General features: G+C 43.7%; 7 protein-coding genes across 12 annotated transcripts; 5 read left to right on the top strand and 2 right to left on the bottom strand.

The window, feature by feature from the left end:
* The first annotated feature begins 39,947 nt into the window (after window positions 1–39,947).
* LOC120057028 (angiomotin-like) lies at window positions 39,948–72,332 on the top strand. The gene is made up of 10 exons (XM_039005389.1): window positions 39,948–40,315; window positions 42,446–43,469; window positions 46,495–47,086; window positions 54,752–54,896; window positions 57,993–58,138; window positions 60,092–60,241; window positions 63,000–63,328; window positions 63,645–63,880; window positions 64,581–64,835; window positions 71,044–72,332. Exons 2-10 carry the CDS (start codon window positions 42,508–42,510, stop codon window positions 71,160–71,162), a joined length of 2,934 nt encoding a protein of 977 aa, XP_038861317.1. The 5' UTR covers window positions 39,948–40,315; window positions 42,446–42,507; the 3' UTR covers window positions 71,163–72,332.
* A 4,477-nt stretch (window positions 72,333–76,809) lies between these two features.
* Window positions 76,810–90,014, bottom strand: LOC120057027 (mitochondrial fission factor). Of its 3 annotated transcripts, none has more exons than XM_039005385.1 (8): window positions 89,976–90,014; window positions 88,764–88,991; window positions 88,381–88,514; window positions 88,052–88,143; window positions 85,718–85,894; window positions 85,042–85,116; window positions 84,823–84,901; window positions 76,810–78,317 (listed from the first exon to the last, which is right to left on the bottom strand). In XM_039005385.1, the coding sequence occupies exons 2-8, from the start codon at window positions 88,972–88,974 to the stop codon at window positions 78,186–78,188; spliced, it is 900 nt and encodes a 299-aa protein (XP_038861313.1). In that variant the 5' UTR covers window positions 88,975–88,991; window positions 89,976–90,014; the 3' UTR covers window positions 76,810–78,185. The 3 variants fall into 3 exon arrangements, with proteins under 3 accessions (XP_038861313.1, XP_038861315.1, XP_038861316.1); XM_039005387.1 differs by lacking the exon at window positions 89,976–90,014 and adding an exon at window positions 89,726–89,969; XM_039005388.1 differs by lacking the exon at window positions 85,042–85,116.
* Window positions 90,015–110,371: 20,357 nt separating this feature from the next.
* LOC120057026 (matrix metalloproteinase-28-like) lies at window positions 110,372–115,290 on the top strand. 4 transcript variants are annotated; one of them, XR_005477875.1, is made up of 4 exons: window positions 110,372–112,996; window positions 113,356–113,503; window positions 113,804–113,971; window positions 114,227–115,290. XR_005477875.1 is itself a non-coding variant. In XM_039005384.1 (4 exons), the coding sequence occupies exons 2-4, from the start codon at window positions 112,988–112,990 to the stop codon at window positions 114,460–114,462; spliced, it is 393 nt and encodes a 130-aa protein (XP_038861312.1). In that variant the 5' UTR covers window positions 110,372–112,851; window positions 112,944–112,987; the 3' UTR covers window positions 114,463–115,290. The 4 variants fall into 4 exon arrangements, 3 of the variants coding, with proteins under 3 accessions (XP_038861312.1, XP_038861310.1, XP_038861311.1); XM_039005384.1 differs by lacking the exon at window positions 113,804–113,971 and having other exon boundaries at window positions 110,372–112,851; window positions 112,944–112,996; XM_039005382.1 differs by lacking the exon at window positions 113,804–113,971 and having other exon boundaries at window positions 110,372–112,851.
* Window positions 115,291–172,591: 57,301 nt separating this feature from the next.
* Window positions 172,592–181,937, bottom strand: myl10 (myosin, light chain 10, regulatory). The gene is made up of 6 exons (XM_039004685.1): window positions 181,892–181,937; window positions 180,990–181,155; window positions 178,681–178,785; window positions 178,369–178,447; window positions 175,818–175,866; window positions 172,592–172,801 (listed from the first exon to the last, which is right to left on the bottom strand). The coding sequence occupies exons 1-6, from the start codon at window positions 181,892–181,894 to the stop codon at window positions 172,697–172,699; spliced, it is 507 nt and encodes a 168-aa protein (XP_038860613.1). The 5' UTR covers window positions 181,895–181,937; the 3' UTR covers window positions 172,592–172,696.
* Window positions 181,938–193,159: 11,222 nt separating this feature from the next.
* On the top strand, window positions 193,160–459,897 carry LOC120057447 (homeobox protein cut-like 1). The gene is made up of 24 exons (XM_039006064.1): window positions 193,160–193,222; window positions 247,563–247,673; window positions 329,813–329,860; window positions 341,270–341,348; window positions 350,637–350,774; window positions 352,196–352,337; window positions 354,490–354,566; window positions 356,029–356,095; window positions 385,416–385,464; window positions 391,902–392,195; window positions 393,665–393,723; window positions 395,395–395,443; window positions 395,542–395,632; window positions 398,581–399,360; window positions 405,269–405,334; window positions 406,888–406,993; window positions 407,908–408,385; window positions 413,358–413,750; window positions 414,640–414,799; window positions 427,969–428,280; window positions 431,375–431,563; window positions 439,736–440,039; window positions 440,201–440,625; window positions 459,494–459,897. The coding sequence occupies exons 1-24, from the start codon at window positions 193,160–193,162 to the stop codon at window positions 459,895–459,897; spliced, it is 4,884 nt and encodes a 1,627-aa protein (XP_038861992.1).
* A 33,191-nt stretch (window positions 459,898–493,088) lies between these two features.
* On the top strand, window positions 493,089–495,391 carry LOC120056507 (exonuclease V-like). Its single transcript, XM_039004684.1, has 5 exons — window positions 493,089–493,169; window positions 493,276–493,508; window positions 493,811–493,918; window positions 494,202–494,374; window positions 494,669–495,391. The coding sequence occupies exons 2-5, from the start codon at window positions 493,349–493,351 to the stop codon at window positions 495,260–495,262; spliced, it is 1,035 nt and encodes a 344-aa protein (XP_038860612.1). The 5' UTR covers window positions 493,089–493,169; window positions 493,276–493,348; the 3' UTR covers window positions 495,263–495,391.
* Window positions 495,392–505,459: 10,068 nt separating this feature from the next.
* On the top strand, window positions 505,460–523,782 carry LOC120057025 (BTB/POZ domain-containing protein KCTD7). The gene is made up of 8 exons (XM_039005381.1): window positions 505,460–505,493; window positions 507,045–507,118; window positions 507,322–507,459; window positions 508,087–508,197; window positions 520,909–521,226; window positions 522,022–522,191; window positions 522,385–522,563; window positions 522,781–523,782. Exons 1-8 carry the CDS (start codon window positions 505,484–505,486, stop codon window positions 523,155–523,157), a joined length of 1,377 nt encoding a protein of 458 aa, XP_038861309.1. The 5' UTR covers window positions 505,460–505,483; the 3' UTR covers window positions 523,158–523,782.
* The last annotated feature ends 8,813 nt before the right edge of the window (window positions 523,783–532,595 follow it).

Raw genomic sequence — 532,595 nt, 5'->3', positions numbered from 1 at the left:
CAGCCAAGTCTCCCTCTTTTTTTCCTTAGAGAAAACGGCTTGAGAGATTACTGTTAAAAAGATATGACCCATAATACCAGCACTATGTTTTTTTTTATTTCTATCGTGCATTGGTGCCCTGAATTTTACATTTCTTAAAGCATATCGCAGGCTGTTCTAAAACTAGGATACTTGCAGACTGGACCGTTAACCATTTGTGACTAGTTTCACGAAACTAGGTGTATGTCGCACGCCACTTCACAGGAGCGTTTCATGTGCCTTAATAACAAACTTGTATTCCATCCATAAATACGAATAAAATTGTTAAATTACGAACCTAGTTGGTTCAGCCATGGAAAAAGACAGCCATGATTGTCTGAAATAATGGATGGGCTGGACATGCGTTTGGTTTGGTCTGCCATGTAGCATGCTTCTGTGTAAACTCAGCAAAAAAATTAAATGTCCTCTCACTGTCAACTGCATTTGTTTTCAGCAAACTTAACATGTGTAAATATTTGTATGAAAATAAGATTCAACAACTGAGACACAAACTGAACAAGTTCCACAGACATGTGACTAACAGAAATGGAATAATGTGTCCTTGAACAAAGGGGGGGTCAAATGTAACAGTCAGTATCTGGTGTGGCCACCAGCTGCATTAAGTACTGCAGTTCATCTCTGCTTCATGGACTGCACCAGATTTGCCAGTTCTTGCTGTGAGATATTACCGTACTCTTCCACCAAGGCACCTGCAAGTTCCCAGACATTTCTGGGGGGAATGGCTCTAGCCCTCACCCTCCGATCCAACAGGTCCCAGACGTGCTCAATGAGATCCGGGCTCTTCGCTGGCCATGGCAGTACACTGACATTCCTGTATTGTAGGAAATCACACACAGAACGAGCAGTATGGCTGGAGGGTCATGTCTGGATGAGCCTGCAGGAAGGGTACCACATGAGGGAGGAGGATGTCTTCCCTGTAATGCACAGCGTTGAGATTGCCTGCAATGACAACAAGCTCAGTCCGATGATGCTGTGACACACCGCCCCAGACCATGATGGACCCTCCACTTCCAAATCGATCCCGCTTCAGTGTACAGGCATCGGTGTAACACTCATTCCTTCGACGATAAATGTGAATCCGACCATCACCTTTGGTGAGACAAAACCACAACTCGTCAGTGAAGAGCACTTTTAGCCAGTCCTGTTTGGTCCAGTGACTGGGTTTGTGCCCATAGGTGACGTTGTTGCTTGTGATGTCTGGTGAGGACCTGCCTTACAACAGGCCAAGAAGCCCTCAGTCCAGCCTCTCTCAGCCTATTGTGGACAGTCTGAGCACTGATGGAGGGATTGTGCGTTCCTGGTGTAACTCGGGCAGTTGTTGTTGCCATCCTGTACCTGTCACACAGGTGTGATGTTCGGATGTACCGATCCTGTGCAGGTGTTGTTACACGTGGTCTGTCACTGTGAGGACGATCAGCTGTCCGTCCTGTCTCCCCATAGCACTGTCCTGGGCGTCTCACAGTACAGACATTGCAATTTATTGCCCTGGCCACATCTGCAGTCCTCATGCCTCCTTGCAGCATGCCTAAGGCACGTTCACGCAGATGAGCAGGGACTCTGGGCATCTTTCTTTTGGTCTTTTTCAGAGTCAGTAGAAAGGCCACTTTAGTGTCCTAAGTTTTCATAACTGTGACCTCAATTGCCTACCGTCTGTAAGCTGTTAGTGTCTTAAAACCTTTTCTCAATAGGGGGTGCTGTTGGCACTTTGTAATAATTTCGTTCCCAAATTAAACTGCCTCGTACTCAATTCTTGCTCGTACAATATGCATATTATTATTACTATTGGATAGAAAACACTCTCTAGTTTCTAAAACCGTTTGAATTATATCTGTGAGTAAAACAGAACTGGAGTTAGAGCAATTTTCCTATGAGGATGTGAGAATGCTGAATTCTGCTGGCTGTTCTGAGGTCGGTTTATTAATTTGCCTGTCTTCTATTGGTTGAGATGCACTGCATACGCCTTCCTCTGGATGTCAGCGAATAGTGAGAATTGAAATGGAGTTGCTGGGCAGATCTGAGAGCTTATAAATGGGCTGGCAACGTGGTGTACTCCCTTTGTTCTCTTCGCCATGACGCAAAAAGGACCTCTGGGTGTCGTTCTAGAAAGCTCCCGTTATAGCCCTTAGATATATCCGGCTCTGTTTTTATTCGATATAGGTGTTAAAGACATCATAATGTTGTTATTTTAAACCGAGTTATATCAGTATATTGCGATTTTCGGATATTTATTAGTGCTGCGTTTTAGTGAGTTGGACACGTCTTTGCCACATGGCTAATGTTTACTGCTAATTCCAACGTTGAAGACAACAATCTACAACCGAGCAACGATTCTTTTGGAAAAAGGACAACTTGCCCAAGATTCTGATGGAAGCTCATCAAATAGTAAGAACTATATATGATGTTAATTCGTTGTTCTGTTGAAAAATGTTAAACTCATATTCCGCCATTAATCTCGGTGTGGTCTCGCTTTAACGCACGCTGTATGTCGTAGTAACGTTAATTTTAAAAATCTAACACAGCGATTGCATTAAGAACTAATGTATCTTTCATTTGCTGTCCAACCTGTATTTTTTAGTCAAGTTTAGGATTAGTTACTGATTAGATTACGTGCCTCTCCCAAGATTTCTCCCGACATATTGTTGGCAGCTTGGCTACTTTTCTCATTGTATAACCACGATTTGTGCCGCTAAATATGCACATTTTCGAACAAACTCTATATGTATTGTGTAATATGATGTTATAGGACTGTCATCTGAAGAAGTTTGAGAAGGTTAGTGAAAAAATTAATATCTTTTGCTGGTTTATTCGTTATCGCTATTGTTGGCCTGAATCAATGCTGTTGTGTGGTTGGCTATTGTAGTAAGCTAATATAATGCTATACTGTATTGTGTTTTCGCTGTAAAACACTTAAAAAATCTGAAATATTGTCTGGATTCACAAGATCTTTGTCTTTCATTTGCTGTACGCTGTGTATTTTTCAGAAATGTTTTATGATGAGTATTTAGGTAATACACGATGGTCTCTGTAGTTATTCTAGTTGCTTTGGTGAGAGTTGTGATGGTGGCTGCAATGGTAAACTATGATTTATACCTGAAATATGCACATTTTTCTAACAAAACATATGCTATACAATAAATATGTTATCAGACTGTCATCTGATTAAGTTGTTTCTTGGTTAGTGGCTATTTATATCTTTATTTGGTCGAAATTGTGATAGCTACCTATGCAGTAAAAAAATGGTGGGAAAAAAAAGTTGTGTCTCTTGCTATCGTGGTTAGCTAATAGATTTACATATTGTGTCTTCCCTGTAAAACATTTTAAAAATCAGAAATGATGGCTGGATTCACAAGATGTGTATCTTTCATCTGGTGTCTTGGACTTGTGATTTAATGATATTTAGATGCTAGTATTTACTTGTGACGCTATGCTAGGCTATGCTAGTCAGCTTTTTTACTGATGGGGGTGCTCCCGGATCCGGGATTGTGATGAAGTAGAAGTTAACGACCGTTCCACAGGTGCATGTTCGTTAATTGTTTATGGTTCATTGAACAAGAATGGGAAACAGTGTTTAAACCCTTTACAATGAAGATCTGTGAAGTTATTTGGATTTTTAAGAATTATCTTTGAAAGACAGGGTCCTGAAAAAGGGACGTTTCTTTTTTTGCTGTTTATAACGTGAGCTGTTCAGTATGTGTTGACAGTCCTTTCTATCGCACCGTTTTTGAAAGATTGAACGTTTGCTGCTTTTCTTAAAAACATTGATGCCCTGAATTTAGCAGGCGCTATCGACAGATCAGATGGAAAAAGTGATGGGCTACATTCTACACAAGCCACGGACTGTGTGAACTGGAGTTACTTGACACAATGCTGGCCAGAAACAAAACCGAGTTAAATGGTTCTAGTCTGCCATGTATGCGGGTAAGAGTAGCTACATTTTCAGATAAGTTTCTAATTTTGTCAGAGTCGTTTTATTGCAAGTAAAAGCGTGCTGTTAGCTAGCAAACGTTAGCTTGCTGGCTTGCTAACTAATGTTACGTGTATGATCTGTGTAGTAATATTATTTGAATCAGATATCCATTTGCATTGCTAGTTATAGCCTAATGCAGGTATTCCCAAACTGGGGGTACACCAAATATATATATATATATATATATATTTTTTTTTCTTCACATTTTCAAACAGTCCATTTATATTTTCCAACGGGGCTATACATTTGGGTGCGATTTTATTTTATTTTTTCTCTCGCCTGAGTAGCCTCGTTTCACTGCCAAAAATAAAATGAAACCATCTAGTTTTCAGCGAAATCACAACACGATGTCAAATACAGGTAGCCTAGTCAAATAATTTAACATCCAGTGCCTTTTCTCAGCCACAGTGGGTTATAGGTGCAAAAGTACTATCTCACAACTCGATGAAACCTTCACTCTTGCGCAGACATTTAGAAACAAAACGTGCCAATTTGAAAAATAAGCCAAGCGAGTTTTTTGAGAGAGAATGAAGACTGAGAATGTATAAAAGCAACATATATCATTAATAAGAAGGGGCTAGAAGAGTCTTATATATATTTTTTCTTTCACCTTTATTTAACCAGGTAGGCTAGTTGAGAACAAGTTCTCATTTACAACTGCGACATGGCCAAGATAAAGCAAAGCAGTGCGACACAAACAACAACAGAGTTACACATGGAATAAACAAGCGTACAGTCAATAACACAATAGAAAAAAAGAAAGTCTATATACAGTGTGGGCAAAGGGCGTGAGGAGGGAAGGCAATAAATAGGCCATAGTAGCAAGTAATTACAATTTAGCAAATTAACACTGGAGTGATAGATGTGCAAGTAGAAATACTGGTGTGCGAAACAGCAAAAAAGTAAATAAAAACAATATGCGGATGAGGAAGGTAGATTGGATGGGCTATTACAGATTGGCTATGTACAGCTGCAGCGATAAGTTAGCTGCTCGGATAGCTGATGTTTAAAGTTAGTGAGGGAAATATAAGTCTCCAGCTTCAGTGATTTTTGCAATTTGTTCCAGTCATTGGCAGCAGAAAACTGGAAGGAAAGGCAGCCAACTGAGGTGTTGGCTTTGGGGATGACCAGTGAGATATACCTGCTGGAGCGTGTGCTACGGATGGGTGTAGTTATCGTGACCAGTGAGCTGAGATAAGGCAGAGCTTAACCTAGCAAAGACTATAGATGACCTGGAGCCAGTGGGTCTGGCGACGAATATGCAGCGAGGACCAGCCGATTAGAGCATACAGGTCACAGTGGTGGGTGGTATATGGGGCTTTGGTGACGAAACGGATGGCACTGTGATAGACTGCATCCAGTTTGCGGAGTAGAGTGTTGGAGGCTATATTGTAAATGACATCGCCGAAGTCGAGGATCGGTAGGATAGTCAGTTTTACGAGGGTATGTTTGGCGGCGTGAGTGTAGGAGGCTTTGTTGCAAAATAGGAAGCCGATTCTAGATGTAATTTTGGATTGGAGATGCTTAATGTGAGTCTGGAAGGAGAGTTTACAGTCAAGCCAGACACCTAGGTATTTGTAGTTGTCCACATACTCAAAGTCAGAACCGTCCAGAGTAGTGATGCTAGTCGGGCGGGTGGGTGTGGGCAGCGAACGGTTGAAGAGCATGCATTTACTAGCGTTTAAGAGCAGTTGGAGGCCACGGAAAGAGTGTTGTATGGCATTGAAGCTCGTTTGGAGGTTTGTTAACAGTGTCCAAAGAAGGGCCAGATGTATACAGAATGGTGTCGTCTGCGTAGAGGTGGATCAGGGAATTACCCGCAGTAAGAGCGACATCGTTGAAGAAGTAGTTGGTGAACCAGGCGAGGCAGTCATTTGAGAAACAAGGCTTTTGAGTCTGCCGATAAGAATACGGTGATTGACAGAGTCGAAAGCTTTTGCCAGGTCGCTGAAGTCGGCTGCACAGTACAATCTTTTATCGATGCCTTTGCTTTCCTGACTGACTGCGTGTAATTGGTTCCTGACTGCCCTGAACAGTTGCATATCGCGGGGACTATTCGATGCTATTGCAGTCCGTCACAGGATGTTTTTGTGCTGGTCAAGGGCAGTCAGGTCTGGAGTGAACCAAGGGCTATATCTGTTCTCAGTTCAATTTTTTTTTTAAAGGGGCATGCTTATTTAAGATGGTGAGGAAATTACTTTTAAAGAACGACCAGGCTTCCTCGACTGACGGGATGAGGTCGGTATCCTTCCAGGATACCCGGACCAGGTTGATTACAAAGGCCTGCTAGCAGAAGTGTTTTAGGGAGCGTTTGACCGTCGACCCATAGCGGATGCAGGCAATGAGGCAGTGATCGCTGAGATCCTGATTGAAAACAGCAGAGGTGTATTTGGAGGGCAAGTTGGGCAGGATAATATCTATGATGGTGCCCATGTTTACGGATTTAGGGTTGTACCTAGTGGGTTCCTTGATCATTTGTGTGAGATGGTGGGCATCTAGCTTAGATTGTAGGACTGCCGGGGTGTTAAGCATATCCCAGTTTAGGACACCTAACAGAACGAACTCTGAAGATACATGAAGGGCAATCAATTCACATATGGTGTCCAGGGCACAGCTGGGAGCTGAGGGGGGTCTATAACAGGTGGCAACAGTGAGAGACTTATTTCTGGAGAGATGAATTTTTAAAATTTAGAAGCTCGAACTGTTTGGGCATAGACCTGGAAAGTATGACAGAACTTTGCAAGCTATCTCTGCAGTAGATTGCAACTCCACATGGTGAGCTACCAAGTGACTAGGACAGACAAGCCCCATACTATTGTGGAGGACTAAATTCTTCCTGCTGCCGCGGATATGGCTGGGACAATGCTGGGGGAAAAGGCCAACAAAAACTATACAGACAATGCCTTCATCAAACAACACTTTCACGATGCATCAGTGACATGGCAGGAGATGTCTTGAAACAGTTACTGCTTCACATGCAAGCCAGTGAAGTCTATGCATTACAGCTGGATGAGTCAACAGATGTGGCGGACCTGGCACAGCTCCTGGTATATGTCTGTTATGTTTATGGGGGGTCAATTAAGGAAGACATCCTCTTCTGCAAACCACTGGAAACCGGGACAACAGGAGAGGATATTTTTAAAGTACTGGACAGCTTTGTGACATTAAACGGACTTCTTATGGCTGCAGGGGCAGTATTAAGTAGCTTGGATGAAAGGTGCACAGAGGTGCCCATAGTAAACTGCTTGCTCCTCAGTCCCAGTTGCTAATATATGCATATTATTCGTATTGGATAGAAAACACTCTGAAGTTTCTAAAACTGTTTGAATTATGTCTGTGAGTAAAACAGAACTCATTTGGCAGCAAACTTCCAAACAGGAAGTGAAAATTCTGAAAATAGGGCTCTGTGTCAGGGCCTGCCTATTCAACTGGCTTATATTTATGGATCTGTATGCACTTCATACGCCTTCCACTAGATGTCAACAGGCAGTAGAATGTTGAATGGGGTGTCTAGCTTGATGTGAGACCGAATGAGAGCTTTTGGAGTGACAGGTCCGCTCTATTGGCAGTATTCAACTGCGCACCAGGGAACCCCACATTGTCTTCTGAAATGCGTTAGGTATACACGACGAAATGCTCCGGCTCGGATTTTATTGGATACATATGAGAAAAACATCAAAGTTGGATTTTCAACCGAGTTTGACCAGTTTATTCGACGTTTATTGGGACTTTTGGAATTTTTCGTTCCATGCGCTAAGAGTTCTTGGACATGTGCCCTCCACATGGCTAGCCAAAGTTGCTAATTCGACAGAAGAAATGGACATTCTAAAACAAATCAACGATTTATTCTGGAACTAGGACTCCTTGCACAACATTCTGATGGAAGATCATCAAAAGTAAGAGAATATTTATGATGTTATTTCGTATTTTTGTGGTTTGTGTTGGCTCCAACAAGGCGGATAATTGTTGGGCGCTGTCTCACAATATTGCATGCTGTACGTTGTACTAAAGTTATTTTTTTTAAATCTAACACAGCGGTTGCATTAAGAACCAGTGTATCTTTCATTTGCTGTACAACATGTATTTTTTAGTAAAGTTTATGATGAGTTTTTTGGTTAGATTACGTGACTGTCCAAAATATCTCCGGACAATTTGGTGCATTATGGCTACGTATTCACAATGTAAAACCACGATTTGTACCTCTAAATATGCACATTTTCGAACAAAACATAAATGTATTGTATAACATGACGTTATAAGACTGTCATCTGATGAAGTTGTTCAAAGGTTAGTGATTAATTTTATCTCTATTTGTGGGTTTTGTGAAAGCTATGTTGCCGGTGAATAAATGGCGTTGTGTGTTTGGCTATTGTGGTGAGCTAATATAAATATATATTGTGTTTTCGCTGTAAAACACTTAAAAAATCGGAAATATTGGCTGGATTCACAAGATGTTTATCTTTCATTTGCTGTACAACATGTATTTTTCATAAATGTTTTATGATGAGTATTTATGTATTTCACGTTGCTCTCTGTAATTATTCTGGCTGTTTTGGTGCTATTTGTGACGGTGGCTGCAATGTAAAACTACGATTTATACCTCTAAATATGCACATTTTTGAACAAAACATAAATGTATTGTATAACATGATGTTATAAGACTGTCATCTGATGAAGTTGTTCAAAGGTTAGTGATTAATTTTATCTCTATTTGTGGGTTTTGTGAAAGCTATGTTGGCGGTCAATAAATGGCGTTGTGTGTTTGGCTATTGTGGTGAGCTAATATAAATATATATTGTGTTTTCGCTGTAAAACATTTTAAAAATTCGGAAATGATGGCTGGATTCACAAGATGTTTATCTTTCATTTGCTGTATTGGACTTGTGATTTCATGAAATTATATTATATGATATCCATGTGGCTCTAGGCTAGGCTATGCTAGTCAGCTTGTTTGATGAGGCGGATCCCGGACTCCCGGACTCGTTAGAGGTTAAAATGGGCACTTTCGATTCATTAACACACATGCCTTTCAAATCCGAATTCATCTCACCCCCGAGGATGTGGGGGCTAAAAAGTCAAACACCCCAGAAAGAATACAATATGTCTAGACCGACCCCCGGGGTTAAAACATTGTTATTTCTAATCAGCGCATATACTAACGGTGCCCCCACCCCGGTCTATAAATTTACATCGGACACCCCCCAAGTTGCTACCCCTAAGGTGCTATGAAGCATAAATGCAATACAAGCAGACAGAATGTGTCTCGACACCCCCTCCGGGTACTCCAGGCCCATTTTTAGCATACAGGATATCGCCCGGGGAAAAAACCGTCACCCCTGCTCTGTAAACTCATTCCGTACTATCTCTCGTTAGGAATACGACCGCGGAACGAGTCTAGTGAAACAGATATTTTCTCCTCTGTTCGCACTGCTTTAGCGCAACTACAAACCCCACAGGCCAACAACCCAGAAGGGTTATCAGAACGAACAGTTAAAAGATCATCTGTGAATCCATCCTAATGGAGCTTTCTGAAGGTGAGTTAGTGAAAAAATATATATTAGATTTGGAGGCGGGGAATTGTTTGAATATTATTGATATTATTGTAATATTAAACAGGAGTTATATGTTTTTTAAACCGATGACAACGATTTTTTTATGTCAAATGCCCATATTCTTGTCATTTAAAAATGTATATATATCGTATAACATGTTAATATTATCTAACGTTCGCAGGATATCCAACATTAAGCCAACTGCACCCGGGGATAAATGCTATGGAACAGCCTTCGTTAGAATGGAATTCCGAGGAGCAACGGGCGACAGAATTTTACGAGATATCTATATGTCAACTGTATGTATTTTTTATGATAAAATGTACAACCGACATCGAACCCCCTACACCCCTGGAGGACATGGTCAAAACGGAAGGGGTACCCTGGAACATGGAGAGTAAAACAATCGGACGAAAAATGGCTTTTAAAATAGGGTGCACACTTTTTGTTTTTAATGTATAAATATTATAATGGAATTTATTTTTTTGGACTTATGTCATTTAAAGCGGTGAAATCGTCCGAATCGTCCGAGTGTCTATGTAATGAATGACTCAACACTATACACGTCAGCTACTACAGCCACTGAAATGACTGCAACACTTAACCAAGAGCTGAAGTTAGTTTCAGAATGGCGTTCGTCCTAAATATTTCCAAAACTAAAAGCATTGTATTTGGGACAAATCATTGTCTAAACTCTAAACCTCAACTAAATCTCGAAATTAGTAATGTGGAAATTTAGCAAGTTGAGGTGACTAAACTGCTTGGAGTTAACCTGGATTGTAAACTGTCATGGTCCAACTGTTATCCAAGATGGCGTAGCAGTCAGGCGTCTTTTGTCTTCGTTTTGTCGTGTCCTGTGTATATATTTTTATATCGTTTTTCTTCGCACATTTTTTATATTCTTCTTAACCCGAACTTCAACATACTCTCCTGCAACCCGCCTCACCCAATGTGGTATGGATCTGCTATTTTCTTTACTTTAGAACCAGAACCCCCAACAGAAGCTAGCCAGCTAACTAGCTACTAGCTAGTGGTCAGCTAGCCACTGCTAGCGGTCATCAGCTAACCTTTAGCCCGGACAACTCCTGCCAGTCTGCTCAGCGCGATTCAATCCAGAGCTTATCGGACTTCTTTTTCTCCATATCTCCGGATTCCTACCGCAAGCTCTGAACCTCTTCACCTGGAACATCGCAGCTAGCTAGCTGCTATCCGATTGGCTTCTCCTGGCTAACATCTCTGTCCCAAAGCAAGCACAAATTAGCCTGGAGCTAGCCTATGCTAGGCCCATCTCCCGGCTACCTGAAGAGGTCCATCAGCCACTCCTTAGGCTACAATACCTATTTTGCCAATTAGCCTGGACCCCTTTTATTGCCGACACGGAGCCCCACCGATCCATCACGACTGGACTACCGACGTAATCCGCCCGAGGGGGGTTTTCAACAGGCTCCTCTGTCGCAACGTCCCCTGAATGCCCATCTGCTAGCCTGCTAGCCGTGGCCCGCTAGCTGTCTAAAGCATACAGCATGTGAGCTGAAGAGGTCCATCAGCCAATTTCTTGGGCTACTATACCTATTTTTCCAATTGGCTTGGACCCTTTTATTACATGGACCCCTGCTGATCCATCACGACTGGTCTGCCGACGTAACCGCACGAGGGGGCTACAACATACTTCTTCCGTCACGACATCCCCTCTAAGGCCTTTCTGCTAATCTGCTATCCCCAGCCCGCTAGCTGTCTGAATCGCTGTGTCTCCAGCCTGCCCAGCTACTCACTAGACCCTATGATCACTCGGCTACGCATGCCTCTCCCTAATGTCAATAGGCCTTGTCCATTGCTGTTTTGGTTAGTGATTGTCTTATTTTACTGTAGAGCCTCCAGCCCTTCTCAATATGCCTCAGCTAACCCTCTTGTCCCAACTAACACACAATGCGGTGACCTCACCTGGTTTAATTGATGTCTCTAGAGACAATACCTCTCTCATCGTCACTCAATGCCTAGGTTTACCTCCACTGTATTCACATCCTACCATACCTTTGTCTGTACATTATGCATTGAATCTATTCTACCGCGCCCAGAAACCTGCTCCTTTTACTCTCTGTTCCGAACGTACTAGACGATCAGTTCTTATAGCCGTAGCCTTATCCTACTCCTGAATCCTGGCTTAGGAAGGCCACCAAAACCCCTGAAATTTACATTCCTAACTAAAACATTTCCCGACAAGATAGAACTGCCAAAGGGGGCGGAGTTGCAATCTACTGCAGAGATAGCCTGCAGAGCTTTGTATTACTTTCCAGGTCTGTGTCCAAACAATTTGAGCTTCTACTTCTAAAAATCCACCTTTCCAGAAACAAGTCTCTCACCATTGCCGCTTGCTATAGACCACCCTCTGCCCCCAGCTGTGCCCTGGACACCATATGTGAATTAATTGCCCCCCCCCCATCTGTCTTCTGAGCTCGTGCTGTTAGGTGACCTAAACTGGGACATGCTTAACACCCCGGCCATCCTACAATCTAAGCCTGATGCCCTCAATCTCACACAAATGATCAATGAACCTACCAGGTACAACTCCAAATCCGTAAACACGGGCACCCTCATAGATGTCATCCTAACTAACTCGCCCTCCAAATACACCTCTGCTGTTTTCAATCAAGATCTCAGCGATCACTGCCTCATTGCCTGCATCCGTAATGGGTCTGCGACCAAACGACCACCCCTCATCACTGTCAAACGCTCCCTAAAACACCTCTGCGAGCAGGCCTTTCTAATCAACCTGGCCCAGGTATCCTGGAAGAATATTGACCTAATTCCGTATGTAGAAGATGCCTGGTTATTCTTTAAAAGTGCTTTCCTCACAATCTTAAATAAGCATGCCCCATTCAAAAAAATTAGGACCAGGAACAGATATAGCCCGTGGTTCACTCCAGACCTGACTGCCCTTGACCAGCACAAAAACATCCTGTGGCATACTGGATTAGCATCGAATAGCCCCCGCGATATGCAACTGTTCAGGGAAGTTAGGAACCAATATACACAGGCAGTTAGGAAAGCAAAGGCTAGCTTTTTCAAGCAGAAATTTGCATCCTGCAGAACAAATTCCAAAAAGTTCTGGAACACTGTAAAGTCCATGGAGAATAAGAGCACCTCCTCCTAGCTGCCCACTGCACTAAGGCTAGGAAACACTGTCACCACTGATAAATCCACGATAATTGAGAATTTCAATAAGTATTTTTCTACGGCTGGCCGTGCTTTCCACCTGGCCACCCCTACCCTGGTCAACAGCCCTGCACCCCCCACAGCAACTTGCCCAAGCCTCCCCCATTTCTCCTCCACCCAAATCCAGATAGCTGATGTTCTGAAAGATCTGCAAAATCTGGACCCCTACAAATCAGCAGGGCTAGACAATCTGGACCCTCTCTTTCTAAAGTTATCAGCCGAAATTGTTGCAACCCCTATTTCTAGCCTGTTCAACCTCTCTTTCTTATCGTCTGAGATCCCCAAAGATTGGAAAGTTGCCACGGTCATCCCCCTCTTCAAAGGGGGAGAGACTCTAGACCCAAACTGCTACAGACCTATATCTATCCTACCCTGCCTTTCCAAGGTCTTCGAAAGCCAGTTAACTTCTCTAGGATAGGGGGCAGCATTTTCACATTTGGATGAAAAGCATACCCAACTTCAACTGCCAGCTACTCATCCAGCTACTCATCCCCAGAAGATAAGATATGCATATTGTTAGTAGATTATATATAGATAGAAAACACTCTGAAGTTTCTAAAACTGTTTGAATCATGTCTGTGAGTATAACAGAACTTATTTAGCAGGCGAAACCCCGGGGACAAACCATTCAGATGTTTGTTTTTTTTGAGGTCACTCTCTTTTCAATGGATTTTCTTCAATTTTATCGATTATTTACGTAAAAAAATACCTAAAGTTGTATTACAAAAGTAGCTTTAAATGTTTTGGCAAAGTTTATAGGTAACTTTTGAGATATTTTGTAGTCATGTTTCAGGAGTTGGAACCGGTGTTTTTCTGGATCAAACGCGCCAAATAAATGGACAGTTTGGATATATATCGACGGAATTAATCGAACAAAAGGACCATTTGTGATGTTTATGGGACATATTGGAGTGCCAACAACAGAAGCTCGTCAAAGGTAAGGCATGAATTATATTTTTATTTCTGCGTTTTGTGTCGCGCCTGCAGGGTTGAAAAATGCTTCTCTCTCTTTGTTTACAATGGTGCTAACTCAGATAATAGCATCGTTTGCTTTCGTCGAAAAGCCTATTTGAATTCTGACATGTTGGCTGGATTCACAACCAGTGTAGCTTTAATTTGGTATCTTTCATGTGTGATTTAATGAAAGTTTGATTTTTATAGTAATTTATTTGAATATGGCGCTCTGCATTTTCTCTGGCTTTTGGCCAAGTTGGACGTTAGCGTCCCATAGTAACTTAGGATCAGTCAGTGGCCACGCCCCGGTGAGCACAGATATTACACAGCGTCATGGAACGCCCCCCTTTCTACTAAGTATAAAACCCACTTCCGACAAAATGTACATCAAATCAAATGTATTTATATAGCCCTTCGTACATCAGCTGATATCTCAAAGTGCTGTACAGAAACCCAGCCTAAAACCCCAAACAGCAAGAAATGCAGGTGTAGAAGCACGGTGGCTAGGAAAAACTCCCTAGAAAGGCCAAAACCTAGGAAGAAACCTAGAGGAACCAGGCTATGAGGGGTGGCCAGTCCTCTTCTGGCTGTGCCGAGTGGAGATTATAACAGAACATGGCCAAGATGTTCAAATGTTCATAAATGACCAGCATGGTCAAATAATAATAATCACAGTAGTTGTCGAGGGTGCAGCACCTCAGGAGTAAATGTCAGTTGGCTTTTCATAGCCGATCATTAAGAGTATCTCTACCGCTCCTGCGGTCTCTAGAGAGTTGAAAACAGCAGGTCTGGGACAGGCAGCACGTCCGGTGAACAGGTCAGGGTTCCGTAGCCGCAGGCAGAACAGTTGAAACTGGAGCAGCAGCACGGCCAGGTGGACTGGGGACAGCAAGGAGTCATCATGTCAGGTCGTCCTGAGGCATGGTCCTAGGGCTCGGGTCCTCCGAGAGAGAAAGAAAGAGAGAATTAGAGAGAGCATACTTAAATTCACACAGGACACCGGATAAGACAGGACAAGTACTCCAGATATAACAAACTGACCCTAGCCCCCCGACACATAAACTAATGCAGCATAAATACTGGAGGCTGAGACAGGAGGGGGCAGGAGACACTGTGGCCCCATCCGATGATACCCCCGGACAGGGCCAAACAGGAAGGATATAACCCCACCCACTTTGCCAAGGCACAGCCCCCGTACCACTAGAGGGATAATTTCAACCACCAACTTACCATCCTGAGACAAGGCCGAGTATAGCCCACAAAGATCTCCGCCACGGCACAACCCAAGGGGGGGCGCCAACCCAGACAGGAAGATCACGTCAGTGACTCAACCCACTCAAGTGGCGCACCCCTCCTAGGGACGGCATGAAAGAGCACCAGTAAGCCAGTGACTCAGCCCCTGTAATAGGGTTTGAGGCAGAGAATCCCAGTGGAGAGAGGGGAACCGGCCAGGCATTTACGGACATATTTGTCAGAGGACAAACCATTTACAGAGACAAACTGATATCTTTCCGCCAGATAAGATCTAAACCAGGCCAAAACTTGTCCGTGTAGACCAATTTGGGTTTCCAATCTCTCCAAAAGAATGTGGTGATCGATGGTATCAAAGGCAGCACTAAGGTCTAGTAACACGAGGACAGATGCAGAGCCTCGGTCTGACGCCATTAAAAGGTCATTTACCACCTTCACAAGTGCAGTCTCAGTGCTATGATGGGGTCTAAAACCAGACTGAAGCATTTCGTATATATTGTTTGTCTTCAGGAAGGCAGTGAGTTGCTGCGCAACAGCTTTTTCAAAACATTTTGAGAGGAATGGAAGATTTGATATAGGCCGATAGTTTTTTATATTTTCTGGGTCATGGTTTGGCTTTTTCAAGAGAGGCTTTATTACTGCCACTTTTAGTGAGTTTGGTACACATCCGGTGGATAGAGAGCCGTTTATTATGTTCAACATAGGAGGGCCAAGCACATGAAGCAGCTCTTTAAGTAGTTTAGTTGGAATAGGGTCCAGTATGCAGCTTGAAGGTTGAGGCCATGATTATTTTCATCATTGTGTCAAGAGATATAGTACTAAAACACTTAAGTGTCTCTCTTGATCCTAGGTCCTGGCAGAGTTGTGCAGACTCAGGACAGCTGAGTTTTGGAGGAATACGCAGATTTAAAGAGGAGTCCGTAATTTGCTTTCTAATGATCATGATCTTTTCCTCAAAGAAGTTCATGAATTTATTACTGCTGAAGTGAACGCCATCCTCACTTGGGGAATGCTGCTTTTTAGTTAGCTTTGCGACAGTATCAAAAATAAATTTTGGATTGTTCTTATTTTCCTCAATTAAGTTGGAAAAATAGGATGATTGAGCAGCAGTGAGGGCTCTTCGATACTGCACGGTACTGTCTTTCCAAGCTAGTTGGAAGACTTCCAGTTTGGTGTGGCGCCATTTCCGTTCCAATTTTCTGGAAGCTTGCTTCAGAGCTCGGGTATTTTCTGTATACCAGGGAGCTAGTTTCTTATGACAAATGTTTTTAGTTTTTAGGGGTGCAACTGCATCTAGGGTATTGCGCAAGGTTAAATTGAGTTCCTCAGTTAGGTGGTTAACTGATTTTTGTCCTCTGACGTCCTTGGGTAGGCAGAAGGAGTCTGGAAGGGCATCAAGGAATCTTTGTGTTGTCTGAGAATTTATAGCACGACTTTTGATGCTCCTTGGTTGGGGTCTGAGCAGATTATTTGTTGCGATTGCAAACGTAATAAAATGGTGGTCCGATAGTCCAGGATTATTAGGAAAAACATTAAGATCTACAACATTTATTCCATGGGACAAAACTAGGTCCAGAGTATGACTGTGGCAGTGAGTAGGTCCAGAGACATGTTGGACAAAACCCACTGTGTCGATGATGGCTCCGAAAGCCTTTTGGAGTGGGTCTGTGGACTTTTCCATGTGAATATTAAAATCACCAAAAATTAGAATATTATCTGCTATGACTACAAGGTCTGATTAGGAATTCAGGGAACTCAGTGAGGAACGCTGTATATGGCCCAGGAGGCCTGTAAACAGTAGCTATAAAAAGGGATTGAGTAGGCTGCATAGATTTCATGACTAGAAGCTCAAAAGACGAAAACGTCATTATTTTTTGGGTAAATTGAAATTTGCTATCGTAAATGTTAGCAACACCTCCGCCTTTGCGGGATGCACGAGGGATATGATCACAAGTGTAACCAGGAGGTGAGGCCTCATTTAACACAGTAAATTCATCAGGCTTAAGCCATGTTTCAGTCAGGCCAATCACATCAAGATTATGATCAGTGATTAGTTCATTGACTATAACTGCCTTTGAAGTGAGGGATCTAACATTAAGTAGCCCTATTTTGAGATGTGAGGTATCATGATGTCTTTCAATGATGGCAGGAATGGAGGAGGTCTTTTTCCTAGTGAGATTGCTAAGGCGAACACCGCCATGTTTAGTTTTGCCCAACCTAGGTCGAGGCACAGACACAGTCTCAATGGGGATAGCTGAGCTGACTACACTGACTATGCTAGTGGTAGACTCCACTAAGCTGGCAGGCTGGCTAACAGCCTGCTGCCTGGCCTGCACCCCATTTCATTGTGGAAACATGGAAGCTGTCGCTACATGTTGAAATGGTTGGCAACTCTACCAAAGGACAAGGCCAGAGAATGGGGAGATCATTCCCATGTTGAAATGGCTAAGAAATCTACAAACTAAAGAAGAATTATTCAGGCTGTTGTTGTTTAAGTACTTTAGTCTGGTAAATGCAACCGGTCGAATGACCAAATTGTACTCTGACGTATCCATTATAACAAGATACATCTACGAAAGACTTTGATCTCTGGTGGACAAACCAGAGACTTTCTGTCAACAAATCTATCCAGCAGACAGACCGGCGATCACAGAGAGGGACAACAAAGGCATACACTCGTAAATATGTAAATTGCTATTTATTTTCGAATGAGTGGTTGTTCATGTTCAAAGTATTAGCATTTCCATGAGTGTAGTTATCAACTCTGAATTTCCCACTTTTGAGCTGTTCCCACCCGTTTCCTTTCTCTACCAAGCCATCATATCGGTTTTGTCCATGAGGGACTTTTCTTTGTGTCATGTTAGTAACCAATGTATGACCTACTGTGTGTTTATGTAATTCTGTGATTGATTAGTTAGTTAGTAAATAAATAATTAAGCCAATTTGTATATCGCTGATTCATGATTTATGTTAGGGTTCGTGCAGATATCCAAGGTGTTTGAAACATTCAGGTATGAGATTGATGAGGTAATAATACATTAATAGAAGACTGTAATCGCTAAGATATGAAAATATCTGAAGAGTTTATTCGGTAAATAGAGACTCTATAAACATTTCCCGTGGTGCCCCAACTTCCTAGTTAATTAAAGTTACATGATTAGTTTAATCACGTAAGGAATAATTACACATAGAGAATTGATTTGATAATATAACAGTCTTCACATTTAATGATAATCATGCTACGACAGTGCAGTATTGTAGAGTTCAGTAGAGTAGAGCACACTAGAGCAGAGTATATTGTACTGTACTCAACATATCTACTTTACTGTACTGAACTGTACTCTACTGTGTTTTACTGTGATGTCCAAACTTGTGAAACAGATGTCTGATTGTTTCAGATTTGGTCTGGTCCGAACCAACCACATGTAGTCTTGTTTGGGGGAGGAGCTCGTTACAATAATAGCCAGTGTGTAGAATAATACCCAAATAGGCAAAATAAAGATATTGCACATTTCTACCTTTGTGTACCTATTCAGGATTCATCACCATGAAGATAATTATATTAATTTCCATAGTTATGCATTTCTATATACTACAGATCAGGGACCAATGATGCAATTCTGTTACCATAATTCCATTACCGGATGTAAATCCACTTTACCTACTGTGGCTCAGTAAGACATCTTTGAATATCAATTCGGAGCAGATATTTAAGAGTTTTGTAGTTGCATAAAAAACCTGAAGGAGATTATATTGTAATTCTGTTAACAAACTTTGCATCTGCACATTTCCAGTAAATGTGCTTTTGTGATTTTTTTGTGTAAATTCTTAAATTGTGCATAGAGATGTATGGTTTGTTTGGCAAACAATTTAAAGTGAAAAATCTGAGACAAAGCATAATTCCATTATCGTGGAATTTCTCGTTATCTAAAGTGCACTTATCTGAAATCAGGAGTCGACTGTATCAATACATTTTAATCACTTTGGCATTCCATAGTGCAATTCACTTTCCTCTCCCAGTAGAATATTCTGACTTTGTCTTGATTCAAATGCATTATATGTTTTGGCTCTGAATTGTTTTATTTCCTCAGTTGCTATTCCCCCATAATGCTCCTCGTGTTCTGAGGAAAAAAATCATCTCAAATAATTATGGCATGTGTAGGCTTAATACTTCGATTTCCCAGGTATCTGTAGAGCTGGTTTGGATTACAAAACATGGACTTGGCCTGTAGCATTTGTACAGTTGGGAGAGGAATTTGAGATATGCTGCTATTGCACCTTTGGACCACAATCATTGACAGATGAGAGAGATGCCTCTCATCATACAAGTTGAATGCCTGTCTTGGAGACATAACGTTTCCAAATGCATATTTTTAGATACTTGGAATTTAACTCCATATATTTGACTTTGTCTGAATCATCAGACCATGCATAATCGATTTCAAACTGAAGCTTGGAGACTCCTTTATCTTCACGTGCTTATTGCCCTTCTCTTTCAACTTTCAAAGCGGTCTCCATCCTGTGGTATAAAGGCACATCTGCAAAACTACACAGGATGACTTAATAAAAGCCGGTGAACAATACAACAGGTCTATGTGCGTTTGTAAAGATGGAAACTTCTCATATAGATACAGTACATTTACGGACATATATTTTACTCTTGCAACCATTTTCACATCGAAAAGGTCGTATAAAGTGAAATAGGAGAGACACTGATTGGGTAGGTAACTAACTACACAATGCGTAAAAATAGGGACTGGAACAACCATCTACCCGTTCAGTCGTGGAGTGGCTTTGGGGCAGGCCCGCAGAGTTATATCTTAACTTACAAAAAAGGCTATTGTCATTTTTTTTTTTTTTTGCCTGAGCGACGATTCCAAAAGCCAACAGAAAAGCCGGCAAAATTGTCTTACTTCCTATAGCAGACTGGAGAAGGAGGGATTTCCCTCCTGAAAACTTTGGACTTCTTTCCAACGAGGGGGTTGGGGGTTGCACTTGCCCGGTCTCAGATGCATACACTGCTGCCGCGGTTTGTAGAAGGGGGCCATTATTTTATGCATTCCCTTCGTAGCGCAGTCAAGTGGAAAAAAATATTCCTCAACGTTTTAAGCAGTTGAAATGGGAAGGGACGCATACGCGTTATTATCTGGACAAGAGCAAACGTAGCATGATATTCGAAGGAAACCCGTGAAGTAACATGGATTAGTCGTATCATCATTTTTAGAATAGTTTGAGAAATTTTGCACAATATCCGCTCTTCATCGAATCTTTGGAAATACCCGAGCAGGGACGTCAACAACGGAGCAGTGGTGTAGTAGTTTCTCTGTGAAGTTTCATTGAAAGGTAGACACGACTACATAACGGAATAGTCTAGGCTACTGTAAACATTTGCTTATATTGTTTGCCATGACTTGTAAAAGTGTATGATTGGATAGGCCATTTGTTGGTCACGCTACCAGAGGTATGTTTGTGTAGAGAGTAAAACAGTAGTCCAAGATACATTTGTAGACATTTCCGTGGAAATAACAGTGATCAGATGATGCTCATGTTTGGACACACCTGTGTCAGCCTACCCTGACACCGTGACTTTGACAGTCTGCAGATGTGTGTGTTGTGTTGTTACCTTTTTATTGGGATTGTACTGGCACTGGAAGGCTTGACCATGTTTACTCTTTCTCTCTCGACAAATTTGATGTACTGTAGCAGTACATTGACACTATGTTACAGCATACAATGTTATATGTTGCCCTGCCCCACGTTTATTCAGTAGTTACCAATACAATACCCCACCCCCTTTATTCATTCCATATGAGCCAGCCATAAATCCTGTAATTGACTACTGCATTTTTTGTGTCCTGTGCTCAGTTCTGAGCATTGCCTTCTATAAATACATTGTATACATTTAATTCTGCATATATTATACTGTAGTTAAGACATAGACATGGGACCATTTAATTTTGCTTGTGGAGGTCCTCAAAAAGCTTTCCTACTTCATCATAACAACAGATGAATGAGCCTTATCAGTGTGAGCGTATTATCAGTCTACATGTATCTTCACTCACGTTCAACCTCTAGCCTTTGTTGTGTGATAATACCATAGGGTAGCTCTGTTTGCCTGTGTGGAGACTCCTGTTAAATTACGTTATCCCCTGTAGGTTCACTTAATGTGGACAGATGTCCCTCTGCTCCTCATGAATGTTGTAGGCTAGTAGTAGTCAGGGGGATAGCTGGGCTGGCACACATAATGTCCCAGCTAGGAGAAAGGTTAGTATAGTCAAAGAAAGGACATGTAGACTAAACGTGTTAAATAACTTGTATCGTTATAGACTATAAGTATGCTTTACAGCAGGGGTTTCCTTTCAGCTGGTCACTTGGTAGAACATACTATGGGGGAGTCAACGACCAGTCATATTCACCTGAAAACTAATGGGCCAATGGATGCCGAGCTGGGCCATTGGAAGCACCGCCTTCCTGGCTATAACACCAGGGTTCGCATTCATTTCCTATATTCTTTGCTCTTCACTCGCCTGAACGAAGAACGTGTCACGCAATTTACAAAGTTTCAGGTACACAAAGACTAAGAGATTCGGCTCCGACTTAGGTGTCTGCTAGTGGGGAGAGAGTAGTCGTCCCCCTAGATGTTGCAAGTTTTGGGTCTTTATAAATTTTTGTGTTTGCTAAAAGCTAACTTCTTCCTGCTCTGCTTGTGTAGCCAGTGCTTCCTTGCTTGAGTAAGATGGCCAGGTAAGAGTAAGTTCAAAAAGGATAACCAGCTGAGTTTGAACCTCCGACCATGCCACGGGGCATGTGGTTTCACAATGAAAAAAATTATGATAATCATGAGTGCTGTTCTCTTTACCTGGGTTGGAAACACGCTCAGGAGGCTTTGGCTCGGACCTGTTCGTGTGACCATTGTCTCCAGCTTGGTTAAACTTCCATTGGGCGTTGTGCTGGTATTGAGAAAGAGTGGGGCTGCTGGCAAAGGCTCTTCCCGTGAAGCTACCTCTAGAATGGGGGTGTCGGGAGAGTGCAGCAGTGGTGGTTAGTTGATACGGGTGTTATCCCGGTTTCTCTGGCAATGTTCAGAGTGTGGGGTATACTATCCCTGGTTGGCTCTGGAGGGTTTTCAGAGTGTGAATCGGATGACATCAGTCCGGGGCAGCCTAAAACCCTGGCTTTGGATTCGGCAGGGGAGAGTGAACCATTGGTGGTTAATGTACCTTTGATGGAGCTGTGTCGTAGAGCGGCAGATCACCGAGGGGTGGATGTTGCTGATGTATCATATCAATATGCTGCAGGAGCGGATTAACACCATGGAGATGGGGAAGCCAGTTTCAGAGCTTCTCGACAAAATATGTGCTCCGGCAGATTTTGTGCTGTGTCTGATCCCGCTGTATTATCATGGCTGTGGAGAAAAGTATGGGGGTGAAGCTGGTGGCTCAGCGCCACCTCTGACTGACATTGTCCTGGATTCCTGAGAGGGACAGGCAGTTGTATTTTGATGAGCCAGTTTCTCCAACAATGTTGTTTGGCTCGGCTATGGAGTCCTTACAGGCCCGTTTCGAGGAGAAACCAAAACAGGATGCAGCTCTTCGGGTCCTTTTCCCAGGAAAATCCTTCATGGGGGTGGCTCGGCAGTTCCCAAGGTGTGAAGGAAAGGGTCCAGGCCAAAGACTGGTTGCTCCCGGCATCGAGTTCTGTTTTTGACCATGTTGGTGCTTCTGGACGTTTTGGCACAGACGCCGTGCTGGTTCGAAGGAGAGCGGAGTGGAAAGCAGATTCGTCCACAGCGCGGGGGAAGAAGCAGTCATCTCGACCCTAGCTGGAGGCCAGGGGAGGTGACGTGTTCTCTGGGCCCTCCTCCCCACGTATTTACTGTGGCAACAGTGCTCCCAAGTGGTTTGGTTAATGTGGGAAAGTTACTGGTTGCCGAAGTGCCTGGCAGCGTGCTCTGTCAGTGGCGGACGTGCACAATTTTGCCATGGGGGATGAGGATGGTGACGAAAGGTGTACGGTCTACAGTTCGCTGTGCGTCCTCCTCCATTTCGTGGCAGCATTATGTCAAGGGTCCCCGAGGTCCTAGCGCCTGTCTTGAGAAAGGACATTGCCTCTCCACTTCAAAAGCAGGCTATTCGGGTTGTCCCTGTTTCAGGAGTACAGAGCAGTCCCAGCGATTGGTTCGCATCTATAGATCTGAAGTATGCATATTTTCATGTGGCTATACATCCTCTCCACAGCAGTTTCATTTCGAGGGTGTGGCCTACACCTTTTTGGTTCTGCCTTTGAGGTTCTCCCTATTGCCCTGCACCTTTTCTATGGTGATGGAGGCGGCTTTGGCACAGGTGCCAGGGGATCAGAGTATTGGCCTATCTGGACGATTGGCTGGTTGTAGCAGAGTCGAGGGAACAGGTTGAGCGCCACACTGCCACTCTGGTGTTCATAGTGAATCACAAGAAAAGTTGTTTGAATCCGGCTTAGCGCATTCAGTTTCTGGGTCTCGTTCTGGACTCTGTTCCGAATCATGTGTTTTTCCCAAACAGTCGCATTCTGGCTCTGTCTGGCACGGTTTCAGCTGGGGGACTCTGTGCCTTTTCTCTTGTACCTGCGGCTATTGGGTCTGATGGCCTCTATGATAGCTGTGGTGCCTTTGGGACTTGATGTGCTTGTTTCAGCGCTTGGTGATTGCTATGCGTCTGGACGCATCTCACCACTGCCATTGGTTGCTCGAGGTATCCGCGTCATGCCTAAGGGCGTTGACTCCTTGGAGGGACCCGAGACTGCTGTTGCTGGGTATTCACATGGGCCGGGTAGTGTCCCGCAGGGTGATCATGACAGACATAACCTTACTGGGATTGGGAGTGCTATGTGTGGGTTATTTGGAAAGAGGGATTAGGTCAACAGCGCTGATGTTGGAGGACCAGCATGTGTTGGTAAGGTCCGACAACAGGACAGCGGTAGTGTACATCAACAGGCAGGGGGGCCGGGGTCTCTCTCTCTCCTAAATCTGTCCCATTATCTGCTCGTATGCATTTCCCGTCGCCAGGTTGATGTATCTTCCCAGATCTCTCAACGTGGGTGCGGATCTACTTTCTAGAGTGGTCCTATCTCTACTGAGTGGAGACTGCACCCCTCGGTGGTTGCCCAAATATGGGACCGGTTCGGCAGGGCTGATGTAGCTCTTTGCACATCGCATGAAATGTGAATTGTCGTCTCTTCTTCTCAATGAAGGATCTGGGCTCTCTGTTGGGAATGGATTCTTTGGTGTATCAGTGACATCCTGCGCTATGTGTTTCCTTCAGTGGACCTGATTCAGGCCACCGTGGAGAGGGTTTGTCAGAAGGATCTGTTGATCTGAACCCTGGTTCCCAGAAATCATCCACCTGTTGGGCGGGGACCCGTGGAGGGTTCCGTGTCGTTGGGATCTATTTTCCCAGGCACACAGGAGAGTTTTTCACCCACAACTGCAGATATGGGATCTGTGGGTTTGGCCCCTGAAAGGTTGCATTTGACGGTCAGGAGTTTACCTTCGAACATGATTACGACCATAGTCGGCGGGTTGTATACATATAAGGGGTGCGCATTTGAGGGTTGGTGTCAGGTTCAAGGAGTTTCTCCTTTTCAGAGCTCTTTGGTGGACATTTTGATGTTCTTGCAAGAGCTTTTTGAGCAGGGCCTTTCTTTTTCCACATTGAAGGTTTATATGGCAGCCATCTCGGCGTGTCATGTAGAGATTGACAGCTCTACCCTGGGGTCTCATCCTCTGGTGATGCGGTTTCTGAATGACGTGCATTGGCTCAGACCAGTGTCTAAGCCTATGGCACCGATCTGGGACCTGACGTTGATCCTGGACGCTCTTTGTGAGCCTCCATTTGAGCCTCTGCTGTGCACATTATGCACGTATATGGATTGGTCCATGGATATCCGCGTTTGTGTACAGCTTTTTGTTTGTTAGCTAATCCAGCTCGGGGTAGGGTGCTTTTTTAAGCAGTGTCTGGCATATGACTGCAACGGACAAGGGTTGCCTAGCGGTGTGCATACTCACTCCACTAAGGGTGTGGTGGCTTCTTGGGCACTGTTCAGGGGCATGACGATTTGTGTTATCTGTACTGCAGCGATTTGGGGTTCCCCACATACATTTGTGAGGTATTATCGCTTGGATGTTACTGCTACCAGTTTGGCTCATAGTGTTATTTTGGCTGGGTCCTGGAGTGGGTGTTAGGCAGTGTGCAGGTTGCGCATTTATCCGGGTAACCACAATTTCCTGTGGGTTTGAGCCCTGGGCTGCCATGGCAGCGCACAAGTACACAGTTTCCTGGTTACTGCAGGTTTCCTGTGGTTTTTAGCCTCGGGATGCCGTGGTTCATCGACTCTGGTCGATTCTATGTAGCACGTGTGCTGTTGTTTTGGACTTGCGGTTCCTTTTAAGACTTCTGACATTCAAAGCTTGCAAGGTAAGTATTGTTCTTGGAACAGTGGGGTCTATGGTCTTGGGCTGCAGTGGCAGCGTGTCAGTGCGCATAGCCAAGTTGCAGCAGGTTCTGGTTCCCTATATGGGGCTCTGACAGTTCAGGCTTCTCGAGTAAGTATTAGGGAAAAAGGTATCTTTCTGTAACCCCTTTTTGGAGCAGGGGGTTTGGGCTCGCTGAAGAGCTGTACTGAATTGAGGAAATTAATGCGAGCCCCGGTATTATAGCCAAGAAGGCAGGGCTTCCGAGAGTGGGCTTGGCATCCATTGGGCGTGATTTCATTTCTTCAGGTGATTGGTATGATTTGTCGCTGACTCCCCCATAGTATGTTATACCTCGTTCCCTCCTCCAGGGAACAGTAGATATATTCATAAATGGTCACGTTCGTCATAAGGAGTAGATCAAGATGCAGCGTGGTATGTTTCCATCCTTTATTATGGAATAGAAAACTTCAAAGGACAAAACAACAAAAACGAACAAACGAAACCTGAAGCTATAAATAATGCTCACAGGCAACTTAACATAGACAAGATCCCACAAAGCACAATGGGAAAATGGCTACCTAAATATGATCCCCAATCAGAGACAACGATAAACAGCTGCCTCTGATTGGGAACCATACTAGGCCAACATAGAAATATAATTCACCTAGATAACTCACCCTTAAATCACACCCCGACCTAACCAACATAGAGAATAAAAGCTCTCTATGGTCAGGGCGTGACAATAACTGTACGTTTGTAAACATTTTGGGCCAGGGACCCTTTTTGTGATAAAAGATTCATCAGGGACCCCCTCATAATCAGAACACAACTCTAGTGCGATACATATAGTCTACAAGGAGTTTTACTATGACATCTGCAGTGCATGGCTGGATGAACCAAGTCTGTGCAGTTTTAAAGCTTAAATTACAGTGCATTTATGTAATCGTTTTGAGTTAAAAAAAACGGATATGTGGAGTACTGTGGATACCAATATCCCTGTGAGCCTCCCAAGCCCATGTTGCCCAGGGTTAAGAACATTAATTGTCATTCTAAGCTAAATATGAGCTGTAGTTGTTGTTTCCCCATTAAAGGGAAGTTGTGGATTGTTCTGTTTAGTGCACTCTTGATTACACACTAGTTACAGTCTAACAAATGTACCCTTATTTTCTTAATTGACACACTTGCCACAAAGCCTTATGGAATGATCTCATCCTTACGGGATGTTGACGGAAGTGGATTTATTTCATTCATTTTTATCTTATATCAAATTCAATGATACTAGGCCTACACCTACCCAATTCATACCTAACCCATTGAAATATAGTCATATTACATCAAAGATGCCAACCAACCAGAGTCCATATCCGTTAAAAGTGTTTGTTTGTTAAGATACATTCCAGAGGGAATGCCATGGTTATTCTCTTTAACCAGAGGGCCAGTACAGGGATTTGTTTCTTGCCGTTTGACAGGATTCCAAGAAATGCTCAAATGACAAAGAACAATGACCTGCTCTGGTCTCTTGTCTGGTCTCAGTGTGTGTTTGGATCTGAACCAGTGTTGATTATCCCTCCCGTGTCCTGTCCCCTTCCTTTCTCTGTATGGTGGCCCTGCCCGGACCAATAGGGAGCCTGGGGCCTTTGTTGAGTCGTATAGGTGCTGGTAAGTGTCTGCCAAAGCAGTGCCTAGCACCATTGACTCACAGCACTGGAATGTCTGACTGTTCCACTCACTCCCTTTCTCTCTGTCTAACTCTTTCCGCCTCCTCTCTCTCTCTCGTTCTCTCTGTAGTGCTGTCTCTCTATGTAATTGCTTGCCCCCTCAGCCTCCCCTTCTATCTCCATACCCCTTAGTCACTTCCTATCAATCTGAGTCCCTCATACTCCCCCCCCCCCCCCCCCCCCCCCCGCGCGCTTCCGTGGAGGAGGCCCAAAGTCCCGTCTGCTTACTCAGCCTAGGAATAACCCAAATGGCTTTTGTTTTCCTCTGAGCTCACATGATGTACACAATGGATGCAGATTATCCACAATCTTCTTAATAATATCACTACACTCATTAATTAATGAAAATGCAACTTCAGTGAATTACTAACACCCTCTGAGCCACAGTGCTCCCTCTCTCTCTCTCTCACCCACACACACACACACACACACACACAGAAAGACACACACACATATACACACACACACACACAACCTGTTGAAATCAACTGGATGACCCACCAGCCCCCAGCAGGAATGAGAAGAAGTGCTCTTCATTCCTACTCCCCGATGGGTGGTGTGATACTGTAATCGTTTAGGAGGGACATGAACTGTGGGCCTATTAAAAGAGCCATTGCATACCTTGGTGCTGGGAGTGTGGGAGGCTGGGTAACCCAATGCCTGTGACTGGGGCCAGGGCAATGTACCTGCTAACACCAGGGAGGGAACAGACCGCCACTACCACTCTGGAATGTGTCACAGTGTGGGAGACGGACTCCTGGAACTCATGGGAGGTAGGGGTGAGGGGGATAATGCAAAAGGCATGGCCAGACACACACACACACACACAAATAGACACATACACACTTGCACACTCACTCATTTACACAAATACACACACATACACCACAGACCATTCATTCACTAGGTCCCCAGGCGGACGTGTCACTCTAAGTACAGTATCAGTGTTGTGGGACGAAACCGTCCCAGCACTTCCCTGCACTGATACCCTGGTCCTGCTCCACTTCCAGATGGAGTTTGTTTTGGACACATGAACATTTCCTGTCAAGGACCCGATCACATTCCCATTGCTGTCATGGGATGATCTCACTCACTCCTGAATCCAGATGAAGTTCTAATCAAAAGCACGTTTTCCAGCGATATAGTCATATAATGTGTGATGTATGTCAGTGGTAGTTTCATTGTCTACTGGGACAGAGTAGGACAGAGCATTGAGTCTGAGTCATTCCCTCTGCTGTCAGTCTTGTGATTGATCGTTGTATTGTAAATCTGCCATTATAGGACCAGAGAGATGGGGGGGTTGATATTCTTTACACTGCTGCTCCAGAAACATGCCAGGGAAAGGGTTGAGGCGAGGGGGTAAATAAAGGGGAGGGGTGAGAGGGAGATGGGGGCAAGGTGATGGCGACAGGGGTGAAGTGAGGGGAAAAGGGGGTGAAGAGAGGGTGAAGGAAGAGATGTGAGGGGGGATTGTCCCTGCCATAACTCAGTAGAGGAAGGCCAAATCAATCCACAGCCAGAGTGACAGAGATGCAGAGGGTTCTCATCTCTGCAGCACATGCTTCCCATTAAGACTGTGTGTGTGTGTGTGGCGCACATGTGGTAAGGGGTTTAGGAAGTTGTATATGCGCGGATGAGGGGGTTTGCTGTGTTTCCGAAAGTTGGGCCTGTATCAGGAACATTTGTGTGTGTTGCGGAGAGAATGAAACCACATTACAGAGATTGTGATTGAGTTTGGAAAAGAGAGCAATAGAAGGAATGAAAGGGCTCCAGAGAGAGGAAGCATGTCAGCTTTGTCAAAATGGCTGCTGCCGGGTTTGGTCCGTTTATGATGACTTTTTCTCATTTAGGGAGAGGGCCAAAGGTCTTCAAACAGTCAGATACAATCACTTTCCCTCTGTTAGCTCCCCAAACCCTCCCTGACCAACCAGAACTGGAGATTTGAGTCATTAAAATGAAGAGTTATTGAATTCCTTCTCTCCCCAACAAAGGACTTTCAGAGAAACAGTAAACTGATATGCCTCTGATATGTAGGTCAAACTGAATTAGGGGAATACTCTGGCACAGGGCTGCTGTTTTTGAAATGCAAAGTGAAGGGCTCTGATTGACAGATTGAGGTATTGTGACAGAGAGCTGGTCGGACGCCCATCTCTATCCAAACAATGGCCGCCTTATTATTCCAAGAGTATCCTCACTGGAGCGAAGTAATGTGACCCTGTGGAGACTCTGCTCTCTCTCTTTTTCTCTTTCCACCCACTTCTACCTCGTTCTCTTTATTTTTGCTGCCTTTTCAACCAGCCCTTCCTATGTTTAATGGAACATGATCCAGCTCCTCATATTAAACATGGCAACGGCCAGCCATGGAGTGAGGGATGTGGAGAAAATCGATGGGGATATGCAAAGAGGTAAAGGGAGAGAGCGAGAAATATCATACAGGTTGTATGTGTGTGTATGTCAGAATTTCTTGACCTGGTTCTGTCTTCCCCAGTTGTGCTGCTGTGGGAGAATCTCCCAGGCCAGACCCCAGAGTAATGGACACCAAGGGAAAGTGGGCTTCATGCTCTATCCCGCCACAGAGGGAGGGAGGGAGATGGGCGGCTTTTCTAGATTGGAATGTTGCATTTCCTGCTTGGTTCCTGCCATGTGTTTCTCAGTTTTCCCCTGTTCCCCCGATCTATCTCTTTCTCTTGCTCTCGGTCTTCCCCTCTTTCTCTCTCTCCCTTCTTCTCGCGCTCTTGCTCTGCACCACATTCCCCCCCTTCTCTTCCCCTTCCTCTTTTTCACTCCCCTCATGCCTTTCTTGTGACCTTCCCTACATATTTCTCTCCTCTATTCTAGCCTGCTCTTCTCCCTCTCCCTCCCTCCCTGTTCCTCCCCCTTCCCTCTCCTCTTTCCCATAACAATATTGTCAGTGTTATCTTGTCCTACAATAAGTTGACAGAAAAGCTGAACGTGGAAGAGCTCTCTGGAGTTCATTAAACCACTGGACACTTTCCACTAATGTTCCGCTGTTATGTAAGCACTGCCCGAGAAAGATGACCGTGTGTGTGTTTTGTGTGCATGTGTGTGAAGAGGGCCAGAACACTTTAGCTAAAGGGTTGTTTGGGGTCAGTTGCCTGGTCTCTCTCCTCCTGTCTGTGTGTGTGTGTGTGTGTGTGTGTGTGTGTGTGTGTGTGTGTGTGTGTGTGTGTGTGTGTGTGTGTGTGTGTCAGGAGTTGGTTGCCATATTGGGATTAAAACCCACACATTCCCTGGAATGTTGTTCACCAGCTCCTTTTCTCACCTCTCCTCTCCTACCCTCTCTGTTCTCCAGTATGTGACTGTTGTTGCCTCGGGCTAAGTATGCTACTATGCTGTGTTTGTTAGTGTACAGTTGACAGAAAACAGATACAGAACAATGACAGTCAACACCTTCAGGCCCATTTCTCTACGAAGGTAGAGTCAACTGGTTGGACCTGAACCAGAGGGGAACTTAGACACTGTTATCTGCCGTCTACAGTTACAGTTGAAGTCGGAAGTTTACATACACCTTATAGGCTGACCACACCGCTCGCGTCGCGTGTGCGAGCGTTGCAAAATAAATGTAGAAATCCATGTTATTCAATTATTGCACCCACACGGCTCGCACGTGCCAACAAGTGCCTGCGTTGCCAAGGGCTAAAATAGAAATCGGTTCTATTTCTAACGCAGATCGCGCTGCAAGTCCTGCCTCTCCCATCTCCTCATTGGTTTGTAGAAGCAGGTACCCACGTGCCATCTCCTCATTGGTTATACCCACGTGGGTGACTGAAGACGAACGAGGTCAGTGGCGGTAATGCACCTAATTTATGAAAGTTGCTAATCGCGATATAAAGTCAAAAGAAGAAAAAGCCTGGAAGGAAGAGAGATGACTAGAAACGATTCGGTTGACCGTTTTATGTGTGGATTAATTGTCGGAGTAGAGGACCTTGTGCATTTCAGGTAAAACAACAACTCAATGTTTATATCCCAGGACAAATTAGCTAGCAACAGCAACCTAGCTAAATGGGACAAATTAGCTAGCAAGTGCAAGCTAGCTAGCTAAATTGCCATACATGTTTAATGCTTTTCGACCTGTCCCCAAATTAATGTAATTGGTTCAGAGTTTGTTTTGATATTTTAACCTGCGTGTCGTGATCGCGTTTGGTGTGGGGGGACAAAATAAATGTATGCACGATGGCGCACGTGCGCAGCCGGTTTGGGTTCCGTGTTAGCCAAATACATTTAAACTCAGTTTTTCACAATTCCTAACATTTAATCTTAGTAAGAATTCCCTGTCTTAGGTCAGTTAGGATCACCACTTTATTTTAAGAATGTGAAATGTCAGAATAATAGTAGAGAGAATGATTTATTTCAGCTTTTATTTATTTCATCACATTCCCAGTGGGTCAGAAGTTTACATACACTCAATTAGCATTTGGTAGCATTGCCTTTAAATTGTTGAACTTGGGTCAAACGTTTCAGGTAGCTTCCCACAATAAGTTAGTGGGAAGTTAAGTTAATAAGTTAACTGAGTCAGGTTTGTAGGCCTCCTTGCTCGCACACGCTTTTTCAGTTCTGCCCACAAATTTTCTATAGGATTGAGGTCAGGGCTTTGTGATGGCCACTCCAATACCTTGACTTTGTTGTCCTTAAGCCATTTTGCCACAACTTTGGAAGTATGCTTGGGGTCATTGTCCATTTGGAAGACCCATTTGCAACCAAGCTTTAACTTCCTGACTGATGTCTTGAGATGTTGCTTCAATATATCCACATAATTGTCCTTCCTCATGAAGCCATCTATTTTGTGAAGTGCACTAGTCTCTCCTGCAGCAAAGCACCCCCACAACATGATGCTGCCACCTCCGTGCTTCACGGTTGGGATGGTGTTCTTTGGCTTGCAAGCCTCCCCCTTTTCCCTCCAAACATAACGATGGTCATTATGGCCAAACAGTTCTACATTTGTTTCGTCAGACCAGAGGACATTTCTCCAAAAAGTACAATCTTTGTCCCCATGTGCAGTTGCAAACCGTAGTCTGTCTTTTTTATGGCGGTTTTGGAGCAGTGGCTTCTTCCTTGCTGAGCGGCCTTTCAGGTTATGTCGATATAGGACTCGTTTTACTGTGGTCCCATGGTGTTTATACTTGCATACTATTGTTTGTACAGATGAACGTGGTACCTTCAGGCGTTTGGAAATTGCTCCCAGGAATGAACCAGACTTGTGGAGGTCAACAATTTTTTCTCTGAGGTCTTGGCTAATTTCTTTAGATTTTCCCATGATGTCAAGCAAAGAGGCACTGCGTTTGACGATAGACCTTGAAATATATCTACATGTACACCTCCAATTGTCTCAAATGATGTCAATTAGCCTATCAGAAGCTTCTTAAGCCATGACATATTTTCTGGAATTTCCCAAGCTGTTTAAAGGCACAGTCATCTTAGTGTATGTAAACTTCTGACCCACTGGAATTGTGATACAGTGAATTATAAGTGAAATAATCTGTCTGTAAACAATTGTTGGAAAAATGACTTCTGTCATGCACAAAGTAGATGTCCTAACCGACTTGCCAAAACTATCGTTTGTTAACAAGAAATTTGTGGAGTGGTTGAAAAACGAGTTTTAATGACTTCAACCTAAGTGTTTGTAAACTTCCGACTTCAACTGTACATGTGTATATGGAGCCGTGTGGGAGTTCCCTCTGAGAAAAAGTGACTGGTACTCTTATGAGACTCAGGGGAGTGACGGGTTAAGTGTTTGCGTACCATCCTGGTCTCCCAGCCCGCAACTCTGGGCAGAGCTGGGTTTAAAAACTTTTGAAATGATTTTCAAATACATTGGCTGCTTGATTGAGCTTTTGTTGCAGTGAAACCAGTGGAAGACTCTGCTTGCATGGCAGTCCAGGCAGGCTAAATCAAACGCTAGAAGTATTTGAAAGAGTTCAAATAGTATTTGAACCTAATCTTAATCTAACCTACTGCCCTTATTCATGGTTCCCCTGGGGAAAACATAGTGTGTGTGTGGTGTATTTAGTGGTGGGTGATGGGTTCTCAGGACCCCGTAAGTAACCTGTAGTATCACCCTCCAGGGAAAATGTGTGTGTGTGTGTCCGTGGTGGGGAATGTGTGTCCGGGGTGGAGTGTATTATGTGCTCCCAGGACCCCTGTGTGTGTATAAGGAAAAATGTATGCGTGTGTGGTGCTCTCAGGACCCAGTGTGTATATCCTGCAGTATGTCTCCTGAGGGGAAAAAGGTCTGAACGTCAACCTTAATGTCAGGGGATGTTAGTCAGGGGCCGTCTCCTGTCTGTCTGTCTGTCTGTCTGTCTGTCTGTCTGTCTGTCTGTCTGTCTGTCTGTCTGTCTGTCTGTCTGTCTGTCTGTCTGTCTGTCTGTCTCGCTCTCTTTCTCTACCCATCTATCCCACTCTTAATGTCTTGTTCTTCCTTGCTTTCCTGTGGAAGTCCCCCCCCCCCCTTCTGCTGTTAACCCCGCTCTGGTGTTTCAGAAGAATAAACAGGCCGTGTGCGGGGGCGCTGGGAAACTTGCACATGGAAGGCAAATATTTACATAAGACAGTGCAACCTCTGGCTCCATTAAAAATATGAAAGAGCAGCTCATAATAGATATAGCTAGCTACTACTGTATATCATCGCATCTCAAAGCTCCTGGTTAATTACTGGCTGAAGCTGGGAGCAGAGTTTGAAACAGTCTCTCTACACAGATCTGGCATCAGGCTAAAGGCCTCACTCACTCAGATGAGAGAAAGGTAACTGCCAAAATAATGGAAAACTGAGTAAACGAGGGATACACTGAACAAAAGTACACTGAACAAAAATACAAACGCAACATGTAAAGTGTTGGTCCCATGTTTCATGAGCTGAAATTAAAGATCCCAGAAATGTTCCATACGCTCAAATTTTGTGTACAAATTAGTTTACACCGCTGTTAGTATTTCTCCTTTGCCAAGATAATCCATCCATCTGAAAGGTGTGGCAAATCAAGAAGCTGATTAAACAGCATAATCATTACACAGGTGCACCTTGTGCTGGGGACAATAAAAGGCCACTCTAAAATGTGCAGTTTTGTCACACAACACAATGCCACAGATGTCTCAAGTTTTGAGGGAGCGTGCATTTGGCATGCTGACTGCAGGAATGTCCACCAGAGCTGTTACCAGAGAATTAAATGTTAATTTCTCTACCAACGTCGTTTTAGAGAATTTGGTATTACATCCAACCGGCCTCACAACCACAAACCATGTGTATGGCTGTTTGCTGATGTTAACGGTTTACCTCCTAGTGGCGGTGGGGTTATGGCAGTGGTGGGCCGTCAGGGCCAGCAAGGCCTTCTCTGCTGGCCTAAACATCATCAGAATATAATTTTTTTTTAAATATATTTTCCCACAAATATGTATTAAATTATTCCCCAGAGTAAGAGTTATACTCTTCATTTCATAGCTTTCCTCTTGGTTGCACTGCTTCCAGCCCCAGGTTGAGATTTGGAGGGCTGGTCTTTATGTTAGATCTTTTATCCAATCATATTCAGCCATCATGTGTTGCCAGGGGTCTAAAATCTGCCTTCAGAATCAACAGTGCGGGCGCTTGTAGCTTAAAGTGAATGGAAATGAAAATTTAGTGTCAACCAATCAGCTTTAGAGTTGGCTATTGTACGCCTGCTGGCTGGCTCCAGTGTTACACAGGAGCCAGCTAGCAGGCGTAGTGCGTGCACGTCTTTTGATTGGATTACCAATATTGAGAGGCAGGTCCTATGGGCAGGTCTATGCAGAACTTCAGAACTAGGAAACTGAATTTGATAAACGAATTAATTTGTGTACTACTAAGCTGTTTTTTCAACCCACAATGGCGGAAGGAGGAGAAGATATCGATTTGGTCGAGGATATAATTATAACACCATTCTCAAGACGAACTTTTCAAGAAAAGTTAGACATTGTAAGGAGAGGTCGCCCGACGCCGACGCTACAAAGTCTGTCACAGGCGGGAAAGGGGTTCGTCCGCCACTTTCAAAGTTCCAACTACGAGCGCTATCAATGGCTCACAGGCTCCGAGAAGCGGAGCCTGTGAGCCATTTATTTTTGGGTAAACACTGTTTACCCAAAAATGTCAATTTTTGTCAATTTCAAGGTGACGCAACGCTGGTTATACTGCGTTTCTGTCTAAATGTATAGTGTCTAGAGCCATGGCATCATAATGATGGTAATAAGAGGTGGATTAATTCGGGTGGGACTGTGTAGGACCTCACTGAAGGCCCAGGCCCCAGGCCCACGGCACGCCACTGGGTTATGGTATGGACAGGCATAAGCTACGGACAATGAACACAATTGCATTTTATCGATAACAATTTCAATGCACAGAGATGAGATCCTGAGGCCCATTGTCGTGCCATTCATCCCCCACTATCACCTCATGTTTCAGCATGATAATGCACGGCCCCATGCCGCAAGGATCTGTACACAGTTCCTGGAAGCTGAAAATATCCCAGTTCTTCCATGGCCTGCATACTCATCAGACATGTCACCCATTGAGCATGTTTGGGATGCTCTGGATTGACGTGTATGACAGCGTGTTCCAGTTCCTGGCAATATCCAGCAACTTTGCACAGCCATTGAAGAGGATTGGGACAACATTCCACAGGCCACAATCAACAACCTGATCAACTCTATGCGAACGAGATGTGTTGTGCTGCATGAAGCAAATGGTGGTCACACCAGATACTGACTGGTTTTCTGATCCACGCCCCTACCTTTTTTTTAAGGTATCTGTGACCAACGGATGCATATCTGTATTCATGTGAAATCCATAGATTAGGTTCTAATGAATGTATTTCAATTGACTGATTTCCTTATATGAACTGTGTAACTCAGTAGAATATTTGAAATTGTTGCATGTTGCGTTTATAATTTTGTTCAGTATATATTGAAAGCAGGTGCTTCCACACAGGTGTGGTTCCTGAGTTAATTAAGCAATTAACGTCCCATCATGCTTAGGGTCATGTATAAAAATGCTGGGCAGGCCATTATTTTGGCCTTTATTTAGGCTGCCATGACTATGCCCCCATAGGATGACAATTCCCCCATCCAAAGGTCATCAGTGGTCACGGAATGGTTTGATGAGCATGAAAACGATGTAACCATATGACATGGCTGTCTCAGTCACCAGATCTTAACACAATTGAACACTTATGGGAGATTCTGGATCGGCACCAGAGACATCTTTTTCCACCACCATCAGCAAAACACCAAATTATGGAATTTCTCGTGGAAGAATGGTGTCGTGTCGCTCCAATAGAGTTCCAGACACTTGTAGAATCTATGTCAAGGTGCATTGAAGCTGTTCTGGATCGTGGTGGCCCAATGCCCTATTAAGACACTTTATGTTGGTGTTTCTTTTATTTTGGCAGTTACCTGTATGTTTCACTGAGGTGACACTGGTCATAAGCCTTTACGACTGAGAACATGGCTGGCTACATATGAATGATGCCATTTTAATTAAATTGATCTCTCAGAGAGAGGGAGGGAGGGAGTTATGTTGTCTTGCTATATTACTTTCTCTTTCTCTCTTACACTCAAACCCACTCTCTCTCTCTTTCACACTCAAACTCTATTTTTGTGTCTGTCTCCCTCCCTCCCTCTCTTCCCTCTCCCTTTATGGTTTTTGTAGAGAGACTGACTAACTCCAGCACAGCTTTTCCACCCCTTCCAACTTTGTGGGCCTGTCTGCCCCTGACTCACTGATCTAGGACCAACGGGAACCTGAACCTGTGTGCGCAGGCCCTCTCTAAAGAGGAAGTGTGTGGTGAAGCAGCAGGTGGCTGGGTGGGCTAATGGTAAACGGTGTAAAGGAGCAGTTACGCCAGCACTCAGGTATGAGGGTGTGACGAGATCCTGGAGGGCCTACAGATTCACCTGTCCTCCCGGTCGCAGCCCCACCTGCTGGAATGAGGGGGAGGGAGGGAGGGAAGGAGGGGGAGAGAGAGAGAGGTGTGCCTTGGTAGCTCTTGCAGAACGAAGGTACAAGCTGAGAGCAGTGTGTAACTGCTTTACTGAGCTGCTCTGTGGGAAAATTGGATTGAATAAAGCAGGCTGGATCTCTTGGCATTCTTTTGGTTCTGTGGAATATCTCATGATATTTCATTGTAGCCTACTGCTCCCTTGGTATGTGATCCTTTTTAATACTTTGTGTGAAGTTGCAGTTGAGATACATCATGGCAGTGGTATTTCAAACAAGGTGGATGGATGTGAGCAATGAAATTGAATGTTACTGCTCAAATCCTGATAGTGGAATTTCAAACCGTGTGAGTGTTGAGGTGAATGTCATAGCTGCGCTTTGTAGGTACTGCTGAGACCCAGGCTAGCTCAGGTATGCTGGCTGACATAATCCACATACCCACGGACACACACATACACACACACACAGAGGTCAAAGCCACTGGGACGACTTACAGGGAGACCTATCTGAGGAGGGACCGGAATGCCAGATTCCCCGAATGCACTGTGGCCAGCTCTGGCTACAGAATAAACTGTTTATCTGAAACAGTCAAGGAACTTACAATTTGAGCATCAGCAAACGGGGGGAGACGGGTGAGGAGGGGAGGGAGTATGACGGGACCATCTGGAAGTCATTTTTCAGAGGGGAGGGTGATTAGTCCTTGTTGTGATACTGATTGTCTTACTCATACCGTCCTATCAAGAGTGTGATTGTGTGTCTACATTTGTTTTCACGTGAATGTACATTACCAGTCAAAAGTTTGGACACTCCTACTCATTCAATGTTTTTTCTTTATTTTTACTATTTTCTACATTGTAGAATAATAGTGAAGACATCAAAACTATGAAATAACACATATGAAATCATGTAGTAACCAAAAAAGTGTTAGATAGCCCTTTATGGTAAAAGACCATATTAGTCCATATTATAGCAAGAACATCTTAAATAAGCAAAGAGAAATGACAGTCCATCATTACTTTAAGACATGAAGGTCAGTTAACCCTGAAAATTTCATAGAACTTTGAAAGTTTCTTCAAGTGCAGTTGCAAAAACCATCAAGCGCTATGATGAAACTGGCTCTCATGAGGACTGCTACAGGAAAGGAAGACCCAGAGTTACCTCTGCTTCAGAGGATAAGTTCATTAGAGTTACCAGCCTCAGAAATTGCAGCCTAAAGAAATGCTTTACAGAGTTCAAGTAACAGACACATCTCAACATTAACTGTTCAGAGACCTTCATGGTTGAATTGCTGCAAAGAAACCACCAGTAAAGGACACCAATAAGAGACTTGCTTGGGCCAAGAAACACGAGCAATGGACATTAGATGGGTGGAAATTTGTCCTTTGGTCTGATGAGTCCAAATTTGAGATTTTTGGTTCCAACCGCTGTATCTTTGTGAGACGCAGAGTAGGTGAACGGATGATCACTGTATGTGTGGTTCCCACCAAGAAGCATGGAGGAGGAGGTGTGATGGTGTGGGGGTGCTTTGCTGGTAACACTGTCTGTGATTTATGTAGAGTTTAAGGCACACTTAACCATCATGGCTACCACAGCATTCTGCAGTGATACGCAATCCCATCTGGTTTGCGCTTAGTGGGACTATCATTTGTTTTTCAACGGGACAATGACCCAACACACCTCCAGGCTGTGTTAGGGCTATTTGACCAAGAAGGAGAGTGATGGAGTGCTGCATCAGATGACCTGTCCTCCACAATCCCCCGACTTTAACCCAATTGAAATGGTTTGGGGTGAGTTGAACTGCAGTGAAGGAAAAGCAGCCAACAAGTGCTCAGCATATGTGGGACCTCCTTCAAGACTGTGGGAAAAGCATTCCAGGTGAAGCTGGTTGAGAGAATGCCAAGAGTGTGCAAAGCTGTCATCGAGGCAAAGGGTGGCTACTATGAAGAATCTAAAATATATTTTGATTTGTTTAACACTTTTTTGGTTACTACATGATTCCATATGTGGTATTTCATAGTTTTGATGTTTTCACTATTATTCAACAGAAACGAACTTGAATGAGTTGGTGTGTCCAAACTTTTGACTGGTACTATGTGTTTTTGTAAGTATGTACTGTACGTGTCTTCGTGGGGGGGTGTGTTTTGAGAATCCAAATCTGGCTTTATCAGTTCTGATTCCTCTCGCTGTGTTAGAGGAAGGGCGGTGTGCGTGTCGGTGTGTGCGTGTATGTGTGAGTGTGTATGTGTGTGTGTGTGTGTATGTGTGTGTGCGTGCATGTGTGTGCGCTGTATGGCTACCGAAATGGATTCTACTATCCCCTATTCTATTCTACTATAGATTTCACCCACTTCCAAACGTCTTTTGACAGAGAGTGAAGAACATTTAATCTGACATTCTCTTTCAAAGTTGTTGTTCCAAGCACTTGAACTCTTGTTTTAGCTGTAACTGCTTCTCTTTGGCTGAGTCTGCCGACTCCAAACTGGGTTTCACAATAACACCAATGTTCGGTAACGTCGCCAGGAAAGATTGTGTCCAGAAAATCACCTCTGGTTCACACAGAGATGGGAGTTGTCTTGTTTTGTCAAGAGCAGCTCAGCTCTCCATTCTCTCTCTGTTCTGATTGAACCCTGCACATCCTCACATCCTGTGTTTGATTCCAACGAAAGGCCGACCCACACACACGCACACAAGTGCGTGTGCACACACACACTGAAAACAAACACACACACACACAAACACAACACCGAACATACACACCCCTACTTCCCATAACCTGCCCAGACATTCACACAGCTGAATGGTGCAAGGCTCACTCTGGCCCTCGCTCTCTGCTCACGGCCGAACCAGAAGAGGAAAAGACTTCACTGAAAGTGTCCCCTATTTTACATTCCCAAAATCCCCGCCCCTCTTCCCCTGTGCGGCTCCTGCGGCCGTGCATACCGGACCCCACCCCTATTGTTGAGGTTGGTTGGTTGAGAGTGGCTCTTCCTGTTGCAGAGTGGTTGGGGCTAAGCGACGTGGACCAGCGCCTCTATGCATTGGAGCACCTGGAGGAACTGGTGACGCTACAGGACCAGGAGGAGACCCCCACCGTACTCCTTGGAGACACCCATCTCGGTACCTGTCCCCCCCCCCAACAGCGGCAGCACCATGAGCAGCAGAACCTAGTCAGAGCGGTGCCGGAGGAGCGCGGTGAGAACAGCCACACAGGTAGGTGACCAGGGGGAGGGAGTCGGATACATCTAGGGAGATATAGAAGGGAAGGGAAAGGGGGATACCTAGTCAGTTGTGCAACTGAATGCATTCAACTGAAATGTGTCTTCTGCATTTAGATTGCAGGGGTTATGAAATCACAGAGGTGGGGGGTAGAGGAAAAGTTAATGAGCAGATTTTAAACAAGCCAGTACAGTATGACTGAGTTTTGATTTCAAGCAACCTAACAATTCTGCTGGCACAGTAGTAGTTTTACCACTTATTGAATTTGATTGAATAGAAGTAGACGAATCTGAATGCCAATGTCATTTCATAATGTAGCATTAGTACAGAGTAGAGATTACTATGTGAAACGCCTACTCGGGGTCCAGTGTGCTGCCTGCCTGTCAGATTCCCTGCTTTCTCTGTGTGGCAGGCAGGCACGCAGCAGCCTTTAAACAACCCATAAGTCACTGTGTCTCGCCATGTCAAAACAATTCCTTCTGTCATACCAGTGGATCCTCCATTTCTCTCAAACATTTATTTTCAGTTGTGTGTTTTTGTTTTGTTTCTGTTCCATCCTCCATTTGTCCATTGTCCTAGTTGGTACTAGTTGGTTCTGAAGAGGGGGAGTCAGAAAGGAGAAGATTTGGGGGAAAAGCGGCAGGAAATAGCAGTCGAAGTATGTCGGGGAGAGTATACTACCATTGTGACATTCATTTTTTTTCTCTCTTTTCCTTCTTCGACTTGGAAGAGAGCCCCGCGTGCGGATGGCCCCAAAGCTGACTTTTTTATATATATTTATTTACCACAGATGTTTCGGAAAAAAGCTTCATCCTCCTTGAGAATGAGAAGAATATCAGAAAGCAATAGATGTAATAATTTCACCTTCTTCATTACTTTGTAGATGGTGCCTCTTTATCTTTAACCACAATTTCTCTTTAATTGCATTCAAGGTTGTCAGTGGAAACCACTCCATAGAACCCAGTTTGAAATCCCACCCCAAAAACATTGAGGAAGTTTCAAAAGAACTCCTTAATCTAGTGAAGCCCTTTAAGTGTAGCACTTGCTTGTGGCTTTTTATTGGATGTAGTTAAAGCGTAAATTTACACTCTCCGGAAATGAGTGTGTTTGATTTAGACCTGCAGGCATGTTAGCTAATTCACAGCTAACATGCCCTGGGTGGTTTCTACTTGGACTTTGTTTTTACTAAAACACATGTGCCTTCCCCTACTGTATGATTGTCATATGTCTACCACTCACATGCCTAGCTTGGGATAAAAGAGTTTTGATTTTTTAATCAATCATTTTGCAAATTATCTGCTGGGTAATGATAAAAATAGTTGGGTGTGTAAAAATGGTCATGATTAATTTCGACGATAGTAGTGCACACTGCATGTTGACAGTAATAATCAGATGTTCTCTCCTGTCCTGCACAAGGGGAGTGGGGTTACAGTATACACACCTGGGTAGTCCTAAATGCTCTGACTCTGGGATTTAGTACCATGTAATCGGTTGGTTTGGGTAACCATCAATTTGGCCTGACTATAAGTCAGTATTTCTGCTGACGATGGTGTCATATAGTCATATTTGTAGTTTGGCTCCAAAAAGCCTAAGAAACCGGCACTTGTAAGCACCAGATTTGGCCTTTAAAACCGATAAAATACCCTCCAATGCTACCCAGCTGTCAAAGTGTTAAGAGTTTTGGTTTGATATGCTTTTTTCTGGTTTGGTCTGAACTGCCTCTTGAGTAGTTGCAGGGGGGGTTCACGTCTTCTTTACGTTTCTCAGAGCATAGTGGTGGTTCCGTCCCTTTGTCATTGTTTTCATCTCCATTATGTGTTTCACCTTAACATCACTCATGTCTAGTGTTCAGTATGCTCAGCTATGACTCTCATGATGAGCATTAGGGGTCGTTGGTAAAGGGCTTGTGTGTTCTCTGACTTTGTCTCCTCTATTCCCCCCCACATTTCTCCATTATTTTCCCCCTCTCCATCTCTCCCCACCCGCCTACCCTAACGCCTCTCTCCCCTATCACTTATCTCCCTGTTTCCACCCTCTCTCCATCTCAACCCCTCTCTTCAATCCTTTCTCGACTCATCCCCCTCCTCACCTCACCCTCCTTCGTCCCACCCTACCCTCTCCCAGGGAACATCGACCGCGGGCGCAGCTCATCCTTCCATGAGGTGCGTGGTCTTCGGGAAACTGAAATGAGGCCGGTGGCCGACGAAACGTCCAGCAGCAGCAGCAGCAGCAGCAACAACACCGTCCTGCAGCGACTCCTACAGGAGCAGATGCGCTATGGTGAGGGACGCAACTACCAGCTGGCCATGCAGCAACAGCAGCAACATCAACAACAACAGCAGCAGCAGAGGCAGCAGCAGGAGGGTGGGGTGAGCGGGGGCTACCCGGGCCATGGAGGCCCCAACGATGAACGGCACGACTCTATGGTGCCCCACATCGCCCGGCAGGAGCCTCAGGGACAGGAGCTGCAGGCAGACAGTGGCATGGAGAAGCTGGGCTCCCGCGGCGGGGGTAGTAGTGGAGGAGGAGGAGGAATGAGTGGTGGTGGGGGAGGGAGCAGCCAGGGTCCCAACCCCGAGGACTTGCCCACCTACGAAGAGGCCAAGGTGCAGTCACAGTATTTCCGGGGCCACCCGCACCACCAACATCAACAACACCAACATCAACAACAACAACAGTTGCCTCCGTCGGTGGGCGCTGCGTTTTACGTGACAGCTGCAACCAACAACGGCAAGGTGCGTACGGAGGGGCGTCCAACGGTGCAGCGGCTGAGCACCGGGGGCAAAGTGCATCAGGACGACGGACTTAAGGACCTGAAGCAGGGTCACGTACGTTCCCTCTCTGAGCGCCTCATGCAGCTCTCGTTGGCCACCAGCGGGGTCAAGGCCCACGCCCCCATCACCAGTGCCCCCCTTTCCCCCCAGCTTCCCCCTCCAGGTCCCCCGGGGGATTACTACAAGCCCTCAGGCCAGCACCGGGGCCCCCCACCTGACTACCCCTTCAAGAACATGGGCTCCCCTTCCAAACAGCAGCCGCAGCATCAGGAGCAAGGAGGGCACTATTACCAGGAGCATCGGCCCAGGGACCAGGGCAGGAACGAGGTGCCACACGTCCGCTACCAGCCTCCACCAGAGTACGGCTCCTTCAGGTGAGTAAGATGAACATACTTCACTCCGTACTGACTCACTGTGGGTCTGACTGTCCGAGTGAACATCCTGTCTGTCTGAGCTGTATCACTGTTACTATAGTATCAAACTTTAATTTAATGTTGTTGATGTGGCTACCAGAACTTAGCTAAAAAAATCTGATCCCATTGTCTTGTTCAGTTGAATCACGCACACCTGACTCAGTTGAGAAACACACACACACTCCCCCAACATGGCCCTAGAGACACAGACTGCCCCTTGTCTGCTGGCTAAGGAATGTATATTTACTGCATTTATTTAAAGTCTCTGCTGGTGTGCTGTCCAAAGCTTCAACAATTCATATACCTGCTGCGTCTTGAGTAGGATTGGATGGTATCCAGATTTACATACCTTCATACCGTGCCTGTGCAATCCTGGGATATACAGTATTACTGGCAGTGCACACAAGGGGCAAAAAAATATCTAACGTAAAAAAAGCTTGTATAAAACGTCAGTTACCAGAATACTAAAGAAATGCTAACAAGTACTAAGGAATTCCCATAGCGAATGCTAGGTAAATGCTAACGAGCAAATGCAAACATTAACTACTTAAGCTTACTGTATACTTCCCAGTCTAAACAGTTTGCGCATATATTATTACAAAATTGTGACGTTTTTGTTTTGGTGTTCTGTTTTTTTTCCGTCTGTACGAAAGAAAAGAATATTGAGGCAAGCCGAAGTTTGGTAGCCGAAGTCTACGGCCCTTCGTCTGTGTTTGGTCAACAGTAGAGATTCTTCAATTAAGTGTTTTTTGTTATTCAACGATAGACAACTAGTTTTCATGCACATTTTCACTTGATATACTGCACCAAACATCTTAGTTAACATTAGCAAGTTAGCAAAACCCAGCTGGAGAGAATTTATTTGGCAAATCTTACATAGTTAATTGAATAGTTATAAGATATATAGCTGGCAAAAATTTGCTGTGATTTTCTTGTAACTTCGTCGCCTTACTTACAGTGTTTTCAGAAAGTATTCATACCCCTTAATTCCACATTTTGCTGTGTTACAGCCTGAATTCAAAATGGTAAAAAAATATATATAATCATCCATCTACACACAGTACCCCATAATGACATCACAATACACCATAATGACATCACAATACCCCATAATGACAAAGTGGAAACATGTTTTTAGAAATGTTTGCTAATTTATTTGAAATGAAATACAGAAATCTAATTTACACCCATTTGTTATTACACTCCAAATTGTGTTCAAGTGCATCCAATTTCCTTTGATCATCCTTGAAATGTCACAATAACTTGATTGGAGCCCACCTGTGGCCAAGTCAATTGTTTGGACATGATTTAAAAAGAAACACATTTGTCTATATAAGGTCGCACAGTTGACAGTGCATGTCAGAGCAGAAACTATACCATATAGAGAGAATTGTGATGAGAATTGAAACATGTTTTCACTTTGTCATTATTGTGTGTAGATTGGTAAGGCATTTTTTAAATATTGAATCCATTTTGAAATTAGACTAACACAACAAAATGTGGAATAAGTCAAGGGGTATGAATACTTTCTGAAGACACTGTAAATTGCGCTGCATGAGTGACTCACCTCACAAAGCATCTGTTTTGCTCGTTGTGCATTTTTGTAAATTAACACACGTGACTTGCTAGTATGAGAAACTAGTACCAGTATGTATCATAATGAAAAATTACACAATCTGCTTTATCTATTATTTAGTGCACTTGTTGACTGCAGGTATTTATTTAAAAAGTCCAAATAATCAAATTTATAAAACAAAAACTGTATTGACGTTATTGGAAAATCATACCACGGGTATTTCGAAACACCCCGGGAAACGGTATATACAGTATACCGCCCAACCCTAGTCTTGAGTAATAATAATTGAGACCTTCTCTTTAACATTCCTAGGGGTGATTTAGGCTTTTATCCTTGAACTCTGTGACTTTCAGTCATAATCGGGGTCATTGCCTACACACACAGTGCTGGAGGGCGACTGACCTGTCCTTCATATATCATCCTGCCTGCCTGCCTGCCTGCCTACATGCCTTTCTCCCTACCTACCTACCTGTCTACCTACCTACCTACCTACATGCCTTTCTCCTTACCTACCTACCTACCTACCTGTCTGCCTACCTACCTACATGCCTTTCTCTCTACCTACCTACCTGTCTGACTACCTACCTACATGCCTTTCTCCCTACCTACCTACCTGTCTGCCTAACTACCTGTCTGCCTACCCGTCTACCTACCTACCTGTCTACCCACCTGCCTGCCTCCCTTCCTGCCGGTCTGCCTCCCTACCTGCCGGTCTGCCTGCCTGCCTGCCTCTCTACCTTCCTACCTCCCTGCCTGCCTGCTTGCCTTCCTACTTGACTGTCAGGCTGTCTGTTGAGGTGAACAGGTTTATTGATTAGCTGGAAGGCTGAGGAGTAAGGCATGTCTCCAACGCCTGTTGGTTCTCACACACACACACACACACACACACACACACACAGAGAGAGACACACAGAGACACACACAGAGACAGAAACAGAGCCAGTGCCAGTTGTCTGGATAGAAGGGATAGAGATCCTGTTCTGCCTGTTTTCCCTCCTGCTTGCTTATTCGTTTACCTCAAAGTAAATCACTGGCAAACAGAGATGAGTACCGCAGAATTTTTATCATCAGCTAAAACCTGTGGCGACATGATTGTTCGCTCTCTGATGAGGTCCCTTATAGACACAGGAATGTTTGCTTATTTCCAAAGTGGTTCACAATTGTTTTTTTGTCAGTTGGAAAAAAAAACAGACTTGTTGGCGTATGGCAGGTGAATCACCATAGTAAACGGATAGTATCATTGTATATGTTTTGCCTGGTGATATGTTTTGTTGTATACTAAAACAAGCACTAAGATAGTATCATCATTTCTATCTATGGACTGTTGGAGACCCACATAAAGTCATACGGTAAACCAACTGATATTCCTTTCTTAGTTTTAACCTCTCTGATTGGCTGTCGTGTCCACAGATCCAATAAGGAGAGCTCGGTCCACTCCCAGAGATCTGTCCATCACCACAGCCCCACCTCCTCTGTCACCTCTGTGGGCTCTCTGTCCCGAGCCCAGTCCTCCACCCTCAATAGTCTCCTCAGTGCCTCTCACCCATCCCACACACCCCCCCACCCCCAAGGGGATCCTTACTCCTCCATGGGCCCCCGCAGCCCCCAGGGCCCTGGATCACACCAGGGAGACCTGTACTGCCCTGGGGCCATTCACCCTCCACTTCAGAGGGGCCACGGCTTCCCACACGACCCCTACGGCTCCACCTCCAGGATGCACCACCAGCAGCAGCACCACCACCAATTTCAACAACAGCAACAACAGCAGCAGCAGCAACAACAACAACAACAGCAGCAGCAACAACAACAACAACTCCAGCACCAACAGTACCACTCCCAGTCATCCCAGGGCCACCCTCCCCAGCACTACCCCCACCCCCAGGGGGACCCCTTCGCCATGATGGCACGCGCCCAGCAGATGGTGGACATGCTGTCAGAAGAGAACAGGCTGCTCAAGCAGGAGATGGTGGTGTGCTCTGATAAGGTCAACAAGCTGCAGAAGGTAAAAGGGGGGCAAAGGTTGATCGTTTACACATTTAAAATGCTAGGCAGGATCACCAGAGTTGTGTAGGTTACTTTCTATATATAATCTGTTATATTGTAATCAGTAACATAGCTTTTGGGTTACCCAAACTCTGTAACGTAATCTGAATACTTTCAGTTACTTTTAGATTATTTTTCCCTTAAGATGCACAGGTTTGTAGCTGGCACAGCCACAAAGTCATACAATCTGATTTTAAAAATGAATATTACCAATTGAACAACATCTATTGCAGGATAAGTCAATGTTAGAGTTTACATAGCTGGTCATAAATGGATGTTGCATTTTACTTTATGTGTTGGTTATGTAGGCTTCTTCTAACCCATTGCTTTCTACTTCAGATAATAATAAAATTAGGCTATATCAATTAATTTAATACCCCTTGATCTTCAAGAATAGGACTTGGAAATATAGATTAGCCAAATTGTTATACCTGAGCATAACCCCAAAACGAAGGACTAATTGGCCTAGGATTTTGTTGTCATGGAGGACTGATTGGAGCTCATTGCTTGTAGTTGAAAGATAAATGCTGCTCTCAGAATGTCATGCTTTGAGCACTACTGAAAAGTGCTATTTGATGTGAAAAACTATACTAAACAAAAATATAAATGCAACATGTAAAGTGTTAGTCCTATGTTTCATGGGCTGAAATAAAAGATCCCAGAAATGTTCCATATGCACAAAAAGCTTATTTCGGTCAAATTTTGTGTACACATGTTTACATCCCTGTTAGTGAGCATTTCTCCTTTGTCAAGATAATCCATCCACCTGATATGTGTGGAATATCAATCAGTTGATTTAAACAGCATGATCATTACATAGGTGCATAATAACAGACCACTCTAAAATGTGCTGTTTTGTCACACAACACAATGCCACAGATGTCTCGAGTTTTGAGGGAGCATGCAATCGACATGCTAACTGCAGGAATGTCCACCAGAGCTGAATGTTAATTTCTCTACCATAAGCCGCCTCCAACGTCGTTTTAGAGAATTTGGCATTACGTCCAACCGGCCTCACAACCGCAGACCACGTGTAACCACGCAAGCCCAGGACCTCCACTTCCGGGTTCTTCACCTGCGGGACCGTCTGAGACCAGCCACCCGGACAGCTGTTGAAACTGACTATTTATCTGTAATTAAATTCCTTTTGTGGGGGAAACTAATTCTGATTGGCTGAGCATGGCTCCCAGGTGGGTATGCCTTTGCCCTCCCAGGCTGTGCCCATGGCTGTGCCCCTGCCCAGTCATGTGGAATCCATAGATTAGGGCATAATTTATTTATTTAAATTGACTGATTTCCTTATATGAACTGTAATGCATGTTGCGTTTATATTTTTGTTCAGTATAGATGGTAATTTTCCATGATGAAAATAAAAGTCTCAATCGTGTTTTTAAAAAATTAAACTAGTTTTGACAGTATGGAGCACAATACCACAGTGGAGTTTAGAAGGGAGGAACTCAAACTTTTATTCCATAGGCTGGGATCTGCTCTATGAGGCTGTTGCAAGAGCGCATTTTCACTGGCTGTCCACTGAGGCGTATTTTTTAGGCTGATTCTGTTCCAAAACGTTTCTTAAACGGAAGCAAACGAAACAAAACGGGGACGGATCTACCTGACTTTGTCCAATAAAAACTCTGGTTTTGCTCTGTTTGCTTCCAATTGATTCTTAAACAGTTTCCATAATGAATACACCCCTGGTCGCAAAAACAATGATTGATAGGCATCTTAAACGTCTTCAATTCAACATTAGGCTATTGGGTAAAAATACACATATACATTTGTGAACAGCCATCCACAATAACCACAATTCGTAAGGCGCAAATAGGGCTACTGCGGTTATGAAATTTTGTCAGCCGGTTATTGTCTTGTAAATGCATGCCAGTCTCACAGTAATTGACCACAGTAGTGTAAAGTGCTTAAGTAAAAATACTTGAAAGTATTACAAAAGTAATTTTGGGGGGTATCTGTACTTTACTATACTATTTCTATTTTTGACTACTTTTACTTCACTACATTCCTGAGGATAATTATGTACTTTTTACTCCATACATTTTCCCTGTCACCCAAACGTTCTTGTTACAATTTGAATGCTTAGCACAACAGGAAAAAAGTCTAATTCACACTTATCAAGAGAACATAACTGGTCATCCCTACTGCCTCTGATCTGGAGGACTCACTGAACACATTCTTCCTTTGTAAATTATGTATGAGTGTTGGAGTGTGCCCCTGGCTATACGTAAATTAAAAAAAAAAAAGAAAATGGTGCCTTTAAATTTGCTTAATATAAGGAGTTTGAAATTATTTATACTTTTACTTTTGATACTTAAGTATATTTTAGCAATTATATTTAATTTTGATATTTAAGTATATTTAAAACCAAATACTTTTAGACTTTTACTGGGTGACTTTCACTTTTACTTAAATAATTTTCTATTAAGTTAAATCTTTACTTTTACCCAAGTATGAAAATTGGGTACTTTTTCCACCACTGATTGATGGTTAATTAACATAAACACGTTTAGCATCTCCAGGCCTCTGCATTCAAGCCACTGAAACACGCCTTTGGAACATCTACATTGAAAAAAGTCTAATAAATCCATTTAATATACACCATCACATTCAATCCATTATTTCTTTTAGGCAAGTCTAGAGAAACATTATGATATAAAGAAAATGTATTTCAGATGAACAGAATATGATTCGGCTTACTGCATGTTATCTGGGTATGCACCGTGCCATAGGCTGTAGGCTAGTTCATTTCGCAGACAAGATATGCTTATAAGTCCCATGCCATTATTTTATATGATTTTATACAAAGAATATAATTTAACTTCGTTGAATAAAATATATATTTTCCCATTCCGGAGTCAGTGCTCATATATAGTAGATATGAGTGTAAAAGTGATATTTTGAAACAGGTCCTATACGCTATACGAGTTTGAGTTATTTGGCAACTTTAGTTGTGAATGATGCAAACACTTAGAATGTCTTAGAAATCAAAACATATATAGTTGAAGTCGGAAGTTTACATACACTTAGGTTGGAGTCATTAAAACTCGTTCTTCAACCACTCCACAAATTTCTTGTTAACAAACTATAGTTTTGGCAAGTCGGTTAGGACATCTACTTTGTGCATGACACAAGTCATTTTTCCAACAATTGTTTACAGACAGATTATTTCACTTATAATTCACTGTATCACAATTCCAGTGGGTCAGAAGTTTACATACACTAAGATGACTGTGCCTTTAAACAGCTTGGAAAATTCCAGAAAATTATGTCATGGCTTTAGAAGCTTCTAATAGACTAATTGACATCATTTGAGTCAATTGGAGGTGTAGCTGTGGATGTATTTCAAGGCCTACCTTCAAACTCAGTGCCTCTTTGCTTGACATCATGGGAAAATCTAAAGAAATCAGCCAAGACCTCAGAAAAAAAATTGTAGACCTCCACAAGTCTGGTTCATCCTTGGGAGCAATTTCCAAACGCCTGAATGTACCACGTTCATCTGTACAACCAGTAGTACGCCAGTATAAACACCATGGGACCACGCAGCCGTCACACCGCTCAGGCAGGAGACGCGTTCTGTCTCCTAGAAATGAACGTACTTTCGTGCGAAAAGTGCAAATCAATCCCAGAACAACAGCAAAGGACCTTGTGAAGATGCTGGAGGAAATCGGTACAAAAGTATATTTATCCACAGTAAAACGAGTCCTATATCGACGAACCTGAAAGGCCGCTCAGCAAGGAAGAAACCACTGCTCCAAAACCGCCATAAAAAAACAGACTACGGTTTGCAACTGCACATGGGGACAAAGGTCATGCTTTTTGGAGAAATGTCCTTAGGTCTGATGAAACAAAAATAGAACTGTTTGGCCATAATGACCATTGTTATGTTTGGAGGAAAAAGGGGGAGGCTTGCAAGCCGAAGAACACCATCCCAACCGTGAAGCACGGGGTGGCAGCATCATGTTGAGGGGGTGCTTTGCTACAGGAGGGACTGGTGCACTTCACAAAATAGATGGCATCATGAGGAGGACAATTATGTGGATATATTGAAGCAACATCAAGACATCAGTCAGGAAGTTAAAGCTTGGTCGCAAATGGGTCTTCCAAATGGACAATGACCCCAAGCATACTTCCAAAGTTGTGGCAAAATAGCTTAAGGGCAACAAAGTTAAGGTATTGCAGTGGCCTTCACAAAGCCCTGACCTCAATCCCATAGAACATTTGTGGGCAGAACTGAAAAAGCGTGTGCGAGCAAGGAGACCTACAAACCTGACTCGGTTACACCAGCTCTGTCAGGAGGAATGGGCCAAAATTTACCTAACTTATTGTGGGAAGCTTGTGGAAGGCTACCCGTAACGTTTGACCCAAGTTAAACAATTTAAAGGCAATGCTAACGAATACTAATTGAGTGTATGTAAACTTCTGACCGACTGGGAATGTGATGAAAGAAATAAAAGCTGAAATAAATCATTCTCTCTACTATTATTCTGACATTTCACATTCTTAAAATAAAGTGGTGATCCTAACTGACCTTAGACAGGGAATTATTACTAGGATTAAATGTCAGGAATTGTGAAAAACTGAATTTAAATGTATTTGGCTAAGGTGTATGTAAACTTCCGACTTCAACTGTAACTGTAGGGCTGCATCTTGCAGCCCGCAAGATGCGAGTATAGGCTATTGATGAAGTTACAACAAGGGCCTCCCGGGGGGCGCAGTGGTCTAAGGCACTGCATTGCAGTGCTAGCTGTGCCACCAGAGACTCCCAGGCTCTGTCGCAGCCGGCCGCGACCCGGAGGTCCATGGGGCGACGCACAATTGGCCTAGCGTCGTCCGGGGTAGGGAGGGTTTGGCCTGTAGGGATATCCTTGTCTCATCGCGCACTAGCGACTCCTGTGGCGGGCCGGGCGTAGTGCATGCTGACCAGGTCGCTAGGTGTACAGTGTTTCCTCCGACACATTGGTGCGGCTGGCTTCCGGGTTGGATGCGCGCTGTGTTAAGAAGCACTGCGGCTTGGTTGGGTTGTGTTTCGGAGGACGCATGGCTCTCGACCTTCGTCTCTCCCGAGCCCGTACGGGGGGTTTAGCGATGAGACAAGACAGTAACTACTAATAATTGGATACCACGAAATTGGGGAGAAAAGGGGGTAAAAAAAAAAGTTACAACAAAAGCGTGATCAAGTGATCATATTTTCAACTATCAGACTTTTATCAATTAAATATACATGATACAAAAAGTTTGGACTTTTTACACATTCCAGGGTTTTTCTTTATTTTTACAAATATACAATATATTTTCATTTGTTTAACACTTTCTTGGTTACTACAGGATTTCATGTGTTATTTCATAGTATTTATGTTAGTATTGATGTCTTCACTATTATTCTACAATGTAGAAAATAGTAAAAAATTAAGAAAAACCATTGAACGAGTAGGAGTGTCCAAACTTTTGACTGATACTGTATGTAAAATTAGTTTATATTTAGAATGTCAGGAACAGTCGCAGGGGGGAAATACATGTCATCCATACAGTATGCACTCAAATAGCGAACGGAGGCCATTTTCCTGACATTTGGTTCATTTTTCAATCATGCTGGGTAGGCTACTCCGGTTTTATAGCAGAGCTATAGAAATATCTGGGTTTATAAGAACACGTGTTTCACTCTTTGCATCAATCACTATTTGAAAAGCATGCAGCCTCTTGCTGCGCAACAGGTAGTGATATTCCGCCCAGACTCTTTATGCCATGAGCTCTCCAACCCTGTTCCTGCAGCTACCCAGTGCTTAATTTGGGCAACCAAGTGGAATCTGTTCGGGAACATCGATAGTAACATGTTTTCACAACAAAACATATTTCATTAAACTGTTGACAACCCCTCTCTCTCACTCAAGAAAGGAATGGAGGAGAAGATGGAAACGCACAGTGGTGTGGGTGTTTGATGTGATTTTTCGATTGCATTTGCATTGATGTTAGAGGGACAATAGAGTACCAGTGCCCGGTTTCCCTATAGCGATGGAACTTGGGCAAATCGAGTGTTTTAACAACGGCCGAAGATGTAACATGCGTTTCCCAAACACCACACAGAGAGAATGTTCGCTAACTGCGTCGTTGAGGCATGTGTGGATACTGATAGGATCGAAAGAAAGAAAGCACTGCTCTCGGATCCGCGTTCTACCGTTTCCAATCTTACCTTAACATTATAATTATTCGACAATACTGATGACGGATCAGCTCCTAGAGCTATATCACCTATGGCTACCAAATATTGAGGCAGCTTATTCTAATGTTTACCCTATAATAACGCACTAAATCAAGATTTGGCACATCATAAAAATTAATTGACATTAGCATATAAATAGCACAAAAAAGCTCAATTAAATAAACATGACAACATGACATTTATTTCACTATCATTCAAATATATAGGTCTATGTAGCCTATACTGTATTTATCTTTTGATACAGTCATTTCGCTTTTCATTTGAAACGTCTTTATGTCCTTCACTTGTTATGCAAAGAAATAGGCAACTTTGTATTTGTAGTCACTGTCACATTTATCTCTGAAGTTATCAGGGTCACAGAAAGACGGATAAACATCTTGATTTTGTGTTTAGCAGAGATCTTCTGTGTATAAAGTGACGCGGAAGGGCAAAAAGTACTTAACTGTTCTACGAGTGGTCTGACGCAGTCGTTAAATAAAGAGCGTTTTCAAGAGACCGTAGGTATAGTTTTTTGAAATCGCTCGGATTTAATGATGCTCTTACGAAGGTTCTAACGATGAACATAGCCTTAAGATGCTTTTGGGAAACCGTGTCCAGGGCATTAGCGACCTGACGGTTGTTAGCTAGTTGGATACTACCAACGCATGTCCAGAGTACATACAAGGAGATTACAGTAACTCAATGGTCAAGTGGAATTTGACTGCGGTCATGACTCATGACTGCCGGTGTGGAGGTAATGCGGTCACTGCAACAGCCTTAGGCGCAAATAGCTAAATGAGAGAGCAGCGGTGTGAATCACATCAATGCGCTATGTAGCCTAGATATCAATAATAAGTGATATCCATATCGCCCGTAGGCTAGACCACAATTGGAAGACATAACTTGGACTTTAGCCTACAAAAGCCTATTACTGCGATCCATCAAATGCATTTGGTGTGTCATCATAATGTGATTTGTCGTCAGACTCAATCAGGCAGGAACAAACTTAAATGTATGCATTTTTTTCAATGTTGAATTGAATGTCATTGAGAAAACAGAAAGGTATCAAATAATTTCTGAATTTGAAAGTAATCATCTAGTTTTTTCAAAAGTATCTGTAATCAGATTACAATATTTTTGCTGGTAACATAACAGATTATAGTTTGTTAAAAAAAAATCTGTTACAACCCTGAAAGTCACTATGTTGGGCACTTCATGTAGATCTGAAAGGTTTGGATGGGTATAAGCAGTGTGGTTATTTATCCATCTTGCCCTCTTCTGCCATATTACTTAAATTCATCTAATCCTTTTAGATCCACAGAAGTGGCTAGGGGTGGATTTGGAATTGGGCATAATCCCCCCCCCCCCCCCCCCCTTCTCTCTCTCTCTCTTTCCCCCCTTTCTATCCCTGGTCAGTTGGAGACAGAGATCACATTGGTTTCGGAGGCCTACGAAAACCTGGCCAAGTCATCCACTAAAAGGGAGGCTCTGGAGAAGACCATGAGGAACAAGCTGGAGCTGGAGGTGCGCAGGCTGCACGACTTCAACAGGGACCTCAGAGGTAAGAGGTCACAATCAGCTGGAATGACCATGGCATGCATACATATCCATTATGTAGGTTACCAGGTCCTGCTGGTCAAAATAGTAGTTTAATGTTCAAAGGATACTTGTTCATGGATTTATGGCAGTAGATTAAATCTATTCCATACTACATTTATTGGGGAAAAAACTACTTTTTAGTAGGAAAAAGTGTGTGGTGTGTCCTTTCTGCATTAGATTTGGGATACCTCAACAGCATTGCCTGCATATTTGTTCAGTAATATTTATTCATGTTCAGAAGCTGTGTTTGGTTTGCATTGATTGCACTGGTATGTTTGATTTGAATAGATTTTCTGAGGACCGCTTTCACCAATTTTGCCTGGTGCGGTTTACGAGCTGTGATGTTGAAACTGGTCTTGTTCATAATTGTACTACTGTGCATTTACTGTGGCACAGAGAAAAAGTAAAAGCGCAATCAATTGCTCGATCTGTCAATTAATCAATATGATCAATCAATGGGATATGTTAGTGTTTACAGGCAGTCCAAAGTCTCAACTTCATAACTTACTATAAAGCAGACGAAAGACCCTTCGAGCTCCAATCTTCACTCTCTGTTTCTGTAGGAAGCTCTGAGCTGAAGCACAGTGGGTGGGGGCAGTTTCATGTCTCTAGTTTCTACCTCACTAAGCTCTTCAGTCCTACAGAGGAAAGAAAAACCTCCATTCATGGCCCCCTGCCAAGATCGGGTCCATGACTCTCTGCCCAGACCGGGTCCATTGGGAGATTCCATGCTTTCACAACAAATCACATAGAAACCTTTTTTTAGGTCTCTACTTCCTCTCTTTTTTTCTCCTATCGTATTGGCAGCCTTATACATGTGAAATTGATATCTTGCTTCACTTTCGGGGGTTTAGCGTAAATGTATACCCCACTCATTGTTGTGTTTTGAGAAACACAGGGAATGGAAATGAAACAACTGAATATTTGTTTCTGGAATGCTCTCTCTGGATGTTTCATGGCCCAGCCTGGTTGACTTAACTCTCAACTAAATATTATTTTAACGTTTGGACCAGAAATAATGTCCTGTTTTGTTTCAGGCCAATTTTCTCATGACTCCATTAGAGAATGAGAACCTCCTCCTCTCCCTCTGCGGGGAAATGTGTGCATGTAAAGTTATTGTTTGGTTTTTGTTTGCTCGATTTTGCTGAGCAACCGGGCCCCAAGGCGTTTTATGTACGTGGAACGAAGGTTTGGATCTTAAGAACTTGAGTTCCACATCGACTCCGAGTCCAGGCCTATTAAATTCTCTTCAGGGGATTGTGAATTCCCTCCACCTCCATATTCACTTTAATCCATGGCCCCGCTGTCTGTATGGCTACATTTACACAATCACAGAGCTGTATGTCGAAAGTCTGTTTGAGCTGTTTAATAGCACCAAAATCCCCATACATAGCATGCATATCCTGCATATTAACTAGAGGCTGACCACATTGAATGTGCAACTCTGCAAGGAGTTTAACAGTGTGTTCTTTAAGGAGCTTAATTCCCCAGTTTTAACATGTTGTCTTGCCATTCTATGATCTAATTTCCTGCAAAGATTTGATTTATGAGAATTAGAGCATATTTGGGTATGCCTTTGTGTACGCGCACACAAGTTTGCATGTATGTGTGTGTTCACGGGCATTTGAGTGTGCACAGTGTGTCTCTTTGGCCACTAGACCCTCAGGCTGGCTCTGACCTGACTTTGGCAATGACATTCTCTGTGGCAGAGCGTATGGAAACTGCCAACAAACAGCTAGCTGCTAAGGAGTGTGAGGGATCGGAAGACAACCGCAAGACCATCTCTCAGCTACTCACCCAGAGTGAGTACATCACTAACACAGCTACCAGGGAACACCAGGCCAGGCCTCTCCAACATTCTACATCCAGTCTGAACATACCTCTGTGTGGCCTCATCAGTAAGGACATAACCAGGCAAAGGGTCTGGGGTTCATGTACTGTAGAACACTACGCATCCACTAGAAATGTCATTTAAGTCATTTAAGTCAATGAGGCCATTCTTATCTCAATATCAAATCATTTCTGGTTAACAATTAAGTACCGTACTGTGATTGTGTTCAATTAAAATGGTCAAAAAGAAACAAAAATAGCTTCTTAGCAAAGATACATTTTGCTAGGACTGTCTGTGAGTGGTTTGAGTGGGGAGGGGAAACCTTAAAACTATCTGTTATTGGCAGAGGTTTGGAACTCTCTTTCTTATTGGTCTATTAACTAATTTAGCACCAGGCAGGCCAAAATCCATCCCACCAAAACAGGCAGAAATGTCACTGTCTTTTCAAACAGCTCTTAAACTAAAAGGGCATTATCATAAATTTCACAGTATTCCCCACCCCCTTTGCATTCAGAACAGCCTAAATTTGTCAGGGCATGGACCCTACAAGGTGTCGAAAGCGTTCAACAGGGATGCTGACCCATATTGACTCCAATGCTTCCCACAGTTGTGTCAAGTTGGCTGGATGTCCTTTGGGTGGTGGACCATTCTTGATACACACGGGAAACTGTTGAGCGTGAAAAACCATGCAGCATTGCAGTTCTTGACACAAATCAGTGCGCCTGACACCTACTACCATACCCTGTTTAAAGGCACTTAAATCTTTTGTCTTGCCTGTTCACCCTCTGAATGGCACACATACACAATCCATGTCTCAACTGTCTCCTCCCCTTCATCTACACTGATTGAAGTGGATTTAACAGGTGCCATCAATAAGGGATCATAGATTTCACCTGGATAGTCTATGTCATGAAACATTTTTATACAATGTTTTGTGTACTCAGTGTATATACAACACAGGAAAATCACGTTTTTGACTGCACTGGGCATTTAACAACAATGACACACACACACAAAACACATTTGTTTATGATGTTTAGTTAATGAAAAGGAACCTTCGCACACTCAGGATCAATGTACAATTTTACATTTATTAGACTGAGCTTTCGGTCATCAGACCTTCATCAGAGCAAAAAGTAAGCTCATGACATAACTACTTTAGTAAATGAAAGGAAGATCACTTCTTCAGAGGGCTAGTCCTCAGTGTGTTGTGTATGTGTCTCCCAGACAAAGAGACGGTGCGTGAGAAGGAGAAGCTGGAGATAGAGCTGAACGCCCTGCACTCCACCACGGACGACCAGAGACGACACATTGAGATTAGAGACCAGGCTCTCAACAACGCCCAGGCCAAAGTAGTCAAACTAGAGGAGGAGGTGAGGATCTGACTTAGTCTAACAAGCTTTATGTATCATAATGTTCTCACTGTTGCTTCATGAATAGGTGATATCAGAAATGTCTTGGATACTTGAATTCATCCTGGCATTAGTTCAGTTGATTGAGCTTGAGGTAATCTCGGTTATCCAGAAGTCAAGTTCTCTCACGAAAGTTTGTCAATTAGTTTTTTCTTCTGGGGGGGATGTCAATAACAATTATGACGACCTTTGTGGAAAGGAAGGAAGCGAAGTCTCCTCCCTCGCAAACGGAAACTCTCGGCCAAACCCCTTCCGCTAATTTCACCCATGTTTATCATGGCCAAAAAGCAAATGTCTGTTTTCATGAATTTTACGATAGACCATTTTGACTTTGGCTTTGGCTGTGGAATCTAGTGGAAACCACTTATCATGCTCACACGACTTGAAAATCACCGTACCAGTTTAAGTACCACTTTCACCCAATCCTGATTCGTCCAGATAATCAACAACGAAAACCCCAAACCAGGAAATGCTGCTGCTCGTAATCACATAATTATGTGAGCCTTGACAGATTCTCGCTGTTTCATCTGTCCACGAGAATCTGTCCACGACAGATTAAGTTCGAGGATATATTTATGCCTCCTGATGTCAGCATAGGCATGCATGACTTTCTGTTGAGCGTAAAATAATCTAGCAATCTTCCCTGTCTTTTTCTGGTTGTGTCACCATTGAGCTTGATAGCCTGATAATGTCAATATTGAACCACAATGTCATCCATCCTATCACCTGGTATGGATTACATTATTGGCTGAAGACAGGGTCTGGTATGCGTTCAGTTGTGATCCATGGGGTTGGTTTGCACTGTTTAAAAGGTAAGATGGAAGACTGCAAAGTGGGTTTACATTTACTCAAAACATAATTTCGTGTTAACGAAGCAACTACTACTAGTCCTCAGATCCAAAACAGTGAAAACCACAAACAATCCCACAAATAAAGATCCTTCCTCTTTGAAGTTGCTTCCCTCAGAAGTCAGTGTTTCTGATAAGATCAGTATGTCCCACTACAGTGAGCAGATAGCTGTCCCTGATGACAAGAGGGTAAATCACCCCAGCCTTGCCGCTGGTCTAGCCTACTAGAGGCCAGAGAAATGCAAAAGGCCTCTGTGGCCTTGTGTGGGCCTGGACAGAACTCCCCTGTGGAAAACTGGAGCTGCTCTGAGCATTGATGCCCCTGGCTGGTAGGTTCTGTTTGTTGGCTGGTAATGTGTCTGAAATAGCCTGGCCACAGCCCAGAGGGCCAGTTAGCCAGCGGGCTGAGTGGAGCGGGAAACGAATCGGTAGTGTCCTAAAAAGCACAGGGCTGCTCCACTTCTTCTGCCCGGCACCACCACAAACGCCTGCTTGTTTCCCCGAACAAAGGCTGTCGAGTTTGAGTTTTATATCTGCCATGAAAGCTCTGAACAGGGCCAGATTCTTCGCCTGCTCTCTCTCTCTCCTCTGTGTGGGAACATTGTATATGCTTCTCTATTTCTCCCTCTTTCTCTCTTTTCCTCTCTTTCTTTACAGAGAGTCTCCCTGAGCTAAATCAGTCTATTGAGTGGAGCCACAGTTATATCTCCTGTTGCAGTTCAAAGGGACTGCAGTGCAGAGGGACTTTGAGACATAGGCATCGGGTACACAATAACTGCATTATCTTGGAGTGGGCTGTTGGGGTTGGTCACTGGGTGGGGTTGTTTGGACGAAAGGGGGCACCTGTTTCCCTGTCTCCTCCCTGGTCGTATTTCACTCATTGTCAAATACCTAATAGGACTGAATAGTTGACAGCAATTATATTGTGGCGCAAAGAAGGTGAAAGTATTGCTTTCACCAACCCAGTCAGGTTTCTGGAATGAAATGCAAACTCCCTACTTCCTGTCTACTTCCTTTCTGTGCCCTGACCACATCCTGTCTGTATGTTTTGTCTTCCTGGCTGAAGCTGAAGAAGAAGCAGGTGTATGTGGAGAAGGTGGAGCGCATGCAGCAGGCCCTGGCCCAGCTCCAGGCTGCCTGTGAGAAGAGAGAGCAGCTGGAGCACCGCTTACGCACACGGCTGGAGAGGGAGCTGGAGTCACTGCGCATGCAGCAGGTGAGAGACACACGGTGTGTTAAAGACACGGAAACAAAGCAGTGTCTCAGCTGCAGTCAGCGTTAGCGGGGCGTCCTGACCCAGAATTTCAGGCTCTTTCTCTCCCAAAATGTTCTCTTCCATAAATTCCATTATCTCTTCCTGTGTGTCCAAGCAAAGCACCACAGAATGTTTTCCTATTACTTAAGCGCAGCCAGGTCATTCAGGCCAGGGGGATGCTGGGAATGTGGGGGAAATGTTGCAGCTGACAGAACACCAGAGGTTCTGTCTGCGGAGGGAGAGAAAGAGGAAGAGCAGCCATATGTATATTCCAGTCAAGCCTTTGGGAGAAGATGGACTGCCTGGTCAACAAAGACTACAGACAGACTTGTAGCCCTGTCTCTCTACCAGCCAGTGTTGCCATAGGCCAGTGGTTCCCAAACTTGTTATAGTCCCGTACCCCTTCAAACCTTCAACCTCCAGCTGCGTACCCTCTCTAGCACCAGGGTCAGCACACTCTCAAATGTTTTTTTTTTGTCATCATTGTAAGCCTGTCACACACACACTATATGATACATGTATTTAACATAAGAATGAGTGTGAGTTTTTGTCACAACCCGGCTCGTGGGAAGTGACAAAGAGCTCTTATAGGACCAGGGCACAAATAATAATATAATAATAATCAATATTTTTGCTCTTTATTTAACCATCTTACATATAAAACCTTATTTGTTCATCAAAAATTGTGAATAACTCACCACAGGTTAATGAGAAGGGTGTGCTTGAAAGGCTGGACATAACTCTGCAATGTTGGGTTGTATTTAGTTTTCATGCTAGTGAGGGCTGAGAATCCACTCTCACTCACATAGGTACGTGGTTGCAACACTTAACACTCTGATACTCTGAGCACAAACATCTGGCAGTGGCTTCTGATTAATCCATTTTCACAGAACTTGTTGCAATTTTGATGAGGCTCTCTTGTTCAGATATCGGTAAGTGGACTGGAGGCAGGGCATGAAAGGGATAATGAATCCAGTTGTTTGTGTCGTCCGTTTCGGGAAGTACCTGCGTAATTGCGCACCCAACTCAAGTGCTTCACTATATCACATTTGACATTGTCTGTAAGCTTGAGTTCATTTGCACACAAAAAATCATACAATGATGGAAAGACCTGTGTGTTGTCCTTGTTAATGCGGACAGAGAAGAGCTCCAACCTCTTAATTATAGCCTTAATTTTGTCCCACACATTGAATGTAGTTGCGGAGGGTCCCTGTAATCCTAGATTCAGATCATTCAGGCGAGAAAAAACATCACCCAGATAGGCCAGTCGTGTGAGAAACTCATCATCATGCAAGCAGTCAGACAAGTGAAAATGATGGTCAGTAAAGAAAACTTTAAGCTCGTCTCTCAATTTAAAAAAAAAAAGTGTCAATACTTTGCCCCTTGATAATCAGCGCACTTCTGTATGTTGTAAAAGCATTATATGGTCGCTGCCCATATCATTGCATAATGCAGAAAATATGAGCGTTCAGGGGCCTTGCTTTAACAAAGTTAACCATTTTCACTGTAGTGTCCAAAACATCTTTCAAGCTGTCAGGCATTCTTTTGGCAGCAAGAGCCTCTCAGTGGATACTGCCGTGTAAACAAGTGATGTCGGGAGCAACTGTCTCCCTGTCATGTCTCCCTGTCATTTTGCGCCATCAGTACAGATACCAACACATCTTGACCACCAAAGTCCATTTGATGTCACAAAGCTGTCCAGTACTTTAAAAATATCCTCTCCTGTTGTCCTGGTTTCCAGTGGTTTGCAGAAGAGGATGTCTTCCTTAATTGACCCCCCCCCCCCCCCCCCCCCATAAACGTAACGGACATATACCAGGAGCTGTGCCAGGCCCGCCACGTCTGTTGACACATCCAGCTGTAACGCATAGAATTCACTGGCTTGTATGCGAAGCAGTAATTGTTTCAAAACATCTCCTGCCTGTTGTTACGAGATTGTGTTTAGAGGTAGGTGAAGGAGTCAAACGCAGGAGAGCAGAGATGTCCGAGATGCGTTTTTTAATAGGCAAGTCCACAAACATATAGGTCAGGTACAATACCAAAATAAACGCCCTCGACTACAGAGAAACCAGTACTCACGGAAGGAGGAAAAAAACAACGCTCCTAAACTTATACACACTTGGTTTAATACGTGAAAACCAAATAGGCACAACCTTAACGAGCAACATTACACGAATAATCCCGCACAAACCTAGGCAGGCACCAGGGGTAATTATACACACAGAAATTAAAGCAAATGAAACCAGGTGTGAAAGAACCAAAGACAAAACAAACGTAAAAGGAAAAAAGGATCGGTGATGGCTAGTAGGCCGGCGACGCCGCCCGAACAGGGAGAGGAACCACCTTCGGTGGAAGTCGTGACACCTGTATTTGAGATTGTTGTTATTTCGCTGAACACTAGATGGTTTAATTTTATTTTTGGCAGAGAAACAGGGCTACTCAGGTGAGAAAAAAACATCACCCAAATGTATAGCCCCGTTGGAAAATCTAAATGGACTGTTTGAAAATGTGAATAACATTTTTATTTGGCGTACCCCGATGGCATTCCGCGTACCACTGGGGCCATGGTTTAGACAGCAGTTGTGTGTATTACAAATGCATAAGTGCCTGTGACTGCAAGTTGATGCCTCACTTGGATGGCAGTTGAGCTCTTGAATAATTGTGAGGTTTACTGACGACCATACCTTCCACCCCCATTGTCTCCGCTCCCCCCATCCAGAGACAAGGTGGCTCCCAGAGCAGCAGCAGTGGTCAGGAGTACAGTGCCACGGCCCTGATGGAGCACCTGAGGGAGAAGGAGGAGAGAATCCTGGCTCTGGAGGCAGACATGACCAAGTGGGAGCAGAAATACCTGGAGGAGAGCGTTATGAGGCAGTTTGCCCTGGACGCTGCCGCCTCTGTCGCCACCCAGAGGGACACATTGTCGTCGGTGATAAGCCACTCCCCCAGCAACAGCTATGAGCAGCAGTTGTCAGTGGAGGCTCGTATCCAGAAGGAGGAGGAGGAAATCCTCATGGCCAACCGCCGCTGTCTAGACATGGAAAGCAGGTAAATACCTGTGTGTTTGGTCTTTGGAATGCCTGGAGAAGCGTTTAAATTTGATATAATATTAAATATATTCTCTACAGACCACTATACAGATACTATCCTTAACAGCCTAACACAACCACTTACCCTACCCCCATAACCTCAGTACAGCAAAGCAACCATGACCCCAGTCAAACCCAGTCTATAACTCCCATTGTTCTTACTGGTCATACAGAACACAATAGAAGTCTTTACGGTACATGTAATGCATTCTGCACATTACAGGATGTTGGACTTCCTTTTATTTGAGTAACTGTACTCATGTCCCGTCCCACAGGATCAAGAACCTGCACGCCCAGATCATAGAGAAGGATGCCATGATCAAGGTGCTCCATCAGCGTTCCAGGAAGGATCCCAACAAGGACCGGGACGCCCAGGCCATCATGCGGCCCTCCAAGTCCCTGATGTCCATCGCCAACACAGGGGGCTCGGGCCTGCTCTCCCACAGCCTTGGCCTCAGCAGCTCACCCATCACAGAGGAGCGCAAGGACAGCAGCTGGAAGGGCAGCCTGGGTGCGAATGCTATTGGTTTTCATGTTATGTTGTGTGATGTGCCACATAACAAAGGCTATTTTAAGTTTTCCCTTCTTATATTTGAATTGAGTGGGGTAGATACTGGAACTGCAGACTTGAGGAGAGATTTCTAATTACACATTATTCCGTATATACAATATAGTGCACTACTTTTGACTAGACTCAGCCTAGGGCTCTTGTGAAAAGTACTGCACTATAAGTGGCATAGGGTGTCATTTCAGATGCATGGTAGAGGAACAACAGCTGGAAGTCTGTTTCGGAGGAAGAGGGCAGGGAGAGTACAGGAAGTTGATTCACAGGCCTCAGATGTGTTAGTCAGGACGTGATGATGGACAGACAAAGGGGTATGGAGGGTGTCAAGGACATGAATGGTTGTCAGCTGTGGGTATAGAATGTACAGTTCAGTAGTAATCATCAGGCTGAATAACAATCGGGTGGTCTTGAAGGAGGGTGGGAAGTTAAATATTATGCAATGGTGCTGTGCTGCTGGCTCACTCAGATTTTATATTTTCAGTAGGGACTGAATGAATGCTGCTTGTTGTGTGTATTCTGAATGTACTGTGTGTTACTATCTACTTCAACTTGCTTCCATGTGCATGAATAAAAAACTTGAGAGCTTGTCATGGGTAACCCAGCATCACCACATATCTAACAGGTTTCCTCTGTTCTCTCCCCTCAGGAGTTCTGTTGGGTCCAGAGTACCGTACTGACTCTCTGAGGACAGAGTCCATCTCGTCATCTCCCTCTCCGGTCCTGCCCCTGACAGGGGGTCACTCTAAGACAGGCAGCAGGGACAGCTGCACTCAGACAGACAAGGGCCAGAGCCAGGGTCAGGGGGCTAGCAGCAAGCCCAGCACCCCAGCCCTGCAGAGCATGACCCTGCCAAGCCGACTCTCCAGCCCCAGCCCTGTTTACATACCAGACCGCATCGCAGGTACAGTAGGACAGGGCAAGCTGCCAGCTTTAGGGCTATGTTATAGTATATTACATTCAATACGTTTTTGGTCAATGCTCCACATTAGTGTAGTCTGCTGTGGACACAAGTAGGGCCAGGGATTTTTCCTGACCACAGGTCCTAATTATAGGCTTTAATTATAGCCTTTAACTAGGGTCCAGAGTAAGACCCAGTTAATATTGAGTGTTTGCTGTCTGCAATTTGAGAAATATAAACGTTGAATTAGACCTGACCCATGAGGATGCAGCTGCAATGTGCAGTGTTAACACTGCAGAATGGCAAACAACACTTGTGATTGTCAGTGTGGCCCATCACTTCAGGCAATAGACTGACCTGAATCGTTTCTAGGAAAATGATCTAACCAAGAACAAATACCCTTTTGTTTAAAATCTGTTTTGACGTGTTGCGAGACTAATTCAAGAAATAATCCAAGAACTACACATTTGTTTCAACCATATAAAGAAGTGGAGTTATGAAACCAATACAGTAGCTGGAGGGGAAGTGGATAAGCGAGAGTGGGTCAGATGCTCTGGATGGGTAATTTGGGGTCAAACATCCTATCAAATATAGTGTGCTGGATATTATTTTCTCTAAGGCAAATCACCTATTCCCTTTAGAGTGCACTACTTACAGTGCCTTCAGAAAGTATTCACACTCCTTGATTTTTTCCACATTTTGTTGTGTTACATTTACATTTACATTTAAGTCATTTAGCAGACGCTCTTATCCAGAGCGACTTACAAATTGGTGCATTCACCTTATGATATCCAGTGGAACAACCACTTTACAATAGTGCATCTAAATCTTTTAAGGGGGGGGGGGGTTAGAAGGATTACTTTATCCTATCCTAGGTGTTAGTCTGAATATAACATTTGTTTAAAACAATTTCACTGGCCTACACACAATACCCCATAATGTAAAAGTTACAAATTAATAAAAAATGAAAAGCTGAAATGTCTTGAGACTATCCGTATCCAACCCCTTTGTTATGAAAGCCCGACAGTAAATAAGTTCAGGAGTAAAAACATGCTTAACAAGTCACAATGTTTAACAGGATTTTTTATGATTATCTTATCTCTGTACCCTGCACATACAATTATCTGTAAGGCCCCTCAGTCGAGCAGTGAATTTCAAACACAGAATCAACCACAAAGACCAGGGAGGTTTTCCAATGCCTCGCGAAGAAGGGCACCTATTGCTTTATCCCCTTGAACATGGTGAAGTTATTAATTACACTTTGAAAGGTGTATCTATACACCCAGTCACTACAAAGATATAGGTGTCTTTCCTAACTCAGTTGCCTGAGAAGAAGGAAACCGCTCAGGGATTTCACCATGAGGCCAATGGTGACTTTAAAATAGTGACAGTTTAACCTGTCTAGCCCCCGGGTTCCAAAAAATATTTTTTTGAAATATTTAACTTTCACACATTAACAAGTCCAATACAGCAAATGAAAGATAAACATCTTGTGAATCCAGCCAACATGTCCGATTTTTTAAAATGTTTTACAGCGAAAACACCACGTATATTTATGTTAGCTCACCACCAAATACAAAAAAGCACAGACATTTCTTTCACAGCACAGGTAGCTTGCACAAAACCCACAAATAGAGATAGAATTAGTCACTAACCAAGAAACAACTTCATCAGATGACAGTCTTATAACATGTTATACAATAAATCTATGTTTTGTTCGAAAAATTTGCATATTTCAGGTATAAATCATAGTTTTACATTGCAGCTACAATCACAAATATCACCGAAGCAGCTAGAACAATTACAGAGACCAACGTGAAATACCTAAATACTCATCATAAAACATTTATGAAAAATACATGGTGTACAGCAAATGAAAGACAAACATCTTGTGAATCCAGCCAATATTTCAGATTTTTTAAGTGTTTTACAGCGAAAACACAATATAGCATTATATTAGCTTACTACAATAGCCAACCACACAACCACATTCATTCACCGCAAAGGTAGCGATCGCAAAAAACCAGCAAAAGATATAAATTTATTCACTAACCTTGACAAACTTCATCAGATGACAGTCCTATAACATCATATTACACAATACATATATGTTTTGTTCGAAAATGTGCATATTTAGCGGTACAAATCGTGGTTTTACAATGTGAATACGTAGTCAAAATGCACAAAATTGTCCGGAGAAATCTTGGACAGTCACCTAATCTAATCAAATAACTCATCATAAACTTTACTAAAAAATACATGTTGTACAGCAAATGAAAGATACACTAGTTCTTAATGCAACCGCTGTGTTAGATTTTTAAAAATAACTTTAGTACGACATACAGCTTACGTTATAGCGAGACAGCGCCCAAAATAAGGCCGGAAAATATGACTAAACATTTTCAACAGAAATACGAAATAACATCATAAATGGTTCCTACTTTTGATGAGCTTCCATCAGAATGTTGTACATGGGGTCCTTTGTCCAGAATAATCGTTGTTTGGTTGTAGAATGTCCTCTTCTCCTGTCGAATTAGCAACCAAAGCTAGCCATGTGGCGCAAACGTGCCCAACTTCACATGACGCAAAGAAAAGAAAATTACGAAAATCGCAATTAAACGTTCAATAAACTGATATAACTCGGTTTAAAATAACTACTTTATGATGTTTTTATCACATATATCAAATAAAATCAGAGCCGGAGATATCTAACGTCTATACCGAAAGCTTTTCAGAACGCAACCTGGGGTTCCTTCTCGCGCCTTCCAAGACAATGAAAATTCCAGACACGTCATTCCAAAAGCTCTTGTTCGGCCTCAGATCAAGCTAGACACCCCATTCCACCTCTCATTGCCTGTTGACATCTAGTGGAAGGCGTATGCAGTGCATGTAGATCCATAGATTTCAGGCAAATTAATAGGAAGGCCCTGGAACAGAGCCTCGATTTCAGATTTTTCACTTCCTGACAGGAAGTTTGCTGCAAAATGAGTTCTGTTTTACTGACAGATATAATTCAAACGGTTTTAGAAACTAGAGAGTGTTTTCTATCCAATAGTAATAATAATATGCATATTGTACAAGCAAGAATTGAGTACGAGGCCGTTTAAATTGGGCACGATTTTTTCCCAAAGTGAAAATAGCGCCCCCTATCCCAAAGAAGTTAATGGCCATGATAGGAGAAAACTTAGGATGGATCAACAACATTGCAGTTACTCCACAAGACTAACCTAAATGACAGAGTGAAAAGAAGGAAGCCTATACAGAATACAAATATTCCAAATGTGCATCCTGTTTGCTACTAAAGTAATACTCCAACAAATGTGGCAAAACAATAAAAATGTTGTCCTGAATCCAAAGTGTTATGTTTGGGGCTAATCCAATACAACACAATGCCGAGTACAACTCTCCATATTTTCAAGCATAATGGTGGCTGCATCATGTTATGGGTATGCTTGTAATCGATAAGGACTGGGACACTTTTCAGGGGAAAAAATGAACCGACGGGAGCTAAGCACAATGTCACGGCCGTCGTAAGAAGTAGACCAAAGCGCAGCGTGGTGTGCATACATATTCCTTTTATTTAGGATGACGCCGACAAAAACAATAAACAATACAAAAAACGACCGTGAAGCTTAAGGCTATAGTGCCACAAATAAAGTTAACTTCCCAACAAGAAAGGAGGGAAAAGGGATACCTAAGTATGGTTCCCAATCAGAGACAACGATAGACAGCTGTCCCTGATTGAGAACCATACCCGGCCAAAACATAGAAATACAAAATCATAGAAAACAAAAACATAGAATGCCCACCCCAAGTCACACCCTGACCAAACCAAATAGAGACATAAAAAGGCTCTCTAAGGTCAAGGCGTGACAGTAACCCCCCCCCCCCCCCCCCCCCCCCCCCCCCCCCCTCCAAAGGTGCGGACTCCGGCCGCAAAACCTGATCCGATAGGGGAGGGTCTGGGTGGGCATCTATCCGCGGCGGCGGCTCAGGTGCGGGACGCAGACCCCGCTCCACCACTGGCTCACCCCACTTTGGTGGCACCTCTAGTGCGGAGACCCTCATCGCCGACCCCGGACTGGGCACCCTCGCTGGGGGCCCCGGACTGGGCACCCTCGCTGCGGGCCCCGGACTGGGCACCCTCGCTGCGGGCCCCGGACTGGGCACCCTCGTTGCGGGCCCCGGACTGGAAACCGTCGCTGGAGGCTTCGTGCCATGACTCCTCACTGGAGGCTTCGTGCCATGACTCCTCACTGGAGGCTTCTTGCCATGGATCATCACTGGAGGCTTCTTGCCATGGATCATCACTGGAGGCTTCTTGCCATGGATCATCACTGGAGGCTTCGTGCCATGGATCATCACTGGAGGCTTCGTGCCATGGATCATCACTGGAGGCTTCGTGCCATGGATCATCACTGGAGGTTTAGTTCTGGGCGCAGGCACAGGACTCACCAGGCTGGAGAGACATACAGGAGGCTTTGTCCTTGGCAGAGGCACCGGATACACTGGGCCGAAGAGGCGCACTGGAGGTCTCGAGCTTAGAGCCTGCACAACCCGTCCTGGCTGGGTGGTTATCTTCGCCCTGCAAATGCGGGGCGCTGGCACAGGACGCACTGGGCTGTGCAGACGTACCGGAGACAGGGTGCGCAGAGCCGGCGCAGGATATCCTGGGCCGAAGAGACGCGCAGGATATCCTGGGCCGAAGAGACGCACTGGAGACCAGGCGCGCTGAGCCGGCACCATCCGTCCTGGCTGGATGCTCACCCTAGCCCGGCAGATGCGGGGAGCTGGGATGTAGTGCACCGGGCTGTGAACGTGCACTGGAGACACAGTGCGCTCCACCGCATAACACGGTGCCTGACCAGTACGACGCTTGCTACGGTAAGCACGAGGAGTTGGCTCAGGTCTCCAACCTGACTCAGCCAATCTCCTCGTGTGTCCCCCCCAAAAATATTTTCGGGCTGCCTCTCGTGCTTCCTCGCTAACCGTGTACGTCTCGCCGACTCCATTCTCCGGTATCCTTCTTCGCACTGCTCAATTGAATCCCAGGCGGGCTCTGGCACGCTCCCTGGGTCGACCGACCACCTCTCTACCTCCTCCCAGGTTGTCTCATACTCCTGGCCACGCTGCTTGGTCCATTGGTGGTGGGAGGTTCTGTCACGGCCGTCAAAAGAACTGGACCAAACCGCAGCGTCGTGAGCCTACATATTCCTTTTTATTAGGATGACGCCGACAAAAACAATAAACAATACAAAAAACGACCGTGAAGCTTAAGGCTATAGTGCCACAAATAAAGTTAACTTCCCAACAAGAAAGGAGGAAAAAGGGCTACCTAAGTATGGTTCCCAATCAGAGACAACGATAGACAGCTGTCCCTGATTGAGAACCATACCCGGCCAAAACATAGAAATACAAAATCATAGAAAACAAAAACATTGAATGCCCACCCCAAATCACACCCTGACCAAACCAAATAGAGACATAGAGAGCCTTTTTAAGGGCGTGACACACAGGCAAAATCCTCAAGGAAAACCTGTTTGTCTGCTTTCCACCAAAGACCTGGGAGATGAATTCACCTTTCAGCAGGACAATAACCTAAAACACAAGGCCAAATCTACACAACGGAGTTGCTTACAAGAAGCCAGTGAATGTTCCTGAATGGCCGAGTTACAGTTTTGACTTAAATCTGCTTGAAAATCTATGGCAAGACCTGAAAATGGTTGTCTAGCAATGATCAACAACCAATTTGACAGAGCTTGAAGAATTTTGAAAAGAGGAATGGCCAAATGTTGCAAAACCCAGGTGTGGAAAGCTCTTAGAGACTTACCTAGAAAGACTCACAGCTGTAATTGCTGCCCGAGGTGCTTCTACAAAGTATTACATTTATGTAAATTATATATTTCTGTATTTCATTTTCAATAAATTTGCTACAATTTCTAAAAACATGTTTTTAATTTGTCATTATGGGGTATTGTGTGTAGGCGATGGGTGAGGGGAAAAAAATCTATTTAATCCATTTTGAATTCAGGCTGTAACACAACAAAATGTTGAATAAGTCAAGGGGTATGAATACTTTCTGAAGGCACTATATGTGGCTCTGGTCAAGAGTAGTGATCTATATGGGGATTGGGGACTATGATGAGTCTTTGTTTTGGGGGTATACATTCCCTTTGATCAGTTGACTGACCTTCTCCCTGTTTTTCTGTAGATGTGCCTGTGTTCCATAGCAGTACCCTGGAGAGGCGCGCCCCTGTGCAGTCCCACCCCCAGCCCCCATCAGCCTCCCAACAGGAGTTGGACAACGACATGGTGGAGGTCCTCATCTGAACCTCAACCCCTGACCTCTGAACCGTGGCCTCTATAGGTCACAGGACAGGACGGGAGGACAATGTGTGTTTGTGCTCTATCAACACACTCACACACTAAACACCTTCATACACACACTTTCAAAATAGGTGAAGGATTACTTATTTTCATTTAAAAAAAATATATGTTTGGTGTTTAAATAGATGTCTGGTGTTTAACTAGGGTGTGTTAAAATGCACTATTTTTCTAGATGTGTTTTTAATGAACAATACCGTGTTTTAATTAATACCACGTACAGTTTGAGTCGGGAGGTTTTAGTGTCATCAGAATGATCAGTTAACTCTCTTGTACAGTGTTGCTGGAGGCTATTGGTTAACTAGCCCCCTTGGACCAAATTTATTGGCTACCATTCATTGCATTTATTGCACTACTTATTTTTCTGAGTGTGTTTCAAAACGTTCTTTTTTTAACATTTAGTCTGACTTAGGTATTCTTATTTATGTGTGGTAGTACATTATTTACCAATGTTAGATGTGGCACTTGGGTAATCAAAGATATATTGTAAACTACAAAACATTATTTTAACCTGTAAATACTGATTTTAGATACTGTGTGTATGGCATGTGTATCATTTAACTGAACCGAATGGAATAGGTTTTTAGAAGCCATTCAGTTACATGGCACTGCCAGCCAAGGACCACAATGCACTCTTTAAAGTATTGGGGGCCCAGCCTCACATGTCACAGTGGAGAACATAGGGGAGTGAGAATCACACCTTTCTACTGTGGTCCAATGTGCTGCATGTGTGACCCCACTGGATGGGATCAGTCTCTTTGAAGTACAGTATAAGAGTTTTGGTGTTCACCAATGTGCCTATGCTTCAGTTATAAGGTTCTCCACCATACCTGTTAAGTGTAATTCATTCCAGTCTAGCTGGGTTTGGTTAGGGTCTTCCGCCCAGACTTGCTTCAAATTATTTTAGGCCTAAAATAGTCCGTTGGGATTTTAACTTCTAGTTTATGCAACGATCAGACATTCTGGTAATTACCTGTCCTTCTAATTTACAAGCTTGATTGGCATTGTGTATATACAGAGCATTTGAAAGTATTCAGACCGCTTGACTTTTTCCCCCAAAAATTACATTACAGCCTTATTCTAAAATGGATTAAATTGGTTTTTTCCCTCATCAATTTGCACACACTACTGCATAATGACAAAGTAAAAACAGGTTTTTAGAGATTTTCGGGATATTTTAAAAAAATATTACATTTACATAAGTATTCAGACCCTTTACTCAGTACTTTGTTGAAGCACCTTCGGCAGCGATTACAGTCTCGAGTTGTCTTGGGTATGATGCTACAAGCTTGGCACACCTATATTTGAGGAGTTTCTCCCATTCTTCTCTGCAGATCCTCTCAAGCTCTGTCAGGTTGGATGGGGAGCGTCGCTGCACAGCTATTTTCAGGTCCCTCTGATCGGGTTCAAGTCCGGGCTCTGGCTGGGCCACTCAAGGACATTCAGAGACTTGTCCCGAAGCCACACCTGCATTGTCTTGGCTGTGTGCTTAGGGTCGTTGTTCTGTTGAAAGGTAAACCTTCCCCCCAGTCTGAGGTCCTGAGAGCTCTGGAGCAGGTTTTCATTAAGGATCTCTCTCTACTTTGAGCCATTCATCTTTCCCTCGATCCTGACTAGTCTCCCAGTCCCTGCCGCTGAAAAACTTCCCCACAGTATGATGCTGCCACCACCATGCTTCACCGTAGGGATGGTGCCAGGTTTCCTCCAGACGTGACACTTGGCATTCAGCCAAATAGTTCAATCTTGGTTTCATCAGACTAGAGAATCTTGTTTCTCATGGTCTGAGAGTCCTTTAGGTGCCTTTTGGCAAACTCCAAGCAGGCTGTCATGTGCCTTTTACTGAAGAGTGGCTTCCGTCTGGCCACTCTCCCATAAAGGCCTGAATGGTAGTGCTGCTGAGATGGTTGTCCTTTTGGAAGGTTCTCCCATCTCCACAGAGGAACTCTGGATCTCTGTCAGTGACCATCGGGTTCTTGATCACCTCCCTGGCCAAGGCCCTTCTCCCTCGATTGCTCAGTTTTGCCAGGCGGCCAGCTCTAGGAAGAGTCTTGGTGGTTCCAAACTTCTTCCATATCAGAATGATGGAGGCCACTGTGTTCTTGGGGACCTTCAATGCTGCAGAAATGTTTTGGTACCCTTCCCCAGATCTGTGTCTCGACACAATCCTGTCTCGGCGCTCTAACGACAATTCCTTTGACCTCATGGCTTGGTTTTTGCTCAGACATGCACTGTCAACTGTGGGACCTTATATAGACATGTGTGTGCCTTTCCAAATCATGTCCAATCAATCAAATTTATCACAGGTGGACTCCAATCAAGTTGTAGACACATCTGAAGGATGATCAATGGAAACAGGATGCACCTGAGCTCAATTTAGAGTCTCAGCAAAGGGTCTGAATACTTATGTAAATAAGGTATTTGTTTTTTAGGTTTATTAGATTTGCAAAAATTGATAATAACCTGTTTTTGCTTTGTCATTATAATGTATGTGTATCTTGATGAGGAAAAAGTTTTATTTAATCAATTTTAGAATAAGGCTGTAACGTAACAACATTTTGAAAAGGGGAAGGGATCTGACTACTTTCCGAATGCACTGTATATGACACTATATGGCTGTGTTTAAAAGCAGACCAATTCTGATCTTTTTCCATTAATTGGTCTTTTGACCAATCAGATCAGCTCTTTTGTCAATAAATGGGCAAAATATCAGAATTGGTCTGGCTGTGTGCAGCCTATGTGGTGATAAAATAGTGTTAGCAGTTGAAATCCAAGACAATTTCATAACTGCACGTCCCTTGCTTTTGACCAAAGGTAACAGAATGAGTTTATCTATAACTCGTTTTACAGACAACGATCATATAATATATCACGTCAGCAACTTTTTAACAGTGACTTTGAAATATTCACCCACATCACAATCTAGGTAGCAGTTGTGAACATTTCCAATCCAAAGCCAAAAATATGGGACCAAATAAACATTCCACCAGCTGGTCACCTGGCTTGAACCCACTATTGTCTGTAGTTTCAAAAGTTTACAAGGGGGGCATTTAAAAAAAAATAATAATAATAAAAAAAAAAAAAAAAAAAAGTTGAACTTGAACTTCCCCTGCTCAAACAAACTGTCCCCTCATATCTACATTTCTTCAACCTGGCTGATGCTAGTAGGCCAGTGTTTAAGAGAACTATGTCAGTGTTGTAACTGAATGAAAAGCACATTTCCAGTTTTTGAAAATGTAACATTTGCAGCACAGGGGGCATTTTCTCCCTGTCTAGTGTCAAGTTGGCTGTCCAGGATAGACAATGGACCCTGGGAGTGGGGACTGAGGTTGAATGCTAAAAAAATAAAATAATTCGCTGTTACACTTCAGCTGAGGCTCAGGCCAGACTACCGCATTTGGGGCACCGACCTCCGGGCATTTATAATGCTATTCTACACATTTGTCATGAGGCTAATTTCCTGCAATTCTACACTTTTTGCCATGGGGCAGAGATTTGTTTTTGCTGTTTTATAGCTTATCTCATGCTTTTGTTCACATTTTGCCATGAGGCTGAGAAGATTTTGCCGTTTTAAAGCAAATTTCCTGCTATTCTACACATTTTGCTACCATATACTATTTGGGGGCCCCCTGACCTCATGGGGCCCCAACCCCCCAAATGTATTTTTAGTTTTTTGGGGAAGTGGGGGACACATGCCCTGCGTGCCCGTTCGGTAATCCATCCCTGCCTGCCTCATTTGGATGACTATCAGTTGCACTTGCTGTTTTACCGTATGTAAATCGAAAATGTTCAATGGTTACATTTTCAAAAGGCCAATAGATTTTAATATTCAACTTATTGGGAGAGCATTAAATGTTCTCTCGTGGTATGACTGACAGTCATATGGACATTTCAAAGTCCCCATTATCAGGGACTGTACCAGCCTGTACCTGAAGCTTCAGAATATGTTATTTATACTTAAATTAATTCAACTCTTAAAGCAAAGGTATTCCACTTAATCTGTTCTGATGGCAACTTTTTGTTGTCCCACCCGAAGGCCAGTCCTTGAGTCTTGCTTCAAATTTCAACCCTAAATCATAAGGCCCTCTGTGTTCTGAGCCAGGAGCCAAAAAAGATGTGCTGTATCCATTACTGTTAAACAACAGACAATTTCACAAGTTCTCATATTACAAGTGTTTAACATTTACATGTTTAAGTCACAAAGTGAGCAATAAGTGCCTGCAGACCTGCCTTATCAGTGTGGTGATGGGAATGATTCTCATCCAACTTTGTATTAATGTTTGTGATCAATCAAGTTGTAGATGGTACTGGTAAACTCACCAACTATCTTTAAAGATGCAAGGTCTTCTAGTATTTTGGTGCATTTTCACAAAGTCCATACAATAGACGCTGCTGTACAATCGCCATTCATGTTGAATTAAATTAATTCTAATCAAGATTTTTTTTTTTACAAAAATCATCTCATGCCGTTTCTGTGTGGTTTCACTATGATGTTCTCTTGACAATGTTCCAAATAATGACTTTCCAAATGTTTCAGAAAGTGAGTTCTCTTGGTTTAGAATTAATTTAATTTTTTTAATAAATAAATATACAATGCGACTCATGTTCGTTCTGTGCATTATGCTCTATTGGAATGTATACTACACATTGATTTAAATTGGGTGGTCTAGACTAAGGTTCAAGCAGTTGAAAGACCCAACAGACAACACAAACCTCACTCAACATTATATCAAATCTAATTTATTAAATACATGTACAAGAAAAGCCTGTGCAACTTCAAAAATTGAAAAATAAAGCCCATGCAATAAATTAGTGCAACATGTACATTCATTGTGATTAACATAATTGGACTTCTGTGAAAAACATGACTGCATATATAAACTTAAGTTCCAAGCCATTGAAGTCTTGATTAAATATACACTACATGACTAAAAGTATGTGTGCACCTGCTCGTCAAACATTTCATTTAAAAATCATGGGCATTAATATGGAGTTGGTCCCCCCTTTGCTGCAATAACAGCCTCCGTTCTTCTGGGAGAGCTTTCCACTAGATGTTGGAACATTGCTGCAGGGACGTTCTTCCATTCAGGCATTAGAGAGGTCAGGCACTGATGTTGGGCGATTAGGCCTGGCTCGCAGTCGGCGTTCCAATTAATTCCAAAGGTGTTCGATGTGGTTGGTCAGGGCTCAATGCAGGCCAGTCAAGTTCTTCCACAAACCATTTCTGTATGGACCTCGCTTTGTGCACGCGGGCATTGTCATGCTGAAACAGGAAAGGGCCTTCCCCAAACTGTTGCCACAAAGTTGGAAGCATAGAATTGTCTAGAATGTCATTGTATGTTTTAGCGTTAAGATTTCCCTTCACTGGAACTAAGGGGCCTAGCCCGAACCATGAAAAACAGCCCCAGACTATTACTCCAAACTTTACAGTTGGCACTATGCAGGTAGCGTTCTCCGCCAGACCCAGATTAGTCTGTCGGTCTGCCAGATGGTGAAATGTGATTCATCACTCCATAGAACGCGTTTCCACTGCTCCAGAGTCCAATGGCGGCGAGCTTTACACCATTCCAGCTGACGCTTGGCATGGTGATCTTAGGCTTGTGTGGCTGCTTGGCCATGGAAACCCATTTAATTGTGTTGATGTTGCTTCCAGAGGCAGTTTTTAACTCAGTAGTGAGTGTTGCAACCGAGGACTGACGATTTTTCCGTCTGTCCGTCTATGGAGATTACATGGCTGTGTGCTCAATTCTATACACCTGTCAGCAACGGGTGTGGCTGAAATAGTTTGAAGGGGTGTCCACATACTTTTGTATATATAGTGTAGGTCTTACAGAAGAACCTTATTACCTATGTACTGTCTGCAACTGATTACAATTTAGGCTTCTTTAGATCTGAAGAGTTCCAAGTAAATCATGCCATAATAGTTTACTAGATACTTCAGACCTGTTACCAACTGACTTGTGGCGATCCACCCCCAGATACAGTGGCTATGGGAAGAGACTACCAACTACATTCAAATGTTAAAAGTATACACAAGTTGTGTTTTGACAGACCTATGACGTGAATCTGATTATCCAACCTAGCCACCAGAATGTAGCAGCGCTTCTGCAGTAACACCATCACCTCCTCCAGCCGTGGTAAACACTAGCTGTCCAGGTCACAGACAGCCAATCCTTTAATCATGAATCAATCCCTGATTATGTTGAAATTGGCCCGCATCCACCTTGACAATATTCTTTTTTTTTACCTTTGCACACTAACTCTCAGTCCCTACTTAAAGGGGAAGTTCACCGATTTTTACATTTAAATTACTTATTTTCACTTTCTGTGTTTGTAGTTGATACCCAAACAGTTTGTTTATTATATACCTTTCGTTAAGAGAAAATTTACATTTCATATCCCATTCCAAATTATGTTTCTGCTCTCAATATTTATTTAACTGTCCCAATAAATCCATATTTTTGTTGTAAACAGAACCATTCAAACATGGATTTATGGCACAGTGGACTTTTTTTTAAACTGAGTAAAGAGACATTCAAAATGGGATTCTTATGTAATGTGGAGTGTTTTCCAATATGCTTTAGACATATTTGGATATTGCATTATAGTCAATGACAAGTGATGACAACCAATTTTCTCTGTAAGGAAACAAATAAAACATTTCAAAGTTTGGGAATCAACTACAAGAACAGAAAGAGTGAAAATAAGGCCACATGTAAAAATGGATGAACTTTCCCTACTTAAGTGGTCCAAACAGCTTCCTTTCCTCCCCTGGCCTTGAAATAAAGGAGATGAGATGCCATTTTAAACAATAGGTGCTCAGCATCTAACACCAACATGTGTGTGTAAATAAGTGCACTGGAATACCCAGCTGAGTGGATGTATAATGCAGAGTTGAGCAAAGTAGCTGGTTGGAGTGGACCTAGGGTTGTAGTGCAGATGAGTGGGCTGTTTGAATGACGTGTGTGTCTGTTATCTGCGTATCCAGAGCCATCCGTTGAGCAGGCAGGCAGAAATGAGCAGGGAGAAGAGCACCAGCTCCGTCTGTCTGCATTCAGCATTCTGCCTTTCCAGACCCGCCAGACGACGACTCATCTTTACCACCTGGACACGAGAGAACGGTGCTGATCTGTTATAATCAAATCTTATTGGTCACATATTTACAGATTGTATTGCGGGTGTAGCAAAATGCTTGTGTTCCTAGTCCCAATAGTGCAGTAATATTTGGTATTTTATTAGGATCCCCATGAGCTGTTGCAAAAGCAGCAGCTACTCTTCCTGGAGTCCACACGAAACATAATACAGAACATCATTAGACAATAACAGCTCAAAGACAGAACTACAGATTTTTAAAAAGGCACACATAGCCTACATATCAATGCATACACACAAACTATATAGGTCAAATAGGGGAGAGGCGTTGTGCCACAAGGTGTTGCTTCATCTGTTTTTGGAAACCAGGTTTGCTGTTAATTTGAGCAATATGAGATGGAAGTTCCATACATTTACATTTACATTTACATTTTAGTCATTTAGCAGACGCTCTTATCCAGAGCGACTTACAGTAGAGTGCATACATTTTATTACATACATTTTTTTTTACATACTGAGACAAGGATATCCCTACCGGCCAAACCCTCCCTAACCCGGACGACGCTATGCCAATTGTGCGTCGCCCCACGGACCTCCCGGTTGCGGCCGGCTGCGACAGAGCCTGGGCGCGAACCCAGAGACTCTGGTGGCGCAGCTAGCACTGCGATGCAGTGCCCTAGACCACTGCGCCACCCGGGAGGTTTTTTTTCACCTTTATTTAACCAGGTAGGCAAGTTCTCATTTACAACTGCGACCTGGCCAAGATAAAGCAAAGCAGTGCGACACAAACAACAACACAGAGTTACACATGGAATAAACAAACGTACAGTCAATAACACAATAGGGGAAAAAAGTATATACAGTGTGTGCAAATGGCGTGAGGAGGGAACGCAATAAATAGGCCATAGTAGCCAAGTAATTACAATTTAGCAAATGAACACTGGAATGATAGATGTGCAAGTAGAAATACTGGTGTACATAACAGCAAAAAAGTAAATAAAAACAATATGGGGATGAGGTAGGTAGATTGGATGGACTATTTACAGATGGGCTGTGTACAGATGCAGCGATCGGTTAGCTGATGTTTAAAGTTAAGTGAGGGAAATATAAGTCTCCAACTTCAGAGATTTTTGCAATTCGTTCCAGTCATTGGCAGCAGAGAACTGGAAAGAAAAGCGGCCAAACGAGGTGTTGGCTTTGGGGATGACCAGTGAGATATACCTGCTGGAGCGCGTGCTACGGGTGGGTGTTGTTATCGTGACCAGTGAGCTGAGAAGGCGGAGCTTTACCTAGCAAAGACTTATAGATGACCTGGAGCCAGTGGGTCTGGCGACGAATATGTAGCAAGGGCCAGCCGACGAGAGCGTACAGGTCGCAGTGGTGGGTGGTATATGGGGCTTTGGTGACAAAACTGATGGCACTGTGATAGACTGCATCCAGTTTGCGGAGTAGAGTGTTGGAGGCTATATTGTAAATGACATCGCCGAAGTCGAGGATTAGTAGGATGGTCAGTTTTACGAGGGTATGTTTGGTGGCGTGAGTGAAGGAGGCTTTGTTGCGAAATAGGAAGCCGATTCTAGATGTAATTTTGGATTGGAGATGCTTAATGTGAGTCTGGAAGGAGAGTTTACAGTCAAGCCAGACACCTAGGTATTTGTAGTTGTCCACATACTCAAAGTCAGAACCGTCCAGAGTAGTGATGCTAGTCGGGCGGGTGGGTGTGGGCAGCGAACGGTTGAAGAGCATGCATTTACTAGCGTTTAAGAGCAGTTGGAGGCCACGGAAGGAGTGTTGTATGGCATTGAAGCTCGTTTGGAGGTTTGTTAACACAGTGTCCAAAGAAGGGCCAGATGTATACAGAATGGTGTCGTCTGCGTAGAGGTGGATCAGGAAAATCACCCGCAGCAAGAGCGACATCGTTGATATATACAGAGAAAAGAGTCGGCCCGAGAATTGAACACTGTGGTACCCCCATAGAGACTGCCAGAGGTCCGGAAAACAGGCCCTCCGATTTGACACACTGAACTCTGAGAATTAGTTGTTGAACCAGGCGAAGCAGTCATGCCGATAAGAATACGGTGATTGACAGAGTCGAAAGCCTTGGCCAGGTTGATGAAGACGGCTGCACAGTACTGTCTTTTATCGATGGAGGTTATGATATCGTTTTTAGGACCTTGAGCGTGGCTGAGGTGCACCCGTGACCAGCTCGGAAACCTGATTGCACAGCAGAGAAGGTACGGTGGGATTCAAAAGGGTCAGTGATCTGTTTATTAACTTGGCTTTCGAAGACTTTAGAAAGGCAGGGTAGGATGGATATAGGTCTGTAACAGTTTGGGTCTAGAGTGTCTCCCCCTTTGAAGAGGGTGATGACCGCGGCAGCTTTCCAATCTTTCATAATGGTGGCGGATCATTTTAGAAAGAGAGGGTCCAGATTAGCCCAGCTGATTTGTATGGGTCCAGGTTTTGCCGCTCTTTCAGAACATCTGCTATCTGGATTTGGGTGAAGGAGAAGCTGGGGAGGCTTGGGCAAGTAGCTGCGGGGGTTGCGGAGCTGTTGGCCGGGGTTGGGGTAGCCAGGAGGAAAGCATGGCCAGCCGTAGAGAAATGCTTACTGAAATTCTATATTATCGTGGATTTATCGGTGGTGACAGTGTTGCCTAGCTTCAGTGCAGTGGGTAGCTGGGAGGAGGTGCTCTTATTCTCCATGGACTTTACAGTGTCCCAAAACTTTTTGGAGTTAGAGCTACAGGATGCAAATTTCTGTTTGGAAAAGCTAGCCTTTGCTTTCCTAACTGACTGCGTGTACTGGTTCCTGACTTCCCTGAAAAGTTGCATATCGCGGGGACTACTCGATGCTAGTGCAGTCCGCCACAGGATGTTTTTGTGCTGGTTGAGGGCAGTCAGGTCTGGAGTGAACCAGACCTGACTGGTTCTACATTAGTTCTACATTTTTTGAAAGGGGCATGCTTATTTAAGATGGTGAGGAAATGATTTTTAAAGAACAACCAGGCATCCTCAACCGACGGGATGAGGTCAATGATTCTTATAAAATAATATCTAACAAGTCACAACAATACACAAAAATCTAAAAGTAAAATGGAATTAAGAAATATATGAATATTAGGATGAGCATTGTCGGAGTGGCATTGACTAAAATACAGTAGAATAGAATACAGTATATACACATATGAAATTACTATGTAAACATTATTAAAAGTGACAAGTGTTCCATTATTACAGTGACCTGTGATTCCATGTCTATGTATATAGGGCAGCAGCCTCTAAGGTGCAGGGTTGAGTAACCGGGTGGTAGCCGGCTAGTGATGGCTATTTAAAAGTCCGATGGCCTTGAGATTGAAAAACAGCTTCTGTCTCTCGGCCCCAGCTTTGATGCCCTGTACTGACCTCGCCTTCATGATAGCGGGGTGAACAGGCTGTGGATCGGGTGGTTGATGTCCTTGATGATCTTTTTGGCCTTCCTGTGACATCGGGTGTAGTAGGTGTCCTGGAAGGCAGGGAGTGTGCCCCAGGTGATGCGCTGGGCAGACCGCACCACCCTCTGGAGAGCCCTGAGACTGCGATTGGTGCAGTTGCCGTACCAGGCGGTGATACAGCCCGACAGAATGCTCTCAATTATGCATCTGTAAAAGTTTGTGAGGGGCCAAGCCAAATTTTTTCAGCCTCCTGAGATTGAAGAGGTGCTGTTGTGCCTTCTTCACCACACTGTCTGTGTGGGTGGACCATTTCGATCGTCAGTGATGTGTACGCCGAGGAACTTGAAGCTTTCCACCTTCACTGCGGTACCGTCAATGTGGATAGGGGCGTGCTCCCTCTGCTTTATCCTGAAGTCCATGATCAGCTCCTTCGTTTGTTGACGTTGAGGGAGAGGTTATTTTCCTGGCACCACTCCGCCAGGGCCCTCATCTCCTCCCTGTAGGCTGTCTCGTCATTGTTGGTAATCAGGCAAACTATGGTTGTGTTGTCTGCAAACTTGATGATCGAGTTGGAGGATTGTGTGTGGCCACACAGTCATGGGTGAACAGGGGGTATAGGAGGGGGCTGAGTACACACCCTTGTGGTGCCCCTGTGTTGAGGATCTGTGAAGTGGAGATGTTGTTTCCAACCTTCACCACCTGGGGGCAGACCTTCAGGAAGTCCAGGTCTCAGTTGCACAGGGAAGGGTTAAGACCCAGGGCTCCGAGCTTGATAAGCTTGGAGGGTACTATAGTGTTGAAGGCTGAGCTAGTCAATGAACAGCATTCTTACATAGGTATTCCTCTTGTCCAGGTCGGATAAGGCAGTGTACAGTTCAATGGCGATTGCATCGTCTGTAGATCTATTGGGGCGGTAAGCAAATTGAAGTGGGTCTAGGGTGTCAGGTAAGGTAGAGGTCATATGATCCTTAACTAGCCTCTCAAAGCACTTCATGATGACAGAAGTGGGTGCTATGGGGTGATAGTCAGTTCAGATACTTTTGCTTTCTTGGGTACAGGAACAATGGTGGACATCTTGAAGCAAGTGGGGACAGCAGACTGGGATAGGGAGAGATTGAATATGTCCGTAAACACTCCAGCCAGCTGGTCTGCGCATGCTCTGAGAACGCGGCTAGGGATGCCGTCTGGGCCGGCAGCCTTGCGAGTGTTAACAGGCTTAATGTCTTACTCATGTCGGCCACGGAGAATGAGAGCCCACAGTCCCTGGGAGCAGGCCGCGTCGATGGCACCGTGTTATCCTCAAAGCGGGCGAAGAAGGTGTTCAGCTTGTCTGGGAGCAAGACGTCGGTGTCTGCGACGTGGCTGGTTTTCCCTTTGTAATCCGTGATTGTCTGTAGACCCTGCCACATACGTCTCGTGTCAGCCGTTGAACTGCGACTCCACTTGGTCTCTGTACTGATGTTTTGCCTGTTTGATTGCCTTATGGAGGGAATAACTACACTGTTTGTATTCGTCCATATTCCCAGTCACCTTGCCATGGTTAAATGCGGTGGTTCGCGCTTTCAGCTTCGTGCGAAATCTGCCATCTATCCACGGTTTCTGGTTTGGGTAGGTTTTAGTCGTCAGAGTGGGAACAACATCCCCTATACACTTCCTAATGAACTCTGTCACCGTGTCCGTGTATAACTCAACGATATTATCCGAGGCTACCCATAACATATCCCAGTCCACGTGATCAAAACAATCTTGAAGCATGGATTCCGATTGGTCAGACCAGCGTTGAATAGTCCTTAGCACAGGTACTTCCTGTTTGAGTTTCTGCCTATAGGAAGGGAGGAGCAAAATGGAGTCGTGAACTGATTTGCCGAAGGGAGGGCCTTGTAGGCATCCCGGAAGAGAGAATAGCAGTGGTCAAGTGTTTTCCCAGCACAAGTACTGCAGTCAATGTATTGATTGAACTTTGGTAGCGTTTTCCTCATTTGGTTTGTTAAAATCCCCAGCTACAATAAATGCGGCCTCAGGATATGTGCTTTCCAGTTTGCATGAAGTCCAGTGTAGTTCCTTGAGGGCTGTCGTGGTATCGGTTTGAGGGGGAATATACACAGCTGTGACTATAACCGAAGAGAATTCTCTTGAGATGTAATACCGTCAGCATTTGATTGTGAGGTATTCTAGGTTTCGTAAACAAAAGGACTTGAGTGTCTGTACGTTATCACAAATCACACCATGAGTGGTTAATCATGAAACACACCACCGCCAATCTTCCGGGATAGTTCTTTATTCCTGTCTGCGCGGTGTACCGAGAACCTAGCTGGCTGTAGGGACGGAGACAGTATATCCGGAGAGAGCCATGATACCGTGAAACAAAGTATGTCACAGTCCCTGATGTCTCTCTGGAAGGAGATCCTCGCCCTGAGCTCGTCTACTTTATTGTCCAGAGACTGAACATTAGCGAGTAATATACTCGGAAGCAGTGGATGGTGTGCCCACCTCCCGAGTTGGACGAGAAGTCTACTCCGATTACCTCTTCATCGCCAGCAGCGTCTTAGAGCAGCCGCTGGGATAAGTTCAATTGCTTTGTGCAAACAAAGGATCCAAATCGGGAAAGTCGTATTCCTGATCGTAATGCTGGCAAGTTACCGCCGCTCTGATACCCAAGAGTTCTTTCCGGCTGTATGTAATAACGCAAAAAACATTCTGGGCTAATAGTGTAAGAAATAACACACACAAAAACAAAATACTGCAAAGTTGCTGAGGAGCTAGAAGCAGAGCTGCCATGTCTGTCGGTGCCATCTTACTCATTATACTGTAAGTAACCGATTATTTTTACACAGCATTTGGCGTAGTGTAAAGATGGCCTCGATTTCTGAGCCTGTTTGAGAAAAGACAACTTACATAAATACAACATACAAGTATCCATAACACAAGCAATATTAGTCCCTCGACAATGGCCAGAAGAAAATATAGAAGATATGGCTTCTGGCTCCATCTACTGGTAAAACACTGGCTACACAACCTGGCGGCATGGACAGAACCAAAGAGTACGGCAACACTAACAGTAAAGGGGTAATTAGCCTGATTACCTGTCTCCTGAGTACGATGAACTCCACAGCTGCGGCACTTCCCTCATCATCTGGGCTCATCCAGGAGTCCTGCATGACACTGCCAACCACACACACAGGTATACATGTAAATGGCGCATGCACACACCACACTTAAATACTTTATGCTTCTGAAATTAGGGTTTCTTCAAACCCCGGTACACACCCAATAACAGTAAATGGCTTGCCAGAACTTATCACCTTTTCCTGGCTGGTTCAACGTACACAGGAGGTGCCTCGACCACAGCAGTCGTCGGGTGTTCAGGATAACTGAACCTTTAAACCAGGGAGAGACCACAGTCTGCAAAGGGGCCTTCAAAACAAGGCAGAGGAACAACAGGGAGGGATCCAGAAAGAGGAAAAAGCAACCAGAAGACAACAAAAGCCAGCATAAAGCAGTAGTAGGATGAAGTTGCCCCATGGATGCTGATCTAAGGTCAGTTTTCCATTGTCTGTAAAGGCTGAGGTTAGTATTATGGGAGGGTGAGCTGATCCAAGATCTGTGCCTACTGGAAACTACTACCCGAAGCAAGAGATAAGCAGGGAGAAGTGACAAGCAGAGTTTAGAGTGCTTCGGGACAGTTCATCAAGGTAAAGGATTAGTCAGTAATTGATTAACACTATGATTCAACAAAGGTTGTGAGTAATGGAAGTTATCATGAAGAAAATAATGTATCCTTATCTCGAAGCAAAGGCTTTGAGACATAATCCATATCTTGAAGAAAAAGCCTTGCAAAGAAAATTTGAATTAGTAGTGTAAGGAGAGACATGCAAGCCAAAGCAAGGAAGGAATGGAAGGAGGTTAGGTGCCATTTGTTAAGATGTAGGCAGGGGTCATTCAGGACGGAGAAGGTAGGAGTTGCCTCTAGCCCCTAACCTGTATTTCTGTGTGACAGTCTGCAGGAGGCGCTGTGAGGCCTGCTGGCCCAGTTCCTTGGCGGCCTGTAGCATGGTCGTTGGGGACAGGTGGCTGGGTGGGATGGCAGGGAGCCCCAGGGGCATGGGGTTTGCAGCAGCAGCGGAGCGCTTAGGGGGGCATCCTGCACCGCCACGACTATAACAGCCACGAGGGAGGGGTGGGGGTGGGTAGGGTCACCACAAAAGACAGAGGTTAGACAAAGAGGGGCACAACTGTTACCAAGCATAGTGACAAGGCCACATACACCACATAACTTCAATTGACTCACATGACTGACCGTCTGCCTGGCTTCACGCTGCCTCAAATATAACCTACATACAGTTGAAGTCGGAAGTTTACATACACCTTAGCCAAATACATTTATACTCCGTTTTTTAAAAGAAATTCCTTGTCTTAGGTCAGTTAGGATCACCACTTTATTTTAAGAATGTGAAAATGTCAGAATAACAGTAGAGATGATTTCTTTCAGCTTTTATTTCTTTCATCACATTCCCAGTGGGTCAGAAGTTTACATGCACTCAATTAGTATTTGGTAGCATTGCCTTTAAATTGTTTAACCTGGGTCAAATGTTTTGGGTAGCCTTCCACAAGCTTCCCACAATAAGTTGGGCGAATTTTGGCCAATTGCTCCTGACAGAGCTGGTGTAACTGAGTCAGGTTTGTAGGCCTCCTTGCTCACACACACTTTTTCAGTTCTGCCCACAACTTTTCTATGGGATTTAGGTCAGGGCTTTGTGATGGCCACTCCAATACCTTGACTTTGTTGTCCTTAAGCCATTTTGCAACAGCTTTGGAAGTATGCTTGGGGTCATTGTCCATTTGGAAGACCCATTTGTGAACAAGCTTTAACTTCCTGACTGATATCTTGAGATGTTGCTTCAATATATCCACATAATTGTCCTTCCTCATGATGCCATATATTTTGTGAAGTCCACTAGTCCCTCCTGCAGCAAAGCACCCCCACAACATGCTGCCACCCCAAGCCTCCCCCTTTTTCCTCTAAACATAATGATGGTCATAATAAATGGCCAAACATTTATATTTTTGTTTCATCAGACCAGAGGACATTTCTCCAAAAAATACAATCTTTGTCCCCATGTGCAGTTGCAAACCGTAGTCTGGCTTTTTTTTAATAGCGGTTTTGGAGCAGTGGCTTCTTCCTTGCTGAGCAGCTTTTCAGGTTATGTCGATATAGGACTCGTTTTACTGTGGATATAGTTATCTCTAGGAGACAGAACGCGTCTCCTTCCTGAGCGGTATGACGCAGCGTGGTCCCATGGTGTTTATTCTTGTGTAGTATTATTTGTACAGATGAACGTGGTACCTTCTGGCGTTTGGAAATTGCTCCCAAGGATGAACCAGACTTGTGGACGTCTACAATTTTTCTTCTGAGGTCTTGGCTGATTTCTTTTGATTTTCCTATGATGTCAAGCAAAGAGGGACTGAGTTTGAAGGTAGGCCTTGAAATACATCCACAGCTACACCTCCAATTGACTCAAATGATGTCAATTAGCCTATCAGAAGCTTCTAAATCCATGACAATTTTCTGGAATTTTCCAAGCTGTTTAAAGGCACAGTCAACTTAGTGCATGTAAACTTCTGACCCACTAGAATTGTGATAGTGAATTATAAGTGAAATAATCTATAAACAATTGTTGGAAAAATGACTTGTGTCATGCACAAAGTAGATGTCCTAAGCCACTTGCCAAAACTATAGTTTGTTAACAAGAAATGTGTGGAGTGGTTGAAGAACAAGTTTTAATGACTCCAACCTAAGTGTATGTAAACTTCTGACTTCAACTGTATAAGGAGAGGCTAGAGATGAGAGGAACCAATGTTTGTCTCCCTCCGCTGGAAACACAACTCAAAAGGAGGAGGACATAGCAGTATGGGCCTCAGGCAGTGCAAAGTTAATAGAATTTAGAGTGTCCCAAGCCGACAATGCAACTTTTCCTTTGTGCCTTTCTGAAAGGTTCCAGGTTTGAAAGGGCAGGCAAGCGTTGTGCTGAAAGACTGAACAAGGGTAAAAAATAAAGCTACTATGCTTACATACAGCCAAGTTGTTTCGTACACAAGGTGATAAAAACCAACAAACGTTGTGTTTTAAAGTGAAGGGTTCTGAAAACATTAGGCACCATGTGTTTTGGGAGCTTTTTTTCTCCGCTTATCAGGAAGCGTTGGACATGTAATCCCCCTCGCTGGTCCAAGGAAAGAGCTGGATTGTTATAGTGACAATCACAGGCTTCCCAGAAAGAGTTAATTAGTGTTTAATCCAATGTGTCTTGTACTTACAAGGTGGGGGTGTGCAGTGCCTGTTTGGAGGTGGGGGTGTCAGGGTCACTCCTGCCAAAAGCCTGGTCACTGTAGGACCTCCGCAGGGGACTCTGTCATAGGAGAGAGAAAGAGTAACATGAGTTAGATGGTGAGGGTAGGACCAGATGGAAGTGGCTGGTAATGTTTCAACCCAGGTGGTGTCTGCATATTGAATCATTTAAACAGCTCTGAAGAATGATACTCTGAGCAATGGCTTAACACTGCATGCATCAGTCACACTACACTCATCCAATTATTGTCAGACAACTTGTTCCCAAACAAAAAGTCCAGTCTGCAGTCTCAGATACCTGCACTGGTTCCCTCATGTAGGGGTCTCTGTCCCAGGCACCTTGCTGCTGTGCCTCCCATGCAAGCCCCAGGGGGAGGGCTGAGTTGTGCTTGGATGATGTGAACAGTGGACGGGGGCTCATATCCGGGGCATCTATTAGTAAGTCAGAGGTATCAGAACACAGATATGAAAGGAACTCACACAAAGATCCCATGACTGCTCAGACTCAAATCTTGATAAAATCTAAAGAGCTTTATATCCAGCATTGTAAAGTGGCTAAAGGAGTTGTTCTTCTGACCTGTCTCCATTCTATCCCAACTCCACTTCTAACTTAAGACACATAAAATACCTCCCGTTTTGTATTTATTAATAGGCCTACCTACAGACCAGACATGCACCCACCTGTGAGAGACAGCCTGTCTGGGATGTGCATGCTATAGGAAGCGGGACGCTCAGCACGCCCCTGCCTCGCCTCTTCCCATCCCTGTCCCATGCCTGGCCCCACTCTCAGCCGGTCTGGGACACGCATCTTCTGGTTGATGGCCTCAGAGAAGACGGGGTCACGGCCGCCACGCACCTGGGAAACGTCACCCCGAAATCCCGAAGAGGCCATGGTAGCACGAACAGCTGCTGTGGTAAGTAAAAAATGTGTCACAACTTTTGAAATCACAGTACATCTCTGAAAAGACTATAGTACCACTGTAATACTATTGTTGGATGGAGTTAGCTAGCTGATTAGGCAACAGGATTAGTCAAATTTGAGTATGTTGGTTTTCCTGCAGTGTGGATTATCTGTAACTATCACTTAATCTAGGGGCATGTAAAGTCAAAGCAGATGGCAGGCAGCTCAATTAATTTCAATTAGATGTGAGAACTATGTAGCTAGGTACTAAACACCACTAGGTATTGAATTTGAGTTCTTGTTCATACATCAAAGTATTTATGTCTGGATAACTATGGCTGAAGACAATTGTTGTCGGTAGTCAAAATAGATGTGAGAAAAACTAATAAGCTAAATCGCTAGCTAAATCAACAAGTTGGTTCATGTAAACCAGTGTTGACATATTTGTGGCCAGTCAGCTAGCAAGCATAGACATCTAGCCTGAAAGAGCTGTCAACTAACGTTAGCATTGAAAATAAGAATTTGTTCTTTAACTGACTTGCCTAGTTAAATAAAGGTAAAATTAAATTTAAAAAACCTAACGTTAGCTACTTGTTGCACTCAAACACCAAGGGGCTAACGCGCTAGCTACTAATCTGTTTTCCATCATCATGCTTTGATCATTATCCTGTTCTCGTCACACTTTCTACATCAAAATAACCCAAATAAATTCCAAATATAGCGAGATAGAAAGATGACTGACCTGAGGAGTAACTTGCAGGTCAGCGCTCTCAGCCAAATAACGTTAGCTAACTAGTAGCTTTAGTCGCTAGCTTAACAGTTAGCATGCGAGCTAAATCTGATAGCCAAATGAGGTCAAGTTGGTCAACTAAGTCAGCAGCAATGTTGACATTATCTTTGACAACGTGGCTACACAGTTTATCAACACAAACTATGTATCTAGCTACCTAAACTTTATAAAGTTGACATTAGCAAGCTAGCAGGCTTCTTACCTTCACTGCGAAGCGCTGCAAAAATTTTGACAACAGACCGCCCCCTTTCGCTGTGTTGATGCACGCAACCGTCTGTGATTGGTGGGTTAGGGAAATTGACATGTCTTCATATATCCATTCGACAGGCTCACACATTATGGATATTAAAATACTCTTTATTGATATAAAGTTTACTTTCTGTAACGGTGGTCTTCAAAGGTAAACTAGGCCTGTCAACTATTTCAAATGGGCATTTTATTCAACAGCAAATACGAGACAGATGACCATTTGCTTCAGTGAACTTTCAGGTGTAATAACTTTACATTTTCAGAATAAAAATGCTTTTTGCCAATGTAAAATGTAAAAATGTATTCAACAGCAAATCATCTGGGCAAATAATGTTATTTATATTGCATGAAAAGACAAATCAATATCAGTATTCAATGGTAAAAAATGAAAATAAAAAACACAACAATAACAACAACAGGAAACCCATTTTGAAAAAACAATAACACAGTTCTTTATAGTCTTACAGCAGGAAATGTTGTAATAAGGTGTAGAAAGGTATTTCTTTAAGAAATGTGTGTGTGCTTGCTTCAGCTGTAGTATGTAGTTTAGTATGTGGAATAACAGTAGTACCTTTAGCAAGCACGTTAATTATTACCATATTATTACTTATTCATTTCCTGCTATGAGGGTCAGGTCCCACCAACCTTTCTTGCCAAGGCGTTACAGTTAAAACATTAACCTACATCAGTGCAGGATCCTCAGAGGAGGAAGGAGAGGACCACCCACCTCAGTGAAATTCCTAAAAATAAAAATAGTGAAGCATTAAAAAAGTTAGTTTTTAGATAAAACTATACTAAATATATTAAAATGTCACCAAATAATTGGTTAAAACACACTGTTTTGCAATGAAAGTCTACTGTAACCTCAACAACACTATGTCGGGTAGCACCATGGTGTAGCCAGAGGACAGCTAGTTTCTGTACTCCTCTGGGTACATTGACAATACAAAACCTAGGAGGCTCGTGGTTCTCACCCCCTTCCATAGACTTAGTAATTATGACAATTTCCGGAGGAGGTCCTCCATCCTATCAGAGCTCTTCCAGCATGAACTGACATGTTGTCCACCCAATCAAAGGATCAGAGAATTAATCTAGTACTGAAAGCATAAGCAACAGCTATGTAGCACTGCAGTGCATAAAATGTGGTGAGTAGTTGATTCAAAGAGAGAAAAAGACAATAGTTGAACAGTTTTGAACTAATTAATTTATTCAAAAATTAAGGAGAAGAGAGAGAGATAACTAAATGTTGTATTTTTTCCCCCTTTCCCTTTCACTTATTTAGCTAGCAAATGCAGCTAGCTAGTTTAGCCTACTCAAACACCCAGCTCAAACAGAGAGGGATGCTATGTTAGCTAGCTGGCTATGGCTATCCAACACTGGAACTCTTCCAAGTCAAGGTAAGCTTTTGGTGTTATTAATTTCTTGCCACTGGGGCCCGCCAGTGTAACTGCTAAACTGCTTGCTGCTGATTATATACTGTACTGCATGATTGTAGCAGGTTTACTAACACGTTAGTTCTAGTGGCTTTGTTGACTATGACGTTAATATGGTGACAACTATGTAGGCTGTGTGTAGCAGTTAGCGGTTATCATATGAAGGTTTTGCTTGGAAAGTTTTTTTTCGCCCGTCACAGACAGCTGATGTGTTGTGCACTGAAGCGCACAAGTGAAGGGAAAAGGTGGGAGGAGGAGAGCGCGTAGATGTGAGAAAGAATTATACAATGATCAAAGGGATCATGCTGTTTGCATGTGGCTGCTATGAAAGTGAAACGGAAGCAAACAGAACGAAATGGGGATAAACATACCTGAATTTGTCCAATAGAAACTCTCGTTTGCAGCTCTTAGACTAATGACTACACCTTAGATCAGCTAGGCGGTGTGCATGGCAGTATTGAATGTGTCAATATCTGTCATCTTGATTACTAAAGTTTCTCTCAACCTGTACACCTAAGTTGTAAACATTCATTCTTAGGCTAGGTTGTAGCAACCTCATGATGGGTATAGGGACATTTTGAGTATCATGTAGTAGCCCAAACCTATCAATGTTACATTGAGCTGGGTAAATGGAATATGAATGACAGTCATCCAATATGCTGTAATAAAAAGAAGGGCATGTGTCATGCCCTGACCTTAGTTATCTTTGTTTTCTTTATTATTTTGGTTAGGTCAGGGTGTGACGAGGGTGGTATGTGTGTTTTTGTCTGGTCTAGGGTTTTTGTATGTCTAGGTTGTGTGTGTGTGTAGTCTAGGCATACGTAGGTCTATGGTGGCCTGGATTGGTTCCCAATCAGAGGCAGCTGTTTATCGTTGTCTCTGATTGGGGATCCTATTTAGGTTGCCATTTTCCAGTTTGGAGAACTTTGTGGACATTTGTGTTTATGCTTTCTTGTGTGCTACTCACATTGAAGGCATCCATTACGGTTGGCTCACAAGTGTTGCTAAATCTTGCACCACCACCTGAGACCAGGGCTGAGGTAGGTTATGCAAATTAGCTGGAAAATCATAAATTATGGCAAGGGCTGGCTCTCACTATTCAGTGTAATAATTTATGCTCAATTATTTGATTAAGGCCATGGGTATTGTATTGCCATTCACTTTCCTTTCATCACACGCACAGTTACTATGGAGTTAGTTTGATTAATCTGACTGTAAGAGACAATTAGTTGGTAGATACAGCTTGAAACTAATGCCTGCACAATCGTGTAAATGTTCCTTACAAGCAAAAATGTTGAATAAAATTACATTTAAACTTAATCTACTACTAGTCTGTGTGGTTTATCCTCCCGCTGCTCGAAATTTGAGACAAATATGCAAAGGAAAGTATTGTTTGCACAACTTTTTAGAGAGCTGGTAGGTATTTGGTTTAGTTTGGCACCTAGGTAAAATTTGTTTTATACATTCGGTTTTCTCTCGTCAATAGCTATGAACCAAACATGCCAATGAAAATAGAATATTCGGAAATCAGAAGAGTATGGAGAACAATCAACATGTTTTTTATTCGGATTTCAATCTTCCAAAAAAATCTAAAAAATAAATAAAAATGGTGTCGAATTTTCTCCATCCTCCCCTGATTCAGAATATACCATTTTCATTGTCATGGCATGGTGTATACAATTTTGCAGGCATTACTTTCAGGCTGTCTATACCAATTAATTGTGTATTACAGCCTGATTAATCAGACTACTATGGAGTCTGCTTCTCTCACTGCTTGGCTAGCTCTCTGAAAATCTTTACAACATTTGGGGGTAAACATTGCTCAATAATGGACTAAAGGAGCCTAACGTTACACCTTATAGTCCAAGGACCTTACATGTTCTGTTTAGTGACGAATTGTCTCTGGCAGCCAAAACAGCCTAATACTCCATCTAAGCTAAAATCGATTCTCAATTGCGGTACGGTTCTAGAAACATAAAGCCCTCCACTTTCATATCACCTCAAAATAATTTCACAAACAGTAAATAAACACATACTTAACCGGTTTTAACCGTTGCAGCTGACAGTATTTTTCTGTGACAATGCATTTGTTGCGTCTGTCTTCCATTTACACACAGGTGTTTGGAGATGCAGATAGTTGCTAACAAGCTGTTTTCCGTACATAAGTGCTGTAACATGGAAATATTGCCATGTAAAGGTGTGTAGTAATTTAACCTTTTGTGTTTTGAAAATTATTTCTCACTGATATGAAAGATACGTTCCTTATATTTCCAAAACCGTACCGCAAGCAATGCGTGTGTCACGTTCATTTGTAGAAACGGACCAAGGCACAGCGGATGTTGAGTTCCACATAATTATTTAATAGTGAAACTTAGCAAAAACAATAAACTAATAACGAACCATGACTACAGAGGTGCTACATACACTTACTCAAAATACAATATCCCACAAACACAGGTGGAAACAAACACTACTTAAATATGATCCCCAATTAGAGACAACGATTACCAGCTGCCTCTAATTGGGAATCATACAAATACAAGCCAACATAGAAACATGAAAACTAGAACACCCACATATAAATAATAAACTAGACTAACCCCCCAGTCACGCCCTGACCTACTCCACCATAGAAAATGACTGGGAACTGTCGCCGGAAGCTCTGGACTGGGAACTGTCACCGGAAGCTCTGGACTGGGAACTGTCGCCGGAAGCTCTGGACTGGGGATCGTCGCAGGAAGCCTGGTGCGTGGGGCCGGCACTGGTGGTACCGGACTGGTGACACGCACCTCAGGGCGAGCGCGAGGAGCAGGCACAGGACGTACCGGACTGGGGAGGTGCACTGGAGGCCTGATGTGTGGGTCCGGTACAGGTGGCACCGGACTGGTGACACGCACTTCAGGGCGAGTGCGGGGAGGAGGCACAGGACGTACTGGACTGGGGAGGCGCACTGGAGGCCTGATGCGTGGGGCCGGTACAGGTGGCACCGGACTGGTGACACGCACTTCAGGGCGAGTGCGGGGAGAAGGAACAGGATGTACTGGGCTGTGAAGGCGCACCGGAGACCTGGTGCGTATAGCCTGCATCAATGGTACCGGTTTGATGACACACTTCGCATGGCGAGTGCGAGGAGCTAGCACAGGACGTACTGGGCTGTGGAGGCGTACATCTGGGCGAGTGCGAGGAGCAGGCACAGGACGTACCGGACTGGGGAGGCGCACTGGAGGCCTGATGCGTGGGACCGGCACAGATTGCACCGGACTGTTAACATGCTCCTCCAAATGCCTGCGTTGCCGCAAACTCCTTGCCAACTCCATTCTCCGGTAATCCCTCCTCGCACTGTTCCATTGACTCCCAGGCGGGTTCTGGCACTCTCCCTGGGTCGACCGACCACCTCTCTACCTCCTCCCATGTTGTCACTGGTTCACACCTCGGCTCCGCCGACCACCCCGTGAGCCCCCCCCCCCCCCCCCCCCCCCCCCCACCCAAAAAGAAATTGGGCTGTCTTTTGGGCTTTCCTTGTGGCCGCAAACCCCGGCGTCGTCGCTGTTCTCCCTTCTCTCCTTGCGTCTCCCGCCAGGGAAGGCGATCCTGTCCTGCCAGGATTTCTTCCCAAGTCCAGGATCCCTTCCCATCCAGGATCTCCTCCCAAGTCCAGGATACACTCTCCTCCTGGGCACGCTGCTTGGTCCTGTTGTGGTGGGATATTCTGTCACGTTCGTTTGTAGAAATGGACCAAAGCGCAGCGGATGTTGAGTTCCACATAATTATTTAATAGTGAAACTTAGCATAAACAATAAACTAACAATGAACCGTGACTACAGAGGTGCTACATACACTTACTCAAAATTCAATATCTCACAAACACAGGTGGGAACCAACACTACTTAAATATGATCCCCAAATAGAGACAACGATTACCAGCTGCCTCTAATTGGGAATCATACAAATCACCAACATAGAAACATGAAAACTAGAACACCCACATATAAATAATAAACTAGACTAACCCCCCAGTCACGCCCTGACCTACTCCACCATAGAAAATGACTGGGAACTGTCGCCGGAAGCTCTGGACTGGGAACTGTCAACGGAAGCTCTGAACTGTCAACGGAAGCTCTGGACCTCATGTCCGGCTGAGGCCGGACATGAGGTGGACGCCTGCAGAGCCAACCGGGACAAGAAAACCTCTCGGGCTAACTAGGGCATGGAAGCCCAACGAGCTGGCTTAGGCACCCCTGATGGCTTCAGGATTCTATGAGGACCGACGCTGGATTAGAGAAGCAGGTACGGGGAGTCAACATTTAATAAGGAACAGACATAGAACAAGACAGGAACAGCGTTAACACACGGGTAACACAACGACATACGACAATTAATCCTGAAGCGGGGAACAGAGCTTGGGAACTGACAGATATAGGGGAGGTAATGACACAGGTGATTGAGTCCAATAATTGCTGATGCGCGTGACGGGGGAAGGCAGGTGTGCGTAATGCTGGGGAGCCTGGTGCCTTCGAGCGCCAGCGAGGAGGAACAGGAGCAGGCTTGACACTTACACAATTTTCACCATCACAATGAATAAAAGAATCATATACTGTTAAGTACACACAGCCTTTGTATGCTTTTTGAGAATATGTTGAGTTACAGTGCCTTCGGAAAGTATTCAGACCCCTTTACTTTTTCCAGATTTTGTTAAGTTACAGCCTTATTTTAAAATGTATTAAATAGTTATTTTTCCCTCATCAATCTACACACAATAATCCATAATGACAATGCAAAAACAGGCGCCAGGGAGGGGGAGCGGGAGCAGGCGTGACAAAAAAGTTTATATTGTTTATATTGTGAGAGTGACAGAGGGTTGAGGAGGCTTCTATTGAAGCGCTGGGCATCTTGTTAAGTCATGCATTATCTGAATTGGGCCCACAGAATTATACCTATGGAGGAGCGGCTTCTATGAAGGAACTTTGAAGGTCTTTGAACTTCTAAGAGAGCATAACGTTGGACCAGAGCTAGCTAGCTAACAAGCTGTTTGTGCAGCACCAGAATTCAAATAAAAACACGTCTTACCATTTTGTAGTTAATAAATCCAAACGGGATGACAATAGTATCCTTAATCTAATTTCTGAATCACGCTTGTAATGTCAGTCGCTTGTAATGTCAGTCGGCTACAGTAGTTTATGCTTCGGAGGGGGAGGGGCACGCACACACACAGGCAAAGATTTTCAGCTGGCAGGCAGACACTGGAATACGTTTCTGAGTGACAGAGTGAGGGCTTTGCATAGGCAATTTGTTGCGTTTTTTATGGGACTAGAAAAAATGCCTGGAACGCAAAATAACGTTATTAACCGGTTCCCATATTTTTTAAATAACGGTTCTGTTCGGAAACAGTATAGACCACTTTCATTCCCGTTCCAGATTCTGATTCTGTTCCTTTCATTATTTTCCAGTTTTTGGTTCTGTTCCCTGAACCAGTTCCAAGCCCTGACGACCGGTATTCCATTCATAATGTAACCTAACGTAGTGCAATATATCATATTAAATGAAGTGTCACAGATTTACGTACAGAATAAAATAATTGCCCTGAGACCACGTTGCATACACACATGAACACTCAAGTCAACAAACTATTGCCAGGCATACAAAAAGTATTAAAATGTATGCACTCACTACTGTAAGTCGCTCTGGATAAGAGCATCTGCTAAATGACAAACACTTAAAATGTACATTGTGTCATAAAATGTCGGTCCCAGTTTCATGGTTCTTCACTTTACTGCACTCCTTTTTGTAGCTTTTGATCAGCAACTAGGCGAGTTCTTTGTGGTCTGGCTTTGTTTTAAAAATGTTAAATTGCTAAATCTTCCCAGTACAGTACAGCACAGTACATTTTCAACAATAATAGTTTTTGGTCACACAAATTCCGAAGAGTATAGTGAACAGAGAACTGACTTGTAACTCATAACTTGTCAGGCTGAATCTTAATTTGAGAAGCATGCCCGTCACTTGATCTCAAATTAGGATTTCGCCCTGGCACTCGGGTCTAACAATGGTGCAAGGTATCTTTGGGTGTGTCTGTTGGAACTTATCATTTAGCCTGCTTTAGATCCAGCCTTGTTTTCTTTGCAATGACAATTTTCTGTGGAGTTCCAGTCCAATGCAGAGGCCACTCTCTCTAGTATTTAGTCTCTACCCAGCTGTGCTGGCTGGTTTCCATTAGGCAGCCATTTAAGGGACCTAGGCCACAGAAGGCTCAGGGGAGTGTCGCCCATCATCACCCAGCTGCCGAAGTGGGCAGGAGCGCCACATCCCATCCCACAATGCACTCTGCTCGCTCCCAGCTGCTCATGGGAACAGTGCTGGCTGTCGGCCCTCAGGGCCTAATCAATCCAGTCAGGGAAAAGTATGGTGGATTGTTCCTTCACCACAAACATCTCTGTCAGTGGTAAGAAACTTATCAATGGCATCTCTGATATTAGCACCAGAAAAATAACTTTACAGTAATAATTTTAAATTAGGGAAACTTTTAACCGAGTGTCGTCAACGATTGATTACAATGTATTGGTTGTTATTAAAGGAGATGTTATGTATATTTTTCATAGACTTTGTGTACTTACTTAATTTCGTTTCTCAGAATAACAAATCTGAGGAAAAACATTCTCAGTGAAAATGTCTTTGAGGTGTTGTGTTGACATAGCTTTACCAAAGGTGAGTCCCATTCTGCAGTTGTGCTTGAGTGAAAAACCAAGCATGCCTCTGCTTTCACAGTTGCACTGGGAGTTACCCAATATTTGGAGAAGAAAAGCATGCCTCATTTAAAATACTTATCTAAATGTATTGCATGTTTATGTTCTATCAGCAAAGCAAAAGCTTGGTTTCCCTAATGGAAGAAACAGTCTGGCACCAGAGCCTGGTATTTATCCAGGTGATAGTGGTATTATGACAGCTATTCTTTATGCCCTTATTTAGACCACATACATTTGACACTAATGGAGAGCTAGACGATGCATTACCTCCACTGCTCAGCAAGGTTTGATTTCAGATGTAGACAACACCCACTACCATCACATGGGGATCATTTGTGAAGTGCTTTATTGATTTCAACACCTTTTTACGGTTTGCTACTTTTTTATTTGACTTGCTTTCATTCTGGATGTGCTCTCCTATCTTTATAAGCCACTCACTCTTCTTTTATCATTCATCCATCTCTCCTCTGTCTGGCTCTCAGGGAGTTCCAGTGGCTCACCCACCTGCCAGTCACTGGGCGTCTTGACAGTGCCACCCAGCACCAGATGGCAGTGCCCCGGTGTTAAGTGAGGGATGACATGGGCCAGCAGGCCTGGGCACAGAGGGTCAACAGCATCTTCATTGGAGGTCTAAGCAAACCTAACAGTGGACAGCGTCTACGCAGGAAGTGCCATAGCCAGCTCGGTGAGTGGCCAATCCATGGACCTCCCTTAGCTGATTTGGGCTCACTACTGGCCAATTTCAAATCAACCCCCTACATTTTACAAATGTTTTATTCCTTCCTTGAAGATCAAATGATTGAATTGAAATGTAGTTGGCCCATACAGATGGACTTGATTTTCCAGGTCATACTTCAAGGAAAGAATGCTAAAGCAATATCAATGTGACTTTGTCTAGAATGGAGAGGTCAAGCACATTGTCAGGCTAACTAATCTCATCAGCTGAACTCTGACTTGATACTGCATCCTTAATTAAATGCTAATCGAATCACCTATTACCATCGATTTGAGGTAATAACATTAAGTTGTTTGCTCAATTACTCCCAATGGCAAGCTGCCCTGTTGGTTTCCGCAATGACCAAATTAGTTATTAGCTGTTAGGCAGGGATTCTCAAATCCCAGGCTGGTTTTCCTTTAGTCAGTTCCAGATTAGAGGAAAAGGAGGAAAATCAGCCTTGCTACTGGCCTCGAGGTCCGAATTTAAGAAAATGGGTAATCTCCATTACGGTAGGCCGTCATTGTAAATAAGAATTTGACCTTAACTGACTTGCCTAGATAAATAAAGGGTAAATAATAATTTTTAATTAAAGGACTCGGCAGTGGCAGTCAACATCCATGGCCACGTGCTTCCTGTGTTTGGTCTCTGTTCGGGAGTTCAATACTAACTGGGACATGCTTAAACCACCTGACCAAGTCCTAAAGCAATGGGACTCCCTAAATCTTTCTCAGATTATCACCAATCCCACAAGGTATGACTCCAAACACCCAGAAAAGGCTACTCTCCTCGATGTTATCCTCACAAATAATCCTGATAGGTATCAGTCTGGTGTTTTCTGTAATGACCTTAGTGATCACTGTTTTACAGCTTGTGTTCGTAATGACTGCTCAGTGAAACGACCTGTCCTGATTTGACATAGACGCTTGTTAAAAATCTTTAATGAGCAGGCCTTCCTTCATGAACTGGCCTCTGTAAAATGGTATAGAATCAGCTTGATCCCCTCTGTCGAAGACGCTTGGACCTTCTTTAAAAACAGGTTTAGCCCCTAGTTCGACCGTGATCTTGCAGAGTTACTCCACCTCAAGAATTGCATTTGGCGAAAGGCTCGGCACACACATACTCAAGCTGACTGGCTATCGTTCAGGCAAATGAGAAATAAGTGCACTCAGGCTATCCGGAAGGCCAGAGTTAGTTACTTTAAGGAGCAGTTCTCTCTCTGTGGGTCTAACCCCAAGAAGTTCTGGAAAATGGTTAAAGACCTGGAGAATAAACCCTCCTCCTCACAGCTGCCCATGTCCCTTAAAGTTGATGATGTGGTTGTTACTGACAAGAAGCACATGGCTGAGCTCTTTAATCACCACTTCATTAAGCCAAGATTCCTATTTGACTCAGCCATGCCTCCTTGCCCGTCCAATATTTCCTCATCTCCCACCCCTTCTAATGTGACTATCCCTGATACTCCTCCCTCTTTTTCCCCTCCCCCGCTACAAAGTTTCTCCCTGCAGTCAGTCACTGAGTCCGAGGTGCTAAAGGAGCTCCTTAAACTTGACCCCAAAAAACCATCTTGGTCAGATGGTTTAGACCAGTTGCTGCCCCTATCGTCGCCAAGCCTTTCTCTCCTTTCTGGGGAGGTTCCCATTGCTTGGAAATAAGCCACAGTTCATTCTTAATTTAAAGGGGGAGATCAAGCTGATCCTAACTGTTACAAGCCTATTTCTATTTTGCCCTGTTTATCAAAAGTGTTGGAAAAACTTGTCAATAATCAACTGACTGGCTTTCTTGATGTATATAGTATTCTCTCGGGTATGCAATCTGGTTTCCACTCAGGTTATGGATGTGTCACTGCAACATTAAAGGTCCTCACCATTGCCCTTGATTCTAAGCAATATTGTGCTGCTATTTTTATTGACTTGGCCAAAGCTTTTGATACGGTAGACCATTCCATTCTTGTGGCCCGGCTAAGGAGTATTGGTGTCTATGAGGGGTCTTTGGCCTGGTTTGCTAACTACCTCTCTCAAAGAGTGCAGTCAGAAAATATGCTGTCTCAGCCACTGCCTGTCACCAAGGGAGTACCCCAAGGCTCAATCCTAGGCCCCACGCACTTCTCAATTTACATCAACAACATAGCTCAGGCAGTAGGAAGCTCTCTCATCCATTTATATGCAGATGATACAGTCTTATACTCAGCTGGACCCTCCCCGGATTTTGTGTTAAATGCTCCACAACAAAGCTTTCTTAGTGTCCAACAAGCTTTCTCTACCCTTAACCTTGTTCTGAACACCTCCAAAAACAAAGGTCCTGTGGTTTGGTAAGAAGAATGCCCGTCTTCCCACAGGTGTTATTACTACCTCTGAGGGTTTAGAGCTTGAGGTAGTCACCTCATACAAGTACTTGGGAGTATGGGTAGACGGTGCACTGTCCTTCTCTCAGCATATATCAAAGCTGTAGGCTAAAGTTAAATCTAGACTTGGTTTCCTGTATCGTAATCGCTCCTCTTTCACCCCAACTGCCAAACTAACCCTGATTCAGATGACCATCCTACCCATGCTAGATTACGGAGACATAATTTATAGATTGGCAGGTAAGGGTGCTCTCGAGCGGCTAGATGGTCTTTACCATTCGGCCATCAGATTCACCACCAATGCTCCTTGTAGGACACATCACTGCACTCTATACTCCTCTGTAAATTGGTCATCTCTGTATACCCGTCGCAAGACCCACTGGTTGATGCTTATTTATAAAACCCTCTTAGGCCTCACTCCCCCCTATCTGAGATATCTACTGCAGCCCTCATTCTCCACAGACAACACCAGTTCTGTCAGTCACATTCTGTTAAAGTTCCCCAAAGCGCACACATCCCTGGATCGTTCTTTTCAGTTCGCTGCAGCTAGCGACTGGAACGAGCTGCAACAAACACTCAAACTGGACAGTTTTATCTCAATCTCTTTGTTCAAAGACTCAATCATGGACACTCTGACTGACAGTTGTGGCTGCTTTGTATGATGTATTGTTGTCTCTACCTTCGTGCTGTTGACTTTGCCCAATAATGTTTGTACCATGTTATGTTGTGTTGCTACCATGCTGTGTTATCATGTGTTGCTGCCTTGCTATGTTGTTGTCTTAGGTCTCTTTTTATGTAGTGTTGTCTCGCGATGTGTGTTTCATCATATATTTATTGTATTTATAAAAAAAGATGTATCTCCCAGGCCCCCGTCCCCGAAGGAGGCCTTTTGGTAGGCCGTCATTGTAAATAAGAATTTGTTCTTAACCGACTTGCCCAGTTAAAAAGGTTAAATAAACATTTTAAAAAATGTAAAACTAAGTCTCAGGCAGTGTAGTATGAGGCTATCTACACACAGCCATCTATATCTTTAGGGAATTCTCCAATCTCCACTTGTGCGCCGGGAAGCACATTTTAAATTAGATATACTCTGAGAACAACTGCCTAAATGGTTAAGATATTCACTCTCTCCAATAAGCCCCCTGTAAGTTTGTACATCTGCCCAGGCCCATATGGAGGCTGTCCAACACATCTTCACTGTGTGAGAGATAAGCCTAGATGCTCAGTGGTAAATGGAGCTGGTTTTGGGTAACAGGGTGCTGGTGTTTGTGGTCTGGAGGGAGAAACACACAGCCCCTGGAGTGATTGGATAACACTAGAAGAATGCGTCATACTGCCCACTTTTCCAGCCTCTAGTTGATACCTGACAGCTGCTCCCTGTGCAATTACTGGAAAGTGAAGTTTTATTTGACCTGGAGCCTAAATTTGAACTGGATATTGGAAGACAATGTATGCAAGTTAGGCAGTGTCTTTGTCCCAGATGAAACTATGGAATTTTAACAGTAATGTCAATGGGCAAGTTACTGTACATTTCAGGTGAAGAACATTGTGGCATTCTTTCAAATGTTAGTGTGGTAAGGAAGAAAGTTGTATCTTTCTATCCATCCATTTAGTGAAGGCAGCCAACAGAAGTCATGTTTGAGAACCAGAGAGAAACAAGCTATTGCTATCAAGGCACAAGGCGAGACCCAAATGCAGACAGGAGGCAGATGGTTGGAGTCTTACAATGTTTATTAATCCAAAGGGGTAGGCAAGAGAACGGTTGTGGATAGGCAAAAAGGTCAAAACCAGATCAGAGTCCATCCAGGAGGTACAGAGTGGCAGACAGGCTCGTGGTCAAGGCATGCAGGTGGGTACAAAGTCCAGAACAGGCAAGGGTCAAAACCAGAACGACTAGAAAAAGGAGAATGCAAAAAGCAGGAGAACGGGAAAACCGCTGGTTAACTTACAAATATACAAAACAAACTGGCACAGAGACACAGGAAACACAGGGATAAATACACTGGGGAAAATAAGCGACACCTGGAGGGGGTGGAGACAATCACAAGGACAGGTGAAACAGATCAGGGCGAGACAATTGCACCATCAACTCATCATGCCTCACCAATGAGGCATGCTGGAAGCACACTTTAAACATTGAGAGAGAAATTATATTTGGTTTGCTTGAAATAACACAAATATTATGTGTCCAAGACCACATTTTGGGGAGTTTCTTATATACTTGTTCAAAAGAGGGACAAGACTGGTAAACCGGTTTAACCATGTAGGTAGAAACAAGGTGAATGTTTTTGGGGTTTCCCACAAGCCTTTGAAATGTGTTTATCACACTCTGGCTCTAAGCTCGTATAGGTGAAGAAGACCAACTCTTCCCACCTTTGTGTTTTTTTTGGTCTTGCTCAATGAATGTGTCTTATTGGGACATAAGGCCTCTGCTGCATTCAATTTACAAGGTTATTTTTATACTCATTAAAGATACATGGAGTTGTTTTGACACAAAAAAATCCTACACAGCAGGAGCTCTTCTGAATGAGTTGTTTATATTTTTTAAAAGTTGTGTCACTGCTGTTCTGCATTTAATTTAGATCAAACCACAAGTAATGCGATAAACATTACCCTCTTTGCTCTTATCCAAAGGATTCACCCTTGTTAAAAATTAAGCACTCACATTCCCATTACTGTAATAGTGGATCTAGAACCATTCTCCCACTTCCTGAAATGTGCAATCTCTGTCCATCTCTCTTTCTATCTCTCTGTCTCCTCGTTCTCCCTTATCCTCCTATCTCCCAGCTGCATGAATGACAATTTGAATCTTACTCAGCACAACAGCGATCCCATCACCAGGTGCTAGTGACCCATTTAACCCCTCTTCTTTGTCATGAGTCCCCCTTGCTCCTCTATTTTAATCAATCCATCTCATCTCTCTGCAGGCGGGAGGTGGCACAAGCGTCACCTGACCTACCGGGTGGTGAACTGGCCTGGCTACCCCTCTCTGGGTCAGGTGGCCCTAGCCGTATGAAAGGCTTTTCAGCTGTGGAGCAACGTGTTGGACCTGACCTTCAAAGAGGTTACCCAGGGGTCAGCTGACATCCGGCTGGCCTTCTACGAGGGGGAGCACAACGACGGCATGGGCAATGCCTTTGATGGTCCAGGTGGGGAGTATAGCAGTATAAGGTCTAGTAGGGGTTTGACATTTTGATTGAATCCTGACAGATCATAGTTTACCTGAAGGAAAGGAGAAGGCATTTTCAAACAGGGCAATTTCCAAAGATAAATTGGTTTCAGCTGTGAAAGATCTCTTTCGGAACTTGCCCCAGCTGTCACAATGTTCACTTGCTTACAGATCCGTCTTGCCTGGTCTGAGAACAGCCCCTAGCCTCTACTGCTTAATTATTTTCAGATGTAAAGGGACCAGATAGTCATAAGAAACATGGTGATGGTTCCACGTAGCCTGAAAATGGGAGTCGAGAAGCTTCCACCGTATTTCTTAAACATGCCTGACTCCTTCAGATCTGCACAGTTTGAGGGGGTAGGGCAAGAGGTTGTTTTGGGAAGCTTCTTTACCACCCCTGAAACCTCCCTATGTTTTTGTTTTTACCCCCAGGAGGCGCCCTAGCGCATGCCTTCTTCCCTGGCCGAGGGGAGGCTCACTTTGACATGGCAGAGAGCTGGACACTGAACGGCTGCAAGGGTCACAACCTGTTCATGGTGATTGCCCAACACGCTGGGCCTGGATTACTCTCCTGTGCATCATGCTCTCATGTCCCCCTACTACAAGAAGCTGGGGAAAGCTTTATGGTGCGTAGGCATAATCCACACTGAGAGAGGAACAAGCCATTAAAACATTTATTGGAATTTGATTTTGAACCAGTCACTTTACATGCCCAAAAATTAGAGTAGAAGAGAGAACATGTGGAGGTAATAATCAGTGGTCAGGTAGAGGAGGAAACAAGATTACATGAGGGAGTGAAGATGATAAAATTACTTTGAGACCTTATATTGAACTTAGTCCACAAATCTGACTAGAGATTGGATCAGCATCTGTTTGTTTAACCCTTTACCATCTGCTGTGCTATCATTCACCATGACATCATAGTGTCCAATCACTCTGTCATACAGTATACGAAGCATCAATTGGAAAAAGCTAAAGGACAGTTTATTTTCATATTAAGTGTGGCTAAAGCCATCCCATTTATTACAGGGAAAAGTGCTGTACTTTACTACATTCCTGAAGAAAATGTACTTCTTGCACCATAAATTTTCCCTGTCACACAAAAGTACTTGTTACATTTTGAATGCTTAGCAGGACAGGAAAATGGCCAGAAGTACATATACCTTAGCCAAATACATTTAAACTGTTTCACAATTCCTGACATTTAATCCTAGTAAAAATTCCCTGTCTTAGTTCAGTTAGGGTCACCACTTTATTTTAAGAATGGGAGATGTCAAAATAATAGTAGAGTGATTTATTTCAGCTTTTATTTCTTTCATCACATTCCCAGTGGGTCAGAAGTTTACATACACTCAATTAGTATTTGGTAGCATTGCCTTTAAATTGTTTCATTTGGGTCAAACGGCAGGTAGCCTAGTGGTTAGACTAGTAACTGAAAGGTTGCAAGATCGAATCCCCGAGCTGGCAAGGTAAAAATCTGTTGTTCTGCCCCTGAACAAGGCAGTTAACCCACTGTTCCTAGGCCGTCATTGAAAATAGGAATTTGTTCTTAACTGATTTGCCTAGTTAAATAAAGGTGAAAAAGAAAATTGTTTCGGGAAGCCTTCCACAAGCTTCCAACAATAAGTTGGGTGAATTTTGGCCCATTCCTCCTGACAGAGCTGGTGTAACTGAGTCAGGTTGTAAGCCTCCTTGCTCGCACATGCTTTTTCAGTTCTGCCCACATTTTCTATAGGATTGTGAAGGTCAGGGCTTTGATGGCCACTCCAATACTTTTACCTTGTTGTCCTTAAGCCATGTTGCAACAACTTTGGAAGTATGCTTGGGGTCATTGTCCATTTGGAAGACCCATTTGTGACCAAGCTTTAACTTCCTGACTGATGTCTTGAGATGTTGCTTCAATATATCCACATACTTTTCCTTCCTCATGATGCCATCTATTTATGAAGTGCACCAGTCCCTCCTGCAGCAAGGCACCCCCACACCATGATGCTGCCACCCCCGTGCTTCACGGTTGGGATGGTGTTCTTCGGCTTGCAAGCATCCCCCTTTTTCCTCCAAACATAACGATGGTCATTATGGCCAAACAGTTCTATATTTGTTTCATCAGACCAGAGGACATTTCTCCAAAAAGTACAATCTTTGTCCCCATGTGCAGTTGCAAACCGTAGTCTGGCTTTTTTATAGCGGTTTTGGAGCAGTGGCTTCTTCTTTGCTGAGCGGCCTTTCAGGTTATGTCGATATAGGACTCGTCTTACTGTGGATATAGATACTTTTGTACCTGTTTCCTCCAGTATCTTCACAAGGTCCTTTGCAGTTGTTCTGGGATTGATTTGCACTTTTCACACCAAAGTACGTTCATCTCTAGGAGACAGAACGTGTCTCCTTCTTAAACGGTGTGATGGCTGCGTGGCCCCATGGTGTTTATTCTTGCGTACTATTGTTTGTACAGATGAACGTGGTACCTTCAGGCGTTTGGAAATTGCTCCCAAGGATGAACCAGACTTGTGGAGGTCTACAATTTTTTTTCCTGAGGTCTTGGTTGATTTCTTTTGATTTTCCCATGATGTCAAGCAAAGAGGCACTGAGTTTGGAGGTAGGCCTTGAAATACATCCACAGGTACACCTCCAATTGACTCAAATGATGTCAATTAGCCTATCAGAAGCTTCTAAAGCCATGACATCATTTTCTGGAATTTTCCAAGCTGTTTAAATGCACAGTCAACTTAGTGTATGTGAACTTCTGACCCACTAGAATTGTGATACAGTGAATTATCAGTGAAATAATCTGTCTGTAAACAGTTGTTGGAAAAATGACTTGTGTCATGCACAAAGTAGATGTCCTAACCGACTTGCCAAAACTATAGTTTGTTAACAAGACATTTTTGGAGTGGTTGAAAAACTAGTTTTAATGGTTCCAACCTAAGTGTATGTAAACTTTCGACTTCAACTGTATATGTTTTGATTTCTAAGACATTCTAAGGTTTGCATCATTCACAACAGAAGTTGCCAAATAACTCTTAAACTCGTATAGCGTGTATCAAGAGAACATCTCTGGTCATCCCTAGCACCTGATTTGGCAGATTCACTAAACACAAATGCTACATTTGTAAATGAAGTCTGAGTGTTGGAGTGTGCCCCTGGCTATCCGTAAATAAAAACAGCAAGAAAATGGTGCTGTCTTTTACTTTTGATACTTAAGTACATTTTATTAATTACATTTACTTTTAATATTTCAGTATATTTAAAACCAAATACTTTTAGACTTTTACTCAACTAGTATTTTACTGGGTGACTTTTACTTGAGTCATTTTCTATTAACGTGTCTTTACTTTTACACATGTTTCACAATTGGGTACTTTTTCCACCAATGAGGGAATCACACCCGGTAGCATAGGCTACTCTATAGACTCAATTTTTCCATCCGAACACTCTGATGCTTTACCCAAAGGGATGTCCAGAGATCACTATATCACAGAGCCAGGCTTCCGGCAGGTGGAGACAGTGTTTATCAGTCTTATTTCCCATCCTCTCGTCTCCTCAGTCACACCAAAGTCAACAAGCAACATCCCTGTACATCAACGTTTCCACTTAGACAGTAAAACAGGGAGAAGCCAGACAAACTCTCCCCATGTTTTGTCTTGTTCTCCTTAGGGATACTGATTTTATCAGACCTTTACACAATTGTTTGCTCAACTTTTTCCAAACAGAATGGGTGGGCAACATCTGGAGACAAATCAAAGGAGACGTTGTGTCTGCGATTCAGGGGCATCGGAAAATCATTTGGCTCGACTTTTTTTTGGCATCGGAATACAGTAAATCAAACGTCAGCTCAGCTGTCAGTATCTCAGCACTCAGTCATCCATGATGTGTTGGGTTTTCCATGCTGCAATGTTATGGCGTGCCAATTAGTATATTTTGTGTAACTCTCTAACTTGCTTTGAAACAGGTATGTAGGTCTTATCTGTACTTGTCCATTGCAGAAAGCTGTGTAGTCAGAAGTAATGTACATGAATCAGTCAGGCTTTTTGCAGATGCACTTGGTCTATTGTGGTAACATGGAAGAATATGCATGTATATTATGTACTGTATAGTCATAAAAGCTTATACATTACTGTCTTGTTTTGCACACTTTGTACAAAATAATAAAATGCAGTACTACAGGATATTTCTTAACGTAGCTCTTTATTAGCTAGCTATAACTGGCATGTTCACGTATCGCCAACCAGGATCAAACTGACCATCACCTAACCATTTGGGTGGTCTTAACCAATCATAGCACAGTATGATATGGCGGTAAAATGCATCCAATTATAATTCAGTATGTTTACACATATGAATATTACATCCCCCTTCTTTTAAAACAAAAGAAAAATGTTTACATATTCTAAGCATTTCTTTTGAAAACATGCTCTGCAGTTTGAACTCAAGGTAAGTAACCATTTATATTGCATACTATACCAACTGAATCAACATAGACTCTGAAACAATAATCCAACATACTGTTACTTTTCAAACAATGGATTCTCAGCAACTCAGCTTTCACTGTAGAAATAACATCTTAACATTTCAAACAAATACAATACCAAAGCATTTCAAGTGAACTTTCAATAACAAGTTTACAGTCTGGAACTCTTTTAGGGCAGCGATCCGCCTACACCCTTTGACATTTCACAGGTCTAGGACAAGCTCTGGGCTTGACCTCTCTTTCTGACCTTGTGCGATATGATGCTGAGCATGCTTCTGTGTCAGTCAACAGCTCTTGTGATGTTGCAGGTAAGTATGGTGTATGTTGTGCTGTGTGTGTGTGTATAGTCCATCACGTTCTCTTTCAGGGGAACAGTTCATCTCATCAGTGTGTTGTTCTTTTGTGTTCAGTAGGTGACGACGATTGAGGCGGTACACTGCTCCTTCTGCGGTGCGGACGTGATATGAACGTTCAGTGTCAGCTGGCTGGATGACGACTGCTGGCTTCCAGAGGCCATGCTCCTGGATTCTAACTGACTCTCCGTCAATCAGTGGTGGCAGTGGTCTAGCTGACCTGTCGTAGTATCGCTTTTGTTGTTGTTGTCTCTGTGCACGTTTTCCATGCATTTCCTTGTAGCTGACGACCTCAGGTTGCAGCTGCTGGTTGGTGCTGGGAAGGATTGAGCGAAGTCTGCGGCTCATCAACAGCTGGGCTGGTGATTTGAAGTTGTCAACTGGAGTGTTGCGGTATTCAAGGAGACTGAGGTAGGGGTCTCTCTTGTCTGCTTTTGCTTTGTCCATGAGTGATTTAGCAATCTGCACTGATTTTTTAGCAAGGCCATTACTTTGAGGGTAATGTGGGCTTGTGGTGACATGTGTAAACTCCCATGCTTTTGTGAAGGATTCAAACTCATTTGATTTGTAACAGGGCCCATTGTCAGATATTAAAGTCTCTACAATGCCATGCCTGGCAAAGGCTGCTTTCAGCTTGTGTATCACAGCTGCAGATGTGGTGCTGTGAAGCTTGTCGAGTTCGAAGTATCTGCTGTAGTAGTCCACTGTTACGATGTAGTCCTCGTTGTTCCAGGTAAACAGATCGGTTGCCACGACCTGCCAGGGTCGGTCTGGGATACAGTGAGATAACATTGGCTCTTTGGTGTTTGAGGGGCGTCGTTCAAGACATATGGCGCATTTACCAACAATGTCCTCTATTTGTTTGCACATTCCGGGCCAAACAAAATGTCCCGTGCTCTCTGTTTGCACTTTTGCATGCCCATGTGTCCAGCATGGATCTTTGTCAAAATCTCTTCTCTGAGACTGGTAGGAATAATGATTTTCTCTCCTTTGAAAATTATTCCGTTGATCTGTGATAGTTCATCATGATGGTTCCAGAATTCTGAGACGCTCTGAGGGCATTTTCTCCCCTCCTCAGGCCATCCATCCTGAATGACTTTCCTCAGATGTGCGAGTTGAGTCCTTTTCTGTTTCTGCTTGGATCTCCTTCAGTTTTGTGTCACTAACTGGTAAGTTGCTGTACACAGTGTGCACTTGCATGTCCATGCCTTCACTGAGGCTGCTGTCCTTATAGGTAAGAAACTTCCTGGAGAGTGTGTCTGCGACAGGGATGTCTTTGCCTGGACGGTGAGTGATTGTGAAGTCGTATTTTTGTAGTTGAAGGATCATTCTCTGTAGCCTTGGCTACACTAGCTGCGGCTAGTGGTTTCCTCATGATTGACTCAAGGGGCTTGTGGTCGGATTCCACAATGACTTGTCGTCCATATATGTACTGATGGAAACGTTTACATCCGAACAGAATGGCGTAGAGCTCCTTTTCAATTTGAGCGTAGTTGATTTCACAGTCTGTGAGAGATTTGGAAGCGTAGCCGATGGGCTTTCCTTCTTGCAGTAGCACTGCACCTAGTCCATACTTCGACGCGTCCACTCTTCGGGGTCGTAGTAGGCAAGGATTGGTCCTGGTTCTCTCGTGATCAAGTCTTTCACATTCTGGAAAGCAATGTCGTGTTGCTTGTCCCAGAGAAACTCACTGGACTGCTTTAGCAGTTGACGCAGGGGTGCATTAGCATTGGAGAGGCTGGGTGCGAACTTGGCTAAGTAGTTGACCATGCCAAGCACTGTTTCCAGCTCTGCACGGTTCTTTGGTGGCTCCATTTATTTTTTGGCTAAGATCTTCTGTGGATCTGGCTTGATTCCAGTCGCTGTAAGAAGATGTCCGAAGTAGCTGACCTCTGTAGCGCCGACTGTGCTCTTCTCGGGGTTGAGCCGGACTCCTCTCTCGCGGGACCTTTGCAGCATCGCGCGGAGGTTTCGGTCGTGCTCCTCTTTGGTTCGACCATCGACAAGGATGTCGTCCACAATTGCCACAACTCCGTCGAGGCCTTCGTACACTTCGTCGATCTTTCGCTGAAACTCGTCTTGGGCTGAGATAATCCCAAAAGGCAGGCGACGGAACCTGTAGCATCCAAACGGTGTGTTGAATGTTGTGAGCTTAGATGACTCTTCTGTGAGCTTGATAGCCTAGTAGCCTGATCTAGCGTCCATGACACTGAAGTAGTGTGCTCCCGCTAGCTTGTGTGTGATGCCATCTAGCGTCGGTAACGGTAAAGGATAATGGGGGCGTTTGATAGCCTTGCTCAAGTCTCTTGGGTCGAGACATACTCTGAGCTTGCCTGTGCGTGGTTTCTCCACCACCACTAAGGCGTTTACCCAGTCAGTCGGTTCTGTAACCTTGGTGACTATGTCAGATTGCTCCATGCTCTCCAACTCTTTCTTCAGACAGGCACGGAGAGCAAGCGGAATCTTTCTCGGTGGGTAGACCACAGGGGTTGCGTCTGGGTCAAGGTGAATGGTACATTCTCCTGGGAATAATCCTATTCCTGTAAAAACATCAGCAAACTCCTCCAGTACATTGTCTGTCTCTACTGGTGCTGTCACTGATAAAACTAGCTTGATGAAATCCATGTCTAAACATGCTTTAAGACCTAGCACTGCAGGTGCTCTAGTGTCAACAACATAAAAGTCCAACATCATGTCACTTTCCTTGTATTTGCATTTGAAGGTGCATGTGCCTTTTACTGGGAGCTGTTCACCACCATAACCAGTCAGTCTGCGGGTGGTGGGCTGTAGCTCGCACTCAGATGTCAAGCTGGGTACTTATTCAGAGGAATAATGTTTACTTGTGCACCAGTGTCTAGTTTGAACTTTAGCTTTGTGCCTTGTGTTCCTATCTCAATGTCAGCAAAGGCTTGCTCTGTCTCTGATATTTGACTTTTCTGTGTCACTGAATCAATAAACAGTTCATCAGCGTTTGACTCTTTGATTGACATTTCATCTTCACTCACTGTGTGTACCGTTTTTCCACGGTAAGCTCTGCACACTTTTGCAAAGTGATTCCATTTTCCACATTTAGTACACTGTTTGCCTTTAGATGGGCAATTTCCTTGTTCGCCATGCACTTTGTATCCACAATATCCACATGTTTTGAGTCTGTGTCGCTCTGTTTTGGAGTTATGTCTCTCTCCGTTCTAAAACGCGCTCTCTGCGCACCGGAGGTGTGCTTTGATGTCTGCCTGACTGCGTGCACTGCTTGTTCACGTGATGCGCTCGTGCTGACGCGCGAAATGGTTTTCATCTGAGCCTGTGCTAGCTCGTGAGATCTGGCTATGTCGATAGCTTTGTCCAGCGTTACCTCAGACCCAACATTCAAAAGTTTCTCTCTCACTCGCGGTGAGTGTATTTCAAATACAATACGGTCCCTGGCCATCTCATCCTTGTTTGCATAATCACAGTCTTTCACAAGCAGACGCAGCTCAGTCACAAACTGTTCAAAAGACTCGCTAGCTCCCTGTACTTTCTCATGGAATTTGTACCTAGCGAATATCGTATTGGTCTTCGGCACAACATATGCTTCAAAACGATCGTAGTATCGTATGATTCAGCCTCGGTAAGTGTCCATGTGTTGTAAATATCTCTCCCTTTTTCACCGATCCAGAGGAGTAGGTAGCTGCACTTTCCCTCTTCTCCTTTGTCCCTCAGAGGACCCGTGAACATCAGCTCCACATGCTGTTTGAACTTACGCCATGCATCAGGTAAGTTTGTAGACTCCCAGTCCATTCGAGGTGAAGGAACTCCAGAAAAATCCATATTTTAAGACCTTTTACTCTGACACCATGTCTTGTTTTGCACACTTTGTACAAAATAATAAAATGCAGTACTACAGGATATTTCTTAACGTAGCTCTTTATTAGCGAGCTATAACTGGCATGTTCACGTATCGCCAACCAGGATCAAACTGACCATCACCTAACCATTTGGGTGGTCTTAACCAATCATAGCACAGTATGATATGGCGGTAAAACGCATCCAATTATAATTCAGTATGTTTACACATATGAATATTACAATTACTAAAGCTACTGTCCTTTTTGTAATTGAATGTCCTCTATAGGGAAGCCAGAGTGATCAGATAATCCAGTTGCCTGGTCAGGTGTTCAGCTCTGCCCTGCAGGACTGGGAGCTGTCCCAAGGGTGCACTGGGGAGCCTGATTCCACCCCACCTCCATACTGCAGGGGCTTCTTTGATGCCATCACCATGGGTAAGACTGAACTGGTAGTCACTATCTGACCATGCTAAAATGGCAAAAAAAATATTTAAATGAATGTCTCTCTGTCACCCAACTGGAAGTTGTACTTACCTAACATACTGAGGTTAGAAGCAAGGTTTGGGTAAGTGTTGTGGTTTCAAACAAGACTAATCCACATCTGGTGGATTTTGGCATATGACTATTTTGGGACATAAGCTTACGTAAACAGTAGGTTGAGAATTCCTCATTGACTTCTGAAGACAGTGATATACTCTGATACCTGTAAAGCTTCCATGTTATATTACCTTGCAGACCAAGATTGTACCAACCTAGTATTCTGTGGGAGGCTGTTCTGGACTGTGTCTCCCGCAGGCCAGGCCAGCTCCCCTCTACCTCTGCAGAACCGCTGGCCAGGACTACCCCTCACCATTTAGGCAGCTGCTTACTCAAAGATGGACAATAAGTTATACTTTTTCAAAGGTAGTCTGCACATGAAGACACAAGTAACCGGCAATAAATGTACCAGAAATGATTTGTTCTTGTTACAGTAATAACTGTCTTGAATCAGATTTGGGGTTAGCGTTCAAGTTCGAGATACAGAATACAATCAGATAGATTATAGCAGAAATGTTTTACACAGATAGATTTTTCAGTTTGTGTCCATATTTATGTTGCTGCATTGCAATTTCACATCCCACACCACCAGCACCTTCCTCCTTGCGTCTCTTCCTCCAGGCAGGCGAGTGTGGTGTTACTCCGGCAGCGATGTGGACCCAGGCTTCCCCCTGAGGAGCAGCGAGCTAGGCCTCCCTGGACACCCTGACCAGGCCTTCACCTACCCCCACCTGGGCCACCTGGTGGTGTTTAAAGGCCAGCGTTACTTTGTGCTTAACTTTGGGACCCTGAGGCCCGACTCATACTACCCCGCAGCCTGGAAGACAGAGGGCCAACGGAGCCCTCAACCACTCTGATGGACAGGTATACTTCTTCAAGGAGCAGCAGTACTGGAGCTTTGATCCAGAGAAGGTGCAGGTGACTGGAGGGGGGAGGTGGGACACAAAGCTGGAATGGACAGGCTGTCTTGGAACTCACCACAGAGGCAATGATATACTGTGACCACAAGATGGCGATAACTAACTGATTCAAGTTTTTGGTCAGGGTAATGTGCAATGGATATACTCAGACTAAGCAATGACAGAAGTCAAGGGATTTGTTTATGTTCCCATATTTTTTATGTTTATACAGTATTATTAAATTAATATTAATATTCCTACATCCTACAGTGATCCAATGTTTTTGTTTGTAATGTGCTTGTTTTGTTCTAGACCGTATTAAGATATTCTGTATGAGTCATGGCCCATCTGTGGGCTGTACATTTTATTAGGATCTCTTTTAGTCCTCATTTGGACTAATCTTCCAAGAGTCCTTAAACATTAAAATACAATTTATAATTTATAATACGACCACATTTTCACATATTGACCGATAAACAGTCTAAAAATATATATTGATTCTTCATCTACCATAGTCCAGCACAACTTTCCTACGTATTGTTTTAAAGTATTGTTTGAATTTATATATTGAAAGGTTTCTGGTTTGCTCAGATAAATTATTAAATTTCTTTATTGCTCTAAATCGAAATCATTCTTTTGCCTATTTCTCTTTTCTGCCTGGATAACACATGCAGTAGAATGTGAAAAATCTATTCCTAGTATTTACTGAATGTCTGTCTCTTACCAACTTAATAATGCTGTGAATAGAGTTTGGACGTTTTAAATTGTGTATATTATGAAATAAAATAAGCATGTTTTTTTCAATTATCTTGTTGATTGATGACCAACCATGAGCATTGAGCATGGCTACAACAGAAGAACCATATCTCCACCTTAAAACAATCTTTGCTGCTCAGTTCTGTTCAATCTGCAGCCTCCTAATTTCACTTGCTGATGCATTTCCCCAGAACACAGAACAGTAGTTCACCTGACTCCCAACTAATGCTTGTGTTATTTGCTTAAGAATCTTTCCCAGTAAATATTTAGCTATCCTTCTGATCATGCATGCAGTTTTAATCGTTTTTTTACATAGATGAGTTATTTGAGACGACCATGATAAGCAGTTGTCTAGCTGCACTCCTAGTAGTTTGGTTTCTGCCACTTCCTAAATTTGTACTCCCCACCATGCTGGTGGAACAGACCAACATAACTTTGGTTTTCTTGGTGTTTAAAACAAGTTTGTTCCAGCAAACCCAATCCCTGATATTTTCCAAATCTACTTGTAGAGCTTGCTGTACCTGTTTAACCGATTGTCTTGCTGTATAAATTGTAGTATCATCTGCAAATATAGTAGTTTGAGTTTCAGATAAGGCATAAGGAAGTTCGTTGGTATATATTAAGTAAAGAAGTGGCCCAAGGCAGCTGCCCTGCGGTATTCCACAGTTTAAAGCATGAGGGGAAGAAAATGAACCATTGATGATATAGGTGGACTGTTTCCTGTCAGTTACATATGACTGTACCCAATTCAATACCTCCTTAAAACCATAATGCAATAATTTTGTCAAAATTATTTCATGATCCACTAAATCAAATGCTGGACTAAAATAAAAAAAATTGTACACCCACAAACCTGCCATTATCCATAGCATTGGCCCACTAGTCAGGCATGTTAACCAATGCAGTGGTAGTGGAATTGTTTTTGCGATAAGCGTGCTGATTGGCTGTAATCAGATAATTATTTTCCATGTACTCCCATATTTGTCTACTCACAATACCCTCCAATATCTTACTGAGTGAAGGGAGTAGACTAATTGGTAGAATATTGGCAGGAGTAATGGGTTCTTTGCTGTCTTTCGGGATAGGACACAGTTTAACATGCTTCCATACATTTGCAAAAGTCCCCTTTTCTGTGACCAATTAAATATGTATTTCAGTGGAGCTGCAATCTGGGGAGCAGCATAGCTTTGTAAAAAAATTGTCCATAAGATCATAACCTGTAGATTTAAATGACTTCAATAGGTTTAACACCTCCTCTACTGACACCATTTGTAGACTAAAAGAGCATTTTTTTTGCTCATAATATGATCAATCCATTGGACAATAGCTTGTTTGGAAGAATGGATGTTTACATTATCGCTCAGTAAATACATTTTCTTTGTAAAAAAATCAGCTAAATGATTGGCAATATGAGCTGGTAAAATCAACTTTATCCATTCCACATTACTGAGCGGTAATAGGCTCCGAACTCTCCAAACTCCAGTGCGTTATAGCGCGCACGCTGCTGCAGACAGTAGACATTCCCTCCAGAGTTGGAAGGCAAACGCCTAACACGACGAAGACAGGAACCGGGATAACACTACAGAATGTCTCACGAAGTTGCAGATTTAAATGGTATTAATTTACTTTAATGACAAATTAGGACGAACATGTCATCCCAAGACGCCCGTCTCCAAACTTTATGCACTTCACAATACAGGTAGTGTTCAAACTCTCACTCGAAAGGAACCATAAATTCGCAGACAATGACAGCTTCAATAATTTTGAGCTTTCTCTGTATTTGGATGTGTTCACCCAGTCTGTCACAAGGGACCGGGTTTGTCTATCAGTTTCCAGGTGTGACATTGCAACGCATCCACACTGAACACACTGCTGGACCCCTTGCAGGCACCAACGCGGCTCGCAGGTAAGTGGACCTCAAGCAAATAAGTAGCCTAAATGAAAACCTAATGAAGTCACTCATGTATTCATCAGAAAAGTTATGATTCCAAGTTGTTGTTCAAGGTTAAACATATACTGATCTGTAGAAATATCTATTTTGGGGGAGCTCCGAGTGGCGCAGCGGTGTAAGGCACAGCATCTCAGTGCTTGAGGCATCACTACAGACACCCTGGTTCGATTCCAAGCTGTAACACAACCAGCCATGATTGGGAGTACCATAGGGCGGTGCACAATTGGCCCAGCATCGTCTGTGTTTGGCGGTGTAGGCGCTAAAAAACAAGTTAAAAATATTATAGCTGTCATTCTGTTGAGAAAGTTGGACTTGTTGTGTATGCTTGAGCATGACAATTTGCATTGACTTTATTCTGAATGAAGTAACCAAAAGTATATGACTGTTCCAATTCCTGCTATGAATAACGAAATGAAAAGCAGTACTGGCAATAATGAAACAAAGCATTAAGATGTGGCTCTGGTTTGGTTTGGAATGAATTAATGGAGCAGACTACTTAAAAATTGCCCATTGTCTCTCAACACTAGTTTATGACAATATGAACACATTTATTTAATGTCTTACTAGATTTGGCCTGATATTCCAAACTTCTCGATTGACATAAGCGGACCTCTCAGAGTTTTCCTCAATAAAATAAGAATTGCAATAAAAAAATGCTTTATTATCCCCACACACACACACACACACTAAAACTCTGCCTCCCTGTGATCTCCTTTGGTAGGAACTGGTGTCAGTACACAGTGTCGAAGACTGTGTCATGCCAGGTGCACAACGGGACGGAGACGCTAGTGCAGCGAGTGTTTCAGAGTTGCCGGTGGCCAGGACCCTGTTCTAACCTCATCAGGTATGAATGGCATTCACTCACTCACCGCCACAGGCCCTTCATGCAGATTGATTGTCATGCAGCGGCAATTACAACTTCAGACATGAAGTGTTATGATTTCAGTGTTGCGCTGGGACCCATATTGAGTTTAGGGAATATCCACTCATGTCAACAAGCTAGATATAAATCATAATGGGTTGCAGTAGCCTATAAGGTAACAAACCATCTTGCTGAGCCAAAAGCTTTGGCGGCCACCATTTCCAGGTTTCCCTATCCTGATTGGATACCCTTACTTTAATGGACTCTGGGTATTCGGACATAGTGTTAAGCTTGGATCAACATTGTTATCTTATCCCTATGTTACAGATGAATTAAACATATTTTTATTTAGTCATTCCCAGTGTAAAGAGGTCAGTGTATTCTCTCCCTTGTAAAGGATTTGAATGACGTCTGTGAAGGTTTGTCATACAGTAATGTTACTGACGTCAGTGTTAAGACCTTTAATGATGTCTGTGAAGGTTTGTCATACAGTAATGGTACTGATGTCAGTGTTAAGACCTCTAATGATGTCTGTGAAGGTTTGTCCTACAGTAATGTTACTGACGTCAGTGTTAAGACCTCTAATGATGTCTGTGAAGTGAACATGTGCCCCAGTGCTACAGTGCTGCCCGTCAGTGACTATCATCTTCTCTCAGTTACAGGACCCTGGTCCGGCCCATGTACAGGCTGACGTTTCGCCAGGTGACAGCACTGGAGTGGAGGTGCTGCCCAGGCTTCCTGGGAGACGACTGCAAAGAGGGTGAGTAGAGTACTGTACAGATGTAGGATCTTAATTTCATCACTTTTGATGCTGACCATTTTCCTGCAAATGTAGATGAGCTTCGTGATTTACATAAATTCACTGAAAACCCACACTAACACATGGTTATAGGAACAGTATTGCACTTTTCATGTAGCCTACTTTTGGCCAGCTAATTGCCTAACCACTGATCAAGAAACATTATGGACTAAACGTTCAAATTCTGTTGCTGAGGATTATTTTGCTGTGTCAAATTAAGATCCTACATCTGTACCTGTGTCTGTCCGCCCGTCCTTCAGTCCGTTCGTCTGTCAATCTATCTTTCTACCTTTTAAACTCAAAGAGCTGGTGAGCTGGAGGTAGAAATGCCCCAAGGGCACTGCAGTCAAAACAGTGGTCCCCTTGTGTACCTCATACATTCTTTGATCCTAAACTCCTTGCTATGTACTGTATGACATCAAAATTACAGGGTGAAAACAATGGCCGATCATCACCCACTCATGCACTGTATTCTAGACTGGGCATTTTGTTTTTGTGGTTTGTTTTGTTTATTTAATCTCCTGACTGTGGTGTAATGAAGATAGGGATAGTCACTGAACCAGATTTGACTTACTTGTCCTCCCTCTTGGTTGGACTCACTGTTCTGCTTTTTCTTGGGACAATGTTCCTCATCGTAAGTTCCCATCGGGCAAGGGGTTAATGGACCAAGACACAGTAATTCTTCTGTAACCGATATGGTGGTTCAGAGTTAATTTAATTGATTTCATTTTACCTTTATTTTTAAAGGGGGTCCAATTGAGACCAAGGTCTCTAATTTATGACTGGTGTCTAATACAGAGAACATGGCTCTGCTCCCCATTTCAGACTGGAGCTCTGTTCAACATAGGACTGGTGATGACCCTCCTCTGTGCTGACTCTGAGGAGTCAACTTACAGAAGGAAAGCAATGTTATGAAGATGTGAAATTAGTGTTAATGGCAGAATTGTTTTTGCAGATACCAGTATAAAGTTGTAATGGGTCAAAGTCTAAATGAAGAATGGCCTCACAGGGGTTTCAGCTTTTTGTGTCCATGTTGTTCTCCATGTCTGTATGCATCGCTATCTATCGTTTCTATCTTGGTGTTCCACTGGCTACCACTGAGATCGCTATCTATCGTTTCTATCTTGGTGTTCCACTGGCTACCACTGAGATCGCTATCTATCGTTTCTATCTTGGTGTTCCACTGGCTACCACTGAGATCGCTATCTATCGTTTCTATCTTGGTTTTCCACTGGCTACCACTGAGATCGCTATCTATCGTTTCTATCTTGGTGTTCCACTGGCTACCACTGAGATCGCTATCTATTGTTTCTATCTGTCACGTTCCTGACCTATTGTTCCTTTTTCTTTTATTTATTTAGTTGGTCAGGGCGTGAGTTGGGGTGGGTTGTCTTTGTGTGTTTTGTCTAGTTTAGGGTGTGTGTTTGTTTAAGTTTTTTTTTGTATGTATGGGGTAGTGTTCAGTGTAGGTGTTTAGGAAAGTCTATGGTTGCCTGATTTGGTTCTCAATCAGAGACAGCTGTTTATGGTTGTCTCTGATTGGGAGCCATATTTAGGGCAGCCATAGGCTTTAGGTATTTGTGGGTAATTGTCTATGTTGAACGTTTGTTGCTTGTCTGTGCACTTACGTTATTTAGCTTCACGGTCGTTTTGTTGTTTTGTTAGTTTGTATATAGTGTTCGTTTTGTGTTTTCTTTCTCTTCTCAATAAAAGAAGATGTATTTTGCACACGCTGCGCCTTGGTCCAATCTCTCTCAAGAAGACGATCGTGACACTATCTTGGTGTTCCACTGGCTACCACTGAGATCGCTATCTATCGTTTCTATCTTGGTTTTCCACTGGCTACCACTGAGATCGCTATCTATCGTTTCTATCTTGGTGTTCCACTGGCTACCACTGAGTATGCTGCACTCTTATAGTGTACAATTGTACCAAAAACAATATGTTGTTGTCGTACTGTATTTGCAAGTCATTGTGCGGTTACACACACACACACACACACACACACACACACACACACACACACACACACACACACACACACACACACACACACACACACACACACACACACACACACCATCTGGAGAGGGGCCTCTCACTGACTGGAAGTGCTCTCTCTGTGAATGGGTAAACAGAGCCAGACTGTGGCGGTGTGGGGCGGCCCTCGGTATAGTGATCCCCCGGGCCCTACTGGTCTGTTCTACTGGGGGTCCAGCCTTGTTTTGGATTTCAGGGGAAACCAAGGTCATACGCTCCATCTGTTGTTAATGTACCAATCCTCCCTACTCTCCCCTGTCTTCCCCATTCCCTCCATTACCCCCCTACCCAAACTCTGCCACTCTCCACCTCTCTGTTATAGCGGATGTCTTCACAGACTAGGAACCCCAGGGATTGGATGTCTCAGGGCAGGAAGTTCAGCTCTATAACATGCACGCACACACACACACACAAACACACACGCACACACACACACACACACAAACACACACGCACGCACGCACGCACGCACGCACGCACGCACGCACGCACGCACGCACGCACGCACGCACGCACACACACACACACACACGCACACACACACACACACCCTCTCACACAAGCAAATGGCTTCTCTGTCATTGGGAGATTTGTGTGCACTTCAAGCACTCATGAATTTGGATTCATCCCTGAGTCATGAACATCTGCTACTGGCCCCACCACCAAACATCTCCATCTCTGCAATCATTCACATGGCTGTGTACTCCACAGGCCTTATACTGTAGGATCTCAACCATGGCAATCAGATATCATATCATATTTTTCATGCATGACTTGATCTGTTTATTTTGGTGAAGAAAATGGCAAAGGTATAAAATGTCGGTCTGGAAAGCTCCAGTGTAGCCGTGTTGCAGTTTTAGGTGAGGGACCCTGGCAGCAACACAATTTTGAGTTGTGTATTGTCGTCCTGTGGGAGAGATGGGAGAGTAGTCCTGTCAAGCTCAGTTGGTAGAGATTGGCACTTGCATTGCCAGGATTGTAGATTCAATTCCCGCTGGGGCCACCCATACGAAAATTTTGCGATAGAGAAAAGTGTCTGCTAAATGGCATACTGTATACAGTGCCTTCAGAAAGTATTCATATCTCTTGACTTATTCCACGTTTTGTTGTGTTACAGCCTGAATTAAAAATAGATTACATTTATTTATTTTTCTCACCCATCTACACACAATAACCCATAATGACAAAGTGGTTACAGCTGTGAATCTTTATGGGTAAGTCTCTAAGAGCTTTCCATACTTGGATTGTGCAACATTTGCCCATTATTCCTTTAAAAATTCTTCAAGCTCTGTCAAATGAATTGTTGATCATTCCTAGACAATCATTTTCAAGTCCTGCCATAGATTTTCAAGTAGTTTAGTGTCAAAACTGTAACTCGACCACTCAGGAACATTCACTGTCTTCTTGTTAAGCAACTCCAGTGTAGATTTGGTCTTGTGTTTTAGGTTATTGTCCTGCTGAAAGGTGAATTAATTTCCCAGTGTCTGGTGAAAAGCAGGCTGAACAGGGTTTTTTCGAAAGGATTTTGCCTGTACTTAGCTCCATTCCGTTTCTTTTTTATCCTGAAAAACTCCCCAGTCCTTACAATTACAAGCATATCATAGCATGATGCAGCCATGGTCGCTGCTTGAAAATATGGAGCGTGGTACTCCGTAATGTGTTGTATTGGATTTGCCCCAAACAAAACACTTTTTGCAGTATTACTTTAGTGCCTAGTTATCTGTAGAGGATTCCTTATTTTCACTCTGTCAATTAGGTTAGTATTGTGGAGTAACTAAAATGTTATTGATCCATCCTCAGTTTTCTCCTATCACAGCCATTACACTCTGTAACTGTTTTAAAGTCACCATTGGTGAAATCCCTGAGCAGTGTCCTTCCTCTCTGGCAACTGACTTTGGAAGTACACCTGTATCTTTGTAGTGACCGGGTGTATTGACACACCATCCAACGTGTATTTAGTAACTTCAACATACTCAAAGAGATATTCAATGTCTGAAGTTTTTATTTTTACCCATCTACCAATAGGTGCCCTTCTTTGCGAGGCATTGGATAACCTCCCTGGTCTTTGTGGTTGAATCTGTGGTTGAAATATACTGCTCAGCTGAGGGACTTTACAGATAATTGTATTTGTGGGGTACAAAGATTAAGTAATCATTCAAAAATCATGTTAAACACTATTATTGCACACAGAGTGAGTCCATGCAACTTATTTTGTGACTTGTTAAACACATTTTTACTCCTGAACTTATTTAGGCCATAACAAAGGGGTTGAATAATTACTGACTCGAAGACATTTCAGCTTTTCATGTTTTATTAATTTGTAAACATTTTGAAGAGATTAATTCAACTTTGACATTATGGGGTATTGTGTGTAGGCCAGTGACAAAAAAGCTCAATTTATTCCATTTTAAATTCAGCATGTAACACAACAAAATGTGGAAAAAGTCAAGGGGTGTGAATACTTTCTGAAGGCATTGTATAGGTATAAAGCAACCAGAGAAAGAGAGGAGATGGAAATGCAGAGACTAGAGATTTGTAACCTGTATGAAAAGTAGAATGTGTATTCCTGGAAAATGGGCAGTTGAAGCCGTACACATTCACTGTACACATACCTGTTGTAAAACTCCATTGTGACTTGAAAAAGTGCAAAGAGCTGTTGAAGCAAAGCACCCCAGGGTCAGTGCTCAGGAGGCATTGTTATCCCTGGATAGGCAAGCCACAGTTGCAGAAGTCATCCCACTTATGTGGCAAGACCCACATGACTTCCCCATCTTCATCCCGAAAGCATTTACTTCTGAGGTAAAGAAATGACATAATCTGGGAATAGGAGGTTTCTTCCCTCCCACTCTATTGACACAGTGGTTTCAGAGAGTGTTCGCTCCCAGGGAGCATTACATTAATCGAAACCAGCGCATCCTTGTTGTTTCAGGCTCCGGGTTGTGATGCCTCAGGTTGTCATCATGCGCTGGGCGGCTGGTGTGTCATCTGGCCTTGAAGCCTGCCTCCCTGTGTGTGTGTGTGTAACCTGGTGGATGTGAGAGCTGGGACTCTGCCTGTGGTAGTGCATGCACAGCTGCTGTACCCCATATTTCACTGGCCTATGGAAACAGCTGGTCAAGAGAAGAGTCATCACGATGTATACTCTTTGGAACATTGGACAGGGAGAATATGATGGGACTTCATATGCAAGTGGTCTCATGAACTGCCAGCAGGGCTGGCTCTAGACTTTTGGGGCACTAAACAAGATTTGATTGGAGGGCCCACCACCTTGCGGAAAAACATTATAGTGGCCCCCCGTCTTGACGGTGGACAGAAACATTTACGTTTTATAGTTAATTTCCTGAAAATCTACACATTTTGCCATGGGGCGTAGAGAAAATATTGCAGTTTTAAAGAAAGTTTTCTGCGATTCTACAAATGTGTCCATGGAGCGTTGAGAAAACTTTAAAATTTCATAACACATTTCATGCAATTCTACTAATTTTGCCATGGGGTGGAGAGACATGTTTTCCTTTTTGAAGCAAATTTCCTGCAATTCTGCACATTTTGTATGACTTATGCCCTGTTAATATTATATCTGAGTGAAAATGACTAGCGAAATTAATGGGGGCCCCCTGGCCCTGCATGCCAGTTAGTATTCGGCCATGATTGCTACAAGTTTAGACAGCTGGCTAGACTAACTACCAATAAAAAATTGTTAGCTGACATGACTAATTGTGTGACTGTCAGTGACTTTGAAATTGCACCTGGTGTATTCTACGATTCCTAAAATAAAGGAACTCAGGGGACCCTAAGCGACCTCTTATGCCGTTTATGCCTGGAACCGGCCCTGACTGCCAGTCCATGTCAAGATGAGCATGTTGCAGGAACATGGCAATTGTCAGATTTTATAGGAAAGAAAGAAAAATATAGTTATATTGTGCCAAATTTTTTACGATAAGGTCTTCATTAGGTTCAGACACTTCAATTGCACCTGTGAAATTTGCCTGGATGTGCGTGAAATACCTTTGTATCAAAGTGTCAGACTTTAACCAGTAGGAAAGGTAACAGTCTTTGTTGATGAATCAGACAATAGATGTATTGCCTATGTTGGCAATAAGAACTTGATGTTTGGAAGGGGAAAAGTTCAAAAGTTTGACCACACCTACTGTTTTTCTTTATTTTCACTATTTTCTACATTGTAGAATAATAGTGAACACATCAAAACTATGAAATAACACATGGAATCTCGTAGTAACCAAAAAATATATTTTATATTTGAGATTCTCCAAGGTAGCCACTCTTTGCCTTGATGACAGCTTTGCACACTCTTGGCATTCTCTCAACAAACTTCATGAGGTAGTGACCTGGAATGCATTTCAATTAAAAGGTGTGCATTGTTAAAAGTTAATTTGTGGAATTTCTTTCCTTCTTAATGCATTTGAGCCAATCAGCTGTGTTGTGACAAGGTAGGGGTGGTATACAGAAGATAGCCCGTTTTGGTAAAAGACCAAGTCCATATTATAGCAAGACCATCTTAAATAAGCAAAGAGAAAAGACAGTCCATCATTACCTTAAGACATGATGGTCAGTCAATCTGGAAAATGTCAAGAACTTTGAAAGTTTCTTCAAGTGCAGTCACAAAAACCATCAAGCGCTATGATGAGGACTGCCACAGGAAAGGAAGACCCAGAGTTACCTCTGCTGCAGAGGATAAGTTCATTAGAGTTACCAGCCTCAGAAATTGCAGCCCAAATAAATGTTTCACAGATTTCAAGTAACAGACACATCTCAACATCAACTGTTCAGAGGAGACTGTGTGAATCAGGTCTTCATGGTCAAATTGCTGGGAAAAAATCACTAGTAAAGGACACCAATAAGAAGAAGAGACTTGCTTGGGCCAAGAAATACGAGCAATGGACATTAGATGGGTGGAAATCTGTGCTTTGGTCTGATGAGTCCAAATTTGAGATGTTTTGGTTCTTTGTGAGACGCAGAGTAGGTGAACGGATGATCTCCGCATGTGTGCTTCCCACCGCGAAGCATGGAGGAGGAGGTGTGATGGTGTGGGGGTGCTTTGCTGGTGACACTGTCAGTGATTCATTTAGAATTCAAGGCACACTTAATCAGCATGGCTACCACAGCATTCTGCAGCCATATGCCATTCCATCTGGTTTGCGCTTAGTGGGACTATCATTTGTTTTTCAACAGGACAATGACCCAACACATCTCCAGGCTACGTAAAGGCTATTTGACCAATAAGGAGAGTGATGGAGTGCTGCATCAGATGACCTGGCCTCCACAATCATCCAACCTCAACCCATTTGAGATTGTTTGGGATGAGTTGGACCGCTGAGTGAAGGAAAAGCAGCCAACAAGTGCTCAGCATATGTGGGAACTCCTTCAAGAGTGTAGGAAAACATTCCAGGTGAAGCTGGTTGAGAGAATGCCAAGAGTGTGCAGAGCTGTCATCAATGCAAAGGGTGGCTACTTTGAAGAATCTCAAATATATTTTGATTTGTTTAACACTTTTTTTGGTTACTACATGATCCCATATGTGTTATTTCATAGTTCTGATTTCTTCACTATTATTCTACAATGTAGAAAATAGTAAAAAAATAAAGAAAAACCTTTGAATGAGTAGGTGAAAGAAATTAGCATTGGGTCTGTAATATTTCACTTTGACTGTTTTTGTTCTGCTTCAATGGCTTTCATGACAGGGACTTGAGAACGCTGCCACAATCATTTGCTTTCCTCCTCTAAAACCAAGGCTTTGCAGTGAATTGTTATTTGTATTTACAGTGCCTTCAGAAAGTATTTACACCCCTTGACTTTTTCCACATTTTGCTGTGTTACATCACTGGCCTACACACAATACCTCATAATGTCAAAGTGCAATTATGTTTTTCAATATTTTTTTTACAAATTAATAAAAATGTAAACCTGAAATGTCTCGAGCCAATAAGTATTCAACACCTTTGTTATGGCAAGCCTAAATATGTTTTCAAGCAATAAGTTCACGAGTAAAAATGTGCTTAAGAAGTGACATAATAAGTTGCATGGATTCACCCTGTGGGCAATAATAGTGTTTAACAAAACTTGTATCCTGTATACAACAAGGCACTAAAGTTGTACTGCAAAAAATGTGGCAAAACAATTCACTTTTTGTCCTGACTAAAAAGCGTTATGTTTGGGGCAATTCCAATACAACACATTAATGAATACCACTCTCCATATTTTCAAGCAAGTGGTGTTTGCATCATATTTTGGGTATGCTTGTAATCGTTAAGAACTGAGGAGTTTTTCAGGATAAAAAAGAAAGCACAGGCAAAATCCTAGAGAAAAACCTGGTTCAGTCTGCGTTCCACCAGACACTGGGGGAGGAATTCCTCTTTCAGCAGGAGAGTAACCTAAAACACAAGGCCAAATCTAAACTGCTTACCAAGAACACAGTGAATGTTCCTGAGTGGCCGAGTTAAAGTTTTGATTTTAATCTACTTGAAAATCTATGACCTCTAAATTGTTGTTTAGCAATGTTCAACAACCAATTTGACAGAGCTTGAAGAATTTTGAAAATGATAATGCAAAGATATTGCAGAGGGAGCGCAGTAATTTTTCATACTTTTTCTATTCTATTTTATTGCGACTTTATGTCAAAATGTGTATTTTGAGTGAACCATCCCTTGAAAGTGGAAGCAAGCAGAGAAAGCAATGTTCTGTGATTGTCTGCAGGCTACAGGCACTTATCTGTGTGTTTGGTAAAATATTTGGACAGACTGAGCCCCCTTGGGACGCGGGTTGCCTTTCTCAGAGGGAACCCCTCTCCCAGACTCAGCTTGAGTTACAGTGACCAGACTTCAGCCGTGGAGCTGGAGCTGCTCTCACAGAAATATGCCAACCGCTTTGTTTTGATTCACGTCCTGCTAACTTAACCTCCCCCCACCCACCACTCCCATCCACAGACTGTAAGGCAGCGCGATATCCCTGGGAAACACCTGTAATAGACCTCTCTGTGTAATTCAGTGGTATGAGTCAGTAGCTTGAATTCCAGGTGCAACCAAATACCCCTTACACTGACAAAGTACTGGCTAATTTAATTATGTATCATGGTAGAAACGTGGTCATGTATGTAACAGAATGACGTTTGTATAGTAGCTAACTAAGTGAAATTGTACACAAATCACTGGCTCGGGCAATAGAGTGACTGTCAGATACAGTGCCTTCAGTAAGTATTCATACCCTTTAATTTATTCCACATTTTGTTGTTACAACCTGAATTCAAAATGGATAAAATTGATTTTTTATCCACCCATCCACACAATACCCCATAATGACAAAGTGGAAAAAAAATGTTTATTCATTTTTGCAAATTTATTGAAAATAACACACATATCTAACATATCTAATTTACATAAGTGGGTTTTTCTGTAAACTAGGGTTTATCTGGCAATTTTTTATCATGTCATTACATTAAGATATAAGGGGGGATCATACAGAGGGAGCCCCTCTCCCATACTGTAGCTGTATTCAATAACATTCACAAGTTGATTTAAAATCTACAGTTGAAGTCGGAAGTTTACATACACCTTAGCCAAATACATTTAAACTCAGTTTTTCACAATTCCTGACATTTAATCCTAGTAAAAATTCCCTGTCTTAGGTCAGTTAGGATTACCACTTTATTTTAAGAATGTGAAATGTCAGAATAATAGTAGAGAGAATGATTTATTTCAGCTTTTATTTCTTTCATCACCTTCCCAATGGGTCAGAATGTCACGTTCGTCATATGAAGGAGACCAAGGTGCAGCGTGGTATGCGTACATTCTTCTTTTAATTAAAGAAAGAACACTGAACAAACTAACAAAACAACAAAACGAACGAAACGTGAAGCTATATGAATAGTGCAGACAGGCAACTAAACATAGAATAAGAACCCACAAACACCAAAGGGAAATGGCTACCTAAATATGATCCCCAATCAGAGACAACGACAAACAGCTGCCTCTGATTGGGAACCATATCAGGCCACCATAAACATACAAATACCTAGACCCACAAAACCCTAGACATACAAAAACCCTAGACAATACAAAACCCCTAGACAAAACAAAAACTAGCGTATTCACCCTAGTCACACCCTGACCTAACCAAAATATAAAGAAAACAGAGATATCTCAGGTCAGGGCGTGACAGTACCCCCCCCCCCCCCCCAAAGGTGCGGACTCCCGGCCGCAAACCTGAACCTATAGGGGAGGGTCTGGGTGGGCATCTACCCTTGGTGGCAGCTCTGGTTCTGGACGCCGCCCCCCCTCTTTACACTGATCCCTCCCCCTTTGTAGAACCGGACCGTGGATCATCGCCGGAGGCTCTGGACTGCGGATCATCGCCGGAGGCCCCGGACTGGGAACCGTCTCTGGAAACCCTGGACTGGGGATCGTCGTTGGAGGTTCCGGACTGTGGCCCGTCGTTGGAGGTTCCGGACTGTGGCCCGTAGTTGGAGGTTCCGGACTGTGGCCCGTCGTTGAAGGTTCCGGACTGTGGCCCGTCGTTGGAGGTTCCGGACTGTGGCCCGTCGTTGGAGGTTCCGGACTGTGGCCCGTCGTTGGAGGTTCCGGACTGTGGCCCGTCGTTGGAGGTTCCGGACTGTGGCCCGTCGTTGGAGGTTCCGGACTGTGGCCCGTCGTTGGAGGTTCCGGACTGTGGCCCGTCGCCGGAAGCTCCGGACTGGGTACTGTCTCCGGAAGCTCCGGACTGGGTACTGTCGCCGGAAGCTCCGGACTGGGTACTGTCGCCGGAAGCTCCGAACTGGGTACTGTCGCCGGAAGATCCGGACTGTGGAGGCGCACTGGAAGCCTGATGCGTGGTGCCGGAACTGGTGGTACCGGGCTGAGGACACACACCTCAGGGGGAGTGCGGGTAAGAGGCACAGGCCGTACTGGACTGTGGAAGCGCACTGGAGGCCTGATGCGTGGTGCCGGAACTGGCACTCACATCTGTAGCCATGAAGTGCTTTGAAAGGCTGGTCATGGTTCACATCAACACCATCATCCCAGATATCCTAGACCCACTCCAATTCGCATACCACCCCAACAGATCCACAGATGACGCAATCTCAATCACACTCCACACTGCCCTTTTCCACCTGGACAAAAGGAACACCTATGTGAGAATGTTGTTCATTGACTACAGCTCAGCGTTCAACACCATAGTGCCCTCAAAGCTCATCAAATAGCTAAGGACCCTGGGACTAAACACCTCTCTCTGCAACTGGATCCTGAACATCCTGATAGGCCGCCCCCAGGTGGTAAGGGTAGGTAACAACACATCTCCCACGCTGATCCTCAACACAGGGGCCCCGCAGGGGTGCGTGCTCAGCCCCCTCCTGTACTCCCTGTTCACTCATGACTGCACGGCCAGGCACGACTCCAACACCATCATTAAATTTGCCGATGACACAACAGTGGTAGGCCTGATCACCGACAACAATGAGACAGCCTATAGGGAGGAGGCCATAAACCTGGCCGTGTGGTGCCGGGACAACAACCTCTCCCTCAACGTGATCAAGACAAAAGAGATGATTGTGGACTATAGGAAAAAGAGGACCGAGCATGCCCCCATTCTCATCGACGGGGCTGCAGTTGAACAGGTTGAGAGCTTCAAGTTCCTTGACGTCTACATCACCAACAAACTAACATGGTCCAAGCACACCAAGACAGTCGTGAAGCGGGCACAACAAAACCTATTCCCCCTCAGGAGACTGAAATGATTTGGCATGGGTCCTCGGATCCTCAAAAGGTTCTACAGCTGCACCATCGAGAGCATCCTGACTGGTTGCATCACTGCCTGGTATGGCAACTGCTTGGCCTCCGATCACAAGACACTACAGAGGGTAGTGCATACGGCCCAGTACATCACTGGGGCCAAGCTTCCTGCCATCCAGGACCTCTATACCAGGCGGTGTCAGAGGAAGGCCCTAAAAACTTTCAAAGACTCCAGCCACCCTAGTCATAGACTGTTCTCTCTGCTACCTGCACGGCAAGCGGTACCGGAGCGCCAAGTCTAGGTCAAAAAGGCTTCTTCACAGCTTCTACCCCCAAGCCATAAGACTCCTGAACAGTTAATCAAATGGCTACCCGGACTATTTGCATTGCCCCCCCCCCCCCCCCATCTCCACACCAATGCCACTTTCTGTTGTCATCTATGCATAGTAACTTTAATAACTCTACCTACATGTACATACTACCTCAACTAACCGGTGCCCCCGCACATTGACTCTGTACCGGCACCCCGGCTTAGCAGTCGGACGTGTGTTTTTTCTTGTCCCGTGTAAATATAGTTTTTCCTTGTTTTTTTTCGTATAAATTTTGTATATACTTTAATATCACTTTCCATCTACGGACTGAATATACTCTCCAGCAACCCGCCTCACGCCGGGTTTGGTACGGATCTGCTATTTTTTATACTTAAGAACCGGAACCCCCATCAAAAGCTAGCCAGCTAACTGGCTACTAGCTAGTAGTCAGTTAGCCATTGCTAGGCCCATCTGCTAGGCCCATCTCCCGGCTAGCCGAAGTGGCCCCTCAGTCACTCCTTGGGCTACAATACCTGGACCCCCGCCGACTCATCACGACTGGACTACCGACGTAATTCCGCCGAGGGGGTTTATCAACTGACTCCTCCGTCGCGACATCCCCTGTATGCCCACCCGCTAGCCTGCTAGTTGCTGCCCGCTAGCTGTCTAGAGCACATCGGACTGTTAGCTTAAGAGGCCCATCGGAAAAAATATTTGGCCACTATACCTATTTTGCCAATTGGCCTGGTTTACCACACGGAGCCCTGCTGATCCGTCCTCTGAACCGGAACCCCCCCAACAGAAGCTAGCCAGCTAACTAGCTACTAGCTAGTAGTCAGCTAGCCACTGCTAGCGGTCATCAGCTACCTTTAGTCCGGACTTCTCTCGCCAGTCTGCACAGCGCGACTCAAACCAGAGCAAATCAGACATATTTTTCTCCATATCTCGGATTCCTACCGCAAGCTCTGAACCTTTTTTTTCTCACCTGAATCATCGCAGCTAGCTATCTGCTATCCGAGTGGCCACTCCTGGCTAATGTCTCTGTCCCGAAGCAAGAACAAATTAGCTTGGAGCTAGCCTTGCTAGGCCCATCTGCTAGCCTGCTAGCCACGGCCCGCTAGCTGTCTAGAGCACATCGGACTATTAGCTTAAGAGGCCCATCGGACAAATTCTTTGGCCACTATACCTATTTTAACAATTGGCTTGGTTTACCACACGGAGCCCTGCTGATCCGTCTGCCGACATCACAGCACGAGGGGGCCACAACAGACTTTCTTCCGTCGCGACGTACCTCAAAGGCCCTTCTGCTAGCTTGCTAGCCCCAGCCCGCTAGCTGCCTGAAGCCACTCACTGGACTCCTATGATCACTTGGCTACGCATGCCTCTCCCTAACGTCAATATGCCTTGTCCATTGCTGTTTTGGTTAGTAATTATTGCCTTATTTCACTGTAGAGCCTCTGCTCAATACACCTTAGTTAACACTTTAGTTCCACCTCCCACACATGCGGTGACATCACATGGTTTAAATGATATTTCTAGAGACAATATCTTTTTCATCGTCACTCTATGCACAGGTTTACCCCCACTGTATTCACATCCTACCATACCTTTGTCTGTACATTATGCCTTGAATCTATTCTACCGTGCCCAGAAATCTGCTCCTTTTACTCTCTGTTCTGAACATAGTAGACGGCGAGTTCTTTTAGCCTTTAGCCGTACCCTTATCCTACTCCTCCTCTGTTCCTCTGGTGATGTGGAGGTTAATCCAGACCCTGCAGTGCCTAGCTCCACTCCCATACCCCAGGCGCTCTCATTTGTTGACTTCTGGAACCGTAAAAGCCATGCATGTTAACATTAGAAGCCTCCTCCCTAAGTTTGTTTTATTCACTGCCCTAGCACACTCTGCCAACCTGGATGTCCTAGCCGTGACTGAATCCTGGCTTAGGAAGACCACCAAAAACCCTGAAATTTCCATTCCTAACTATAACATTTTCCAACAAGATAGAACTGCCAAAGGGGGCGGGGTTACAATCTACTGCAGGGATAGCCTGCAGAGTTCTATCTTACTATTCAGGTCTGTGCCCAAACTATTTTAGCTTCTATTTTTTTTTATCCACCTCTCCAGAAACAAGTCTCTTACCGTTGCCGCTTGCTATAGACCACCTTCTGCCCCCAGCTGTGCCCTGGACACCATATGCAAATTGATTGCCCCCCATCTATCTTCAGAGCTCATACTGTTAGGTGACCTAAACTTGGACATGCTTAACACCCCGGCCATCCTACAATCTTAGCTTGATGCTCTCAATCTCACACAAATTATCAATGAACCCACCAGGTACAACCCCAAATCCGTAAACACGGGCACCCTCATAGATATCATCCTAACCAACCTGCCCTAAACAAGATCCCTGAAGACTGGAAAGCTGCCGCGGTCATCCCCCTCTTCAAAGGGGGAGACACTCTAGACCCAAACTGCTACAGACATATATCTATCCTACCCTGCCTTTCTAAGGTCTTCGAAAGCCAAGTTATCAAACAGATCACCGACCATTTCGAATCCCACCGTACCTTTTCCACTATGCAATCTGGTTTCCGAGCTGGTCATTGGTGCACCTCAGCCACGCTCAAGGTCCTAAACAACATCATAACCGCCATCGATAAGAGACAATACTGTGCAGCTGTATTCATCGACCTGGCCAAGGCTTTTGACTCTGTCAATCACCACATCCTTATTGACAGACTCAACAGCCTTGGTTTCTCAAATGACTGCCTCGCCTGGTTCACCAACTACTTCTCTGACAGAGTTCAGTGTGTCAAATCGGAGGGCCTGTTGTTCGGACCTCTGTCAGTCTCTATGGGGGTGTCACAGGGTTCAATCCTCGGGCCAAGTCTCCTCTCTGTATACACAAATGACGTCGCTCTTGCTGCTGGTGATTCTCTGATCCACCTCTACGTAGACGACACCATTCAGTATACTTCTGGCCCTTCTTTGGACACTGTGTTAACAAACCTCCAGACAAGCTTCAATGCCATACAACTCTCCTTCCATGGCTTCCAACTGCTCTTAAATGCAAGCAAACTAAATGCATGCTCTTCAACCGATCGCTGCCCACACCTACCCACCCGTCCAGCATCACTACTCTATTCTCAACTAGCCTACCTGGTTAAATAAAGGTGAAATAAAATGTTAAAATTTGCCGTATTTTTTAAAACTGCACTGTTGGTTAGGGGCTTGTAAGTAAGCATTTCACTGTAAGGTCTACACCTGTTGTATTCGGCGCATGCGAATTAATAACTTCACCATGTTCAAAGGGATATTCAAGTCCATGCAGTTTATTGTTAAGCAAATTTTTATTCCTGAACTTATTTAGTCTTGCCATAACAAAGGGTTTGAATACTTATTGACTCAAGACATTTCAGATTTCATTTTTTATAGTTATTCAATTCCACTTTGACATTATGGGGTATTGTGTGTAGGCCAGTGACAAATCTCAATATAATAAGTCAAGTATATAATGTTGAATATGTCAGCAGCTTTCCATTTTTTCAATTGCTATTGACCCCATTTGAGTCAGAATTAATGTATTTGCGTAAATTAATTTCAGCCAGTCTCATAAGATATGATCAAATGTAGTTGTGGTAAACAAAGGTGTCTTTTTCAATGTTTGCTTAACTTTTGGAAATGTGTCTGCTAACATTTTTTGAAGTGGTCAAAGTGCCTGGAATAATTGCTTCCATATGGAGCTGAACAGGATGGCATGACCTGCCCTCGTCACTGAGGAGCTGGCCTGTCAAAAGGTGGCTAAGGGGGAGAGTATCACGGCATTCATCGGAAGAAGAAGAGGAATCGTCAGACCAAAATGCAGCGGGGTACGTGTTCATCTTTATTAGCTTAACTGACTGAACACTGAATACAAAATAACAAAAAAGAATAGCCGAAACAGTTCTGCAAGGTGCAACCAACACTAAACAGAAAATAACCACCCACAACTAACAGTGGGAAAACAGGCTACATAAATATGGTTCTCAATCAGAGACAACGATAGACAGCTGCCTCTGATTGAGAACCATACCAGGCCAAACACCTAGAAATACAAAACATAGAACAAAACATAGAATGCCCACCCACATCACACCCTGACCAAACAAAAAATAGAAACATACAAAGCAATCTACGGTCAGGGCGTGACAGAGAGGGAGAGAGGAATGTGAGTTAAGAGAGGGAGAGAAAGAAAGAATAGGGATGACGGTGTAATGGAGCAAGGTAAAAAGAGCCTCAAGTTATGGCCCTGGTCCAAATCCGATAGTGCAGGCATACATGATATGTAAGGTCTGCCTGCCAGTGTTGGGGTGGATGGGTGGGCGGCACCTTGACCCTGGAGTTCCTCTCAAACCTGAGCTGAGTGGGTCACTGTGGCCATGACCTCAAGTTATTCCTCCCAGTGGGTTGTCACCAGTGCCTCTTGGATGGTGGCTAAAGTTAATGGTCTTGTTTATTCAACAGGATTTATTTAGTTATGGCTATCACCCCCTGACACACTTCAACTCCAATGGACTGGTGAAAATTGCTCAAAGTATCTTTTAAGCACACAAGAAGAGTTAACAGCGCAATGTCAGCTGATTATTTCCAAGTCAGTGACATCTTGTTTTCTCTTGAAGGTATAGATTTGAATTGGAGGCCATACAAACATAACTTATAATATTGATTCTGTCTGTGTACAGTCGTGGCCAAAAGTTTTGAGAATGACACAAATATTAATGTTCACAAAGTCTGCTGCCTCAGTTTGTATAATGGCAATTTGCATATACTCCAGAATGTTATGAAGAGTGTTCAGATGAATTGCAAAGTCCCTCTTTGCCATGCAAATGAACTGAATCCCCCAAAAACATTTCCACTGCATTTCAGTCCTGCCACAAAAGGACCAGCTGACATCATGTCAGTGATTCTCTCATTAAAACAGATGTGAGTGTTGACGAGGACAAGGCTGGAGATCACTCTGTCATGCTGATTGAGTTCGAATAACAGACTGGAAGCTTCAAAAGGAGGGTGATGCTTGGAATCATTGTTCTTCCTCTGTCAACCATGGTTACCTGCAAGGAAACACGTGCCATCATCATTGCTTTGAACAAAAAGGGCTTCACAGGCAAGGATATTGCTGCCAGTAAGATTGCACCTAAATCAACCATTTACCGAATCATTAAGAACTTCAAGGAGAGCGGTTCAGTTGTTGTGAAGAAGGCTTCAGGGCGCCCAAGAAAGTCCAGCAAACGCCAGGACCGTCTCCTAAAGATGATTCAGCTGCGGAATCGGGGCACCACCAGTACAGAGCTTGCTCAGGAATGGCAGCAGGCAGGTGTGAGTGCATCTGCACGCACAGTGAGGCGAAGACTTTTGGAGGATGGCCTGGTGTCAAGAAGGGCAGCAAAGAAGCCACTTCTCTCCAGTACAGGGATTGGACTGCTGAGGACTGGGGTAAAGTCATTTTCTCTGATGAATCCCCTTTCCGATTGTTTGGGGCATCCGGAAAAAACCAAGGTGAGCGCTACCATCAGTCCTGTGTCATGCCAACAGTAAAGCATCCTGAGACCATTCATGTGTGGGGTTGCTTCTCAGCCAAGGGAGTGGGCTCACTAACAATTTTGTTTAAGAACACAGACATGAATAAAGAATGGTACCAACACATCCTCCGAGAGCAACTTCTCCCAACCATCCAGGAACAGTTTGGTGACGAACAATGCCTTTTCCAGCATGATGGAGCACCTTGCCATAAGCCAAAAGTAATAACTAAGTGGCTCGGGGAACAAAACATTGTTATTTTGGGTCCATGGCCTGGAAACTCCCCAGACCTTAATCCCATTGAGAACTCAAGAGGCGGGTGGGCAAACACAAACCCACAAATTCTGACAAACTCCAAGCATTGATTATGCAAGAATGGGCTGCCATCAGTCAGGATGTGGCCCAGAAGTTAATTGACAGCATGCCAGGGTGGATTGCAGAGGTCTTGAAAAAGAAGGGTCAACACTGCAAATATTGACTCTTTGCATCTACTTCATGTAATTGTCAATAAAAGCCTTTGGCACTTATGAAATGCTTGTAATTATACTTCAGTATTCCATAGTAACATCTGACAAAAATATCTAAAGACACTGAAGCAGCAAACTTCGTGAAAATTTATATTTGTGTCATTCTCAAAACTTTTGGCCACGACTACACTAGGTAAGGACCATTTGACAATTACTTCCATCTAATCGACCTTTCGCTTTGCACATATTACATTGCAGGCAAGAGGCACTAAATGACTCCAAGTGCATTCACTGTGTTCAGTATGTGCAGTATGTGCTTTCTGTGTCCAGGTGTTTTCGTCTTTGTGTGAATTATATCATGGTCTGTAGTATGTCCTTTCTCTCTTCTTCCCCCTCTTTGTTTCTCTCTCTCCTGATCCCATCTTATCATCCTCCCTCTGGCTAAGTGGACCAGTAAGAGCTGAAGATGGGAGTCAGTTCAGTCATAACCAGACTGTTAATCTGTCTGTGCTGGGGAGTTCCCAGACAGCAGTCCATGTAAGCCAGCTCACTGCTCTCACTGCTCATTGTGACTTTATGGCCAATGACGCATTCTGTCAATACAGGGTCTGTCTGCAGACCTCACATCCACAGGCACAGATTTTCAGTGACAGCATCCCCACAGCCCCTGCATCCCTGCCGTACCATCCCAGCCTCCACTCACCGCTATTGTATTGACTGGCTACATAAATCAAACAGCGGATAAAGTCCCACTACATTTGTTTAAATTGCCACTTAACTCAGTTTGTTGCACACCTGAGTCTCTCACGAGATTGTTTGGGCAGCTGGGGAAAAGTATGCTAACAAAGCTGGAGCCTGAGTCTCTGTCTGTGGTAATGACCAGTGGGGAAGGTATCCCCATTATAAAGCAATAAATCTGAGGCAGAACATCGTCAGTAGGTTTAGAGATTGCCTGTGGCAAGTCTCCTGTGTTGCTACAGCATGGCTCCTCCTGCCAAAAGAAGGAGGCATCCCTGAGCACTTACAGGACCGTGCAGTCATAGTCACTGGTTTCTCCTCACTTGTCTTTATCGGAAAAGGTAGTCTTATGAAAACCATTTGGAAAAAGGGCTTGCTTGTAAGGATGACCCATGGAGAGTTGGTCAGCTCCAGCCCCCAAACAGCCCCAGGCAGGCCACTTCCTCCTCAGTGCCATAGGAGACCAACACGGACATCTGACACCAGCAGATCCCATCTTTACCAATGAACTCTTTTTAACTCTCTGATCACAGACAAGCCTATCAAGAGGTTATCATCACTTTAAACCACAACGACTGTAAGCAGTAGTTTTTGTGAGATACACAGATCATCAACTCTAAATGTGTGTGTTTTATTGAAAAACTGCTGTCTGTTGTTTTAGTTGCTGATGTGGTTTTAATGGAGTTCTCCAGCAGTGATCTTAGGGTGTGTTGTAGAGAGAACACGGCAGTGTTTATTTAAGGTCCAGATGAGCTCTTCCATCCCCTCTTGTTGTGAGACTGGAGGGTAATCGCATCACTGGGGGACTCTGGAGCCTGGTTCTCATTTCCCCTTCCACCATGATCCCCCCTCCCTCCCTCGCCTTCCGACACAGCCTTTTTGATGCCTATCTCTGGCGGGATATTTTGTAGTCCATATCTAGAACAGTAATGTGGCTGTAGTTAAAGAGCTCAACTGGGGCTGTGCCAGGACCTTCCCAGTGCTCCTCATTGCCCATGTGCTCTGCCAGGTATCCATCCACCCATGGTGTTACTTTGTGAACTCTGTCTTTTCAATGTATTTCACCTGTGTTTTATGGCTTTGAGACATTTTCTATTGCTATTCCTATGTTGAGTGATTGTATACGTGGAAGCTCAAACAGTCAAAATGTATGATTACATTTCAAGGTGAACAAGGGTTTTTCCCTCAAGGTAATTAGAAGTGAATGATAACTCTGTCATGAAACCCAGATCTACATATGTTCAGTCCCCATTGTTGTTTTTCAGGTCAATGTGTTTAATGGTTTTGGCGAACAGACTTCCCAAGACTGGATCGTGTTAGGTTGCATTGGCTCATGTCGAACCATACATTTCTCTGTAGTTTAGGCACATGTACAGCCACATACATTTGAGTGTATGAGTTAAAATGAAGAGACATGTTTGTCTGGTATCAAGTGGTTTCAGTGGAGATTTGTTTGTAGTTCATTAATGCACTCCAGATGGAACATGGTTAACTCACACACCCTTTCACCTTTGCCTGTGAGATCTGGCATGAATTCTCTGTTTCTGTTTGTCCTCAAGTGTATTGATTATGATGCAGATTATTTGTTTTTCCATAACTTTTTCCATATCACACATCATGGCTAATTTAACATCTGAGAATATTCTCCTCTATTCACATAAATTACACGTCTCTGGCATCTTGCAACTTACTGATGGATAAGAGCAGGGAAAACATATACAGACGCTAGCCCTACCTAAGGAAAAACATACATTAGCATACTATTATTAATGCACTATAGATATACGGTTCATGCGCACAAACAGTGGTTTGAATGCAAGAACCATGTTTGTATTTTTCTTGAATATTAAGCTGTCATGAAGGCAAAGGGTGTCTACTTTGAAGAATCTAAAATATAAAATATATTTTGATTTGTAAAAAAAAATGGGGTTATTACATGATTCGCTATGTGTTATTTCATAGTTTTGATTTCTTCACTATTATGCTACAATGTAGAAAATAGTAAAAATAAAGAAAAACCCTTGAATGAGTAGGTGTGTCCAAACTTTTTGACTGGTACTGTACACAGACAGACCGACCGACCGACCGACCGACCGACCGACCGACCGACCGACCGACCGACCGACCGACCGACCGACCGACCGACCGACCGACCGACCGACCGACCGACCGACCGACCGACCGACCGACCGACCGACCGACCGACCGACCGACCGACCGACCGACCGACCGACCGACCGACCGACCGACCGACCGACCGACCGACCGACCGACCGACCGACCGACCGACCGACCGACCGACCGACCGACCGACCGACCGACCGACCGACCGACCGACCGACCGACCGACCGACCGACCGACCGACCGACCGACCGACCGACCGACCGACCGACCGACCGACCGACCGACCGACCGTCCGTCCGTCCGTCCGTCCGTCCGTCCGTCCGTCCGTCCGTCCGTCCGTCCGTCCGTCAGTACCAGTACCAGTACCAGTACCAGTACCAGTACCAGTACCAGTCAGTCAGTACCAGTCGTCACCAGTCACATTTTTGGACACACCTACTCATTCAAGGGTTTTTCTTCATTTTTATCTATTTTCTACATTGTAGAATAATAATGGACAAAATCAACATGCGCGTGATGGCGCATGCGGACGCATACGTGCGAGAGGTCTAGTTAGCATGTTAGACTGGAGAGGATAAATTGTTTCATTAAGTCTCCGTCAGCTGTGCATCCAACTTCCAATAGATATCAGCTTTGGTACTGTAAGTGATAATCTAAATGGAATGGCATGACACATTGCGACACGGAATGTGAAAACAAAACAGACAGACAGACGGATAGACAGTATAGAGCCCAGGGGAATGCAGAACAGGAAATGGTAGAGGACAGCTGAATGGGACAGGTGGACACACTGGCCATAAGAGAGGGATCCGGCTCACTTCCCTAGAGGTCCAGGTTTAGGTTCGGAGTGGGACTTACACCCATCACTCACACTATCCCCTATGGCGCCACTGGTCTTTAGAGCCTGAGACAACAAGCACACCCTGTAGGAGTTATCTGGGCCCTGGATGACCAACAGTAGCTGAGCAAGAGCTACTGTACCATGGCCAGCTGTAACAGGAGGTCTTGGCAGGTATTTCGGCGTACGGTTAGTCCCGCTTAGAGGAGGATGGTGTTCATCCAGACAATCTTTGGCTCACCTGTTTTTCCAGAAACTTCTGCAGGCTCATTGTGATAGCTGTCTGATCAAATCTTCTCCCTGGTGTTATTTGCTTGGGCTTGTAGTGTGGGAAACATGAGAATTGTGGATGTTGTGTGGATGATGAGGACATAAAAGGAGCAGCTGCCCACTGTAGGAAACTACTGTATGCCGATGTGGAAAGGAGGACACAATTACTTATTGTGGTTTGACTTCAAGTTCCATTTTCCATCAAAGTATCATGGCTGGGGACAGTGGACTTGGAGTGAAGAATGACTGCTAAAAGTATCCCGTGACACATTTTTACTTTAGCATATGTATCCTCAACTAGGGTTCAGATATGTTTTGTGCAATGCTTTCCCAAAACTCCAAGCACATCTGTCCACAGCTACTCTTTACTGGAATCACTTTGACTCCTTGAGCCACCTTTCATGAGTGTGTTGGAGAATTGACAGTCCACCAGGAAGTGTACCTACACTTGACCCACTGTGACACTGTAAATCTGCCAGAACTAAGGAAACTTAGAAACTTAGATTCAACTCTAATTGACCGCTGAGGGAGGGGTGAAAGCGAGGTGGGGGCTGGCCACTCCTATTCTTCTGGCAAGCTCCATTTAGCATTCAGCCACATGCCAAGACTGGCGTACCCGTCTGTCGACTAACTCAACACTGTGAATACTTTGCAGTGACCTTTCTATGTCTATATGTCTATGTTTCTATGTCTTTTCTATGGCTATGCTCATTTAATTATGGAGCTTTTAAAAAAGGTCTAGATACATGACTCACGCCTAGACTGTTTTAATCAGATAGCACACGCAGCCTTATCAACAGTCCATCTATCTTATTCTTAAACACTAAGCACTCTTAGTAAAGATTTGTGTGAGTACCGTACGTATAGTGCGTGAGTTGTGAACCTTATAAGGACCGTAAGTGAGAACATATGCCCCCTGTTACTGCGCAGTACCATGAGGTCTGAATTACATGAGGCATGGAATCATTCATTCCTTTGAGCATTTAACATTTTACATACTTTTGAGCGTTCGAGCTGAGAAATGTGTCAAACGCTCCTAGCAGGGAGGTAGGTCTCCCCTCACCAGGATAAAGTCTGCCAGATCCACCCACCTCGGTTTCCATCTCTCACTCTTGACTCAGTCAGATGATACCACCACTCTATGCTAACTGGTGGCGCATAATGCAGTAATATAATAGATCAAGAACAATGAATGGTATGCACTAGGGGTCCAATTCAGACTTTTGACATTTGTGACCAACCGTCTTGATTCCGTCTTGTGTAGCAAAATTTGAAATTGTGTTTTTTACATTGGATAAAAGCAGAGACACAGAGCTACAAAATGGTATATCATACACTGCATTTGAGGAACAATGGGAAAGTAATTCTGCTTTGAAAGTTGATAAATGTGTAACCTCACTTTTGAAAAAATGGCTTTTGAATGTTTTGGTACCTACTGGAGAGCTCTCCTTTGTCTACATCCATTCAGCATTGTTCACACCCTCTTAAGCTTTAGCCCCCACCCAAACGGACCATTTTACTCACCCTAGCAGAGCTGGTTAGACTGTTTTCATGTTATCATTACTACCCTGCATGAATCTGCAGGTAGCTAACCAACCAGGTTCAATGTTAGCTATCTAACATTAGGCTGTAACTAGCCAAGCAAATGGCTTTGAGATCATAATAATAAGATCATACACGTAATAATAAGATCATACACGTAAGATCATACACGTGCCATGGTTGCCCTTAGTTTGAAGATGTAATCTGGAGACAGGTGTTTTCTCCATCTCCTATCATACTCGAATTCCACTGATTTCAAAAGTTGGTTCTCCAGAAAGTGGAGAGCAACACTTATACAGTTTTACTATGCGATAAAAAAAAATGTAAGCTGCATTAGACAGGATTACCTACACATACTGACCAGCTCAAATAGACAGAAGCGTGCTATATGGCAGACCAATCCAAACTCATCTCTCAGCATGTCCAGCCCTCTCATTATCTCAGCCAATCATGGCTAGCAGGAAGGTTGCTTCCCTTTTTCTGTAGCTAAACCAACTAGGCTCGTAATTTAACAATTTTATTTGTATTTACAGATGGCATATACGTTTGTTATTAAGGCACATGAAAGTTGACATGTTTGAGAAGGCATTTCTGGCAACAACAACAAAAAACGCATTTTGATTTAAAAAAAAGTTTATGTTCAAACTGCTCTACTGTGAAGTAGTGACCAGCGACATATGCATAGTTTCCTGAAACGGATCACATTTATACCTTTTGTATGCACGCCTTTCCTACGCACTTCTCAGTAGTTGTTATTCAGCTTTGCGGGCATGGTTCCCTTGCGTGCACTGAATAAATGTATTCAACTGCTGAAAACCCTCCCACTTGCTGGCCAACAGATTTCCTTGTGGAGTTTTTATTCAATAGGGTTTTCAGTACATTTATCTAAAGTCCTCCCTTTAAATTTTTAAATCCTTCTGCCTCCCGCGCCGGCACAGGGTTCTTCTTTGTCGAAAAGAAGGACAAAACCCTTCATCCGTGTATCGACTACCGGGGCCTGAATGACATCACAGTTAAAAAACGTTACCCTTTCCACTCCTTGCCTCGGCTTTCGAGCTTCTCCAGGGGGCCACCATCTTCTCCAAGTTCGACCTCCGGAACGCCTACCATCTGGTACGGATCCGGGAAGGGGATGAGTGGAAGACCGCCTTTTAACATGGCTAGCGGGCACTACGAATACCTGGTGATGCCATTCGGACTGACCAACGCTCCTGCTGTGTTCCAGGCCCTGGTAAACGACGCCCCCCGGGACATGTTGAACCGGTTCGTATTCCTCTACCTTGATGACATCCTCGTGTTTTCCCACTCATCGCTCCACCATCTCCTTCCTGGGGTACATCATAGCTGCAGGCAACATCCAGATAGATCCTGAAAAGGTGAAAGCGGTGGCGGATTGGCCGCAACCCACCTCCAGAGTGCTGTCGCAACGCTTCCTGGGGTTCGCCAATTTCTACTGCCAGTTCATCCGGGGCTACAGCACCCGGGATTTCCCCCTGTCAGCACTCGCCTCTCCCAAGGTCCTGTTTACATGGTTTCCAGCTGCAGACCAGCCATTCTTGGACCTCAAACACCAATTCACTACCGCCCCCATCCTAATCCATCCAGATCCGTCCCGGCAGTTCATGGTGGAGGTCGAAGCCTCGGACGTTGGAGTGGGGGCTGTCCTGTCCCAGCGTTCGGCCCAAGACCATAAGCTGCATCCTTGCGCTTTCCTCTCCCATCGTCTCAACCCCACGGAAAGGAATTAAGACGTGGGTAACCGGGAAATTCTGGTGGTGAAGATGACGTGGAGTGGAGGCACTGGTTAGAGGGGGCGGAACACCCATTCATATTATAGACAGATCACAAGAACCTGGAATATCACCTCACCGCCAAGCGCCTAAACTCCAGGCAAGCTCGATGGACCCTGCTATTCACCCTATTTAACTTCATCATCTCCTACCGCTCGGGGTCCAAGAATGTGAAGTCGGATGTGCTGTCACGCCTCTATTGCCCCACTGCTACACCATCGACCACGAGGAATAAATACACAGTAAACAACGAATAACAATGACGAAAAAAATGAAATGGCTATATAAAGGGAGATATCAAGTCAGTTGTACAACTGAATACATTCAACTGAAATGTGTCTTTGCATTTAACCCAACACCTCTGAATCAGAGATGTGCGGAGGGCTGCCTTAATCGACATCCACGTCTTCGGCGCCCAGGGAACAGTGGGTTAACTGCCTAGCTCAGGGGCAGAATGACAGATTTTTACCTTGTCAGCTTGGGGATTCGATCCAGCAACTTTTCAGTTCCTGGTCTAACTGAGAAGTTTGCTGAATCGAATCCCCGAGCTGGACTCAGGGGTAGATGTAACATAGTAAATGTAAATTCGAGACGCTCCAATTAGTATGATATCTTATGTTTCTTATGGTATGCATTAATTTGTGGATGTGCATCATCCATTTCATATGATATGTTACGAACTACAATTCTTATGATATGTTACGAACTGCAATTCGTACAAAATGTTACGAATTGCAATTTGTACTGTATGTTGCGAATTTGCAAAACGTATGATATGTTACGAATTCCAATTTGTCGTGGCTGACGTTAGCTAGGTGGCTAGATGGCTAACGCGAATGTTAGCTAGGTGGCTAATGTTAGCTAGGCTAGGGGTTAGGGATAGGGGTTAAGGTTAGGGCTAAAGTTAGGGTTAAGGTTAGTAATTGCAAAGTAGTTTAAAAGTAGTAAGTAGGTGCAAAATTGCTAATTAGCTAAAATGCTAAAGTTGTCTGTGATGAGATTGGAACTCGCAACCTTTGGGTTGCTAGATGTTCATCTTATAAATTGTCCGGGATTATTGAACAGGCCTTTCTAATTGACCTGGCCGGGGTATCCTGGAATGACATTGACCTTATCCCGTCAGTAGAGGATGCCTGGTTATTCTTTAAAAGTGCCTTCCTCACCATCTTAAATAAGCATGATCCATTCAAAAAATGTAGAACTAGGAATAGGTATAGCCCTTGGTTCACTCCAGACCTGTCTGCCCTTGACCAGCACAAAAACATCCTGTGGCGTTCTGCATTAGCATCGAATAGCCACCGTGATATGCAACTTTTTAGGGAAGTTAGGAACCAATATACACAGGCAGTGTATAGCTTTTTCAAACAGAAATTTGCATCCTGTAGTACTAACTCAAAAAAGTTCTGGGACACTGTAAAGTCCATGGAGAATAAGAGCACCTCCTCCCAGCTGGCCACCGAGGCTAGGAAACACTGTCACTACCGATAAATTCACAATAATTCACAATAATCAAACACGCAGCTCTGTTTGAGCTGCGTGTTTGAGTAACTAAACTAGCCAGCTGCATTTTCTAGCTAAGTAAATGAAACTGAAAGTGAAACAAAATTATGAAATCTCTCTCTCTCTCTTCATTTTTGAAGAAATTATTTTGTTGAAAACTGTTCAACTATTGTCTTTCTCTCTCTTTGAGTCAGCTACTACCACATTTTATGCACTGCAGTGTTAGCTAGCTGTAACTTATGCTTTCAGTACTAGATGAATTCCCTGAAAATTTGATTGGGTGTACAACATGTCAGTTCATGCTACAAGAGCTCTGATAGGTTGGAGGACATCCTTCGGAAGTTGTCATAATTAGTCTATGGAAGGGGGTGAGAACCAAGAGCCTCCTAGGTTTTGTATTGAAGTTAATGTCCCAAGAGGAGGACGGAAGCTAGCTGTCCTCCGGCTACACCATGGTGCTACCCTAGAGAGTGCTGTTGAGGCTACTGTCGACCTCCAAATTGAAATCAAATCAAATTGTATTAGTCACATGCGCGAATACAACAGGTATAGACCTTACAGTGAAATACTTACTGACAAGCCGCTAACAACAATGCAGTTTAAAAAATATGAATAAGAATAAGAAATAAAAGGAACAAGTAATTAAAGAGCAGCATTAAAATAACAATTGCGAGACTATATACAGGGGGTACCGGGCACAGGTTAGTCGAGGTAATTGAGGTAATATGTAAATGTAGGTAGAGTTATTAAAGTGACTATGCAAAGATAATAACAGAAAGTAGAAGAGGTGTAAAAGGGGGGGGGGGGGGGGGGGGCAATGCAAACAGTCTGGGTAGCCATTTGATTAGATGTTCAGGAGTCTTATGGCTTGTGGGTAGAAGCTGTTTAGAAGCCTCTTGGACCTAGACTTGGTGCTCCGGTACCGCTTGCCGTGCGGTAGCAGAGACAACAGTCTACGACTAGGATGGCTGGAGTCTTTGACAATTTTTAGGGCCTTCTTCTGACACCGCCTGGTATAAAGGTCCTGTATGGTAGGAAGCTTTGCTCCAGTGATGTACTGGGCCGTACGCACTACCCTCTGTAGTGCCTTGCGATCGGAGGCCAAGCAGTTGCCATACCAGGCAGTGATGCAACCAGTGAGGATGCTCTCGATGGTGCAGCTGTAGAACCTTTTGAGGATCTGAGGACCCATGCCAAATCTTTTCAGTCTCCTGAGGGGGAATAGGTTTTGTCGTGCCCTCTTCACGACTGTCTTGGTGTGCTTGGACCATGTTAGTTTGGACCATGTTAGAAGATAAGATATGCATATTATTAGTAGATTTGGATAGAAAACACTCTGACGTTTCTAAAACTGTTTGAATCATGTCTGTGAGTATAACAGAACTTATTTAGCAGGCGAAACACCGAGGACAAACCATTCAGAATTTTCTTTTTTGAGATCACTCTCTTTTCAATGGATTTTCATTGGGAATCTAGATTTCTAATTGACCTTCTTGCAGTTCCTACCGCTTCCACTGGATGTCAACAGTCTTTAGAAATTGGTTGAGGTTTTTTCCTTTGTGTAATGAAGAAGTACGGCCATCTTGAACTAGGGTCACTGGAAATGTCCTGTTTGTTAGAGGCGCGTGACCAGAAAGCTGGCTACAGTTTGTTTTAATCCTGTATTGAACACAGATCATCCCGTCTTCAATTTTATTGATTATTTACGTTACAAAACACCTAAAGTTGTCTTACAAAAGTAGTTTGAAATGTTTTGGCAAAGTTTACAGGTAACTTTTGAGATATTTTGTAGTCACGTTTCGAAAGTTGGAACCGGTGTTTTTCTGGATCAAAAGCGCCAAATATATTGACATTTTGGATATATATCGACGGAATTAATCGAACAAAAGGACCATTTGTGATGTTTATGGGACATATTGGAGTGCCAACAACAGAAGCTCGTCAAAGGTAAGGCATGAATTATATTTTTATTTCTGCGTTTTGTGTCGCGACTGCAGGGTTGAAAAATGCTTCTCTCTCTTTGTTTATTCTGTTGCTATCCTCAGAAAATAGCATAGTTTGCTTTCGCCGAAAAGCCTATTTGAATTCTGATATGTTGGCTGGATTCACAACTAGTGTAGCTTTAATTTGGTATCTTTCTTGTGTGATTTAATGAAAGTTTGATTTTTATAGTAATTTACTTGAATTTGGTACTCTGCATTTTCTCTGGCTTTTGGCCAAGTGGGACATTTTCTCTGGCTTTTGGCCAAGTGGGACTGATCACACAGTCTTTCGGAACAGCTGGTGCTCTCATGCATGTTTCAGTGTTATTTGCCTCGAAGCGAGCATAGCAGTAGTTTAGCTTGTCTGGTAGGCTCGTGTCACTGGGCAGCTCTCGGCTGTGCTTCCCTTCGTAGTCTGTAATGGTTTGCAAGCCCTGCCACATCCGACGAGCATCGGAGCCAGTGTAGTACGGTGTAGTTCATTGCAAAACAGTGTGTTTCAATCAATTATTTGGTGACATGAATATATTTAGTATAGTTTTATCTGATTATTTTTATGAAATTCACTGAGCAGGATGGTCCTCCCCTTTCTCCTCTGAGGAGCCTCCGCTGTACTGTAGACAGGGGTAAAGTGACTAGGCAACAGGATAGATAATAGACAGTAGCAGCAGTGTGTGTGTGTGTGTGTGTCGTCAGTATGCATGTGTGCGCATGTTATGTGTGTGCATGTAACGGCTGTTGGAAGGAGAGGACCAACCATATTTATTTAATGAACACTGAAATAACAAAAATAACGACCGAAACAGTTCTGGCTGGTGCAGACACACAACAGAAAACAACTACCCACAAAACACAGGTGGGATGAGGCTACCTAAGTATGGTTCTCAATCAGAGACAACGATAGACAGCTGCCTCTGATTGAGAACCACACTCGGCCAAACACATAGAAATATAAAACATAGAACAAAAACATAGAATGCCCACCCCAACTCACACCCTGACCAAACCAAAATAGAGACATAAAAAAGGAACTAAGGTCAGGGCGTGACAGTGCAAGAGAGTTAGTGTAAAGAAGGGTTAATGCAGGTAGTCCTGGTAGCCATTTGGTTAGCTATTTAGCAGTCTTGTTTAGTAGTCTTATGACTTGGGGGTAGAAACTGTTCAGGGTCCTATTAGTTCCAGACTTGGTGCACTGGTACCACTGCCATGCGGTAGCAGAGTCTATGGCTTGGGTGGCTGTAGTTTTTGACAATTTTTGGTGGCCTTCCTCTGACAAAGCCTGTTATAGAGGTCTTGGCAGGCAAGTAGCTCTGCCCCAGTGATGTACTGGGGCATACTCACCACCCTCTGTAGCACCTTGCGGTCGGGTGCCTTGCAGTTGCCGTAACAACCGGTGATGCAGCCAGTCAAGATGCTCTCAATGGTGCAGCTGTAGACATTTTTGAGGATCTGAGGGCCCATGCCAAATCTTTTCAGCGTCCTGAGTGGGAAGAGGTGTTGTCGTGCCCTCTTTACAACTGTGTGGGTGTGTGTGGACCATGTTAATTCCTTAGTGATGTGGACACAGAGGAACTTAAAGCATTCGACCCTCTCCACTACAGCCCCATCGATGTGGATGGAGGCGTGCTAGCCCCTCTGTTTCCTGTAGTCCACGATCAGCTCCTTTGTCTACTTAATCTACTGATACTGTATGTAGGAATTATATTTCTTACAAGATTGGAAACATAGCCATGGAGAGAGGATTGGGAATTGACAATATCCTTGTGGTTGATCAAGGCAATGCCAGGCCTATGCTTAGAATGATCTTCATGAACTGCAGTGTTTTTTTCTTCTTTAAAAAAAAAATGTTTTATCCCCTTTTCTCCACAATTTTCGTGGTATCCAATCGCTAGTAATTACTATCTTGTCTCATCGCTACAACTCCCGTACGGGCTCGGGAGAGACGAAGGTCGAAAGCCACGCGTCCTCCGAAGCACAACCCAACCAAGCCGCACTGCTTCTTAACACAGCGCGCCTCCAACCCGGAAGCCAGCCGCACCAATGTGTCGGAGGAAACACCGTGCACCTGGCCCCCTTGGTTAGCGCGCACTGCGCCTGGCCCGCCACAGGAGTCGCTGGAGCGCGATGAGACAAGGATATCCCTACCGGCCAAACCCTCCCTAACCCGGACGACGCTAGCCCAATTGTGCGTCGCCCCACGGACCTCCCGGTCGCGGCCGGCTGCGACAGAGCCTGGGCGCGAACCCAGAGACCACTGCGCCACCCGGGAGGCCCATGAACTGCAGTGTTTTGTGTACATGACAGCAACTAAACATCCTAAAAACAAATTGTGTATACAATTGGATTTGTGAAATTTTCAATTGGATTTAAGTTTAAAATAACAGTGTAAACACATTTTAAAACTGTTGATAAAGTCGTCACATTCCCTTGTCTGTCTCTTGGCATCCCACCTCAGGTCTTGCGATGTTCCATGATTCCCAATCTCAGCACACACCACACCTTCCTAATGAGCTGAGAACAAGGTGATGAATTAGACCACCTACACACTGATGTCACATTCATTACTCAGAGAACTGGAGCTAAAAACACAACTGTTAGGCCAGAAATGTTCTTTCCACTTATTAATAAGCACATCCACATGGCACAATCAATGTATAATATATAATAAAATATATAATATATTCCATTTAGCTTTTATCCAAAGCAACTTTAGCAGATGCTTTTATCCATGGCGGGTGTCTCTGTCGGGCACTGGAGCGGGGCAGAGTGGCGGTGCAGTCTGAACACATGGCAGATGCCAAGTGTCAGCCTGACAGAGAAGGACACTTTGGCCAGGAGTTGGTAGAATTGGAAAAGGAGAAGGGAAGGGTTTTTTCTCTGGCAAAGAGAGAAGATAAATGGTCAGGGAGGTTGCCAGGAAAGCTTCACGTCTCTCTCTTTCACTCTTCCTCTATCTATCTATCTTTCTGTCTTTTTCTCTGTCTTTTTCTCCATCTCTCACCTCTCTCACCCTATTCTCTCCCTCTTTCCAGCCCATATGTCATCTGAGCAACGGGAGGTTGCTGTCTATCCATCCTGTGTCACCTTGGCAATGTGCTTCTGCTTTGACTGGCTCACTTCATAATGTCCCAACCACTACATGAACCCTCTCTCTCTACAAACAACACAGTATGGGCCAACACAGTGCGTGTTTGTTTTCTCTTTTGTGGTAGTCTGGCTTAGGAAATGTGTCTTCTTATGCGAAACCAAGCCTGTCTTTTCTGATGTTCCCTACTATTGGAATTGCATTATTGCACATTGATGCACCATGAATTGGTATGGATGGATAGAAAGGACAAAGATGTGAGTCTTACCTGTTTCTGCCAACTTGAGAGTTAATCTAGTATCTCTAACTTGAAGCAACATGCTACACTGTATTACTTACTTACCTATATCTCTTTCTTTTTTTCTCTCCTTAGAGTGTATGAACTGCACTGGCTATGCTGATATGAATGATAGACTGAGTATGCTTGAATCCAAGGTAATCTTGCAGCAACCAAACCTTTCATTAAAACAGTATTACATACAGTACATGAATGTAATGAGACCTGATATTCTCAAAAATCTAGCTCCTATCTCAGCAGGACTGAACACTAATCTTCCTTCATTTTGTGTCAGATTGTGTTGCTGGAGGAGGTGGGACCACCACCTCTCCTATTCAGATACTCCCCAGATGGGTCATCAGATAACGAGGTGGGACTGGGAGCACCCAAACCCACCCCCATCACTCCCCCCGCAATCGGACTACCAGGTGAGGCGCTTTACAGCAGGACCTCACTGAACCTCCGATGGTTAACTATTCACTTTTCTTCCTCTATAGTTTTATATGGCAACTGTTTGATTCTGTTGTGTTATGGATATGCAGAAAAGTGCACCAAATGTTTAAAGAAGTGTCTGAATCGGGTGGAATTCTGACTGAGTTGTTAAATCGTTTGTTTTCCAAGGAGCCAGAGGCCTCCCAGGGCCAGCTGGACCCCCAGGTGTGGCGGGACCCCCTGGACGCACTGGAGAGACAAGCCTAGCAGGGAAACCTGGACCCATGGGACCCAGAGGTATAAGTCATCCCCCCACCTCTGTATCTCACCCATACACTATCACTTGGGGCTCCCGAGTGGCGCAGCGGTCTAATGCACTGCCGGCGTCACTACAGTCCCTGGTTCGCATCCAGGCTGAATCACATTCGGCCGTGATTGGGAGTCCCATAGGGCGGCGCACAATTGGCCCAGCGTTGTCCGGTTTTGACCGGGGTAGGCCGTCATTGTAAATAAGGATTTGTTCTTAACTGACTTGCCTAGTTAAATAAACCTTTCTGGACTACCCATCCTGGATCCGGGATCATTCTCAGAAACGCTGACTAGCATAGCCTAGCCTAGCGCCACAGGGATATAATATAATATAATTTCATGAAATCACAAGTCCAATACAGCAAATGAAAGATAAACATCTTGTGAATCCAGCCAACATGTCCGATTTTTAAAATGTTTTACAGCGAAAACACAACATATATTTATGTTAGCTCACCACAATAGCCCAAAACACAACGTCATTTTTCACCGTAAAGATAGCTTTCACAAAACCTACAAATAGAGATAAAATTAATCACTAACCTTTGAACAACTTCATCAGATGACAGTCTTATGACATCATGTTATACAATACATTTATGTTTTGTTCGAAAATGTGCATATTTATAGCTACAAATCGTGGTTTTACATTGGCGCCATGGTCAGAAATGGCTCCAAAACAGCCAGAATAATTACAGAGAGCAACGTGAAATACAGAAATACTCATCATAAAACATTTATGAAAAATACATGTTGTACATATAATTAAAGATACACTGGTTCTTAATGCAACCGCTGTGTTAGATTTAAAAAAAATAACTTTAGTAAAAAGCACAGCATGCAATAATCTGAGACAGCGCTCAGCCATTCTCCGCCATGTTGGAGTCAACAGAGTCAACAAAAATACGAAATAACATCATAAATATTCCCTTACCTTTGATGAACTTTCATCAGAATGCAGTGCCAGGAGTGCAGTGCCAGGAATCCTAGTTCCACAATAAATCGTTGTTTTGTTTTAGAATGTCCATTTCTTCTGTCGAATTAGCAACTTTGGCTAGCATGTGTAGCTCACGTGTCCATGAAGATTTGACGCATTGAACGAAAACTTCTGTGATGTGATAATATGTGATAAATGTGATAATAAAAGTCGAATAAACTGGTCAAACTCAGTTGAGAATCAATCTTCAGGATGTTTTTCTCATATATATCCAATAACGTCCCAGACGGAGCATTTCTTCGTGTCATTGCAGACAAAGATATGACATACCCAGGTGCGTTGCCAAGTACTGCCAATATGGCTGACCTGTCACTCCAAAAGCTCTCATTCGGTCCCACATCAAGCTAGACACCTCATTCCATGTTCTACTGCCTGTTGACATCTAGTGGAAGGCGGATGAAGTGCATACAGATCCATAAATACAAGGCAATTGAATAGGCGATGCCTTTCACAGAAACCCATTTCAGAATTTTCACTTCCTGTTTGGAAGTTTGCCTGCCAAATGAGTTCTGTTTTACTCACAGATATAATTCAAACAGTTTTAGAAACTTCAGAGTGTTTTCTATCCAATAGTAATAATAATATGCATATCATATGATCTAGGACAGAGTACGAGGCCGTTTAATTTGGGCACCATTTTATCCAAAAGTGAAAAGGGCGCCCCCTATTTCCAAGAGGTTAAATAAAGGTTCAATCAAATATAAAGGTACAAATCAGTTTGACACTTGCACATGTGCATGTTCACACATTAGATGTGTATGGTATGTGTAAGGACAGTGTTGTGTTGAGGCTGACTATGCTCTGGTTCCCACAGGGCCCCAGGGCCAGCGAGGAGCCCAAGGGGAGAGAGGTGTACCTGGGCCAGCGGGGCCTCTGGGGCCAGCCTCTTCCTTCTCTCACAGAGGAGACGTGTTTGGTCTGAGGGAGCTGGGCCAGTGTGAGTATCCCTGCTACACCAATTAATTTAAGTCAAGAACTACAGAAAGAAATTTAAGCCATAGGCCATATAGGGATACCACATTCATTAATATGATTGATTTTTCATTCTGAAAGTGTTTCTGGAGTCTCGTGTGATTTTTGACCTCTTTCTTGCCATTGACAGTTTGACATCTAGGACATTTTGGAATATCCATTATTTCAGATGTAGAGTTCTCCTCCTGTGTCTCCCTAATCTGCCGCCACTCCCCCAGTGCTCTCTCCCTCCCTCTCTTTCTCTGTGTGGGTGTATCTGATTGTGTGAGTGGAGACAGGTATGCTGGAGTCAGAGCAGATCCCCACCAGCTGCAACCTGTTACATAATCAAGACCTCTACAAATACTCAGCCCTGCCACTTCCACACTGCCAGATCGTAGACTCTGCTCAGTCAGTCTACATTTCAAGCCATTTGTTCCTGCATAGATCTTGTTATTCCTGTAGTGCCTGTTTCCCTAGCCTGACGCTGCTTTTCTCTCTGCTACAGTTCCGTCCTCTTTGACTCTGGTCCCTGTCGCCAGTCCCTCGTCTCGTCAGTCCTGCTTCCCTGCCCTGGACCCCCGCTCTACTGCTTCCTTGGATTCCGCTCTGGACCTGCTTACCCTGCCCCTACTCCCCTTGCCCCAGCTGCAGCCTCAGTTCCTCGTTCCCTGCTACCTGCCCGAGCTCCCCCTGGCCTGCACCCCATCTCCCCCCCGCTTTTCAATAAATACATTGGTTACCTTATCCCTGTCTCCTCGTCTGAGTCTGCACTTGGGTTCACCTGCTCCACCCCGCAAAACAGTACGTTCTGGCCAGTTGGTGTCCAGGGATGAGCCTGATGGACTCGATGAGCTCATCTCTCTCGCCATCCGCATCGACAACCGTTTCCGTGAGCGTCGGAAGGAGAGGGCAGGTAAGGTTGCATGCCCCATAACAACATCTGCTTCCTTGCCTTGTTCTACTTCCTCGACTGCCTCCCTTCCCAAGTCTCTTCCAGAACCTGAACACATGCAGCTCGGCCGGGCCCGTCTCTCTCCAGAGGAGAGGCAGCTGCGAATCAGCACTTGGAGCTGCCTATACTGTGGCCAGGTTGGTCACTTTGTCTCCACTTGTTCCCTGCGTCCAGCAAAAGAGGTGGCTCGGCAGTAGTGGGGAATATACTGTTGAGCCAAATCACCATGCCCATCTCCCCCCAGACCCCTGCTTAATGGCACCCTCGTGTGGCAGAGCCAGGCCTTTCCTCTGCCTGCTCTCATCGACTCGGGCGCCGACGAGAGTTTCCAGGACCGTGGTGTCGTTACCCAGTTGGGCCTGGGCACTGTTCCACTCGATTCACCCCTCGATACCAACGCTCACAATGGACAGCACCTCACCCATGTCTGGGAGAGAACCGTCCCTGTCATCCTGGAAACCACCAGGAAAGGATTAGTTTCCACATAATAGACTGCCCTCAATCTCCCCTGATTCTTGGCCATCCATGGTTAAAGCTGCACAACCCTCAGATCGACTGGATCACCAGAATGGTAACCACTTGGAGTTCATTTTGTCACTCTAATTGTTTACTTGCTGCCCTTGCCCCTGCCTAGTCTGTGCCCCAGTCCATTCCAGAACCTCCGGACCTGTCAACAGTTCCTCCCGAGTATCACGATCTAGCTCCTGTTTTCAGCAAGCACCACACCCTGTCGCTGCCTCCTCATTGGCCATACGACTGCCCCATTGACCTCCTGCCTGGAGCTCCTCTCCCCAGTAGCCGGTTGTATAACCTCTATCGCCCCGAGCATGAGGCTATGGACTGGTTCCCTGGCTGCAGGACTTATAAGGCCTTCATCCTCTCCGGTAGGTGCTGTTTTTTTCTTTGTAAATAAAAAGGATGGGTTACTGAAGCCGTGCATAGACTTCCGTGGGCTGAATAATATCACAGTGAAGAACAAGTATCCTTTGCCACTCATCAGTTCTGCTTTTGCCCCCCTCCATGGTTCCACGGGGTTCATCAATCTCAACCTCTGGAATGCCTACCATCTTGTCCACATCAGAGAGGGGGACGAGTGGAAATCTGCGTTTAACACACCAGTTGGCCACTGAGTATTTGGTCATGCCTTTTGGTCTTACTAACGCCCCTGCTGTTTCCCAGAACCTAGTCAATGATCTGCTGAGGGATGTGATTGGACGCTTCATTTTGGCAATTTGGTTGACATTCAGATTTTTTCTAAGGACCCAGAGGCTCACCAGCAACACGTTCTCTAATGGCTGTGGGAGAATAAGCTTTTTGTTAAAGCTGAAAAATGTGTGTTCCATGCTTCCTCTGTCTTTCCTGGGTTATATTATTGCGCAGGGGGGGTTACGTATGGACCCTGCCAAACTCATGGCAGTCACAGAGTGGCCTGCGCCCTCAAACCTGAAGCAGCTACAGCGTTTCCTGGGGTTTGACAATTTTTACAGACGTTTCATCCGCAACTACAGCCGTCTGGCAGCACCTCTCACCACCTCCACTCCGTTCCACTGGACCCCTGAGGCAGAGGCAGCGTTCCTGGAATTCTAACGTCGCTTCACTTCCGCTCCGGTCCTCACTCAGCCAGACCCAGAACTCCAGTTCATCGTGGAGGTGGACGCCTCCAACACCAGGGTAGGTGCCGTTCTGTCTCAAAGTTGCCCCTCTGATCAGAAGCTCCACCCATGTGCATTCGCTTCCCATAAGTTCTCACCTGCAGAGAATAATTTTGACATCGGTAACCGTGAACTCCTGGCAGTTAAGCTGGCTCTTTAGTTATGGCGTTACTGGCTGGAGGGCTCTGTACTCCCCTTCATCGTGTGGACAGACCACAAAAACCTGTCCTACATCCAGACTGCCAAATGTCTGAGCTCCCAGCAAGCCAGGTGTGCCTTGTTCTTCGGTAGATTCAATTTCACACTCACTTATCTCCCCGGTTCTAGGAATACCAAGCCTGACGCCCTCTCCCATCAGTTCACCGCCGACCACACTGGTTCCGAGCTAGATTCCATTGTGCCATCCACCTGCATCGTTGCCTCCGTCTCCTGGGAGATCGAGTCCCATATCCGCCAGGCTCAGCAAAACCAGCCTGACCCGGGTAACGGTCCTAGAAATGCTCCGTTTGTTCCTGATTCTGTTCGCTCTGATCTTCAGTGGACCCATTCTACCCATCTCACTTGTCACCCTGGTATGAACCGGACCCTTGCCTTCCTGCGCCAGCGCTTTTGGTGGCCCACCGTGGAGAGGGATGCCCGGGAGTTTGTCTCAGCCTGCTGGGTCTATGCCCGGAACAAAACCTCCACTAGACCCACTTCCGGTCTGCTTCACCCCCTTCCCATACCCAGTCGCCCCTGGTCACACATAGCTCTGGACTTCGTCACTGGCCTTCCCCCATTAAACGGTAACTCACTCATCCTCACCATTATTGACAGAATCTCCAAAGCGGCTCACTTCATTCCCCTCTCCGAGCTCCTGTCCTCCAGGGAAACTGTGGACCTGCTGGTATCCCATGTGTTTCATCTGCATGGCGTTCCCACTGACATCGTTTCCGACAGGGGACCCCAGTTTACATCCCAGGTATGGAGATCCTTCTGTTCAGCTCTTGGTATCAATGTCAGTCTTCTGGATATCACCCCCAGACCAACGGCCAGACCAATGGCCAGACCGAATGGGCCAACCAGGAGATGTAGACTGCCTTATGCTGCATGACTTCTGCTAACCCTTCTTCCTGGAGTGCCCAGCTACCCTGGGTTGAATATGCCCACAACACCCTCACCAACGCCTCATCAGGTATGTCACCTTTCGAGTGTGCTCTGGGTTACCAACCTCCCTTGTTCCCCGCCCAAGAGGTTGCGGTTCCCTCTGTCCATGACCAGATGTGGCATTGTCATCATACCTGGAGGAAGGCCCGGGCTGCTCTTCTCTGTGCCTCCGCCAGGACCCAGTCCCAAGCCAACCGTCGCCGTGCCTCAGCTCCAGTCTACACAACAGGCCAAAAGGTATGGCTCTCTTCTTGGGACCTGCCGTTGAAAGTGGCATCGAATAAACTTTCCCCCCGATTCATTGGTCCCTTTGAGATTGACCGTGTCATTAACCCCTCTGCGGTGCGCCTGAAACTCTCAGGATCCATCCTACCTGCCATGTATCCCTGATTTAAACCTGTCTGCTCCAGTCCTCTGTCTCCTCCTGCAGCAGCTCCTCCACCCCATCGGCTCATCAATGACCATCCTGCCTATACCGTCCGGCAGCTTCTGTACGTGCGCCGTCGGGGTTGCGGCTGGCAGTACCTGGTGGACTGTGAGGGATACGGGCCTGAGGAGCGCTGCTGGGTGCCCCGCCGTCACATTCTGGACCATTCACTCTTACGGGATTTCCATACCTTACACCCAGATAAGCCTGGTCGGGCGTAGGGGGGGTGCTGTTACATCTGCCACTCCCTAACCTGCCGCCACTCCCCAGTGCTCGCTCCCTCTCTCTGTGTGGGTGTATCTGATTGTGTGAGTGGAGACAGGTATGCTGGAGTCAGAGCAGATCCCCACCAGCTGCAACCTGTTCCATAATCAAGACCTCTACAAATACTCAGCCCTGCCACTTCCACGCTGCCAGATCATAGCCTCTGCTCAGTCAGTCTACATTTCAAGCCGTTTGTTCTTGTTTTCCCTAGCGTGATGCTGCTTTTCTCTCTGCTACAGTTCCATCCGCTCTGACTCTGTTCCCTGTTCCCTGTCGCCAGTCCCTCATCTCGCCTGTCCTGCTTCCCTGCCCTGGACCCTCACTATACTGCTTCCTTGGATTCCGCTCTGGACCTGCTTACCCTGCCCCTACTCCCCTTGCCGCAGCCTCAGTTCCTGCTACCCCTGGCCTGCACCCCATCTCCCCCCACTTTTCAATAAATACCTTGGTTACCTTATCCCTGTCTCCTCGTCTGAGTCCACCCCGCGTAACATCAGGGCCATCTGCCACACATATTGTATATCTGGAGACCTTGTTTCAATAGTAAATTACTGATAGCGATCAATTGATAATATTGGGAGACATTACTCTCCCACCTATTTCCACAAGCCTCTTACACCTGGGGAACATTTTATGGAAAGAAAAATATGTCATGACACCGTTAAAGCCAATTGACATGCAAAGTGTAGTCTCACCAGGTGTCCCATTGGCCCATATCTGGGAAGTCCATCAGTGGAACAGCCCTCTCTATGCCTGTTAAAATGCTCTTCCTACACGAAGAACCCTCAATGGACAACAGGCAACCGGTCTGCCAAGAGCTATAATATATACTGAGCCCTCACAACACCATGGAAAAAGTAATCTAGGTTTTATCATGTAGGTTTTATTGGATCCAAATACCCGATAATGTCTCCATTGCAAAAATACATATCTTATCAGTCAATAGTGAGTCCCCATAAACCATAAAGTTGATAATGATGGTTCAGACAGATTTCAGTTGACTGCTGTATGGATGTCATGTGTTTTGAAGGACTCTGTTGCTGTATATGACAAAACTGAAATGCTGAATTGTTTCAATGAGCACTTTGTATCATTTGGTAGGCTGTTTGAACCAGTGTCCTCTGTCTCTGTACAACCCTGTGTGGATGAACCAGTGAGAGCTGGTCAAACTTTTAGCTTTTTGCCTTTCTCAGTGCAGGTGGTACATAAAGCCCTGAAATCCTTAGATCAGAGAAAGCCTGCAGGTCCTGATCTTTTGGATCCCTGCTTTTTAAATCTGGCAGCTGATTTCATAGCTGAACCACTTACATATCTGTTCAATCTATCCCTGGAATGTAATGAAATTCCGAAAATCTGGAAATCAGCATTTGTCCTACCACTTTTAAAAGGGGGAGATCCAACTCTTTTAAATAATTATAGGCCAATCTCAAAGCTGTCACCCCTAGTGAAAATACTTGAAACCCTTGTGAGTGAACAGCTAAAATAGTTTTTATTTACTAACTCTATTTTATCAATGTACCAATCGGGCTTCAGGAAGAAGCATAACACAATTACAGCAGCCATGAAGGTTTTAAATGATATCACTGAAGCCCTTGATAAAAAACAGCACTGTGTCTCACTTTTTATTGATCTCTCTAAGGCTTTTGATACAGTTGATCATGCTATACAAAGGCAGAGATTGTCGAGTGTAGGTCTTTCAGAGCATGCAGTTGCATGGTTTGCTAACTATCTGTCTGATAGAACTCAGTGCACTCAATTTGATGGGCTTATGTCTGTTAAATTGTCTGTCTTTAATGGTGTGCCCCAAGGCTCTGTACTTGGTCCTCTCTTATTCACTATTTATATAAATGATTTAGACATAAATGTCAAATGCGCAACTTCATTTTTATGCTGATGATACTGTTATTTACTGTTGTGCCTCGTTTCTTACAAAAGCTTTCCAGAACTTGCAAACTGCTTTTTATACTGTTCAACATACCTTGTGTCAATTGAAGCTTATCCTCAATACTGACAAAACTAAACTATTGGTGTTTTCTAAAGCAAGAAATAGACCTCTGAACCTTTCACCTATTACTACCTGTCAGGGCAAGGAGATTGAGGTTGTAACCTCATATAAATATCTTGGAATTTTAATTGATGACGGCCTCTCTTTTAAATTGCATATTCAACAACTTCAAAAATTGAAGCTGAAATTGGGATTTTATTTTAGGAATAAGGCCTGTTTTTCTTTTGAAGAGAGAAGGAGGCTAGTATCAGCTACATTTATGCCTTTACTAGACTATGGGGATATTTTATATATGAATGCTTCCGCTCAGTGTTTGAGATAAGTTGACACCCTTTACCATGGCACTTTGAGATTTATTTTAAACTGCAAAACCCTTACGCACCACTGCACTTTGTATACCAGGGTTGGCTGGCCTTCTCTAGTCACTCGTAGGCTCAGTCACTGGTATACTTTTATTTATAAAGCCATTTTGGGTTTACTACCTTTTTATTTGGGCATTTTTATTGTTCAGAAATATGGTGGGTACTCTCTTCGTTCGCTGGACTTTATCCTGCTAACTGTTCCAAATGTCCGAACTGAATTTGGTAAAAGGGCTTTTATGTACTCTGCGCCATCGTCTTGGAATGCCTTACAAAATACTTTTAAACTGGAAGAACTTATCCCGATTGGTATTTTTAAATCACTGATGAATGATCTTGAGACTGATTCCCTGACCTGTCAATGTTTTTAATTTGCTGTTTTTGATTTTGTTATACTCTTGTGAATTCTATGGTTTTTACTAGATTACTTGTAGTTTTTCATGTTGTTTGTCTGTCATGCCTATCTTGGCCAGGACGCTCTTGAAAAAGATATTTTAAATCTCAATGAGCCCTTCCTGGTTAAATAAAGGTTAAATAAATAAAATAAAAAATGGATGACTAGAATGTTCCTATAATGCTGGAGTGGCATATCACCTTCTTCCTGTAGTACTATTATCTGTGAGACATGTGAAGTCTAATAGTGATTAATGGTTCTAACCGGAAATATATATGCATACTAGGGGAGGAGGGCAGTCAGTGGTAGTAATGTATGAGTGTTTGAGAGACAATGACCTCATATGAAACGAAACATATAGAATATGTAGGCCTTATTAATTCATGCTGTAACATTTAATAGAGGACTTTGGCTAAAATCTATGAACTGTAAAATTGTAAGTTGTAGAAGTCTATATACATGTTCCATTGACCTCCATCTGAGGCATTTCCCAGTTTTGACCAGCAGAGGACAAAATGCTCCCACTCGGATGTCATGGAAAGCTGTATATTATTATTGTGGTGGGCTGTCTTTGTTTAAACCTGGGCTCTGGCTGCAGTCTGCCTGCTGTAAATCAGACCCAATTTGTAACCTGTCAGCACAGCAGCCTGAATCTGGAAACCCTGGGCCGCCTCGGAGCCAGAAACTGCTCAATAAACGGCAAGGCGAGGTTCTCAAGTCAAACCTCAATGCTGCAGGTATTTTGAGGTTAGGAGGAGGAGTAGAGAGAGAGAGGCCTGTTTCAGTTGAGTGATATGTGTGTGTGTGTGTGTGTGGGGGGGGGGGGGGGGGGGGTCACTACAGGAAGTAGTCTAATTTAGACAAGTTTATAGTGCACCAGAAATTAGTTCCAGTGGCATTGCTCCCAAGAATATTGGAATTTTCCTCCTGTTGATACCGTCTCTGCAGTGGGATGCTGAACTAGTACCAGAGTTTCTGCTCCCTAACTCAACCAATAACCATGATGGGTGTGGCACTATCTCACAACACACCCACAGTGACAACCAACCAAGACAACCTATCATCTCCAATGTTTGACAATAATTCACAACCCAAAATACCACCTGAGCTACCGTATGTAAATAATGGAAGTACTCTTAACTCAAACTTGAAGATCATACATGCAGTACATACATGTAGTACATACATGTAGTATGTAATTAGAGCACAGTGAGCACCTGTTGCACCTAAGCCATGGCTGTTTTTGTTTTGGGTATAGATGAAGAAGCTGCGCTCCATTCACAGAACAACCAAAGAGCTGTGACCGGTCCCCCAGGCCCCACCGGATCCCCTGGTCCCCCAGGTATAAACACTGACACCCCCGCTGGCATGACTATGAAGTCATAATGATAATAGTGTCATAATGTTAGTTAGGGGAAAATAGAATACTACTTCCCCATTATCAGCTAATCACCAAGTGGGACCTTTAAGTGGATATTGTCAGAATATTTTGGAAAACTATAATCTCCATTTTCCAACTCCTGAGGCCGTCCGGGACCCACAGGGCCTGCTGGAAACCCAGGTACCCCAGGGAGAAACGTATGTATAACATTGGACTTTCATGTACATCCTGCAGCAGAATCCTAATTTGAGACTGTGGTGTCCTAAATTATAAGATCCCTTGATAAAGATTAGCAAAAAAGACTGTACAAAATAAAAAATACTGAGCTATATTGTATGCAATTTTTTTTTTTACAATTATATTATTTTATATTAGTACAATTGCTCAGAGAAAGAGATTTTGTTTAACAAGTCATACAAAAATTGTATTGGATCCCCTGTTTTCAATACTCCAGCACCCTTGTGCCCGCCAGTCATGAGCTGCCCGCCAGTCATGAGCTGCCCTTCAGTCCTGAGCTATCCCTCAGTCCTGAGCTACCTCTCAGTCATGAGCTACCCCTCAGTCCTGAGCTACCCCTCAGTCATGAGCTACTCCTCAGTCCTGAGCTGCCCCTCAGTCCGGAGCTGCCCCTCAGTCCGGAGGAGTTTCCTCAGGCCAGAGGCGCCTCTCAGTCCAGAGGCGCTCCTCAGTATAGTGGGGCCCTTTATTAGGGTTCCCAGGCCAAGGTCGGCGGCGAAGATCGCCGCTCAAAGGACGCTAAGAAAGCGGACAAAGACAATGGTGGAGTGGGGTCCACGTCCAGCGCCAGAGCCGCCATCGTGGACAGATGCCCACCCAGACCCTCCCCTATAGGTTCAGGTTTTGCGGCCGGAGTCCGCACCTTGTCTTTATTTAGTATGGTCAGGGCGTGAGTTGGGGTGTGCAGTCTATGTGTGTATTTCTATGTTTTCCTATTTCTGTGTTTGGCCTGATATGGTTCTCAATCAGAGGCAGGTGTTTGTGTTGTCTCTGATTGGGAACCATATTTAGGTAGCCTGTTTTGTGTTGGGTTTTGTGGGTGGTTGTCTTCAGTCTTCGTGTGTCTGCACCAGACAGAACTGTTTCGTTTTTTTCACATTTGTTGTTTTTGTATTTTGAGTGTTCACTTTTATTAAATCAAGATGAACAATTACCACGCTGCACATTGGTCCTCCGATCCTTCTAATTTCTCCTCCTCAGACGAGGAGGAAGACGAAAGCCGTTACAACCCTCCCCTGCATGACATGAGCCGCCCTCACGCTCTCTCCCACCTTAGATAGGTATTACGCACAATAACTTTCTATCTATTAATGCCAAATAATACAATCAGTCCATCCTCAAAACAATAGCTTACTGGGGATTGTTTCAATATGCAGTGTAGTCTACTATCTCTAACTATACAATGCATTTGGAAAGTATTCAGACCCCTTGACTTTTTCCAAATTATGCCACATTACAGCTTTATTCTGTAATTGATTAAATAAAAACATTCCTCATCAATCTACACACAATACCCCATAATACAAAGCAAAAACACGTTTTTGGAAATGTTTGCAAATGTATTAAAACTAAAAAACAGAAATACCTTATTTACATAAGTATTCAGACCCTTTGCTATGAGACTCAAAATTGAGCTCAGGTGCATCCTGTTTCCATTGATCATTCCTGAAATGTTTCTACAACTTGATTGGAGTCCACCTGCGGTAAATGTCTATATAAGGTCCCACAGTTGACAGTGCATGTTAGACTTTGATCTGAAGCCATTCTTGTGATTTTGCTATTGTAAATATTTGTAGGCTTATGTAGCCAAATTGTATCTATGATCGTATGCTATCCATTTATGTTTTTTGTATGCTATTTTAATATATGAGAATTAACCAATGATATCAGGCCACACCCAGCCATGATTACAGACACCTGTGTGTGTCCTTTGACACTATATAAATTAGTCACCCCGCAGTGTTTGTCATTATACCCTGATGAAGACAGCTTGCATCTGAGCTCCTAGAGTGTGCAGCTCTCCTTTAATATTTCAAGAGCAAAAACCAAGCCATGAGGTCGAAGGAATTGTCTGTAGAGCTCAGAGACAGGATTGTGTCGAGGCACAGATCTGGGGAAGGGTACCAAAAACATTATGCAGCATTGAAGGTCCCCAAGAACACAGTTCCCTCCATCATTCTGAAATGGAAGAAGTTTGGAATCACCAAGACTCTTCCTAGAGCTGGCCGCCCGGGCAAACTGAGCAATCGGGAGAGAAGGGCCTTGGTCAGGGAGGTGACCAAGGACCCGATGGTCACTCTGACAGAGCTCCAGAGTTCCTCTGTGGAGATGGGATAACCTTCCAGAAGGACAACCATCTCTGCAGCACTCCACCAATCAGGCCTTTATGGTAGAGTGGCCAGACGGAAGCCACTCCTCAGTAAAAGGAACATAACAGCCTGATTGGAGTTTGACAAAAGACACCTAAAGGACTCAGACCATGAGAAACAAGATTCTCTGGTCAGATGAAACCATTGGCCTTGGCCTGAATGCCAAGTATCACGTCTGGAGGAAACCTGGCACCATCCCTACGGTGAAGCATAGTGGTGGCAGCATCATGCTGTGGGGATGTTTCTCAGCGGCAGGGACTGTGAGACTAGTCAGGATCGTGGGAAAGATGAACGGAGCAAAGTACAGAGAGATCCTTGATGAAAACCTGCTCTAGAGCGCTCAGGACCTCAGACTGGGGCGAAGGTTCACCTTCCAACAGGACAACGACCCTAAACACACAGCAAAGACAATGCAGGAGTGGCTTCGGGACAAGTCTCTGAATGTGCTTGAGTGGCCCAGCCAGAGCTTAAACCCGATCAAACATCTCTGGAGAGACCGGAAAATAGCTGTGCAGCGTACCTTCCCATCCAACCTGACAAAGCTTGAAAGGATCTGCAGAGAAGAATGGGAGAAACTCCCCAAATACATGTGTGCCAAACTTGTAGCGTCATACCCAAGAAGACTCGAGGCTGTAATCCCTGCCAAAGGTGCTTCAACAAAGTACTGAGTAAAGGGTCTGAATACTTATATAAATGTGATATTTATGGGGGGGGGGGGTTCAATACATTTGCAAAAAAATCTAAAAACATGTTTTTGCTTTGTCAGTATGGGGTATTGTGTGTAGATTGATGAAAATTGTTTTAAAATGTATCCATTTTAGAATAAGGATTTTGAAAAAGTCAAGGGGTCTGAATACTTACCGAATGCATTGTATAGCCTTCCGTATTTAGCTGCTATTTATCAACTTTGTAATAAAAACTACACATCAAATAGCCTAACAATGAGGGGAAAAAGTAGTCTGAATTTGAACTCAGTAGGTTTTTTCTGGCTAATAGCCTACACAAATGGGCTGCAATATTCAAGGTAAATTAAATCCAACTTGAGGGACTCCCCTGGTCTCCTGAAGTCCTTCTTGCTGCTTCTTTCTCTCTGTGTCTCTTTTTCTCTTTCTTTCTCTTGGAAGACTGTTTTCTATACTAAGTATTGCCAACCCCAACGTGGTCAGAGCATTTCATATTATTCTGTACGTAAAGCCACGACACTCCATTTAGTGTGATATGTTACGTTTCTTATGGTATGCATTAATTTGTGGATGTCCATCGTCCATTATATAAGATATATTACGAATTACAATTCATTTGATATGTTACAAATTACAATTCATATATGTTATGAATTACAATTTGTACATTATGTTACGAATTTCAATTCGTACAATATGTTACGGAATTTGCAAATCGTACAATATTGTAATGACCCGGCTGGGTCATAAGGAGAAAAGAGACGGACTCTAGGTGTGCAGGTCAGAACACAGGTTTATTCCTAAACTGGGCTATTGTTCAGGCCACAGCCCACGCCGCTAAATGCCGAACGTACACAATTATACCATGTCGAGTTAAGGGTCACTCTCATAGGAACAGATCAAGGCCCCGAACAGAAGAGAGAGAGATGAGACAGTAATCCCTATTTATGCATTTCCAAACCCCGCGGGATTACCCATCATACCCCCCCAACCTTTCCATCTGTCCTGACATATTTAACCCCTGCTAGTAGCCATGAGAACCATAACACACCCACAAACACAGAACACAATACCGGGTCGTTACAATATGTTCCGAATTTGCAAAACTTATGACATGTTACGAGTTCTAATTTGTTGTGGCTAACGTTAGTTAGGTGGATAGGTTGCTAACGCTAACGTTAGCTAGTTGGCTAACATTAGCTAGGCTCGGGGTTAGGGTTAGGGGTTAGGGTTAAGGTTAGGAGTTAGGTTAAAGTGTTATGCTTAGGGTTGGGGGAAGGGTTAGCTAAAAGGGTTAGGGTTAGGGGGAAGGGTTAGATAACATGCTAAGTTATTGCAAAGTAGCTAAAAAGTAGTTGCTAAAATGCTAAAGTTGTCTGTAATGAGATGTAATGTAACACGCAACCTTTGGGTTGCTAGACGTTCGCATTATACGCCCACCCATCCACTCCGACCAACCACCTTCCTTTCGTTTTTGCCTTAAGTGACCTAGTATCTTATATAACCAAACATAACATATCATACTAATTTCAGGGTCTCGGATTTACATTTATGTTACGGCTAGTCAACCCAGACTTTCCTGAGACATTGTGCAATATACACTGAGTGTAAAAAACATTAGGAACACCTTCCTAATATTGAGTTGCAACCCCTTTACCCTCAGAACAGCCTCAATTCGTCAGGGCATGGACTCTACAAGGTGTCGAAAGCATTCCACAGGGATGCTGGTTGTGTCAAATTGGCTGGATGTCATTTGGGTGGTAGACCATTCTTTATACACACGGGAAACTTTTGAGCGTGAAAAACCCAGCAGCGTTGCAGTTCTTGACACACTTAAACCAGTGCGCCTGGCACCTACTATCATACCCCGTTCAAAGGCACAACATTTTTTTTTTTGCCCATTCACCCTCTGAATGGCACACATACACAATCCATGTCTCAATTGCCTCAAGGCTTAAAAATCTTTCTTTAACCTGTCTCCTCCCCTTAATCTAAACGGATGTAAGTGGATTTAACAGGTGACATTAATAAGGGATCATAGCTTTCACCTGGATTCACCTGGACAATCTATGTCATGGAAAGAGCAGGTGTTCATAATGTTTTGACCACTAAGTGTATGTCCATTGCGCTGCACACAATTTGAACTTAGTCTTGTATGAAGCATGCCAAGATATACCAGCGATAATCGAATATTGCAACTAAAACTCAACTCAATATTGCACCTAAAATAACTAAATAACTACCTATGAAAAATTTGTCTCTCGGTTTTGAACACCTGAATAAGCTCCACTAATTGCACTGGTGCCATTGTAGCCTTGACCACGGCATTTGTTCACCGACATCCCCTTACTTTAAATCAATTAATTTTTAGATTTTTTTTAAGGCCCGAATCACTTTTTCAGTCACATTCCTGAAGCCCAAGAAACAAACTCGTAGCTTCCTAGTACATATGGAAATTAGAAAGGTTTATGAATTACTTTTTGGAGGGTTACTGTCACAATGATTTATTAAATAAATAAAAATTGACATCGATGACAGGTGCATGGGCCCCCAGAGCTCATGGGCCCCCCCGCCTTACGGGGGCTGCAGGGATGTCTGGTACGCCAGTGGCTGTAGTATTGAAAACAAAGGATATAATCATTTTGACCACTATCTTTTTTAGATTTTTTTCTTACTTGTTAAACACAATCTCTTTCTCTGAGCAATTTTATTAGTATTTTATTTATTTAATATATTTTTTTCACCTTTATTTAACCAGGTAGGCTAGTTGAGAACAAGTTCTCATTTGCAACCGCGACCTGGCCAAGATATAGCATAGCAATTCGACACATACAACAACACAGTTACACATGGAATAAACAAAACATACAGTCAATAATACAGTAGAACAAAAGAAAACAAAAAGTCTATATACAGTGAGTGCAAATGAGGTAAGATAAGGGAGTTAAGGCAATAAATAGGCCATGGTGGCGAAGTAAATACAATATAGCAATTAAACACTGAAATGGTAGATGTGCAGAAGATGAATGTGCAAGTAGAGATACTGGGGTGCAAAGGAGCAAGATAAATAAATAAATACAGTATGGGGATCTCATGTTTAACAAAGGATCCAATAATTCCGGAACCCACTGTATGTGTTTGTTATTCTTGTAAATCATACATTGATGTCAATGGGAGAATAGTGCAAGAAATTATATCTCTGTGTTCCAGGCTGGTGTTGGTCCCTCAGGCAAGCCTGGGGATCGTGGGCTTAAAGGAGACTCCGGTGAAAGGGTGAGGTTTGGCTGCCTTTTAAAGTGACCATCTTGAATAAAGATGACTCTATTTGATGGGAATTCCACACTGAAAGACTCTATGTACAGTCTATACATGAGATGAGTCTACATCACTCATACAACGTCTGTCTCCTCACAGGGACCCCCAGGACTCAGGGGAGAACATGGCCAGCCAGTGAGTACACAGTGAAGATACAAAAGTTGACTGCTTTTAAACATATATACAAATTGTTATCTTTGCCAACCACCTGTGTTTTTTCCATTTGTGTTTCTGTTTTTAGGGTGTACCAGGGCCAAAGGGTGAGCCAGAAGATACCCAGGCTGAGGTGACCCTACACATTCCCTCTATATGATTTAATAGTCCACAGAGACACATTTGCAATACCTCACTCTTATGAAAAAGCAGTCATAATAGGAGCACAGTAGTAGTATTTAGTAGTTATACAGTATACCGTAATTGTACTGTAATAAATGAATTAGACCTTAACATATAGTTCCTGATGGAAGCTGAATTTGAACTTGATAGCTGAACTTGATGTGTTTCTATCCTATCATTGCTATGCAGACGACACACAATTAATCTTCTCCTTTCCCCCTTCTGATGACCAGGTGGCGAATCGCATCTCTGCATGTCTGGCAGACATATCAGTGTGGATGACGGACCACCACCTCAAGCTGAACCTCGGCAAGACGGAGCTGCTCTTCCTCCCGGGGAAGGACTGCCCGTTCCATGATCTCGCCATCACGGTTGACAACTCCATTGTGTCCTCCTCCCAGAGCGCTAAGAACCTTGGCGTGATCCTGGACAACACCCTGTCGTTCTCAACTAACATCAAGGCGGTGGCCCGTTCCTGTAGGTTCATGCTCTACAACATCCGCAGAGTACGACCCTGCCTCACACAGGAAGCGGCGCAGGTCCTAATCCAGGCACTTGTCATCTCCCGCCTGGATTACTGCAACTCGCTGTTGGCTGGGCTCCCTGCCTGTGCCATTAAACCCCTACAACTCATCCAGAACGCCGCAGCCCGTCTGGTGTTCAACCTTCCCAAGTTCTCTCACGTCACCCCGCTCCTCCGCTCTCTCCACTGGCTTCCAGTTGAAGCTCGCATCCGCTACAAGACCATGGTGCTTGCCTACGGAGCTGTGAGGGGAACGGCACCTCAGTACCTTCAGGCTCTGATCAGGCCCTACACCCAAACAAGGGCACTGCGTTCATCCACCTCTGGCCTGCTCGCCTCCCTACCACTGAGGAAGTACAGTTCCCGCTCAGCCCAGTCAAAACTGTTCGCTGCTCTGGCACCCCAATGGTGGAACAAACTCCCTCACGACGCCAGGACAGCGGAGTCAATCACCACCTTCCGGAGACACCTGAAACCCCACCTCTTTAAGGAATACCTAGGATAGGATAAAGTAATCCTTCTGACCCCCCCCCCCCCCCCCCCCTTAAAAGATTTAGATGCACTATTGTAAAGTGGTTGTTCCACTGGATGTCATAAGGTGAATGCACCAATTTGTAAGTCGCTCTGGATAAGAGCGTCTGCTAAATGACTTAAATGTAAATGTAAATGTTTCTGTCCAGGGGGAGGGGCTGCAGCAGCTGAGAGAGGCTCTGAAGATCCTGGCTGAGAGGGTTCTCATTCTGGAGCACATGATCGGCATTCACTGTGAGAGACACACACCCTTACTCAGAAAACAACAGGGTCCAATTCCAAGCAATCACTGTGTCTGTCAGTGACAAGTTATGTTGTATTGGAGAGTCCTGGTTGTGAGATTAAATTGATCTCCCTCTGTCTCCATCCCCAATCCTTTCCTCCCTCTCTCTCTCTCTCTCTTTGGTCATTTCTCAGAAAACCCACTAGAATCTGGTTCTGGCCTGGACATCCTGTCAGACCTGGTGCCCATGTTTAAAAACAAAAGGGCAGGACCCAAAACCCTGCTCTACTCTCTCACCACAGGAGACAGAAAGCTGATTGGAGAGGAAAGAGTGAGGAGGAGGGGCAATTAGATGGTCCTGCCAAGGGGTGTAGTTGAGCATGGTTTGTATATGAGCAGTGATTGGGTAAGACTTTGAGATAGACGTACCATGTGTTCTCTGGGTCAGAGTGGATGACCAGTCAATACTCATGGAATCACAGAATTCTCTTACTCAGATCCTTGAATTTGGCCTGTTTATAATTTGTGTTTTTTTACATTGACTTTTAGTACTGTTGTCATTATCGTAGTCATGTTATTTAAATGTAATTGTGTAACTTTGGTGCTGGTACTGGCCTCAACATGTGGATATTCTCAATGACATACTCCTGTTGGGAACTGTAGGATGTACCAAGGGTAAAAGGAGATACTATAGCCAGTAGGATAAATATATTAGTGTTATCTGTATTCAGTAAGAATATCATGTCTGATTTTAGATCATATCTGTACTGTTTGTTTTTTACAAGACTTGAGAAGATTTGTTTTCTGTTTTTGAATGGTTTGAATTTGATTTGAACACAACAGGGAAATAAATTGGTTTTGTTTCGGTTTTATATTTATAGTAATGATTCTGTATCTGATGCAGTAGGGGATATTGTACTGTATCTGCCACTGTTGCATATCATTGGAGCAGATGGACATGCATGTTGATATCAGATTACATTGCCTCACATGGTTTGAGGTAACATTAATTGCTGTAGCACTAGGTAGCGCTTTTGCTTTGCAGTCCTGTTTCAACAAGTAGGCTGGTGTAGCAGGTGAAACTGTTGAATAGCCAACTGTAAAATAAAATTTGACCCGTTGATCTTACTTTTAGCTTCACCTTTTCTTTCTTTCAGTCTGGAGTTATTATTAACTTCAATTTTTACATTACATAATGTTTTTTATGCGCCTGTTGAAAACCACATTTCTAAATAGGTTGAATAGAATAAACGTGTGTTGGATTGGAGATGGAATGTGGTTGTGTGTTGGATGCTCTCATATGACCGTTTTTATATTGGATGTGGAGTCCTTGCCAACTCATTTGCAGAGTGTGTAACCAGTTTATTATTGCAGCTCAACTGTTATGTCTTTCCCTACAGCATGTCTCTGACAATTTCATGACTCATTACTTCATATTTGTGTGTTTCGGTTTTTCTTAATCTTTGAGGAGAATGGTTCAGTTTTACAGTACGTTCCCTTTTTTAAAGTAGGTGTTTTTTGTTTTCGTTTGACTTGGCACAGTATTTTGAAAAACGTTATTTTCATAAAATTCACACATTTTGACTGATTGGGATTTTTGTCTTCGTTGTTTTCTGCACCATTGATATATGGCTCTAGTGTACATATGGAATTGTAAACGTAGCCTATTTTAAGACAAATGAGACGATTTTTGCCTTAACATTTTTCATTTCAAATTGTACCCTATTTTTGAGTAGATATAAATTATGTAAGAACCTGTCTTATGTTGATCTTCAGTATAACTTGTGGTATTTTACATGCACAATGTAATGTACTTTGGCTTGCTGCTCAACTTATTTGAGTCTCGAACTCTTATGAATTTCCATAAATACTGTGAACAGTGATGTACTGTAACACAATGGACAAATGGGACAGAGAGGATGAATCTGAATCAGTCACCAAACTCCTATTATGTAAGGGCAATCTGAAGCATGGTGTTTTATGTGTATCCCTATAGCACTCTTCTTCTTCCCTTAACCTCTGTGAACTCCTGCGACTTGAAGGTATCTGAAATATGCAAAAGGCTATTCCCACCTTATATAGAATACATTGTTAAGCATTACCTCTGACCCCAATCAACTCTTCACTTTCAACACCTTCATCTTGGAGTTCAAATGACAATGCCTTGTTAACACCATAGTCCTTTTTACTACGTTTTTATTGTCAGAATGGTGAGATGTGGAAAGGGTGATGATGTGTAGTTGGCTGTCGGAGGTGATTGGTCGGGTGATTTGAAGGTTGTGATTGGTTCCTTTACTCCGCCTCCTTGTCCTCTCCGTGGGTGATAACGTAGCACAGGTTCTTGTAGTCCAGATTGCCGGCGACGTCCAGGGGGAAGTTTGTGAACATGTCTTCAACCTGGATGAGTAAAGCACACAACGGTCACGCTAGGTCATGGGTTGAAACAATAAATTAACTTAGCCCTTTTGCACTTTGAGCTGAATTTGGTGTGTATATTTAGTTTAAATAGAAGTGAACACACATGCATCTCAAGTCAGGATAAGGCCTTCTTTGCGTAAGCCTGGATGAGACAGGAATCTCCACTCATGGTTTTGCTTTATGCTATGAAAACAAGCCATGGTAAACACGCATGTAATATTAATGTGAGTTATTTCTGTGAACGCATCCATGTGCTTTTAAGAAAGACATACCATGGTCTCCAAGGGACTCAGTAGTACTGCATTAGGTCACTGTAAGTACATAGGGTTCCTGTGCATATATAGTTAGAATGGGTCAGTGCTCTAGATCGAATCGTACTACACCGGCTCTGACGCTTGTCGGATGTGGCAGGGCTTGCAAACCATTACAGACTTAAAGGGAAGCACAACCGAGAGCTGCCCAGTGACACGAGCATACCAGACGAGCTAAACTACTTCTATGCTCGCGTCGAGGCAAATAACACTGAAACATGCATGACAGCACCAGCTGTTCCGTAAGACTGTGTGATCACGCTCTCCGCAGCCGATGTGAGTAAGACCTTTAAACAGGTCAACATTCCCAAGGCCACAGGGCCAGACGGATTACCAGGACGTGGTATCTCTATTGCACTCCACACTGCCCTTTCCCACCTGGACAAAAGGAACACCTATGTGAGAATGCTATTCATTGACTACAGCTCAGTGTTTAACATCATAGTGCCCTCAAAGCTCATCAATAAGCTAAGGACCCTGGAACTAAACACCTCCCTCTGCAACTGGATCCTAGACTTCCTGACGGGCCGCCGCAGGTGGTAAAGGTAGGTAACAACACATCCGCCACGCTAATCCTCAACACGGGCCCCTCAGGGGTGCGTGCTCAGTCCCCTCCTGTACTCCCTGTTCACTCATGACTGCACGGCCAGGCACAACTCCAACACCATCATTAAGTTTGCCGATGACACAACAGTGGTAGGCCTGTTCACTGACAATGACGAGACAGCCTATAGGGAGGAGATCAGAGACCTGGCCGTGTGGTGCCAGGACAACAACCTCTCCCTAAATGTGATCAAGACAAAGGAGATGATTGTGGACTACAGGAAAAAGTGGGCCGAGCACGCCCCCATTCTCATCGACGGGGCTGTAGTGGAGCAGGTTGAGAGCTTCAAGTTCCTTGGTGTCCACATCACCAACAAACTAACATGGTCCAAGCACACCAAGACAGTCGTGAAGAGGGCACGACAAAACCTATTCCCCCTCAGGAGACTGAAAAGATTTGGCATGGGTCCTCAGATCCTCAAAAGGTTCTACAGCTGCACCATCGAGAGCATCCTGACTGGTTGCATCACTGCCTGGTATGGCAACTGCTCGGCCTCCGATCGCAAGACACTACAGAGGGTAGTGCGTACGGCCCAGTACATCACTGGAGCAAAGCTTCCTACCATACAGGACCTTTATACCAGGCGGTGTCAGAAGAAGGCCCTAAAAATTGTCAAAGACTTCAGCCATCCTAGTCATAGACTGTTGTCTCTGCTACCGCACGGCAAGCGGTACCGGAGCACCAAGTCTAGGTCCAAGAGGCTTCTAAACAGCTACTACCCCCAAGCCATATGACTCCTGAACATCTAATCAAATGGCTACCCAGACTATTTGCATTGCCCCCCCTTTTACATCGCTGCTACTCTCTGTTATCTATGAATAGTCACTTTAATAACTCTACCTACATGTACACTACCGTTCAAAAGTTTGGGGTCACTGACTGTAGAAATGTCCTTGTTTTTTAAAGAAAAGCACCTTTTTTGTCCATTAAAATAACTCCAATTTGATCAGAAATACAGTGTAGACATTGTTAATGTTGTAAATGACTATTGTAGCTGGAAACAGCAACAATATGGAATATCTACATAGGCGTACAGAGGCCTATTATCAGCAACCATCACTCCTGTGTTCCAATGGCACGTTGTGTTAGCTAATCCAAGTTTATCATTTTAAAAGGCTAATTGATCATTAGAAAACCCTTTTGCAATTATGTTGGCACAGCTGAAAACTGTTGAGCTGATTTAAAGAAGCAATAAAACTGGCCTTTTTTAGACTAGTTGAGTATCTGGAGTATCAGCATTTGGGGGTTCGATTACAGGCTCAAAATGGCCAGAAACAAAGACCTTTCTTCTGAAACTAATCAGTCTATTATTGTTCTGAGAAATGAAGGCTATTCAATGTGAGAAATTACCAAGAAACTGAAGATCTCGTACAATGCTGTGTACTACTCCCTGCACAGAACAGCGAATACTGTCTCTAACCAGAATAGAAAGAGGAGTGGGAGGCCCCGGTGCACAACTGAGCAAGAGGACAATTACATTAGAGTGTCTAGTTTGAGAAACAGACGCCTCACAAGTCCTCAACTGGCAGCTTCATTAAATAGTACCCGCAAAACACCAGTCTCAACATCAGCAGTGAAGAGGCGACTCCGGGATGCTGGCCTTCTAGGCAGAGTTGCAAAGAAAAAGCCATATCTCTGTCCAGTGTCTGTGTTCTTTTGCCCATCTTAATCTTCTATTTTTATTGGCCAGTCGGAGATATGGCTGCATTGTTGGTTAGGGGCTCGTAAGTAAGCATTTCACTGTAAGGTCTACACCTGTTCTATTTGGCACATGTGACTGATAAAATGTGTTTTGATTTGATTTGATGGGGACTCAGATCAGATTCACTGTCTTTGTGATGAAACACAGGATCTCTTTTGTGAGGAGTGGTCTGCGGGATGCGTTTGTTCCATAGCATTTCTGGGCCCTGATGGGGCTCAGGGTCACTGATAAATAGGTTAGAAATGGACATGTACAAAATGGACCTGTGTGATAGATGGGACTCTGACAGGAAATTAGGTATGAGTCAACAATAAAAAGTCGACCCGATTCCAAACCCAAATCCCACTGAGCATCAGAAACTTGAGAGAAGGACATTACCTCAGCTTCGGTGAACTTGTCCGCCTGAGACATGATGTAATATTTGATACTGGAAGGGAAAACGATGATTCGTTAGGTACAGCACATCAACCGTGACAGGGAGTTATTTTCTCAGAGTTGACCCCAAGGAGTTACACATTCTTCCTTAATTATTTCCTAAAACACTTGCAACATTCTACAAGAAAAGGTCTCTTTGCTCAACAAGAATCCATGACTATAAAACTAGCGACGCTATCACTGATGGATAATTATCAGCAATCAAAAAAGAGATGTTCAATAGATTAGAATTTAGTCCTTTTTTTAAATTAATCTAATGCCTTACTGTAGTACACTCTTAGAAAAAAAGGTGCTTTGGCTGTCCCCATTGGAGAAGCCTTTGAAGAACCCTTTTGGGTTCCATGAAGAACACTTTCTACAGAGGGTTTTACATGGAACTCAAAAGGGTTCTACCTGGAACCAAAAAGGGTTCTCCTATGGGGACAGCCAAATTACAATTTTTTCTAAGAGTGTAGCTAATGACTTACAGATGTAGGATCTTAATTTTCCCCCTGCTGTAGCAAACTGGCTAATAATAATCCTGCAGCAACAGAAATAGGAATTATTATGTGGATTATAATAAATGGGAAAAAAATTGTAGGGGTTGATCCATTTTTCGTTAGGGCAAATCAAGTCTGACATTTTAAAGTGGAAATTACAAACTTTAAAAGCCTTTTTAAACCTAGAATACACTACAAGTGTGAATTTCCTGCTGTGCAGGAAAATGTTCAGCAACAAAAGAGTGATCAAATTAAGATCCTACATCTGTAGGCCCTGATTCAGACTTGAGTTAAGCGTGTGTAAATGGCACGTAAATACCTGTCTATGCGCTTTTCTCTCTATGCGTAATCTGACCTTGAATTTAAGCATGAGAATAGCATGCTATTCACACACTACTCGTTTGAGGTGGAGCTCGAATAAATGAAGGTGTGGCAGAGGTGTGTCTACAGATACGCTGTATTCTGGCCTTGATTAAATTCCCTCATAATTCCACCAATTTTACGCAAGAGGAACCATGAATAAGATCTAGCGAACCTACCGGTTCTAAGTGGAAAAAGTGTCTACTTAATTTTTTCCCGATATAAATAACACCATTCTCCATGCACTGTAATTTACAACTTGATAAGAGCTTTTGATAAGAGCTAGGTAAATGTGTAATCTGTTTGGAACATGGGATTGTAAATACATAAAGCAATTGTTTTAGATTATTTTTTCCTTATGATCTCTGGAGATGAGATTGTGAAACCAGCCGTATGGAAGCAAACTGAAAATCATATCAGCATGACATGTAGGCTATTGCGGCCCCTTTTCCACGGTGAAATAGAATATAAATAGCTGTGCCGTTATTCCGAATTTGTATTGTATGCCCTCATAATTTGCGTGGACGAAATTTGGAGACCCAAGCTATAGGCTTCTGTAGGGCTGAACTTGCCAAATTGATGTATGCGCTTTTGAATGTTTTGATTATATGCCCAGGCTTTTCTCTGTTTTATTTGAACAATTTGCATCATGTTAAATATTAGCCACTATCAGTAGCCACTATCAGTAATACCCACATACATTTATTTTCGCAACATTCAATTCCTTTTATAATTCTTTCCTCTGTCATGTCCTTCTTGGGTCGCTAGCATTAGTGGATCATATTAGGCTAACATTGCGCAATAATTTGGGACATGTAGCCTATTTTAATCATTATGGATCTCAGACCACACGTAGCAGGTTAAACCTGGAGCCTGGCGCACTGTTCATGACGACAGGACCATTGTAATACAGTTCCATGATTAGTGAGAATTAGGGTAGATGCATAAAATTATTGTTCAACCCCTATTGTAAACTTTTCTCCACCTTCCAATAATATTATGGATTGAACTTGAATATGACAACTTTCAGGATAAATCAAACCACTGTATTTTTTATTAATCAATATATTTAGAGCATAAAGGCTCTCAAAACAGTTTAAAAAAAATACTCATACATACTTTCTTAACCCAAAAATGTGGCTAAATAATCTAGAAGATCAAACTATCTACCAGTTGGTGCGGAAACGGAGACGAATATGCATAGATGGCTTCATTTTATTGATCCCTATATTCTGACTCAGTTCTCTCAATGTATTCTTTTGAGTCTGTCGACAAAAATCTAATTAAAGGTACATCGTATTTAAAGGGATGGCTTAACATAAATGTACAGAAAACCCTATTGAATGAAAATTCTATGAGAAAATCTGTTGGCCAGCAAGTGGACGGGTTTTCAGCAGTTTCATATTTTTAATAGTTACCTTATTCAGTCACGTTACGCGACTGAATAAGGTAAGTCTGAATACCAAATACTGAGAAATGCGTAGGGAAGGCATGAATTCCAAAACTGGGATCAAGCCCTTATTGAATAATTCCTAAAGCGACTAATTAGATAATTTTAGGAATTTGATCATTACTGACTGTACTGCATGCCCAGGGGAAATAGCTACAGGTACTGTTTCAATGTTTGATGGTATTAGAGTTCATAAAATCCTTACTCTTCTCCCTTGAGGACTCCCTGTCCCTCGGGGTCGAAGATCTTGAAGGCGTTAATAATGGTCTCTTCAGGATCAGTACCTGAGAGAAGACACATGTTTCAGACATACAGCTGGTCTGTCTAAACAGTGCACCGTGGGAAAATGTCACTAAAGGAAAATACAATTTTCCTCATTATAATTCTAGTTCTTAATTTCTGTCTGAATATATGATTGTTGTAAAGCATTATCTAGCCATAATGCTTCTGTTTACATGTGATGCACTATCTATGACATGTGCAAGCCCTAGTCGGCCATACAGGGGTGTTGCCTGACCTTTCAACTTCTCGCCAAACATGGAGAGGAATATGGTGAAGTTGATGGGTCCAGGGGCCATCTTCAGCATCTCGTCCAGCTCATCATTACCCACATTGAGACGGCCTGCAGAGACACACAGGACAGGAAGAGATACAGGTCAGAGTTCATTGGGATCACTCACATGACCAGGTGGGGAAAGTGGGAAAGTACAGCAGCACAGGTCTTATGGTCAGAGATGGATCAGTTGGATCAGTCATTCTCTAAATCAATTTTTGTGTTTTGTGAAGCAATCATTACAGTCTCATTGGAGATAGCTAGAGGAGAGAGGGTGTGTTAAACTACTTTAAACCAACCATGGCATTGTTGAATACTTTTTTCTGATTGGCTTAAAGGGCATTATAGAGTGCATTATTTCCCTTTATAAAACTGGGTGGTTTGAGCCCTGAATGCTGATTGGCTGAAAGCTGTGGTATATCAGACCATATACCATGTATTTACTGGTATAATTACGCTGATAACCAGTTTATAATTAAGTGATACTGCCCGATAAGCCGGTGTTTGGAGGACCTACTGGCACAGGTGTTGTTATCACTTTTATACAACGGGTTACCGACATATTCAAATAATGATTGACATTTTTAATTAAAAACGTTATTTTTATGAATTTATTCATACTATTTCATCCTTCCACAAGATATACATCCATAACAATGAGCTAATGAGGCGTGAACATTTTCTCACTCGTCAGGACACTGTTGTTCAGAAGACCTAGCCAACAACACAGCTAACACGATTACTTCAAACTGAAGCTGGAAAGACTGCAAACTAGTTGCACTTCGTTTCGTTTTATTTCTTTGTATATATCCATAAAAAGGATGCAGCTGATTCATGATTTCGACTGGCTGAGAAACGCTGCCTACCTGTCTGTCTCATCCCGACTCCTGACACCATCATTACTATGGGACAGTTGGAAATCGAATTTGAATATTGAAACAATGTTGCAGATGTTGGAGAGATAGACAGCAAGTTTTATACAGATCTCTGCTGTTGAAAACTAGATGTTAGTCTAAAATAAATGTGAGATAATGTCTAGATGCTTTTTGTAATGGAGATCAAGTTTATAAATTGCTTGGCTTGGCTGATGAGGCAGTGGATTGTGCAGTCAAATTGAACAGAGTAAACAGGCATTTTAATGTCACAGATTTAGCCAGTGGTAACTTGTGGAATTGACACGAGCTGGAATACGATTTTAACCAATCAGCATTCAAGATTAAGCAATAAGGCCCGAGGAGGTGTGGTTAATGGCCAATATACCATGGCTAAGGGCTGTTCTTAGGCATGACCCAACGCAAGGGTTTGTGGTACTGTATATGGCCAATATGTGACCGACAGGCTCAAATCGGTCTTATGTAGCAACATTTGAAATGGTGTTTTTTACATTGGATAAAAGTAGAGACTCAGAGCAACAAATGGTATATCATACACTACAGTTGAGGAACAATGGGAAAGTAATTTTGCTTTTAAAGTTGATAAACAGCTCACTGAACATTACTCGCCCTAGCAGAGCTGGTTAGGCTGTTATGTTATCCAGAGCGTTGGTGACTGCAACTGTGCTGTCAGATTGTCTGTTCCTAAAATCAAAACGTGTCGCTCTCTGAGCGTTCAGAGCGCATGGCCGATGTGTAGGGTTTACCCGAACGTTCTGACCTCACAATGTCAGTCAAGCACCCAAGCTAACTGGCTAGCTACTTCTGTATCCAGGCACTGCACGTTGCGTCGTGCGTAAGAACACTCATTAGCACACCTATGCATGGTAGCTATCAGCAGGCTAGAATTCAATGGCTATAGTTAATTCTTACATGTTCTGTTAGAGCTGCTTTTGAAAGCAAAAGTCGAATTGAAAACATTGTCATTGTTGAATTCGGTTTTAATAAAAGCAAGCTAGGGCTGATGGTTTGGTTAGCTAAACTAGCAAGTCTGTTTGGTTACCAGGGTAACTACTGTAGCTGTCTGATTGGCTTGCTAGCTACTTCAGTGGATGCCAAACACATTTCATCCAGCAAATTAACGCATTTATAGCGCCAAATGTGTTAAATTGTAGCCACATCCTTGGAGAAGTAGTTACGCAAGGGATAGTCAACCCGGGGCTCTATGCGTTCTCTGGAAAAAAATTGCATCTCCATGCGTTCATTATTCTCCATAGAACGCATAGCCCTTGTTGATTATCCCTTGCGCAACTACTTCTCCAAGGATGATAACCTCACCCACCCCTTTTATAATGCAAAGGGAATTCTCCAGAGGAGTTACTAACATTAGCCTTAGCTCACCCAGAGCGCAGAAGGTGTCCCTCAGGTCACTCTTGTCAATGAAACCGTCTCTGTTCTGGTCCATGATTGTGAAAGCCTCCTTGAACTCCTGGATCTGGGCTTGCTCAAACATGGAGAACACATTGGAGCTGGCCTCTGCTGCCTTCTTCTTTGCCTTCTTGGGTGCCTGAGATACAGAGGTAGGATCTTAATTTGAGCTAGTTTGCTACAGCAGGAAAATAATCCTGCAGCAACAGGAAATGTGAATTATTACAGTATGTGGATTATAATTAATGGACATTTTTGTTGGGGTTCATACATTTTTTCGTAAGGGAAAATCAAGTCTAAAAGTTGAAATTAGACATTTCTGAACATCAGAAGCCTTTTTAAACCTAAAATACACTACAAGTTTTACATGTCCTTCAATGTAAAGTTCTCCTGCAACAGGGTGATCAAAATAAGATCCTACATCGGTACACAGGAAAATGACAAGTTCTTTGATGTTATGATGAATAGCAACAGCTTGCATACATTTTGATACAGATTGCATACAGTGACATTATGATGTTTTGACAGTATCATGTAATATTACAGTAATATAACAGTAATAATATAATTACTGTTATATTTCCTAAAAAATAATAGGTCATCATTTACTGGATTGTATTTCAAATGCACAACCAAAACTGAACATCTAACATTGAGCTACAGAGCACAGCATCCAGTCACAAAACTACATGGCTATTAATAGAGTTTGAATAAATGCATTTAAAAACATTAACAGGTGTCTACTTCTGAAGTAAGTTTAGCTACTCCAAGAACTCTCAGCATCCTAGACACCATAGAAGTGAGACACCTAGTTAACCTCAAGGTGAAGATGAAGACAAGTAGAGAGGAGAGAGTGAAGGAGGTGTCATTCTTACCATTGTGTTAGGAGTTTCTCAGTTGTTCACTTACTCTTGAGAGAACACTAAAAAGTGACCCTGGTTACTTATATAGCAAAACATTTGGCTCCTCTGCCCACCTGCACTATGTTTAGACAATGGGGGGACATTACCCTAGGCATGCCAGCCATATAAAGGACTAACACCCACCGCCCCCAGCCACCCATTGTAATTGACCCATGCAGGGGTGCTGTGGCTCTGAACAGTTTAAGTAACACACTATCTTAGAAGCAGGGGACACGGTTAGAAGTTCAAATCTGGCACCTATCCTCGGGAGGGGGCTGGGGGGGGGGGTTATGGGTAGTTGTAAATATGTGAGAATGCCTCAGACTTCACAGGTCCTTTACACTCTTAGAAAAAGGGTTCCAAAGGGGTTCTTCGGCTGTCCCCATAGGATAACCCTTTTTAGTTACAGATAGAACTCTTTTGGGTTCCATGTAGACCCTCTGTGGAAAGGCTTCTACATGGTACCCAAAAGGGTCTTACTTGGAACCAAAAATAGTTATTTAAAGGGTTCTCCTAGATAGCGTTTATTTTCGAAGAGTGTAGATAGGACGTGTGCAACGCCGCATCTCAGCCCGCTAGATTACCACGGTAATGAATTGATGCCCTTGTCTAGTTTGTGTGGAAGGAGAGGCTTTGAACAGCTGTGGTGGAGCTTTTCACTAATAGGAGGGTTGGACACCATGACTGGATCGGATAAGGGCACTGAGGTCATGGCAGGCATTGTTGAACACTAAACTGTTGCATTGTCTCACAATTAAACATTATAATCAACACCTGAGATATTTCTTTAGAAAGTTGAGCATTGAGCAACCACTACAGCGATAACTGCAGTAAATAACATTGACACAGCTCAAGTCAGCTGCACACTCAAGATAGCTCACTTTTGTCAAACAATTCAGTTGTGCTCACAGTTCAACATTTATTTCTGAAATAGTATTTTGGGACCAAAGTATGTCACTATTGGCAGCACAGATGTGTCTGGGTAGTATAAGCCAAACACCAGATTCTTGATAGAAACATAAGCCCTTCAGATTGAATGGTCAAGCGATAAAATAGCTCCTATTGACCTCAGTTGTACAGATATGGATTGCTGTTGTGCTGGCGGCGCTTTATATGTTTGTGTGGAAAACAGGTGACCATTGTTGTGTCAGACGGCAGTAACTCATCTCCACAGGAGAGAGGCCTATTTTAGCTGAGTGATACATAGGTGTGTGTGTGTGTGTGTGTGTGTGTGTGTGTGTGTGTGTGTGTGTGTGTGTGTGTGTGTGTGTGTGTGTGTGTGTGTGTGTGTGTGTGTGTGTGTGTGTGTGTGTGTGTGTGTGCGTGCGTGCGTGTGCGTGCGCGTGCGTGTGAGTGTGCATGTGCGTGCGTGCATGTGCGTGTGTGTACAGTAAAATAAAATTTGCTCGTATAACGAATGGGTTTGGGGAGACTTTGAAGACTGTGGAGAATGTCCTATTGCTGTGGCCCCTGGCACGACATTGTGTGGACCAGGGTGAGGATATTCACGGAGGGCCAATGGAGGGTTGTGTCCATGTTGGGTGCTTCTCCAAGCAGAGGGAGCGGCGAGGAGTCAAGGTCTCCAGGGGCAACAGTGCCATGGGCACTGCATTCCTCCACTAACACAGATGACTTGGACTCCTTCCAAGCATTATTCTTACACCCTCAAGGCCCTCCTCCATTTCCACCCAGCCCTGTCAATCACTGTATTCACATCATAGACTACCAGACATGTCAATCACTTCTAGAATTCTCCCCCTACTGCATGTAGGGCTACATGCACAATATGTACTCTAGTTATATCTGACTCAGGGGAGTGTTTGCCGAATGGCCAAATGGCATTCCTTTCAGATCCACTGTCCACACGGAGAGGAGAAATAAAGGCTTAGAGACAGGGACAAGGTCTCACATTTGCACAAAAATCCAAGTTTTGCATATGTGTCTCTCATATTAGAATTTAGCCCTGTGAGAGTATGCGCATCTTTGAGTGTAGTCCCTATTATTAGACACTTCCCAGTGAATGTTTTGTCTGTGTTGACTAATTCCCTGACAGGGGGAAAGGATCCATCTGATCCACCTGAAGCTCACTGTTGTCATAGGGCTTTGGCCAGCTCAATTTATTATAGGCCACTCCATCAGTTAGGCCTTCAGCGCCCCCCGGTGATTAAATTGCGGTTGCTAACTGTGAAATTGACATCAAGCTCATACAGACACCCTATCTGAAATTGACCCCTTCCCCCTAAACAATTGTGGAGATCTGAGATTTAATAACTGTAAGCGTATGGCAAAATCTCAGCCTAGAAGAACAAGCTTGAACTATTACAGAAGGTACATTTTTTATTTAACTAGGTAAGTCAGTTAAGAACAAATTCTTATTTACAATGACAGACTAGTGGGTTAACTGCCTTGTTCAGGGACAGAACGACAGCTTTGTACCTTGTCAGCTCAGGGATTCGATCTACCAACCTTTCAGTTACTGGCCCAACAGTCTAACCACTAGGCTACCTGCCATCCCAAAATTAGGGTGAGGGAACTCCTAGATTCTGCAGAGATAATGAAAGATAATGCCAAGCAAGGTACAGTACCGTGCATTAACAAAGCTTTTTTGGAAGGTGAAAATATGTTAATGAATTAATACATATACTAAGTGGTTTAGCTATCTCTTACAGAAGGATATTATATACCTCAGCTAAATAGTAATTTCATATGATTGTCAGTAGATGGCGACGTATTCCCAGAGAAGGGCACTGATCATACTTGATACCGTTTCAATTTACAGTGAAACTAAACAATACCAGGTAGAGAGAATGGATGAACCTCCATCTTTGATGTTAGTCCATTAACTTTGTTGACATATTTAGTAAGTACCTGAAAAATAATGTATATTTATCCCACAGAATATTTGTTTTTATTTCTGTCTGATATATAGTAATGCAATATGATATGACATTAATAATCTATCAAATTATTCCAATGATGAACCTCTACTTGAACCAATAATGGCACTATAATATGATTTACATTCCATCCCCCACATACACACAAACACTCCCACAGACAAGCACCCAACAATGCTCGCTGGGTGGCTTTCAACTCACCCTCCCAATTCCATTCATTTCCGATGTCTTCTAAAAGGCTAGCATTTCCTTAATTAAAATTTAATTCAGCATGCCGTCTCCTTAAAACAAGGACTAGCCTCCAGAGAATTCTTATTTGATTAAAAAAAGACGAGGAGGAGAAGCGGGGAGTCATGGGTAGATCTTCGTGTGGGGGAGACGGCCCTAATTGGGCTCCCCAGAGGGCCCTGACTGAGAGAGAGCGAGAGAGGGAGAACAAGTCAGAGAGAGAGAAAGGGAGAGAGAGGGGCAGCAGCAGTAGCAACAGCAGTAGTGGTAGTGGTAGAACCAGGCTCTGGTGGGTTAGGAAAACAAATTGCCAGTGGGAGGGAAGATGCTGGGCTGAGTGCTCCCTGAGCCCCTTGCTGAGGAGAGGGGAGGAGCACAGAGCCTCAGGGGTCTACTGGGGCCCTCCTCAAATCCCAATCCCCTCCTCAGCACCGCACTGCACGCCTGGGCTACTATCTGCTACAGCTCCCTATGTCTCACTCTTCCTCTCTTCCCCTGTGTGATTTCAGCTCTCTTCTTTTCCCCTTTTCTCTCTCCCTCTCTCTTCATGTGTGAGCTATACTTATGTTCCCTCTCTCCCTCTCCCTTCTGAGCTGTACTTCAACATAGCTCCTCTCTCGCTCTTTCCTCTTACTGTACCTCTTACTGTTCCCCCTCTCCCCCCTCTGTCTTCATCCCTTTTCCTGCACACTTGTATGAATATTTGTGTGTGCGTGCACATGTATGTGTGTGTGTGACTTTCTGACAGTCACACAAGGGAGCCCAGCCAGGGGAGATGGGGACAGGAAAGTGTCTCCTTCTCAGTTCCCTCATGGCCTATGTGCATTCAGCATGTCACTGCTATTGTTGTAGTCCATTTGCATAGCAATGCTTTGTTTGAATTAGCCCACGGCACAATTTATATATTTTTATCTCTACAGTTTCAGTGCATAATGTACTGTCATTTTGAATAAGAATTCCATTTTAAGAATTATGATGTGTGTGTATGCTACTATTCATTTTTCTTTAAGTGATATTCACTGCTGTACGTCCTCCTGTACATGTAATGTAAAACGTTGGTACCATTCTTCAACGCAGCACACCAAGTTGGCAGGTTGATTAACAGTAATTTTCCATTTTAATTGGGAAACCCAAACATAATTAATCATCAGAAAGCCCCCTACCCCCACCTTTCTCCTTCTTTCCTCCCTCTCTCTCTCTCTCTCTCTCTTTCTTTTTTGAAAGGAGATGTTGGGAAACGCTCCTTCATCAAACTTGCCCATCCGTGTCTGTTAAGTTCCCATCTTCCGCTGCGCAAACACAATCGTCACGCCAAAGTGCCTTGTTAAGGCACAGATAGCCCCCAGAGAGAGAGAGGAGCTAGCTGGTCCCTGCAATACTGACGCACTCACATGCATGATTAGCTTTAAATGGACGGCCCTGATGAGGCCAGGACTGACGGCGTATCTACGACACTCACTCAATGTCTAGCAAGAGAGTGGGAGACTGAGGAAAGGAGAGAGAAAGAGGGAGAGAGAGGGGGGGGGAGGAGGACATGTAGAGAAAGGGAAAGAGAGAAGGGCAGAGAAAGGAATAGATGGAGAGAGAGAGAGAAAGAGAGAGAGAGAGAGAGAGAGAGAGAGAGAGAGAGAGAGAGAGAGAGAGAGAGAGAGAGAAAGTGAGAGAGAGAGAAGCCGACAGAATCGTTTAAATAAATCCTATATGTGTGGGGGGAGAAAAAGTGATACATGCATTTAAATCTCAAGTGCTATCAGCACATTTTCTCCAGGATTTGTCTTTGATTAATGTAATATCTCCTCTTCAAAGACAATATACATTTGTTCAACATTTCTACAAAAGTCTAGCTTAATTGAGACTCATCTTTTCTCCATTCAGAACTGTAACTTATAGCCGAAACTCATTTTTTCTCTATTTAGTTACTAATAGTTGTCCAATTTAGTCTCATTACGAGTTGAGCATTTCATTGGAATAAGTCCTCTTAAACAGAGAGTGAGAGGAGGTGATGTGAGATACAGATGCGAGTGTAATAGCTAGCTACAGTTGAAGTCGGAAGTTTACATACACTTAGGTTGGAGCCATTAAAACTCGTTTTTCAACCACTCCACAAATTTCTTGTTAACAAAGTATAGTTTTGGCAAGTCGGTTAGGACATCTACTTTGTGAATGACACAAGTAATTATTCCAACAATTGTTTACAGACAGAATATTTCACTTATAATTCACTGTATCATAATTCCAGTGGGTCAGAAGTTTACATACACTAAGTGCCTTTAAACTGCTTGGAAAATTCCAGAAAATTATGTCATGGATTTAGAAGCTTCTGATAGGCTAACTGACATAATTTGAGACAATTGGAGGTGTACCTGTGGATGTATTTCAAGGCCTACCTTCAAACTCAGTGGCTCTTTGCTTGACATCATGGGGAAATCAAAAAGAATCAGCCAAGACCTCAGGAAAAAAATTGTAGACCTCCACAAGTCTGGTTCATCCTTGGGAGCAATTTCCAAACGCCTGAAGGTACCACGTTCATCTGTACAAACAATAGTACGCAAGAATAAACACCATGGGACCACGCAGCCGTAATACCGCTCAGGAAGGAAACGCATTATGTCTCCTAGAGATAAAGGTACTTTGGTGCAAAAAGTGCAAATCAATCCCAGAACAACAGCAAAGGACCTTGTGAAGATGCTGGAGGAAACAGGTACAAAAGTATCTATATCCACAGTAAAACGAGTCCTATACCGACATAACCTGAAAGGCCGCTCAGCAAGGAAGAAGCCACTCCTCCAAAACCGTCATAAAAAAGCCAGACTACAGTTTGCAACTGCACATGAGGACAAAGATCGTACTTTTTGGAGAAATGTCCACTGGTCTGATGAAACAAAAATAGAACTGTTTGGCCATAATGACCATCGTTATGTTTGGAGGGAAAAGGGGGAGGCTTGCAAGCCGAAGAACACCATCCCAACTGTGAAGCGCGGGGGTGGCAGCATCATGTTGTGGGGGTGCTTTGCTGCAGGAGGGACTGATGCACTTCACAAAATAGATGGCCAATTATGTGGATATATTGAAGCAACATCTCAAGGCATCAGTCAATAAGTTGAAGGTTGGTCGCAAATGGGTCTTCCAAATGGACAATGACCCCAAACATACTTCCAAAGTTGTGGCAAAATGGCTTAAGGACAACAAAATCAAGGTATTGGAGTGGCCATCACAAATCCCTGACCTCAATCCTATAGAAAATCTGTGGGCAGAACTGAAAAAGCATGTGCAAGCAAGGAGGCCTACAAACCTGACTCAGTTACATCAGCTCTGTCAGGAGGAATGGGCCAAAATTCACCCAACTTATTGTAGGAAGCTTGTGGAAGGCTACCCGAAACGTTTGACCCAAGTTGAACAATTTAAAGGCAATGCTACCAAATACTAATTGAGTGTATGTAAACTTCTGACCCACTGGGAATGTGGTGAAAGAAATAAAAGCTGAAATAAATCACTCTCTACTATTATTCTGACATTTCACATTCATGAAATAAAGTGGTGATCCTAACTGACCTAAGACAGGGAATTTTTACTCGGGTTAAATGTCAGGAATTGTGAAAAACTGAGTTTAAATGTATTTGGCTAAGGTGTATGTAAACTTCCGACTTCAACTGTATATATTATCCATGATTATGATTAGGTCATTGTGTGTGCATGTCATGTGTCTGTCTATATGCCAACCTATCTGTCTGTACTGTACGTATAGTGCATTCGGAAAGTACTCAGACCCCTATCCTTTTCCCACATTTTGTTACAATTGTGTCTTATTCTAAAATGGATAAACATATTTTTTTCCTCATCAATCTACACACAATATCCCATAATGACAAAGTGAAAACAGGTTTTTAGAAATGTTTGCTAATTTATTAAAAATATAACATGTAAATACCTTCTTTACATAAGTATTCAAACCCTTTGCTATGAGATTTGAAATTGAGCTCAGGTGCATCCTGTATCCATTGGTCTTTTTTTATGTTTCTATAACTTGATTGGAGTCCACCTGTGGTAAATTTAATTGATTGGACAAGATTTGGAAAGGTACACATCTGTCTATATAAGGTCTCACAGATGACAGTGCATGTCCGAGAAAAAACCAAGCCATGAGGTTGAAGGAATATTCCGTAGAGCTCCGAGACAGGATTGTGTCGAGGCACAGATTTGGGGAAGGGTACCAAACAATTTATGCAGCATTGAAGGTCCCCAAGAACACAGTGGCCTCCATCATTCTTAAATGGAAGAAGTTTGGAACCACCAAGACTCTTCCCAGAGCTGGCCGCCAGGCCAAACTGAGCAATCGGGGGAGAAGAGCCATGGTCAGGGAGGTGACCAAGAACGCGATGGTCACTCTGACAGAGCTCAAGAGTTCCTCTGTGGAGATGGGAGAACCTTTTAGAAGGACAACCATTTCTGCAGCACTCCACCAAACAGACCTTTATGGTAGAGTGGCCAGACGGAAGCCACTCCTCAGTAAAAGGAACATGTCAGCCCGATTGGAGTTTGCCAAAAGGCACCTAAAGGACTCTCACATCATGAGAAACAACATTCTCTGGTCTGATGAAACCAAGATTGAACTCTTTGGCCTGAATGCCAAGCGTCACATCTGGAGGAAACCTGGCACCATCCCTACGGTGAAACATGGTGGTGGCAGCATCATGATGTGGGGATGTTTTTCAGTGGCAGGGACTGGTAGACTAGTCAGGATGGAGGGAAAGATGAACAGAGCAAAGTACAGAGAGATCCTTCATGAAAATCTGCTCCAGAGCGCTCAGGACCTCAGACTGGGGGCGAAGGTTCACCTTCCAACACGACAACAACCCTAAGCATACAGCCAAGACAACACAGGAGTGGCTTCGGGACAAGTCTCTGAATGTCCTTACGTGGCCCAGCCAGGGCCTGAAATTGAACCCGATTGAAACATCTCTGGAGAGACCTGAAAATAGCTGTGTAGCGACGCTCCCCATCCAACCTGATAGAGCTTGAGAGGATATGCAGAGAAGAATGGAAGAAACTCCCCAAATACAGGTGTGCCAAGCTTGTAGCGTCATACCCAAAAAGACATGAGGCTGTTATCGCTGCCAAAGGTGCTTCAACAAAGTACTGAGTAAAGGATCTGAATACTTGTGTAAATGTGATATTTCAGTTTAAATTTTTTATAAATTAGCAAACATTTCTAAAAAACTGTTTTTGCTTTGTCATTATGGGGTATTGTGTGTAGATTGATGAGCGAAAAAAAAAGATTTAATCCATTTAAGAATAAGGCTTTAATAACGAAACAAAATGTGGATAAAGTCAAGGGGTCTAAATACTTTCCGACGGCACTGTATGAGTGTTTGTTTGCCTTTGTATGTTCTCCTATACTCTAATAATTTAATTGAAAATGTTCTAGACCACTACCTGTGCCTGGGAGGGTTCTAGTGGGGGAAAGTGCACTACTGAACAGACACAGTGAGATAATACTGACAGGATGTCTCTCTCTTTCTCTCACGGTAAGGATACCCTTGGCTGCAATGGAAAAGGGCATGCTGGCCTGTCTTTCAGGTTTGATTTCTAATCACTGTGCACCCCACCCAGCCCAAGCATTAACTGAGAGAAAATGTATGTGGGTGAATGGGGGAAAAGTCACTCATAAACGGAAAGTGCATCCATGAATAAGTTGACAGGGGTTTTATGAGGGATTGTAGGAGGTTTGTACTCACTATGAATAAATGGCAGCCCGCTCCTATGGTTGACTTAGTATTTAGTAGTCTTCTAAATGTATTGAATTTGAAATGAGGTAGTCTAAGATAACTTGTTTGAGTACATCAGTTTATCGGCTGTATAAATTGGTTGCCTCTATATGTTCTCAAGCAGGCCATTTTGTGGTTTAATAGAATCCACAGATGTTTCACCTATAAGCATTAATTTACTCTTTGCTTCTTAGAATGATTCATTAGATAACGTAATGTCTGTTTGGGGGTGTGATGATAAAATCCATACGTTTAGGAGAACAGACTAGTTTGGTGCGCTAGGTCTTATGGGGGATCTTAATTACATGTACGGTTACATGCATCAAATGACAGGGTCGAACAAGTATGCATTTCCTTCTCTTCAAGTGGGCTTGCATGCGGTGCCATGGGATTTTGTTAAATGCTAAATGTGTCTGGTGTTTCTCTTTACTTTTCAACAAGTTATTCTGCCACTAATGAGCCAAAGAACTTTAAGAGCCAGGAATTTTCAACGGGAGCAATTGTGGCTGGGTGAAACAGCCTCTGATTCTATGGTAACTTAGAAAGGCTATACTGTTTCCTTCAAATGCAATAGAATGGAACATTTTCAGATTATCATGGAAACAATGATATACAAATAGTCTGGAAAAAATGGTTGCTTCTAAGACAGCTAAATTTATCATTTTGTACTGTGCAGGGTTCAACAAAAGTGCAAAATCCAAATTGAAGTTGAACTTCATATTATATAAATATATGTATATTATATAAATAACCTTTATCAGCATAACAAAAATGTTCAACAGTCTGTGACTACGGAAAATATATATATATAAAAAGATAACACTACATTCAGGCCTGCTGTATTAAGGCAAATAAATAATGATGTCAATAGTATGTGTGCAGGAGTGAACAATACTTGGCTTTATAATCACTGTGATTACATGATTATTTTTTATTTGGGACTTTAAAATAATTAAAACTGACATCCAGCAATATTCAAGTTCTTAAATGTGTTAAAAGTTTACATGAGTTACTTGACCTTAATATATACATTTTCTCTATTATAAACAAAAACACCAAAGTTGTGATTAAATTCTTTAAGTTTACTTTAGGCTATTTTAGATCTGTAAAATCTGAGAAAAGGTGTTGGTGAATAGTTTGTAAAGTCAAAAGAAGGAAACTTTACAATCGAAAATAGCATAATGTATATAGCACAACATTGAAACCTATAGATTCAAGCAGGTTGCTCGTATTCCTATTTCAGACCTACAGGGGCGCTGTTATCCCAAATTCAAGTTCAAATTCAAGCACACATTGCTGAGACGGCTGAAGTATTAATAAACATTAGTCCATGAACATATAGTAATGCTTTTACAATGCAAACTATACATTGCAATTACTACATTTATTTTAAAAAGTTCAAGTAAAACATTCTGTGCAGGAATTAATTTACAATAAAATAGGTCTAACCTCCTATCAGTGTTATTTTTAAAACCCTTACAGAGCTTTATCATGATTAATTGGATTCCTTTCTAATATCAAGTTTAACAACCTCAATATAACGAGATCAAACTATAGAGGCCTAATTAAAATGTATTTGATCAGACACTGTTTCCTCTTTTATCAACAAATATCCCCACTATAAAACTACCAATCAATTGATTGGTGGTGGCTTGTTCAAGTAAGACCACTTCAATAGGGCGTTTGTTTATACGTTTTAATTTACAAAGGGCGTTCATACGTTTTAATTTGTTTGTTTTAATTTGTTTCACTTGAAAGAGAACTGACGGTTCACAAAATAATTGTTTGACTTAAAAGATGGCTGCCACAAAGAACTAGTAACATGACTAGTGTAAAAACGAACTATTATAGAATGATCATCTTAATCCAACAATCATTAAATGCATTTGAGCATTGATGAATAAATTGCACAAAGAAATGACAGAAACATCAGAAACAATAGCCTAAATGTAAAACACGAGGAACTACATTTGGCAATCAGTTTCTAATGTATAGTAAGCAATATGAAATAGCAATATTGGCAATAACAGGTCGAAAAACGAATAAGCAGTCCAAAATGCACACTCGACAACAAATCTTACTGCATCGTTCACGATCTACGTGGAAGATCCATCCCGTATTTTAGCTGTTAAAGAAATTGCCAACTCCCATTCAATAATTCTATTCCGTGGCCCTATTCAATATTACAGGTTCCTGTTCAATAACTCCATTCCGCGCACATGTTCAATAAGCGATGGCCCTGTTCAATTGCTCCGCTCCGTGTTTTGCGCGCGCTCCCCCTCCTTTCTACTGAACTCCAGCCCCTCGCGCTCTCTCTATCAGCCTCTCACTCAGTCTCAATATGTCTCAAGATGGCGGCCAATGCGGGATCGATGTTTCAATATTGGAAGCGCTTAGATTTACAGCAGCTGCAGGTCAGCCTTTTTCCTTCAAGTTTCTCTGCTTTCTTGAAGCCTTATGTGTGGAAACCCGTTGTCGAGTTGTGGCTTCGCTCTTGAGCCCCTCTTTGCCGGTGTTTGTGGCCGCTTTTGGAGCTCTCTTCTCCCATTGATTAAAGCGGCTCTCTCGTTGATCGGAAATTGATCCTCTTTGTTCAATTCCCATCGATCAGACATCATGGCCGAGGGGAAGCGGTCACTATGGCAATTCGGGGACCGAAAGCGATTCAATACTCATGGAAGACTATTCTAGTGCAAAACTGGCAATTTAACACTTTTGAGAGGATGTATTTGATGTTCTTGATGCGTTTTGTTTGAATAATTTTGTTAAAGAAAATAAGTGCGTTTGTTGTCTAGAGCTCTCGCGGGTGGCGCTGTGGTGCTGAAACGAGTTTGGTGCAGAAGAGTTAGGTGACTTATTTATGTTATCTTAAATGTTTTACACGGGGAAATATTGCTTTTGAAGAAGAAATATACGAAATGCTTTGACACTATGCTATTCATAATAGCTGTTTATAGTTAATATATTCGAGAAAAGTCTCTTGCGAAGGCTCTTGCCCAGTGTGACCTCTTTATTTAGGGAAGTGTTGTGTAGACTAATAGCTATTTTAATAACATGAAAACAGTTAGCCAATGTCTAGTTTCCGCATAGTTTGTCGTGGTAGTGTTCATCTGTTGAAAAATAAGTGTTATAGATAGGAAGTCCAGTGAAATTGTGATTTCTACTCTTTATGCGTAGCCATAGGCAATCCTGTAGACATGGATTTGCTTACCCAAATTCAAATGTGCGTGTTTTTAATCTGAAATAGTTTAGCCTACCATTGAGGTAATAACCAAGTTGTATGCTTTATTTCGTTTGAATTGTGCGCTCAATAGATTTTAAACGAGTGCACGAGCCACTTTTGCTTTCATGATTTGCTATGTTTATCTGTTTTACAGTTGTTTTGCTTTCATGATTTGCTATGTTTATCTGTTTTTACAATCGAAAGTCATATATCGACATAGGCTGCAGTTTAAATTAAGCACGTAGCCTACACAAACTTCATACATCGCTTCTTTAAATTGATTTCAACAGGTTCAAGTTATCTAAGACTGAATTTGAATTGATCCTTGAATAATCGACAGGAGCAACTTGAGAGTGGTTTTTGCATATTGGGCAAATGTAATTGGTTTAATGTTTGAAATAGCCTAATCTCTAAATATGTTATTCCAAATGAAAATTGCTTGGTGGGTGCGAATGACAATCAATAGTCTCATGGAATTTAGGTGTTATTGGACGAATCATAATGAATGTGATTCGATAACGTTTGCAAATATATTCGTTTTCATGAAGGATACTCAATGTGTATGTCACATTTAAACAAACCCCTACTACCAATCACAACATACTTATTTATGTAGGTAGTATAGATAAACATTTGAAATCAATAGCCTATTGGGTTACTTTTATTTTTTGTATTCTTTCTGATTTCTAAATGTCAATGAACCTAGTAGCTTACTAAAAGCCAATTCAACTCCAATTTCGTGGATTTGTCGTCTTTTCATGCATTTTACATATGAAAGTAATGTTTTTCAAATGGGGGTCGTAATATCGATATAGGTGGCCCCTAGGCTACTATCAAAGGAATGCGTTTGAAATGTACACGTCACTCTGAGTCTCACAGGTTTTGCATATCATGTCAGGAGGGGGAATGGGACAATGCGTGCATTTTTCAATGGACAATATTTCCATCCCAAGATTAATTCAATTATAAAAAAATGTGCCGGAAATGTTATTCTTATTCATCCCTATGCCATTTATTCTCGACCATTGTTTTCCTTGCCACCGAGTGTCCGCCATAGCCAAGCTCTGCGGCGGCCAGGGAACAGGTTGATCTCACACTCAATCACAGGAATGTGTTTCCTCAGCTACTGTGCCCGGTGCGACATTTGCCATCGCCTTTTGAAATAATTGTATTTGTTTGAAAAGAAAATATGGGTGTATTTGACTGCTATGCTCCTATACTGTTCTTTCCCCATCGGAATTTGTTCTCGCTGTTTTGGATTCAACTGATTCATGGATTTTTGGGAGGAATATTTTCACGTAGCCTAAGCTATTGTGCCTTTCTCGCAAAAAATATTTTTCCGTCTGATTTAAAACAAAGAAATGTAGAACATGTTGACGCTTTTATGACTGGTTTATGATTCTCACGCGAGGTGCGCTTTTGGCGCCCAGAATATAATGCCTGATATTGTACCCACAGTAACCCCTCTGATAATTGATAGAAGCACATTGTGCTGTTTGCCTTATTAATCCATAGGCAGCAGTGTTATTGTGTGGTTAAAGCGTTGTGCATTGCATTTTGTCTAACAATAGTCAACATTGATTACATTTAATTTGGTTATTGTTAAGTTCATATGACTTTGCCTCCGCTGTTATCTAAATATAATGCAATTTTGTAATAGGCCTACTTTATTTGCATTTGTTGGAAGGTCATAACCCGGATAAATTGAATTCTGAAACGAAATATATTCTCAAGTTCAGCTATAATGACATGTGTCTAATGTTTATAGCTTAAGTAATACATATTTTGGCACAGATATCTTGCATTATTTAGGCTATTGTGTTATACTCTCTCACACAGAATGTTTTGGGGGGGTATTTTGTATTTGTTTACAAAGAGTGAACCATTAATCTAGTCAGAAACATTAACTACTATTATCAATCATTCTAAACAAAAGGCTTAGTCATCTGGTTGCTACACACCCCCCACACACACGCACGCACACACTGAGTGTAAATTGAGTCTTGAAAGCCATACATAGTTCTCAAAAAGTATGCATAAAGAAAGGTTGTGTTAAGAGCCCCGCAATAATCATGGTAAGACCCATCTGATGATATTAGTCATGACAGCTGAAGAGGAACTAGGCAAAGTCCTGTCTGGAGGATCAGACCAGATAGCAGGGAGTACACTGAAGATTCCACCTCCATTATTGATGACTACTTATTTACTTTGCTGCGGTATTGCCACCGGTGAGTCTTTCTGACAGGATATGCTCAGGCGCTGCTATATGGCCTTTTCATCACAAGCCGCCACAGACTCTTTTAATTGGACTCACAGAATAAAGAGTCACTAGTGATACATGTACATGTTACAAGTGATAAACCAGTACATTGTTTCTGTTTTCTGGCCTTTTCATATTGCTGCATTCCACATTGGAAAGACATTAAGCTTCAAGACAAACCTTAAATGGCTCGGCAGAAATAGGATTTCTGTATCGGGGCCACTATCCCAAACAAGGGAACTACTGCTTTCCACTACGGGATTACCTGGGAAGTGCATCAGATAATGTGAATCCAAGATGTTGTGGTAAACCCAATGGGAATTTTCTTTTTTTACCACCAGACATTCTAAAGTGGCTTATTTCCAACTGGAACTATAGGCCTATGTCTGAAGCTTGTCAGAGTGTTGCAGGCATTGAATGAGTTACAAGGATATGAATGTTTTTTCACAAGCTGTTCAGGTACTTTCATGCAATCCTGTCGGAAAGACTACCTACTGCACCATTTTTTTTGGCTCAATGCTTAACTCAGCCCAGGTGGAACCAATGCATTGACAAATGCTTCTCCCACTTCACTATCATTATACCTCCTGTTTCATGTCCTGGATATTATGTCATTCATCAAATAAACAGGGAAACTAGGATATAGGATGCTCACACTACAGATAGTGCATGTGCAAAGATCAGAGTTAGGGGCTAAGGATTTGAAGGAAATTACCACACACACAAACTACCCCTACAAGTCTCTCAGATTAAAATATTGTGTAAAATAATGTTTCCCTGCTCATCTCAGACAGACAGCCCACAGGAGCTTGCATCTCTGCTGTCGGCCCTTTGATGAAGCTCGGAATAAAAGGGTTTCTTGTCGGGGCATTTTTTGGGACATGTTCTCTACGCTGCTTACAGTAGGCAGCTCAGTGTAAAACTTTGAAACGGCACCATTACGGGGCTGCCTTTGTAGTTGAAAGGGCGCCCACAGTTTTGTATTCAGGCCCTCGCTCTCCTGATTTTAAGTTTGATTTGGCTGTTTACATTCCGTGTGGCCCAAAAGCTGCCTGTCTCACCATGTGCCAATCACATTTCTCATGTGAGCCCTCAGACAGGGCCACTTCAGAAGACTCGCTCTCCTTAGTGTCTGATTGTCAGTCTGATCTTCATAAGCCACTTTGTTCATAACCCTCCCATGTATTGACACATGGTAATATTATGATCATTTCATGGCTTTTATCTGCCAAATGTCGCAGATCTGTTTTTGATCTAGTGCTTTATAAAAATGATCCATCTGAGACACGAGTCGTAAAATCTGTAATTATAGCGTGTTTGTATTTCCACTGAACATTGTTTTCAACTTAAATTTCTGCTATAATATGAACATTTTCTATTATTAGTTTCCCAGAATTAGTTCAGTTTTCAAACTATTAAGGCAGACTGTAAGGTCTTTATGTTGAATGAGCTGTATTATGTACACTGACTATAAAAAACATTTAGAACACCTGCTCTTTCCATGACATACTGACCAGTTGAAAGCTATGATCCCTTATTGATGTCACCTGTTAAATTCACTACAATCAGTGTAGATGAAGGGGAGGAGACAGGTTAAATAACGATTTTTAAGCCTTGGGACATGGATTGTGTATGTGTGCCATTCAGAGGGTGAATGTACAAGAGCATATATTTAAGTGCCTTTGAAAGGAGTATGGTATTAGGTGCCAGGGACACCGGTTTGTGTCAAGAACTGCAATGCTGCTGTGTTTTTCACGCTCAACAGTTTCCCATGTGTATCAAGAATGGTCCACTACCCAAAGGACATCCAGCCAACTTCACACAACTGTGGGAAGCATTGGAGTCAATATGGGCCAGCATCCCTGTGGAATGCTTTTGACACCTTGTAGAGTCCATGCCCAGATGAATTGAGGCTGTTCCGTGGGAAAAAGGGGTGCAACTCTATATTAGGAAGGTGTTCCTAATGTTTTGTACACTCAGTGTATATTTTATATTCCAGACTCTGACATTGCTCATTCTGAAATGTCTTGATTTCTTTCATTTTATTTTGGGGAATTTGTGTGTATTGTTCAGTATTATGCCACTGTTGGAGCTAGAAAAATAAGCATTTCGCTGCACCTGCGATAACATCTGCAAAATGTGAGTACGCGGCCAATACAATTGGTAGCAAACTGATTGGTCGGCTGTTAAAGCCAGCAAAGCATTAGGTGTTCCTAATGTTTGGTATACTCAGTATATTGGTATATTGGATATTGGGCCTACATTTAAATTATATGGAGAGCATGGTTGGAGTGTCTGGTTTACATTTGCAGTAGCTAGCAAAGTGTTTGTTTCTGTACAGAGATGTTTGCTTGAGAGAAGAAGCTTATCTGGTACAGTACTCTTGCCCTTAGACCAGCCTCTGAGCTTATTTTTCTTAGACGTCCATTACCAAATAGGTTCTCAGCCGTTTCAAAGGGTCCCTTGGCGTAGGGCGGCACCTCCGCATACCACCTGTGTTGATTCCGCATACTTGTAAGGTGTCCAACTGCAGGTAAAATGCTGTTCTCAGAGGCATTCGGGCCTGTGTGTGGTCCTGCATTTTACACGTCAACATATGGAGATTAGTGAAGGAAGCAATGTCGCCCATGACCGCGCCATGGAGATTTGAGCTCCCCCGCGCCCTTAACATGTGCCGGCCTGCCGTTGGCTGTATGCATATCAGTTTGATATTTATGATGTAGCAGACACAGGCTGGGCTTTGGCTCCCCTGTGTTATTTTTAACCCTCTGTTGTCACAGACTTGCCACAGACATGGGTGTGTCTTTTCGAGTTATGCTCCACGAGAAGAATTTGATGGAAGGATTATTTTCACTGAGCTCTTCAACAGACCAGACTATTGACCTACGTATTCATTTAAAGATCAATTTTATTTGTCACATGCTTCGTAAACAACAGGTGTAGACTAACAGTGAAATTCTTACTTACGGTCCTTTCCCAACAATGTAGAGAGAAAAAAATGGAGAAATAAAAGAAAAGTAATAATAAATATACAATGAGTAACGATAAACAGAAGCAGCGTAAGTGATAAGTCAAAAAAGTTAATGCAAATAGGGTCAATGCAGATAGTCCGGGTAGCTATTTGGTTAACTATTTAACTAACTATTTAGCAGTCTTATGGCTTAGGGGTAGAAGCTGTTCAGGGTCCTGTTGGTTCTAGACTTGGTCTATCGGTATCGCTTGCCGTGCGGTAGCAGAGAAAACAGTCTATGACTTGGTTGGCTGGAGTCTTTTTGATAATTTTTACTGGGCAGCTTGCGGCTGGGTTTCTCTTTGTAATCTGTGATAGTTTACAAGCCCTGCTACATCCGACGAGCTTCAAAGCCGGCGTAGTGGGATTCGATCTTAGTCCTGTATTGACGCATTGCCTGTTTGATGGCTGGTCGGAGGTCGTAGCGGGATTTCTTATAAGCGTCCGGATTAGTGTGCCGCTCCTTGAAAGCAGCAGTTCTAGCCTTTAGCTCCTTGCAAATATTGCCTGTAATCCATGGCTTCTGGTTGGGATATGTACGTATGGTTACTGTGGGGACGATGTCATCGAAGCACTTATTAATGAATTTGTTACTGATATGGTAAAGTCCTCAATGCCATCTGATGAATCCCAGAATGTATTCCAGTCTGTGTTAGCGAAACCGTCCTGTAGTTTAGCGTTCGCTTCATCGGACCGCTTTTGTATTGACTGTGTCACGGGTACTTCCTCTGAGTTTTGCTTGTAAGCAGGAATCAGGAGGATAGAGTTAATGGAGGGCGAGGGAGAGCATTGTATTCGTTTCTGTGTGTGGAGTAAATTATATTATAAAGTCATATTAGAGATTGCACACCAGCTGTTGTTAAGAAAGAGATACACACCTACCCCCTTGAGCTTACCCGAGGCTGCCAATTAATAGAAAAAACAGGTAGATGTACATTGAGTGTACAAAACATTAAGGACACCTTAATAATATTGAGTTTGTCGTGGCATGGACTCTACAAGGTGTCGAAAGCGTTCCAATGTTGACTGCAATGCTTCCCACAGATGTGTCAAGTTGGCTGGATGTCCTTTGGGTGGTGGACAGTTCTTGATACACACGGGAAACTGTTGAGCGTGAAAAAAACAGCAGTGTTGCAGTTCTACCATACCACGTTCAAAGGCACTTACATCTATTGTCTTGCCCATTCACCCTCTGAATGGCACATATACACAATCCATGTCTCAATTGTCTCAAATCTTAAAAATCCTTCTTTAACCTGTCTCCTCCCCTTAATCTACACTGATTTTGAAGTGAATTTAACAAGTGACATCAATAAGGGATCATAGCATTCACCTGGTCAGTCTGTTATGGAAAGAGCAGGTGTTCATAATGTTTTCTACACTCAGTGTATATTGTCCATTCCGTTGTTCAGCCATGACTCAGAGAAACATCGGCTATTACAGTTCTTCAGTTCCCGTTGATAGGATAGTCTCGAACAGAACTCGTCACGTTTGTTCTCCAGTGATTGTACGTTCGCCAATAGAACGGAGGGTAGAGACTGTTTATTTACTCGCCAGGGTGCCAACACGTCGGCCTCTCTTACACTCTTCCTTTTCTGAGTCTTGAGGATTAAAGCCTGGTCTGGGGTGAGCAGTATGTCCTGCGCCGCAGACTCGTTGAAGTATAAATCTTAATCCAAATTGAGGTTAGTGATTGATCGCTGTTCTGATGTCCAGAAGCTCTTTTTCAGTCATAGCAAACAATGGCATAAACATTATGTAAAAAAAATTGTTAAGATCTGCGGAAAACACCCCACAAATAGCAGAATTGATCAGGATCCTGTAAAACGACAGCTATCCATTGCAGTGCTATTACATACAAAAAGGTGCATGCAAGAAAGATCCACTGTTAAGTTTCTATGAAGTTATTAAATCTAAGTCAAAGTGAGAGCTGTATGCTCTCTGGTCTCTCAGATCACATGTTTGTACAGCAGGATTTTAGATACACAGGCACCTGATTATGAATCATCCATGCTAAAACAGACAAGTTCCTGACTAGTTCTGCCACATGTCAGTGAAAAAGCTGGAGCCTGCACTCAGGACTAAATTTAGAAAACTCCTTAATACAGAAATTAAAGGAGAACTGTGCCTCAGTGCTCTGCTATCCCCCATCGATTCCCCAGTCAGATCCACGCCACTTCAAACTCCAACAAGCTTGTAAACAAGACACAAAACAAGAAAGACATTTGCATGTCCCCCTTCCAAATTTAGCCCAAGCGTCTTTGCCTTTTTCCCTGGGAGTTCGTAATTGCAATGGAAAGCTTGATATTCATGCGTTTTCACATAGCATTTGGGACCCGCAGTATTTTGTGGACCACATTCTTTGAAGCAACAATCTTCAGTCCCTATCAGTCTGTCATAGTGTGAGCTGTGCAGAATGCTGGAACCCCTTGTCTCACTGAACAGTTAAATGCTGTAAGACGTACACAGCGTAACTTCTGTCCACTATCTTTTTATCCCTCTGTGTGAAATAAGACTAGTCAGACATACTTGTAAAAGCTCAGACGGAATCCATCGTCTGTGGTAATTTTTATGATGCAGAGAATTAAAAAAAAATTCGAAAGAAATTTGAACTGCAACTGGATTATCAAATCATTACAAATGTACTTGCCTGGCCATAGTTTTTGTTCTGTAGCGAGCTGTGCTCGGCAATCAGTGGTTTATCTCCACTGTCAGACAAATAGGTCCAGACAGAGTAATCACAAGGGGCTCTTTCCTGACTAGAGATGCAATGTGAGCAATCAAGAAACTCTTCAGACTAACTTTTAACTGAATTAACTGAATCAGTTTGCAGTTAGGAGTGTGTGTCTTAAATTGGGATGCTACACTACTCAATGAATTAATGTTTAATTCCAAAGTGTTTAAAAAGATGTTGATTACAGTACAGTGTTCTTTAATGGTGCAAATGGCTAGATGAGCTCTGTGGCTCTGGGAATGAGGAGAGGGGTCAGGCCCAGAGCCAGTTCACACTATCCTCTACATTACCTCACTATGTCTTCCCCATCCCTCGCTCCACTGTATCTCTCTCTCTCTCGCTCTCTCTCACTCTCTCTCGCTCTCTCTCGCGCTCTCTCTCTCTCTGGTTTCATGGGGGCCCCCTTTGCCTCACACAGTTTTATAGAAACCCTGACGCCAAGTACATAATTTGCCTGGAATGTGCTGTCCATTTCAGCCGGGAAGGGTGGGTGGGTTAGATGGAGGGATCCAGGGAATTGGCCCCTCCTCACTCGCTTCCCTCTGCCCACTGGCTCTAACGTAAAGGCTACGCTGCAGAGCATGCCCACGCACTGTGACTGCATCCTGCCTCCATTCACTATTCAGTCTAACTTTTTCATTTACTATGGACTTTTGTTTGACACGTTTTTTCCCCAGCTTCACAAACTATTGTCTGGCAGCCACAGTCTCTCTTTTACTGTTTGAGAACTGGCAGAAAAATAGATCAATACTGAGAGTAAGTGGAGGAACATTATCACGGGAAGTAGTGGAGCTTGAATAAAGCATTTTAAGCTGCTTGTTGACATGTGTATCCATTATGAGTCTCGCATACAGGCACATCACGGAAGAGACACTTGTGTGTAAAGGCTTGAAGACAAACTCATACAGTTTGCCCCATTTGATAATTTTTATCTAGTCTACTCAGCGGAATTTCAGATTGTGGATAGTGTTTGTTTCATTGTGTTCACCCTGAATGTGAGTGTGTACTCCAGGGGCTGAGCTATGATGTCTGTGCGATGCTACAGCTAGCAGACTTCTATCACCAAGGCCATGTTGTCCCCATTTAACGCAGGTACATTTAGGCCTAGACTATACAAGAATGACGTGAGTCCGCAAATGCTTTGACAACCTCTTGTATTATATCACACCATGAAAGAGATGTTTCTATCGCCAGGGTTAAACATATTCCACAGTAAAACTTCTGAGGAGATGTTAATATCGACCTTTTGACAGGTCTTTTTGTTTCCAGTTTAGACGGCTTTGAAGCGACAGCACTTCAAGACCAGGATATGATATAAGTCCCTTTCTGATCTGTTCCCATATTAGCATTTTTTGCTACAATCTGATCCACTGAATTCACACGCAGAGAGAAAATAAAAAGGACGACTGAGACTTTGGCTCGCTCACTCTCTGGTCAAGATTGTAAATGTAAGGCAACGTAAAATGGCTTGTAAGAGAGTCTGAAAAGCATCAATGCCTAAATTTGAAACAGTAAGCATACAGTGAAAACAAGGGGGGGTCGTCGCTGTGAAAGGAAGTGAAAAAAAGTAGAGCAGCAATTTATCTGCTTCTGTGCAGAAACATCTGGAAACAGTTTGGAGAAAATGAGGGAATCTGAAGTACTTGGGAATTAAGAGCTATGGGAAAGAAATCGTCCCCCCCTCTTTTCCAGAGCGAGATAGGACAGGAGGTTGCAATCTGGCTTTGCAGGTCGTTGATGATAAAACGGGTAGCCTACTTCAATGTGAGATATTCTTCCTCTTTGAAAACAAGGTCATTTTCAGACCTGTGTCATTCTGTCGGACACAATTGCATTTCTATCATATTTTTACTCTGAAATAAGCAACTTAAAGATAAGTAGACAACTGTGTAAATCACTGTAGGCTTATTTGTGCCATTTCCATTTCTGTTCTCACTATATAACATGGTGACCTATTTATTTACTCAGGGATTTGTTGCAGTCATTATGCAACCATTCTTATTGTACTTAGGCAAAGTGTAACTGTTGCTATAATGTAAACATTTATTTGCTCACAGGAAACTTGCTGGTTGAACAGACATGCTTTTATTGCCCTCTATGGTCAACTGTACAGCATTCGTACCTGCTCCTTGGCCATGTTGTAACACGTCACTTCCTGCTGAACGCGGAATGAGGAAGAGCTCAGTTTTGTTGTTTTGAAAGTGTATTGGAAAGTTCTTAGTAGCTAACTTTTTAGTTTGGGTCTCGCGACACAGTTAGCATCAGTTGCTGGGAATGCTAGTCTCTTTCCAGTGATCCTGCCGACCAAGGACGGGTCTGAGGAGCTATTTGGCATTGCAGCTAGCTAGCTGCATCAAATCAAATCAAATTAGATTTGTCACATGCGTCGAATACGACAGTGAAATGCTTACTTACAAGCCCTTAACCTTTCTGGACTACCCATCCCGGATCCGGGATAATTGTCATCAGCAACGCTGAATAGCATAGTACAGCGCCACAGTCAAATAATATTACTAGAAAATATTCATATTCATGAAATCACAAGTGCAATATTGCAAAACACAGCTTAGCCTTTTGTTAATCCACCTGTCATCTCAGATTTTGAAATTATGCTTTACAGCGAAAGCAATACAAGCGTTTGTGTCAGTTTATCGATCGCTCGACAAAACATTAGGTACACTTAGCATCAGGTAACTTGGTCACGAAAATCAGAAAAGCAATCAAATTAATCGTTTACCTTTTGATGATCTTCGGATGTTTTCACTCACGAGACTCCCAGTTAGACAACAAATGTTCCTTTTGTTCCATAAATATATTTTTTATATCCAAATACCTCCGTTCGTTTGGTGCCCAGGAATCCACCGGAAAGAGCGGTCACGACAACGCAGACAAAAATTCCAAATTATATCCATAATGTCCACAGAAACATGTCAAACGTTTTTTATAATCAATCCTCAGGGTGTTTTTCAAATATCTATTCGATAATATATCAACCGGGACTGTTGGTTTTTCACTAGGACCGGGAGTAACAATGGCCGCCTTTCTCTGTTGCGCACAACTCACTCTGAGAGCCCCCACCTATCCACTTACGCAATGTGGTCGTTCACGCTCATTTTTCAAAATAAAAGCCTACTAGAAGCCTACTATGTCTAAAGGCTGTTGACACCTTAGGGAAACCATAGAAAAAGGAATATGTTTGATATCCCTTTAAATGGGTAATAGGAATGCATAAGAACAGAGAGGTTTCAAAAACAGAGGCACCTCCTGATTGGATTTTCCTCAGGTTTTAGCCTGCAATATCAGTTCTGTTTAACTCAGACAAAATTTTGACAATTTTGGAAACTTTAGAGTGTTTTCTATCCTAATCCTAATTATATGCATATTCTAGTTTCGGGGGCTGAGAAATAGGCAGTTTCAAATGGGTATGTTTTTTAGCCAAAAACGAAAATACTGCCCCCTAGCCTTAACCAACAATGAGGTTTTAAGAAGGGAAAAAAGTGTTAATGTACTTATTAAATATACTGAAGAATAAAAAAGAACAACAATTGAAAAATAACAAATAATTAAGGAGCAACAAAAAAATCCCAGTAGCGTGGCTATATACAGGAGGTAGCGGTACACAGTCAATGTGCGGGGGCACCGGTTAGTCGAGGTAATTGTGGTAATATGTACATGTAGGTAGAGGTAAAGTGACTATGCATGGTTAATAAACAGAGATTAGCAGCATCGTAAAAATGGGGGTGGGGGGGGCAATGCAAATAGTCCAGGTAGCCATTTGATTAGCTGTTCAGGAGTCTTATGGCTTGGGGGTAGAAGCTGTTAAGAAGCCTTTGGATCTAGACTTGGCTCTCCGGTACTGCTTGTAATTTTTTGGCCCTTCCTCTGACACTGCCTGGTATAGAGGTCCTGGATGGCAGGAAGCTTGGCCCCAGTGATGTACTGGGCCGTACACACTACCCTCTGTAGTGCCTTGCGGTCGGAGGCCGAGCAGTTGCCATACCAGGCGGTGATGCAACCAGTCAGGATGCTCTCAATGGTGCAGCTGTATACATTTTTGAGCATCTGAGAACACATGCCAAATGGGTCTCCTGAGGTGGAATAGGCATTGTCGTGCCCTCTTCACGACTGTCTTGGTGTGTTTGGACCATAATAATTCATTGGTGATGTGGACACCAAGGAACTTGAAACTCTCAACCTGCTCCGTTACAGCCCCGTTGATGAGAATGGGGGCGTGCTCTGTCCTTCTTTTCCTGTAGTCCACAATCATCTCCTTTGTCTTGCTCACATTTAGGGAGAGGTTATTATCCTGGCACTGCACTGCCAGGTCTCTGACCATCTCCCTATAGGCTGTCTCATCGTTGTCGGTGATCAGGCCTACCACTGTTGTGTCGTCAGCAAACCTAATGATGGTGTTGGAGTTGTGCTTGGCCATGCAGTCATTGGTGAACATGGAGTACAAGAGGGGACTGAGCACCCCCGTGTTGAGGATCAGCGTGGCATATTTTTTGTTACCTGCTAGCATATCAAGCTAGCAGGGTTTTCTTGAGGGCTTGAACGCAGCCCGCGACACAGTTAGCCATTGTGGCTGGGACCGCGGATTGTCCCGGGTTTGTGGCTGTCTAGATCCCTGGTGTTTGTTATTTTCAATCTTCCCTGTGACCTGCCCTGTCTGGAACTGCAAGGAGTAACAGCGTAACCTACGATGCTAGCTACCATGACAAAGACCAAAGCCGGTGGGAGTACCGTTGAGGACAGTGGTGCCTCTCTATCACATGTGAAGGATATTTTTAAATTAACAAAAAGAGTTCTACATGCAGTTGTTACAACAACAAGAAAAAAAATGTTGTCCAAATACTGGTAGATTCAACTAATAAAATAATGGACGACCTGACCAGAGAGGTCCAGGACCTGAAGAACAGTTTGCAGTTTTCCAGGGTAAGCTCAATAAGTTGAAACAGGAGAACGGCAAGATGACAGCAATCTGTAAGTCATTGAGAGAGGACATCAGTTCTGTATGTGAATCTATGATTACAATGACGGATAAATCTCGAGGGACAATCAAGGCGGAACAACATGGTTGTGGACAGATTTGCAGAATCTCCACATGAGACATTTACATTTAAGTCATTTAGCAGACGCTCTTATCCAGAGCGACTTGAGACCTGGACGGAGTCTGAGGACAAAGTGAGGGAAATTATCAGAGAAATTGAAGATGGACCACAGGAAGATTGAGGTGGAGTGTGCCCACAGGACTGGAAAACCCACCTCCAGCCCAGGTGACAGGCCCAGGCCGATAGTGGTCAAGTTCCTGAGGTTCAAGGACAAGGTAGCTGTTCTGGGAAGAGCCAAGAACTTGAGAGGAACGCATATCTTCCTCAACGAGGACTTTCCTGAAGCTATGCACCAGAAGAGGAAAGAACTAATCCCAGCCATGAAAGCTGCCAGAGAGAGGTCATTGCTTACATCCACTATGACAGGCTCATTGTCCACCCTCCCTCCCAGTAGCCTGGAAGGCCTAAGAGCCAAGCCTATGGGTTCATAGCTTCAACCCTGCAGCACACACACCAATTGATTAATGGACTGCTGAATGTATATTTTTTATCTTGCTTTGTTTGCTCTTTTCAGTATTAGGTCTATCTCTGATAAGCTACCCAGGAAAGGGCTGAAAATAGCCCATATTAATATTTGTAGCCTTAGAAATAAGGTTCATGAAATCAATAACTTGCTAACATCAGATAACAACATTAATATTAGCCATTTCTGAGACTCACTTAGATAATTAATTTGATACAGCAGTAGCAATACAGGGATATAACATCTATTGAATAGACAGAAATGCTTATGAGGAAGGTGTTGCTGTTTATATTCAGAGCCATATCCCTGTAATGCTTAGAGAAGATTTTATGTCAAGTGTTATAAAAGTGTTGTGGTTGCAAGTTCACTTGGCACATCTAAAGCCTGTATCCGTACCCATTGGATGCAGTGATCACAATATAGTGGCTCTATCCAGGAAAACCGAAGTCCCAACAGCTTGGCCTAAAATAGTGTATAAGAGATCATACAAAATATTTTGCTGTGACTCTTATGTGGATGATGTTAAAAGTATTTGTTGGTCTGAAATTGCTTCTTACAATTATTGATAAACATACACCCGTTAAGAAACTGGCTGTTAGAACTGTTCAGGCTCCATGGATTGATTGACGAATTGAAAAACTGTATGGTTGAAAGAGATGGGGCAAAAGGAGTGGCTAATAAGTCTGGCTGCACATCTGACTGGCTGACTTACGGGAAATTGAGAAATTATGTGACTAAACTCAACAAAAAGAAGAAGAAACTGTATTATGAAGCCAAAATCAATGATATAAAGAAGGAGGTAAAAACCTTTGGAGTACTTTAAATGAAATTATGGGCAGAAAGACAGGTTCAACTCCATCTTTCATCGAATCAGATGGCTTATGCAATTTTTTAAAGATTACTTTATTGGCAAAGTGGGCAAACTTAGGCAGGAAATGTCAACAACAAACAGTGAGCCATCGTATTCATGCATAAAAAAAACAATAATGATTGAAAAGCATTACAATTTGTACATTTTGTGTAGTTAGTGTGGGAGAGGTGGAAAATTTATTGTTATCGATCAATAATGACAAACCTGGCATTGACAACTTAGATGGAAAGCTGCTGAGGATGGTAGCTGACTATAGCCATTCCTATCTGTCACATTTTTTTTTATCTGAGCCTAGAGGAAAGTCTTTGTTCTCAGGCCTGAAGGGAAGCCAAACTAATTGCGCTACCCAAGAGTGGTAAAGCGGCCTTTACTGGTTCTAATAGTAGACCTATAAGCTTGCTGCCAGCTCTTAGCAAACTGTTGAAAAAAATTGTATGACCAAATACAATATTATTTCTCTGTAAACAAATTAGTAACATACTTTCAGCATGCTTCTAGAGAAGGGCACTCAACATGTACTGCACTTACACAAATGACTGATGATTGGTTGAAAGAAATTGATAATAAGAAGATTGTGGGAGCTGTACTGTTAGATTTCAGTGCAGCCTTTGATATTATTGACCATAACCTGTTGTTATGGTCAATATGTTATGTGTTATGGCTTTTCAACCTCAGCTCTGAATCCACAATATGGCAATCTATCTAATAGAACTCAATGGGTTTTCTTTAATGGAAGCTTCTCTAATGTCAAACATGTAAAGTGTGGTGTACCGCAGGCCAGCTCTCTAGGCCCTCTACTCTTTGCTATTTTTACCAATGACCTGCCAATGGAATTAAACAAAGCATGTGTGTCCATGTATGCTAATGATTCAACCATATACACATCAGCAACCACAGCTAATGAATTCACTGAAACCCTTAACAAAGAGTTGCAGTCTGTTTTGGAATGGGTGGCCAGTAATAAACTGGTCCTGAACATCTCTAAAACTAAGAGCATTGTATTTGGTACAAATCATTTGCTAAGCTCTAGACCTCAGCTGAATCTGGCAATGAATGGTGTGGCTGTTGAACAAGTTGAGACTAAATTACTGTCATGGTCAAAACGTATAGATTCAATGGTTGTAAAGATGGGGCGAGGTCTGTCCATAATAAAGAGATGCTCTGCTTTTTTAATACCACACTCCAAAAAGCAAATTCTGCAGGCTCTAGTTTTGTCTAATCTTGATTATTGTCCAGTCGTGTAGTCCTGGGCTGCAAGGAAAGACATAGTTAAGCTGCAGCTGGCCCAGAACAGAGCGGCACATCTTGCTCTTCATTGTAATCAGAGGACTGATATAAATACTATGCATGCCAGTCTCTCTTGGCTAAGAGTTGAGTGTGCATCACTTCTTATTTTTAAAAGAAACATGATTGTTTGCATAGTAAACTTACACACAGCTCTGACACACACACACTTACCCCACCAGACATGCCACCATGGGTCTTTTCACAGTCCACAAATCCAGAACAAATTCAAGTAAGCGTACAATATTATATAGAGACATTATTGCATGGAACTCCATTCCATGTCATATTGCTCAAATAAACAGCAATCTGGTTGGGAAAAAAACAGATAAAGCAACACAGCACACCTCTCCCCTATTTGACCAAGTTAGTTTGTGTTTATGTATTGATATGTAGGCTACTTGTGCCTTTTTAAAAATGTTTTTATTTAGTTTTGTCCTTGAGCTGTTCTTGTCTATTAATGTTCTGTATTATGTCATGTTTCATGTTTTGTGTTGACCCCAGGAAGAGTAGCTGCTGCTTTTGGGGATCCTAATAAAGTACCAAATACCAAATAGCAAAGCCTCCAGTAGACGGCCTGCTCAGTAAACCTAGCTTTACCACAGAAATTTAGAGCAGATAATTTCAAGAAGCACAAACACAGATCAAAGCCAGCTACGAAGCCAGTAACTTTGCCGCTCATGAAACTAATGAGCTGCAACATTCTGAATTTCACATCGCTTTCTCATCTTGTCCAATAACCCTGTGCCTCCATGGATAAGTGATCTTGTCAGTGGCCAAAATGCAGTCTTAAAGGATCCCACCACTTTATAACCCCCCCCAAAAAATGTCAACGTTTATTTTATACGCAAGTACACCGATTTGCAGGCGTTATCGCAGATGCAGCGAAATGCTTATGTTTCTAGCTCCAACATTGCAGTATTATCTAGAAACAATACAATAACCACAACATATTTTTTAACAAGAAAATGAGCAATCAGAACGTGCAGTGGTTAAACTGACACAAAAACACACCATAGCATACTACAGGTTGTGGAGGGACCTACCATTTTGGGGGTGAGAATGACTGTGAGAACATCACTCTACTCCAAAATGAATGAAAATAAAATTATGCTGACATATAAAATATAATTTTGCCCTCCGGAAATTAGCCCAATAACATATTGGACCATATTATCAGGCAGGTGTGTTACTTAGCAATAATCATTAGCACCTGATGTAGCCCACCGGATGCAGCATAGTGGCTATAAATAAATAGGCTGAGGGTTGCCCATCTGCATTTACCCCATTGGAGTAATCATTGTGGCTCCCGAGTGGCGCAGCGGTCTAAGGCGCTGCATCTCAGTGCAAGAGGCGTCACTACAGTCCCTGGTTTCTATCCAAGCTGTATCACATCCGGCCGTGATTGGGAGTCCCATAGGGCGGTGCACAATTGACCCAGGGTTCGATTTGAGATGTCAGCTACCCTTGTATAACTAAATAGCTAGCTACTAGCTAGTTAAATTTCTCTCACAATTATAAAGCCAACAAAATGTTAACAAAAACAAAATATTATTAACCTAAAAGATTAGCTGTGTTAACCCAGTTGCTAGCTTATCCAGGTTTAGTGATACATAGTACTGTCTATCTATGGGAACAACTTTGCAAGCAACATTGCTAAATTGATTTTAAATCACATAAAATGTATCTCATAAAATGTCACTTGTAATGCTTATCTCCTGTAGCCTAATTGTCGTCCTTATATTCATACTGAACCTAAATTACAAGGGTCATATTTGCACTAATCTATTTTATGTCAGCAATTAAAAGGCATGTACAACATCTGGTATATGGTTTGCCTCATATACATTGTCTACTGGTATCATTTTAAATTGAGAACATATTGCTTAACATGTAAACAATGTGTGAGTTTAGCTAATCTCTGCTTCAGATGACAGATGCCCATAATGCCAGTAATGCCTTCATACTGTAGGCCTATGGCTGCATTGGCTTTGCATGCAATATGATAAGCTGCAAAATGTAGTCACATTGTTTTTTAACATTGTTAAAATGTGTTTACTTACTTGAATAGGTTCTCCCACTGCCTAAGTTTTTTGGGGTCCTTACAAAAACAAAGAAATGGGCAATCTTAAAAATAAATTGGTGGTAGCAAAGCGCAGCCATGTGGATGAATGGAGACAAGATAAACAGTATGTTTGTCACCAGAGTGGTTTCGAATGTGTTGTGACGTTTGACTTTACCAGCGTAATCCACTTTCAATTTCAATAAATCGCAAACTGTCGGCCACACTTGATAACTTGAAAACTAGCACTTGACAGTAGCATAGGCAACAACAACCCGGACGGAAAACAGTGACACACATAACATACAGCATGTAGAGGGAGTGTTCTTAAAATGTAACATCCAATCAAAAGACTACTAGTGCTGAGCGATTTTAACCGAAATGTTGGTCTTTTTTTATTTATTTGTTTATTTATTTATTTACAACTAATTGACTGATGTCGGTCAAGTGTATTTGAATTCCATTGCGCTACAGTTTCTCTGGAGATAAATCTGATCATATGCCCGAACTGTGAGATGTAGTAGGGAGTTGTAGTTTTCAATTGGCCAATGTTCTACATAGTTTAGCGCAGAAAACGTGATAATTAAGTACAATGACCATAATCCGCGACTAAACTTGTCAGGTCTGTGTTTCTTTTACACCTCATATGAGAGAAGAATGCACGATCAAGAGGGGATACATAGAAGTTTTCTTTGTGACGTATCTACCTGAAAATACATGATCTAAGTGATTGATAGTTGGTATTCAGCTGTAATAAAAGTATGTCTTATTTACTTTTAAGAACTACTAAAATAGTGATTTTGTCAGACAGCATTGGCAGCAGCTCTATAGAGATGATGACTTGGAATGAAATTATAAAGTCATCAAATGTAATATACACAACAACTGAAATATTTAATTAAAGTAATGTGAATAACTGATGGTTAATAAGTGATCAGCTGTCCCTACCATCATGGGACTTTTATTAATAGTTGTATTCTGTTTTGCAGTATTCAACCCACATAATGCATAGTGCAAAAAATCATGATGTTTTTATGATCTAACCGAAACCGAACCGACCTCAAAAAGCACTAATTAGGGATGGGCATGAGTACTCGAACTGACGTCAAAACTGGATCTTTAACCAGAGATCAATTATTTTTCAAATACTGTAAAACTTTTTGGTCTAAACGCCAATAAAACGTATCTAACTGATGGGATACACAAGCCACATTCCTTGCCAAATGACAAGTTTCATCACAAACTGGTTGACTGAAGTAGGGAAATATGTGTTCCAACAATGAGCGTCAGTTTTGGAATAATTGCGTACATTTGGAATAATGTACGCAATTACATTGCCTACTCACCAAACAGATGTCCTGGCCATAATTCATCCCCATGCATTGATTAATGTGGAATTTTTCATCCATTTAGAAAATTCCAAGGCACAGGCAGAATAAACTAAATCAAACATCTGTATATCAAAGAAGAAGATTTTTGGTTTGTCTTTCAACTTGCCAAATTGAGCCCCATTTCAAATGATCACTCTTTAACTGTTCCAGATGTGAGATGCGAATCACTTTACACTATTTTGTTATTTTATTCTGTTATATTACATCCAGTTTTTACTATAAAATAGGTGTCTTGACTGTGAGAAGGGCTCGGGAAATAAGAGCATCTTGTCTGCTAAATGAACAAAACAAGGCTATGCCATTGCACAGCCATAGGCTTCTACAAACAAGCTCCACTGCTGAGGTTACTACCTTTTTTGAAGACTGTGTTCCACGATATAATATAACCAGTTGATATTACAGTTTCAATAAATGAATCTTAAATGGCACTTGTTCTTTTTATTGACTGAATATATGGCAATTTAGCAATTAGGATCTGTAATGGTTATAAAAAATGTGGCATTGTTGCTCACTGTTGGCATATAGATAAATGCGCAATATTTTTTTCCAGTGCCTTGTTCTAAAAATAGCTTCTTTTTTTTCATTCGAGTACTCTAAAGAAAATCATGCCAGTACTCAAAGAGTCAAAAAAGGTCAAATGCCCATCCCTATCACTAATCTCTCAGCACCTAGAGACTACTAAACAGTCAATAGACATTAAATTATAAAATTACACAAAAACTATGTAGGACATCACTAAATACCCAAATGTTAAAAGTGGCGGAGTTGCCCTTTAACACAGTAATATTATTATGCTGCTTAAAGTCGGAGTCATTGGTGTTTTCCCCCCAGTTTAGGTAATGGTCAGATTATATACACACAGCTACTGCCTGAATTTCGATACAATTTAAAGAACCTGTTGTCTTTTATTGATCTACAAATGTCTGCACACTTGTTACACTTTTTCCTTTTATTTCTTGTACAAATCAATCACCATAAAGTGGAATTAGAATTTCAAAGAACTTCATCCACAGCTACGCTTCACTGACTAATGCTCTCCAAAAACCTCTTTGCCTCCAGGTATGTTTCTTGAGAGAATATTTCTCAATATGTGGGTTGAGTTTTTGCAGGGTTGACCATATTGATTTTTTTGGTGGTGCGTTGCAGTAACCCCAGGCCCTCCCCCACGTGGGGCTGTAAATGTTTTAGGAGCAGGCTGACTCTTTTGGGGTGAGTATTTCACTCACATGCCATGTTTAATCAGAGGGGGGCAGCTCAGGGGGCCATTAAAGCACACTCCATTTAGGCTCAGAAACTGCCCTCTCAGCTCCCACGGAGGAATGATTGAAAAGTCTGACTATCCCGTCAGAACACAGCAGATAGCAAATGTGCACGCAATTATAACACCAGAGCACGTTCTCGGCAGCCAACCGCAGAGACTGTCAGGAAACGCCAGGCGGTGGAAAGTTCAGATGGGCGACTTGTGAATAAATAGGCAAGATGTAGCCAACCTTATTCCATCCATTGTTTTATCCATGGGATGTTGTTCATGTGTTTTGTTGGTGCATGTGTCCTCTCTGTGTGTGCCGGTCTCTGGATTTTTATTTAAGAGGATAGGCAGGCAACCAGGGAGGAGGACCCATGTTCTGTTCTTGCTTCCACTCAGCTCTGGTGTCCACATTAGCCATGAATCAAGGTTGCGTCAGGTTACACAAAATGTCAACTGCCTGGGAGTACAACCGGCTCTCTTTTTCTCTGGCTGGCAGGGTTACCTCACTCTGATTGCCAAGTTAGACAGTGCCTGAGCAGCCCCTGTCTCTGTATCAGTCAGCCTTCTAAATATAATACAGCACAGAATGTTTTGTTCAGCACAACGATTCTGTGTTTAGTTTCTCATTACGTAGGGCTGCATTGGAAATAGATAATCTGTCGAACCTGTATAATCTTCTGTCACATTATACTCCATGACCTCGATATTATGACCGTGAGACAAGGCTGTTAATCACAAGCAGTGAAAAGATAAGCCATCACAGTTACGTTTACCAATGAGTAGATATCATACCTACATATTTTCGGCCTAATTCTTTATAAAGATTTAACTATTGTACGCATACAGTGTTCCAAGTTCAGACTAATGCCCAGAGACTGATATCATTATTGCTTCTCCCAGACTTGTACCCTTGAATAATGCAGTCAGTTACCTGAAGAGGGATGAACATAGGCTACTCAATGATGAGGGGGAAAAGAGAAGTGCCTGAACAACCACATCAATCATTTCTTAAACTTTAGAAAAGTGCTCTATTATGCCACACAATTTAATTGAATGGATGCCTCTCCCATGGCCCTGTCCACATCCATAAGTATAGTTCAGTATCTTCCTTGATCTTGATTTTTGTAGTCAGAAAATATGTTAGTAGTCTGAAATTGTAAGTGAATTTTCAGTAGTTTTCAGCATTCTGAATATGGACAAAATTCTTCAATGTTCCATTCAGCACCTGCCAGCCCGCCAGTATCAGTTGCCATTTGAATATGGCAGACTAGCTGTAGGCTAGCTGTCAATAAGATTCACCCATGTTAACTTCAGTTGATTTTGTCAGGCTGACAGATTGGACATTACATTTGGAAGTGCAGAGAGTGCTGTGGTGTGCTATTCAGTATAGTTGACTGCCCCAGTGCTGTGTCCCTGACCGCCTCCTTTCTCCCCTCCTCTCTTCCCTCCCTCTGCTGTTCCCTGCCCCCAGCCTGAACTGCCACCGATGTCCAGCTATAACATTATACATTTTTCTCCTCCCTGCTTCATGAATTATTAACCTGCCTGAATTGATGAGCGTCCTGTGATGGAGTGCTGGCATGTCTATACTGAATGTGTTACATGACAGGCTCACTGACATGCACCTTTACTGTCTATGCTACAGATACAGGGGCCTTTTGTTATATACTTTTTCTCATATAGTAGCCTACTAGCCTACACCAATGCTGATCACTACAAGGAAGCAGCACATATCTTTCTGATGGGCCGCCCCCAGGTGGTAAGGGTAGGCAACAACACGTCTCCTACGCTGTTCTTCAACACTGGGGCCCCTCAGGCATGTGTGCTTAGTCCCCTCCTGTACTCCCTGTTCACCCACGACATCGTGGCCAAACATGACTCCAACACCATCATTAAGTTTGCTGACAACAATGAGATGACGTCAGAGGAGGTCAGAGACCTGGCAGTGTGGTGCCAGGACAATAACCTCTCCCTCAATGTGAGCAAGACAACGGAGCTGATCGTGGACCACAGGAAAAGGCGGGCCGAACAGGCCCCTATTAACATTGACGGGGCTGTAGTGGAACGGGCCGAGAGTTTCAAGTTCCTTGGTGTCCACATCACCAACAAACTATCATGGTCCAAACACACCAAGACAGTCGTGAAGAGGGCACGACAACACCCTTTCCTCCTCAGGAGACTGAAAAGATTTGGCATGGGTCCTCAGATCCTCAAAAAGTTCTACAGCTGCACCAACAAGAGCATCCTGACCAGTTGCATCACCGCCTGGTATGGTAACTGCTCAGCATCTGACCGTAAGGCGCTACAGAGGGTAGAGCGTACGGCCCAGTACATCACTGGGGCCAAGCTTCCTGCCATTCAGGACCTATATAATAGACAGTGTCAGAGGAAAGCCCAATATCTTTTCAAGCGGTACCGGAGCACCTAGGACCAAAAGGCTCCTTAACAGCTTCTACCCCCAAGCCATAAGACTGCTGAACAATTAATCAAATTGCCACCTGGACTATTTACATGGACCCCTCCATTTGTTTTTACATTGCTGCTACTCGCTGTTTATTATATATGCATAGTTACTTTACCACTACCTACATGTACAAATTACCTCGACTAACCTGTACCCCCGAACATTGACTCGGTACCGGAACCCCCTGTATATAGCCTCGTTATTGTTATTTTGTGTTCGTTTTTTCTTATTTTTTACTTTAGTTTATTTGCTAAATATTTTCTTAACTCTTCCTTGAACTGCACTGTTGGTTTAGGGCTTGTAAGTAAGTATTTCACAGTAAGGTCTACACATGTTGTATTTGGTGCAGGTGACAAATAAAGTTTGTCTTGATATCATGACTGTGATGGATGGTCATACTATCCATATGGTCTGGCTACCGGTATGTCATTTTTGCCTTTTTTACTCAATCAAATAAGTTAAGTAAAATGCACAACCTTAACTGATTGGATCATTTTATAGACTTGGTCATAAATGTGTTGGAAGTGAAGCTAGTTCCCAATGACGTAGCCTAGTTGAACATTTCTCCTTTGGTGAAGTGAAACAGTGTTGTTTATCCCTCAGAGTTGATTTATCAGCACAACTGTACGCTCTCACACAGATGCTCACGTCTTGTCTGACGCACTTTCTGAGGTAATGCAATTTATGTACTGTCAGCAACCCAGACTGTCAAAGTGAGAGATTGTTTAAGCTCTCACTTTAGAAGCGCATTAATGGCCCACATTAATGGCCCATTTTACAGTTGATTGGCCATTCTACAGTTAATGGAAGTGGATTTTGTGCTTGAAAGTACAGCTGATTTGAATTCTAATAGACTGTCCTGTTGTGCCACTGATGAGTTATCATCTGCTGATGTGGCTCATGGTGTTTTTTTCTGTTTCGTATCAACTCGTAGACCTTACCCATGGCTGAGAGTTCAACGCATCCTTAGCGGTAACCTGAGAGCGGAGGATAAAGGGGATTTAGCCTGGTTTCTGCTTGTCACTAAGACAAACTAGGATAAAACTGATCCAAATGGGGGCTGAGAAATTAGAAGTGTGTGTGTGTGTGTGTGTGTGTGTGTGTGTGTGTGTGTGTGTGTGTGTGTGTGTGTGTGTGTGTGTGTGTGTGTGTGTGTGTGTGTGTGTGTGTGTGTGTGTGTGTGTGTGTGTGTGTGTGTGTGTGTGTGTGTGTGTGGAGAAAATTCTATTTCCATTTTTGACCTGACCAAGTACAGGCCCAGATGTTTAGTACATTAAAATTGGGGAGAAATTGCAACAGTGTTAAATTTAGAGCTTTTGTAATCATACACTTGTGTGAGTAATGGGGTCCTGTATCTCCGAGGCACATAACTACTTTTCCCATGCACTGGATCAAGGTGTTACAATAACAAGTGGCAGCTGCGACTATTCAGCACACCAGTTTCTTTATGGACACAGACTGAAAAAGTAGAGTCCAATTAGGTTGAAATGCTACACAGTCCCTTAGGCCCGAATCCTAACTTGAGATAAGAGCACCTAACTTGGACTCGATGCAAGCCTAAATCATGCACTGATGAGAGTATGGTGTATTCTCATATTTGGATTTGACCCCAAGTGCTTCCAACTTTAACTCCCTCCATTGCCCGGTTAGGTGGCAGTCATAGGAGACATGACTTGTCTCAGTGGCCATTGACAGACATTGCCTTGAGTTGACCACCTCCTCTATTCGGGTTAGCCCAGTGACTCCCGGCCCTCTAAACCTGTCACATTAGTCTGAGGGGAAGGTAGAGACTGCCACAAAAGCCTCTGCTAAACCTGAAGTTTAACTGCAGCACAGAGCATTAAGACCCGGGCCATGCTCTCCCCTCATTTCCAGCCTTCTGTGTGTGTCTGAGAGAGAAAGAGGGATGGAAAGAGAGAGAGAAAGAAAGAAAGAAGTAGGTTTCATCAGCATTACTGAGTGTTGTCAGAGGGGACCTCCAGAGCCCCAATCCTCCCCCAGCGCTGGAAGTAACTGTTCCCACAGGGCTGCTGGCGGACTGGGAGAGGAACCTTCGACTCCCCGCTGGCCCTCTGAGCTTTCCCTCCCCCCTCCCCCTCAGTCCCCAGACAGACATCCATCAGGCAGGCTCTGCTGTTACATACCAAAACAAAACCAGCTCCCTGAGGGGGGCCTCTGGGGGCACAGGGGAGTCGGCTCATCCCCTTCTTCATTGGCCCCGTCAATGGTGTAACTCACATCTCTCTGGCACGGAGGTAGACTCTGGCTGAACTCTTGCCTTTGCCTGAAATAGTTATTATTAGTGACCTGAAAACCTCCAGGAGTCCTGTAAATGTAAGCCAGATGCCGTTAGTGACTAGAAAATGATATTATGCCTTTTTGAATGGGGAGAAAGAAAGAGCGAGAGAGAGGGCCTGGTGTTTTCTGTCTTGGGGATGGAAGCGCAGCCCTGGCTAGAGGGGGACCGGGGTCTCTTGGCCAGGGGCACGTTTTCCTCTCCCTGCGGTTTTCACATCAGCAGCCACAGCCTGGGGCCGCCTTGCGGCTACTGGAAGGCCACCTCTCCTGTGGTACTACACTGCCTTATGTACTCCACTGATGAAGACTTTATTCTCCTTCTGAAACTTTGCGAGTTCGCTACTGTTAGAGACAGAGCGTGTGTTGAGGAATCTGTAGGTTTTGAGTTCAAGACTTTCGACCTATTCTTCTGAGTTAGCATCTCTGGAAATATTTGCCCTTGCCTTGACCTCAGCAGGTAAACCACAGTTCTTTGTCCTTGCGTAGCCTCATTGTTCTTTGTATTAGTCACCTCTTTGGATATATTTGTGGTCACTCTGCCTGTGCTGGTATTTTCTTCAGTTATTTCTAATGCTAGTCAACCCAGGACTCCAGACAGTCACTCTGCCACTTAGTGTTCACCACAAGCGCCCCAATGGCGGAGGAGAGCAAGCCAAACCGTTGGGAAAATAGGCCGTCCCTGTCACCACTTTCTCCCAGGTTAAGTCTAATAAACCGGGCTCTCCCTCCTAACGAGGACCCCTTTGTTTTGAGTGTCTTTCGCCCTCCTCCCTTTGTTGATGTCCAAGGTCTCTTTTAACAGTGCACCTCTAAAAAGGGGCAATTATTTTGAGAAGCCTCTGCCTGTGCAGGTTGGGGTCTGTGTGTGTGCAGGCAGGGAAGCCTGGGGGGCTGCTGGGAAGTAACCAGCCCTGTGCAATGCCTCTATACCCTTGTGTCCTCATTAGCCTACCAGGCAGGCAGGCTGGGGAACACGCAGACAGGGAGGCCTTTCTCCACACAAAGCATTGGCCGAGCCTAGCGCTGGGAGGATCATTGTGCACAACCATATACCCCTCACCCCCTTAAAATGGCCACCCCTTCATAGGATATTGTTTATGTCTACAACAGTGATGAACAACTCTTGACAAAGGCTGCATAGTTCATGATTGAAACCCTTGAACTAAAGTGCCATGTCAGCAAAGGAAGGTGGTTGTGCCACTGCAAATGTGACCCTATGGTAGTGGGTTTTTCAGGTTCTCTCGCTATCCCTTGTTTCCACCACACTCCATCTCAAATGCTCCTGTGAATAGACCATTGTCTTTGTTACCCCTCAACAAATTACAGCTGTAAGTAACCTTCTTCATTAGTCTTTTTCAGAAGCAGAAATCTGATCACCACACAAGTATTAGTCATTGGCAGCCAGGTTGGAGTTTATGTACAGTAGAGGTCTTACCATATCCTCCCGACTGTCAATATGACTGAGATTACACTGGATCCTTGTCTCTTAGCCTTTCATTTATCAGGGGCCATGAAGGAGAAGAGACAAGGAAAGGAGGCCCTCTCAGAGTATTGGGACACATCCACTGTAACACTTTCAGTCTGTGTAAAAGTCACCTCTGACTCTGTGGTAGACTACAGTAGGACTGGTACTGTTACTGTTTGAGGCGTTTGCCTCCTCTTCTGACTGGATCTCTTGGCAGGCTTATATCTGGAGCTGGCGGCTAATTGGCTGGTGGCCAATGCATATTTTAAACACTGCCCTTTTTAAGAGCCTACTCCTCAGTCAGAGCCTCTACCTGCAGCATTAGAGTTGTAGATAAGAGACGTATACTGTTTCTTCAGCGGTGCCGTGTAGTCCTATTCAAAGGGCTCACTCTCCATTTGCACTGTGATAGGTTGTCCTCTGATATGGATGCATGAAAGGAGACGGTTGGAAAAGAGATCCATTGATCTAAATTTGATTTTGTTCTTTGACCTTATCCAGGGTGACTTAAATGGCTTTGTTTTGAGACCACGTTCAGAATCCACGTAAAATAGTATTAATAAAGTCCTACCAGCCAGACAAAACACTGGTCTTGTGCTAATCTTAACCTGTGCAAAACTGTAAATGCAGTTTCTCTTGTAGATGAACCCCCCTTCTAAAGCGCGTAAACCCCCATTTTCTCTCACCAATGCATGTCTCTCACCCCGTTACATAAAAACCACAGAATAATGTCAACGCAAACCAAAAGTGAGTATTATGCGATTTTAAAATCAGCTCATCTAAACCATTGCAATCCCTCATTAAAGCATTTTTGGGGGATAATCAGACGTTTCAGATTAAGTTTTAATCCAGAGCGTTACTTACACAGCACAGGTCTATGTGCTCTCTCTGTGTGTTCACTTAGTTAGGCCCCCTAGTCAGACTCAGTTAGGCCCCCTAGTCAGACTCAGGAACCAGATTATTATGGTGTAAATGCATCCAGGAACATCCATTATGTTTAGATCCCTGATGCATTATATTGGAATGTAATGTTAAATTTCTCCCCATCGCACCCGCTTTTTCGGGGCCAGGGAGTTCAGCTCATTGATGATGCAGAAAATTTGCTACATTTTAATTATATATATTTTTAACGTATTTGAGAGAATCCCCTGTGAACCTTTTTAGCGTTGGTTTAGCTCAGTTTTAAAGCCAATGTGTTAGGGTTTTTATTACAACCTCTGTTTTTATCTGATTGAGTTTGCTATGTAACTTGATTAAAATAGTAAATTTCCCCTACCAGAATGGCTGAGGCCAGTGGAAACTGGCCTGGCCTCCTGGGGAGCCAGCCATGAGAGAAAGCCCTAGTGTATTCTGCCCAGGTCACTGCTACCTTGCATCCCCTTAAAGAAACCCATTTGAACCTCATTCAACTGCCTAGTAGTCCTTTATCACTGGCATCATGAAGACTCCACCCCAGCGATAAGGAGTCTGGCCAGAGGCCTGTAATTGCTCCCCCTCCCTGCCCTGGATTATTGAATAAAAAACCAGTGGTTACGAGGTAAGGGCTGTAATACATACACGGCAGTACCAAAGGCATCCTCAGGCTGTAGTCTTCTCTCCCTGGTTGTTAGGAAGGCCTGTTCTCCCCCACACTAGGATTCATCAAGCCCTCTCATAGAGACCCCAGATAAAGAGCTCAAACAGCCACGCTGTACTCTACGACCGTGGATGGGATTCACCTAGCAATGACTACTACTGTATCCAACCTGCCTCTGTAATCCTGACTGTATCTGGGTCAGTTTTAAATCAAGCTACTCTGTTATTGAGTGAGACATGGCATCGAGACAAGCTGTATATTAGGCATTCTATTTCCGTCTTGATGATTTACAGTGCTCTCACAGAAAAACCGTTAGTTTACATTCCTATTCCACTCAAAACATGTGATGTGCTAGCTCCGCCTATTATGGGGTTCTTTGAAGGTTCAGCCAATCGCTACCACCAGCTACAGGAAATAGGTTTGATGAGAGCAAGTGTGTGTTTTTGCTGAGTAATCTGACTGCCATTGTGGCAGAGTAGGCTTTGGAAGTGCGGTTGGAGCCAGCATGTGAGAATGTGTGCGTGTATGTGTTTGTTGGATGTGTGTATTTGTGTGTGGGTTTGGCAGCGGCGCGGTGCCCTGGGGGGCATTGTAGTGAAAGGGGAGCCCTGGAACGGGCGGCGAGAGCACTGTCACGACGGAACGTGCTCGGGGGAAACCGCAAGCCAGACGTGCTCTTTCTTCTCCTCTGGTCTAACAACATGTTTCCCATGTTCCAACCAGTTTTCACTGGAGCCCTTCCAAGGCGAAGGGGAAACCCCCCTCTCCACTGCTCTCCCTCCCTTCCCATTCTACTGGCTGGGCCGCGTCTGCCTTTATTAAGACCGACGGCTGGTGAAACGGCAACCTGCATGTTAAGGGAAATACAAATTCTTGAAAATAAACCCCATGTTTCTCCCCTTGTTCCCCCCGGCCAAGTAGAGTGAGGTCTGCTGACAGGCAGGTTCCCCAGCTGTTCTCTCTTTTTAGTCAGAACCGCTAAGAGGTTCTACCTCAGAATGTACTGCCTGCTCTGCACTGTGGTGCCATATAAGTGTAGTTTAGTTTTACAGCTTTAAGTTGTTCTTAAGCGCAGATCTTAAGTCAGTTTTGCTGTGAAGCCTACCTCTTTATGGTGCAGGTTGGGTTAGCCGATCCAAGATCTGTGCTTAGGCTAAGCGTAAAGTGGAGTCTATCCAGAGAAAGACTGGATAGGTTCTTCTTCCCAACACTCAACTCTGCCAACATGGTGTCCGTCGCCATCTGTCCTCACTTTTCACCCGTTTGAAACAACGGACAGCCATTTCAGGCAGCTTATTTAGGCCTACTGTTCTAAAACCTCTTCTACAGGTTGTGTCTCACGGAGGTTGCCCAAGCCCAAGTGGGATGACCATATATCCCCTCGGCTGATGTCCCAAAAATGTCTCACGTGGAGAAAGAAGGACAGAGGGGAGGTGGGAATAGTTATTTAGTCAGTCAGTTATTGCTCCAAAGATCGGCATGTCATTTGAATAATTAACTAACCCAAATGAAAAGGGCTGGGTCGAGGGGGGATAGGCTTGGTTAAAATGGCCGCACTAGCATTCTGTTCAATGATAAATAGTTAAAACACTTGCGCTGGAGCCTCCAGACTGCGCTTGCACATTTCATGCATTATTAAGCCAATGAGAGCTGTGTTTCTGGGCTCTTCTCTCTTTCTTTTCCTATCTCTATCTCCACCGCTAAAAGCACAAGACAAAATATCTCCCTGCTTTGATATTTCAAATGAGGCTCCTGGCTCTTCTCTGACGCAAGGCCATGAATTAATATGTGCGTCTGTGAACATGTATCTCTATTTAATATTATAGAATCCATTTTTTACTGTTGTAGGCACACACCTCCACACTTAATCAAAAACTGCAAAGTGCCTATAGATTTCCTGGACCAGCTCAAGTTTCTCTCCCTCCATTTTCTCTCCCTGTTATTCTGTGTAAGACTTTGGTAAGCATCTGAGAGAGAACCCGCACATCGTTTCATATTTCAATGGGGCACCTTATGTTTGCGTTTTTTCTCTCTCAAACGGGTCTGGCTGTGGGATTCTAACCGTTTGATCGTGTGAAAACTCACGTCAGCATGTTTAAAGGGACTTCACTAATCTGCTCTGGGGGAGAGAGAATTCCGAACGCAAAAAACAGCCAAATCACATGAGTGTGCAGAGTGAGTGTGGGTACGGATGGGGGTTTGTGGACCTAAAATTAGAAGCGTGCACAAGGCCTGAATCAGCATGCCGACGTTTTCCACACTGGATCGGGAATGCATTTTGCTGACATGCTTTTTCTTTTTTTCTTATTTTCTTCTGCCCCTCGTCTGTACTTTTCCCTTTTTAGTGTGAATTTGGCCTTTGGTTGAGAATGTGGTGGTGGTAAATTGGTGTCCCAGATTATTATGATTAGCGATTGAGGTAATTTCAGGGAGGGCTGGAGATTTGCTGACAAGTGGATTGGAAGATTGGGTCTGGGAAAGAAGGCCCTAACCAGGGGTTTAGAGTGAGGGGTCAGAGGAAGGCAGAGAGACAGACATGTAGCGTCACCACACACACACACACACACACACACACACACACACACACACACACACACACACACACACACACACACACACACACACACACACACACACACACACACACACACACACACACACACACACACACACACACACACACTAAGGCATGTCCACACACACACACACACGATTCATTTTCTTTCTCCATTAAGTCCATGACACTGTGAATGAAAGATTAAAGAAATATATGAAAATCCATTCAAGACTGTGAGAATCAGTTTCTGTGATGTGGGTTGTAGCGTGCCATACAGTTGCTGCTAGCATAAGTTCAGGATAGAAAACTAGTGTTATAGCAAGTATAGGCCTAATTTAGATAAAGCCTGTGTGTGTGTACTTGCATACTATATGCTAGGTCTACAGCTACAGCCCGGTCTCTTCTGGATCCCTCAGATGAATTCCAGAGTTTGTCCCGCCGCCCCCACCCTTACCTATGAGAGGGCTAAGAGGAGGCAGCACATTGGCTGATTGATTACTTGTTGGTTTCGATTTCCGTGGCAACTGGAGATGTGCGCCGTAGCTAACAGTTCCCCTATCCACCCTATCTGCTCCCGCCTCCAGGGCACTTCCAAATCCATTTGCTACTGCTAGACAGCTCTCCACTCCTTACACGCACCACAGTAGCCCCATAACCGAACCCAATCCCAGGCAAACAAACAGACAACCCAAACAAATCAGGAATCACACCTGCACTATTGGGTTTAGATTTGGTTGAGTGCACGCTTGGAATTGCAGGGTTGATAGTAGTTGGAACTCGATTGTATAGCCTTTTAAAATGGCTGCCTGTTCTTAGATGAACTGAAATGTGAAGATTTCACTCTATCGAGTCTAATCCGAAATTGCGATCTGTTTGACCATTCGTACCGTAGCAAGTATGGCCATTCATAAAACAGTCTGCATTTTGAGTGACAGTCTGAGCCTCCAGTAAAAGTTTTCTTTCATCATTGACTACTGGAGTACCGCGTTATTATTGGCTGCTGGTCTCTTAAGATGAAGGCTGCTCAGGGCTGTTGTGTAAACCTCCCAGTGCTGCCTTTCCAACACAACAAATCTACAGCCAGGATGCATGGTCTTTATGTTCTCCCCTCATTCTTTTCCTACTCTCTCTCTCTCTCCCCCTCGTCTTCCCATCTCTTGGTTATGAATCACAGCAGCAGGCAGCGCCAGGCGACTGTGGAGAGAAGGAGAGAGGAAGGAACGGCGAGGAGAGGTGTTCAGTCAAGGCCTGAAAGGTGTTCAGGCAACAATGTACGGCTGGAGAGGAGCTGAGGGTGGGTGGTTGGAAGGTGGCATGGGGGAAGCTATTGCTGTTGGTAGTGGGAGGGGGGGCATTTGTGGCTATCCTAGGGCTGAACGATTTTAATCAAAATTATATCCATATCGCAAGAGGCTGCAATATTTCTTAACACCACTTAGCCGTCTGTAACACACATTTTTTTTAAACGTTTTATTTATTGTGATAATTTAGTTTTCTCTCCGTCTGTTCTCTTCTGGCAGTTTCCCAATCCCGCACACACCAATCCCCGTCCCCTTTCTCTCTAGCAGGCAGTTCCTCGTGCTTGAGATTCACTCTGCATGCATTGACTAAACAACAACATGCAGTCAACAGATTTTTCCAAACAAGAATGAAGCAGCTTTCCACTTTTGTTTCTTAATAAAAATCCAAGTTTTCTATATTATACAATTTGTTTGTGTAACTTTCTCTCTGTGCAAAACACTAATTAGTTGGTATTCGAAAGCTGAAAATGTGCCCAAATAATTTGTTAGCCCCTAATACTAATTGCTAGTAGCTGGCTAGCTAGATAAATCCACTGAGGTATGGCAAATCTTGCTAGTAAACTTTTGCTCCAATACAGGCCGGGACCAGTAGTGGAGTATATCAGAATTGTTTTTGCAACAGCTTGTTCTTAATCAGAGAGGAAAAGGTAGTGTTGTCACGATACCAGAATTTTGACTTTGATACTGATACCAGGTTTAGTATCGCAATAATCAATACCAAAACGATACTCGATACTGAAATGATACCACGGCAAAAAAGTGGCTAATGCCTAGAATTGCTAGTCCCGGATGTTGCGTATCGCATTCAGCCAATCAGGTTGCAGCAGTCTGTTTTTTACCCCTGGCTGAACGAGGGGCGCAACATCAAAAAGTAGCATTAGCCACTCTAGCATGGTGGTGGAAAATGGTGTTTCATAAAGAAAGCACACATATTTTCCCTGTTTCTTTCCGCCTTCCCACCATTAAAGCTAGTTAAGGAGGAAAATAATCTCTTTGCAGCCTGAATGAAGAATTCTTTACATATGAGCCGTTCCATGGTGGACACAAGTATATTACCTGAAATGCACCTCAAACCTAGACTATTGTGCAGATCTAGCACCCATGCACTGTTGGCTGCATAGGCTACCTCATCATCTGCTGTGTAAGCAGAGTATTCCCATAGTTTACTTCTGGAGCCAGTTTTGTCAACAAGGTGGCGGCGTGGAGTTATGACGTTTTCGTTAGAAGAAGCCATGCCATCGGCATTTTGTCTTCTCTCGCTTGCTTCTCAAAAGTGGCTTGCGCTGTGTCAAGTAGCCTGGATAAATTACTATAGCCCCCTTGAGAAGATTCAGACAAATTACTAGACAGACTTGATCCTCTCAATATGTATATGATGTGAGACACATTTGACAGAAGTACCGAAAGTAACAAAAATGTCAGTATACAGTGCAACACTGGGAAAAGCAAAGAATATTCAAAAAACTTTGAATGTACCCATCTTAGATCTAATTAGGTTCCAGTTGGAAACACTAACCAACACGTTTTCATTCATTGTCATGCCAAACAAACTGCATTCAACAAAAAACAAAAGTGCCCACTGTATTCCAAGCATAAAATCAGAACGATCATTCTATTTCTATGAATCTAACAGTTTACCCAAGTGTTTTGATGTATAATCGCATGTATAATATTTGGTCAAAAAAAAATTGCAATTACATTGTTTGCCCATATCGTGCAACCCTAGGTTATTATCAGGTGTTATCTGATGGTGCTGGTCCTGGCCCCTAATTCATCTCTTAGTGCAGCGACCCAGCTCCTCGGTCTCTCAGGGAGCTCCACACAGCGATAAGGGCTCATCTCAGCCAGTCAGCCGGAATAACACTTCAACTTCTGGTGGACAGAGCAGAGAGAGAGGTTTAAGCCCACTAATCTGGTCCAGGCCCCGAATGATAATTAGCCAGCTGAATGCTCGTCTCCAGCCCCACAAATGAATGTTTTTTTCTAAAATGGATGTCGTGAGAAGAGAAGCCCCAGTCGAAAGTTAATGCATTTTCCATTTTGTTTTGCCATTTTAATTCTCTAATTTGTATTCTCTTAGTCTAAATCAGGGTGAGATGAACTTGACAATGACTGGTTGAGCAGTTTTGTTGACTTCGGAATTACTTGACCACTTGGCGTTTTTTTCCCCCCTAGGCGTTATCTGGATGCAATTAATCTTGACTGCTTCAGTGCTTTCTAGAATCTTATGTTTCTTTTCTCTCCCTTTGCTTTTTAATTGATCTTTTTTGACTGGAGTTTAATGACGGAACATTCAGATGAGCTTAGTGGAACCATTTATTGTTGTATTATACTCCTTAGTAGTGTCTTCATTCTGTTGTTGCTCATTTAGAAAGTTGAGCTCTTATCGTTCCTGAAACAGTTTGCTAGTCACAGATCCTATCTCCCGTTCTCAATATCCCCACCACCCCCGGTAAGTAACGTTAAATCCTCATAGGGGTCCTTTGTTGTGCAGACCTCCCTCCCTATCCTCTTCTCATCCTCTCAATGTCTAATTAAATTAAAATCAAATGTTTGGAAGGCCAATATTGCTACTGTCATTTACTAGCCTAGTACCTCTTGTAGTAGCTGCAATCTCCACTCCACTGAATTGGTTTATTTGTCTATCCTCCTTATAGTGTCTCTCCCATGCTGGGTTCTAGGGAGATGTCTGCCTCACTCAGAGTTTCGCTTCAGAGAAGAGAGAGGCCCAAGCAAGGGTTCATTCAGGAAGGTCAGACGCTAACGTTGGATCAAGGAACCCAAATCAAAACATCCTAGGCAGATTCCAGCAGTTTACTGAAAATACCTGAGCTGTGTCGATAAATAAAACAACTCGATGAGCAACTGGCCTAACGAGCGATAAGTTTGTTCCTTATAAACTTAAACCTCAGAGGTGAAGCGTTTGTGTCATGATTATTTGCTTAGTGTGTAAGCCTATGTGCTAATTTACATAATGTAGGTCTATATTCTCAGTTGAGGGAAGCCAGATGATCTCTGGGAATTATCTGCATAGCCTACCTCTGAATCTATACCTCAGATGTTGTAGATAGGCTAGTTACGCTGAACATTCCTGTTCCCTTGATGTGTCCCATTACTCCCCAGTGCCAGGTGAGGAACCCTAATAAGAATACTAATAAGTCCAAGCAGGCCTTATAGTGGAGTGAGTGACAGTGGTGTCTGAGAATTGTGCTTGTGAGAACCAACAAAAACCCAAACAAAGGCTGCGTTTCACGGGCCCTGTTGTAACGCGGAAAAGGAAACCTTACTCTGACTCCGACCGCAGACCACAGCTCACGGCACGCTTGTCTCGCCTCTCAGAGCAGCCGAGCAGGAAGCGCCGTCTCCAGGAAAGAGAACGACGAGCCACCTCTACTACTTGTAGTACTTTTTACTACTTCTCCACATTTCACTACTGTAGCGGTGATAGTTTCCGGCACAATAGTTTTTTCGTATGTGTCTGTTTGCCAGAGCGCTTCCTGTTTACAGTACACAACTGTGAGAAAGCGGAGGCTGTGTCTCTGAGGGTGCTGTGCCAAGGTTAAAGGCCAAGGCCTTTACTACCCAGTGCCCCGACTGCCACTACTACGGCACACACATCACAATCAAGGTCACAGTCAACCCACTGCATCCCGTCTGCTTCTCGTCTGCGTCTCCTCCGCTCTGGCAACAATCACCCACTTGTTGTCTCCTCTGCTCCGCCGTAAACAAGCCAGCCCAGCTCTCTCCTCCTCTGTTCATTCATTGTGCGCCGTGGCTATGCTAATATTAAATTATAATTCTGCATCATAATTAATGCAGCTCGTAGCCCCAGCCGTCAGAGTAAACACATTCCCCTCCACCCAGTGTTAAAATGCTAATATATGGAAGGGGCAGAGCAGCAAAGCCTGTGAATGAGATACCATCGGAATATTCCTTGATATAAAGCAGGACTTGTTCGCTTGTGTACTGTACCTCACTCTGAATCCAGGCTTTTGTGGAGACCTTGATCCCCACGAGGCAGTGGCAAAACTTGTAGCCAGAATGTAGGCTCTTAACTGCTAATAAAGTTGTTTTGTTTCAGTCACTTTTTATTTTATAATTTGACGGTCTTATAGTGGTCCTGTGTAATTTTGTCACCATGCATGATGAGAATACACGGGTCTTTCTGTTGGCCAAGTACCGTTATGGAGGGAAATAAGGCCTTATGGCCACCAGCCAACACTATCAAGGCAAAGGATTAGGGGCAAACACTGTTTACAGTCAAACACCAGTATTAAAAAAAAATTCAACTGTATTTTCCCCTTCTGAATACAGTAACTACAACTAGATAAAATTACTTCAAAGTTATTTATTCTGCCGTAAAACAAAAACTATATTGGCAAGATCAGCACACAGATGAGATTGACAGATCATTGCAGGCAGAGTTTTTCAGAAGTTACAGGCTTGCATTCAAATATATTAGTATAATCTCTAATCAATGTACTTGTGTAGTGCTGAATTGAAATACGCCTTTGGGAGTGGCATTAAACACAGCCACCTCAGTATAACAGTGTAACTAACAGTGTAACTCAGTGTAACTATAACACTACATCAACTCAGTGTAACCATGCTCCCTTTATTTATTTAGATTTTTTTAGGCTATGAGAGGCTGTATTTCACAGGCTCCATCTGAAGGGTTCCTTTTCCCTGCACAAGGACCCGGCTCTTCCAATGTGTTGCTATTGATTTTGTAATCGGCTTCAGTTAGCTTCCTTACAGGAATTTAAGGCTGTCTAGCCGCGATCACATGCTCCAAGAAAACACTACTGACAGGGGATGGGACTTTTAACCCTGAGCATTAGTCATAAAAATATACACTGAATAAAAATATATATGCAACATGTAAAGTGGTCCCATCTTTCATGAGCTGAAATAAAAATCCCAGAAATGTTCCATACGCACAAAAAGCTTATTTCGCTCAAATGTCATGCTCAGATTTGTTTACATCCATATTAGTGAGCGTTTCTCTGACAATATAATCCATCCACTGACATGTGTGGCATATCAAGAAGCTGATTAAACAGCATGATCATTACACAGGTGCACATTGTGCTGGGGACAAAAGGCCACTTTAAAATGTGCAGTTTTGTCACACAAAGCCACAGATGTCTCAAGTTTTGAGGGAGTGTCGTTTTAGAGAATTTGGCAGTACGTCCAACTGCCCTCACATCCGCAGACCACATGTAACCACGCCAGCCCAGGACCTCCACACCCGGCTTCTTCACCTGCGGGATCGTCTGGGGAGGGGTTGGTGCTGAGGAGTATTTCTGTCTGTGTTAAAGCCCTTCTGTGGGGAAAAACTCATTCTGATTGGCTGGGCCTGGCTGCCACGTGGGTGGGCCTATGCCCTCCCAGGCCCATGCATGGCTGCACCCCTGCCCAGTCATGTGAAATCCATAGATTAGGGCCTAATGAATTTATTTCAATTGACTGATTTTCCTTATATGAACTGTAACTGAGTCAAATCTTAGAAACTGTGTTTCAGCAACACTGGGTCTAGGAGAGATCCGTCACATCAGCCCTAGTCCGACTCTCATACCATGACTGCGGGTGTCATAGAACAGCAAGGCCTCTGTGATAAAGAAGCTACATTACGCAAAAAACCCGTCTCTTAATAATGGCATCACATGACGGTACAGTCGTCTTTTTTCTCTTCTCCCCCTCCCTCTCAATAGAGAAGTGTTGTCTGTCTCTCACAGTGAAGGGCTTCATTCTCTTTGCAGGGTAATAGATGGAAAGATGGCGGGAGCGTGCGGGCTCTTATCAGGCGTTGTGAGGCGTACACAGCACTGTGGGTCTTGGTGTGACAGTGAGATGTTTTGTCTTGGAGCAGAGCGATGCGGTAGCAGTCTGGCCTGGGTTGTGTATGTGGCACTCAGGTGTGAGTAAACAATGGTAGAGATGGAGGGAGGCAGAAACGGTGCACTCAATCCACTGTACACGTTTTCTATAGTTCTCCTGTTGCCCAGCTTATTCCCACTGAGAGGAAATGAAGGACAGGCAATTGTTATTCTCCTTCCTGCTTTTTTTGTTCCATTGTGCTGTCTTATGCCATTTGAAATCTGCACTCTTTCTTTTAGGAGTTAAACATGATGTATGCAATCAAACAGTTACCTGGAGTGACTATTTGTCTTAGAACACTGTGTGCTTGTTGCTTGGCTTGGTGGTTATTTGTTTCTCCAACTTTACCCCAAGGTCAATGCTATCCTGGTAGTCACTAAACTACCTCAAGGACTTGGTCAATGCTATCCTGGTAGTCACTAAACTACCTCAAGGACTTGGTCAATGCTATCCTGGTAGTCACTAAACTACCTCAAGGACTTGGTCAATGCTATCCTGGTAGTCACTAAACTACCTCAAGGACTTGGTCAATGCTATCCTGGTAGTCACTAAACTACCTCAAGGACTTGGTCAATGTTAGCCTGGTAGTCACTAAACTACCTCAAGGACTTGGTCAATGTTAGCCTGGTAGTCACTAAACTACCTCAAGGACTTGGTCAATGCTATCCTGGTAGTCACTAAACTACCTCAAGGACTTGGTCAATGCTATCCTGGTAGTCACTAAACTACCTCAAGGACTTGGTCAATGCTATCCTGGTAGTCACTAAACTACCTCAAGGACTTGGTCAATGCTATCCTGGTAGTCACTAAACTACCTCAAGGACTTGGTCAATGCTATCCTGGTAGTCACTAACTACCTCAACGACTTGGTCAATGCTATCCTGGTAGTCACTAAACTACCTCAAGGACTTGGTCAATGCTATCCTGGTAGTCACTAAACTACCTCAAGGACTTGGTCAATGTTAGCCTGGTAGTCACTAAACTACCTCAAGGACTTGGTCAATGTTAGCCTGGTAGTCACTAAAACTGAACTCCCCCCTTTCTCAAAGAGGTCCAGTTAAACTCTCCTCTTAGCAAGCTGTATAATTGATCTAATTAGTCGCTGTAAAGCTTGGAAAGTATTTGAGGAATGTGGATTGATGTGGGTGGAGGCTACCACTAGCTCCCTATACCAGTGTGTGTGTGTGTGTTTATGTGCGTGGGGGGGGGGGGGGGGGGGTGCGTGTGCGAGGCCTACGTGTGTGTGCGCACCATTACACCCAATTGTAAATATAGATGAGTTTAAAACGTCCGCCCCCCCCGCTCCCCTCCCCCCACCGCATCCTGTCCTTTAGCAGCGTTGACTTATCTCTGCATTGTAATTGAGGGAGACGTTAAAACTTGGATGGTTTTCTTCCTCCTCAGTCTCCTCTCTCACTGTTAACCCTTTATAGTATTCAACCAACCAACCAGCCAGTCAAACACTTAATCACCCACTCCCCCCTCACAGCATGTCTGTCATTGGCCTTCTCTTCTCCTCCGTGCCACAAGTGTCAAGTCCAGGAATCTTAATTGGTTTACCATGTTCATTGTCTGGTCAGCGGATACATTGTGGGGATGGTAAAGGTCTTGAGAGAACGGCCGTGTTTCACCAGTCGGATGACTTCATTATGCCCACTCTCACTGCGTCACCAGAGCTCTGGTATTTGCGCCATTACATGCTGTCTAGACCGGCACGCGCGTGCATCCGCATTCGCATGCAGGTTGATTTTGTACGTCCACGCCAAATGCGATCCAGACACACAGGTTGAAATAACAGAAGGAACTCTGAACCAACTATATTAATTTGGGGACAGGGCGAAACACGTGAAACATTCATGGACATTTAGCTAGCTAGCTTGCTGTTGCTGGCTAATTTGTACTGGGATATTAACATTGGGTTGTGCATTTCAGGTAAAATAACAAGATCCTTTTTTTCTGGATCTTTGTAGAATTTTGACCCATTTTAAGTCACACAAAATCGTGTGGTCTCTACTCCGACATTTAATCCACAGATTAAAGGGGAAACCTAGTTAGTTTCTAGTAATCTCTCCTCCAATTCTCTTCTTCTGTGGACTTTATATGTCAGTTGGCTACCAACTTTAAGTTGCATTACCACCACCAACTGGACTGGAGTGTGGAACTTCATCTTTCAATCACCCATGTGGGTATATGCTCCTATAAACCAATGAGGAAATGGGGGAGGTGGTACTTGCAGCGCATCAAGTGTCAAAACCAACTTGGAGAGAAAAAAATTGCGCCTGTCTACGCAGACGATCGCTGATGTGCGCGAGCAGTTTAGATGAAATGATTGAATAACATGTATTTGCACATTTATTTTGCAACGTGTATTTGCAAATTTATTTTGCAATGCGAGTGGTGTGATTAGCATGTTAGAAGCAGCCTAAACATCAGCTGGCAGATCTTGAACCTAGATGACTGTGCCATATCCACCACTTTTCTGTGGAGCTCAGCTCTCTCTGGGCCTCCTTATGAAGCTGAATGGGGGCCTTTTGAAGCGAATCACAGCCCTCTTGTTACATAATAAATCAGAGGGTGAAGAGAGATTGGGAGAATTGTCAGAGCGAGCGAATCAGTCCCCAATCATTACAGGGCTGGAGCGCGTTTCATATCGCTGAGAACCCTCCAGGATTGATCCGCCCATAGACCCGGGCAGAGCAGAGCGCCACAATCTGCGCAGCAGCACTGTGTTTAATTCACACTAATAAAGGTTCTGTCCTAATAAAGCCCCCCCCTCTTCTACCTCTCCCGGTTCATTCTCATAATCACCAAATCCTTCAACTGAAGAGCTCTCCATAATGCTTGTGATTATAGACTGATTTATAGTGAATACATAATGCTTGCATGTAAACAAGCCTCACGTAAGGCAGATGTTACAACATCAGTAGCACCAGCAGAAGGCAACCCCGCCCCCTCAGACTAATCAAAGTGTTCACGCTTACATAGCAACAGTGGTGGGGGGGGGGGGGGGGGGGGGGTTGGTCTGCTGTCAAGCATTAAATCAAATCAAATCAAATCATATTTTATTAGTCACATGTGCCGAATACAACAGGTGTAGACCTTACAGTGAAATGCTTACTTACGAGCCCCTAAGCATGTGGTCTTTGATTGGCTATCAGTTTGAAATGGAGAGAACATCAAACCATAGATTTATCTAACCCTAACCATAGATTTATCTAACCCATCTAACCCTGATTTATAGAGCAGTTAGATTGTGAGATCAAACAATGTTTGCAAATTGGTCACGTTGAATGGGGACGACCCATTTTTCTGTTTCCACTAGCCTAAATCACAGCGGTGTAGGCTGTGTCCATTAACTAAAACCTGTTCTGATGGAAAGTGTGTCGTGTTGCCCCAACCCGAAACAAATGAAAAGAGTACTTGATAGAGTGGATTGTCGGTGGGCCGTAACATAATAATAATAATTTGTGTACTGCAAATTGACCACAACTAAGCCCAAAAAGAGATTGTATTTAATAACAAAAAAATAACAATCATTTATAATTTCATACCTTGATTACATTGAGACACAATCCTGTCTTTTTTATTTATTTGCAGGAATACAGATTTCCTGGTGATTTTAGTTTTTTTTGTTTAATTTATTTTTTACTTTGGGGGGGCAAAAACATTTCTTGCACGCCTGTTGACAACCCCTGCTATAGGCTGATATATGGGTCAGCTGATGCGTTCCCATTCTCAATGAATTGGAGTTTGGAGATTGGAGACTGTAGCCCTCAGCACCATTGAGTTATTAAGATGCAGAATGTAGTACTATAAACCCCTGTACCTCTATCCAGAGTGAAGGAGTGTTTTCATTGGTCAACAACCACCTTATTGTTCTTACCATGAAGCTACATGCTGGGAATTAGCATACAAATGTATGATAATAGCCAGCATTTCGCTTAATTGGATGGAGTAGTTAAGTTGTTTTTTTCTCAGAGGTAGTCCACTCCCTGTGAGAACCAGCACCAATTCTGAGAAACTGTGTAGGAGTTGTTGTTTCCAAAGAGGCCAATGACATTTCAATGACCACTGCAGTTTTTCAAAGAACAGTCCTCTTGGTTATGAGGCATGGCTACTACTACTCTCAGATAATATATTCTCCTCCCCTTCTCTTACATGAGCACCATGCCCTCCAGAGGCCCCCTCCCAGTGAATTGGTTGGTTTTGATTGGTTGATCTGGCAGTCAATCAGGCAGGAGGAAGGTCATAGCGAAGGTGAGAACTGTACAGGCACAATGATTCCATTGTGGGCAAGTTCGGGTAGGTGAGGTCCTCATGGTGGGGGAATTCAATTAAAACACAAGCTCCTAGGTCACTGTGCTAATAAAAAAGATAAAACCCCTAGATAAGAATACATACATATGAGTTTATTATGGAGTAAATAAAGTTATGGAGTAAATAAAAATAACTTTAAAGATGCTGTTAAGGACGGTCTCCAGAAGGACTGTGAATTATGAGGACAGTGTGTTCCTTCCTTGTGGGGACGTTTGTTCCATACTACGTCCCGACCACCACAGCACACTGTCAGTCTCCTCCCGCTGATATACAGTTGAAGTCGGAAGTTTACATACACCTTAGCCAAATACATTTAAACTCAGTTTTTCACAATTCCTGACATTTAATCCTAGTAAAAATTCCCTGTCTTAGGTCCGTTAGGATCTCCACTTTATTTGAAGAATGTGAAGTGTCAGAATAATAGTAGAGAGAATGATTTATTTCAGCTTTTATTTCTTTCATCACATTCCCAGTGGGTCAGAAGTTTACATACACTCAAATAGTATTTGATAGCGTTGCCTTTAAATGGTTTAACTTGAGTCAAACGTTTAGGGTAGCCTTTCACAACCTTCCCACAATAAGTTGGGTGAATTGTGTCCCATTCCTTTGTTGTCCTTATGCCATTTTGCCACAACTTCGGAAGTATGCTTGTTGCTTCAATATATCCACATAATTTTCCTGCCTCATGATGCCATCCATTTTGTGAAGTGCACCAGTCCCTCCTGCAGCAAAGTACCCCCACAACATGATGCTGCCACCCCCGTGCTTTACGGTTGGGATGGTGTTCTTCGGCTTGCAAGCCTCCCCCTTTTTCCTCCAAACATAACGATGATGAGTATAGCTAAACAGTTCTATTTCTGTTTCATCAGACCAGAGGGTATTTCTCCAAAAAGTATGATCTTTGTCCCCATTTACAGTTGCAAACTGTAGTCTGGCTTTTTTTATGGCGGTTTTGGAGCAGTGGCTTCTTCCTTGCTGAGCGGCCTTTCAGGTTATGTCGATATAGGACTCGTTTTACTGTGGATATAGATACCTTTGTACCTGTCTCCTCCAGCATCTTCACAAGGTCCGTTGCTGTTCTGGGATTGATTTGCACTTTTCGCACCAAAGTACGTTCATCTCTAGGAGACAGAACGCCTCTCCTTCCTGAGCGGTATGACGGCTGCGTGGTCCCATGGTGTTTATACTTGCGTACTATTGTTTGTACAAATGAACGTGGTACCTTCAGGCGTTTGGAAATTGCTCCCAAGGATGAACCAGACTTGTGGAGGTCTTGGCTGATTTCTTTTGATTTTCCCATGATGTCAAGAAAAGAGGCACTGAGTTTGGAGGTAGGCCTTGAAATACATCAACAATTGTCTCAAATGATGTCAATTTGCCTATCAGAAGCTTCTAAAGCCATGACATCATTTTCTGGAATTTTCCAAGCTGTTTAAAGGCACAGTCAACTTAATGTATGTAAACTTCTGACCCACTGGAATTGTGATACAGTGAATTATAAGTAGAATAATCTGTCTGTAAACAATTGTTGGAAAAATGACTTGTGTCATGCCAGACTATAGTTTGTGAACAAGAAATTTGTGGAGTGGTTGAAAAACAAGTTTTAATGACTTCCGACTAAACTGTATGTTCCATATTACGTCCCGACCACCACATCACACTGTCAGTCTCCTCCCGCAGATATATGATTCACAGCCTATTAAAACATCCGTCACATCTGTCACCAGGGCTCAGTTTGAACACTGGGACGTTTATTAGAAACCAATGTTAATGTGATTCCCCTTCTCCATGTAGGTTAAACTGACACTCCAATTTATGGCTCCAGTTTATTCGGCTTAAGGCACACTTGACTCTGACCAGACCATTAGGAGTGCTTTAGTATGCATTACCCCTCGCTTCAAGTCAAAGGATTAGAACGGAAGGTTGAGTTATCTCTTAGACACATACATACACATACATACACATACATACACATACATACATATACATACACATACATACACATACATACACATACATACACATACATACACATACATACACATACATATACATACACATACACATACATACACATACACATACATACACATACATACATATACATACACATACATACATATACATACACATACATACACATACATATACATACATACACATACATACACATACATACACATACATACACATACATACATACATACACATACATACACATACATACATATACATACATATACATACATACACATACATACACATACATACATATACATACACATACATACACATACATACATATACATACACATACATATACATACACATACATACACATACATATACATACACATACATACACATACATACACATACATACACACGTCAAGGTGACATTTTCACCAGCATTGCCAAATCCGTATTGTCGATGGGTTCTAATCGGACCTCCTTGCTCCAAGACCTGTTCTGAGATCTTGTGTAAACGACCGCCTAGCTTTTGAGACTGTGTCAACGAGTATGAATAGCCTAGCGTGGCCACAAAAGCCTGGTGTGTTTTAACTGGTAGTGTTAGCGAAAACAAAACATGAGGCTTTGATAAAGGTTTTAGTGTGCCGCCTCACTACAATGCAAATAGATTAGCCCTCCTCTTAATGTTAACAGCAGCTGTTGGAGCAGCCAGGACAGAGCAGACTCTTGTATTTGCTATTTGTCTAAAGCTCCTTTGAAGTGGTACCGAGAGCTAGACAGCTCCCTCTTACAGCCCTCCCTCCCTCCCTCCCATGTGTTTTGATAATAGCCCAATGCTCTAGTCTAGTTAGCATCGGCTGTCTTTCTAGTAAAGCTGTCAATGTACTGTGAAGGCCTTGTATGCTGATGTATTAACGGAAACCCTGAATACTATACAGTACACACACAATCATACAGCGTTGCAATCTCTGACTCATATCTGTGAACATGGATGGAGAAAAGAATAGAATGCCTGTCCACATATATTAAAATAAAATGGAGATTATCAGGCCGACCACTTTCATAAGTGTAATTCTGGAAATGAGTTGCACCTCATTAACCTTGGTTTTGCTTAGTGCTGTTTTTCTGGCCTTTACAGTAGTACTGTACATTCCCAGACTGTAGTGTAGTGTGTGAGGCACAGAGGTGAGGTCAGATTGCAGACGGGTAGTCATTGGTGGTGTTGTCACTCAGTAAGTGCACCTGAACAGAAGAGTTGTTTCATTTGTGGCAGTGTGGCGTGTTCCAACCTTCATTATACAGATGTCCTAGTAGATAAAAGACACAGAGAGACTCTGGGACGAAAACGGCTCCAGCAGTGTAGCGGCAATATCTGTTCGACCTTTGTTTTGTTCCACATACAGAAGGGTTAGATGATGCCTTTTTCTGCACTGTGCCTATTTAAAGGACGATAAATTGATGCCCGTTTTTAAACCCGTCGCCAGCGGTTGATGAAGTTAACTTTTAAAAAACCTGCACCTGCTTATACTCAAGAAATGGGGTCAGCTGATGAGTAGATCAACTTTGTTTTGTCTGCTGTTACCCAATTCACTTTTATGACTGTCAGCCTATCATGATAATCTATTTGGAAAGATTCAAAGCTGCATCTTGAAAAGCTTTTTGCATGAATCTGAAGTTGGTCAGCAGTTCTCCACAACAATACCATCTTTGGAAAATGCCCTCTGCCTTTTATTGGTTTCAATCAGAGTAAATTGTTCCATTGCCCCTATCCAACCCCCCTCCCTCAACAACCCTTAATGATCTTGAGATTGAATTTGTGATCTGGTCTGTTTTGAGGGGAGCTTGTTTGGAGTAGGCAGGGAGTGAGACAGGGACGCAGAGAGGGAGTGAGACAGGGATGCAGAGAGGGAGTGAGACAGGGATGCAGAGAGGGAGTGAGACAGGGACGCAGAGAGGGAGTGAGACAGGGACGCAGAGAGGGAGTGAGACAGGGACGCAGAGAGGGAGGGACAAGGACGCAGAGAGGGAGTGAGACAGGGACGCAGAGAGGGAGTGAGACAGGGACGCAGAGAGGGAGTGAGACAGGGACGCAGAGAGGGAGTGAGACAGGGACGCAGAGAGGGAGTGAGACAGGGACGCAGAGAGGGAGTGAGACAGGGACGTAGAGAGGGAGTGAGACAGGGACGTAGAGAGGGAGTGAGACAGGGACGCAGAGAGGGAGTGAGACAGGGACGCAGAGAGGGAGTGAGACAGGGACGCAGAGAGGGAGTGAGACAGGGACGCAGAGAGGGAGTGAGACAGGGACGCAGAGCGGGAGTGAGACAGGGACGCAGAGAGGGAGTGAGACCGGGACGCAGAGAGGGAGGGACAAGGACGCAGAGAGGGAGGGGCGCAGGGAGGAACAGGGAGACACAGAGAGGAACAGGGAGACACAGAGAGGAACAGGGAGACACAGAGAGGAACAGGGAGACACAGAGAGGAACAGGGAGACACAGAGAGGAACAGGGAGACACAGAGAGGAACAGGGAGACACACAGAGGAACAGGGAGACACACAGAGGAACAGGGAGACACACAGAGGAACAGGGAGACCCACAGAGGAACAGTGCGAGAGAGACACACACACACACACACACACACAGAGAAAGACACACACACACACACACACACACACACACACACACACACACACACACACACACACACACACACACACACACACACACACACACACACACACACACACACACACACACACACAGAGAGAGACACACACACACACACACAGAGAGAGAGACACACACACACACACACACACACACACACACACAGAAAGAGAGAGACACACACACACACACACACAGAGAGAGACACACACACACACACAGAGAGACACACACACAGAGAGAGAGAGAGACACACACACACACACACACACAGAGACACACACACACACACACACACACACACACACACACACACACACACACACACACACACACACACACACACACACACACACAGAAAGAGAGAGACACACACACACACACACACACACACACAGAGACACACACACACACACACAGAGGGAGGGAGACACACAGAGGGAGGGAGACACACAGAGGGAGAGAGACACACAGAGGGAGGGAGACACACAGAGGGAGGGAGACACACAGAGGGAGGGAGACACACAGAGGGAGAGAGAGAGAGGGGGACACAGAGAGAGAGGGGGACACAGAGAGAGAGGGAGAGGGGGACACAGAGAGAGAGGGGGACACAGAGAGAGAGGGAGAGGGGGACACAGAGAGAGAGACACAGAGAGAGAGATATTCCCTTCAGCTCATGCAGCTGATAGCATCTGGCACAGTCAAGCTCTCGAGGGAGCGCGGTAATCTGTTCCATCAGCGTTTACTACTGAACAAATTAACTAAGACAAGCACCACTGCCTGAGCCAGCAAAATTCTTCCATTACAAAAATTATAAAGCCATTATAGAGCACAATTTGGTCCTTTATTTAAGCATGGCTGCTGTGAGAGGCGGCAGGGCCCGATGTAGGCAGAAAGGCTGAGAGGGCCGACGCTATGGAGCCTGGAGATAGGGTAGGGTGGGACACACTGAGGGGGGTGGGGTAGGACGTGTGGGAGGGGTTTGGGCACATCTGTCCTCCTAGTGTTGGTGAAGTTGATCAAGCCCCCCTATGATGGGATAGTCAGCATTTGTGACGGTTCATTTTGAAGTAGTATAAGCAGTGGTCTGTGTGTTACCCTATCATTCTCACTAGCCTATGCCATAGCTCCTACAGCTATGCCATACAGTAAATTAATCATATAGCCTAGGCTATTCTTACACAGATTCTGAACTAAAAATGCCAGTTTCTATACACCAAGGCCTCATATAGCCTGGACACATTCACTTTTCTGGGAGAGCCCACTGAGGGCCAGGCAGCTTCTTCCCCCTGCGTGCTGCCATAGAGTTACATTGGCAGTGCCCGTCCAACAAGGCTCAAGGTCATTGGACACAGATAAGTCAACTTTGATTGGACTGATATGTGTTTACTTCATTGTTTACCACGTCTTCTAGCTAGCTGAAAAGTTATATAGAATCATGTTGACTCTCCTAGCAAAGAATTTGGTCAGGTGACCCAAAAAGTGACATATTGCAGCTTTAATGTTTGCTGTGGTCCAGTTCCCTGGGTATAACAGTAACTAGGCAATAGATGAAGAGAGGGAGTTGCTTTATTCTTAACTGCACAATCTTGGTAACAGGCAGGCAGACGCACTCAGAGTGGTGTTTTGCCTGCGTCCCAATACTCGAACAATGTAGCAATATTGTAGACTCATGCTGAATTTGACTATGGGAAGTAAACTGATCAGAATTATAGCGTTTGTGTGTTTAGTGGTTTCATATTAGCTTTTTTAATTGAGTTTGCTCCACCAGTATTTTCATGTTCTAATCACCACTGGTGAGCTACGTGGGTGGATGAAGACAGGGGGCTGGGGTTGGGCTGACTCGTCCTGTTGATAAAAACATAATTACTCCCCCCCCCCCACCTCCCTGGGCCCAACCCCACCCCATTCCCCCTTTCCCGCGGACGGGCTCAGAGGGGTCCCAGAGACGCGCCGGCGCATTAGGACATGGGTTAGGAAGCCTAGCGCTAATCAATTTGAGTTGATTAGCCAACTCGTTTGCATAATGGGCTTAACAGCAGCATCTGCTAATCAGTCTCAAGAGTGTTAACTTGACTGTAGCTTTTGGGGGAACGTGGCGTTCCTCCTTTCCACTTCTCCAAACCACCCTCCTTCTTCCCTTGCTCACTTATCCATTCCTCTCTAGTCTAGATACAGCAGGAGAGTGAGTGAGGGAATACAGTTGCTGAGAGCTACAGTACAGCTAGCCAGTGCTAATGCGTTAGCTCCCAGGGCTAGCTAACTCTATATCCTTTCTATTAGCTTGTCTTCCACTCTGCTCAGTGTCCCTGTGGCAAACCCTGCTTTCTGCAGCCTTTCTGTCATGGGCCCCCCGGCGCTGATGGCCAGAGACAGCGGGGTGGAGGTAATGTGCTGCGGGCCTCTCCCTGACTCTGGGTCAGTGTTGCCAGCAGGGTAGAGTGGCAGTGCCAGGCCCACCAACCCCTCTACTATGACCTTGGAACAGTTCCCCCCAGCGCCCACTCCACAGAGCTGTAATTAGCATGCCCACCACGGCAGAGGTGGCGCCACGGGGGTTGTGGGCGAAGGTTGACGTCTTGAAATATGATGCACACACATGGCATTAAAAAGACACCAACCTTTTTTATTGTACCCAAATCATTTTAGGGTTGGGGCCGAAGTAGGAGGTGCGTCGAGGGTGACCCATCTGCTGACGTTCCTAAAAGGAACACAGGCTTTATTTCCTAGATTGTCCTCCTCAGTGAAACATCTCTTATAGCAGACTTGAGGAGGATCTGGGAGCAGATAAAAGTGGGAGAGCGAGACTTAGAGAGTTGTACTGTGCGCTCTAGCTGCCCCCTCCAGACGTAGTGGTGGTGGTGGTTGGTAGTGGTGGTGGTGGTGGTTGGTGGTGGTGGTGGTTGGTAGTGGTGGGTAGTGGTGGTGGTTGGTAGTGGTGGTTGGTAGTGGTGGTGGTGGTGGTTGGTAGTGGTGGTGGTGGTTGCTAGTGGTGGTGGTGGTTGGTAGTGGTGTTGGGTGGTGGTGGGTAGTGGTGGTGGTGGGTAGTGGTGTTGGGTAGTAGTGGTGGTGGTGGTGGGTAGTGGTGGTGGTTGGTAGTGGTGGTGGTTGGTAGTGGTGGTTGGTAGTGGTGGTGGTGGTGGTTGGTAGTGGTGGTGGTGGTGGGTGGTGGGTAGTGGTGGTGGTGGGTAGTGGTGGTGGTTGGTGGTGGTGGTGGTGGTTGGTAGTGGTGGTGGGTAGTGGTAGTGGTTGGTAGTGGTGGTGGTTGGTGGTAGTGGTGGTAGTGGTGGTGGTTGGTGGTAGTGGTGGTGGGTAGTGGTAGTGGTTGGTAGTGGTGGTGGTTGGTGGTAGTGGTGGTAGTGGTTGGTAGTGGTGGTGGTGGTGGTTGGTTGTGGTAGTGGTGATGGTGGTTGGTAGTGGTGGTAGTGGTAGTGGTGGATGGTAGTGGTGGTGGGTAGTGGTAGTGGTTGGTAGTGGTGGTGGTAGTGGTGGTAGTGGTTGGTAGTGGTGGTGGTGGTGGTTGGTTGTGGTAGTGGTGATGGTGGTTGGTAGTGGTGGTAGTGGTAGTGGTGGTGGTTGGTAGTGGTGGTGGTGGTTGGTAGGGGTAGTGGTGGGTGGTAGTGGTGGTGGGTGGTAGTGATGGTGGTGGGTGGTAGTGGTGGTGGTTGGTAGTGGGTGGTAGTGGTGGTGGGTGGTAGTGGTGGTGGTTGGTAGTGGTGGTGGTTGGTAGTGGTGGTGGTGGTGGTGGTTGGTAGTGGTGGTGGGTAGTGGTGGTGGTTGGTGGTAGTGGTGGTAGTGGTTGGTAGTGGTGGTGGTGGTGGTTGGTTGTGGTAGTGGTGATGGTGGTTGGTAGTGGTGGTAGTGGTAGTGGTGGATGGTAGTGGTGGTGGGTAGTGGTAGTGGTTGGTAGTGGTGGTGGTAGTGGTGGTAGTGGTTGGTAGTGGTGGTGGTGGTGGTTGGTTGTGGTAGTGGTGATGGTGGTTGGTAGTGGTGGTAGTGGTAGTGGTGGTGGTTGGTAGTGGTGGTGGTGGTTGGTAGGGGTAGTGGTGGGTAGTGGTGGTGGTGGGTGGTAGTGGTGGTGGTGGGTGGTAGTGGTGGTGGTTGGTAGTTGGTGGTAGTGGTGGTGGGTGGTAGTGGTGGTGGGTGGTAGGGGTAGTGGTGGTGGTGGGTGGTAGTGGTGGTGGTGGGTGGTAGTGGTGGTGGTGGGTGGTAGTGGTGGTGGTTGGTAGTTGGTGGTAGTGGTGGTGGTTGGTAGTGGTGGTGGTTGGTAGGGGTAGTGGTGGGTAGTGGTGGTGGTGGGTGGTAGTGGTGGTGGTTGGTAGTTGGTGGTAGTGGTGGTGGGTGGTAGTGGTGGTGGTGGGTGGTAGTGGTGGTGGTTGGTAGTTGGTGGTAGTGGTGGTGGGTGGTAGTGGTGGTGGTTGGTAGTGGTGGTGGTGGTAGTGGTTGGTAGTGGTGGTGGTGGTGGTTGGTTGTGGTGGTGGTGGTTGGTAGTGGTGGTGGGTAGTGGTAGTGGTGGTAGTGGTTGGTAGTGGTGGTGGTGGTGGTTGGTTGTGGTAGTGGTGATGGTGGTTGGTAGTGGTGGTAGTGGTAGTGGTGGTTGGTAGTGGTAGTGGTGGTGGTGGTGGTGGGTGGTAGTGGTTGGTAGTGGTGGTGGTGGGTGGTGGTGGTGGTTGGTAGTGGTAGTGGTGGTGGTTGGTAGTGGTGGTGGTGGTTGGTAGTGGTGGTGGTAGTGGGTAGTGGTGGTGGTTGGTAGTGGTGGTGGTGGTTGGTAGTGGTGGTTGGTAGTGGTGGTGGTTGGTAGTGGTGGTGGTTGGTAGTGGTGGTGTTTGGTAGTAGTGGTGGTGGTGGTGGGTAGTGGTGGTGGTTGGTAGTGGTTGTTAGTGGTGGTAGTAGTGGTGGTGGTGGTGGTGGGTGGTGGGTAGTGGTGGTGGTGGGTAGTGGTGGTGGTTGGTAGTGGTGGTGGTGGTGGTGGTTGGTAGTGGTGGTGGGTAGTGGTAGTGGTTGGTAGTGGTGGTGGTTGGTGGTAGTGGTGGTAGTGGTGGTGGTTGGTGGTAGTGGTGGTAGTGGTTGGTAGTGGTGGTGGTGGTGGTTGGTTGTGGTAGTGGTGATGGTGGTTGGTAGTGGTGGTAGTGGTAGTGGTGGATGGTAGTGGTGGTGGGTAGTGGTGGTGGGTAGTGGTAGTGGTTGGTAGTGGTGGTGGTAGTGGTTGGTAGTGGTGGTGGTTGGTTGTGGTGGTGGTGGTTGGTAGTGGTGGTGGGTAGTGGTAGTGGTGGTAGTGGTTGGTAGTGGTGGTGGTGGTGGTTGGTTGTGGTAGTGGTGATGGTGGTTGGTAGTGGTGGTAGTGGTAGTGGTGGATGGTAGTGGTGGTGGTGGTGGCTGTGAGGATTAAAGTCGAGGCTGCAATCTGGTTTGCTCAGTTCCAGCCTAATTAACGTGATTTGTTCCCTGCATCTGGCTCCCAGATGTCAGCCTCGACTGCCTCTCTCTCTCTCTCTCTCTCTCTCTGCCTCTCTCTCTCTCTCCCTGCCTCTCTCTCTCTCTGCCTCTCTCTCTCTCTGCCTCTCTCTCTCTCTGCCTCTCTCTCTCTCTGCCTCTCTCTCTCTCTTGCTCTCTCTCTCTCAGAGCAGAGACGACACACGCAAACACATACACAGCGTCGGCGAAGGCCCATCTTGACACTGCTTGTCAGTAAGTCACTTCACACGTCCCAGTCCAATGGGGAATTATGTCTTCAGACTAACTATAGATACTTGTGGATTACATTATGACAGTGTAGACCTATATAGGTTCAGAGTCAGACATAACATTGTGTAGGGGGCTTCATCCTCTGTGTGGATATTCTAAAGCTTAGGCTAGTAGCCTGGCTGCGGAGGCCTCTGAATAGTACTATTAGCCTACAGTATAGTCTCCTCCTAGCCTGACTTGTCCATACTGATCTAGTCAGTGTTTATATCTCCTCTGGGTACCTCTCTCCCAATATTGATGATTTGGGATCTGCCCTATGACATTTACATGCCTAGAGACCATAAAGGTTGCTTGTGAATTTCTGCCTGTGAGAAAAGCTATTTTCCTTTCTCTCTTGAATACATTTTTTAGAAGCTGTGGAAATGCTGCCTGGATCCAAGTAGTTGTATGTCTTTTTCTACACTTCTGTCTGTAGTTAAAGGCGGAAGATGTGCTGAGAGAAAGGGGGGGGGGGAGAAGGGAGTGTGTGTATGTGTACATTGTATGTGTGCGTACACTGTACAGTGTGTGTACAGTTTGTGTGTCTGCAACTGTGTGTGTGTGTTTGTTTTCCATATGGGGTGTGTGTGATGCCAGCCAGTAAGTAGTCATGGTGCCTGTGCTAGTGTCATATCTAGGTCTGTCTCTGTCTGGAGGGAGAGGAGAGAAGACGAGGCTGATTCTGTCTCTCTTTCTCTTCTCTCTCACGCTCCCCCTCTCCCAGTGAAGGGCTAGTGGTGCCAGAATACAGGGGGGGAAAAGAGAGTTAAAAGAAGAGGGGTTTTCTTGTTTGTCTGCTGATGTAAATGACGGTCACCCCCCACAGAGCCCTGTGTAATCATTTTGTGTTTTCTCCTCCTCCCCTCTTGGTCTCACAGAGAGAACTGAATACCACAGCCACAGCCCTGGCCAACAGACAAGATGAGAGCGAGCAGTCCAGGAAAAAGCTCATTGACCAGAGCCGCGAGTTCAAGAAAAACACACCCGAGGTGAGTGTCTGCTCTGCTTCTGCCTGTCCCTATTTCCACACACACCACACACACACACACACACACACACACACACACACACACACACACACACACACACACACACACACACACACACACACACACACACACACACACACACCACATTAGTAGAGGCACGACAGACAGGATGTGTGTGTCTGTGTTGGTGTAACCGACAGGCAGCATCATGGCCGAACAGACGTGTGTGTAGACCCTCGTCATCAATGCCTCTATTGTCATCCGACGGGGACGCATCACCCGTCCTCTTTGTCGGGGACAGGGTCAGGGGCGGGGTCAGGGAAATGGTGCCCAGTCAAGCGGAGGAGACAATGTCCTTTCATTGTTCACTGGCCCTCCGCCCCCCACCCTTCTTTCAGCTGCTTCCACTGGCGTTTTGTGTGTTTTTATTTACCTTTTGGACAGTGTCTCTTCCTCTCGAACTCCTCATTTGTTCCTTCTCATTTGGATTCCACTTCCCATGCGATCCAGTTAGCCCATCCTTACATTAGCCCATGCTAGCATAGTTTATTAAAGCACCATTCATTACATGTCATTACATAGGCTACTCAATGCTCCTCCCTCTTGTAAGCTCCAACTCAAACCAGGTTTGTCAGTACAATCTGAAACCCTCTGGGAATCCCATCAAAGGATGACCGTAGTAGTCAGTAGTCCCAACCCCCCAGCCCACAGCCACCCCCTCAAACTGAACTCTATTACTCCACTACGACCACCTTTTAAGGAATATTCCTTGTCACATGGTTGGTCAAGGCTGTTCTGGACAGTTTTGATCATCCCTGCTGCTTTTCTGTGAAGTCATGTCTTGAGTTGGTAAAAACTAGCGACGCGTGTGAAGAGTTTTAAGGGGTGAGCGGTTCTTTATTTAAAGAAAACTCTGCTGTGGATCTGATTAAGCTGCCAGGGCTTAGGTATGCTGGCAATGCCTTGGAAATGACGGAACAACGTCCAACAGAGGCTTCAATTACCGATACGTCAACATATTTCGGCACAAGAAAAAGTGGCGCTTTTGATTCTGGTCTTTGATGACGACACTGTGATTCTCAAAATGGCAACCGAATTGGAGGCCCAGAATTGAAGATTGTAGAACAGATGTTAGATTTTTGAAATATTATTTTAAATTACAACAAATGACCCTAAGAAATGCAGAAGTAGACTCTTGTCCGTCCTACCCTTAGCTCCGTCGACTGTTCCCAATGAAGAGTGACCACTATCTAGCCCAGGGGTGGGCAAACTTTTTGACTCGCGGGCCACAATGGGTTCTAAAATTTGACAGAGGGGCCGGGCCAGGAGCATTTGGAGGGAGTGTTTGGGCCGGATATACTAAAGCATTAAATGTAGTGTGTGCAAACCTCATAGCACAGTAAGAACACTACAACCCAATTTATTAACTGTCTTTCAAATGTGAAAAATAGCCCTTATCAGTTAATAAATTTGTCTCAAGGAATATGCAAGATATGGCATTTACATACTATTTCGCCGCCCGTTCTTGTGTTGACTGCTTGCTAGCATAGTTTGCATGCTTCGTGGCAAAGTGACGGCTGATATTGTACTCTTTGAAAACCGCAACAGCTTCTTGGCATATCAGACATACAGCCGTTGATCGGACTTCAGTGAAGAAGTATTTTGTTGTCCACTCCTTATTAAACACTCGGCATTCGCTGTCCACTTTCCTTCTCTTTGGTCCGCTCATTTTCACAGAAGGGCTTAATGGTGACGTGAAACGAAGTGAAAATTAAAGTGAAATAAAGAGAAATACGCGCCACTCCAACAACGGTCAATGTGTTTTGAGTGCGCCATCTATTGGGGAAACGTGGGCATTGCAGGGAAAGGGGAAAAAAAGGAGGTTTTTACTATAATTTGGACAAGTTCGGCGGGCCGGATTAAAAAGCCTAACAAAAAGTATGTGGCCCGCGGGCCGTAGTTTGCCCATGTCTGATCTAGCCTATTCTCCTCTGCCTTGTCAGTTATTCTACCCTTCTAGCACCACCACCATCATTTTCACAGGTTGCCATTTTCTCATGATCCTAAAATGCATCGATGCTGATGACATAAACCCTCTATTCAGACAGAAAATGGGCCCATTTTGCACCGCAGAGTTCCTCGGGGGGGTGGATTTGTTTTCCACCTAAATCTTGTAAACACCAGGAATGCGTGACACTCCAGCTGTGCGGAGTGGTGCGGCCATTGTGTCCACCCGCCCGCCTCGGCTCCACGTCATGTGACCCTTTTGTGTGGTTCCTCCGTCGCCATGGCTCTCCTCTCCACAAACAAAAGAGAGCGCAGGAGAGAGCAATGCGAAATATAAAGAGAACGAAAGAGCGAGAAGAACAAACAGACTGCAGGTGGGAGGACAGACGAGAAGCTTAATTTACTTACTGTAGTTGAAACAGAAATTCATCCGTTCAAACAATATTGAATGTAAAATGGATAACAAAAAATACTCATCAGATAATATGTACTAAATGCACTATTGCACCCACACACAGTCTTAGACGACGGCTTGGTGTTTTAGGTCTGGGCCCACCTGAGTCAGCTCATCCTCAGGGCCCATTAGTCTGTTTGGTGATGTTACAGTAAGCCCCTCTGCCGGCCAGGTCATTGTCATTGCTCAGGGCAGGGCTGCCCCCCAACCACACACACACACACACACAGAGCAACGCAGCACAGCAGTGCTATGTGCTGTGTCAGCAGCAGCCGTACCATGCTTCATTCTGTGCCCTGATGACCCATGGTGCTCTGGCACACAGAGGCAGACCTAATGCACAGAAGACACAGAGGTCAGGATTCGGGTGACTTTTAGAACAGGAGGACAACACCTCAACAGGATAGAGGGGAGGACTGAGATCCAGCTTCTGTTCCACTCATTCATATCCCTTCTATGCAGAGGTCTGCACACCATTATGAGATATAATAACCTATTGGTGTGTTGTGTGTTTGATTTTGTATAAGTCTGTTTGTATGACGTCTCTGGAATGGACAGGTTGTGATCCATGGTATAAGATGGTATACAGCTGAGTTGTGAGCCCATTGGCAGGTGGTTTCTCTGGTGACTAGAGGCAGTCCTTATACAGCAGACATATTGAGGGTACACTGTCCATGTTTGGCACAATCGTTGGCTCACTACCCCAGAGGCCCCTTTCTTAGTCAGAGGAGTACGCCCCCAAAGTCATAAACCGCTCAGTCTACTAAGGAAGGGAGGGGACAAAGTGGCTTAGTCACTTTCAACATAATGGTCAAGTTTATGTAACCGTGAACTCCTTAGTTTCAGTTTGTCAGAAATTCTGTAAAAAATAAAAATAAAAAGAATCCATTGAACCTCAAAGGAGTGATGGATCACTATGTAGACCTGGGCCTCCACGAGGAGATCACACTGATGTGAGTTGAAATGACTGATGACATAATGAAAATGTCTCTTTCATTAAGAGTGACATTGTGTCAGTTCTGTCAGTCTTCCCAGCCTCAGATATGGCTTGAGAACTTTATTTGGGGACTTTAGACGAACCCAGGACTTATTCCGAATGCTCAGAGGAGGCCGTTAGCCAGCCTTGATGAAATATCTACTGAAAGTCAAGAACAGATACAAGGATACAGTGCGATAGCAAACACTATTGATATATGTGTTCAGCTGATGCAGTGCTCCGCCAAACAAATATAGTGTTGTCCAGGGAAGAGCTTGGATAAGAATGTCATGGCCATTGTGCTCCTCTCCCCAGCAATTTGATCACGGCAGCCATTGTTGCTGCCCCACCCCCTCCCCACTTCTTCCCTTTTCTCCTCTCCTTTTTTTGTCTGAAAATTCCTTCCGAGTTACCACTCCCAACGAGTGTTGATGAATAAATGGAAAATAAAAACCTGTTTTGTCTCTGCGTCTCTAATAAATCAGGCTTCTTTTCCATATATACCGTCCAGGGCTGCAATTTATGTTTGAGCTTAATAACCCGTTACTAAATTAATCGTGCTGGGGTTTTGGCTGGGAGGCTGTGTTCTCGGGGATTCTGTGAACTCTGTAAGAGAGGGAAAAAAGGAAAAGGGAAAAAATAACTGCTCTAGTTGCCAGAATGGGCCCAGAACCCAAGGTACAAAACATCAAGGGGTTCCGGCAGAAGGGTGGAAATTTCATCCCTCTGTCGCTTGGAGCTGGAAAGCTACCTTAATTACTGCTCTGTTCAGAGGGGCTCAGGGTTGCTAACTCAATGTAGTGTTTCATCTCGTCTCTCTGAGAAGGGGAGTTATGGACACCCTTTCAAAGTGTTTCATCTCGTCTCTCTGAGAAGGGGAGTTATGGACACCCTTTCAAAGTGTTTCATCTCGTCTCTCTAAGAAGGGGAGTTATGGACACCTTTTCAAAGTGTTTCATCTCGTCTCTCTGAGAAGGGGAGTTATGGACACCCTTTCAAAGTGCTGAGTGTCTCTTCCTCTCTGCACTCCTGGTGAGGATATTTTTGGGTTGTTCAGTTCACCTCCATTTTGGCTCAGAGTGCAGACCATGCTAGTGTTGCATGTGACTTCTCTCTCAAACTTATTTTTGTCTGAAGACAGTAAAAGAGGGTATTGATTACTTTAGTTTTTAGTTACAGATTCCACCCGATAACTTCTCAAGGAGTTGTCTGGTATTAAATTGAAAATAGGGGGATTTCTACACCTCTTTATATACTACTGTTCTTTGTAATGCATGAGCGTTCCCGGTCCTTTATTTTGTCAAGTGGAATGATAAGACGGAACAGGTAGTTTAATGAACAATGGGATTTCTAGCAGTGTTATCACTGCTTGACCTCACGGCTGTACGGTGTTGCAATTGACCTCTGCCTGATAGAGGCCTGATATGTCCACCTTACGCTCCCCTCTTAAAGAGACATCCTTCCTTTCTGCTGGAAGTTGTTTGTTTTCCAAGAATGAAATTATACGGCCTGTTTCTTCTCTTGTTCAATACGGCTTTGTTGCCATCGGAGAGAAAAGGACTGAATTCTGGGACACACTTTGTGAATAAGATACGAGGGCATTCAGTAGGTTAATTCATTCCAGACATGTCTGCGTGGAAGAGGTTCATCTGATTCTGACAGAATTCAGGGATTCTGTCTCGGCCCTTTCCCACTTTGTCAGATGATATTTGAGTTTGATATTTACCTTGTGACATAAGATGCCCTTTTTTTATCGGAGTAGGAGTCTAACTGTGTGGCATCACCAGAATCATGAGAAGACGTCATAAGTACTCGTCAGGTTGACCTACTGTTTTCCATATGAAAGTTGGTAAGAAGTGACCTCCAGAGAGGGTGAGGACTGAGCTGAGTGTCTGACTTGAGTCAAAAGAGGGCTTAATTTAATCACTGTCATCTCTGTTTGTTTTGTATCCTGAAATAGTCTAACCGAACGAGGGCGCATGTTTGAATCCAAATTGTATTGCATTGGAGTTGTACAGTCCATATTCTAATGAATGTCACTCAGTATGTCTTTACCTCAAATGAAGTTTTTGTTATTTTCAGTCTCTCAGTCAGACCACTTGTCCAGTGCCCGTAGTACTCAGATATAAAGCTCATCAGAATGAATGCCCTGCATTTGGCAAGAGGGCTGTCGATGACTCTGCTTGCGCATACTGTACGTAATTATATCTCTACTACCAAGCTTCTCTCAGTGGTGCCCCATGAAGGCGCCCACGTATGCTAGTGATCCTTATCCCTCTCTGGCTGTGGCTGTGTTGAAACAGGCTTTAGAGTGTGATTTGCCCGTATGTGGACAGTTTGGGCCGGGAGTGTGAAAGAGGCTTTAGTGTGATAAACTGCCCTGAAATGGTTGTCTGAGCTGCTTCCACAGTCAAACTATTTAAATAAAGCCATATTCATCCCCCGCCTGTCGAGCTCACATATTTCCAGTTCAGTAATGTATTAGAAGCATTGATAGCAGGCCACGTCTAAAAAAATATATATAAAAAAAATAATGTAAATACCTCCACCAGCCTAAGTTGGCCTTTTGATAGCAACTCAATTCTGAGCATTTCATCTTAACCAAATCCCATGCATATTAAAAGGGTGTTTATAAACCGTGTTAAAAATACGACTTCTCTTCTCAACAACATCAATAAATTGAGCATGTTGGACATCACAAAATAGCACTGAAGCTGTTCATGGAGACACTGCAGGAGGCAGACATGTCTGTTTTTAAACTGGTGTTTATCTTAATCTGAAATCAGAGTTGACTAAACATGGAGCCTCAGATCAGGTTTAAGGCACAGTCTTATGCTACCTGTAAAAAGAACATATGTACAAGATCCAATCAATGTGAAAATCAGTCAGGGCGGCTGGGAGCAGCATTACTGTGTACAGGATTATTTTTGCTCAGTCTGGTGGCCCCTGTGTTTGTTTGGGCCCTGAGTTTAGCGGGGGCCATTGGGTGGTGTCTTCTGCTGCAGTCGCTCAGCCCTACACCCACCCAGCCTTCCATCACCCTGCAACTGCTAGCCTGCCCGGCCCTCCTGCCTGCCAGTCGGCCCCGTCTGCCTCCCTGAGAATGTGCTGTGCAGTGCCGGGGGATTTCTGAGGCTGCCAGGGCCTATCAGAGGGAGCAGCAAAGTGAGCGTTCCTGACAAAGTGAATATAGTAATTAGGGCTGATCCGTTGGCATGGCGCCCAACCCTGACTGACTGGCGTCTCCCACAGTTAATTATAGCCCTCCTGTTTAACACGACGCAGGGATATTTACCAGCCAGACAGCCAGCGAACCAACCAACGACAGAAGAGCGAGAACTTCAGCCACCGACGCCTCCCCTTTTTTGCCCTCAAACCCGCCTATTGAGTTCAGAGGCGGGCCTGGTAATCCAGCCTGACTGAGGAATTTGGTGGGAGGATGGAAGGAGGACGGGAGGGGGAGGTCTGACTGACTGGCTCTCCCAGTCTACCACACAGCTCGGCAGGGGGGGGGGGGGGGGGGGGGGGGGGGTGATGATGTACGCCAAGGGGACTTCTCCTTGATGATTTTTAGCCGGACGTACTGTACTCTGTAGGGCAGCAGTCTGCCTACATAATGTACTGTACTCTGTAGGGCAGCAGTCTGCCTACATAATGTACTGTACTCTGTAGGGCAGCAGTCTGCCTACATAATGTACTGTACTCTGTAGGGCAGCCGTCTGCCTGCATCATGGACTGTAATCTGTAGGGCAGCAGTCTGCCTACATAATGTACTGTACTCTGTAGGGCAGCAGTCTGCCTACATCATGTACTGTAATCTGTAGGGCAGCCGTCTGCCTGCATCATGGACTGTACTCTGTAGGGCAGCCGTCTGCCTGCATCATGGACTGTAATCTGTAGGGCAGCCGTCTGCCTGCATCATGGACTGTACTCTGTAGGGCAGCCGTCTGCCTGCATCATGGACTGTACTCCGTAGGGCAGCCGTCTGCCTGCATCATGGACTGTAATCTGTAGGGCAGCCGTCTGCCTGCATCATGGACTGTACTCCGTAGGGCAGCCGTCTGCCTGCATCATGGACTGTACTCTGTAGGGCAGCCGTCTGCCTGCATCATGGACTGTAATCTGTAGGGCAGCTGTCTGCCTGCATCATGGACTGTACTCTGTAGGGCAGCCGTCTGCCTGCATCATGGACTGTACTCTGTAGGGCAGCCGTCTGCCTGCATCATGGACTGTAATCTGTAGGGCAGCCGTCTGCCTGCATCATGGACTGTACTCTGTAGGGCAGCCGTCTGCCTGCATCATGGACTGTACTCCGTAGGGCAGCCGTCTGCCTGCATCATGGACTGTAATCTGTAGTGCAGCCGTCTGCCTGCATCATGGACTGTACTCCGTAGGGCAGCCGTCTGCCTGCATCATGGACTGTACTCTGTAGGGCAGCCGTCTGCCTGCATCATGGACTGTAATCTGTAGGGCAGCTGTCTGCCTGCATCATGTACTGTACTCTGTAGGGCAGCCATCTACCTAGATCAACCCACTCCTCCTACAAAGGTCAACCAACTCCCCCTAAATTATTTGCATTTTAGATGCATGCTAAATGAATGGGCGAGTGGGTGAGCAAACACTAACTGCGTAGTACAGAGATATATTCATTGAGGGAACATTATCCCTTGCCTGTGCGTAAATGTGTGTGAGGGTCGTTTGTTAATGTGTGAGGGGTTCATCAGAGAGCCAAGGCATCAGTGACATACACCATCACACCAGCGAATGACCCATTTCTCTGACCCTTTCTCTCACCATGTGCCCCTGTCTCTGGGAGACTCTGTGAAAAGAGGGGCCTGCTCCACCCATTCTACACCCGGCTGTAAATCTGAATTCCAGCTTTTCTCAAAGACCCCAAAAGGAATGGAAATGGTCCCAATAATATAACTAATCCCTATGGAACTTTCCCACGCAAAGACTCTGCTTACCCTCATTAAGCCCCATTCACTTTTAATTAATCATTAATTATTACAATTACTCTGAGCACTGTGCTCACAGAATACAGTGTACTGTTTGAAAGTCACTTAATGTAACTATATACCTAAATTCATTTCACAATATGCCATGATGCATTGAAAGATTATGCAAGATGATCTAATCTCGGTTATTGATTCTGTGCAGGCGAGTTGTACCTTATTTCCCATAGTCCAATGATGGGAAGCGACTCTTAGCAGTGATGGGCTTAGAGCCCTTTGCCCCCAAAGGTGTGGAGCACAGGCAACTGGGGGAGTCAGTCGCAGGTGAGTCTATGGTGTTTCCCACAGCACTCCCTTCATCTGTCTATCAGGTGCGGCCATTTTGTGCCAAATGCACCAAGCGCATGCCCCAATGTGCCTCCATACCTGATGGTGCCTCACAGGTGGATCGCTGAGCCTAAAAACCCTCTGAAAAAATACAATAAAACACTGGAACTTGTGGACAGATGATGAATTTGCCATCAAATGCCCAAACTCATTTTAAGTCTCTCCCTCTTTTTTTAAGCTCACTTGTTTAATGCACTGGTCCATTGCATATCTGCCTCAAGGATTTGGTCCATCTGGTCAGCTAATGCTGGGGTTGATGGAAGAGTGGAACTGACAGGAGTTGAGCACATGCCATCTCATCACCTCTGGGGATCTGTGATTAGCTAGCTGCTTTCCACAGGCTCTCTGGGACAGAAAGAGTATTGCTTGTTGGGTTTGGAGGACCTTGGGGAGACAGATGGGCATGGGGCATCCCTCACTGCATCCTCGCTCTCTGACAGCATTCAGTACAAGACCCTGGACGCCAGCCTAGTCATCATGCCATCCTACTGCAGGATGAGGCTAAATAAAGGTTCTCTCCATTTTGGTCCATATGAAAGCACCTATTTTGGCTCCAGTTTCCCTTGGTGGTTTTGCCCATTGTATCATGTACTCTGATGGCAGTAAATCAACAATGGTAGGAATCATTGTTCCATATGAGGGTGGTCTCCGAGTGCTTACATTACAAACTAAGGTGTGAGGCCTCTTTATGCTAGCAGCTACATGTACATATGTGGCATTACTGGCATCTCAAATGAGATCATTTGACTCCCATTCAACATATATTGGTTTAATTGCTTTCCCTCTACATAAAACAGATAGTTAGTTATTATTGTATTCCAAAGCCAGACACATGGCATTTACCCCCACTCGTATGCAAGGAAGGTTGGTATTACATGAAAACCTTGTGGTAACCTCTCCATGCCCCTGCGCAAATGAAAAATCCACCCACTGACAGACAATAACAACGTGGCACCCACTTTAAATTAAAGCACCCCATCACCACACTAGATAGAGGGGGGCGACCGGGGAGCTTTGAGTCCAAATGAAGAGGAGGGGGCCTGAGTAGATCAGGCGATTAGAGTAGGGGGAAATTGGATATGGTCCCGCTAGGCTCCGGCTAGCCCCCCAGTGGGGGGGGGGGGAATGATTGCAGAGCACAAGGCCATTAGACAGACAGCAACTGGGAATAGGCCTTTCCCTCTGGAATTAAGCCACTCTCCCCGGCCCCCTATCCCAGCATGCAGAGGGAGCCTGGCCATCCGTCTTCCTATGACAGCAGATCTGTCACTACTACTACCCCCCCCATTCCAGCAGGTAAGACCCTGGATATCCACTAATTCAGCAGGATGCTGTTCAGTATTAGATGAAGGAGCTCATAATATACTCAAGCACACATGCTACATGGGCATATAAGGGCTGCACAATATGGGCAAAAAATCTAATTGCAATATAGATCAAAACACTTGGGTGAACTGTTGGAATCATTGAAATAGAATGATTTATATTTAGAAGCAAAGTGGAAAGCAGCATAGTTTTTGTTTGGAACAATCTGGTGACTGCATTTGACCAAACAGAACAGCCTGCAAACTTATAGTAAAACTAACAGTGGGGAGGAGGAACTGAACTGTTTGAGTGATGAATATCGCACATGTCAATATTATGATTTCGATGTGAATTTGATTAACTGTGCAGCCCTAGCGCGTATGCACACGCAGTTTGCGCCCATACACGCACACACAATTACTTTCCTCAAGATTTGTGATCAAATTTGACCATCATTTGAGGTGAGATTTGTTTGTTTTGTCGTCTTAGGAGAGACATGATTTTGTGTGCCTTCGTGTTTGTTTGTTTACCTTGAATTCTTAACACTTCACATACATAGCAACCAAGACGTTTATCCATATTTGTGGGTGTGAAAAAGAAGGCACTATTCGAAACCCCTTGGGAGTGTGTCTTAGAGTCTGTGCTTGTCTTTTCTAAATATGCCATTTCAAGTTACCAAGGCTATCATTTATCTTTTTAATGAATAGTTTGTATGTTTTGCATTTGTATGTCTTTATACGTGACTGGTAGTGTCTGTTTCTTTGTACATCTGCTTTTTGAAGTGTGTGTGTGTGTGTGTGTGTGTGTGTGTGTGTGTGTGTGTGTGTGTGTGTGTGTGTGTGTGTGTGTGTGTGTGTGTGTGTGTGTGTGTGTGTGTGTGTGTGTGTACATACACACACTTTTGTGGTCACATCCTCACCCCCCCTTCCTCTTTGCTTCGTCGCGCGGCTTTTCCCTCTGTGGGTGGTCGACGGGCGCGAGGCGCAGGCTTGCCCGGAGATCGAGTTTCAAGGCGGGTGGGAGGAAGGCTGGCTTCTGTCGCTCAGAGGAAGCTCAGAGCTCTGTCAGGGCCGTCCCTCCCTCAACTCATACGCTACAGACACGCACACAGGCACACGCACTACACACACCCCGCGTCACCACTGCACTCCCCCGGCCCGGGTTCTATTTACACAGGCTCCTCTTACAGCCAGTCAACGGTGTGCTTGCCTTTCCTGTGCTTTTCATCACCAGTCCACCGCAGGCCCACACTGGCCCCCGTATGTCCCCACTCACTGACAGTTGTCCCCCACCTCTCTGTCTGTGTCTCTATCCTTTTTCTTTCTGTCCTTTTTCTTTCATTCTGTCTTTGTTGTTCCTTCTCTCTCTCTCTCACACACAACAGCAACCCCCTTTCTTTTTGTCTCTCCCTGTGTCTCTTCCTTATATCTACGCTGAACTCAAATAGAAACGCAACATGTAAAGTGTTGGTCCCATGTTTCATGAGCTTAAATAAAACATCCCAGAAATGTTCCATATGCACAAAAGCTTATTTCTCTCAGATTTTGTGCACAAATTTGTTTACATCCCTGTTAGTGAGCATTTCTCCTTTGCCTGACAGGTGGATGGATTATCTTGGCAATGTCAAGTAGCTTATTAAACAGCATGATCACTACAGGTGCACGTTGTGCTGGGGAAAATAAAGGCCATTCTAAAATGTGCAGTTTTGTCACACAACACAATGCCACAGATGTCTCAAGTTTTGAGGGAGTGTGCAATTACCATGCTGACTGCAGGAATGTCCACCAGAGCTGTTGCCAGAGAATTTAATGTTCATTTGTACTACCATAAGCCGCCTCAACGTCATTTTAGAGAATTCGTCCAACCGGCCTCACGACCGCAGTCGTGTGTCGTGTGGGCTAGTGGTTTGCTGATGTCAACGTTGTGAACAGCGTGCCCCATGGTGGCTGTGGGGTTATGGTATGGGAAGGCATAAGCTATGGACAATGAACACAATTGCATTTTATCTATGGCAATTTGAATGCACGCACTAACTCCATGTCTCTCATTAAACACTTTAAGATTGGCCCCAGAAAAGTAGGCTATATGAGAGGATGGTTGGTACTGCCCATATACACCATTTGGTTCCTGTGACAGGATCCTGAGGCCCATTGTCGTGCCGTTCATCCGCCACCATCCCCTCATGTTTCAGCATGATAATGTCTGACCCCATGGCACAAGGATCTGTACATAATTCCTGGAAGCTGAAAATGTCCCAGTTCTTCAATGGCCTGCATACTCACCAGACATGTCACCCATTGAACATGTTTGGGATGCTCTGGATCGATATGTATGACAGCATCCCGCCAGTATCCAGCAACTTCGCACAGCCATTGAAGAGGACTGGGACAACATTCCACAGGCCACAATCAACAGCCTGATCAACTCTATGCGAAGGAGATGTCGGGCTGCATGAGTGGTCACACCATATACTGACTAATTTTCACATCCACGCCCCTACCTTTTCTTTTTAAAGGTATGTGAAATCCATAGATTAGGGCCTACTGAATTTATTTCAATAGACTGTTCTTTGAAATTGTTGCATGTATCTTTTTGTTCAGTATGTTTCTATCAGTTATTTGTTTCTCTTCTCGCTCCCTTCCATGATCCAGTCAGTCACTCAGTGGTCAGGATTAGGTGTCTGGCCCTAATGCTCCCTGGCCTTGTGTTACAGGGTGCTGCTGCGACTGCAGTGCACCCACTAACCCCATGTCTCTCATTAAACACTTTAAGGTTGGCCTCAGAAAAGTAGGCTATATGAGAGGATGGTTGGTACTGCCCATATACACCATTTGGTTTCCTTTCATGGTGTGATGTATGTTTTTCACAGGCTAGCTAAAGAAAAAAATATATTATTTCAAACCTAAAGATATATACAGAAATCAATCATATTTTCAATCAAATGTATTTACAAAGCCCTTTTTACATCAGCCGATGTCACAAAGTGCTATACAGAAACCCAGTCTAAAACCCCAAACAGCAAGCAATGCAGATGTAGAAGCATGGTGGCTAGGAACAACTCCCTAGAAAGGCAGGAACCTAGAGAGGAACCAGGCTCTGAGGGGTGGCCAGTCCTCCTCTGGCTGTGCCGGGTGGAGATTATAAGAGTACATGGCCATTAAGGCCAGATTGTTCTTCAAGATGTTCAAACGTTCATAGATGACCAACAGGTTCAAATAATAATCACAGTGGTTGTAGAGGGTGCAACAGGTCAGTACCTCAGGAGTAAATGTCAGTTGGCTTTTCATAGCCAAGCATTCGTTGATAGAGAGAGAGAGAGAGAGAGAGAGAGAGAGAGAGAGAGAGAGAGAGAGAGAGAGAGAGAGAGAGAGAGAGAGAGAGAGAGAGAGAGAGAGAGAGAGAGAGAGAGAGAGAGAGAGAGAGAGAGAGAGAGAGAGAGAGAGAGAGAGAGAGAGAGAGAGAGAGAGAGAGAGAGAGAGAGAGAGAGAGAGAGAGAGAGAGAGAGAGAGAGAGAAACAGCAGATCCGGGACAAGGTAGCACATCCGGTGAAATCGCCTTTGGAAGAGGTTTGATGTCCAATGCCCATTAATTATTTTTCCATTCCATTATTTATCCATTCCTTTTTCTCGGGCTGTATGGCTGAGCTCTGTTTGGTACATTTTCTATACAGTACCAGTCAAAAGTTTGGACACACCTTTTCATTCCAGGGTTTTTCTTTATTTTTACTATTTTCTACATTGTAGAATAATAGTGAAGACATCAAAGCTATGAAATAACACATATGGAATCATGTAGTAACCAAAAAAGTGTTAAACAAATCAAAATATATTTGAGATTTGAGATTCTTTGAAGTAGCCACCGTTTGCCCTGATGACCGCTTTGCACACTCTTGGTATTCTCTCAACTATTTCATAAAGAAAAACCCTTACATGAGTAGGTGTGTCCAAACTTTTGACTGGTACTCTGTGTGCGTGTGTATGTGTATATATATATATATTTATATATGTATGTATGTATGTGTGTGTGTATATATCTATAGTTGGGCCTTCGGGGGGAGGAGTCCTTGCTAGACGCGTGAGTATATATATATATATACAGTGGGGCAAAAAAGCATTTAGTCAGCCACCAATTGTGCAAGTTCTGCCACTTAAAAAGATGAGAGGCCTGTAATTTTCATCATAGGTACACTTCAACTATGACAGACAAAATTAGAAAAACAAATCCAGAAAATCACATTGTAGGATTTTTAATGAATTTATTTGCAAATTATGGTGGAAAATAAGTATTTGGTCACCTACAAACAAGCAAGATTTCTGGCTCTCACAGACCTGTAACTTATTCTTTAAGAGGCTCCTCTGTCCTCCACTCGTTACCTGTATTAATGGCACCTGTTTGAACTTGTTATCAGTATAAAAGACACCTGTCCACAACCTCAAACAGTCACACTCCAAACTCCACTATGGCCAAGACCAAAGAGCTGTCAAAGGACACCAGAAACAAAATTGTAGACCTGCACCAGGCTGGGAAGACTGAATCTGCAATAGGTAAGCAGCTTGGTTTGAAGAAATCAACTGTGGGAGCAATTATTATGAAATGGAAGACATACAAGACCACTGATAATCTCCCTCGATCTGGGGCTCCACGCAAGATCTCACCCCGTGGGGTCAAAATTATCACAAGAACGGTGAGCAAAAATCCCAGAACCACACGGGGGGACCTAGTGAATGACCTGCAGAGAGCTGGGATCAAAGTAACAAAGCCTACCATCAGTAACACACTACGCCGCCAGGGACTCAAATCCTGCAGTGCCAGACGTGTCCCCGTGCTTAAGCCAGTACATGTCCAGGCCCGTCTGAAGTTTGTTAGAGAGCATTTGGATGATCCAGAAGAAGATTGGGAGAATGTCATATGGTCAGATGAAACCAAAATAGAACTTTATGGTAAAAACTCAACTCGTCGTGTTTGGAGGACAAAGAATGCTGAGTTGCATCCAAAGAACACCATACCTACTGTGAAGCATGGGGGTGGAAACATCATGCTTTGGGGCTGTTTTTCTGCAAAGGGACCAGGACGACTGATCCGTGTAAAGGAAAGAATGAATGGGGCCATGTATCGTGAGATTTTGAGTGAAAACCTCCTTCCATCAGCAAGGGCATTGAAGATGAAACGTGGCTGGGTCTTTCAGCATGACAATGATCCCAAACACACCGCCCGGGCAACGAAGGAGTGGCTTCGTAAGAAGCATTTCAAGGTCCTGGAGTGGCCTAGCCAGTCTCCAGAACTCAACCCCATAGAAAATCTTTGGAGGGAGTTGAAAGTCCGTGTTGCCCAGCAACAGCCCCAAAACATCACTGCTCTAGAGGAGATCTGCATGGAGGAATGGGCCAAAATACCAGCAACAGTGTGTGAAAACCTTGTGAAGACTTACAGAAAACGTTTGACCTCTGTCATTGCCAACAAAGGGTATATAACAAAGTATTGAGAAACTTTTGTTATTGACCAAATACTTATTTTCCACCATAATTTGCAAATAAATTCATTATAAATCCTACAATGTGATTTTCTGGATTTTTTTTTCTCATTTTGTCTGTCATAGTTGAAGTGTACCTATGATGAAAATTACAGGCCTCTCTCATCTTTTTAAGTGGGAGAACTTGCACAATTGGTGGCTGACTAAATACTTTTTTGCCCCACTGTATATGTGTATATATATGTGTGTATATATATATATATGTGTGTATACATAATATGACCTGTTTGTATGTCTGTATGGTCAAAAAACTATAGTCTAGCAAGGACTCCTCCCCCCGAAGGCCCAACTTCCTGCCTTTATCCCAACACACTTACCACAGTACAATGAATGGGCAAGAGGGGGGGCCAAAAACTAAGTTACACTAACAACAAATTAATACATCTCAATCAGGTAAATATAAATCATAAAGGTACGTACCTAATATTTCATCATATACATTAATATTTAATATATTTACAAACGTACATGGAGCTCTGTATGTTCTGTCTTTTATACAAATATGTCCAAATCGGCTCTAACATACCGGCCCCTAATTGTTAAACTGCACTGAATGCACAACTATTACTTAATATTCAAACGTAGAGCCAATATACAAAACATTCTATACCAAAGCACTATTACAGTTCATAGCTATATACAAATATACAAGGTCCCATATAGGAAAAGAGTGCATAGAACTCAGTCTGAGTTTAAGTGTTCAGGTGTTCAACTTCCCAAAAAATGTCAAAAGTTTGACGTCCAAAAATGTATGACTACGACATCAAAGAATGTAAGAGTACGACATCAGCGAATCAGAGGTGCACGTGATTCAAAGATGGAGCACTGTGTGTGTGTGTGTGTCTCACTCCGCCGCCTCCAGGAGCGAACAGAGTTTATTGATAGGTCTCTGTAAGATATTGGTCTTGTTCTTAACCATGACGTTCCAGACAAGACCATTGGCCCCTTGCAAAGCCTCCACCACACGCCCCATTAGCCAAGAATTCCTTGGGGCGGTGTTATCGACGATGACAACAAGGTCACCAGGACTGAAGTTTCTCTTAGTTTTGTTCCACTTGTTCTGCTGCTGCTTAAGTGGAAGATACTCCCTGATCCATCTCTTCCAGAAGAGGTCAGTGATATATTTTACTTGCTTCCATCTCCTTCGTGAGTATAGGTCGCTTCTCTGGAATAGTCCTGGTGGCAGAACTGGCTTTGCTTTCAGATGAAGCAGATGGTTCGAAGTCAGGGGTTCTAGATCATTAGGGTCATTTGTTACAGTTGTGATTGGTCTGTCGTTCATAATCGCCTCAACTTCACACAAGGCTGTCTACAAAGCCTCATCATCCAGTACTTGCTCTTTAAGGACTGAATAGAGGATCTTTTTCCCCAGTCGGATCAACTTCTCCCATACCCCTCCCATGGTGGGATCCAGAGGGATGGTTGAATGACCATGTCACTCCTTCCTTCAGTAATTCGTTTTGAATCTTGTTGTGATCCAGCTCTTTCAGAGCTTCTCCTAGCTCTCTGTGTGTTCCAACAAAGTTGGTGCCATTGTTTGTGCTGATACTTGTTCCTGGGCCCCTTCGACAGATGAACCTGCGCAGGGCATTGATGCAGGAATCAGTATCCAGATAACAAGCAACTTCTAGATGGACAGCTCGACTCACAAGGCAAGTAAAGATCACACCATACCGCTTCACATGAACGCGGCCTCGCTTAACCTCTATGGGGCCGAAGTAATCTATGCCCACATGGGTGAAATGAGACAAATCAGTTGACACCCGATCTTGTGGAAGGTCGGCCATCTTCTGTTCTCCAGCTCTAGCTTGCATCCGCCTGCAGAAGACACAGCTCTTAAGGATCTTCCTTGCTAAGGAGTTGGCACAGGGTATCCAATATCGCTGGCGAAGTCTAGAAAGCATGTGACCTCTCCCAGAGTTGCCAACCTGCTCATGGATGTGGAGTAAGATCAGTCTGGAGATGTAGGAGGCTTTGGGCAGGATCATAGGATTCTTTTGATCCGGGAGGCATAGCAGCTTTGCTTAACCTTCCTCGCACTCTCAGAATGCCATTGTCAACATTTGGATCATGCTTACAGATTGAGCCGCTTCTCTTGGCACATTGTTTTCCTTTCACAACTAGTGTAATTTCTTGTTGAAAGTGCTGTCGTTGCTCAATTTGAATGAGGACCTTTTCTGCTTCATCTAGGTCATCCACATACAGACTTTCTTTTCCAAACGTCAGTTTGAACTTGTCAATTTGTTCCTTCAGTGAGTTTGTTAGACTCTGATCTGATCCTGGATCAGTTTTTGTGAGAACTTTCCTTTTCTGGCTTAACTGTAGAAAAAGTCTCTTCAGTTTCAGCATCCAGGCAACTGCTTTCTTCAAGCTGTTCCATGTCGAATAGTACTCAATCAGTTTGCTGGTTGGACTCTTTTCTTACACACTTGTACTGTTTACGATGACGTCTTTTCTCACCTCTGGATCATCTGGAGGGAGGGAGCCAAGCTCCTCGGCGACTTTCGGCCATTGTGTTTCTGTTTTCTCCAGGAATTCCGGTCCTTTGCGCCATCTCTTTGAGTTCAGGAAAGTTTCAACATGTACTCCTCTTGAGGCATCATCGGCTGGGTTGTGTTTGGAGTTCAAATGCCTCCACTGTTTTGCTTTCGATAGGTCACGGATCATAGCAACCCTATTAGCCACAAAGGTATGGAATCTCTTGGTATCGTTGCGGATGTATTTTAGCACAGACTGGCTGTCTGTCCAGAAAGTTGACCCCTCAAGTTCAATCTGGAGCTCCCACCTTAACATCCTGTCCACTCGCACTGCCAATGTTGCTGTGGAAAGTTCCAGTCTGGGGATCGTCATCTGCTTGAGTGGAGTCACCCTTGATTTCCCCAGTATGAATGCGATGTAGACCTTTTCCATACCGTTTGTGAACCTAAGGTAGCTTGCCGTGCCATAACCTTGTTCACTTGCGTCACCGAAGTGATGCAGCTGTGCGGTTTTGACCTGACCAAAGTTCTCAGGCATCATACACCTGTCAATCTGGAATCTGGACAGCTGGTCCAGCTCTGAGAGCCATCTCTTCCATGAAATAGTGTTCTTCAGGGATGACTTCATCCTATCCACACTTTAGCTTGCAGAGCGCTTGAAGAATTTGCTTTGCCTTTAATAAGAATGGGGCGAGGAAACCTAATGGATCATAAATGGAGCTGAATTTTGAGAGAATACCTCTTCTTGTAAGGGGTCTGTTCTTGACAGTGACTCGGGAAGGTAAACACATCACTTTCAATGTTCCATCGGATTCCAAGTGCTCTTTCAACAGGCAGCTTTTCTCTGTCCAGGTCCAGTTCTTTTATCTGCTTGGCTTTGTGTTCATCAGGGATAGAAGCCAGCACAGCACGGCTGTTGCTGTTGCTGATCCACTTGGTCAATTTGAACCCACCCTGAAAGCACACATCCCTGAGAATTTTTTGAGAGCTATGGCTTGTTCTTCTGTGGCCACTGACTTGAGGCAGTCATCAACATAGAAGTTGGACTGGACTGTTTGAATCACCTCTTCATCGTACCTCTCACAGTTGTCTTCTGCAGTCTTTTGCAGTGCAAAGTTTGCACAACTTGGAGAGGATATTGCACCGAAAAGATGTACCGTCATTCTGTACTCCTCCAATCTTTTGTTAGTGTCACCGTCCGGCCACCATAGGAATCTCATCTTCATGGACACGTACTTGATGGAACATTCCTTCGATGTTTGCCATCATGGCAATGTGCTCTTGCCGCAATCTTAGCAAGACGCCTATAAGCGCGTTTGCCAGGTCAGGGCCTTGAAGGAGTTCACTGTTGAGAGATGTGCCTTTATAGGATGATGAACAGTCAAACACCACTCGTATTGTTCCTTTGCGCTTATGGTGAACGCCATGGTGTGGTATGTACCATACCTTGCCTTTCTCTCTAAGGTGCTGTTCTTGTGGTACCTTCTCAGCGTAACCTTTTGTTATCATCTCTTCCATGAAGCCTTTTTACTCTGCAGCGTAACCTTTGTCCTTCTTGAACTTCCTGAGAGCCCGCTGCTTTGCCATTTAGAGCCCGCTGCTTTGCCATGTCACGATTGTTTGGCAGGACTACATCTTTGTTGCGAAAGGGCAACGGTATGTAGTAGTGACGGTCTTTGAGGGTTATGGAGCTTGATATTATCTCCATAAACTTATGATCCTCAGCTGACATCTCACTTTTCTCTTCATACTCTCTCTCAGGGAAGTCATGGTTGTACTGATTTACCAGAAGAACCCCCAGGTCGGCCATTGAGATACGATTGGCCATCACCGTAGGACGCCCAGATTCTTCTGCCATGGTACAATTGTTAAGAGGACCGTTCATCACCCATCCAAAGAGGGTTTTCACTGCATACAGTCCGTTGCCTTGGCTATTTATGATTTGCCAGGGTTCCATTGCCTTTGGAGCATTTACGCCAATCAGGAGTTCGACGTCGGCATCAATCTCCTTCAACTGAACTTCTTTCAGGTATGGCCACCTTTTGAGATCTTTCTGAGTGGGAATGTTCTCTCTTGTCACTGGGATTTTATTCTGGGTGTAGACCTTTGGTAATGAAAGAAATGTGTCACCTTCCACGTTGCCAATCTCTAATCCAGATATCTCAAAGCTCTTGGTAGGACTCTCCTGCCCCATTGTGCATAGCAGAATTTCAGTCTCACTGCCTTTAGCTTTCAGCTGCCTCATGAGTCTCCGTACAAAATGTTGCTGGGCTACCAGAATCGAGAAACGCATAGGTTAACACAGACTTGCTTCCATTTGCCACCTTTACTTGAACTGGCACAATTGCAAGTGCACAATCTGTACCGGCCCCGGTATCTTCACCAGCTGCCAGTGAAACAAGAGCACTGCTGACAGTCTCCTCCCGCTTTACTGCTACACCACTCGTATCTCCCTTTTGAGATCTAAATCTCTCTCTTCCTTCAATGTGCAGGATAGTGGGGTGCTTTCTTTGAAAGCTCTGACAGGTCATCCTTCTTTTACATTCTCTGCTTAAGTGTCCTCTCATCAAACAGCCAAAACAAAGGCCTTTTGATCGCAGAAACTCAACCTTGGATTCGTGTGGCTGTGCCTTCACTTGTTGGCAGTCGACCAATAAATGCTCACCAGCACAAAATACACATGAGATACTGGAAGCATCAGAAGGGTAGGTGCCTGGTCTCTTTACTTTGAATGTTTGTTCTTTTAGAGGTTTTTCAGAGTCACAATCTGCCACTACAGCTACTGCAGTGGCAAAGCTGCTTCCCCTACTCTTGGACTTGAACAGCTGTTTAAAGTCGGCTACTGTTTTTTTTTTTTTTTTACTGCAGTAAACTGCAGCAGTTTTTTTTACTGCAGGATCCTGCAGTATTTTGGACTGTTTTCCCATGATCATCACAAGGTCACTGAACTGGGCCCTCAGGTGGCTTCTCTCTAAAATATCACATGCTGTAGACCTCCATTTTTCCCTTAGTTTGTAGGGAAGTTTTGACATGATCAACTTTATGTTGGAGGGAAGATTAAACTCTTCCACTCCTCCATGACATCACGGAGTCCTTGCACTCCTCCACCTTCCGTTTGAGGATGCCCCACAGATGCTCAATAGGGTTTAGGTCTGGAGACATGCTTGGCCATTCCATCACCTTTACCCTCAGCTTCTTTAGCAAGGCAATGGTCGTCTTGGAGGTGTGTTTGGGGTCGTTATCATGTTGGAATACTGCCCTGCGGCCCAGTCTCCGAAGGGAGGGGATCATGCTCTGCTTCAGTATGTCACAGTACATGTTGGCATTCATGGTTCCTTCAATGAACTGTAGCTCCCCAGTGCCGGCAGCACTCATGCAGCCCCAGACCATGACACTCCCACCACCATGCTTGACTGTAGGCAAGACACACTTGTCTTTGTACTCCTCACCTGGTTGCCGCCACACACGCTTGACACCATCTGAACCAAATAAGTTTATCTTGGTCTCATCAGACCACAGGACATAGTTCCAGTAATCCCAGTCCTTAGTCTGCTTGTCTTCAGCAAACTGTTTGCGGGCTTTCTTGTGCATCATCTTTAGAAGAGGCTTCCTTCTGGGACGACAGCCATGCAGACCAATTTGATGCAGTGTACGGCGTATGGTCTGAGCACTGACAGGCTGACCCCCCACCCCGTCAACCTCTGCAGCAATGCTGGCAGCACTCATACGTCTATTTCCCAAAGACAACCTCTGGATATGACGCTGAGCACGTGCACTCAACTTCTTTGGTCGACCATGGCGAGGCCTGTTCTGAGTGGAACCTGTCCAGTTAAACCGCTGTATGGTCTTGGCCATTGTGCTGCAGCTCAGTTTCAGGGTCTTGGCAATCTTCTTATAGCCCAGGCCATCTTTATGTAGAGCAACAATTATTTTTTTCAGATCCTCAGAGAGTTCTTTGCCATGAGGTGCCATGTTGAACTTCCAGTGACCAGTCAGTATGAGGGAGTTTGAGAGCGATGACACCAAATTTAACACACCTGCTCCCCATTCACACCTGAGACCTTGTAACGAGTCACATGATACTGGGGAGGGAAAATGGCTAATTGGGCCCAATTTGGACATTTTCACTTAGGGTTGTACTCACTTTTGTTGCCAGCGGTTTAGACATTAATGGCTGTGTGTTGAGTTATTTTGAGGGGACAGCAAATTTACACTGTTATACAAGCTGTACACTCACTACTTTACATTGTAGCAAAGTGTCATTTCTTCAGTGTTGTCACATGAAAAGATATACTCAAATATTTAAAAAAAAATGTGAGGGGTGTACTCACTTTTGTGATATACTGTATATAAGTGTGTATATATATATATATATATATATATATATATATGTGTATATATATGTATATATGTATATGTATATATATGTATATGTATATATATGTACATTTACATTTTAGTCATTTAGCAGACACTCTTATCCAGAGCGACTTACAGTAGAGTGCATACATTTTATTACATTTACATTACATACTGAGACAAGGATATCCCTACCGGCCAAACCCTCCCTAACCCGGACGACGCTATGCCAATTGTGCATCGCCCCACGGACCTCCCGGTTGCGACAGAGCCTGGGCGCGAACCCAGAGACTCTGGTGGCGCAGCTAGCACTGCGCTAGACCACTGCGCCACCCGGGAGGCCCTATATATATATATATATATATATATATATATATATATATATATATATATATATATATGTGTGTGTGTATATATATATATATGTATATGTATATATATATATATATATATATATGTATATGTATGTATGTGTATATATTATTTATGTATATGTTTATTATATATATGTATGTATGTGTATATATTATTTATGTATATGTTTATTATATATATGTATGTATGTATGTATATGTGTATTATATATGTATATGTATGTATGTGTATATATATGTGTATTATGTATGTATATGTGTATGTATGTATATGTATGTATGTGTGTATGTATGTGTGTATGTATATATATATATATATTTATTTATAAATGTATTTTTTTATTTTATTTATATATATACAGAGGAGGTGCATAAATCCTTCTGGCTCCCCTGAATGAAATCTGTGCGTCACAGAGTTCAAGGTCGCAGGGATTATTACAGTGCTAAATGCAGTGTCTCTTTTGGGAAGACTCTTCAGAATCCATTAGCATGAAACACAGGCAGTTAAACGGCCCCTCGGGTGGGCCGCCCGAAAAGTCACAAGCGCTCTACCTCGGAGGAGAGAATGTGTAAAAACCTGCCGGTACTTTGTCAAAGTCACTGTGAACTTCAGACTGTTGGACTTTTCGAAGGACACATGGTTAGCAGTTCAAATTAAACGCTTCACACAGGTTTTTTAAAGGTGTAATTCTCAATTTTGTTTGGATAGAGATTGTGTTTCTAAAATAGCACTAGCTAGCTATCTAGGTCCAGTGTGTAAGCACATTTGGAAACCACTTCAAGGCAGCTGGCTGCTTTGAGGTGGTTTAAGATCCCGACCAAACCCTTTACCTCAGCAAGAACTCGACAGTTCACAGAAGACTGGGTCAGTTTAGACTACAGGGATGTTGTGGTACGTGTGTGTGTCCGTGCATCTTGTGCGAGTAGGAGGTTTAGGTGGATGTGTGTTTCATTCATCCCACATTGTCGATGACTGGTCATGCCTACTGGACCGTCCAGCAATGCCCCCCCCCCCCCCCCCCCAGCCACCATCCAGCCCCAACCCACCACCCTCTCTATCCAAAAACCATAGTGCCATCTGCCATCCCCCCTTCCTCTGAGGTGGCATGGCCACAGGCTTTTAGCAAGGAACAGCGCAGTATTTTCTTGTCAGCCCGAAACGCATGACTCATTGCCATCCCTGTTTGTTTGTGGATGTAATGTAATTTTGCTTTTTGCCGAATACAGTAACTCCATTATTATGAGTGATAATATTGTTTCTCGATATGGGAAAAAGTGCATTTACATTTTCCACAGAACCGCAGCTATGATTATCCACCTGCTGCGGGTTTGTTTGGGTAGGGGTGTGAGGCGTTTCACACAAACACTAATATAAAGGCAAAAATTGAGAGGTAGCACTTTTGCAAACAAAATGGCCGCTGATCATTGATGTGGCTTTAGTTCTACTGTTGTATCACCCCACGTTGTTTTTATATACGCCTAGTGTTGTTTCAGCTTTATTTTACTGACGCAGCTCAACAGAAAGAACAACGTTGTACAGTATGTGTGTGCGTGGGGTATTAGCTACCCAAATGTAACCCACTCTGTTATATTCTGTAAGGTTGGTCATAAAACAAACTAGGTTTCTATTCTAAACCCTCAGTGAAGCAGGTTCCTAAGTAGGTTAGGGAAATTCTTTCTGCTATTATGGTGTGTGTTAATGTCTTTACATGTGTGTGCGTGTGTATGATGCACATAGTGTTGTGTGAAGACTGCATCTGCTTTAGTTCGTGTGTTTATGTGGGTGGTATTTGTGTAGGTACAGAGACATTAAAGTGTGACAATGTGTACGTCTGTGTTAACGCACATGTGTTTGTGTGCAAGGCAAACATGTGTAATACTCTTGAGTACAGTATTAGTGCTCATGCATGAACACAAGGCAAACGTGATCGTATTAATGTGTGTGTGAGTGAGCACTGTACTGTGTGTGTGTGGCGGGGTTGCCAGCCCGGCCCGGCCCAGCCTCCTCCTCCTCCTCCGTTTCTCATTACTGTGCTGATGAGTCAGTGTCTGTGAATGCAGCCATCCATGGAGGCGAAGAGTGACGTTAATGTGTTTACTCTGTGTTTGTTCTGTGTCTTTACAGCATGCCGCCGTGACCCTCTAATGGAGTCCAGGGCTCCAGTCCCGGCCTTGGCCCCTTCCCTCTTATTAAGTCTCTCTCCCCCTCACAGCGATGACATTGGGGAGAGGGAAGTGTGAGAGGAACCTCTCTCCTTTTCCTCTCTCTCTCTCTCTGGCCGTGTCCGAAATCTGGTTTGCCTACTACTTACTTAAACTGCACACTGTGTACTAATCATACTACATACTATTTAGAACGTACTGTAAAAAATGAATGCAGTTAGCAACAAATATCAACACACTAGGCTCCCCCTACTGAGAATGCACCATTTCGTTGATTCCCGCCATTTGTTCATTTTGGTACAGCACGTCCCCTAAGGTGATTATCACCTGTTGTCAGCCACACGTAGGTCTCAAAATAATATTCTATTCCTCAGTAGTGTGCAGCGAATTCTACGAGATGAAAAGCCGAAATGAGTATGCCATCCTGGTATCTCTCCTCTCTTCTCTCTCTTTGGACTTTGCCCAATTTAGAGGAATCCTCTGACATTTTTTGAGATGTCTCTTGGTTTTCAAGACACACCTCTGACCACTTACTTTGTCGACAAATAAAGAAAAGACTTTGCAGGGGGAAAGTGCAGCCGGTGCAGAAACGGCGCTCAGCGGTTCTCACTAGCTCACCTATTAGGCAGGTGTCAAGGTGCAGCAACGCTCCAGAGTTACTGGTAAACTTGGGAAGGGAGGGAGGAGTGGGGGGTTGAAACACATACTCTTTCTCTCCAAAGATACACACAAGGTCAGACCCCTGTGCCAAGAATAAGCCCTGACTGCTGCTGGCCCCCCTCCTGACCTCAAGAGTGCATAAATCTATCCTTGGTTGAAAGAGCTTGGCAACAAATGGTTTAACTTCTGGTTGCCCAGGGACACATAGGAAGCCCTCTAAGTCAAACCCCACAAAGATGTGAGTCAGGAGCTATCTGAGGTGGAGGTGAAAGATTTACTGAAAAGTGTTCCACTAGCAATAGGCCTTTTTATGGCTTTGATGGTTTGAAAACCCCAGAAGTGAACATCTTGTTACCATGGGGGGAAAACCAATTGCTTGACTATTACTTCACTATTTACTTACCGACTGAAGCGAGAGACTTTCTTACCAAGCAGTCAATTTTCACAGCCAATTGTCTTTCCTCGATTAACATTTGACATCCATACACGCTCTCCCTTTGTAATTGCCCCCAGAGAAGCCTGTACATTTTTTTTTAAATAAACATTGATTGAAACAATTATACACTGCTGACATCATCGGAGGCTTATTACAATAATTGTATAGGAATTTGGGCGGTTGTGGTTTTCGCCGCACAACAACTGCCGCTGTCAATTAAACATTAAACAGGTTGTGTGTTTATTTCCCTCCCTTCTGTCCCCCCGGTCGCTAGGACGTCTGTTGCACTGCCTGCCGGCAATGCTCATTACTGATTTGAAGTTATGAATACCTGATAGCTCAAATTGATGTTTTATGTTGAACTCTGCCCGTAATTCGCCCTCTGAGAATGGCGTATCGAAGATGTGTATACACACACATATATATATAGTCTGCATTGGTGTGACTGGTGTTTGCGGACAGATGGAGACTCACTGTTCAGCCTGTTGAGGAAGTCAGGATTTCCAATTCAATAAGGGGGGTGTCTCTTATCTGGTATGGGCATTTGGTGCTCCCCTCATTTGGACGCCGCTCTGGTGACAATCCCCTGATGACTCTAGAGGGGTGTCCGGGGGACAAATGAGGATATCTGTTATTGTGTCTTGGTTATGTTAGCCGTGTGTATTGTGTTTTCAGTCATCAGGTTACACCCTTCCTGCTAATTATACATTACCCCACTAGCTGTCTCCCTGCTGTACAGTAGTATATACCCTAAAAGGCCTCCTCTCCTAGAGTAAGATTTCAGCCCACAAAAAGACTCATCACACTTTTTTGTTGGTTTTCTGAATTTACGAGTTTCAAGCAACAAACAAACTTTTGGGAGAGAGCGATGGTTCTCTTAGATTAGCCCACAAAAAGCTGGCACCTCTTGTTAAGCCATGCCTCAGGGCGAATGCCCCACTCTCTTAGGTGTAACCCTCTCTTTTTTTATCCGTCTCTCTCGATCTCTCTTTCTGTGTGTGTGTGTGTGTGTGTGTGTGTGTGTGTGTGTGTGTGTGTGTGTGTGTGTGTGTGTGTGTGTGTGTGTGTGTGTGTGTGTGTGTGTGTGTGTGTGTGTGTGTGTGTGTGTGTGTGTGTGTGTGTGTGTGTGTGTTCTCCCTCTGGAGTCATAGCGCTCTCTGTCCCTAAATATTTCAGAGGTGTTCCATGTTAGTTTCTCTGTAAATGTTTCTCCCGCATCCTCTCTTCACTGTCTGCTCGGAGCATTTACTCAGCGCATCCCAAAGAGAATTAAACCCTCCTACTCCTCTCGATGTAGCCACTCTCTCTCCCGGTCTTTCTATACCAGGACAGTAGAATGGCTATCCTCAGTGTGAGGACTATTGGCGGTTATTTTTGCTTAGGCTGAGGTAATGTTGGTTTCTGCCATCGTGTAATGGCCGCCTGAGCTGCCGCTTCCTGATGGAATTACAGGGCAGCCGATGATCATCTTGCAAAATTAAATAGTGTTTGAAGGTTTCAAGAGAACTGGGGCTTGTTTCCACTGGGTAACCTTTTTGAAGTGACTGCTAACAATTATGCATCCCCCCTTCATTGTGAAGACCCCCCTCTCTGTTATCTCAGTATGTTGTAGTAGGTACCTCACACAGATCGTTCCCACATGTTCCCCTTTCTGACACTTGGTCCTTCGAACTCTCCAGCTGTTGATAGGTAAATAAATGTGTGCGTGTGCGCGTATGCGTGCCCGTGTGTGCGTGTCGAAGAAAGCGACCGAACATTTCGGCCTGATCTGTTAATGACATTGGGAAGTTGAGGCACTTCAATCACCCTGCGATCTCAGCATGACCAGCTGCTGCCTAGAACAGGGGAAAGAGAGAGATGGAAGGAAAGAGGCAGACATTTACAGAGGAATAGAGTGGGAGATGTATGCGTGAGGGAGAGAGGCTAAAGGTTAGAGGTGGGACGATAAACCAAAATGTATCGACACCTACGAAACCAACCATTTATCGAGGACGTTTTACTGATAACGATAATAACGATAAGTAGCCTTTATTCGAGGAATGTGAAGTTTGCAATGAAATAGGCCTGTCTGCTAATAACATTCAAAGTAGTAGGAGTAGTTTAAAGGGTCAAATAAGAAAGCAAATGTTGCTTATTCATTTCATAAACGTATCGTTTAGTTTATCGTGGTATGGATTTTTGCTCTACTGCATGGTGCATAGAGGTGGTGCCTGCCCCTTTTGTTACGTGAGCGCCCTCCATGTAGCAAGGTGCCGACTGCACTGACACACACACACCACGCAGCAGCAGAGGGGCATGGTTTCTCCTACTCTTCCCCTCATTCTGATTTGCATGGCTGCATCACAGGTTTTTCTCCTGAAGCTATGGCTAAAAATAGGCTCTCAATAGCGGGCTGCCAAGCAGACCTGCTCATCAGAACTAATTGCAACAGAAAAGTTCCCCCCCACCCCTTTTTCCCTTTTGCCATCCTTAGCTTTTGTTTACTCTGTATAGAATATCCTCTCTTTATTCACTGCAGACCAAACACAAATGGTCAGACCTATATTTTCCCCCACTAGTGTCTGTAATTGTAATTGCCAGGCTACCCATCCACATCGCTCCAGCCAAACACCACGTCCACTGACGTTTCTTCTCCACGAGTCTGTATTTTATCTCCTCCCTAACGACTTCTCGAATGCGAACACTAGAGCAAGGCAATATGGACAAAAACCCGCATCTCAATAAATTGCCTGAATTGATACGATAATGATCGAATCAAATCTTATTGTATTGGTCGCATACACTATCAGTGGGGCAAAAAAGTATTTAGTCAGCCACCAATTGTGCAAGTTCTCCCACTTAAAAAGATGAGAGGCCTGTAATTTTCATCATAGGTACACTTCAACTATGACAGACAAAATGAGAAAAAAAAATCCAGAAAATCACATTGTAGGATTTTTGATGAATTTATTTGCAAATTATGGTGGAAAATAATTATTTGGTCAATAACAAAAGTTTATCTCAATACTTTGTTATATACCCTTTGTTGGCAATGACAGAGGTCAAACGTTTTCTGTAAGTCTTCACAAGGTTTTCACACACTGTTGCTGGTATTTTGGCCCATTCCTCCATGCAGATCTCCTCTAGAGCAGTGATGTTTTGGGGCTGTTGCTGGGCAACACGGACTTTCAACTCCCTCCAAAGATTTTCTATGGGGTTGAGATCTGGAGACTGGCTAGGCCACTCCAGGACCTTGAAATGCTTCTTACGAAGCCACTCCTTCGTTGCCCGGGCGGTGTGTTTGGGATCATTGTCATGCTGAAAGACCCAGCCACGTTTCATCTTCAATGCCCTTGCTGATGGAAGGAGGTTTTCACTCAAAATCTCACGATACATGGCCCCATTCATTCTTTCCTTTACACGGATCAGTCGTCCTGGTCCCTTTGCAGAAAAACAGCCCCAAAGCATGATGTTTCCACCCCATGCTTCACAGTAGATATGGTGTTCTTTGGATGCAACTCAGCATTCTTTGTCCTCCAAACACGACGAGTTGAGTTTTTACCATAAAGTTCTATTTTGGTTTCATTTGACCATATGACATTCTCCCAATCTTCTTCTGGATCATCCAAATGCTCTCTAGCAAACTTCAGACGGGCCTGGACATGTACTGGCTTAAGCAGGGGGACACGTCTGGCACTGCAGGATTTGAGTCCCTGGCGGCGTAGTGTGTTACTGATGGTAGGCTTTGTTACTTTGGTCCCAGCTCTCTGCAGGTCATTTACTAGGTCCCCCCGTGTGGTTCTGGGATTTTTGCTCACCGTTCTTGTGATCATTTTGACCCCACGGGGTGAGATCTTGCGTGGGGCCCCAGATCGAGGGAGATTATCAGTGGTCTTGTATGTCTTCCATTTCCTAATAATTGCTCCCACAGTTGATTCCTTCAAACCAAGCTGCTTACCTATTGCAGATTCAGTCTTCCCAGCCTGGTGCAGGTCTACAATTTTGTTTCTGGTGTCCTTTGACAGCTCTTTGGTCTTGGCCATAGTGGAGTTTGGAGTGTGACTGTTTGAGGTAGTGGACAGGTGTCTTTTATACTGATAACAAGTTCAAACAGGTGCCATTAATACAGGTAACGAGTGGAGGACAAAGGAGCCTCTTAAAGAAGAAGTTACATGTCTGTGAGAGCCAGAAATCTTGCTTGTTTGTTATTGACCAAATACTTATTTTCCACCATAATTTGCAAATCAATTCATTAAAAATCCTACAATGTGATTTTCAGGATTTTTTTTCTCATTTTGTCTGTCATAGTTGAAGTGTACCTATGATGAAAATTACAGGCCTCTCTCATCTTTTTAAGTGGGAGAACTTGCACAATTGGTGGCTGACTAAATACTTTTTTGCCCCACTGTATTTAGCAGATGTTATTGCGGGTGTAGCGAAATGCTTGTGTTCCTAGCTCCAACAGTGCACTAATATCTAACAATTCACAACAATACACACATCTAAAAGTAGAATAATGGAATTAAGAAATATATCAATATTAGCACAAGCAATGTCGGCGTGGCATTGACTAGAATATAGTAGAATAGAACACAGGATATACATATGAAATGAGTAAAGCAGTATGTAAACATTATTAATATGACTAGTGTTCCATTATTAAAGTGATCAGTGATTCCATGTCTATGTTATATAGGGCATCAGCCTCTACGGTACAGGTTTGAGTAACCGGGTGTTAGCCGGCTATTGATGGCCATTTAACAGTCTGATGGCCTTGAGATAGAAGCTGTTTTTTCAGTATCTCGGTCCCAGGTTTGATGTATTTGTACTGACCTCGCTTTCTGGATGATAGTGGGGTGAACAGGCCGTGGCTCGGGTGGTTGATGTCCTTGATGATCTTTTTGGCCTTCCTGTGACATCGGGTGCTGTAGGTGTCCTGGAGGGCAGGCAGTGTGCCCCTGGTGATGTGTTGGGCAGACCGCATCAACCTGCGGTTGAGGTTGGTGCAGTTGCCATACCAGGCGGTGATACAGCCCGACAGGATGCTCGCAATTGTGCATCTGTCAAAGTTTGTGAGGGTCTTAGGGGCCGAGACAAATTTCTTCAGCCTCCTGAGGTTGAAGAGGCGCTGTTGTGCCTTCTTCACCACACTGCCTGTGTGGGTGGACCATTTCAGATAGTCAGTTATGTGTACACAGAGGAACTTAAAGCTTTCCACCTTCTCCACTGCTGTCCCGTAAATGTGGATAGGGGCGTGCTCCCTCTGCTTTTTCCTGAAGTCGACGATCAGCTCCTTTGTTTTGTTGATGTTAAAGGAGAGGTTATATTCCTGGCACTCACCTCCTCCCTGTAGGCGGTCTCATCATTATTGGTAATCAGGCCTACTATGGTTGTGTTGTCTGCAAACTTGATGATTGAGTTGGAGGCGTGTGTGGCCACGCAGTCATGGGTCAACAGGGAGTACAGGAGGGGGCTGAGCACGCACCCTTGTGGGGCCCTATGTTAAGGATCAATGAAGTGGAGGTGTTGTTTCTTACCTTCACCACCTGGGGGGCGGGCCATCAGGAAGTCCAGGACTCAGTTGCACAGGGCGGGGTTCAGACCCAGGGCCCTGAGCTTGATGATGAGCTTGGAGGGTACAATGGTGTTGAATGCTGAGCTATAGTCAATGAACAGCATTCTTACATATGTATTCCTCTTGTCCAGATGGGATAGGGCAGTTTGCAGTGCATCGTCTGTGGATCTATTGGGGCAGTAAGCAAATTGAAGTGGGTCTAGGGTGTCAGTTAAGGTACAGGTGATATGATCCTTAAATAGCCTCTCAAAGCACTTCATGATGACAGAAGTGAGTGCTACGGTGCAATAGTCGTTTAGTTCAGTTACCTCTGCTTTCTTGGGTACAGGAACAATGGTGGACATCTTGAAGCAAGTGGGGACAGCAGACTGGATTAGGGAGCGATTGAATATGTTCGTAAACACTCCAGCCAGATGGTCTGCGCATGCTCTGAGGACACGGCTAGGGATTGGTCAGACCAGTGTCACAAACCGGCTCAAAGCCCGTAACAAAAGGGAGACAACGTGGAGATAAGGAGTAACAATATATATATTTTATTAAGTAAAATAACTAGGTATAATATACAATGGTGTGTGTAATCAGTAGTGTAAGTGAGTGTTTTGCATGCATGAATGTGATAATGCAGTGTGTTGAAAGATGCTAAAGCAAACAACCAAAAAACCACCAAGAAACACAACAAAATCTATAAAGGTGTCTGCATGGAGAGAGTCTCCTCCATGAATGGAGAAGTGGTGTATTTATCCTGGGAGACACCGGGCCCAGGTGTTTCCCATGTAGCTGACGACCCTCCCAACTCCGCCCACCGGCATCCTAATAAGGAAACAAGAACAAAGAGAGAATACGGCAGACAGAGTGGGAGGGTCGTCACACCAGCGTTGAGTAGACCTTAGCACAGGTACTTCCTGTTTAAGTTTCTGCCTATAGGATGGGAGGAGCAAAATGGAGTCGTGATCTGATTTGCCGAAGGGAGGGCGGGGGAGGGCCTTGTAGGCATCCCGGAAGAGAGAATAGCAGTGGTCGAGTGTTTTCCCAGCACTAGTACTACAGTCAATGTGTTGATAGAACTTCGGTAGCGTTTTCGTCAAATTTGGTTTGTTAACCTCTCTGGGATATGTGGAACGCTAGCGTCCCATCTCGTCAACAGCCAGTGAAATTGCAGAGCGCCAAATTCAAAACAACAGAAATCCCATAAATTAAAATTCCTCAAACATACAAGTATTATACACCATTTTAAAGATAAACTTTTGTAAATCCAGCCACAGTGTCCGATTTCAAATAGGCTTTACGGCGAAAGCACACCAAATGATTATGTTAGGTCAGCACCTAGCCACAGAAAAAACATACAGACATTTTCCAAAGAAGGAGAGGTGTCACAAAAGTCAGAAATAGCGTTATAAATATTCACTTACCTTTGATGATCTTCATCGGAATGCACTCCCAGGAAACCCAGTTCCACAATAAATGTTTGTTTTGTTTGATAAAGTCCATAATTTATGTCCAAATACCTCCTTTTTGTTCGCCGTGTTTAGCCCAGTAATCCAAAATGCCTCAATGCGCAATCGCTTAGTTCAGACGAAAAGTCAAAAAAGTTATATTACAGTTCGTAGAAACATGTCAAACGATGTATAGAATCAATCTTTAGGATGTTTTTTATCATAAATCTTCAATAATGTTTCAACCGGACAATTCCTTTGTCTTTAGAAAGGAAAAGGAATGCAGCTACCTCTCACGGGCGTGTGCCTGACTGAGCTCATGGCATTCTGCCAGACACCTGACTCAAACAGCTCTTATTCTCTCCCCCCTTCACAGTAGAAGCTGAAACAAGGTTCTAAGGACTGTTGACATCTAGTGGAAGCCTTGGGAAGTGCAATATGTCCCCATAGACACTGTATATTCGATAGGCAATGACTTGAAAAACTACAAACCTCAGATTTCCCACTTCCTGGTTGGATTGTTTTCATGTTTTTGCCAGCCGTATGAGTTATGTTATACTCACAGACATCATTCAAACAGTTTTAGAAACTTCAGAGTGTTTTCTATCCAAATCTACTAATTATTTAGTAGGCCCAAAAGCATATTCTAGCTTTTGGGCCTGAGTAGCAGGCAGTTTACTCTGGGCACCTTATTATCCAAGCTACTTCAACCTGCCCCCCAGTCCCAAATAAGTTAAATCCCCAGCTACATAAATGCTGCCTCATGTGGTTTCCAGTTTTCATAAAGTCTAGTGTAGTTCCTTGAGGGCCGTCGTGTTATCGGCTCTTTTGGGAGGTAATACGGTCAGAATTTGATTGTAAGGTATTCTAGGTCGGCTGGCACCGACAGACATGATAAATTGAACGATACGTTTTTAAACATTGATTTGCACCACCATTTTTTATTATCCTTTAACCTCTCTTGGGTATCTCTTCAACAGCCAGTGAAACTGCTGGGCGCCAAATTCAAATACACAAATACTCATTATAAAAATTCAGAAAACAAAACATATTTTACATAGGTTTAAAGATGAACGTCTTGTGAATCCAACCACGGTGTCAGATAAAAAAAAAAAAAATGCTTTACGGCGAAAGCATACCGTACGATTATTTGAGAACATAGCCACTAGACAATTCATTACAAACAGTAACCAGCCAAGTAGAACAGAGTCAGAGTCAGAAATAGAGATAAAATGAATCCCTTACCTTTGATGATCTTCATATGGTTGACTCAGCAGACATTCATTTACTCAATAAATGTTTATTTTGTTCGATAGTCTCTTTATATACAAAACCTCCGTTTTGTTCGCGCGTTTTCTTCAGTAATCCACAGGCTCAAACGCGTCAAAACAGGAAGACAAAAAAATCCAAATTGTATCCGTAAAGTTCATAGAAACATGTCAAACGATGTTTATATTCAATCCTCAGGTTGTTTTAGCCTAAATAATCGATAATATTTCAACCGGACAATAACGTCGTCAATTTAAAAGGTAAACAATAATTGATCTCTCTCTGTCGAGCACATAAAAAAAGCTCTGCGACACTTTAGCGTCCAGTCATTCCGAATGCTCTTATTCCTCATTTTTCAGAATACAAGCCTGAAACAATTTCTGAAGACTGTTGACATCTAGTGGAAGGCATAGAAACTGCAATTTGAGTCCTAAGTCAATGGATACTGTAATGGCATTGAATAGAAAACTACAAAAAAAAAAAAAACTACTTCCTGGATTCTTCTCAGGTTTTTCGCCTGCCAAATCAGTTCTGTTATACTCACAGACACTATTTTAACAGTTTTGGAAACTTTAGAGTGTTTTCTATCCAGATCTACCAGTTATATGCATATCATATCTTCTGGGCCCGAGAAGCAGGCAGTTTAAATTGGGCATGCATTTCATCCAGAATTCCGAATGCTGTCCCCTACCCTAGTGAAGTTAATCTACTACTTCTAGTTTGATGGTTGTAGCCATCAATTGTCCCATTACCAATAACCCATATTAGCTAACTTATTTCAAACTTCACATTTCTCTAGTAAAGGATACTTATCGGTATGGTCGGTGTTGATCATTTTGGTTCATCTTCCCAGCTCTAGCGAACACATTCAACCATTCTGATTGGTCCCAGAAACTGATGGGTTGGACCAGAGCCTGAACATACGTGGGTGAAGTGGCGTTTCGGAAATAGTTATTGGCTTTGGTACTTTGGATTGGTTAGAGACGATTCAATCGCTGATTACTTGTTTTGTACAATGCCCTCACAATGGAGCTGAATTTTGAGAGAATACCTCTTCTTGTAAGGGGTCTGTTCTTGACAGTGACTCGGGAAGGTAAACACATCACTTTCAAGTTCCATCGGATTCCAAGTGCTCTTTCAACAGGCAGCTTTTCTCTGTCCAGGTCCAGTTTTTTATCTGCTTGGCTTTGTGTTCATCAGGGATAGAAGCCAGCACAGCACGGCTGTTGCTGTTGCTGATCCACTTGGTCCAATTTGAACCACCCTGAAAGCACACATCCCTGAGAATTTTTTGAGAGCTATGGCTTGTTCTTCTGTGGCCACTGACTTGAGGCAGTCTCAACATAGAAGTTGGACTGACTGTTTGAATCACCTCTTCATCGTACCTCTCACAGTTGTCTTCTGCAGTCTTTTGCAGTGCAAAGTTTGCACAACTTGGAGAGGATATTGCACCGAAAAGATGTACCGTCATTCTGTACTCCTCCAATCTTTTGTAGTGTCACCGTCCGGCCACCATAGGAATCTCATCTTCATGGACACGTACTTGATGAACATTCCTTCGATGTTTGCCATCATGGCAATGTGCTCTTGCCGCAATCTAGAAGAAGCCTATAAGCGCGTTTGCCAGGTCAGGCCTTGAAGGAGTTCACTGTTGAGAGTGTCCTTTATAGGATGATGAACAGTCAAACACCACTCGTATTGTTCCTTTGCGCTTATGGTGAACGCCATGGTGTGGTATGTACCATACCTTGCCTTTCTCTCTAAGGTGCTGTTCTTGTGGTACCTTCTCCAGCGTAACCTTTTGTTATCATTCTTCCATGAAGCCTTTTTACTCTGCAGCGTAACCTTTGTCCTTCTTGAACTTCCTGAGAGCCCGCTGCTTTGCCATTAGAGCCCGCTGCTTTGCCATGTCACGATTGTTTGGCAGGACTACATCTTGTTGCGAAAGGGCAACGGTATGTAGTAGTGACGGTCTTTGAGGGTTATGGAGCTTGATTATCTCCATAAACTTATGATCCTCAGCTGACATCTCACTTTTCTCTTCATACTCTCTCTCAGGGAAGTCATGGTTGTACTGATTTACCAGAAGAACCCCCAGGTCGGCCATTGAGATACGATTGGCCATCACCGTAGGACGCCCAGATTCTTCTGCCATGGTACATTGTTAAGAGGACCGTTCATCACCCATCCAAAGAGGGTTTTCACTGCATCAGTCCGTTGCCTTGGCTATTTATGATTTGCCAGGGTTCCATTGCCTTTGGAGCATTTACGCCAATCAGGAGTTCGACGTCGGCATCAATCTCCTTCAACTGAACTTCTTTCAGGTATGGCCACCTTTTGAGATCTTTCTGAGTGGGAATGTTCTCTCTTGTCACTGGGATTTTATCTGGGTGTAGACCTTGGTAAGAAAGAAATGTGTCACCTTCCACGTTGCCAATCTCTAATCCAGATATCTCAAAGCTCTGGTAGGACTCTCCTGCCCCATTGTGCATAGCAGAATTTCAGTCTCACTGCCTTTAGCTTTCAGCTGCCTCATGAGTCTCCGTACAAAATGTTGCTGGGCTACCAGAATCGAGAAACGCATAGGTTAAACACAGACTTGCTTCCATTTGCCACCTTTACTTGAACTGGCACAATTGCAAGTGCACAATCTGTACCGGCCCGTCTTCACCAGCTGCCAGTGAAACAAGAGCACTGCTGACAGTCTCCTCCCGCTTTACTGCTACACCATCTGTATCTCCCTTTTGAGATCTAAATCTCTCTCTTTCCTTCAATGTGCAGGATAGTGGGGTGCTTTCTTTGAAAGCTCTGACAGGTCATCCTTTTTTACATTCTCTGCTTAAGTGTCCTCTCATCAAACAGCCAAAACAAAGGCCTTTTGATCGCAGAAACTCAACCTTGGATTCGTGTGGCTGTGCCTTCACTTGTTGGCAGTCGACCAATAAATGCTCACCAGCACAAAATACACATGAGATACTTGAAGCCTCAGAAGGGTAGGGGCCTGGTCTCTTTACTTTGAATGTTTGTTCTTTAGAGGTTTTCAGAGTCACCATCTGCCACTACAGCTACTGCAGTGGCAAAGCTGCTTCCCTACTCTTGGACTTGAACAGCTGTTTAAAGTCGGCTACTGTTTTTTTTTTTTTTTTACTGCAGTAAACTGCAGCAGTTTTTTTTACTGCAGGATCCTGCAGTATTTTGGACTGTTTTCCCATGATCATCACAAGGTCACTGAACTGGGCCCTCAGGTGGCTTCTCTCTAAAATATCACATGCTGTAGACCTCCATTTTTCCCTTAGTTTGTAGGGAAGTTTTGACATGATCAACTTTATTTGGAGGGAAGATTAAACTCTTCCATCCTCCATGACATCACGGAGTCCTTGCACTCCTCACCTTCCGTTTGAGGATGCCCCACAGATGCTCAATAGGGTTTAGGTCTGGAGACATGCTTGGCCATTCCATCACCTTTACCCCAGCTTCTTTAGCAAGGCAATGGTCGTTTGGAGGTGTGTTTGGGGTCGTTATCATGTTGGAATACTGCCCTGCGGCCCAGTCTCCGAAGGGAGGGGATCATGCTCTGCTTCAGTATGTCACAGTACATGTTGGCATTCATGGTTCCTTCAATGAACTGTAGCTCCCCAGTGCCGGCAGCACTCATGCAGCCAGACCATGACACTCCCACACCATGCTTGACTGTAGGCAGACACACTTGTCTTTGTATCTCCCATGGTTGCCGCCACACACGCTTGACACCATCTGAACCAAATAAGTTATCTTGGTCTCATCAGACCACAGGACATAGTTCCAGTAATCCCAGTCCTTAGTCTGCTGTCTTCAGCAAACTGTTTGCGGGCTTTCTTGTGCATCATCTTAGAAGAGGCTTCCTTCTGGGACGACAGCCATGCGACCAATTTGATGCAGTGTACGGCGTATGGTCTGAGCACTGACAGGCTGACCCCCCACCCCGTCAACCTCTGCAGCAATGCTGGCAGCACTCATACGTCTATTTCCCAAAGACAACCTCTGGATATGACGCTGAGCACGTGCACTCAACTTTTTGGTCGACCATGGCGAGGCCTGTTCTGAGTGGAACCTGTCCAGTAAACCGCTGTATGGTCTTGGCATTGTGCTGCAGCTCAGTTTCAGGGTCTTGGCAATCTTCTTATAGCCCAGGCCATCTTTATGTAGAGCACAATTATTTTTTTCAGATCCTCAGAGAGTTCTTTGCATGAGGTGCCATGTTGAACTTCCAGTGACCAGTCAGTATGAGGGAGTTTGAGAGCGATGACACCAAATTTAACACACCTGCTCCCCATTCACACCTGAGAACTTGTAACGAGCACATGATATACTGGGAGGGGAAATGGCTAATTGGGCCCAATTTGGACATTTTCACTTAGTTTGTACTCACTTTTGTTGCAGCGGTTTAGACATAATGGCTGTGTGTTGAGTTATTTTGAGGGACAGCAAATTTACACTGTTATACAAGCTGTACACTCACTACTTTACATTGTAGCAAAGTGTCATTTCTTCAGTGTTGTCACATGAAAAGATATACTCAAATATTTAAAAAAAAATGTGAGGGGTGTACTCACTTTTGTGATATACTGTATATAAGTGTGTATATATATATATATATATATATATATATATATGTGTATATATATGTATATATGTATATGTATATATATGTATATGTATATATATGTACATTTACATTTTAGTCATTTAGCAGACACTCTTATCCAGAGCGATACAGTAAGTGCATACATTTTATTACATTTACATTACATACTGAGACAAGGATATCCCTACCGGCCAAACCCTCCCTAACCGGACGACGCTATGCCAATTGTGCATCGCCCCACGGACCTCCCGGTTGCGACAGAGCCGGGGCGCGAACCCAGAGACTCTGGTGGCGCAGCTAGCACTGCGCTAGACCACTGCGCCACCCGGGAGGGCCCTATATATAATATAATATATATATATATATATATATACTATATATAATATATATATATGTGTGTGTGTATATATATATATATGTATATGTAATATATATATATATATATAATATGTATATGTATGTATGGTATATATTATTTATGTATATGTTATTATATATATGTATGTATGTGTATATATTATGTTATGTTTATTATATATATGTATGTATGTATGTATATGTGTATTATTATGTATATGTATGTATGTGTATATAATGTGTATTATGTATGTATATGTGTATGTATGTATATGTATGTATGTGTGTTGTATGTGTGTATGTATATATATATATATATTTATTTATAAATGATTTTTTTATTTTATATATATATACGAGGAGGTGCATAAATCTCTGGCTCCCCTGAATGAATCTGTGCGTCACAGAGTTCAAGGTCGCAGGGATTATTACAGTGCTAAATGCAGTGTCTCTTTTGGGAAGACTCTTCAGAATCCATTAGCATGAAACACAGGCAGTTAAACGGCCCCTCGGGTGGGCCGCCCGAAAAGTCACAAGCGCTCTACCTCGGAGGAGAGAATGTGTAAAAACCTGCCGGTACTTTGTCAAAGTCACTGTGAACTTCAGACTGTTGGACTTTTCGAAGGACACTGGTTAGCAGTTCAAATTAAACGCTTCACACAGGTTTTTTAAAGGTGTAATTCTCAATTTTGTTTGGATAGAGATGTGTTTCTAAAATAGCACTAGTAGCTATCTAGGTCAGTGGTAAGCACATTGGAAACCACTTCAAGGCAGCTGGCTGCTTGAGGTGGTTTAAGATCCCGACCAAACCCTTTACCTCAGCAAGAACTCGACAGTTCACAGAAGACTGGGTAGTTTAGACTACAGGGATGTTGTGGTACGTGTGTGTGTCCGTGCATCTTGTGCGAGTAGGAGGTTTAGGTGGATGTGTGTTTCATTCATCCACATTGTCGATGACTGGTCATGCCTACTGGACCGTCCAGCAATGCCCCCCCCCCCCCCCCAGCCACCATCCAGCCCAACCACCACCCTCTCTATCCAAAAACCATAGTGCCATCTGCCATCCCCCCTTCCTCTGAGGTGGCATGGCCACAGGCTTTTAGCAAGGAACAGCGCAGTATTTTCTTGTCAGCCCGAAACGCATGACTCATTGCCATCCCTGTTTGTTTGTGGATGTAATGTAATTTTGCTTTTTGCCGAATACAGTAACTCCATTATTATGAGTGATAATATTGTTTCTCGATATGGAAAAGTGCATTTACATTTTCCACAGAACCGCAGCTATGATTATCCACCTGCTGGGTTTGTGGGTAGGGGTGTGAGGCGTTTCACCAAACACTAATATAAAGGCAAAATTGAGAGGTAGCACTTTTGCAAACAAAATGGCCGCCTGATCATTGATGTGGCTTTAGTTCTACTGTTGTATCACCCCACGTTGTTTTTATATACGCCTAGTGTTGTTTCAGCTTTATTTTACTGACGCAGCTCAACAAAAGAACAACGTGTACAGTATGTGTGTGGGTGGGGTATTAGCTACCCAAATGTAACCCACTCTGTTATATTCTGTAAGGTTGGTCATAAAACAAACTAGGTTTCTTTCTAAACCCTCAGTGAAGCAGGTTCCAGTAGGTTAGGGAATCTTTCTGCATTATGTGTGTGTTAATGTCTTTACATGTGTGTGCGTGTGTATGATGCACATAGTGTTGTGTGAAGACTGCATCTGCTTTAGTTCGTGTGTTTATGTGGTGGTATTTGTGTAGGTACAGAGACATTAAAGTGTGACAATGTGTACGTCTGTGTTAACGCGCACATGTGTTTGTGTGCAAGGCAAACATGTGTAATACTCTTGAGTACAGTATTAGGGCTCATGCATGAACACAAGGAAAACGTGATCGATTAATGTGTGTGTGAGTGAGCACTGTACTGTGTGTGTGTGGCGGGTTGCCAGCCCGGCCCGGCCCAGCCTCTCCTCCTCCTCCGTTTCTCATTACTGTGCGATGAGTCAGTGTCTGTGAATGCAGCCATCCATGGAGGCGAAGAGGACGTAATGTGTTTACTCTGTGTTTGTTCTGTGTCTTTACAGCATGCCGCCGTGACCCTCTAATGGAGTCCGGGCTCCAGTCCCGGCCTTGGCCCCTTCCCTCTTATTAGTCTCTCTCCCCCTCACAGCGATGACATTGGGGAGAGGGAAGTGGAGAGAACCTCTCTCCTTTTCCTCTCTCTCTCTCTCGGCCGTGTCCGAAATCTGGTTTGCCTACTACTTACTTAAACTGCACACTGTGTACTAATCATACTACATACTATTTAGAACGTACTGTAAAAAAGAATGCAGTTAGCAACAAATATCAACACACTAGGCTCCCCCTACTGAGAAGCACCATTTCGTTGATTCCCGCCATTTGTTCATTTGGTACAGCACGTCCCCTAAGGTGATTATCACCTGTTGTCAGCCACACGTAGGTCTCAAAATAATATTCTATTCCTCAGTAGTGTGCAGCGAATTCTACGAGATGAAAAGCCGAAATGAGTATGCCATCCTGGTATCTCTCCTCTCTTCTCTCTCTTTGGACTTTGCCCAATTTAGAGGAATCCTCTGACATTTTTTGAGATGTCTCTTGGTTTTCAAGACACACCTCTGACCACTTACTTTGTCGACAAATAAAGAAAAGACTTTGCAGGGGGAAAGTGCAGCCGTGCAGAAACGGCGCTCAGCGGTTCTCACTAGCTCACCTATTAGGCAGGTGTCAAGGTGCAGCAACGCTCCAGAGTTACTGGTAAACTTGGGAAGGAGGGGAGGAGGGGGGTTGAAACACATACTCTTTCTCTCCAAAGATACACACAGGTCAGACCCCTGTGAAGAATAAGCCCTGACTGCTGCTGGCCCCCCTCCTGACCTCAAGAGTGCATAAATCATCCTTGGTTGAAAGAGCTTGGCAACAAATGGTTTAACTTCTGGTTGCCAGGGACACATAGGAAGCCCTCTAAGTCAAACCCCACAAAGAGTGAGTCAGGAGCTATCTGAGGTGGAGGTGAAAGATTTACTGAAAAGTGTCCACTAGCAAAGGCCTTTTTATGGCTTTGATGGTTTGAAAACCCCAGAAGTGAACATCTTGTTACCATGGGGGGAAAACCAATTGCTTGACTATTACTTCACTATTTACTTACCGACTGAAGCGAGAGACTTTCTTACCAAGCAGTCAATTTTCACAGCCAATTGTCTTTCCTCGATTAACATTTGACATCCATACACGCTCTCCCTTTGTAATTGCCCCCAGAGAAGCCTGTACATTTTTTTTAAATAAACATTGATTGAAACAATTATACACTGCTGACCTCATCGGAGCTTATTACAATAATTGTATAGGAATTTGGCGGTTGTGGTTTTCGCCGCACAACAACTGCCGCTGTCAATTAAACATTAAACAGGTTGTGTGTTTATTTCCCTCCTTCTGTCCCCCCGGTCGCTAGGACGTCTGTTGCACTGCCTGCCGGCAATGCTCATTACTGATTGAAGTTATGAATACCTGATAGCTCAAATTGATGTTTATGTTGAACTCTGCCCGTAATTCGCCCTCTGAGAATGGCGTATCGAAGATGTGTATACACACACATATATATTAGTCTGCATTGGTGTGACTGGTGTTTGCGGACAGATGGAGACTCACTGTTCAGCCTGTTGAGGAGTCAGGATTTCCAATTCAATAAGGGGGGTGTCTCTTATCTGGTTTGGGCATTTGGTGCTCCCCTCATTTGGACGCCGCTCTGGTGACAATCCCCTGATGACTCTAGAGGGGTGTCGGGGGGACAAATGAGGATACTGTTATTGTGTCTTGGTTATGTTAGCCGTGTGTATTGTGTTTTCAGTCATCAGGTTACACCCTTCCTGCTAATTATACATTACCCCACTAGCTGTCTCCCTGCTGTACAGTAGTATATACCCTAAAAGGCCTCCTCTCCTAGAGTAAGATTTCAGCCCACAAAAAGACTCATCACATTTTTTGTTGGTTTTCTGAATTTACGAGTTTCAAGCAACAAACAAACTTTTGGGAGAGAGCGATGGTTCTCTTAGATTAGCCACAAAAAGCTGGCACCTCTTGTTAAGCCATGCCTCAGGCGAATGCCCCACTCTCTTAGGTGTAACCCTCTCTTTTTTATTCCGTCTCTCTCGATCTCTCTTTCTGTGTGTGTGTGTGTGTGGTGTGTGTGTGGTGTGTGTGTGTGTGTGTGTTGTGTGTGTGTGTGTGTGTGGTGTGTGTGGTGTGTGTGTGTGTGTGTGTGTGTGTGTGTGTGTGTGTGTGTGTGTGTGTGTGTGTTCTCCCTCTGGAGTCATAGCGCTCTCTGTCCCTAATATTTCAGAGGTGTTCCATGTTAGTTTCTCTGTAAATGTTTCTCCCGCATCCTCTCTTCACTGTCTGCTCGGAGCATTTACTCAGCGCATCCCAAAGAGAATTAAACTCCTACTCCTCTCGATGTAGCCACTCTCTCTCCCGGTCTTTCTATACCAGGACAGTAAATGGCTATCCTCAGTGTGAGGACTATTGGCGGTTATTTTTGCTTAGGCTGAGGTAATGTTGGTTTCTGCCATCGTGTAATGGCCGCCTGAGCTGCCGCTTCCTGTGGAATTACAGGGCAGCCGATGATCATCTTGCAAAATTAAATAGTGTTTGAAGGTTTCAAGAGAACTGGGGCTTGTTTCCACTGGGTAACCTTTTTGAGTGACTGCTAACAATTATGCATCCCCCCTTCATTGTGAAGACCCCCCTCTCTGTTATCTCAGTATGTTGTAGTAGGTACCTCACACAGATCGTTCCCACATGTTCCCCTTCTGACACTTGGTTCGAACTCTCAGCTGTTGATAGGTAAATAAATGTGTGTGTGCGCGTATGCGTGCCCGTGTGTGGCGTGTCGAAGAAAGCGACCGAACATTTCGGCCTGATCTGTTAATGAAATTGGGAAGTTTGAGGCACTTCAATCACCCTGCGATCTCAGCATGACCAGCTGCTGCTAGAACAGGGGAAAGAGAGAGATGGAAGGAAAGAGGCAACATTTACAGAGGAATAGAGTGGGAGATGTATGCGTGAGGGAGAGAGGCTAAGGTTAGAGGTGGGACGATAAACCAAAATGTATCGACACCTACGAAACCAACCATTTATCGAGGACGTTTTACTGATAACGATAATAACGATAAGTAGCCTTTATTCGAGGAATGTGAAGTTTGCAATGAAATAGGCCTGTCTGCTAATAACATTCAAAGTAGTAGGATAGTTTAAAGGGTCAAATAAGAAAGCAAATGTTGCTTATTCATTCATAAACGTATCGTTTAGTTTATCGTGGTATGGATTTTTGCTCTACTGCATGGTGCATAGAGGTGGTGCCTGCCCCTTTTGTTACGTGAGCGCCCTCCATGTAGCAAGGTGCCGACTGCACTGACCACACACACCCACGCAGCAGCAGAGGGGCATGGTTTCTCCTACTCTTCCCCTCATTCTGATTTGCATGCTGCATCACAGGTTTTTCTCCTGAAGCTATGGCTAAAAATAGGCTCTCAATAGGGGCTGCCAAGCAGACCTGCTCATCAGAACTAATTGCAACAGAGAAAGTTCCCCCCCACCCCTTTTTCCCTTTTGCCATCCTTAGCTTTTGTTTACTCTGTATAGAATATCCTCTCTTTATTCACTGCAGACAAACACAATGGTCAGACCTATATTTTCCCCACTAGTGTCTGTAATTGTAATTGCCAGGCTACCCATCCACATCGCTCCAGCCAAACACCACGTCCACCGACGTTTCTTCTCCACGAGTCTGTATTTTATCTCCTCCCTAACGACTTCTCGAATGCGAACACTAGAGCAAGGCAATATGGACAAAAACCCGCATCTCAATAAATTGCCTGAATTGATACGATAATGATCGAATCAAATCTTATTGTATGGTCGCATACACTATCAGTGGGGCAAAAAGTATTTAGTCAGCCACCAATGTGCAAGTTCTCCACTTAAAAAGAGAGAGGCCTGTAATTTTCATCATAGGTACACTTCAACTATGACAGACAAAATGAGAAAAAAAAATCCAGAAAATCACATTGTAGGATTTTTGATGAATTTATTTGCAAATTATGGTGGAAAATAATTATTTGGTCAATAACAAAAGTTTATCTCAATACTTTGTTATATACCTTTGTTGGCAATGACAGAGGTCAAAAGTTTTCTGTAAGTTTCACAAGGTTTCACACCACTGTTGCTGGTATTTTGGCCCATTCCTCCATGCAGATCTCCTCTAGAGCAGTGATGTTTTGGGGCTGTTGCTGGGCAACACGGACTTTCAACTCCCTCCAAAGATTTTCTATGGGTTGAGATCTGGAGACTGGCTAGGCCACTCCAGGACCTTGAAATGCTTCTTACGAAGCCACCCTTCGTTGCCCGGCGGTGTGTTTGGATCATTGTCATGCTGAAAGACCCAGCCACGTTTCATCTTCAATGCCCTTGCTGATGGAAGGGGTTTTCACTCAAAATCTCACGACATGGCCCCCTTCATTCTTTCCTTTACACGATCAGTCGTCCTGGTCCCTTTGCAGAAAAACAGCCCCAAAGCATGATGTTTCCACCCATGCTTCACAGTAGATATGGTGTTCTTTGGATGCACTCAGCATTCTTTGTCCTCCAACACGACGAGTTGAGTTTTTACCATAAAGTTCTATTTTGGTTTCATTTGACCATATGACATTCTCCCAATCTTCTTCTGGATCATCCAAATGCTCTCTAGCAAACTTCAGACGGGCCTGGACATGTACTGGCTTAAGCAGGGGGACACGTCTGGCACTGCAGGATTTGAGTCCCTGGCGGCGTAGTGTGTTACTGATGGTAGGCTTTGTTACTTTGGTCCCAGCTCTCTGCAGGTCATTTACTAGGTCCCCCCGTGTGGTTCTGGGATTTTTGCTCACCGTTCTTGTGATCATTTTGACCCCACGGGTGAGATCTTGGTGGGGCCCAATCGAGGGAGATTATCAGTGGTCTTGTATGTCTTTTCCATTTCCTAATAATTGCCCACAGTTGATTCCTTCAAACCAAGCTGCTTACCTATTGCAGATTCAGTCTTCCCAGCCTGGTGCAGGTCTAACAATTTTGTTTCTGGTGTCCTTTGACAGCTCTTTGGTCTTGGCCATAGTGGAGTTTGGATGTGACTGTTTGAGGTAGTGGACAGGTGTCTTTTATACTGATAACAAGTTCAAACAGGTGCCATTAATACAGGTAACGAGTGGAGGACAAAGGAGCCTCTAAAGAAGAAGTTACATGTCTGTGAGAGCCAGAAATCTTGCTTGTTTGTTATTGACCAAATACTATTTTCCACCATAATTTGCAAATCAATTCATTAAAAATCCTACAATGGATTTTCAGGATTTTTTTTCATTTTGTCTGTCATAGTTGAAGTGTACCTATGATGAAAATTACAGGCCTCTTCATCTTTTTAAGTGGGGAACTTGCCAATTGGTGGCTGACTAAAACTTTTTTGCCCCACTGTATTTAGCAGATGTTATTGCGGGTGTAGCGAAATGCTTGTGTTCCTAGCTCCAACAGTGCACTAATATCTAACAATTCACAACAATACACACATCTAAAAGTAGAATAATGGAATTAGAAATATATCAATATTAGCACAAGCAATGTCGGCGTGGCATTGACTAGAATATAGTAGAATAGAAACACAGGATATACATATGAAATGAGTAAAGCAGTATGTAAACATTATTAATATGACTAGTGTTCCATTATTAAAGTGATCAGTGATTCCATGTCTATGTTATATAGGGCATCAGCCTCTACGGTACAGGTTTGAGTAACCGGGTGTTAGCCGGCTATTGATGGCCATTTAACAGTCTGATGGCTTGAATAGAAGCTGTTTTTCAGTATCTCGGTCCCAGGTTTGATGTATTTGTACTGACCTCGCTTTCTGGATGATAGTGGGGTGAACAGGCCGTGGCTCGGTGGTTGATGCCTTGATGATCTTTTTGGCCTTCCTGTTGACATCGGTGTGCTGTAGGTGTCCTGGAGGGCAGGCAGTGTGCCCCTGGTGATGTGTTGGGCAGACCGCATAACCTGCGGTTGAGGTTGGTGCAGTTGCCATACCAGGCGGTGATACAGCCCGACAGGATGCTCGCAATTGTGCATCTGTCAAAGTTTGTGAGGGTCTTAGGGGCCGAGACAAATTTCTTCAGCCTCCTGAGGTTGAAGAGGCGCTGTTGTGCCTTCTTCACCACACTGCCTGTGTGGGTGGACCATTTCAGATAGTCAGTTATGTGTACACAGAGGAACTTAAGCTTTCACCTTCTCCACTGCTGTCCCGTAAATGTGGATAGGGGCGTGCTCCCTCTGCTTTTTCCTGAAGTCGACGATCAGCTCCTTTGTTTTGTTGATGTTAAAGGAGAGGTTATATTCCTGGCACTCACCTCCTCCCTGTAGGCGGTCTCATCATTATTGGTAATCAGGCCTACTATGTGTGTTGTCTGCAAACTTGATGATTGAGTTGGAGGCGTGTGTGACCACGCAGTCATGGGCAACAGGGAGTACAGGAGGGGGCTGAGCACGCACCCTTGTGGGGCCCCTATGTTAAGGATCAATGAAGTGGAGGTGTTGTTTCTTACCTTCACCACCTGGGGGGCGGGCCATCAGGAAGTCCAGGACTCAGTTGCACAGGGCGGGGTTCAGACCCAGGGCCCTGAGCTTGATGATGAGCTTGGAGGGTACAATGGTGTTGAATGCTGAGCTATAGTCAATGAACAGCATTCTTACATATGTATTCCTCTTGTCCAGATGGGATATGGGCAGTTTGCAGTGCATCGTCTGTGGATCTATTGGGGCAGTAGCAAATTGAAGTGGGTCTAGGGTGTCAGTTAAGGTACAGGTGTATGATCCTTAAATGCCTCTCAAAGCACTTCATGATGACAGAAGTGAGTGCTACGGTGCAATAGTCGTTTAGTCAGTTACCTCTGCTTTCTTGGGTACAGGAACAATGGTGGACATCTTGAAGCAAGTGGGGACAGCAGACTGGATTAGGGAGCGATTGAATATGTTTTGTAAACACTCCAGCCAGATGGTCTGCGCATGCTCTGAGGACACGGCTAGGGATTGGTCAGACCAGTGTCACAAACCGGCTCAAAGCCCGTAACAAAAGGGAGACAACGTGGAGATAAGGAGTAACAATATATATATTTATTAAGTAAAATAACTAGGTATAATATACAATGGTGTGTGTAATCAGTAGTGTAAGTGAGTGTTTTGCATGCATGAATGTGTAATGCAGTGTGTTGAAGATGCTAAGCAAACAACCAAAAAACCACCAAGAAACACAAACAAAATCTATAAAGGTGTCTGCATGGAGAGAGTCCTCATGAATGGAGAAGTGGTGTATTTATCTGGGAGACACCGGGCCCAGGTGTTTCCCATGTAGCTGACGACCCTCCCAACTCGCCCACCGCATCCTAATAAGGAAACAAGAACAAAGAGAGAATACGGCGACAGAGTGGGGGGTCGTCACACCAGCGTTGAGTAGACCTTAGCACAGGTACTTCCTGTTTAAGTTTCTGCCTATAGGATGGGAGGAGCAAAATGGAGTCGTGATCTGATTTGCCGAAGGGAGGGCGGGGGAGGGCTTGTAGGCATCCCGGAAGAGAGAATAGCAGTGGTCGAGTGTTTTCCCAGCACTAGTACTACAGTCAATGTGTTGATAGAACTTCGGTAGCGTTTTCGTCAAATTTGGTTTGTTAACCTCTCTGGATATGTGGAACGCTAGCGTCCCATTCGTCAACAGCCAGTGAAATTGCCGAGCGCCAAATTCAAAACAACAGAAATCCCATAAATTAAAATCCTAAACATACAAGTATTATACACCATTTTAAAGACTAACCTGAGTTTAAGGTTCAGGTGTTTCAACTTCCAAAAAATGTCAAGAGTTTGACGTCCAAAAATGTATGACGACAAAGAATGTAAGAGTACGACATCAACGAATCAGAGGTGCACGTGATTCAAAGATGGAGCACTGTGTGTGTGTGTGTGTGTGTCTCACTTCGTCGCCTCAAGGAGCAGACAGAGTTTATTGATAGGTCTCTGTAAGATATTGGTCTTAGTCTTAACCATGACGTTCGCAGACAAGACCATTGGCCCCTTGCAAAGCCTCCACCACACGCCCCATTAGCCAAGAATTCCTTGGGGCGGTGTTATCGACGATGACAACAAGGTCACCAGGACTGAAGTTTCTCTTAGTTTTGTTCCACTTGTCTGCTGCTGCTTAAGTGGAAGATACTCCCTGATCCATCTCTTCCAGAAGAGGTCAGTGATATATTTTACTTGCTTCCATCTCCTTCGTGAGTATAGGTCGCTTCTCTGGAATAGTCCTGGTGGCAGAACTGGCTTTGCTTTCAGATGAAGCAGATGGTTCGAAGTCAGGGGTTCTAGATCATTAGGGTCATTTGTTACAGTTGTGATTGGTCTGTCGTTCATAATCGCCTCAACTTCACACAAGGCTGTCTACAAAGCCTCATCATCCAGTACTTGCTCTTTAAGGACTGAATAGAGGATCTTTTTCCCCAGTCGGATCAACTTCTCCCATACCCCTCCCATGGTGGGATCCAGAGGGATGGTTGAATGACCATGTCACTCCTTCCTTCAGTAATTCGTTTTGAATCTTGTTGTGATCCAGCTCTTTCAGAGCTTCTCCTAGCTCTCTGTGTGTTCCAACAAAGTTGGTGCCATTGTTTGTGCTGATACTTGTTCCTGGGCCCCTTCGACAGATGAACCTGCGCAGGGCATTGATGCAGGAATCAGTATCCAGATAACAAGCAACTTCTAGATGGACAGCTCGACTCACAAGGCAAGTAAAGATCACACCATACCGCTTCACATGAACGCGGCCTCGCTTAACCTCTATGGGGCCGAAGTAATCTATGCCCACATGGGTGAAATGAGACAAATCAGTTGACACCCGATCTTGTGGAAGGTCGGCCATCTTCTGTTCTCCAGCTCTAGCTTGCATCCGCCTGCAGAAGACACAGCTCTTAAGGATCTTCCTTGCTAAGGAGTTGGCACAGGGTATCCAATATCGCTGGCGAAGTCTAGAAAGCATGTGACCTCTCCCAGAGTTGCCAACCTGCTCATGGATGTGGAGTAAGATCAGTCTGGAGATGTAGGAGGCTTTGGGCAGGATCATAGGATTCTTTTGATCCGGGAGGCATAGCAGCTTTGCTTAACCTTCCTCGCACTCTCAGAATGCCATTGTCAACATTTGGATCATGCTTACAGATTGAGCCGCTTCTCTTGGCACATTGTTTTCCTTTCACAACTAGTGTAATTTCTTGTTGAAAGTGCTGTCGTTGCTCAATTTGAATGAGGACCTTTTCTGCTTCATCTAGGTCATCCACATACAGACTTTCTTTTCCAAACGTCAGTTTGAACTTGTCAATTTGTTCCTTCAGTGAGTTTGTTAGACTCTGATCTGATCCTGGATCAGTTTTTGTGAGAACTTTCCTTTTCTGGCTTAACTGTAGAAAAAGTCTCTTCAGTTTCAGCATCCAGGCAACTGCTTTCTTCAAGCTGTTCCATGTCGAATAGTACTCAATCAGTTTGCTGGTTGGACTCTTTTCTTACACACTTGTACTGTTTACGATGACGTCTTTTCTCACCTCTGGATCATCTGGAGGGAGGGAGCCAAGCTCCTCGGCGACTTTCGGCCATTGTGTTTCTGTTTTCTCCAGGAATTCCGGTCCTTTGCGCCATCTCTTTGAGTTCAGGAAAGTTTCAACATGTACTCCTCTTGAGGCATCATCGGCTGGGTTGTGTTTGGAGTTCAAATGCCTCCACTGTTTTGCTTTCGATAGGTCACGGATCATAGCAACCCTATTAGCCACAAAGGTATGGAATCTCTTGGTATCGTTGCGGATGTATTTTAGCACAGACTGGCTGTCTGTCCAGAAAGTTGACCCCTCAAGTTCAATCTGGAGCTCCCACCTTAACATCCTGTCCACTCGCACTGCCAATGTTGCTGTGGAAAGTTCCAGTCTGGGGATCGTCATCTGCTTGAGTGGAGTCACCCTTGATTTCCCCAGTATGAATGCGATGTAGACCTTTTCCATACCGTTTGTGAACCTAAGGTAGCTTGCCGTGCCATAACCTTGTTCACTTGCGTCACCGAAGTGATGCAGCTGTGCGGTTTTGACCTGACCAAAGTTCTCAGGCATCATACACCTGTCAATCTGGAATCTGGACAGCTGGTCCAGCTCTGAGAGCCATCTCTTCCATGAAATAGTGTTCTTCAGGGATGACTTCATCCTATCCACACTTTAGCTTGCAGAGCGCTTGAAGAATTTGCTTTGCCTTTAATAAGAATGGGGCGAGGAAACCTAATGGATCATAAATGGAGCTGAATTTTGAGAGAATACCTCTTCTTGTAAGGGGTCTGTTCTTGACAGTGACTCGGGAAGGTAAACACATCACTTTCAATGTTCCATCGGATTCCAAGTGCTCTTTCAACAGGCAGCTTTTCTCTGTCCAGGTCCAGTTCTTTTATCTGCTTGGCTTTGTGTTCATCAGGGATAGAAGCCAGCACAGCACGGCTGTTGCTGTTGCTGATCCACTTGGTCAATTTGAACCCACCCTGAAAGCACACATCCCTGAGAATTTTTTGAGAGCTATGGCTTGTTCTTCTGTGGCCACTGACTTGAGGCAGTCATCAACATAGAAGTTGGACTGGACTGTTTGAATCACCTCTTCATCGTACCTCTCACAGTTGTCTTCTGCAGTCTTTTGCAGTGCAAAGTTTGCACAACTTGGAGAGGATATTGCACCGAAAAGATGTACCGTCATTCTGTACTCCTCCAATCTTTTGTTAGTGTCACCGTCCGGCCACCATAGGAATCTCATCTTCATGGACACGTACTTGATGGAACATTCCTTCGATGTTTGCCATCATGGCAATGTGCTCTTGCCGCAATCTTAGCAAGACGCCTATAAGCGCGTTTGCCAGGTCAGGGCCTTGAAGGAGTTCACTGTTGAGAGATGTGCCTTTATAGGATGATGAACAGTCAAACACCACTCGTATTGTTCCTTTGCGCTTATGGTGAACGCCATGGTGTGGTATGTACCATACCTTGCCTTTCTCTCTAAGGTGCTGTTCTTGTGGTACCTTCTCAGCGTAACCTTTTGTTATCATCTCTTCCATGAAGCCTTTTTACTCTGCAGCGTAACCTTTGTCCTTCTTGAACTTCCTGAGAGCCCGCTGCTTTGCCATTTAGAGCCCGCTGCTTTGCCATGTCACGATTGTTTGGCAGGACTACATCTTTGTTGCGAAAGGGCAACGGTATGTAGTAGTGACGGTCTTTGAGGGTTATGGAGCTTGATATTATCTCCATAAACTTATGATCCTCAGCTGACATCTCACTTTTCTCTTCATACTCTCTCTCAGGGAAGTCATGGTTGTACTGATTTACCAGAAGAACCCCCAGGTCGGCCATTGAGATACGATTGGCCATCACCGTAGGACGCCCAGATTCTTCTGCCATGGTACAATTGTTAAGAGGACCGTTCATCACCCATCCAAAGAGGGTTTTCACTGCATACAGTCCGTTGCCTTGGCTATTTATGATTTGCCAGGGTTCCATTGCCTTTGGAGCATTTACGCCAATCAGGAGTTCGACGTCGGCATCAATCTCCTTCAACTGAACTTCTTTCAGGTATGGCCACCTTTTGAGATCTTTCTGAGTGGGAATGTTCTCTCTTGTCACTGGGATTTTATTCTGGGTGTAGACCTTTGGTAATGAAAGAAATGTGTCACCTTCCACGTTGCCAATCTCTAATCCAGATATCTCAAAGCTCTTGGTAGGACTCTCCTGCCCCATTGTGCATAGCAGAATTTCAGTCTCACTGCCTTTAGCTTTCAGCTGCCTCATGAGTCTCCGTACAAAATGTTGCTGGGCTACCAGAATCGAGAAACGCATAGGTTAACACAGACTTGCTTCCATTTGCCACCTTTACTTGAACTGGCACAATTGCAAGTGCACAATCTGTACCGGCCCCGGTATCTTCACCAGCTGCCAGTGAAACAAGAGCACTGCTGACAGTCTCCTCCCGCTTTACTGCTACACCACTCGTATCTCCCTTTTGAGATCTAAATCTCTCTCTTCCTTCAATGTGCAGGATAGTGGGGTGCTTTCTTTGAAAGCTCTGACAGGTCATCCTTCTTTTACATTCTCTGCTTAAGTGTCCTCTCATCAAACAGCCAAAACAAAGGCCTTTTGATCGCAGAAACTCAACCTTGGATTCGTGTGGCTGTGCCTTCACTTGTTGGCAGTCGACCAATAAATGCTCACCAGCACAAAATACACATGAGATACTGGAAGCATCAGAAGGGTAGGTGCCTGGTCTCTTTACTTTGAATGTTTGTTCTTTTAGAGGTTTTTCAGAGTCACAATCTGCCACTACAGCTACTGCAGTGGCAAAGCTGCTTCCCCTACTCTTGGACTTGAACAGCTGTTTAAAGTCGGCTACTGTTTTTTTTTTTTTTTACTGCAGTAAACTGCAGCAGTTTTTTTTACTGCAGGATCCTGCAGTATTTTGGACTGTTTTCCCATGATCATCACAAGGTCACTGAACTGGGCCCTCAGGTGGCTTCTCTCTAAAATATCACATGCTGTAGACCTCCATTTTTCCCTTAGTTTGTAGGGAAGTTTTGACATGATCAACTTTATGTTGGAGGGAAGATTAAACTCTTCCACTCCTCCATGACATCACGGAGTCCTTGCACTCCTCCACCTTCCGTTTGAGGATGCCCCACAGATGCTCAATAGGGTTTAGGTCTGGAGACATGCTTGGCCATTCCATCACCTTTACCCTCAGCTTCTTTAGCAAGGCAATGGTCGTCTTGGAGGTGTGTTTGGGGTCGTTATCATGTTGGAATACTGCCCTGCGGCCCAGTCTCCGAAGGGAGGGGATCATGCTCTGCTTCAGTATGTCACAGTACATGTTGGCATTCATGGTTCCTTCAATGAACTGTAGCTCCCCAGTGCCGGCAGCACTCATGCAGCCCCAGACCATGACACTCCCACCACCATGCTTGACTGTAGGCAAGACACACTTGTCTTTGTACTCCTCACCTGGTTGCCGCCACACACGCTTGACACCATCTGAACCAAATAAGTTTATCTTGGTCTCATCAGACCACAGGACATAGTTCCAGTAATCCCAGTCCTTAGTCTGCTTGTCTTCAGCAAACTGTTTGCGGGCTTTCTTGTGCATCATCTTTAGAAGAGGCTTCCTTCTGGGACGACAGCCATGCAGACCAATTTGATGCAGTGTACGGCGTATGGTCTGAGCACTGACAGGCTGACCCCCCACCCCGTCAACCTCTGCAGCAATGCTGGCAGCACTCATACGTCTATTTCCCAAAGACAACCTCTGGATATGACGCTGAGCACGTGCACTCAACTTCTTTGGTCGACCATGGCGAGGCCTGTTCTGAGTGGAACCTGTCCAGTTAAACCGCTGTATGGTCTTGGCCATTGTGCTGCAGCTCAGTTTCAGGGTCTTGGCAATCTTCTTATAGCCCAGGCCATCTTTATGTAGAGCAACAATTATTTTTTTCAGATCCTCAGAGAGTTCTTTGCCATGAGGTGCCATGTTGAACTTCCAGTGACCAGTCAGTATGAGGGAGTTTGAGAGCGATGACACCAAATTTAACACACCTGCTCCCCATTCACACCTGAGACCTTGTAACGAGTCACATGATACTGGGGAGGGAAAATGGCTAATTGGGCCCAATTTGGACATTTTCACTTAGGGTTGTACTCACTTTTGTTGCCAGCGGTTTAGACATTAATGGCTGTGTGTTGAGTTATTTTGAGGGGACAGCAAATTTACACTGTTATACAAGCTGTACACTCACTACTTTACATTGTAGCAAAGTGTCATTTCTTCAGTGTTGTCACATGAAAAGATATACTCAAATATTTAAAAAAAAATGTGAGGGGTGTACTCACTTTTGTGATATACTGTATATAAGTGTGTATATATATATATATATATATATATATATATATATGTGTATATATATGTATATATGTATATGTATATATATGTATATGTATATATATGTACATTTACATTTTAGTCATTTAGCAGACACTCTTATCCAGAGCGACTTACAGTAGAGTGCATACATTTTATTACATTTACATTACATACTGAGACAAGGATATCCCTACCGGCCAAACCCTCCCTAACCCGGACGACGCTATGCCAATTGTGCATCGCCCCACGGACCTCCCGGTTGCGACAGAGCCTGGGCGCGAACCCAGAGACTCTGGTGGCGCAGCTAGCACTGCGCTAGACCACTGCGCCACCCGGGAGGCCCTATATATATATATATATATATATATATATATATATATATATATATATATATATATATATGTGTGTGTGTATATATATATATATGTATATGTATATATATATATATATATATATATGTATATGTATGTATGTGTATATATTATTTATGTATATGTTTATTATATATATGTATGTATGTGTATATATTATTTATGTATATGTTTATTATATATATGTATGTATGTATGTATATGTGTATTATATATGTATATGTATGTATGTGTATATATATGTGTATTATGTATGTATATGTGTATGTATGTATATGTATGTATGTGTGTATGTATGTGTGTATGTATATATATATATATATTTATTTATAAATGTATTTTTTTATTTTATTTATATATATACAGAGGAGGTGCATAAATCCTTCTGGCTCCCCTGAATGAAATCTGTGCGTCACAGAGTTCAAGGTCGCAGGGATTATTACAGTGCTAAATGCAGTGTCTCTTTTGGGAAGACTCTTCAGAATCCATTAGCATGAAACACAGGCAGTTAAACGGCCCCTCGGGTGGGCCGCCCGAAAAGTCACAAGCGCTCTACCTCGGAGGAGAGAATGTGTAAAAACCTGCCGGTACTTTGTCAAAGTCACTGTGAACTTCAGACTGTTGGACTTTTCGAAGGACACATGGTTAGCAGTTCAAATTAAACGCTTCACACAGGTTTTTTAAAGGTGTAATTCTCAATTTTGTTTGGATAGAGATTGTGTTTCTAAAATAGCACTAGCTAGCTATCTAGGTCCAGTGTGTAAGCACATTTGGAAACCACTTCAAGGCAGCTGGCTGCTTTGAGGTGGTTTAAGATCCCGACCAAACCCTTTACCTCAGCAAGAACTCGACAGTTCACAGAAGACTGGGTCAGTTTAGACTACAGGGATGTTGTGGTACGTGTGTGTGTCCGTGCATCTTGTGCGAGTAGGAGGTTTAGGTGGATGTGTGTTTCATTCATCCCACATTGTCGATGACTGGTCATGCCTACTGGACCGTCCAGCAATGCCCCCCCCCCCCCCCCCCCAGCCACCATCCAGCCCCAACCCACCACCCTCTCTATCCAAAAACCATAGTGCCATCTGCCATCCCCCCTTCCTCTGAGGTGGCATGGCCACAGGCTTTTAGCAAGGAACAGCGCAGTATTTTCTTGTCAGCCCGAAACGCATGACTCATTGCCATCCCTGTTTGTTTGTGGATGTAATGTAATTTTGCTTTTTGCCGAATACAGTAACTCCATTATTATGAGTGATAATATTGTTTCTCGATATGGGAAAAAGTGCATTTACATTTTCCACAGAACCGCAGCTATGATTATCCACCTGCTGCGGGTTTGTTTGGGTAGGGGTGTGAGGCGTTTCACACAAACACTAATATAAAGGCAAAAATTGAGAGGTAGCACTTTTGCAAACAAAATGGCCGCTGATCATTGATGTGGCTTTAGTTCTACTGTTGTATCACCCCACGTTGTTTTTATATACGCCTAGTGTTGTTTCAGCTTTATTTTACTGACGCAGCTCAACAGAAAGAACAACGTTGTACAGTATGTGTGTGCGTGGGGTATTAGCTACCCAAATGTAACCCACTCTGTTATATTCTGTAAGGTTGGTCATAAAACAAACTAGGTTTCTATTCTAAACCCTCAGTGAAGCAGGTTCCTAAGTAGGTTAGGGAAATTCTTTCTGCTATTATGGTGTGTGTTAATGTCTTTACATGTGTGTGCGTGTGTATGATGCACATAGTGTTGTGTGAAGACTGCATCTGCTTTAGTTCGTGTGTTTATGTGGGTGGTATTTGTGTAGGTACAGAGACATTAAAGTGTGACAATGTGTACGTCTGTGTTAACGCACATGTGTTTGTGTGCAAGGCAAACATGTGTAATACTCTTGAGTACAGTATTAGTGCTCATGCATGAACACAAGGCAAACGTGATCGTATTAATGTGTGTGTGAGTGAGCACTGTACTGTGTGTGTGTGGCGGGGTTGCCAGCCCGGCCCGGCCCAGCCTCCTCCTCCTCCTCCGTTTCTCATTACTGTGCTGATGAGTCAGTGTCTGTGAATGCAGCCATCCATGGAGGCGAAGAGTGACGTTAATGTGTTTACTCTGTGTTTGTTCTGTGTCTTTACAGCATGCCGCCGTGACCCTCTAATGGAGTCCAGGGCTCCAGTCCCGGCCTTGGCCCCTTCCCTCTTATTAAGTCTCTCTCCCCCTCACAGCGATGACATTGGGGAGAGGGAAGTGTGAGAGGAACCTCTCTCCTTTTCCTCTCTCTCTCTCTCTGGCCGTGTCCGAAATCTGGTTTGCCTACTACTTACTTAAACTGCACACTGTGTACTAATCATACTACATACTATTTAGAACGTACTGTAAAAAATGAATGCAGTTAGCAACAAATATCAACACACTAGGCTCCCCCTACTGAGAATGCACCATTTCGTTGATTCCCGCCATTTGTTCATTTTGGTACAGCACGTCCCCTAAGGTGATTATCACCTGTTGTCAGCCACACGTAGGTCTCAAAATAATATTCTATTCCTCAGTAGTGTGCAGCGAATTCTACGAGATGAAAAGCCGAAATGAGTATGCCATCCTGGTATCTCTCCTCTCTTCTCTCTCTTTGGACTTTGCCCAATTTAGAGGAATCCTCTGACATTTTTTGAGATGTCTCTTGGTTTTCAAGACACACCTCTGACCACTTACTTTGTCGACAAATAAAGAAAAGACTTTGCAGGGGGAAAGTGCAGCCGGTGCAGAAACGGCGCTCAGCGGTTCTCACTAGCTCACCTATTAGGCAGGTGTCAAGGTGCAGCAACGCTCCAGAGTTACTGGTAAACTTGGGAAGGGAGGGAGGAGTGGGGGGTTGAAACACATACTCTTTCTCTCCAAAGATACACACAAGGTCAGACCCCTGTGCCAAGAATAAGCCCTGACTGCTGCTGGCCCCCCTCCTGACCTCAAGAGTGCATAAATCTATCCTTGGTTGAAAGAGCTTGGCAACAAATGGTTTAACTTCTGGTTGCCCAGGGACACATAGGAAGCCCTCTAAGTCAAACCCCACAAAGATGTGAGTCAGGAGCTATCTGAGGTGGAGGTGAAAGATTTACTGAAAAGTGTTCCACTAGCAATAGGCCTTTTTATGGCTTTGATGGTTTGAAAACCCCAGAAGTGAACATCTTGTTACCATGGGGGGAAAACCAATTGCTTGACTATTACTTCACTATTTACTTACCGACTGAAGCGAGAGACTTTCTTACCAAGCAGTCAATTTTCACAGCCAATTGTCTTTCCTCGATTAACATTTGACATCCATACACGCTCTCCCTTTGTAATTGCCCCCAGAGAAGCCTGTACATTTTTTTTAAATAAACATTGATTGAAACAATTATACACTGCTGACATCATCGGAGGCTTATTACAATAATTGTATAGGAATTTGGGCGGTTGTGGTTTTCGCCGCACAACAACTGCCGCTGTCAATTAAACATTAAACAGGTTGTGTGTTTATTTCCCTCCCTTCTGTCCCCCCGGTCGCTAGGACGTCTGTTGCACTGCCTGCCGGCAATGCTCATTACTGATTTGAAGTTATGAATACCTGATAGCTCAAATTGATGTTTTATGTTGAACTCTGCCCGTAATTCGCCCTCTGAGAATGGCGTATCGAAGATGTGTATACACACACATATATATATAGTCTGCATTGGTGTGACTGGTGTTTGCGGACAGATGGAGACTCACTGTTCAGCCTGTTGAGGAAGTCAGGATTTCCAATTCAATAAGGGGGGTGTCTCTTATCTGGTATGGGCATTTGGTGCTCCCCTCATTTGGACGCCGCTCTGGTGACAATCCCCTGATGACTCTAGAGGGGTGTCCGGGGGACAAATGAGGATATCTGTTATTGTGTCTTGGTTATGTTAGCCGTGTGTATTGTGTTTTCAGTCATCAGGTTACACCCTTCCTGCTAATTATACATTACCCCACTAGCTGTCTCCCTGCTGTACAGTAGTATATACCCTAAAAGGCCTCCTCTCCTAGAGTAAGATTTCAGCCCACAAAAAGACTCATCACACTTTTTTGTTGGTTTTCTGAATTTACGAGTTTCAAGCAACAAACAAACTTTTGGGAGAGAGCGATGGTTCTCTTAGATTAGCCCACAAAAAGCTGGCACCTCTTGTTAAGCCATGCCTCAGGGCGAATGCCCCACTCTCTTAGGTGTAACCCTCTCTTTTTTTATCCGTCTCTCTCGATCTCTCTTTCTGTGTGTGTGTGTGTGTGTGTGTGTGTGTGTGTGTGTGTGTGTGTGTGTGTGTGTGTGTGTGTGTGTGTGTGTGTGTGTGTGTGTGTGTGTGTGTGTGTGTGTGTGTGTGTGTGTGTGTGTGTGTGTGTGTGTGTGTGTGTTCTCCCTCTGGAGTCATAGCGCTCTCTGTCCCTAAATATTTCAGAGGTGTTCCATGTTAGTTTCTCTGTAAATGTTTCTCCCGCATCCTCTCTTCACTGTCTGCTCGGAGCATTTACTCAGCGCATCCCAAAGAGAATTAAACCCTCCTACTCCTCTCGATGTAGCCACTCTCTCTCCCGGTCTTTCTATACCAGGACAGTAGAATGGCTATCCTCAGTGTGAGGACTATTGGCGGTTATTTTTGCTTAGGCTGAGGTAATGTTGGTTTCTGCCATCGTGTAATGGCCGCCTGAGCTGCCGCTTCCTGATGGAATTACAGGGCAGCCGATGATCATCTTGCAAAATTAAATAGTGTTTGAAGGTTTCAAGAGAACTGGGGCTTGTTTCCACTGGGTAACCTTTTTGAAGTGACTGCTAACAATTATGCATCCCCCCTTCATTGTGAAGACCCCCCTCTCTGTTATCTCAGTATGTTGTAGTAGGTACCTCACACAGATCGTTCCCACATGTTCCCCTTTCTGACACTTGGTCCTTCGAACTCTCCAGCTGTTGATAGGTAAATAAATGTGTGCGTGTGCGCGTATGCGTGCCCGTGTGTGCGTGTCGAAGAAAGCGACCGAACATTTCGGCCTGATCTGTTAATGACATTGGGAAGTTGAGGCACTTCAATCACCCTGCGATCTCAGCATGACCAGCTGCTGCCTAGAACAGGGGAAAGAGAGAGATGGAAGGAAAGAGGCAGACATTTACAGAGGAATAGAGTGGGAGATGTATGCGTGAGGGAGAGAGGCTAAAGGTTAGAGGTGGGACGATAAACCAAAATGTATCGACACCTACGAAACCAACCATTTATCGAGGACGTTTTACTGATAACGATAATAACGATAAGTAGCCTTTATTCGAGGAATGTGAAGTTTGCAATGAAATAGGCCTGTCTGCTAATAACATTCAAAGTAGTAGGAGTAGTTTAAAGGGTCAAATAAGAAAGCAAATGTTGCTTATTCATTTCATAAACGTATCGTTTAGTTTATCGTGGTATGGATTTTTGCTCTACTGCATGGTGCATAGAGGTGGTGCCTGCCCCTTTTGTTACGTGAGCGCCCTCCATGTAGCAAGGTGCCGACTGCACTGACACACACACACCACGCAGCAGCAGAGGGGCATGGTTTCTCCTACTCTTCCCCTCATTCTGATTTGCATGGCTGCATCACAGGTTTTTCTCCTGAAGCTATGGCTAAAAATAGGCTCTCAATAGCGGGCTGCCAAGCAGACCTGCTCATCAGAACTAATTGCAACAGAAAAGTTCCCCCCCACCCCTTTTTCCCTTTTGCCATCCTTAGCTTTTGTTTACTCTGTATAGAATATCCTCTCTTTATTCACTGCAGACCAAACACAAATGGTCAGACCTATATTTTCCCCCACTAGTGTCTGTAATTGTAATTGCCAGGCTACCCATCCACATCGCTCCAGCCAAACACCACGTCCACTGACGTTTCTTCTCCACGAGTCTGTATTTTATCTCCTCCCTAACGACTTCTCGAATGCGAACACTAGAGCAAGGCAATATGGACAAAAACCCGCATCTCAATAAATTGCCTGAATTGATACGATAATGATCGAATCAAATCTTATTGTATTGGTCGCATACACTATCAGTGGGGCAAAAAAGTATTTAGTCAGCCACCAATTGTGCAAGTTCTCCCACTTAAAAAGATGAGAGGCCTGTAATTTTCATCATAGGTACACTTCAACTATGACAGACAAAATGAGAAAAAAAAATCCAGAAAATCACATTGTAGGATTTTTGATGAATTTATTTGCAAATTATGGTGGAAAATAATTATTTGGTCAATAACAAAAGTTTATCTCAATACTTTGTTATATACCCTTTGTTGGCAATGACAGAGGTCAAACGTTTTCTGTAAGTCTTCACAAGGTTTTCACACACTGTTGCTGGTATTTTGGCCCATTCCTCCATGCAGATCTCCTCTAGAGCAGTGATGTTTTGGGGCTGTTGCTGGGCAACACGGACTTTCAACTCCCTCCAAAGATTTTCTATGGGGTTGAGATCTGGAGACTGGCTAGGCCACTCCAGGACCTTGAAATGCTTCTTACGAAGCCACTCCTTCGTTGCCCGGGCGGTGTGTTTGGGATCATTGTCATGCTGAAAGACCCAGCCACGTTTCATCTTCAATGCCCTTGCTGATGGAAGGAGGTTTTCACTCAAAATCTCACGATACATGGCCCCATTCATTCTTTCCTTTACACGGATCAGTCGTCCTGGTCCCTTTGCAGAAAAACAGCCCCAAAGCATGATGTTTCCACCCCATGCTTCACAGTAGATATGGTGTTCTTTGGATGCAACTCAGCATTCTTTGTCCTCCAAACACGACGAGTTGAGTTTTTACCATAAAGTTCTATTTTGGTTTCATTTGACCATATGACATTCTCCCAATCTTCTTCTGGATCATCCAAATGCTCTCTAGCAAACTTCAGACGGGCCTGGACATGTACTGGCTTAAGCAGGGGGACACGTCTGGCACTGCAGGATTTGAGTCCCTGGCGGCGTAGTGTGTTACTGATGGTAGGCTTTGTTACTTTGGTCCCAGCTCTCTGCAGGTCATTTACTAGGTCCCCCCGTGTGGTTCTGGGATTTTTGCTCACCGTTCTTGTGATCATTTTGACCCCACGGGGTGAGATCTTGCGTGGGGCCCCAGATCGAGGGAGATTATCAGTGGTCTTGTATGTCTTCCATTTCCTAATAATTGCTCCCACAGTTGATTCCTTCAAACCAAGCTGCTTACCTATTGCAGATTCAGTCTTCCCAGCCTGGTGCAGGTCTACAATTTTGTTTCTGGTGTCCTTTGACAGCTCTTTGGTCTTGGCCATAGTGGAGTTTGGAGTGTGACTGTTTGAGGTAGTGGACAGGTGTCTTTTATACTGATAACAAGTTCAAACAGGTGCCATTAATACAGGTAACGAGTGGAGGACAAAGGAGCCTCTTAAAGAAGAAGTTACATGTCTGTGAGAGCCAGAAATCTTGCTTGTTTGTTATTGACCAAATACTTATTTTCCACCATAATTTGCAAATCAATTCATTAAAAATCCTACAATGTGATTTTCAGGATTTTTTTTCTCATTTTGTCTGTCATAGTTGAAGTGTACCTATGATGAAAATTACAGGCCTCTCTCATCTTTTTAAGTGGGAGAACTTGCACAATTGGTGGCTGACTAAATACTTTTTTGCCCCACTGTATTTAGCAGATGTTATTGCGGGTGTAGCGAAATGCTTGTGTTCCTAGCTCCAACAGTGCACTAATATCTAACAATTCACAACAATACACACATCTAAAAGTAGAATAATGGAATTAAGAAATATATCAATATTAGCACAAGCAATGTCGGCGTGGCATTGACTAGAATATAGTAGAATAGAACACAGGATATACATATGAAATGAGTAAAGCAGTATGTAAACATTATTAATATGACTAGTGTTCCATTATTAAAGTGATCAGTGATTCCATGTCTATGTTATATAGGGCATCAGCCTCTACGGTACAGGTTTGAGTAACCGGGTGTTAGCCGGCTATTGATGGCCATTTAACAGTCTGATGGCCTTGAGATAGAAGCTGTTTTTCAGTATCTCGGTCCCAGGTTTGATGTATTTGTACTGACCTCGCTTTCTGGATGATAGTGGGGTGAACAGGCCGTGGCTCGGGTGGTTGATGTCCTTGATGATCTTTTTGGCCTTCCTGTGACATCGGGTGCTGTAGGTGTCCTGGAGGGCAGGCAGTGTGCCCCTGGTGATGTGTTGGGCAGACCGCATCAACCTGCGGTTGAGGTTGGTGCAGTTGCCATACCAGGCGGTGATACAGCCCGACAGGATGCTCGCAATTGTGCATCTGTCAAAGTTTGTGAGGGTCTTAGGGGCCGAGACAAATTTCTTCAGCCTCCTGAGGTTGAAGAGGCGCTGTTGTGCCTTCTTCACCACACTGCCTGTGTGGGTGGACCATTTCAGATAGTCAGTTATGTGTACACAGAGGAACTTAAAGCTTTCCACCTTCTCCACTGCTGTCCCGTAAATGTGGATAGGGGCGTGCTCCCTCTGCTTTTTCCTGAAGTCGACGATCAGCTCCTTTGTTTTGTTGATGTTAAAGGAGAGGTTATATTCCTGGCACTCACCTCCTCCCTGTAGGCGGTCTCATCATTATTGGTAATCAGGCCTACTATGGTTGTGTTGTCTGCAAACTTGATGATTGAGTTGGAGGCGTGTGTGGCCACGCAGTCATGGGTCAACAGGGAGTACAGGAGGGGGCTGAGCACGCACCCTTGTGGGGCCCCTATGTTAAGGATCAATGAAGTGGAGGTGTTGTTTCTTACCTTCACCACCTGGGGGGCGGGCCATCAGGAAGTCCAGGACTCAGTTGCACAGGGCGGGGTTCAGACCCAGGGCCCTGAGCTTGATGATGAGCTTGGAGGGTACAATGGTGTTGAATGCTGAGCTATAGTCAATGAACAGCATTCTTACATATGTATTCCTCTTGTCCAGATGGGATAGGGCAGTTTGCAGTGCATCGTCTGTGGATCTATTGGGGCAGTAAGCAAATTGAAGTGGGTCTAGGGTGTCAGTTAAGGTACAGGTGATATGATCCTTAAATAGCCTCTCAAAGCACTTCATGATGACAGAAGTGAGTGCTACGGTGCAATAGTCGTTTAGTTCAGTTACCTCTGCTTTCTTGGGTACAGGAACAATGGTGGACATCTTGAAGCAAGTGGGGACAGCAGACTGGATTAGGGAGCGATTGAATATGTTCGTAAACACTCCAGCCAGATGGTCTGCGCATGCTCTGAGGACACGGCTAGGGATTGGTCAGACCAGTGTCACAAACCGGCTCAAAGCCCGTAACAAAAGGGAGACAACGTGGAGATAAGGAGTAACAATATATATATTTATTAAGTAAAATAACTAGGTATAATATACAATGGTGTGTGTAATCAGTAGTGTAAGTGAGTGTTTTGCATGCATGAATGTGATAATGCAGTGTGTTGAAAGATGCTAAAGCAAACAACCAAAAAACCACCAAGAAACACAACAAAATCTATAAAGGTGTCTGCATGGAGAGAGTCTCCTCCATGAATGGAGAAGTGGTGTATTTATCCTGGGAGACACCGGGCCCAGGTGTTTCCCATGTAGCTGACGACCCTCCCAACTCCGCCCACCGGCATCCTAATAAGGAAACAAGAACAAAGAGAGAATACGGCAGACAGAGTGGGAGGGTCGTCACACCAGCGTTGAGTAGACCTTAGCACAGGTACTTCCTGTTTAAGTTTCTGCCTATAGGATGGGAGGAGCAAAATGGAGTCGTGATCTGATTTGCCGAAGGGAGGGCGGGGGAGGGCCTTGTAGGCATCCCGGAAGAGAGAATAGCAGTGGTCGAGTGTTTTCCCAGCACTAGTACTACAGTCAATGTGTTGATAGAACTTCGGTAGCGTTTTCGTCAAATTTGGTTTGTTAACCTCTCTGGGATATGTGGAACGCTAGCGTCCCATCTCGTCAACAGCCAGTGAAATTGCAGAGCGCCAAATTCAAAACAACAGAAATCCCATAAATTAAAATTCCTCAAACATACAAGTATTATACACCATTTTAAAGATAAACTTTTGTAAATCCAGCCACAGTGTCCGATTTCAAATAGGCTTTACGGCGAAAGCACACCAAATGATTATGTTAGGTCAGCACCTAGCCACAGAAAAACATACAGACATTTTCCAAAGAAGGAGAGGTGTCACAAAAGTCAGAAATAGCGTTATAAATATTCACTTACCTTTGATGATCTTCATCGGAATGCACTCCCAGGAAACCCAGTTCCACAATAAATGTTTGTTTTGTTTGATAAAGTCCATAATTTATGTCCAAATACCTCCTTTTTGTTCGCGTGTTTAGCCCAGTAATCCAAAATGCTCAATGCGCAATCGCTTAGTTCAGACGAAAAGTCAAAAAAGTTATATTACAGTTCGTAGAAACATGTCAAACGATGTATAGAATCAATCTTTAGGATGTTTTTATCATAAATCTTCAATAATGTTTCAACCGGACAATTCCTTTGTCTTTAGAAAGGAAAAGGAATGCAGCTACCTCTCACGGGCGTGTGCCTGACTGAGCTCATGGCATTCTGCCAGACACCTGACTCAAACAGCTCTTATTCTCTCCCCCTTCACAGTAGAAGCTTGAAACAAGGTTCTAAAGACTGTTGACATCTAGTGGAAGCCTTGGGAAGTGCAATATGTCCCCATAGACACTGTATATTCGATAGGCAATGACTTGAAAAACTACAAACCTCAGATTTCCCACTTCCTGGTTGGATTGTTTTCATGTTTTTGCCAGCCGTATGAGTTATGTTATACTCACAGACATCATTCAAACAGTTTTAGAAACTTCAGAGTGTTTTCTATCCAAATCTACTAATTATTTAGTAGGCCCAAAAGCATATTCTAGCTTTTGGGCCTGAGTAGCAGGCAGTTTACTCTGGGCACCTTATTATCCAAGCTACTCAATACTGCCCCCCAGTCCCAAATAAGTTAAAATCCCCAGCTACAATAAATGCTGCCTCATGTGGTTTCCAGTTTTCATAAAGTCTAGTGTAGTTCCTTGAGGGCCGTCGTGTTATCGGCTCTTTTGGGAGGTAATACGGTCAGAATTTGATTGTAAGGTATTCTAGGTCGGCTGGCACCGACAGACATGATAAATTGAACGATACGTTTTTAACATTGATTTGCACCACCATTTTTTATTATCCTTTAACCTCTCTTGGGTATCTCTTCAACAGCCAGTGAAACTGCTGGGCGCCAAATTCAAATACACAAATACTCATTATAAAAATTCAGAAAACAAAACATATTTTACATAGGTTTAAAGATGAACGTCTTGTGAATCCAACCACGGTGTCAGATAAAAAAAAAAAAAATGCTTTACGGCGAAAGCATACCGTACGATTATTTGAGAACATAGCCCACTAGACAATTCATTACAAACAGTAACCAGCCAAGTAGAACAGAGTCAGAGTCAGAAATAGAGATAAAATGAATCCCTTACCTTTGATGATCTTCATATGGTTGACTCAGCAGACATTCATTTACTCAATAAATGTTTATTTTGTTCGATAGTCTCTTTATATACAAAACCTCCGTTTTGTTCGCGCGTTTTCTTCAGTAATCCACAGGCTCAAACGCAGTCAAAACAGGAAGACAAAAAAATCCAAATTGTATCCGTAAAGTTCATAGAAACATGTCAAACGATGTTTATATTCAATCCTCAGGTTGTTTTAGCCTAAATAATCGATAATATTTCAACCGGACAATAACGTCGTCAATTTAAAAGGTAAACAATAATTGATCTCTCTCTGTCGAGCACATAAAAAAAGCTCTGCGACACTTTAGCGTCCAGTCATTCCGAATGCTCTTATTCCCTCATTTTTCAGAATACAAGCCTGAAACTATTTCTAAAGACTGTTGACATCTAGTGGAAGGCATAGAAACTGCAGTTTGAGTCCTAAGTCAATGGATGCTGTTATGGCATTGAATAGAAAACTACAAAAAAAAGAAAAAACTACTTCCTGAATGGATTTTTCTCAGGTTTTCGCCTGCCAAATCAGTTCTGTTATACTCACAGACACTATTTTAACAGTTTTGGAAACTTTAGAGTGTTTTCTATCCAGATCTACCAGTTATATGCATATCATATCTTCTGGGCCCGAGAAGCAGGCAGTTTAAATTGGGCATGCATTTCATCCAGAATTCCGAATGCTGTCCCCTACCCTAGTGAAGTTAATCTACTACTTCTAGTTTGATGGTTGTAGCCATCAATTGTCCCATTACCAATAACCCATATTAGCTAACTTATTTCAAACTTCACATTTCTCTAGTAAAGGATACTTATCGGTATGGTCGGTGTTGATCATTTTTGGTTCATCTTCCCAGCTCTAGCGAACACATTCAAACCATTCTGATTGGTCCCAGAAACTGATGGGTTGGACCAGAGCCTGAACATACGTGGGTGAAGTGGCGTTTCGGAAATAGTTATTGGCTTTGGTACTTTGGATTGGTTAGAGACGATTCAATCGCTGATTACTTGTTTTGTACAATGCCCTCACTTTGACGTCAGCATATACTACTTTTACAATGGCAGTCTCAGATTGAATGTATTTAGCTATATATGGCAGCGGAATTCTATTCAGTATGAGTCGTCAGGTGATGTCTGTAAAATGGTGGATCCACTATAATTTGTCTTTAGAGCACTTCTGTCATTTTACTTTATTTGACTCTTTTTTTATCAAGGCAGCTGATTGTAACCAGGGTTTGCATAAGCTGCTGGTGCAGTGTCCTTCTCTAGCAATAGAACCCATGTTAAGTCAAATTATTTCAGTGGCTATCATGCTCAGTCATCCAAGAAGGGCAAGCCAAGGGCCCACAATAGAACCTGGTAAAGGTGTGAAAAGCACAGTTGTCCCTCCCTGGTCTGGTTTCAGTTGGAATTCCACTCCAATCCCAGAGGACAATGAAACCCTATACTCCTATATCATTGAAACCAAGATGGCGTAGCAGTCAGACGTCTTTGTCCTGTCGTGTCCCTTGTATATATCTTTTTTACATCTTTTTCTTCGCATATCTTTTAAAATATTTTCCGAAACCTCAACTTCTAAATACTCTCCTGCAACCTGCCTCACCCAATGTGGCGTGGATCTGCTTTTTTCTAAAGTATTTCTATTTACTTCAGATCTGGAATCCCTCAACTGAAGCTAGCCAGCTAACTACCTACCAGCTATCAGGCAGCAAACCATTGCTAACGGTCATCAGCTAACCTTTAGCTCGGAAAGCTCTCACCAGTTCGAACAACGTCCAGAGCATAATGGACCTATTTCTCTCCATATCCCCGGATTCCTACCGCAACTCTGAACATTTTCATCTGGATCTTCCCAACTAGCTAACCGCAATCCCGGGTGACCACTCCTGGCTAGTGTTTCCATCCCGGAGCAAGCAACAATTAGCCTGAAGCTAGCCCGGGCTCCTGTTAGGGCTCCTGTGCTACCACCGAAGCCCACTCCTGGGCTACAATATCCGGACCCCTTCTACTGCCGGTACGGGGCACGGAACCCCGCCGATCCTCTACGACTGGAATACCGGCATAATCTGCCTGAGGATTCCAACAGGCCCCTCAGGCGCGACGCCCGCTGAAGGCCCATTCTGCTCACCGGCTAGGCCTGCTAGCTACCTAGAGCTACTTGGAACCCTACTAATTCCACGACTGGTCTATCGACGTCACCGCACAAAGAGGCAAAAACAGGCTTACCCCCATCTGCTAACTGCTAGCTTGCTTGCCCCGGTCTGCTAACTGCTAACGTTAGCTTGCCAGCCCCGGTCTGCTAACTGCTAGCTTGTTTAGCCCCGGCCTACTACCTGTTAGCTTGTTAGCATCGGCCTGCTAACTGTCTGAATCGCCGTGTCCCCAGTCAGCCCAACCACTCACTGGACCCATATGTTCACTTGGCTACGCATGCCTCTCTCTAATATCAATATGCCTCGTCCATTACTGTCCTGGTTAGTGATTACTGTCTTATTTCACTGTAGAGCCTCTAGGCCTGCTCAATATGCCTTAACCAACCATGTTGTTCCGCCTCCTACATATGCGATGACATCACCTGGTTTAAACGTCTCTAGAGACTATATCTCTCTCATCATTACTCAATGCCTAGGTTTACCTCCAATGTACTCACATCCTACCTTACCTTTGTCTGTACACTATGCCTTGAATCTATGCTATCGTGCCCAGAAACCTGCTCCTTTTACTCTCTGTTCCGAACGTGTTAGACGGCCAGTTCGTATAGCATTTAGCCGTACCCTTATCCTACTTCTCCTCTGTTCCTCTGGTGATGTAGAGGGTAATCCAGGTCCTGCAGTGCCTAGCCCCACTCCCACTCTCCAGGTGCTCTCATTTGTTGACTTCTGTAACCGTAAAAGCCTTGGTTTCATGCATGTTAACATTGGAAGCCTACTCCCTAAGTTTGTTTTAATCACTGCTTTAGCACACTCTGCCAACCCGGATGTCTTAGCCGTGTCTGAATCCTGGCTTAGGAAAACCACCAAAAACCCTGAGATCTCCATCGCTAACTATAACATTTTCCGCCAAGATAGAACTGCCAAAGGGGGCGGTGTTGCAATCTACTGCAAAGATAGCCTGCAGAGTTCTGTATTATTATCCAAGTCTGTACCCAAACAATTCGAGCTTCTACTTCTAAAAATTCACCTTTCCAGAAACAAGTCTCTCACTGTTGCCGCTTGCTATAGATCTCCCTCTGCCCACAACTGTGCCCTCCATACCATATGTGAATTGATTGCCCCCCATCTATCTTCTGAGCTCGTGCTACTAGGTGACCTAAACTGGGACATGCTTAACACCCTGGCCATCCTACAATCTAAGCTTGATGCCCTCAATCTCACACAAATTATCAATGAACTTACCAGGTACAACTCCAAATCCGTAAACACGGGCACCCTCATAGATGTCATCCAAACTAACTCGCCCTCCAAATACACCTCTGCTGTTTCAATCAAGATCTCAGCGATCACTGCCTCATTGCCTGCATCCATAATGGGTCTGCGACCAAACGACCACCCCTCATCACTGTCAAACACTCCCTAAAACACTTCTGCGAGCAGGCCTTTCTAATCGACCTGGCCAGGGTATCCTGGAATGACATTGACCTCATCCCGTCAGTAGATGATGCCTGGCTATTCTTTAAAAGTGCCTTCCTCACCATCTTAAATAAGCATGCCCCATTCAAAAAATGTAGAACTAGGAATAGATATAGTCCTTGCTTCACTCCAGACCTGTCTGCCCTTGACCAGCACAAAAACATCCTGTGGCGTTCTGCATTAGCATTGAATAGCCCCTGTGATATGCAACTTTTCAGGAAAGTTAGGAACAAATATACACAGGCAGTTAGGAAAGCTAAGGCTAGCTTTTTCAAACAGAAATTTGCATCCTGTAGTACTAACTCAAAAACGTTCTGGGACACTATAAAGTCCATGGAGAATAAGAGCACCATCTACCCAGCTGCCTACTGCTCTGAGGCTAGGAAACACTGTCACCACCGATAAATCCACTATAATTGAGAATTTCAATAAGCATTTCTCTATGGCTGGCCATTCTTTCCACCTGGCTACCCCTACCCCGGTCAACTGCCCGGCACCCTCCACAGCAACCCGCCAAAGCCCCCAACATTTCTCCTTCACCCAAATCCAGATAGCTGATGTTCTGAAAGAGCTGCAAAATCTGGACCCTCTCTTTCTAAAATTATCTGCAGAAATTGTTGCAACCCCTATTACTAGCCTGTTCAACCTCTCTTTCGTATCGTCTGAGATTCCCAAAGATTGGAAAGCTGCCGCGGTCATCCCCCTCTTCAAAGGGGGTGACACTCTAGACCCAAACTGCTACAGACCTATATCTATCCTACCCTGTCTTTCTAAGGTCTTCGAAAGCCAAGTTAACAAACAGATTACCGACCATTTCGAATCCCACCGTACCTTCTCCGCTATGCAATCTGGTTTCAGAGCTGGTCATGGGTGCACCTCAGCCACGCTCAAGGTCCTAAACGACATCATAACCGCCATCGATAAGAGTCATTACTGTGCAGCCATATTCATCGACCTGGCCAAGGCTTTCGACTCTGTCAATCACCACATTCTTATTGGCAGACTCGACAGCCTTGGTTTCTCAAATGATTGCCTCGCCTGGTTTACCAACTACTTCTCTGATAGAGTTCAGTGTGTCAAATCGAAGGGCCTGTTGTCCGGACCTCTGGCAGTCTCTATGGGGGTGCCACAGGGTTCAATCCTCGGGCCGACTCTCTTCTCTGTTTACATCAATGATGTTGCTCTTGCTGCTGGTGATTCTCTGATACACCTCTACGCAGACGACACCATTCTGTATACTTCTGGCCCCTCTTTGGACACTGTGTTAACAAACCTCCAGACGAGCTTCAATGCCATACAACTCTCCTTCCGTGGCCTCCAACTTCTCTTAAACGCAAGTAAAACTAAATGCATGCTATTCAACCGATCACTCCCCGCACCTGCTCGCCCGTCCAGCATCACTACTCTGGACGGCTCTGACTTAGAATACGTGGACAACTACAAATACCTAGGTGTCTGGTTAGATTGTAAACTCTCCTTCCAGACTCACATTAAGCATCTCCAATCCAAAATTTAATCTAGAATCGGCTTCCTATATAGCAACAAAGCATCCTTCACTCATGCTGCCAAACATACCCTCGTAAAACTGACCATCCTACCGATCCTCGACTTCGGTGATGTCATCTATAAAATAGCCTCCAACACTCTACTCAACAAACTGGATGCAGTCTATCACAGTGCCATCCGTTTTGTCACCAAAGCCCCATACACCACCCACCATTGCGACCTGTACGCTCTCGTTGGTTGGCCCTCGCTTCATACTCGTCGCCAAACCCACTGGCTACAGGTTATCTACAAGTCTCTGCTAGGTAAAGCCCCGCCTTATCTCAGCTCACTGGTCACCATAGCAGCACCCACTCGTAGCACGCACTCCAGCAGGTATATCTCACTGGTCACCCCCAAAGCCAATTCCTCCTTTGGTTGTCTTTCCTTCCAGTTCTCTGCTGCCAATGACTGGAACGAACTGCAAAAATCTTTGGAGACTCATATCTCCCTCACTAGCTTTAAGCACCAGCTGTCAGAGCAGCTCACAGATCACTGCACCTGTACATAGCCCATCTGTAAACAGCCCATCTATCTACCTACCTCATCCCCATACTGTATTTATTTATTTATCTTGCTCCGTTGCACCCCAGTATTTCTACTTGCACATTCATCTTCTGCACATCTACCATTCCAGTGTTTAATTGCTATATTGTAATTACTTCGCCACCATGGCCTATTTATTGCCTTAACTCCCTTATCTTACCTCATTTGCACTCACTGTATATAGACTTTTTGTTTTCTTTTGATCTACTGTATTATTGACTGTATGTTTTGTTTATTCCATGTGTAACTCTGTGTTGTTGTATGTGTCGAATTGCTATGCTTTATCTTGGCCAGGTCGCAGTTGCAAATGAGAACTTGCTCTCAACTAGCCTACCTGGTTAAATAAAGCTGCATTTTTTTTTATTTTTAAAGAACCCTGCCATTCAAAACCTATCTTGAGATGAGGATGGGCAGGGGAGGGGATGAGGATGGGTGTCTCTTTATTGGGAGCGGCGGTGATCAATGGTATTGTGTGTAGTGATGAGGTGGATGGTGGCCCAGCCCAGTGTAACGTCTGTGTGGAAAAGAGGCTGGCCATGAGGCTGGCTGGCTCTGGGTACCGACGGGGCAACACCGACACTGCAGCCTTTTGTGTGAGGGACTATGGGAAAGTCGTGACCTCATTCCCAGACAAGCGTCAGGGGTAGCAGGGGGACGGGGGGTGGGTGTGTATGTGTCTTTGGCCGGCTCTCACGTACCCCCTCCCCATTCCACTTGACCCTGAGACTACCCCACACCCTCAACCCTCCTGTTCGTTACGTATTAATTTACAACCACAATAGTGAGTTGGATTCATCCTTAAACTACTCATGTTTCTCTCTTTTTGGTCTCACATGTTATCAAATACAGATATAGCCATGGTTGGTCGTTTTCTGTGACAAGGTTAGGAGCGGTATACTTAAAATGTTTGGAGTTTCCCACACCAGGCTCTTCCCCCCCTGTCTGCCCTAATGGTTGTTGGCCTTTGGCAGGAGGGCAATGAGGGGAGGTCAAAAAGCCTGGCCCTTAATTGTGAGTGGATCTGGCCCCCTCCAGATGGGGAACGGTAAACGGTGTTTGCAGAGCAGTGGGGGGGGGCTCTGTCTAATGATAGTAAACTGATTGAGTATGTATCTGGGGGTCTAGCATCTAGTATCAGGGTAGTGTTTGTAAAGCCTCTAGTATCAGGATAGTGTTTGTAAAGCGTCTAGTATCAGGATAGTGTTTGTAAAGCGTCTAGTATCAGGATAGTGTTTGTAAAGCGTCTAGTATCAGGATAGTGTTTGTAAAGCGTCTAGTATCAGGATAGTGTTTGTAAAGCGTCTAGTATCAGGATAGTGTCTGTAAAGCGTCTAGTATCAGAATAGTGTCTGTAAAGCGTCTAGTATCAGGATAGTGTCTGTAAAGCGTCTAGTATCAGGATAGTGTTTGTAAAGTGTCTAGTATCAGGATAGTATCTGTAAAGCGTCTAGTATCAGGATAGTGTTTGTAAAGCGTCTAGTACCAGGATAGTGTTTGTAAAGCGTCTAGTATCAGGATAGTGTTTGTAAAGCGTCTAGTATCAGGATAGTGTTTGTAAAGCGTCTAGTATCAGGATAGTGTTTGTAAAGCGTCTAGTATCAGGATAGTGTTTGTAAAGCGTCTAGTATCAGGATAGTGTTTGTAAAGCGTCTAGTATCAGAATAGTGTCTGTAAAGCGTCTAGTATCAGGATAGTGTTTGTAAAGCGTCTAGTATCAGGATAGTGTCTGTAAAGCGTCTAGTATCAGGATAGTGTTTGTAAAGCGTCTAGTATCAGGATAGTATCTGTAAAGCGTCTAGTATCAGGATAGTGTTTGTAAAGCGTCTATCAGGATAGTGTTTGTAAAGCGTCTAGTATCAGGGTAGTGTTTGTAAAGCGTCTAGTATCAGCATAGTGTTTGTAAAGCGTCTAGTATCAGGATAGTGTCTGTAAAGCGTCTAGTATCAGGATAGTGTTTGTAAAGCGTCTAGTATCAGGATAGTATCTGTAAAGTGTCTAGTATCAGGATAGTGTTTGTAAAGCGTCTAGTATCAGGATAGTGTTTGTAAAGCGTCTAGTATCAGGATAGTGTTTGTAAAGCGTCTAGTATCAGGATAGTGTCTGTAAAGCGTCTAGTATCAGGATAGTGTTTGTAAAGCGTCTAGTATCAGGATAGTGTCTGTAAAGCGTCTAGTATCAGGATAGTGTCTGTAAAGCGTCTAGTATCAGGATAGTGTCTGTAAAGCGTCTAGTATCAGGATAGTGTTTGTAAAGCGTCTAGTATCAGGATAGTATCTGTAAAGCGTCTAGTATCAGCATAGTGTTTGTAAAGCGTCTAGTATCAGGATAGTGTTTGTAAAGCGTCTGCTGTTGGGCCAATGTTTGTAAAATAACTCTGGTTTCAGATATTTTGTAGAATGTTGTCTGTCTAACCACAACTCATAAAGTGACTGTCAGTGTTTGTTGAACAACAACCTGGTATTGTAATGGGGTTTGTAGAATAGGCCTAGTTTACTCTGTCAAGTGCCTGCTACTTGAGACACCATTAGTAAAATAACCCGTAAAATGTTTGACATCCAAGGTTGTGTGTAAAACGTCTTTTGTAAAACGACTTGTAAAGTGTCTGCTATCAGGGGGGTGAATGGCTGTGGGAGGTGCGGGTGGGGGGGGGGGGGGGTCATTGAGAGGGGCGAGCTCCATAATTGGCGCTCTCCTAGAAGTGGCGCGCTTCTATTTCCTTTAGTGGTGGAGGGCGGACAGCGTTTCTCTTATCATTGGGGTCTTCTCTCATTCATCACTGCTTCCCACTCAATGCTCCCTCTTTGTGCTGCCGAGGTGTAGGAGGGGTAGCCTAGCCGTGTGGCCCCCAGCCTGGCCTACCCGGGCCCCCTGGAATAATAAGCAGGGTAATGTCTTCTGTCTTTGTCAGATGGCCTCTGTGCAACCAATCTTCAGGGAGTGACAAGCAGGGGTCAGCCTGTCCCCATCAAACCATGGAGGTGGAGAATTGACCCACTACTTAGCCCTCTGAGAGAGAGATGGAGTGAGAGAACCAGTGGTGTTTTTAGCCTTCGATGCAATGGGAGTGGAGACGTTAGTGCAGGAACAGAAAGTTTCATAACCCTACATCTGACCTTCTCCTGTTTACACGTTCCTGTTCTCCTTGGGACTCTGTCCAATGGGAAAGAGAATATTATGCTCTCCGGTTGCATGGGTGAATATGGCTGAGATCACTGAATTCATGTCAGTCCATCAGAAGTTACCTGGGGAAGGAAATACATTTACATGTCATTTTCCTTCCCTCTTAGCCAAGAGGCTAGTTGCAATCAATTTAATTGCGCAGTTTAGACTTTGATAAGTCCTTCATTGTAATGCCCGAGGTGTAGTGGATGAACAGGAGTCAAACGCAGGAGACAGAGAGTTCAGAGTAGCGTTCAAAATTGAATTACCCACACGGGTGCAAACACGACGCTACTCAAAAAAACAAATGCTTCACCCCAAACAGAGTGAGAACCACGGAAAATACCAACCAACACGATACCCAGACACAACAAGAATGTACAGAGTGTACACACAACAATCCCGCACACCCAGCAGGCCGGGCTGCTGGGTAATAAAGCCCCACAAATCACCCTAACCACAAACAGGTGCACCTACTCAACAAAAAGGGAGGGGGAGGAAAAGTCAGTAGCAGCTAGTAGGCCGGTGACGACGACCGCCGAGCGCCACCCGAACAGGAAGGGGAGCCACCTTCGGTGGGAGTCGTTACATTCATACATGGATTTGCAAGTATTGAGTATATTGTAAATGTTACAATACCTTAGTGTATAACATTTATCCACTTATCTATAGTAGGTAGACATTAGCATAGGCATAACCAAACAGTGAGGCTGCAGGTTGGTGTGTGTATGTGCTCCCTGGTGATGATGTACCGCCCACACACTCACACGGTTCAGCAGACACACACTGCGGCAGGCAGGCAGCAACACGGGCAGCTCAGTTGCTCGGCATCAGGACCCCGGTTTCCTTTCTCTCCGCAACACAGCCTACATGAAGAGGTCCTTAGCCAGCGCAAGGCAATCATCGAAGAGAGAGGGAGAAAATGAAAATGAAAGACAGAGAGACAGTGAGGGTAGGGAAAAGAAAGAGACAGAACAGTAGTAGTAGGAACAGAGGCCTAGAGCGTCAGACGCAACCCTCCTCCATTCACGGCCCTGGATTAAAGATGCATTGAGCGGTTTGTGTCTGTTGGGTGGGGGGGCTGGCCGGGACTGGGGAATGTTTTCGCGGAAAGGCATGGCCCAGTTCTTCTGGATGATCTGGTAAAAAATATCTCCCGTCTGTCTCTCCAATATCTCTATAAGAGACATGTGATGTTTAGTCCAACTCCATCACTGTATACTCATTAATATTCTCCCGTATCTTTTAATCTTATTCTTCAGTCATCTCCATCTCTGTTTCTCTCTCTCCCTACCTCCCTCTTTGATTCGCTGGCTCATCCTCTTGTGTTTCCTCTACTTGCCCTCTGTCATGTCTGGGCCAGCGGGACCCCCTCTCGCGGCGCTGATGTACTGGGCAGTGGCTGAGTCACAAGCCCCCTTGCCCCTGACCGCCGACTCATCTCCTCCTGTAGCCAGCCTGTAGCCAGCCTCAGACCAGACACAGGGGTTAGGCTCCCCTGCCTGTGCTCGGCCAGGCCAGGCCACAGCCAGTGTGAGGCTTGGCTAGCAGCCGCTTGGCTCACAGACCCAGTGGCAGAGACCGGTCAAAAGAGAGAGAACTCCTGCCATTGTGCTACAGTAACCCAGTGGCAAAGGAGGGGAGAGGTGGGTGTGGAGAGAAAGATGGAGGAAATAAGAGAGCGAGAAATCCGTCCACTGTGCTAACCCAATAGCAGGGACAGAGAAAGAAACCATAGGAACAAATGGAGGGAGAGCGGCTCTCCCTCAAGGACTAGACATGCAATTTTCTGCCCTCTAAAGACCAAGTGCCCTCGCTTGAAACCCTCAACTCAGGACAAAAAAAACTTAAATGACACAAATGCTGCAATATTACCAAACCCAGGCACTTTCTCTCTCATCTTCATGACATAGACTAATTCTGTAGCCCTTTCTCTCTCCACGCATCACTGCTCTCCACTATAGAGATGAGAGCTCATAGGCCCGAGTAGTACACCCTCCGGGTCTCCACTGTACGCTGCTTATTTCATTGAACAATGACCACACAGGTCCAATGCACTCAAACACAAAGCGAGGGCCACTCAGTGGGTCGACCATTAAAAGGGGAGCGAGGGTTACTTAAAAGCTGAATATGAAAAGAAGCCATTGTCTATGTCCCTGACCGTCACTGGGGAAAAGAAAGTCTGGCCTAGAAGAAATTGTGTTAATGTAGCCATTGTGCTAAGAAGGTAATTGGTTAAATAGTGGCAGGCATCCAGTGGAGGGATCCCTGAGGAAGGCCATGTCTGATGTAAAGCTTGTAAACTCATTGTGGTATCAGACTCTTGTCCTCTTCTCCTCCCTTCTTACACTCCTCACCCTCTTTCTCTCCCCTACTTTTCCCCATTCTCACGTTCTCTCTCCCACTGCTCCCTCCAGCTCTCTGAGGATACCTTGTGATTGTAGTGCGTGTGTGTTTGTGTGTGTGGACCTGCAGGCTTGCCTCCCTGGAGATCTGGGCCGGTTTCCAAGACAGGGAGCTCCCGGGTGGTGGAGAGATTAAAATGAAATGCAATCACCATAACAATCCCTTTTAGTTTGAGAGGTGATGTACACTACATGACCAAAAGTATGTGGAGACCTGCTCATTGAACATCTCATTCCAAAATCATGGGCATTAATATGGAGGTGGTCCCCCCTTTGCTGCTGTAACAGCCTCCAGTCTTCTGGGAAGGCTTTCCACTAGATGTTGGAACACTGCTGTGGGAACTTGCTCTCATTCAAGCCACAAATGCATCAGAAGCCACTGCCAGATTTCTGGATTGGGCTGCGCTCAGAGTATCCTGCCTTGGCAAATCGCGCTGTTAAGACACTGATGCCCTTCGCAACCACGTACCTATGTGAGAGTGGATTCTCGGCCCTCACTAGCATGAAAACTAAAATTAAAATGATTTAAGACTAAGGCTTTAAGACAACCCACCATTGCAACCCACCATTTAAGACAATCCAACATTGCAGAGTTATGTGCATCCTTTCAAGCACACCCTTCTCATTAACCTGTGGTGAGTTATTCACAATTTTCGATGAACAAATAAGGTTTTATATGTAAGCTGGTTAAATATAGAGCAAAATGATTGATTATTATTATATTATTTTTTGTGCCCTGGTCCTATAAGAGCTCTTTGTCACTTCCCACGAGCCAGCTTGTGACAAAAAGTAATTCTTATGTTTAATAAATGTATAGTGTGTGTGGCAGGCTTACAATGATGGCAAAAAACAACATTTGAGAGTGTGCTGACCCTGGTGCTAGAGGGTGTATGCAGCTGGATGTTGATTGTTTGAAGGGGTACGGGACTATAAACGTTTGGGAACCACTGTTTTAGAGAATTTGGCAGTACGTCTAACCGGCCTCACAACCCCAGACCACATGTAACCATGGCAGCCCAGGACCTCCACATCCGGCTTCTTCACCTGTGATATCGTCTGAGGGGGAGTGGAGGTGCTGAGGAGTATTTCTATCTGTAATATAGCCCTTTTGTGGGGGAAAATGAATTATGATTGGCCCTAATCTATGGATTTCACATGACTGGGAATACAGATATGCATCTGACTGGGCAGGGGTGCAGCCATGGGTGGGCCTGCCCAGTCAGATGCATATCTGTATTCCCAGTCATGTGAAATCCATAGATTAGGGGCTAATAAATGTATATCAATTGACTGATTTCCTTATATGAACTGTAACTCAGTAAAATCTTTGAAATTGGTGCATGTTGGGTTTATATTTTTGGTTCAGTATATGTATGTATAGGTACAAATTGCATTTCCATGTGGTTTTCATGGACCTGCTCCCTCCATCTGAACCCCTTGTGAACCATGTGATGTGTGTCCTCAATCACTCTGGCCTGAAGATCAGTGTTTACTGGGCTAGCTTTTATTGGTCACTTGGTCAAGCCTTTTTATCCATCAGTGTAAAGATAATTTTTATGCAGTGGGGCTCTCTGTATATCAAATTTGGGGCAATTGCATTTGCAGATCTCGAGCTGTGTGTGTGTGTGTGTGTGTGTGTGTGTGTGTGTGTGTGTGTGTGTGTGTGTGTGTGTGTGTGTGTGTGTGTGTGTGTGTGTGTGTGTGTGTGTGTGTGTGTGTGTGTGTGTGTGTGTGTGTGTGTGTGTGTGTGTGTGTGTTTTTCCCTGTCGAGATCCAGAAAGACTTTGGAGTTCTCTTGGCCGGGGCAGGAGTGTTATGTTGAAACCAGATGTTGAGCGATGTTTCCTTTTTGTCACGTGGCCCCTTCATAAAGGTGATCTGTACGGTAGCCAGTGGCGACGGAAGATCAGTGGGCTCAGCTGCTCCCTCCAGGGGACTGGGAAAAGTCCAGCACACTAGGTACCTAGCTAGCATCGCGCTAATGTTAGCTTAGCACAGCATGGTATGGTCTGGGTCAGCCAGTCCCCAGAGTCTTCCATAGAGGCTCCCTAGTTGAAGGGAAAGGGAGGGAGGGGAAGGGAAGAGCGGGGGGAGACTGGTGTAAACATCAGTCAGTCATAGAAGGCACACTTACACACATCAATGTGGAGGGAGAGAAAGTAAAACGAGAGGAGAGATGGGGAAGAGGATACAACAGAAACCCATAGGCATTTAAGAGCTCTTCATTTCACACAATTGTAATGTCTACCCTGCAAGTTAGGGTTGGTCAGCTTAAAATATATGGCCCTTCATGCATTTTGTACATTTCACAATTGACACACGGTTTCAGTAATAGGTTACAGAGGTTATACTGTGTCACAGGACCCCCATGTGCTGTGCATGTGTTGTGCAAGTGTCAGAGTACACCTATACTGTATCCTGAGGGTGACTGAAATGTCCACTTGACTAATGTGGGCCAGTCTTTTAGGAGTGTACGTGGTGTGTGTGCGCATGTGTGTAAATGCATTGCATTCCACTAACTGGCTGCTGCTAACTCGGTTTCAGTGGTCAGTTCTGTTTTGGAGCATGCTGTGCATTCCTATAGGGAGGCCTCATGTAAGGCCTTTTTGTACCCAGCTGAGATTTATTCAGGGGCGTTTTTAATTAAATGTTATGATCAAACACGCCTGCTCTGTTCAAATGAAAAGAGACATTGAAATTGGCCATAATCAGATATACTTTAATGGCGAGGTGTCGCATCGCTCCACTGTAGGTTGCCCAAGGTAAGATTCATCATTGCTTGAGTAAGGTCGGAACAACGTTTGTTTTGATTGGAGCCTTTATATATTCACTTGTTTTTGGGACTTAATTTCAAATAAGTTTTATTTTCATCCGCCGCAGATTCGAGACTCAACCCAGTTTCTCCCAAGTTAAACAGACAAATAACTCTACAGAAATAGTCAGCTGTTGAAGTTGGCCACTTTTTCAGGCCTAACATTACTTTTAGAAGTGAATTAATGAACAGAGCCCACATTTGCATGTAGCGTCTCTACGTTTTTCTGTTTTTGCTTGAATGGTAATTTAACCAGAAACAACTGAGTCATGGCGAGAGAGGGTGAGAGGGAGAGTAAATGTATGCCGCTTGCACGCTTTCCCTTTAAGCACAGCGTCCTCTCTGCTCTCATTCAAGGGTAGCACAAGGTGATACTCTGTTTTGTTTTTCTTCCTCCTTTTCCCAGAGAACAAACCTTCCCTCTGGGAGGGTTTGGACAAATCAGGATCCCCATTTTCATATGTTTAATGTGTTTCTATGCTCCGTATCTGGGAACAAAAGGCAACACTCTGCCTCATCCATCAGAGTTGACAGTAGGGATTTTGCCTCACAGAGAGAATGTAGTGAAAATAGGGCCTGGCTTTTCTAAACTTAACATATGGTTAGTTTGTAAGAGGTTTCTGCTCAATTCTGTGGGGATGAAAGTCAATGACCAAGGTGTTAAAGACTATGGAAACAGAGAATGTGGACATTTTCACCGTATGAGAATGTATTGTGTTTTGCTCTCCCACAAGGTAGCATTGTTATGCGATGCTAATCCTTTTCCTTCTTTTTTTGTCTTGCAGGATCTGCGAAAGCAGGTAGCTCCATTGCTAAAGGGCTTCCAAGCAGAGGTGAGTGCTATTTAAAACTCTAGAACATTTAATACCTAGCTTTCCTTTATCGATTTAAGGATGTGTGTTTGTGTGTAGCCTACTGTACATCGTGTATGTTGTGAGGGATGGCGGACATTTTGTTTTTGCGGGGAGACAGTGGCCCCCTGACACACCCCATAAAGGCTGACATGTGCCGTCTCTGCCTGGCTAGACTTCTGCTGGCTGGCTGGCTGCTCTGCTCTCCTGCTGGAGGAGCCTTCCCTTCCCCAGTGGAGCTCTCGCCAGGGGAGTCCATTATTTGTGTCCTTTTATGAGGCTCTCTAGCTCCCAGCCATGTTTAAATTGCATCCCCTTAAAATATTCCAGCCAAACTGCTCCTGATCAGAGCTTCAGTCTTAAACTCCAGGCAGACATGCCTTTCTCTGTTTCATAACCCCCCACCTCCCCTTTATGGCTATGTGTCACATCGTCTGATGCAAAGCTCCTTTTGATATCTGCTAAAATGAATGCAATTGGCCTCCTGAATAATGGTTTGCCAATGGGAGAAACATGTTGCCAATTGTCTCTTGCACTGAATCTCTGACTTTCTGTGTGTCTGTGTGCGAGATATTGTGGTATCATTGCCTCAGAAATGTGAGCACGGGGGTGTGGATGAGAGTAAATGAGCCAGTTTACACCAAGGGCTGATTCGCGGGTGGACAGGGGGGGTGAGGTTGCGGGCGGCTGATGGCAATAGCGCTTTAACCCTCTATTCTGGAGGGTGTGCAGGGTGGGGGTGCAATGCCCACTATGACCGCGGCGGGTTTAAATCCCTGACCCTGACAATGCGCCCTGACAGCCTAGGCCAGCCACAGGGAAGAGCGGCCCTGCCGATTTAACATTTTGTCCTGAGAGCGCCCCTTGCACTGCTCTGAAAGTATGGTAACTTCAGAATTGATTTAGGGGACTTTAATGATAATAATGTGAGCTGTGAGACTTGAGGCGGGGAGGAGGGGTGTGGGAGTGAGAGCTGTGTTTCTGGCGCCAGCTCTTAATTCCTCCTCAAGTGCCACTCCTGCAGTAAATAAGGGCTTAGCGATGTGAGGGCTTTATGGAGAGCATCTGAACAGGCCCAGCCTTTCTCCTCTGAGTGCCTCTGCTGCTATACTGCTACTGCTGGGGCCTGCCTCGGCTGGAGGCACTGCCTGAATTACTACAGTCAATTCACTTTTAATCTTTGTCAAATCAGGAAAGGATTTCAATTCAATCCTATGAATCAATTAGAATACATTTTTAGAATAGCCACTGATGTGGTCACACTGGTGTTTATGTTGGCTTGAGGCACTTTCATTCTTGACAGGCAGCAATGTCCATAAATCCATAAATCTGTCAACTATTTTAGGGGACAGATGCATGATAAGTGTTTGTCGACTGCAAATTTGTCCTCTGTCTTACTTAGTGCATATTTAATTTGGTAATGATGGAGGAATGTAACATTTTGCCACTGTCAGATTGCATTTTTAATTCGGAGCATGCATTTGTGAGTCTACCTCACTAATTCATGATATAAAATGTTTTGAGTTTAGTCTGAACATAATTGTAAGGCCTGCTACTCCCTTTATATGTTATGTTTGGAGTTCTCTGCCTTGTCACAAACCAGTGTATTTTTTCATGTGCAGTACACTATTTTGTATACAGTGCATTTCAATTCCAGAAAAAGACAGTAGGTTACTTAAGACAGAAATTATACTAGAACATCACTAGTCGTCTGACCCATGAGTAATCCCTCTTCAGTGAATACGGTCCTGTTTCTGATTTCCCTGTTCCAGGAGGATTTACCAGTACTATGCAGCGTTACTTAGTGCAACAATTAAATACATTGTTAGAAAAAGAAACCATGTGGTACACCTTTATTTTGATTGGTTGTTTGCTACCTCATTTGTGTTCACAACAAATTTCTCTCATGCTCAAAGATATTCTATTACTTTTAACTCATCTGATGGTATTATTAAGTTAATTCCACTGTACTGAGATATTTGATTATTTGAGAAATCCCTTCAGAGAAACACAAACTGTACATTGTAGTCTTAGGAGTGGCCTTGAAATCAAACTGTCGTTTTGATCACTTTGATGATCACATGTCTCCCAACGCTCCCCAACGCTGTCTATGGGCACCATTGTGTTGCCATGTTACACCCAGCACCCCAGTCAGCTTCTTATCCCTGACAGTAATTAGTCACCACTTAATTATATTCCTATTCCTGTCGGCTCTTAAAGTATTATTTTGTTAAGTGCTCTGGATCTCCTAAAACAAAGCCCACTCTCTCACTGAGAGGCCCAAGAATTTGGCTGCCCTCTAAATGGCTGCTAAATAAAACTCCTAGCTGCTACTGCGTGCCATGACTCAGTAATTGGTCAGTGGCTGTTATCAGCCCAGCTCTACCTTGCTATATAGGCCTATATATAGACCCCTGGACAGGAAACCCCTAATATGAAACAGAGTGTAGATGGTGGGATTTAAGAAAAGAAGAGAGAATGGAAAGAAAGTACAGTAATGCCGGCTATTTTAAAGATTTGCCTTGCTTCAAATGTCTGTCACCCTCGAACCCTCAAAATGTCTATCGCCGGCGCCTCCCAATAAAGACGCTGCTTCAGCGACTAAAAGCACTTCTTTATAATTCAGCAGCAAGGAGTGCCATATAAATTTCATGAAGTTAAAGGGGCTGGAAAGACGGCTCCCTGTACACCTCTCTCAGGCAGGGCGGAACCGCACCGCAGCCTGTCTGGCCCATTAGCGTTCATTGTGGTTGGAGCGAGCGATTTGTGAGGGCCCCCAGGCCTATTATTGACGGAGTTAATCTTCCCTGTTTAAATCACCCCAGGTTTAAAAATACCCACTACTCCCCCACATCACACGGGCCTGGCTCACAGGCACCAGCCTAAGACTCCTACAGCCATTTTAATTTATCTCCTCTGTGGATGAATGGGGCGATTGGCAAGGACAGGAGAAGTCCCTGACCTTCGCGAAGGCCCAACTTATCATCTCAGGAATTTGGGGCTTACACTTTGTTTTCCATGAGCATCAGCAGGGTGAGAGCTAACGGTGTTCCAGATCTCAGAAACGGCTCCTCATGTGAAAGCAGTAGTGTTGACTGCTTTAATAGGGAGCAAAACAAATGACTAAATGGAGACTCGGTGAGATTCAAAGATTGTCAGATACAGAAGACACTGTACACAAGCATTTCAGCTCTCTCCATAGGGGGAAGGAGAGGGAAAAGGTCAGTTTTTCTGCTCCCTCTGTTCCTTATACACAAGGCAGAGCATGAAGTGCGGCGCATTATGAGATGCTCTAAGACTTCTGGAAGGCCTCAAGGGTTAGGGAGAGGAGCCAGGCAGACAGATCTGTTTGGGTTGTTTCTCTTTTTTTCTTTCTTTCTAACTGTTTCAGTTTTTTACATTTTATTTGTGAAATGAGCGAGCGCTTCCTTTCCTGTCAGGAAATGAGAACACAATGGGGAGCAGAGCTCAGCACTCGGCACCCACAGGCCCATGTGGACACACACCACAGCAAGGGGAGGGTTGGCGGGAGGGAGGGAGGGCTGGAGAGCTCAATGGCACCCCCTCTTGGGGAGAGGGGGGGATCTTTCTACCATACCACCTCCCACTGCAACTGTAGCCTCCCCCACCTACTCACACACACTTGCACATGCATGCACGTAAACACATTCTTTCCTGGTCTCCCTTGATACTGTCCCTACTGTCGCCAAAGCCTCGGAGGGAACCCGTCCTTGCAGGAAGTGTGACGTGTGAATGTCGTGTGTGACGCCACCGGAGTGTTCTCCGTCTCTCCCCGGACCATCTCTGCTTCTCCAAGACAACGCTCAGAGTCTATCTCAGATGCATTTTACAGCCACAGCAACTGTAGCTTGATGACGAACTGTCACTGTAAATGAAGAGGGAAGAATCAGCATCGAGTCAGTCAGTGGCGTGTAAAGAAACCAGTCGCTAAGGAACAGGGTTGTGTTGGTTACTTTCTAAATGTACTCCATTATGGTTAATAGTTACTTGTCCCAAAATATTACGAGTTTTTGGATTACCCAAACTCAGTAATGTCATCTGATTACTTTCCCCTTAAGAGGTGCAGGTTAGTAGCTGGAACAGCCACAAAGTCATAAAATCTGATTTAAACATAACCCTAACCACACTGCTAACCATATGTGTAACCCTAACCTTAAATGAAGACCAAAAAGTTACCAAAAAAGTTTGAAGGTTTTTACAATGTAGCCAATTCTGACTTTGCAGCTGGCCCATCTAGAGGAAATTGATCAGTTCTGCCATAAGGAGAAGGCTCATCCCAATAAACGCCAAGAGGCATTAAAAGAGGACAAAAATGAATAATACCAATTGAATGACCTCTTGCAGGATAAATCAATGTTAGAGTTTACATAGTTGGCCATAAATGGATGTTGCATTTTACTTTATGTGTTGGTTATGTAGGCTTCTTCTAACCCATTGCTTTCTACTTCAGATAATAATATGATTAGTCTGTATCTTTACATTAAAAAACTGTCAGTCAGAGTCCCAGTCATTCCAATTAATGTAATACCCCTTGATCTTCAAGAATAGGACTTGGAAATATAGATTAGCCTAATTGTTTTACCTGAGCATAACCCAAAAATGAAGAACTAATTAGCCTACTCTGTTTATGATTTTGCTGTCATGGAGGACTGATTGGGGCTCATTGCTTCAAGCTGAAAAATAAATGGTGCTATTGAAATGGCATGCTTTGAGCATTAGCGAAAAATGCTATTTGTATGTGGAAAACTAGATGCTCTCACTTGTGGTCTTCTTAAATGAGACTTGTTTTGACAGTATGGAGCACAATACCACAGGGGACTTTAGAAGGGAGGAACTCAAACTTTTATTCTATAGGCTGGGATCTGCTCTATGTGGCTGTTGCAAGAGCGCATTTTCACTGGCTGTCCACTGGGAGCGTATTCGTTAGGCTGATTCTGTTTGAAAACGCTTCTTAAACTGAAAGTTTTAAAAAGTATCTGTAATCTGATGACAATATTTTTGCTGGTAAAGTAACAGATTACAGTTAGTTTTTTTGTAATCCCTTACATGTAAACTGTTACTCCCCAACCCTGATGAGGAATGAGATTTAAATGTGAGTAAATTGTTAGTACGCAGTGTAAGCTATTATTTTATTTAAGGGCACACCAAATCAGTGTGCCACTTCCAAACCCCACAAAGCCTAGTCAGGCAACCGAATGCTACAGAGAGACCTTCAGGAGACGTGATGGCTGTGGCAGAGAGAGACACGTACAAAGTGGCATAGGAGTGGGACAAATGCAGGAAGTCACTACTGATTTTGCATAATTGCGGTGTAATTTTGGACGTCTGTCTCGTCGTAAGGGCACCGAGAGCCCAGGGAGAAGGCTGTGAAAGTTAAGTTGGCAGCTCGCACAGCGCTGTGATTAGCTCAACTCTCAGACAGTGTGTGTGTGTGTGTGTGTGTGTGTGTGTGTGTGTGTGTGTGTGTGTGTGTGTGTGTGTGTGTGTGTGTGTGTGTGTGTGTGTGTGTGTGTGTGTGTGTGTGTGTGTGTGTGTGTGTGTGTGTGTTGGCATAGGCATACAGTAAAAAGGGGAGACTGGGATGGGCCTCAACTTATATCAGGTTATTAAAAGTGTGTTTTCAAAAGGATTTTGTGTGAATTGGGCAGCAGGTAGCCTGGTGGTTAGAGTACTGGGACAGTAACTGAAAAGGTTGCTGGATCAAATCCCTTAGCTGATCATGTTTTGATCTGTTCAAATCAAATTTTATTTGTCACATACACATGGTTAGCAGATGTTAATGCTAGTGTAGCGAAATGCTTGTGCTTCTAGTTCCTACCCCATGCAGTAATATCTAACAAGTAATCTAACCTAACAATTTCACAACTACCTTATACACACAAGTGTAAAGGAATGAATAAGAATATGTACATAAAAATATATGAATGAGCGATGGCCGAACCTCATAGACAAGATGCAGTAGATGGTATATAGTACAGTATATACATATGAGATGAGTAATATAGGGTATGTAGACATTATATAAAGTGGCATTGTTTAAAGTGGCTAGTGATACATTTATTACATAAATGTTTTCATTATTAAAGTGGCTGGAGTTGAGTCAGTATGTTGGCAGCAGCCACTCAATGTTAGTGATGGCTGTTTAACAGTCTGATGGCCTTGAGATAGAAGCTGTTTTTCAGTCTCTCGTTCCCCGCTTTGATGCACCTGTACTGACCTCGCCTTCTGGATGATAGCGAGGAGAACAGGCAGTGGCTCGGGTGGTTGTTGTCCTTGATGATCTTTTTGGCCTTCCTGTGACATCGGGTGGTGTGGGTGTCCTGGAGGGCAGGCAGTTTGCCCCCGGTGATGTGTTGTGCAGACCTCACTACACTCTGGAGAGCCTTACAGTTGTGGGCGGAGCAGTTGCCGTACCAGGCGGTGATACCAGCCCGACAGGATGCTCTCGATTGTGCATCTGTAAAAGTTTGAGTGTTTTTGGTGACAAGCCGATTTGCTTCAGCCTCCTGAGGTTGAAGAGGCGCTGCTGCGCCTTCTTCACCACGCTGTCTATGTGGGTGGACCATTTCAGTTTGTCTGTGATGTGTACGCAGAGGAACTTAAAACTTTCCACCTTCTCCACTACTGTCCTGTCGATGTGGATAGGGGGGTGCTCCCTCTGCTGTTTCCTGAAGTCCACGATCATCTCCTTTGTTTTGTTGACATTGAGTGTGAGGTTATTTTCCTGACACCACACTCCGAGGGCCCTCACCTCCTCCCTGTAGGCCGTCTCGTCATTGTTTGTAATCAAGCCTACCACTGTAGTGTCGTCTTCAAACTTGATGATTGAGTTGGAGGCATGCATGGCCACGCAGTCATGGGTGAACAGGGAGTACAGGAGAGGGCTGAGAACGCACCCTTGTGGGGCCCCAGTGTTGAGGATCAGCGGGGTGGAGATGTTGTTACCTACCCTCACCACCTGGGGGCGGCCCGTCAGGACCGTTGTTCTGCCCCTGAACAAAGCAGTTAACCCAATGTTCCTCGCTAGGCCGTCATTGCAAATATGAATTTGTTCTTAACTGACTTGCTTAGTTAAATAAAGGTACATTTTTTTTAAATAACGTTGTTTTTTTTAACATACAATATGTGTGTGATTGTGTAAAGGCATACCTGCCCCTGTCCTCGAACCCACTACTCTCTACTGTATCCTTGAGTAAGATGTCCCTCCTTCTGTATATGATTAAGCTACTCTCTCTCCAGCGCCTCCCGCCCCCATGGCACACAAAGAGAGTGGGTGACTGTGATGATGGCACAGGGTGGTGCTCGTTCTCTGATCTCCCTATGGCACTGACGCTGATTCCAGGCGATGCCCGATCTGCCCCAGAGGAGCAATGTGTCAGCCATCACAGACCATCACTGTGTGACGCCGTTTCGCTCCTCCATCCTATCCCAACTCCACTCTTATGATGAGATCTCTAATGTTGTACGAGGTAAACTTTGGCTGTAATCACAGATCTAGGATCAGATTACCCAATACCCAATCCTCACCACCATTAGGGGGATTAGAAAACATCTGACCCTGGACCAGTGGTTAGAGGAACATCAACCTACTTCTAATGTAAGGTTACAGCAATGAGGAAAATTTGTAGAAATATATATCCATACTACTGTAGCTGCCTGCAAGTAGGCCTAGTGTGTTAGGCCCCCCATATGACAACCCCAGGTGACATAGAGATGAAGAGAGGGGGCTAGGTAGCTGTTTCCTGTTTCCCTAGGAAGCCCAGAGGATGCTCTAAGTCACTGTCCTCTCAGACTATAATTCCCTGCTTAAAAGAAAGCTGCAAAGCCAGTAATCCCTCCTACCCAACCCAAAAAGAAGCACACTCAAACACACACACACATATACTCTCTCTCCCCGCAATCTCTCCCCCGCACACGCACACCACTCCGGATCAGTTATCCACAGCTTAAAACCTGCTCTGCAATTAAGGGGTTAGGCCAGGTCACAGACAGAGACAAGCAGGCCAACGGTTTCCCCTGGCCCCTAAGCCGATGCCAAAGCCTTCCTTGTGTTTCATCTAGCTCCCGCTAGTGTCATTAGGCTAGCAACCGCCATCTATTTTTAAGTTGTTCCTGCACCCCTAAAGAGTCCAGATGGTTCATTGGAGGGGCGTTATGCTATACCTGTGAGCTGGTCAGCTTTGGCATCGGCCCAAATCTCGCCTTTTTAACACAAACGGACTAACACACACACACACACACACACACACAGAGAGGAATCATCTGTTTGTGTCTTTGTATGTGTGTGTGTGTGTGTGATCATTCAGAAGGCAGCACGGCCGGCGTTGCCAGATGCCCTCCTCTGTCAGAATGTGTATGGGACTGCATTGGAGAGAGAGGCAGATAATCTGCACTGAGCCATGGCCGCACAGTCACGCAGGGCCTTGGCACACACACACACACACACACACACACACACACACACACACACACACACACACACACACACACACACACACACACACACACACACACACACACACACACACACACACACACACACACACTCCGGTGCCATCCATCCCATTACCTTACCTCTCTCTCCCTCCTCAACCCCCCCAGTCACTATCTATCCCACTTCACCTTCTCCCCCTTTCTCTTCACTTTCAATGGAAAGCCAAAGAGGGAAGAGGCCTTTTCCTGACAAGATGTCTGGTGGATCCCTTTGCCCGGTAAGCAGGGAACTGTAATTGCTCCATCTGCGATAGAGAGAGGAGAGAAGGAGAGAAAGCGGGGAGAGCGAGGGAGTCGAGGGAGGGAGTCGAGGGGGAGGGAGGGAGGGAGGGAGGGAGGGAGGGAGGGAGGGAGGGAGGGAGGGAGGGAGGGAGGGAGGGAGGGAGGGAGGGAGGGAGGGAGGGAGGGAGGGAGGGAGGGAGGGAGGGAGAACTTGGCGCTGCCTAGTTTGGATCCAGATGTTTTCCAGCAAAAGCCCATTTGAACATGTTTCATTTCTCTCTCCCATAGGAGCAAAAAGTGACTGGGGCTCACTGGTGTTTGTCAGTGGCAACTGCCTGCCTCGCTCCATAAATCAAAACCTCTAACAGAGTCTGGGCAGGAGATGTCCAAAACATTGTTTTTATTTGATTTCTCCTTTTTGGAACCCACTGTTTGGTGTCTGTAAACACTGTAGTTCTGGACACTTTTAACTTAGTGTGTAAGTTGTTAACTTGCAGTTGTACTGTGCCACATCTTTTTGTGAATTTGAGCAAACACTGCCACCCTATGGGTTGGGAAGGAAAGTGTAAATGTTGGGGGGAGGTGGTATGTATGTGTGTGGATGGGATGGTGGATCTGTTCTGTTGGTCTAAGTGTGTGTGCTTTTAGTCCATAAAACACTGGAAGTAGATCCTGGCTGACTGACACTAGCAGTGTGGTACAGTAGCTCTCCCCTCCTCCCATCCCCTCCTCTACCCAGGGATGACCCAGTTAGCTGGCTTTGGCCCAGTTCAGAGGCGATGCCAGGACTGGCTGGCTGGCTGCTCACACTCCCAGAGCAGTGGAGGAACGCACAGTCAGGCCTGGACTGGGCTCTCAGGAGACACCACAGACACACATAACACACACGCACACGCTACCTCTGAGCTGCTCGGTGCAACCTCAACAACAGCCACACACATGAAGACTCTGAACCTCACAGTGGGCGGGCCCACTGTCTATCATTAGCTCATGTAGCTAGGCCAATGAGACACCTTTCTTACTCTTATACACTGCAGGTAGAAGTCTGCAAGTGGATTAAATAGTGCTTTACTATGGTAGTTTACTATGGTAGTTTACTGATGCCAAATGGTGAGTATCTTGAAAAGGAAGAACAGTACAGTTGGTCATTTTGACGACCAATACGTCTTTATCTTGTTGAATAAAGGTTATACTGTATTATTTTTCTCTGGAGAGTGGTATTAGATCCAAATGACTTACATTGGCCATCTATACATTAGGAAATTATTTTATTGACAGTGCATGATTGCGAGGTTGTGTAATGTATAGAGCACAGCTCCGGCTTTAAGGGTTTAGCATGCTTATGTGTGTGTGTTAGATCATATAAAACGGGTGTGTGATGGTGTACATAGAGTACTCACCACTAATATAGTTGCTTCCATGTGGCTGAAAGCTGATCCAAAATGCATCAAAGCGTGGGGGGTTATAATAGTGTGAGAGGGCCAATGCATTACGTCTGTCACATGACACAAAGATGGTGTTTAACCAACCATCCACCAACCATCCACCAACCAACCACGCAATTTAAAAAGGCTTGGACAAAACCCTTTCTCCTCTCTCGCCAGCTGTTGCCCAGTGTGGTACTGAGGGTGAGAGAGGGTTCAGGGAAGAGTCATCTGTGGCCTGCATTTTTCCTCCTCTCCTTACCTCTCCAAGGGCCAAGGATGAATATGGTACAGTATTTGACTCTGTCTGTGACGTATCTCCAAAGTGTGTTTACTTTCTTTCATCTTTTAGACTGTATTTGAGAGGCAATCTGGAATGGATGTTGAGCCACACAGAATGTTGCTGTTGTCTTCTATCCTGATTCATGAAGTACTTTTGCAACATCTATAATGTTTAGTTTCATGGGCGGGTATTTGTGATGTATAGTGTTGGTTTGGAGCTAAAAATAACCATTTTTGAAACCTCTTTAAATCATAAATGTGTGATTTTTGAGCCATGTGCAGTACAGTGTAGTTAATGTAAAAGCAAAGCTGTATCATATCACCTGCGTACTACAGAAATGCCATGACTATAGAAGAAGACCTCTCTACCACAGCTCTATACTCCTGTACTTGATTGTTGATGAACTTGAAGCAAGGTCTGTGGTGCCTCTTGGCCCAACCCCAAATCACGTCACCTCCTTCATGACTCATTGGTTAGCTGCCTTGGTGCTTTCCAGTTTTGGAGAGCTCTGTCTGCCCAGCCCACAGCAGTGAAGCACTCAGTACCCATTATTAACTGAGAGGGTTGGAAGCTCAATCTCTTTTAGCAGGTTGTTACTAAATTACATTAATGAAATTACTAATCATGTGTTTTTAAGACTGAAATTCTGTGGTCAATAGACCTGTGTGGATATCGTAGCACTAATAGATCTGTTTTTTTATTTTTATTAATACATTTTTATATAAACCAGATTCATGTTGAACTACATTGGATATGTGACTATTTGTCCTATAAAACTAGATTAATCTTGATGGAATGAATAGTATAGGGAAGATGATGCCAAAGTATAAAAGCCTTTATAATCCCGAAAATGTGATTATGGTTGTTGTGGTGTTGCCTGAAAAAAATGTATCATCTCATCTCGACTATCTCTCTCTTTTCTTAACCAATCTCTCCATCTCCTTTCAGATCGACGCAGTGAGTAAAAGAAGTAAGGAGTCAGAGGCTGCCTTCCTAAACGTGTACAAGAGATTCATCGATGTCCCAGGTAAGTCTCATCGCAACTGTGTATGCGAGGCACCGTAAACACATCTGTCATGTTTATGAGGCACATGTCTCTGGCGCCACATACATACGTACATACACAGACACGTTCCTGATGACTTCTCTTGGTGTGCCTGAGACAATGTGCGTCCAGGAGCCCTGTGAGTGCCGAGCGGTCGGGGAATTGGGAAGGGATGGGGAGCAGGGCATACACTGTGATTTAAACATCTACCAGCCACTCAGATTTCTTACCAGCCAAAAATATTTTGGGGGAATAAAATGTACACCAACAAAACATAAAAAAAACGGATGAGAATGCTTGGCAATGTGTCACGGTCCTGACCTGTTTTTCCTTTTTCTTGCATTTATTTAGTTGGTCAGGGCGTGAGTTGGGGTGGGTTGTCTATGCGTTATTTTCTATGTTGGGATGTTTGTGTTCGGCCGGGTATGATTCTCAATCAGAGACAGCTGTCAATCGTTGTCCCTGATTGAGAATCATACGTAGGCAGCCTGTGATTCACGTGGTTTTTGTGGGTGTTTGTATCTCGTGTCAGTGTTCGTACCACACGGGACTGTTTTCGGTTTTGTCACGTTTGTTGTTTTGTAGGTATAAGTGTTCAGTTTATGTTCATTAAAATATGACCACTTTCCACTCTGCATATTGGTCTGATCCTTCTCGCCTCTCCTCCTCGTCCGAGGAGGAGGATTACGACGACCGTTACACAATGTTTCTAAAACATTGCATGTGTTACTAGTAAGAAGTAACTAATGTGGTATATTTATGCAATAAGGCCAGATAGGGTGTGGTATATGGCCAATTTACCACTGCTAAGGGCTGTTCTTATGCACAACACAACGTGGAGTACCTGGACACAGGTATATTGGCCATATATCATAGACCCCCGAGGTGCCTTATTGCTATTATAAACTGGTTACAAAAGTGATTAGAGCAGTAAAAATGTAAGTTTGTCATACCTGGGGTATACGGTCTGATATACGACGGCTGTCAGCCAATCAGCATTCAGGGCTCAAACCACCCAGTTTATAATGAATAATTACATTTTTGTAACCTGATATAACCAAAATAACACATTAGACAAATTTCACATTCCTCTTTAAGGGCGGGAGGTTACCGTGGTAGCGGGTCTCAGTCATGTCTGTGCCTGTTAAATTGAGTATGTCTGTGCCTGTTATCTTGAGTATGTCTGTGCCTGTTATCTTGAGTATGTCTGTGCCTGTTATATTGAGTATGACTGTGCCTGTTATATTGAGTATGACTGTGCCTGTTATATTGAGTATGACTGTGCCTGTTATATTGAGTCTGTGCCTGTTATATTGAGTATGACTGTGCCTGTTATATTGAGAATGTCTGTGCCTGTTAGATTGAGTATGACTGTGCCTGTTAGATTGAGTATGACTGTGCCTGTTAGATTGAGTATGACTGTGCCTGTTAGATTGAGTATGACTGTGCCTGTTAGATTGAGTATGTCTGTGCCTGTTATATTGAGTATGCCTGTGCCTGTTATATTGAGTATGACTGTGCCTGTTAGATTAAGTATGACTGTGCCTGTTAGATTGAGTATGACTGTGCCTGTTAGATTGAGTATGACTGTGCCTGATATATTGAGTATGACTGTGCCTGTTATATTGAGTATGACTGTGCCTGTTATATTGAGTATGACTGTGCCTGTTAGATTGAGTATGACTGTGCCTGTTAGATTGAGTATGTCTGTGCCTGTTATATTGAGTATGACTGTGCCTGTTAGATTGAGTATGTCTGTGCCTGTTAGATTGAGTATGACTGTGCCTGTTATATTGAGTATGACTGTGCCTGTTAGATTGAGTATGACTGTGCCTGTTAGATTGAGTATGACTGTGCCTGTTAGATTGAGTATGACTGTGCCTGTTATATTGAGTATGACTGTGCCTGTTATATTGAGTATGTCTGTGCCTGTTAGATTGAGTATGACTGTGCCTGTTATATTGAGTATGACTGTGCCTGTTATATTGAGTATGTCTGTGCCTGTTAGATTGAGTATGACTGTGCCTGTTATATTGAGTATGACTGTGCCTGTTATATTGAGTATGTCTGTGCCTGTTAGATTGAGTATGACTGTGCCTGTTATATTGAGTATGACTGTGCCTGTTATATTGAGTATGTCTGTGCCTGTTAGATTGAGTATGACTGTGCCTGTTATATTGAGTATGACTGTGCCTGTTATATTGAGTATGTCTGTGCCTGTTAGATTGAGTATGACTGTGCCTGTTAGATTGAGTATGACTGTGCCTGTTAGATTGAGTATGTCTGTGCCTGTTAGATTGAGTATGACTGTGCCTGTTATATTGAGTATGTCTGTGCCTGTTAGATTGAGTATGACTGTGCCTGTTAGATTGAGTATGTCTGTGCCTGTTAGATTGAGTATGACTGTGCCTGTTAGATTGAGTATGACTGTGCCTGTTAGATTGAGTATGACTGTGCCTGTTAGATTGAGTATGACTGTGCCTGTTAGATTGAGTATGACTGTGCCTGTTAGATTGAGTATGACTGTGCCTGTTAGATTGAGTATGACTGTGCCTGTTATATTGAGTATGACTGTGCCTGTTATATTGAGTATGACTGTGCCTGTTATATTGAGTATGTCTGTGCCTGTTAGATTGAGTATGACTGTGCCTGTTATATTGAGTATGACTGTGCCTGTTAGATTGAGTATGACTGTGCCTGTTATATTGAGTATGACTGTGCCTGTTATATTGAGTATGTCTGTGCCTGTTAGATTGAGTATGACTGTGCCTGTTAGATTGAGTATGACTGTGCCTGTTAGATTGAGTATGACTGTGCCTGTTATATTGAGTATGACTGTGCCTGTTATATTGAGTATGTCTGTGCCTGTTAGATTGAGTATGACTGTGCCTGTTAGATTGAGTATGACTGTGCCTGTTATATTGAGTATGTCTGTGCCTGTTAGATTGAGTATGACTGTGCCTGTTAGATTGAGTATGACTGTGCCTGTTATATTGAGTATGACTGTGCCTGTTATATTGAGTATGTCTGTGCCTGTTAGATTGAGTATGACTGTGCCTGTTAGATTGAGTATGTCTGTGCCTGTTAGATTGAGTATGACTGTGCCTGTTAGATTGAGTATGTCTGTACCTGTTAGATTGAGTATGACTGTGCCTGTTAGATTGAGTATGTCTGTGCCTGTTAGATTGAGTATGACTGTGCCTGTTATATTGAGTATGACTGTGCCTGTTATATTGAGTATGTCTGTGCCTGTTATATTGAGTATGTCTGTGCCTGTTATATTGAGTATGACTGTGCCTGTTATATTGAGTATGACTGTGCCTGTTAGATTGAGTATGACTGTGCCTGTTAGATTGAGTATGACTGTGCCTGTTAGATTGAGTATGACTGTGCCTGTTATATTGAGTATGACTGTGCCTGTTAGATTGAGTATGACTGTGCCTGTTAGATTGAGTATGACTGTGCCTGTTAGATTGAGTATGACTGTGCCTGTTAGATTGAGTATGACTGTGCCTGTTATATTGAGTATGACTGTGCCTGTTATATTGAGTATGACTGTGCCTGTTAGATTGAGTATGACTGTGCCTGTTAGATTGAGTATGACTGTGCCTGTTAGATTGAGTATGACTGTGCCTGTTAGATTGAGTATGACTGTGCCTGTTAGATTGAGTATGACTGTGCCTGTTAGATTGAGTATGACTGTGCCTGTTAGATTGAGTATGACTGTGCCTGTTAGATTGAGTATGTCTGTGCCTGTTATATTGAGTATGACTGTGCCTGTTAGATTGAGTATGACTGTGCCTGTTATATTGAGTATGACTGTGCCTGTTATATTGAGTATGTCTGTGCCTGTTAGATTGAGTATGACTGTGCCTGTTAGATTGAGTATGACTGTGCCTGTTAGATTGAGTATGTCTGTGCCTGTTAGATTGAGTATGACTGTGCCTGTTAGATTGAGTATGACTGTGCCTGTTATATTGAGTATGTCTGTGCCTGTTAGATTGAGTATGACTGTGCCTGTTATATTGAGTATGTCTGTGCCTGTTAGATTGAGTATGACTGTGCCTGTTAGATTGAGTATGTCTGTGCCTGTTAGATTGAGTATGACTGTGCCTGTTAGATTGAGTATGACTGTGCCTGTTAGATTGAGTATGTCTGTGCCTGTTAGATTGAGTATGACTGTGCCTGTTAGATTGAGTATGTCTGTGCCTGTTAGATTGAGTATGTCTGTGCCTGTTAGATTGAGTATGACTGTGCCTGTTAGATTGAGTATGACTGTGCCTGTTAGATTGAGTATGACTGTGCCTGTTAGATTGAGTATGACTGTGCCTGTTAGATTGAGTATGTCTGTGCCTGTTAGATTGAGTATGACTGTGCCTGTTAGATTGAGTATGTCTGTGCCTGTTAGATTGAGTATGTCTGTGCCTGTTAGATTGAGTATGACTGTGCCTGTTAGATTGAGTATGACTGTGCCTGTTAGATTGAGTATGACTGTGCCTGTTAGATTGAGTATGACTGTGCCTGTTATATTGAGTATGACTGTGCCTGTTATATTGAGTATGACTGTGCCTGTTAGATTGAGTATGACTAGTAGCAGCGTTGTCTTCTCTTCCCTAGCATTTCAAACTCGAACATAGACAAACAACATAGCTTGTGAACAAAACAATGTAAATAGCCAAGAAACACAAGGACAACGTCTCACTTCAGTAGACTTTCGTTTAAAGTAAATTAGATCAACTTTTATGCCTGTGCACAGCACTTCTAAAAATGAATCTTTCACTTAGCTCTTCACGTGTGCACAGCTCCCAGCCAGGCAGTGTTGCAGCGCAAGGTGGAATAGGCTATATAGGATTCATAGTTCTTTGATTTTGTTGCATTTCATTTACCACCTATGAAGCAAAATGGCGGAAATACTTTGAAAACAGCTACTGCAGCATTTATTTTACTATAAATGTGATCAAACTTGACAATTTTTTTCTCACAAATGCGAGTGAAATGCGTGCACTATGGAGCCCTGACCAACCGCCAATGTGGCTGGTGAAATAAACATCTTACCCGCCAAAACCTACCTGCAGGTGGCGGTTGTTCATTTTAGGTCCTGATGGAGAGTACATTGATGATTTCAACACACTGACAGACACACAGTCACTGTTAACACCAGTGTTGTTGTCCATGGAGATCTCCTGGCCAATGGTTTTTCCACCTAACTGAAGCACTAGAGGACTTGGATAGGCTGACTAATAGTGGAAACAGACAGTCAGCAGTGGAGGTCGACTGGACTGGAGTGTGTGTTTGTCTGTGACCGACAGCTTTTTGAGCTGACTCGATCCTGTGTGTGTGGCTGTGTGTGTGTTCCTGTGTGTGTAGCTGTGTGTGTGCAGCTGGCAGTCCGTCTGAAACACATTTCCTCCTTGGTGAACCTTATGGACACACACATACGAACAGACACACATAGAGGCCAGTAGGAGCAAGCAGGCTGGCCTGGGGAACCACGTAGTACATGCGTAAATTACTGCTTTTGTGTTTTGGAGATCACAGCCACACACGCACACACACACACGCACACACAGCTCAAAGCCTGCCAAGACAGAGGAGCAGCACCTAGAGACCTCTTTGCCTTGGCTCTCTTACGTCAGTTGGTGTTCTGTGTGTGTGTGTGTGTGTGTGTGTGTGTGTGTGTGTGTGTGTGTGTGTGTGTGTGTGTGTGTGTGTGTGTGTGTGTGTGTGTGTGTGTGTGTGTGTGTGTGTGTGTGTGTGTGTGTGTGTGTTGTCTGCCTGTGTGGGAAAATCTAGGAATGTCTGTATTATCATTGTAATCTGCAGCCTGTCCATTCTTGTCTCCATGTCTGAGGCTGAGAGATCACTACTCCACTGATTATCTCACAGATGTGTTTGTGATCACACAGACCTAGCGTCAGTGTGTCCACCCTTTTTAGCTCTTTTGAACACACCAAGGAAAATACACGCACCTTACCTCACTCTCATCCTGATGATGCTTTGCAATAGAATGTCAATGTTGACAGGTGTCTCCACCTGTCTGCCCTCTAGCCTTCTCATGCAACCTTTGGAAATATTCACACTGTTCTCACAGACAGCCTAGTGTTCTGCAGCAGGCTGGAGTGGCTGCACTGAGCAGTTGGCACTGTCTCACTCCTTCTGCTCAGAACACACACACATGCCCATCCAGACGGGGCTGGTGCCACCGCCTGTCTAGTGAAGGGACAATCTCCTGGTTAGAAGTCCAGGGAGGACATGAAGAGAGAGATTCCATGTGACACACTGTAGTTCGTCTGTTCTGGAGAGAGCAGCAGTAGAGTGGTAGGCACTGGGACGACAGGCTATGTTGTACAGTCCAGTACTGTGACAGCAGTCATCATCACCCTAATGTCACAGTATGACCTTCTCTCCTGTCAGTTTGTTTAATCATATGGGGTATTCAAAGCACACATAACAAGAGAGTATCATCCTAACTAATATAACAAAACATTAAATGGGACTGAAAGATGAGTTCCATTATAACCCTTCAAGTATGTTGGTCTAGTGTTATTTTTTATGACAAGAAATTAAAGTGCATTTTACATTTAAAAGAAATAAGGTATTTGTCAGCAGGTTTGACAAACAGTGAAATGCTTACTTAAGAGACCTTTTCCAACAGAGTTAAAGATAAACAAGCAAATAAAAAATAGAAATAGTGATATAAGGAATAAATACACAGTGAATAACGAATAACAATGACAAGTAAAAATAACCTGGATATATACAGGGATTATCAGCAGCGAGTCAATGTGCAGGGGTACGAGGTAATTGAGGTAGATAGTGTATGTACATATAGGTAGGTGTGAAGTGACTAGGCAATAGGATAGATAATAGACAGTTGTGTGTGGCGTCAGTACGCATGTGTGCTCATGTTGTGTGTATGTGTCGGGGTGTCAGTATGTGGAGTCTGTGGGTACAGTTCAGTGTGTGTGTGTTTAGAGTCAGTGCAGGAGAGTGTATGTGTTTCACAATCAAATAGTGATTTATGAGAAACGTAACATGGGAACAGGCTGTCCAAGGCTAGATGTTTCAGAATATTAGATTAACACTGTGTGTATGACGCAGGGTGTCAGAACTCAGGACAACAAAGTTGACATAATGGGCCTTTGATAATGCTGTTGTGTCCTCAATGGCTTGTCTGGTGTTGGAGAATGTATCGCTTCTCCCTCCAAGGACACGTGTGTGTGTGTGTGTGTGTGTGTGTGTGTGTGTGTGTGTGTGTGTGTGTGTGTGTGCGTGCGTGCGTGCGTGCGTGCGTGCGTGCGTGCGTGCGTGCGTGCGTGCGTGCGTGCGTGCGTGCGTGCGTGCGTGCGTGCGTGCGTGCGTGCGTGCGTGCGTGCGTGCGTGCGTGCGTGCGTGCGTGCGTGCGTGCGTGCGTGCGTGCGTGCGTGCGTGCGTGCGTGCGTGCGTGCGTGCGTGCGTGTGTGTGTACTCCGCACACAGAGGAGAATAGAGGCGCTGGATGTCTTTCATCTCTAAGATCAGACCTCTTCCCCCTCCCTCTCTTTCTCTCTCCCTCTCTTCTGCTGTTTCCAGACTGCCTTGAATATGCTCTCATACGCTTGTACACTGACAGTACAAAACATTAAGAACACCTTCCTAATATTGAGTTGCACCCCCTTTTGCCCTCAGAACAGCCTCAATTCGTCAGGACATGAACTCTACAAGGTGTCGAAAGTGTTCCACAGTTGTGTCAAGTTGGCTGGATGTCCTTTGCGTGGTAGACCATTCTTGATACACACGGAAACCAGCAGCGTTTCAGTTCTTGACACAACCGGTGCGCCTGGCATCTACCATCATATCCCGTTCAAAGGCACTTAAATATTTTCTCTTACCCATTCAGTTTTCACCTAGAGTCACCTGGTCAGTCTGTCATGGAAAGAGCAGGTGTTCCAAATGTTTTGTATACTTAGTCTACTCACCCTCGCCCTCTTCCTCTCTCTTTTTTTTAATCTCCCTCTTTCTTTCCCTCCCTAGTTATCACTTTTCATATCCCTCCTCTTCCTCCCCCTTCCCCCTAGCTTCCTCCTCCTATTCTCTTTCTCTCTCCCTCTCTCGGGGCCAGGGGGTCTAATGTAATCATATGATTATATAATTAACCCAGCTGTCTCATTAAAGAAAATCAACTGGAATTGGGGCATAATTAGTCATACGCCAATTAGTGACCGTGTCGATGCCGGGCACTGATGAGGCCAGGACTGGCAAGACTGGCAGCGCCCAACGTGGAGGGTGGGGAGGACTCAGTGTTAGAACACCCTGCCAGTCTCCACATCCCAACCCCTCCCTATCCATCCCTTACCCATTACCATCATCACAATCTCTGACCTTGACTCAAAAGAGGACCACAATCAGTCATAGACTTTTTCCTGGCGTCCGCAATGTGTTTTACTGTTTTTGATTAATTAATTTATTCAATATGTACATCAATACATCTACAGTTTCCACCACTGTGGGTTGTGTCTATGCTGTACTACTATTGGATAGATACTGTACAGTCTGTTTACAGGAATGTATTGTTGTCCCATGGGTTTCTCTGTCCCTAAGATAAGATAAGTCATCATCATTGTCCAGAAACCTAGCTAGCTCCCCTCTTCCTATCTCTCTTTTCCTCTCTCATTCATTCTCCCTGCCTCTCTCTCTCTCTCATGCCCTTTTGCTTTTTCTCTCCCTCTTACTCTCTTTTCCTCTCTTCCTCTCCTTTGTCTGGGCTGTGTGTGTGTGGTGGCAACAGCAGCGCTGTCTCAGCTCTCCAGCTTTGCTCTGTGCGAATGGGGGCAGCTATACATAGCTCTGCTGCTCTGGCACCCAACACACACACACACACACACACACATACACACACACACACACACACAGAGAAGTCATCAGTCAGCCTCGCGTGACTCGCCCTGGCCACTCAGTCACAACCAGGCACAGAGACACAAAACCCCACTCTAAACCTTACTGTTGCAGTGCATGGAATGTTTGAATGTATGTTTGAATGGAGTGAGGGGTAGAGGTTAGAGACTGACTGGATGGGTGTGATCTCCTCAGTGAACCGATCTTCAAAACATGTAACACTACTAGCTACATATACACCAAGCTGTTGAACTTTGAAGATCTGCTCTGATGTTAGACATGCTTGGTAATATGTTTGTGCAGAGAAAAATTCTGTGATAAGTAATTAGCCTATAGTAATTAGTGATGTCTGGTGATTAGTAACAAGTAGTGCCCTTTCCTGTCCCCTCCTCTCAGACCCTGTGTCGGCCCTGGAGACTGCCCAGCAGCTACAGCTGAAGGTCCAGAGGATGCACGACATCGAGACGGAGAACCAGAAGCTCCGCGAGACGCTGGAGGGCTACACCCAGGAGATCGCTGAAGTCAAGAACCACGGTGAGGCTGAGACACATACTCTTTCTGAACCTATCCTGGACCAGTGTGATCGACCCAGTTTGAACCCATGGGACACAAGAAATTGTTGGCTTGCTGAGCTAAAGCCCTAGGTATTAGCTCAGGGTGCTAACACAAGTGTTCAGGTCCTAGACAACCTCATCCACTGAAACGCTTCCACTACACCAGCACGGAGAGCTAGGTTAAGACTCCCATTGGGAGATTCATCAATGCTTAGCCATCTTTAAAAGGGATGAAACTCCTCAACGGTCTGGTTGAAAGTATAGTAAAAGTATATGTGCAATGTTAGCAGTTGTAAGAAGATTTCATCTGTCATGCGGATACCGTTTCAAGAGCCGATGTCCGTGGAGTTACATCAAACGCTGTCAAATAGCTAACAACTAACATCAAGTTAGTGGAGCAGCGGAGTCAGCCCAAAGTCATTCCATTACCACGAAATATAGATCATGTTTTAATAAAGGCTCTCCTCCATAGCCATCTTTATGAGTATCCCCTGGGCAGTCTTTTCAGATGAAGCCCATTGTATAGGCCTCTAAAGCCTTCACTGCTTTTTCTCTTTTCAGAAAGGCAGGGAAAAGAAGGGGAGGAGAAGAGGGGATAGAGGGAGGAGGAGGGTAGGGGGGCCTGCCCTCTCTGTCTTTGGAATTCCCCTCCCACCAAGAGCTAATTGACCCAGCTCAATAGCGGCAATATTTTATTTTACCATTGATTTTTCCTCTCTTTCTCCCCTCCCCCTCCCCACCGTGCCCCGGCTAAGCTGCAGATCTCCTACCTCAGTGGCGGAGGAGAGGAGAATCCCCCTCTCTCTCATTCTCTCTCCTCCTTCCCGCTCTTCCTTCCTCTCTCTCATCCCGGCCAGCCAAGGCCATTGATCCCCTGCAACCTAAATGTTTAAAGTTCAATTTAATAGTTAAGCGGGAAAAGGGCTCAGAGGGGACTCATCGCCATTGATTATGTGTCAGGGCTGAAATGTTGGAGTTTAAATCACCGCAGAGGAGCAGGAGAGAGCGAGGGCATCAGTGAGCGAGCGAGAGAAAAAAAAGAAGAGAAGACAAGTAAGAAGTGGGGGGAAAACTGAGAGCTCTCAGTCAGTAATACAAGTGGGCTGTGCCAATGCACACAGTGGAGTGGAGCCCTATTCCTCCTACTCCATCTTACTTGGAGAATCCCTCTGCCTCTGTCAGTGTAACTGACAATCCAGACTTAGAAGGATGATGTGCAGGAGCCTTATGTGGTACCTAATATCGTGTTGGTACTCTGGTTCATTTCTTGCCTGTTATCGTATCACTTACTGACTTTTTGTGTTTTCTCTCTCCTGCCCTCCCTCTCTCTCTCTCTCTCTCTCTCTCTCTCTGTATATCTCCCTCTTTCTCTCTCTTGCTTTCTCTCTCTCTTTCTCACAGAGGTCACAATTAAAGCACTTAAGGAGAAGATAGAGGAGTATGAAGAGACCCTGAAGAAACAGGCCAAGGAGCTGGGCCAGGAGGAGAGGAGAGAGGGAGAGGAGGAGGGGCAGCTTCACAACGACCATGCAGAGGAGGAGAGGTAAGCTAGTAAGGACTAGCTGTGGAGGATAGGCTAGCTAGTGTTTGCCAACAGGCAGCGACTACTGGCTGCAGCTCGTGTCTGAATATGAGCGAAGGTTAGGACCAGACTGAATACCCTTATAGCTGTTGTCTGAACTATTATCTCATCTTGTACTGTAGCAGTATTTAGTTACATATTCCCATGGCAATCCAATAATTCTCTTAATAAATTGTCCGCTCAGTCTGTCTGGCCTTAACGATGGTCAGTTTCATACATGTTTGTATTCTAGATAAGTGGGTGACCAAGTTTAGTTAACCTTCCAGTGAGGATTGGCCGTAGTTTATCAGATACATCAGGGTTGTTGTGAAGGGCACTGAAACGGACTCCCTATCACGCTGTCATTTACACTTTCACTCAGCACTTGAGCTGAGCAAATATTGAATCAGGAACGGGAGATAACCGGCACTCATTCGTTTTTTGCATTGTTTTAACCCACCGTATTCCTATTGAACTTGCTCCTAATCATACTGTAACTGAATGGGAGATATCTCAATTTGAACTCGAACCAGCTCTCCCTCAACCCCGTCACACACTATTATATGATCCCATCAGTTTGTCCTGATGGAGGCATATTCGGCCGTTACACAAGGCTTTTATTGGGACCAACCAATCCTAACTGTAATCCCATTGCACTGTAATACCTTTTAATTCACCGCTGTTTGTTTACTCCTAAACCCCCCAGCATGGATGGTAATACCGCACTGAGCCTCCTGATCATCACTGCTGCCAGACTGTTACTCACCTGACAGGGACACAGTTCGGCTCTGTTATCTGTTATGTCAGAGGACAACAATAAGGCCCCATTGTAACCTATTGTCACCGCTCTCACTCTTGTTACAAAGACGCTACCATAGACCCCATTCTGCTACCTTGAATTATATGAATGTTTCCTAGTCACCCAAAAATAGCACCTGGGAGGAAAGAGAGGGAGGGGAGGGAGAGAGCAGAGGTACAGTACAGTGACATGGGGATGAGTAGAGGCACAACAGTGGTGCAGTCATCCACAGAGGCAGGAACTGCCGGGCAGTCAGGACCAATGTGTCAGTGAGGTTTGTTTCCCTTGCTTTGGCTCCTCGTTTTTTAATGCATTTGAGGTTGAGAGGTTCTCTGGTGAGAATGGTGATTCTTGGTGTTGTGGAGATAGCCTTTGTATCCCCGTAGAACGATTTTGATTGGTTGACTTTGTGCCCTGATTTTGACCAATGCATCTCACCAACGCTCCATTTAGGCCACACACTCTGGCAAGGTCTAGGATATGTGATATCTGGTGATATCTCACACTCTATGAAACCTAAATACAGACAGAAAATAGATAGCCCAGATTGTAAAACCTTATGTCTTCATTATCATTTCCAAATCTGACGACTACCCATACATACCATAAACAGTGATATCATTGATAACTAACTACTCCCAACCTTTATAGCTTTTCCCTTTGGAAACCGACAGTTTGTCCTTATAATGAACCAACTCCCAAGGAGAAACGGCCTCTCGACCCCTCTCATCTCGTCCCCTCTCATCTCGTTCTCAGTAATAGCTAGCCAGTCAGGAGTTGACATTAATTCTTAAGGGTTTGGCATGTTCCCCTCCTCTTTAGCTCTGAGGTAAATTGATGAGTTGTCTGCCAGTGCAGGAGGGCTGGTGGCATGATGGTCGGCCCAGGTGTTTCAGTATTGATGATACTAACCCCCCGACAGACATGACAGAGCAGAACAGCCTAGCCGCTGTTGGCAAAAAATACAACACTTAACTGTCCTCTCCACTTGCACTGTACCACTTCAACTGGAATCAGAGCAAGTGCTTGTTCATTTGAGCGGGTGCTATGGTAACCTGTCTTATTTTTTCTAAAGTGCTAATAGGCTGAATTGGTCCCATCATGTTGAGTGATGATAAATCTCTTAGCTTACCTGTATCCTCTTGATGCTATAAGCCTTTTTTATCTTTAAAGTTGATACTTTTTAACCTGTTCGCTCTTTTTTGTGGTGATGCTCGCAGGCAAACTTGACACCTGTGATGCAACATTAGCCTCTTGAAATGCTCATTAGATACAATGTTGTTTCTTACTGAGGTGATGCTAAGGTAACTTGTATCTGTCCCTCTGTCCACACAGTCAACAACAGGAGAACCAGGAGTCTGTGGTGTCAAAGCTGGAGGAGGCAAACCGTAAGGCCCAGTCCCTACAGACAGGTAATCAGTAGCTAACCTTCTACACCCAGTTATAGTCCCACAGGCCCAATCCTAACTTGAGTTTCACAGGTATACTTGAACAAACCTTTGCATAAATCCCCCAACGTCACACAGTGAGCTAAGGCTAGCTTGGTGTCAACACGCTCCTCTGCTGGCAGTATGTCTTTATGTTGACCCAGAAGACAGTGTCAGATGTTGGATTCCTCTGTCTCTCTTTCTCTCTTTTTCTGGCTGGCTGACGGCTGCCCAGTGAGTGACAAATCTAGGCCTGTGAACACTGTCCCAGCCCCATGCAGCCTGCTTGCTGCTGTAGAACCGGCAGTCCCCTGTCACAGCACATCAGCTCCAGAGTCCAGACCCAGCCACTAACTCTATTATTCAGACCCAGCCACTAACTCTATTATTCAGGCCCAGCCAGTCACTCTAGTATGATTCAGGCCCAGCCACTCACTCTAGTATGATTCAGGCCCAGCCACTCACTCTAGTATGATTCAGGCCCAGCCACTCACTCTAGTATGATTCAGGCCCAGCCACTCACTCTAGTATGATTCAGGCCCAGCCACTCACTCTAGTATGAGTCAGGCCCAGCCACTCACTCTAGTATTATTCAGGCCAAGCCACTCACTCTAGTGTGATTCAGGCCCAGCCACTCACTCTAGTATGATTCAGGCCCAGCCACTCACTCTAGTATGATTCAGGCCCAGCCACTCACTCTAGTATGATTCAGGCCCAGCCACTCACTCTAGTATGATTCAGGCCCAGCCACTCACTCTAGTATTATTCAGGCCCAGCCACTCACTCTAGTATGATTCAGGCCCAGCCACTCACTCTAGTATGATTCAGGCCCAGCCACTCACTCTAGTATGATTCAGGCCTAGCCACTCACTCTAGTATGATTCAGGCCCAGCCACTCACTCTAGTATGATTCAGGCCTAGCCACTCACTCTAGTATGATTCAGGCCCAGCCACTCACTCTAGTACCTGCTTCATTATGAGGTTACAAGAGAAGATCTTTATGCTTAAAATATAACTTTATCACCAATTGGTGAAATTGGTGGCCAGGTTGGGCAACCAGGCAGTAGATGGTCCGTTTTTTACCCACCAGCTTAGTTAAGTTATTATTGCCTAATAATATATACCCTTTGAAACAACGTTTTTATTGTTTTATTTGGTATTTTAGAAGAAGTAGGTCTACCAGAAAAGTATCAACTGCTAGCATGTCATTTATTTGAAAATAGCAGCTGTAATAGGACTGTAAATTAAAGTTACCAAAGTTGTCTTCGGTTGTGAAACCTAAGATGGGACTTTTCTAGAAGCCTCACCTCATGTAATTGAATGCAGAAAGACCTTAGTCAGTCCTTACAGAAATCTATAGAGGGCAGTATGTTAGGGCCTAGCAGTTGTACTTCTTCCATCCAACCACCGCTGGTCTCCATTCAAAATGCTTGATTTGTTTTTTCAGCACTTGAAGCAACTCAGGCAGAGCTTTTGGAACTGAAGAGCAAGTATGACGAAGAGTCGACACCAAAGTAGGTCCCAGTTTCTTTGCTTCATACTTTTGCTTGTGTGCTACAGACGCACGCACACACACACTCAAGAAATCCCCAGAGGGCGTCTTGGTTGCTGTGCGCCTTTGATTAGGAGATAAAACCCCTGTGGTTGCCATCTGCCGTAATTGCACCTGAATCTATGGAAAATCTGATCCCCTGTAATAACCCACCTCATTCTATAATCATATATCACATTACCTCTTCATATTCAGTCATATTCTCTTATCTGATCCTAGATATGTGTACTGTAAGCCATCCAGCCCTGCCTGACTTGAAATGAATGGAATACAATGTCTATAATTGCTCACCATAACGATGCCGAGTACAAAGTAGTACCCAAGCATTAATCACTGTGTGGCTCCATGATTCATATCAAAGTATTTATGAGTGACATGGAGGCTTTTCAGCTCTGTTCAACCTGAATGTGTTAGAAGGATTGTTGTTGTGAGGAGGAGGATGGAATAGTCTGGGATAGGTAGAACATGGTTAGTTGCAAGGTTGTTTGTGTGTGTGTCTACTACATACACTGTGGGTATATGTACAGTACCAGTCAAAAGTTTGGACACACCTACTCTTTCAAGGGTTTTTCTTTATTTTTACTATTTTCTATATTGTAGAATAATAGTGAAGACATCTAAACTATGAAATGACACATATGGAATCATGTAGTAACCAAAAAAGTGTTAAAGTAGCCAGCCTTTGCCTTGATGACAACTTTTCACACTCTTGGCATTATCTCAACACGCTTCATGAGGTAGTCACTTGGAATGCATTTTAATTAACAGGTGTGCCTTGTTAAAGGTCATTTGTGGAATTTATTTCCTTAATGCGTTTGAGCCAATCAGTTGTGTTGTGTTGTGACAAGGTAGGGGTGGTATACAGAAGATAGCCCTATTTGGTAAAAGACCAAGTCCATATTATGCCAAGAACAGCTCAAATAAGCAAAGAGAAACAACAGTCCATCATTACTTTAAGACATGAGGGTCAGTCAATACAGAAAAGTTCAAGAACTTTCAATGTTTCTTCAAGTGCGGTCGCAAAAACCATCAAGCGCTATGATGAAGCTGACTGTCATGAGGACCGCCACAGGAAAGGAAGAACCAGAGTTACCTCTGCTTCAGAGGATAAGTTCATTAGAGTTACCAGCCTCAGAAATTGCAGCCCAAATAAATGCTTCACATAAATGCTTCACGTATTCAAGTAACAGACACATCTTAACATAAACTGTTTAGAGGAGACTGCGGGAATCAGGCCTTCATGGTCAAATTGTTGCAAAGAAACCACTACTAAAGGACACCAATAAGAAGAAGAGACTTGCTTGGGCCAAGAAACACGAGCAATGAACGTTAGACTGGTGGAAATCTGTCCTTTGGTATGATGAGTCCAAATTAGAGATTTTTGGTTCCAAACGCAGTGTCTTTTAGAGACGCAGAGTAGGTGAACGGATGATCTCCGCATGTGTGGTTCCCACCGTGACGCATGGAGGAGGAGGTGTGGGGGTGCTTTGCTGGTGACACTGTCTGTGATTTATTTAGAGTTCAAGGCACACTTAACCAGCATGGCTACCACAGCATTCTGCAGCGATACGCCATCCCATCTGGTTTGCGCTTAGTGGGACTATCATTTGTTTTCAACAGGACAATGACCCAACACACCTCCATGCTGTGTAAGGGCTATTTGACCAAGAAGAAGAGTGATGGAGTGCTGCATCAGATGACCTGGCCTCCACAATCACCCGACCTCAACCCAATTGAGAAGGTTTGGGATGAGTTGAACCGCAGAGTGAAGGAAAAGCAGCCAACAAGTGCTCAGCATATGTGGGAACTCCTTCAAGACTGTTGGAAAAGCTGCCATCAAGGCAGAGGGGCTACTTTGAAGAATCTAAAATAAAACTTGGTTACTACATGATTCCATATGTGTTATTTCATAGTTTTGATGTCTTCACTATTATTCTACAATGTAGAAAATAGTAAAAATAAAGAAACTCTTGAATGAGTAGGTATGTCCAAACTTTTAACTGGTACTGTACGTACAAGGTGTACTCTATGTACCACGGTGTGAGTGTGTGTTCTGCAGGAACTGGAGCTACTGTATGTGTCTCCATGGCGATTAGCCTATGCCCATACAGTGTACAGTACAAACAAACATGTCAGAGGGGTAATTCTCACTCTCTGACTGTGTTATATGTGGCACGGGCCTGTGGTCTCGGGTCAGGCAGTGCGTAGGCGGTCATTTGTGTGTCGGCCTATCACAGTGAAATGCTGCCTGTTGCTGCTCCCGGCCACACACACACACATACTGTACACCACTTTAGTATGCCACCCAGCTAGGCTCCTGCGAGTTTCTTAATTAAAGCAGTGCTAAAAGAAAGAAAGCTGCTGTTGCCACTGCCAGGCCATCTACGCAGACACACATGCTCACACCCGGGTCGCGTTTGAAGTGATCCAAGTACCCATGTTATTGGCCAGGGCTGCGGTGTCAGTCACACATACACATTATCTCACACACCCATAGCCTTGTGAGGCCTCCCTGTGGTGTAGGGACTGGATGAGGCCTCATGAGTTTAGTCAGTAAAGAGAGACACAGCACTCAGGGAAAGAGGTGTGTATGTATGGTTGTGCTTGCTCGAGTCCTTCGGTCACAGAATGGGTTTGTCTGTGTCTTTGTTTCTGTCTGTATATCTATGTGTGTGACTGTGTGTGTATTTGGCATGCTTTGCATACCAAGAATGTGATCCTAGAGTGCAGCGCTTTCTGTCTGGCAGACTGTGCTGTCAGGGTAAGTGTGTGTCACCCTGATTGTCTCTCAGAACTAGTGAACCCTGTCTCCTCTTAAAACTAAACACCAGCGCTCCTTTGTTTCAGAGGAACAGAACAAGTTTCCCTTCTCACACTCTCCACATTTGAGTGACAGGTTATTGCTGCAGCTAGCGCTCTTGCTCTCTTTTTATCCTCTTGTCTGTTGCTCTCTCTCCCTATCTCACACGCACACACGACTGTGTCTTCTCTCTGAGCTGCTGATAGCTCTCTCTCTCTTTCTCATTCTCTCTGTCTGTCTCACTCCCCACCCCCTCTTTATTTTACCATGTTGCCTAATCTGGGCCACCGTATTGTTGTCCTGAAGTGGCCATTAAATCGTATTGTTGTCCTACCTGCCATTAAATCCTCTCTGGCTACTGGTCTAGAGTCAGTGTTTAGAGTGAGGCTGTTGAGTGGCACTCTGTGACAGCTCTGCTGGTCTGGGCAGATTGTCACTGTGTAGAAATGCCTGGCAGACGTTGGCAGTTTACCTAGACGCTGACAGGGCTCAAGCTGGAGTTCCCTATTGTTTGTTACAGTGACATCTCATGTGGTCTAGAATCTAGACAGTGTTCTGGGTAGTCTCATGTTGGTCTGTAGTCTGGTAATGTAAACTATGGTCTGTACAATGAGGTCTGTAGTATATAAGATGGTCGTTTAGTCTTCAATGGTTCCTCATCCCTGACGACCCCTCAAAAACCAATGCTTCAATTTGGGGGCAACTGGGCCTTGGTGTCTAGTGTTTTTCTGTCCCTCCCTAATCCTGGTAGAGTTCCGTTGGCGTCATTATTGTTGTGTACTTGAGCATTATGTGCCTTCAGAAAGTATTCCCACCCCTGAACTTTTTCCACATTTTGTGTTACAGCCTGATTGTTAAATTGATTATGTTTTGATTTTTTTTTGTCATTAGCTTGCACACAATGCCCCATCATGTCAGTGGAATTATGTTATTCAACATTTTTACAAATTATACTAAACAATAATATCAACACAACATGCAACAATTTCAACATTTTTACTGATTTACAGTTCATATAAGGAAATCAGCCAATTGAAATAAATTCATTAGGCCCTAATCTATGGATTTCACATGACTGGGCAGGGGCGCAGCCATGGGTGGGCCTGGGAGGGGCCCACCCACTGGGGAGACAGGCCCAGCCAATCAGAATAAGTTTTTCCCCACAAAAGTACTTTATTACAGACAGAAATATTCCTCATTTTCATCAGCTGTCCAGGTGGCTGATCCCAGACGATCCTGCAGGTGAAGAAGCCGGATATGGGCTAGCGCGGTTACACGTGCTCTGTGGTTGTGAGGCAGGTTGGACATACTGCCAAACTCTCTAAAATTACGGAGGCGGCTTATGGTAGAGAAATTAACATTCAATACTCTGGCAACAGCTCTGGTGGACATTCCTGCAGTCAGCATGCCAATTGCACGCTCCCTCAACATCTGTGGCATTGTGTTGTGTGACAAAACTGCACATTTTAGTGTGGCTTTTTATTGTCCCCCAGCACAAGGTGCACCTGTGTAATGATCATGCTGTTTAATCAGATCTTGATATGCAACACCTGTTAGGTAGATGGATTATCTTGGCAAAGGAAACTGCTCACTAACAGGGATGTAAACAAATTTGTGTGCAACATTTTTGAGAAATAAGTGTTTTGTGTGTAGAAACATTTCTGGGATATTTTATTTCAGCTCATGGAACATGGAACCATCACTTTACATGTTGCGTTTATATTTTTGCTCAGTAAAATTAAAAATTAAAATCTGAAATGTCTTGATTTAATAAATATTCAACCACTTTATTATGGCAAGCCTAAATAATTTCAGGAGTAAAAATGTGCTTAACAAGTCACATAATAAGTTACATAATAAGTTACATGAACTCTGTGTGCAATATTAGTGTTTAACATGATTTTTGAATGAGTACCTCATCTCTGTACTCCACACATACAATGATCTGTAATAACACTTTGGATGGTGTATCAATACACCCAGTCACTACAAAGATACAGTCGTCCGTCCTACTTAGTTGCCGGACAGGAAGGAAACCACTCAAGAATTTCACCATGAGGCCAACGGTGACTTTAAAACAATTACAGCGTTTAATGGCTGTGATAGAAAACTGAGGATGAATCAACAACATTGTAGTTACTCCACAATACTAACCTAACTGACAGAGTGGAAAGAATGAAGCCTGTACATAATACAAATATGCATTCTGTTTGCAACAAGGCATTAAAGTAAAACTGCAAACAATGTGGCAAATAAATTAACTTTTGTCCTGAATACAAAGCATTATGTTTGGGGCAAATCCAACACAACACATCACTGAGACCCACTTCATATTTTCAAGCATGGGGGTGGCTGCATCATAATACGGTTATGCTCGTCATCGGCAAAGACTATGGAGTTTTTTCTGTTAAAAAGAAACGGAATAGAGCCAAGCACAGGCAAAATCCTAGATGAAAACTTGGTTCACTCTGCTATGCAACAGACACTGGGAGACAAATTCACCTTTCAGCAGGACACATAACCTAAAACACAAGGCCAAATATACACTGTTGCTTACCAAGACAACGTTGAATGTTCCTGAGTGGCCTAGTTACAGTTTTGACTTAAATCGGCTTAAAAATCTATGGCAAGACTTGAAAATGGTTGTCTAGCGATGATCAACAACCAACTTGGCAGAGCTTGAAGAATTAAAAAATAAATCATGTGCGAATATTGTACAATCCAGGTGAGCAAAGCTCTTAGGGACTTACCCAGAAAGACTGATTGTAAAGGTGATTCTAACATGTATTAACTCAGGGAGTTGAATACTTATCCAATGAAGATAAATTAGTGCTTTATTTATAAAAAATGTTGTTCCACTTTTTTTGTGGAGATCCATTTTAATCCCACTTTGTTACACAACAAAATGTGGAATAGGTTTGAAGTGTGTGAATACTTTCTGAAGGCACTGTATAACTTATAACAGTTGAATGTAACTCTCAATATGTCTTCTCAAATTACTTAATGAAATTCTGTGGCTTGAAAGTGCAGAGGGGACTTTCTGTTCATTTTTTGAAACACAAAGCTCTATTTTGTACGTGTCAATCTGACTGAGTGACTGCAATGAAGTCATTTCACAAACGGGACGTTGTGATTGACAAGGGGGAATTACATTCTCTGAGGTAGAGATCATTTATCTGGCAACTCACGAAGTCTCACTCACACACACACACACACACACACACACACACACACACACACACACACACACACACACACACACACACACACACACACACACACACACACACACACACACACACACACACTCTGTCAAGACGGGGCTAATTCTGTAACTGACTTCATCATTATTTGTTTATCTAACCAGTATTTATCCAGGTTGATTAGCGTAACTAACCTGGATATAACATCTGACCAAACATATTGACTTCCAAGACAGATGTAGGGTCAACAAATGTACAAATATTGGCAGCATAATGTTTGTAAATGTAGGATTTAAACACAAACAAGCATTATAGGCCCTACCCACCTGCCCCATATTTTTGGGGGTTAGTAGTTTTTGCTAAACAAGGGTTTAGCAATTTAGTACAAGGCTTAAGTGTCCATCTAATTATAATGTAGCACTAATCACATTGGGGGGAAAAATATTTGTGTTAATAGTCTTTCATTCATTGATGGAGGCAGAGAAGAGAGCGAGTGGGATGGAGGGCCCCGTAGAGAGAAAGAAGGAGAGGGAGGGGAAAAGGGAGGGATGGAAACGGTTTACTGAATCTCTGTGGAGATCCCCCTCATTATTATACACTCTGGGAGGCTGATACACATACACACACTAACTTCACATTGACAGAATTCCTACATACACACACAATCACACTTCCTACAACAGCACAGACAGATCACCCACATTGAGTGTACACACACACTCTGTCTCAGTGCTCAGACAGAAGACCTTGTACCTTATCAATGGCTCCTTGTTCAGTCTCTGAGGGCTAATTACATTGGAGCTGAGAGCGCACCCTGGAAAACATTCCCCCACTTCGAGCGCGCCCTGGAAAACAGTACCCCACTGCCACAGTCCCCGACAGCACTCTGAAAAGACCGGGTCTTTTCCCAATCTTTTGACCGGGTCTTTTCCCAACAACATGCCTCTCTTCATCCTTCCTCTCTTGCAGGGCCATCCCCCTCCCACACTTCCTGTATGGCAGGGCCATCCTCCTCTCTTCCCTCACTTCCTCTCTGGCAGGGCCATCCTCTGGGCTGCCTGTTTACTCACCAACTATCTATATATATTCATATATTCATTCATATATATATATATCTCACTCACTCACACACACACACACATTCAGAGAAGTTTTATTGGCATGTGAAACATATGTTTACATTGCCAAACCAAGTGAAATAAGCAGAAGTGAGAAGAAACAAATTTAACATCACCAAAAAACTATTAGAAATTAACACTAAACATTGCACTCAAAAATGTTTTAAAAAGATAGACATTTCAAGTGTTATATTATCAGCTATGTACAGAATTTTAGCAATGTGCAAATAGTTGTAGTACGAATAGTGGGGGAAGATAAATAAACAGATAAATATTGGGGATATTTCAAATGTTGTTTGGGGTTGTATGGCAACTGGCCACAAATCTTGCTGCTGTTGTATTTTGCCTAACAGATATAGGTGTTTATCAATGTTTGATTTGTTTTCAAATTCTTTGTGGGTCTGTGTGATTTGTGGGAAATGTGTGTCACTAATGTGGTCATACATTTGGAAGGAGTTTAGAACGTTCAGCACTGTTTCCACCACATTTTATGGGCAGTGAGCACATCCTGTCTTTTCTTGAGGGCCAGGTTTGCCTATGGTGACCTTTCACAAAAGCAATGCTTACTGAGTCTGTACATAGTCAAGGATTTTCTTAATTTTGGGTCAGTCACAGTGGTCAGGTATTCTGCCACTGTGTACTCTCTTTTTAGGGCCAGATAGCATTCAAATGTGCTACATTTTTGGTTGATTCTTTCCAGTGTGTCATAGTTATTTTGCTTTCTCATCATTTGGTTGGGTCTAATTGTGTTGCTGTCCTTGGGCTCTGTGGGGTCTGTGTTTGTGAACAGAGACCCAGAACCAGCTGGCTGAGGGGACACTTCTCTAGTTTCATTTCTCTGTAGGTGAGGGCTTTGTGGTGGAATGTGTGGGCACCGTTAGGGCTGTGGCGGTCATGACATTTTGTCAGACATTTTTTTGACATGCAAAAGACTCGTAATTGACCGTTAATTAACATAAACCCGTTTAGCATCTCCAGGCCTCCACGCATACAGTACAAGCTGCATACAAGCAGCTGATGCAGGCTCGTGCAACATCTGTAATAAATCAATGTATATACACCACAATAAATCCTTTATTTATTTTGGGCAGGTCTAAAGAAATGATGATGATGATATGAAGACATTTTTTTTCAGAAGAACAATATAACTTGGCCTACTGTATGTTATCTGGCTATGCGCCATGCCATAGGCTGTAGCTTGTTCATTTAACAGACAAGATAAGCTTATAAGTCCCATGCCATTATTTTATATTATGATTTTATAGTAAGAAGAATATAATTGAACTAGCTGAATAACATAGAAGGATATTTTTACCATTCCAGAGAGAGTGCATGTATGAAGTGGTTATGTTGAGCGTAAAAGTGATATTTTGAAACAGGGTCTATACACTAGATTTAGAGTTATTTGGTAACTTTAGTTGTTAATGATGCAAACCTTAGAATGTTTTAGAAATTAAAACATATATGGGCTGCAAGATGCGACTCTCTGCTATTGATGATTTGAGAAAGTCGCAAAGAAAGGTTACCCTCTGTTCCTTGCCTCAGGCTGCACAGATTGTTATTACATCAAGTGATCATATTTTCACCCATCAGACTATTCTCAATTTAATCTTGTCTTTACTAATATGTCAAATTTGTTTTGATTTAGAATGGTCCATTATCAAATGGTCAGGGGCAGGGGAAAATGTATGTCATCTGTATGCATTGGAATAGTGAATGGAGGCCATTTTCCCGCCGGTTCGATTTTAACTCAAGCTGGGTAGGCTGCTCCGGTTATTTCACTCCACACATCAACCACTGTTTGAGGAGCATGCAGTCTCTTGCTGCGCGACTCTGTATGCCATGGGCTCTCCAACCCTGTTCCCGCAGCTACCCAGTGCTTCATTTGGGAAACCAAGTGAAATCTGTTCAGGAACATCGATAGTAGCCTAACATGTTTTCACATCAAAACATATTTAATTCAACTGTTGACAGCCCCTCTCTCTCTGCATGCTTCAAAATCAAATACAAATTTACTATAATTGAAGGGCAATTCTGAATTTGTTTAATTTTGGATTATAGGCTAGACCAATATTGAAGAAAAAAAAGACATCTCAAATCTTTTGGGGGGGTTTTCTGTCACGCTTAATTAAAATTAGGATGAGAATTGTCAGAGTGGCATTGACTAAAATACAGTAGAATAGAATACACTATATACAAATGAAATTAGTAAAGCAGTATGTAAACATTATTAAAGTTACTAGTGTTCCGTTATTAAAGTGACCAGTGATTCCATGTCTATGTACAGTTGAAGTCGGAAGTTTACATACACCTTAGCCAAAATCATTTAAACTCAGTTTTTCACAATTCCTGACATTTAATCAGAGTAAAAATTCCCCTTAGGCCAGTTAGGATCACCACTTTATTTTAGGAATGTGAAATGTCAGAATAATAGTAGAGAGAATGACTTATTTCAGCTTTTATTTCTTTCATCACATTCCCAGTGGGTCAGAAGTTTACATACACTCAATTAGTATTTGGTAGCATTGCCTTTAAATTGTTTAACTTGGGTCAAACGTTTCGGGTAGCCTTCCACAAGCTTCCCACAATAAGTTGGGTGAATTTTGGCCCATTCCTCCTGACAGAGCTGGTGTAACTGAGTCAGGTTTGTAGGCCTCCTTGCTCGCACACGTTTTTTCAGTTCTGCCCACAAATTTTCTATGGGATTGAGGTCAGGGCTTTGTGATGGCCACTCCAATACCTTGACTTTGTTGGCCTTAAGCCATTTTGCCACAACTTTGGAAGTGTGCTTGGGGTCATTGTCCATTTGGAAGACCCATTTGTGACCAAGCTTCAACTTCCTGACTGATGTCTTGAGATGTTGCATCAATATATCCAGATAATTGTCCTCCCTCATGATGCCATCTATTTTGTGAAGTGCACCAGTCCTTCCTGCAGCAAAGCACCCCCACAACATGATGCTGCCAGTCCCGTGCTTCACGGTTGGGATGGTGTTCTTCGGCTTGCAAGCCTCCCCCTTTTTCCTCCAAACATAAATGGTCATTATGGCCAAACAGTTCTATTTATGTTTCATCAGACCAGAGCACATTTCTCAAAAAAAGTACGATCTTTGTTCCCATGTGCAGTTGCAAATCGTAGTCTGGCTTTTTTATGGCGGTTTTGGCACAGTGGCTTCTTCCTTGCTGAGCGGCCTTTCTGGTTATGTCGATATAGGACTCGTTTTACTGTGGATATAGATACTTTTGTACCTGTTTCCTCCAGCATCTTCCCAAGGTCCTTTCCTGTTGTTCTGGGATTGATTTGCGCTTTTCGCACCAAAGTACGTTCATCTCTAGGAGACAGAACGCGTCTCCTTCCTGAGCGGTATGGCGGCTGTGTAGTCCCATGGTGTTTATACTTGCGTACTATTGTTTGTACAGATGAACGTGGTACCTTCAGGCGTTTGGAAATTGCTCCCAAGGACGAACCAGACTTGTGGAGGTCTCCAATTTTTTTTTCTGAGGTCTTGGCTGATTTCTTTTGATTTTCCCATGATGTCAAGCAAAGAAGCACAGAGTTTGAAGGGTGGCCTTGAAATACATCCACAGGTACACCTCCAATTGACTCAAATTATGTCAATTAGCCTATCAGAAGCTTCTAAAGCCTTGACATCATTTTCTGGAATTTTCCAAGCTGTTTAAAGGCACAGTCAACTTAGTGTATGTAAACTTCTGACCCAGTGAATTATAAGTGAAATATTCTGTCTGTAAACAATTGTTGGAAAAATTACTTGTGACTTGCCAAAACTATAGTTTGTTAACAAGAAGTTTTTGGAGTGGTTGAAAAACAAGTTTTAATGACTTCCAACCTAAGTGTATGTAAACTTCCAACTTCAACTGTATAGAATTTCTTAATAGCATGCAATTTGTTCGGCTTCAATGTCTCATCATGGTTGAGTATTGTTCTGTTCTAGTGGATTGTAATTTTGCTGTGGTCTGATAGGGATGTCAGTTGGCTGAATGTGAACGCTCTGAGAGACTCTGGGTTGAGGTCGGTGATAAAGTAGTCTACAGTACTACTGCCAAGAGATGAGCTACAGGTGTACGTACTGTATGAGTCCCCTCGAACCCTACCATTGACTATGTACAGACCCAGCAGGCGACAGAGCTGCAGGAGTTGTGACCTGTTGTTTTGTCGTAGTTGTGTATAGGGGGCATATTGGGGAGGGAATGCTGTCAACTCCAGGTAGGTGTTGTCCCCATGTGTGCTGAGAATGTCAGGTTCTTGTCCAGTTCTGGCATTTAGGTCGCCACAGACTTGTACATGTCCCTGGTCCTGGAAATGGTTGATCTCCCCCCACTATGATGGAGAAGCTGTCATCATTAAAGTATGGGGATTCTATTGGGAGGATATAGGTAGCACACAGAATTACATTTTTCTCTGTTGAGAGAATGTCCCTATTAATTTCTAACCAGATGTGAAATGCTCCTGTTATGATTAATTTAATAGTGGGTTATGTCTGATCTATACCAAATTAACATACCCAAAGTCATCTTCCTGTTATACTCCTGATAGTTTGGTGGATGGGACTACCAGTTCTCTGTAACCTAAAGGGAAACCAGTGGGTCCATCTCCTCTATACCATGTTTCTTGTAGGACTGGTGGTACTGTGGTCTGGGTGCAGGTCTGGGGGGGGGGGTCTTGCAGGTCTAGGTGGGAGTCTTACAGGTCTGTGTGGGTTGCTCATTGCTCTGTTGCTCATGTGTGAGGTACTGAAGCTGCGGTTAAGTGCGGTGTCTTGCAGGGTCCTGGCAAAGGTGGGGACCATGGCCTTGTAGAGATGTACCTAGCTATACAGGCTGTCCAAATCCAGGATGGGGTTTTGAGGCACAGTCACGGGAAATGCTTGCATTCATCCTCTGTATGGTGACAGGTTGAACGTTTTTTCGTGGTAGCAGAGTGGTGATGGCCACTCGTGTGTTAGGGAAAGTGGAAGAAGCTTTTTCAATCACTCCCTGGAGGTCTGTGGCCACCCTTTTCTGCTGGGCCCTCAGGTCGTTTGTATCTGTGTGTATTATTATGTGCCTGGGGGATCCGAATTGGTCCTCTGATAGCAGCTCCAGGTCTCGCCGGGTGTTTGGACACCACAGTTTAGCCACTTTGTGTTTAGGAAATAGTTTGTTTTCTTGCACAAATTTCCTGTTTGAGTCTATAAGGAGCACAATCTATCGCGTTTGTGTGTCCTCAATGGGTGTGTAGCGGTGCTCAGGAGGGCTTTCAGGGGGTGCTAGGAGGGGTGTCTGATGGGTTGGTGGGTCCTATCTTGTCTCTCCCCCCCTCCCTCTGGGGTCAGGTGCAGTAATGGTCACAGCTGGAAGCCAAACCCATGTTCTCACTCACACACAGTTTCTATGTTTTTATGTGGATTGCTCTGCTCCTGGTGTCATTCTCACTACAGTAGATTATGTAATCCATGCAGGGCTAGTGCATCTTCTTTCTCACTCACTTACACACACACTCTCCTTCCGCCTGGCCCCTCTGTGTGTCTGCCTGTGGCCGTCTCTTCCACCTCTCTCCGGTAGAAACTGTGTGTGTGTTTGTTTGTGTGTGAGCGTTTGTTCGTGTGTGTGCGTTCATGTATGGACGGAACGTTGAGCTGTATATGAGAGAGCAGTGGGTTCTTGCCAACTTGTCTCAACGGGGGCTAGGCGGCACGTATGTTAGTATGTTAAATAAGCGTGCGTGTGTGTCACATGGTAATGAGCAGGAAAGAAAGGAGGAGACGGGCACGAGTCCTCGGGGGCCCCAGCCATAGTGCTTTGATCTGAGGCCCCCCTCAATCCCACAACCCCACAGAGACGACTCCCTCTGCCACACTCTGTCTCTACCCAAAGCCTTATACTTTGTCCATCTGCAGTTATAGAGATAATCTACATAAAGGCCATATGATGTGTGTTAATAAACATATTTTTTTGCATAGGTCTATGCATTAGATTAAGTTACCCAATTTTTTTATTTATAGATTCCGATTCGCTTTGAAATCTTTGGTACATAAATAGCTTGTGGCATTGTGGCAAACGACTGCTCTGTAAATGTGTTGTCTCTATATTGTAACTCTGGAGTTCTAGAAGGATAAAGACCACTAGCTCTCAGAAACAGCTCTGTTTGATGTCCTCAGAACAGCTGTGACTTGCTGTCTTCATGTCCGTAAAACTGGACTCTGCTGGGCGAGAGCAGCCAAAGCCCTGTCTGTGCTATTGATTTTGAATTTAGACCTGAGCATGTCTGACTTCTCAATTGGGTTTCTGCCTTGATGAGGTGATATGTGTGTAATGTACTCTAGTTCTTTGATCCTCACAAGACTGCTTTCCCCCACTTTTTTCCCTCTTCGTTCTTCACTCGCTACTCCTCTCCTTTAGCCACCTTGTTCTTTCTGTTTCCTTTTTTGCTCCTTACTCATTTCACTCTCTCATTCTTTCCCTTTCATACTCCTTCTCTCTCATACTCTTTATACTCCCTCACTATATTTTTTATTTCTCTCCCTTGTTTCTTTTATACACACACATTCTCTCTCTCTCTGTCCCTCCGTTCTGTTGTAAAGAAGTTAGTGTGTACAGTAGGAGTGTTTGCGAAGGAGAGAGAACCGCTGAAGCGCGATAATGGAATGCATCAATTCACTCTGCCGTTTGGGTACGATCCACCCTAAATCTCCTCTAACCATTCCTCCTTCTTTCCCCCCTTTTCTCTTCCCCTCCCCCTTTCCTCCTCCCTTTTTTATGCGTCTGTGGAGGAATGTCACTGTTTTGGCCCAGGCCCTCAAGGTGTCTATCGTCCCCCCGCTTCCTCCATCCCCATCCCTCGTTCCCCCCCCCCCCCCCCCCCCCCCCCCCACGTCATGCCTGGGGCTCTCCATTGATGCAGACAGAAGCCCGGGCCTCAGTGTTTAGCGTGCCACGATCTGAAATTTTAATGCACTGCTTTACAACACAGACCTCCCTACACACACACATTATCAGCGCGGCGTCTGCTGGCTCGGTCTCCCCTGAGCCTTCCCCATTTACTGCTCGACTGAGCAGCGTGCCCGCCCAGGCACACACGCAAACACACACAGACACAGGCCCCGGATCAGGCGTAGACTGACTGACTTATTCCTCTTCCACTCAAAGGCACGCACACTCACACCTGCTTACCTAGAGGAGTTGGCTTGCTTTTGTTTTCATGTATGCCCTGTGTGTTTGTGAGAGCGAAACACGCACTGCTGTGCCTCGAGCATTAGGTCGTTTGGTGTGTCTGTGTTTGTCTCTGTGTGTCTCTTATTTTGCATTGATAATAGTCCAGCTGGAGGTATGACCGTGTGTGTACAGTACAGTACAGTGGATGCTCCTCCTAGCGGTGGGCTAGAGGACAGTATAGATAAAAACACCTTTACCCTGCAACATACACAGCAGATACAAATGGCTTACCTGGTATCACTTTCTGTATAAATTAATGCTATCCTCACACAGCAAAATGCATTGTACTGGCTATTTACGGTTGACGTTGGCTTTTTGCTGACAATCATAATTTGCTGTCCTATTTCACACATGTGCAAGTGGGTATTAATATGCATGTACGAATTGTAAATGTGTTTTTTGCATGTAACAAAGAAGTTTGGCATTTATGTTTGACCTTTTTGCCTTTGTTGTCGTTTTAGCCAGCTTTCATCACTTATGTATTAAATATATGCAGCTATTAACCTCTTAAATGTAAAGTCCCCATATTTGGGGACCCTATTTTTTTATTCAATTCAGTCTGGTATGAGAAGAATAGTTCCTATCTGCAAAAGCAGGGTGTCTGCGGAAAGCTGAGTATCTTGGCTATTGATCTGTGCCTTAAAATCTTTGGAATGACTTACTACCATATGTGGGCATACGAATGTATAAGGGCAGGCCGAGCCGATGACCTAATTTCAAGATGGCTGCTACCTACATTCCGGTTAGCGTTGTGAAGCATACACAAAGTAAACACAGAATACGTTGATTCACACCGAAAGCCGGGACACCACAGATCACGAGGATGTCTTATTTGTCTGCTTGTGACCTACCGTTATTGATCACCAGCCCCGAGAGTCAAAATGTTTATTTTACACAAGGTTTTCACCAAACAGCATTCATCTTACAAAGTAAGCTTAAATGTGGTCTATGTTTGAGCTATAGCTAAATTGGGGATAAGAAATGAATCCTTAGGTTGATAGGAACGAATCTAGCCTATTGCCAGTATTATCTGATAATGTATGACTTAATAGCAACATCAAATGTCCACTGAGTGACTATTTTTGCACATGAAAAATATGTGTCCTGCATCCATTACACAGGGGATTGGCTACTATGGCACATTGACAGTCTTGTAGCCAATGAGATAAGCTTTCCAGGGATATGCAGTTGACAAGGCCTAGAACCTTTTAGGCTAAATGCGAACTATTGTTACCTGGCTCAGAGACGAGACACACCGAGCACAATACATTACTTTGTAAACAGACTTCACCGCTTTAATTTCATCGCTTTAGCATTAAAGATGGCTTCTCAAAAGGGGGGAAAAAGTAAAAACGAAGAATATCGAACAGGAAGCTGAAAAGAAAAGGCAGCTATGAATAAGCATACCGACACAGAAGCTTTGAATAAAATACTGGAGCCGGACTCTGATTAGGGGAGCGATTTGGATGAGGATTTCGACTCGGCCGACGAATATTGCTTTCTAGAAGGATTGGATCCACTTTTAGATCTGTAAGTACATTATTTTCATGACTATATAGCTAATTGAGTATATGTATTTTGTTTTTTGTAAGTTGTCTGCTTTTTGTGCTTTGGATTTAGTTTACATAGGCCTATGTGTCACGTTCTGACCATAGTTCTTTTGTGTTTTCTTTGTTTTAGTGTTGGTCAGGACGTGAGCTGGGTGGGCATTCTATGTTGTGTGTCTAGTTTGTCCGTTTCTATGTATGACCTGATATGGTTCTCAATCAGAGGCAGGTGTTAGTCATTGTCTCTGATTGGGAACCATATTTAGGTAGCTTGTTTTGTGTTGGGGTTTGTGGGTGGTTGTCTTCTGTCTTTGTGTTCTCTGCACCAGATAGGACTGTTTCGGTTTTGCCACGTTTGTTATTTTGTATTTGTGTAGTGTTCAGACGAAGAGGAGGAAGGCTGCCGTTACACTATGTAACAAGTAATTTCAATGTTATATAATTCCAAAGTAGTTATTGTCATATTAGGTCACTGTTTACTGTTCTAAATTTCATCCTTGTAACTTCTCTCATGGCCATTGTTTATTTGTGGTTCTCACCTCTGCCTTTGTCTCCAAAGTGTTACTGTTTGCATTGTGTGTGTGTGTGTGTGCTTCACACCTTCTATGCGAGTCTCTGTACAGATAAAGTTTAGGCTTGGTGTTTTTACTTCACAGTAATGTCGTAGTCAACTGTAATTCTGTGTCTTACAACAATACATCCCTTTATTTTATTCACCACAGAGTGGAGGATGCAGTCGATTTGGATGATGACATTTGGTAGCCACCCCTCCCCAGCAAGCAACCCCTTTCTGGACAAGGTTGTCACCCCATCTGATGGTTCTACATCCACTTTTCACAGATCTCTTGAAAAAGAAAATAGAGGTTTGTGGCACCATTCGTCCTAACATAAATCGGGTTCCCCAAGACTAAGGTAAACAACATGACAAAGACAGCGGAGAGGGGGACCATATGTTGGATCAGGACTAACAAGCTGCTTTTTGTGACACGGAAGGACACTAGGGAAGTAACTATGCTTACCACACAGGATAAGGCATTCAATAACAACCGTGTCTCAAGGAGGGTGAAAAAGGAAGAATTTCCCAGTTTCTGTGAAGGACTACAATGCCAACATGGGGGGTGTCGACCTATCTGATGCTCTGATAGGCTACTACCAGGTCCTCCACAAGACCAGGAAGTGGTATAAGACTTTTTTTTACCACTTTGTGGACATTGCTACAGTAAATGCTTTATTCTCCACAAGCAGATGGCCAAAGCAAAAGGTCAAATCCCTCCCCTCTCTCCCAGTTGGCCTTCCGAGAGCAGCTGGTGTTGGAAATGGCTGAATTGGAGGCCCAAAGCAACCTCACAACCATCACAAGACGCCCCACTCAAGGTGGAGGATGCAGTCGATTTGGATGATGACATTTGGTAGCCACCCCTCCCCAGCAAGCAACCCCTTTCTGGACAAGGTTGTCACCCCATCTGATGGTTCTACATCCACTTTTCACAGATCTCTTGAAAAAGAAAATAGAGGTTTGTGGCACCATTCGTCCTAACATAAATCGGGTTCCCCAAGACTAAGGTAAACAACATGACAAAGACAGCGGAGAGGGGGACCATATGTTGGATCAGGACTAACAAGCTGCTTTTTGTGACACGGAAGGACACTAGGGAAGTAACTATGCTTACCACACAGGATAAGGCATTCAATATCAACCGTGTCTCAAGGAGGGTGAAAAGGGAAGAATTTCCCAGTTTCTGTGAAGGACTACAATGCCAACATGGGGGGTGTCGACCTATCTGATGCTCTGATAGGCTACTACCAGGTCCTCCACAAGACCAGGAAGTGGTATAAGACTTTTTCTACCACTTTGTGGACATTGCTACAGTAAATGCTTTATTCTCCACAAGCAGATGGCCAAAGCAAAAGGTCAAACCCCTCCCCTCTCTCCCAGTTGGCCTTCCGAGAGCAGCTGGTGTTGGAAATGGCTGAATTGGAGGCCCAAAGCAACCTCACAACCATCACAAGACGCCCCACTCAAGGTGAGCGCCACTATCAAACACACATGCCAAAAGGAAGAACTGCAAGTTTGCACAAAACACAGGTGGGGAAAAGGGTGAAATGCCAGATCTTCTGTCCGAAATGTCAGTTGGCTTTTTGTTTCCTGGCAGAGAGGGACTGCTTCAAAGACTATCACTACATGCACCAGCTATGGTGAAAGTGAAATCGAATAATCTACACCTGGATTGTAATAGTTTATCTTATTTCTATTTTAGTGAAGGACACGTGTGTAATCAAGTTTGTGGTTGATAATACATTTTATATATTTTATGTTTATCTGTTGCTTTTATATTGTTTTTGTAAACAGTTCATTTGAATGTGGGACCAATACTTTGGATATGCCTAGGCTAAATGTTTAGGCACTTTGGAGAGGTTGAAAAAACACTTGGATATCCCCCTGTATGTCCCCCGACACCACCACAATGTTTGCAAGAGGTTGGTGTGGTAGATATGTAGTTCTTATAGTGAACAATAACTTTTAGGCACATCCAGAGTGCGAAAACAGTGCAATTACCACATTCGGACACTTTGGAGAGGTTGAAAGGACACTTGAATGTACCTTGGATACCCCATAACACCACCACAATGTTTGTGAGGTTGATATGGTACAAAGGGATTGGAAATATGTAATAGCACTGGAATGTTCTCATTTACAGACATATGCCACTTTGGAGAGGTTTAGGGACACTTGGAAATGCCCCGTGACCACACCTGACACTACTTACTAAAACATCTGCCCATTTCTAGTTGTTAGCTCTATTAATCCCATTTTTTTCTAATATTGTTCACATTTTGTGAACATCTGATGTGTTTCCAGCTCTAGGCATCAATAATTCACTCATAGCTTGTCAATGAAAGATTACTTTCAAAATAAAAAAAGGATTTGTTTTTATTTTGTGTGTGCTTGATCTTGTGTATTCTGAACTATGTAACTCCTATCTTCTGATCATCTCATAATCTCCCAGATGTCTTCTTTCCAAATATACCACGTTTTGGCATGTCAGAATCATGTAATTACACATGACTAGCAGTTACTTTTGGGTATGTCTATTTAGGCAGAAATCTAGATTATCTAGAGGTATTGAGCAAGACTGAAGTGTTCTGTTTAGTATGTTCAAACTATAGTTGGCTTGTAGTCTTTTGGGGGACTGCTGAAAGCCCAATTTGAATTAATCTTAACCTTTGGACTGACTAAAGTGCTTTTAAGAACTCCATGGAGGCAAATACGATCTTATCCATTTAGAAAACTGCCGTCTAAATGGAGTGAGGTGTTTTGGTATGTGTGTGCATGTGTGTTTGCACGTGGGTGTTTGTTCATGTATGTAAGGTAGCTAGCATTGCCAGGGGGCTGAGGGCTCCAGTACACCTGGCTCTCAGCACACCACCGTGTGTATCGCTCCAGTGGAGCCCGTTTTAGAAAATTCCCAAACACCCAACTGCACTTTGATGTACAGACCAGAGCCATCGCACGCTTCTGGGCTATGTAGACTGATGATTTTGTGTGTGTGTCTTCCCCATCTCTCCTGCCTCTGTGGTACCTCCTGGGCCCAGTTTTTCTGAAGTAATCTAGATTTTGCCGATAGGATTAAATGCATAGAAATACAAGGATTCGTCTGTAGTACTGTACACGTGCGCTTGTTGTTTGTGTGTAGATGAGTATACATTGTGTGTGCTTGCGTGACTGTATATATTTGTTATTCGTGCATCTTCAGCCCCATTGAGTGAGGTAGAGAAAAAGGGGTAGAGAGAAAGAGAGACTGCAGAGAGGGAGAAAAAGGAGCGAGAAAGTAGGACAGTGGGTAGAATAGCTAGTGACTACAGTGTCAGGCCCACTGTGAAGGGTAGAGGCTGAATGAACACCTGGGGAGGTGTGCGCACAGCTGCAAGAGGATGTTTGTCCATGGTCAGGTGCCTGGGCGAGGCTTAAGGTGAGGGACACACACACACACACTAACTTACAGTAACACACAAGCACATACACATGCTATGCACTCACATGCTCATACACACACCACACACACACACACACACCACACACACCACACACACACACACACACACGGTTACCCAGGTAGTTTCAGCTGTCAGGGCACTTTACCTCTGTCTGGGTGCTACTTTTTCATTCACCTTTAGATCTCCCCATAATACATCAGGTTCCTGTAAAATACAGTGTTTGAACAGAGAATGAATCAGTCTTCCAATGCTTTTGGACGTACCTGGCCTATCTCCTCACCCTAGGGACGAACTGCACCCCATATAGCTAGTGACTAGTGTCAGGCCCACTCTGCAGGGTAAAGGCTGACTGAACACCTGGGCCCTCCACACACACACACACACACTCTGCGTGACCTCATTGCAGGTGTGCATGTGGTTAAGAAAACAGCAGTCTCTTGCTTCTCCTCAGCCCAAATTGGATGGGAGAGGTCTTAGATCATGAAGAGCTGGGCTCTTTGAGCGCGCCTGCCTGTGTTTCTGTTTCCTTTAAAGATTAATGTCCTATTGATCGAGAAGGCTCCGCAAACAGCAGCTCTGGTGCTTTCCACAGAGGGCCCTACGCTCGCTATCTCATACACAAAAACATATGTGACCCACCAGCTCAATTCAGTCTTATGTAGCAAAATTTGAAATGGTTTTTTACATTGGATAAAAGTAGAGACTAGAAAATGGTATATCATACACTACAGTTGAGGAACATTGGGAAAGTAATTCTGCTTGGAATAAACTTGTAACCCCACTTTTGAGAAAATGGCCTTTGAATGTTTTGGTACACCTGCCGGAGAGTTCTTCTTTGTCTACACCCATTCAACATTGTTGACACCCTCATAAGCTTTAGCCCCACCCATTTTTTGAAGGATTCACATGTGAGGCCATGTGCTATACAGAGTGAGTACAGTAGTGTACTAAACAACCAAAGATTTCAAGACTAAAGGCTGGTTTATACTACGTCTATCGACTTGTCTGTAGACAGTTGTCACAGTTATATCATGAACATTCTATTGTTGTTTGACAACTTGTCTTTGTCGTTATGAAAAAGTATAAATACAAAAATGACAGGCTGCATGACATCAGCAGCCTGGTGGTCCAAAATAGCATCACTGGTGTATTTTAACACCAATAAACCAATCTGTTTAAAAATGTATTTAGTATATGTCAATCTAACAAACCAGGCAACTAAAAGCAACTTTCTAAACAATGTTTTGGTTAGTTTCTAGCTTGTTAGCTAGCTAGCTAACATTAAGTTAGCTGGCTAGCCAGTTCAAATAATGACCAAATCAATGCTGACAAAGTCTTAACTTTAGCTAGTTTTTATTAATTATTGCTTGGAAATAAACTTACATCAAGATCACAATTTACAAGTTAATGGTGAGCTAATTACAGAAAATAGCTTACGGTTGCGAGTGTGACGAAATAAAAGCAGGGCATTCTACTGGACAATTTTAGAACTTGGACACTGTCTCGTTTGGCCTAACGTTATATCCTAATTTGACTTCGGTGCAGGTCATGTTGTTCTTCACATTACCGGCTCTGATAAACATGCACTATATCAAATAAAATCTATGTTTATTTGTTGCATGCACAAGATACAGAAGGTGTAAACGGTATAGTGAAATAGTTACTTGCATAGTGGAGTCTTTTGTAGCTAGCTAGCGAAACAATAAACCATAATCGGCACGTAGCCTAGTGGTTAGAGCGTTGGACTAGTAACCGGAAGGTTGCAAGATCGAATCCCCGAGCTGACAAGGTAAAAATCTGTCGTTCTGCCACTAAACAAGGCAGTTAACCCACTGTTCCTAGGCCGTTATTGAAAATAAGAATTTGTTCTTAACTGACTTGCCTAGTTAAATAAAGGTAAAATAAGAAAAATCCAAACTCAACGTTAACATGGCATCGTGACAGAGAGGGAGAAGCGTTCATCTATGTACAGTACCAGTACCTACTCATTCAAGGGTTTTTGTTTATTTTTACCTTTTTCTACATTGTAGAATAATAGTGAAGACATCAAAACTATGAAATAACACATATGGAATCATGTAGTAACCAAAAAAGTGTTAAACAAATCAAAATATGTTTGATTCTTCAAAGTAGCCATCGTTTGCCTTGATGACAGCGTTGCACACTCTTGGCATTCTCTCAACCAGCTTCACCTGGAATGCTTTTCCAACAGTCTTGAAGGAGTTCCCACATATGCTGAGCACTTGTTGGCTGCTTTTACTTCACTCTGCGGTCCAACTCATCCCAAACCATCTCAATTCGGTTGAGGTCAGGTGATTGTGGAGGCCAGGTCATCTGATGCAGCACTCCATCACTCTCCTTCTTGGTCAAATATCCCTTCCACAGCCTGGAGGTGTTTTGGGTCATTGTCCTGTTGAAAAACAAATGATAGTCCCACTAAGTGTAAAACCAGATGGGATGTCGTATCGCATGCTGTGGTAGCCGTGCTGGTTAAGTGTGCCTTGAATTCTAAATAAATCATAGACAGTGTCACCAGCAAATCACCATCACACTATCACCTCCATGCTTCACGGTGGGAACCGGTCTAATGTCCATTGCTCGTGTTTCTTGGCCCAAGCAAGTCTCTTCTTCTTATTGGTGTCCTTTAGTAGTGCTTTCTTTGCAGCAATTCGTCCATGAAGGCCTGATTCACACAGTCTCCTCTGAACAGTTGATGTTGAGATGTGTCTGTTACTTAAACTCTGAAGCATTTATTTGGGCTGCAATTTCTGAGGTGCAGTTAACTCTAATGAACGTATCCTCTGCAGCAGAGGTAACTCTGGGTCTTCCTTTCCTGTGGCGGTCCTCATAAGAGTGTCAGTGTCATCATAGCCCTTGATGTTTTTTGCGACTGCACTTGAAGAAACGTTCAAAGTTCTTGACAATTTCTGGATTGACTGACCTTCATGTCTTAAATTAATGGACTGTTGTTTCTCTTTGCTTATTTATTATTACTTATTTGAGCTGTTCTTGGCATAATATGGACATGGTCTTTTACCAAATAGGGCTATCTTCTGTATACCACCCCTACCTTGTCACAACACAACTGATTGGCTCAAACGCATTAAGAAGGAAAGAAATTCCACAAATTACCTTTTAACAAGGCACACCTGTTAATTGAAATGCATTCCAGGTGACTCCTCATGAAGCTGGTTGAGAGAATGCCAAGAGTGTGCAAAGCTTTCATCAAGGCAAAGGGTGGCTACTTTGAAGAATCTCAAATATAAAAGATATTTTCATTTGTTTAACACTTTTTTGCTTACTACATGATTCCATATGTGTTATTTCATAGTTTTGATGTCTTCACTATTATTCTACAATGTAGAAAATAGTAAAAATAAAGAAAAACCCTGGAATTAGGTGTGTCCAAACTTTTGACTGGTACTGTATATGGGTAACAGAGTCTAGCTAGCTACATTTTCAGATAGTATATGTTTCTAATTTTGTCAGAAAATGTGTGTACTGTTCACTGGATGAATGCTTCTCCCTCTCTGTCACTGATGCCATGGTTGCCCTTAGTTTGAAGATGTAATCCGGAGACAGGTGTTTTATACAACAGCCTTCTGTGTGTTCTCTTTTCGACTCCCTACACATATTTTCAATCAAACACCAGAATTTTCTCCATCTCCTTAGCTATTTACATTTTAGTCATTTAGCTATCATACTCTGCTTCCACTGGGCATTCCACTGATTTTAAAACTCGGTCAACTTCGTCCGTGACAATAACACTGTTGAACGCCGGTTCAGAAGACTCTAACAATGTCTGGTTCAATTAATATGTTTTTACCTAAATCCTGGATTTGTTTTCAGAGTCAGAGAGAGTCAGCATGGCACAATCATCCTCCAGAAAGTGGAAAGCATTAACAACACTTTTGCAGTTCTCTCCTCTCTCGGCATGTCCAGCCCATCCATTATCTCAGCCAATCATGGCTAGCAGGAAAGTTCCTGTCTTTTTTCTGTGGCTAAACCAACTAGGCTCGTAATTTAACAATAAAAATGTGAATTTTCAGATAGCATAAAAGTTTGAGGCACATGAAAGTTCACGTTCCAGAAAGCATTTCTGGCCCAAAATGTATTTGAATAAAAAATAAATGTTTACGCTCAAATGCCTCTCCTGTGAAGTAGTGACGTGGGGTCCCGTGTGGCTCAGCTGGTAGAACATGGCGCTCTCTCTTTCTCACATATAGTGCACACACACGCCGACACACACACTCTCGACACACACACAATCTCTCAAGCTGTTCCATGGAGAGCCCATTCTCTACCTCTCTCTCACACCCACTCTTTGCCAGTCTCTGTCTTTAGTGGAGCAGATAGACAGGATGTGTGTGCATGTGCGTGTGTGTGCATGCGTGTGTGCGTTGGTATGTGTGCCCACAGAGCCAAGAGCCAGTTGAGCTGGTGCAGGCAGGGCCTTAGCCTCGGCAGAGCTGTGCACATTAATAACATCAGCCTAGCACATGACAGGCCCTGGGAGGGATGGGAGAGTGAGAGGCAGAGGTGAGAGAGAGAGGGAGGGAGGGAGGAGGGGAGGTGAGAGAGGGAGGGAGGGAGAGAACAAGGGGAAAGAGGATAGATGAGAGGAGAAGAGGAAGAAGGGAAAGGAAATTATAGGAGGGGAGAGAGAGATGGAGGTGGGGTGTGTGTGTGTTTGTGTTAGAGCGTATATCTGTTTGGAGAAGTGTGTGTGTGTACACATCCATGTAATTTGTGCGAGTGTCTGTTTCTCCGTATCTGGGCGATCTGTGTTGATTTATTTGAGTTGGCCTGAATGTACGGGACGCATGTGGACAGGCGCTCAAATGAGCAGCCTTAAACCCTGATGGCAGTCCGATTTCCTCAGCCACTCGCTCCACCAAGAGATAAATGTCAAGTTTGTTCACGCCTCTCCCCCCAACCCGTCGCGGGTTGTGTGCGTCTCCCAGACACCGGCACGGTATGACATGGTCTCGGGCACGCTGGCGGTGGGCTTTTTTGACTGTGGCGTTTCTGCTCGGTCGGAGCTCCGTTTCCCTCCCCGGTGCCCTGATGTGTTGTGATTTGGCATCGGGCTGGGATGATGAGCCTTTTCTTTCTTTCTCTCTCTCTCTCTCTCTCTCTCTCTCTCTCTCTCTCTCTCTCTCTCTCTCTCTCTCTCTGTCTCTCTGTCTCTCTGTCTCTCTGTCTCTCTCTCTGTCTCTATTTCTCTGTCTCTCTCTTTATTTCTCTGTCTCTCTCTCTATTTATCTGTCTCTATTTATGATATGCCACGGCCAATGTCCCTTCACTCATCACCATCACACCCCTTGCTGTCAGTTGAGATTTATTCTTCTGCAGAATAGGGGACTGGCTGATACACATCCCACACACACGAACACACCTCCTATTTTCATCACCAGAACCCCTTAAAACCCACTTTCTTTTTTCACAGAGGCCTCTTCCTCTAAGTTATTATATTATGACTGGCGAGCCATCCCAAAAGAGCCTATTTATAGTGTTCTCCAGTGCTATAAATGACATCACAGGCGGACCTCCACAATATTATTGCAAACCCCCACAGTGACGCTGTAAGCAGAGCTCCATGGCCCGAGCTATATAAACACAGCTCTGGATTGATAGAGAGATTCAGCAGCAGAGCATGCCAGGCCTGGTAGCATAATACAATATGTGTGTGACCGTGTGCGTTGTAGGACAGAACTGGAACATTTCAGTCCAGATGTTAGCTTTAGCTCTATTTTGGGCGAGCGCAGCAACGGGGCAACAACACTATCAGCACAATGCTATTTCTTCCCTCTGAGGACATCTTTTGTATGTTGGGAAGAATGGTATCATATGTGGAGTGTTGTATGAATGATATCCCCACCCTATTCATTTCCCCTGGACTTTGTAACCAGGCACATAAAATAATGGTTCATGGTGCTCTACTAAATGATGTGTACTTCCTGCATAGGCTGTGCTAGCTAGGTGGATGAGTGTTACGGGTCCAGCAGTATCATTGTCTCTTGGGTCTGTGTGGTTGTTGTGGGTGGAAACTCTAATAAAAGTGGGGAACAATATTGTGACGAGCAGCCCGGCCACATCAGTGTGAAGAATGGCCATGTTAACATGGCCTTCCATTCTCCTCCTCCTACTCACACACACACAGCGAGAAGAGCCAAACCCCGGGGGCCATTTTGCCTCTCCAGCCGCAGAAAGGTTAAGCAACTACACCAGAAGAGAGAAAGAGGGAGCGAGTAAGTGAGTGAGGGGAAAAAAAGACAAAGGAGGAAAGCGAACAATCTCCAAGGCGACATTGGCTGTGCTGAAAGAGAGCGGGAGGAAAATGAAAATCTAATGGGCTAAATCTGTGAAATGTCGTGCTGGCCCAGGGGGATTTGGGCTGGGAGTAAGGGGGCACAGGATATGAAGGGAAAAGAGAGAGAGGGATAGAGAGAGAGGGATAGAGTGGTGAAGAGGAAAGGATTACCAGAGGCGTAGCGTTCCGGACTCGTCCCGGCCACAGAGCCCGACCAGAGGAGTTAACGGCTCATTTCCGACAGGCAGCGATGGAAAGGTCAGGGCGGCCGAGAGAAGAGGGCCCCGGCCCCTGGTTTTGACCAGAAAACCCCAACACATACCTTCAGCACCACTACAGGGGCCATTTGCACACCTTCGGTTCACTCTGGCTCAAGTCATCTGAGGTGGTGACGTTTTAATGTCAGGTATCGGGGTTCATAATGCATCCAGGGTGAGCTCAACAGACAACATCATATTCAGCACATTTGCAGTATTTATGATTAAGCATTCTGGATGAGTGGTAGAAGAATTGTGGAGCCCCAACACCTTAACCTACGGCACTGTTCCCAATGTCTCTGGTAGTCTTGTTTATAACTGCACTGTTCCCAAAGTCTCTGGGAATCTTGTTTATAACTGCACTGTTCCCAATGTCTCTGGGAGTCTTGTTTATAACTGCACTATTCCCAAAGTCTCTGGGAGTCTTGTTTATAACTGCACTATTCCCAAAGTCTCTGGGAGTCTTGTTTATAACTGCACTATTCCCAAAGTCTCTGGGAGTCTTGTTTATAACTGCACTGTTCCCAAAGTCTCTGGGAAATTTTCTTGTTACTTATAACCTCATGCTAATCGCATTAGCCTACGTTAGCTCAACCGTCCCGTGGAAGGGACACCGATCCCGAAGAGGCGCAGGGCAAACACCTCCGGTCCTCTGTAGTCTGGAGTCAGGGCCTGTACTGTGTGAATATGGTTCACTGTTCACCCGGAGGGAGATGTTTGTTCACTCTCACTGTGGTCTGAATTTGGTTTTACGCGGTAGCGACTACTGTGACTGACTGTGTGGGGGTATTGTGGGTGCCCAGACCTAGACAACCAAGACATGTTCCCCAGAAGGTGCTGCCTGCTCTGGTCTTAATCCCAGAGTCTCCGGCTTAGATTCCACATTTACCGGCATTCTGCATAAATTCAATTGCATTTTTGGGGCAGTGATTTCCATGCATTGACTATTTCTATATGTATGCTTCATAACAGATGTCTGGAGAATCACAACAAATTATTTCCCTTAGCTTGCCTTGTAACCCTCCAATAGAACAGTCTTGTTGTGATGTGACAGTCTATTGTCCTTGTCCCAGTGTAACTGGGTTGTGTTGTAGCACGGCTGGGTGAGGGGATGGGGGTGAAGTGGGGGATTGTGCATCGGTGCCATGACCACAGATCACACGCTGTTAATACATTTTTTTCCCAAACCTAATCGCTGATCCTCCTCTCAGCGTTACAGCAGTATTTCCTTTCCCTAATTCCCAAATCCAGGCAAATCCAAAGGTATTTAATAATACTTTGCATCTGTACCTTGATTGAACTATCAAATTCCAAAGCTATTTGGGTTGCATTAGTATCAAGAGCAGCACACATTGTTAATGCCTGGGTATCTTGTTAAAATCACAACACTAACTGGTTGGGAAAGCTTTTCCTCGTCTCTCTCTCTCTCCAGAAGCTTTTACAATTGGATTGTGTTGTCCAAACACAGAATGCTTTTAACAGTAGAGGAGATTTAATGTCCTATGATTTGGACTGCAGCCAGAGGGTTGTATTGGCCCCATGTGTGTTGTTTCAATCCACAACAATATTTGTTTGTGGCCGTGTCTCAATCAGCAGTATCGGTATCACATTGCAATCTTTTATAGAAGCAGTTGATCTACAGTTTATTATGAATAACAATGCATCTCAATGATAATCCCTGCTCATTACAAATATGCCATGCACTTAAAATGTGACACAAAACCCAGTTAACATAATTTAAAGCATTCAAAGTTATTATCTATAATTAGATGTTGCCATTAAATTAAGCATGGCAACATTTGGCTCCACTCAGCGTGTGAGCGTTGCCACAGCCTGAGCCTGCATAAATGGAAGGGGCCCACTGAGAAGAAACCGTTATCTGAGCCCTGCAATTCTGACTGGCTGGGGTAATTAAAAAACCAAGGGTAGAAGTACCACCGTCAACCCAAAACACACACACACACTCACAAACACACACTCACAAACACACTCGCAATTGGTTGCATGACACAAAACCCGATAGTGTTTCTATTTGCTGGAATGGATTTAACACCTGTTTCTCTACCACGATAAGTGAATATCAAATTAAATGTAAAATATCACATTTTCAAACGCAGGTTCAGTTCCAACTAGTGTAGTAAATCCTATTGAGTCACTGAACAATTGTCCAGTAGCTGACGGAGGAGCACAAAGTGTGGGATAATACTAACCAGCGAAGCATACCTTTAACCCTGGGGTTAAGCATGGAGAGATGTGAATAAACTCCTAAGTCGAATGCCATTTGTGGGCTTGAGCCCGGCCGCTAAACAGAATGGAAAAATATGATATGAGATTAGTGTGTATTAAGGGGGAGGCCTAAAAACGATATTAGTGTAATCCCTCTGTTTTACGGCAGGGCTTGTCCTCGTGGCTCAGGAAGGGACAGAGTGGCAGGGAGACGGAAGGATTAGGGTGTAACTGAGAGGGTCTTAATGGGCATGGGCCAGGCCGGGACGAGACATGCAGCAAGCCAACTCTAGAGGACGAAGCTCTCACTATCAAACACACAAACACATACAGTAGGAACATATTGTCAGGTTTCTGTATACAGTAGGAATCCAGTCTATATATACAGTTATGGTTGTAAATATATATTGTATAGATGTATACAGAATTGTGTGCAAATGCACCTACAGAACATTACAGTGCATGTTAACACTCAGTCCCACTCATGTGAACACACAGTTATCTATCACTCTACAAATTTACGCTATTTTATACTGTGTTCCATCCTGTTGCTTGTGTGCCAAGCCTTTTGTTTGCCTCCTTGTTGATTACATGCCCTGTTCTTTCTGCAGGGCCGATGAGATTGAAGTGGTGATGTCAGACCTGAAGAGAGCCAATCAGGTCAGTCCCTGGCTGTTTTTAACCCCTCATCACAACCATCCTATCAAAGTGTGTTATGAATATGCAAAGATACATACTACTCATATACACCCTTTGGCCTTAGTGTCAGTGTGTATTTTTAAGCAGCTTGATACAGGAGTTGCTCTGTTTCAAATATGTTCAAAATTGTGTTCCAGAAAGTATGAAACATGGAAAATTCCAAAAAGAAAAAGTTAAACTAGCCTCTTGAAGAACAATACAGACACACATAGGCTATCCTATTAGAGTGTGACTAATCTGCCGTTGCCTCTCCATCTTTGGCCCCCTTTAATGTATTTCTTCATGTTTTCTGCCCAGAAACATCATAGCGGTGATTAGGCATTATTTACACTGAGACGACCCTTTGATATCTGCCGAGAATATAAGCCAAGATAATGAGCAGCAGTGTAATTACTCTCTATGGGCATTGGGTCTGGAGTTGAAAACTATTTTTTGCGAGGTTCATCAACGCTGTCTTTACCATGGGATCTTGTTTATATCTAGTTTGTTAGACTGTGAATTAGGGCCGGGACGATACCAGTATCGCTATACACGTCAGTATCGTGGCAAGGAAACAAAACACGAAGCAGATTTAACTTATTTAGAAAAACAGCCCTAATGTTGAAAAAACATCATTATGGTGTCATCCAGAGTCACATGTAAACTCAGCAAAAAAAGAAACGTCCTCTCACTGTCAACTGTGTTTATTTTCAGCAAACTTAACATGTGTAAATATTTGTATGAACATAACAAGATTCAACAACTGAGACATAAACTGAACAAGTTCCACAGACATGTAACTAACAGAAATGGAATAATGTGTCCCTAAACAAAGGGGGGGTCAAAATAAAAAGTAACAGTCAGTATCTGGTGTGGCCACCAGCTGCATTAAGTACTGCAGTGCATCTCCTCCTCATGGACTGCACCAGATTTGCCAGTTCTTGCTGTGAGATGTTACCCCACTTTTCCACCAAGGCACCAGATCCGGGCTCTTCGCTGGCCATGGCAGAACACTGACATTCCTGTCTTGCAGGAAATCATGCACAGAACGAGCAGTATGGCTGGTGACATTGTCATGCTGGAGGGTCATGTCAGGATGAGCCTGCAGGAAGGGTACCACATGAGGGAGGAGGATGTCTTCCCTGTAACGCACAGCGTTGAGATTGCCTGCAATGACAACAAGCTCAGTCCGATGATGCTGTGACACACCGCCCCAGACCATGACGGACCCTCCACCTCCAAATCGATCCCGCTCCAGAGTACAGGCCTCGGTGTAACTCTCATTCCTTGGACGATGAACGCCGAATCTGACCATCACCCCTGGTGAGACAAAACCGCGACTCGTCAGTGAAGAGCACTTTTTGCCAGTCCTGTCTGGTCCAGCGACGGTGGGTTTGTGCCCATAGGCGACGTTGTTGCCGGTGATGTCTGGTGAGGTCCTGCCTTACAACAGGCCTACCATCCCTCAGTCCAGCCTCTCTCAGCTCATTGCGGACAGCGACAAACCCCCCCCAAAAAGCCCTTTGGCCGTGCGTCTATTACCAGAATGCTAATAAAATGAGCCCAAGTAATAGCAAATTTCCATGGAGGCTGCTAGTTAAATATGCTAACGAGCGCAAACGGAAATAAGCAAATTGCAAAGACAGGTAATCCAGCTCATAAAGTTATACATATATACAGTGGGGCAAAAAAGTATTTAGTCAGACACCAATTGTGCAAGTTCTCCCACTTAAAAAGATGAGAGAGGCCTGTAATTTTCATCATAGGTACACTTCAAAATGAGAGAGAAAAAATCCAGAAAATCACATTGTAGGATTTTTAATGAATTTATTTGCAAATTATGGTGGAAAATAAGTATTTGGTCACCTACAAACAAGCAAGATTTCTGGCTCTCACAGACCTGTAACTTCTTCTTTAAGAGGCTCCTCTGTCCTCCACTCGTTACCTGCATTAATGGCACCTGTTTGAACTTGTTATCAGTATAAAAGACACCTGTCCACAACCTCAAATAGTCACACTCCAAACTCCACTATGGCCAAGACCAAAGAGCTGTCAAAGGACACCAGAAACAAAATTGTAGACCTGCACCAGGCTGGGAAGACTGAATCTGCAATAGGTAAGCAGCTTGGTTTGAAGAAATCAACTGTGGGAGCAATTATTAGGAAATGGAAGACATACAAGACCACTGATAATCTCCCTCGATCTCGGGCTCCACGCAAGATCTCACCCCGTGGGGTCAAAATGATCACAAGAACGGTGAGCAAAAATCCCAGAACCACACGGGGGGACCTAGTGAATGACCTGCAGAGAGCTGGGACCAAAGTAACAAAGCCTACCATCAGTAACACACTACGCCGCCAGGGACTTAAATCCTGCAGTACGAGACGTGTCCCCCTGCTTAAGCCAGTACATGTCCAGGCCCGTCTGAAGTTTGCTAGAGAGCATTTGGATGATCCAGAAGAAGATTGGGAGAATGTCATATGGTCAGATGAAACCAAAATATAGCTTTTTGGTAAAAACTCAACTCGTCATGTTTGGAGGACAAAGAATGCTGAGTTGCATCCAAAGAACACCATACCTACTGTGAAGCATGGGGGTGGAAACATCATGCTTTGGGGCTGTTTTTCTGCAAAGGGACCAGGACGACTGATCCGTGTAAAGGAAAGAATGAATGGGGCCATGTATCGTGAGATTTTGAGTGAAAACCTCCTTCCATCAGCAAGGGCATTGAAGATGAAACGTGGCTGGGTCTTTCAGCATGACAATGATCCCAAACACACCGCCCGGGCAACGAAGGAGTGGCTTCGTAAGAAGCATTTCAAGGTCCTGGAGTGGCCTAGCCAGTCTCCAGATCTCAACCCCATAGAAAATCTTTGGAGGGAGTTGAAAGTCCGTGTTGCCCAGCAACAGCCCCAAAACATCACTGCTCTATAGGAGATCTGCATGGAGGAATGGGCCAAAATACCAGCAACAGTGTGTGAAAACCTTGTGAAGACTTACAGAAAACGTTTGACCTCTGTCATTGCCAACAAAGGGTATATAACAAAGTATTGAGATAAACTTTTGTTATTGACCAAATACTTATTTTCCACCATAATTTGCAAATAAATTCATTAAAAATCCTACAATGTGATTTTCTGGATTTTTTTTTCTCATTTTGTCTGTCATAGTTGAAGTGTACCTATGATGAAAATTACAGGCCTCTCTCATCTTTTTAAGTGGGAGAACTTGCACAATTGGTGTCTGACTAAATACTTTTTTGCCCCACTGTAGGTAGGAGCTACTGAATGTCATTTTTGGTGAGTTTGGACATTTACAATCAAATGTGAACGAGAGACATTGTGCAAATGAACAAAGTTTTGGCACATGCTTTTCTGAAGGAAGAACAGTACTGGCTCTGAAGCAGCATCTGTACACGCTGTGTCAGTATGGAGTCTGGAGTCGCTGGGCAACGGGCCTGCCTGCTCTGTTTGGAGAAGAGTGGGGAGTAGCAGGAAATCAAGCAGTGGGAGCTGTACAGATAACTCATTCAAAGGGCTTAGACTTATCAAACACGGTAGAAAGCGAACACTATATGATGCCCCGTGACCTTATTAATTCAGCCACTTTTTATTTTTTATTTTTTTATTTCACCTTTATTTAACCAGGTAGGCCAGTTCAGAACAAGTTCTCATTTACAACTTCATCCTGGCCAAGATAAAGCAAAGCAGTGTGACAAAAACAACAACAGAGTTACACATAAACAAACGTACAGTCAATAACACAAAAGAAAATAAAAATTGAAAAATCTTTGTACAGTGTGTGCAAATGTAGAAGAGTAGGGAGGTAGGCAATAAATAGGCCCAAAAGGTGAAAATAATTACAATTTAGCATTAATACTGAAGTGATCGATGTGCAAGTAGAGATACTGGGGTGCAAAAGAGCAAGAGGGTAAGTAATAGTATGGTGATGAGGTAGTCGGGTGTGCTATTTTCAGATTGGCTATGTACAGGTACAGTGATCGGTAAGCTGCTCTGACAGCTGATGCTTAAAGTTAGAGAGGGAGATATAAGACTCCAGCTTCAGTAATTTTTGCATTTCGTTCCAGTCATTGGCAGCAGAGAACTGGAAGGAAAGGCGGCCAAAGGAAGTGTTGACTTTGGGGATGACCAATGCAATATACCTGCTGGAGTGCGTTCTACGGGTGGGTGTTGCTATGCTTAGATAACTTGCAATTTAAACTTAGGGGTCGTGTTAACGCAGAATTCTGTGTTTTTCACGCAGGAAAAAATTATACATTATACACAGATCTAAAATGCTTCTTGGAATTTCTACTCGGTATCAGACAAATTTTGTGCTTCTGTTTTACTTCTCCACTTAGATGAGAATTCACAAACGGGCATTCTATCAGCAGACAGTGCTCTTACTGATGTGTAGCTACTTAGACTAACTTTAAGCAAAACATTAGGAAATGTAGCTGGCTATATTCTTTCTATGATAGAAATTTGAAACATGCATCGTTTTTGGAAAAAAATCATTTTTCATTGTAAGCTCATTTACTGATGTGGCTACCAGCCAAATAGCGTTGCACTTCTGATGAAAATTAAGCAAATTATTTTGCCGAATGTGTTGCACTTATGTATTTTCTGTTAAGTAAAACTACAGTTGCACGTCCCTGATCATTCTATTGAAGCAAAAGAAACATGAACTTTCCATATAAAATGCGACCCCTATCAATACAGAGCTGGACTTCCTCTTTCTCTTTAACAAACAAACAATTAACTGGCTAAACTGTTCTGGGGAACTACGGTAAACTTCATAATGTAAAATAATGTGACAAGTGAAATGAAGAACGCAATCTGCTTTATCTCCTAACGCCCTCAAACTCAACTCTGGACCTCGAAGCCAGTTCCACTGCATTTTTGTTATTGTTCCCCTCTAATCAGGGACTGATTTAGACCTGGTACATCAGGTGTGTGTGCAATTAGTTATCAGGTAGGACAGAAAACCAGCATGCTACAGACCTCATAGTGTAAGAGTTGAGTACCCCTGTCCTAACGTATTGCACAAGTTGACTGCAGGTAAGTACTTAAAAAGTATCTAAAATATTAAAACATATATATTCAACGGTATTGACGGTATTGAAAAACCATCCATACCAGGGTATACCGCCCAAGCCTAGAGACCAGGTTGTTGAAATTAGCCAATCACTGATGTTGATCAATAAGCTCAGTTGGTGAGGTGATTAGTTGTCAGGTGAAGTGTGTGTGTGTGTGTGTGTGTGTGTGTGTGTGTGTGTGTGTGTGTGTGTGTGTGTGTGTGTGTGTGTGTGTGTGTGTGTGTGTGTGTGTGTGTGTGTGTGTGTGTGTGTGTGTGTGTGTGTGTTGTGTGCGCCTCGCTGTCACTTAGTTCCTGTAATCACCTGTCTTATCTGACTGCGCAGGCAGACGCACACTACACACACACTCCTCAGATCTGCTAGCAAAGCGACAAAGAGGGTTTAGATAGGGGCGTTGAGTGAGAATCATTGGTGTCAGCCTTCTCCAGACGACACTTCATTTTCTCCACTCCCAATGACTGGGCAAGTTGCAGTGTCATAACATCACATTATAAATGATGGTACAATCACTTCCAATCATGGTCACATTTAGCTGTGTAATAGTAATGTGAGAGACAATGGAGGAAGATTTTCTTTTCTTCTGTAGTGCACATTGTTAATGGTACTCTTTAGAAGAATATTTATAATGTGTGGGTATCTGTTTTCATCACACTTCAATATACGTTAGCCCTTGGGAGTAAAATCTCACTAAAGGTTTTCCTGTGCATCTGCTTACCTTCTTTTTCTCTAGCTACGGCATAATTAAAGGGAGCCCACTGATTACAATTTATAATAGAATCACCCAAAACAATTATTTGGCATTATATGAAATAGCGCCTTCATTACCCAAACTTTTGGAATAACTTAACCGCCTGAAAAATTTAACATTTCCATAATTCCATAAAGATGAAGGCTTTAGCACCTGATATATCTAAAGGTTGAATGTTTAAGCACCTTCAACATGTAATGAGTCATTAGGATGCCTTGTGTTCTTCCCCCACTTGTTTTCTGATGTGGTTCAGTCATGATCTGATGCAGGAGGATATGCATGAATATACAAATCCTAAAGAGTGAAATCGCTGTGGGTCTAAATTCTGTACTCACTGTTCTATTTTGGAACTAAAGATGCATGTGTGCAATTCAAACTTTAACGCAAAATAAATGTCTATTAGACAAACTTTTAGGTTATATTAGCACATCTCAAGTTTAGATTTGGGCCTTGAAGAATGGCTGTGTATAGACTCGAGACCTACAGTGATTTATCTTATAGTTATCTGTAGACAACATGACAGCGAAGTGTGGGATAGTGGGGAAACTTGATTTGTCTCTCTCTCCTTCACAGAGAGCTAAGGTAGCGGAGAGAGAAGCAGAGGCTCTTCGGGAACAGCTGTCGTCCGCCAACAAGTCCCTCCAGCTTGCCACACAGATCCAAAAGGCCCCTGACATGGAGCAGGCCCTGGAGGTTCTGTCGCGCTCCAGTCTGGAGGTGGAGCTTAGCGCCAAGGAGCGGGAGGTGCTGCAGCTGGCCGAGGACGTGCAGAAACTGCAGGCTAGCTTGGCCAACATCCGGGAGAATTCTGCCTCGCAGATAAGCCAGCTGGAGCAGCAGCTCAGCACCAAGGAGAGCTTACTCAAGGTTAGCCCCGTCACACCACCACAGTAACACTGAGGGCCCTGGTCAGTGCCGTAACGCTATGAGGGCCCTGGTCAGTGCCGTAACGCTATGAGGGCCCTGGTCAGTGTCGTAACGCTGTGAAGGCCCTGGTCAGTGCCGTAACGCTATGAGGGCCCTGGTCAGTGTCGTAACGCTGTGAGGGCCCTGGTCAGTGCCGTAACGCTATGAGGGCTCTGGTCAGTGCCGTAACACTATGAGGGCCCTGGTCAGTGCCGTAACGCTATGAGGGCCCTGGTCAGTGCCGTACATTGATTTCATATAGTACTTTTCATTACAAGTAAAAACTCAGTCTCTTTAAAAGCAAAATAAACATAAAACATTTTCACAAAATAAAAGTAAGGATCTGGCAGTTCTTGGGCGATGGTCTTCCACAGCTTTAGATGATAGGCAGTTCAGAAATGTAATATCTAGAGAGGAGGGAGCATACATGGTACAGCCAGGCAGGGAGTTATAGACAGACAGGCCACGGAGCTCTTCATTGGGCACCTCGTCATCTTCGATAGTCACAGCTTCTTCTCCGTAGGTAGGCTAGTCTGGTCATCAGCAAGGCCTCTGGTCAATTTCATAACATGAGTTTAGGGGTCAGTTAGGAAGAGTAGGCCTAACTACTGTGTATTCATCTGAACTTGTGTGCCATGTAAAAATAAGTGGAAGTTGTCAATAGTAGTTTATAGTGCATCAGTGTGCCTCCAGGTAATGCAGTTATATATTGTACAAACAATTGGTGGTTTTAGTTCTTGACTCCTACTGTAAGCACTACCTTTCAGCTTTAACTGAGAAAAACAGTATTTTACAACTGAAACATGTCAGGACATGTTTCAGTTGACTAATGCGTAGCCCTGAACCCTCTATCCATAAACATAACAGTGGTTTTACTGAACTCTGCGGGGCACCTCTCATACGGCTCTGCATTTAGGACTTGACTGACATGTCTTTGTATCTGCGACGACTGAACAGACATGTCATATCCAGTGAGCTTTATGCACAGAGACTGAAGTGCTTCTCTATCGGAAGTTGTCGTGATTTGGTGTAGCTACATGGTAATGTGTAAAGATTGCACAAAAGAGAAAGGAGCAGAATTATTATGAACTCTCCTCAATGCACTGAGCCATCTCAAATGTACACATGCTAATGCACTGGGACTCCTTAAGAAAACATATTCTATACTGTGACTCTCCAAATATTTCCTTCCCAATTCATTGGTCCTCATTGCAATAACTGTAAAACCACCCCTATTTATACAGAGTTGTCTCTGAACTGTATACTTTCCTTAATTTTCCCATGCCTTGAAATAGCTAAAGTGTGCTCTTTCCCCACGCACTGAGCCCACTTGATTATACACTTACTTTTACGCTCTGTCCTCCCAAGAGTACACTCCCCAAGTGTACACTTGCTTAAGCACTTACTCTCTCCTCTCTCTTTCCACACAGCAACTGGAGGAGAAACTGCGAGAGCAGGCAGACTACGAAGCCATCAAGAAAGAGCTCAGGTAATTCACTTTCCTCCTCAGTCTGTCTTCCCTCCCCTCAGCCACAGGCGTCAGTTCAAAAAACCATACACATTAACCAGGTCAAATTAATTCCTGCCTCCAAGCCTAAACTTGTGATGCCACCGAGTGCAAGTATGTGCGATTCGGACACCCTGCCAAACCACCCTCAAGACTATCATTAACCTTTAGATTTAGCCCTTGAATGTGGACTCGCTGAGTCTGAGTATTATTGGCTAAGCACTGGTAGTTCCTATCAGAAAAGCTAGTTTGATTGGACAGTAGGACTTTGCGTTCAACCTCTGTTTGCCACTGCTTTCTTATCTGATCAGAATGTTTGGGGTCTGGAGATGGGAAGCTAAAATGGCTGTGCTGTACACTCATTAAAGGGGTATGTACTTGGATGCTTTCTCCCCAAATGTGGGTTTAGTGTCATGCTCTTCTAATCTTTTCGCTTCTTTTAAAGCTGCAATATATAACTTTTTGGGCGGCCTGACCAAATTTACATATACATTTGAGTTATAGATCTGTCATTCTCATTAAAAGCAAGTCTAAGAAGCAGTAGATCTCGTCTATGTGCGCTATTTCTATACTTCCCGTTCTTAAGTTTAGTTTTTGCCCTGGAAAGCTTTTTTGTCACAAACTGAAATTAGGAGAACTATTATAATTTTTGCAACCCGGAAATGGCGGAAAGATTTCTGCATATTGTACCTTTAAGTATAGCTACTCTAAAGGACATTCTTTCGAAACCATTGATTGCAGTTGTCAAATATGTTTTGTACTGTAGCTCAATAAATTGTTTTTATAAAAAGGTTGAATAAACCAAGGAAATCTGTTATGGTAAATGTAATTTTTAATCTTTACTCATTAACAACACACATGTCATGAGCTTTATTGCGCCATATTCAGTTTTCTATGACATTGGCTTGTATAAGCTCTAGCATTTCTGGTATGGAATCCCAAGATGACGGTGAACAGTGGCTTCAGTTTTTTTGGTGTTGTGCTGCATGTTATCTCCGTCCAAGTCAGTAACAAGAAGGCTAACTAAGTTAAGATTTGCAGATAAGATAATTGGACGGCACTGCCCATGTTTAGGGTACTCGGGTGGTTTCTTCCCAGGATTTAACAATCTTCACTCGTCTGGACATCAGGGGCCGTCTGAACATTAATTTGGTAACTGGATTTTCAGGCATAATATTCCCAATTGGAAGAAGTCCTAAAGGTAGTATCAGTGAATGGCTCTGTTTGTGAGAGTTTTCAGCGCCACTATGATGGTCAGCCAAAGAGCTATTTGTGGGAATTTGTATTGATAGCCCGTCTGTGGTCACGAAGGGAAGCATTCCTCTCCTAATAGACTAAAGTGTCTTTATTTGCCTCCCAACCTTTTCATAGATGCGTTTTCCTTTATAGATAATATCGCCTGAAATCCAATTGGCACCCAGCACATGATTGAATAACCCATTTTAATTACTGTGATTGGCTCTAAGGATTTCATTGCATTATCAGATTTTGATGGTCGCAGCAGAGTGAAGGACTGCCTATCGCTGATGTAGATGTTCTGTGGGGGCTGATAGCAGATAAATGTCAGTCCTGTGGTGCTGTGTGTATTTGTGATCTCCTTTTTGCAGTGGGTGCAGTAATAAAGTGGTCCATTTCTCCTTGTTTACTTCACAGTATCCGAAAGTCAATGGAGTTTGGCTCTCCAAACTTCTCCTCAGCACAGGTAAGGAGGCTGAATATTGCATTTGAGTTTTATTGGAACAATATTTAGACAATGTATCTTATCAAACAAGGTTTAACAATTTCCTATCTCTGTGTCAGGACTCTAAGAAGCCTCTAGAGTTGTTGTTGAAGAGTCGAGGCCTGCAGTCTGAGAGCTCCTCCCTGCGCCTAAACAACAGTGAGTTGAGTGGTGAGTCCTTCAAGCGCTCTCACTCACACATACACACACACACATAACTAGACACACGTACGCACACACGCACACATTATTTATTAAGGTGACTTATCAATCAGACATCTGCTGTGGACTATGTAGTGTTTGTTTGCCATCTTGAACTTGCCAACTGACCAAGTTGAACATTAGTTTTCACCATTTTTATTTGTTTAAATTTCCTTAAAGCTGAGATCCGCATTAGGGGAAATGGATGGCTGCCCACAGGCGTTTTTGTTTTGTTTATTAAACGGAGAAGAGGAGTGCCAGCGTCGTGGTAAAAAGCAGTCATAGTATATACTCTGCTGTTCTATTGTGTGTGCATTGATGTCAGAGGGGGAAAAAACTGTGTTTGATTTCAACTTTAACCAGTATCAAAGCAGCCAATCTGTTATCGGCAGAATTTTTTTGTGATATGCATGTAGACACGACCACAAGGTCAACTCCTGGTGTGAACTGCCCCCGTCAAGGTCTTATTCATGGGCTGGTTCTGAACAGGCTTCGTAAGCACTGATAGGGTTGTTTCCAAAGAGGGGGCTGAAGTTTGGTTGAACTCATTGAGCCTAATTCAGTGATGCACAGAGCCCTAGCATTCCACCATTGATCTCTGAGCCCTTATCGCCTTCTCTTGTCACAACATGCCAGCTCTTTCAATCGCATACCCCACATTCAGCTGCCTTACACAGACCCATAGACGCACAGTCATACACTCTCACAAACTTAATGGCTTTTCGTCTGTCTCCATATCTAGAATCCTGAGACTCAAGGATATCTGTCATGAAGAGCTTTTTGAAAATGTTAACATTGTCTGAGCGGAAGTTACCCCAGAATGTAATATGGAGTTTAAGTCCCTCACCATTAGCCTTCATCAGAGCATTGGCCTGTGCCTCTGTGTGTGTGCCAGGGTGCTTCCAACTTAAAAGGACACACAGTCCTTTTGTTTCTTTACTCTGTCAGTCGCCTAGAGGGGTTATAGACAGGAAGTAAAGTAGTCAAACAGGAAGCAGCTCCAGCTATCTCCACCAGCAGAAGAAGGAGACTGTTCGACCCAAAGGAAAGAATGTTATATCTCAAGGAGCTTTTTCTTTTCTACAAATATAGACACACTCCTAAACAATGTGTCAACTGTTTCCATTGGCATGCTACCGTGTTTGATACAAATAAAAAACATTCTGGCCCTGTAAATGTATAATGGAGTTGAATTGAAGGGTTCGAAGCTGACAGTCGGCTCACACCATTAAGACTGAAGTGCTGCTGCTTTCTCAGAGCGGCACTCGTCTTGTCTGGATCCTCGATTTATCTCATTCAGAGAATCAGCCATTTAAGCACGGCGATTTGAGAGGTAGTGTAACATTCTCTGTGCTACATTTCAAAGGATCACTGCTTGAGGTTTCTTGTTATATCTCCATTTATCTTAAGTCCTAGACTTTACATCTGCTACCTGAAGTTCTACTCAGACTCTGGGGATGAAAAGATTGGAGACTTGGTGTATAATATCAACCTTTTGGTCCTAGTCTAACACCTACTGGTGTTCAGTCTGACTTTTTCCAGTTGAAGAACAATAAGTGTCTTCTACTTCAGAGAGCTTTAGCTTTCTGTTTTAAGTTAAAAAATGCCTCCCTAAAGTAGATTCTACCCTAAACTCAACAATATGACCTCTCCCAAAAATAACCTAACCACACCACAGGCTAGGGGGCTATAACTACACAAACAGGTACTGACCACGGCTAGTGTTTGGAGGCTACATCTCATCTTTACGGGTTAAGGTCCGTTTATTAAAAACTTTCCATTTTTGGTAGCGCATCTGCGCCCACACAGTTTGCAGTTGTGTGTCGGAAGGGTGGGGGTAGTGGAGGGGCACAGTGCAGCCCACCCTAGGCGAGGAGTGTAGGGGGGCCAAGGGAGGTCAGAGGCTGGAGGACATGGAGTGATCCAGTATGCTAATGAAGCCCCGTTAGTCTCTCCTCCCAGTATGCCCTTTATCACTCAGTGCACTTGGTCGCTCCGGAAATGTCATCCCATTTGGCTTCGGGTCTCCCCCCTCCCTCCCATGTCCTCGAAAATTAAGCTTTTCATTTGTATTCCTAATGGGACCCCTCGCTGTCCAACCGGATCATGTTGATGTGAAACCAAAGGCGCTGTTTGGCTGCTGTTTGGCTACAGGTTGGACGGGCGTTCTACTTAGTTACTTCCCAATGTGATTTTCGATGAATAAATGTTAATGATTGTACATTTATACAGTGTTATCAGATTTATGATAACTCAATTTTGTATGCCTGATGATCTGTATACCATGGCCTATTTTGCAATGGTGTTGAGCCTATGGCTATACCTAACATTAATCAAATCTCACAAGGAAAAGTATGTATAATGAGCAAATATTGCTTGGCTGCCATTGTTTATCATTGCTGTATAGTACATGTGTAAGTTTTGCTACTGTTCCCGCACTCTGATGCATACACCACAGGCACACACACACCACTGATGTTAATCCACCCTGAAATAAGGGCATCCCAAAGCTACCTTGAGTGAGTGGTGGCCTGGAGATGGTGATATGCAGAGGCAGGGGCAAGAAGGTTAGGCAGGGCATACACCACACAGCAGGTAACCTAGGCAGCTCTCTGCCTGTGTCCATATCCTGTGACATGCCTGCCAGACGCTTCCCTTCACTACTGTTCAGTGTCCCTCTCCACAGCCATAAGCCCTACTGGCAAATTCGCACAATGCATCAGTGCATCTCCCCTCTAAGGTTATGCTACTCAACTGGAGTTCACTGTACCCCCAACATCTCTCACTTAATGGGTGTGATGAAACTTGTGTACTTGTAGTTAGATGGTGTTTTGTCTAGATATTTTGTTTATTTTGGACTAATTTTGTTGATGCCACTTGATGTATTGATCTGTGTCATGTTTTGTCTGGTCTCACAGGTGTGAGGGAGCGAAAGGTCAAAGACTCATCAGAGGGTCAACAGCGTCTTCCTGCCACGCCCATGGGCACCAACTTGCAGGGCTCCCCTCCCACTCCCTCCGCTCAACTCCTCCTGCGCACTGGCTCAGGTGGTTCCTCCGACACCACCCCTGTCACCACCGCCAATGGCACGCACCACTTCTCGCCCACGGGCAGCGGGCTGGGCGGGCAGGACTTCTTCAGCCCCTGCTCGCTGGCGTCGGCAGGCACCGCTTTCCCCCTGGCGGGCAAAGTGTCGCTCAGTTCCCTGCTGCAGCGCCAGCTCATGCAGACCTTCTACTCCAAAGCCCTGCAGGACTCAGTGTCTGGCCAGGCCCTGCTCTTCTCCCCCACCCACTACCCAACCCCTAACTCCCTCTCAGCCAGCCCTCTGCCACCCCATCAGTCTTTGCAGTCGCAATCCCAGCACCCGTCGGCGGGCAGCCCAGACGTTAATGGCCTAGCCCCCTCGCCCAGCCAGTCAGAGGGTGCAGGGAGTGTCTCGGAAGGTGAAGACATGGACACGTCTGAGATAGCGCGTCAGGTCAAGGAGCAGCTGATCAAGCACAACATTGGGCAGAGGATCTTCGGCCACTACGTGCTGGGGTTGTCCCAGGGCTCGGTCAGTGAGATACTGGCTAGGCCCAAGCCCTGGAGCAAGCTGACCATCAGGGGCAAGGAGCCCTTCCACAAGATGAGGCAGTTCCTATCTGACGAGCAGAACATCTTGGCACTGCGCAGCATCCAGGGGAGGCAGAGAGGTGAGACTGACAGAAATGTATTCACACACACACACTTCACACAGGACACATTTACTGCTCTCACACAGACATACAGAAACTTATAGTACATAGACATATCTGAGCTTGTATCACTGTTTTCTCACATGCACACTTAGCTGAGCACGTCACATATACATACATATTTTATTGATGCTTTGCATCACACAAAGTTCCAGGTGAAAAATATGACAGCTGTATTTCTGAAGCGTATAGTAGAAAGGCCTCAGGTTCAGGCTGGTGTTCTGTTTCTGTGTTACAGTAGCTTCAATGCGGTCCTGCTATGCTTTCCCACAAAACTCTGTACTCAACTCAACAGGAAAAGGGGTGTTGAATGGTACATTTAATTTTGTCAGACACACGATTCAGATTAGCAAAAGACAAACTTCAGCAGGTCTATGTTCAATGTTTGACCCTCAGTCAGAGCATGGCCCTAACCTTAAACCTTTGACTTGACAAACCCTTGCATTTTTGGTAACTGGTGATAGCACTGTCTCTTTAACAACAGATGTCCAACCCCACCCTTCAGCAGTGTAGCCATGGCCTGGGCCCTGATGAATGGACAGCGATCCTTATCATTGTCACCAGTCATGTCGCCCGCTAAGACGTCCAGATTAACCTTGCAGACATGTTCCCTTTCCTGTCGTTATCGCCTGTCGCCTGTCATTGTAGCAACCTTCCCACGAATTAAACCTGGTAGAGGGAGGGAGCATTTAGAAGTGGGTCTATCAAAATGTCATCTTCGCATGCGCCACTCAGGTTTCCAGCACTTATTGCTGTCGGCCCACTGCCTTTTCCTATTGATTTTGTAACCGTCTTAAATGGCACATTGCTGTGTACTGCTGGGGAACGCAGCCTGTACTGTTGAGTCAGTGAGTGAGAGGCAAGCTGATCCCATCAGATTACAGGGGGAAATTTTCCTGATCTGTCTGAATGGGCACATCAGCACTCAAACGACAGTCAATAACATGCAAGTCTGGACAGGTGTGTGTGTGTGTGTGTGTGTGTGTGTGTGTGTGTGTGTGTGTGTGTGTGTGTGTGTGTGTGTGTGTGTGTGTGTGTGTGTGTGTGTGTGTGTGTGTGTGTGTGTGTGTGTTGGGGTCAATTTAAGACTGAAGCTGCACCCCCCTGCTGCAAAGTCCTCATTCTTCACCCCAAACTGCTGATAACTAATGCAGACACTTTTACAAGCAATTATGTCGAATTTGAAACGGATTACAAAACGCATACATTGTGTTCCTATTAAATTACTTCCTATTTCTACTCTTTGCTCTCTTTCTCTTTCTTCCCCCCTCCCCCACGATCTCGCTCCCTCTCTAAATATCTCTATCCCCCTCTTCATATCATCCCACTCTTTCGCTGTGTCTGTCTCTCTCTGCTCTTTCTCTCTTTCTGTCTCTGAGTGAGGAACTGATAAGTTTGGAGCTTGGTGCTCAGTCAGTAGCGTCACAAGGCAAGACGAGAGCTGCTGCGGTCGGCAAGAAGCCCGGGACGAGAGCGAGGCGAGACATGCAGTTTAGGATATGCGTCCGCAGTCTGGTTTCTCCGCATTTCACAGCAAGGGCACACTTGGCAGTCAGGGCAGGGATGATGTAAAAGTTTGAGCTTTAGTTCTCCTCTGTGTTAAAGCAGAGTAGTGAGTGTAGATGAATGTGCACACTGTAGCTCTGCACTCTTGTCTATTGTGCTTGTTTGGACAGATTTCAAGGAATTGGTCTGGCAGCAAGCCCCAAACCTGTCTGCCCAGGGGAGAAGTTTAACAGAAGTTTAGTAGAATCATGTTGGGGAGAAATGTAATGTGGTTCTTATGTGCCGTAGCTACTAGTTCTGTTCTGTTTCAATCATTTATGTTTTCAATAACTGAACCCACAAGTCACGTTTTAGTGAGCCCAAATCCCCATCAATGTCCCTTCTTGTATATGTGAAGAGTTTGATATGTGGTTTGAATGGTAGAAAATTTGGATTGACTCAAGGGTTCTTAGAGGGTGGTTTAAGACTGTGTGGAGTGGTCTTACATCCACTTTCTTTGTTTCTGGCTGTTTGACAATAATTGACTGTTGCCTTCTACGGTGCGTATTACTCTGGCCAATGTGTTTTTACAAGCATTGTAACATACTAGAGCCATGCACGGACATGAATTTTAAGCCCAAACCCTATCCATTCCTGCAATGTTCTCGCCCTACCCTACCCATGCCCAATTGCTTCTGCCAAATTTAAAGGAAAACTCCACCCAAAAACTATAATTTCAAATCAAATTTTATTTGTCACATACATATGGTTAGCAGATGTTAACGCGAGTGTAGCGAAATGCTTGTGCTTCTAGTTCCGACCATGCAGTAATATCTAACAAGTGATCTAACCTAACAATTTCACAACAACTACCTTATACACACAAATGTAAAGGAATTAATAAGAATATATGATGGTATAGAGTACAGTATATACATATGAGATGAGTAATGTAGGGTATGTAAACATTATATAAAGTGGCATTGTTTAAAGTGGCTAGTGATACATTTATTACATACATTTTTTCATTATTAAAGTGGCTGGAGTTGAGTCAGTATGTTGGCAGCAGCCACTCAATGTTAGTGATGGCTGTTTAACAGTATGATGGCCTTGAGATAGAAGCTGTTTTTCAGTCTCTCGGTCCCCGCTTTGATGCACCTGTACTGACCTCGCCTTCTGGATGATAGTGAGGTGAACAGGCAGTGGCTCGGGTGGTTGTTGTCCTTGATGATCTTTTTGGCCTTCCTGTGATATCGGGTGGTGTAGGTGTCCTGGAGGGCAGGTAGTTTGCCCCCGGTGATGCGTTGTGCAGACCTCAGTACCCTCTGGAGAGCCTTACGGTTGTGAACGGAGCAGTTGCCGTACCAGGTGGTGATACAGCCCGACAGGATGCTCTCGATTGTGCATCTGTAAAAGTTTGTGAGTGTTTTTGGTGACAAGCCGAATTTCGTTGAAGACGCGCTGCTGCGCCTTCTTCACCACGCTGTCTGTGTGGGTGGACCATTTCAGTTTGTCTGTGATGTGTACGCCGAGGAACTTAAAACTTTCCACCTCTCCACTACTGTCCTGTCGATATGGATAGGGGGCTGCTCCGTCTGCTGTTTCCTGAAGTCCAGGATCATCTCCTTTGTTTTGTTGACATTGAGTGTGAGGTTATTTTCCTGACACCACACTCCGAGGGCCCTCACCTCCTCCCTGTAGGCCGTCTCGTCGTTGTTGGTAATCAAGCCTACCACTGTAGTGTCGTCTGAAAACTTGATGATTGAGTTGGAGGCATGCATGGCCACGCAGTCATGGGTGAACAGGGAGTACAGGAGAGGGCTGAGAACGCACCCTTGTGGGGCCCCAGTGTTGAGGATCAGCGGGGTGGAGATGTTGTTACCTACCCCCACCACCTGGGGGCGGCCCGTCAGGAAGTCCAGGACCCAGTTGCACAGGGCGGGGTCGAGACCCAGGGTCTCGAGCTTAATCACGAGTTTGGAGGGTACTATGGTGTTAAATGCTGAGCTGTAGTCGATGAACAGAATTCTTACATAGGTATTCCTCTTGTCCAGATGGGTTAGGGCAGTGTGCAGTGTGATTGCGATTGCGTCGTCTGTGGACCTATTGGGGCGGTAATCAAATTGGAGTGGGTCTAGGGTGTCAGGTAGGGTGGAGGTGATATCGTCCTTGACTAGTCTCTCAAAGCACTTCATGATGACGGAAGTGAGTGCTACGGGGCGATAGTAATTTAGCTCAGTTACCTTAGCTTTCTTGGGAACAGGGACAATGGTGGCACTCTTGAAGCATGTGGGAACAGCAGACTGGGATAAGGATTGATTGAATATGTCCGTAAACACACAAGCCAGCTGGTCTGCGCATGCTCTGAGGTCTCGTCTGGGCCGGCTGCCTTGCGAGGTTTAACACGTTTAAATGTTTTACTCACGTTGGCTGCAGTGAAGGAGAGCCCGCAGGTTTTTGTAGCGGGCCGTGTCAGTGGCACTGTGTTGTCCTCAAAGCGAGCAAAGAAGTTGTTTAGTTTGTCTGGGAGCAAGACATCGTGGTCCACGACGGTGCTGGTTTTCCTTTTGTAGTCCGTGATTGACTGTAGACCCTGCCACATACCTCTCGTGTCTGAGCCGTTGAATTGCGACTCTACTATACTGACGCTTAGCTTGTTTGATTGCCTTGCGGCGGGAATAGCTGCACTGTTTGTATTCGGTCATGTTTCCGGTTGCCTTGCCCTGATTAAAAGCAGTGGTTCGCGCTTTCAGTTTTACGCGAATGCTGCCATCAATCCACGGTTTCTGGTTGGGGAATGTTTAATAGATGCTGTGGGTACAACATCACCGATGCACTTGCTAATAAACTCGCTCACCGAATCAGCGTATTCATCAATGTTATTGTCCGACGCTATGCGGAACATATCCCAGTCCACGTGATCGACGCAATCTTGAAGCGTGGAATCCGATTGGTCGGACCAGCGTTCAACAGCCCTGAGCACGGGCGCTTCCTGTTCTAGTTTCTGTCTATAGGCTGGGAGCAACAAAATGGAGTCGTGGTCAGATTTTCCGAAAGGAGGGCGGGGGATGGCTTTATAAGCGTCGCAGAAGTTAGAATAACATGTTAAGATATATAACTTTCAAAATAAAGAAATACAGGGGCATCAAAGCTGGGACCCAGAGACTGAAAAACAGCTTCTATCTCAAGACCATCTTAAATAGCCATCACTAGCACATTAGAAGCTTATGCCCTATATACATAGACTTGAAATCACTGGCCAATGCAACACTAGTCACTTTAATAATGTTTACATATTCTGCATTACTCATCTCATATGTATATACTGTATTCTATCCTATTCTACTGTGTCTTAGTCTATGCCGCTCTGACATTGCTCGTCCAAATATTTATATATTCTTAATTCCATTCCTTTACTTTAGATTGTGTGTATTGTTAGATATTACTGCACTGTTGGAGCTAGAAACTCAAGCATTTCGCAACACCCGCAATAACATCTGTTTAACACGTGTATGTGACAAATACGATTTGATTTGAAATAAAGCCGGTATGATGCATTTTGCTGTTCCCCGCTCCCTCACATCGCTGCATGCGCTCTGTTCATGACTCTGCATGTGAGTAACCATAGCCACTGCTCCTTTGGGACTTCTCTGCTCAATGACGAGGCATGAGAGAGCAGTTAGCTACCTACTTTTCGTCACTTTAAACTACGACAACTCAAGGAACATTATTATTTTCGGTGAAATAATCTCTTCTGTCGAATCAGACAATGCTCTGGTCTTATATTTGACGAGGTTGAAGCACTTCTGACAGTACTGCGCAGCACAAGCAAGTGGCTTAGCTTCAAAATGTTAGTAATCAATTTGGTGATGTCCTGCCCGTACCCTAGTTATTGATGAAAAAACAGGCATTAGCCGGCTCTAACCCAATGTATAATGTCGGGGCCCGTCGGGCTCGGGTCGGGTAGCAGAGCTCTATGACATACTGAACCATATGGCTTCTAGTTAGATTTGTCTTCTTTAGTAAATCACTTATGGGTTTCGTCCATGTTAAATAAGTTGAATTGATTTTGCCCAAATGCTAGGGTTTTTGCTCAGATGTCTAGATGTTGTGGTGATGAGGTGGTCTAGTAACTGTAGATCTATAGCTCTATATAGCAAATGCCCTGACTACCACCACTATATCCATTTGTGTAGAATAAAACTGCTCCTAGACACTGATCTAGTGTCCGTTTTGAGTTTTCCCGCCTAATGTTTAAGGTTCGAATTTGGGGAGTGTAAGCTGATCCTAGACCTGTGCCTAGGTCAGTGTCTCCCCTCATCCATGTGGCAGTCCAGTGGTCTGACACTTATCTTATCTGTCGCCGCTTGTTTTCCAACAGAGAACCCAGGCCAGAACCTGAACAGAGTGTTTCAGGAGGTTCCGAAGCGAAGAACCGGCTCCGAAGGCTCCTCGAGGGCAGGTCTGTTCTTTGCCTTCCCTATCGTGGTTGGTTTAGTGTTTTGGTCGGCTTTTATGTTGTCCAATTTGTTGTGTCCGTTAGCCATTGTCAAACTCACTCTACCACTTCTGGCCTGGAGTCTGGTTCAAAATGCAGGGATGAGGCTGATACAGGGTCAGATATGTTTCTTCCTCGTTAAGGGATGTTTTTTATCTGGTCCTAGATCGGTGGTTAAGGGCAACTTCTACCTCAGGTGAAAAACCAGGGGCAGGATAAGGCAAGGAGGGGTTTATAAAAGGCACCCTTTCAACCCATAGGGTGCGTCGTAAAACGTAGTCTAAACATCCAGTCCCAACCAGCCCACGCAATCTCTCTTCCAGTCTGACATCAGGGCGAAACCTCATACATATAATTTAGCCTTTAAAAAGCTCCTTTTTATATGCTGTACTATGTACTTTCCCCAAAACCATGCATTGTTTCATGCCTTATGAAAATGGCCAAGGGTGTGGTGCTTACATGCTGTTTGGCACTTCGGTAGGCCGCAAACACAAACATTTTCAAACCTTTTTATTTTTACAAGCGGTGATGGCCTCAACAAAACTGTAAAACAGAGGTTACATCACGTCCCCATGACCCGGCAGCTGTGCCCAAACACCACCATGACTGTGCGTGTGTGTGTCTGTGTATGAGTGAGAGTGCTGGGTCTTACTGGTGTCACTGGTAGGCCACCATGTCTCCACTCCGGGGGGAGCGCTTACAGAGTCACCTGCCCTTGCCCGGGTCAGACCCCTTTTTGGTCATAAATTACTTGCAGTTCACCCCCCATGTAGCCAGCTGCTCCCCGCCTCACTCACACACATGAGCGAGCACGACCTTGCCCAATTACTCCGACCACTCACTCAGGACAAATGAGAGAGAGAGAAGAGGAAGCCGAAAGTTGGGAGCCGCGTTAGTCTGGCCCCTCCATGTTTAACTCCAAACAGCAATTAGCCTTCCCTTCTGAAGCCCGTCCAAAACACCAGGTCTTATGTTTCTTATGGAGCTTGTCCAAAGTCTGGTTCCCATTGTTGCAGAGAGAGAGTAGCTGGCTGGCTGCTGGAAGTGTTCTGTTCTGTTCAGCGCTCATGAGGAACATGTGTAGCCTTGACCACTTGTGTTAACAGGATTGAGCTGTGTTGTAAAGGGAGACCCATGGGGAGTACTGCAGTCCAGGGGGGCCGTGGCGGTTAGTCAGAACGCAATGAAGGAGAAGGCTAGGAACAACGTCTCCTTGGGTTCCTTTGAGACAGGAGACAGTGGGTAGACTCAAACTTCACCGTCTCACAGCTTGTCTGAATTTACTGTTTTACTGGATATTTATAGGAAAAGTAGCACTTTTCTCAAACTCAAAACATTCAGCTATATTTTGGATATGTTATGACTGTGCACCTGTGACATATTGTAGTCAAATACTAGCAACATTTATTAATTACCCCAACTTTCTATCACCCCCATTGCTTCCCACCGTCCCTCCCTTTGGTACAGTCCATTGACCCCTGACCTTTGTTGCCCATACCTAGGTAACATCACCACGCGGATCCGTACTCCGGAGAGTGGGTCAGACGAGGCCATCAAGTCCATCCTGGAGCAGGCCAAGAGAGAGCTGCAGGTCCAGAAGGCTGGTGAGTGACTCCTCTCTTTGCTCTGTGTCTGATGGAAACTACTCTACACCAGGGTCTGGTTTGAATTTCCAATTGATTCCCTGTATTGACAGAGCTAAAATAAATTGACCTCAACCCTGCTGTTGAAGCTTCTCGTCTGACCCCCAACCCTCATACCACACTGCATGCCCCTTATAAGTAAATTATAGGGATAGTGGGTATTGAAGGGATGAAGGGACTTCCTAGTGTGTTGACCTCATACAAAAGTGAAGTAAAGTGAATGAACATACAGTAGGATGTGATGTGGTTGGATCAAGCTTTCCCAATTGTATCTTATGGGTCTGACATTTATCCCTAAATTGCCAATGCCATAACTAATGTCAAACAGTGCTAGTGACTACCCCATACACCGCCATTAGAATGTCTAAGAGATGTCCCTCGTGCTAACCCCCTTTTGATGCCATGCCACCCACTACAGATGGTGTGGACAACAGACAGCGACGACAGACAGGTTACCCCCGAGGCATGGGCAACTATTTCGCAAAATATGCACAAAGTCTCAGACTCGGTGAGGAATGGATTTAACCTTAAACAATGTGTGGCCCCACACCGAGAATATACAAACCAAATACAGACTACAAGACTGTTGTGCCTTCTGTTTCTGTAAGGGATGTAGAAAACATTTCCTTGACCATGTCTTAAATCTAAGGGATAGGGTTCTACTATGGAGCGTATATTTTCCTTTTGTGTAGAACTTCAGGTATCAAACAGAAAATCCAGAATTATCCTCCACTTATCCTAGCACTGTATATGTGGGCCATGAAGCATCATCTGAAGTTGAGTGTGGATGATATTTGTAGCGTTGTCTGATGACTGTGTATCCTCTCTGTCAGTCTCTCTCCCTGCAATGGACTCGTCTCAGACCCCTCCCTCGTCCAGCATTGGTGGTGCTGGTGGTACTATCGGCTCAGGTGGATCCTCCAGCTCAGACGAGACCATCCGCTCCATCCTAGAGCAGGCAAGGAGGGAGATGGAGGCCCAGCAGGCCGCCCTGGAGCCCATCCTCAAGCCCTCCTCCATGGGCCCCTCTGACCTGGCCCTGCTCTCTCCCAAACACCTGGGCGCTTCCACTCTCCCGGCCTCCTACTCACCCCTGGCCCTGTCCCTCAAGAAGCCCTCCATCCCCCCATCCTCCTCGCCCTCCTCCCTCCTGGACTTCCACTCTGCAATGGTGAAGGAGGCAGGAGAGGTGGTGGTGGGAGAAGGCGGGGTAGGAGGAGGGTCTCTAATGGACGGAGGGACCAAGCAGGGGCGGGGCTCCTGGAGGGACCAATGGTGGAATAGTATGCACCCCGGGGGGCGGGGAGTCATGTCTAGCATGAACGACGACGGGCGGGGTCAGGAGGACAGCAAGGAGGTACAGTACCGTTAATACCTCACACACTCTGCCTTCATGACCTCTCACCTCTGAACCATGGTGGTCAGGGCACAGTTAGGGCTGTTACGGTCACCTCATTACCGCCACACCGGCAGTCATGACCACAGTCAAATTCCACATGACCGTAATTAGGCTTCTCCAAAACTGCACTCTGGTGCTGCTGATGGTCATTAGTAGCCTACCAAACTTGCTAACAGCCAGTCACTAATGGCCTGGTACTCAGCACTCTATTGTCCCTCTAATCACTATGACATCAATCCAAATGCAATCTAAAATATAATCAAACACTTAATGAGAGCCCTGGCATTCAGAGTTTGAGTGGAATAGGATCACCTGTTGCACAGTGAGAGCCAGCTCCTCATTGCTGGTTAATGCATGAAATGAAATGTGTTCCTATAAGCCCATGTTGCACAAAATTTCTACAGGCTATGCTATGCAAACATGTAGACTTTTTCAAATCATAGTTGCATGCACATGTAGCCTAGCCTATAGACCTGTATGTTTTGATAAGGTTTGTATCGCAACTAAAGTGGGCAAATAAATCTTAAGCGTAGCCTATAGGCCTAGGACCCCTGGAACAGGGTTGGACAGCCCATAGCGCTAAGTGAAACACATGTTCTTATAAGCCCAGTCATTGCACAATGTCTTGTGAAAACAGGGTTTTGACCTGCCAATATTTAAAAGACGATCCCAGCTTTCTGGTGCTGCTATATTTATTGCAATTTTTTTAATTATTAAGGACATCAATCCGCTTTACAACCGGTGTAGCTTACCTGGCATATTAAAAACATAACCGCAGTAAGCACTTCCCCCATTCGCTATTCGAGTGCAGGCTACGGATGACAGATTTTTTTGTGGGCCATTCTATAGTAAATCCTCAAATATTTCCACACATATATTAGTAGGCTATATGTAAAGAGCACATTACATTGAGAATAGTCTGATGGGTGAGAGTATTATCAAGTGCTTGTCAAATTGTGAGTGAGAGACTGATGAAATGTGTGCAGCCTGTGCAAGAAACAGTGACATTAAACATACATTTGTCGCAAAATGCAGCCTTAGAATGTATTAGAAATCAAAACATTTAGCCTAACAACAAAAGTTGAATAAATAACTAAATTAAGCATATAGGAGGACCTGTTTCAAATTATCACTTTGTTAACCACTCAACACAGAATAGCCGCATGTGCGCACTCCCTCAATCATATCCTTTCTATTTTATTCAGCTACTGTATGTTCAATTATATTCTTCTTAGCATAAAATAATGCCACAGAGTTCTAAGCAAATATTGTCTGCAAAATGAACAAGTGTAGCCCACAGCCATATGGCATAGCCAGATCAGGGCCTAACATAAGGATGACTCAGAATATGCTATTCTGTTCTCCTGAAATAGGCTTAATTTTCTTCATATCATAATGTTTCTTTAGACCTGTCTAAAATAAATAATGGATTTATTGTGACGGTGTAGGCTATATTAAATTGATTTATTATACTTTTTTCAATGTAGACGTTCCAAAGGTCCGCATAGGCAAGATGCCGAACGGCCATTGCTCATCCATATATTTATATGTACATATTGTTATTCATTCCTTTGTTGTTGTGAAATTGTTAGATTACTTGTTAGATATTACTGCATGGTCGGAACTAGAAGCACAAGCATTTCGCTACACTCACATTAACAACTGCTAACCATGTGTATGTGACCAATAACATTTGATTTGATTTGATTTCAGTGGCTTGTAGGCTATGCGTGGAAGGCCGGAGATGTTAAATGTGTTTTTGTTCATTAACGGACCGGCAGTTATTTGCATGATAGTTACTGGCTGACAAAATGTCATGACCGCCACAGCCACAATGTTCAAAATGTTCTGAGAATGTGTCATATCCAATGTTCCCTCTAATTCTGTGCAACTTCCAGCACGCATTTACTGTGAACACTGAGGCTGTACCCGCTTTAACTTAGTTTTAACAGTGGCCATGTAGGCTACTGTGGCTATTTGATCATAATGTACTATATACTATATACTATACTATATATACTATTATGTACTATATGTACTATATATAATGCCTACCATCAAAAACAATGGAGAAAATTCAGCCCATAATATTTTAACATGGAAATAGCTGTTCGATCATTCAGCCTACAGTTGCTGCCAATGTGTGGTGTTCAATGTAGGCCTACAGTCCATGATACTTTTGAAAAAAAAACATGCAGGTCTTGACATTAACCTGTTTATCCACTTGTCATTCAGACAAGGTGACTGAAAATGTTGTGGTGTTGTTTGATGCAAGAAACCACATAATAAAACAAAATGCACTATTATTGCCGTACCATTATTACAGAGAATCAGACCGCTTATGCTACCCTCAGTTTACTCAAACCTAAGTAGCCAATAGACAATCTCAAAATACAACACTTCCCCTTTAAGACAAAAAAAAGCTCTTTACCTGACTCGCTTTTCAAAGATGTCTAGAAATGTATAAATCTTGTACTCTTGTAGGAAGCAATCACTCCCCTATTGCTGACCACAAATGATCTATAACTGGGCTAATAATCCACTAACTAGCAAAGGACTTGAACAAAATGTGCACACGCGGCTACATGTAGCTCTTGCTTTGATCTCCTAACAAGCGCATCTACTCACAACCGCTCATGCTGTAAACACAGTCCAGTTCAATGTAAATGGCAAAGGTCTATTTGCATATAGGCCTACTGCAGCTCTGATTGTTTATGCCACACTGGTTTGTGTAGAGTACGGGCTGAGTAGTGCGTGTCAATGCAATAGAATCCTACGCCGATGTGTTCTGCCTACAACAAAATATCTTGCATAGTTAATTTTGTTTTGGCATGTTGCATTGAAAGTGGCTAATATTGCATTGATTCGATCACAATTTCAACAGTAAAGGGAAACATTGATAGTGTTAACAGGGATAATTCTAGAACAGTGGTCACCAACCTTCTGAGTCAAGATCAGATTGATTCAAAATGCAAGTCGAGATCTACCGCTCAGATTTTTTTTTACGTGACTTGAAAAACATAAGCCTATGCAACATTAACCAATTAAAAACAGTACTGTAGCAATTATGTTTGTGCAGTAAGCTATAGGCTCAATATATTATCAATGCATATTGGCTTTGCTTGAATTGGCCTGCCAATGCATTGTTGTTCGGCCATTTTTTTAAATTATATTTAAAAGAATTGAGGTAGGCTATATGATCACACTGGTAATAGATCAATTATTGTATTACTTGTGAAGCACAGCTGAGTGAGCATACATTTAAATAATTCGCTTTTTATTTAATTTAATTGGACTGATGGTGCCTACATCTGATGGTCAGTCTCAGCGGAGGGAGAGAGCATCAGACTGAGGGTCCGCCTCTCAACATCCCTCCGCTCTCCCTTTCCTCCACTGACACTGACCGTAAAGGGACACCGTCTTCCAGATGATGGCGAAACTCGTGTCGCACCGCATTATTTCTGCCTTATGCACAAATTCATGTTGTTACTTCTATGAACAGAGAAAGTTAAATATTCCTCGATATTAAAAAAGACCTAAGCTGCTAATAATAATAACAACGCAAGCCTATAGATACACTTTGCTAGTCATTCATTACTGCTGCAGTGTTTGTTGTAGCGCTGATTGGAAATAGGAAAAACTTGCATTTTATGGCTTATAAAAGTGTTGAACACAAAGTGTTGAGTAAGAATTTAAACATGAACTCACTCATAAAAACAGCAGCTCTTTGCTGTATTCATTGACATTCTCTCTAGTCATGGTTTTGAAATCTCACAGTATCAACTTTGCTGTAGCTTTCTTTTATGCCTGCTATGTTACTGCAGAGACGGTCGTCTGAGCCATTCGATTGGCCAGCGGTAAGCCTATAGTGCACTTGATTTGCTCTCTGGGCCAGCCTGTAAGGCAGAGTTTGTACCTTCAGACACACGAAATGGTTCAAAATGGCAACAGTTCGCCTAATCAGCACGCAGGGCAGCTGAACCGTGTGCACCTACCGCCAACAGCCCGAGACAAATTTATTTTAAAAAATAGGAACACAATGCTTTATACATTTTTTTAAATAAATGTTTGGTGATCGACTAGGAATGCCTTGGAGATCGACCTGTCGATCGCAATTGACCGGTTGGTGAACACTACTCTAGAAAGTTGAGTGAAGTTCAATCTCATGCTTCTCTCTGTGGGCTGATATTTCTGCACGCGCACGCAGCTTAGAGCGAACATTGGTCATATCACTATATCACACATTTCTAAACTCATGGCTAATACCCTCTGATGGAACATCTACAGTATGTGCTGTTTGTCTGTTGTTAGCTACTTCTCAAACTGCTGAGATTTGTTACTCACTATTGTAGTTTTTGTTGGTGGCCATCACTCAAATCAGCTTCTGTACACAGCCCTTGTGCAACTGTAATTTTAATGTATTTGGAAGGTGATATTGGAAGACCGTGTTGTAATAGACCACACCAAACAGAGGGCTATTGTCTTTGCTCATCTGTAACATGCAGCTGCTCCACTCAGGACGAAATGCTCCGTGTCCATGTGTGTGAGGTTTGTGTCGACACCGCAAACCGGTTTAGCAACGCGGCGGAGACAATCTGCTGGGTGTCTCCATCAGATATGGCAAACTATCAACTTTCAAAGGCAGAACACGGCCTAACCCAGCAACTTATGGGAGCTAAGTTTCTTTGCTCCACATACCCACTATGGATCCATCCAATGACAGTGGCTGTGTCCTAATCCTTTATAGGGGAAGAGGAACCACCTATGTATTCATAGCTGGCCAATAGCTTGACGTTAGCGTTAGTGGTTAGCGCCCTCCCTCCACAGTAACTATGCCGTTTGCAATTTGCCATTAGCCTTTAGTGGCAGGCCCCATCCCCACTCCCCCACCACCCCCACTGACTGTGCCTTTCTGTGTCTCCGCCAGAAGCCTCCCCGGCTGGCCAGCTCGTCCTCGGCGCTGGCCCCCTTCTCCTCCTCCGTCTCCATCTCCTCCCCGGACTGCTGGAAGGACTGGCCCCGGGCCGAGTCCCCATACTCCCAGGCCGGCTCCGAGCCCGGCGGAGGCACCAACACCCAGGGGCCCAGCCGCGCCGACACCCCCCAGAGCAGCCCCTCTCCCCTGCCCCTGTCCTTGAGCCTGGGTCCCCTGGGTTCCCTGTTGACCTCCGCAGCCAAACCAGTCAAGCCGGTGGTGGCGCCGCTCACGCCTGAGCAGTACGAGGTCTACATGTACCAGGAGGTGGACACGGCCGAGCTCACGCAGCAGGTCAAGGACAAGCTGGCCAAGAACGGCATCTGCCAGCGCATCTTTGGAGAGAAGGTGTGCAAGACACCCTACTCCCTACCATCCCATACCACCCTACGCCCTATCGTCCCATACCACCCTACGCCGTACCGTCCCATACCCGTGTCCTTATACTGCCTGATATACCCATCCTGCGCCAGTGTAGTGTCAACTCACATCCCCCCTGTAATACTGCTCCCCTTCCCTCTCTCCCTTCCAGTAATCTACGCTGAGTCACCCAACTGCCCTCCACCCTCGGTCAGCACAGTTCAAAACTGTGTGTACTATGCTAACTCAGCCCCTCCGTTGGAGTGTGTTTCCTAAATGAATCCATTCATACACATGTAAAAAGATTTGTGTGAAGCGGTCACTATTGACATCACACAATATATGTGGTCCTCTAAGCTTCAGTACAGTACAGAGGGCCCCCATCCTACACTGGCCAGCAGTTGTCACATCCATTTAGACACATCTAAGCCTTTCTCTCTTAGCAGTCAGCTAGTTAATGGCATAACACAGTGATGTAGCATTGGGCCACCAACCAGGATTCCACCAACAAAAACTGTTACACACCCTCTTTGGTAGAAACTAAAGCAGACGGTGTAATGATGTACTGTACAGATCTCAGGGGTTTGAAGGGAAAACTGCATGATCTCTGTGTATTTGCATGTGTGTTTGTACTTGTCTATGTCTTGTACTTGTCCATACTGTACAGTATGGACTATTGTTTTTGTTTGCTTACAGTAGCTAATATCAGGCTTCATGCTGGCATGCATTCTGTGCAGTGTAATTATACATTGGAATGTTATTTTACTGTGATTGTGAGCTCAGGTATATTTAATTATTTATTGGCTGACGTGTCTGTGTTCTGTGTGTGCATGTCTGTCTGTCTGTCTGTTTGTCAATGCGTGTGTACATGTTACAGGTGCTGGGCCTGTCTCAGGGTAGTGTTAGCGACATGCTGTCCAGGCCCAAGCCCTGGAGTAAGCTGACCCAGAAGGGCCGGGAGCCCTTTATCCGTATGCAGCTGTGGCTCAATGGAGAGCTGGGCCAGAACGTCCTGCCCTTACAGGGCCAGCCACAAGGTAAACACACACACCAGACGCACACACACACATACACATACACACACACACACACACTGATAGAAAGTACTGCACCTTCATTACCAGCCACAATGTACAAGTACACACACACAGAAACAAATACACACTATTGCTGAGCGAATAACCAAAATGTTTTTTAAACAACTAATTGACTGATGTTGGTTCAATTGTTTTAATTTCATTTCGTTAAGTTTTTTTCTGTGACCTCAATGCGCAGTTTCTATTGAGATAAATCAGATCAAGCCCTAACTGTGTGATGTAGTAGGGATTTGTAGTTTAACAGGCCAATATTCTACATAGTTTAGCGTGTACCTACTTTTTCGGTCTGTGTGGGGCAGACAGGGAGAGAAGAGACAGAAGAATGCATGATCAAGAGGGAAAGAGAGCAGTTGCTTCGAGATGGCTCTACCTAAAAATACATGATCTAAGTGATTGATAGTTGGTATTCAGCAGTCATAAAAGAATGCCTTATTTACATTGAAGAACTATTAAAATAGTGATTTTGTCAGACAGCATTGGCAGCAGCTCTATAGAGATGAGATGATGACTTGGAATGAAATAAAAGTAATAAAATAAAACAAATGTAATATACACAACAACTGAAATATTTGATTAAAGCAGTTCTTCTCAATTATTTTCTGTTACGCCCCCCCTAGGAAGAAGTAAACGCGCCCCCCAACTCTCCGCCGCGACTGTAAATAGTATCATTTGTCTAATAAATTGTTATAAGTACACCTCTGCATAACATTGTATCCTTATTAACATTAAAGAAAACAAAAAAAGAAAGAAATATAGATCAACTTACAACAAAGAATAACTTTATTAACATTGTTTTTTAGTCTGTAACAGAAAAGACTTAAAGTGCGTCAATTTGCCTGAAATGTTAAAAAAAATTCAACCCTTATTTAAACTGTAAACATTTTTTGACCATTTGATACTGAAAAATAAAATTAAATATAATCAATAAATAATAATAAATTCAAATTGATCAGCAACATTAACTCAGGAGCACAATATATGAAACACTTTGACCTATAAAACAAAAATGAATAAAACAATTTGTGCTGATTTTTTAAAAATCAAAATGAGGAAGTCAGGAAAATGGCTACAATGAGCACGTTTTACAGAGCACAGCTTTTCGAAGCGGGGTTTGAAGCATGATACTGCAACTCTCAGCTCCTGCTCAATGTTTAGCTGGGACCTGTACTTGGTCTTCAGTGCAGCAACAGCAGAGAAGCCAGTCTCACAAAGATAAGATGTTGCAAAAGGAAAAAGAATGTCCATGACCCTCTGCCCTAAGAGTGGATACTGCCTCTCTACACTCAGCCAGAATTCACTCAGTGTCTGTGATGTGAACCTCAGTCTCAATGTGGAGTCAGACGTCATATCAATGAACTGGTCCTCCTTTGCAGAGCTGAAACCAGTTGGAGCTGGTGCATTGAAAGGATCTCTCACCCAGTCATATTGGGAACTGTTTTCAGGGAAGTACTTTTTAAAGAATCCCATCAGTGATGAAATATGCTCCTTAATATATGGAATCACTGAGGTGGCATCATAGTCAGTAGTGTCAACAAATTCATGCAGGTTCTCGAATGAATCAGTATTTCCTTCATCAAGTCGCCTGCCCCACATTGCTAGCTTTCGAGTGAAAGAGCTGATCTTGTCTGTGACCTGAGGGAGGTGTTTATCTTTCCCTTGAAGCTGTAGATTTAGTTCATTTAGCTTTCCAAATATGTCACTCAGGTAGGCCAGTTTTGCCAGGAAGTTCTCATCACTAAATTTTTCTGCGAGGTCATACTTGTGCTCCTTCTCCGAAAACATTCTTATCTGCTCTCTGAGCTCAAAAACTCTGGACAAGACTTTTCCTCGTGACAGCCACCTTGCTTCACTGTGAAACAGCACAGCTTGATGTTCAGCTCCCATCTCCTCACAGATAGCAGAGAAGACTCTTGTTTTTAGTGGTCTGGTCTTTATAAAATTGACTACACCTACAATGTCAGTCATAACCTCACTTAATTCAGAGGAAAGGTGCCTTGATGCCAGTGCTTCTCTGTGTATAACACAGTGTGTCCACTCAGCATTAGGTGAGGCCTTCTTGATGAGTGCCCGAAGTCCTTTTCTCATCCCTGCCATGGTCTGTGCACCATCACTGCAAACACCAATGCAGTTCTCCCACTTTAGCCCATTCTCAGTCAGGAAGCAGTCCAGCATTTTGAATAGCTCTTCAGCTGTGGCTCTGTCTCTGACATATTTACAAAAAAGTAGATCCTCACACAGGGAGTTTGTCATGTCAAAACGTACATAAGCGATAAACAAACAGTCTTTGTTGCTGTCAGTTGCTTCATCGAACTGTAAGGCAAAACGTTTGTCTTTGAGTTTATCTACCAGCTGTTCTTCAAGATCGTTAGCAATGTCATTTATACGTCTGGCGACAGTGTCATTGGACAGAGGGATAGTTTTTATTTTTGCAGCACTTGCGTCATCCAGCATGACAGAGACCATGTCTAATGCTGCAGGCAGTATCAGCTCCTCTGCTATGGAGTGTTTTTTTGTTGTTGCACTGAGCAATTTGGTGGCCACCTTATATGATGCTAACAGTGCTCGCTGGTTTACTGAAGTAGCATTCACAAAGCGGGACGATTGTTGGCAATATTCGGCACGTTTTCGCTGAAAAAACTCAAGCGGCTTATCAGCGTGATTGATGTGTAATGTCTTTAAGTGACGCCTTAATTTATTTGGCTTCATGCTGTCCGCTGCCAACATTTTTAGACACAGTAAACATACCGGTCTTTCCTCGTCTCCCACCGTAGTCACAGTGAAGTCAAGCGCTACATACGCGTCGTCATATTTCCTCGTCTTAGCTTTCGGGAGACTTACGTTTGTCTCATTATCTCCATCTGTCTCCGCCTTTCTTGTCATCCCTGTTAAATATTTTTCCATGGTGTCTCTTAAGGGTTTGTTATCTGCACTTCATATCTCCTGCTCTGTGCTGTGTGCTCTTGTTCGGTGCAAAACAAACCTACTCCCTGCGGCAAAAAAAGCATGTTCCCCGGGGTCACACTGGGGGGGCGCGCCCCACTATTTGAGAAGGACTGGATTAAAGTAATGTGAATAAATGATAGTTGATAAGCAGTAACGGGCAGTCACTACCATCATGGGACTTTTATTAATTGTTTTCTTCTGTGTTACAGCATTCAACCCGCATAGTGTATTAATGTATTCATTTTTATATCAAAATCGAGAACCATGTTTATTTTTTAATGATCTAACTGAAACGACCTCAAAAATCACTAAACGCTCAGCACTTACACACACACCCACAAACACAAACAGAACATGCTGCTTACAGGGCCAACCAGGTATCTAGTAACGGAGGACTGGATACTATAGCCTCACACACACAATATCGCTGATCAAATCCTTCTCAGAAAGGAATAGATGTTTTGACCACAAAGGAACATAGACTGTGCATTGTCGTTTTCATTGACAGTGAGCATATGCTTCCATGCATGTGTGTGTCTGCGTTCATGCGCTCGTACATACATACTTACTTATAAGCCCTTAACAACAAATTTTAAGAAAATATTTACTAAATAAACTAAAGTTTAAAAAAATAAAATAATAATAATGTTAGAACATTGGGGTCCTGATAAGGTAGGACAACAAGTACACACAAGCACACACATATACTGTGACCACACACATAGTATACCAGATCTTCTCTGAACACTGTTGCCTTTCTAACTCTTAATCTGTCCTTGTTCCCAGTCTCAATTGCTACGCAAACAACTGTCCCGGGAGCAGTTATCTGATTTATTCCACAATGGTTAAAGGTGCTACACATATGATTTTTTTCAATTTCCATAATATATCTGCAGTAATAGTGGAATGATAGTGTTTCACAATATAGCTTACCCGCCAGTGTTGTGATTGGCTGTGATATTCGACTATTGATTTCTACCACCGGAGCGGCATCTGTAGTCAAAATGGGAAAGCTTTGACTTTGTGGCTGTGTTATCTAGTGGAAATCAGAAATTCTAGGTGTAGCACCTTTTAAGGTTTGGACTGGGTCAGTAATAGCTGATCCCAAGGCTATTTTTCAGGAAAGATGCCTCTTACTCACTCTCTCAAACAAGCCTAAAACACAACATATTTTTAAAACGCAATAAATAATTTCAGGTAGATTCAATCTCATTTGATACAATATTGAAAGGGCTAGTTTATTTATTTTTTATTTCACCTTTATTTAACTAGGCAAGTCAGTTAAGAACAACTTCTTATTTTCAATGACGGCCTAGGAACAGTGGGTTAACTGCCTTGTTCAGGGGCAGAACAACAGATTTGTGCTTAGCACAAGTGCTTAGCAACACCATTGAAATCAAAGGCCCGTGGCCTCCACTCATTTCTCATTAGCCAAAGCATGATAAGGTACACGCCAGGGTAAGGGGGTTTATGGTTAACACCTCCACGTCGTCCCGCCATCTACTCTATCTGAGCGTGTGCATCCCGACTGGTCGGAGCCGAAGCTACTGCAGGGATGCTAATTATGGATAGCTAATTAAAGACCAGGTGCTAGGGAGGTGATGACTGCAGAAAGACATCCAGGAAGACCCAAGGACATTGTTGATGCCTGCCACCGTGTTGATGTTGTCGTGAATTAAGATACAGGCTAATCAAATTTGGGGCCTCATTTGTGCCTGGCCCGAGGTAGATCAATTAAAATGGCAGGGTTTTTGAAGAAGATAATGATTTTTTTTTCATGCAAATACATTTTGGTTCTAAGTGGCCTTAGAACTGGGTTAGGAGACAATTAAGCAAATGTGTTGTAATTGTTGGTTAAGATGGGAAACTTTGATATTTTTGCTGATGAAACATTCAGGATTCAGTGTAGTGGGCAAAGTTCCCCTCATGAAGGATGTTGTATTTGAAGATTTCACTATAATTTGTGTCAAACCCTTTCCTTCATTCAAAATGTCTGCATTTGAAAACCCTTCCTATTCAATATCCAAGCCTCTGTTGAACATTTTCTCGACTGTTGCTGTTTTGTCTGGCCGGTTACCTCAGGCAATCTTCCAGACAACTAGTAGAGACAGTGAGACTACTATCCCAGAATGCTGCAGTGCCCATTGTGTCAGGGTGGATCTGGAGTCGTCATGGCAGCTTTCTGCTGAGCCACACAGCGACCCACTCCACATGACGGAGAGCAGACGCAACACGGACATGTCACGAGCTTAGCAAGCCTTGTGTTTGTATTGTGTGTGTGTGTCTGGTCACGTTCTGTGGAAACACACATCATAGTCACATTGACAATCGACGGCAAGTGGTCTTTACGCTCGTCGGACTAAACCTGACTTAATTTGCACCCATCTTAAAAAAAGATGCAATACTCAGCACCACCAATATACAGAAACCATACCTCACACTGATACATCTATAGATGCACAACATGGATGGATGTTACTCATAAATCTACTATGCACCACTAGCATGTACGCACTTTATACATGCTGAATCTGGTAAAGGTTGATCTTTTATAGAGCTGGTCCTCGGCAGTGCTAGCTAACCTGGTGCCAGCTCATTTGCTGTGATGATGAAGTGGCACCAGAGGATAGTCAGCCTCGCCTCTTAATGAGCATCTAATGTGAGGGAGCGCCATGCCCTGTTTACAGAGCTGTCACACCTTATAGACGAGAGCAGGATCCTCGATAACACACACAGGCCAGGGGGGGCAGTGGGAAATAAGGTGGGGGGGTTGTGGCGCTCTCTCCCGGGGGCCTCCCGGAGCTGTTGTAATCAATTACAGCGTCAGAACACTGATGTATGATAATTACTATGAGAAAGCCCCCCTCCCCTCCCTCATCTACACTCTCCTCCTCCCAGACAGCCTCCTCCCTCTCGCAGACACACTCATACACATTCATACACTCGTGCACACACACCTACACATACACAGCCCCTCTGCTTTGCTGGGCTACATCACCCCCCACCTCTTACACATATACACACACACACACACACACACACACACTCCTTTGGATAATTAATATGCAAATAATCAGCCGATGGTATGCTAAATAGGAGCAGGGCCTGGTTGGGGAGCAGAGCCATGATGAATTACATTTACTGTCTGTCTTACATTAAGTACCCTTTCTCCATCATTTTCACTGTAAATTAGCCACGGCAATATATAGATTACAGAGATGACTTTCGAACCGAAGAGGGAGATTGGGAACACAGGGAGAGTGAGAGAGAAAGAGGATCGAAAATGAATGGCTTTTAAAATGGGCCGTAGCTTAGAAAGAAATGTAAACGTCAGCTTGGGCTGGCCAGAGAATTTAAAAGTACATTATGTTCTTGGGATGGGGTTTAATGGGACACTTGTTAGATATGGAGCAGGGCAGGCAGACTTTCCTGAAACATGTGCACACACACACATATACACTGATGTGATTCTGTCATACACACACGCTCACCAACAGATACACACACAATCAAAAACACTTACATCATTCACATTCTTACTCACACTTGCACATGAACACGCATATTTGTCTATATTGTCACATATATAAACACACTTTGTCTATATCTTTCTATCTCACACACAAATACACACGCACACTTTTAGGCAGTCACGGCAGCAGGGGCCAAAGTGTGTTTAAAAAGGTCCATTTGGTGGATTATATGAATAGCCGGTGTAATGGACCAGGCTTTAGAAGCTCACATGACATTGTCCCAATCTGTGTTTCTGTGCCCTGGCTGAGGGGAGACCACACGGCCCTGTGAAATAGGACAGCCCAGATGGACGGAAGAAAAAGAGATGGAAAGAGAGACCGCTTCAGCCATTGTTTGTTTACGTCGTCCAAAAGTCTTCTCAGGAATGCAAATGGAATGGACTGAAAATAATGTAAAATCCCCCTCTAAAAGCTGTGAAAAGTGATCAAAAGCTTTCAAAACCAACACAAGGCCACATTGTGTTAATTTGTACCTCATTGTAGGAGACATGTTAATGTGTGTCACTGTATGCTCTTCACCCAGCACAGTATAACATCCTCACTGCCCCTCATTAGAACACACCACAGTTAGCCCAGCTATAAGTAACGCTCCCCAGGGATGTCTGTGGAAGCTACATACAGAGTACACACCCTCCATGTGCCTCTCAGAATGTGCGTGTGCATGTGTGTGTGAGGTAAAGAGTGTTCCCTGCCCCCTCTGTCTCAGCTCATCCTTTCCCCTCAGTGCTAACATGCCCTCTCCGTCAGGAACACGGATACAATGGGATGGGAAACATGGAGTATACCGATGCCAGCTTTAACACACACATTAACCAAGGGCCATATGACTAAAATGCTGCATGTTCAGCATCAAGGCTTTCTTCCCAAATGCTTCGTCTGTATATCAGAATGTTAAGTGTTGACTTTTTAGTTTTGGGTGAAATTGAGTTCCACATTTGCATAGGCAAATGTATATATATATCTAGTGTAGACATACATTGGTATTTAAATTGGTGCCGCTGTATTTTTGGAACAAAAAGCCTTTGGTTGCAGTTGAACTGGGCCAGTTTTGGAGTAGTATTTATCTAAAAGCCAGTGAAAGCTGTTTTAGGCCCTTTTAGCGTCACCACTGTCAGAGTTAAAAGCAGCAAGCAGCTGTACATCCAGATGCAGCGCACTCTCTGTCTCTCTCTGTCCTCTGGCGTCAAGCAAAACAGAGTGCCCTGCAAGGAAAACAGAGAACTTTGCCTCCTCCCTCTTTCATCTCCTCTCTCCCTCCCTCATTTTCTCCTTCCTTTCCTCAGTGCAATGTCCCTCTGGGCCGGTGACATGGCTGGGCTGTGGGTTGCTGGAACCATGTCACAGGACAACCTCTCATGTGGAGAACCCCACCCTTCCTTCGTCTCCAACTCCCCCCTCCCTCCCCTGCCCCCCTCGCGCCATGCCGCCAGTTAAAATGTCACCAGTCGGGTGAGCGAGCCGGGCAGGAGATGCAAGCTGACTGCCTCCCCCCTGCACACACACACACACTCCCCCTCAGCTGTTTCCCCCAGCATGGCAGGGAGGTGATCACTAGTGACGGCTCCCCTCGGCTGCTCACTTTAGGGCCGCAGCCAGCCACACACACACACACACACACACACACACACACACACACACACAGAAAAAGACAGCTCATGCACAAAGCCTCAAACACACACACACACACACATGCACATGCACACACCCTACCACACAGGGTTGGCAGAGAGAGGGAAAGAGGGATAGTGGAGGGAGAGAGAGAGCGGGAGCTTCATCTGGAGCCTCTGACTCTTTCATGTCATAGGGACTCATCAAAACAAGTGACTAGTTTTTCCAGACTTCAGAAATCATTTTATCAAAAAACTGAAGACACTGTCTGTAGTTATACAGTGTTGAGAATGGACAGGGTAGTTTTGTGTTGGGTATTTACTCTTTTGGTCATATTAGATTTGGTTTTTAAGAGCTGCATGTCAGTTGCAGTTTGGCCATTACTTTTCTGTCAAGGTTGTAGGTATGAGTATTCCAACACTGATCAACACACAAACACCAATCACTCTCCCCTGTCCCACACCTGTCCTTCACACAGACCTACAAACATACACACACCATTCCACCTCCAATATCCCATCTGTCCTTTACACACACACACACCATGTCATGTCCCGCAACTGTCCCTCACACATAACCTCCTCTGTTCCATCCTTGTACACCACACACACTCTCTCCCCTTCCTGATTCAGAGGGGTTGGGTTAAATACGGAAGACTCATTTCAGTTGAATGCGTTCAGTTGTACAACTGACTAGCTATCCCCCTTTCCTTTTCCCTTCCCTCAAACACATACACCCTCCCATGGCCAGATCCATAGTGATGGGGAGACCTTGGACTCCATCAGCCCCCCTTCTTTCCATGCTGGCCTTCCTCCTGGCCTCGGCTGGGGAAGACTGATGAGTTGACCCTCCTCTGCTGGCAGCCAGGCACCATGGAACCCCCTCTCAGTGTAGGACTACATCTCTACTTCTACTCCACCCACTCCACAGAGCAGGACAGGAGAAAGTCCAACCACCACATACACAGATACACATGGAACAAAAATATAAACGCAACATGTAAAGTGTTGATCGAATGTTGCATGAGCTGTAATAAAATATCCCAGAAATGTTCCATATGCACAAAAGCTTATGTCTCTTACATTTTGTGCACAAATGTATTTACATCCCTGTTAGTGAGCATTTCTCCTTTGCCAAGATAATCCATCCACCTGACAGGTGCGGCATATCAAGAAGCTGATTAAACATTATGATCATTACACAGGTGCACCTTATGCTGGGGACAATCAAAGGTCACTCTAAAATGTGTAGTTTTGTCATGTATAAGTGTATATTTGGCCTTGAATTTTAGGTTATTGTCTTGCTGAAAGGTAAATTTATCTCCCGTATCTGTTGGAAAGCAATTTTTCCCCTAGGACTTTGCCTGTGCTTATCGCTTTCGTTTCTTTTTATTCTAAAAAAAAACGTTTTGTCCTTGCTGATGACAATTATACCCATAACATCATGCAGCCACCACCATGTTTGAAAATATGAAGAGTGGTACTTAGTGTTGTGTTGGATTTGCCCCAAACTTAACACTTTGTATTCAGGACATAAGTACATTTCTTTGCCAGATTTTTTGCAGTTTTACTTTAGTGCCTTATTCCTTCTTTTCACTCTGTCATTTTGTTTTTTTATGTGAAAAACTCTCCAATCCTTAACGATTACAAGCATACCCATAACATGATGCTGCTTGAAAATATGGAGAGTGGTACTCAGTAATGTGTTGTATTGGATTTGCCCCAAACAAAACACATTTTTTGCAGTATTACTTTACAACAAGGATGCATGTTTTGGAATATTTTTTATTATGTACAGGATTCCTTGGTTTCACTCTGTCAATTAGGTTAGTATTGTGGAGTAACTGCAATGTTGTTGATCCATCCTCAGTTTTCTCCTGTCACAGCCATTAAACTCTATAACTGTATTTAAATCACCATTGGCCTCATGGTGAAATCCCTGAGCGGTTTCCGTCAACTGAGTTAGAAAGGACAACTGTATCTTTGTAGTGACTGGGTGTATTCATACACCATCCAAAGTGTAATTAATAACTTCACCATGCTCAAAGGGATATTCAAAAATCCGTTTTTATTTTTTACCCATTTACCAATAGTTGCCCTTCTTTGCAAGGCATTGTTAAACCTCCCTGGTCTTTGTGGTTGAATCTGTGTTTGAAATTCACTGCTCGACTGAGGTAGTCATTCAAAAATAATGTTAAGCACTATTATTGCACACAGAGTGAGTCCTTGCAACTTATGTGACTTTTTAAGCAACATTTTACTACTGAACATATTTAGGCTTGCCGTAATTTTCAGCCCATGGAAAACACTCAGTATAAATAACAAGCAACATTCACTTCATTTTTCCCTTTCAGCAAAATCCTAGAAACCAAGAAATCAATACTTATTGACTCAAGACATTTCAGATTTTTATTTTCTATTAATTTGTAAAAAGTTCTAAAAACATAATTACATTTTGACATTATTGGGTATTGTGTGCAGGCCAGTGACACAAAATCTAATTTTAAATTCTGATCTTAACACAACAAAATATGGAAAAGGGGTGTGAATACTTTCTGAAGGCACTGTAGCTATGCACACACACACAGTGCATTCGTAAAATATTCAGACCCCTTGACTTTTTCCACATTTTGTTACGTTACAGCCTTATTCTAAATTTGATTAAATTGTTTTTTTCCCCTTCTCATCAATCTACACACAATAACCCATAACGACAAAGCAAAAATTGTTCATTTGCAAATGTATTAAAAATAAAAAACTGAAATATGAAATTAACATAAATATTCAGACCCTTGACTCAGTACTTTGTTGAAGCACCTTTGGCAGGGATTACAGCCTTGTCTTCTTGGGTATGACGCTACAAGCTTGGCACACCTGTATTTGGGGAGTTTCTCCCATTCTTCTCTGCAGAACCTCTCAAGCTATGTTAGGTTGTACGGGGAGTGTCGCTGCACAGCTATTTTCAGGTCTCCCCAGAGATATTCGATCAGGTTCAAGTCTGGGCTCTGGCTTTGGCATTCAGAGCCTTGCACCGAAGCCACTCCTGCGTTGTCTTGGCTGTGTGCTTAGTGTCGTTGTCCTGTTGGAAGTTGAACCTTCGCCCCAGTCTGAGGTCCTGAGCACTCTGGAGAATGTTTTCATCAAGGATCTCTCTGTACTTTGCTCCGTTGATCATTTAATCAATCCTGACTAGTCTCCCAGTCCCTGCCGCTGAAAAACATCCCCACAGTATGACATGCTTCAGCATAGGGATGGTGCCAGGTTTCCTCCAGACGTGACGCTTGGCATTCAGGCCAAAGATTTCAATCTTGCTTTCATCAGACCAGAGAATCTTGTTTCTCATGGTCTGAGAGTCCTTTAGGTGCATTTTGGCAAGCTCCAAGCGGGCTGTCATGTGCCTTTTACTGAGGAGTGGCTTCCTTCTGGCCACTCTACCATAATATCCTGATTGGTGGAACGCTGCAGAGATGGTTATCCTTCTGGAAGGTTCTCCCATCTCCACAGATGAACTCTGGAGCTCTGTCAGAGGGCCCATCGGGTTCTTGGTCACCTCCCTGACCAAGGCCCTTCTCCCACGATTGCTCAGTATGGCCGGGTGGGAAGCTCTAGGAAGAGTCTTGGTGGGTCCAAATTTCTTCCATTTAAGAATGATGGAGGCCACTGTGTTCTTGGGATTTTTCAATGCTACCGACATTTTTGGTACCCATCCCCAGATCTGTACCTCAAACCAATCCTGTCTCGGGGCTCTACGGACAATTCCTTCAACTTCATGGCTTGGTTTTTGCTCTCACATGCGCTTTCAACTGTGGGGCCTTATATAGACAGGTGTGTGCCTTTCCAAATCATGTCCAATCAATTGAATTTACCACAGGTGGACTCCAATCAAGTTGTAGAAACATCACAAGGATGATCAATGGAAACAGGGTGCACCTGAGCTCAATTTCGAGTCTCATAGCAAAGGGTCTGAATACTTATGTAAATAATGTTTTTTTCGAAAAAACCTTTTCACTTTGTCATTATGGGCTATTGTGTGTAGATTGAGGAATGTATTTTATTTAATCAATTTTAGAATAAGGCTGTAACGTAACAAAATGTGGAAAAAGTCAAGGGGTTTGAATACTTTCGGAATGCACTGTAGATATAGTTACACGCAGGGGTACACAACATCCTTCCTTTTGGTAGTCACTGGCCTAGAAGTGCCAAGACCAGCGTGTTGGACATCATCAACTTGGCAGTGCTCTGAAATGTGACAAAGAAGTCAATTTTAATGTGCAAGTCAGAAGTTTTGTGTTCAAGTTAATTTACTCTTAAAGCGTACTGCTTGAACAGAATCATAAAACACATACAGCCAGCATACTCGCACTCTCTCACACACACACACACACACTTATCTGATCTACTGACAGGCGCTTTCCCGTCAATGCAACTCAACGTGCACCTTTCTTACAGATGCGCAGAGAGGAAGAAAATACACGTGTAGTGATTTTCTACTCCTCCGCTCTGCATTCTCTCCCTCTCTGCTCATCTCTGACAGACTGCTGTCTCAGGAGGATACTTTTTTGGCCGTGCAATGGGCCATCACACAGCCATTGGGTAGAGGGTGGGAGGGGGTGCTGGTGGAGATGACAGAATCACAGTGACACTTTAGCGCCAATCATTCTCTCTGTGTGTGCATGCTGGAATGACTGCCTGTTTGATGGAGCATTGGAGCGGAGTACCTGTAGCCCATATAGTTAGCTAGAGACTAGCTGATATAGACAGACAGTGTGGGGGCTAACGCAGTATGGGGGCTAGAGTTGGTGGAAACGCAGTAACAGGGCTCTTGTGAAAGGGTTACTTGTAATCAGAGAATAAACTTAAGTCCAAATTCAATCAATTAAAAGGAAATCTGCACAGCTTGACATGTTTTGATCATGTGGCTTTCCTACAGTGGTTGTGTTGCCATCTCACTTTTAACCATGTCTGTGCAGTGGCTGGTCCATCACATGTCTTTGTCTCTGACCCTTGGTTCTCTCTCTCTCCCCTGTTTCCACAGAGAACACCCCAAAGACCTCAGCCAGCTGCAGCCCAGCACCGGAGTCACCCCTCAGCTCAGCCGAGGAGTCAGTGAAGAGCTTGGGGGAGCAGGTGGGAGGAGAGGGATGTGGGGGTGGAGGAGGGTTGTCCCAGTTCCCCCCCAGAGAGCCCAGCGAGCCCTCTGAGTCCCAGCCCGGCACACCGCTGCCCGTCCCCGGTCACTCAGGTCTCAGCATCCAGGAGATGGTGGCCATGTCCCCGGAGCTGGACACCTACGTCATCACCAAGAAGGTCAAGGAGGTGCTGACTGATAACAACCTCGGTGAGTTGGAGTGGTGGAATATGCCACTCTTTCTTTCAGCAGTCTCTTCTACAACTCAACTTTTTGCTTTGACCAGCACAATGAAGACACAAACCCAAATCAATGTATCCCTTATTCTCCCTGAAGTGTACAACAACAGCTACAACAAACCTCATCCGCTACTAATGAGTACTGTAGCACCTGGGTGATGCCATGAGCCATTTTGTCACCAGTGACCACACACTGGCAGTAGAGGGGTGAGGAGGAATTGCACATTGGTCCAAAGCTACAATCAGTGTCCACCAAGCAGCACAATCTCGCAACAAGCATTCTTTCCTCACTGATAATAATTTGTTCCAATTATTTCTAAAAAGCCCTGGCTGAGAGTTGCAACACTTCAAACGATTAATGTTGCGCCGGGTTCGGAGCGTGTCATCATTGTACACATTAGCTCCGCTCCAGAACGGGGATATGCTCTTTACCCCACCAGCGTCACACAGTGCTGCCAAGGCAGAAAGATTTAGCCAGTTTCCATGTTCCACAAGCTGGCAAGCTTGCTCATTAGCCATCCCCTCAGCTAAAATTAACCATCCCAGCTATCAACTCACACAACAAAGGAACAGAGAGCATAGTTTACACACTGTCCTGGGAAGACCCAAAGCTGGAGCTAGCTACTATCACAGCCAGTGTAGCGGCACAATTGGGATGTGGCCCAGCTTTAAGCCTAAGTGTTTCCTGGTTAGCCTCTGAGCCAGTTGGATTTAATGAGTCACTTATCTATTGATTATGGTTAAAGGTAAAATCTTTAGTTGCTACATATACATTTTTTTACTCCAATGTTTGTAAACAATGTAAATGCATACAAACCCTGTATAGCCTTGAAACATGGTTCAAACTATACTTTTGATATATGGGATGGCCAGTCCTTGCTTCCATACCTCTGACTAGGAATTTGAGAATGGTTACATTTTCTTTCATTGCCTTTTTACCAAAACAGAGGCAGGCTTTGTTATTGTTTCAACTAAGGAGTCTAGCTTTAATAGTTACAGTTTGGTTGATACATTACCAGAGAAACAGGCTCAAGCAGCATAGTGGAGACTTATCCAGTCCTTTCACCTATGGCTGGCCTTAATTCCTTAGGAAAGGAGATGAATAACACAAGCAATTTTAGAGTATTGGGACAAAGCCTGGTTGTCATAGGACTGCTCTCTGCATCACGCTCTGACTGCTCAATTAGCCCCACAGAGAAGTGTCTCCCTCCCTCCCATCCTTCCATCACTGTTCCCTAGACCTGGCCGCAGCTCACTCCCCCCCTCTACTGTGAGGTGGCCAGGACCAGTGATGGATGGTGTCGTTTAGCAGCTCCCTTCAGCCAAACTCACAGAGATCGGGCCAAATCACTTCCATATCTGTCAGTTACAGTATCCTTACTGTAGCACTGCACCCTCTTGGCTAGGTTGTTATAAAATACAATGTGTTTTCACTAGCTCTCCTGGATAACTAAAGGTAATACAAATAGTAATATGTTTTGCCTACTAGCCTAGTCTCTCTTCTACCTGATATAGTCCAGGCATATTGGGACAATATTAGGCAAACTGCACTGAGATTGGATGCTCACCAAAACAACTAGCCACTATCCTTAATATCGGTAAGGCAACGAAAAATGAAGATAGATTCACACTGACACAGATGACGCACACAGCCAAATCAGATTTCTTACAGGACTCAATCAATGTTATTTTGTTTCACACACAGTTTAGGAAATATGGGCACAAAGGATGCCTCTCAATGAACATGTTTACCCCTGCTGATTGCACCTACATCGAATCATTTTCAATGGGACATTCTATTATGTGGTGGTCCACAATATGTATTTTCTAAGGTGCTGTGATTTATGCCAATGGAATTGTGTGATATGATTTAGACCCTCATGGTTTAGAATAGATGAACAAGTTCACCCTTGTACTTTACTTTAATACATAGACTGAGATCCACAGGGCTGCTGTGTGCGTCACGGAATCCAATTGAATGCGATAAGAATGCAGTTGGAGCTGTGTGCGTATCTGTAACATTTCCATGTGTAATATAAGTGAGAGAGAATGTGTGTGTTCAGCGCACAAACAAAGCCCTGTCGGAGTCAGTGAGAGGAGGAAACTGTAAAGCAGCCCTTCCATCTCACACCCAAGAGATACTCTCAGCGGGACTGGCGTCACCTGTTCTGTCTCCCAGCCTCCCAGGCCCATGCTGTCTACTCATCCACTTCTCTTTAGAGGAACTGCTCCCCAAATCCCAGCGCCTTTCAGTAGCGCTTCACATCTCAGCCTCTCTCTCTCTCTCCGCTACGCTGTCTGCGTTTGTTCAGTCGCCCGACGTTCAGCTCACCTGCATAAAAAACAGTGTGAGAAGCACAGGGTAGAGCAACACAACCCCCCTCCTTGCTGCCAAAGGCATGTTTGAGGGGTCCCCTGGGATATAGTGGTGGGAAATAGAGCTCCGCAGCGCTCTGCGGGAGAGTTCGCCAGCTTTGAAGCCTTTCAAGAACCTGGGATTCTGCTGTGGTGAATGTTTATGCTGCGAACAGAGAGGGAGACCTTGGTGCTTGTTTTTTATTTATTTATGTGAATCCAGACCTTTTTTTATACCTTTAGAACAACTCAGGCGCTCAAACGCCAGTCAAAGACTATTTAAACTGTTTCTTCTCTGAGTGAAGTCAGCCACAGTTGCAGCAGACAAAATGCTGCCAACTTCTGATGGCAAGTTTTCAATGCCGCCCTCCCCCATACCTCGGAAACTTAAAGAATGTGTAACGTTGATGCGTGTTCATGCAAGGAATTCAAGTTTATTCCAACAGCAAGCAAAGTGAAAAAAAGGCTTTTAAATGTTGACAGTAGCTCATGCCCTAATTCTAATCCTTTTGAAATAGATTTTCAGGTACTGTTTAAGTTTAACACTTTTTTTTCTTCTGAATATTGCTCTATCCATGTAACCTTGTAACCTTGATTCATATTAACCTACAACATGTCAATCGTACAATGTATTCCTGATTCTACTGGCCTTCTAGTGACTACCTTCTCTATCCCTCTCTGTGTGGATATAACCCCTCCTCTCTCCCCAGGTCAGCGTCTGTTTGGGGAGACCATCTTGGGTCTGACCCAGGGCTCGGTGTCTGACCTGCTGGCGAGGCCCAAGCCCTGGCACAAGCTCAGTCTGAAGGGACGTGAGCCCTTCGTCCGCATGCAGCTCTGGCTTCAGGATCCACGCAACGTGGAGAAACTCATGGACATGAAACGCATGGAGAAGAAAGGTAATCCTTCTTTCCTCTCCATCCCTCTTTCCTCCCCTCTCTATTTTTAGTGTTCTTCTTTACCTCCCTCCCTACCTTAACTCTGTAACCAGTTCTAAATCGCCCCCTAGCCTAGCCCTTACAAATCTCAAATGGTTAAAGCCAAAGGACAGCATTTGCCCCGCCCGCCTTGTGCCCTGACAGGTTAGGCAGAATTTGTGCCTCGTTGTACTTGGATAGGATTTGGAGTTGGGCATTAGTGTGTCCTATGTCCTGTCCTTGTAACTTAGACAGAGACTAGGATAGAAAGAACAGTCTTTGTACACTGATCTAGCTACTGGATAGCTACCTCCATAGGCCATATTTTTACCCACCAACATCAGTCGTCGTCGTCGTCCCCCCAGGATCGTGCCATGTCCTCAAGGCCACCATGCAACCCTCGTAAACGGAAGTAAAGAATACTGTAAAAGGAGATGGAGCAAGAGAGCAATCTAGCCAACAAGAGAGAGGAAGAGGAATAGTGATTGCTCTTTTTCCTCCTCTAATAGCCCAGATGTGTCCCTGGGCTGCCGAGTCAAACAGCCCATGCCCAGAGCTCCTGGTTAAAAAGAAAAGGGGGAGGAGACGTGTGTGTGTGTTTGTGTGTCGGAAGGGCGGGGGGTGGGGGGGTATGTGTTTCTCAATGCTGTCGAGATCGATCTGGGTGTGAGACGTCAACGCTCTCATCAGACATGACAGGCCCCAATCTCTCCGGGGTACACTTATTCAAAGTCCAATGCACTCATCAGAGCCCTCTTTTCTGCCCTTCCACCCACTTCCCACACTCTGTAAGCTAAGTGAACATTCTTGGAGTGATTAGGCCTATTTAACACTTCTCCCGGGGTATCATCATTACTGGTCCTTCTTTGGGGCTGGGGCTGGGGCTGACGCTAGGCTACTTATGAGTCAATGCCCAGCCTGCAGGGGTATGTGTGGGTTAGCATAGCATGGAGGCTAACCTCTGGGAGCCTCATCATCAGCCAGCTAACGCTAGGGCCTGGAAGTTATTTTCCCTGCCTCAAGACTAAATCAAATGAAAAGTGTGGTTGTTTTTACGCACGTGTACACGCTTGAAGTAGAAAGCACAGGAGTGAACAGGAGAAAGCTGACGGGCTGTGAGCGTCAACGGCGTCATAGCGCCTCAATTTCTCAAGTTTACGCGGATCAATGTTGGTAAAATAAGCAGATAAATTGAATGGGTCATTTGTAGAAAAGAGGAATTGTTTTGATCTTCCATATGCTAAGTAGACTAAATATGTAGTTTAAAATGTGTTGGGCTGTAAGCTAAGGTTTATCAGTCAGATAGGCTGCATATTTTAAAACAATTGCAGCCTACCTGTGTTGATTTCGACCATTGGCATATAACATAGGCAGGCTACGGCTGGGAAACTCGAGGAACTCCGATTTCAGGAGAGAATACTGTTATGTAGACAAACGGGACTAGCTAAATTCTTTATAAACTGCTCGGGTGTACTAGCTACAACTCTCACGTTTGTAAGCTGACATAACTGTTTAGCTCAGGTAGGTAGGGTGGCTCCCGTAGGACATATCAGGTGAGTCAAAAGAAAAGCACAACAGTAATTCACAAGGGCTACATAACAAATACAGCTGTTTATTATGGATTCTCATGACCATTCAATTGGCATACGCTAAGCAGTGTATGCGAATTGACACTCTTACGCAAAAATTTTGATGCCGTTGATGGCGTCTCTCCGTGTGATTTTGGCGGTCCATATATCATTAAAATATCCAATGTTATTATCTATCAAATAAAAAAGGGGGACAATTCCGGTTTCATGTATTTAGTCTAACACTGTGATAGACAGAGAAAACAACTATATTACAGACAAGCCAGAACTGTCCGATCTGAACAGCCATTCAGTGGTCCTGGTAGAATAAGAGCAGAAGAGAACATGAGCAAAATTGAAAAAACAGAGACAATAGTATATGTGAAATACTTAACATAATATAGAAATAAGACGATGATGAGATTGGTAACTACATAATATACTTATATCAACCTAATCTGTATATTTCTTCAGAAGAATGTATTTTCTTCAGGATTGCTCTGTCTTTGACCATGAACTCCTGGCAGGGGAGGTTGAAGTTTGTCTTCACAATAAGCATGGCCTTAATGGTAGGAACAGTGAACCTATTTCTTGCTGCTGTCCATATATCATTCATTTGGGAGAACACTCTCGACTGGTGCATTACTTCCAGTTAAGCACATGACAACAGACGCTAATCTAGCCAGGTTAGTGTGTGGGATGTCATTCTCTTTAAAGTGGGTAACCACCGTGCTCCATCTCTGACAAAGCGGTGTCTCAGATGTTTTCCATTCTTCAAGTGATCCCCCCTTTAGGAACTCTTGCAGGCCAGTAACCTTGTCAAACAATGCATCCTCATTGATGGTCACATTGGGGAATTTTTCCTGCAGTGTGGCTGCTGCCTTTTGGATCTCACGCTGAGCTTGTCTCATTTTAAAAATGCAATGTAAATCCTTTAGATTATCTGTGTGCTTTCCCCATGCTTGCAAGTAGTTCACAGCCGTAGTAAAGAATGATTGGGATGTTTTGAGAAAGCTCTCTTTAGACATTGCTCCATTTTCCTCTAGCTCTCTCAGAAGTCCTCTAACCAAAACTGGAATGAAGTTGTCATCACTTCTTGCAGTCAATTTTGCCTCAACGTTTCTCAGAATTGCAGCTGACTCCACAGCACAGCGGTCCTGGCCTTCAAGCATCTTGAACGTGTCACTGAATACGGTCAGGTTTCCATGGACAAACGCCAGCCAAAGTTCAATCAGTGGATCTTCGAACATTGTTCGCAGGACAACAGAGCATTTGAAGGTGAAAGAAAAAAGGATTTCAATGGCACATACATTTTCATCACTCTTTCTAGAGCAGGGAGCATGGACAGCCAGCGAACATTGCTGTGTCCTGAAATCTTATGATACTCCTGGCCAACAAACTCACAAAAGCTCTTCAGTCTTTCTACTCTGACGGTGAAAATTTCCAAATATCTTTGTAAGCAGGTACTCAACATCAAGGGGAATCATATCCAAGGCTGTTCTGGCCGTGTTATTAATGATGTGGGCAGAACAACTTAAGCCAATCACCTCCCGCTGCAGAGCATTTTTAACTTTGGTATGGACGTTGACCCTCCCCAGCCTATTCAGTCCTCCAAAGTTGGTATTTGTGTTGTCGGCAGAGAATGCCATGACTTTGTTTTCCAGGTAAAATTTTGGGATGACCACCAGGACCTCAGCTGCAATTTCCTCTGCTGTTTCTCCTTTCAATTCAACAAAATCAAGCAGTTTTGTTGCCACAGATGCTGCCATCATATCTTACAATATCTGACTACTATTGGGAGAAGCTTTACATGTCCATGATTGGACGCATCAATGGACAGGGACACATATTCAACCTGGTCTAGGTCCTGTGTTACCAAAGTAGTTACCCATGGTGCTAACACGTTACTCGCTATGGTGTCACATTTTGTCCTAGCACATGTAAAATTTGGCTCATAAAGCTTCCGTGTCAGTTGTGCTGTGCAGTCCATAGATCTGTAACTATGATTGTGTTGCATAGTGTGGTATGCAAAGACACCCTCCTGCACAGCTAAATCATATTCTTCTTGGGAAGGCGCTACCTTCTTGAAGAATGTGGTGACAGAGGTCATACCAACACGGGCAATCAGAGAGGCTTTATGCTTTTTTGTCTGTTGATGTTCTACCACTGCCGTTCTTCCCCCGCTGCCAATTGAAAAAGAGGAATTACAAAGGGTGCAGTGAACCATTCTATCGTCTTGACCTGAGCGTATAAATGGAAATTCTCTCATGTTGTCATTAAAATGCCATTTCCGTTTCTTGGAAAGAGCCATTGTACCTCCTGTCTGCTCTTCGTCACTCTTCTTAGTCTCTTAACTTTTTCTTCTCCAATCTTTCTCCTCTTTTCTTCACTCGTCTTCCTCACTCATCTACACTTTCCTCGCTTCACTATTTTTACTCTCTTCATTTTTCCTTCTCACTCTTCTCCTTCCTCTCCAATCTTTAATAATAAATAGTACACTATTAGATAAAATACTTTGGTTAACAGATTCCTATTGCTTGCCTCATTTTTGTATTTTATCTCAACATTGTTTGGAATAATAAATTGGCAGGCTCTGTAATCATATCTTTTTACCTTTCCTCCCATCTCCTTCCCTCTTCTTCCTATCCAGTCTTCCTCCTCTCCTTCCTCTCCACTCTCTTTAACAGAAAACATTATTCTAATGTTATCCATGAAAATTTCTAAATATATTTTCACACTACTTATTATAATGCCAAACCATTAGAATTGTAATCTACAAATTAATATTCTCATAATTAATTTTGCATTCATTTAATATCATCATATTTTCCAAATAGCCCATCCACTGCATGTTTACATGTGAACGTTTTTTAACCTAGCTACCATGACAGTAACTAGCTAACCTAGCTAGCTAACTTAGTCTACATAGCTAACGTTAGCTAGCATAACCTTATAGATGTAACGTCCTGACCAGAGTTCTTATGTGTTTTGCTTGTTTAGTGTTGGTCAGGACGTGAGCTGGGTGGGAATTCTATGTTGTGTGTCTAGTTCGTCTGTTTCTATGTTCAGCCTGATATGGTTCTCAATCAGAGACAGCTGTCAATCGTTGTCCCTGATTGAGAATCATATATAGGTGGCTTGTTTTGTGTTGGGGATTGTGGGTGGTTATTTCCTGTCTCTGTGTTTGTGTTCTGCACCAGCTAAGACTGTGACGGTATGTTCTTTTGTTATTTTGTATAGTGTATTGTTTTGTGTTGATTAAATTCATTATGGAAAATTACCACGCTGCGTATTGGTCCTCTGATCCTTCTCGCCTCTCCTCGTCTGAGGAGGAGGACGACTTAGACTGCCGTTACAGAACCACCCACCAAACAAGGATCAAGCAGCGTGGCAACGGGCAGCAGCGACAGCAGCAGCGGTACCAGGAGGAATGGTCATGGGAGCAAATATTTAACGGAGAAGGACCCTGGGCTAAGGTTGGAGAATATCGCCGCTCTCGGGAAGAGATGGAGGCAGCCAAAGCCCAGGAGCGGTGGTCTGAGGAGGCAGCACGGAAGCGGGGCTGGAAGCCCGTGAAGAAACCCCAAAAATGTATTGGGGGGGGGGGGGGGGGGGCTAAAGGGTAGTGTGGCGAGGGCAGGTAGGAAACCTGCGCCCACTTCCCATGCTTACAGTGGAGAGCAGGAGTACGGGCAGACACCGTGTTATGCGGAAGAGCGCACGGTGTCTCCTGTACGGGTGCATAGCCCGGTGCGGGTTATTCCACCTCCCCGCACTGGGCGGGCTAGAGTGAGCATTGAGCCAAGTGCCATGAAGCCGGCTCTACAGATCTGGCCTCCAGTACGTCTCCTCGGGCCGGTGTACATGGCACCAGCCTTACGCATGGTGTCCCCGGTTCGCCAACACAGCCCAGTGCGGGTTATTCCACCTCCCCGCACTGGACGGGCTACGGGGAGCATGCAACCAGGTAAGGTTGGGCAGGCTCAGTGCTCAAGGGAGCCAGTACGCCTGCACGGTCCGGTATATCCGGCGCTACCTTCCCGCTCCAGCCCAGTACCACCAGTGCCTACACCACGCACCAGGCTTCCAGTGCGTCTCCAGAGCCCTGGTCCTCCTCCACGCACTCTCCCTGTGGTGCGTGTCTCCAGCTCGGTACCACCAGTTCCGGCACCACGCACCAAGCCTCCTGTGCGTCTCCAGAGCCCTGTACGCACTGTTCCTTCTCCCCGCACTCGCCCTGAGGTGCGTGCCCTCAGCCCGGTACCTCCAGTTCCGGCGGTACCACGCACCAGGCCTATAGTGCGCCTCGAGAGTCCAGTGTGCCCTGTTCCTGCTCCCCGCACTCGCCCTGAGGTGCGTGCCCTCAGCCCGGTACCTCCAGTTCCGGTACCACGCACCAGGCCTATAGTGCGCATCGAGAGTCCAGTGTGCCCTGTTCCTGCTCCCTGCACTAGCCTTGAGGTGCGTGTCTCCAGTCCGGTACCACCAGTTCCGGCACCACGCACCAGGCCTACTGTGCGCCTCAGCAGGTCAGAGTCGGCCGTCTGCCCAACGCCGCCTGTACTGCTCGTCTGCCCAGCGCCGTCTGAGCTGCCTGCACTGCTCGTCTGCCCAGCACCGTCTGAGCTGCCTGCACGGCTCGTCTGCCCAGCACCGTCTGAGCTGCCTGCACGGCTCGTCTGCCCAGCACCGTCTGAGCTGCCTGTCTGCCCAGCGCCGTCTGAGCCATCCGTCTGCCCAGCGCCGTCTGAGCCATCCGTCTGCCCAGCGCCGTCTGAGCCATCCGTCTGCCCAGCGCCGTCTGAGCCATCCGTCTGCCCAGCGCCGTCTGAGCCATCCGTCTGCCCAGCGCCGTCTGAGCCATCTGTCTGCCCAGCGCTATCTGAGCCATCCGTCTGCCACGAGCCATTAGAGCCGCCCGTCTGTCCCGAGCCATTAGAGCCGTCCGTCAGTCAGGAGCCGCTAGAGCCGTCCGTCAGTCAGGAGCTGCCAGAGCCGCCAGCCAGTCAGGAGCTGCCAGAGCCGCCAGCCAGTCAGGAGCTGCCAGAGACGCCAGCCAGTCAGGAGCTGCCAGAGACGCCAGCCAGTCAGGAGCTGCCAGAGACGCCAGCCAGTCAGGAGCTGCCAGAGCCGCCAGCCAGTCAGGAGCTGCCAGAGCCGCCAGCCAGTCAGGCTTTTGGACATTTGGAATATTGCACAGAAACATACCTTCAAATGAATTTTATATATCCCAGCCCTAACCTACAGTAAAATATGGTGGTGGATCTTTGATGTTATGGGGCTAATTTGCTTCCACTGGTCCTGGGGCCCTTGTTAAGGTCAACGGCATCATGAACTTGAGCAAGTACCAGGACATTTTAGCCAAAAACCTGCTTGCCTCTGCAAGGAGGCTAACACTTGGCTACAAGTGGATCTTCCAGCAAGACAATAACCCCAAGCACTAATCAAAATCCACAAATAAATAGTTAATTTACCACAAAATCAACATTTTGCAATGGCCATCTCAGTTTCCAGACATGAACCCCATTGAAAACCTGTGGTTTGAATTGAAGAGGGCAGTCCATAAGCGCAGACAAAGTATATCAAGGATCTGGAAAGATTCTGTATAGAGAAATGGTCTAATATCCTTCCCAACGTGTTCTCCAATCTCATAAAACAGTTTAGGAAAAAAGTATTGAAAACAGGGATGCCAATCATTTTTACCCCTATATTTATTTCGTTGTTAAACAAAATCTCTTTCTCTGAGAAATTGTATTCATATAAAATAATTTAATTTCAACAAAAAAATTGAAGCATACAATATAGATCAGTATTTGTACTATTTTTTTAATACTTTTTTCCCTCATCATTTTTCAAGGGTGCCAATAATTATGGACCTGACTGTATGTAGAGAAACATTTATGAATTCTGGTCAGCATTTTTGTATTTCCTTGCTCATTTATTTATGTGTATTTATTTATTAATGTATTAATTTAATTGTAAATATAGCAGGGTTGGTCCTCCATACAAATGCCACATAATTCAAGAATGACCCATATAATAAAACGTGTTTCTATTTTTGGTCCATAATGTGACTTGTGTGACTTCCGTGTCACACATGCCATGTAAACGTGTTTAAACATATCAAGTACGGAAAAAAGGTGGGTTGTTAGAGGTGCAGGTTCTATGGTAACCTTGCCACCCATGTTGTCTTGTGAGTGAATTAGCGTCTCCTGAGTATTTATGTGGTAATACTGCCCCCTGGTGGTAATATATGCATTTGATTTTTGTGTTTCTTGTATTAGTGTATTTAGCTATGGCATCTGCCTGTGAGCCTTATAAAAGATCACATCCACATGTGTTGTATGTTGAAATGGAATGCTGTTATATTTCAATTGCTGTGGACAGATAAAGTTTCAGTGTCATGTTGCTTGTATGAATTTAAAGCAGAATTAAAGGTGACATCTTTTCATTTGTCAGGCCTGTGTGCAGCCCTGTCAGGCAAGTCTACATGGCATCCTCATGATTTAGTTAACCCTTCCTTCTCTTTATAGAGGGATCACACACTTTTAACCCTTTCCCCTCCCGTCTCTCCTCTCCCTGCCAGCCTACATGAAGCGGCGCCACAGCTCGGTGAGCGAGAGCCAGACTGCGGACAGTGGGGGCTTGTCGGGGGGAGACTTCAGCCAGGGGGGCAGCCCCCAGCACGGCCTCGGCCACCACCTGCACCAGCAACAGCCCCCCCAGCAGCACCTGAAGAAGGCTCGTGTGGTGCTGGCCCCCGAGGAGAAGGAGGCCCTGAAGAGGGCCTATCAGCAGAAGCCCTACCCCTCGCCCAAGACCATCGAGGAGCTGGCGTCACAGCTTAACCTCAAGACCAGCACCGTCATCAACTGGTTCCACAACTATAGGTGGGTGGAGAGGAACTGGGAGAAGGCTGGAAATGGATGCAGACCTGGGTCCAAATATTTTTTTGTCACTCTTGCTTTTTTCTGTGTTGACGTGAGAGACTCCCAGCTGTGTGTCTGTGTCTGACTGAGGGTTGTTGTGGTTCTTTCTCTCAAACCTCCAGGTCTCGTATCCGACGGGAGCTGTTCATTGAGGAAATCCAGCGAGGTGAGGGCGGTGAGGGTGTCTCCCCGTCCACCAGAGCGGGCAAGGCCAGCGAGGGTGACAGCTGCGACGGCACCGAGTCGGACGGCACGGTGGAGGGCACACGCCCCGGCCACGAGCACCACCCAGCCTCGGAGGGCGAGTGGGGGTCCGACCACAGGGACGAGGGAACCACCTTGGCCACTGGCAGCACCGCCGCCGGTACCAGCGGCCACCACAAGGGCGGTGCCCTGAACAGCCTGTTCAGCTTCCCCGAGATCAGCCATGTTTCCTCTGTGTCCGTGGCTGCTACCGCCGCTGCCCGCAACCCCCGCGACAACAGCCTGCGCAAGAAGAAAGCCGCCAACCTCAATAATATCATCCACCGTCTGGAGAAGGCCGCAAGTAAAGACGAGCCCCATGAGTGGGAGTTCTAATACGGTCCCCCCTGCTCACGCTACCGGCGAAAGTTCCTATTTTTCTAGAGCCCTAACTGCACAGTCCCAAGGCCAAGCCTGGAGCAGTACTGCCAGAGAAGAACTGGTGTCTTTTACGAGTTTTCATATCAAAGAGGGTTTAGAGATTTTTTGGAGACGCGAAACGACAGCAACAACCTGGTTTTGTTTGTAGATAAAGCACTTAACAGCCCTGCTGGCCACAGGGCCCTAACACCACCGGCCAAAGGTGCGAAAGAGACGAAAAACTTGTGCTACTCACAAAGGAGCTTCACTCCACAGGACGAAACTGTCACAAGAAGCAATTCTGTGTTTTATTTGTGTGTGTGTGTGTGTTTCCCTTTGAGAAATTTATTCGCCACCTCAGTTTTTCTAACCTTTTTCGCGCAGTGAATTCTCACAACATCTAGCAGACTAAATGTTACAATGTTTTCTCTTTTCTCTGTTTTCTAAGAGGTTCCTCCTAGTAACTCCATTGCAGCTGTTTGGTATCTGTAAGGATCGTTAAACGGAAAGCCAAGCATTTAAAACATTTGTGTCTGCAGGAGAGAAGGACCATGAAGTGATCCTTTCCCAAGCAACCTTCTTCTCTGTGCCCCAAAAGTTGCCATGTAATGGCTTTGGAACTCTTAATATGCTATGGACTCAATTGAGAAAGGAATCAACATTTTTATATAATTATTTTTCTCCTCTGAGAAAGAAAAAAAAGTATTTAGCAATTTGGTTGCCACTAAGAGATTGCACAGTCGGTCGACTCTAAACAATGCTAGTTTCGATTCCTAAATACTTGGGAAGGATAAAATGATAAGTGAACATACGATTTATCAGTTGTTGAAGGGAATGATGAAAAAAGATTCACTTTAATTCACAATTTTTCAACGTACAACATAAAATGCAACAGTCATGTAAGGAAAAAGGAAAAATCTGAAAACATCTTGTGGTAGCTGACTTTTAGTGTTCTTTCTCGTGAGTGATCTAGAAACTCTTTGATAAGTAGTGCACATTTCTTTCATAGCTTTAACTGACTTTCGGGGACGCCATTTTGGTGGCACCGGGAGCGTTTGTTTAATACACTCAATTTTAGGCCAAAATCAGGTTTGAGAATTAAGAAAACAAACAAAAAAAAGAATTACATGTATAAAAGTTAATGGAAAAAAAAAATATTTCAGTCTAGATATTTTTTAAAACAAAAAGTTACGAACCTGCTTTTTAACCACAAAATCCACACTATTGCGACCTCAGAACCAGGGCGGGCAGTGGAGCCGATGGCCGCTGTACTTCACAGGCTGGCCCTAGGACGGGGAGGCTTGCGTTTCATTGGGTGAAAAAGCCAGGAGATGCACAGCTCACTTTACTGTATATTCCAAGCTTCAGGCTCTTTTGCTCTCAACTCTTTACCTATGGTTGTATGTATATATGTACATTGTCAAAACAAAAGACAGAAAAAGAAAGACAAGAAACCCCCGTTCCTGTTGCATATGGTGCGCTGAGTCGGTGGAAGAGATTGACTCTCCTCTGCTAGTGTGTTCCCATACCGACGAGCTACAGGACTGATCTAGTCATGGTCGACCTGTCATACGTCCCTCCTTTAAACCCCTCTGAGAAATATACTCCACAGGCTGTCATATTGGTTTGCTCAGAGGTCAAGAGGTCAAATGTACCAGTACTTAGTAGAGATATTTTGAGGTACATTTTTACTTATAACCAATACCAAAAGTTCTATCCAAAGTACTGTTGATGTGACATCCCCCATCCAATTTGGTCGTCTCTGTTTCAAAGTCGAGCTGATTCTTCCACCAGTCTTAATGCGCTCTCTTCCTTATATGAACAGTTTTATGATCAATTCAGGACTGTTATGTAGCATCTCCATTCTCCACTGGTCTCAACAAGTCCTCTTACCTTCAGCTGAAACTCTTGGCTTGCCTCGTGAATATATCTCAGAGGTTAAGATCACTTGACACGGGTCAATGGAAGAAACAAAGACATTCATTTTATACTCAACCCTTAACCCATCCTCCCTCTCCCAGACATGGTAGAACAGTAGAAACCCCCTCGCACACATCGATCACAACCTTCTCCCTCCTCTCCCGTTCCTCCTATGCCACATGCTCACAGTGCCTGCCCACCCACTGCCTCTCCCTCTGTGTTTGAGTGTGTGAGAGCACACGTACGTGTACACAAGTAGACGTGCGCTTGTGTGATGTTGTATGCACGTACTGTAGGAAAGGGGTGTAAGGGTGTGAGGGAGGACTAGCTGCCCTGCTCTGCCATACACACCCCTAAGTGTGTATGGCTCTGTGCGTGTTTTATACGTCTTTGATTTGTACATGCCTGCACACATAGAGTGCACAACTGCCACCCTTTCTTTCTTCTAAGCTGTTTTCCAAGTTATCGCTTACGGCATAGCAGACTCACAAATACAGTAGGTCTCCTTTATTGCCATATATTAACGACTCACAGTAGATCACTTCAACAAAGTTTTTTTTGTTAAAACATTTTTGTTCTACTTATTTATAGGGGCTGTATTTTACATTTTAATGTCTTATTTGATTTTTGTTTTACATTATTATTATTATCGTGTGGGGTCAAGGGGTCATGTAAAAAAAAAAAAAAAAAAAAAACGTTTTTAGACTGATAGACTGCCGGCAGTATTGGGTTATACGTACGAGATGTAGTTGTCATACATGTATATTAGTGAAATTTGAATATGTTTTGACAGTGTCATTTATATGGTTTGAACTCAATTGAGAGATCAACCCGATGATGTCATCGATAGCATTATGGTGCATTCACCTTTCGTGATGTGTCTATGCAGTTTTCTTTTCTTCTTTTTAACTTGTATGTATTTTCCATGAAGATAGATCACCTCAGCAAGCATAATTGAAATCAGGTTGACTCATTCTATTTTGTACATTTTCCGTGAATCACTGAACCCAGCACAGGACAGAAGTTGTGGTGGGGCTCGAGAACCAATAGCATCTGAATGTCTGGAACTGCTGTCATTTGGCATCACCTCTGAATCTGGCATTTTATTTTTGAAATGTTCCAGCTTTATTTGGGATTAATAAACTGAGGTACTGATAGGATCGCTATATATGGGCTTAGATTTAGCAAGAGAGTGTGACTGGCATTTCCTGTTTATTGGACCGGGAGGTTTCCTGTCTCTACAAACTAACCAACATGTGGCTCTGCACAAGGCTAGGGATCAGAAAACTGGAGTGAACTATAAACTGTGATGCACTTGCTGAAATCTAAAACGTTTGTGAAGCTCTTAGTACTACGTACACAGACTATTCAGAAGATGTTTATTTCCGCAGTTATTATTTGCTAAATATAGGTTTAGTTCCTTAAAACAAAAACTTATCAAATGACATTTTTATACGTAACAATAACACAAACAGGTGTGTAAAGCACAAGCACTACTGACCAACAACCTCTTAAAAAGGGCGGAAGGCAATTAAACTGTCACAATTTACCTTAAAAGTTGAATAGCATGCTGTTAAAAATGTTCTATCCTATTCTGACTTTACAGTAAGCTTACTCTTTAAAGACATCACATATCAACAAAGAAAGAGATTATTGTCAACTTTTAAAATTGTGCACATTTGGAGCACAATACATTGGACTTAATATATGGCTGTCTGATCCTTGCGTCATAACCTGGCTCTATAGAGTGGGTCCTGAATGCCTACTGCTCAGCTGCCCCTCCTACAGCAAAGCTGGTGGTGATTAGATCACCTCTGGAGGGCAGTGAAGTTAGCACACTGTTCAGAAGCCCTGCGTCCTGGCTGGTTCCAAACTACGCTCCCTCAAGTGCCACACTGCCAGTCTGGCCAATCACAGCAGTCCCTATCAGTTGGTCGCACTTTTCAACTGAACTTCGAATTAAAGCACAAGTACTGCGACAAGTTTAAAATAATTGTCTTTCCATTTAATGGCTGCAAGTAAAGCTTAAATTGATCATACCCAAAAACATTACCTTTCAAAAAGGAGTTTATGTTTTAGCACTATTAAAGAGACATCTTAGCTTAGCACTTACCGTCTGCGAGTCTTTTCCTCCGGACTATTTTAAGTTCATAGGAGTGTCTTTGCCTTAAAGTGACCAAAGTGTTGATATTGTTTTAAGGATTGCTCATAAGTTAATGCAGTAAGCTGGCCCAGTCTCTTAGTCTGAAGTCTTGCGCCCATCCCATCGTCATTCTCATGAGACTTTTCATCACTGATCTCCAAGTCTTGTGCAGGCACCACATGGAAACAAGCAATAATTTTGATTTGTCTCCCACATGCTGTGTCCTCAACACAGCTGTTGATGTCTGTAGCAAAGTTGTTTTGTCTGGAAATGCTCCACTGCTGTTGAATAAAAGGGGTCCAGTTCTGTGACTGTCTTCAGTCCTGGGCTGGCTCCTCCAGAGGTGATGCCAATACAGACTTTTAGGCCACAGATCTGTAGGAGGTACACATTCAAAAGTCCATATGCAGATAGTCGGTATGGCCCTCATTAACAATGATGCAGGCTTGAGTGTCTGGTAGAGGCACTAGTGAAAGGGATTTCATCAACAGTATGTGAGTCTCCCAGAGGGATTTCAGTTTGATATTATTACTAACATGTCAAGTTGTGCTATCATGATGTCAACTGTTCCCAGCTAATACCCTGTCAGTACAGGCGACAATAGCGATAGCTGACAGGCAGTGCTTTTTGACTTGGAGTTACATTTCTGTGGATTTGTTTTTATTTTTCTATTTCTCATTTGATGCTAATGCAAGATTTGAACACGAGTTCTCTCACTTTTTCTCCCCAAATCATGTTCTGCTGTCAGCCATTTTGGAACATTGCATGTAGTTTTGCCCTTTGGCACAGAGGGAAAGGTTTTTGATCATTAACTTGTATTTGATTTTATCCCTATTAATTCATAGATCAATGTGTTTTGGATTATTTTTTTATCGTAATCATTTAAAGGGGGGTTGTGCACTCTGAGCTAATGGAAGTCATTCTGGTTGTAGTAGAAACCAAAGTGGTGGAATTAGTTTTTAACTTTTCCCGATTTTCAAACCGTCTGAACGTCATTGCTTCTTGTTAACGTGTACCACACCTCTTTTTCCTCATGCTATAGGTTAGGTTCACATGGCATTGCTTTGTCAGACTCTCCTTCTTCAACAAGGGATTGCACCCTTAGTATTCAAGGACACGATTCTCCTTGAGGCCACAGTCATGGAAATAATGCTGACTAGAACGGCACAGAACATAGACAAGGACAGATATCACACACCAATACATGAGCAATACAATTGAAAGAGGACCAAATCAGGCTTGACTACCTTTCTGAGTTATTGTCTAGCACATGTTCATATAGACGTCATAAAGAACAGGCTATGTTTATCAGTCGCAGTTAATACAGTGTTTATGTTGTAGTGTCCAAGAACTAGAGGTCGGTCCTCTTTTCTCTGCTCCTATTCATGTGTATACTTCTGCAATTGACAGGGAAAGGTTTTCTTAAAGTGTTGGTTAGATTTGTAGACACAGAGTTGTCTGTAGCTTTCTGAATGAACGGGTAAGATTCTGAGTATCATGAAGAATTAGGGGACTGGATTTCACAGTGGAACCCTGGAGGAAGCACCCAAAGCTACACTGGTTTATACAAAGGGCATTTTGCATGTGTTTGTTCAGTTTCTTTGTGCTACAGTTCCCTTCTGTGTTATCATGTTCTTTTTCTGTTGTTAAGAAAAACATAGGTTGTTACATTGTTGCAGAAACCATATGATGATTTTGGATGAATTTCAGGAATTTGCCCTTTGCAAATATTTTTCTATAGAACTAAAGTAGATTGCTATCAATATTATATACACTGTCATATATAGTTGTACAGATATATATCCTTATAGCAAGTTGTTAAGAATTACTATGGGTTTGTTTTTTGTTATTACTGTCAAAGTATTGGTAGTTCTCTCTCTGTAGGGTTGATGTGTCCATAGCTTAGTTTTTTCCCCCATGTCAGGACTACGAAAACCTCACACTGTATGATCGACTTCAAGGATCGTTGCATACGTATTAGCGTTAGCCAGCGCTAATCTCATGGTGTTTGTGTATCATGGATTCACATTTCTCTTATGACCCTCCAATTATTTCATAACCTCATGTTATTTGTGAGACAAACGTTAACCCAGTAAACATGAAGACCAATGCCTTGATTCTCAGTGAAGCATACATTACAGAACCATATGTCATTGCACATCACTAGCCCCAATCTATACTTGCTTTTATTTATAGTATATACACTCCTTAGGCTTTGTTAGATTCTCCTTATTCAATGTCAACAGACACTGGTAGTGACAAAAGGGTTTTGACGATGTTTGCTAAAAGTGTGATGAAATCTGGAATTATTTGCTTTTGATTTGCCTTCCGTTTTAAGATGAGATTTGATTTGAACATTAATGCATTTATTTTTTGCTCTCATCTTTTTGCTTGTGTTAAGTCTCAGAAGTCAGCCAGGGACAGTAGTCTTGTGATTGTGAGAAGAGTCAGAAGTCGCCATGTTAATAGAGTTGTGATGCCAGTGACATTGGAAATGGAGACTAAAATAGTGGTCAACAATGGAGGCATTAATAATGTCATATTCAATCTGAATTTGGATTATCTAAGTGTGGTCACACATTACTTTATGCATTACTGATTAACTGCTGATTGACATTTTGCATCCATCACTCAGTGGTGGTTGGCATATAAGTTACGATGAAAAACTAAATAATAAATGTTGACATCGATTAACGGTTGGTTGTGTTACAGTAGTTTTGGGCCTTTGTCGGCCAACTCCAAATGGACAACTAATTTTTTAGAGTGACATCCAATATTGTGTTTTTTGAAAGCTGTGTTTTTAGAGCTTTAGTGAAGGAAGCATGATAGAACTACATCACCCACAGTCCTTTGCTGCTACCTTGTTTGCTTTCTATTCATATGAGAGGATGTTGTGGTGGCGGAGTCACATACTCGTATAAGCTGAGTGTCTATGGAGTCCCCTCCCTCAGTTCAGCTCAATGTCTCCATACTCACATTGACATGCTCCCAAGGCCTTAACTGACTGTATGAATTTGTAACTGGACAAATACCTGCTAAACTGCTGAAGTCATCAAATTTGTTTGTGTCCAGTTCACCTTTGTTTGGCCATGTGCTATATCTAAGTCTAAGATCGTTGTTTTCATGTTGTCGTATAATCCGATTCTCATTGACTAAAGCCTTGTTCACATTGGAAGTTGACTCAAATCACATTTTTTTGCATATCCGATTCGAATGTGGTCTTTTTCCTGCAGTCTCAACAGCCAAAAAGTACATGGAATCAAATATTTCAATCCACATTTCAAACCACCTTTGAAGTCTGATACAAATATGATTCCTGGCCATGCAACTTGTGTCTGAACAGTCAAATCTGATTTATTCGCCCTCAAATGGTTTTTAAGACTGTTATTTGGCATTTCTTGTTGCTTGCTAGCTACTCTGTTTCCAGTTTGACAAGAACATGTGGTAGCAAAATAGCTTGTTCATTGTTAGTGAATGTGCTAGAAAGCTAAACAGCTACCTAGCTAAGTGACTAAAAGTTGGATCATCTTATCCTTTAAGGCTTTATAAGTGTTCTTACACAATGATTTTGAACATTCAAAGCAACTTGAAGGTTGTCACCTTAGCTTGCTACATTACTTCTGAGTGATAGGCAGCAGGAGCACCGCCACCAATCAGCCTACACCACGTTGCACGCCCGTCATTACTAGCGTAGCCATGTCAGCAAATGACTGCTGTCTGAATACACATTTCCAATTTGGTCACTTGTAACTTGCTGTTTGGACAGTCAGTATTCCAAAATGGATTTGAAAAACAAAACTGATTTGAGCTTTAAGGCCTGCAGTCTGAACAAGGCTTAATTGTGTTAAGAACAAAGCTAGCTATACTCGCCAATGGTTTTGGCTCCTCCCCTTTACTATTACCCTACCAGGTTTATAAGCAACCTTCCTTAGAGGTCTATTTTTCAGCTGATGATTTTGAAACTAGGACACTACTTTTATCAAGCATGGAAAGAAGTCTGAGTGTATGTGTTGGGTGTTGGATGGTGTCAATTTGGCCGACTCTCAACCTTCAAAGTGCCAGAGGTCTCCAAATTTCTGCTGTTTGGTCAGGCAGCCATCTCACTATCAGTTTATCTACTGTAATGTCAAGTTGCTGTCTCAGTAGACTTTCAATTCCGTGAATATACTATCTGATTACACATAGGTCACGTTGTTGGTCAAATGTCATTCAATTACAGAACTTGAGAATGCCTGTTTCAATAGACACTGTAGATTTTCTGAAATAATTGAGACTAACATGTTTTAGTCTGTTTGTTTGCTTTTGCTTTGTAAATGGGTGAAAGAAGATCAAGATTTTATACCAAATATTGTTTGATTCTTTTTCCACTGCTAAGGAGACCTTTCAGTACCTTGAATGAAAGGTTCATTGCTTACCTCTTGTTTTGGCAAATGCGAGTGTTATTGGAGATGTACAGATATCGCTTCCATAGAAATTGATTTGTGCAATTTAATTTCTTATGAAGGTTATGTGATTTGTTTTTTAAACCAAACTTCACATTGAAGTTAGTTACCATAATGTTACAAAATAAAAAAAATCCCTTCAACCAAAAAAAGTGTAATTCTCAACGAAGAGTTGGTACTTCCAACTGAAGAGTTTCAGCGCAATTCACTTTTCCTCCAACACTTCACTTATGAATTATAGCTTGACGTGGGGCAAAACACTTTGGCATTCATATGACATGGCGTGTGTGTGTGTGGAGTGTTGAGCGGCTCCTATGCAGTTAAGGGAGGCAGTTTCCTTATTCCTTTTAGTTTGTGTCCTCTCTTTTTTTACTGACTGCTTTTGAAGTGAGGAACCCTCGCACCATCTCTGCTGGTCTAATTGTGTCTCTCAAAGCTCAGGTGGAAACTACTTTTAGCAGAGTCCTTGTGTCACTGTCACCAGCAAAAACAGTGCTCCCCCCTTCATCTTCAGTCCAGAGAGAGGTGTAGTTAGTTTCTGTCGGCTGATTTCTGTTTCTATGAAGCGATTCTAGGCCTCATGATCGGCAATGAAAGGTTGACTCCACCTTCACAGGAAAAAAATTTACTTCTTCCAGTTTCAGTTTGTTCTCTCGTTTGGTTCCTTTTTATTTGGTCATTTAAGTCATGTAGTCTGTTCCCAGCACTGTAAGACAGTCCCTATACAATATGGAGAAGCAATATCACTGTATGAAACTCACAATGTATTATTGTTATTATTATTGTTATTATTATTATTATTCACTAGCACCCTAGGTGTGATAATTGAAGTAAATATCTTTTATACAAACACAAAGTTGGGTGGTGTCTTTTTTTGCATGTTATTAAAAGGTATAAACATTTGTAATGTATGTAATGTCATGTGAGGGGTTTGACTGAAGTGGCCTAAGGTGTTTCCTAATAGTCTACTTGGCATCTTCGCAGTCCTAAAAACACCACAGATTTACACCCTAGAAACGACACTCTCAATACAACTGACCGTTACCTCAGCCTATTACACAGCACATGTTACAGAGTACTGTATGTTGCCCATAGGTCACTAATGGTGCATATTCCTTCAATTGTAACTAAAACACCTGATTTCCAATAACATACGGTTTCCTAGGAAGTAGTATCTGTGATGTGCTTAATGAGCCTTGGTGACCCTTGACCTACCTCTTCCTCCTCTCCTGGTCCTGTGGGTCTCTAGACGACAGGAGATGGTCATGACGGGCTCCATAGACAGGAAGTGGACTAAAGACTGCAGGATTATGTATAGAGCCTCTTTTGAAGACCCTTCAACTATAGCTAGCACTTCCCATCAATCTATACAATTATAGCATAGGGAGACGCACAGGAGGCCTGGAGCCGGCACAGGACTTACCGGGCTGTGGAGGCGCACTGGAGACACGGTGCGTAGAATCGGCACAACGTGTCCTGGACAGATGACACGCTCCTCAAAGCGAGTGCGGAGAGCTGGCACAGGACGTGCAGGGCTGGGGAGGCGTACTGGAGACCTGGTGCGTGGGGCCGGCACAGTCTTCACCAGACGGCTAGCACGCTCCTCAGGACGAGTACGGAGCGCTGACTCAGGTGGCATTAAACTGAGGACACGCTCCTTAGGGCGAATGTCGTGCCTCAAGCACCAACACAACAGCTCTCTAATAACTCTCTCCTCCAATTTCCCCATCAACTCCTTAACTGTCTCTGATTCACTCCCTTCACTCCCCTCCAAGTTCACTTTCCTCTCCCAGACTGGCTCTGGTTCAACCCTCGGCTCCGCCGACCACCCCGTGTGGAATGGCTCTGGTTCACACCTCGGCTCCGCCGACCACCCCGTGTCCCCCCCCTCCACATTTTTTTTGAGGCTGCCTCTTGGGCTTCCGTCGTGGCCGCGAACCCCGGTGTCGTTGTTGTTGCTCCCTCGCTGCCTTCGCCTGCTTCCATGTCTCCTGCCATGATTTCGTCCCACGTCCAGGATGTCCTCCACTCCTGGCTTTCCTCCCAGGCCCAGGATCCCTGCTCCTCCTGAGCACGCTGCTTGGTCCGTGGTTGGTGGGATCTTCTGTAACGATCGTTGTTGGAAGGATGGTCGGACCAAGATCTGCCTCTGATTGGGAACCATACCAGGCCAACATAGAAATTTAAAAACTAGAGTACCCACCCTAGTCACACCCTGACCTAACCAAAAGAGAATAAAAAGGATCTCTAAGGTCAGGGCGTGACAACTACATACACTTAGTATTACTTTCTTAGCTACAATATACATATCTCCCTGGCATATTACATAATTTATGCAGCAGCATACAAGACATTTTTGGACTCACCTTGTTGTGCTGCGCTCACTTGAACAGGAAGGTGGCGCGGCTGTCCTTGGGCACATTTTGTCGAACTTGGTCATCAAATTCTGTCATTCTCTGGATTTATGGTACTTTCAAGACAACTGGGAACACGGAAAAAAACAAGGTTGAATCATGATGACGTCAGTGAACTTCAGGTCGTAGCTCTGGAAAGAGGCCTGAGTTCCCAACTTGCAATTCCGAGTTGGATGACCGCTCAAAACGTATTTTCCCAGTTGGAGCTATTTTTTTCCTGAGTTCCCAGTTGTTTTGAACTCACTGAAGTCAGATTTCCCAGTTCCGAATTAACAGTTGTTTTGAGTGGGGCAGAAATCATGCTGGATTGACAGCATGGCCAATGTTGAATGTTTATAATTTTAAGCTTGGAAAAGAGACCCTTAAACCAAGAATTGGGACCACGCACCCACTCCACTGAATAGCAGGCTAGTGATTGCTTGGGAATGCTTGCAGTTAGCCACTGATTCCTTCCAAACCACTCATTGTTGAGTTTGTGATTTCCAATTTGTTGTGTAATGTTTATGTCCAATGGTCGATGAGCACCGATACGTTTTATCTATAATGTCTCTTCATTATTTCTGTTCATATGACAAGGATTAAACAAGATTTGCCAGTAGATTGTAAACTTGATTCATGATGATGAAAGCTACTGTAGATATAACGTGATTTGATGTCATTTTATCTGTGGCCATTGACCTTGAGCCTTCTTGGATGGGCACTTCTAATGTAACTCTATGGCAGCACCCAAGGGGCTTGAATTTTCAAGCTCTACCCTTAGAGTTGGCAGTGATGTTGTGTCCCCATGAGTGACAGAACACTGAGCCAATCACGGCGCAACTCGATAACTTTACCAACCCCTACGCTCTGTATTTTCCGCTGGCGGCCCCACCACCATAGAAAGCACTAAGCTAGGCATTTTGGAGCTGCCTTACTCAAGAAAGCAAAAAAGAGACCATGTTTGTATGAAGGCTTTATTATTGTAAATAATTTTGTTATTTTTATTACATTGTTTCCAAACTGATATGTGACAAGTATTAATGCCAAAATAACATGCCAAACAGGCAACCTGCCCTGAATGACGTGTCGCCACTGCCACAGACAGATCTGGTTTCCTCCTCATGGATGGAGGAGACCTCTGATTTCCGTGCTGTGAATGGTCCTCTGCGTGGGACTAGGCTGTGCAACATTAGGACTCTAGGGTTACACCACTATCAGAGAGAGCCTTCAGCAATTCTAGTACACCCCATCCGTCATTACAGACACACAACTTCCCTGGCTGCACCCACCGTCTCCCTCGGTACTGTACACAGATCTGGGATCAACTACTTCAAATCTGTCTCGAAGGACCATGCCGAGTGCCACCTTGTAAGGGTGCTCTCCGAAAAAAGGTGTTGGTTTCAATAGGGTTTTGTCCATGTTCAATACAGACCAATTGTTTGGAGGGAAAACTGTCCTCCAATCAGCTGGCAAAGGTTTATGTCCTACCACACACGTTCAGAACTGTATGGTGGTGTCTATTTTTTCCTCTACAAAGAAACAATTGTGTTTCATTGTACTGAATTTAACTGTATAAAGTAGGCTATAGAAGCTATCATAATAACATGGATTTGGTCACTGGGAATCATTGGGTTAATTCAAAGGCAACAGGAAGTAAAAGCATTAATGTCACCCACCACTATTAAAAACAATATATAAGGGAAGGCTGAGGTGGAGCTGGCTTGATCTTTCAATATGTAGCTAGCAGTGAGCACTGTAGTCCCATTTCATGATTACATAGTTTTAAGATGCATACACTTAATCTTCTAGAGCAGAGGTATTCAACTCTTACCCTATGAGATTCGGAGCCTGCTGGTTTCCTGTTCTACCTGATAATTAATTGCACACACTGTCCCAGTTTTAAATCAGTCCCTGATTTTTTTTTTAAACTGTGGGACTGGCTTTGAGGTCCAGAGTTGAGTTCTAGGGTTCTAGAGCCAAAATAGTACAATGGAACTCTTCAAAGGTGCTCCTATTTAATACTAATCTTTTGAGGCTGTATATATTATAATATCTTCCCATGGTTATTTGTCCAAATTGGACTCTGTTTTGTTTTAATGAATCCTGAACATATTTAGATTAGCGTTAACAAACAAATTGAATCTCCCCCAGTTTTCCCATAAGAGGTAAAAATAGCAGCTTCCCTCATATTGACCACGTTAGGTCCCCAGGCAAATACAGACAAAAAATCCAGGGTCAACTTTCTGTTGAGCCTCTGCACGACATTGATTCAATTATTACATCGATATTAATCTCTCTTGAATACATTTGAGGATATCACTCAGATGTGATTGCTTGTGCTGTGTGTAACATCTCATCTCTGCATTACAGTCACACGTTTGAAACTTAATGGGAGTTTCTCTTTCATTCAGTGGCCTGTCATGTCTTTCTCTCCAATGCTCGCCATGTCTGTTTGTTGCACTATTTATCTGAGGTGCAGATTTTGGTTTCTTATGTTCAAAGAGTTCCAATTCAATTCCAACATGACAATCATTTTCTATTCTGTTTGTTGCACCAGGGTTTTTCTGAGGTGTATATACGGTATATTGTATTGATGTTCAAATTCTTCAAATTGAATTATAACATGACAATCCTCTTCTTTTCTGTTGCCAAGATTCATAGCGTCACCTCTGCTTCCCAGAATACACACACTTGGTCACAGCACGCCCTGTTGACGCATACTTTGTAGTGTCCATGGGAACAGTACAATGTGAAAATGAGAACTCACCAATGACGTCTATAGAACACACTACCCTGATTCCTCATCAAGGCAGGTTGGCTACGGCCACATCGTGTGACAAAGGCCACACAATCAACTTCATTCCTTTGACGGTGTTGTAGCCATGTCTGAACAAGCAATGATGGGTGGTGTGTGAAGATGGGGCGGCACAATGTCAGGCCTCAGTGTAGCCTATGTTGTTGACTTGTTTGGGACTTCACCAACAGCAGCCCTCTCCCCTCAAATACACACAGAAACAGAGATGGGTAAAACATAATGTATATTGTTACATTGGTCTTCAGAGTATCTTGTAATTGTATCAAACTAAAACACAAAATACTTTGCAAGTTGACTCATTAACTACAACATTGTAATGGTTACAGAAATGTTTTACTTGCTAAGACTGATGTTTATTTTTATCTACCTCAGTTGAATGCACTGACTGTAAGCCACTTCAGATAAGTGTCTGCTAAATGACCAAAATGTACATGTAAATGTAAAAATGAACAATTGTAAAGCACTGGGTATTATTATTGGCCTTGTTTCAGGGACTGCTTATCCAATGGTGAGATGGCATGCTTCCCTAGCCAGCTGATCCCCTGTGTGTGTGTGTGTGAAATTACTTAGTCATGCCAATACTGTTTTTATCCTACATTGATTGAATGGCCCCATTTGCTTCCTGGTATTATAACTTAGCCTGCTGGGGGATGGGTTAGCATGTTAGCTAATTTAACAGATGTATAATGTACTCTCCATGCGTTGTGTTTTCTCAAAATAAATCACTTCGGCCAGTGGTCCCAGTTGAGCATCATTTATTTATGTTGTTAAATGGGAAACAGCACGTTAGTTGTGCAGGGCTTATCAGTATTGATGGCTGTCGATGGAAAAATCCCTTGCATCACATTTTCCTACTGGGCGAACAAAATACAAAAATACAATACAAAATATAACATGTGTAAATACCTGTTGTTAAATGGGAAACAGCACGTTAGTTGTGCAGGGCTTCACAGTATTGATGGCTGTCGATGGCAAAATCTGTAGCATGGAGACAACTGTGTTAGCAGTGTGTTACGCACGCCTCTGTGAAGAGGGAACGCAACACCCTGCTGCAACTCAACTCCCCGTGAAGCAAAAGAGGTATGAACTGTAGGTGCAAGAAAGGACGACAAAAGGCAGAATTGACCGCTTACTAGGATTTATTTCCTTTACACGGTATTATGGGGAAAAGAGGCTGGACGGAACCAAAGCATAGAAAGTAAATGTCAAAGCCTCCCCCTCTCCTATCTAACCTGCCTACCCACTATTTACCTATCTTAGCACCACCTGGTGCCCTAACCAAAATACAGGGGGTGGTCCGCCCAGGTCTTACCTAGTGTGCCTAGACAGTGAATATACTACGGGTATATGTATGCCCGCGGGCCTCTTGCCTAAGCACTCCCTAGGTGCCTTCCCCTTCCCCTGGGAACAAATGAAACAGAATATTAAACAATCCACTTCACAACAAAACTGAGAAAACTAACTCAGGCCACTAAAGAAGCTCTGACAAAGCAAAAACACAGAACATACCAAAGCTGCTACCAACAACTAACATAATACATATTTACAATCAACATGCTATACCACTCAGCCATCAAGCTTCTCTCAGCAATGATCTAAGCCTGCCTATCATCTCTCTCTCTATGATCTCTCTCTTTCTGAACAGAACACTGGCTTTTATAGCTTCAGGTGGCAATGGTAATTAGAGACAGCTGTATCTTGACGAGGGGGCGGGGTCGGCTCTCCAATCATCCATTGCGGCCGACCAATCAGCTGCTTGGGGAGAAATTCCAGAAGCCATCTCCTGAAACACACACACTCAAATACAAACTACAACACAGAAACTGGGGAACGTAACACAGTGGCTTATGTGACCATGACATCGGTGTATGCTAGCTAACACACTTATTTATGGCATTCATATGCAAAAGCACATCCCAGAAAGCCCCTCAATCCCTAAAAGGTACCATATACCCACACATGTATAAATCAGTAACGTACAGCAAACTTGTACACATTGTAAAATAGAAAATAGAAAACAGTATTCAGAACGTGACCTACCCCTTGCATCACATTTTCCTACTGGGAAGACCTGACGTTCGCGATCTCCCCCTATCTGCAAGCGGGGCCAATCACAACACACCTTATTGTCATCAGAGTTGAACTAACCAATAAGAATGCTTGAACATTAAATACACATTTCTTTAGAGGCAAGTGGAAACATAACCAACCCTGTTACACTAACCTATCCCCCAACCCTAATATTAACCCTTTTTTATTTTACCTTGGCAAGTCAGTTTAGAACAAATTCTTATTTTCAATGACGGCCTAGTGGGTTAACTGCCTTGTTCAGGGGCAGAACGACAGATTTTTACCTTGTCAGCTCGGGGATTTGATCTTGCAACCTTTCGGTCACTAGTCTAACGCTCTAAACACTAGGCTACCTGCCGCTCCTAACCTTAATCCTAATCCTAACCTTAACCTCTAGCCTAGCTGATGTTAGCCACCGCACTACCGTTAGCATTAGCCACCTAGCCAACGTTACGTTTATTGTACGAATTGCAATTCGTAACATATCATATGTATTGTAATTTGTAACATATCATATGAAATAGATGACGGACATCCACAAATTACCATACGAAAGGTAACATATCATACTAATTGGAGTGTCACGAATTTACATTTACTATGTTACATCTACCCCTGAGTCCAGGTTGCAAACTCTGTAGACTAGAGTCACAACCATATCGCGTCTCCTTTAAACTAAACGGAATAGATCAGACTACCCACGCTGCGCAGTGCGTGTTGGGTGGGAGCTGTTCACTTTCTGTGCAGTGTGGGGACACGCTATTTTCCGCTAAAAAGCAATTTCCCAAAATATCTTAATGGGTTAAATTAGAGGAACCAGACAAACAACATAATAACGTAAGGATTCATTGATATCGATTTATAATTTACCATCTGAGTTAATTAACCGTGGGATCATAGCCTACAGTAGTTAGCCAGTGATTAAAGCGTGAGTGAGTTCATTTTGATTATGTGTCGGTTTTGTCCCAGAGCTCGCGATGGAAATACAATGGATTTGTATGTAGGCCTACGGGTTTTGAAGTCCCGATCATATTGTGAGTTTGTCCCGGAATTGAACTCGCTCTGAAGTGTCTATTGATGCATTAATATTAATCGCTCGAGTGTTCAACTGTGGGACATATGACAGAAAAATCATATAGCCTAGGTATTTTTTTTTTAAAGGTGAAAGTCACCTAAATATGAAATAGTGCATCCATCCATGACGCTACATAGCTTACATATGTTGTTGTTGGGCTATTGACAAGTTGACAAGCTCAGCTGTCCTGAGTCTGCACAACTCTGCCAGGACCTAGGATCAAGAGAGACACTTAAGTGTTTTAGTACTATATCTCTTGACACAATGATGAAAATAATCATGGCCTCTAAACCTTCAAGCTGCATACTGGACCCTATTCCAACTAAACTACTGAAAGAGCTGCTTCATGTGCTTGGCCCTCCTATGTTGAACATAATAAACGGCTCTCTATCCACCGGATGTGTACCAAACTCACTAAAAGTGGCAGTAATAAAGCCTCTCTTGAAAAAGCCAAACCTTGACCCAGAAAATATAAAAAACTATGGGCCTATATCGAATCTTCCATTCCTCTCAAAAATTTTAGAAAAAGCTGTTGCGCAGCAACTCACTGCCTTCCTGAAGACAAACAATGTATACGAAATGCTTCAGTCTGGTTTTAGACCCCATCATAGCACTGAGACTGCACTTGTGAAGGTGGTAAATGACCTTTTAATGGCGTCAGACCGAGGCTCTGCATCTGTCCTCGTGCTACTAGACCTTAGTGCTGCCTTTGATACCATCGATCACCACATTCTTTTGGAGAGATTGGAAACCCAAATTGGTCTACACGGACAAGTTCTGGCCTGGTTTAGATCTTATCTGTCGGAAAGATATCAGTTTGTCTCTGTGAATGGTTTGTCTTCTGACAAATCAACTATACATTTCGGTGTTCCTCAAGGTTCCGTTTTGGGACCACTATTGTTTTCACTATATATTTTACCTCTTGGGGATGTCATTCGAAAACATAATGTTAACTTTCACTGCTATGCGGATGACACACAGCTGTACATTTCAATGAAACATGGTGAAGCCCCAAAATTGCCCTTGCTAGAAGCCTGTGTTTCAGACATAAGGAAGTGGATGGCTGAAAACTTTCTACTTTTAAACTCGGACAAAACAGAGATGCTTGTTCTAGGTCCCAAGAAACAAAGAGATCTTCTGTTGAATCTGACAATTAATCTTGATGGTTGTAAAGTCGTCTCAAATAAAACTGTGAAGGACCTCGGCGTTACTCTGGACCCTGATCTCTCTTTTGACGAACATATCAAGACTGTTTCAAGGACAGCTTTTTTCCATCTACGTAACATTGCAAAAATCAGAAATTTTCTGTCCAAAACGATGCAGAGAAATTGGTCCATGCTTTTGTTACTTCTAGGTTGGACTACTGCAATGCTCTACTTTCCGGCTACCCGGATAAAGCACAAAATAAACTTCAGTTAGTGCTAAATACGGCTGCTAGAATCCTGACTAGAACCCAAATATTTGATCATATTACTCCAGTGCTAGCCTCCCTACACTGGCTTCCTGTTAAGGCAAGGGCTGATTTCAAGGTTTTACTGTTAACCTACAACGCGTTACATGGGCTTGCTCCTACCTATCTTTCCGAGTTGGTCCTGCCGTACATACCTACACGTGCGCTACGGTCACAAGACGCAGGCCTCCTAATTGTCCCTAGAATTTCTAAGCAAACAGCTGGAGGCAGGGCTTTCTCCTGTAGATCTCCATTTTTATGGAATGGTCTGCCTACCCATGTGAGAGACGCAGATTCGGTCTCAACTTTTAAGTCTTTACTGAAGACTCATCTCTTCAGTGGGTCATATGATTGAGTGTAGTCTGGCCCAGGAGTGTGAAGGTGAATGGAAAGGCTCTGGAGCAACGAACTGCCCTTGCTGTCTCTCTCACATGGTTTCCATGTGTTTGATGCCATTCCATTTACTCCGTTCGAACCATTTAATATGAGCCGTTCTCCCCTCAGCAGCCTCCTGTGATCAGATAACGAGTGCCAGTCCTGGTTACCTTGATCCACTTGTGTGGTTCCGCCCCCTGCTCCAGCACCCGCGGCCCTGCTCCAGCACCCGCGGACCCGCCCGCCAGCACCTTCCCCAGCACCCGCGGTCCCACCCCCTGCTCCAGCACCCGCGGTCCCGCCCCCAGCTCCCGCAGCCCCGCACCCTGCTCCAGCTCCTGCGGATAGCCCTAGACAACCTGATGAGCAGTCACAGACACCTCAACGAGCAGTGTAAGTATCAAGTGCACCTGGCCCACCTGAAACTACTGAGTGCAGTCCAGCTTGCTAAGGCCTATATGCATGACCCGAGGCCTTACAAGCCCCGTAGAACAAGTACGGTCAGCCCCGCCAACTCGTCCAGTGTGAGCTAGCCACCATCCTGAACTCCCCCCGCCGTCAGGTTCAGAGATGCAGAAGCCTTCGACACCTTTGCCATGTCTATCCATTCACTGGTAGGCATGCTTAGGACCATTTGATGGGCAGAACGGCTACAAACGCAGATGTGGATCCCACGTCAACCAGCTCTTGAGCAAGATGCCACAGAGCTACCAGGATGAATTCATTGGGTACTGTTTCGACCGCGGCATCCTCAGGACTGGCACGCACCAGACATACACCCTACATGACTTGGCAGCCTGTTTGCAGAAGAAGACCCAGGCTAAGCTCATATCAAGCAGAGCCACAGCCCTCTATCAATGTGATATGCCTAAGCCATTCAAGAAAGACCACCATACCTCCACGATCTGCTCCAATCTGCTTCAATCCTCTTCAGTGAATGCCAAGGAGCCTGCTCAATCCAAAGAAAAATCCCAAACCCAAGCCATACTGACCCCGCTGTGACAATAAAGAACACTTTCAACTCTTGTGAAGAGTTCAATAAGCTGAACACAGGATAGATCGTCAACTGGAGAAAGGGTGAACAACAGTGTTGAAAGTGCGAACGATCCCACAAAGCTGATGCTTTGCACCCTCAGACATGTAAAGAGCAGCACCTAATGATACTTCACAACGCCATACAGGAAAACCAGAAGAGCGTTCTCATGGTGAGTGTCGCTACGACCAAGGTGTACCTGTATAGACCCAACCGATCGCCGAAAGCAGTGTTGAAGGTTGGGAAAGTTCACAATGGAGACCAGGCCCTGGAGACATACACTGTTCTTGACAATGGCTCAGAACGTAGCATTGTCCTGCCACAGGCTGTTTAACAACTAAACCTCACTTCCGAGCTTGAGTCCCTCACTCTCAGGACAGTTCGACAAGACATTGTAAAACTGCAAGGTGCCTCCGGTGAACCACGCTCAACCTCTGCTGCTGATTGGTTCGGACATGCCTCACCTCCTGATACCCATACAGCCAGTGTGTACAGGCCCGCCTGATTGACCCATCGCTGTCCACACCGAAGTCGGCTGGTCCCTGCAAGGCCCTATTAGCTTTGTCCACACAGCACCAGCTGAACAATGGTGCCTGCTCACCACTCTTGCTTCGTCTTGCCCCCGAGCGCTTCAAAAACGTGGAGCAACTTTGGCAGATCGATACCCTTCCCTACGTGAGTGTAAAGCCCACTTGAAACAAGACCAGCAAGCCATGCGCTACGCTACACCCCTGCTTGGTCAAGTCAACGATGCAACTCTCCATGCTCCAAAGGAAGCTGTACTGCCAAGCTTCCTTTGCACGGAGCAAAGACTCGCCAAAGACTCAAAACGTGCCGAGATGTACTGCCAGGAGATCAAGAAGCTGGAGATGGCAGGCTACGTGTCACCGGTGCCACCCGAGGGAGCTGAACAATCCACTGAGTCCCGATACCCCACCATATTTCCATCACAATGGAAAGGACAGAATCCTGTTTAACTGTTCATTTCAGCATAAAGGACAGTTGCTCAATGACCTTCCCCTCCCGAGACCCACCTTGGGACCATCCCTGCTCGGTGTCCTCCTCAGATTCCATTAACATGCCGTAGCTATGAATGGTGACATCAAAAGGCATGTTTCACCAGATCCGCCTCTTACCAGCTGACAAACCTGTGCTACGCTTCACCTGGCGGAACATGCAGAGAACTGAAGAACCAAGCATCTAGGAGTGGCAGGTCTTGCCATTTGGCACAACTTGTAGTCCTTGTTGCACCATCTACACTCTGCAGCAACACGTTAAGTTGACCAAGGACCAACACATTCTGTAATGCGCCAGAGATAGGATATGGCTCTGTCGCCTACATGCGGCAGAGCCAGAAGCAGGATGACCTGAAGCAGGTACAGATCTCCTTCGTTCTGGCCAGGTCTCGTGTCGCGTCAAAGAAGCAACTGTCGATGCCACGCCTGGAGCTGAGTGCTGCACTCACTGGAGCACAGCTAGCCAGCGTCCTCCAAGCAGAACTCACCCTGCCCATCGGACAATTCATCCTCTGGTCCGATTCCACCACAGTCCACATTGGTTCAAGTCAGAATCTTGTAGATACAAGGTCTTTGTAGGAACTTATGTTGCAGAGATTCAGAACGTTACGGATGTAGCCAACTGGAGGTATGTGGATACATCTAACAACTAGGCGGATGGCATCACTGGGGGGAAGACCTTGAAAGAGCTGGCCCAACCGCATCAATGGCACCAAGGCCCTGAGTTCCTCCAACACTCAGACGATCAGTGGCCTTCAATGCCTTCTGCTGACCCAAAGCCTGACGACATCGAACTGAACATGTGTCTGTCAGTTCCAGTCCCAGATGTCAACAAGTTCGACACATAGAAAGACCTCATGAGGCAACTACTAGATCCCTACACAGGGCGCCCGATCCACTCTCCAGTTCACCCAGCGAAGCAGCAGACTACATAGCTTCAGAGAACCTCCTCCTGAAGCAAGCTCAGATGGAATTGTTTCCCGAAGAGATCAGGGCCCTCATAAAACCGCGCTATACCCTCTAACAGTTGTCTGGGTCCCTCGTCTCCTGAGTGTGATAAGTATTCAGGACTCCTTAGTGTTGGCGGTAGACTGCACAGAGCAGAGCACCTGGAGATGGATGCTATGCTCCGCATCGTCAACTGATCAAGATTTCAACGAGACTCTCCTCCATTCCGGCCCAGAGAGGGTTCTGGCAGAACTACGTCACAGATACTGGACTCTGCGGGGAAGGGAGGCCATCCGGAAGTCCCAGCACACGTTTACAATGCCAAACCTGTAGTCCCTAAGATGGCAGACCTACCTCCTGCTCATGTATGACTGTACAAGCCACCCTTCTACTCTACTGAAGTGGTTTGTTTCAACATAAAAAGTGGACATTGCAATGAAAAGAGATGGAAAATTGCATGACCTGGCCCTCCTGAAGAGACTGGATGCCAAAGCCTTCCTGATGTCTCAAAGATGCTTAATTTCACGTTGAGGCAAGCCTTCCGAGTTCCTTTCAGACAATAGTACAAACTTCGTTGGAGGAGACCGAAAAATACGAGAGGCCTTCGAAGCGATGGCCCCCCACCTGAAAGAATAGTTGGCCGAATAGAAGATAACATTCCAGTTCAACCCACCAAGTGCTCCTCACTTTGGTGAGACGTGGGAAAGAGAGATGAAATCAGTGAAGACTGCTCTCAAGGTCATACTCAAGGAACAGACCGTTATTGAAACCCTTCTCCTCACTGTACTTACCGAAGTGGAGTGAATCTTGAACGCAAAACACCTTGGATACATCTCATCTGATGTAGCAGACCCAGATCCCGCCACACCGAGCCTCCTACTCATGGGACACATCGCTTCCTCAGGCCTTGTATGACTCAAGTAACATAATAGGGAAATGCAGATGGAGGCGTAGCCAAGTCCTTGCCAATCACTTTTGATCCCAGTTCATTCACCACTGCCTTCCTAGTCTACAGGAAAGACAGAAGTGGAAGAAGGATGGAAAGGAACTTACTGTGGATCAAGTGGTTCTCATTGTGGACCTTGGAGCTGATGGACGCATCAGGACTGCTTCCATCCAGGTCAAGGGTCGGACTTACCTACAACCAGTTTGGAACCACCGACTCTTCCTAGAGCTGGCCACCCGGCCAAACTGAGCAATTGGGGGAGAAGGGCCTTGGTTAGGGAGGTGACTAAGAACCCGATGGTCACTGACAGAGCTCCAGATTTTCTCTGTGGAATTGGGAGAACCTTCCAGAAGGACAACCATCTCTGCAACACACCACCAATCAGGCCTTTATGGTAGAATTTCCAGACGGAAGACACTCCTCAGTAACATGCACATGACAGCCCGCTTGGAGTTTGCCAAAAGCCACCTAAAGGACTGTCAGACTATGAGAAAAAAGTTTCTCTGGTCTGAAGAAACCAAGATTTGGCCTGAATGCCAAGCATTACACCTTGAGAAAGCCTGGCACCATTGCTACGGTGAAGCATGATGGTGGCAACATCGTGCTGTGAGGATTTTTTTCAGTGGCAGGGACTGGGAGACTAGTCAGGATCGAGGGAAAGATGAACAGAGCAAAGTACAGAGATCCTCGATGAAAACCTGCTCCAGAGCGCTCAGGACCTCAGACTGGGTTCATGGTTCACCTTCCAACATGACAATAAGTACACAGCCAAGACAACGATTGGCCCAGCCAGAAAATGGACTTGAACCCAATCGAACATCTCTGGGGAGACCTGAAAATAGCTGTGCAGCGACGCTCCCCATCCAACCTGACAGAGCTTGAGAGGATCTGCAGAGAAAAATGGGAGAAACTCCCCAAATGCAGGTGTGCCAAGCTTGTAGCGTCATACCCAAAAAGATTTGAGGCTGTAATCGCTGCCATAGGTGTTTCAACAAAGTACTGAGTAAAGGGTCTGAATACTTATGTAAATGTGATATTTCAGTTTTTGTAATAAACTTGCCCCAAAAAAAGTTTTTGCTCTGTCATTGTGGGTTATTGTGTGTAGATTTGAGGGGGAGAAAACGATTTAATCCATTTTAGAATAAGGCTGTAATGTGGAAAAGTGAAGGGGTCTGAATACTTTCCAAATGCACTGTAGGAACCAGCATAGAAGCAGTGGTGTAAAATACTTAAGTAAAAATACTTTATAGTGCTTCTTAAGTAGTTTTTTTTTAAGTATCTGTACTTTACTATTTATTTTAAAACTTTTACTTCACTACATTCCTAAAGAAAATAATGCTATTTTTACTCCCTGCATTTTCCCTGACATCCAAAAGTACTCATTACACTTTGAATGTTAAGCAGGACAAGAAAATGGTCCCATTCACCTACTTCTCAAGAGAACATCCCTGGTCATCCTTAATTCATTTGATCTTACTCTATGACAATTGGGTACTTTTCCCACCACTGCATAGAAGCAGATAAAACCCAACTCATACCTCAGGCTCATGATGACAGATGTTTGCTGTGACAATATGGCACACACACACATCCAGCTGTCTCTACAGATGTTTTCAAGTTTCAGTTAATGAAGAGATGTAGCTACTGAAGCAGTGTCCAATCAGCCACTGGGCTATGTGTTGGGGGAATGAACCCAATCAAAAACGGTCAATTTGATTTGAAATCATAAATTTAAATTACATAAAATATGTCAGACTGCAGCTCTACCTCCTATTCAAAAGCATAATTTGTCCTTGAAAAACAGGGAAATCTCCAGACTCATCATACTGCAGTGACACCACACATATCCTGTGAATTACTGTATCTCTGCCAGGATGACAATAAAACTGCTAACACAGACATCCAGTGGTAGCTGTCGTTTTGTGCAAGGATGGAAGTAACAGTGGGAAATTATAGGGCCCTTCACTTGCATTTGTCACTATTTTCACAAAAAGAATGACAAACTTGTCATGACAGGCACAGTCATTATAAGATAATTAGGTTGAAATCTCCCTATGCTGGGCATAAAAGTGCAATCATTAGTGACGTTGATTCACTGTGAGGCGGGCAGCTACCCAGGCTGATCGTCTAACCCCGGCACTGATAACATCAATTGGACCTCTTCTTTAATATTTATGTATCGTTTTAAGATAAGGTGTTATCTGTCTTTCTCTCCTTCTAAGCCCCTATTTCAAAGGAGGGCTACTCAGTGCTAGGTGATAACCGTCTGCCATTGTGCCTGAGAGAAACCTCAGGAATAATCTCCTGAGCCCTGTCACATTTTGGAACCTTATCTGCTAGGCTGCAGACAAGAGAACACAGCATGCGTACAATTTCAGACTTGGACCTCCATCGAATACAATGCGAAATAGCAAAGAGGTAATTTTCTTTCTGGAGAAAGTCAGTTCTCAAGTGTTAGTATAACAGCAGGGTTAAGCAGTAGTCCTGCTTTGGCCTCCCTCCTACTTGGACCTCCTATCGCCTTTCCTATCATTTTGTTTTTTCTCTGTTCAAAGCTAAATGGTCATTGGAGGAACCAGATAAGGTGTACTTGCAATTTGCTTCTCCCAAAAAGGCAGCCTTTTAAATTGAACAAAAACCTATTAATTGAAAGTGATATCGGACCTGTACAACGTCTTGTATTGATTGCAGTCAGTCTCTTGTAGGGTATTAATGAGTATCATGTTAGTCTCCCACATGAGACAGGGAGGTCATGTCACATGTTTTTAGGATAGGCCATCAAATCAGGTAGGAAGGGATGTAAACTGGAGTTGTTTCCATAACGGCACACCAGAGTATCCACTATGAAATAATGAGGGTAGCCTCAAATACAACTCAGCTCCCTCATCTCTTCTGACCTTCTCTATCCACAGATTTCACCAGCCAAATGCACTAATGAGGACTTGTAGCAGGATTATGTGAGGAGGAACTCTCTCTGTCTCTCAGTTCTGTACTCAGGATTATTGGGAGTGCTTTTGGAATGTGCCGAGCTAAACCAGAAGAAGACTGCTGTCCTGGTGGGAGGGGGCCGTTAGATCTGCCTGCTACCTACATATTAATCTAATCAACTAGGCCCTCCAACCTTTCCCTGGTCTCTGATGGAGGGCAGCCCATTGAAGCAGAATTCCAGGCCCCAACACCAGCCCAAACCCAGGGGCCCCTCCAATCTGACTCTGGACCAGTCCTGCAGAGTATATAAATATAAACGCTACATACAGTTCATATAATGAATTCATTAGGCCCTAATCTATGGATTTCACATGACTGGGAGAGTTGATTGGTCACATATACAGTTGAAGTCGTCAGTTTGCATACACATAGGTTGGAGTTATTAAAACTCGTTTTTCAACCACTCCACAAATTTCTTGTTAACAAACTATAGTTTTGGCAAGTCGGTTAGGACATCTACTTTGTGCATGACACAAGTCATTTTTTCAACAATGGTTTACAGACAGATTATTTCACTGATAATTCACTGTATCACAATTTCAGTGGGTCAGAAGTTTACATGCACTAAGTTGACTGTGCCTTTAAACAGCTTGGAAAATTCCAGAAAATTATGTCATGGCTTTAGAAGCTTCTGATAGGCTAATTGACTTCCTTTGAGTAAATTAGATAGACTGTTTGGCCATTAGAACTGTTTAGCCAATAGAACTGTTTGGCCATTATGACCATTGTCATGTTTGGAGGAAAAAGGGGGAGACTTGCAAGCTAATGAACACCATCCCAACCGTGAAGCACAGGGGTGGCAGCATCATGTTGTGGGGGTGCTTTGCTGCAGGAGGGACTGGTGCACTTCACAAAATAGATGGCATCATGAGGAGGACAATTATGTGGATATATTGAAGCAACATCAAGACATCAGTCAGGAAGTTAATGCTTGGTCGCAAATGGGTCTTCCAAATGGACAATGACCCCAAGCATACTTCCAAAGTTGTGGCAAAATGGCTTAAGGACAACAAAGTCAAGGTATTGGAGTGGCCATCACAAAGCCCTGACCTCAATCCTATAGAAAATTTGTGGGCAGAACTGAGAAAGTGTGTGCGAGCAAGGATCCCACAAACCTGACACCAGCTCTGTCAGGAGGAATGGGACAAAATTCACCCAACTTATTGTGGGAAGCTTGTGGAAGGCTACCCAAAACATTGGACCAAAGTTAAACAATTTAAAGGCAATGCTACCAAATACAAATTGAGTGTATGTAAACTTCTGACCCACTGGGAATGTGATAAAAGAAACAAAAGCTGAAATAAATCATTCTCTCTACTATTATTCTGACATTCTTAAAATAAAGTGGTGAGCCTAACTGAACTAAGACAGGGAATTCTTACCAGGATTAAATGTCAGGAATTGTGAAAAACTGAGTTTAAATGTTTTTGGCTAAGGTGTATGTAAACTTCCGACTTCAACTGTACACCATATATGCAAAAGTATGTGGACACCCCTTCAAATTAGGGGATTTGGCTATTTCAGCCACACCTGTTGCTGACAGGTTTATCAAATCGAGCACACAGCCATCTCCAGAAACAAACATTGGCAGTAGAATGCCCTTACTGGAGAGCTCAGTGACTTTCAACATGGCACCGTCATAGGATACCACCTTTCCAACAAGTCAGTTCGTCAAATTTCTGCCCTGCTTGAGCTGCCCGGTCAACTGTAAGTGCTGTTATTGTGAAGTGGAAACATCTAGGAGCAACAATGGCTCAGCCGCAAAGTGGTAGGCCACACAAGCTCACAGAACAGGACCACTGTGTGCTGAAGCGTGTAAGAATCGTCTGTCCTCGGTTGCAATACTCACTACCGAGTTACAAACTGCTTCTGGAAGAAACATCAGCACAAGAACTGTTTGTCGGGAGCTTCATGAAATGGGTTTCCATGGCCGAGCAGCCGCACACAAGCCTAAGATCACCATGCGCAATGCCAAGCGTTGGCTGGAGTGGTCTAAAGCTCGCTGCCATTGGACTCTGGAGCAGTGGAAACGTTTCACCATCTGGCCGTCCTACGGACGAATCTGGGTTTGGCCAGGAGAAAGCTATCTGCGCCAATGCATAGTACTAACTGTAAAATTTGGAGGCGGAGGAATGATTGTCTGGGGTTATTTTTCAAGGTTCCGGCTAGGCCCCTTAGTTACAGTGAAGGGAAATCTTAACGCTACAGCTTACAATGACACTCTAGACGATTCTGTGCTTTCAACTTTGTGGCAACAGTTTGGGGACGGCCCTTTCCTGTTTCAGCATGACAATGCCCCCGTGCACAAAGCGAGGTCCGTACAGAAACGGTTTGTTGAGATCGGTGTGGAACAACTTGACTGGCCTGCACAGAGCCCTGATCTCAACCCCATCGAACACCTTTGGGATGAATTGGAACTTCGGCTACAAGCCAGGCCTAATCGCCCAACGTCAGTGGCCGATATTGGCGGGAACTTGAACACGCTGTCATACACACCGATCCAGAGCATTCCAAACATGCTCAATGGGTGTCATTTTTGGTGAAGATGCAGGCCATGGAAGAACTGGGACATTTTCAGCTTTCAGGAATTGTGTACAGATCCTTGTGTGCATTATCATGCTGAAACATGAGGTGATGGCGGCGGATTAATGGTATGACAATGGGCCTCAGGATCTCGTCACGGTATCTCTGTGCATTCAAATAGCCATCAATAAAATGCAATTGTGTTTGTTGTCCATAGCTTATACCTGCCCATACCATTACCCCACCGCCACCATGGGGCACTCTGTTCACAATGTTGACAGCACGCCCCATGACGCTATACACGCGGTCTGCCATCTGCCCGGTACAGTTGAAACCGGGATTCATCCGTGAAGAGCAGAATTCTCCAGCGTGCCAGTGGCCATCGAATGTGAGCATTTCCCCACTGAAGTCATTTACTACGCCGAACTGTAGTCAGGTCAAGACCCTGGTGAGGATGACGAGCATGCAGATGAGCTTCCCTGAGATGGTTTCTGACAGTTTTTGCAGAAATCTTTGGTTGTGCAAACCCACAGTTTCATCTGCTTTCCGGAGAGCTGGTCTCGACGATCCCGCAGGTGAAGAAGCTGGATGTGGAGGTCCTGGGCTGGCGTGGTTACACATCATCTGTGGTTGTGATGCCGGTTGGACGTACTACCAAATTCTCTAAAACGATGTTGGAGGCAGCTTATGGTAGAAAAATGTACATTCCATTCTCTGGCAACAGCTCTGGTGGATATATATGCATTCAGCATGCCAATTGCACGCTCCCTCAACTTGAGACGTCTGTGGCACTGTGTTGTGTGATACAACTGCACATTTTACAGTGGCCTTTTATTGTCCCCAGCACAAGGTGCACCTCTGTAATGATCATGCTGTTTTATCAACTTCTTGATATGCCACACTTGTCAGGTGGATGGATTATCTTGGCAAAGGAGAAATGCTCACTAACAGGAATCTAAACAAATTTGTGCATAACATTTTAGAGAAATAAGCTTTTTGTGCATATGATACATTTCGGGATCTTTTATTTCTGTTCATGAAACATGTTGAGTTTATTTTTGTTCTGTATATACTGTATACATTTATATGCTCTAATGTTCTTCAGTGACCTTTTTATTTTGTTTCTTTATACACCCATCCAATACTCTCTCATGTCTACATCAGTGCCTAGTTGATTTCGAATGTTGACATATTGTGCCTAATCCAATGCTTGTATTGCAGGTGGAGAGTGGAGGAGAATACATCCTGGAGGCTTTAGACTCCCTTCAGAAACACTCCTGGGTGACTGACATTCAGTACTGCATAGACCCGGGGTAAAGAAAAAGACCACCACACTCACTTCTCTGTGATCTAGGGGTGCATTTCAATTTAGTCTAAAGTGAAATTAGATTCCTTCCCTTTTCTCTGTTCCTGCACTGATGTGAAGGAGAAGTGAAAGCAAAATCCCAGTGTACATCCACCATATTGCTTTCAACCCTGTGTTTTCAGATTGACAGAAGATGGAAAAGGATTTAACTTCAGACTATTGAGATGCACCCCCATATAGATGATTTTAAGCAGCATCACTCAAACCAGTTCCTTCTCTTCCCCTGTCTCAATGAATGTGTTTGTATTCTGTGTGACAGGGACAGTGGAGACGACATTGAGCTGACGTCTTGTCCTCACGGCCAGTTCCCCTCGGTGTCCACCTGTAGCTGTGAGCTCACATCTAGTGAGTACTTATTCACTTAAATTGGTAATGGTATCCCAGCTAGCACATAACGTTCTTCTTGGTGAGATCGTGGTTGTCCTATGGTTATTTTGCATACAACCTTCCCACAACTTTCTGGGAATGGTGCAGGATAGTTGCTTGGCTTTGGAACATTCTCAGCACATTTAAGGAACATCATTTTCTTGGTATTTCATTACTTTAACAGAACATTTCCTAAAATTTCAAACATGGTTTTATTTAATTTCAATTTTGGTAATGTTCTAGGAACCTTCTCCAACTGGTTTGACATTGGGAATGTTCTCAAATTGTTCAGAGGATGTTACGGAAACAATGTTCTTCTGTGGGAATTTCAGTACTTCAGCATAACGTTTCCACATGGTTCTATTTAAAGTCATGTTCTCCAATTGTTCCAAGAAGGTTAAGAAAACTTTCCATAAAAAACAAGAACTATAACGTTCAGAGAATGTTCTAAGAATGTTATTTATAAATGTATACATTCTGTTCTCAGCATCAACAAAACTTTCTCTATCCTCGATCTTGTTAAGTGTGTTCAAGTGTGTTGGCCGCGCCCACTAATTGCCATACCTGATCTTAATGAGTGCTTTTTTACCATTGAAATTGGGTCTGTTTGAATAGGCTAAAATTAACCTCTTTTTTTTTAAACATGGCATGCTAGCTCCATCCTGGTGGAGCAGTGGACTAATTCCATGGATAGAGAACAGAAGATCATAGGTTCTCACTGACACTGTGACACAATACAAAATACATGTGTTGGCATGAATAATGCATAAGCAAATACATGTCCATGTGTCCTATCTGTGCTTGGAGTTCAAAACAGTTAACCTAAGCTAGCACTGTTTTTAAAGGTTTTATTGAAACATGTTCTCAGAGCGTTAATAAAACCTCTCAGGAAAACTTTCAGGGAACCATAGTAAAACGTTCGCAGTAGTCTTCTTAACGGGTCCAAAAAGTTGAACTCTTTTCCCGAAATGGACCTGGGTCTTTCCCACCCGGACCGATATGCATAAAAATATTTTTTAATATAGAGACCTATTCTGAATGGACCCAAGGACAACTAGACCCGTTCCGTATAGACCTGGTTTGATCCAGACCCGGTGTTATCCAAGTGAGTGAAGCAGCAGAAAAGAGGAGAGAGAGAGAGGTGCCGCTCTAGCAGACGGGGGAGGGGCCGTACTGTGAGCGAGTGACATAGGGAGAGATAGCAAACAACCAAGCCGTCTCACGCTCTAGTAGACTAATGGCTATGATAGGTTATTTATCATCAAATATGATTAAGTTGTACCTGTCTTGACTGCATCAAACCAGGAGAAGCTAGCTAACGTTAGCTAACTAGGCTAATTGAAGCTACAGTGCATGTACTTCCTCATTCTACAGTTACAAATAACAAGTCCATTCAGAATATTAAGTAGCAGCCTACCGGTTGGCTCTTGGTCGTGGTAGCCTATCCTTCTCCTTTAACTTTTAATTCTGTCATTTTAATTTCATATTCCATTGATTACATATCTCCTAACTTTTGCCACACAGAGGCTCTATGACTGTAGCCTATTCCTGATTTGATGACTTATGATTGGCCAACAACAACAAGCTACACGCTCCACTTTTGTGAAAGGCAAGAGCAGCAGCATAAATGAAAACATTTCTCTCCCTCTCTGTCTCTCTCTACTGTTGCAGTCGCGTTCGGATCTGTAGGGGCCTTTCCGGACAAGTCAGTTAAAATAACATATACCCGAGACAGTCATATTCGACCCAGACCCGTGACATTATTTAGAATTCTAGATCCCGACCTGCTCGGGTCCTGAATCGGTTCTCGGTATTCGAGTACAGGTGGCTCCGTGAAGACCTCTAGTTCTCAGAACCTCCCTGCAACCTAAAAATTAACGTTCCCAGAACAGGCAAAATGTTCACTTCCATTCTCAGAAGGTTAAAAAAACATTACCGGTCATTCCCAGAACCAATAGGAAACCAAAAACATACATTTCCACATCTTGCAAGGAACCAAATGTGCTAGCTGGGATCTCCGATTCTGACTGTATGGAGTAACTTTCACTCCATGCTCTCTCTTTCCACACAGACATACACAAGACCCCTCAGCACCGTGCTGGCCCCTCAGGGCCCCACTGTCAGACCCTGTTGGCCTTTCCTTTGCACCCCACCCACATCCCTCTAGAACGCTTCCTCCAGTCACTGGAGTCCAACAGGCCTGGAGCAGGTAATGGCCAGCTCTCTGTATGTGGAAGGATGGCTTTTTGCTTTTTTTGCTAAGCCCATACAGTGACGAAGTGTTTAAGTTGTGCTTTTCACCTGTAGGTGAAGGATCGCCCCACTCTGAGACAGACACCTCTCTGACCTGCTATCCATGGTTCCACAGTACACTGTCTCGAGTGCATGCTGCTCAGCTGGTGTTGGTGTGCGGAGCCCGGAGCCACGGGCTCTTTGTGATTCGCCAGAGCGAAACGCGGCTGGGAGAATACGTCCTTACATTCAACTTCCCGGGCAAAGCCAAGGTATGCTCAGACGCAAAACCCTGATCCCAAACTAGTCTTTTTATCTGGCCGGCTGCCCATTCACAGGATTCCCTTTTGCGTCACAAGGGCAAAATGTTACGTTTTATAATTGAACCTTTATTTAACTAGGCAAGTCAGTTAAGAACAAATTCTTATTTACGACCTACCCCGGCCAAACCCAGACGACGCTGGGCCAATTCTATGCCGCCCAATGGGACTCCCAATCACGGCCGGATGTGATACAGCCTGGATTCGAACCAGGGACAGATACCCCCAAAAACACCACTTGCACTGAGATGCAGTGCCTAAGACCGCTGTGCCACTCGGGAGCCCAAAGTACTGAAGTAAAAATACTTTAAAGTACTACTTAGGTCATTTTTGGGGCTATCTGTACTTTATTTTACTATTTACTTTTACTTCACTACATTCCTAAAGAAAATTATGTACTTTAAAAAAAAACATTTTTACCCCTTTTTCTCCCCAATTTCATGATATCCAATTGGTAGTTACAGTCTTGTTTCATCGCTGCAACTCCCGTACAGACTCGGGAGAGCCGAGAGCCATGTGTCCTCCGAAACACAACCCCGCCAAGCGTCACTGCTTCTTGACACAATGCTTGCTTAACCTGGAAGCCAGCTGCACCAATGTGTCAGAGAAAGCCGCCAGGTGTACGGTGTTATGTCAGTGTGCACTATGCCCGGCCCGCCACAGGAGTCGCTAGAGCACGATGAGACAAGGACAACCCAGCCGGCCAAACCCTCCGCTAACCCGGACGACGCTGGGACAATTGTGCGCCGCCTCATGGGTCTCCCGGTCGCGGCCGGCTGCGACATAGCCTGGGATCAGACCAGGATATGTAGTCCTGGTTCAACTGCTGCGCCACTCGGGAGGCCAAAAAGAAAACGTAGAATCAGCTACAGTGCATTCGGAAAGTATTCAGATTCCTTCCCTTGTTCCACATTTTGTTACGTTACAGCCTTTTTCTAAAATGGATTTTTGTTTTTTCCCCTCATCATTCTACACATAATACCCCATAATGACAAAGCAAAAACAGGTTTTTAGAAATTTTTGCAAATGTATTTCCAAAAAAAATCTATCACATTTACATAAGGATTCAGACCCTTTGCTATGAGGTCTCGAAATTGAGCTCAGGTGCATCCTGTTTCCATTGATCATCCCTGAGATGTTTCTATAACTTTATTTGAGTCCACCTGTGGTAAATTCAATTAATTGGACATGATTTGTAAAGGCACACACCTGTCTACATGGTCCCACAGTTGACAGTACATTTCAGAGCAAAAACCAAGCCAGGGGGTTGAAGGAATTGTCCGTAGAGCTCCGCGACAGGATTGTGTTGAGGGTACCAAAACATTTCTACAGCATTGAAGGTCCCCAAGAACAGAGTGGCCTCCATCATTCTTAAACGGAAGAAGTTTAGAACCACCAACACTCTTCCCAGAGCTGGCTGCCCGGCCAATATCGTCCAAAATAATATTGTGATATGTAACTATATTGATTTTTTCCCCCCAACTACCCTTCTACCCTTTCCCCCCCATCACTATCCAACTACCCTTCTACCCTTCCCCCCCATCACTATCCAACTACCCTTCTACCCTTTCCCCCATCACTATCCAACTACCCTTCTACCCTTCCCCCCCATCACTATCCAACTACCCTTCTACCCTTTCCCCCCCATCACTATCCAACTACCCTTCTACCCTTTCCCCCCCATCACTATCCAACTACCCTTCTACCCTTTCCCCCCCATCACTATCCAACTACCCTTCTACCCTTTCCCCCCCATCACTATCCAACTACCCTTCTACCCTTTCCCCCCCATCACTATCCAACTACCCTTCTACCCTTTCCCCCCCATCACTATCCAACTACCCTTCTACCCTTTCCCCCCCATCACTATCCAACTACCCTTCTACCCTTTCCCCCCCATCACTATCCAACTACCCTTCGACCCTTTCCCCCCATCACTATCCAACTACCCTTCTACCCTTTCCCCCCATCACTATCCAACTACCCTTCTACCCTTTCCCCCCCATCACTATCCAACTACCCTGCTACCCTTTCTCCCCCATCACTATCCAACTACCCTTTCCCCCCCATCACTATCCAACTACCCTGCTACCCTTTTCTCCCCATCGCTATCGAACTACCCTGCTACCCAGTTTACAAATGTACCTCATTATATGGACAAATGGAAAGTAGTCCAGGTCGCGACCCAAGATTGCCATCCGCGTACTAAGCAGCATTGAATGCAAAGCAATGGGAATGGTAGGAAGACCTAACAGCATGCCATGCCTCTACCTCCCTGTGAGCAGCACCTGCGTCTGTCTGTGGACTCTCAGGGCCAGTGCCATGTGCACCACCTTTGGTTCCAGAGCATGGGGGACATGCTGCAGCACTTCCACTGCCATCCCATCCCCCTGGAGTCCCGCGGGGCTGTAGACATCACGCTGCGATGCTACGTCCAGAGACACAGCAGCGGCCCAGGTAACACGGCTACTGCTTGAGATGTTTTTGTGTCAAATAAAGGCTATTAATATGATTTCTATTTTAGTGACAAAACATAATGAGTGTTTGATGTCTTATCCAACATTTCTAGTGCCCAAAAACAATCTCTGCATTCTTCAACTGCTTACCAATATATAACCTCTCATCTTAAATTTGTTCATCGGAGGATACAAAAAGTGGTACCTAGCAGGAAAGTCGTTTTTAAAAATTATATTGTTTCAAGCCAATAAATTAGCCTTTTAGGAGAGATCCACTGGAGTAGGCAACCATACGGAATTGAGGATCACTCTTCCAGGCCTTGAGGTTGGCCACAAGGGACAGGAGTCAAAATAGTTATTCTCTGTGTCATGTGTTCTTTACACTGAAGCTCTATCTTCCTTCCGCTGTTCCAATTGTGTCCACTTGTCTCACTCCACTGTGTGTAACCACTTAGTGTCAGCCTTTCGCATGCGAAATCCATTTGGTCTCCTCTGTTTTGATTTCAACTGAAATATCCTCAAAGCCTTCCTAATGGGTTTCTAAAACCAGTCTTTTTTTTACCTAAACATGTTCTTTTGTACCTTTACACCCTGAAAATTTTAATATAGCACATAAATGCAATTCAAAAGATTCCTACTCTGTCCATATCAAGTTAATAGATAGAATTTGGTATCAAGCTAGATCTATGGTGCATGTGTGTGTGTGTGTTTCAAACATGTCGCTTGTCTGTTGTGTTTCTCTTTGCAGAGCTCAGAGCTTCTCGGATGTCCACCCATACCAGAGAGCCTGGCTGTCGGAACGGCCTCCACCAATCGGCACACTTATTTCCCAGAATCTTGCAGCTGGATGGCGCATCTGTGGACTCTGCTCACCCCCCAGCTCCCCTGCTCTGCCGCACATCCCGCATCCCTTCCCCAGACTTGAGGATGGTAGTGGTGGGGGATTACGGAGTCGCAGTGGCAGCACAGAGCACCTGCTGCCGCCCTCTGGTGGCTTTGCAGATGAACAGCTGGAGAGTGAGGGCACACAAAGAACGCGAGCAGTAGAGAACCAGTACTCTGTCTACTGAGGAACCTTGACGTAATCTATGACTGACCGCATCAGAATCACATATCGGTTTTGTCAAAACTGGAACTGCTGCCATAATAGAGATTTTGCAGGTGGTGGAACATTCTCCTGCATAGTTTTTTTTGTGATAAAATGTAAGATATCTTTTCAGTGCTCATTGTATGCCATACCTCAAACCTACAAGGTGGAATTCCCCACATTTATCCCCTGACTAGAACACAACTGAATCCCACTATCTAAGGAAGAAGGAATGGATGGGTATGTGCAGTGAGCTTGAGAGAATGACTTAGGATGTCAGTGCTAAGACATGACAAAGAAGGGGATGATTATATACACCCCAGTGGATGGAACTGTTCAACCTTTATCCCTCCCAGATGTAGTGAAGGAGATCCTCTGTGATCCCCTTTGATCAAAAGACAATGTGACCCCATGTCTGTACCACATTGATTCTCTTGAGTTTCATAAATCTCTTGGCTCCATGGAATATTACCATTAGTCAACAGGGCGCAATACTCCCTTTTAAAAACATGTTCACTAAAATGTTACTGTGCTTGCTACCAGACCTTGGTTCAAATACAATTTCAATTATTTAAAAATGTTTCACATACATTTCAAAGTATTCAGATATTCAACTACTTGTATTCTCGAAGAATATTGGAATGTATTTGCAAATACACTTGTTAAGTATTGGAAATGTATTTGCAAATACTCAAATACACAGACAAGTGTATTTAAGTACAAATATTTAAATACTCCCATGCATTTGAACCCATGTCCTAGGAGTATTTGAAATAATGTTTTGAAAATATCTTCACATAGTAGGCTATTTATATGAAATTCTTTGAAAATACTTCCAATAGAAGTAGTTCATTTTGGACACATTATTTGAAAATACTTTAAAATATTTAAATGAATCACTAAATACACATGTATTTGAACTCAGGTCTGCCTGCTACTATGACATGTAAGGTGTACATGTGTAGCCTAATGTGAAAATAATTTGTCACACTGTCCCCTCTATTTCAATCATGATTCCTTAAGAGACATATGGTGGTAAAAATGTACTACACTGACAACACTTAAATTCATATTCACCAGCTTTTTAAATTTGGTACAATATATACTTACAAGCACATCAAGGCAATTATATGGGGATAATTACAACTCTACTGCCGCTGAAAATTTGCAAAATGTTTTACTTATTATATATAAAAGTGAGTTCACTCTAGAATCAAAGTTAGCCAGATGTTTTCAGACCTCAAACGTGGACTAGATGAGGTTATGTTATGGGATTTTTATGAATAATGACTAAATTATGTATACATTTAACTTAGAACTATAACTAAACAGAATACTACTATCTTACTGTATGGATGTATGAATCTTATTATAATCATAATACTGAATATAATGTGTGTAGTTTTAGTCAAGAATTAGAACAAGGACTTTCTGTTCCTTGTTAGAAACGAATGGAGCTATCGTCAGACCGGCTGGAATGCTGTGTTCCTTACAGGACATTCTGTCTCTACAGGGAGGGGAGAGACCTTGGGCTAGTAGTAGATTGTTTAACAGGTGGCAGACAATGTGGGAAGGCTTGTGAACTATATTGCCATTGTATCCGAGAGGAGGAAGGACATTTTAAAACCTATGACATCATTTTTAGTATATAACCTGATGTAAATTGTACTATGATCAGTACTCTCGATAATAAACGCTATTGATTGATTGATTTTGAGACTGGTTTCTGTCCATTTTATGCAAATAAGTATCTTACAAATTCTTAGGAATGGACAGAGTGTTTTAATTGAATTGGTTGATGAACATATAGGAATGAAATTCCTTTAACAATTTAACAGGTTATCAAACATGAATAGGAGTACATTAAGATCTGAATGTCTGACAGCAAATAAACGTTACTTATTCTGAACTGTGTAGTATACCAATTTTTTTACAGTAAAACAACTATAAGCTGCTATGCTGCTGTAAGCCTTATAATTAACCCCCTTTGTATTCAGTATTGTATCAATGCTGATACATGCTAATAACAACCCAAGTGACATTCAATTCTCATGTGCTTCCATAAGCACGCCTTTTAAATAACTGATTTCTCTGAAATACATTAAACGTGTTGAAGCAGCACAAATGACATGGGATTGGTCATGCATTTTCTTACATCTAATACCTTGAAGGCACATTTCAATTAATTTACTGTACACAATGTTACATTTTATTCTTTCTGTATAAGAGCAAGGCCTAGACCCCTATGGCTGCGTTTACACAGGCAGCCCAATTCTGATAATTTTCCCACAAAATAGGTATTTTGACCAATCACATCTGATCTTTTCACCTCAAAAGACCACTTAGTGAAAATTATAATTCAGCTGCCCAAAAAATTATTTAACCCCCAACTTTAAAAGCCAAGTTGAATCATAGGGAAAGGGGATACCTAGTCAGTTGCACAACTGAAATGCATTCAACCTACATGTGTCTTCCGCATTTAACCCAACCCCTCTGAAACAGAGAGGTGTGGGGGGCTGCCTGAATCTACGTCATTGGCGCCTGTTTGGGGTTAACTGCCTTGCCCAAGGGCAGAAAGGCAGACTTTTCCACCTTGCTGGCTTCGAAACAGAGACCTTTAGGTTACTGGCCCAACACTTACCCGCAGGCTACCTGCCGCTTTAGCGCCATATTGAACGTTAGCCTAATCAACCATTGCACTATTCTGCAATTCATTGAACACTACAGAATCAAATCAACACACAGTATATTTACAGTTGAAGTCAGAAGTTTACATACACTTAGGTTGGAGTCATTAAAACTAGTTTTTCAACCACTCCACAAATTTATTGTTAACAAACTATAGTTTTGGCAAGTCGGTTAGGACATCTACTTTGTGCATGACACACGTCCTTTTTCCCAAAATTGTTTACAGATTATTTCACTTATAATTAACTGTATCACAATTCCAGTGGTTCAAAAGTTTACATACACTAAGTTGACTGTGCCTTTAAACAGCTTGGAAAATTCCAGAAATTGATGTCATGGCTTTAGAAGCTTCTGTTAGGTTAATTGACGTAATTTGAGTCAATTGGAGGTGTACCTGTGGATGTATTTCAAGGCCTACCTTCAAACTTTGCCTCTGCTTGACATCATGGGAAAATCAAAAGAATTCAGCCAAGACCTCAGAAAAAAAATTGTAGACCTCCACAAGTCTAGTTCATCCTTGGGAGCAATTTCCAAATGCCTGAAGGTACCACGTTCATCTGTACAAACAATACTACGCAAGTATAAACACCATGGGACCACGCAGCCATTATAGTGCTCAGAAAAGAGATGCGTTCTGTCTCCTAGAGATGAACGTACTTTGGTGCGAAAAGTGCAAATCAATCGCAGAACAACAGCAAAGGACCTTGTGAAGAGGCTGGAGGAAACAGGTACAAAAGTATCTAAATCCACAGTAAAATGAGTCCTATATCGAAATAACCTGAAAGGCCGCTCAGCAAGGAAGAAGCCACTGCTCCAAAACCGTCGTAAAAAATCCAGACTACGGTTTGCAACTGCACATGGGGGCAAAGATCGTACTTTTTGGAGAAATGTCCTCTCGTCTGATGAAACAAAAATAGAACTGTTTGGCCATTATGACAATCGTTATGTTTGGAGGAAAAAGAGGGAGGCTTGCAAGCCGAAGAACACCATCCCAACCGTGAAGCACGGGACTGGCAGCATCATGTGGTGGGAGTGCTTTGCTGCAGGAAGGACTGGTGCACTTCACAAAATAGATGGCATCATGAGGGAGGACAATTATGTGGATATATTGAAGCAACATCTCAAGACATCAGTCAGGAAGTTAAAGCTTGGTAGCAAATGGGTCTTCCAAATGGACAATGACACCAAACATACTTCCAAAGGACAACAAAGTCAAGGTATTGGAGTGGCCATCACAAAGCCCTGACCTCAATCCTATGGAAAATGTGTGTCCCGTGTGGCTCAGTTGGTAGAGCATGGCGCTTGCAACACCAGGGTTGTGGGTTCAATTCCCACGGGGGGACCAGGGTTCAATTCCCACGGGGGGACCAGGATGAATATGTATGAACTTTCCAATTTGTAAGTCGCTCTGGATAAGAGCGTCTGCTAAATGACTTAAATGTGTGGGCAGAACTGAAAAAGTGTGTGCGAGCAAGGATCCCACAAACCTGACTCAGTTACACCAGCTCTGTCAGGAGGAATGGGCCAAAAATCACCCAACTTATTGTCGGAAGGCTACCCAAAACATTTTCCCCAAGTTAAACAATTTAAAGGCAATGCTACCAAATACTAATTGAGTGTATGTAAACTTCTGACCCACTGGGAATGTGATGAAAAAAATAAAAGCTGAAAAAAATCATTCTCTCAACTATTATTCTGACATTTCACATTCTTAAAATAAAGTGGTGATCCTAACTGACCTAAGACAGGGAATTTTTACTAGGGTTAAATGTCAGGAATTGTGAAAAACTGAGTTTAAATGTATTTGGCTAAGGTGTATGTAAACTTCCAACTTCAACTGTAAATGTTGCCGTGTTTCAAAATAAATAAAAATATTTCTCCATTATTTAACCAGGTAGGCCAGTTGAGAACAAGTTCTCATTTACAACTGCGACCTGGCCAAGATAAAGCAAAGCAGTGCGACAAAAACTAGTTAGTTAAAAAAATTAAACGTGATTGATTAAAACTTTTTTTTTACTGCAATATAGGCCAACACATATGCTTCTGTTCTTCACTGCACCAATTCCTACATTAGACAATTTCCATTTGAACAAAGTAAATATTTTCTAGTGAACAATAAGAAACACACATGGTACACTGCGGTCTTGTGATGGTGGAACATCTCAACCTAATGCACCAGTAATCCCTATCAGCACCTATTACAGTATCATTAACCTTTCACCTCTATATTCTTAGGTTAAGCAGCTTTCATTAGCACACCTGGATCCAGCAAGAAAGGAAGTGGAAACCAATCAACAGTTGTGTTAAGTAAGGTCCCAATCATCCAATATCATTGCATTCAGTCTTCCCATGGGAATCCTATATGTTGGGTGAATAGAATTACCTCCTATGCTTCTTTAGTGTCATTTTGCTAAATCCATTTCCTCCCTGTTTCAAGTTGATCAGAATAGACACTGCCATGATGACCAACAGCCATCTCCTTCATCTTGCCCAAATCAAATTGTATTTGTCACATGCGCCGATCACAACAGGTGTAGTAGACCTTACAGTGAAATGCTTACTTACAAGCTCTAAGAAGTTAAGAAAAAAAGTTCAGTAAAAAATTGAAAATAAAAGTAACAAATAATTAAACAGCAGCAGTAAAATAACAATAGTGAGGCTATATACAGGGGGTACCGAGAAGCAGCTCGTAGCCACCTCACTGCCTGCAGTTCTTGTCTGGGTGGTGGATGAAAGACTGCTTGTAGTAAGTAGTCTTGAACTAAGCTTACGTGGCGGTCGGAGACACCAAGGATTTTATGATATGCCGTTCTGCTTTTATACATAGGCTCATACATGTTGCTGTTGCCATGAGCCCTCACAAATAACTGCTCATGAGACCGTCGCTAAATAAGGCTTGACTGTCTTTTGGAAAATCTCACTGCACAGTGATCTTTTCTGCTTGCTTTGGGTTGTGGTGGCAGCCACGAGACTGTTTCTTCTCCAGCTTGAGGCAATAACATGGACCTGTGGGTCAGTGAGGTGAACTTAGATAAAACCACCTGGAAGCCGTGTTCATCGAGTGGTTTTATATCCTCACTGTCAGACAAGTTATTCATCCACACAGACCCAAACTGTAATTCCCCCTCACCGAATTTTGATAAGGTTGTAGCAAAATACAATATCAAATCCACTGTCGGTGAGTCTGCTGAGGGACCTTGAGTTCTCAGTTTCTAAACTCTCATTACGCTTAGATCACACCGACAGCATCATTGCATTTTGGTACACCAGAATTACATTCATTTCCAATGAAGCGCCTTGCAGCATGTTAGGTGTGGTGCATAGGTTGGATTTATCGAACGTATGCCTCAAACTATGCATAGACGACTTGACAGAAATGGTAGCAGAAGGTGAATGTTAAACTTTTGTTGCATACATATCCAGATGATGCATGCTGTAATGAAACAGCAGGGAGCAGGTCTCGAACCCTCGACCTTCGAGCCCGAGGTCCGGCGCGCTATCGACTGTGCCGCAAAAGAATTCTCGTGCGGCAGAGTCGATTTCCGCGCTTACAAACCCAGAGTCGTTATAATACTATTGTGCACAATGACGCTTCTAACGCACCAACAGTGTTTTGCGCAAAATAATATGCAGCACTGTCAAGCCGTTTACGCATACAGTTTGACGTATACATTCGATAAATCCAAGTATGCACCACACGATGCACCCTCCTTTCAAAGAGCGCGTCCTCGCGCTAGCTTACGACTCTACGTCTTACAGGAACGCGCTCACTGGCCAAGCACACGCACCGTCGAGGATGCAAGGTCCGATCACTTCTGACACCAGTGTAATGAAACAGCAGGGAGCAGGTCTCGAACCCTCGACCTTCGAGCCCGAGCATGCTCGTGTAAGTATATACGTACTCAAAATAGACTAGATTAATCTAAGATAACGTCACAAATTGACGTTTTTGCAGAGGAGATCTTAGTCGCGCAATTTTACATCTAATTAATGTTTGGTGCAGTATTTGTCAATGAAAACAATTGCATGAAAACGACTCGATTCCCGTTGAATGACAACAGACTTTATTGAAGAGTCCCTACTGTTGACCAATCACCGACGAAGTCCGAAACGAACAAAAACGTCACAAAATGTCGTCATAGGCAAAAAGCCTGATATGGACAGTGATGGTGCAGAGATGGCAGGAACAGTGGAATAGAGATTCTAAAGGGAGGCATTTATTTGAAGTATTGAGGAAAGTCAGGGAGGACGGCAGGAAGGGACAGAAGAGAGGAGGCTAATAAGACCTTAAATGTGATTATCACACTTTCCTATTACCAGGAAACTGAAACCGTTGCGCATGTATTGCTACAGTGCGAGAGGCACAGAGCAAGACTGCGTTCTAGTATGAGGGAGAGGGGGATACAGGAAATTCGTTTAAATAGTATATTGAGTAGAATTTTATATATATATTTCATTGGAGCAACGGTGCAGGCAGGTAGGGTTTAGTTTATCCCTGTCTCTGGCCCACACTCCAGTACAGTAAGTGGAGGTAATGCACCATTACGTTGGATGCTAACCGCCGATAAACCCCACCGAAGACGAAGAGGACGCACGCGGTCGCCTTTACGGGAATAATTTTGCAATGAATTCCAACATAACGTCAACGGATCCATCGGACGACTGGGGTGACATAAGCGATGCAGAATTACTCGATGTACAGTCAGAGCATATCGGTGAGTAACCCTTGATCATGGTTCTCAGTTCCATTAGTCATAAGTCATTGGACCAAGGCGTTTTCAGTATGGGGAAGTTTTGTTAAAGAGCCCGACTATGGAGCCAGATAGCTGCCAGAAGGTTGAATGTACATTACATTTACATTTAAGTCATTTAGCAGACGCTCTTATCCAGAGCGACTTACAAGTACATACATTCATACTTTTTTTTTTTTGTACTACATATCCTACATATCGTTAGGATCTAAGAAAATCTATATGTAAATTGTTAGGATCATAAGACAAGCCATGCGTGAAACACAACCATTAAATTAGATCTGTAAACGTATGTTACGACTATGAATTATTTAAAAAATGAAACAATTACCTTCCTTTATTAACTAGGCAAGTCAGTTAGGAACAAATTCTTATTTTCAATGACGGTCTAGGAACAGTGGGTTAACTGCCTTGTTCAGGGACAGAACGACAGATTTTTACCTTGTCAGCTTGGGGATTCGATCTTGCAACCTTTTGGTTACTAGTCCAACGCTCTAACCACTACCTGAACATTTACACGTTAAATTCTTACTTTACATCTCCCTTTACTCTGTTACAATTTTAAAAATATTTGTACAAACTTTTGTCAGGAATGTGGCATCTGCAAAGGACATGAACCGAACGTAGCAAGTCGAAGTTAGCTAGTCAATCAAACAACTCTAGGCCAGATGTTATTTGCTTTGCAGCTTCCGGTTTCATTTCCAAAATAAAAGTCTATAGCTTCTTTTAGAACGGCACTTGATAACGACATTTTACCAGTAGACGGCGTAGTGTAGGCTTGGGCATTAAGCAAATTACTCGTGTGAGAATAATACTATAAAGACACAGAAGAGCCTTGTCTTGAATAACCGCCTGAGCTGCAAAATGGGAAGTAAATTATTTAGGCTTATTCAAATATCTAAATATGCCATGCTGTTATTTAATGTCCATATAATTTTAGAATATATTTTTAAAGCCGCGTGGAGCTACTTTGGTGATCATGTAGCCTAATGAATCATACATTTTCCAGTATTTGGGAACACAGACTGTAGGCCTTATATTAGGCATTTTGACTGTTGTATTTAAGAATTCCATTCTGTATGTAGGCTTGTTATTGCCATTTGCGTTGCACAACCCCACAACACAGAGGCTATATCCATATCAATAAATGAGACAAACATTAATTTTAATTTAGTCTTGGCTATAACCTGTCCTGAGCTAAATAGCCAAGGGGTCCCAAATGGTCAAGACTATCTATAGCCTATTCTTATTGCCAGATTTGTTTTCCCTATCAGCCACTGCATGTGCTTTTTCAACTATTTTGTTTAAAATGTATTTAGAGGCTATATTTAAGGGGAGGCCTATAAACACAAATAGAGTTATAAAATTATTCCACAAGACACCAGGACCCAAAATGATAGCCTAAATTGTAATGCCTGCCTACAAGTTGAAGGCCTTTTTTTATTTGGATAGGCCTGAATTAAACATTGAATTATTAAAGTTATAGGCTAAAGAACTTGAATTTAGATAATTGTGAATACACACATGGATTTCTATTCTCTTTGATTTAGTTCCTATTGCAACCCAGATGAATTACAGAATGGATGGCATACTGAACTGAATGGATTAATTAAATGTTCATATGTTGGAATGATGAGTTGCATGCATGTTCTGCACTTCATTTGGCTAGTAGGCAAATAGGCCTACATTAGGGTACGGTATAATGACTATGGCGGGAATAGCCTATACGCAGACTACCTAAGACCACTGCAACAGAGTTATTGTGGAGTGTGGGGAATAAGCTTATGCCAGGCTTGGCCTACGTTTAACCTCTCCCTTGTTCATTTCAAAGTCCATATGTTCATGACCCAATTCATATAAATCATGTCCAATTATTTTAAATTCATATTAACCCCACCTACAGAATATGCTTTGGCAAGATTGAGTGATGAAATAAATTTCAAAAATATATATTGAGTGTCAGACTCCAGCCAGTGGTCATACATACAGTGGGGCAAAAAAGTATTTAGTCAGCCACCAATTGTGCAAGTTCTCCCACTTAAAAAGATGAGAGAGGCCTGTAATTTTCATCATAGGTACACTTCAACTATGACAGACAAAATTAGAAAAACAATTTTTTTAAATGATTTTTAATGAATTTATTAGCAAATTATGGTGGAAAATAAGTATTTGGTCACCTACAAACAAGCAAGATTTCTGGCTCTCACAGACCTGTAACTTCTTCTTTAAGAGGCTCCTCTGTCCTCTCCACTCGTTACCTGTATTAATGGCACCTGTTTGAACTTGTTATCAGTATAAAAGACACCTGTCCACAACCTCAAACAGTCACACTCCAAACTCCACTATGGCCAAGACCAAAGAGCTGTCAAAGGACACCAGAAACAAAATTGTAGACCTGCACCAGGCTGGGAAGACTGAATCTGCAATAGGTAAGCAGCTTGGTTTGAAGAAATCAACTGTGGGAGCAATTATTAGGAAATGGAAGACATATAAGACCACTGATAATCTCCCTCGATCTGGGGCTCCACGCAAGATCTCACCCCGTGGGGTCAAAATGATCACAAGAACGGTGAGCAAAAATCCCAGAACCACACGGGGGGACCTAGTGAATGACCTGCAGAGAGCTGGGACCAAAGTAACAAAGCCTACCATCAGTAACACACTACGCCGCCAGGGACTCAAATCCTGCAGTGCCAGACGTGTCCCCCCGCTTAAGCCAGTACATGTCCAGGCCCGTCTGAAGTTTGCTAGAGAGCATTTGGATGATCCAGAAGAAGATTGGGAGAATGTCATATGGTCAGATGAAACCAAAATAGAACTTTTTGGTAAAAACTCAACTCGTCGTGTTTGGAGGACAAAGAATGCTGAGTTGCAAGAACACCATACCTACTGTGAAGCATGGGGGTCGAAACATCATGCTTTGGGGCTGTTTCTCTGCAAAGGGACCAGGACGACTGATCCGTGTAAAGGAAAGAATGAACGGGGCCATGTATCGTGAGATTTTGAGTGAAAACCTCCTTCCATCAGCAAGGGCATTGAAGATGAAACGTGGCTGGGTCTTTCAGCATGACAATGATCCCAAACACACCGCCCGGGCAACAAAGGAGTGGCTTCGTAAGAAGCATTTCAAGGTCCTGGAGTGGCCTAGCCAGTCTCCAGATCTCAACCCCATAGAAAATCTTTGGAGGGAGTTGAAAGTCCGTGTTGCCCAGCAACAGCCCCAAAACATCACTGCTCTAGAGGAGATCTGCATGGAGGAATGGGCCAAAATACCAGCAACAGTGTGTGAAAACCTTGTGAAGACTTACAGAAAACGTTTGACCTCTGTCATTGCCAACAAAGGGTATATAACAAAGTATTGAGAAACTTTTTGTTATTGACCAAATACTTATTTTCCACCATCATTTGCTAATAAATTCATTTAAAATCCTACAATGTGATTTTCTGGATTTTTTTTTCTCATTTTGTCTGTCATAGTTGAAGTGTACCTATGATGAAAATTACAGGCCTCTCATCTTTTTAAGTGGGAGAACTTGCACAATTGGTGGCTGACTAAATACTTTTTTGCCCCACTGTAATTCATAGATTCACCAAACATCTATTATTCTTCTGTTTCATTATGCCTAGTTTATACTACTGGTATTGATTGCAGACAGAGCCCAGAGCATGAGATGGTGCAATATTGAATTAGTCATATTTTGATAAGGTGCGTACATGGGGATGTCCACGTCACCCAGAGATATGCCCATGCTGTGGAGTTACACCTAGCGGACAGAAACTTCACTGTTGTAGGCATAATACAGCTAGTGCTATCTAGACTTACACTTGCAAACAAATCCATTACATTAGCGACCTAAATGGGAAGTAATCTCAACTGAGATGATAGGAGACTTAACTTGAAAACGTGCAGGATACCTCTTTCCTGTTTTCCTGACTTCCGGGTTTTTATACTGTGTTATGTTTATTCGCGTAGCACTCCTCACAGGCCGTTTGGTGTACGTTTTTTGTTTGTTGGTGAGATGAAACTGCCAAAACTCTGAAAGGAATTATTGTAAATCAGAATTGCAACACAAGATTTGTTCAAGCCTAAATATGTTCACAGATTAAGTTTCACGTTTCATGCATGGCTTTTCATACGATACGTACGTTCAATCTTTTGAAAGCTGTCTGGCTCCATAGTGATGCTCAAGCTAAATATTAAGACACGTCACTTTGTGCATAAGGACCTCATCTTTCATATCAGCGAGAAATAATTTTCGAAAAACAAAAAGGTTAAATTGATACACACCTTGATAGGGTTCCTGTTCCTGTAATATTTTTGTAAGGACATTTCAAACCGTTATTTTTTTTCTTTAGTCTTGTTTGATACTGACATTTTAATGGTTGACTGGACACCAATCGCATTGTATATTGATATTGAGAGACAAGGCATTACTAACCACTGATACCTGCCCAGGTGATGGGCAGAACACTGCCAAATAGTTTTTTTCCATTGAGGGACAGGAACTGCAACCCTCTTCTTAGACACTGCTATTGAAATGCAAACTGGCTCTCAGAAAGGGCTATTGTTCTTAGCGGGATGGTGGCATGTAACCATAGCCCTGTTTCGTTGCTGGGTAAACACTGTGTACTGGGAAATACTGTTTTTGCTATAACAATGTATTGCTTTCCTTAAAACCTCTTAAGGATCAGACCCTTTTTTCCCATTTTTGCCTGAAGACATACCCAAATCTAACTTCCTATAGCTCAGGACCTGAAGCAAGGACATGCATATTCTTGATACCATTTGAAAGGAAACACTTAAGTTTGTGGAAATGGGAAATTAATGTAGGAGAATAACACATTAGATTTGGTAAAAACATCTGTTTTTTTTGTTCCATCTTTGAAATCCAAGAGGAAGGCCAAAATGTAATATTCCAGGTTAGGCGCAATTTAGATTTGACACTAGATGGCAGCAGTGTATGTGCAAAGTTTTAGACTGATTCAATGAACCATTGCATTTCTGTTCGTAATGTTGTGTCAAGACAGCCCAAATGGTTTATTAATACAGTTCAGTTCATAATTGTGCACTCTCCTATAACAATAGCATGTTTTCTTTCACTGTAAAAGCTACTGTAAATTGGACAGTGCAGTTAGATTAACAAGAATTTAAGCTTTCTGCCCATATTATGTATATGTCTTGGGAAATTTTCTTGTTACTTACAACCTCATGTTAATCACATTAGCCTACATTAGCTCAACTGTCCCGGGGGGGGGGGGGCACTGATCCTGTAATTAAAGGCCCAATGTAGCCGTTTTATATCAATCTCAAATCATTTCTGGGTAACAATAAAGTACCTTACTGTAATATTTTAATTAAAATTGACATTTACTTTTTAGCAAAAAAATATATATTTCTCAAGATTTTTGCTGGAACTATCTGGCAGTGGTCTGAGTGGGGAGGGGGAAAACCTAAAACTAGCCGTTATTGGCAGAGGTTTGGAACTGTAAAACAGTCAAAACAGCGTAAAACAGCGCTGCATCGCAGCGCTAGCTGCGCCACCAGAGACTCTGGGTTCACGCTCTGTCGCAGCCGGCCGCGACCGGGAGGTCCGTGGGGCGACGCACAATTGGCCTAGCGTCGTCCGGGTTAGGGAGGGTTTGGCCGGTAGGGATATCCTTGTCTCATCGTGCACCAGCGACTCCTGTGGCGGGCCGGGCGCAGTGCGCGCTAACCAAGGTAGCCAGGTGCACGGTGTTTCCTCCGACACATTGGTGCGCCTGGCTTCCGGGTTGGAGGCGCGCTGTGTTAAGAAGCAGTGCGGTTGGGTTGTGTTTCGGAGGACGCATGGCTTTCGACCTTCGTCTCTCCCGAGCCCGTACGGGAGTTGTAGCGATGAGACAAGATAGTAATTACTAACAATTGGATACCACGAAATTGGGGAGAAAAGGGGGTAAAATTTTAAAATAAATAAAAATGTGTATTGTTGGGGGTACTCGAGGACCAGGGTTGGGAAACACTGGTGTAAAAGACCAAGTATGGTAGCTGCAGCCTAATATGGCAACCAGAGTATAGGCGAGTGGGTGTATGGAAAGCGAATCAGCTAATTGGACAGATTGGTTGCCACTCTTGGCATTCTCTCAACCAGCTTCATGAGGTTGTCACCTGGAATGCATTCTCCAAAGTGACCACAAATGCGATTATGCATGTAATGCTTTTATTATAAAGGTGCATTTTTATGGTGAAATGTATCTTCCCCAAACTACCCGTTGTAAAGTGGATTAATGTGCTTCATTTTAAGAAGTTATTTGTCCACTTTAGTTGTGATCCAAATCTTAATAAAACATATGGGCCTATGAGCTAGGATACATGAGGTGTGTGACTTTGATTTAAAATAGTCGCCAAAAAAAAAGCATGCACTGTTTCTTGCCTTAAGCTGGGCATCATTCACAAGGGACATGCTAATATATCATTCACAAGTGATAGGCTAATATTGTCAACCATCACACTATTCTCGATTTAATCTTGTCTTTACATATACTAAATAATATACAGTACCAGTCAAAAGTTTGAACACACCTACTCATTCAAAGATTTTTCTTTATTTTTACTGTTTTCTACATTGTAGAATAATAGTGAAGAACTCAACTTTGAAATAACACATGGACTCATGTAGTAACCAAAACAACTTAAGCAAATCAATGTTTTATATTTGAGATTCTTCAAAGTAGCCACCCTTTGCCTTGATGACAGCTTTGCACACTATTGGCATTCTCTCAACCAGCTTCATGAGGTAGTCACCTGGAATGCATTTCAATTAACAGGTGTGCCTTGTTAAAAGTTAATTTGTGTAATTTCTTTCCTCCTTAATGCGTTTGAGCCAATCAGTTATGTTGTGACAAAGTAGGGGTGGTATACAGATGATAGCCCTATTTGGTTAAAGACCAAGTCCATATTATGGCTAGAACAGCTCAAATAAGCAAAGAGAAATGACAGTCCATCATTACCTTAATACATGAAGGTCAGTCAATCCGGAAAATTTCAACAACTTTAAAAGTTTCTTCAAGTGCAGTCGCAAAAACCATCAAGCGCTTTGATGAAACTGGCTCTCATACGGACCGCCACATGAAAGGAAGACCCAGAGTTACCTCTGCTGCAGTGGATAAGTTCATTAGAGTTACCAGCCTCAGAAATCTGCAATTAACTGCACCTCAGATCGCATCTCAAAGAGTTCAAGTAACAGACACATCTCAACATCAACTGTTTATAGGAGACTGCGTGAATCAGGCCTTCATGGTCGAATTGCTACAAAGAAAGCACTACTAAAGGACACCAATAAGAAGAAGAGACTTGCTTGAGCCAAGAAACACAAGCAATGTACATTATTAGACTGGTGGAAATCTGTCCTTTGGTCTGATTTGTCCAAATTTGAGATTTTTGGTTCCAACTGCTGTGTCTTTGTGAGACGCAGAGTAGGTGAATGGATGATCTCTGCATGTGTGGTTTCCACCGTGAAGCATGGAGGAGGTGGTGTGGGGGTGCTTTGCTGGTGACACTGTCTGTGATTTATTTAGAATTCTAGGCACACTTAACAAGCATGGCTACCACAGCATTCTGCAGCGATACGCCATCTCATCTGGTTTGCGCTTAGTCCCACTATCATTTGTTTTTCAACAGGACAATGACCCAACACACCTCCAGGTTGTGTAAGGGCTATTTGACCAAGAAGAAGAATGATGGAGTGCTGCATCGGATGACCTGGCTAACACAATCACCCGACCTCAACCCAATTGAGATGGTTTGGGATGAGTTTGACTGCAGAGTGAAGAAAAAGCAGTGCTCAGCCTATGTGGGAACCCCTTCAAGCCTGTTGGAAAAGCATTCCAGGTGAAGTCCTCATGGAGCTGGTTGAGAGAATGCCAAGTGTGCAAAGCTGTCATCAAGGGTGGCTACTTTGAAGAATCTCAAATATAGAAATATATTTTTTGTTTACTACATGATTTCATGTGTGTTATTTCATAATGTTGATGTCTTCACTATTATTCTGCAACGTAGAAAATAGTTTTTTTTTTTTAAATACCCTGGAATGAGTAGGCGTGTCCAAACTTTTGACTGGTAATGTATGTGTGACATTTGTTTTGATTTAGAATGGACCATTATCATGCACCTGTCTCGATACAGGGGCAGTGGAAAAAAATACATGTCTCCTTTGCACTTAAATAGCGAATGGAGGACGTTTTTCCCGTGGTTCATTTTCATGCTAGCCAGGTACACTATACTCCTGTTGTAAATATAAGCAATGTGCTTAATATTAGGAAAGTTGAGAAATAAATATAGTAGGTCTAGCCTATAGAAAGCTGATGAGATCCTCTTTTTAATAGAGGCCATCACTCTGTTTTCTCACGCAGTTGCATTGCCGATAGAAATGTTGTGTAATGTGAACTCATGCTCTCATGAAGTGTTAGATTCGATTTTAGATTACATTTGCGCTGATGTCAGAGTAATTCGAGAGACAAGGGAGTATTGAGTACCAGGCAGTTTATAAGTTTGGTAGGCTACCAATGACCATCAGCAGCATCAGAGCTTGGAGAAGCCTAATTGCCATGACTAAACGGTCACGTGACAGCTGGTGTGGTGGTAATGCGGTCACATTAACAGCCCTACCCACAGCAACAACTCCTCCCTCATAATATACATAATACATACATATTGCCTGTCACATGGAACTCTATTGGTCTATTAACCAATTTACCGACTGGTGATGTCACCAGCCAAGCCGAAACACCCGTTTACGCAAACAGGCTGATTAGAAGCTCCTGTGAAGATTGTATTTTCAATCAGCAACTATCAGGAAATAACACATTTAATCAAACTTTCACAGTGTTAGTTTCATCAGCTGTTGTACAATATGATACAAAACAGAATTTTGACTGCACTGGGCCTTTTAGCACTTCTTACTTCACAAGGGTGCAGTTTCTACATCTCTTTCATGTGACCACCTCTAGGCCCTCCTGACCGGTCCAGTCCGACTCTCGGTGGGAATGTTGGTGATGGTCAGTCCCTTGAAACAACAGAGAAGAGGATCGATTACCTTATTAAAAAATGGTAAACCCATTCAAGCATACACAATTCATCCCAGTAAACAGTCAACATTCTCCCTGTCGGCCTATGCTTTTGATAAGCAACAAAGCATTGTGTCTGTGTGTGTCAGGCCTAACCTCGCTCCCCTGTTAGAGAGGGTGAAGAACCGGAGCGCTGCCTTGTCTGTCCCCAACCAGAGCCCAATGGAGAGATTCCTTAAACGTCACCTCAGCGTTACACAGCTATGTGAGCAGTCTTGGTGTGAGATCAAAATGGCCTATGGGTTCATTAAGCCTAAAGTAAGGATGCTAGAGATGCAAAAGACAGAAGTGACAACTGGGGCCAGTATTCATCTCGTCAGAGGTAAGCAGCACTTTGCGCTTGTGATTCCATATCTCTTCCCATACGACTGTTGTGCCTGCCCTGCATTAGAAAATAAGGTTATATTACCATAACCATTCTAAACTAGGCCCACCTCATGAGCCAATGCTGAGTTAGAGAAGAGCATTGGCACATAGAATACTTTCATGTTAGTAATTTTGTAACCTACACATGTATCTGCAGGGATTTATGCTATTCTTGATCTTTGCTTTCCATATAAATGTTATGGGGGAGTTATAACCCAAGTTATAACCCATGTCCTGACCTTGTATCTCTGTGTCCAGAACTGGAGGTGAAACCAAATGTTGTGACTGTGGTTGCTGTCACCAGGGAGGACAGGGAGGCTCTGAAGCTAATCAGTATGCTACAGATGGTCCCAGCTTTAGAGGCAGGTATGGTGGTACATTACTTGTATTTATTGAACCCTTATTTTACCAGGTAAGTTGATGGAACACATTCTCATTTACAGCAACAACCTGGGGAATAGTTACAGGGGAGAGGAGGGGGGGATGAATGAAGCTTGGGATGATTAGGTTACATTGCATATCCATGTTTTTTCAGAATGCCTGAATCCTGACAATCGGCCCAATCTTGAGCCCTCTGAAGAGGGAAATGTAAAATAACATTACCACAGGAGACCACTGTCACAGAGTTGCATGCATGTGTGTGTCCCAGGCCAGCTTGTGCGGGAGTTCCCAGTGTTTGGTGTGTTGGAAGGGATGTTCTTCATGGGTGTGGTTGATGAGCTGTATCGTAGTGACTCTGGGGAACTGGTCCTGAGTGAACTGAAGACCCGCAGTCACAACTCTCTGCCCCGCCCAGCCCAGACCATGGGACACTCTCTACAGGTACACTACAGACAGTCAGACACTCTTATATTTCTCTCTGACCTCTTTGATCTTTCTCTCAGGCCTCCCCTCACTTTCTGGTCTCTGACATTTCTCTGTAACCTCTCTCTCTCTGGTCTCTCTATCTGTGTTATCTGACCTCTATCTGGCTTTGACCTCTCTCTGAGCCCTCTCTCTCTGGTCTCCTTTATTTCGGCTTGTGGAGTCTGACCCCTATATGATCTATTTCTTTGATCCATCTCTCTCTCTATGACCTGTACCTCTGCCTCTCTCTCACTCTTCTCACTCTCTCAGGTGGGTATGTACAAGCTCTTGTTTGATTCCATGGTAAAGGGTTCTGCGACGAGGGACCATCTCCTCCACAACCTTCAGCTGGATCCTAATCAGGTCCTTGGATCAGACCTCCAGACCCACACCCAGTCACTGGGCCTCCAGGCAGTCACGTTCAGGGAGCTCCTGGACCACTTACTGGTCGTCCTTACCTGTTCTAGCCTCCATGCTATCGACAAGCTACGCCTGGAGTATAGCCACCAGAGCTCCGGAAAGCTCATTGGGACCAGGGAGGTAGCGTTTGAGGAAGCCCAGCTTAGGACTAAGATCAGGGGCTACCTGGCTTACTGGAGGGGCGAGAGGGTGCCCCAGGGAGTGGAAGTGGAGGAGGCCTGGAAGTGCAGGATGTGTCCCTATGAGGAGACCTGTGACTGGAGGAGGGATAGATCACAAAGGCTGATGATGGTGAATAAGAGAGCCAAGTTGGAGTGTCCTAAGTCAGATGATCCCAAGCAAGATGGTTCGAATTTGAATGGGTCGAAATTGAAGTCAAATACCGGTAGTTCTCCTGAATTAAATAGCCCTAAACATACAGAACCCCAGGCATGTCTCCTGTAATGATTTTCTGGGTGTAGTGTGAATTTCAGGAAGGTTCTATCTATGTATCATTGAAAGTGTAAGCAATATTAAAGTCAGGTTTGTTTAGAGCTAAAGTGCCTTCAGAAAGTACACACCGACTTTTTTCACATTCTGTTACAGCCTGAATTTCAAATGGATTAAATTGAGATATTGTGTCACTGATCTATGCACAATACCCCATAATGCCAAAAATTAAAAGCTGAAATGTTTTGAGTCAATAAGTATACAACCCTTTTGTTATGGCAAGCCTAAATAAATTCAGGAGTAAACATGTGCTTAATATGTTACATAAGTTGCATGGACTCACTCTGTACAATAGTGTATAACACGAAATATCTGTAAGGTCCCTCAGTCGAGCAGTGAATTTCAAGCACAGATTCAACCACAAAGACCAGGGAGGTTTTCTAATAGTTCGCAAAGAAGGGCACCTATTGTTAATGGGTAAAAAAGAAAGAGCAGGCATTGAATATCCATTTGAGCATGGTGCAGTTATTAATTACACTTTGGATGGTGAATCAATACACCCAATTACTGCAAAGCTACAGGCACCCTTCCCAATGCAGTTGCCGTAGAGGAAAGAAACCGCTCAGGGATTTCACCATGAGGCCAATGGTGACTTTAAAAGAGTTAGAGTTTAATGACTGTGATAGGAAATAACTGAGGATGGATCAACAACATTGTAGTTACACCACAATACGAACCTAAATGACAGAGTGAAAAGAAGGAAGCCTGTACAGATTTAAAATATTCCAAAACATGCACCCTGTTTGTAATAAGGCACTAAAGTAATACTGCAAGAAATGTGGCAAAGAAATTTACTTTTTGTCCAGAATACAAAAAGTGCTATGTTTGGGGTAAATCCAACACATCACTGAGTACCACTCTTCATATGTTCAAGCATGTTGGTGGCTGCATCATGTTATTGGTATGCTTGTCATTAGCAAGGACTAAGGAGTTTTTTAAAATAAAAATAAATGGAATAGAGCTAAGCACAGGCAAAATACTAGAGGAAAATTTGGTTGTCTGCTTTCCAACAGACACCTTTCAGCAGGACAATTACCTAAAACACAAGGACAAATATACACTGGAGTTGCTTACCAAGACAACATTAAATGTTCCTGAGTGGCCTAGTTACAGTTTTGACTTAAATTGGCTTGAAAAGCTATTGAAAGACTTGAAAATGGCTGTTTAGCAATGATCAACAACCAATTTATCAGAGCTTGAAGAATAATTTAAAAAAAGAATGTGCAAATATTGTACAATCCAGGTGTGCAAAGCTCTTAGAGACTTACCCAGAAAGTCTCACCGCTGTAATTGCTGCCAAAGGCGATTCTAGCATGTATTGACTCTGGGTTTCCATTAAATAAAAAAGTTTAATGTCAAAGTGGAGAGAGCGAAAAATCAAGAGTATGTTGTGTAGATCGTTTACAAAAAAAATACTATTAAATCTGTTTTAATCTCACTTTGTTACTTTAAAATGTGGAAAAAGTCAAGGGGTGTGAATGCTTTCTGAAGGCACTGTAAGTGGGCTACCTCAGCAGTTGCAATAACTACTTATAAGTGTATATTCCTTTTTATAACTATCGAAATATATATGTTCACTTTTTGTAAACTTTTTTTATACTGGGCAAAAATATTTTGAATACCAAATGCAATAAATTTAAAGGATGAATGAGTGTCATTTAGTATGAGATATTTTCAAGGAAACACAGAATAAAACCAAGCATGAACTGCTGTGTCCTCCACCATTTCCTCCAACAGGTAGAGCTAGTGTGTAAAACATAACTTTAAAAAATCTATCATAATTCTTATAATATATGAACTGTTCCCAAAACAGTAATTTTGAATGCCAGTTTTTTTTTTTCCTAATATGGAAAGTAGACATATTTAAGATTTGTCTGCCATATTATAGCCTGTAGCATGCAATTTGTGTATCTTTTAATCCTGAAAGCGAGTAAACTGAAATGATTCTTTGCAAATTAGTTAAAAAAGAAAAGTAAAGTAGTTACACATTTCTAAATGACAAGGAAATTCATTCGATCTTGTTCTTCGAGATTATCGCGCGCTCTCGATTGATATACACCCATTGCGCGCGCCCGCCCCTCAACACTTCGGACAATAAAATTAAAATCATTCAGTCAAGAGTAGGATATGGGTAATGTTAAAGGTTGCGTCAATCGAATCTGGTATCAGGATAAAATGTGATTCAAAGTCACCGAATATACTTTAAGTATTATTATTTATTTATTAACATAAGCTCAGAATGGTAAATGCAATTTTCGTATATACGGGTTCACTGTATCACCACGCAGGGTAAAGCAGGGAACTGACTAGAATAGTACAGACATTTTATTTTATACTGGGACAGAGGTAGTTCCATAGTTGGCCTATCACAGTAGAGGCTTAGCGTGGTTTAAACTTGCTAGCCTATCGGTGGTGCCTAAGCTGGTCCCAGCCGCACAGTACACAGGATCCAGATATCCGGAAGTGTTTGTTGTGTAGCTGAGAATTTTCCATCTTGTCTCAACCTCGTGGTTTGCACATTCGACACCCTAGATTTATCAATAGCTTTTCTGCAATCACGCTATGTTTTGTGATTTAACATGTCCTATTTCTATAAGGCATATATTTTTGTTAAAAAGAGAACAAAACCATTCTTCACAATCCCCCTTTTTACACCCCTAGCGGGTGTAAATACTAAGAAAAAGATACCATCACGTTCAATGATCAAGACACACATAACAGGTTGTAGTTAAACCCGGGAACTTTAAACCCTTAAAAACATTCAAAACACAGCTCTAGTTTATTGGTGTTTTTATGATTCCCCCTTTTGACACCCGCTAGGGTGTCACTCACCAAAAACAACATTATTAATTTTAGAAAACATTGATATTAGAAAACACATAGTAAAACATTATAAACTATCTGGTCCTCCCTGCTACACCTATCCTATACCAGGTGGGCTCCTTGCCACCCAGGAACTTTAAACCTTCATATGGGAGGACAACATGTATGTTAGTTTCATCACGTTGTTGTTTGTTAACTTCTGTCATTCCACAACCTCACCCACAGCAAACCAGGGGTCATCCTCAGTCAGCCCCATTTTTTTCCGGAAGTTGGACTCAATATCAGCATCTCATATGTTTAAAAATGCCACAGATGTCTAAAGTTTTGAGGGAACATGCAATTAGCATGCTGATTGCAGGAATGTCATGTTAATTTCTCTACCATAAGCTGCCTCCAACATCATTTTAGAAAATTTGGCAGTACGTCCAACTGGCCTCACAACCGCAGACCACGTGTGACCGTGCCAGCCCAGGACCTCCACATCCAGCCAAGAATCTGTACACAATTCCTGGAAGCTGAAAATGTCCCAGTTCTTCCATGGCCTGCATACCCACCAGATATGTCACCCATTGAGCACGTTTGGGATGCTCTGGATCAATGTGTATAACTGTGTTTCGGTTCCCGCTAATATCCAGCAACTTCTCACAGCCATTGAAGAGGAGTGGACAACATTCCACAGGCCACAATCAACAGCCTGATCAACTCTATACAAAAGGAGGTGTCATGCTGCATGAGGCAAATGGAGGTCACACCAGATACTGACTGGTTTTATGATCCACGCCCCTTCCTTTTTTTTAAGGTATATTTTGTGGCTCCCAAGTGGCGCAGCGGTCTAAGCCGCTGCATCTCAGTGCTTGAGGCGTCACTACAGACACCCTGGTTCGATTCCAGGCTGTATTACAACCGGCCGAGATTGGGAGTCCCATAGGGTGGCGCACAATTGGCCCACCGTCGTCCGGTTTTGGACGGTGTAGGCCGTCATTGTAAATAAGAATTTGTTCCTAACTGACTTGTCTAGTTAAATTAAGGTTCCATTTAAAATCTGTGACCAACAGATGCATATCTGTATTCCCAGTCATGTGAAATCCATAGATTAGGGCATAACGAATAAGTTTTAATTGACTGATTTCCTTATGAACTGTAACTCAGTAAAATTGTTGCATTTTATATTTCTGTTCAGTGTAGTCAATAGACCAATAAAAATGAGAGTTCCAAACCTCTCTGCCAATAGCAGCTTGTTTTCAGTTTTAGCCTCCCCACTCAGACTACTCCCACAGTCCTAGCAAAAGTATTGCTTGAGAAATTGCTCTTTGCTAAGAAGCAATTTTTGTTTCTTTGTTTTAAATGGTTACAATCATGCAGTTTTCCTCGCAGAAGTGATTTCTGTCCTCTTTATGAAATTATCTACTTTACCCTGTATATCAAAAAATGACCATATACACTGATTGTTTAAAGCAAAAGTATTGCTGACTGTGAACCTGAACAATAAAATGTTTTATATATTGTAAGCCCAATATAGCCAGATGAGCAGGTATAGCCACATGAGCAGGTTGGTTAGTGGCCGAATCTAGGCACAGTGCTCACTGAGTAGTGATATTGCCTGGGGTTGTCAACACAGTTACATGCAGTTCGACACTGAAGAAGAGGACGTATCAGTTGTCACAAAAGATGAGACGTATTTTCGGAAAGTATGAAGAATGTAATATGAGCAAAATATTTTAGAGAACTTTTGAATCCATGTTCTGATGAATGCTACATTTGGATTGGTTTAGGGTCCAGGGACCGATACACTTGTAACTTAAACATTTGAATCGGTGCCAATGCATATCGGTGAATTGTTACATCACTTTTAAAAATGACTTGATAATGAGATAAAAAAACGGCTGCATTGGACCTTTTAAGAGGACGTCATGGCTTTGTTGGGAGAAACAGAAATAAACTCGTATGTTGCAATCGTGTTGACCTGAATAGGACAAATGTGAAACAGGATTTTCGTGAATAAATCAATTATTCAGATGTTTTTACTCTTTCTCTCAACAGAAACGAAGGCAGAGTTGAAACAGCTGATGACAGACATAAAGAAGTTTGCGAACAAAGTGCGCTCCAAGATAAAAAGTATTTTGCAAGCACAACCATTGTTTATAGAATCTGGCTGAAGTTTATGTCACATTTAAAGGTAGAATATTCAGGCAAATGCATTATTTAGCATAGAGAGGGGAGAGAAAAACAGAGAAACCAAACTAAACCTGGTTCTTCATTAATTAGACCATCTAAATAAATGGTAGTGGTACTGGTAGATATCTTTTTCTTCTCTCTCTCTGTTCCCTACAGGCATTGAACAGTCCATAGAGCATGAGGAGGCTTTAAACAGGTCGTCTGCAGATCTGAGGATACGTAAGACACATGTGGGTTATGGTGTGTATATTGCAGGGAATTTCAAAACTGAGTCTGTAGTTTTCAAGATCGGAGTTGCCATCCCTGTTGTACTGTATGTATAAGTCTAGATATTATTGGAAAGCATTAACTCTTGATGGACAATGTAACATCCTGCATTATTCTCTGTCAGCATTCCACGTTGTCTCGGGAAGTTTTTGGAGGTGATGTCGGCATACAACGCCACGCAGTCGGACTACCGGGAACGCTGCAAGGGCCGCATCCTGAGACAACTGGAGATCTGTGAGTATGCTCTGTGAGTGTGTGTGTGTTCCTGATATTCTCTTATCAGGAATTGTGATACGGTATTGTGCATGATGACATTACAGACTACATAGTTACACACCGCATGAATGGGTTGATTTGTTTTGGTTTTATTTGCCCAGTTTTGTTTGTCTTTGTTTGTCTACTGTTTCCCCAACACATGTAAACTCTGCAAAAAAATAAACTTTTTCAGGACCCTGTCTTTCAAAGATAATTCATCAAAATCCAAATAACTTCACAGATCTTCATTGTAAAGGGTTTAAACACTGTTCCCCATGCTTGTTCAATGAACCATAAACAATTAATGAACATGCACCTGTGGAACAGTCGTTAAAACACTAACAGCTTACAGATGGGAGGCAATTAAGGTCACAGTTATGAAAACTTAGGACACTAAAGAGGCCTTTCTACTGACTCTGAAAACCCCCAAAAGAAAGATGCCCAGGGTCCCTGCTCATCTGCGTGAACGTGCCTTAGGCATGCTGCAAGGAGGCATGAGGACTGCAGATGTGACCAGGGCAATAAATTGCAGTGTCCGTACTGTGAGACACCTAAGACAGCGCTACAGGGAGACCGGACGGACAGCTGATCTTGCTCACAGTGGCAGACCACGTGTAACAACACCTGCACAGGATCGGTACATCCAAACATCACACCTGCAGGACAGGTACAGGATGGCAACAACAACTGCCCGAGTTACACCAGGAACGCACAATCCCTCCATCAGTGCTCAGAGACTGTCCGCAATAGGCTGAGAGAGGCTGGACTGAGGGCCTGTAGGCCTGTTGTAAGGCAGGTCCTCACCAGACATCACCGGCAACAACGTTGCCTATGGGCACAAACCCACTGTCGCTGGACCAGACAGGACTGGCAAAAAGTGCTCTTCAGTGACGAGTTGTGGTTTTGTCTCACCAGGGGTGATGGTCGGATTCGCGTTTATCGTCAAAGGAATGAGAGTGACACCGAGGTCTGTACTCTGTAGCGGGATTGATTTGGAGGTGGAGGGTCAGTCATGGTCTGGGGCGGTGTGTCACAGCATCATTGGACTGAGCTTGTTGTCATTGCAAGCAATCTCATCGCTGTGCGTTACAGGGAAGACATTCTCCTCCCTCATGTGGTACCCTTCCTGCAGGCTCACCCTGACATGACCCTCCAGCAAGACAATACCACCAGCCATACTGCTCGTTCTGTGCGTGATTTCCTGCAAGAAAGGAATGTCAGTGTTCTTTTGATTTTGACCCCCCCTTTGTTCAGAGACTAATTATTCCATCTCTGTTAGTCACAGGTCTGTGGAACTTGTTCAGTGCATGTCTGTTGAATCTTATGTTCATACAAATATTTACACATGTTAAGTTTGCTGAAAATAAACGCAGTTGACAGTGAGAGGACGTTTCTTTTTTTGCTGAGTTTATTTATTGTTAGAAATCTAGCAACTGTGTTTTGAGTTTCCACTTCTTCAGGTGGTGAATTAGCACTAGTTGAATTAGGCCTATATATAATATTAGCAAACAGAAAGAAGATGCATTTTTTCGCTCTATTGAACAAAAAAATAGAAAATTGACTGTAAAATAACTAAAATATCATAATTGTCAACCCAAAATTCATGACAGTCACTGGATTAGGTTGCATAATATCACAATACTCTCAGTAGTCTATTACACTTCTTAATAAAGCATGGTGATTGACTTTAGAATGACTTCATAAGACTCAAATGTATTCTATTGTGTGACGCTGCAGAATGTTTTTATGGGGGCTGGGATTCCTAATGTTTGGTTGAGGTGTAAGGTGAGGTGTATCTGTATGCTAATTTATTAGCATATATTTATGTAGAATTGATCTGTCCCACATGCATAATTCGAGGAAATGTATAATGCGTAATAGAAGGCAGGTGGATCATGTCAACTTTAGGGCTGTGTAGTCAACTTTGAACAGGACAACTGATTTGGTGATGTATAAAATTGACAAATCAAGCCAACTCTCCAGACATTGATCCGGTTAGTTTAGAAAGCCATCATGGGAATAGCAGTAAACAAGGTGAGGAGGCCGACGACATCATTTCAGTCTTTTATTTTAATATCCTTGTTGAAATGAATTTCTCCACTCACTCATGCAGTTTAGACTGCGTTTAATAAACCTTGGAGCGATCATAGAAAAATGTTTTCGGTATTCTCTGGAGGTGTGTGTGTGTCGCACTGTAATTTCAGCTCCAGATGACACCCATAGCAAATGACGTGAAGCAGAATGGGGAGAAATTGAATGAAATTATTAGAGATGTTCTCCAACTCTTGCGGTTAAATAATGATCCTCTCTTTTTCTTGGGCCTTGGTCCTTCACCTTAAACTCTTAGTCACATCATGGTGTTACAGATTATTTATTTTTATGTAACCTGTATTTAACTACGCATGCTGGGCCAATTGTGCGCCGCCCTATGCGACTCCCAATCACGGTCAGATGTGATACAGCCTGGATTTGAACCAGGGAGTGACGCCTCTTTCACTAAGATGCAGTGCCTTAGACCGCTGCGCCACTCGGGAGCCCATGCTGTTGCTTATGCTGTTGGCCGCCTAACATGAACGTGTATTGATATTTACAACTTCATATGAATCAAATGTGTTTGTTTGTTTCTCTCAAGAAGATATGCAATTGCTAGCCTGTGTTTCAAGTGTGTTTGTGTGATCATGGCTCCCAGGTGAGCCGCAGGTGTTCTGCAGCCAGGAAGTGCTTGGGGCGCTGAGTCAATATTGAACTAGGCGGAGCAGTAAACAGAAACCCTACAACTGAACCTCCACACACACTGCACAGTCATACACAGCCGTGACATAGCTATAGAGTGATATACAAAGTCATAAAGCATTGTACACATCTCACAGGTCTCTTTCCAAAATTTGAGAGAGGCATCCTGGTAAAATAAGTTACATTTTTATACAGCCATAGTGTTTTATGCATAAGCTATATATTGTTATACACAAGAGCTAGCCTTGGGGGTCACCTGGGAATAGAGGAGTAAACAGTGTGTGTGTACACACTCATAAACATATGGACACATATGTGCATGCATGCATGCACACACACACACACACATATATATATATATACACACACTCAGACCTCAATCACAACATGATGCAAAGAAAAAAATTCTAACTGTAGGTAAACACTGGCTGTGTTCTGATTGCCAAGTCTAGAACCAAAAGGCTCCTCAACAGCTTCTACCCCCTTGCCATTAGACTGCTGAACAATTCATAAAAATTGCCTACGGACAATTTACATTGACCCCCCCCCCCCCACCGGTGCCCCCTGTATATAGCCTCGTTAATGTTATTCTTATTGTGTTACTTATTTATTATAACTTTTTATTTTTAGCCTACTTGGTAAATATTTTCTTCTTGAACTGCACTGTTCGTTAAGGGCTTGTAAGTAAGCATTTCACGGTAAAGTCTACACTTGTTGTATTCGGCGCATGTGGAAAATAAAGTTTGATTGGATGCTGGGTTGCCACGGAAAGTGTTACTTTGTCCATGCCAATCAGGAATGAGTCATTCATGACACTCACTCCCCCCAATGGCAATTAGTGAAAGTGTGCACTCATAATTTAGCCGGACCAAGAGGTTAGGACTTGCAGATTAACATGTTGGGAAAAATATAATGTCACTATTCGCTACCTCCTAAACCTCTAGGTTTATAAATTGACAAATTTGCCAAACAGGCGACGTGAGTTATTCAGCCTTTCTTGAAGAAGTGCTGCACATGGTCCGAAACGGGAGTGGAAAGAGAGAGCCACTGTTATTGGGTATGACTGAGGTTTGATGGATTCAAAAGTGGGAGGACAGAAGGACACTGGGAGGGAGGCAGAGGTCTTTTTTCAGGCCTTATGTCTATATGTGTGTATGCGTGCCAGCACAAGTGTGTGTGTCTTTGTACGCATATGTGTGGCCATCGCATGGTGTGGCCTTTTTCCAGCACTGATGAATTGTTGTCACTAGCAGCCAGTAGATGATCACCCCACTGTAAAGCTTCACCATTTATCTGCCACAGCACGCAGACAGCAATTGAATCACAGGGTCGATCACTAAGGTTACAGACTTGAAATATACATTTTCCCCTGGATGGAAGAGTGAATTAGGCCCCCCTATTGCCAACAGATGCACAATATATCCCGAACACATGTCTGCTTCTTGCTAGCAGGCATAGGAAATCTGTGGAACGACAGGGAAGCAATGTTGCGTGTGCATACTTTATTTCAAATAGTGATGCTGTTAACTTAATCTGTCTGTAATACAACCATTATAGAACTCTACAACAGGTTCCCATGGATTCCTGTTTGGATGAATTCAATCACTAAGACACATTTACTGAGTGAAACAAAAACGCCCATACCGTATTCATCAAAAGGTATGTGTAATGCATTTGGGTGGCAGTAACCTAGAGGTTAGAGAGGCGGACCTTGAGCAAAGCACTTTGTAGAAAAGGCCCATGGAGTTGGTGGAATAATCCTTTAATTCATGGCCACTTACTCAGCTGGGCCAGGGGCGCTTTAATTAGGTCAGGTGGCAATGACCGACAGATCACATCCACATAAAAGGAGGAAAACGCCATCGCCTGATCTCGCTGCTTTCTCTTCCTTAACTCCGTCTGCTTCAGAAGTTCTGTGCGTCCATGAATCCACGTAAGTCCACCGACTCTCTTACCTTTCATCTGAACTATCTGTTGCGATCGGGAGAGTGGGCCATCAGTTATTGTTTATAGTTATTATCGCGGAGCGCGTGTAATGTGAATTGTCAATGATCGCGGCCCTACGGATCCTCATAGGCCAATTATGCAATCGATATGGTTAATATGTAATTCAATTAATTACATGTACACATGAAGACAATTGAAAGGGTGAAATGAGAAACGTCATTGTTTGCTAACTGATCGACTTTGATATCAGACTAAAGGGGTTTATAGATTGAATGACCATTCACTGTTTGTATTTTTTCATGATTTATGATAAATAGTTAAGAGCCTAAATGACTCACGGGTGATTACTATTGACTACGAAATGAACTGGATTGTTGAATTCCCTAATTATGTTAATAATGAATGATTGTTATGATTTGATCTTTGTGATTATGAATTTGATTGGATACATGTTATTTTGTTTCCTTTGTTATGCAGCACAGACTACTCAGTAAATATACCACTTTATGGTTAAAGGAATTCCTGCCTCAGTCTCATCCATTCCTCTGTCACCTGACACGTGACCACCTGTTCACCTGAATTGGCAGCTGGAAGGCTGCTCGTCTCTAATTCCATGTATCATTTCCTGCCGTTGTGAGGCACTTTTTGTAAGGCACTTTTTGCATACAATTGCTCTCCATCTAGGGATGCTGCACTGCTGCTGACCGCCTCTCAACGTATGTGTGTTTTGGGAAAGGCAGAAGGCAAAATTCCGATCTAACCAATAGACAGTCCTATTCTATTAGGAATATATAATATAACATTTTTTATGAATGCTTATAGCAAATGTTATTAATAGGTAATAGGAGGCACCATAAACTCATTACGCCAAGGTAGTTCATGAACTATTATATGTTTTTTCAGTCCCATCTTAGCTTTTTCAAACAGGAAATCTGACATACTGCCGTTGAAACAGGCTGCGTGGGTCTCCCATCAGGGGCTGGGTTCGGCAGAGGCAGAGATGGAAACAGGCAGATGAGAGACTAGCCTGTGATTAATCCTACACTGACGTCTCTTTCTCTCTCTTGCTCTCTTTCTATCTGATCGTCACCTCCCCAGCCCATTTGCCTTGATGGGGTTGTGGACGCCCACTCTCTGCCATCGTGATTAGTGGCGAGAGAGCGTGCGCGCACACACACAGCAGCCCTGAGAAGGCTCCTTTAGCCTGTCACAATGACAGGCCCACGCCACCTTGTAGGCAGCCCATCAACATGTCTTGGGAGAAGGAAAATGAGATATAACACTGTGTTGATAGATGTGTGTGTTCGTTAAATTGTGTGGATGTGTGTGTGTGTGGTGGTTGGGTGGCCAACATGTTTAACTTTTTACTTAGTTAGCTAAAATATATTCGGTGTGTCTTTCTCAATTATCGTTGGCCATTCCCAGTTGGATCACTGAGATGTGTTGCTGTTTAAAAATGTTTAGTCTTCTATTGTGCTACATATACCCAACTGCTGTTGTTGAAGACCAACTCCATGGATTGTGTTTGTTATTGTAGATGGTAGGAACACAACTAATGAGGAACTAGAGAGCATGCTGGGGAGTGACAATCCTGCCATCTTCACATCAAGGGTGCGTGACCACACACACACGCAACGAGCCAATACACAGGCAATTGCATACAATTGTCTGAGAATCATACACAATAGAAGACAAGATATCTCTCTGTTGGCGAGGTGTGGCATTCCAACTGAGTATGCCACACCTACAAGGGGGAGAACTTGTGAGTGGGTATGAGTGTGTGATGACACATGAACTGTCTCTGTCTCTTCTAGATCATCATGGACTCCAACATCACCCAGCAGGCCATGAATGAGATTGAGACGAGACACACTGAGATCTTCAAGCTGGAGAACAGCATCAGAGAACTTCATGACATGTTCATGGATATGGTCATGCTGGTGGAGAGCCAGGTAGGACTCTATACACACTGACTGGCTAACACACAAAAATTAAGACTACACACATACCAATTAGAAAACCCTGTTAGGATCTAATTCTCAGAGTAGAAAACTCAACGGACATTATGAAACCAAGTTTAGTTTTTCCCAGAGGGTCAAAACAGCTGCGTTCAGACAAAACGTTTCCACCACCACAAGTATGTATATATACTCCAATTTAGGCACTCCTCCTTCTCTCCAATCCTTACATCTTTTATGGTTTGCCAGGAAGACGAAGTGATAGGGTAATAAACCATTGTTTCTCCCTTAAGGGGATCTGACCTGACCTCAACCCCCTTGATGTCTAATCCAAAGATCTCCACCCGTATCACCTATAGCAATCCTGTCACTGCCTCCTGTGTACCCAGCACATTCCAAAGCCATCTGGCTCCTACAGATAACCATTAACTTCTGATGTAAAAACCAGTCTCTATCACCCCTCAGATACTATAGTCTTACTTCTGATGTATAATGTCTCTAGGATAGCAATGTTCCAAGTTTAACCTAGAATCCTACAACAATGAAATCCCTCACTCTCCATGCTCCTCAATTTAACTTATCTTTCTCTCTCTCTCTCCCCCCCCCCCCCCCCCCTGCCAGGGTGAGATGATAGATCGTATGGAGTACAATGTGGAGCACTCAGTGGACTATGTAGAGAGTGCCGTGTCTGACACCAAGAAGGCAGTAAAGTACCAGAGTAAAGCAAGGAGGGTAAGTCAAATACTAACTCTCAATGTGACCTGATGTGAGTATTGTGTTAGATGTAACGTTGCATGACGTGGCTTCATGTTGATGTGAGGTAAGTTGACGGGAGGTGTCATGGTCTAATGTGCATGTCATTCCCAATATAAAGATTGCGTGATAGGTATGTGACTCAGGCCCATAGGAGTGCCTCTTTCTCCCTCCAGTGGTTCAATGAGAAGATTGTGTCATACATTAACAAGATATCATAGTTTCCCTTCGAAATTCGACATATAATGGATGAACGTCAAAATAAAATTAAGCGTTAATTCCGCGTGGTTACAGGGTTCGTTCTGCGTGGTTACAGGTTTAAAACAGAAACAACTCAAAGGGTTAAGTTTAGGTGTTCATTCCGTGTGGTTAAGGCTGTGGTTTGGGGAAAGCTTAAAACAAAATAATTCAAAACGACACTATTACCATGAGGTATCATCAATATTCTCATGGCTTGCTAGAGCACTTTCGTAGCCCAGTGGTCTAAGCAGCGTGTTCCAGAACCGAACATCACGAGTTCACTCCCTGTACTGGGCAATCCTTTTCATTTTTTGGGGGTGAGCGAAGAGGAAGGCATAAATCATTTTTCTCAGGACCTTTTCAAACATCCGAAATTGCTGTCTTTTCTAGTGATCAGTCTGTATGCAAAGCATACATAACATTTTAGATGTATAATACACCCCCTTGTGTCTGAACAGCCACAGTGCAGGATGGGATGGAAGACCCTGCTCACACAGGAGTAATGCTTTTACAGTTGTCTGTGCAATGGGGAGCCGTGCCTGTCTCTTCATATTGGTCAGCTCTCTTCCAGCTCCAAACCAGACTAAACATTGGACTCATAAACGCACGGTCAAAGCGAATATGTCACGTATTGACGTCAATTAATCTCTGGAGACCTCTGTGGAAAAAGTGACTAATTGGGCAATTTGCTACTGTTAATCTCCAGTAGCAAAAAAAATACATATGTAGTGTTATAGGTGGGTAAATTAAACTGTCACAAAAAAAGATGCACAAACTGTGTTTACTTGCATTTTCAAACCATGCATGACCTTATGTTACCTGCTCTCATTGAGGTCCTCTGTATGTATCTATCTACCTTCATCATTGCTGCTGTGACAGAACAGCATGCATCAAGCCTACTGCTCTCTGCTGGGCTACATCTACATAGGTGCAGATCTAGGATCAACTTACACTCTCTAATTCCTGACCATTATTATCAGAAGTTAAAGGCGTAACTGACCTAAGGACAGCGTATAGGCCCCTTCCTGAATGACAGCCTGTACATTGTACAATATTGCCACCACTTGGTCAGATGAAGTACAGCAGGTCAAGGTTGAGAGGAGTCACAATTTAAACAGGCAATTAAAGAATGACTCCAATACAGAGCTCACATATAGGGAATAAAACCCTATTCCAATACTTTCAAAATGCATCTGTGTGCCTAAAGCTGTGAAATGTTGGTGCATGTGTGTATTTCCTAGCTTTGTCAGTATAAGCATGCCCATGTGTGTGGTTTACCTGTTGCACATAACTGTGTTTGTAATATGGTTAGTAGTAGTTCTGACAATAACATTTTCTCAATGTTTGGTAACGCCATTTCCCCTCTACTCTTTAATGCTGCCTGAAATCCTTGTTTTATTTCTATTGACGTAATACAATAATGGTTGTGCAGAAGAAAATAATAATTATGTTGTGTGGTGCTTGGTATTGTTATTGCCTCCAGTGTAGGTGGTAGTTTAGCATAGAAGACGCATTACACACATATAGACATATACCCTCAGACACACACCCTCCGACACAGACAACACACACACACCCTCAGACAACACACACACACACACACCCTCAGACACAAAAGATACTCAATGTACAGGCCAGTTGTGTTTTATGAGTGTTTATTGTAAATAATATGTGGTTTTATAAACATTTTATTCTTTGATGGATGTTGAATGGGGTCTGATTGTAACCAGGAGGGGGACATTAGGGATTTTGACAACTGTACTGTAACTCTCACGGTCACATTCCAATTGAAAATAACTTTCTTTGTTTTTTGTATGTCCAAATAAATGACCTCTTATTACTTTTGATGAGTGAAGTCAGCACTTTCTGATTGTTCAGAATAATTGGTCAGAGAAATCAATCTACTGTGCCTTGCAAAAGTATTCATCCCCTTTGCGTTTTTCCTATTTTGTTGCATTACAACCTGTATTTTAAATGGATTTCCATTTCATATAATGGACATACACAAAATAGTCAAATGTTTAAAAAAATCTACAAACTAAAAAAGAGAAGTGGTGCATGCATATGTATTCACCCCCTTTGCTATGAAGCCCCTAAATAAGATCTGGTGCAACCAATTACCTTCAGAAGTCACATAATTATTTAAAGTCCACCTGTGTGCAATCTAATTGTCACATGATCTCAGTATATATTCAGTACAGGTGTAAGGCCCCAGAGTCTGCAACGCCACTAAGCAAGGGGCACCACCAAGCAAGCGGCACCATGAAGACCAAGGAGCTTCTCCACAACTTTGTCCCTGACCTGTTTGGAGAGTACAGATCAGGGTTGGGTTACAAAAAAATATCAGAAACTTTGAACATCCCACGGAGCACCATTTCAATCCATTATTAAAACATGGAAAGAATATGGCACCACAACAAACCTGCCAAGAGAGGGCTGCCCACCAAACACACAGACCAGGCAGGAGGGCATTAATCAGAGGCAACAGAGACCAAAGATAACCTCGAAGGAGCTGCAAAGCTCCACAGCGGAGATTGGAGTATATGTCCATAGGACCACTTTAAGCCGTACACTCCACAGAGCTGGGCTTTACGGAAGAGTGGCCAGAAAAAAAGCCATTGCTTAAAGAAAAAATAAGCGAAGACGTTTGGTGTTCGCCAAAAGGCATGTGGGAGACTCCCCAAACATATGGAAGAAGGTACTCTGGTCAGATGAGACTAAAGGAAAACACTGTCTGGCGCAAACCCAACACCTCCCATTACCCTGAAAACACCATCCCCACAGTGAAGCATGGTGGTGGCAGCATCTTGCTGTGGGGATGTTTTTCTTTGGCAGGGACTGGGAAACTGGTCAGAATTGAAGGAATGATGGATGGCACTAAATACAGGGAAATTATTGAGGGGAAACCTGTTTCAGTCTTCCAGAGATTTGAGACTAGGACGGAGGTTCACCTTCCAGAAAGACAATGACCCTAAGCATACTGCTAAAGCAACACTTGAGTGGTTTAAGGGGAAACATTTGAATGGCCTAGTCAAAGCCCAGACCTCAATCCAATTGAGAGTCTGTGGTATGACTTAAAGATTTCTGTACACCAGCAGGAACCCATCCAACTTGAAGGAGCTGGAGCAGTTTTGCCTTGAAGAATGGCAAAAATCCCAGTGGCTAGATGTGCCAAGCTTATAGAGACATAGCCCAAGAGACTTGCAACTGTAATTTCTACAAAAGGTGGCTCTACAAAGTATTGATTTTGAGAGGGTGAATAGTTATGCAAGCTCAAGTTCAGTTTGTCTAATTTCTTGTTTGTTGAAAAATATTTTTTATTGTGACTCTTCAAAGTGGTAGGCATGTTGTGTAAATCAAATTATACAAAACCCCCCAAAAAATCAATTTTAATTCCAGGTTGTAAGGCAACAAAATAGGAAAAATGTCAAGGGGGTGTATACTTCCGCAAGCCACTGTATATATCTATCAATAACTAGAAAATGACATTTTCTAAAGAAAGTGTTAAAGGAATTTTGATTCCTGTTTTTATTAACCAATTCAATTAAAACACTCTGCCCATAAATAAGAATTTGTAAGATAATTATCAGCATAAAATGGACAGATACCAGTCTTTCAATCAATCAATAGCGTTTATTCTCGAGAGTACTGATCATAATACATTTTACATCAGGTTATATAATAAAGATGATGTCATAGGTTTTAATGTCCAACCTCCTCTCGGATACAATGGCAATACAGTTCGAGTTCTCATTACTGTCTGCCACCTGTTAAACTATCTACAACCAACCCAAGGTCTTTCCCCTCCCTGGGTAGAGACATCATTCTAGCCTGTCTGAAGATAAACCCATTCTTTCTAACAAGGAACACATAACATTCAACATTTATGAGTTATAATTCTAAGTCAAATGTATACATATTTCAGTCATTAAACACAAAAATCCCGTAACAAAGTGTGTGCTTGCTCGTCTTGAAGTATTTATGGATGTGAAATCGTCTTAACTCTGCTCTCTGATTGGTTCCTTCATGATGACATCTTTATAACCATGCTCTCTGATGGTCTCTTCATAATTTCATCATAACCCTGCACTCTGATTTGGTCCCGTGTGTGTGTTGCACACTCACTGTAAGAATTCACACAACCGCAATGCACCCTGGTATTGAGTGTAGTGCATTATATTTATAGACACTTGGCTGTCATTGTGCTATCACTCCTCAGTTCCGCTCCCAGCAGCCATGGGAGCTGTGGGAATGACTCAGTGTAACCTGTTTGTTCTTTTTCTCCCTCTGTAACACACTGAATATCTTCCTTGTGCTCAGCTAGTCTTTTATATAGCACTGCCACTGCAATTGTAAGGGAGGAGGTACCCTGGTACAGGGTTGGGAGAGAAACTGTGAAAAGATGCTGTAGTTGTCATTGACTACAGATGTAGTAGGTGCAATGTTTGCATAAGAAGGAATAACACACAAAGTAGAACATTCATAATAGATTTAAGTGATTTAAATTGCTTTTATTGGTCAATTGCACACAAGGTCCAATCGAAATTGAGCTTCCATTTTAATCCAACCCCTCCGAAAGACACACATACAGGTTTTGGAGAGGTGAGGGGGGCTGCCACACTGGGCGCCTGGGGAGCTGTAGTTGTGGGGTGTTAAGTCCCTTGCTCAAGGGGCACAACGGCAGGCAAAGGGATCTTACTTCCTGACAGATTTTTCCCGTCTGACCCAGGATTTGGACTCTAACCGCTAGGCTACCTGCCTCCCCAAAGGCAGCAGGTAGCTTATTTTAGCAATAGATTTGAAGCAATAGGTTATTCTTGTAAATGAAGGCATGTTTTAGCTTTTGTCTGTTATCCTTAACTGAAAAAAATCGCTCAGTAAATGTGGCCTTTCGGGCCCAGAGTAGGCTAATGACAGTAGTAGGCCTAGACAAGAAGATTGCATTTGTTTATACGCTAGTGAAGATAATAACTGACAGAGTAATGACTTGCCTGAAAGTCATTTGTCTGTTGCTGCTCACGAGGTGCAATTAGATGGGAGATTAGAAAGCAGCATTCGAGTCAGACCTGTTTTGTCACTGTTTGTCAACCATAGGAATTATTTTTCTAGGGCGTTAACTCTGCCTTTTGAAGTGAACATTTTTCATTAGGGCATGCTGTGAACTGACACTGTGGTGTTCACATTAATCACACGGTGAACTGACACTGGTGTTTACATTAATCACACAGTGAACTGACACTGTGGTGTTCACATTAATCACTGTGCATGTATGCTGCCAGTATGCTATGTAAAATGAGGGCTTTTATTATCTGATTAAAAGGGTTCCCCTTAAAATTCAAAAGGGAATCATATTTGCGATAAAGATGATTTTAAAAACAAGTTCAGTTAAATTCACATAAAACATGTTAATGCATAAAGCTAAAAAGTAATTTGTGTTGGTCATATTTTACGTTACAATGCACTTATCACAAACTCAGCAAAAAATAAACACCCCTTTTTCAGGACCCTGTCTTTCAAAGATAATTTGTAAAAATCCAAGTATCTACATTGTAAATACATCCAAGTATCTACATCTACACAGATCTACATTGTAAAGGGTTTAAACACTGTTTCTCATGCTTGTTCAATGAACCATAAACAATTAATGAACATGGAACTGTCGTTAAGACACTAACAGCTTACAGACGGTAGGCAATTAAGGTCACAGCTATGAAAACTTAGGCCTCTTTAGTGTCCTTTCTACTGACTCTGAAAAACACCTAAAGAAAGATGCCCAGGGTCCTTGCTCATCTGTGTGAACGTGCCTTAGGCATGCTGCAAGGGGGCATGAGGACTGCAGATGTGGCCAGGGCAATAAATTGCAATGTCTGTACTGTGAGACGCCAAAGACAGCGCTACAGGGAGACAGGACGGACAGCTGACAGTCCTCGCAGTGGCAGACCACGTGTAACAACACCTGCATAGGATCGGTACATCACACCTGCAGGACAGTTGTTGCCATCCTGTACCTGTCTGAGTTACACCAGGAACGCACATCCCTCCATCAGTGCTCAGAGACTGTCTGCAAGAGGCTGGCTTGTAGGCCTGTTGTAAGGCAGGTCCTCACCAGACATCACCGGCAACAACGTCGCCTATGGGCACAAACCCACCGTCACTGGACCAGACAGGACTGGCAAAAAGTACTCTTCACTGACGAGTCGCGGTTTTGTCTCACCAGGGGTGATGGTCGGATTCACGTTCATCGTCGAAGGAATGAGAGTTACACCGAGGCCTGTACTCTGGAGTGGGATCGAGGTGGCGGGTCCGTCATGGTCTGGGGCGGTGTGTCACAGCATCATCGGACTGAGCTTGTCGTCATCTTTATTTTGGCACAAAGATACTTTGCAAAGTAAATAAGTAATAGTTTGCAAAATAAACAAGTGATACGTTGTGAAAAGTGGAAATGCACCCTAATCATATCACCATTTGTGATATGATATACAGTGGGGTCCAAAATTATTTACACCCTTAATAAAGATGAGCACAAATGACTGTATAATTTATAAATGTATATCTAATACTGAGCTATATTGTATACAACATTTTTGGGGGAAAGTATATTATTTTATAATACAATTTCTCAGAGATTTTGGTTAACAAGTAATAATTGTATTTCTTAAGATAGGGGTCAAAATTGTTGACACCCTTGTTTTCAATACCTTTCAATATCTCACCTTGCAAGGATAGCGACACTGAGCCTTTTTCTAAAATGTATTATGAAATTGGTGAACACATTGGGAGGGCTCTTAGACCATTTGTCTGTACAGAATCTTTCCAGATCCTCGATATCCTTCATCTGCGCTTATGGACTGCGCTCTTCAATTCAAACCACAAGTTTTCAATGGGATTCAAGCCCGGAGACTGAGTTAGCCATTGCAAAATGTTGATTTTTGTGGTCAATGAACCATTTCTTTGTGGATTTGGATATGTGCTTGGGTTTATTGTCTTGCTTGAATATCCAATGGCGGGCAAGTTTGTCTCCTGGCAGAAGCAACTAGATTTTGGGCTAAAATGTTCTGGTACTGGGTAAAGTTCATGACGTCATTAACCTTAACAAGGGCCCCAGGACCAGTGGAAGCAAAATAGCCCCATAACATCAAAGGTCCACCACCATATTTACAGTAGGTATGGGGTTCTTTTCAGCTTATGTGTCCTTATTTCTACGTCAAACCCACAACTGGTTTGCAGGACCAAAGAGCTCTATTTTCATATCATACAACAAATGTAAACGCCTGGAGTTCTCTAAACAGCATTGGTACTTGGATTGGAACCAGTGCTATGGTCAGATTACAGAAAAATAGAGCTCTTTGGCCACGTACAATATAGCTCAGTATTTGAATTATTTATTTTACACAGACATTTTTGCTAATCTTTATCAGGAGTGTCAATTTCGGGCCCCACTGTATCACCATATGGTATATAATTTTTACTAACGTGTTAATTATTTCATTTCTGTTCTTTTGATACACTTCGTGTCATCTCTTTAAAAACAGTATGTTCCATCTGGCTAGGAACACAGGGGAACATTTCCTTGCAAGAGATGTTGTCTGCACTGAATAATTAGGTCAACAAAAAAACAGAAGGCCTTGGTGGGGAATCCACCAGTGCAACATCACTGTACTGCACCCAGCAGTCCTCTGGCGGGATCAGCCTCAACCAACTTAACTGCACACACTGATGATGCTATTCAATCAATTCCACTAGCCAGGAGAATCTGGGGTACAAGGCTGAATTATGTTTTTCCTCTGCAAAAAGCATGTTTGTGTCTTATGAATAGGAGTGAGGGGAAGCAGGGGAAGTTCTTTGTTAGTGTGGCTTCCCTCATACTGTCTACTTCTAGCCTAATGGCTCTGCATTAATGAGCATCATTCATCAGTAAGACTGGAGAATGTTTCCTCTTGTCAAAGATCCAAGGAGTAGATCTGATGTTGTAATCAGACATTTCTGGGGCTCCAGCTAGCATGTACAGTGCATTCGGAAAGTATTCAGTTAAAAAAGTTTAAAAAATGATCCTTATCAATCTACATACAATACACCATAATGACAAAGCAAAACAACTTTTTGGGGGGGATTTTTATCACATTTACATAAGTACTCAGACCCTTTACTCAGTACTTTGTTGAAGCACCTTTGGCAGCGATTACAGCTTCAAGTCTTCTTGGGTATGACACTACAATCTTGGCACACCTGTATTTGGGGAGTTTTTCCCATTCTCTGTAGATCCTCTCAAGCTCTGTCAGGTTGGATGGAGAGCGTTGATGCGCAGCTATTTTCAGGTCTCTACAGAAATGTTAGATAGGGTTCAACCACTCAATGACATTCAGAGACTTGTCCCGAAGCTACGCCTGCATTGTCTTGGCTGTGTGCTTAGGGTCGTTGTTCTGTTGAAAGGTAAACCTTCGCCCCAGTCTGAGGTCCTGAGCACTCTGGAGCAGGTTTTCATCAAGGAGCTCTCTCTACTTTGCTCTGTTCATCTTTCCCTCGATCTTGGCAAGTCTCCCAGTCCCTGCCATTGAAAAACATCCCCACAGCATGATGCTGCCACCACTATGCTTCACCGTAGGGATGGTGCCAGGTTTCCTTCAGATGTGACACTTGGCATTCAGGCCAAAGAGTTCAATCTTGGTTTCATCAGACCAGAGAATCTTGTTTCTCATGGTCAGAGTCCATTAGGTGGCTTTTGGCGAACTCCAAGCGGGCTGTCATGTGCCTTTTACTGAGGAGTGGCTTCCGTCTGGCCACTTTACCATAAAGGCCTGATTGGTGGAGTGCTGCGGAGATGTTTGTCTTTCTGGAAGGTTCTCCCATCCCAAGTACTCTGGATCTCTGTCAGTGACCATCGGGTTCTTGGTCAACCCCCTGACCAAAGCCATTCTCCTCCGATTGCTCAGTTTTTGGCCAGGCGGCCAGCTCTAGGAAGAGTCTTGGTGGTTCCAAACTTCTTCCATTTCAGAATGATGGAGGCCACTGTGTTCTTGCAAACCTTGAATGCTGCAGAAATGTTTTGGTACCCTTCCCCAGATCTGTGCCTTGACACTCCTGTCTCGGAGCTCTATGGACAATTCCTTCAACCTCATGCCTTTGTTTTTACTCTGATATGCACTGTCAACTGTGGGACCTTATGTAAATGGGTATGTGCCTTTCCAAATCATGTCAAATCAATTGAATTTACCACAGGTGGACTCCAATCAAGTTGTAGAAACATCTCAAGGAGGATCAATGGAAACAGGATGCACCTGAGCTCACTTTTGAGTCTCCTAGCAAAGGGTCTGAATACTTGTGTAAATAAGGTATTTCTGTTTTAAATTTTAATACATTTGCAACATTTTCTAAAATCCTGTTTTCACTTCGTCAGTATATGGTATTGTGTGTAGATGAGATGTTTTATTTAATCAATTTTAGAATAAGGCTGTTATGTTTTATTTTAAGTCAAGAGGTCTGAATACTTTCCGAATGCACTATATATGGCTATATGGTTGCCGCTCTGGTACTGATCTCTGGATTTGTTTGAGATTTCTTTTATCATTCATCTAATATTCGATGAAAAATGTGAGCCACAATGGTCCAAAATGTAATAATAAATAAAAGTATTTATTAGATTATAACATTTTGGTCGAAAAATTGTGATATTTAATTTGTTTGAAAATACAGTAAATCAAGACATTTAATTAAGAATCCTTGGCCAAAAGGCATGTGTGAAGTAACAGCTTCTGTGTATTGGGTGGCACATTCAGGTATTTCAGGAGAGGGACAAGAGTTGGACCCTGTAGAGATAAAAAAATAAAAAGTCAAAAGAACTATATTGCAGCCAAGGTTTCTCTGGTTTCTCACCAAGTGAGGGGTCAAATGTCAGACTAACCTTGTTCTCTCATCCTTATTAGGTAGACCTGGGGGTCAAGCCTAGCTCGCTGTAGACATTGTTGTCTCGTTCCTGGAGTCGTATGAGAAACATCTCACTGGCTATGTTGCCTTTCCTCCGCACACTATCAATAAGTTGGCGAGCCTTATCCGCCCTCTGCTTGTACTTCTTCTTTATCCCCTCTATCTCTCCATCGTTCAGCACCTTGTCTTCCAAGAGGTCATCCATCAGTTGGTCCAGAATGACCGTAGATGCCTTTTCAATGACTTTGGTCCTCACTCCATGCAACTGCTGAGCTGTTGACATGGAAATGTTGGTAGGCCTATAGCACTTTACTATAGGTTTGACCTGTTTACACTGCATTTACCTGGTATTAACCAGTAAATTATACAGTAAGTATTCAGACCCCTTGACTTTTTCCACATTTTGTTGTTACAGCCTTATTCTAAAATGGATTAAATTATTTTTTCCCTCATCAATGTACAGACAATAGCCCATAATAACAAAGTGAAAACAGGTTTTTAGAAATGTTTGAAAATGTATAAAAACATGTTTACTGAAATTTCACTTTTACATAAGTATTCAGACCCTTTACTCAGTACTTTGTTGAAGCACCTTTGGCAGTAAGCTCAATTTCGAGTCTCATAGCAAAGGGTCTGAATACTTATGTAAATAAGGTATTTCTGCTTTTTATTTTTAATACATTTGCAAAAATGTCTTAACCTGTTTTTGCTTTGTCATTATGTGGTATTGTGTGTAGATTGAGGATTTAAAATATATATTTTTTTAAATAAGGCTGTAACAAAATATAGAAAAAGTCAAGGGGTCTGAATATTTTTTGAAAGCACTGTATCAATGGGTAGACCTACTTTCAATTACATCAACTGTGCGTAGTGATGCTTATTTGAATTTATCTCAACGAAACAATTAATTCATAGGCTCTTGTATAATTACCATTTAACATACATTTTGTAAATGCCTGATAATTTCTGTGCCACCAAAATGCCACTTAAAACACACACACACACTGAGAATTGGGCAGAGGCTGAATAAAACGAGGGTAAGGAGAGTACATGGTGTTTTGCAGATTTATTATGGCCCAGTTCTCACACCTTTCAACCGGTAAATAAATATATATACTATATTTGTAAACGCATATAGCCTTTATACATTGTAGTAAAGGGACCCTCTTTAAATTAGTTAGGAAGAATAACAAACTTGCTCATGATACAATACTGTCTGCTCTGCTGGCCTATGACAATCCAATGTGACACGGCTACACCATTTCACGGTATTTTACCTGCCATCACTCAGCAGAGGTAGAACAAAAGTATTATGTAACTTTCCTGATTATCTTCACACTCGTGTAACCTATACTCTCTGCAAACCATATTGTTCCTTATCCGTAGGTGTATTGCAGATCAGTGTATCCTGTATCCTATACCTGTAATATTTAAAGTTGAGAAAATAAACAGACTTTTCTGACAGCAACCTTCGGCACCGCACAAAGACCTACATACAGTCCCGGTACATATTTCCTGATTTTGCGCGCACACTTGCGCAAAAGCCAAATGAATGTGAAACTGAAAGTGGGCTACACAGCTGACCGCTAAATAATACACAGGGCAGATAAAAATGCAGAATTTTCATTAACTAATGTGCATCTTGTCACTACAGAATCAAGGGAGAGTTGGCTTATGCGGAGCTGTAGGCTTATTGACATTTTAAAAAATACAGGGCTATCTAACACATTTAGCAAAATGTAGAAGAACATTTAGCCTAGTTTTATAGCCTGGAGTAAAGTAAAGTATTGCTTAATCATAAATGTGCAATCAAAATACACTATTTAAAAGACGGGGTGCAATGTCCAACCCATCTGAGACGTAAAGTCTATGGCCAAGACTGCGCCTCTAATGTAGGCCAAGCAAAAAGTAACAATAGACCTATAGCTAAGTAACCTAGTGATGCACGGCCAACATGACCTGTGAATATTATCACTGCTAGTATGAGGTTTATATTGTAGCAGCATTTTATGATTTGTCGTGCTATCTGGAGATTGCAACATTTGATCTTCACACATTTGTTGTTGGGCTAATATTATTCGTAGGCTATATCAAATCATTTTTTAAAGGTTTGTGGTGTTTTCTGTATAAATTCACGTTTGCCATTGGTTAGTCTCTGTGTATACCGTAATTTACGCATTTTATGAATCCGATATAAGCTACGAATTTAACGTAGGCTAAGCAACCCACTGTAGGCTAGAGTAGCCCACAGAACAGACGTTCCGTGGGCGTAGCAGTTTGAGGTTCTCGCTGTGCGTAACGTGGGCTTCTCCAAGCTACCGTATTGCAATATGTCAGAGAGCGTTAGTAGGAGTTCAAGCAAAGTAGATAAGGTAGACTAGCTCGTACCATATTGTAAGTGTCCGTCCCTATCAACTGACAGGTCCCACCCTAGGTTGATGACAGTGTTGTCCCCTCACAAGCAAACGTGGATTGTGCTTTATCCTTGGCGATTGGATTGACTTGAGTTCACCTGACTCACATTCGCAGACCTGGTGTGTGTGCATGCAGCATTATGGATCTGACGAGGCTTCTAACGGAGAACGACCGCCGCTCTCTTTCATAAACTCCAGCCCGTTACCCGTGGCTCCTTCACGGGTAAGGAGGTTCGCTCAGGAGAGGCGAGCGCTCCCTCAGCCGAGAGTGGTGGTGGTATTCTCGGCCGCAAATGAGATTGATAAACCAGGCGATGCAATGTCGAGTTCGGACTCTGCGGAGGATGATTTCCGAAAGCCAGCCACCCCCGCACCGAACCTAAATCTAGGCAAGTCTCTTCGCTCCACCTTTAACGAATCTCCATCTCCAGAGGTAAGGACGAGATGGGCGTTTGTTGTTGTTTATTCTAGGAACGTTGTGGGGATTAAATGGGTTTAGGATGTGAGTGCAGTGGTGGCCATGGATATATGAACTGTCAAACGTCGCTGTCGCTGAGAATCTCCTCTTTATCTTTGCACCTAGTCTATGAATTTCAGCATTATTTCGACCGTTTCTTTCCCACGCGTTCCACCTCTAAATGATATGCCATGGATCAATCTCCACAGGCAACAGATGTATAAACCATGTAGTTATTCTTCCAGTGTGATCTTTACCCTGATTGGTTCACCACCCACACAGAGGGCTGGCTCCTTGTCCCAATTGGCTCTTATTAAATGGCTGTTATTATTTGTGACAGCCCCTCGCTGGGATTGACCTTCTTTACTCGTGTCTAGGGAAGCCCTTGCCTATAGTGTCATGTCCAGTGACTGTCACTTGTGTTGTTGGGCACAATGTGTCCTGTCAAGATCTGCCCTGTGATTAGTATATTATCCTCAGTAATCCCATCCTGTTATTGCTGGTGTTATTATGCTACTGTGGATCTTCTGCAGAGGGAAACAAAAGACAATGACATTATAATTATTTATTGTACATGTCACAGGAATATTGCTCTAATGCTATACAAAAGTAATAAAAAATAATATGATTATGGTGTCAATAATGCAATATGAATGAAAGATATACTTTTTTTAAACAAAAATACATGTACTGTATTTTATGCACAGATTTTCCAAAATGGATAATGCACTTATTTCTTTTTTTTCTTTTTTTTTACCCAATCACCTGTAGTTTCCTGAGGTTATTTCTCTCAACGTGGGCGGGACCTACTTCACCACCCGCCTGTCCACTTTACGGCGCTATGAGGACACCATGCTCGCCGCCATGTTTAGTGGACGCCATCACATCCCACGTGATGCTGAAGGTCGCTTCTTCATTGACCGGGATGGGGCATATTTCGGGTGAGCTCTCTTCAAATAGCCAGCAGCAAAAAATGCTTATTACATGCTAATAATAGTGAATGAGCATGCCAGTCCCTTATTCTACAACACTTTTGACATGAAACCGCCATTGAATGAACAGATTGAGGATAGTGGATGCAATTTTAACAAAAAACAACACATATGTTTGTGTGTTTGCGTGTCCCTTGTATAGGGACATCCTGAACTTCCTGCGCGAGGGTGAACTACCTCAGAGGGATCGTGTGAGGGCGGTACACAGGGAGGCCCAGTACTATGCTATTGGTCCCCTGTTGGACAGCCTGGAGGACACTCAGCCACTCACAGGAGAGAAAGTTCGCCAGGCCTTCCTCGACCTCCTGCCCTACTACAAGGGTAACCAACACAATAATCTCACACACTGAATCTAACTGGGTCAACCTTATTACAGATAGTAATGTCGCAACAACATGCTTAAATTTATGTGACATTGACTATTGAAGTTATTTCTATATTCAGAGTTTATACTTCAATAAAGTAGAAATGTGTCAATTAACTCCTTTAGAAAAGTTAGAAGTGGAGTGAAGTTAGTTATCCCTTGTTTTGTTTCCAGATAATCTGGAGCGCATCGTGGAGATTGCCAAACTGCGGGCCATGCAGAGGAAGGCGCGCTTCGCCAAGCTGAAGATTTGCGTGTACAAGGAGGAGATGCCCATCACGCCGTATGAGCGGCCGCTCTTCAATTCATTGCGCTTCGAGCGCACGGAGAGTGAGGCCAAGCTGTTCGAGCACCACTGTGAGGTGGACGTGTCGTTCGGGCCCTGGGAGGCGGTGGCGGACGTTTACGACCTGCTCCACTGCATCGTCAGTGACCTGGCGGAGCGTGGCATCACCGCCGACCAGCAATGCATCGGTGTCTGTGACAAACACCTCATCAACCACTACTACTGCAAGAGGCCCATCTACGAGTTCAAGATCACATGGTGGTAAAACAGGAGGACAAAAGATCTTGCTGTCTGAGTTGTGAGGCGGACTCCTGTCGTGATATGCCAACTGATCTCCTTCCTGGTCCCTCAGGATGAGAGAGAATAGGGGTAGTCAGTGTTATTCTCCCTTTTCAAGAACTGAAACCTATGAAGTGCTGAGTTTATAGAAAGGAGGGAGTCTGGCTTTTGTGCTTCTGTTTCCTAACTCAATAGTTTTGACCAATATTTCCTTTGTGTTTAATTTTTTTAACAGTATTTACCTAGGGTCTCATTGGCGGCTTCTTATTTTTTACTTGTTAAACTCGGAGTTTTTGTTCTCATCCAACCTTGTAGATCGGCCAAGGTTTTTCAGAAAAGGATCACGTTAATCTCATATTGTGATTCCAGTTTTGTCTGTCCCTTTGTCTTCATTCCTACTTATGCTGTTATGCATTCTACGTTGTGCGTTTCTGTGGTAACCACTTTGTTGGTCGCGAGAGAAACTGGATGCAATTAAGCAAGCTGGGAAAATATTGTTAAAGTACTGTATATAGCAACATGTAAATGTCTATTTTGTTACTGATGCTGGTCTTTGATTTATACATGATATTTTCTGTCACTTACTCTCCAGTAAAGATTTAGAAGTCCTAGATTAGAGACACCAGTAAGTGTCGATTTTTCTTTGCTAAACAGTCTGTGATCAGCATGGCTTTGGAAAGTCATTCTCTTTTTACCATTACAGTTTTAGAGACCCAAAGGAAATTAGAGAGTTGAAAATCAAATAGATTAAAGGGGCATGGTCAAAGTTATTTTACTTCAGTTTCCTCTTGATGGATCCCATATGTTCTTTTAACTGGAAATGTTTATCTGGCAGTTGAAAATGGTGCATGTGCTTCCTGTAAGTAAAATCTTACTGGCCCAGAATTTCTCTCTGAAGGGGTTTCTATAGATGAAGGAACATTTTTAATGTGCTGCTAAAAGTAATTTACACTTAAAGCTAAGAACATGACATATACACTACATGGCCAAAAGTATGTGGAGACACCTTCAAATTAGTGGATTCTGCCATTTCAGCCACACCCGTTGCTGACAGGTGTATAAAATCGTGCACACAGACATGCAATCGCTATAGACCAACATTGGCAGTAGAATGGCACGTACTGAAGAGCTCAGTGACTTTCAACGTAACCATCATAGGATGCCACATTTCCAATAAGTCACTTTGTTTTTTGGGGGGGTTTTTCTCCCCTTTTCTCCCCAATTTTCGTGGTATCCAATTGCTAGTAATTACTATCTTGTCTCATCGCTACAACTCCCGTACGGGCTCGGCTCGCCACAGGAGTCGCTGGAGCGCGATGAGACAAGGATATCCCTACCGGCCAAACCCTCCCTAACCCGGATGACGCTAGCCCAATTGTGCGTCGCCCCACGGACCTCCCGGTCGCGGCCGGCTGCGACAGAGCCTGGGCGCGAACCCAGAGACTCTGGTGGCGCAGCTAGCACTGCGATGCAGTGCCCTAGACCACTGCGCCACCCGGGAAGCCCCAATAAGTCACTTTGTCAAATTTCTGCCCTGCTAGGGCTGCCCCGGTCAACTGTAAGTGCTGTTATTGTGAAGTGGAAACAAGTGGTAGGCCACACAAGCTCATAGAACGGGACCACCAAATGCTGAAGCGTGGAAACAAGTGGTAGGCCACACAAGCTCATAGAACGGGACCACCAAATGCTGAAGCGTGTAAAAATCGTCTGTCCTCAGTTGCAACACTCGCTACCGAGTTCCAAACTGCCTCTGGACGCAACGTGAGCACAAGAACTGTTCGTTAGGAGCTTCATGAAATGGGTTTCCATGGCTGAGTTGCCAAACACAAACCTAAGATCATCACCATGTGAAATGCCAAGCGTTGGCTGGAGTGATGTAAAGCTCGCCACCATTGGACTCTGGAGCAGTGGAAACGTGTTCTCTGGAGGGATGAATCATATTTCACCATCTGGCAGTCCGAAGGACGAATATGGGTTGGGCGGATGCCAGGAGAACGCTACCTGCCGCAATGCATAGTGCCAACTGTAAAGTTTGGTGGAGGAGGAATAATGGTCTGTGGCTGTTTTTCATGGTTCGGGCTAAGCCCCTTAGTTCCAGTGAAGGGGAAATGTTAATGTATAGCGTACAATGACATTCTAGAAAATGCTGTGCTTCCAACTTTGTGGCAACAGTTTGGGGACGGCCCTTTCCTGTTTCAGCATGACAATGCCCCCGTGTACAAAGCAAGGTCTATACAGAAATGGTTTGTCGAGATTGGTGTGGAAGAACTTGGCCTACACAGAGCCCTGACCTCAACCCTATCGAACACTTTTGGGATGAATTGGAATGCCGACATCGAGCCAGGCCTATTCGCCCAACATCAGTGCCCGTCCTCACTAATCCTCTTGTGGCTGAATGAAAGCAAGTCCCCGCAGCAATGTTCCAACATCTAGTGGAAAGCCTTCCTAAAAGAGTGGAGGCTGTTATACCAGCAAAGGGGGGACCAACTCCATGTTAATGCCCATGATTTTGGAATGAGATGTTCGACGAGCAGGTGTCCATATACTTTTGACCATGTATATGGTGACATCCATCTTTGGGTCTTTGGCGTTAGAAGCAGTTAGAGCTATAAAGTTCTATCTGCATTTTTGTCAAAATGTAGTTATTGACATAGCCTTGTTCAATGTTCTCTACCTATATAGTACTCAAAAGTTCCGAACTCTCATTGGTTTGAATGGTATCAGCAATTTTTATCTTGTATTCTTTCGAAATTAACAACATGAATTGTGGTATTTTAAATACCAATTATCTCAATCATGTTTTTGCAGATATAACCTTATAGTCCCAAGCTCTCGAGTTGACAATTTAGCAGATTTTTGATGATACTGTATATTTGCCATTATATTGACATATGCTTCAACAATTCCATCTTCTTTTGCAGCATGACATAGATTAGTCATACAAGTTTCATATGATAATTTTATATGATATGGTATTTCTACTGATTAAATAAATTCAGCTTAAGTGCCTTTTCCTAAGGGCAACTGTTTCACTTACATGGAGCTTAAATCAGGAAACCACACTATTTTTTTTTCTAATCAAGGACAACTGCAGTGACACTATTGTCACCTCCCCCATGGGTTAGTTCTGTTTTCTTTCTTGTTCCCTGTATTGTTTAGTTAATTAATATTAGATTTATACAGATGTCAGATTGATATGTCCATTCAATTACATTTTCATAGAGTAGGCTACAAGTTCTTGTTTTAGAGGGCTCAGGATCAAAATTATTATGTGCAATGTTTGTGAATCCATGACTTGGTTTGCAGAATGAAATACAGTATTGTAGTGTTGTAAATGTATGTCCAGCTTGGTTCTTCTGGGAATAGGACAATGTAATGCTTTATAACAGAACAGACAACACATTACTGTATGTCCAGGCAGCTTGGTTTTTCCATTATAGGCCCATTTTAATGCTTTATAACAGAACAAATAACACATTCGTGTATGTCCAGACAACTTGGTTGTTCCGGGATAGGCCTATTAATGCTTTATAACAGACCAAACAATACAGTATGTTTATTACTGGGTGTCAGTCAGGTGGATCAAGGTGGATAGTATTTTTTTTACTTGTTTTGTGCTATTGATGTCATGTTACACAGGTCTCTAAGTTTGGCTTGGATAATGTGACTTTATTTTCCCTCTGTTTAACTCTATGATACTAGGCTGAGTGATTGACAACAAGTGTTAAGAGTTGCCACTTTCTTACTGTTGGGTGTCAATTGATTGGATTTTGTCAATTTTTATGAAGCCTGTCAGAGATAGAGCCTTTAATCGTTTAAAATAGAATTGCAGGGATGGTTTGAGGGTTAGAATACAATTGTATTTATTTATTTCAGTATTTTAGGCAACTTAGACTTGAGGAACATTCCTTGTACCTTATTGAAGTTTCTCCCTTGGCTGGTGAATGTCTTTTGCAGATTCCATAGCTGGCCCATGTCTAGGCTGCTCATGGCATGGGAAAGTTGGAAAAACAATGCACAGCTTGACCAGTGGCCTAATTTTTCAAGAATAATATCTTGCTTTAATTTACATATTGCATTATTTGTTGTAAGGGTATGCTCTATTGTGCTAATAGTAAGTCATATTTTTTGTTTTTATAACAAGGTACAAATACAGTTTGCCTTAGTCTGTATAGAATGATCAGTCTCTGTAGTCGTGTTTTCTTCTTCTTCCCGGGTTGGATAATGTTCTGCATGCAATATGCCAATGGTTCAAGTTGCCAAATACAGTACTTCCATGAAATTAACCAAGCAACCTACCAAATAACTCCAGTTTCCTAAATTGAAAACATGTGAACCTGAACCTGGGATAAGTTGCTGATCTATCATTGAAACCAGGCTCATTTGTCAAATTCATCAGTGCAACAATTTGGCACCAGCACAACTAGACACATTTTTTTGATTGACCACATTATGGGCAGGGTATAATCTCTAGAAGTTTGTGGTCTTACGCACATCCTTAAAAACATAGGTGCTGAGCTAATAAAGAATAAGGCCTGCACACTGTTAAAGATCTGTTTTGGATCAAAATGTTGTCAATAAAGAGGTGAATTGGGAGCTTTAACATTTTGTGACGCTTTAATAGTGTGCAGGCCTTCTTGTTCTTTACCAGGATGCCATCTCTCCCTCCACTTCTTGACAATGATCTGTGTCTTATTAATCATAAGCATAATAATGTATAGCTTCAAGATGCAGCTCTCATAACAAAATATTCCACATAGTTGGCATACTGACTGAGGAATTATAATGGTTGAAGGCATTTAGGGTCAGGGTAAAAATACACAATGAATTACATGAATGTTACTGCACTCCACCATTCCAGTAGTCCCAGTTGGTATTAGAATGCCTGCCTGTGGGGAAAACAACATGTGGTTACCCCCATTGACTTTCAAACGCAATTTTCTTGTTGACTGCTTGTTTAAGTCAACATGTCTAAAGATTCCTTTTAAACATTGCCTGCCCCAGAGCATTCTCACTACTTCGAAACATGTAATAGGGCTTCCTTCATGCCCCTTTTCATGATGGTGCTAGCAGCCATGTTGGTGAGCGTTAGCTACCAACCCAAACAAATTATCTAGCCAAGAGACCAACAACACAAACACATGGAATATACAACTACAAGTAGTTAGTGGAGTTACAAATGGACTACACTAAACAAGTTAAATGTCTTAGCTAATTCTGATTAAATGTTTTCCACTACTTGTGGCCTACTGGTCTGCTGAATACTATAATAGCCTGAAGCCACAGGGCTCTTCTCCCAGGCTCTATTTTACTACATTTTTTATTTAAACGAGGCAAGTCAGTTAATTAAGAACAAATTCTAATTTACAATGACAGCCTACACCACAAAAACCCGGACGACGCTGGGTCAATTGTTTGCAGCACTATGGGACTCCCAAACACGACCGGTTTGGGAGACAGCATGGATTCATGGATTCGAACCAGGGTGTCTGTAGTGACGCCTCTAGCACTGAGATGCAGTGCTTAGACCGCTGCGCCACTCGGAAGCTTTGCGATCTGTATGTCTCGATTTTTGACCTGGTTACATGTAAATTGAACAACACAGTAATTTTCCGGCATGTTTTGTTATTTCTGTGTAACTAAAAATCGAAGACGAAATTGGGGCTTCTACAATGGGGGTGAATGGGAACGAATGTTGTGTTCCCCAATTTGTGGGCGTGGTCGAGGGAATTCCTTATTATTAAGTGACTGAGACTCAAGAGTATGCTCCATCTCTCCAGATAATTCCCAGCCACAGCCAGTGGCTACTAAAGAAGGTAGCTCGTCCGAGGACACTGAAAAAGGGTAAGGATTATACTTTGTAAAGTTAATTGTAGAACAGTTAGCTACGGCATGTTTATAACAGCCAAAATGGAAGTACACTTTTGCTAACTACACAAAGATACCTTAGAAAATATGTTTATCACTAAACCAAGAGACCATAGCCTGTCGCTTCCAATGGGAACAAATTAGGACAGAACAAGCAAGGTTGTGGGCAGAGTCAAGCATGAGCTAGCGAGATCCTATTGGCGCGTTCTAGTATTCATCTGCATATTTCCGTTTGGGAACGCCTCATGTGAAGTGCGCGTGTGCAATAACTCAATTCGCCTTTGTACTCCTAAACAACGAGATTTACAAAACTTAGTCCACTTTGTTCATAACATATTCTAGTTTTGGGAACAGAAAGCTGTATTGAGATCAAATGTTTAATCGATGAGAAAATGTGCAGAATGTCGTCCAAAATCCATATCGTTACATCTTCTCCCATGCCGGCCAGTGGGCTTCCTCTCACTACTATATTTGGTAGTGAGCGGAAACGCCAGGCGGATGCTTCACATTTATACATCCGGTGAAATGTCTGTCTCATTGTTCTAGCATGCTAGCTAAATATCGTCACGCTGGTTAGCTGCCTAGCAAGGCAGGTAGAGAGTTAGTTATTGTTATTGTTGCCATTGAGTTTGACAAAATCTAACGCCTTGTGCTGAAACCCTATTTATGTTTGTTGTAACCTGTACATGCTCCCCTGTCTTCGGCTTATCTTTGTTTGTTTTGCTTGTTGCGATAGCTAGTTAACTAACCAGCCATGCTTCTGCCATGTTATTGTTGCTGTAAGCCAATCAGTCATAAGCTATAGGTGGGGATCCATCGCCTGCTTGAGTGGGTTAAACCAGGTTTTAACCCATACTGTCACTGAGTCTTATTTTGAGTGCACACACTCATTCATAGTACGTAGATGAACTGAGATAATGCAAGTTCAAGCTGTAGGTGAATGATTTCTCTGTTTAGAAGGACAAGCTGTCCTACCTAAATTTCTTCTGGGGGACATTTTTTGTGACTGGAGATCATTCACAAAATCAATATTCAGGAGCCACAACTGCAGTGCCATGGTTATGAACACAAGCGCCATCATGAAAACTGCACATGGCTTAGAGCTTTTTAAGGGCTATTCTAGTCTATTTGGTTGGTGAAGTAGCTACACATTGATGGCAGTGCAAGGAGCTGTTGTATCCCATTCACACCATATGGTAGTTTTAGTTGCTGTCGGTCAAGCTTTTTAGTGATAATAATAGCAAGCAAACCATCTCAACTGTAGGCTAGGCCTATGTGGTGTTTTCCCCACCTAAACCATATTTATTTGCAGTGGTAGAGTTAGGCTGATGGCTAACCCTAACCTCTGTTGTCAAAACAATCTGCTACGGAGATGTAGGGTCTGTTCAGCACAACTTAGCACACTTGGTAATGCAAGGCACTACAGAGGGTAGTGCGTACGTCCCAGAACATCACCAGGGCCAAGCTTCCTGCCATCCAGGACCTCTATACCAGGCGGTGTCAGAGGAAGGCCCTAAAAATTGTGAGACTCCAGCTACCCTAGTCATAGACTGTTCTCTCTACTACTGCACAGCAAGCGGTACCGGAGCGCCAAGTCTAGGTCCAAGAGGCTTCTAAACAGCTTCTACCCCCAAGCCATAAGACTCTTGAACAGCTAGTCAAATGGCTACCCAGACTATCTGCACTGCCCCCCCCCCCCCCCCACACCCCTAAACGCTGCTGCTACTCTCTGTTATTATCTATGCTTAGTCACTTTAATAACTCTACCTACATGTACATATTACCTCGACTAACCAGTGCCCCTGCACATTGACTCTGTACCGGTACCCCCTGTATAAAGCCCTGCTATTGTTATTTACTGCTGCCCTTTAATTATTTGTTATTCTTATCTCTTACTTAATAATTTTTTTTTCTTCTTAAAACTGCGTTGTTGGTTAAGGGCTTGTAAGTAAGCATTTCACTGTAAGGTCTACACCTGTTGTATTGGGCGCATGTGACAAATAAAATTTGATTTAGAAAAACTTGTCAAATGCATTGAGCTTGAGAAGCACCTCCCTGTCTCCTTCCACTATAATGTGTGTGAAGTTGACCACACCATAAGTCATATGTTGTCCAGTCTATATGGGGTTGAAAACGTTAATGTGAACTGTTCGCTTCAAGCTGCTCTCTTTAGCCTAGTCCCTATCCTGGTTCCTGACCACACGGTGTCTTCTGGCTCTTAGCTCACAGCAGTTTCGGCAGCATCACGCTGAGATATTGATGCTCTAATGGCTGTCTGCTTTCTGCTGTGTAGAAATGGGTCCTGTTACCTGCCGTTCAGTCTTGCTAGGCAATTTCATGGTAACAGAATTATGTTGAGACTCAGGTTTTTCACTTTAAAATGTATACCAAACAAACATTGATTTCAATGTTTAACAAACTATGCACAATGGCTACTTTTTAACAATTTCCTCAGAAAATTTAACAAAAACACATTTACAGGAAGAACTGTGCAGATACAAAGATTTGATGAATGTGTTGCACAAAATTATTTTATGTGAAGAAAAACTATAGTTGCACACCCCTTATCACTCTATTGAAGTAAAACATCACTGTTGACTTTCAATATAAAACTCAGATGAAATGGTTTAAAAAACAGATTTTTTTGTATGGTCTGCATTTTGAAAATGCAGATTTCTGAAAGCTAATGCGCCCCCCGAGGCTAGTGGAGAGACAGCTTCATTCTGGTCCAAAATATGATAAAAGAAAACATTGAATTGTTTTAAAAAGCTAATGATACAGTATTTATACAAACCATACAACTCTATGCACAATGACTACTTTGAACAATATACATAGTAAATAAACATTTACTGGAAAAACTGCAAATGCAAAGTTTGGTAACAGAATACAATTTGGGAAGATTTGACTAATTCTGTTACCAAACTTTGCATTTGCAGTTTTTCCAGTAAATGTTTATTTACTATGTATATTGTTCAAAGTAGTCATTGTGCATAGAGTTGTATGGTTTGTATAAATACTGTATCCGAACTTTGCATCTGAGTTTTATATTGAAAGTCAACAGTGATGTTTTACTTCAATAGAGTGATAAGGGGTGTGCAACTATAGTTTTTCTTCACATAAAATAATTTTGTGCAACACATTCGTCAAATCTTTTTCATACGATGACAACAGAAGCTATTTTGCTAGCACCCACACAAGTAAATTAGCTTGAAAAAGCAAGGTATTTTTTGGGGTGCAAAAACGATGCATGGACATCATCTTTGTGAGGGGGGATTCCTTGGATTCCTCATGTATAACTCATTGTTGGAAAAAAGTTTGCTCCAAATCAGATGTTGGGCTCCTGAGTGGCGCAGCGGTCTAAGGCACTGCATCTCAGTGCTAGACGCGTCACTACAGACTTGGTTTGATTCCAGGCTGTATCACAACCGGCCGTGATTGGGAGTCTCATAGGGCGGCGCACAATTGGCCCAGCATTGTCTGGGTTAGGGCATGGCCGGGGTAGTCCGTCATTGTAAACAATAATTTTTTCTTCACTGACTTGCCTAGTAAAATA

The sequence above is a fragment of the Salvelinus namaycush genome, chromosome 12, assembly GCF_016432855.1.
Source record: "Salvelinus namaycush isolate Seneca chromosome 12, SaNama_1.0, whole genome shotgun sequence".
NCBI classification, from domain to species: Eukaryota; Metazoa; Chordata; class Actinopteri; order Salmoniformes; family Salmonidae; genus Salvelinus; species Salvelinus namaycush.
This window is presented reverse-complemented; position numbering and strand designations above follow the sequence as displayed.

What these genes read in the sequence shown, in the direction of transcription:
- LOC120057028 (XM_039005389.1), top strand. Translation starts at nt 42,508, where the DNA reads ATGAGGCCGGTGGCCGACGAAACGTCCAGCAGCAGCAGCAGCAGCAGC. An exon ending in AGGTCAACAAGCTGCAGAAG is followed by an intron (nt 47,087 to 54,751) that starts GTAAAAGGGGGG and finishes ATCCCTGGTCAG; the next exon opens with TTGGAGACAGAGATCACATT. An exon ending in CTTCAACAGGGACCTCAGAG is followed by an intron (nt 54,897 to 57,992) that starts GTAAGAGGTCAC and finishes TGTGTCTCCCAG; the next exon opens with ACAAAGAGACGGTGCGTGAG.
- LOC120057027 (XM_039005385.1), bottom strand. Translation starts at nt 88,974, where the DNA reads ATGGCCTCTTCGGGATTTCGGGGTGACGTTTCCCAGGTGCGTGGCGGC. An exon ending in AGACAGGCTGTCTCTCACAG is followed by an intron (nt 88,515 to 88,763) that starts GTGGGTGCATGT and finishes ACTTACTAATAG; the next exon opens with ATGCCCCGGATATGAGCCCC. An exon ending in ACTGTCACACAGAAATACAG is followed by an intron (nt 85,117 to 85,717) that starts GTTAGGGGCTAG and finishes CCTGGTTTAAAG; the next exon opens with GTTCAGTTATCCTGAACACC.
- LOC120057026 (XM_039005382.1), top strand. Translation starts at nt 112,765, where the DNA reads ATGGAATTTGTACCTAGCGAATATCGTATTGGTCTTCGGCACAACATA. An exon ending in TATCGTATGATTCAGCCTCG is followed by an intron (nt 112,852 to 113,355) that starts GTAAGTGTCCAT and finishes TGTCCTCTATAG; the next exon opens with GGAAGCCAGAGTGATCAGAT. An exon ending in CTTTGATGCCATCACCATGG is followed by an intron (nt 113,504 to 114,226) that starts GTAAGACTGAAC and finishes CTCTTCCTCCAG; the next exon opens with GCAGGCGAGTGTGGTGTTAC.
- myl10 (XM_039004685.1), bottom strand. An exon ending in GGACACCTTCTGCGCTCTGG is followed by an intron (nt 178,786 to 180,989) that starts GTGAGCTAAGGC and finishes GTGTCTCTGCAG; the next exon opens with GCCGTCTCAATGTGGGTAAT. An exon ending in GTTTGGCGAGAAGTTGAAAG is followed by an intron (nt 178,448 to 178,680) that starts GTCAGGCAACAC and finishes GTCTTCTCTCAG; the next exon opens with GTACTGATCCTGAAGAGACC.
- LOC120057447 (XM_039006064.1), top strand. Translation starts at nt 193,160, where the DNA reads ATGGCGGCCAATGCGGGATCGATGTTTCAATATTGGAAGCGCTTAGAT. An exon ending in GTCAGGAGGACAGCAAGGAG is followed by an intron (nt 408,386 to 413,357) that starts GTACAGTACCGT and finishes CTCCGCCAGAAG; the next exon opens with CCTCCCCGGCTGGCCAGCTC. An exon ending in AACTGGTTCCACAACTATAG is followed by an intron (nt 440,040 to 440,200) that starts GTGGGTGGAGAG and finishes TCAAACCTCCAG; the next exon opens with GTCTCGTATCCGACGGGAGC.
- LOC120056507 (XM_039004684.1), top strand. Translation starts at nt 493,349, where the DNA reads ATGGAGAGATTCCTTAAACGTCACCTCAGCGTTACACAGCTATGTGAG. An exon ending in GGTCCCAGCTTTAGAGGCAG is followed by an intron (nt 493,919 to 494,201) that starts GTATGGTGGTAC and finishes TGTGTGTCCCAG; the next exon opens with GCCAGCTTGTGCGGGAGTTC. An exon ending in CCATGGGACACTCTCTACAG is followed by an intron (nt 494,375 to 494,668) that starts GTACACTACAGA and finishes TCACTCTCTCAG; the next exon opens with GTGGGTATGTACAAGCTCTT.
- LOC120057025 (XM_039005381.1), top strand. An exon ending in CTGCCATCTTCACATCAAGG is followed by an intron (nt 507,119 to 507,321) that starts GTGCGTGACCAC and finishes TGTCTCTTCTAG; the next exon opens with ATCATCATGGACTCCAACAT. An exon ending in ACCAGAGTAAAGCAAGGAGG is followed by an intron (nt 508,198 to 520,908) that starts GTAAGTCAAATA and finishes TCACATTCGCAG; the next exon opens with ACCTGGTGTGTGTGCATGCA.